Consider the following 469,896-nt stretch of genomic DNA (forward strand, 5'->3'; position numbering starts at 1 on the left):
GGGTCCTGCAGAGCCACGAAGACCACGGCTGCTTTTACCCTATACAGTTTCAGTTTTAATGTCATGATTTCCTAAACAGGGAGGGTCTCTGGCTGTGCACGTGGAGGAGCAGAGAGAAGTGGGGATGGGGAGTGCAGAGGCCCCCCCACCCCCCCACCCCCCCAGCCGGTCTTACTTCTTGGATAGAAAACTCCTTCCACCCCTGCTCTGCCTGAGACCCGGCACCACGAGCTGCTTCATAAGGGCCCTGTTTTCCAAAAAGAGTCTGAATAAAAGTGTTTTTCCTTTCCGGTTACTGCACTTCACTCGCAGCTCCTGACAGCTTTGAAAATGGCTCCAATTGAAATCATCATTTCATATTGATTTTGGGTTTTTTCTTCCCTCCCCTGACAGCTTTGCACTGAAGGTGTTTTCAAGTGTTACTGAAATAGAAAGCTAAATTTCCCCTTAAAGCCTGCCTTTTCGGCAGGCTGCTCCGGCGCTCTCTCACTCATCTGCTCTGGGTATCCCCACGCCCCGCTGCAGGGGTCAGAGCTTGGGGCCAGCCACTGCTCCTCTAATCCCGATCCCATTCCAATTTTCCACTCCCCAATTCACAGGCTCCTTTGTTCGAGGGCTGATTTTTCACAGGCAGCTGGGGCTGAACCCGGGTAATGTGCTGTGGCAGTGGGATGGGATGGGATGGGATGGGATGGGACGGGACGGGACGGGACGGGGCCATCCCACATCCCAGGTCCGCAGCTTTGGTGCATCACGCCACAACTCAGCCCGCACTGGGGGCTGGGCTCCTTTGCACCTGCCTTTTCCAAGCATGCCAGAGCAGGGCTGGGCACTGCTTGTGTGTAAAGAGTGGCTGGGAAAGTGGGGCACTGGTGCAACGTAAACAGCAGCAAGAGTAATAAGCATGAGCCAGCGTGTACCTCTGGCTTTTTATGCCTGCATTTGAGCCACTAATAAAAATGCTCAGGATTTGTACAGGATTTCTCATCTTCAAAGCGCGGCAGCATTGTGTTCTTCCTCAGCCCCTTTCATCCAAAGATCCAAGCGCTTTCTACCATCATGTCACCACCTTTTGATAGGTGGGGAATACCTCTCTTTTATCTTGAAAGAGCGAACCTGAATGGGCTGCCGGCTGCAAACCCTCCCCGCTGCCCTTCTTGGAGCCGTGTCCCCAGCCCCTTCCCCTGCCCCCTGCCCTGATGGTGGCTGGGCAGCAGCAGCGCTCCCACAGCACCTGGGGCCATGCACTGGGCTTGGACCCTTTGGTGACTCCCTGCAGCACCAGGAGGCTGCGAGGACTGGACATTAACAACCCCTGACAGCCCGCCGGGCTGAAGGGCAGGCGCACGAGCTGTCAATATTGATAGTCGTGCCGCTGTGTAAATGCAACCTCTCCGCTTTCTGCTGCATCGATCCGGGAATATCGCGCACAGCCGGCACAGGGGAAGGTCAGCGGCACAGCTCCTGCTTAAAGGCCCGCTCTGAGCATTGCACATCCCCCCCGTGCATCGCAGTCTGCATCAATCAAAATAAAACCGGGTCCCAAATGCAGCCCTCGGTGAGCCCGGAGATGAAGGTATTCCACCCCGAGCCTCGGCTACGCCGCCTCACAATGCTCTGCCATTAGCAATCAGCATATCGGCGCGGCAGTGCGGCCCGCTTCATAGAAAATCAAGAGGCAAAATAATTGAGTCAATAGCGATACGAAAGGATTGCTCCTTCAGCCCTATTCTTTTGCTAACAATTCTTCAGCAGGGCTGAAAATTCAAAAGCTCGGGGAATCAAAAAAGAATTGATTTGATTCAGAGCTTCAGCCTGGGCTGTATTTAACACATCATTTTTGCTTGCTCTACATATAATAGAAACTGTTTGAAGGCAGCAGGGCTGCCTTTGGGGCAGAGAGACAGCCGGGGGCATGAAGCAAGGGGGCAGGAGGATGCTGGGGACCGGCTCTGGTCACTGCCAGAGACAGGGCAGAGCTGCGACCTCCCGACCCACACCCACACCCGATGCACTGCTGTGTTTTGAAGACCTGCTGGGCCCACAGCGGGTGATGACACCCCCAGGTGCTGAGGCTCCCGGCTGTTCCCCCTCAGCCAAGCCCAGCCAGGACCACGGCAGAGGTCCCAAACAAGCAGCCAACAGCACAGATCCGCACTGTGTCATCTGCTCCATCAGAGCTGCCGCTGGTCCCATCCATCGGGATCAAGGACAGAAGCTGTGGTTTGAGGGCACAGCGCAGTTTCCCTGCGTTACGGGCAAACGGGGTGGCAACAAAGCACCAGGAGAGGCCCGGCAACAAGAACAGGCCTCATGGCCCCCTGCCCAAGACCCTTTTGCAAAACAAACACACAGTTACCAGAGGAGGCATTAAAACATCAGCAACAACACGGAAATTCAGCCAGCCCTGCCTCCAGCCCGCTGCTGTAATGCATTCCCAGCAAATCCAAACTGTCTTCGAATTGTCCCCGCGCAGGAGTGCCGGCACCTCCAAGGCCATTACGGCCCTAATGAAGGCCGTATGCTCCCTGCTGACACAGCGGGGACATGCCAAGCCACCGCCGAGGCAGCTGATTTGACGTGTTGACGAGCAAGTCATGTTGCTATAATAAGAAGTGTTTATTTGAATAATAAGGTCAGGGAGTTAAGTAGTTGGTATTCCACTCGTATGAAGCAGTTTGCACAGTGTCACTAATAATTAAAGGGGTTTTTTGACTAATCTAGTTGCTCTTCCTAAATATACTCTACTCTGTTCAAGAAACTCATCAAAGCAGCGAAGTGATCTTCGAGGTTATTAATCTCCTTTGCTCCACAGCTGGAGCAAATTTATTTGCTTGAATTAGCATGTAATAAACTTATAATAAAGCTGCCATATCCCTCGCTTTAGAGATATAGTTTGTGTAATGGGTAGTTAAATCTAGGTAATGTAGCAATAGTCTTTAGGCTCGGAGATCAGACGGAAAAGGAAAAAAAAAAAAAAAAGAAACAAACACAAAAACACCACACTGCTGTTACCGCCAGTGCCCAGGCTGCAGAGCGGCTCCTTCCCGGCAGGGCTGCCAAAAACCTGGCCATGAGGCTGACCCCAGCTGCCCTCGGTGTGCCCCCTCCAGCTGGGCAGACCTTCCCCAGCCACAGAAAGAGGAATAACCCCCAAAACAGCACAGGTGGGCTGGCAGCCAGGGGTAAAACCAGGCAAAAATAACTCCCGAAGGGTGGGTGAGGGAGCCGGGGTGCTGGGGCGGGTGGCGAAGCCCTCGGTGGGGTGGTGGGAGGTGGGCAGTGGGCAATGGGAGATAAGAAATGGGCAAAGGGAGATAGGAAATGGAAGGTGGGAGATAGAAAACGGGCAAGGGGCAATGGGTTGTTGGAGCTGTGGCACCCATGGCACAAGGAATTGGGCCGGGCTGGGCACCATGTGCCTAAGTGAGGGGAATGAATTTGCTTCAGCTCCCCAAGCTGAGCCTTTACGGTTTGTAGTTTCCCTCAAACAATAAATCCTTGCCTCTCCTTTCCGTGTAGCACTTGCTCCTAACGTCGAGAAGCGGCCCCGTGCAGCCCGATGTGGGCAGATAGCAGAGTTCAGCGGCACGGCTGGGGGCTCACCCCCACCCTGCCTCCCCACGGGCCATTATTCACAGAGCCTGAGCAGTAAATAATTTTTCTCTCTCCGTTGCAGCTCTTTTCTGTTGTTGCGGGAGCTGCTCTGTGCTGCAGAAGGGCCTGGGCATTAGCCAGAGGTGTCAGAGGTGTTAGACAAGGTATTAAGGAGGTGTCAATGGTGAAATAGCTGGGATTACAGTAAAGTCTAAATAAGGTGTAAAATAAAACCAAAGGTGATAAAGTCATTGATAAGAAAAGCTGGAGAAAAATGGGAGTGCAATTATTTTTCATCCCGCTTGTTCACTCTCGCAGTGCATTATCCGGGGCTTTGCAGCGACTTAAGGAAGATCTGTCCTCGGCGCGCTGGTGCCCTCACCGCCTCCAAGCAGTGAGGAACCGGGCGTGCGGCTCCCCAGGGGCCTCGTCCCCGTTCCCTCGGGCTGTGGGGATTCTGGGTGACCAGCTGGGCTTGTTGGGGTTTCTCCTGCCTCCTCCTGACCAGCACGTTTCAGTCATAGCTTCCAAATATTGCACTGGCCCAGCTGCTTGTGGTGCTCTCTAGGATGGACACCCCAGCGCCACGCTCCCCTGCCCTGCTCCTGCCTCTTTGCGCACCAGGAGAACACAGGATCTGCTCAAGCAGCAGAAAAAAAAAAGTTGAAAAAAAAAAAAAAACAAAAACCCAAACACATATTTATTATCAAACTACCTCTGGCTATATATTTATTTCCCTCTGATGTGCTTTTAGGGCTCTCCTGGCACGGGCTCAGCTCTGGCACAGCTGTCTCTGTGCAGGAGAGGTGGGGAGCGCTGCGCCTCGGGGGGCTCAGCCACCACCACCACCACTTTTTGTGTCCTTCAGAGAACAGGAGGCCACAAAGCACAGCAGAGATAAACGCCTGCCTTGCCCCAAAACGTGACTGTGAGGAGGCTGGAAGGGTTCTAGTGACAAAGCAAGGAAAGCACCTGCTGCAAACACCGCAGCGGCGACACGCAGCCTTTGCCCAGGAAGATGCCCAGAAGCGAACAGCCCCTGCCTCGGGGTTTTACCCCAGCCCCACGTCTGGGGCAGGGCGCAGGCTCTGACCCCACTGCGTGCGCAGCGCTGAGGACCCGCACCCAGCAGCAATGTTGGCTCCACAAAATGAACCCCGCAGTGAAATGCAAATTACTGCAGGAGGGGGAAAGATGTCTTAAGGAGCTCCATGCTGAGCCACAAAAATTATGCTGTTACTGCTGGCAAAGTGCAATTATTTTATTTTCAGGCCAGCTCTGGGACCCGGCAGCCTGCTTCTCCCTGCTGCAGCCCCAACGCTGCCTTGTCCAGGCTGGGAACTCGCCGGTGCCTTCAGAAGAGGTGGCAGAAGAGGCTGGGTTGTGCCTGGCCACCTGAGGGGACTTCACCTTCTCCCCTCCGTCACCCCACAACCCCTCACCAGGCAGCACAGCCTGCTCCAGGCTGCCTCCCCCAGCACAGACAGCAAACTATGGGGAAAAAAATACAACACCAGAGATGATTCCAGATGGCAAATCAACAAATTAGCCTTGATTACTCTCCGGGTCTCAAACCTTTATTTTTCTCATGCTCGCCAGCGGTGGCTGTTGAGCCGTTTTGGTCCCACAGTGCTCATCCCCATGCCCCCAGACCCCAGGGACCCCCTGGCAGCGTGGCAGGGCCCAGCTGGGGGGCACAGGGCACAGCGCCCAGCACCAAACACTGCCTGCATGGACAGAGGGGCTCTGTGAGGCAGCAGGGCTGGTGCGTCCCAAAAATGCATTCACAGGAACCCCAGCGGTGTGCAGGCTGCAGTGCCAGAGCTTCACTGAGGTTCCCGTTCCTGGGCTTGGGAAGCAGCAGCCCCTGGGGCTTGCTGACGTGAGATTTCTCCCAGGAGACCTCCAGGGGAACAGCGCTGTCGAGGAGATTAAAAAAAAAAAAAAAAAAAAAAGGTATTTAAAAACACCATCATCTGCAATTCTTTTGCTGCCATGAAGTGTTATTAACTGATTGGGTTTCATCACCTCGTACCTTGCTGCTGCTCAGGCTGATTGTCCCGGATTTGCATTTCCCTTGGCCAAGAGCTTCCACGTGTGCCCACAGCCTGGGGCAGGGGCAGCTCTCCCAGCTGGGAGCAGGGCCCCGGGGGTCCATGGGCATCCTGCGGGTGAGGAGGGGGCTGCCTTGTCCTGGGACAGCCCAGAGCAGGGGTGTGGGACCCGGCAGCTCTCCGTCCCGACGTGGCGCTGTAAAGACTCATCGGGTCTGGCTCTCTGAAGTGGCACAAAGCTCCCAGCAGGCAGGCAGAGGCAGCGAAGATGTTTTAAAAAATGAATGCGTGCAGGCAGCAGATTGATGTGCTGGTCAAGTACAGCCCGGGTGAGCATCAGGTACACGAGCCTGGCGTCCGGCCCCTGGTTACATTCTTCATTAATAATGCCTTTGCTCTGAAACTATTTCCATCTCCGCCGCTTTGCCATGCACGCCGTGGCGTGGCCCACTGCATCCCGCTGCTATTTCAATCTTCCTGCGGAATAAGCAGTGAACTAAGTGAGATTAAAAACCCAACAGAGGCGAGCGGCCTCCTGCTCGTTAGAGGGGGGCAGCTGTGAGAGCACCTTGAGCAAGGAGGTGCCGTGCACGTCCCAGAGCCAAGCAGGGCAGGTGCTACAGGTGGCCACGAGCCCTTCCCATCCCAACAAATGGGTAGAGCCTGGGGGTCCTCGGCCATCCGCAGGCACCACGGCTCAGAGCTGGCTTGGGGAGGGGTCCCTGCACCCCTCACCAGCACCCCCGGCTGTGGGAGCACACCGAGGGGCCCCCTGCCTCTGAACACCCCCAGGACATGGTAGAGAGAAGTGGCAATGCTGAGGCTGAGCTGGGGGGCCCATCCTGCAGCCCCCACACTGCCCCAGCCCTTTCCTTCTGGGGTCCTACACCCCAACAGGGCAGCTAAGGTTTAAGAGGCGTTTCAACTTTTTGGGAGGTATCCCCACACGCAGCCCCCACGGTGGCTGCATTCCCAGCCTGAACCAGCTCCGATCGGCTATTTCAGGTCTGTCAGCTCTTATTAATGGAGCTCGCAGCACGAGCAAACCAGGATAAAGCAGCACTTTCATTACCCTACGTGTGTGTTTTGTGCATGCGTAACGCCCCACCCCAGCCCCGCTGTGCTGGGAAGATCAGTAGCTGGCAGTGAGAATTTGGGGAGCTGTGGTCTTCCCTCCTCACCCTGCCTGTCTGCCCCCCAACCTCTGCCTCAGCCCCATTCCCTTGTCAGCTTCTCCCCCCAGAACCAAGCCCCAAAATGCACCCATCAGCGGCTGGGCGATGGGTGAGCAGGCGGCGGTGTTTGGTGTTGGACCTACACAAACAAAATAATTGGGAAGTCAACATTTCAGGGGAACGGAGCGCTGCAGCAGCCCCTCCGTGCGAAATATTACTTTAAACATACAAAACGCCATCTCTCTAAACAATCAAACTCCGCTGCTGCGTCTCAGAAATTGCCACCTACGGCTAATGTTCCAATTTTAAACGCATCCTCGAGTCAATCTTTGTAAATTCCACATTAAATATTGATCAGCCCCGGAGAGGCTCGGCGCCGTGCGTGTAGCAGAGCCGAGCGGCTCGCAAGCAGCGGCTGCTGAGCCCGGACCCAGCCCCGAGGGACCGCGACCACCGCAGAAACTTCTCCTCACCACATGGAGGAGTTTTGATGATGCTCCTTGCTTTGGACCTCACCAAGATCCCCTGATGTTGACCCAACCCTTGACCATCTCAGCAGCTCCCGGCCCTGCTGGACACGAGGCAGCAGCCACGGCTGGGGGTGTCGTGCCCAGATGTGCCCACGGGCTGGGGTCCTCGTCCCCCCCCTTGCCCCAATGGTGCTGTAGCAAGGAGAGGAGCAGCAGCAGCAAGGACAGCCCTTCTTCCCCGTGATTAATCGAGGCCGACGCAGGGCCCCGAGGCGCAGCGTGGCGGCGGTACCTGTGCCATTTCCGAGGTGCCGCAGCTGCGGCAGCGCGCTGCAGCCCCGTGGCTTTCCCCCAGCGTCGTTTGTCACAGCCTGGCGCTGACAGAGCCGTGTCTGTGAGGCAGTGCAGCCACTTCTGGCTGGTTTCCTCCCAGGTCTCACACTGCTGTGCTTGCTGCTGTAAAACCAGGTGAGCACCCACCTCTGCCGCTCCTCCAGAGCTCGAGGACCCAAGGGTGCCACCAGGGCTCACTCCACTTCCACGCTCCCAGCGTGACAGCTTCAGGGACCCCAAATTCAAGGCACCCATCACAAACAGGTCACCATGCCTGGGGTACCGCAGCCACAGGAGCCAGTATGTGCAGCCAGGGCACGGGCAATGCCCTTACAGCCATCGGGAAAAACACCTCCTGGTGATCAAACCGAGAAAGTTTAGTCTGGAAGACTTGGGAAGAAAAGAAGAAGGAATTCCAGCCATTTATTTTTTATAGAGATGCTTTTCTCCTTACGCTGACACTTTAACAAGAGCTTAATGAACAGCACTTTCCTGCTTTCGAGAAGTTCAGACAGGCCAGATAAAGTTACCAATTCATTAGCATCCCATCATGAACGCAGCCTCCATATTCCCCAGCCATATGGTCAGCACAGTGTGCCTCCAAAACGCAGGGACATCCACAAAGGCTTTATTGCCATCAACCATCACGTTAAAGCAGCCCAAGGTTTTATGGAGAACGGGAACGCCTCGTTTCAGGCTCTTTTGGGTGTAAAGGAAGAGGGTTTGGACTTGGAAGCAAGGTGACCTTGTGGGAAGAGCACGTCCCTCTTACTGCAGACTGGGTTTTAATCAGCAGTGTGGATGCACATCTCCAGGAGCTACCTGCCTGCGTGGAGACTGAGCAGCTGCTCCTGCCTTCCTGCAGATAAATCCCCGAGCAAGCACTCAAACCTCCAGCGGGCCGGCCTGTGTGCCCAGCCACGAGACATACCCAACCTGGAACCTCAGCCAGATGGGGAAAATCACAACTTCTCCCCATTTCCATGGTGTGCAGGCTCAGCAGCCACGGTCAGCACCTGCAGACACCATTTGGAGCCAACCCCCCACATTTATAACCCTTTCTCCAAGCGCTCCAGCACCTTGCCTGGTAGACAAGTGGGCAGTGGGAAAACCCAGGCCAGGGCTTAGCATCCCCAGCATCTGCCTCCAGGTCCCCAGCACCGTGAGCCTGTTTTCTAGCAAGTAAATTACTTCTTCCCTGTTCTGGAGCTCCACCTGCGATTCAGTAGGACACAGCAGGAGAGTTTGTGCTCCTTCTGCATTAGCTGACCTGTGTCAGCATTTTATTCTGCAGCCCTGTAGGTTTTTTAGCTTAAAAAAAAATAAAAAAAATCAGAGGAGTTTTCAAAGCCTTAATGGCTTTGAAAACAACGTGGAGAGTTCTCTTTACTGCAGGAGAGGTTAATGATCTCCCTCTGCTACAGAACTAAACCGGACATCATAATAAATAATCATAATAAGATGTAAAGTATCACCTGGAGTCATACAACACAGAGAGCAGGTAGGAGTTATGATGCATTTCCATTACTCGGAGCAACTGCTAGGTGTGAAATTTTCAAAGTAAAGGCAGTCAATTAAAAAAAAAATGGAAAGCAGAAGCCCGCAATTAAAATATTATTTAAACAGAAGGAGATTACATCTTGCCTCGCTGGGGAGGACCAAGTGCTCCAGCTCCCAGGCACGGCACGGAGGCAGCGGCACGGAGCGCCCACAGCAGGGCACGGACCCAGCACCGGACACCTCCACGTCCCTGGAGCTCGGTGTCCCCTCATGCCCACCCCCGGTGCCTCCAGGCTGCACCAAGCTCGACCTTGTTAAACAGCCACGTTAACGATGTTTCTCTCCCAGCCCTCCTCACTTCGGCACAGCGGCTCGGAGAGGCAGCTTGGCCACGTTTCCACGCGCAGGTTTTGCTGCTTGCCATTTGTACAAGTGATTGCCCACGAGTATGGGAGCAGATCTTACAGGAGCGACCCCGTTTGGGTTCAGATGGATCCAGAAGGCCCTGCTTAGGCTCCGCAGCTAGGTGCGGGCCTCCCTGCCCCATCCCTTCCCCAGCCGCATCCAGCTCTTTGCACAGCCTGGTCCCGAGGGCAGGGGCATCCATCACGTCCCGAGGGCAGGGACATCCATCACCTACGAGCTCCTATCCATCAGCAGCCACCAGCCCCCAGCCCGGCCGGTCCTTTTGTCCCATCCCACCCGTCACAGGCAGATAAGATTATCAGTGACGAGCGCGACACCCATTGAGTCTCACCCCCGTGGAAGAATGGGGTCTTTTTTTTTTTATTTTATTTATCCTCCTGTCTCCAAGATGAGCTGTTTCTTGTCTTGTCAAACCACATCCTTTTCTTTAAAGAATCAGCTTTAAGAATCCAATTTGTCAAGCTGGACAATCATTTGAGAATCCATAAAAAGCCTCGGTGACTTTATCAAAAAAAATAAATCAGAAGGTTTTAAATGGTAACCAAAAGGGATTTGAAAATAGGTTGAGTGGCCTACATCAATTAATCTTCAGAGAGCCAGGGCTTTGTGAAGATGAAGTGGCAGAGAAGTGTCAAAGGCTAGTTACTGGGTTTAAGGAGATGGAAGTTATTGATATTTCTCCTTTCCTTTTTCTCGCTTTTCTCCTTTCCCGGTCTCTTCAGAATACAGACACTGAAGTAAAAAAGCCCTGTGATGGAGCAGGACAAAGCTAGCAGGGGGAAGGTGCCGGGGCCACCACTCCCACAGGGCTCCCCTGGGCTCCTCACCAGGACCATGAGGGGGTCGGGGCCAGGGTCCCACCGCGGTGCCCCTGGGGGTGCCTGGGGTGCCTGTGCCTTGCTGCACCGTGTGCGACCACCAGGACAGCCTGGGCTGGGGGCATTGGGCACCACAAAGCACGGAGAGACAGGAGAGAGAAGGAGACAAGGCGGGTAGCTCCATCAAACCCGGGGCCTGAGCAAAGCACAGAACAACACGAAGAGCTTGGTAAATGAGGTATTTGACTGAGCAGACACAGCCACCCGAAACAGCAGTGGATTTCCCCAAATGCTTAATGAAAGCTGACAGCCCATATTGTTCTCCACTTCCCAGCTCCGCTGCCACCCGAGAAACGCGTGGATGAGGAACGGGGAACCTGCACAAAGGCACCGAGACCCGAGGAAGACAATGGAGAATTAGAGGGACCGAAGGGACATAGAGACGAAAACTATGGGCTGGAGAATTTAAGAAAAAAAAAAAAAAAAAGACCTTGGGAGCAATAAAAACACCGGGCTCGAAGAAGGGACACGCTGCCGCCGATCCTGATAGCAGAACGCGAGGAGCTCCAGATGGCTTTTTGTTTTAGCGCAATGAAAAATGTAATCTGACAGGCAAGTGTGGGGCTGGATAATAACAATAACACAAATAATTTCCTTGAAAAAAAAATAAAAAAATGAAAGGAATCTAACAGCTCAAAGGTACTCCTGTTTGCTGTGAAGAAAAGAGACTCTTTGTTACTTACCGCAGTCGCGAGCATGTTCGTGAGCTTTGAAATGGCATTTTGTTGCAGAAGTATGTAAGGACGTTTTTACTTACTCTCCAGTCTGGGGAAATAGATCTGACTTGGAAATTGGCCAGAAATGCTGTAAGTTAGGGCTCTGAAATGAAGGTGATAACTTTGCCAATTAAATATGGATGTGATTTTTTTCCCCCTCTCCTTCCCCTGAATACTTTTGCACTGTCATTAGGTGATGATATAAAGACATAGGCCTCCTGGTGCAGCTTAATTGCTCATATATAGAAAAATGATGAGCTCTGTTGCACTGCACAAGTACTGCCTCAGATACTTGCTGCCTTATTAATAGGTGATACCAACCCGAGTTTAATTCTTCTGCCCAAGGAAAAACAGAGCTACGGCGAAACCCCGGCTCAGCAGAGCACTTCAGCACATGCCAAACCACTTCACTGAACAGCAACAGACTTCAGTGCGAGCTTACACTTAGCCACCCGCTTGAAGTGTTTTGCTGAACTGGTGCTTAGAGCACCAGGAACAGGGTGGGCTTTTACGAAGTGATCTTTTATTTCCGTATAAGAAATATACAAAAATATAACATATATTGATACCCAGTGCAGATTTTTCTGTCTCTGGCAGTCTGCTGCTGAGTGGCTGCTCTCCAGGCTGCTGCCTGCATAAGCTGAGGACAAGGCTCTGGTGTTAATGACCACTTGAAACAGGGCAGCCTGGGGAGGGATGGAGCTCGGTGGGCTCAGGGCCATGGCACTGGGGACAGACACGCAGGGAGCAGCAAGACACACTGCCCAGTCCTGCAGGGCACGGCGACACGAGCTGGGGGTAAGCAGGCACAGAATAGGATGTGTAAGAAAGGTCAAATGGCCAAAGGATGCTGCCTCTTGTAAGAATAAATAACAGGAGGGAGCAGAACAAGGGAGGGAGAGAGGGAAAGAAGGGAGCTGCGACTAAATTGGTGGCAGCAGAAAGAGCAAGCAGCACAAATGGCTCGAGAACCGGCGTGATGGGATGTGACTGCCCCGGGTGCCAGGGCTGGAAGGAGCAAAATGGGAGAAGACCACCCAGACGAGGGGAAAGTGCTGCTGATTGCCTGGGAAAAAAACTGCGTTAACGATCATTGGAAGGGACAAGGCAATCTGGCGGCCGCACGGCGTGAGGATTGCTTGCAGCGTGGTGGTGGGGAACAGGCTGGGCTGGGTCCGGCCCCAACCTGGGGGCTCAGCACAGCCTCCGGCAGCAGGCTGAGCCCTCACCGACTGCTTGCTGTGGTTTGGGGACCTGCACTGCTGAGGGAGCCCAGATATGGAGAGGGGCAGGGGCAGAGGAGAGGACCGAGAGGCTGGGATGGGTTTGCATTAGCTCCACCCAGGCTATTTTAGTGATGAAGATAACACAAAATAATGATGTATCAATCCCCTCCACCTTGGGCGTTTTTAGGATGTCTCAACTCAGGAACAAACATTTCTGAGCACTTTGCATGATGGCCATCGGACACCAGCACTCAGGCGGCTTCCTCTCAAGCAGCACTCACTGCACCATTTGGCTGATGCCCCGACTACTTCAATTTCAGGACAGGCTCATCCCTCCCCAGCCAACCCACCCGAAACCCCCTGGGTGCTTCAGGCTCGAGGTGGGCAGCAGAGCCCCGGGGGGGAGCTGCAGGCTGCACACCTCGCTCCAGGTCACCAAATGGGCCAGGAGCAGAGGCAGCAGCAGCAGGAGACCTCTCCCTGGCGCCAGGGTTCACGTTTCGCCCAGCACATGCAGAGGTGGCCGGTTTCAAAACAATCACAATGTCTCTTGTTTCAATTGTCCCTCCTCGTGCTATTAATTATGTGTCTCGGATCACTAAACACAATCAAGTTATGTTGATTTCCTTCCCGACATCGCAGACCAGTAGTTTGCTGTTCCCTTTCACTTGAGTTTCATTATTCCTGCTTGACAATTTCACTGCCAGGTGTACACACAGCTCCTCAGCTCCCAGCAGTTAAATCCAGCATCTCTATTCTCACTGCCACCAAACTTGTTTCACAAACTCCTGTTTATTTATATGGCAATCCCACAATCCTAAACATTGGGTTTAGTACTATTAGCAGTACTCCCAACATTGTTTCAAAATTAAATGGGCCAGAAGAAAAACACTCTAAGATGTTCTCACTTGGGCATTTAGACTTTGAAGGGCATTTTAAAGACATGGGACACGGCCCAGGTGCAGCTGAGGTTAGCAAGGATTTCCCAGTTTACCTGAATGACAAAGAACGGGGGGCACTGGAGGGAGCTGCGGTGCGGCAACTCACCGCCCAAATCGCCCCCGGTGTCCCACGGAGCAGGGGACTGATGCTCTTGGCTTCAACTTTTGAGGTCCTGTGATGAGAAAATAAAGAGCCATCGGCAGCAGGAGGTGGAGCCCAGGTGACCTTGCTATACCAAGAAATTACAGACACATACAATTGTTTTTTTTTAAAGCTGCTCTTTTGATGGGCCCCACCATAAACCACACAAGAAGTACCCGGAGAAGCAGGGGCAGCAGCAGGGACACATTCCCAAGGTGAGGATGAGAAATGCCCCTGGGAGCACAGCAGGCACAAGACCCACACGGAAGGACGTGTGTGCCAAGCCAGGCTCCCTGCCCGGCCCTCTGCACCTTTTTAAATATTTCAGTTCTTTGAGATCTCCGTTTCACATTTCGATTTCCTGCAGTACGGTAAATTTATCTTTGTCGCCCAGCTCTCCCCGGCTCTTCCTTCCCCTTATCTTTCCCTCTGTACGACTGCAAACACCGGCATTATCTTTGTTGTGATAAACCCGGCCGGCTGTGATGCGCCGCTCACCGATGGCACAGCCCCGCGCACAGGGGTGTCACGGCTCCACCACGGGGCCCCCGCATGGGACACAGCCGTGACAGCAGCCAGGGGGTGACCGGTCCCCAACATCGGGACAGCACCCCCAGGGGTCACTGCCACTGCCCCCATGGCTCGAGTCCCACCGGCAGCTCAGAGGCACCGCGTCCCGTTCCAGTCCCATCAGTGCTGGAGACATCCAGTCGCCTCAGCTAAATGCTAAATTTACTTTTTTTAAAAAAAAATGCTATTATATTGAATCATTCTCAGCTTTCCTGCAGCTCTCCTTGCCCGCAGACTGATGCAGCCTGCAGACATCAAGCAGATGCCCCAAGCTGTGGGCAGATGACAGAAGGCAGCAGGGCACAGGGACGATCCCTTTGCGCACCCTGCACCCCACAGGAGCCTCCCCATACAGAAGGTCGTTCCCCGTTTTGCCAAAGCACATCAGTTAGCCACACAGCTCTTACCTGACTGCAGCTACATTTTGGGACGTCAGAGGCTGTAGAAGTGCAGAAGCAACATTTTGTGGGCAAAAATTGTCAGAGGCCTGGGGAGAGAGGGGAGGGATGAGCTGATGGGATCCCAGGTGACCCCAGCCCACCACCGAGCAGTGATGTGTGGGACTGACCAAGGGCTCGGGATGGGGCACATATCGGGGACCCCAATGCAGGCTCTGGACCCCTGGAAGTGCAGAGGGGCAGCACCGAGCTGTGGGGCTGGGAGAGGGGCACGGGGGCCTGGCCCTCCTGACCCCAAGCTGCTGCTCACCAGCACAGGGGCTGGCGTTCCTCCTCCAGACCCCAGGAGTTTAAATATCTCAACAGCGAGGAGCAGGGAGAGCATCCAGCGCTTCAGCGAGAAATGTCATCCCAATTACAGCTTCACCATCCCGGGCGTGAGCTGGGAGCAATCCAGCGAAAACAGTAAGGATAAAAAACAAGCAGGTAAAGTAAAGTCACCTTCCTCTTGTTGCCATCTTCGCAGCAGCAGCGTCTGCGCTCCAAGCTGCGAGCGCGCAGCACCCCCTGGTGCCACCGCCTCTGCTCGGGGATGCTGCTGGATGCTACAGAAACCCAGGGGGCTCCTTTGGGGTCTGGGAAAGGAGGCACGGATCCCAGCTCCTGCCCTGCTTCCCAGCCCCAACAGCAGAGATGCTGAGAGAAAAACGGGCTTAATCCCCCGCAGCTGATAATTAGCAGGGGGGAAACCTCCCCAGTGCCATGTGAGGACCCTTTGGATCTCATCGCCTGCCAGCACCCAGCTCCCACCTCCCTGCTGGGGCACCTCGGGGGCTGCACCCAACCTCCCCAGCCTCCCCAGAGGGGTTTTGTCCCTCGGGATCACACACAGCAGCAGGGCACCCACCAAGCCCACCTGCAGAGAGGTTATTTATCCGCAGGGGAAACCCCAGAAATTCCCAAACCCTCCTCAATACCCGCTTCCTGGCTGCCAGCAGCCACTAACTTGCCAACTGGGGAATGTATTTGTCTGCTCCCCTCTGTATGTTTTCTGTTTTTCATTATAATTTGCTAAAGAATACATTACAATTCATTATTTATCGCACCCAGCAGTTCTGTGGCCCCGAGGATCGTCACCAATAAATCAGCCCAGCACCGCCTGGCACCCAGCAAGCTGCCGCTTCCCTGCACCAGGGAAGTTCTCCCGTGTGCCCCAGCCAGAGTGAGGGAATCTGATCAAGTTATTTAAATCCTCAAGCGGCCACCTCTGATCCGTCCTCCCCCGGCAGGAACCCCAGGAGCAGGCGGAGGCTGGCAGGAGGCTCCGAGCACGCACCACGGATCCGTCCGATCTGGATCCGACACGAAGGAGGCGATGCAAAGGCATCCAGAGCTGACAGCGAGCCAAAGAGAGGGGAGAAGCAATTCAGGGAAGGGGAATTTGGCACTGGCACTGAGCCGGCAGTGGAGGATTGGACAGCTTGCAAGCGAGGCAGCTGGCTGGAGGTGATCCGAGCGCAAACCTGGCGGTGCCTCCTCGAGCCCCGCACAAAATTGGGTGCCTGGGCTGGGTGAGGGCCATCGGCACTGCCGAGAGGTGCCCTTGTTCTCCTAGACACAGCACCCAGGGGGAAGGGGCCCCTGCTGATGTCCTGCTCATCACTGATGCATGTCCCTGCGAAAGCTTCAGCCTCTGCTCTTAGGGGAGGAAAACCTGGTGGTGGCACCCGCATGGCATCCAGCTGATCTCCCGATAAATGCCAGGCGGGGCACCAGGTTTGGGAAGGGAAACGCTGCCGGCACAAGGCTTCAGGCACAGAGGGCTCCAGGGGAAGCTCCAGCTGAAATTTCTCAGGTCCAACCTTCCCTTTCAAGCTGCCGCACGCCACCTTTGAAGCAAATCACTTTGCAAATAGTAATTCATTAATTTTAAAACATCCGTCCTAAATAAATGGTATCTTGGCTTACAGATGGGGAAATCAAGGCATGGAAAAATGAAGGGATTGGTATCTGCAGCAGAACCTGGAACAAAACCCTCTCCCTGTGCTTTAACTACAAAATCATCTTTCCTCATTAGCAGCTAATCAGAACTACCAGAGGGGAAGAGATTACAGACAGGGCGGAGAGGGGAGTAACTGAGAGAAATACAGACATCAAAACAGATTTTCATTTATTTACTCATTTATCACAGTGAGTCACAGGCTTCAAGTTCATTCAAGTCTGCGTTAGCCTTGCAGGATTTTGGGTGCCCTCTCCAAAACCTCACAAGTTAATAGGTGGCAGCCGCGCACTGTCTCGGGCAGGAGAAAATCTGAAGTTTGGGGCTGATCTCAGGAAGCCTTATATTGCTTTGCCTGCTAGATTAGAAGGAACCACTAATCTCCACTTGCCAGCCTCCTAATCTTTATGGGAGCTCAGATAAGTTATCGGAAACTTGCTTATTAAAGGCAGCCCTGCCTTTGCCGCGGGCTGGCCGAGGATCCAGGCGCTGGGGCTGGCAGCGCCCCGCAGCACCACTGCGTGCCCTGGGATGAGCACTCCTGGAGGCGTTTTGCACCCAGTTTGACACTTTCGTCTCCAATTATCCACCAAAGCAGCTCCCAGAAAGCACCCTGTGCATTTCTGGCCCTGGCTAACAGGCGGGTGAGAAGGAGCCGAGCTCAAAGCCAGGCACCAGCCAGACCCCAGTGAGGACACGTCCCCTACCCCGTCCCCCTGAGCCCTGCTCCGTGTCTCCATGTCCCCATTCGGTGGCATCCACCCAGGACGTGGAGGTGCTCGGACAGGTCGCTGCCCACACGGTGAATTTCCCCCAACATCTCCAGCCTCGCACACGAGAGCGCAGCAGGAAATGAGGCACATATTTTTAAATAAGGGGAGGAAATGGTGTCTTTGTGTCAGACAAGTGGAAGAAATCCAGGACCAAGAGACTGCAGAGCCTTTCCACTTCAGACAGCAGGTGCTCTCCAAGATGTGGTTATGGCAACAAAATAAATGATGGATAATTGCTTTTGTGACAACTTGCCAATTAAATTAGACTCAGCAGAATAACATAATGACAATTTGTTATGCTCTGGTGGGCACTAACACACCAATCATAATTAAATGCTATGACTGAAATAGAATGCTGCTGTACACAGGAATATATAACCCCAATTCCCTCCCAGTGAAACATTATAGGTTCAGACTTGATTTCAATTTCTGGAGGATAATAGCATTAGCACACATCAGAATGAGCTTGCAATATGCATACAAGCAGCAGCACAGAGACAGCAGCAAGGACAGCCGAGCTGCCCGAGTCCCAGCGGGGACCCTGCGCATCCTTCCTGGCACGGGGGCTCCAAGCAGTGGGGACATGGCCGTGTCCCCACCGTGCCGCGGGCAGGTCTCACGTCCCCGCTGGGCAGCGGGCAGCCAGCCCCGAGCTCCATCCCAGCTCTAGCACCAGGTGAGAGCACACAGGGACAGGGACAGGACATCTCCTATGGTGGGGATCGTGTGGGCATCACAGGGGTTGTTACCCCCCAAACTCCAACGCAATGCCCTTCCCAGGGGGCAGCACTTTGCTCCAGCCTATATGGTTAAAAAATAAAAATGAAAAATTAATTCTCTCATTGGAAAACAAAACTGAGAGGTGGTAGGAACCGAGGCTGCAGAACGCAGCCCCCCATGGGTCACAGCACCAAGCCTGCTCCTCCAGGACAGCCAGCAGTTACCCAAATGAAAGCTTTCCGAATCCAGGTGATGCAAAGCAGGCTTTTGCCTTGATCCAAGCACCAAGTGATGGGACTGCCTCGTACCCAGCTCTAAACAGGTACAGCTTTCTGGAACATTCCATGAATATTTTTTTATTATTCAAAGGCGAAATGTTTGCGTCTTGTACACAGCGGGTGGGAGACGTGGCCACCCGGTGCTGCCGTGCGTTCAGACCACACAAAAACGGTGCTGGAGCACCACGAAGCTCCCTCCATCTGGGAGGGTTTGAGCTCAGACTGGAAACAAGCAATATTTTAACAGCTCATCTGGAGCTGCCATTTTACACGTTAAATGCCTTACTACCTGCCTTAACGAAGCTTGGCATCGGCACGGGCAGGTCACCTGGCTTTCTGGCACAGCTGGCGAGTTATTCCGCCGGCTCCAAGCACAAGGCCTGATCCTATTAAATCCTTCATTCCCCTGCCCTCAGCACGTACCAGCCGATAATCTGCGGGCGCGTGACCCGCGCCTGGTCGGGATGTGCTGCGGCACGTAGCCCAGTGCTGCTGCCATCGCCCACGCTGCTGTGGCAATGTGGTGGTGGGTATGATAGAGGCACCTGGCTCCAGTTTTCTACAGTCCACGATGGGCTCTGCCAGAGGGCTGGCCGAGTTCTTCATCCCCAGGTTTTCAGGTGAGGCCTCCAGCTTTAGGAACTGACCTTGGAAAACCTTCAGCCTGGCTCTCAGGGATGTGGAGAGGGTTCCCTCCTGCCTTCCATTGTCTTTCGTTTTTGATGCCTCAAGGAGTAAGGAACCTTGTAACCGATACTTTGGCATTTATTGTCACTTTAAAAATAGCTCGGCAATCAGAAAGAGGAACTGCTACACACACACCACTCATCTTTCAGGAGGAAAGAGGTCAGCAATTTAGCTCAGAAAAGGTCACCCGGCCACTCCGTAATGGGGTGTAGGATTGCAAGACAGCAAAAGCTTTGCTCCAGTCATTAGCAAGTGTTAGAATACCAGGAGACAGGTTTGCCCCGCACAAGGAAATTATTCTAATGCACAACTTGCCCTGCAGAGGCAAAGGGCAGGCGACAAGGTCACATCTGTGGCTTTGCCCCGCAGGAGGCAGGGGCAGCGCGGCACAGCCGGCTGGTAGGGGCCACCACGGGGAGCAGGGGACAAAGGCGAGGTCCGGGCTGCCCCCCACCCTCCTGCTCCCCCTTCTCTCTGCGCCCTGTGCCCACCCATGTACCCTGCTTGGTCCTGAGGGAAACAGATTTCTTTTCACACATTTTTCTGGGTGAAAGCTTGGGCTCCTTTCCATGGTGGTACCAGGCTCTGGGACGAAGGCACGGCCATCATCACCATCGCAGGCATTTTCTGTATTGCGGGGTAATCCAGCCATGCAGGGCAGGGCAGAAGCACGTGAATAAAACCACAGCTAGCAAGAGACCCCTCACCACCCCCACCTTCATCACCATTATTCTTCTTCATCGCCATTACCATCATCTTCATCACCGCCTCCACCTTCCTCACCAGCACCCCCACCTCCATCCCCACCATCACCTCCATCATCATCATCTTCATCCCCACCTTCACCTCCATCCCCATCACCTTCATCCCCACCATCCCCTCCATCATCCCCCCCATCCCCATCCCCACCAGGGCCGGCTGTGGGCAGCCTGCGGAGCGCGGCCCCCCCCTAGCGGTGCCGGCCCATTCCCGGCCCCGGCCCCGTTCCCAGCCCCGTTCCCGGTCCCCCCCCGGGTCCACAGAGCTTTTGGGGACCCCTTAGGAGGTCCCGGCACCGTGTCCAAGCCCCCCCCATCCCCTCCAGGCCGCTGCCCTCTTGCTGGCTGCGGGTGGGTGGCATTGCAATCCCAGCCAGCACCGCATCCGTCAAATGCACGGTGTGAAAACGCAGAACTCTGCTTTTCGTCGTGTTTTGCCCGAATTGCACCAAACTCCCCGGTTCCCATCCTTTCCCGGCGGCTGAGCCCTGCTGCCTGCAGGCCCTAACGAGGCAGCGGCGCAGAGCAGCCTGCCAGGGAGCCAAAAACTGGCCCCGTCCCGTGAGCTGCCAGGAAATAATTCCCTAATTTGCAGCACCATGGAACTGCACCTCCCGTATCACCTCTGCCGGCTCACTGGATGGTTATGCTCACTCATATATTTATTTTTCCAAGCTCAGTAAGGGTGCAGGGATGAAGCAGGTTGCAGCAGGTGCCGGGAGGAAAGGCTCTTTCTGTCATCTTGGCAACATTTTAGAGAAGTGACAACAAGCAGGAGGCCTCCAAGCTGTTAATGAAGTGAGTGAGAAACCTCTCCCGTTACGGCGTCCAACTTCACCGTACTGCTTTGTGTTTGGAAGTATTTCCACTAGCAGTTTTGGGCAAGCCTGGAGCATCATCCACACTGATAATGCAATGATTTTTTTCAATATATTTACCTCAGTTAAACAAACACTAAAAGCAAAGGCAGAAAGCTGCAGTGTAGGAGGTGTGGGACCGCTGGTCAGCCCTCTGTTGGGCTAGCAACAATTGCTTGGCCCATGCAAGAGAAATTCACATCAGAGCTGCCAGAGTTTTCCTGAGGGCAGCTTGCCTTGGCCCTAATCAAAACAGGGTCCTGTGATTTGAAGAAACCCCCCCAATGCTTGCTGCAGATGACTGAAATGCATCAACAACTTACTCTCAGTACGTGCGCCTCCTCTCCAGCACAGCCTTGGACCAAATCCCATTTTAATTGATTTTTTCCTCATTCACTCCCCACCTCTGTTTATATTAGCCCATCTCCTACCAGTGACCTGGCACAGCGGTTCCCAGACTTGGTCTGCGTGGATACTTGCGCTGCATTCACCTCTGTACGGGGCTGCTACACGTGGATTTCGTGATGCAGGCAGCAATCCATGCTCCACGTGGAAGCACCTTGCACAGCCAGGCACCCACACCACCCCCCTCAGCTCTAGATTGCCCGGAGGTCACAGTCACAGAGGCGCTAAGAGAGAGAGGCTGTTGCTCTTCTAATAAAGTCTTGCACCCCTCTAGAATTACTGAGCAGGATTAGAAATAAAGTTTGACCTTCCAAGGATAAGTGAGTAATTCCACTGTAATTGCACTGCAATCAGGAGGTGAATCAAGCCCTACAGAAACAAATGATGGGCAGCTTTAAGTCATACTTTTTTTTTAAGTCATTTTTTACTGCCATTACAATACAGGTGTGGGAGAGTTTGCTTGAATCGCCTTCAGCAGTGTCACAACACTGTTGTGGAGGAGGGGTCTGGAAGGCAGGTACAAAACCAAAAGGAAATCTTGACCTTTTCCTTTCTGGGGGAGAGCTAGGAGAGGAAGAGGTTTGATTGACATGATTTAAATCTGTTTGTTTTCTTCTTGTTACTGTTTTTCCCTTAGCCTGAAAACAAAATTCTTAATAAGAAACAAGCTAGGCAATCGAGTTCACAGATGTGGGAAAAACGCAAGTCTAATCAGCTCTGAATTCTAGGATTGATTGCTATTTTCCAGCTTTTCTGTGCCCAATTTTCAGTGACTATTTCTGTAACAGCACTCAACTTTGTCTTCAGCAAAGAGTTATAACAGCGCATCCTTCACGCTTCTGAGGTGACTGATGGCATTAAGAGTCACTAAGATTTTCAAAGATCCAAATTAGTTTGTATTATTATATTTTATCCTCTCAGGAATTTAAGCAAGCAATGAAACAGAGAGAACATATCAGAACATTTATATAAATAGCATCTCTTCTGAATTAGCTATAAAAAGATGACACTTCAGACAGCTGTTAGAATGCATCAAACAAACAGCATCAGACACTTCAGCAGCAGGACGGTCACAAACTGTACCGTCACTGCAAGAAGTTAAGAAACATCTTTACTAGTGCAAATGAGACCCCTGAACAGACAGAATTTCCCATTTTAAAGAAAATATTTAATTTTCCACATCAAAAGTTGAGACAACATTCAAAAATCTTGTAACCATAGGCTGTGGGCACACAGGTTCCTGAGCAGGTGAACGCCACCTGCGCGATGTGAGAAGACAACGCTACAGCTGTTAGGACACGGGGCTCTCCTTCTGTGTCTCTGTCAGTTCTGGTTTCTGCTCCTCCACGTCTTTCTTCTTTGCCTGCATCTCCTCCAACACGCTTTGAAGTTGCTGATGTAGTACAGAATCCCTGGCCTCAGCATCTTGGTGACTCTGTTGTGTTACCTACAGTTAAAGACAGACACAAAACAAAACCCAACCAAACCAAAGAAATGGCTGCAACAAGTTTCTTCCAAAGCACAGCTGAAGAGAGCAACAGCCAGTGCGTATGTCTGAGAAAGCTGACAGCTAAGTTCTACCTCATGCTTAGGTTATTATCAAAGTACGTGCAGTCTCAAGGTATCACCAGGGCAAGAAATGAAAATGAGATCGCTGACCTCAAGGTAAAATATTAAAGCCAGCTGGCCATTTCATCTTTTCACACGCTCGTTGGACATCTACTTGTAATAGAACCAATTTCTGCTCCTGGTCAGCCTCTTTTATTGAAAAGAGGCTATGGATGCTCAGCCCACGGGTAATTGGACAATTAGGAGAATAGAGAGCGCATTACAGGAGAGAGTAACAGCTGAATTTTGTTTACAGAGCTGCCATTTTTATAAAATCTTTTTCTCCATTTTTTTGAGGGTGTTCAAACTAAACGGACAGCATTCTCAAAAGAACTGCTTATCTTTCAGACTTGAACAAAGTAAAAAGATTGCTAACCATCACAGAGCAGCAGTGTTCTACTCTACCTGACGCGCTGTTCTGGAAGCATCAGTTTGCTTTTTTACCCCGTTTTACATTAAGAGTTACATGACAATTATCTGAAGTAACAAGGAACAGACTCCATGTGCCCAGGAGCTGTCTCCTCTTTTTTACATCCGTGAAAATAGATGCAAGACATGTTAGACAGTTCTTCTGGGTAGTTATTTTCTTACCAAAGACATAAGTAAACGAGCCCCAAACTACAAATATAAACAAAAAATGACTGAAATAAGTGTGTGGGTTTTGTTGTTATCGCTGTTGGTTTAGTTTATTGAAGCAAACTGCAAGATTTATGTATAAATTTCCAAATCAGGATTAAAGAATGAGAGCGATGCTGCATTAGAATACTTAATTACTAAGAAGGAATAGAAAAAGTGTGCCAGCTATCTTCAATCCAGAAGAGGTTCTATTTTATTCTCTATTTTATTTATTGGTAACTTACAGAGAGTTTAATTTGGACTAACTCCGTCTTAAGAACCTAAAAATGAAGCCTTTTGAGTCCACTGGCCAATTCGTTTTCTGAATGTTTAATACTTACTTTATCTGTTCCTCTTCTCTGCAAAATTATCCCACTGGCTAAAAGGGCTTTTCCTGTTTCTTCAAACAATTTTTCCTCTTCAATTTTCCCTTCTTCTTTCAATTCATTGTACTTCTCAACGAACCTAGATTTCAAGATTGTATTTTTACTCTCGCAAACAACATTGTGGTTTGCTGACCTAAGAGGAGACAGGGACAAGTTTCAGAAGCATTTTTAGTTTAGTTATATATCAACAAAAAAAGATTTACCTTTGGCACGTCGATTTGTAGTTCGGTTGCGATAAATCAAAAGGTCTTGGCCCGCTTCCGTACACTCTGTAAAATTTCCTGCTCAAAAAATAACACAGTTCAGGTTTTCCATCAATCAAAGAGAGACACAGTTTGAGGGAAATAAACAGCATCGGGGTCACCCCATTTATTCCACAACAGCCAACCAACAACGGGGACCCTGGGGGCCCCAGGACGGTCCCCGGGGGTCCGAACGAGGCGGAACTCACGCTCGCACGGCGTCCTCGGGGTAGAGGATGTCCCTGACGCTGTCCCTGGCGCGGCCGTAGCGCGGCCGGGCCTGGCGGTGCCGCGGCTCGCGGCGGGGCGGGCAGGCGGCGTAAACCTCGAACCACAGCGGCTGGCGCAGCACCCCCATGCGCATCAGGTCGCGGGTCCTGCGGGGACAGGGGGCTCAGGGGGGGGTTTAGGGGGAGCCGCGGGGCCGCCCCCAGCCCGGCCCGGCCCCCCCCGTACCGGCTGAAGACGCTGCCGACCTTCTGCACGCGGCTCCCCGCCATGGCGGCGCTAGGCCGCCCCTAGCAACGCCGCCCCCTAGCAACGGCCAGCCCGGAAGCGGAAGCGCCCGCCCTCCGCGCGGCTGAGCCAATCAGCTCGCAGGGCGCGCTCGGCCCGCGGATGGGCGCGCAGGCAGAAGGAGTCGATAGCCGAGCGGGTGCCCACCCAGATCGCCTCCCCCCCTCCCACCGCCATTTAAAGGGACAGCGCCACCGGGACCGAACCACCCCCCCCCACCGCCCCCGGCACGGGCACGAACACGCGGGGACGGGGCCCTCGGGGTCCTTCTGCTGCCCTTGGTGGCCCCCGATGGGCACGGGGCTCAGATCCAAACCCCCACGGGCCTCCAGAGCCCGGAGGGTCCCCTCCACCTGCCTGGGCAGCACCTGCTGGGATCTGTCCTGTTTTGGGGCTAAAAGTTCCAAAATAGGTCCCAGATTTATCCTGCTTTTGGGGCTAAAAACCCCGAAACAGGTCCCAGATTTATCCTGCTTTTGGGGCTAAAAGTCTCCAAACAGGTCCCAGATCTATCCTGCTTTTAGGGGTAAAAGTCCAAAACAGGTCCCAGATTTATCCTGCTTTTGGGGCTAAAAACCCCAAAACAGGTCCTGGAGCAGCATTACCGCACCCCAGCATGGGCTGAGCGGGGACCTCAGTGCTCCAGGGGCCGGAGCATGGACCCAGCACGGAGACCGAGGGATGCTGTGTAAAATATGACCTCACACCCCAAAACCACGCACACCTCACTCCTGTTTCCCCGGCGGCTGTTTTGGTTCCCCTGCCGTGCTCCCACCATCACGGAGTGGCCGTGCCCACCCTGCAGCGGGGCACTGTGCCTCCACGGGGCCTGCAAGCAATGGCAGACCACGATGGAGCTGAGCAGGAGCCATGGCAGCAGCTGTCACCCCGTTACAACACCCGCTGAGCGCCTGCAGGGTGCGGGACGTGGCGGTGCTGCTGCCGTCTCCGGTTTCTGAGGGAGCCATTTGGGCTGCGAGTGACGGGGCAGGACAGCTGCTGGCCCCAAAGGCACAGGGAGCTGCTGGGGCTGTGCTGGGTGCTCCTGCAAGGAGGGGGCACACCAGAAATGCTGCCCTGTGCTGCCCAGACGCGTCCTGGCACACGCAGCCCGCCATTTATCTCCATACGGGAGGGAGGACGCCCATATGGCCCCGCATCGTTTGGGGTCCTGCTGGCTGGGGCTCGTCCTCTGCCCCCATGGCTCTTTACACCCTCCCTGTCCACTGTCCCCCAGCTGAGCACCACGACGTGCCCATGGCAGCCTGGGGACCGGCGGTGGGGGGCCACAAACATCCCCCCACAGTGGGACACCGAGAGCTGGGGTCTCCCTTCGGTCCCATTTTGTGTTGGGTCTCACCCAGAGCCAGCACCCAGCAGGATTGCACCAGGGCCTGATCCTGCCCCGCAGCCCCAGCACTGCTGGCTGGGCCCAGGAGGTGGCAGCAGACGGTGCCTGGCTGCCAGCCCCGAGCCCCAGCCTGTGTTTTTCATCCTGATTAATGAAATCCCAACACCACCGAGGTTGTTTGCTCTGTGCAAACAGCCTTCCCCCTGCCAGAAGTTCCGTGAAGCCAGCTTCCAAGAAGCACACGGCAAAGACGTGATGCCTGATCGCTAGGATGCAGCCCTCGGTCTGGGAACGAGCTGGTTAAATAAAAAATAATAATAATAATAAAAAGCATTCATTCACTCCATCCATCTTGCAGTGTTATAAAGGAAGGGGGCAGTGAATTTCCAGCGAGGGCTGACAGAAGCAGGTACCCGCTGCCAGCGCAGGACACCTCGAGCATTCACCGTGGGCCAGCCGCAGCTCTCAGTCCCGGGCTTCTCTCCGCTGCCGGGAGAAAGTTTTGAAAGACAAAACTCCTGCCCCTGTGGAGTGGAAGAATTCAAAAGGGAGTTGCTGGGACCGCTCCAGGGCTGCATCTGAGCTGCTCAAAGGACTGGGCAGGCCCCGGTCTTTTCAGCTCTTTCAAAGAGCCCTGGCTCCCCCCTTGGGTTACGACGGCCTCCTTGGCTGTGCCGAGAAGGCCACATCCAGGGTTTCTCCAGCATTTTGATGCTTTTGACATTTAAGGCAAGAATGCCTTGACTTTTTCCAGCGCCTTCTTTCACAGGGAAAGTTTCCAAGCCACACGTGAGGCTGGGGAGCTCCAACCCTGCCAGCAACCAAACGCTGCTCCCTGGCAGCTGGAGCTGGGCTGCAGGGGAGGTGGGGGCACGGAGCAGCGCTCCCAGGCCGGACCCTGTGGTTCTCAGCCCCCCCAGCATTGGGGTGTCCCCTGTTGCAGGTCTGCAAACACCTCCAGCAGTGCCTGAATGCGTCCTCAGGTCTGCCACGTACCCAAACCCTGCTGCTGCCCCCTAAATCGGCTGTGGGGCCTGATTTGGAGCATCAGAACAAGTGTCACCCTCAAAAAGCGGGATCCGCACCTGGTGATCCCGCCAGCTCAGCACAGCGCCGAAAAGTGCAGGGCTGGAGATTGATAACACATAGTTCAGAAAGAATTCATTATAATGACGTCTTTCCATCCCGCTAGGAGACAAGGCGAAGGAGCCAGACTGCCTGCCTGACAGACGCGGAGGAGTTGCTGCGCGATGGATAATGAAACAGTTTGAAGAAAATGCACACGCCCCATCCCCGAGAGGCTTGTTATTTCGGAATTAAGTGGGTAAACCACAGCATTTTTCCTTTTCCGCTTTTTCTTGAAAGGCAGGTCCCGGTCCCCGCACACAGAGCTGGCAACGGGCACGCTGTGAGCTCACACACAGCCCTGGGGTCACGGCCCCTGGGGAGCATCGCTGCTCCCTGCCACCCCTGGGGATTTCCCTGGTGCAAAGCCCACCCTCAGGGCCTCACCGGGCTCCCCTGGCCGTGGGCTCCCAGTCTCTTCTCATGCTCTTCCACAACAGGTACCTGGGAGATGCAACGGGACCTGCTCCTGCCCCAGTTGTCCTGCGGGGTGGGAGCAGGATCTGGCCCTGGATGCAGAAAGGAGCTCACCAGCATAACGGCCTCCCCTGGGCACTTGCTTTCCAGAGGAACCACAGGATGCAACCCAAATGCTGGGAGGCGAGGAGCCGGGGTGGCTTTGGGGCATCTGCAGCCACAAGGGGCATGGCCAGAGCGGCAGCAAGGGGAGGCATTTCCCTCCCCACCCTCATCTCTTTCCTTCCCAAAAGTACCAGCAGCATAAAGCGAAATGCATCGGTGTTAAGAGTACAACAGGACTTTATTATATGAATTACTATTAAACATCTTTAAGAAAAAAATCACTTATGGAAATAAAGTCTAAAATAGCAACACGCACACACCACAGATTGGTTTTGTTGGTTTGTTCCTTTTAAAACATTTTGTAGAGAAGTGATACAAACGTCACTGAGAGTTGTACGGTTTTATGTAAGAAATGCATTTTGGCTTCCAAGCCGGTTTTAGTGGCCTTCCTACTCATTAGACCTGACTTTTTTTTTTTTTAAAGGAGATAAAAATAATCACTCTCCATCCTCCTTTGAAATGATGCTTTGTGCCTCCAAGATATTTTGAAATGGCTGCAGAGTGACATCATTCAGCGAGGCTTTGCCTAGACTAGGATATTTAAGGGCAAGTTGTTAGACCGTGTTAACAAACACAGCCCAAAGCCCCCGTGAAGCGCTGGGCTCAAAACCCACCGCGTGCAGTGGACGGAGGCTGCGCAGTGCCCCTGTGCCCCACCTCTCCCCACATTTCCAGCAGGCCTGGCCTGAGACATGGCCTGGAAGTGGCTCGCCCAGGGCACCAAAGCCTTACATGGCTCTCGTAAAAGGACAAGGGGCACAACAAACCCTCCTAGGGCCCCACCAGCGCTCGGCCATGGGCTGTAAGCACCCACCTGGCCACGAGCACCTCGCTGCTGTTCGCCCCCGACCCTCTCACTGCCACCAGAGCAGCCGTGGGGTGATGGCACCATGGGGACAAGCAGCTTCCTACCCGAGCTTCTGCTCCACCGCCTGTCGGTGCGTCCTGCACTCACGGAGACTTAGCTGAAAGTTAAGCACTCGGTAGCTCAGAGGCGCTGGAACATTTACAAGCTGATCCAATTCCAAGCTTGGTTTTCTTCCAAATATGCAGAGCTGCTTTGGGCTGGGAGGGAGCGGCAGCAGCCTCCTGCTAACCTCAGAGCCAGCAGGCGACGGGGAAGTCGCCCCTCCTTGCTTTCTGCCAGTCCCAGGCTAGGGATAAAAGCCCCACTCCGCTCCTGAAGGGCCTCCTGTTCCCAGCAAGAAGCCCCAGCTCCACACTGTGCCCCTGCACACAGGGACACACACACCCTGCCAGACACCGGTCCTACCCTGCACGGCACAGGGCAGCACCGTGCCTCTCCAGCACCTCCCCGCGTCCCATTGCTGCTGCCACAACGTCACCTTCGAGGCAAGCTCGGGACTGCTGCGGCCCCCAGCTCCTACAGCCAGCACCAAGACTCGAGGGACGCTCCTCTCCCATTCCTCCCACAGAAAAGGAGCCGCCACCAAAGCCAGGATGGGTCCTGGGGGTGCATCTCCTGCTGCTCCGAGCTGAGACCTCGCCAGGCTCCTGGTGCAAGCAGCCGGCCTGCCACCACAGCACCCAGGCTGTGCAGGGCCCTGGTGCGGCCGGGAGCACTCAGGCTGTGCCCATGGCACGCCGTGTCCCCCAGCACCGTGTCCCCAGCACCATGTCCCCAGCACCGTGCCCCCCATGCCATGTCCCCCGGCGAGGACGGCCTCGGGGCAGCGAGGCGCGGTGGCGCTCAGCAGGTGCAGCGGCTGCGCTGCTTGCAGGGGGAAAAAAAAACCTCTTGGCGTCCGCTTCAAAGGCATGCGGGCTCCGGGGAGGATTTGAAAAGGAGCCTGTCGGGAGCCAGAGCCTGCAATGTGGGCTTTTGTTACCAAACCCCGCGGAGAGGCAGGGACAACAGTTGCGTGTGTGTCTGATGGCTGGGGCTGCCGCGTCTGCCGCCTTCACAGCTCAAATCTTGCAACATTTGTGCTGGTTCACAGGAGCCAGAAAGTGAAACAGGCACGTCTACAGCCACCTCCTGAATTGAGCAGTAAACAGATTATGCCGATAAAGGAGAAGAAAATGTGCTGGCGGGAGCAATTTCTGACTTAATGCTCGTCACTCATTACTTACACAGGGAAGGAATTTGTTTACGTAATTATTTTTAGCCTGACAGCATCTCTGAATGCTGCAACGATTCGAGCGCTGCCTCCTGGCCACCCCTGCCCTCCCCTGGTAAAACGAGCCCCCAGGGAAAGGAGCTCTCCTGCTGCCACCCCGAGCCCCAGCCCCACAGCAGCTCCTGCAAACGCTCTGTGCCAAAAACGTCTCCGCCAGCCCCAGCTGCAAATGCCCAAATCTGCATCTTACCTACAGCAGGGGCGTCCCCAGGCCCGCCGAGGGCCCTGCCTGGCACCCGGGGAGCACCACCAGCACGCCACCCCTGCTGGACGTGGCCTGGCTCGGCCGTGAGGGTTAAATCAAGGAGGAACCCAGCCGCTGGTGCCGTGCCGGCACAGGGAGCGCAGCTGGAGCGAGCCGGCCTCGCTGCGGCCGCTTCGGGTCCGGGCTTCAAGGCAGTTTGAGCAATGCCAAAGGCAAAGGTTTAATTCAAAGCGAAACGCCTTGGAAAAGAAGGCCCTTCCTTTTATAAACAATTTATATGATTCGACTATTACCTGATCTGAATCTCTGCTCATTACTCCTAGCAATAGTAGGCAACGATTTTTAGGTTCTCTCTCTCCCTCGTGTGTTTTCTTTTCCTGCGTGTGCAGAGCAAAGTTACATCCGCTCGCTGCAGAGCTATGTTCAGGACACTGCAGCCCCGCAGATCCCCACGTTTGGACGCATCCTCGGTAGCACAGCTGATTTTCGCTCTTCTCGCGACGCCGCTTGGATGGAGCAGGGCAGGTGGCTGCTCCTCGGCTCTCAGATCCACCAGCTCCACTGCAGCTCAGGTCAGCTGCCGACTTTATTTTCCTTTTTTTTTTTCCTTTTTTTCTTTTTTTTTTTTGGCTGATTTGCTAGATAGGAGAAGTTGTTTTCAAACCCCTGGTAAGAAAACTTTGTGCCTCACTTCAATACTTGTACTTCAGAGGAGTACAAAAGCAGAGGGGGAACAGCCAAAAAACTGGGTTGTTTGGTGTTGGGTGTTTGTTTTTTTTTTTTTCTTTCCTTTTCAGCCATCTTCTTCTTAAGCCTTTTGCATGTTCTGTGCCAGCAATAAAGCCCAGTGCTGGGACCTGCAGGGGAGGGGATAGGGAAGGAAAGAGAACAGCGTGTGCTCAGCCTCAGCCGCACCATGGCCAGCACCAGCCCACAGCAGCGCCCGGGGCTCCCGCAGCACCAGTGGGGCTCATCCACACCCAGAGGGGCTCCGGACCCAAACCAAAGCACCTGGGGCTGCTTGCACGCTCACCAAAAGCGTTCATCCCCCAGTGCCTCTCACCATTTACTGCCCTTCCTTTGGCGTCTCCTCCTCCTCCTGGAGCTGTTGCCTCCGTGCTTGGAAGTCTTCATCTGAAAGGCACAGGCAGATGGGGGCTGCCGGGGGCTGCGGCCACCCCATGTGGGGTGCCAGCCCCAAATCCAGCCCTAAATCCAGCCTCAACACCAGCCCCAATGCCAGGGAGGTGCTGCAGTGAGGAGGCAGCTCGGGTCCTTCCCCAGGGCAGGGATTTCCTCGCTCAGGCAGAAAAAAACCCGGGACTGGGACACAAACTCTGCCAGAACACGCCTGGGAAAGGTGGAAGGAGGTCTTGTCCCAGGGAGGCATTTCTGCCACGTAGTCACACCTGGGGCAGCTCCGGGGCGGTCGGGGTTGGCACAACAGTGCCAGGAGGCACCTCGGTGCAAATCCAGCTGCCGACAGGTTTGGTGAGGCAGTGCCCTGGCCCCAGGCTATGCACAGCCTGGCCACAGCCCCCGGGACTCCCCAGCCTGCTGGGCTGAGCCCAAAACGTATGGCACGGCACGGCACGGCACGGCACGGCACGGCGTGTCTTACCGCACGAGTGTCCTTCCACATCGTCGAGAAGATTTGCCGTGGAAGCTGCCGTCCCCAACCTGCACCTTCTGCTAAGGAAAACTTGTCAGGGGGCCAGGCCGTGGCCGCAGCACCAGCAGTGACCCTTCACAGCCCCCAGCCCAGCCGTGGGAGGCAGCTGGGGAGGCTCCTCGCCAAGCCACAGCCTCGCGGAGTCCCCTGGGACCACGGCTTGCCCAGCCTGCACCCTGCAGCCCCTCAGCGGTTCCCAGCTGCTGGGGACAGATGGCAGCGAGCCCCTTTTAGGATACACCTGGTGCTTCAACAAGTGTTTTCTTTTTGACTTCCTCATCTTCGTCTTCTCGGAGAAGGCTCTGGCAAGTTCAAACAGCTTCTTGCGCGTTGCTGGAAGGAAGCAGCCAGCTGAGTCTCACCCCAAACCCTCCCCAAAGCCACCGTGGGTGGTGGGGAGGAGATGGCTACGGTGCTGACATTGTCACCCTTGCACTGGGATTTTTGTGGCATTCCCTCCCCGTGACTAACCCAGCCCTCCCCAGGGGGTCTCAGCTAGCTGTGCTCTGAGCCAGGCTGCCCAAAGAACCCGGGCTGCTCTGCGATGGGAGACGCAGACTGAGTGGCTAAGAGGGAAAGCTTGGGAAAGGGAGAGGTACAGCAACCCAAATGCTTCCTCCTCCGGGATCCCAGCAGAGCTGGGACTGAAGGACTCCCGCGTGGCACAGGGCACGGGATGCCCAAGCCCAGGACTGCAAAACGCAGCCAGAAACTTCACCCCAAAGCTCTGCTGCCAGGGCTGAGCAGTGTTGTAGCATGACGTGCACCTGCAGCATATGGTACCACATGCCTTGCACACCCACGTGCCAGTCGAGGGGTGCTGGGGCCCCCCGTGCCAGCCTGCCACGAGGGGTGGCAAGGAGCCCAGGGGCACACGTGCCAGCAGACCCGTGCGGCAGCACCCCAACACCGACGGATGTGCTGCGTGAGCCAGCTCTGCCCCCCGCCACCCCCTGCACCCCTCAGGGGCTGCCCGCCGCCGGAGCTGGAGCCCGACTCACACTTTCCCATGTGTTTCAATTTGTCTCTGAATAAGGCATCGTCGGACACGGCACTGCCGGCCTCGCTGGTTCCGGGGGGGGCTGCATCACCTGCAAGGCAAACATCTGCTCACAGGCGGCACGTGGCTGGGAGAGGCTGGAGACAAATCATTTCCATGACCCAGTTCCAGCGCTCGTGGAGCGCGGCCCTGCCACGAGTGGCGCTGAGCACAGCGAGCAGGGTGAGGGCATCAGCACGCCGGGGGCTGGCTGCAGGTGAGGCCCCCTCGCTGATAAAACCCCCCGAGACCCTGGGTGCAGAGACCTGGGCTGCAGGGACCTTGACTCGGCCGCGTTTTGCCCGGCCCCGCACGGGGACGCGGACAGACACCAGTGCTAATTCTGTCCCCGGGCAGCTGCCCTGCTGCCGAGGTTAATCAGGATTACCCAGAACAGTCATTACGCCTCCCAGGCACAATCCTCCGCTCCGATCAAGGCAAGGGCGGGCTCTGTCACCCCTGGGAGCTGCATCCCTGCTCCCAGCGCAGGGACACGGGAGCAGTGCTGCCTGGAGAAGGCAGGGCGAGGCCGGGGAGGGCACCAGCACCCATCTCCATCGCCTGCCCTCCCCTCTCCTGTGCACTCTGGGGGCTTTGTGCAGCAGGGAGGGACCAGTTGGGTTCCTCCCCTTACAGCCACAGCAGAGGGCACGGCCTGGCACGGCACGGCACAGCACAGCACGGCCGTTGGGCAGAGCTGGGAGGCACCCAGCTGACGAGAGGTGATGCTCTTGTGCCTCTTGAAATTACCTGATAGTATGGAGGAGAAACCAAAATCGTTGCTGCCAGCAACACTGCTCGACTTGGACTTTTTTGACTCGTATTTCAATCGGTCTGAAAAACAAAAAGCCCCGAGGCCTGCTTGGTCAGAGCCCTGGGCAGCACGTGCAGCTCCGTGCTCATTCCCCTGCCCGCCCACTGTGCTCACAGTGAGGGGTCCCTCACGGCAACACGAGGATGTGAGGGGAAGAGGGAAGGTGCATGGGGACAGGGGAGGAACAGCCCTGATAAAACCATGCTGGCTGTCTCCCTGGGATGGGCTTGGAGGGCACTGCCAGGGCTCCTTGCCACAGATCTGCTGGGCAGGAGGAGCAGAGCCTCGTGGCGGGCAGCTCAGCACCAAGAGGAGCAGAGGAACTGCACCCTGCTGCTCGGTGTTGGCAGGTCGTGCTGCCACCACAGCCCTGACCACATCCTGCACGTCTCTGCCTCGCCAGCAGCCAGGCCCCCCCAGCAGGACCTCTGTCCTCCAAAACACAGAGAGATGCTTCCCGCGGTGCTCCTCACCTCTCTCCAGGGCCAGCAGGAAATCCCGGTTCCTCTGCAGCTCCTTCATGAACTCCTCGTTCTGCAGGAAGAGCGCGATCCGCTCGTCCTCCAGGTACTGCTTCCACCTCCTCTCCTGCTCCAGCGAGCCCTGGCCCCGCGGGACGAGCCCCCTCGGCACGGGCTGCCGGCAGCCTGGAGAGCCCTGGGCAGGAGGCAGACAGGGCAGAGGTTGGGCACGGCCGTGGGACCTGGCCCCCCATAAAGCTCCCCAGAGCCCCCCGCTTTATGCTGACCCTGGCATTTTGCTCCTACGGGCTGTTGGCAGCGGGGTCCCTGCCTCCCTCTCCAACAGCCCCACTCGGAGGGGCACCCCCCAGCCAGGGCAAAGGGGACACTGGGCACCCCCACAGGGTGGAGGAGCCAGGGGATGGCATTCCTGCACGGGAGCACACACCCCCTGTGGTCTGGGAACCAGCACGGCACAGCAAGGAGCCGCTGTGCCCCTGGAGGAGCTCATTTTCAGAGCCTATTGGCAAGTATTTTTAATTTAAATACAGGGAGTTGAACTCGGATGGCACCTGGTGTCGAGGTGAGGGAGGAAGGTCTCGCAGCCGGCATCGCTGCTTTAATTTCCCCGACGAAACAGCAGAGGCTGCAGTTTCCCCCTGACAAATGCCCCCGTGCTCGCATCCCCTGGCTCCTGGCGCGTTTGCACACGTGGAGGAGCAGAGCCACGCTGCACCGTAGCGATCTCACCCTTGCCTACAATATTTAGCTGATTTGTAGCTGCTCTCAGAGCGCCATAAAAAGCAAAAGCACACAATTACCAGGGAAAGAAAAGGGCAGCTGCTCCTCTCCTCCCCTTGAGCCCAAATGAATTGGCATGTTCCTATTCCCAGAAAGGTAATATAGCCTGAGAAGCTCAACTTCCAGGGCAATTATTTATGGAAACGTGGCAGGCTGCCTTTGGAGCCAAAAAGGGAGGGAAGAGACGATGCACGGGGAGGGAAGGGCATCTGCAGCTCTCCCCTGGTCCCTGCCACGCTGGGAGGGCGCTGGCCCTTGCAGAAAGGTGCTGCAAGGCCAAGCTGCGTGGCCCCAAAACAGCCGTGAAGCATACAGGGACTGCCTCCCACGGGAATCCTCTGCTTTGCACAAGGTTTGGTGTCTCATGCATGCAACACCAGCCCCCGGGCGCACCGAATGCGCTGCTCTGCCCGAGAGCGCTTCTCACCGGGGCAGCAGGTCAAATAATTTAAAATATTGACTGCTCCTTGCACGTGGCATTTCTGGCACCAGCTGCTGAGCTAACTAATGGCGAGAAGAAGCCTCGGAGCCTGGCTGGAAGTTTTCTCCTGCTCGCCTCAATGCCCAGGAGTGCGTGGCTCAGCGCCGGGGCGCAGCAGGGCCCTCACCTGGGTGCGGGGAGCCTGCTGGGGGAGGATGCGCAGGAAATCCTCGGGGAGGTTGCCCAGGAGCGGTGGGTTCCAGTTCCTGTAGCGGCCGGGTCCCAGCACGTCCGTCCTGCGGGGAAACACACAGAGAGCACCCTTGGGCCAGGGGGACCCCACGGCGCGGTGGCCTCCCACCCAGCTCCACGCTTGTCCTGGGCACTGGAGAACCTCCCGCTGCCTCCCCAGGTCCTCGCGTTAGCATGAGCTCAGGAGAGCGAAAAGCTCTCCTAGCGAGTCTGAAATCGTTGGGAGTTGTTTCCAGGCCTCGCCCCACCACCTCGCAGGCTGCATTTTCCTTCTCCCTGTTTCGCTCAGCATCCTGGCAAACAGCACCGCGGGAGCTGTACCCCTGCAGGGCTCTGCTTATACATTTTGTCTCCCGGACATCAAAACCAGCCTGCACAACCAGCAGAACCGTCTGCAGCGGGGACCTGGCACAGGGAGGCAGCAAGGGCAGGGGCAGGTGCTTTCCTCCAAGCCCCCGGTCGTGGCTCAGCAGCCCGATGGAGCAGCAGCAGCAGCAGCAGCGTGGTGGTGCCCCGAGACGCTGCCCTCCCACGGCCGTGGCCCTGCCGCCCTTCCCCACGGCGGCACAGCCAGGAGGGCTCCCCGTGCCAAGAGATAAGAGGTGCGGGGCCCCGGCCGTGCAGCACCTGGCGTTTTGGAGAGGCGTCAAGCGCTCCCCGCCCCCAGGAGCTGATTTTTGCCATTCCACTCGCTCCAGGAGCGGCTCTCCGGGCCCCTCAGCTGTTCACGTCTCGGGGCCTCGCGGATGTTATTTAGCCAGCTGTGAGCTTCATTCATCCCCCTTGGCTTCGGCTCGCCCAGTCCTAACAAACTGATGCCAGACCCCTCCCGTACGGGGTGCTCGTGCCCAGCAGCCCCCCTGGCATTGCCCCGTGCCACAGCGAGGGGCTGGAGCTCACCTGGGCGGTGGCGTGGGGGGCGCGCGGGGGCAGTGGGTGCCCAGCGCCTGGCTCTCGTAGGCAGGGGGGGAGTACACGGGGGGGGGCTCCTCGTCCGAGCTGTCCGGCTCCAGGGTCCGCTCCAGGATCTGGAGGGGGAGAAGGATGGGGTGAAGGCGAGCGGGGGCACTGCTCCCCCCAGGGACCGGGACCAGATGAGCAGTGCTGCTGCAGGATGGGGACAAACGTCCCGGCTCTGTCCCCTGGCACTGGGGGTGCTGCTCTTGAGGGACGAGGCGCAGCATTTTGGCAACTGGGGGGGATCCTCTGACGGCAGCAAAAGGCTTCCTGTTGGTTTGGGGGAAGAAAGGAGGGAGGAAAGCAGTTTGGCTCAAGCCTCAAGCACTGCCCGAGGCGAACCAAGCAGGCTGCGTGCTACAAATCAACCAAACTGGGACTCAAACGTCTGCTGCCGCTGGGCTGGTACCAATTTTGCAGGTGGCACAAACACGGCAGAAGGGGACCGCACCGCCACGGGTACCTCGGGGGGGATGCTGTCATCCGAGTCCGAGCTGTCGTCGCAGCCGCTGCCGTCCAGGTTCATCTGCAGGAGCTGGTCGATGGTGGCATCCACGGCGCCGTTGTTGGCCCTCAGAACGCACTCGATAATGTCGTAGTCCATGTTGGGGAACATGGTCTTGAAGTCCTCCATGGCCTGGTTGAACTCCAGCCGGCGGACCTGCCTGGCGGGGCGGCTGTTGTTGAGCTCCTGCGCCGAGGAGCCGCCGCGGGACCCGCCATTGCTGCTGCTGCGTCGGAAGAGGCTCGTCATGGCGTGGGGAAAATGGACCCAGTCCCAGTCCCGGTCCTGGTCCCAGTCCCAATCCCAGTCCCGGTAAGGTGAATGCCTGGTGCCCCTCGTCACGGGGCGCTGCCCCGGCTGCTGGCGGGGAGCATGGGTGGGCGGCGGGGGCACCGCTCCCTGCGGCCGCAGCACTGTGTGTCAGCCCCCGGCGCGCTGCAGCATCCTCCCACCTGTGGGGCAGAGGGGAGAGAAGTCACAAAAGTCACCTTTTTGAGGTTGTTTTTTTGCAAAAAGCCGAGAGACCCCGGGGCAGCAGGGAGGAGGGCGGCTTTGAGCTCCGTCCCCGCCAGGAGCGGCAGCTGGATGCGCACAAGGCACATTTTTGGTAACACCTCCATCTAAAGCCCATCTCAGAAATCCCCCCTTCTAGGGGTTTTTCTTTCCCTTCAGAGGGAGGAGCACGATTTTTAACTTCTTCCTTTTGTGGCTCTGCCTCACTTGCTCAGCCAGCAGCGCGAGCATCATCCCTGCCCCGATGCGTGGCCAGGAGGCTGCAGGCAGGGGCCGTGCTCGCCGCCAAGGTGTGAGCGAGGTGCTCAGAGGCGCAGCGAGATCTCCTGCTTCAGTGGGGGAAATTCAACCAAATTCACCCTATTCAGCCGTGTCCTGGCACATCAGGAGCAGCCAGGAGTTCGGGTTTGCTGTGCCAGGAGCCGCACACACAAATTGCGAGAGCTGCGAGGTAAGGAAAGTGGCACTGCTTCCACTGCAGAGGGCTCCACGGATTTCACATTTCCAGGTTTTATGTTTATTTATAAACACGGTGAAATCTCTCTTTAAAATAAAAAAAAAAATGGAGTCATTTCAGTGCAGGGGGCTGAAGCACTGCAGCACAACAAATCGACCCCTGGGAAAAGCCACCAAATCCAAGATTAACGTTCACTTTAAAACCATAAACAGATTATACAGCCACTGCTTCTCACTGGGAAATGCAGGGCCAAATTCAGTTCTGGATTAACTCCGCTGTTTAAAAAGAATTACCCCAGGAACACTTTGGATCCATAATATCATTTTCAGGAGCTTTTTCCCAAGTGGCAGGCGGAGAGTTCACAGCAACTGTCCCTAAAACTGTATTTAATGGAGAAGAACACGCCGGGCACATTTCTCAGTGAAAGGCTGCATAATCAGGTTCAACACCATTAAGCAGAGCAGCCACCTCTGAAGGTCACCCGAGCTCTCCCGTGCCCTCACCAAGGCCACCCCACGCACAGAAGCCAGGACTGGTGGCGAGGGAGCAGAAAGGCTCACGAGGAGGCACTTCTGAGCGTGGAAAGCCACCGTCTGCTCTGTACTCACTAAGAAAATGCATCTGAAGGGATCGCTCGGCCACGAGCCAGCTCCATCCCAGCCCTCAAGCCCTCTGCAGCTTGTGCCGCGTGAGCGGGGCGCGACGCCACAACCGCCCTGCCCGGCTCTGTTCAGCGCCGACAAACAAATCCGCTGGAGTGGGTTAATAAAACATCGCTTCTTGGTTCCTCCTCTGCTGCCATGATTCATTCACAGCGAAAAGCCAGCTTTGTTCACACCTCTGGGATTAGGCTTTAATCGCAATATTGCATTTCTGGTTCCGTCGCACGCTAAACTGAGCTCTAACACCTTCCCGGGGGACCCGCGCTCCTTCTGGGTTCGGCCACTCAGCGAGGGCAGGTTCAGAGCCCACACATCTAGGGGAGAACAGGTCCTAAAGGACACGCTGCAAACACACACAGGATCCAAACACAAAGACCTGAGGGTGAAGAGACCTGCGGAGAACTCACTAGTATGGCTTTGCTGACCTAACATATCAAAAACATCACATCATCAAATTGGTCTCCAAAATCAGGAAGCGTGCCTAAAAATCCCCCAGTCTATTTTGAAACCCTAAGATCTATAGAGCAACAACAAGTGCCTGTGGTCAGGGGTATTCGTCTCCCACCGAGTGACTTCTGAGCGGGTATTTAAGGTCTTCCCTTAACCACGAGGGCTGGGCAGCCCCGTTCAGAGGGAGCCAAAGGCCCCGGCCACCAACACGCAGCCGAGTGTGGAAATCCCTCTGCCCTGCTGGGGAAAGGCCGGGCTCTCCCCGCTGCAGACGCCTCTTTTCCGTGGAAGGTGTTAGTCAACGAGGCACCAGGGTCTGGGACGACTCATTTAAATTGCAGCCCATGCCAGATAGCGTGACTGGGAGCAGCAGCCTGCTGAATAATTGAAAGCTTCTGGTCCTAAGATGAAAAAAAAAAAAAATCAGGGACGGGGACAAGACATTTGTATGCCAAAAGGGCTCTGCTGCACATCTGGCTTTAAACAACAACGAAGGATTGTGCCGCAAGGACGCTCCCAAGCCCATGAAACCTGAGTCACGGCGGTGCGGCTCGCAGGGACGCTGCCCGGCCGGTGCTGGTGCTCACGCAGGCAAATTGGGCAAAAGCAAGGCACAGGCAGTGCCCCCAGCACGCAGAGGGGCAAGGCTGCAAACACAGGTCTTAAAAAAAGCATTTTTAATGTCCTGATGACATCCCAGAGAAATGCAAACCCCCCCCCACAGCAGCAGGTGTTCAAATCCGCAGAAAGGCGAGCGGGATCCCCGTGCCGGTGCCGCAGGGAACGGTCTGGGCACTGCTGGCCGGTGGCTCTGTGATGTCAGCGAGGGGCTGGGAGGGTGCCAGGAAAAGCAAAATCCTGCAGATGGCCCAAAAAGGAAGGAAGGAAGCTGGCGGCCAAGCACAGCCCCAGGCGAGGGCAGCGCCACGCTCGGGGCACGGCCGGGCGCAGGGAGCCCCGCGGCACCCCCAGCTCACACAGCCCCAAATCCGCACTCGGCCGAGACAGAGCCAAGAGCAAGACCTCAGCAGCCACAGAGAAACCCTTCGTGGAGCTGGCTGGGGAGCTGATGAGCCTGGAAAGCTCATTTCGGAGAGCCCAGGGCACGCGGCACCCCGCAGCATGGACGCGGAGCAGGACGGGACGCGGAGGAGACTGTGCTGAGGGTGCTGCCGGGACCAGCAGAGGAGCAGCTGGAAAATCCTCGGGGCTGGTGAGCCCAGCGATTTCATGCTGGGAACAGTTGCTCAGCTCTGCGAGGAAAGCAGCCCCGGCAGCTGTAAAAGCAGCGGGACCGACTGCTCACAGCCCTCGCAACTCAGGGCAAAGCCTTGGCACCAGCACGAGGGAGAATATTCTCCTCCCGAGTGTCTGCTGCAGCTCAGACAACAGATGGGGTTGCTTAAACGCGGCTGGATGAGACCAGCCCTTCTTCCCCTGCTCCAGGCTCCGGAGGGAAAGCTCTCAGAGGAAGACTCACGCTGGACACGTTACATCAAGAAGTGCTTCAGCCAGGAGAGGTTTTCGGAGCTCTGCCTTCAGCCGGGCCCCTTCGGAGGGACCTCACGGAAAAGAAGCAAGAAGCGCAGGGACGCGGCCGCTCGGCGGCTGCAGGTGCCCGGCCAGCGGTGGCTGTAATAGGATTAAAAGCAGGATGAAAAGTAAACGGTGGGGAACAGAAATTACGGTAGTGTCTAGCAGCAGATTGAAATTCAGAGCACACACCGAGGACGTGCAGGATGTGGCTGCGTTCAGCCTGCCCCAAGTCTCCTCCGTCACCTCTCCGCCGGCCCCGGCAGCGCGCACACCTCAGCCCGGGGAGCTGCCCGTGCCCAGATCCTTTCGCACACGGGGCTCCCTTTAACGCCTGTTCCACCACGAATTAAAGCGGCTGGGTTTAAGCCCTTTTCAAAAAGGTATAAAGCAATCAGGGAAAGAACAAAAAAAAAAAAAGAAGAAGGGGAAAAAAAAAAAGCCCTGTGTGAAAACCCGTGCAGCACGTACCTCTGCAAACCCAAATCCCAGCGGCTCTGAGAGCCACGCTCAGCCGGGCCACAGCAGCACAAGGAGGGGGTCAGGGTAACCGAGCCCCCATCGGGACCTGCACCCATGGGTGCCTGTCCCCCTGCTGCAGCCAGCAGAGGCCAGCAGCACCGTGCGCCCCCGGCCACCTGATTCAGGGAAATCCTCTTCTCCTGAGGGATCGCAGCGCCGGGAACCGCGCCGTGCCACCCTCCCCGACAGATTTACGAGGGGCCTTTGTGTGCGCACCAGATGTCAGCCCCGCAGCACCCGGCCGGCCTGCAAAGCAGCCCCGAGAGGCCGAAACGCAGCGGCTGCTCTCAGCCCAAGGGGAAGCAGGGTGAGGGCTCCCGGGGGGTCCCAGCCCTCCCCCGGGACCCTGGGTGGCAGCGGGGTGCGGGGACTCCCCGGTCGATGTGAGCAAGGGACGGAGAGCCCTGGGTTGTGCAGGACAGAGCCCTCCCGGAGCACCTGGTGTTTCCCTGTGACTAATCCCCGGGTCTCACACACATTTGCCAGGCCACAATCCCAGTCCTTTTCCCCCCGCCTCCCCCCTTCCAAACTAAGCCTATATTAATGAGATGGCACTAGATCTTAATCAAAAAGTTGCCCGCCTTGCGAGGCTGCCTTCCAACGGCTTCATTGAAGGTAATTTGAGCTTGGTAGGACGGCATTCCTAAAATAGTTGAGGGAATTCAGATGCGAAACAAGGTTTCCAGGAAGGGATTAAAAAAAAATGGGTCAAGCAAGTGTGAGCGATTAAAGTAACCCAGCATCCTTTGTATGATTTAAATGCGTCTCTGCTCGGCTCTATCCCGTGTCGAGGTGCAGTAAAGGGGATGCAAGAGGCTGACAAAAGCAGCGACGGCACCTGGGGGACGGCACCCGCCCGACGTGCAACCAGCCCAGGGCAGGAAGGAGGGAGAGGTGCCGTGAGCGTGCTGAGCCCAAACCCAGGGACCCTTTCCTGAGCCAAACGCCCTCTCCGTGCCTCAGTTTCCCCATCCACATGCAGCATAACAACATCCCCAAAGGGCTCCGGTGCTGCTCACGGCCGTGCCGTCGGTGCCGGCCTCGCGGGAGGAAACCCACAGGGGCCATGCCAGCGCCGAGCCCCGGGCACCCCCGTCCCATCCCACAAAGCCCTGGCTCCATATGTCGCCCGGCCCCGTCCTGAGCCGCTTATCCCCTCTCCTCCCTTTGTGCTCCCGGCTCAGCGCCAGCCCTCGCCGGCCGCGCGCACAAAAGCAGCGGGAAGCTGCCGAGAGGAAAAGGAAACCTCTCGCAGAGACAAAGGTGCTCGGCTCTGCTGGGGCCAGCACCAGGAGGTCAGGGCCGGCGGAGGAGCCACCTCTGGGTTTTTTGGGGATTGGGTTTGGGCGGCCGGTACCTAACTGCAGGGCGGGTGAGAGCTAATCCGTCCCGGGGGCAGGGCCGGGCACGCATCGCGCCTCGCTGGGTAATCAGCCTGGGCTTGGTCACAAATGCTAATTTGGCATTTTCGGCCAAGGGTCAAAGAAATCGAAGGACAGAGGGGGAAAAAGGAGAAAGGGCCTGAGCAGAGCCAGCCCCGTCCCTTGGCAGTGCAGGACGCGTCCCACCTGTTCCTGGTGCAGCAGGAGCACACTGGGGATGGACTGGGATGGACTGGGAGGAGACCAGACTTCCCCTGCCCCAGCCTGGGCACCGGGGTGAGCTTCCAAAGGTGAGGCAGCAATTCCTGAAGCAGCTTCGTGCAGGGGCACAGAAGGAAGAAAACCAAGGGTTAGAGGCAGGGGCAGTGCGGGCTGAGGGCCTCACACATGGGCTCTGACCGGGCACCAGCACCCCGGCACTGAGGTGCCACGGGGCTACCAGCACCCGCGGCTGCTCTCTGGCCTCCAGGATTTCAGGGCCATCGCTCAACATGCGAAGGAAAAAAAAAAAAAAAAAGCAGCATTGATTCGCCCAGGGCTACGTGGAGGAGAAGGACCCGCAAGTTTCTATGGAAACAAAACGAGGAGAGTAAAACTCTCACTCACGGGCACGGTAAATTATTTACCAGGACAGGCCCCTGCCCATTAGGATCTGGTAAAAAGATTTAAAAGTGGTCATTACGCAGCCTGCTCGCAACCACTACATTCAGGCCGCTGAAACCACAGGCGAGGAAGAGGAAAGACTTGGGGTTTCCACGCCATGCAGGCGGTGAAACCCACAGGGCCAGCACGGGCTCGCTCCGGGGCACAGCTGGGGACCCGTGCGAGGGTCCCGTGTCCCTGCGGCCCCCTCTGCAGCTCGAGGAATGCCTCCAAGGAGCCCCCAGGTGCCCAGACCTGTGGGCAGCCCCAAACCCAGTGCCCAGAAAGCGAGCTGCTTCCAAACTTCTTTCACCTGTCCCGCTCCTCGCTGCAAGGCACGGCGATGCCCGGCACGAGGCCACCCAAAAGGCTCCCGTCCGACACCGCCCGCGGGAGCCGCGCACCCTGCGAGGCCGCCCAGCCCTCGGCACTGCCAGCTCAGCACCGCAGCGAGCCGGCACCGGCAGGGAGAAAGGGAGTAATTAAGTTGCAAATGGAGGAGTTGCCTTTTTTTTATGAGTCAATAAGCCATATGGCTGATGGAAGGCACCGAGCTGACGATTCGGGCACTGCCGTCCCCTGGTTGTCCCGGGACACGGCACCGCATTGTGATCGCACTGCTCTTTTGTCCTCCCTCGCGCCGGGTGACATTGCTCAGCAGAGGAGAACCTGCTTGAAACACTACACCTCGCCAGGGACGGGCATTTAATTAACGCCGATCCATCAGGCCTCTCCCGCAGAAGCGCCAGGAAGGTTTCAGGACGCCGCAGGGATCGCGGCTCCATCCTCCGGCACACGGCGGGGAGGTGAAAGCCCCTGAAAGCCTCCCGTGCTCGCTCTGTTCCCTCTGCTCCACCACAGCACATCGGGATTTGATACTGAAATGCTGTGGGGTGCTAACCCGGACTGCCAGCTCCCACGTCCGCACAGCCCCGCTGCCAGGGCGAGGGGACCCTGCTCGCAGCCCCCATGCACGGGCTGTGCGCTCCGGCAGCGCGGCCACCGAACTAGGGCACGCTCTTCCTCCAAGCCCCAGCCTCACTTCTCCTGCGTTATTTTTAAGTTGGAGTAATTAACTCACACCCAGCTCCGTCGCTGTGCTGTCCCAGTTGCTTTGGGCCGGCCCGACAGCTGCAGTTACCAGCCAGGGAGGTTAAAAGCAAGAAGGATTTCAGGAGCAGTGGGCTGGGACGAGCCACCAGGCTCCATGGGCAGGAGGATTAGCGCTGCAGCTGTGCTGTCCGTCTGCCTGCCCGCAGCGCAGAGGGGCCACGAGCCCTCGTGCCACCCCAGAGCACCACAGCCCCTCTCCAGCACAACTCCGAGCCCGTCCCGAGTGCCAGGACCGAGGAGTTGTCCCCAGGGAATGTCCCCTGCGCTGTGCTACGGCCCCGGCACGCAGGTGCCTCATCTCCACCTCCCGTCACCACCACCCCGCACAGTCCCTGCAGCTCCAGGGCCCCCAAAAGGCACAAGGGGGAGCAGGGCAGGCCCCTGGACAGCAGAGGTAGGGTCAGCATCCCCCCAGCACACGGTACCTCGCAGCGCTCCCGCCGGTCTCCCAGTCTCCAAAGGCTGCCCTCGTGCCAGTGCTCCACGGCTGCCTGGGAACGGGGAGGTAGAGAAAGAAAGAAAAAACCACGCTGTTATAATTGACTCCGTAACTGAGTCAAACACTAAAATCAGCTTGGACGTGCCAGGAAGTTAAACAGCAGTTGTGCCGTGCCCCATTTTCTGGAGACAAGCCACCTGCTCTCCCTGTTACAGCTCGGCCCTGCTCCGCCGAGGCCTCAGCCAGGCCCCGGGGATGCGAGCGAGGGCAGGGACCGAGGAGCTGCCAGGCAGAAGGGAGAAACGCCACCCCTGGGAGCCAGGGCTCGTTTCCCAGCAATTACAGCGGACTGGGGCTAGGAGAAAGCACAAGGCTGCACGCAGGTGGCCGTGTCCCAACGGGACGGCACGGCTAACAGGGGCACCAGGTCAGACACGTCCCGTGCGCCACTTCAGCCGTGGACAGGGAAGGACGTGCCACAAACGGGGGGAGGACACCAGGTACGCCGGTGCCTTGCGTGGGAGGGCAATCAGGAGGCTGCAGAGCGCGGTGCGGCCCCGGGTGAACACTTTCAGGGCAAGGAAAGCTGCTCAGCGTGCGCAGAACACCTTCAAACTCCAACAAAATGCACCCTGTCTGCAGCTGGACAGGATGGCGGTGCTGCGCACAGCATAATGCACGCTGGGTTTCCACCAGCACCACCAAGAGCCAGCTCCTGGGGTCGGTCCCGAGTCCACCAAAACCCCTGGGGGCACCGACCCGAGCCTGGCAGGGCCATGGAGGAGCTTCTGGCCGGGGCGGCAGCACCCCGGCACCCTGCTCATGGTGGGAGGTGGCGGCACGGTGCTGGGGAGCCACGAGGGGCTCTGCCTGCCGGCCGCGGCGCTGGCTTGGATTTTAAGAGACTTGTTTGTTTGTTTGTCGCTGGGCAACCGAGAGGGGATGGAAAAAAATATCAATATCCTATTGTCACCTATGAGTCACTGCTCGGCACGGGCCGAAACGCCCCGTCCTTCCCGCAGGATGCTGCTGAGGCCCTGGGGGAATGAGCGGAGAGCCCGAGGTGCCCCGCGGCCACCGGCACTGCCCCTGGGGCTGCCTGCCCTGTCCCCGTCCCGCTGCCCACAGCCAGGGTCAGTGGTGGCACAGGGACACCGGTGGCACAGGGACACTGGTGGCACAAGGATCGCTTTCCACGTCCCTAAAGGCGGTGAAGGAATTTGCATTTGTATTTGCATTTCCTAATTGCGCCTCCGGGTTTCCCGGGACATCGGCCGGGCTCGGTTTCCATGGCAGGTTTTGTGCGGGCCGGGAGAACCGAGGCAGGCACAAAGGGGCCACAAAGGACCTGCCACTCACCGCCATCAAAGGCGGCCGCGGGGCCCTGGGTCCCTGGGGATCCCCCCCGGCACCGCCAGGGCCACGCCACGGAGCCCCACGTCCGATGCCCACGGGACACGGGAGGTCTGAGCGCTGCCGGGGCAGCAGCGGGGATGTGCTGCCCACGGGGCTGCTCCGGATTTTTACTTTATTTTTTGAAATCTGATGGTTTTCAAAGCCAGGCAACTCCAATTTATCCCAAGCAAAAGCTTTGCAGAGCCTCCCGGCACTCCCTAGCCCGTTCCAAAAAACGGGAAGTTAACCAAAAGGCTCGTTTTAACATTTTCCAGTCGAAAAGTCAGCGCGTCTCAGTGGTTAATACATGCGTCAGGGACAGCTAACCAGCACGGATTTTTCAAAAGAGGTTTCGGAAAAAAAAAAAAAAAAGTTGAAATTTAAACAAAGTGTCTCAACTGACCAGATCCCAAGTTTCTAGAGTTACACCACACGAAACGAATAGCTGAATAAATGAATGGCTGCTTGACCTTCTGTCCTGACTCCGTGTGGAACCCAGCCCGGTGGCAGCCGCTCCGTGCCAGCAGCCTCTCCCGGCCGTGCCGCACACGCAGCCGGCAAAGCGCCCGAGCGGAGCTGCAGGTGGAGGTTTAGCAGCGAGGGGGATTTGCTCCCACAGCGGCAGCACCCCAATTTCACAGTCCCACAGGTCCACACGGCACAGATCAGCCCGGCAGCCCCTGGAGGGATGGGGCAGAGACGTCCCCAGCCCCGCTCATGGCCACGTTTTGGCAGGGACGTGCGGTGCCCCGTAAGGCCACACGGCCCCTTTCTTCTGCATAACCTGCTTCACATCATGGGCACAGCAGAGGCTTCAGCAGAAAATCCGGGTTCGAAGCAGAGTTGGAGGATGCTTTTTTCTTTCCAGTTCCCAACAGCAATCACCAATCGATCCTTCTGTTCCTGGGAGGTTTTACTCCGTACCATGGGCGCTGACAAGAAATAAACGCTGCGTCCCTGCAGCAGACAGACCTGGTTCAAATCAAACCCGCAGATATCCGAGCTGGCAGAAGGACAGAGGCTGGGCTTGGAGCTCCAAGTAGCGGGCGAGCCAGGACAAACAGCCACCAAAAGCCACCTGAACCGTAACGCTGCCGCCCATGGCACGGTGCTCGCAAGTAACTGGGGATTTAGGATGCTCTTGGGCAGATCCCTGCACTACAAGGAGCTGGTGAGGGCTGACTGCAGAGGTGCTGAACCCGACGGAGATTTCGGATCGACAGGGATGCAATTTCCCTGTTGCATTCAGGGGATTCCACACCAGCATGTCTCCCAGCCTCTGCACTGGCTCCATGAACCAGGAGCACAGCCTAGCAGAACCCAGTCCCCAAACCACTTGCTGCAAGCCCAGCGCCACCGAGCAGAGGCTCGGCCACAGCCAACATCTCCCCGCACCCTGCCTATGGTGCCACCCGTCACCACCTCTCACAGCTGCAAGCAGATTCACATTGTTACTTCAAGCACTCCGATTTTACAGTATAAAGTTATTCCTCTCAGCTCACGCTGCCCAGGAGCCTCCCCACTCTGACCAGGGGCACCCCGCGATGCCAGCCCGAGGGTTAGGGCAGCAGCACCCATCCCGCGGGTCCTGCCCTCAGATTTTATCCTCACGGCGACAGCAACCGAGCGTGAGTTACCTCTCAGCTCTGCTCCTGACCTTTCCCGTCCGAATGTGACTGCCCGGAGCACGCAGCACCCCGCTATCTTTGCCCCCGCAGCGCACGTCTGTGCAGGCAGATAAGCTCCGAGGACTCGCTATCGTGCTGGGAAATGCCACGAGCTCCCCACATGCTCCTGCCAGCCCCACGGCGGCTGCAGCCCGTGGCACCCACGTACACAGCACCCATGTGTGCAGCTCCTTCAGCCACCGCGAAGGGAAATCCTGCCCAGCGGTGCCGCAGATCCAGCTGGGGGAAAAGCCGGGTGCTGGTGCCCAGGTTAGGTGCTGTTCTGTGGGTTTGTGTTTCGAATTCGCAAGCTCTTTGCTAACGAAATGCTGAGAAAAAAAAACAACGAAGATCTTCTGGGAAGCTATCTGCTGGGAAAAGAGGTGGACGCCTTCCACCTGTCTCTGGAGCAAATGGTTTTTGCAGTCGGAGGTGCTGGGCCCAGGGGATGGCACGTGAGGCTCCGCCAGCACCAGGCACATCCGTGCCGTGGCAGGACATCGCGGCAGCAGAGGCCACAACGGGCACAAAGCAGCAGTGACAGCACCGTGAGCTGACCACAGGCTGCGTCTCCTTCACCGTGATGACCACCGAAACCTTTTCTGTCCCCCTGCCACCAGCAGGGGCCGGATCCCCCTTTCCCAGAGGCACGCAGCTCCTGCAGGTTCCCATTGCCCCATTGCCAGGGCTTCCACGGGAAAATCTTCATGAAAACCACGACCAGCTTGGCAGGGAGGTGCATGGTGCTTCAGTCTGCATCGTTAAAGACAAACACGGAGGAGGAGAAGGCAGCAAGGAGCATAAAAACCTTCGCTGGCTGCCACATGCCCCGGCCACCAAGTTTGGGTGCCCCCAGACTTCGAGGCGGAGGGGTCGGCCCAGGCCAGCAGGATTTCCCCCGCGGGTTTTGTCACCGCTCCGTCCCCCACGTTTATTTTCGGTGGCAGCAGCAGGAGGACGTGCGAGGAGGAGGTGCGACTCAGCTGCTTTTTTAAAAAATAATAAAAAAGGAGCTTTTCCAAACTGCCTGGCGAGGCAGACGGCACTCGGGAGCGCTGCTTTCAGGCGGTGATTCCCAGGGGCGAGGCAGCTCCCGGACTCTTCCCGGTCTCCGTGTGCCCAGGACGGCCTCGCTGCCAGCCCCACGCGCCCCCCGTCCCCAGCAGGGTGACACAGCTCGGCTCTGGGGGTCCGCAAACACCTCAGGAGCCGGGAGCTCACCACGAATACCAGGCATGGAAGGGGCCTGCTGCGGATCCTAAACTGTGACCAGAGGTGTCAGGGGGTGCAAGGGCACGGCTGGGTTTGTGGGGTGCTGAGGAGCAGGACAGGGATTTAATACTGCTGGCTTTGTGGGGAGCTGCGGGGCAGGACGGCATCCCGGGGCAGGAGCAGCCCCACAGCACAGCCCCATGCTGGGGGCAGCCCGGGGGGGCAGCACGACCCCAGCCCCGGGGCCCTGCCACCGCCGTGCCCACCCCCGGGGTACCCCCGGGCACCCTCCAGCACCCCGGAGAAGCGGGAGCCCCCCCACACACCCTCCCCGCGGCCCCCGTGTGGCGCTGCCCGGGCCCCGGCCGCCCCCTCCCCGCTCCCCGCCGGGGCCTCGGCCCGAGCAGGCCCGGGAGGCGCCGCCCGCTTTGGGCTCGGCTCGGCCGTGGCCGCACAAAGGAGCCGAGCCCCGGCCCGGCCCGGCCCGGCCCGGCCCTGCCCGGCCCCCTTACCGGCACTGCGGGGGCGGCAGGCACGGAGCTCACCGGGAACCATGGAAAGGAGCCGGGACGGGAGACGGAACGTGGCGGGCGGGCGGGGGCGGGGGCGGCCGCCGGGCCCGGCTGCTGGGGGCGGCGCGGCGGGGCCGGGGCCGGGGCCGGGGCCGGGGTTGGGTTGGGGTTGGGGTTGGGGGGGGGCGGCGAGGAGGGGGGCGCGGGGCCCTACCCCCTGTTGTGCCCCCCCCCACCTCCGGTTTTGGGGACCCCCCCGGTTTTGGGGACGCCCCCTGGTTTTGGGGACCCCCTCACGGTTTGGGGACCCCCCCCGGTTTTGGGACTCCCCCGGTTTTGGGGACCCCCCCCCCCGGTTTTGGGACTCCCCCCGGTTTTGGGGATCCCCCACCGGTTTGGGGATCCCCTCCTGTTTGGGGACCCCTTCCCCCGGTTTTGGGGATCCCCCCCCCCTGGTACCCCCAGCACCCTGCACAGGGGGGTGCCAGGCCCGGACACCCCCTTGGGGTGGTCCCAAGGACCCCTTAGGGCAGCCTTAGTGCGGGGATTGCCCCCCCTCAGCCTCAGTCGTTTCACCCCTGTCTGGCAGCTCCGCCAGTCGTAGCCTGGGTACAAATCTGCGAGGCTCCGACAAGGCTCACAGACAGCAGCGAGAGCGAAAACAGAGGCAAATCTTTGGCTCTCCGCGAGCACCAGTCCATATGCCGCAACATTTGCCTTCGCAGAGCTAAATGCAGCTCGCTGTGTCTCTCTGCTGTGCCTCGCTGCGAGCTCCGCTGGCTGAAATCCCTTCTTCTGCTCCAGCCTCGCTTCAAAGGAATCGGGCAATGAGATTTCTTTACTGGCCTTTGATACGGGCCGGAGCTGCGACTGACACAAGTGAGGAGAAATGGGGAAAGAAATGCACAACTAGTAAGAATTAAAATAGTGAATTTAATTCAGCCAGTTCCAACTAAATCGATAAATCCCGTGGGGGGGGAAACAAACAAACAAACAAACCCTTGCATGGAAAACACAAAACACAAGTTTTTGTTTGACAGCTGGCAGTAACAACCACATGAAAAGTAATCGGGGTATTTCTGCCTGTTCTGAACAACACACGTTCTGAAGATCCCTTCTATTTTTGACTAGATTGATTGATTTTCTCTTTTTATAGGTAAGGACAGCAAAGGTCTACACTCTCTGATGCAAGCAGTAGTTTCAGGTGCCCACACTGAAATGTTTTAGAGATGTCTGATTTTCAAGAAGCATTTACGCCTCCTTAAAGAGAAACCCAGGCCTTTTAAAAATGGTTCAAATTAACCTGAAGAACCAAAAAAATTCTATGTATTATTTTGGAAAACATAAGCCCAGCTTTCCCAGCAGTCTTACCTGGACCTCAGAGCGATACGACGGAAGCTGAAACAAGTCGCTGTTAACTCTCCCTAGCCGGCGATGGGGGAGCTAGTTGGACTGCCTGGCTTAGTTTTTCTTAGCACTGAAATACTTTTTCCAATGCAATACCAAAAAAAAAAAAGGTTTGTTTCTAGGTCAGGACCTCAGTACTAAATTTTAACCAGGAGTTGACAGTCAGATTTTAACACAGCCATAAAATGGATTCACAGTAGAAGCTCAAGCATTCTTTTTCTAATTAGAAAGCAGTCATTGAGCCTCGTGCATGTAAAGGTGAAAGCTATTTTTGACACAAAAATTAGCACGTAGTTCCTCTGTCTCCCTTCAGTTGCTGCTCTGGAAGCTGAGGGTGAGCGATGCAAGGATAAGCAGTAGGTAAAAACACGATGAATTAAGTAATAGGTGAAAAGGGACCTAAACTAAGTTTTATTCTGCCTCATGATAATGAGAGATTGAATTTTATACTATTTGTTCTAAGGAGCACTGGTTCAAAGGCCCACTTCAGCACTAAGAAAGGGACTTCTCAGAGGCTTTTACAAATTTGAAGTGCTTTTAGTAGGTGCCTTTTGCAAATACTGTTAAATCTGTTTGTGAGCTGGATAAACTAAGTCACCGAGAAACCACGGCAGGTGTCGTCAGGACCCTCCAACAAAAATCTGTGGTCTGCTTTTCGAGAACTCAGCTCCCACACGGGGATCCTAGGTAATAAAATTTTTAAAAATCTGAGTATCGGATGCTTTGAAAAACCTGGCTGTTCTTTAAATCCACATTTTCCCTCATTCTTTCTTTGGCGGGATCTAACCCTGACAGCTCTGAAGATTACCCACAAGCAGTTTTCAAAATACGATGCAGTGACCACTTCTAAAATAAAAGGAAGCAAAGAGCGAGCAGAAATTTGGAGGTTTATCACCACCACTAAATGCCCCTAAGTAATCCCTGGGTAACCCCTGCCCCTTTACGTAATGTGGGATTGGTACAACTAAACAGCTTTTTTTTTTTTTTTCTTTAAACCTCTGTTGGAAAAACGCAAACATTAAATACTCCTCCTCCTGGCACTCTAAAGAGAAAGTCATTGTACGATGGGAAAGATCTTTTGTGAACAATGGCAAACAGAATTTAACTCATATGCTAAGAGTAACACACCCACTTTTCTCTCTCATCTGTGATCCACCTTGGGCTAAACAGAAGGAAGTTGCCAATTTACAACGCTCAGCTGTAACTCTCACACGGGCAAGACGTAAACGGCCAAATCCCAGATTTCTGCTCACCCCAAACACCCTCTGGAAGTTGCGGGCATTGCAAATAAAGAACAAACAGGCCGAAGGCGAGTCGTTCACACAGTTTCAGGGCAGCGTTTGGTAGCTGAGCTGTAATACTTACATCCTGCTGCCCACCTCCCCGGGAGCGGTCACCCCGCGGGTTCGTGCACAGAGCCTGGGTTTTTGTGTCACTGATCTGCCTGCTCTGCCTTTCCGCAGCACAAATCCTTCCAAGGCAAAACTCAACTCTGAAACTTGCAGTCAATGCTAAGCCGTTACCCTCATGCTGAATGCTTATGGAAACTTTAGAAGAAAAAAAAATAAAATAAAAACCCTATTGAGCTACTTGCAATCGGAGACCTGAATGGGCTCGACATAAAGCCCACTCACATCAGCAGCGGCAACACGCTTCCCTGGATGTTGGACCAGATCCAGCCTCAAAGTTTCCGAGAAATAAACCAGGCTGAGCCTATCAGCTGCACGGGAACTCGCTGGGTGTAACAGAAGCATCTGTTCTTCAGACCTACCATTTTCTTACAGCCTTCATTTCCCGGCGCTGCAGTGACACGAGTTGCCATATAAATCACCCGGTGCTGTTGTGTAACTGCACGGCGCCTCCGACAGCAGCTGGCCTCGCTGCCTCCTCGCGCTGCAGGCGAAGCACTGATTGGAAGGTGGCCCGCCTGCTGCTGGACCAACTCCTTCACCAGGTAGCTTCGGGTTGTCAGAGCACAGCTTAATGTATTTCAGACGATGGCATTACAAGCGAAATTAACGTCTGCACTCAGACAGCTAAGGAGCACACCTCGGAACCGTTTATGCACAGCACAATGCAAATGTTTACCCAAGTACAGATGAAACAGGTTGACAATTAGCTAATGCGGCTTTGTGGACATAAACCAGGTACGGCCGAGCAGAACCAACAGAAAATAGAAAGGAAACAGCCCTTTTCCTATCCCAGGCTAAAAGCACCATGCTCAGTGGTTTGGGAAGTCTCTGTCACACCGAAAAATTTCCGTGCCAGTGTTTAATGTGTTTGCTCTACTGGGATAAAAATAGCGCCAGCAGGGCCCGCTAGCTGTGCGGAGGATCCCCTGTCAATACTGCAGTAATTGACAACATACAATTAAGTCTCACACCTGTTTATTGTAAGTAATTCATAGATAACCACTTCTAGTACACATTTTCACATCGGCTTTTAACGCTTTTGTTTGTTAAGCTCAGGGACACCCAAACTTCACCTAAGGGTCATCTGCGGCTTGCCCAGACCCAGACCGCTATGCCTGCTGTGTAAAACTGGTGCAAGTTGGTATCGCTGGCGTGGGTGACGGAGATGGCCTGGGAACTACACGGCCCAACATGCATCGCCCCGCGGCGCGGGCTGCTCTACGCTAAGGGAGGAAGATTTTTTTTGCCGGGGTGCATTCAACTCGCATGCCTCGTTGTGGCCGGACCAGCCTAAGTCATGCAGCTGTCTGCACGCAATGCTCTACACAGTGCAAAAACGAAGACCTCTATACATCTGGAGTAAGAACAGTGGTAACAAAGTCATAGCTACATATTCTTCTCTACATTTTTGTTTATTGAGACAAACTAATTAAAAGGCACAAACATAGGGCATATGTTTACATGGACATTATAACAAACATATACATTAAAAGTGTAGGAATGTGTTTCCTTTCTGCTAAACAGAAAGTTCCTAAGCTTTTATATATACAAAAGTTGTACAATTTGATGTCCTAAAGTACAAAAGATCATTTATAAAATTATTTTACACTAAGCTCTATTTTTTTGTTGTTTTTGTTTTACTATGTAGTCCAAGCCCCTAGAACAGTTTCACGTAATGATACAGATACCTGTCACCTGACCCAAAGTCTGGCAATCTCTGCTTGTACTGACACGGCAGGGTAGAAACGGAAGCAGTCCATTTTGACTAGTCAGTCCTGCTAGCACTCTGTGAAAATGCACACACGCTAATCTCCATAGCTTTCAGCTTCATTAAAATAAAAACACCTCAACTGTAATTTATTTTTTTTTTTAATGTAGAGTCTTGGTTTTAGGGTGTTTTCCTTTTTTTAAAAACAAAGTTTTAAAACGTGAATATGTGACATGATAGTCTAGAAAGTATATCTGTTTCCCTAGATTTTGCTTTCTACGTTATGTACAGATAAACAGGTTAAGAAATAAAAAGCACATGTAGCTTAAACATGTGTGACCATTTGTGGAGAAGTTCCGGGCTGGACAGCTCAAACCATCATCCCAGAACTCCCACAAATTGATAGAAATGTGTTAACACAATAGAAGAATAACGTAAAAATGATGATGTTTGCAAATATTTACAAAGTTGAACAGATTTGCACAACACTTGATTAAGAAATAGGGGAGAAATTAAAAGACGCTCTCTGCTTGTCCTGAAGGGGCATCCTACCTAGTTAGTGGTTAGAATAAAAACTGTATACAATTTAATATAAGACAAAACTTCTAGTGAACAACTAACACGTCTGTCCCCTGCTGTAACACCAGCAGGTTTTGATTGGGAAGCAGAGGGCATAAAAATCATACCCAGTGCCTCCAGAATCTTCCAGCTTAAAGCAATATTTCTTAAGTTTCAAAGCACTCCTTTTGCTCCTAGGTAAGAGTCCCATAGGGGTCTGACTGTTCAGAGACCATGTTTACATACATTTCGACTCCTCTTCTGTCAGCCATGGCTGTTTCTCACCAAACAATAACAGTTTTTTTTAAAAAAATGTTGACTACAATGCTATATTCCCTTAGGGTAATATGTTGGGTAATATTTACATCTCCAAATATCAGGTCACAATCCCTATTATATGTTGAAGTTAGAATGATAAGTTATCATATGCTTTGCATATCAGAGCTGGTATCACCTTTCCCATAGGGAATGCTGCCTGAAATTATCATATTCCCAAAGGTAAAATGCATATTTAATCCAAAATGCATTTTTTTTTTAAATGACAACATTGTAATGCATTTACTCATTTAAAAAAAAATATAATAAAACAAAAAATAAAACAAAAACAAAAAACAAAACCAAAAAAAAACCATCAACACAGACGAAGATTCTACACTAGCCCAGAAACAGTGGACTTAACGACTGGCAAGTTAAAATCAGCCATCCACATCCAAGGGGTCTTTGCTAGTGTTTAGATTAAAATAATTTCCTAAGTTATTTGAGGGACAAAACATAAAACTGTTTTTTAACGACTTTCTTAAGGAAAAACAAAACAAAACTCTGGCAAATATGTGACTGCTCTAATTCATCATCAGTCAGCTAAAAGGTAAAACTTACTTTAAATGAAGTGCTCCAGTGAAACTCAAGGTTGAACCATGTGAGCCAAATCAACGGGGGAAGATGCTACTATGGTCTCTGATGGTGCATGTTGCCCCAGTGTCTTAGTTTGAATTTATTATTAACTATTAAAAAAAAAAAACAAAACAATAAAACAAAACAAACAAAACAAAACAAAAACAAAAAAACAAACCCCAAAAAAGAACTGCTGGTAAGGATTCCACCTTAATCCTTTTTAATACTGTTTAGAATTTTTTTTTTTTTTACCAGGGAGGAGACGTGGGCAAGGCCTGGGGCAGGAAAGGCATGCTCTCTACTGGTCTCATCGCTATATTTAACGGACCAGCTAACGTCATCGGTGTGGGGAGGTTCATGGGAGATGTTATAGTGACTGGATGCGCTATATTCACTGGAGCGGTTACTGGGGTGGGTAAATTGACTGGTGTGGTGAGCGTTAATGGAGATGTCATGGATAACGGACTTGTTATAGTTACAGGATGCCCTAGGTTCATCGGACTGGATATATTAACTGCACTTGATACATTTACTGGACTTCTCATGCTCATTGCAGCTGCCACTGTGACTGGGTTTGTGATAGTCCCAGAAGCCACAGAGGACGTTATATTGAATGGAGTAGTAAGAGTCACAGGCGTAGTAGCAGCAGTGGAGGTTTGGCACAAGTTAGCAGCTTCTAAAAATGAGACATAAAAAGACAAAAAGTTTTTAACACATAAAAAACCATGGACAAGATTTAAAAAAAAAACTGAACAGAACAAAACAAAAATCAAACAAGTACAGATACAAATTCTGGAATCATTTTCTTTAGGAATTATTAGTAAGTTAAAACTGTTAACATTCTATAGCCTAAAGAAATATAAACTCTCATGCAGTTCATTTGAATTCAATATTTTTTTTTCCTGGGAAGTCAAGCGAGGTTGTCTTATAAAGAGGGTTTCGACGTTCATAAAAACAGTATCGTACAATCAAAGAAATCCTCCCAAGAGGAACATTATAAATAGAGGAGAGAGTGTACATACCGAATGGTACGTACTCTATAGCCTTCTCAAAGGTGAACTGACATTCTGTGAAGGTTTTAAAAAGTCATTATTAGGGACTGATAAGCAAAGCTCGTTTCAATATTTACCTGCTTATTTCAGTCTTAATTACTCCTACTAAGTCGTCCCACTGAGCACAGCACTTCTACTTAGCAATATTCACAGCTACCCAGTCAGTAGATTTTTCAACCCCCAGCATCTCCTCAGCTTTCACACAAGCTACAGTCGCACACCAAGCTTTGGTTTGGTTTACTCTGTTTTGCGGTAAGCAGGAATTAAGTGCCGAACAAGGAAGACCCAGGTGGCCAGTGCCCGGCCCTGGTCCCGGTGGGGTCTAGCAGGGCTGGGCACTGGTGGAGCGGGCACCGGTGGTCCGGGACGCAGCGGAGGGATCACTAGGCATCAGCACCACCTGCCGGCTACCCAAACTAGAAGGCTCCAAAAACAGAAGCGGGCTGGTGGACGTGGGTAAAGGAAAGGGATGGCTGCTAGAGAAACCGACAAAAATATATTCTATGTCAACATTACGGCACTTCTAAGACGTGTCTTATTCCACATTTGTAGGGTAGGACACCAAGCTCAGTCTACACCCACGTTTCAGGAGGTAAGCCAGGAGCAAAGAGTCCACTCTTGCCACTTGGGCAATACAAATGTACCAAGACAGTTAACTTTGAAAGCAACATTAGCCCCATTCAAGGGTTACTGTTGGTTCTTCAAAGTCCATATCTAGGAGGGGTGGGAAGGAAGGGAAAGAGTAAAAAAAAAAAAAAAAAAAAAAAAGTAAAAAAAAAAAGTGAAAATAAATAGCATTAGACTAAAAAAAAAAAAAAATCCCATATAATGTTGTAAAGCCAAAACAACAGGTGGCACTAGCACAGGAGAACCAGCATGAAAAGAGCAGCACACAGGCACGACACTGACTGGTCTAGCTTCACCTTCCAAGCACTGTAACACACAAAGAAACACCCCACCCCCTGCCCCTTCCCCACTTCAGTTAAGTTAAACCAATATCATCAATTTGACAACGCTTTTCCCCACCCACCTCCCTTGCCCACCACTCTGTCCAACCCCCCTGTTTTTGTTAAAGTACGTTCAATAACCTCAGTAAGAAAGGAAGGGAAGAGCAAACAAGACATAGGAAGGAACAGGCAGAAGAAAGTTACTCCGAGATTTTCTAAATCTGACACTCGTTTGCTTTATCCATTTAGTGGCCTGATCATACCTAATGTCTGTTATTACTACATTTTAACACTTTAAAACTGTTTCTAAACTGTCAAATCACAGAATTCAATTGGAATAACAATCAAGGAGAAAGGAGCTAGCAGCCTAATACACAAATAAGACCTAGAAAAGAAAAAAAAAAAAAAAGAGTGAAGAAACTGAAAGGAAGTTTAGGAGAAAAAGAAAAAAAAGGTGAGTCAAGAACATTTATTACTAAAAACAGCTAGTGAAAAGCAGCAAGTGGTCACTAAGAACTTCTCCTAAAACATGTAATCCGCAGGAGACACATGACAGGCATTAGAAATCAAACGGTTGTGAAAAGAATAAGCTAGCAGTAGCGGGAAGCTTTAAACTACTCTACTCCAAACAAGGCACTACACTGAAGCAATCTATTCTTTACAAAACTGTCGCATTGACCAACAAAAGGAAGCTCTTCGATTTCAGTTATGGTAGGATAAGCGTATGTAAGCTGCCTGCTAGCAACAATGAAAGGCACTATCGCTTATTAGCTAATTTTGTGATAAAAAGAGAGGTGGAAGAGTCAGTCCTAGGAGTTTCAGAAAACTTCATGCAAATGTAATTAAGTCACAGATAAAGTGAATGGAATAAACTGGGAGAGAAAAAAGAAAAGGGACACAGGAAGCATTCACATGCAAGCCAGCGATGATGCAAAGAGAGGGTGTTGTATGTGTGTGTATATATACATACAAATATATATATGCACACAAGTTAACAACTGGTAAGTATGCATAAACACAGCCCAAAACCACATGCAAGTCAAAAAAAACACACTCTTGCCTTGGAGCAGATACAAACATCCCTTTATAATTGATGACTGCTACATACACATTTAAGCACAGAGACCAACGGGAAGTAAGTAATAAAGAGTTCGTTTAACAGCTTAATTTTGGTAATGCTACCCTCCTCCTAGTTTGCAGCTATTACTTCTAACACTGGGAATGAAACTGTCACGTAACCCATCCTCTTCTGACACCCGAAACTCCCCACGTAACTGTGAACTCAATTATCCTACAAAACCGAGACCGTAAGTATTGTTTCATTTTACCTTTCTTCCTTGCTTTGACGGCCTCTTCCCATAATCTCAGGGTCTCTACCTGCTTTCCCGGCCAACTTGTTACATGCTGCTGCTGCTGCTGCTGTTGCTGTTGTTGCTGCTGCTGCTGCTGTTGCTGCTGTTGTTGTTGCTGTTGCTGCTGTTGCTGCTGCTGCTGCTGCTTCTGATTGCTGGTCTCTTCACTCATGCATGCTATGCCAAGTAAGTAAGAACACAAATTCACCTTGAAAAGTTACTCTGTTTTCTGCTGAGATGACAAAGGCTTCTTCCAAAAAGAGTGCGTGGAATCTCGCAGGATTCCAAGAGGAAAATCACAGAGATGTTTAAGACCGTATCATTAATCATGCGCTTTATAAAACTACTTTTCCGAGGTTTAAAAAACAAAATGCAAATCAGGAACATCTGGTTTCTGCCAAAAATGAACCTCCTTTCTCATTATTTTATTTGTATTTTAGGAAGACTGAAATAAAAGACTACAGTGAGTCTCTAGAACTCAAGCCAATTAGCAAATTCCTTTTTTTTTTTTAAACCTCAGCTACATTTTTCTTTTTTAAAAGGCCTTTTTTACTTTTTATTCCAAGTATGACAAAGTTTTCAGTTTACCTTTACATCACAGAACAGCATGTTATTACCCTCTGGCCACATTACAGCTCATCGTTTCCACCTCTACCAACTGCTGTAAATGCCTCGTATGAACTGGCTGGCGAAGCCAGAGCTGAAACCTTATACCTTGAAAAATATTTCACATCCAAATTTTGTATTAAGCTCAACAATCAGGCATTTTAGACATTCCCCATAGCAGTCTAGCAGCAAACCAATTCCACATATGCCAATTCCTTGAGCTAAAGCAGATCCTGCTATCAATATCTATTTCTAACAGGCGTGAGTTCCCACAGCATGGGTATGTTCGTGCACGTTAACGTAACCAAAGGCAAATCCCTTTGCAAACACATTGTTATTAGAAATGTTTTTAAAACGTTCACCTACTTTTATTGATGCCTTGTTTACAGGTATTACAGTTGATACTTTGGCTCTGCCCGTGTGTCTTTAAGTGGCTGGTGATATATGCTGCACTCAGAAGTTTACCACAGATATTACACGATACCTTTCCTTCATGGCGCACCATGTGTGTCCGCAGTCTGTCTTTGGTGGCAAAGGCAGCAGTGCACGTCTATATGAAGGACAACAATTACACTTGCAGTGCAGACAGTATCATTGCAGTACGAATCGCATGCCCGTTGTACGTTTTACCCTCTCGGTGCATAGGGTATCTTAGGCACACTGACAACCCCAAGTTCTACTTACATGTATGAGAAACCAAAATCAAACTGTTGAACAGGGACTGAAAGTTATCTAGTTGCTAAATGGAAGCTGGCTTACGAGATGACAAAAATCATACTCTAGACTATCTGAGTGGTCTTAAATAGCGCGTTACCTTACCTAGCAAAGTGAGAGGTAGCTTACAAACACCACCCAGAACAGGGACAGTTGCTATCTGATACAACTGTACTGCGCAAATCTGAACTCGGTATCTTAAATTGCTCGATTATTTCTGTTTCTATCCAAATCAAAATAGGGAAGCAAAATCTTTTCCTAATGTCATTCTTTTCACACAAAAACTTTCATTTAATGCGATGAGTCACTAAAAACACAGGTTGGAACATGAATATATATTCCAAGCAAAATAGTTAATTGCTCAAGGGCAGTCCAGTTATTTCCCTTTTCCTAAGCCATCCACTGACACCAACTTGTGTTCCCGTTCCAGCAAAACGGTGGATCCAGAATCAACCATCCTGATCCATTTTTAATGGATGTACTGAGAAACACACTGCACACCTTTCTGCAGTAGCCAGCACTGAGCTGAGGACACCGTTACAGTCCTCGTGCTAAGTCAAGCACGTCATAAAGCAGCGTAACTACATTGTTCTCTGAGAAAGCAAAAAGCCTCTAATCTTCCTACAGGCGTAGCCACTGCATCCTCTTAAACTGCCCCTGCACCTACATCAGCACCACAGCACAGCTGATAAGTAACTCAGGTGAGACTTTATTCCTAAACTTGCACTCCACAGAAAAGTCCAGGAGCAAACACGGTTCTGGGAAGATGATTCCCCTGAGGTTCTAACTACACAACGAGGCATTGTTCTTAATAAATCATGGTAGCCCTTACTTGGCATTTGAAGGGTCTCTCTGTTGAGTGAACATGTTTAACGTGACAGCTTAGATGATCAGGCCTGCACAAAAGAGAGGAACAGAAAAGAAAATGCATACTGTTACAAACAGATAGCAGTGACATTTTCAAACCTTGCGACCCCCTGCAGCCCCCAGCCCCCTGCACAGCCAGAACTACGTCCCCCTTACCTACCCAGTGACTTTGGGCTAGAGTAACACATGTGAGACCCAAGCTGCACTTTGAAACTCAACCACATTCTTATCCACCTGGAAATTTGGTTGGACCTTGTGTATAGATGACAGGCCAACAGCTCTAGAGGTGGAAATTTTCTGTCGAAGGCGCAGCCAGCAGCAGTGCAAGCTTCCCTGCAGTGCTGTCAGCACACCTCAACTTTGCGAGGAGACGAGGAGGCAGCTGGCCTGCTGTGCCCCGCTCAGCCCCTGACCTCTGCCACGGCTGGTGAAGGGGCTGTGCCATCACCACCAGAGACACAGAGACGTGTCCTGAGGCCGTGACCATGGTTCAAAACACTGTCATCAAAAAATGGGATGCTCTTGCTCACCGCCCGCCTGGCTCAGACTGAGACCCGGGCCCTAGAGGTGAGCAAGGCTCCTTTCCTCATCCTCTCGCCCACCTCCTAAGGGTCTGCGCCTCCCAGCCCCTTGCTACCACAGCTCAGCCCTGCCTGGTTGTGAAAAGCCAATACTCGAGCTCGCCTGGGATTTTCTACATGGTACCTCGAGAAGCCTTTTCCACAAACACCACAGGTGTAGGGTTTCGTGATGCCACCTTCGTGAGACCTCACGTGGTAGGTCATGCGATCCTTTCTCTTGAAGCGCTGATTGCAAATGGGACATTCGAAGGGTTTCTCATCCGAGTGGGACAGCTTGTGCCGGTTGAGGTGGTACACGTCCCTGAAGGCCTTCCCGCACATCTCGCAGGCGTGGTTCTTCTTGACGGGCTTGCTGGGCTTCTTCACCGTCTGCGTCACTGACATGGCCGTGGCACCGGCGCTGCTGCTGGGGTTGGTGGCGGAGGAAGACGTAGTGACCGTGGACAGGATGCCCGCGATGGTGGAAACCAGCGAGCTTCGGCTGTTGTCACCAGCGATGGTGGAGATAAGGGGCACCATCGTGGTGGGAGTTTTCTTTGGCCGTGACACTAACTTTACGCCCGTGTGGCAGGACTCGTGGCGCCTCAGATGGTAGCTGTCCCTGAAAGCTTTGCTGCAGTAAGTGCACACAAAGGAGGTTTTAGGTTTTTCCTTTTTAATCCCAACAATAGCATCCTTTAACGTTTCTGCTGCAGGCTGAGGTTTCTGCGTTATTGGTAAGGGCAGAATCGGCTTCTGATCGGGTGGCTCAACAGCAGAGCTCAGGAGCGGCAACAAACTGTTCTGTGCTGCCTGCTGTTGGTGGTGTGAGGCTTCGTGTGCCTAAAACCAAACATTCACACTTAAATTCTACGGCCGGGAGCTCGCTTCGACGCGCTGAGCACATTTACAGGCTACGGGAAAGCAAACTCTAGCCCGACAGCCGGTGACGCAGGGCGGCACAAGGTTAGGGGATTGTCCTGTGCGGAGGATAACGCCGCTCGTGCTTTCGACGCGCACGCGGCACGGATCCTGCGGCGAGCAAGCGTGGCAAGGCGCACACCGGAACAATCAAACACTGAAGTTTCCGGAGGGCACCGTTTCTTATGGAAAACAAGGAGGCGCTTGTCAGATCTTTCCTCCCGTATCGCCTGATCTTTACATAACAGATAACTCGTTTTACTAACGATCGTATCAGGTGCCCCAGCAGGGCTATCTTTGGAGCTTATGAATGTACCGAGGGGGAGTTGCAAAACACCGCCCCGCCTCTAAACCTAACCCGGGCTTACTGCACGCCGGGGATTAGGCTGCAGCCGCCCAGAGCCGGGATGCGATAAGCCACCGTATTTAAACACCGTGCTCAGAGCAGCGTGCTGGCACCGAGACCAACGCAGCTCGGGCGGGGAGCTGCCTAACGCAGCGCTTCTACGCCCAGCAGGCCCCTGGCACGCTGGGTCCTGACCACTCGGTGTCTGGCAGCCAAGGAGAGGTCTCCTCTTCAGCAGCAGGGTTTTGGGATGGGAGGGAAGCTGATCAGTGAGCTCTGAGAGGTGTCTGGATCCCAGGGAGGACCTCCAAGCTGCTCGAGGACAGCTGATATGGAGAGGCTGGGAGCTACAGGAGCAGGGGGAGAAGCTGCGGGGAAAATGCAGAGGGAGACCCCGCAAATACCAGGGCAAACGCCCCTCGGCCACGCTGCAGCCACACAGGTTTAAGTGCTGCTTGTTCTGAGACAGAAAACTCTGTTCTGAACGCTCATCCTGTCAGAGCGGGACAAAACCCTGGCCGAAACACATTTGAAGTGGTTCAGAAACCACGCAGACCAACCCAGCCTAATGGAGCATTCAAATAAATCACTCCGGCACCTCCAGCACATCTGCATTTGAGATGTGCCTCGGTCCCAGCAGCCTGGTTTGACCCCGCTCTGGCTGTCAGCGGGGCAAGCCAGGTCTGAAGCCGATTTTGGGAAGCTGGCCTTCCCCTCAGAGCAGCGTCACCACCTCCCAGGGCTTCTTCCTACAGCTTCCCTCACCGGGCCCACGTGCTGCGTGGCACGGTGAGACTGGGACAGCCGGGTGAAACACTGCCTGCATGCAACCCCCTTCATGTCTACATTTATTTCGGCTGAGGACGGGCAGTTGTACGAAGCACACCCCAGCTCAGGCTCTCCCTACGCTTGGCATCCTTTTGAGAAGTCAGGATGTCTGGAAGCAGGCTCTGGGACTTGTCCTCAGTTCCATCCTGTCCCTTTACCTCTCACAATCCCGAGCGGTGGCTGCAGCGCGCCCCGATGGCGTTTTATCTGCCCCAGCTCCAGGCTGTTGTGCCCTGGCTACTCCTTCCTCAGGAGCGCGGTGCTGCTGATCCTTGGATAAAAGCCACCGGTGGCTACAAACACGGACCCACGTGGGCAGGAATACGTGCTCCGTCACACCGCGAGCCTAGCTGACAGGAAAGCAGCCCGTGTTCGGCACGGCAACGTGGGACAAGACTTGCTGGAATCATTATGGCCTGGGACAGCCCGGCCACTCCTGTCTGCACCTGTGCCGGAGCGCGGTCACCCCGCTGCAGCCACCGCAAACACCAGCGACTGCTAAAGAGCCCAGCAGAGCTCTCCTGGAGGCTACGCTGCCGAGCAGGGCACGGCTCTGGCTTCATCCTCTCCTGTAAACTTTTGCCTGGCTCGAGCGACAGCTGCGGATTTTATCCGCTGGGTTTCTAGAGCGCGGTGGTGACATCTGCGTCGCACGGGAAGGAGCAGAACACGCACCGGACACACCGGCGGCGCGGCGTTAAGCAAGCTGTGTACTTGGGTACAGTTTTAATTTGGAAAAAAAAAAAAGTGAGATGTTTTACAGCCAACTTTCAATAAGCACTAAACAACATCGTTAACTGCATCAGACGGCACTCAGGAGCACCTAAGGATAGCTCTAGAGATACAGTTTCAAAGGCGGAGAGCTGGCAGATCGGATAATAGGGAGCCCAAATCCTTTGGACCAGGTTCAAACTTGTGCAGTCGATGGGTATTTTTAAGCCTTGAAGTCTCGGCAGCACTCGGAGGTACCGAGGTGCCTGCTCCCACCGGAGGGCTGCGGGACCAGGAGGGCTCCCCGGCTGCGCGCTCGCTCTTACATAAGCCTGCTTAGCGCGGGTCCCAGCTCAGCGGGGTGATTTGTCAGCAGCGCTCTCAACAACCCCTTCTGCAACACTGCTCCTCACTTTCTGAGGCCTGCATTAAAGGCTTTTTAAAAAGGATCTGTTTTGTTTTGTTTGTTTTTTTTTATAATTATTTTATTATTTTTTTTATCTTGCTGCCCGAGAAGGGAACGCAGCACCTGCTGCACGCCTCTCGCCAGCCGTTTTTATCCAGGCACGGCACAGTTTTACTTGACCTAGCACTAATGTCAAGTCAACAATTTTTGCCAGATTCTGATCGCCTGGGACAGGCTCTCATGCAAAACACCCTCGTCTATCACCAGATCTTTCTTTCCTGGGGGGCAGTAAATAAGAAATCCGCAATTCGTGACCCAGAGTGGTAGGACGTGGCACCACCAACTTCCAGTGCCAGAGGCTAAAAGATTTTTGCACTCAAGCCTTAATGCGAGAGCAACAAATTAGCGTGAGTCATATCTTGAATACCCTGTTTGATGGATGATTCCTCCCAACACCAACAGATACAACTTTCACTTTCCGAGCAGATACTAAAAGCGGTTTCAAAACAGGCATTTCAGGGACCGGCAGGATCCAGACAAGCACTGCTTATTCAACATTGTAATCGTTTCTTTCAGAAGATACAATCCATCAGCACGCCACCTAAGCACGACCCAGTAACTTTATTTGGAAGGAGCAGTTTACAGTTACACATCCCATCGCTACTGAGACCAACACTGAGACATTGAAACCTCCCCTAGAAGCAGTTTGCCAGAAGTTACAGTTTTACAGGCTGGAAATTAACCTTCCCTTAGAAATCCTGCAACAGCTGGAAAGCACGTTCAGTAAAAGCCCTTAAAAAATAATTCGCGTGTGCACTCGGCCACTTGGTTTTGTTATTTAACTGATGGCAGGGAAAGGGCTGCGAAGGGGGGGGGGGGGGGTAAATTCACTTTTTATTACTCATTTTAACTAATCTCTTGGATTTTGGCTGTCGCACTGTTGGTAAGAATAGAAAGAAGAAAAGCTGAGGAGCGGAAAGAAGAAAAGCACTTTATGGTGCTGTCTGCTGGGTGCATCAGGATGCTCCCATCCTAAATCCTTGGCTTTAACGAAATGACTCGAGAAACAATACTCAGCATTTATCGGGAGGCCTGAGAGCTTTATTGCTGGGGGGGGGGCACGAGGAAAATTTCCACGTCACAGCTCCGTGGAGATGCTTCCAAGCCGCACAAAACTGCGCGGTGGCAAAGCGCGCTGCCGACTCCTAATGAGAAGCAGCACGGCACAACCCGCCACCGAAGCGGAGCGGGGCCCTGCCGCTCGGAAACACAGCAAACACCCCAAAAAAAAACAAAAAAACGAGGGCAGGAGGCGAGGAGCTGGCCGGGCACAGCGCCTCGGGACGCTCCTGCCCCGAGCGGCTCAGCCGGGTGCCAAAGGGAAGCCAAAAGTGCCCTGCTGGGGGGGATCAGGCCCTGGGCTGGGGGAAATCAGGTGCCTGCTGGGGACAAGGATCAGGGAGCAGGGGACATGGGGGGAGTTTTTTTTTTTGGGGGGGGCCCTGCCCTGATCCCTTTTTGCTCAGCCCCGGCGGCGGGCAGTGAGTAAGCAGCCGGGCGCCGCTGGCGGGGAGGATTGTTTTACCTCGGGAGAGGTGATGTGTGCCTGCCCGCTGCCGTTCTTTAGTTCTTTCTTCCTTTATTTATTGATTCCTTCCCCCGCTCGCACATTGCAACGTTAAAAAAAAAAAATAAAAAATTTAAAAATAAATAAAAGAAGAAAAAAAAGAGCAAAAAGAGGTGAAAAACAACGCGGTAGCGGGCTGCTAAAAAAAAAAAAAATAATAATAATAATAAAAAAAATACCCCGGGAAGAAGGGGTCGGGGCTCGGGGAAGCGGCACCGGGGGGGGGGGTCCGTGTCCGAGGCGCCGGCAGCCGGCCGGGGGTAAGGGGGGGGGGCGGCTCCATCCCTGCGCTGCCTTTTTATCGTGTTTTTATTTATTTATTTATTTATTTTCTGCGGGGGGGGCAAAATAAATAAATTAAATAAATAAACAAACTAAAATAAAGGCCGTTTTGTTTGTCCGGGAAGAAAAAAAAAAAGTTAAATCGATCCAAAACGCTGCCGATGGCCACCACCCCCCCCCCCCCCAAACACACACACACGAAAAGGGGGGGGGGGGGGGGGAGAGGCGGGCGGGAGGCCGGGCGGCGGCGCTGAGTGACAGCCCCGGCCTAGCGGGGAGCCCCGCGGCCGCTGAGGGAGGAGGAGGAGGAGGAGGAGGAGGAGGAGGGCGGAGGTTGTTGTGTGTGTGGTGATTGTAAGGGGGGGGGATGAGGGGGGGGGGGGGGTGTTGAGAAAGCGGCGCGGCGCGGCGGGGCCTCACCTGAAAGAGGAACGCGGTCCAGTTGGCCTCCATGGCGCGGGGGCGTCGCGGCCTGAGGCAGGCAGGCAGCGGGCGGCTGGCTGGGAGGCGGCTCGCTGAGGCGAGCTTGCGGAGCGGTGCCCCCCCCCCCTACCACCACCACTACAACCACCACCACCACCCCCCCCCCCAGCCCGCCCGCCCGCCCGCCCCCACCGCCCTCACACCCCCGTGCAAAAACCCAGCGCCGGGGGCCGCAGCTACATGGAGCCGACAACAAAGCGGCGGCGGCGGCGGCGGCGGCTCAACATGGCAGCGCCTGAGCGGCCGCTTCCGCTAACCTCCGGGCTGCACCACTGCGGCCCGCAGGGGGGAGGCGGCGGCGCCGCGGCCCGGCGGGGCGGCGCGGGCCCGGCTTGGTTACGGCGCCGCCCCCCCCCCCTTTAGCTTTCCTCCCCCCCCCCCTCTTCTGGTCCCGGTGGCTCCTTCAAGGGGTCCCGGGATTTGGGCACCGGGAAATGGAGGAAGAGGAGGGGGGGGGGAAAAAAAGGGAGGGGGGGGGGTGCGTGGTGGAGCCAAGCGGCGGGGCCGGGTTGGGGTTGGGTTGGGTTGGGTTGGGGCTGGGCTGAGCCCGGCCGGCCCCCCCCCCCCGCGGGGCTGGCAATGGGCCGGTCCCGCCTGGGGAAGCCGAGGCTCTGTGGCGAGAGAAGATGGAGGAGCGGGGGGGGGGGGGGGGGGGGGGCAGGACGGGGGGTGTCGCTGCCGCTGCTCCCGCCGCCGCCGCCACAGCCGCCCCGGGCGGGGGCCGAGCCGCGCCGCCCTCCCCTCTCCTCCCTTCCACAGCCTCGCCTCTTCCCCTCCCCTCGCCCTCCTTCGCTTCCCCGCCCGCTGCTAACGGGGAGGGAGCGGCGGGGGCGGCTCGGCCCCGGGCTTCCCTCAGCTTCCCCTCAGTTCCCCTCAGGGTTCCCTCAGGCACCGGCCCGGGGCTGAGCTCCGTGAGGCGGCCCCTCCGCCCCCCCCCATTTTAGGTTTCCCCCCCTCACACACACACGCCCCGGAGCGTGGGACGCGGCACCTGGATGCAAATGGAAGCCGCAAGCAATTAAGCGGGCGCTCGCCGTTAATTAGGGCTCCACACGCAGCCCTGGGGGGCACCGAGCAAACAGCACAGTGCGGGGGGGGCACAGCCAGACCTCAGGGCGCATTAAATTAAAATTTGGGGATCCAGAGCCTCGCAGGACTCTGTTTTCCCCCCCCCTCCGGCCCCGTTTCCTCAGGCTCCCAGCTCGGGACGTGTCCCCAGGGCCTCAGGGCGATGGAGCCCCCCGTGGTGCTCCCTCCCGCTCCTGTTGAGTTTCACATTAATTATAACACAAAAACAGTCCCTAAGCACCAAACCCAGAGGACACCAAGGTTTCAGGGCCGTGGCGGGGTGCTGGGGTGGGCAGGGCAGCACCAGGAGTCCCGGCCTGCTGCCCCGGCCACCGCTCTGCACTCTTGGGCAAGTCACCTGGCCCCGCGGCGTGCTCTTCCCCTGCCCTTTCTGAGCATTTCTTCACTTAACGTTGCAAAACAGGAGAATTTCTGCTCAAACAATACAGAAGTGTCTCTGCCAAGAGTCACGCTTGCAGGAGTTTCACGCACCTTCAAGTTTTTTTCCTTAAAACCTCAGCACTGGCAACGTGCAAAATACCATCACCGGGCTGCAGGAGCCCTGAACGGGGACAAAACCCAACAAAAGCACCCAAATGGGGTTTGTAACTCTCGTGCATCGCCTCCTCCCGGCCCTGCACCTCCACGCTCACCTGTGGCCGGCCTCGTGAGCGCGTTGGTGCCCAGGAGGAGACCCAGAGCCTCCCTCCTCTGCTCGTCGTCTGAGCCCCACGCTGCTCCCCGGCAGGGAGGGCTGCAGGAAGCCGAGAGAGAAACCCCACGTTTAGAGACATTTAGGGGGGAAATGACTGCTGCTCGTGGTTATTTTTCTCCGGGTGGGTCAGATATTTTTGTTCACACATATTGAGAGTGCTCTTTGTTAAAGGCTCCAGCTCGCCTCAGCTAAAGGCTAAGGAACCTACCCAAGCATGTCACTGAGTCATCGAAGAAATCCCGATGAGCACGTAGGAGGCTGAACTTGACATTCTTGTTGGTTTTACAGCTAAAGAGCCAAAGGGGCAGAAAGCACCTTTCAGGAACAGAAATGAGGAGGACGCTCAGCACTTCCTTACTGACCTGTACGAGGGGGAAACGGGGAGTGGGAGCACTCGTCCCTCGGAGGAGCCTCAGCCCCTGAGCAGCCCGGGCCCCTCGCACACCGGCAGCGGGGAGCTTTGGCCGAGGCTGCCCCCGGAGCGGAGCAGAGCGAGCCCGAGAGCTGCAGATAACCCCCGAGGGGGGAACGAACTCGCAGGAGCTGAATTTATAAAGGGCAAGTCCATGCCAAACCTGACGAACTTTCCTTTCCCCAGAATTATAACTGGAAATATAAAAAGCCACAGTGTTTGAAAACACGTATTTACATTTTACGTGCCCCAAAGCACAATAAACAAAGGTTAGATTTGTAAACTCTCCATCTTAATTAAAGCTGCACTGCTTTGGACAAACCCACATAACAGGTGACTCGAAGTGCTATGTTGTTTAATTTATACCTTCCAGCTGCCTTAGTCATCGAGCTGGGACAGCGATAACATCAGCAGCCACCGTGCTGCTGCCTGGGTACCCGCGGCAAACATGCAAAGGGAATTTCTAGGGCAGCGGGAGCCGGGTGCCCCACTTAGCGCCGTCCTGAGGTGCCTCTTCCCTGCCTCGCAGAACAAAAACCTTCCCCGCTTCTTCCTTAGCGCTTCCTGCATGGCAGAGAGGGACGGGGACACTGCCGGGAGCCCTGCCTCGTGCCCACAGCGATGCCCAACGCCCACACGCAGCCCCGGTGCCGCCGTCCCCGCGGGAGCAGCAGCAGCAGCAGCAAACCTCCCGCTGCTGGGTGCGTGGTATCCCTGGGGACACCAGCTCTGGGAGGAAGAACTGACCGCGGTTAATCCACCAGACCCACCTCACGCCTCCACACGCCCCGAGAGGAGCCGCTTCCTCCACCGTGGCCAGCCACGAAGCGGTTAAGGAAGCGCCTGTGTGCCGGGCGCCATTAGCTGGCCTGTGGGGACAGGCGGCAGCTGGATGCGGCCCCCAGCCCCGGGCAGGACCGAGCCAAACGCCGCCAGTTCCCTCCCGCTCCCCCTTGCAGAAACACCCTGGGTTTTAGGGCTCGCGGTGGGACGCGAGCGGTGGAAGTGCAGTTTGAGTTTCTGCCCTGCCTGCGCCTCTCACAGGGGTCTCAGCGCACCGGGCAGGGGTCTTTGGGGCCGGGGGGGGGGATCCTGCCCTGCTGCGCTCCCTGCCCGGTGCTCTCCCCGCAGCGTGCCTGCCCGCTGACACGCAGCGCTCCGATTCCGCGGCGGCGAGCGCGTGCTGGAATTGCTAAGAATAGAAAATGTTGTCAAATATTTCAGCTTCGGAGGAGCCCCTGGCTGTTTGTGCTCTGCTCCCGGAGCGACGCGGCGTGCTTTGAATTTCACAGCTTCGCGGGGCTGCGGAGCCCTCCGGTGCGTAAATAAGCAGAGCCGATGTTACCGAGCCGGGGGCAGTTTCCCTTTTGCCGCTTTCCTAACTCCGTGTCTTCTCTATTTTCTCTCCGTGCAGCCTCAACTTCCCTTTCAAACTCATCCAGGAAGCTAAAAAGAGACAGTAAAATGTGAAGTTGGGAAACGCACACGGAGGCAGAGCACACCCGTGAGACGGGCTGCAGGAGCAGGGAGCACAGCGGGGTCTGGGGGCACCGAGGGGCTGCACGGGTGGCTCAAGGAGCTGCGAGCAACCTGCCTGCAAGCAAGGAAAGCTCTCGAGAGGAGGCTGCTGTGGCCGTGCCCCGTGGCTGCCCGCTGCCATCGCCCATCCTGTGCCGTGCCCCCGGGGGCAGTGCTGGTGCTGGTGCTGGCCCCAGGGCTCAGCAGGGAGCTGCCCTGCCGGGCTCTGCGCAGAGCATCCTCCTGGCCTGGTAATTAGCGCATCTGAAGGATCAGTCCGCTTCTCAAAAGGGGAAAAGAGGATGCAGGAAATTACCAGCCAGCTCGGCTGAATCGCCGCAGAAGGGCATTGCTGCAATCGATGGAGGAGCAGCGAGAAGCTACTGAAAGGGAAGGAGCTCCGTTAGCTCCTTGCTGTCAGCACCAAACTTTGAGGTGCGCAGCAGCGGCACAGGGAGAGAACCTGGGGAGAAGCAGGCGGCTGCTGGGGCAGCGTTAAGGGTGGGCTGCGAGGCCGAGGGGCCCGTCCTAGCAGTGGGGTCACCCTCCTGCCTTCCTGGAGGCACGGGGCAGCGCCCCAGCACCCTACAAACCAGGGTGCCAGCTGCACCCACCAGCTGCGAGCCAGGCGCTTCTCACAGCAGCTGGGTGTCCCTGCCCTGCACGCGGAGCTGCCTCGGGGCCGGCCCCATCCCCATGGCAGAGCAGAGCACAGCTAAGTTTAGCCCAGCCGCGCACGGGAAGCGGCGTTATCTCATCCCACCTCCTTGTCCTCAGCTGTGCGCACGCTAATCTCCGCCTGGCACCTTGAGCTCGGAGCTGCCCTGCGCTGCAAGCGCCCTTTTATTTTTATTTTGGTCATCTCCGTCACAACTTCTTCCCACTGGGCAGCCGCTGTCATCCGTTGTGCGCCTGGCACCGGGACGGAAGCGCTGCTCCTCCCGCTGCTCGCCGCGGGGACGTGTGGCTGGCTGATGGCTTCTCCCCTATCTTTGGGCACAAGCAAAGCGCCTGCAGATGCCCCACACGCAGGGCTGCCCCTCACGACACACGAGGTGCATACCGGGGGCAGCCACGGGCACGGTGCCAGCGGTGCCACAGCTCCGGTGCCGAGCAGTGCGAGCCACCCGCGCTTAACATCAGGTCTGGTGTCATTCCTCGGTTCTGTGCACAGATGGGATGCACACAGAGCCAAAATTATTTGTCTCCTACAGCTCGGAGACCTTCTGGGGTGCACGCCGACCCCTGGCAGACCATGCGGGTTTGCACCACCCTGCCTGCCCTGACCTCTGTGCTGCACCCGTCGCAAAAGCTGCTTCCAGCTTCGTGCCGGATTGGAGAGCTCCAGGAGAGGCAGTGCGCAGCAGCTCCTCAGCAGCGTGCTCCTGCGGTTAATCACCAGTGACCATTTTTAGTAATAATTCCCGAGGGGCCGAGGGCCGCGCGGAAACATCCGCTCCTGCCTCGCTCCCCTTCCCACCATCTGCCCCGGCTCCTCGGGCGCGGCAGGTCCAGGAAAAAAAAACAGCCCCTGAATTAGAGCAGCCGAGCCGGCGAGGAAATCCGAGCGCTAATCCCCGAGCTCTCGCTGGCGCACGGCAGAGCTCCGGCGAGCCTCCCTCCGCCCCGGCCGCAGCTGGAGGCCCTGGGTGACGCCGTGGGTGACGCCGTGGGTGACGCCGTGTCACCTTCCCGCAGGGCTGCGGCGAGTGGATGGATGTGGAGGCAGCGAGGCGCAGGGCAGGGAGCGGCGGAGCCGCGGTGCCCACAGCGAGCGGTGGCCCCGGCACCGGGCAGGGCTCCAGCCCTGCGCGTGCCTCCGCGCCCGCGCTGCCCCGGCTTGTTTGCTCTTCGCTGTTTGCTTTTGCAGGACCTGCGTGCGCGGGGGTGCGGAGCTGGGGGGGGGTTAAGCTGGTTTGTGAGGGATGGATTTTCTCAAAGTCATCGATGGCGGTGCAGTCGCCCGCCTTGCTGGGCTGCGGCGAGCACCCGGCACGTCCGAGCACGAGGCTCTGCCCCGGGGCTCCAACAGCTGCCTGGGCCCTGCCGCGTGGACTGCCTGGGTGTCCTGCAGCGCCCGCGGAGCTGTGCCCATGCCAGGAGGGCTCACGTGTGGCCAGGAGGCTGCAGCTGCTGCGTGCCAGGGGCTGGGTGCGGGGAGGCCGCGGCTGCCAGCCCTGCGAGCACGGGCAGAGGCCGAGCCTCGGAGCGCTGCCATGTGCAGGGGATGCGCCGCATGGTGCCAACCCGATGTCTCGTTCCTAAAACCCTGCAGCACGCTCTTCATCGCCCTGCTGCTGCCACTCGGTCAGAGGAAAGCTCACCCCCCAAGCCCCTGCTCAATAATTAATCGTAAGCCATTTGGGGTTAAAGACGTACCTGTCCCTGCAGAAATGCAGCATGAAGCACGGGGGTGCCGCAGCCTCACCTCACCTCCTGCAGCTCCTCCTGCACTTTGGAGACCTGCACACGTGGAGGGAAGGAGCAGCGCCGCAGTGAGAGGGGGCAGATTCAAATTCAATGCAAAGCAGCGTGGAGGAAGTTGTTCCTGGTGCTGCTCCAAGCCTGAAACAGCGTCAAAAAGTCACCAGAAAAAGCCAGCCCTGCTCCTCGCTGCAAGGAACGCGCCCAGAGCTCAGCAAACTGCTGAGTTCCTGCAGGTGTTTCGTTTTTAAATCCCCACTCCCAGGGGCCACGGGTGCCACCCCATGGGTGCTGGGGGCTTTTTGCAGCCTCAGCTCCTCCCGCAGTGACACAGCCCCGTGCTGGCCGCTCCCGGGCGCACGTCCCTGCGGTTTGGTGGGCGGGGGGGGGTCACGGCATCACCCCCCCGGGGCACAGCCCTTGGTGTAAGGAATGGGTATTTTTAAAATCTGTTAGACCCAAAGCGTGAAACCTTAGCTGACTCATACGAATATGAAACTCTCTTACGGGATGAATTAAAGCTATTAAAACAGAGGTAATTACTCATGCGAACAATGCCCCTCTCATCTCTTTAATGATCACGCAAATTAGTGCATAAAATTACGTTAATAGCCCCGTAACTGCGGCACAGGCACTCAGACCTCCGGTTTGCAGAGGCTGAGCTTCGGGAACCTGGGACTGAGCAGAGCCAAATTGGGGCCATGGCACAGCGAGGGCGGGCGAGACCCCGACCCGTGGGGGTCCTGTGCCGGCCCCGAGCAGCGGCAGGAGGGGGAGCGCAGAGCTCGGCACCCAGCAAACCCCTTGGGTACGTCGGGCACTGCAGCCTGAGTCACTCCCGCCCTCGTGTGCACAGCAGAGAGGTTTTGGGGAGCAGCCCTTGCTCAGGGAATCTCGCCGCAGCTTCCAGCAGTTCGGCTTGCTGTTTGGAAGCCTCTCCTGCAGGTTAAGACGAGCGGGTGCAATCAGGAAGGTTTTGCGCTCAGCAGAGGGGGAGCTGGATGCTCGCTGAATCTGCAGCTGGCTTTGGCAGGGCTGGAAATCGTTAAACACTTCTGGTGTAAAGCTACAAACGACGGGCTGGCAGCAGGAGCGAGAAATCTCGGGCCACGACTGACGCTGCCGGAGCCATGAATGCGCCCGCTGTCCTAAAGCAGAAGTTTCTGCTCAGAAAAAAACAACAAACAACAAACAACGATGACAAAACCCCAAACTGTGGTTTCTAGGAGAAACCGCAAGTTTTCTAACCGTTTCTATTTGGGTGCTAACGTCAGGTTCCTTGAGTGCCCGGCTATCGGCGTGGCGTGGATCAGGCAGGGCAGCTCCCCGCACAATGCCCGCAGTCTCCCGCGGCGCTGCAGGCAGGCAGCTGCAGAGGCCGAGGGCAAAACAGAGGGGCCACACAGCTCCAGGGCAAACAATTGCCCTCAGTGTGCCAACAAAACCACAGCTCCGGAGGCGCGAGGCTGTCCCAAAGGGCAGGTTCCCTGCGCACGGAGCGGGCAGCCAGGAACGCTCAGGGGCTGAGGGGCACGAGCCCAGCTCCACGGGGAGGCAGAGCCACCCGAGGAACCCCCCTGCCCGCTTCCACCCTGCTTGGACGAACAAAACCACCCTGGAGAGGGGTTAAAATCCCACCAAACCCATCCTGGAAGGAGCGCTAGAACGGCTAACACAGTCTGGCTGCCTCCCTTCCAGCATAACCTGTTTCTGCTAATTTATGGAAGCCAATAAAACAAACCCCGAGCGAGCTGAGCCCGGCAGCAGCAGCTGCTCAGGATGACTGCTGAGGATGAGTTGCCCGGCCCGTGCCTGGGAGCGAACATTCCCCGCGAGAGGAGCTCAGCGGGCGCTGGCTCGGGTTAATTTCCACCCCACAGCCCCAGGCGCCACAGGGGGAGACACGGAGCCCAGGGCGCTGCTTTGGGCAGGCACCGCTCCCCCGACGTGGAGCTCTCACCCTAGCTACCTTAATGAGCCCGCAGCGAGGCGGTGCAATTAAAACCAAGAGAGCATCAAAGTCAGCCTCCTCCACCCGAGCAGCTCCAGCGCTGCCAAGGCGGGTGCACGGCGCGTTTCTGCCACCAGCTCCTCGGCTGCAGAGCCCGTGGGAGCAGTCCCCGAGAAGGGAGCGGTGCCAGCTGCTGCAGGTGAGGTCCTGGAAAAAAAAAAAGGCACTTGGGGAAAGCCCTGATCCCCTGATCCGCCCCAGTTCAGTTCCCAGCTCCACCAGAGGCACATTTGGCTGTTAACGGTAGTGCAATAACAAAAGATCTTAGAGGAGGTCTGGAGGCACAGAACACAGCAGAGCTCCGCACCGCAAACAGCTTTATTGGGGGATCCCAAAGCATTTGACAAACACGGGCGCTGTCACAGCACCGCGCAGCGCCTGTCACACGCAGCACAAGGCGAACCGGACCGCTCTCCCTCGACGTGGGAAGCCAAAATGAGAAAACTTCCGAATTGCTCCATTCCCTTCCCTTTTCCAGGTGAAATGAACATGCTGTTTCCACTTCGATGGGAGGAGCAGCAGTTTTCGCTCAGGGGGACGCCGCCACCAGCCCGTTACGGGATCAGACTTCAGGAGCTTTGCACGAACGGGGAGGGGTCCACGAGTGTCAGCACAAACACGGTGCTCTCCTCTTCCTCACCCCCCTGGGGAGGGCCGGCCTTCCAGCACCGCGCTGTTTGCTGCTGCCGCAAACCACCCCGAGATACCAGGAAGCAAAAACTCACCAGGGATTTGCCTCTTGCGCAGCAGAACCCCACAGCCTCAGCACTGACCCCCCACGCTCCCCTCGTACCTGCAGGCTCTCGGGGGTGCCCACAGGACCAGGCTGGGTGTTTTTAAAGCCTCGCTTTATGACTGCTCCAAGTCTCACCTTTCCTGACCGCAGGTGACAGAACTGATCAGAACCCAAGGGTTTGTGGTTTGGGGCCGAACTCCCCAGTGCTCGCCCAGAGAAAAATGTGCATTTCTGCCAGCAGCATCCCATCCCCACGGAACCTGAGCACCGTCTGCTCTCAGCTCACTTGCACGCTCCTAGACTGGCTGCTGCAGAAATCCTCAGTGCTGACACCAACTCATTGCACATTTAATTTAAATCAAACACAAGCGATGTTATCCCAGATAACTAATGGCACATCCCCATGGCTGGCACTTAACTACGAGGACATTCACCCCAGGAAGGTGCCGCAGACACACCTGGCACCCACGAGTGGCAGCGGTGCCATGACCCAGCCAGCCACAGCACAGCACCTGCACGCAGCTCCTGGTAACCTCGTTACTGCCCACCTCCTGCACAACAAGCCTCAGAAGTCCCCAAAAATTGAGAACACAAGCACTGGGAAATGTTACACACAGTCTGTAACCAGCACTTAGAGGGGACTGAGTGCCATTCACCTCCCATTACTCCCCTGTGCTCCCTTTCCTTGTTACCAACAGCACTACCAGGATCCTTTTTTAAGCAGTTCGGATTCTTCTTCTCCCCCATTCTGAATCCTGCCCATTTCCCAGGGTACTGGTCCCTTATTCAGAAGCTCCAGCACCAGCGCTTCCTGCGGAACAGCAGATCTTTGTTGCATACAAAAGCTTTTTGTCTGAAAATGTGAAATTTAACAATGTTACGGTTTCTGGTGGCAAGCAGACTCGTTATCAACAAATGATGACAACCATGCATGTTTTTTTAAAAATTTTATTTGTCAAAGAAAAAAAGGCAGTAGCCAATTGAAAACCTACTTCATCTTTAACTCCAATTTTTGACTTTAAATTTAGAGAAATGACTTATTGATTTACTTTGTTTAAACAAACCCCCCTTTTTCCCCTTTAACGTTTACCATCTACTCGTGCTGAATCCTTCCAAGGAGATTGCTCCAGCGTACCTCTCCAGGTCCTCGCTTTGCTCCTTTTACCAAAAAATGAAAAACTCCATCGTGCATCATAAGGGCTCCAATCGTCAAAAATAGGAAAAAAATATCTTTGGAATAGCCAATTGAGTTGAATAAAAAAATCCACACGAATGCGGTTTGGTTGGGGCAGGAATCCACTCCTATGTTCCTGGTAATCTGATCCCGCTCCATGAATCCTTGCAATTCAGCCTCCCTATCCTATCCACATTATGATTTGAATCCAATGATCCAGCTCCAAGGATTGGGATCCAGTGAGCCCTCTCCAATCCAAACCTTTATAACCAGCAAAACCAAAAAAGAGGAGGCAAAAAGTTAGATACTGTAATGAAAAAATAGGATTCTGGGGAATGATCAGTTATGTTTGCCATCAATTAATACAGATGTACATTAATAACTATCAATTCCCCAAAACAAGCTTTTGAATGGTGATGCTAATTTTCTTTTTTTTTTTTCAGAAATGTTAATTATTTGGAGGAAACATCGTAATATTTACATATGTCAACTGAAAATGCCAACATACTCATTGCTCGTACGGTGGTGTGCTACAGGTTTTGTGGTTGCAAAAAATGTTTATGAAATTGTAAAAGTTTACTGCTAAAGCTATCCGCCTACTGTATGTCTAAGCTATAACTAGTACTCCCAGCTGGAAGGTAACAAAATTAACTAACTGGAGTTTTCAAGCATATTCGTCAGTCAATTGTGAATTAGTCTGAGGGGAAGGGCTGAGACTTAAATTATTCCCAACTAGGTTTTCTATTTGCGCTTTCAATTCTGGTACTTTAAAAAAAATGAAATAGCAACGCTGTATCAGTCACACAGAGGACATGCAGATTTTAGCAGTATTGATATTATACTCTGATTTGAAGATACCCTTCATCTACAAGTGTACAAATACTACGCAACATTAACACTTGTAACCAAATGCTGCATGACAAAGTAAACCAATACTCCCACCCCCGTCCCGGTTTGTTCCTTTAAAAAACTAGAATGGAATAGAGAATTACAAAAGCGAGTTATTTAGCCACAATTGCCAAAAAAAAGGTTTTAAAGAGAAGAGCAATTGTAGTCTGCAGTAACTAAAACATGCCTGAAGAAGTGACACGTAGGCGCACGTACTCAATTAACCTGTCTCTCAGTATAAGGTCAATACTGCCAAGTTCATCTGTGACAATAGCACTTGGAGTCATACCATTGCCTCCATTATTGATCTGATCCTCCTCAATCCTCCTTTTGACAATCCTAAAATGATTGACATGTGCTCCACAATCCTTTAATCCAAAGCATTCTTAATCCATCTCTTCAGATATGTCTACAGAAAGACACACGAAAAGGCAAGATAAAATATAAGATCCCCCAGAAGAGACAAGTTAGCCACAAACATCCCAACATCCCCAGCTCGTATAAACCATAGCTGAACACTGAGACATTTACACAGCAATACCACAGTTTGAAGAATGTTGGTATTTAACTAGAACTAAATTGAAACAATCCTGACTGACATCAATTAAAATACAATTTACCAAAGACATGAGGGGAATGTTGATGTTACGGAGCAAATACTCACTAGGGATTTTACACAAGAATGCAATTCAACACTTCAGCCAATTTGAATAAAACAGTTTGAATTTAAAAAAAAAAATTGAAAGACTGTACTGAGTAAAGGAAAACTGTGTACAACATGGGGTTCTACAAAAAGATCAGAGCTAGTGATCGTTTATGTACGAGATCGGGATCTGCTGTGGCGGGGAGAGTAGCGTGGAGATCCTCTGCTTCTTCTTGGGGAATAACTGCGGCTTCTGCTGTTGCTTCGACTACGGCTTCTGCTACGACTACGGCTGCGTGACCGAGATCTTCCATAGCTTGGACTTCTTGGACCATCAACTTTAACACGGATGTAGGCAGTTTCTCCCTATTGAATAGACAGAACTTTCGATTGAAAGGTCTAGGCTTTAGGGCCATCTTTTTAGGCATGCTGACAGACTGCGGATATCGTTTACTAAAGCACAGAAATAGACACCAAAGCCTTAATAAAGTCTATTCCGTGACAAACTGACCACAGACTTAGTTTAGCTGCTTTGTGTTTTTAAAACAACAAACACCACACAATCCTTACCTTCAGCTCCTACTGTTAAGCCCTTTGTATCCAATTCTGGCCAAAAGAGTAAGTATGGAACCTACCTCATGAGATCTAAATTTAGTGTTATCCAGTTTTCGCACAGCGTAGGTCATATCTTCCTTCCGTACAAACTCCACGACACCAGTGCCATCTCGGAAAACATCAGCATAACATACATCACCTGCCTCACGCATGTGATCCTTTAAATCCTGCCAACTTCCACTTGGAGGCAGCCCTAGATAAAAAAGCAACACCTCGCTTTACAACCCCAGCGTATTAGCATCGTCTGTAGATACAGCACAGCAGAAAGGAGAGGCTACGCAGCAAGCAAGCAGGCTGCCTCGAGAAGCTGTTAGCAGCCAGGAGGAGTGCTCTGTGCAAGCTACGTGAGGAGATGCTTTGTAAGAAGTGCTGCAGAGCTGCATCACCCCTCATAGCTGCGAGGATCGAGGAGGGGAACACGCTTGGGCTAGCGAGAGCAACGACTCACCCGAGACGATCACTCTGTACTCCGAGCGTCGCGATGGGGGCCCGTACCTGCCCCGGGGGGCTCCTCCACCTCCACCTCCTCCGCCGCCTCTGCCGGTGCCCCGGCCGCTGCGAGGGAACTCCACGCGGAGGCGATACCCATCGTAATCGTAGCCGTCCCGCCCGTACACGGCATCCTCCGCGTCCCTGCGGGCCGGGTCGTGGCGGTGAGCTCGGCCTCCATCTCCCCCCCTCGTTATCACCGCGCCCTGCAACCCCCCCCCCTCTCCCTCCCCCGCCTTTGTTCCCGCTTCCCGCCGGCCCCTCCCCGCCGCCCCGTTAGCGCCGCCTGAGGCCTGAGGGGGGGGGGGCAGCGGGAGCCGGGCAGCGCCTCAGCAACCGTGGGGAGGCCGCGCAGGGCCCGGGGCCTGACGGCGTGAGGAGAAGGGGGGATGGGGAGAGCAGCGGGGCCTCACCTGGGGTCCTCAAACTCGACGAAGGCGAAGGGCGGCCCCCCGCGGCGGTTCTTGAGGTCGATGTCGCGGATGGCGCCGTACTTGTAGAAGACGTCCTCGATGTCCTTGGTGCGGATGTCGGGGGGCAGGTTCCCCACGTAGATGCGGCAGTCGTTGTTGCCGGCCGGGCCGCGGATCACGCCCCCCCCGGACATGGCGAGGTCGGCAATGGCTGCGGCGGGGCTGGGCCTGAGGCGCGGGCGGCGGCGGCGGCGGGCGGGCGGTGTCGGTGTCGGGGCCGGGCCGTGCGGACGGGAGCTCTCCTCACGCCGCCTCCCCCAACCGCCGCTGCAAAATGGCGCCCGCGGCTCCCCCTCGCGCTCCTGCTGCGCGCAGCGATCTCACCCCCGAGCCGCAGCACCTCCCGCGCGGCCCCGCGGAGAGAGTCCTAAAGATGCGTATCCCTCCGCGCCCTCAGCGCCCGCTCCTGCGCATGCGCGGCGCCGCAGGAAAGTAGTCCCTCCCTTCGCCGCTCGCCGCTGAAGGCGAGGCCTCGCCGGCCGTGCCGCCGCCGGGCGCGGGGCCTCAACGAGCGCCGGGTGCCGCCGGGAGGGCCGCTCAGCTCGCCCCGCCGCCGCCTGTCGGTGCTCCGGACCCGCCTGGCGTCACGTCCGGTGCGGCGCTCGCGCCAAGAAGGCCCGGCAGGGGCGAGGGCGCGGCCCACAATGCACCGCGCCGCGGGGGCGCTTGGCGCCAAGGCTGCGGGGCGCGGCCCACAATGCACCGCGCGCGGGGCGGGGGGGGGGCGCATCCAGCCCCGGCCCGGCCCAGGCTGTAAACACTTGGTGTTAAATAAATAAAATAAATAAATAAATACTCAATAAATAAATAATTAGTTATTAATTTATTAGTTATTTTCTTCTTTCTGGCCATCTGCGCCGTTTCCCCGTTGTGGCAGCCGTGCGGCTGTTGCATCAGACACCTCACAGCTGCTGACGTGATTTTGGGAATCAAAATAAAGTGCAGAAAAAAAAACACAACACAACACACACAAACCTTCACAGCGCGCCGCCTGCTCTGTGCCTGCCTTTGTTAATGAAAGTGGAGGCCCCAGAAGGCGTTGGGAGCAGAGGGGGAGCAGCCCCAGAAGGAGGTGCCGGGGGTGTAAGGGAATAACGCCCGGCAATGTAACATTTACGGGATGGCAATTTACAGAAAGGCACTTCCAAACACCCGGTTATTGTTCTAGTTAGTCACAAATTCCTGGAAGATTTGTTAAGGCAGTTAAGTGCAACTTTTAATGTACAAATTGCTTTTAACTAATGAGGGTGCAATTAAGCCAAATTTCACTTTCCAACTAGCGCTGTTTCGGCCAGCAGGTCCTCCAGGTGACACGAAAACCCAAGCATCTTTTATTATTATTATTATTTATTATTAATTTGCCTGGTTCCGGAGGGTAGGGCATTTCCCTTGCCTCCCAGACCAGGGCTGATAACACGCTGCCGCAGGGAGCCCCCCCTTGGCAGCACGGGGATTTCGCTCACATTTTGGGGTGCTGAGCGTGCCCCCAGGCCCCTGCAGCACGGCAGCTCTGCGGGGACACGCTCTCTCCCAAACTCTGTTCATTTTCTCACACTTCACGTGGCCCACGTGGCTTTGAAGCGACAATTTGTAGTGCAGCCCGCACGCTGCATCGGGTGCAGGAGGGATGCTAAAGCATTTTTTAAATCGCTGCACTTTTGCAGTCTCTGCCCTGGGTGTCTCACTGAGCCCCAGGTATCTTTCATATCAGCGCAGGCGAGTCCGTGCGGTGAGGGAAGGGCTGACTCACGGTAACCACAGGGATGGGGTTAAAGCAGCCTCTGAGCGAGCCGAAAAACCCTCTGGGCTCCTGAGTTAATTAAGGGATATTGAGAAATGTGTCATACCTCCTTAGTAGTGGCTGTCATGCATACTTCATTTTTCATGTGTTAATTAAAAATGCGTATTCCTCCAGAAAACAGCAATCTGAATGACTCGCAGTTAGAAAAATATTTTCAGCATAATGTGTTTGACTGTTTTAAATGCCTTTATTTCTCTCCTGTGTAGGTTAAAGTGAAGTGACATTCTCTGTTCTATTGACTTTTAATATTGGTAATATCTGTGTTAGGTTGCTGGTGATTTAAATAAAGACTGCTATTAATCACAGAAAGACGCTATGAGAAAGCCCATCTTCAGGAGCGGTGGTTTACCCAGGTATAACCTGCTGACTGCCCAGGGATTTTCTGTATTTTTAAAGAGTTTTAATGGTTTCACCCTTTTCTTTGTACAAACCTCTGGGACACAGCCTGCAGCACCCGTGAGGTTCCAGGGACGAGCTGAAAACCGTGCACCGGGCTGTGCACACGAGCTCTGTAGGTGCTTTGGGGTAAATATGGGTTTTGAACCAGGGTAATTTAATGAGCTAGTTCACTTATCTGCCAGATCAGTAAAAATACTTATTGCATACTGGAAAAAAATAAAATCACCCCTTTGTCTCCCCAAAAAAGTCTCAAAGACCCCGAATATGCCCTTCCCAGGTATGGAGAAGGTTCCATCCTTTGCCAGGGACTGAGTTTTTATTTTCAAAGGCTTATTAAGCTGCTGGAAGTTATTCTTAAAGGCATCATAAAATAAGGGTAAGTCTGCCTGGTTTGCTAAAGCCCTGTTGCATCATTTCTTTTGTGTGTTAATAATCCTCATAACTACTTTAAGCGATTGTCTTAATTACCTTAATGAAGTGTCTCTTTATGGAATTATTGAATGTTTTCTTTCTCATTACCTTTTTTAGCTCTGTGTTATCAGCGGAGTGCTTCAAGCAGGTGGATAAGCTGCAGAGCATTTGTTTGCTTTGTCAGAGTCGCATTTGGCTTTCTAGCAAAACGTATATGTTGAGAATCATTAAACATTAATTACGTAGAAAATAAACTATTGGGAAACAAACGGCAAGTAGTCTTGCAAAAAATGAAACTCCTGTAAAATGCCAGGCTTTGGTCCTCAGAATGAGCGTAGTGAACAACTGGGCTTTGAGGGTATTGATCGGTAACGCAAATATTAACCAGGAAACAGAACAAGAAGTGTCCAGCTGGAGGGCTTTGGCCACACGCCTGTGGTGTTGGGCAGGTGTTGGACAGGACCTGCTTTCCCCTCATCGCTGGCAGCCTCCTCAGCGCTGTGAGATCCAGCTGGGGTTAGCTCTGACTGACCTCACCGTGTTGCAAAATAACAGTTCTTCAAAGCTGTTTGTGAGGAAAGGGCCACTTTTAAAACACCACCGTAAACTGCAACGCTTTTTGCTCTCAGTTGTCCAAACTTCCTGGTCCGCTCCCACAGCAGTGGCTCTGGATGTGCTGCTGAGCGGGACCTGGGCTCCTTCGGCACTTTGGCTGTGACATGAAACTACCCAGTGCCTTCGGGGCTCGGCATACTGAGCTGATGGTTCGGGGGCTTTAATTTTAAACAGCACCTCCAGGTTCTCAGCTTGTACGTGCAAAAAATGCAGCGCCTAACTTTTCCAGAGGATCTCTGAGTGCATCGACAAAACAATAACTGTGAGTCTGCAAATACGTCCTGTCCAAGTGCGTGAGGGCAGAGCTCATTTTATTTATTTATGCAGAAGCCGAAGGATTTCATGGGCACATGCCGTGGCGTGTCTTGATGGGGACGTGAAACACAGCGCACCTTGAGAGCAAATTCTTCCCGAGAGCCAGCCCCAGAGAGCACACACATGGGGAGAGATTGGAACAGGAAAAGCCACCGGAGGACAAGGCTGGGTCCCCCGCGGGGACGCAGCACCCAGCAGCTTGGCAGCCCCTGAACATCAGCCAGAGCCTTGCCTGAGAGGAGTCACAGCGAACTGATTGCAAACAAGGTTTAAAAGCTGGTGAAAATAATTAGCTGAGAGGGACAGAGGTGCCTGCAGGGGACGCGGCGTGAAGGGCTCAGCGAAGCACCGTGGCTTCGTTGCTGTTTAAGCATGTGACGTTGTTAGCTGAGCTAAACTGCAAAGGGTTGTGCGTTGCGTGCAAATGCCTGGTGATAGAAGTTCTGGAACAGTGATGGTTTTTCTTCAAAATAACACCTACACCGCTGAAGCTGTTCACACGGCTTACTCAGAGGAGCAGTGACTGTAACATCTCCAAGTGCCACTTGCCTTGCTGGTAGCAATTAAAGGTTAATTTAAGCAATCAGGTTTGGGGATGCAGGCTGCCTTGTTTTCCCGTTGCCGTGACTTCAGGTCCCCTCGGGTCCCGCACACCGCGTTGGGGGAGCCCTTGGCACAGGCTGGAAACGAGCCCATGCTCGCCAGGTCTGGGTGGCCGTGCTGCCCGGCTGAGGCTCGGGAGCGGGGGGAGATCTGAGGCTTTTTGCTGTCCAAAAATAACCCAAATTTGCCAGGCCTCAGTGGTTTTTAAAGGAGGTTTTCCATTAGCTTTCCGTCAGAGGCTGTTGGCAGCACGGCTGCCGTCTCCACTCACTGTTCTGCTCGGGGCGTTCGGAGAGGACAGGCTGCAGCCCCACGGCATGGAGGTGGTTTTGCTGATTTTTTTTAATACAAGGAAGTAGAACAAGTCAGAAATGCATTAAAAATTAGTTTCAAGCCGAATGTTTTAAACCCAAGTTTTAGGAACCGTTTCATCGACTTGCATAACTTCACATAACCACTGGAGAAGGGCGTTTCTGTTCCCGGCAGAAGCTGTTCCACAGCGTTTGGTGATCCAGATGTTCTCCACTTAGGAAACTTCCCAGTTCACGTCCAACAGATTTCAAAATAAAAATTGAAAAAGAAAAAAAAAAAAAGTGCAAGGTACAAACCCAACTGCTTTTAAATGAGCAAGCTGGTATCTGCACTCGGAGGTACGGAGGGAAAGCACGCAGGGGGTCTGGCACAGACGGTGCCCGTTCTTCACTGCGCAAAGCAGGTGTGACAGCTGCCACTTCTGGTTTGATTTCCGAGTGACCGGGACCACAGGAGCCCAACTGGAATATCAAATAGAAAGAAGAAACATTATATTTTTTTTCTTTTTTTCCTGATATGCCTTTGTGCTGCAGCTGCATGAGGGTAATCAATAGGAAGAACAGCAGAGATCATTGCATTCCATGGAGGACATTAGGGTTAGGAACGTAGGATATTACCTGCATAGTTTCCCAGGCAGTGTATTAACATTTTCCTACCCCAAAATACCAAACGCAGGACAGGCAGGGGCAGAGCAGGGACCTTTGTGGGGTCGGGAGTGCTGCTGAGGGCGCAGAGCCGCAGCGCCGGCGAAGCCGCGCTTCCTCCCCGGGAAGCAGCTAACCATAAACACAGCTCCCGGCGGTGTTGTGGCGTGCCAGGGGGCTGTATTGCTTCCTTCACTCGTCCTGCCCTAGTGAAGCTTTAAACAGAAGCTTTGTGCTCAGACACCCAGCTCTTCCTCGGGGGGTGCCGGAGCCTGGGCACTGCTCGCCCCTCGCTCCCCGGGGTCGGCAGCCCTGGTTTGTTTTCCCCTTTGAAGGGAGGCGATGAATAGCTGGGCCGTGTGCGCCTCGCTCCACGGGCTGTCCGATTTTCCTTCGTGGCCGCAGCCCTGCCTGCACAGGGCCGCCACCTGTGAGGCTTTTTGGCTGTCAGCAGCAGAAGGGAGAAAACCCACAAATGTACGCTGCCGGTCCTAGGGGCGAGCATAAAGCAGCGGCTCCATCCACTCGTTCTCTCTGAGAGCACAAAAGACGTCAGTGAGTGTTTGTTTTCCTCAAGGGCTTTTTTTTTTCTTCTTCTTCTTTTATTCCCCTTTTTCTTCCTCCTCTTCCTCCTGGGCAGAGAGCAGCCGTGCGCCTGGCCAGGCGCTTGCCTGTTTGGAGTCAAACACGAGCCAAGCACTGAGCTGGGCTGGGACTGTTGGGCAGACACTTCTGTTCTTTCCTTACCACAAACTGCGTCCCAACACCTCCGTGCCACAGATAAATGATGCCCTTTATCCCGGGGCGTGTGGCCGGACCCTTCCAGGCGCTCACACCGCATGTGTTGCTTATGAGGGGTGAGGATGGGGAAGGCCAGCGTGGGATTCACAAGCAGGAAAATACCAAAAGTTGAGTGTTCTTCGTCTCCTCAGCCCTTCTGTTAGGAGATAAAGCTGCCTTTTGTCTAGGCAAAAATGCTGAAATGCTTCCAAAAGGACCTCTGGGCTTTGGAGCTGGTTTTACTGGCTGCGGCACCGTGCCCACCCAGCTGGGGGGCAGCTTGTGCAGCCTGGTAGCGGCGTCTCGCTGGGGCAGCACAGGCAGCTGAAAGGGAGAGGGCTGGGAAATGGGACAAGGACCCAGCCCCGGCGTTAATTGCTTTCCTCAGCAGCTCTCACGGGGTGCCAGGGAGCCGCTCGGCCCTTTCCACGCAGGGCATCGCTGTCGGCACAGCGCCGCGCCGCTGGCAGCACGGCCCGAGCGCTGCCCGCATCCCCGGAGCAGAGCCGCCGCCTCGCCCTTCTGCTGGAGGTGCAACCAGGATTTCAGCCAACTGTTTAAAAATAAATCCCCTTTGCCTCGACAGCACGCAGCCACCTGGCACGCCGCCGCACGCCGGCAGGAGGGGAGCCAAGGCCAAGGGGCGGTGGGACCCGGGCCATGGTTGTGGCTGCTGATCCCGCTGGCTCCCCCGCAGCAGCAGGGGGGTGGTCGTGGGCACACTGAGCCCCCCCATCTCCTGTTTCGGCTGGGCTGTGGGGCTGCTGCTGCAGGAGGCTGGGCTGGGAGCATCATTAGTGGCCCCCCCTGTGCCGCTGAGGCTGGGCAGGCGCTGGGCAGAGCGGCCCGGAGCATTCCTCTAATTAAAACCAAATCCCTCGTGGGCCCTTCCATGCAGAGAGGTATTACAGGCTTAAGGGCTGTATGAAATGTATATTTATTGATTGGGTCAAGTGTTGCAGCTCCTTCTGCAGAGCGAGGTGAGAGCATTAATACGTGATTGACCCGGCTGGCGAGGAGGGCAGCAAAGGGGGGGCTGAGCACTGCTTGCGCCGATGCTGGCCCAAGGGGGCTCCCAAAACAGGCACCTGAATCACAGCAAGCCCCTGAGTATCTGCACGGGTGTGCACACAGCTGCAGGGCCCCACGGCCCCGGCCTTGTGGGCACGCTGCTGCTGCCTGCTGTGCGTTTGTGGAGCTGTGTCCGGGTGCCCACAACACGCTTGGGACACGCTGTAATGTGCAGGAATGTGGGATGGCTGCTGGTGAGAACTCGGCAGCAGACACGGGACCTGCTTTTCAGTAAGAGCAAACAACTCGAAAGCTTTTCCAAGCTGGGATCTGTGTGCTAAGCGAGGCTGTGTGCTCCGCCACAGCCTGAACCCTAAGGACTGCGAGCGCGCAGCACACACGGCAGCAGACCTGGATTAAAACAGGGCTGGCAGATGGTGCTGTAACTTCCACAACATCGGTGGTACAGGAAAGTAGTGTCAATATGTGCGATTCTATTCTTTCTCCTCTTTCAGGAGCATCTAGAGCCTAAGTGGAGCTCAGAAGTGAGGCTGACCTACATCACTGCACACGGCAGAGACCTCGCCTCCTGCCTTCGGAGCAGCTGCGTCCGCGCTGTGCCAGAGCAGAACCTGATGGCAGCGGCTCCATCCTGTGCCCTGGGGAGCTCACTCTTTTTCCATGGCTTCTGGGGGGTCCTGGCAGCCCCAGCCCTGTTCCTGTTGCCCACAGAGGGCTGGCTGGAGTTTCCTGGCCGGGCTGTGGACACAGCACCAGTGGGGGCGCGAATTGCAGGGTTGCTGCATTCCTGCATGAGCACCCAAATAGCTCGGACTCAAGCACCCGGTTAATTTATGCACGAGTGCCCAATTAGCCAGGTGTGAGTGGCCAAGGGGTCCCCACAAGAGCCCCCAGCCAGGTCATGCAGGAGTGCCTGGCTAACGCAGGAGTGTCCCAGCAGTTGACACAGAAGTACTCTGTGTGAGCACCCGGTGACTTTGGGCATGAGCACCCGGTTAGCCCACGTGTGAGTGCCCAGAAGATGCATGAGTGCCCAACCAGCACCCGTGCAAGCAGCCAAAATGTCCTGCGTGAGCACTCTGAGCTTCCACAGCCACAGCTGGGTTGTACACGACTGCAGGGTTAGCCCATGCATGAATGCCCTGGTGCTGCATGCATGAACGCCTAATTACTACATGCATGAGCACCCAATTAACGCATGCAGTAGCACCCAGGTCCTGTGTGCATGAGCGCCCGGATATTTTGCATTTGAATGCCCAGTGAGTGCACACGTGGCTACTCAATGTCTCCATGCGTGAGCACCCACAGAATTACCAGGAGATTTCCAGCTTGGCCCACACGTGAACCCACCGCATGTCCCCAGAGGGAGGACACCCCTGGGGTGGCGTCGAAGCCCAGAACTGCCCTAAAAACGTAGGAAGCCTTCGATGTGCAGGTAGGGCCCTCCCAGAGAAAATGAGCTGGATTTAGGGCTGGTGCTGGAGCATCCATCCCAAGTGTTGTAGTGGAAGGGAGGGCAGAAAAGGGAAAAATGGAGAAACTCGAGGGAAGGGAAGAAGTGAAATTAGCGCCCAGCTGGTCCCGAAGTCCTGAGGCCCCTGTGCCTCCTGGTCAAACTGGGACCACTGCAGAGCACAGCCACACAGCACGGGGCTCAGGCAACTTTTCCTTCGGTGTTTTTTCCATCTTTTCCATTTCTAAACCTGCCTTTCACCTCTGGGGAGAGCAGATTAAAGGGAGGTCCCAGCCGCTGGCATGTCCAGCCCCAGCGTGCAGACGGGTGCTCATTACGTTCCCATGTTAATGTGACCCTGCCCAGCCTCCCGATCGGTGTTTTTATTTATGGATCCTGCGTGAACCGCAACTCACTTGCACAAACTTGCAGAGAGCAGATGACCTGAATACATATTAATAAGGCTCACGCGCCGTTTGGCATTAAAGAGTTTTCTATCACGCTCGCAGGATCGCAGGAAACACTACCTGGTGGAGAGCAGTGTTCAGACAAGAAGCCTTCTGTAGCTCCTCACAGCTTTTAAACCATTTGCCTTGGAGAAATGCCCAGGCTGCCCCGTGTGTGGCTGCGAGAGCTGCTCCTGGAGAGAGAAACGCGCCTGGGCCGGGTCCTTGTGCAGACGAGAAAGGCAGGCAGTGGAAACACTCAATTGTCCCAAATTTTGAACAGTAACCCTCGAGAATGGGGCACTGATACGGACGGCAGCGTGCTGCTTGCAGCGATGAAGCCCTCAGTGTTTGCAGTGGCCGCTCCCCTCTGGATGTTTATGGGGCATTTTCTCTGTGGCTGGGATTTATTCAGCCTCCATAGCAGGGATTCCGGGGAGATAATAACCCACATTAACCGAGCCACTGAAAACTGCTTCACAAACACATTGATCAAAGCAGCGCGGGACTGCGAGCAAACCTCCCTGAGTGCGGCCAGCAGCACAGCTGCCAAAACCATTAACTCCTGGTAAAAATCAGTCATACGGCAGCCTCGGGCAGGATCAGGACAGGGGACGACCCAGACTGAGAAGGTTTGGGACTGCAGTGATGAGCAAGACAGAGAACTTCTTCTGCTTTGCTGCTGTGGCTGTGTTTTTGGAAGCTTTCTGGCCACCAAAGCAGCCGGTGGCTGAGCCCGGGGATGAGCAGGGAGCCGAGCAGGTACAGGAGGCACGACGGAGGAGGTGGGGCGGACAGAACTGCTGCAGGGAGAGAAGACAAAGGGAACACTTGTCCTGTCGGCTCCTGCAGATGTGTGGTTTCATCGCGGATGTTGTCCTGGCTTTGGGACAAGGACAGAGGCAGAGGGGCAGAGTCACGGCTGGGGCTGGGATCGCGTCTGGCCGGGGAGCTCCCGGCCGCAGGCAGAGCCAGGCCGCAGCCTTAGATGGCGAGCTGCTCCTCGCAGCCAGGCCCTTTTCCTCTTAATCTCCACACAGCGCCTTATATAGTGCACTCGGAGCAATTTATAAATAAAGGCTTTTTGTCACGATCCAGGAACGCGTCTCCCCTTGTGGCATTTGAAGCACTTCCTCCAGGGAGGCCGGGCTCCTTCCCGTGCCCAGAGAGGCGCCAGCGGGTGGCTGCACGCTGACCCCCTGGGGACGAGGACCGGGGTTTTATTCCTCATCCCTTTGCAGCAGGACCCCTGTGGGGAGCTTGCTCCTGCCCTGTGGGGCTGAAGGTGCTGCGGGTGTCCCCGGGACCAGCTGGGCAGGGGGAGGCGGGCGCTGCATCGGCACCCACCGGCACCACAGGGACACCGGCAGGTCTAAAGCACAGGGGGCCGGGGTGAAATCTGGGGCTCCCGTTGTGCAGGACAAGCATCATCCCACACCTGCCTCTAGCCTTAATATCGGCTCAGCCCCCGTCATCTGCCTCAGTTCAGGATTTACGTGATACCAAAACTGCAGCTACTTCGGCCTCGCGGCTGCCACTGAGGATTAAGCAGAACTTCATGGCAGCAGCAGGGGCAGGAACGGAGCTCTGCCTCTCACAGCTCAGCTCCCTGCCTGCTAACGAAGCTCCTTCATTAGCAAGGGATGGGGCAGCCATACAGGCCGGGCAACCCGCCTCCACCAAGGGCGGTGGCGCCCGACCCGCGGGCCCGGCTTGGCGCTGTGGGACCGGCTTGGGGCTTGCTCAGGGCTCCTGGAGCAGAGCAGGGACCTTCCCTGAAGCTGTGTACGAAGCAGGGAGCTGCCTCCTGCCCATCAGCAGGGCTGGGTCCTGCTGCTGTCCCCATGGCCGGGCTCTGCTCCTCGTGGTGCTGCTCCTCTCCGTCCCGGCACGGGGCGAGCCGAGGCTCCGCGCCTCCCAGCCGGGCGTGCTAATAAAAGAGATCCGCGAGACTCCAAGGTCTGCTGCCTCAACAGAGCCTCGGCGGAGATATAAATAGCCCAGCCAAGCACCGTGCAGTGAACCTGAGCAGAGCCGCCTGCCCTCGCAGCCAGACGCCCCCGGGAGCCTTGCCGAGACGCGGCCCCGGAGCCTGCTGCGGCACGGGGGGACGTGGGGACATGGGGATTTGGGGACACCCGGCTCCCACCTCCTGCCCCTTCCTTCCAAGTGGCCCTGCTCCAGCAGGTGACCAGGCACTGCCTTTCCCCCCTCCTCAGCCCCCAAATCAGCGTGCTTCAGCCCCTATCCGGCCACATGGAGCCTCTGGAAGCATGGCCATAAAAGTATTTAATCCCGCTGCTGCTGAGAGGTGGAAGCTCTTGAAGGGTTGCAGCCACAGGATGCTCCCAAAATGGGAGCTCGGGGCGGACCCTCACTCCCTTCTGTTTTTTTTTAAATTATTATTTTTATTTTTTATTTTTTTATTTTATTTCTCCTGGGCTTTTCCTCAGGTGGTTTCCTGGCGCCTCTGCCCAAGTGAAATGGAGCAACCCAAATTGGAGCTGGCGGGCGGCCAGCCTGGCAGACGGGCGGCCCGGAGGGCAGCTGCACGCCCCGGGCGCGTTTAGCGAGGGCAGGAGCCCTGCGGGGGGAACCCAGGAGGCTGAGGAGCTGGTTTTGTGCAGAGCATCCCGGCCGGGTGCAGGATCAGCCCTTCGAGGGGCTGACAGCGCCATTTGGGATGTGCTGGGTCGCTCTCACCGGGTTTCACCCCGGCTTTCCTGCGGGGAAAGCAGCAGCACAGAGTGGGGCGTTGTGGTGCCAGACCTCGACCTGGGTTTCGGAGTGAACGGGGCTTTTGTTCTCCCCTTTTGTCCTCACCTTGGCTTTTGTGTGTACGTGAAACACAAGGAGAGCATGACGTGGCCCTCCTGGGCTTTGGTGCCTTTGTGTCCCGGTGCCTTTTCCGGGGACACGGAGCCAAAACACCTGAGGAGCCTCAGGCGAGCGGCTCTGCCAGGCCACCAGTGTTACCAAAGGGCTCTCCTGTCCCCTCCTGTCCCTGCCCTTTATCTCCCAAACACCACAGGGGACCGTGACGGCCACAGGTCACCCCAGGAGCTGGTGTGGGGACACTGTGTGGCCAGCTCAGCACTGGGGCTGGGGATTTATGGGCACGCGAAGGAGGGTTGGGGTTATATGGGCACTTGAAACGGGGCTGGAGCTGGCAGGGCTGGCTTGGAAACCCCATGGAAAGGCAGCGACCGCCATGGGGCGTGGCGCTGGTGGCCGTGATGGGTCCCTGAGCCTCGCTGCCGGTGTAAATTTGGGAAAAACCCCAAGAAATGAGCGGGGAGCGGAGGAACGAGCGTGGTGCTGCGGGGCCAGGAGCGAGGCTGAGCCCTGTGGGGCACCCTGGAGACGTGGGCAGCGGGGGCTGGGGGTGTTGGGGTGCTTGGGGACACGGCTGGGGGGGGGACACCCCGGGGGCTCCACAGCGGCCCCTCAGCACCCCCCGGGGCCGGGCTCAGCACCCCCCGGATCGGGCCCCCGAGGCCCCGCCCCCCCGCGCGGCAAAGCCCCGCCCCTCCCCGCCCCGCCCCTCGCCGGCCGCGCGGCATTGTGGGATGAAACAGGATGTAGGCAGAGCAGCGCGGGCGGACGGGCCGGGGCGGCGGGGCAGCGCGGCGGCGCAGCCAATCAGGGCGCGGCGTGCGGCGCGGCGCAGCCAATGGGAGCGCGGCGGGCCGCGCGCCGCAGCGGGCGGGGCGGTATTTGAGCGCGGCGCGGCGGCGCGGCGCAGAGCGCTCGGCGCGGCGCAGGGAGCGGAGCGGAGCGGGCAGAGCCGCGCGGGTCCGGGCCTCTCCCACCTCCTCCTCCTCGGCGCCGTGCCTTGCTGTGCTGTGCCGCGCTGCGCTCTCCCGGCTTGGCCCCGTCACTGTGAAGGTGAGCGGCGCCGGGGCTGCGGGGCTCCGTGTGCGGGGTCCGCCCGCGGGAGGGGAAGGAAGGGAAGGAGAGAAAGGGGGTGGCGGCGGCTCACGGCGAGGGGGTCCCGGTGAGGGGGTCCCGGTGCACGCCCCGCACGCCCGGTCCCGCAGCCGGCCTCGCTCCGGGCAAGGTCACCGCCGCCCCGGGGCTCCCCCCGGTGAAGGTCACGCAGCGCCCGGCCTGCGCTCGCCGCCGCCTCCCCGAGAGTCTCGGCAGGGGCCCGCCGGGGAAGGGCCGTGCCGGGCTGTGCTGAGCAGTGCTAGGCCGGGCCGGACCGCGCCCCCTTCCCCAGCCCCCTCCCGCTGCCGCGGAGCTGGGCCGGGGCCTCCTCCCGCAGCCCCCCTGCTCCGGAGGGGAGTTCTGGGCGCTGCCCGGGGCTCCATCCTGTCCTGCTGCGGGAGGGTGCTGGGCTGGAGCCCCATCCTGCTCCCAGCTGCTGGCGCTGGGCTGTTACTACTGCACCGGGGCTTTGTGTCTCCCCTCCTCCCGGTGCGGGTGGCAGAGCCCCGAAGGCTGGCAACGCTCCGTGGTGCAGGGACAGGGCGTGTGCGTGGGGCTGGCCTGGTGGGGACAGGGCCTGTGGACCTGTGGTGGGGGCAGGGCCCTGCAGTGGGGTGCTCAGGGGTGATGGGAGCTGGCCCTGCCTTGCACCAGGGGCCTGGCTGCCAGCCCCTGGAGGCTGCTGTGCCCTGGAGCAGTGGCGCTGGGAGGGCAGACAGGCAGGCACCTGCAGCCCCGCTGAAGGATAATGGCTTGTTCCTCTGCTGCTGCTGGCCCTTGGTGGCTTGCCTGAACAATGAGGAGGGAAGACGCTTTCTGCAGGTCACTCAGTGTCTGCTTATGTAATGGCAAATGCCCTCTGAACTGTGTGCGCTGGAGGCGTGGGAAGGCCTGGAATCCATGAGAACTTGTTGGCCTTCCTTCCCTGAAGAGGCTTTCTTAGAAAAATGACCCACAAGTGAATTTCTGCTATTTCCCTTTTCCTGTGATTTCCTGTGGGGTGGACCCCCTGAAGATCCTTTAAAGGACTTTCCAAGGCCCTGGATAGTGGAGCTAAACCTGTAGGCAGGCATTTTGGTTCTCCTGAGTGATGTCTTCACTGCCAGGGTTTCTCAGCCCCAGCCTGAAACCTGCTGGCTTAAACCACAGCAGAGAGGGGAACAAAGTGGCTGGAAGTGCCTTTTCCAGAGAAGGGGTAGAGGCGTGTGCTCTCTGCTGTGTGAGCTCAGTTCCTGCTATTCCTCCTGATGCTATTAGTGCATGTTAATAGCGGTGCTCTATTAAACACTGCATCTAAACAGTATAAATTAAGGTTGCAGTAGAAGTCCTCAAGTGCAGAGTAAAGAATTGAAGTATTGTAATTGTAGGGCTGCAATTATGTAACTGGATTCTCTTTCTCCCTGGCTAGCAGGCTCCTTTAATTGCTGTAACAAAGCTACTCCTTCAGTTTCCTGGGACTGTTCCAGGAAGCGATCATTGCAGCAGATTTTCTTCACTCCCTGGTAAAGCTAAGAATGTGTAGTTTCACCATTGCAAAACATTCTTGGTAGTAGTGCTCAGACTTGCAGTGCTGTAGAGGTATTAGTAAACCTAATGGTGCTCTGCAGGCTTAATTGGAGGCACTTGTTGCCACCAAAGGCTTAATTTCACCAAGTTTAAATGCTCTCTGGTAGGAGCTGCTGCCAAGGTGCCAGCACAGGCCTTCACTCAGACAGTCCTCAGACAAAGCGTGCATCCCGGTGGGCCTGGGATGGTGGTGTGGGACAGCTGACAGCAGGGCTGCCCAGAAGCCTTTCCTGGTGTGTAGGTCAGCCTCTGCTTGGGGAATTGCTGTAGGGCTGGGACTGCCAAATCCCTGCTTTCTAGGATGACATGAATTGCACACAGGACACTTCCCAGTGCTGAATGCTTCCCTAAAAGGGCTGTGGGAAGCCTATGTGTGAATGGTTTCACTGCCTGGTACAAAACACCTTAAGTGGGTGATAGCCAAGGGGTTAAATGCTCAGCTCAAGTTACCTCTCCCTGGTTTCCTAGAGATGAGGGCAGTACCAGCATGCTGGCCTCTGCCTCACAGGCTGGGGGAGGAAAATGGGAGGCTGTTTTCCCTTGCTGTGCTTCCCCACGTGTTCCAAGGCTGCAGTGTAGTGTTTCTATTTTGTCAGACCGGCTTTGTCCCGTGAGAACTGCTGAAGTCTGGGTTTCGGTGGCAAAGCAGTGGTGAGGTGAGGGAACGAGTGCTGTTCCCCATTCCGCCTGCCATTCCAGCAGCAGTAGCTCTGGTTGAGGGTGAGCTGAAAGCAGTGCTAGTGCTGACATGCTGGGCACAGGCTGCCTGAGGTCTGCTCGCGAGGCTCTGAGCTTAAGATGCCCAAACCACTGGTGCACCTGGAAGGCAAGCTTTGGCTGTAGCCTGTTGTCTAGGAGGGCTGTGTCTCCACACATCTCCTCCCACGCGGCTTTCCCTGCCTGTTCGATGCAGGTGCTGATGTTGGACTACCTGATCTAACCCCCAGGGCAGTGCCAGTGCTCCAGCTGGAAGGGAGATCTCGGCCTGGGGCTGCTGTGGGCTACCCTGATAAACTCCTGCTGGTTGTAGCAGGGGGAGTTGGAGTATCGGCTTGTGACGCAGCCTGCCACAGAGAGAAACCTCTGCACAGGCAGCTTCTCCTTTCTGGGGAAGGGATTAACAGAATCTTATGTTCTGCCTTAGGTTCACCATGTCTGACAGAAAGGCTGTCATCAAGAATGCAGACATGTCCGAGGACATGCAGCAGGATGCCGTTGACTGTGCCACGCAGGCAATGGAGAAGTACAACATAGAAAAGGACATTGCAGCGTATATAAAGAAGGTAACCGAGGGGCGAGGGGGCTGCTCTGCCTGAGACTCACGGCTGAAGCTCTTGTGTGTGTGTGTCGAGCCTGAGTGGTTTGAGACTTCATACTTCTTGGAAGGAGGAGATGCTTTTTCTGCTTCTTGCCACTATTCCCAAGAGAAAGGAGTGACTTCTCCAAGGTCAGAGGGAGGCTGTGGCAGAGCAGGGCCTGGTCTGCTGCTCTGGCAAGCTTTGAGCAAGCTGAGTGCGTGCTTGTGTGCTCTCCCGCTGGATCTCTCAGCTTAGAGCTGGCTGCAGCCTCTCCTCAGGACTTGCTCCGCAGCTGCTGCTGGACTGGCAGTGCTGGTGCAGGGTGGGATTACTCTGAAGTTTCCCTCAGAAGTGGGCAGCCCTGCATGAGCAGCTCTGTCTGCATGTTCTGGCTCTGAGGCAGCGGGTGTGGAGGAGGACGCAGCCTTGTGCTGCCTGCCAGGGATGTGGAGATGCTGTAAAAGCAGTGCAGGCAGTTCTGTGAAGAGGTGCCTCCCTGTTCCCAGGAACCTGTTAGCTTCAGGCTCATGCTTGTCAGCATCTGGGGAGCTGTTGGTTTCCTCCGTGGCCACTTCTCTGAATAGTCAGGCAAAGTGCTTTTCAAGGAGGAAGATGATTATGTAGGCAATGCAGCCCTAGCACCAGGATTAGCTCCTGGGCCTTGCTTGTAACCTAACCCTGAATGTAAAGGATTCAGAGGTGTCTCCTGACTTCTCAGATCACTTTGATCTGATGAGGCAAGACCTATCTGAAAGCACTTGGGGCAATGCAGTCTGTAAAAGGAGGGAATGCAGCAGAAGGAATCCAAACAGTTGCCCTTTATTTCCTAAGCGTTGGGAGGAGGGAAGTGATTTGATGCACCTTCAAGCCCTGGCAAGAAAGCTTTTCCTTACTTCAAAGGTTACCTGCAAAGAGCTGAAACTGTCTTGCTGCTGTCTGAGGACTGAGTCTTGCTTTAATCTTGAACATCAAGTCTGTTCTTCTGGCTTTGAGGGGGAGGGAAGGGTGTTCCTGGGAGTTGTGTAGTAGAGGGAGGAGAAAACTCTTCAACCCTCCCTTACCTGCTAAGTAGAAGACTAAGAATTCTTGAGGGTCCAGAGTTGACCTTGCTCACCTCTGACCTCAGGGTTTTATTTTGTGAATTTGCCTGCTTATTTTCACTGCACATTTTTCCCCCTCTGTGAAGTATCCCAAACAGCATAAGGCAGACTTCTCCTTCCTTTTTTTAGGTGACCTTTAAGCTCAAATGCCTTGCCAGAGCAGACATGCCAAAACCTTTTTTTATTTTTTTGTGAGTGGGTTTGGAATGGGAGAGGAGAAATATTCCCCCGAGCTAGCCTATACGTGGGGCTTGAATAGGTCTGTACCAGGGAGAGCACTTAGGTCTGCTTGCTCTGCCCAGGGCAGATGTGTGCTCCACATCTCGGGAGATAATTTGCTTGCGTTGGATCCTGCAGACCAGCCAGTGCAGAGGCCTAGCTCACGTCAGGCACTGCCTCACTCCACACAATGGTGTCTTGTGGCAGGGAATGTAAGGATGCTGCAGGTGGGAGGAGGGGCGTTAGTGTGCGAACAGAACCGGCAAAGAATTTGTGCTTAGAACTATTTTCATGTGGGCTTTCTTGGCCTTAACGCCTCTCTTCTGTTTCTTCAGGAATTTGACAAGAAATACAACCCAACTTGGCACTGCATTGTTGGCAGAAACTTTGGCAGCTATGTAACACACGAGACAAAGCACTTCATCTATTTTTACTTGGGTCAGGTTGCAATTCTTCTCTTCAAGTCTGGATAGGAAGTAGGAGCAAGTGAAATTCGGACTGTAATGCACTGATGGCTGAAGCCACGACTCCCTTTAACATGGCTATGCCGCTGCATGGACTGTATACTATATTTAATGTGTATATGTTGCAGTAAAATTCTACTTCTGTTTAGTTGCCTGGGAAGAAGGCGGCATTTTTTTGTTACTGCTTTTTTTGGTTGTATTGCACTAGGAAACCTGTAAATGCTTAAACAATGGCCTTTACGTGGGAAGAAATAAAACTATTCCACAACAGCTCCCTCAGTGGTAACTCCTTCTTTGAGGCTGGGAAAACTTTGGGCAGGCCAAAAAGCCCCTGACTTCCTTACTGAGTTTTACTAGACTGTTAATCTTGTCATGAGGAGCAAAGCCAGTGTGAGCCTCCGAACCCACCCTGCAGACTGTAGAGAGCTGGCTCTCCCAGTAACCTCAGTGCAGGTACCTAAACCACCTGGAAGCTGGTGGGGTGGCTCTTCTTTACGTGGCTTTCACACAAGTTGAACTCCACCTTGGACTGTGATAACCAGACGTGCAGCTGGCACCCTCAGTGTTCTTTCAGTACCCATCACTGTATTTTTGGCTCTGCTGAAGCGTTGACCTAGACTTGTAAGCACCTCGGCCTGGTCTAGAAGGCTTCAACAAGCACCCCTTGAGCTGCTGCTCGCTGCAGGAAGCAGCGTGCTGTGGCTGAAGTCTTTAGACCCTGGTGCTGAGATCTAAAGTTGGCCACACGGCCCACCCCTGAACGGAGTAGGATATCAAATTGGTGACTGCTGACAACAGCTATTTGGCATGTTCGTAGCCAGTTGTCTCAACACTGCCTTAACTTGATGCTCTCCTTTAAAACAAGCTAATCATGTGGAAGACTTGTAAGTGGCCACTGTCTCCTTTTTTTATTTCTGTAGCTGATAAGCTATTTCTGGAGGCCTGTCCTCCATGTTCTGATATCTGCTTTTGTTCTTAAAGCACAGTACCAAGAAGTTAAATTTACATGTGATGTTTGTGTGAAGGAAACTCATGTGACATCTGCTGCAATGGCAGAAAAACGTCTTGGTCTCCAATAGGTTCAGCAGTGATGTTGTCTTAGTACGTACTGACCCTCGGATTAAACTGCAGGAAGTGTTCTGGATCTGGGTGGGAGGAATCCTGAAGGACAAAGGCTGTGTGATGGCAAGTGGATACTTGGTGCTGTCACAGTCTGTCTGTTGGTTTAACTAATTCATAGACAAATCACTGGGCTTGGGAGCCTAACTCGTGTCTCCACGACAAATTTGGTGTTGGTAACAAGTCACTGCTGGGGTGGGGGAAGGCAGAGTGAAGGGAGCTCTTCATTGCGAAATGACTTTGGTGACCCAGGTTGACTACTTCCTGAAGTAAAAGTCCTTGTCTCTGTGCAAAATCCAAAGTATGCCTAATTTTGTAATATTGATAGAACAATGTTGTAACTAGAAAGAATGTAGCTGTCATTACTTCATGTTGATGGAAATGTCTGCACTGGGGTAACGTGCCTTGGGCTGTCTGGGGCACTCTTGTGGTCTTGTCTGTTCGGAACTCCACTTTGATCTGAAAGAAGAATGTTTTGGATTTGTTTTTTCCAAGCATGAGTCTAATGTGAACCTGTTCACGGTCTCTTGTGGAGCAAGATACGTTCCCTTCATAACTGCAATGGCTCAAATACCATTTATTTTTTTCAAACATTAAAGGTGAATTGACACATTTCAACAGCCTCTGGTGTCTTCATTGTCTACTGTCCGAAGCACAAACTGCTCTTGTCTGGAGAAGGTGAGCAGCCAGCTCTGTGCCCTGGAAGATGCTGGTGCCACAGAGGAGGTAGCTCTGCAGGAGGGGAGGAAGAAGCTCAGTTTGAGGAGCGTGTGGCCCATCTGTGTGGGCACTGCCCTCCAGCCTGGCTCCACCAGGGAGCCAGAAGGAGGGACTGAGGGGAGCACATCCTCCTGCAGCCCTGCTGGGTGCTGCTGTGCCAGGTAACCTGGATCTGGAGGCGTGAGGGGGGCAGCGGAGCAGCTGGGGTCCTGGCTTCTGTGAGCTGAGCCATAGATGAGCACGAGGCTCGCGTTGAGCAGCCACAAAAAGAGCTGAAAGCAGAGCTCCAAAATAAGCAGCAGTGTGTTTGCTACACACAGGCAGTCTGTCTAACCTGCACCTGACAGTGCTGAAAAGCAGAGGCGGTTCCTATGTTTGGGAGGAGCTGGGAGCGCTGCTGCTCCTCCCTCTGCTCCCAGGGAGCCTTTTAGCTGGCAGCGGGGCTGTGTGGGCTTAACCTAAACCGTGCTGGGGCTCTGTGCTCCCGGTGTGGCTGCGGGTCACTTGGTGCAGCTCCAAGAGAGCACCTGCAGCCTTGTAGGGCTGGGGGAGTCACCCCCTCTGGGGGGCTTCCCTTGTAAAAAGTGGCTCAGGAATGTCCAGAAGCTGCTCATCTGAATGTATGATGAAAAGCAGGATCGTGCTGGTGTGACTGAGCCCTGGTGGGACACCATGCCTTGAACTCACACACATGGAGAGAAAATGGGTTTGCTGCTTCCCTGAACACCTCTCTGCAGCAGGAGTCCTGCTCCAGGCTGAGGACCAGGAGCTCGCACCTTCAGCGTTAGGCTGGGTGGTGAAACCAAGCCCTGCTCACCTGCCCCTAACCCCTGCAGCAGATCCCAGCGCTGCACGTCCGCAGCTTTCCCTCTGAATGCTCCTTTGTGCAGCGCTGGGGCTCTGGAAGGCGCGAGCTGCCCGAAGTCGAGCAGCACTTCCCTCTGCACAGCTGAGGTTTTAACACAGAGCTTTGTGTCCCCGCTGCCTTCCCCCCGGGCTCCCCAGCAGCTGCCTGACGCAGCTTTTGGCTTTGACTTTTTCCATTGCCGGGCTCCGTGTTTTGTCTCCAGTTTCCACCACGTGCAGGTGTCCCGCATTATGCCTCGGAGCGTTAACCGTGGCTGTGCTGGGGAGCCTGGCAGCGTCCCCAGGGCGCCTGCTGCGTTTCAGCAAGAGCGTGGAGCTGCTTGGAAACATCTGGATCCGGGGCACCGAGTGGAAGGTATGTGTCTGCGGGGGAAACATCTGGAGAAATAAACTGCTTCCAGATGTTTGGGCAAACTGCTAGTTCAGTGTAAGCTCAGTGGATGTTACCACGCTGCCTTCCAGCCCTTCAGAAACGTCCGAGGGCAGCGGGCTGAGCTGCTGGCTGCTGCCTGTGGGCTCGGGACGGTGCCTGCAGACGTGTGCGTGCGCTCGCTGCGGGTTCATGGCTGGGGAGTGTCACGTTATTTCCTTACAGGCAGAGTTTTTCAATTCCTTATATTTCTTCTAGGTGTGGCCTTGCGAAAGCAGCAATTTGTGACGCTGAAGGGGCTCCTCTCTGGTAGCTGTGCTCCCAGAGGTCCTCCCAACCCTGGCAGCCCGAGCAGGGGCCGGGCTCTGCAGCCTGCTCCTGTGGGAGCAGCGGGGCCGCCTGTTCTCCTCTCTTCCTGCCCTGCAAAGTCACTCTGCAGCAGCAGCACCGCAGCCTTAATCCTCCCAGGCACGTGGAGGCAGAGCCTGTGCCGGTAAGCCTGGCACCCAAAGGACATGTTCCTCTTCTCAGCGTTTTTGTAGGAGATTTGTGCTGAAACATGGAAATCTCCTTTATCCCGCGCTCCTGGTAAACCCCGAGGAGACGGCTGGCGCTCGCTGAAGGAAGCGGGGCTGTGCCGTGCCTGCCCACCCAGGGGTTCCCGGCTTTGTTCTATTTATTGAGCAGTGACTCGGACACCCTCTGCCAGGCGGTGACTCACGGCAGCGATGTCTGGGCATGAGGCTTGCCTCTCACAGCCCCCTGTGGCTACGGAGCTGCAGGAGCCGGCCGTGTTTGTGTTTCCTCCCTCGAGGCAGCGGCTAGCTGAGGCTGAGCAGTGACTCAGTACCATTCAGACAAGTAACACCTCGTCCTGGTCAGCAGGTTTCCCCTACACAGCTCAATCCCCGTGCAGGGAGGGGAGCAGACGGCCGTAAAGCAGAACGCCCCATCCGGATCATCTCAAACACGTCAGGTCCACGTCGACCTGGGCAGCATCCAGATGTATTTTTTGGCTTTTGAGCCTCTGGCTTCCTTCTTTCCGGCCTCTCCTCCGAGGCCTGCTCCGTGTTTCAGGCACGGCCCCGCCGGGTCTGATCCCATCCTGTCCCTGTGCCTGCAGCCCGAGCAGGGGCAGCGCCGGGTTCTGCTCAGCAGGATTTGGCCCGGGGTTAAGCTTCGGTTTCATCTGGCCCTGCTGTGGCTCCTTGTCCCTTGCCCATGGAAGCGGGCTCAGGACCTCAGGGGAACAGCCTGGCCCTGCTGGGTGGGCAGGGGGGGTTATAGGAGAGGTGCAAGCGCCCCATGCAACACCCCCCTGCATCTCAACATGTGCACGGCCTTTCCTTTCGCTGCCTTCCAGCCCGGCTGTGAATGGAGTGCTTTCAGTGGGAGGAGATTGCTGGGAGCACTTCTCCCCCCCTTGCATTGGTTACAGCCCATAGAAACACGCAAGGAATTTGCCAGGGCAGTCCCTCGAGCTCCTTCAGAACCCGTGAAAGCAGCCTTTGTTCCCCCCCAAGCTCCTCGGGCACCTCCAACCCGCACGTCTGGGATGGGGCTGGGGGCTGCGGGGCTGCTCGGGTGCTGCTGTTGGGATGGAGGCAGCGAGCCAGGCCCTGGGCAATGCGTTCCCCGTTGTCCTAACTCAGCACCGAGCGCTGCCAGGACGCAGCAGAAGGACAGGCAGAGTTTAATGCCTCACAGCACGCCCCGCGCAAGCAGAGCTTTAGCCCTGTGCTGCTTAAGCTGAGTCAGAGGAACGGAAATCCCGTCTTACACGGGCGTTTTTCCATGAGCAGGAGGTTAAGTGCTCCGTTCCAGGCTTGGGGCTGGATCTCGTGCCCACCTTGCAGGGCTCCCAAGGGGCTGTGTCACCCTCCACAGCCTCCTAGGGGCCGGGCGCAGGTGGGATGTGCAGGAGGGGTGCAGGAGGGGTGCACAGGTGGGGTGCGTGGGCAGGATGCGCAGGTGGGACGTGCAGGTGGGGTGCGTGGGCAGGATGTGCCCCCGCCGCAGCCTGCACACAGTGGCTGGCACCCAGCCCAGAGCGCGGCTCTGGGGATAAATAAGTGCCTGTTTTGGTTTTGAGGAAAGCCCAAAACGCTTCGACGAGGACAAAACCTCTTCCTCGATGTGCTTTTAAAGGGCTTGTTTTCTCTAAGGGACCCAACTGACCGGACAGGGAGTGACTGAGCGGGTCCATCAGCCAGCTTGGAGGGGGCAAAGCTGGACCTGTGCTGCAGAGGCTTCCCCAAAAACAGCGGCTGGCTGGGCTGAGACCTGGCACCCACCCAGCCCCTGCCATCAGGTCCCTGGGTGCTGGTGACCCCGGTGACTTGCACGGCACAGAAGAGCCCGACGTGACTCAGCAGGCGCCGGGCGCCAGCCCAGGGCTTTGGCGCTGTGACCGTCCTCCAGCAACGCCGACACCTGCAATTCCGGCAGAGCCGGGGCTGGCTTAAGGCACCGTGTTACTTAAATATTTTATAGAAAATCATTAAGCAATTAAATCTGGCAGTTCTCGCATCCTATGGAAAGCAGCTCGTAGTCTGTGCAGTAAACAGGGCAACGCTTTCCGTTCTTTCTGGACGTCTTCTTGGAGTCTAACTCCAATCCTTGCTTCAGAATAACTATAATTATCTCTAATTGCCATTATTGTTTAACATTTTTAGCATTTGCAAGTGCAAACTGTTAGTTTTCCATGCAGATACAATCAGCAGCCAGGGTTCACAATGAAAGCAATTAAAATCCTGTGATTATTACAAGCCTGCTTGTCTATACAACAGCTTCAATCTGCATAACTTGCCAAGACGTAGGCTAGAAACTCAGACAAATCTAGCATTTATTTAGTAACCCAGCAAAGCTACTACCCCTTGCTGTCTCCAATGATTTGCATCTACGGCACTTTTTGGAAGGACAAGAGTGTCGAGGGGAGGGGAAAGAAAGCATTTTCTAGAATACATCCCTGGAGAATACACAGCGGAGATAAAATTATGCACATGAATTATGCATATGAATTATGATTTCACTCCTATTTTTGTTGGGATTAGCTCATGTTTGGTGTGCATCCCTGGCAGGCGGCTGAGGCCGGGCAGCCAGCAGAGCGCTCTCCAAGTCCCAGCAGGTCGCTGCGCTCTCGGCCCCGCGTTCCCCTCTGTTACTCGGCGCTCATTTACGGGTTTATGGCACCTCTCCTGAAATCGTGCAAAGGATGAAAACAGATTTAGATGTAGAAGTGAAAAACCAGCCCGCGCTATTTTGTGCGGAGGGGGAGGTGTCGCAGGCTCGCTGCCACCAGCCAAGCTCCACCGGTGTCCCCGGGGTCCCCGTCACCTCCTGCGGAGGCGGCATGGGAACGTCCCAGCTTCTGCTTGGGAAGGCAAAACCCAGGGTGAGGAGCACGAGTGGGATGCAGGGGCCAACCGGTACCAGCTGTGCTTCCAAATCACCGTGCCAGCCTCAGCTGCAGTTCCCAGCCCAGCCACGTTAAGCCGCTAAATAAATCCGGTAGTCCTTCACCCAGAAATAGTTTTGGAAACCTGAGCCCTGGTTCTCAGGAGGGCTGGGTGACCTCAGACCGTGGCGTTCCCGTTTGGAAGGAGGTTTAATGCCCCTCGGCGGAGAGGAGGAATTAGCCAAATTAGCCAGGTCACCAGGGCAGGTTGAGGGCTCAGGGAGTTGGGTGGGGAACCCAGCCTGGGCTGGATGCGGGCAGCGGGGTCCCAGCAGTGCGGGTGGGCACCTCCCTGCTGCTCGTGGGTGCTCTGCGTGCCACGTCCCATCCCCACATCCCACCTCTGAACCCACTGTGCAGCAACAACCCCGACTTCGCCAGCAGTCGCTTGCATGAGAAAACGAGATTAGGAAAATATTCCAAGTATCCGTGTCTGTCCTTCAGGGGCAAACAAACCCGGAGCCAGCGCTGTTTGTCCGTCAGCTGGCCCGCAGCTTGGGAAAACAGCTGGGGAGTGCAGTGGGAGACACCTTTGGCACCAGCGGAGATAATGCTGAGTGCTGCGCTGAATCTGCACGTGCCTTTGGGGGACGGTAAGTGTGTAGCATCTTGCAGGCAGGGGCACTCACTAAATCTCCATTCCTGAACGTCCCTGGGATGGAGAATCTGCATGTGTGCGCTTGCTGCCCTGGGCACGTGGATTTTTTCTAGATTCAGGTGTTCCACCTGCTTCAAAATGATGCTGGGAAGAGGTGAAAAGTTGGGAAATTTGGAGGACTGATGGCAACAGCGGCATCCTGGGGAGCCTGGCAAAGAAACGCCCCGAAATTCTGATCTGAGTTTTGGGCCAGTTATTCTCCCAGGGCAATAAGATCAAGATGAATTCTCTCCGTTCTGCCTTTTCCAGGAACAGACGCAGCTGACAGATCTGAAATGCAAGGAGGCAGGGAGGAATGGTAGCAGTTCCCAGGTCATCGTTTTATCAAAATCAGCAGGTATCTGCCGTGCCCTTGAGCTCTCTGCCATGGCCCCTGTTCTGTGCGGCTTCCCCGTGGCAGCTGTCACCAGCCCTGCATTATCAAACCACCTGCCTGAATTTCAAGGAACTCATCCATATATTTAACAGGAATAGCAATTTCCGGGAGCTCTTGGGGGCCTGGAGATAAGAGCATCTGAAACGGGGATTTCTGCTGAGCTGTGCTTACGCTGCCGGAGCTGGAATTTCTCTCGGCTCAGATATCCGCTGGGGTGCTGCAGGGAGGTGGGTTTCGTTTAAGCCATAATCAGCCACGGTTCACAGAACGTTATCCCCATGGGAACTCTCCCAGGTCTGTGGGCCAGTGCAGCTCACCTCATCTCAGTGATTTTGCATTCCCCTAACCCTGCCATGAGCTTGCCAGCCGTGGATTTATCCATATATTCTCACGGGTTCTTGCAGAGGACTGTCTTGGTGGATTCCCCACCGCTGTCAGCGCCAGCTCCTGCTTCACGCAGAGGATCGTGCCCAGCACCAGCCCTTCTGGCAGTCCTGGCACCTGGGGAGGCACAGACCCCGCTGATGCAGCCTGGAGGACGCTTTCTTTCTTTGCATGTTTTTAAGCCAAACACAGCTCCTGAAATCAATAGAGAAGGAGATTCCCCTGCAGCCCGGGGAGCCGTCCTTTCCACATTCTTTCCTGGGACTTTCAAAGGAGCTGAGGAATCCAATTTCCACTAATTTGCTTTGAAAATACTGAGCTAAAATTGTAATTATGGCACATGGCATTGCAGGTGAGGAAAGAACCCACCAGACTTCAGGTACTTTGTTTTCGTAAGATATGAGCGTTGATGATTTATTAAGACTTCCAGTTTAAACAACATTATGTTGCTTAGTGTTGGAAGGTGTTCCTACAATTAATGAAAATTTCATAGACTGACTGGGGAAGAAAGCGACCATTTTATGTCCCGTACCAGATGGCCTAACCCAGCTGCTCACTTTTTGCTTTGAACTGTGATTCTAATGACTTCTCTGTCCTTTGAAGTCTGGCTCTGTGCTGTCGAACCAGATGTATTTGCATGATAGTAGCAGAGCGTGTTGAACAGTGGCCGACTTGTGCTCTTTTCCCTCACGGCCACTGCTGGATACCGTGCAATGATTGCTCTCGTTTGGGGTTTTTGAGGGGTGAGCAAATGTGGAGGCTTACTAGGTGCTGGTAAGATGTGTCTCCATGTCAACAAATTCAGAGAAATTATTCCCTAAACTCTGGTGAAGAGGAATTACTGCAAGAGCTCTGCCTTTGGTTGCTTTATAAACCCATGTGGTGGTTTCAGTCCCAGATTTATTAGGGCCTAACAAAAGCAGGGGCTGCTGTCAAAACACAAATTTCAGCAGCACTTTAAAAACAAAGGGCAACGAGGAAGGACGAGCTTTAAGTATGTATTAAGAAGCTTTCGAAATAATAAATCACAACATAAGGCGGTGACAAAAGGAACAAAACCGAAGACAGTCCCCGAGCGTGGGTTTGGTGGAAATTTACGCCAAGCAGAGCTGGGAAGGCAGCGCTGACATTCCTGGCTCTGAAATGCCAAACCCACAGGGCTGTGCCGCCTCCAGCAGCCCCCAGCTGTACCAGGGTGCACCTCACTGCCTGGCAGAGGCCCCAATTTTGCTCATTTTCACACCAAAACCACTCGGTGAAGAACCCCTCAGAGCGATTCTGTCATGGCAAAGGCGGCCACGGGCTGCTCGTCATCGCTTCGCCTCCCGCAGCACCGGGCAGCAGCGAGCTCTCCACAGGGCGCCGGCTGGCCCGGCAGCTCCATCAAGTCGCCCTGTCGCGACATGAACACGCGATAACGACACGATCGCGTAGCTCTGCGTGAAGTTTTACCACCTACAAAACGCGGCCACCCCCGGAGGGGCAGCCCCGATCGCTGCGGGCCGGCTGCGGGCGGGCAGTGCCCCCTGCCGCCCTCACAACCCGCCGCCCGCCTCCCTTCCCTTCGCTCCTCCCGCCGCCGCCATTTTGCAGCCTCCCTCCCTCCCCGCCCGGCGCGGCCGCCATAGGCGCCCCGGAAGGGCCATGGCGTTGCCATAACGCCGCTGCCGGGAGGAGCTGAAGATGGCGGGGCCGGAGCCGGGCGGCTCGTTCCGGCATTGCTTGGCGAGGCTGGGCGCCCTCCGCCTTCAGCCCGGCTCCGAGCAGCCCTCAGGCGGCCGCCGCACCGAGCTGCACCTGCTGCTGGACCAGCTCATCTCCGACAGCTGCGGGCCCACCGCGGTGGCCGGGCCCAGCCCGCAGGTAGCCCGCGGGGTGGGCTCAGAGCTTCCCCGGGGTGTTTTTTTTGGGGGGGTTTTGTTTTGGGTTTGGCCATCGTTACTGGCTTTAGTTTTGCCCTGCTGTTCGCTGTTTGGGTGATGGGTGAGGAGAAAGGAAGGTTCCCGAGCAGGAGCTTTCCTCAGTCCCCACATACATCGATGTCGGTGTTATACCGCCTGTGAGAGCTAAGCCTTAGCCGCTGATGTGGTTTCCACCCCAGGTTTGTCGCCTCTAATTCATAAACTTAACGCTTTCTGTTCCAGGATGTTTGTGCTTTGCTTGTCCAAGCCTGCCAGCTGGTTCATCTCGATCAGGCGCATCTCGTCAGCAAAGTCTGCCAGCTCATCTACCACTTGCTAAACAGATTCCAGGTACAGAAAGTTTGGCCAGAGAGGCCTTTTGTTTCTTCTTGTTTCTTTTACAGGGCTGTGGAACAGGCCTTCATGCATATTCACTTGGATTTTTGCTCTGTCGTTCCTTTACTCTTAGCTGAGGTTCTGATCTGTGGCTTTAGCCTGGCTGACAGCTTGCTCGTGTAAAAAACAACTCCCAGTCATAACTAATATGCCATAGGAAATACTCTTAATTATAAGATATTTGTGTGAATCTGTCATTTTCTTAATTGTAGCCCGATTCTGTGATGATGTGTAATTTTAACAGCCAGATTACGTGAGTCTGTACCCATTAGGAGGGTAGATATATTGATCTTAGCACTACAGGATGATGCAATTTTCTTGACCATAATCCTTTTCTGTTATGGCAGGTGACATTTGATGAACAGAACTTGAATTTTCTCCTCTCCTACTGCATCTCTGCTCTTAAGCAGTGCAGCTCTTGGACACACGTAGAAGTTCTGCAAGCTTTAGCGGCTCTTGTTTACAATAATGGACCTAAATGTCAAAAGGTGGGTTTACAAACTAGGAGAAACTAACCAAGAAAAACTTGCAACTTCTACTGGTTTTTGTTGTTTGAGAGCAGGGGAAGGTAATACAAAATGTATCATGTTCTCAAACCACTTTACCTTTTAGATTAATATTAGACCCTACTTAAATCGTGCCTAGTACCTGCGGAAAAGTTGACATTCAGGTGTGTTAGGTGTATGTTGTAACAATCAGTAGGTGACAAGATTCTTCCCATGCTGAATGATGCCCTACCTGCAGGCTGCAGCTGCAGGGACCATTTAGGATCTGGCTTGAGCCAAAGGCACGCTGTGAAAGAGGGGTGTCAGGCTCAGTCTGCAGACTAAGCCCCCTGGTTTGTCTGTGTGTCAGGCAGGAAGGATGTAGGGAGCTTCAAATTGCACGTTACTCAGCAGGCTCCACTGAGGATCCGGAAATATATCCCACAGCCAGATCAGGTCTTTGGTGTGCAGTGGGCTCAAAGCCACTTCAAAGTCGAGGCTCTCTAGTATCAGTCCGGGGCTTGCACGAAGCTCCTTGTGGCTGCAGCGTGACTGATAGTGGTTGATACGTTCAATTCTCTTGCTGTCACCAGCACTTGGCAGTTTGCAGAGCAGTTTCTGCTGTTTGTCTGGAGCACGGGGTAGTGATGCTGGCAGTGTTGTAGCTGCCAGCTTGCGTGGGTTTGTAGCCTAGAAAACTGCAGCAGTTTGGTACAGCAGTTGTTACTAACTTAGCTTTATGTCTGGGAAGAAGGCATAAATTGTGACTCAGCCTGAGCTATGCTCACACTCAGTACTTTTTTAATACAAAATAGGAGAGCTTTGGAAATGCATGTTATCTGGTCATTTTGGTGAACATAATCTGTCTCTGGAATTTGAAATTGAAGCTGACAAATCTTTTTTTTTGTAGCATGGATATATTTAGCTACCAAACAAAAGAGCCATTGGGCTGAGGGAAGAGCATTAACCCCTAGTGACTTTTGCTGGTTTGTTTCAGTATCTCCCAGATTTGCTGGGCAAGACAGGACTCCTGGTGCAGTTCAGTGATTCTGCTCAGCCCAACATGGAGCTCAGGACAGCAGCACTGCACAGCATGGCAAACCTGTGTCTCAGGTGCGTACCAGCCTTTGCAGGTAGTGGAGTGGATGCCTTAGAAGATGTGCATCTGACAGCACGGGCAGCTGGTGGATAAAATCCATCTGTGGATAAAAGCATGAACTCTCAGACTTCTGGAAATAGTGTTATTGTGGGACATGCTTAGGGAAGAAAATAAAGTGTTTTGTCTGGTCCTGCGGTAATTGCTGGGAGGTTGTGAGATCTCCATCCTTGGAGGTGCTTAGAACTTGAACAGTCGTGGTCCTGGGCGACCTGCTGTCATCGGCCATGCTGTGGGCAAGGGGCTTGGAGTAGCTGATCTGCAGAGGTACCTTCCAACCTCAGCTATTCCGTGATTCTAATTTCAGGAAAAACACTTGCAATATTAGGGCTGTCCTCTAAATGTTATCAAATGTGCTTTGGTGGCTTGAAGTAACTAAAAGTTTTGGAAACAGCTGCTTAGGAATCCATTAGAAAGGAATTTGCTTAATGACCCTAAAGCTACTGCAGCAATGGCCAGCTTTTAGTTTATGGTACTTATGGCAGCAAAGATTAAAGTGATGCAATTTCCCTCTCTTCCTACAGTAAGTCAAGAGACAAATTATAAAGCAATGATTTGTCTCTTGCTTTAATTTTAGTGTGCCTGGACAGCCATACTTGGATGAGCCCTACCGAAGTGTCTGTTTTCAAACTTTCCTAAGTGTTCTGCAGTCTTCAAAAACCTCTGATGTAGATGACATCACCTTTTGTGTGGTAAGTGAGAGTCTAGGATGCTCTAATTAGGAAATTGTGCTGCTGGAATATTGGAATTTGGAATATTTGAAACTTGGAATGTTTTCAACTGAGATTTTGCTTAAATAGACTTTTTTTTTTTTTTGCTTTTAACAGGATGTTACAAATAACTGTCAAAGTAACTATGTTGAGCAAAGCTTTAACTGCCTAGAAGGTCACCTAAGAGGTGTGATCCTTCAGTGTTTTGGGAAGGAAAAGTAAGTAATTCTGTGCTTTTTGCTTTCAGTTGCTACAGAATGCACTGAAAGGTATCCAGTCACTTCTAAATGGCGGGAAGATGAAACTAATGCAAGCTGACCAACTTGGATCTCTTCTTGCAGTATTAAAGGTAAAGGAAACAGACACTGGAAAGTGCACGTTCCAGTTGCCCATGGAGTGCAAAACAGTATGGGAAGATGAGGAAGACAGAGCAGAGAAGCCTGAGCATGGGGGGAAGATGTAGCATGAAATACAAATTAAAAAGATGGGAGGCCTGTTTGTTTTGTTTTGGTTTGGTTTGTTTTTTTTGGACCTACTTGAAGTCCTTCTGGAGATAGCTGTTACATAGCACAGGGAGAGGCAAGATGTGAAGGATGGATCACAAGCCAAAGGGAAAATTGATGAACACCTGAGGAAACATACAGCAAATCTTTGTGCATCAAAAAGGAAAAGAATGCTAACGTTTCTGTTACTCTTCCAGAAGTGTATGTTTCACGGCCTGCCAGGACTGAGCTTAGAGGTGCCTGCAGCCTTGTACCCAGCCCCGTTACCTCAGTATGACAAAAGGTCGCCTGTCAAGCAGGAGCAGCCAGAGCCGACCGCCTCGAAGACAACAGGGGTAAACTGAAATCGGACTGATTCTCCTGTGTACTCGTGTGCCTGTTTGTTGAGGTTGTATGTGCCTGATACGGTACTAGTGGCTAACGGTCTCTTTGCATTTTGGGCACGTGATACTTTTTTTTTTTTTTTCTTCAAAGATATTGGTTATAAATCTCTGCACTGAATAAAATTGCTTTGTGAACTCAGGTGACAAGAACAAATGGCTCTGCAGAGGCTGGTTTTCTTGACTTAAGCTGTGTGCATCAGATATTCGTCTGTAGCCAAGAATTCTTGGCCTGCAGACGTGGAGTTGATGCTTGCAGACTAGCTAAAGTTTTTTATTTTATAAATTGCATTTTCTCTCCTAACATCTGCACAGTCATTTTGACTTTTTCTAAGGAAAGTCAAGTTCACCTAGAGACTGATACTTAGGGACTGATTTTATTTCTCTTTTTTTTTTTCTCTGCTTTTCCTCTCCCTAGCTGTTCTGCTTAATTCTTATACAGGTTATTATTTAACCCTGTAAATTTTTTTTCTTCCTTGTAATGTCTTTCGGGTAATTGGTAATCCAAAGTTAGGTAGTCATGTTGACTCATTTCTTTTTAGATGTTAAATAACTACTATAAATCCAAAAGAACTGCAAAAGCACTGGCTGTTTTTATTAATTTTGTGCAAAATATGTTTTTTAAATATATATATTTTTAATTGAAAATCTTTTGTTTTACTGATTAAAAACTAAGCTTTGGCTTCTTTGAGAGTATTCAGATATGAACTGTTTATTTACATTAGAGTGTTAGTACACTGATTTTACTGTAACTAGTAGGCAGAATTTGCAGTCTCTCAGATGCTGATGGTGTGTTTTTTTTAGACGTACAATATTGTATATTTTATTGCATTTATACACACAGTATTGTTGCACTGAAGATGCTAAATAGCTGTGATAGTTCATAGTAAAACTAAATTTAATCTAAACTTAACTTGTTTAGAAACTAAAACTGTTATGTGTCGATGCCCTTATACAAAGGGCATGGTTTATTATATTGAACTCTGCTTTTGTCTGGATTAACAATTATCTTTATTTTCAGAGGAGATTTTTCCCCTAGTAGAAGATTTACCACTATGAAATGTTTGCACATCTTTATAGATACTACTTCATTTTTTTAAAATAATCTATTTTTTTTTTTTTTTTACAGAACCGAAGAAAAAAGTCCAAAGGGAAACAAAAGAAAGGAGAGTTTGCAGAAGAAGGAAGAGAAGATCTATGTGATACAGGAAAGGAATCGATCCGTGGAGTTGACATGCTGAAACTGCGCTTGGGGGATGCACAGAACAGTCGTTGTTCAGATCCTCAGACTTGTGCATCGGATGCTGCATGTGTGCCTGCTGGAAAGGATCACTTACCTTCACACTGTACTAGCTGGAAGAGAATCAGCAGCAGTGAGTCAGAATATTCTGATGCTGAAGGTGGAATACAGAGCAAAACGAGGTTATTGTTGTTCATGTAATCATAAAACGTAGTAGCCAGTAGTGCTGTTTTTACAACAATTTAAGTTTATCACATTAAATCATACCTTTTGTTCCTGTAGGTCTAGTACCAATTTTACAAGTGCGCAGACTTCCTTTCAGAGGATTCCAGTGCTTTGTTCTTAATCAAAACTGTTGAAAAAATCACTTTTCCATTTATGTTGTGGTACAAGAAAAATGGAAGGCAGTAATTAATATTGGCTTGAAAGTAAACTTGTTCTTTCTGTTCCCTGTTTTGGTCTAAAACACTTCACTTACTGCTCTCACAGCTAGTCACTAACATGAAAGAGGTTAAATCCATTACTTTTCACTGCTGCTATTCCATTAATCTTTTTGTTTATTTGTTTTTAAGGTCTTATCAAGCCAAAGTTCGTCAAGGGGCTCTAGCCTGTTTCCTCTCTACTATCAAATCGATAGAAAAAAGAGTTCTTTATGGCTACTGGTCAGCATTTGTTCCTGATGCACCTGGCATTGGCAGCCCCCAGTCAGTGTCCCTGATGACTATTGCTTTAAAGGACCCTTCTCCAAAGGTTAGACAGTTTTGAGTAGATGAAGCATTGTATTTTTCAAGTATTAATCTTCAGTTACTAATCTTACGGAGTAAAAATGTGATACTCATCACGTGCTTGAGATGATCATTGCAGAAGGGCTATGAGAAAATAGCGTTTTCTCAAAAGATCTGCTGTGGCTAACAGAAATGTTTTGTCATTTCAGACACGTGCCTGTTCTCTTCAAGTTCTCTCAGCCATTCTGGAAGGTTCGAAGCAGTTTCTTTCTGTTGCTGAAGATGCTAATGATCACAAGAGAGCTTTTACACCCTTTTCTGTAACTATTGCTTCTAGCATCCGGGAGCTGCACCGCTGCCTGCTGCTAGCCCTGGTGGCAGAATCATCTTTTCAAACACTAACGCAAATCATCAAGGTAATTGCACTGTCAGTGTTTCAATTGCTACCCAAGAGCTGATATTGGTATCTAGATTTCTTTTTGAATTAAGATTGCACAGAAGTTCTTGTAGCTGTTGAGGACCAAGGGACAAGAGGGGCAAATACGGTCATCATATCTCAGAGCTTCGATGACTGAGTCTTTCTACAAAGGCTTAGGGTCTCTTTTCCCTTCAGTGCAGTTCTCTTGTTCTGCATTTCTTTCATGTATTCTTTTTTTGAGGTGAATAAGCCTGTATAATGATTGTGGAGACTTAACCTGCCTTTGAGACTTGAATCCAAACCTCCATCTTAAGAAGCACAAGTTTTTTGTGGGCTATTGGTCTTTATGCCAGGTCACAGTACTTTAATAATTGTTGTAGGAGCCACGTTTGTAAGCAGTTTTCAAAGAGCAGCTAACTGGGTCATTTTTTTTTCAGGTGTCCTTAGATACTTAGCTGTCTAAATGGACTAAACTGCAAATGTAGGAACGAATGTATTGGAGGCCAGGCTGACGTTGTAACCACCACTCCATGTATGCTTTTATGTGTTTCAGTGCCTTGCAAATTTGGTTTCAAATGCACCATACAGCCGTTTAAATCCTGGGTTGCTGACAAGAGTCTGGAACCAGATAAAGCCATACATCTGTCATAAAGGTTTGTTCTGTATATCTGGAGTCTCTTTGCATGTTATTCCTTAATTCAGCATTGGTTATTATGCAATATTATAAATACATAAGTAAAGGTAGCACCATCAAGTTATATGTTATGATCAGTCTCCTTTGAAAATGTCTGAAAAAATTCTGAGGTATCCGTGAGATGCTAACGAGCTGCCTTTGTTTTCCCCCTCCCTGTTCTTTCTTGCAGATGTTAACGTTCGAGTTTCTAGCCTCACGTTGTTAGGGGCTGTAGTATCTGCCCAAGCACCTTTACCAGAGGTGCAGTTACTTTTGCAACAGCCCAGTTCTTCAGGGCTAAACAGTAGCGGTAGTGGAACCCCTCATCGTTTTAATTCTTCTGAGCAGTGGAGAAAAGCCCCCCCCTTGGAAGGGGAGTCTCCAGATAATCCAGCGGGATGTACGTCTCCAGAACCATGCTGGCTTATTCGTCTCTGTATTTCCATCGTTGTTCTGCCCAGAGAGGATTCCTGTTCTGACAGCGATGCGAACTTCCCATCTGGGAGCGTTTATGAGCCATCTCCTGTTCGACTGGAATCCTTGCAGGTGATGATGAACAGTTCACTACAGTGAGCTTGTAAAATGAACAGCCTGGTACAATATCAAATTGCCTCACATCAGCCGAGTCTCGTGGGTTGCCTTTGTTCTTAGCTCACTCAGTGAGATGAGGTGAAAGCATTTGCTAGAGCAGCGTTTCTGATCTGTTGTGGCTGAAGGAGCAGTAGCATTTTGATTCTATGCCTGTGGCTGCAGCAAGGCCCTCCCAGAGTAAAGCTGCAGCAGTGAGTTCGGCTTGATTTTTGGTACTTTTATTATTTTAAAATATTACTTGGCTTTAAGTGCTGGCATCTGGTGAAAGCTATGAGTTTTCCCCCATGCAAACTCCTCTGTACAGAATCTAAATGTAAAGGTTTGCTAGAAAATGGGGGTGGGGGAACATTGCAGTTAATGAACAGAGTGGAAAGAGCTGCAGGATGATGCTGCATGGCTAAAGTACCACCTGTGAACGTTGAGCCTTGGCCCTGTTTTTCTTCATGTAACCATAGAAAACAATAAGATTTTGTAGTGTGCATCCCAAGGGTCTCATACTTCTTCTGGAACGGTGGATATTTGTTAAATCCAGCTTTGCAGAACACAGCAACAGCATTGCAGGGGATGCAGGATGTATTACTCGTTACTCTTACAGACACTCTTGCTTTTTTTTTTTTTTTTGCTACAGGAAACCTCATTTGACTTACGGTAAATAATTCATTGTGTTGCTACCCAATAGTGCTTTTGTGGCTCCTTTTTGAACAAGATCATGAAATCAGAAAGTTTTTAATTAGCTCTACTCTTCTAGAAGCCGTGCTGTAAGGTGTATCTGTTACCAGACTTCAGTGTAAGGTTCCTGTGTTGGTTTGCCTGTTTACATGCTGTATGTGTTTCAGATAGCTTGGTGTAATAGAAGGAAAAAATTCTGAATTGAGTTTATCTTTTGGTTGCGTTTAGGTATTGGCTCTTCTTGTAAAAGGATACTTCTCTATGGCTCAGACCTATTTGCTAGAACTTGGAGAAGTGGCTTGCAAATGCATGGAAGAAATGGATCCATCCATTCAGCTCCACGGAGCCAAAGTAAGAGTGTGAGAAAACACCAACGTTGTTTTACCAAGTCAGTTTTGCCATTCCGTGTGCTTTGCAAATACAGATGACTAATGCTGAATATTCAGAGAGATTTTCATGTAGCAGCACTTTGTAATGAGCTGGTACGCGCTGTAGCTCTTTGGAAATGCAGCACCCTGCCACTTTGGGAAGTGCACCTTCTACTTCTAGTCTTGAACTCTTAACGAATGTTTGGCCCGTTACTCAAAGGAAATCTCAAAGAGATTTCCTCTTTACCCAGCAATTTGTTATGCTGCTTTAGCTGGGGACTTCATGTAAGAAAGGCTTCTCCTCTAATTTCTTCACTAGTAGGGACAGAATAGAGTCCAAATTAATACTGGATCTCATATTTTTGTTCCTTAGGTAAATAAGTATAGCCCTAGATAAAGGTTACTGTAGTTCTGTGGTACTTGAGTCATCCTTGATAAAGACCTAGCTGCTTTCTGTCTCCTTGCAGCTTCTGGAGGAGCTGGGCACGGGTATAGTGCAGCAGTACAAACCTGATTCAGCTGTTGCCCCTGAGCAGAGAGTACCGGTCAGCACGGTAAGTGTGTGGGCTCCCTCTGAGATTGCACTCAGAGCTTCCTTTTTTGAATTCCCTGCAAAGTTACTGGTATGGGAACAAATCAATTACAGGAAAGCAGAACAGGAGTAAATACCTGCAGCTTTATAGGTACTGGATTTCTGTACACTTCCTCCGTTATTTTGGCATTTATTTTAGACTGTAGGTAAGTGATCTTTTTACGTGGTATTAACAGTGCCTCTACCTTTCCTCATCCCACTTCTTCCTGCCTGATGTAAGTCAGGAAGCTGGAAGACCAGTCCAAACTGCATGTGTCATTACTGCTCCATAAAGCCTAGATGTAGACGTCTAGTGTTACGGCGTTCTGTGAACAACAGGTAATTTGAAAAAGTTATTTAGAGTACACTAAATCTAAGCTTGTCACCAGTGACCCTGCCAGCTGGGGAACGTGTCCAGTAGTAGTGGTTTCCTGTTACTTGTTGTGAATGGAAATTGTCAGTGTAAAATTGTAAATGAAAATACCCAGCTTCGTGGTTTCAAGAATGGAATCGTGCTTCTGCCTGATGCAGTATAAGTGGGTGTATCCCCCTGAGAAGGAACAAACACAACTCAGCCAAGAAGTACTTTATAGCAGTACTAAAATATCTTAAATACTTCATTCTGGATGTTAATTGTTTTAGGGTTCCAAATAGTTGTAATTGCTGTCACGTGTGATTTTGCTACCTACTCTTTGTCTTCTAAATGACTGTAAAAAAAAAAAAAAAAAAGACAAACTATTATAGAACTTAGGCATAATTGCTGAGTTTTAACAGGTAAACCTGTCTGCTTCTGCAGGTTGTCACTTTCTGGACTATGATGTTAAATGGCCCTCTACCTGGTGCTCTGCAGAATTCTCAACATGCAACTCTTCAGACGAGTGCCTGTGATGCTCTGTCCTCCATCTTGCCAGAAGCTTTTGGCAGTCTGCAGGTAACGGAGCACTTCTATAAGCTTGGCATTTTTACCTACTGAAACTTTTCTTGTCTGCTAGATTGTATTAATATAAAGCCTTTAAAAATTACATGGAGAGGGCAGGGAAGCCGCCTAGAATATTTCTTGCGTTCTGAACAAGCTGTGGCTATTGAAGACTGGAGAAGGCAATGTTGAAAGTAATTAGTCTCACAAACCAATTAAACTGTGGGTCAAAGAAGCCTTTTGGCCCTGCTATGAATACTCAGCCTTGGCTATTGATGCATGGGATGGAGGGCAAGAATTTCATCTCATGAGGGAGGGGTGAAGGGTTGCTATTTTGCTGGTTAAGCATTTGAAGAGACAGCTGAGCTAACAGCCGTGGACTGATGTTCACCAATTTGCATGCAGGTTTTTTCTTTTGGCTGGCTTTTAAAACACTAAAGTGCAGTGTTTGCCCTGGCAGAAGCAAACGAATATGCTGGCCCTCCTCTCCTTTTGCAACATGAAATATGCTTCTAAACATGAAAGCCTTGGCAGTGTACCACCACTGCATTGTGCAGCTCCTTTTATGTCACTGTGCCCTTCTTGATGGGCAGTGCTCTGCCAGATCTCATTTGCCCAAGAATTGCTAGTACAGCAGTATCTCTGGTATTCTCCATCTGGTTTCTCCAAGTACAGCATGTACCTCATCGCGCTGTACTTTGATCCTGTACACTCTCTTGTCCCTGTGGTCACGTGGGGTCAAGTCAGTGCCCACTCTGACCCTTTGCTCTGATGAAACAAAGATCTTTGTCGCGGTTTGGTAAACTGGCAATCTGTCCAGGATGAACTTAATCTACCTTGTTGTCCTTGTTTACGAAGTGACAGGAGAAAGCAACCGATCCAGGTTGTTTTACCTCTGATGGGCCATTTACCTTCTGCATTTGGATGATAAATAATATTTTGATTCCTTCATGGTGTTATCTAATAGCAACAAGACATTTTTTTTTTTTCTGGAAGTGTTGTGGTTTTCTGTGTGGCATCCAGAAATGCTCATCAATTTACCTTGAAGTAAAGAGTGCACTCTGAGTGGTAGCTTTTATAGTTTCCATGTATTGTGGTCTTTCAGAGTATTTGTCAGTTGCCTTTGAGACTTTTTTCAGTTTCTCCCTGTTACCACAACTGCTTCTCATTTCAGAATGACCAGCAGATCCTGTGCATCACTCTGCTGCTTGGCCTGAACCACAGTGAGACCCCGCTGGTAAAAGCTGCTGCTGCACGTGCCCTCGGAGTCTACATCCTCTTCTCTTGCCTTCGTCAGGTCAGAACTTGTTTATTTTTTTCTTATTTTGAACCATTTTAGAATGGAATTGGTAAACCATGAGATATGGGACCTGAATTTGTTTGCAATGAGTTGGCCTTCCTTCTTGCTTTCGGTCTAAAGTATTTAACAGGACGGGGCTTCGGTTTTGCTTACAACTGACAAGTAAAGCTCATTTTGAGAGAAATGCTGATTAGCTTCCACAACAATTTGATCTCAGCTTGGTTGGGTTAGTAGCCTTTTTTTTTTTGCTATGTAGCCTTCAGTGAGTGATTTTTAACAAAAACAAATTATGCAGTAGCTGATGCTGCAATTTTAGTTCAAATATTTTGCAAGCAATATCCTTTATCATGAGCAAAGGAATGAAAATGAAATGTAATGTACCATAGAAGAGAAAATTAAACAAGCAGCTCAACAAGGAGCTTGGTGAAGCAATTACTTTCTTAACATTGGGATTTGATGAGTATAAAATTGACAGTCCAGGTAATTATGTTAAAATCCAAAGTAACTAAAGCACCAATGGAATTAAATTATACAGTGAAAGCTTTCAGCAAAAGCTACCTAGGAGAGTGGTGAGCTTGGTCGCCATGGTGGTTTAGACTGTTAATTGAAGATCAAACAAACCTGTACAGAAAGCACCGTAAACACATTAAAAGTTCTTGCCTAAGAAATAATATGTTAATAGAGGCAGTCTGTGCACATCTCATTTTCCCTAGAAGGGCCAGATGTGTATGTTACTAAGGAAATCGTGCAGATTTTTTAAACTTTCTAATAACTTTTTTCTTTCTTTTATAGGATGTGATGTTTGTGGCAGACACAGCAAATGCAATTCTGAATTCCCTCCATGACAAGTCTCCGAACGTCCGTGCCAAAGCAGCCTGGTCCCTGGGCAACCTTACAGACACTCTGATTGTCAACATGTACGTCAGCGGGCTTCAGCCCACAGAGGTCCTCTCAGTGCCTGTATTCCCATAGCACATAGAGGACACTTAGTATCAAATAGACAAAATCTGTGGTCACTGTGTCAAAACTGAATGCTTCTTTGTAGCCACTCTTCAGCCTGTGTAGACACTTGGGCTGTATTACAAATATCCTGTACCCAGCTGAGGTTGACTTCAAGTTCACTGCTTGATTTTTAGGTCTTTCTAATCATTAATTCTGGAGAATGCTCCAAGATTACTTTTCAGTTTTTTTTTTTTTTTTTTTTCCCTGTATGTTACTTAGTGTAATTGCATGTTCCCTGGTTACTTTACTTTTAACATACTACAAAAGTATGAGTAACAAATATTTAACGCTTCCTCAAGCCAAAGGCTGGAGGACGCCCAGCCCGCTGTTACATTTTTAACAGGAGAAATAGTTATCATATATTCCTGCTAATGAATTGCCTCTGAGCAATTCATTGCCCTCTGTCTTTTATTACAGACGTAATGCATTGCTAACAGGCTTTCTTGCATTGATAGCTTGGTTTTAAATTAATAAACATAGTGGTCACATGTAGTACGGTCTGCCTTACATATTAGCCTTCTAAAGAGTGAAGGTTGTTCAAATGACTTTATAAAGGATTGTATCACATCTTTGAGAGTGGATTAACTGAGCCAGTCTTTCACAATGTAATCCTTCTGCTAGGGAAACAATGGGACAAAGTTTTCAAGAGGAATTTTCTGATCTCCTCCTGTTGAAAATGTTACGGTCTGCGACTGAAGCATCCAAGGACAAAGACAAGGTATGAGGGGGAAAGAGGGTGGAGGATTGTGGTGTAGTTAGCTCTTACATTTTCATTTAAATAAAAGGCACCATTTACTTGCTTTTAGGGTGTTCTGCCCCAACAGACAGTGAGCTGCTGGTCAGCATCCTCTCTTGAGGGTCGATGTGTGGGATGTTTCCCATGTCTGTGGCCTGCAGGGCACTTGATTTTGTACTTGTCCACAGCATGAGGATTGTTAATTGTTTTGGAATGATCATATGAAGAGAATGATCTTTCTGATGGTATTTAGCAAGTTGTATCTGAAAAGACACCAGCTTAATTCCAGATGGGTTCCTTGTTGACTCTGCATGATTACGTAGCAGGCTTGTCAAAAGGCTTTGCCCATAAACTAAAAGCCAAAATGCTGTTGTGGGAACTTTTTTCTTTTTTTTTTTTTCCTTCAGGTAAAGAGCAATGCAGTCCGGGCCCTTGGGAATTTGCTTCATTTCCTTCAACCATATCATGTAGCAAACCCCAGGTTTAAGGAAGCCATCGAGGAATCTCTTCAGGCCCTCATTTCTACTGTTCTGAGTGAGGCCACCATGAAGGTGCGCTGGAATGCTTGTTACGCGCTGGGGAATGTGTTTAAGAACACTGCCTTGCCACTTGGTGAGTAGACTGGTCCCTTGGGTTTGGATTTGTACTGCAGGTGTGGTTTTAATTAGTCTCTGTTAGAAATGTGCTGGGGAAGAGGAGAGAAAGCAACCTGAGCTGAATCATGTTGTCATATCCAGCAGTATGTCTTTCCCAGAACTCTAGCCAGTGAAATAGGTTCAAATCCTGGAAGTGCTGATACAGTCATAGCTGTGCTGTGTTCAGTTGGATGTGTCATGTTGGAAAAGAACAGGTTTACAGCTGTGATTAGATGCAAAGTGTTGCTTTTCTTCTTCATTAACACCCCAGATTAACTTTTCTAAAACTATTTTCTTTTTCATAAGCCCTGCTTCTCTCATTAGACCAGCATAAATGCAGTAAATGTAAGCCCGTTAAATATTTTGGAGATACATTTACAGCTTTGTGTATTTGGAGTGACTGAAAAAGGTTTCTGTTGTTGTTGTGTTTATTTGTATTACTATTAGGAGAGGCTCCTTGGACCACACAAGCATATAATGCACTTTCCTCAGTAGTGAAGTCATGCAAGAATTTTAAAATCCGAATCAAATCAGCCATGGCCCTCTCCATCCCTAGCAAGAGGGAGTGCTACGGACCCACTGAGCAGTTCTGCCAGATCTGGGATGCCTTGGTGGAAGCCTTGCAGAAAAGTGAAGACACCGAGGACTTTCTGGAATTCAAGTACAGTGCCAGCCTCAGAACACAGATCTGCCAGGCTCTGCTTCACTTACTAAGTCTGGCAAAGAGCACGGACCTGCCATTAATTTGGAGAACCATAACAGAAAATGGGGATGCAATCAAATCCTATGTCTTGCAATATATGAAATGTGGAATTGAAGAAAATGAAGCAGGAACGCGCACAGACTTGTGCGAGAGAGAGAGAAAGTTAAAAGGAGCTATCGAACATCTCAGTGGGATAGAGAAACAGGTGGAGGGCAAAGCTGGCCCGAGAGTGTGTGTTTATCTAGAAGGCATCTTGATGAACCATGCCAATGCCACCGAGTTAACAAAGAGCTAAACAGGAGCACCTGTTTCAGTGGCTGGTAACTTGCACATCTGATTGCACACAGAAGAAACACACGGGTTGGAATTGTGCAGGCCATCCAAAAGAAAAGTTTCCTGTTGTTGGTGTTAAACAATTTGTTTTGAACTTTATTCATTCATAACACCTCATAAAACGTTTTTTAAACTTTTGTTTTGAACGGACTCTTCAAATCATCCTCACTTGGTTTTGTTTGTACCTGTTACAGTGTTACCTCTGGGGAAACAAATGTCCTTTCTTTGTATGTTTTATAAAAACAGCCTCTTCTATGAGCTTACCTGAAAGCCCTTTGTTACTGTTGCTGCTATATTCAAAATCACATTTGTAAGGGAGGGATCTGGCAGAATTTTGTTTTTCTAAGCACTGCAATAAACCCGAATATGCCAATATTTGAATAACAGCTTAGAGCAAACATGCTTTGCCTTTAACTGTCTATTCCTGGTGTCTTACACCTGGCCTCCCCCTCCCTGCTGCCTTCTTTCCTCCTGTCTTCCCAAACCCCAGCTCCGTGGCTCCAGGTGGGTGGTACTGCACTGCCTAGGCCAGAAAATTCAAACTAGCTCCTCTGAGCTGAGCAGAGGCTGGAGTTTTCACTCTTAAACCAGCTACTGTCGGGGTCTGCCACCTTTTTGTGGGATGTGTTGTGATGTTCTAAACCTCGGGTGGCTTTGCGTGTGTTGCTGAAGTTCTGTTCTTCCCCTTCCTTCAGGATTATGTGACTTTGTTTGATCTGTGCTTACTGCGCTGATAGCCGGCAGAGGACGGAGCTCTGTGATGTTGCCAGGGACAAATCAATACCTCCAGGAATTAGCCCGTCTGTGAGGCACTTGGAGAGTTAAGTGCCTCTGCTGTCCTAACCTCTGCATGGATGTTTGAACAGAGTTCAGTGCAAGCCCTCGCTGTCATAAAAGCTCTTTGGGATACACAATTTGTCCGCTTTGTGTTTTCCATCCTCGCTCTTGCCACAGGTTTCAGTGGGCCTCAAGTATTTGAGTATCTGAAACCCCTTCAGATTAATGGAGCCCCGTCTAGGAGCCTTTTTCACTGGATGTGCCAAGAAGTGGCTGCTCCTCCCCGTGCAGCAGGAGCAGTCCCCGTGCTTTGAAGTGCTGAGCAGTGGCCTGGGCTGGAGGCTGAGGAGGAGTGTGGTAGAGCCTGCGCTCTGCAGCTGTGCTTTGTCACCGTTGGCATCAGGATGGTGGCAGGATTGCTTGCCAAGGCTTGGTGGGAGCCCTAGAGCTTTGTTTTTTTTTTTTTTTTTTATTAAAAATTGTGAGGTTTGTCTGCATCCCAAAACACCTCCTGGCATCTGAGACGTGGACTTGTGCTCTGAGCAGCCCTGTGCGAGTGATGGGGGCAAAGCGAGTGATGGGAGGGTGGAGCAGCTGCAAGGATTTGGGTCTAATTTGTGGGTAACAGCTAAAAAACTGCTGTGTGGGCTGGGCAGGGGTTGATTACAGGGCTCAGCTGTGCCTGGCCCCAGCCCCTCGGCCTGTCTTTGGCTTCTGGTGGTGCCCGGGTCCAGCCCTGAGGGTGCTGGAGCAGGGCTGGGTGGTTTCTCCTGCCAGATCCCGCTGCAGTCGGAGGTCAGTGGTGTCTCGCTGCGTCCTTTCCTGTCCCCTGGTGCTGTGGGGAGGGCCCCGCTCGCCCTGTGCCTCCTGCTCACTGTTGGTCCTCGACCAGGGCCTGGCAGAGCACGAGGTGCTCGGTGCTGGCAAGAGGCAGCACCTTCCCCACCAGAGCCAGGGATTTATGGTGCTGCCTCTTTATTGTGGTGTTTACAAGCCAGGCGCTTTATATGTTTTCCTACGAATAGTTTCAAGGAGAAGGCAATTACCTTATCGCACGCAGCCTGATTTACAGCCGAGGTGCCGAGGGACATTGGAGCTCCACATGGGCTCTGAAAGGCAACCCACCGCAGGGTCAGGGGCTGGGGGAGAACAAGGGGGCTCCAGGGGCTGAGCCCCCGGGACCCCCTGTGGGCTCTCCTAGCACCAGCACCTTTTTTTTTTTTTCTCCTTTTCCTCGCCGTGCCCCAGGAGCAGCGACCCAGCGCGTTCAAAGCTCAGCGTGCAGCTCAGGCCCTTCAGCCCCCCCTCCCCTTTATTTTTTTTAAATTTTATATTTTTTTGACTTGCATTACCTGGTAAGTGACCACCCAGCCTCCTGCCCCGGAGCTCGCACAGCCCCCATGGCAGCGGGCACCCCGTGGTGGCACCAGACCCCTGTTTGCCCTGGGCCCTTGGCACACCGAGCTCCTTGCAGGTGCCCTGGTCTAATTGGGGAGCAGCCGTGAGCCCTGTGCCACGCTCCCCCTCCGCTTTCAGACTTTTTATCCCCTTTCCAGTAACCTCAGAGCAAAGCAACCCCTGAGCTGCCCCCTCCTGCACCACGGAGGGGACCCTGCGTGTGCCAGCGCGCCTGGGGCTGGCCCCGGGGGGGTGCCCGGGGGCCACCGCTGCCCCCTCCCAAGGCCGGGGTCCCCTCAGAGCTGTGCCCAACGCTCCCAAAAACCTGGGGGCGGCCGGAGCGCGCCCCCCCCAGCCCCCGAGCCGCGAGGTGGCGCCACGGGCACGAGCAGCGCGGCCACGGGCAGCAGCAGCCGGGGGCGCACGAGGGGCGTGGGGGTCCCCACTTCGGGGCTATGGGGACGCGCGGGGGTCCCCCTTGCAGGGGGTGTTGGGCGCGTGGGGTGCAGGGTTCCCCCTTACAGGGCTGGTGGCTGTGCAGGGGGACCCCCTTTGTAGGGTGCATGGGGTGTGGGACCCCCCACAGGGTGCGGGACCCCTCGTAGGGTGTGGGTGCTTCTTGCCCGTGCCCCCCCTTGGAGGTTCCCACTGGGGCCCACGCTGGGCACGCCAGGATCCAAGCGGGGCCGCTGCGAGGGCGCAGGCGTTTTCCCGCGTGTAATAAACGGCACCTTTCTTCTCCCCGTGTAAAACCCCGGGGTGGGGCAGATCCTTATCGCCGGGGCCCCCAGGATCACAAGCGCGGGGCGGCAGGAAGGCACCCGCTGCGGGGAGCCACCAGGATGCCCCTTGGGGAGCGCGGGTGCTCCGAGAGGCCCGAGAGCAGGAGGGCTGCCCCTGGCCTCGCTGCTCCTCTCCCTGCGAGGGAACAGGGGGCTCTCGGCCCCTCCGTTAGGGTGCCGGGGTGGTGGGGTCACAGCGGCAGTGCCAAGCACCGTGGGGCACGGGGGCTGCGGTAACGGCACGGGGCACACCGCAGCCAGGGGTGGCTTCCAGTGGCAGGCTCAGAGGGCAGAGGCTGGTCCTGGGTTCACGCCCGCTGTCTGCCCTGTAAAAAATGGCTCCATGCTATCTCGCAGGCCGTCCCTCCCTGGGACCCGCTAATTCGGTGATTTTTATCCTGTCTGTTTTTCCTTCTCTCCCTCCCTGCCCTGCTGCAACCTCTGTCAGTCCTCCTCGGGGCGGCCCCGGGGTCGCCGCTGATGGATGGCCCCCAGCAGGACAAGACCCCGGGGGGCAGCCGGGACCCCGGGCACGGGCAGCACCAGGCAGGGCTCGGAGATCCCCGAGGAGCCGAGGCCACGTCTCCTCCCCGAGCCTCTCCCACACGCCGGTAGCCCTCGCTGCCCTGGGGGGTCCTGCAGCTCCCCGGGAGCCCAGTCTGGTATTTCAGTCTAGACGTGCTGGCATTTTTTCAGTCCCGCAGATTTCCGCGATGGCCCGGGCACGCCGGGTGCGCTGGCACGGGGTTGGTGCCAGGTGGGGGCTCCGTGGGGGCAGAGGCACCGGGGGGAGACGCGGAGAGGCCACGGGGGGCCGGGAGAGGGAGCGACCAAGGAGCCCGGTGCCCGCTCCCCACCGCCGGCTCCCTTGGGGGCAGGAGAAAGGTTTGAGCCGAGAGGGGGGAGAGAAAACTGTGCAAAATGTGAAATCTGCTCATAAAACCAGGCTCGCTGGGTGGGAAACTTGCCGCATCTTGCTTGAGCATTGGCCCGGGCCGCATGGGACCGGGGTCGGGCTCACACGAGGAGCTTCACTCCGCAGCCGCTGCCTTCGCCGCTACCCAGGGCCATGCACCCGGCGGGGTTGGGCTGGGTAAATACCATGGGGAGCCCGGCTCGGGGCTGCCGGAAACATCGCCGTGCCTCAGGGCTCAGCACCAGGCCCGGCGGCGATGCCGAGCACCGGGAGGCCGCTGCCCTCGGCCCCAGGACGGTGCCGTCCTCGCCACCTGCCCCGGTGCGCTCCGGACCCTCCCGGCTCCGAGCCCCGGCCCCAAACCCGCGGACAAAGGCGGCTTTGAGGGACCCCACGGGGCCGGCCTTGCTTGGGCGGCCTCTGAAATGTGTGAAATTCGGCTTTTTGCCGGGCTTCTTCCTGAAGCGGAACTGTTCTCAGAGAAACATTCCCCTCCGCCGGCCCTAATGGCTTTTCTCTGTGCGCCCGCATTAATGAACGCGAGGCCCAGCCTAATCGGAGGGAAGCCATGCAAGTAATTGCTTGAATTTTTAATTCGGGGTTATGATAGGGGAATCAAAGTCACGCTGCAGCCGCCGAGGCCGCCGCGGTTCCGCGCCATTGACCGCTGCAATTTTCTTTTGATTTTTGCCCTCCCCTCTCCCCCACGGCCCGGCACGGACCCCGCTGGGGGCCAGGACCCGGGGCCGCCCCCGTCCTGGGGAGAAAAGGGTCTGGGGTGGTCTCGGTGCGTGGCCGGGCTGGGGCCCTGCTGTGGTGTCCTGTGAACAAGTGTCCGAAGGGGTCTGCTCGCCTTGCACAGCCCCAGCTGTGCTTCCCCACACTGCCCACGGGCCGCTGGGGTTTATTTTCCTTTTTCCATCGTGGCCACGCTCATCCTCATCCCAGGACCCCTGCCTGCCCAAAAGGGGCACCACCAACGTGTGCCGAGGGGCTGGTGACACGGGCACGGCACAGCTGGGGGGGGCTCGGGGGCACCCAGGGACTGGGGCTCGGGGCTGGGGGGGCCCTCGGTGCTCCTCCGGCATCCCCCGGCGGAGGCACGGCGCCGTTGCTTTTGTTTTCCCAGCAAACAAGCCCTCCTCCCGCGCTGGTTCCAGCTCGCTTCCCTCCTCTTTGTCTTAAAATTAATAAAAAGTCAGCGGACGAGGGGCTGCTCGATAAAGCAGAATGGCACGCTCAAAATGTGTGCCCCGCGTGGGGACACAGCGCTGTGGGAAGCAAGGACGCCTCCCTGCCCGGCACGGGGTCCCGGGACCCTGCCGTGCCGGTGGGGCCGTGCCGAGGCCGGGCTGTGCCACGCACGCACCACGGGGCTGCTCGGCCACATTTGGGGCCAGGGCTCCTCTTGGGGAGCCTCTCGGACATGGGCTCAGCCTCGTGACCCCCTGTTTGGGGTTTGGGCCGCTGTTGTGGTGTTCTTTGTGCCGCGATTCCTCGGGAGATAGCATTGTTTGCTGTGACACGTAAGCCCGGTGACAATATGCAAGGGCTCTGGCACTGATTTCATTTGCACTGCTCCGAGCTCTCCTAGCTCGCCCCGGTTTCAATGTCTTTTTATAGCCCCGCAGAACTTGTTTTGCTGTACCAGTGAAGCATAACCCGAGTGTGGGCTGGGAGCTGCAGGGGACACGAGTGTAGTTTGGGATGGGTGCTCGGTCACGTTCGCACCCACCCGTGCCACCGAGGGTCCCCGCTCCCCCTGGGGGTGCTCAGATGCAGCACCCACCCCCAGCTCCAGCCCTGGGGAGGCTGTGGGAAGCCCCTGGGCTCCAAAAAATGGGGGTCCCAGCCCCGGGGACCCCAAGAGAGGGCAGGGGGCACGTGGCTGGGCTGTGAGCGTGGCACAGCACAGGGGGATGCCGAGCAGTGCCGGGGGGGGGGGGTGGCTGTCTGCGAGGAGCGCCGCTGTGCCCCCCTGAGAGCACCAAAGCCCCTGCGAAGGACAGGGGGGCGAAGCTGGATTATGAAAGTGTTTCTTTGCTTTGCTTTTGAGAAAAGGAGAACTTCAAAGGGGCCCATTTATCACCAGACAAAGAGAGTCGCGAGTTATTTGCAAAGCGTAAGGGAGAAGCATTAATTATGGGAGTGCAGACAAACGCTGCTGCCGGCTGTCCCCCTGCCCACCCCTCCGCCACCTCCCCGTGCCCACGGGCTCGTGGCCGTGGCCCTGCTGCCACCACGTCCCCAGCTCGTGCCTCGCCACCTCTCCACGGTGGCAGGCGGGGTCCCCGCTGCGAAGCACCTGCACGCGCTTGACCTGGCGCCTGGCTCAGCACCCCCTCGGCCACGTCTGCTCCCCTCGTCTGGCTTGGTGGCCTTGGGGTTTGCTCTGTCCTGGGGACCACGAGCATGCAGCTGGTGGCCGGGCTGTGGCAGGGGACAGGGATGGGGAAGAGGACAGCAGGCAGGGCTTGGTGCGGAGCTGGGCACCCACCAGACCTCTCCGACTGAGCACGGTCCCTAAAAGGGAAGCGGGAGCACAGCTTCATCGGCCACCTGGGAGGGAGAGGATGAGGAGCAAGCACATTTACCTCCCAACCCAAAGTGCCAGTAGCCCTGGGTGCCCCTTGAAGGCTGGCAGCAGGGGCGGCAGTGCCTGTGCCACCGTCCCGGTGGCTGTCACCACCTCTCCACCACCCAGCGCCGGGCAGGGCGCACAGCTCTGCCTTTCATGTCTGAGCCCTCCCGAAACCACAGCTTCCCCTCGCCGCTGCGCGGGGATCAAACGCGGGTCATATTTAATAAAGGTGGGGATGGGAGAAGGCTACAAAACATTACGTCACCCTCGCTGTGGGGGAGGCGGAGGCAGGCAGGGAATGCGAAAATCTCGGCGCAAGTGGGGGCAGAGGAGAAAAAAATATCGGCGAGGGGACTTAATGGCCTTGTTTTGGTGGGAACTCTTTTGCCCACTGCCCACGAGGTCAGAGGCGGTGTGTCTGCACGCGCTCAGGCGTTAAATGAAACTGGAAGAAAAAATGAGAGGCATATACAAAATGCGTAAGCGCGTCCATGGCAGAATTCCCCCGGCGCCCCGTGAGTCACGGCGCTGCGCCCGGCTCGCCCGTCGTGTCGGAGAAATCCCCGCCCGGCGGCGCTGGGGATTGAGGATGGTCCTGGGGGCACAGCCCCCACGTCCCCAGGGTGCGTGGGCGAGGGTGGGCGCGGGGCAGTGCCGGGGGGACCATGAGATGTGGTCACAGGGAGCTGGGAGCAAAGTCCCCTGTGCCACAGCCCTGCCCACGCCCGACCCCGTGGGGCTTCAGGCTCCAGACTGGGAGCCTGGGTGGTGCTGCAGATGTTGGGGGAGCGGGTGGCGAGGCTGCCAGCCCCCCCAGGGCACCCTGAGCCTCCTGTGGCACACAGGCTGGCTGCCTGTGGGTGGTTTCAGGGGGCTCGTGGGCATCCTGAAAAATTGTGTGCAGGATGGTGTGGAGGTGGCCACGGAGCCGGGCTGCAGCGGGGAGAGCTGTCCTCTGTTCCCAGCCCTGGTCAGCTCCACGTGAGAGCTCGGGGTGATGCTCACACTGGGCCAGTGCCTTCCCCTGGCTGGGAAACTATGTGCTCCCAGCCCCACGGGGCACCCGGCGGCCCCCCGAGCCGTAATGACCACGATCTTCTGCTGAGAGGAGTTAATGAGCTGTGCCGGACAACGATGGGAACGGGCCGATTGCAATAAGGCTCCTGACACCGCTCGGAGGAGCTGGGCGTGGAGGAAGGGGGAAGAGCAATAGGGTGAGAGAGATGGACCAGAAAACAATATCCACTTCATTAGCCAGGTGCTTCCAAATGTGTGGAAATAGGACAAGGTCCAGGTCACCCACTGTGACAGAACATGATTATCATGCGATGCCATGAAGCTGTGCAAAGACCAAGTCAAAGCTCACTAGCCCACTTGAAAGAGATGAGGGGAGCTTCCCGGAGCCCGAGCCAGGCTGTTCCCAGGCTGGGTCGGGGTCGTGGGCAGGTGGGCACGGCCCTGGGTGCTCAGCACGGCTCCTCCACTGAGCCTTTGGCTGGGGGGCACCGGGTCTAAGCCCAAATCCTGGTGATGGGAGACCTGGCGGGTACCTCCCAGAGTGGGGTCAGTCACCCAGCCCCTGGTCCCTGCACCCCATAAAGCCAGGGAGGCTCCTGCAGTGGGGTGCTGAGCCCCTCGGAGCTGCCTGGAGCTGGGACGGGGCTTTTGGGGTCTTTTCAGCTCCCTTCCATAGCTGTGCTGGCGCCTGCGGAGAACCTCCGCAGAGCCATGGCGCACACATCCACCAGCCACCTCCCAGGCACGCAGGGAGGTTTCCTGCTCCATTTGGGGACACCCTTGACCCCCAGCCCTGCTGCCCCCAGCCCTTGGCTGCCAAGGTGCTGCGCTGCCCTCCTGGCCCCCGACTCCCACCCCCAGGCTGCTCCTGCACCTTTGGGGCCAAAACTGCCCCACGGCCTCGTCCTCTGGCGCTCCAGAGCCGAAGGGACCAGGCTGACAGCACTTTGGTGGGGCCGGGGGTGACGGGGGGAGGTTTGGGACATTGCCTGGTCCCCCGTGGTGGGTCCAGGAGCCCTGCACATCGTTCTCGGTGGTGTGGTGCTGCCTCTCCTGCCCTCCCGTCTGCTTTGGGTTCGGTGAATTTGTTGAGTTTTTGGCACTGTGTTCACTGGGTGAGGGCAGCGCTTTGCGCTCAGGTCCCGGGGTTTGGGTTTCCCCCTCTGCCCACTCCCAGCCCTGCCCCCTGCTCCCCCCGCGGCTCTCAGGGCTCCGTGGGGGCTCCGTGTCCCCGAGCACCCCATCCCCGCACCTCCCCATTGCTAACCCGCCGCGGGTCCCCCCAAAAACCCCATCCGAAGGGCGGCGTGTCCGCACCCAGCCCCTCCTGCCGGCCGGCGGCGCCCCGACGGGACCCCCGCGGCGGAGAGCCCTGGGGTCCCGCAGCCCGGGGGGAGCCCGAAGAGCCCCGGACGAGGACGGAGGGGGCCCGGGGCCGCCGTCGGGGCGTTGCGGAGCGCGGCCGGGGCCGCCCCGACGGGGGGCACGGGGCTCGGCACCCCGACGGCCGCCGGGGCTCCGGGCCTCCCGCTGCCGGCCGCGCCGTCGGGGCTCCCCGGGGCCGCTCCGCCGCCCTCCCCGCGGCCGCTCCGCTGCTCCTGGGCCTCCGTTTTTGCCTCTCCGGGCAAAGTCCGTCCCAACGCGGCCGATAAGGGCCGGGCCGAGCCGAGCCGGGCGCGGGGGCCGGGCCGCGACGGGCGGGCGGGCGGGGACGCGGGGTCCGGGCGGCGGCCGCCCCCGCTGCTGCCGGAGGAGAGGCCTCCCGGCGCTGATTTGCATAAGGTATATTGCCTAATGGAGGCCGGCATGGCTTGGTAGAGGGCGGCCGGGGCGGAGCGGAGCTGCGGCGGAGCGGCAGGTGCCGGGGGCAGCCGGGCCGGGCCGGGCCGGGCCGGGCCAAAAGAGGGGAGAGAGGCGGGAGCCCCCCCCGGGAGCCCCCCGGGACCATGGTGTCCCAGCTGAGCGCCCTGCAGCGGGAGCTCCTGGGCGCCCTGCTCAGCTCCGGAGCCACCAAGGAGGGGCTGATCCGCGCCCTGGAGGACATGGTGCCCGCCGCCGGGTTCGGCGTCAAGCTGGAGAGCCTGCCCCTATCCCCCGGCGGGCCCCCCGACGGCAAAGCAGCCTACCCGCCGCTAGCCAACGGGCACGGCAAGGGCAAGCTGTCCGGCGACGAGGGCTCGGAGGACGGCGACGACTTCGACACGCCGCCCATCCTCCGAGAGCTGCAGACGCTCAACACCGAGGAGGCCGTGGAGCAGCGGGCGGAGGTGGAGAGGATGATCAGGTACCGCCGGGGGGGGCGGGCGGGGCGGGGGCAGAGCGGGGACAGCGCGGGGACATCGCGGGGACACCCCCGGGGACTCCTCGGGGACACCTCGGGGCAGCCGTCGGGTGGTCGCGGCCGCCCCGAGCGGCGGGGCCGGGGGTGCCCGGGGGTTCCGGGCTCCGTCCTGCGTCCGCGCCGTGAGATGCAACATAAACTGCAGCACGTGGAGCCCGGGGCGTTATTAATTTATTTCTATAAATCATCAACAGAAAGATACACAAAGGGCCGCGATTAGGGTGAGCGGAGAGGCGGGTTATTCATTGCCCGAGTTGTAAACCAGGCGGGGAGGGGGGAAGGAGGAAACCCCCAAACCCGACCCGGCACGGCCCGGGGATGCGGCTCCGGGTCGAGCCCAACCGAGCCGAGCTTTGCCAAGCCGTGCCTTGCCGAGCCGAGCCGTGCCGAGCCGTCGGGGCGCGGCGGAGCAGCCCCGGGCCCGTGGGGGCGCGGGCAGGGAGGGTGCCGGAGGGGCGCAGCGGGGCTGTGCCGCTCGGGGCTGCCCCCTCTGCGCACCCGGGGCCGGTGGAACCGCGCTGGGAGCCCCGCGGGGCCGTCCCCGGCTCCCTCCCGTCCCCAGGGGTCCCGACGGGCAGCGCTGAGCCTTTCCCCCCCGGGGGCTGTGCCGCCGTGTGCCCCTCCGCCAGCCCCCAATGCCCGGGTGTTTCGGGAGGGACCGGGACAGAGGCAGCGCTGTGGTGGGTGCTGGAGGTGCCGTGGGTGCCGTGCTCGGTGCTCAGAGCCTGCCCCAGTATGAGGCAGCCCCCAGCTTTTTGGGGACGGGGCTGGGTGGTGGCACCCGTGCCAGGGCTCCGCTTGGCCCCACAGGGTGCTGAGGGGCACGGCATTGCAGGGCTGTTAGCTGGGTGCCCACCCACCCGGGCACCCACCCACCCAGCCCTCCTGCGTGCCGCTGGGTGCTCTGCCTGTCCCCAATTCCCCTCCGCCTGCCGCTGTGCCCGGCCCTGGGGTGCCCGGGTGGCACCGGGGGCGCAGGGAGGGCTCTGCCCCGCGTCGCTGCTCTCCCACAGGTGTTCCTGTGCAAAGTTTGCCTTTGGTGCAAACAAGAGCAGGCACATGTCCCTGAGGAGCCTTTTGCAAAGAGCTTGTGTTTGCTCTAAGAGAGCCCTTTGTACTTGGAGAGGCAGCCAAGGTAGAGGCGTCGGGAGCCATCGCTTTCAGCCCCACGCTGGGGCGAAACCCCGCTCTGCTGCCACCCCGCAGCCCCAGCCTCCTGGCCCTGGCTTTGGCTCAGTCACGGGCTGTTCCCGTGCCCCTGGGGGTGCTCAGCCCCTGGTCTCATTTTGGGGACAGCGGCGTGCCCTGGGCTTGGCTGCCCACCTGCACCACGTGCGGTTTGGTGTCCCTACGGCCCGTTCAGGGGGCCCAAATGTCCTCAGCTCTGTGCCGGGGCAGCGCCGAGCCTGGCTCCTCGCAGAGCCTGGAGAGCGGTGCCGGGGGTGCAGAGCCCGGCTCCGGGGCGAGACGCCCCACGGCTCCCTCCCGGCCAGGCTCCAGCGGCCCTGCTGGGTGCACAGGGCAAGAGATCGGTCACTGCAGCACCCAAAAAAATGGGGATGGTGCCGCAGGGGAACCAGGGGAGTCCCCAAGGTGGGGAGGCCAAAACCCTCTCCAAAACGTGCCCGGGGCAGAGGGGAAGGGGTGGCTGCGGACCCCCCGCCTCTGAGCTCTGCTCCGCGCTGTGTGCACAGGGAGATGCAGATTAGATAGATCACCGATGTAGGGAGCCGGGTTTATAATCCATGTGTATAAATTCTTGGCATATTTCTCCGAGGATGTTGAGTGTATTTACCTGTTTTCAAGGCTGACAAAGAGGGCGAGCAGGTGGGGGGTCCTGGGGAGAGGGACGGGCACGAGGTTGGGCTGGGAAGCGCTTGCCCTGGGTCGGTGTTCGCAGCCGGGCTTCGTCCTGGTTAATTCTGGGCAGGAAAAAAAAAAAAAAAAAGCCTCTCCTTGATGCCAGGGGCAGCACGGGGTGGAGAAGGGCTGCGGGGCGAGGGCTACGAACTGCTGCTCCGGTATTACCAAGCGCTTCTGGGTCGGTGTTTTTCCTGCATGTAAAGTCCTGATGAAGATTAGGCAATTAACGAGGTTTTCATTTTGGTGACAGAACAACAACAAAAAAAAAGGGTTTGTGTTGAATCAAAATGTTTTCCTCTCTGCCTTTTTAGGTTAACCGAAAAAAAAAAAAAAAAAAGGGAAAAGAGGCAAACAAACACTCAAACGTTTCATTTTGGGTCAAGTCCAAACATTTTGTTTAACATGAAACAAAATGTTTGGGTTTGGTTTCAGGTTGTTTAACCCTTTTGAATACGGTCAAATTGATTTGTAAAGAAAAACGTTGCTCAGAAATTAAGCGCTGAAAAATTGCTTTGAAAGCGTAAGTGAGAAACACACCTGAAATACCCGAGGGAAGCCCTCCACGAAGTTGTAAAATGAAAGGAAATTTGTGGACTTTTTTTTCTAATGCTCACATAACAATTATTATTTTTTTCAACCAAAATGTTGCCAAATTTTATTTCAATTCAGAAGTCATGCCTGTAACCTAAAATCTCTCTCTTTCCCTTTTGGTAGTGTGCTCTGTTGCACTGGCTCGGGATTTAGCTCTGTAAAAGCGATGCCCTTGGTGCAGCCGTGGGCCAGCCTGCTGTGAGAAAGGGTGACGAGCTCTGTCCCATTAACTTATTAGCAACCAGTAATTAGCAGGATCAGGTGGGCACGGTGAGCTGCTGGGGAGGGAAGCCCACGCGCAGCCCCTCGGCTCGTGCCCGGCTTCACTCCCTGCTGGGAGCGGGGCCGAGCGCCCGTAGGAAACCTGCGGTGAGAGGAGTTCTCCTTGTGTGTGTCCCCAAAAACCACCCTGCCCTGTCTCCGTGCTGCTTTGGTGATGTCTCGGTGGGTAATTTAATGCGGGAAGGGGCTGCAGGCTGTGTCGTGCCCACCTGGGTAACGTCCGCACTGGGGGAGCCCCCCAAGGGCAGCGCCGCTGTGCGCCCCTACAGCTCCAGGGGTCCATAATGCATCCAGGGACGCACTGAGGACTCCGTGTGTGGGAAGGAAAAGGGTCTCCGGGTCCTCCTCCAGGTGAAAAAGCCCCTGGAGGCACCTGGACAAAAGGTGCCGCAGCCCGAGCCCACGGCGCTCAGCGGGGCAATGGGCTTGGGGCACGGGAACGTCCTCCAAAAGGGTCCGCGCCCTCCAAAAGGGTCCGTGCCCTCCTGCCCCAGGGCTCGGGGAGCCGACGAAGCGCCCCTGCAGCCAGCGGGCTGCTTGCAGTTGGGTGCTTTTGCTTTGGGTCCAAACAGCTTTGTTTTTGTGCTGCGTTCGGGACAAAAAGTAAGAAATCTCCTCGTTGGGTTTTTTTCCCCTTGACAAGTTGAAGGATCCAAAATAACTAATGAATTGGAAAAGCATTTGGACGGTTATTCCAAGTCCAGCCTTAGAATATCTCATTATTTGAGTGCACGACTGTGACCAGCTTTAGGTTCCACGCCGATTTTTCAGTTTTAAAGCACTTCCTTTTAGCCCAGCGTCCTCGAGGGCTGCAGGACAAACCCGGGGGTCCTAAACCCGGGGCTCTCGGTGCAGGTGTGTCGCCCTGTTTGCCTCCCGCTGCATTTTGCTTTCATGGGAGCTAAAAGAACGCATGCAGCATTTTTATTTTTGGCCGTAATTTGGTTTGTTCCCTAAACTGGTGCCAGCTAGCACAAGGACACCAAAGGAACGCGTATTTAGGGAAGAGCCATTTTGCAACTGGATCGTGCCGGGGCCAAATCCGAGTGTTGAAAAATATTCGAGACTGACTTAAAATTACGTGGTTGGGGTTTTCCATCCTGGGGGCCCCCTGGGTTTGCTCTCTTGCTTTGGCTTTCTGCTCCTCAGCCTCAGCCCGGGGCGGGGGGGGGGATGGAGGCCAGCGGGTGCCTCCCCCGAAGGACACGGCCGGGGGATTTTGTGCCCTCCTAAAAGAGGATTCAGCCCAGGGCAGGCAGGAAGAAAATTTTCTACCACCAATACCAGTGGGTTTCTGGTGATAATAACAGGCTTCTATTGCAGAAAAAAAAAAAAAAAGGGCAAATTTGGGGGAAGCTTAACCCTTGGTTTCCTCCACCCCGCAGCGAGGACCCGTGGCGGGCGGCGAAGATGATCAAGGGCTACATGCAGCAGCACAACATCCCGCAGCGCGAGGTGGTGGACGTCACCGGCCTCAACCAGTCGCACCTCTCGCAGCACCTCAACAAGGGCACCCCCATGAAGACGCAGAAGAGGGCCGCCCTCTACACGTGGTACGTCCGCAAGCAGCGGGAGATCCTGCGGCGTAAGTACCCGGCGGGGACGGGATTGATGAGAGAAATCCGTTTGGGCTGCAGGAGGAGCGGGTGGGAGCCCCCCTCGGTCGCGGTGACGCTGCCCCGAGCCCCTCTGAACATTTTGGTTTCTGCCTATCTGTGTTCCTCAGAGCTGGGAAAGCGACCGATGGTCGCACACCGTTAGATCCGTTTCCCACCTCTGCCCCCTTTTTCCTCTCTGCGCTTCCCGAGTGTGCTCGTTTTCGGCAACTCCTTGGCAAAAAAGTAAAGAGAGAGGAAAGAAAAAAAAATACTAAATGATTTGTACCTGCAGCATGGTCTCGGTACTTTTGACCAAGCACCCAGAGCAGGGCTCCTTAAATCCCCCAGGGCCCTGTCCAGCATGACGGAGCCCCCCCACCAGCCCTGCTCCTCCAAAAAGATGCAAAATGCAGCGAGAAAAAGCGCAGAAAAGGGTCCAGCACCAAGCGCTGCCGCTTTGAAAGCGCACCTGGAGATGTGAAAGCAAACAGAGCCCGCTCCAGCCCGGGACTCTGTTGTCACAAGGGGGAAAAGCCATTACAAAAAGAGGGAGAATTCCCCCGCAAACCTTGAGAATAATAAAAACCTGCCATTAATCTCCCTTTACTGCCACGGTGACAAGTGCCCGGCTGGACGCGGGGAAGGTCACCCCTGGCGCACACCTCGGGGGCGTGGGGCTGAGCCCCCAGCTCCCTGAACCAGGGGTAGGGCGAGCGTGTGAGGAGGGGGCTCCGTGGTGGCTGAGAGCTCATTTTGGGGGGTTTCAGTGTGCCCTGCCTGGCTCCTGGCTTGCAAAATTCCTCCCGGAACAAGCGCAGGCCGGCAGAGCCCCACCATGAATATGCATGCGCTGCGCTTGCCTCCCCATTAAACACCCGTCCGGGTGGGTCGTAACCCCGCTGCCCCTGCCCGTGTGCGCGGCCGGTGCTGGGGTGCCCCAAACCGGCACCAAAAAACACCGAGGCCTGGGGCTGGGGGTGGCAGGAGGGGGTCTGGGGAGCAAGGGGGGGGTCCGGGGGCTGCCGCCGCGCGTGCCGGTGACTCTGAGCGGCGGCTACAGGCCGGGTGACGTCTGCTCCTTTCTCTTTCAGAGTTCAACCAGACAGTCCAGGGTTGTGGAAATAGGACAGACAAAAGCAGTCAGGATCAGCTGCTGTTTCTCTTTCCAGAGTTCAATCAGCAGAACCAGGGGGCTGGCCAGCTCGACGACGCCTGCTCCGAAACCCCCAGCAAGAAGATGCGCCGCAATCGCTTCAAGTGGGGGCCGGCCTCCCAGCAAATCTTGTACCAAGCCTACGACCGCCAAAAGAACCCCAGCAAGGAGGAGCGAGAGGCGCTGGTGGAGGAGTGCAACAGGTAACGGCCGCCCCTCTCCTCCCAAAACCATGCGCGGTGCCGGGCTCACGGCTCGCACACCCACGGCAGCCCCAGTGGCACGGTGTGGCTGAGCCACCAGCCCTGTTTTCGCCTTGCTTTGCCCCCCCGGGGGCAGCGTGCAGACTTGAGAAAGCTCCCTGATACATCCGGGGATGCCAAGAGGTGGGAGGGAGGTGGGGTGGCTTTTGTGCCATGGATGCGGTCGGGAAGCGCGGGCAGGCACTGAGGGAGGGCTCGAACACCCCCAAATTCCCCCTTCCACCCGAGGACCCCCATGGATCAGGGGGCTCCCCAGCAGCAGCCTTGTTCCAACGTGTCCCCTCGCACACGCAGGGCCGAGTGTCTGCAGCGGGGGGTGTCTCCCTCCAAGGCGCACGGGCTCGGCTCCAACCTGGTGACGGAGGTGCGCGTCTACAACTGGTTCGCCAACCGGCGGAAGGAGGAGGCTTTCCGCCAGAAGCTGGCCATGGACGCCTACAGCTCGGGCCAGCCCCCGCACAGCATGAACCTGCTGCTGTCCCACGGCTCCCCCCACCACAACCAGCCCAGCGCCTCGCCCCCCAGCAAGATGCCAGGTGAGCCCCGGGGTGGTGGCGCTGAGCAATCGCCGCGCTCGCCCCCGTTTCTCCTGGAGAAAGGGGTGCTGGACACTTGGGGCCGTGCACAGCCAAGGTGGTGATGGCCTCGGAGGGAGGCTGGTCCGTGCTGCCCACCCTGAGCTGAGCTCTTGGTGCGGTTTCCCAGTTGGCAAACCGGCCACAGACACTTCGGATATGGGGTGGGACCCTGCTCAGCACCCGGGTACGGGGACAGCCCGGTCCCCCCGCAGCCTCGCTGGGTGTGGAGAGGAGCGAACGCTGTCCCTGCAGCCCTGTGGCCGGGCGAGCCACGTGGCGAGGGCTGGTTGCCATCCTGCTGAGGACAGATGGGTGTTTGCTTGGCTGGCTCAATTTGACGGCGTCCCCGCACGGGCTGGGCTGGGCAGGGGCGGGGATGTGGGACGGGGAGGGCTGGGGGAGGAAAGCTGCCCCGGGGGGCACAGGGCTCGCCCTGGGGGCACCCGAATGGCACGAGTGGTGTGCGCCAAGCCCTGCGGCCGGGCTCCCCTCTGCCCCCGGTGTTTGCGGCCGGGGGGATTGAAGCAGGAGATAACGCCGCCGGGAGGGTAATCAGGGAGGGTCCGCGGCGGCCGCAGCGTGGGGCAAGAGGCATTGTTGGGAGAACAATCCCCATTGTGCCGCTACCTGCAATCTGCACTCCAAAGCCGCCAGCCCCGGCAAACAAGAGCGGGCGGTGAGGGGTCAGCGCGGGGCCGAGGGGCTGGGGGCGATGCACCCCAAACACCCCCGGCACCCCCTTGGGGTGGCACCCGCACAGCCTGGATGGGGAGCCAAAAACCAGCCCCCTCTTGGAGCTGTCCCTGCAAGCCCCCAGCCTCATTTAGAGCAGAATTAAACGAAGAGAGTCCCATAGGCATGGGGAGAGGGTGCTGAGAGCTGGGGACGGGGCCATCCCGGGTGCTGTGGGATCCCCAGGCAGGCTCCTCATGTGGGGACACCCATGGGGCGCAGAGCACCCCACCTCCCACGTCCCACCTGCCCCGCTGGCAGCCCCGGCTCCCGGCGCAGCTCTCCCCGCGGTGACCACGGCGTGACCCTGCCCCAGGAATGCCCCGCACAATGGCGGGGACCGGGCGGACGTTTGCCCTCCTGTCACCGGCTGATTGCTTACAAGGTGCCCTACAAGCACATTGTCAGCAAAATCAGCTGTTTTCTGTGTCGGCCGCCGGGCTTGACAATACCGCACCAGCATGCAGCCCCGCGTTGTCATGGCGTTGTCCCCCCCGTGCATGCTTAATTGACAATTAAGCCGGGGCTTTGAACGAACCCCGCTGCCTTTGATGTGCCCCCGTCCTGCCAGCGCGCATGCAGGCGCCCCGCGAGAGCCTTTGTCCCCTTCTATTAGGGGACAGCAATTATTGCACCCGCGGGCATTTATCTCGGGGCTGCGGGGCCGTTAAGCCCAAACCTTTCTTTTCCCACCCGAGCTTGGGCCAGCAGGAGCCGGCCGCGGCTATAGGGCCGATGACAGCCCATTCGGAGGGGCTTTTGAGCCGGGCAGGAGTGATGGCCACCGAGGGGTCAGGAGGGCTCGGCCGCGGGGATTTGCTGGCGGCCAGCGCTGGAGCGCATCGGCCTCGCCGAGGAGGAGGAGGAGGAGGAGGTGGGCACGGCGAGGGCTGCTTGTGGAGCAGGAGGCTGGGCTGCAGCTCAGCCAGTGCCTGTGTTGGGGTCCGTCAGACCCGGTGGCATTTCGGGCCCCACAAGCTGCGTGGCAGCGGGTTTGCAGCCCCCAAAGCAGCTCCGGGTCCTCCGAGAGGTGCTGACCCCGTCCGTGGCTGCGCGTGCTGGGATTTGAACTGCCCTTGCACCCTGAGTGGCGCTGTCTGGAGCCCTCAGCGCCTCCTTAACAGCTTAATGATGGTGTGGGGACGCTGCCCCGCGTCCTGTCCCTCTGTCGGGGCAGGGAACGGTGGGGCTGGATGCGAGGGGCAGCCCAGAACTGCTCCCAAAACCGGGCACCGGCGGCATCGCCTGGGGGGTGCCCTGCCAAAAAGGGCAGGGTGACGGCCAGGGGCATGGGGAAAGAGCTGGAAAAGTCGAGCATCCTCCCAGCCTCTTCCTGGGGACCCCGAGCCAAGTCTCAGGCCGGAGTTTTTGACTATTTGGAGGTAAATACTTCAAGCCTATCTCGGAGGCTTCTCAGACTCTGGACTTTTCCCTTCCTATAGGGCATTATCAGTGATCTCGGTTCCCTGTTTGACTTGAAGGTCACTCAGGGCTTTATCTCGCTGCCTCGGTGCCATGCCACAGACTCTGGCTTATGCCATTTTTATCTTCAAGAGCCCCAAAGACAATCAGTGCATTGACGAGATTAGGTGACGTGCTGTGTCCCCCCCACCCCCCCATGTCCCCACTGCATACAAAGGGCCCCGGGGTGCCCCGCAAAGCCCCGGCCCCGCAGCATCTCCCCCGCCCGCCCCATCCGTCTGGCAGTGCCCACACAGCAGCCATCCTTCACATGCGTGTGGATAATAAAAAACGTTATTTATATCTGAATATACATGGTACAGATTTTAGATATCTCCACAGACCTCCGTACAAGTATAAAAATAACTCAGCCCCACGCCCTCAGGTTCTCGGTGAGCCGCGAGGGCAATTCGGGTGATTTTAATTTTTTATTATTTTTTTTTTCCTTAAAGAAAAGCCCGTCCATAAAACCCTGGTCCAGAGGTACATCAGTTTATATCTGGATCTTTCAAGTTGCTCTTTGATAGCCGTGGGGTACGTGCTGGTTCTGGCTGCGGACCCGGTGCCAGCCGTTGTAATTCTTTCCTGTTGCGCTCATTGTGCAGCTCGGTGGGGACGGTGCGCTGTTAGGAGCTTTTCCCGGTTTTATGGGGGGTAATTAGGGCTTTATGACAGCAGCAAAATGGGAGGGTCCAGTCCCAATAAACAGGTTTATAATGGATATAAACTATGCACCTCTGTAACTGAGCGAGATTAACACTTTAGGGACAATTTGAGTGGCAGCCCCAAAATTGGCGATTTGCGGGGTGTCGGCGAGGCTCCGGGTGAAAACACAGCCGGTGTGAGCAGTGAGAGCTGCTGCCAGGGGTTGTGCCTCGGGATGTGCCTCGGGATGCTCTTTGGGATGCTCCTGGGGATGTGCTTTGGGATGTGCTGGCTCGGGGACGGGCTCTGGCACCCCGCAGAGCCGGGGGTGCCGGCCGCGGGGCTGAAACACAGGGTTAAGGCTACGGGAGCCAGACCCCGCGGTTTGTCTGGAAACATGGGAAAGCAGTAAAACGTTTCACGGGCTGTGCAGCTCGGGGGCCAAACAATAGCCGGGTCCCATAAACAGACTTTTATATTATGGCTGTAGCTCCAGTTGGAGGGGAAAAAAAAAAAAAAAGACTTTAAGGGCGCAGGCTCCGCGGGCAGGCCCATTAACTGTGATTCACGGGCAGGCTCCTCTCCGGGGCGGCTGCGCAGAGCGGGACGGGGAGAGGCTGAGGAGGAATAAATCTTGTGCTGGGGCTGCTTCAAGCACAGGGACAACAATCGTGCCCGGCTCTGTGCAGCCGCCTGGCCCGCCGTGCCATAAACCCTGCGCTTAGGCGGGACATGAAGCCCCCCAGGAGGGAGCCGTGCGCCCCAGGGGGGGCAGAAAATGGGGTCGGAGTGGTGTCAGGGGACAGATCCTATGTTCAGACCCATAGGATGGCCCCACCATGGCCATGGTTGAGGTGGGACTGGGCAGGAGGTCAGCGGGGAGCAGAGCAAACCGGCACCTCCATCGCCCGGAGCGCTGTTGGAACTGAGCAGCGGGAGCCTCCCGGTGCCAACCCAAATCTGCCAAAATCCAGCCCCACAGCGAGGGTGTACAACCAGCAGCGATAGCCATCCTGCTCTAGGAATGAAAAAATAAAAAAAATAGTTGGTGGCTTCCCAAAGGCCTGCACGTTAGCTGCAGCAGACGGGAAAGCCCTTACCCTGCCCAAGCCTTGGCCACCAGACTCCCCGGACACCTCGGCGGTGGTTATCGCTCCTCAAACAGCAGTCTCGTCCTTAGGATTGCAGGGAGAAGCTAGAAAATCAGCTTTGAACATCGCCTGCTTTTTAAAGACAGCTTTCTAATTCTGCGAGTCTTGGCTGAAGTGGGTACGGCGTGATTTGGGGTGTCAAATTTTGTCCTTACTGAAAGCTTCACGGAATCCAAAGGGGGGGAGATCGCCCCGGCAGGTAGCAGACCTCGGCATCCCCCCCTCGCGGTGTCACTGCTTGAAACCTTACAGACCCTCACCCCCAGGGGCGAGGTCTCCCCCGGTCCTGCATTTCTCAAACACGCCTCGGGTTTCTTCCGTAGCCAATTCAATCACAATTTCATCGGCGCAGAAACTATAATTTAATCTCCAGCCGGAGCCGCCTGCGCTCCCGGTCTATCTTTAAGACCATTGTGAGCAGAAAGGGCTTTATTTTATCTCCCCTTCCATTGTTTGAGCAGCGCTGCAGGATCTCGGAGCGGCAGCGGCTGAAGCACACTTTGCACGAGGCCGGGGCCGCGGGGAAGAATGTGGTGACAGTGCCCCGGTTGAGTAATGTTTACCCTGCTCATGGCTGGGACGTCCACTCGTAGCGGCAAATATCCACCTGCCAGAGGACATTCTTGTATTATCAGGGATAAAGGGGTTTGCTGGGAAATGATCAGGAACCAGACATCGCGGGGAGATTCCTATCTGCGGGACATGTTTAACCAGCTGACGGTGAAAATTTGGAGGCGATTAAAGGGTGACTTTTCCGTGCTTTCGGCGATGGCAGCAGGTAGCCTGCCGTGCCCTGTCTGCTGCTTTTGGGGCCTCGCGCACAAAGCGGCCAGACTCAAGTTATTGGTTATTTCAGACGTTTCTTCCTTAACTCAAAGGTTTTTGGAGCATCCCCGCAGACCTGCAACCTGCCAGCCTGCACGGAGCTGCCCCTGAAGCTCCAGGTCCTCGGGGCTTTGGCCACCGTGCCAGCGGGGCTCCTGGCACCTGGCAGAAAGAGCCCCAAAACCCCAGGACAAAGACCCTCAACCTGGGCGCATGGAGCTGTGGGTTTGGGGACAGGTCCTCAAGGTGCCCACGGTGGTGGCCAGGGTCACCGTTCATGCCTGGCTCTGGCTGGGGCTGATGATGCTCACAGGGGTTGCTGCTGGTGATTTTCAATCCCAGGAGAGATTTGGGCCCTCGCTTCGATCTCCGGGGAGTTCAGTGAACCCGGCTGCGAGCCCGGTGCTGGGCTCCTCGTAATGAATGGCTTCTCACCAGAGTTGTCAGGGCACCCGTGTAAAAGACGCTTTTGTTTCCCGCGGGTTTTCCTCGGTTAATTATTTGTGATCTGTAGATGCCTTTCGATGACACACGGCTGATCATATGGTTATCAGTGCAGGGCTTTTTAGCCAAATTAAATAGATTTATATTGAAGACCTGCGCTCAAGCCAGATTTCACCCCTTGGCGGTGTCAGGCTGCGCTCCGGTTTGGAGGTTTGCATTTCTGGTCCCTCTGTCCTCCTGCGGCTCTCTGTTAATCATGCACTGGTCAAGAGCAAATCAAGAGGGAAATGGGATGCAGGAGAGGCTGAGAAAAAAGCGAGGGCAATTGTTCGGACACGGTGGAGGTTGCACGTGGGTGTGCACCGTGCACGAGGGGCGTGGAGGGGTGCAGAAGGGGTGCCTGTTGTGGGCTGGGTGGGTCAGATGGGGGCAGCCCCTTTCTGCCCCGTGGCCATCAGGGATGGCTGGGTTCTTCCGAGAGCTCTCTCTGGGCGCTTGGTATCCCTCAGCTTCATTTTCTCTGGGCAGTCTCAGGAGATGGGGCTGGGGAGAGGCTGGAAAGCAGCACAGGAGGAGGGGGCACCTCGCCTGCTGCCCCCCTCCTGCTCATCACTCAGGGGGCTCACACATCCTTGTGCTGCACGCCCCGGGAGGGCTGGGGGGCAGCACAGCCGGGGGGTGCCCTCACCGGGGTGCCCGCGGGCGATGCCAACACCTGATGCTGTTTTTCAGGGGTCCGGTACAGCCAGGCGGCCGGCGGCGAGGCGGCGTCCTCGGGGGCCATCAGCCACCACGGCAGCGGTGCCATGGTCACCACCAGCCAGGCGGTCCTGCAGCAGGTCTCCCCGGCCGGCTTGGACCCAGGCCACGGTTTGCTCTCTCCCGACGGTAAAATGGTGAGTACACCTGGCCGATTGTGGCGGCGGCGCTGATAAGATAAGAGGGCCCAGCGGGCAAAGCAAACACGCTTTCCCCGGGTTTCACACGCGGCCCGCGCCGAACAATGGGGCATTGTGGGGCCGGGGCCGTGGCGCGGGCGCGTGCCCGTCCCCAGCGCCCGCCTCGAGCACTCTGCGCGGCCCCGCGGCCCCGCATGGTCCCCAAACACAGCCCATAAACCTGACAGAGCCCGCTCCGCTCCCATCGATCGCATGCCTCGCTGACTGGCTGCGCGCTGGGTGGATCGCTGTTTGCTTTCCCCCGCCGATGACACGGGCGTTGATAAAATGCTCATTCATTACTTTTCCTAAAGCCCTCCCGGGTTCGGAGCTTTTTGTTGGGAAGCTCTTTCCTGCCCGGCCGTGCCAGGACGGTGCCAGCCCCCGGTGCTGAGCGTGGCCGTGTGCTGGTGCCGGGCTGTGCGGGCAGGGACAGGACGGGACGGGACAAGATGGGATGGGACGGGATGGGATGGGATGGGATGGGATGGGATGGGATGGGACGGGACGGGATGGGACAGGAGCACGGCGCTCCCTCGCAGCGGGCTGCTGCAGCTTTGTGCTGCCTGGCTGCCCGGCGGCTCTTCCGGGAGGTTTTCCTGCTGAAAGTGAAAGTCACGCATGGCCCTTGGCAGCGGGGCCAGCCCTGCTCTGCCCCGGTTTTCACTTCCATTTTCGCAGGACTGTCCCTCCTGGCCCGTCGGCTGTGCGTCCCCACAAGCCTGCCGGCTGGGTGCTCCCTCCTGCAGCCTGGGCTCTCTCCTGGCAGCTCCCTGCTTTACCTTTCCCTCTGCTCGCCCCCACAAGGGGCTCCTGGCAGTTCCCTGCTCTGTCTTTCTCCCCTCTCACCCCCACCAGGGGCTCCTTGCAGCCCCACGGCTCGGGTGCAGCTCTGGGGACGCCGAGCGCCCTTCTCCAGGCAGAGGAAGCGCTGCAGGGCGATCCCAAGCCCCGCAGCACGCTCCCTTGCCATGCGCCCTGAGCACACCCATGCCTCCCTCGGGGTGTGTTGAGCCTCGTAACCCTGAGCCTTGAAGTCATAAAATGAGTCACGACTGAAGGCAGCAGCAGGCACCGACAGTGCAGGGTGGGGGGTGAGAGGACAAAGCCGTGCGAGGAGCTCGGTGGCGCGGAGCTCTCGGCACACCCCAGCCAGCTCCTTCTGCTGGAGCCCCTTTTTTTTTGTGGGGGACAGGAGCCCCTGGGGAGGGGAGCTTCCCTCGCATGGCAGAAGTGCAGCGGGTTGCAGGGGGGGAAGCAGCCTGTTAAAGGCACACAAGGGCAGAGCCCTGCTGAATGATCCCCGCTGCACAGCGCCGTCTGGGGCTGCTCGGTTCCCCAGCAGCTCTGCCAGCTTATCTCTGATCTTTAAGCAAGGCTAGCTAGTGCTTGCAAGTTATTTAATAAAAATATGCTGTAGGCTGTGGTTTCTAGTAAGTAAACATGTGCCTTTAATACCCCGCATGAAACCAAAAGCTGCCAAGGAAATTGCTGCATCTGAAGGCGGTCGTGTTTTAGGGAGGAGTGCTACGGAGGGTGCAGGCAGCTGTGGTGTTTCCCTCCTTCGTGTTTTTGTGTTGCTCCTGTGGTCCCAGAGAGCCCCCTGCAATGGTCCAGTGCTTGGCGGGTGTTTTCCAGTCCTGCCCCCTCCAGGTGACCTCTTTTGGGAGCAGCTCTTTTGCCCAACTCCCCCTGAAACGTGCCCAGGCTGCAGGTGAGCGGCTCGTGCACCACGGCGTGGTGTGACCTGGCCTTGAAGAAACTCTGAAAGTGGAAAGTACTGGATAAGGAAACATGAGTCACCCTCGTGCTCTGGAATTTATTGATGTTTCAATCGCAATGAGGCTATCTCAAATTCAATGGGCAAAATAAACAAGGCGCTGGGACCGGTGTCGAGGAGTGTCACACGGAGAGCCCAAAGGATGGCTCCGAAACCTGGATCGAAGCTGCTCGGTGCAAGAGGTTCCATCAGAGGGGTTAGGAGAACTCAGTAATGCAGCGACTCAATAATTCAGCAATACTTCAGCACTGCTGTGCCCCTGTTTACACCAGGAACCGACACAGCCCTCCCAGCACGCTCCAAGGATCTCCGTGTGTGTCTGACCATCACGCACCAACCCCAAACCCAGGGAGCCGGCTCTGGCCACCTCACCAGCACTGCCCATCTGCACGCCGTGGCTGCAGACCCTAAACCAGGATTTTTTTTTCCATAAAAGTGATGACTAAGAAGATCACCCAGGTCTTTTTTTGTCTTTTCTTGTAAGATTCCCAGGTTTATATTTCCCACTTTCCTCTACAACCGTGACGGCTGGAAGTTAATGAGTGCTGAGAGTCCTCAGTTGTCCCCAGCTGCAGGAACTTGGACCTGGTGGGCACAATGGCAAACGCCTGGGCCGCGTCCTGTGCCCGGCGCTGTGCTCTGCTGGAGCGCTGGCAGCCGCTTCCAGGGGAGCTTTGCACCGCTGCTGCTTTGCTATTTATTAACGCGGTCTTCAGGAGTCCCAGCCAGGGTCTGCAGCCTCAGGGCGCCTCACTGAAAGGTGTCCAGCGTGGCCGCAGCCTGCTTAGCTCTTAGGGGCTTTTTCCACCCCCCAAATCCCTGTTTTTTGGGGTTGCCGTGTCCGGGTGGCATCAGGGAGCCGGGAGCAGCCCTCGCCGTGTGCCTGATGTCTCTTTCTGCGTTGCTCCTTGGCAGATCTCCGTGTCAGGTGGCGGGCTGCCCCCGGTGAGCACCCTGACCAACATCCACAGCCTGTCCCACCACAACGCGCAGCAGTCCCAGAACCTCATCATGACGCCGCTCTCGGGAGTCATGGCCATCGCACAGAGTAAGGACACCCCCGGGACACCCCCGGGACACCTCCGCGCCCCCTCCCGCGGCACGCTGGGGACCCCGGCGCTCACCGTCCCCGCTCTGTCCCTTCCTCCAGGTCTGAACACCTCGCAGGCGCAGAGCGTCCCGGTCATCAACAGCGTGGCCGGCAGCTTGGCGGCCCTGCAGCCCGTCCAGTTCTCCCAGCAGCTGCACAGCCCGCACCAGCAGCCGCTCATGCAGCAGTCGCCCAGCCACATGGCCCAGCAGCCCTTCATGGCCACCGTCACCCAGCTGCCCAACTCGCACAGTAAGGGGCCGGCCGGGCGGCTGCCCTGGGGGGCACCTGGAAGATTAAATTGATGGGAAACGGGTTTCTGCCTCCTCCTGCGTGCCCCTGCCCCTGATCGTGTGCTGCTCGCTCCCCTGGGTGCCAGCCAGGGTGGGGTGGATGCGCCCTGCTCTGTCCCCTTCTTTCCTCCCACTTGTTTTATCGTGTCCCTGTCCGCACAGCATCCATCCCCACGCACCCCTCTGTGCAGTGCGGGGTTTGCCTGCTTTGCTCCTCTTCCAAAGCTCTGGGTGGCTTTTCCGTGACGGCCGCTTGTCCCCCTTCTCTCCGCAGTGTATGCACACAAGCAGGAGCCTCCCCAGTATTCCCACACCTCCCGCTTCCCCTCAGCGATGGTGGTGACGGACACCAGCAGCATCAGCACGCTCACCAACATGTCTTCCAGTAAGCAGGTAATGGTCAGGGCTGGGGTAATTTGGGGTGTTCGCTCCTCGGGTCCCACCTTTGGTGCCGAACACCTTCAGTGGGCTGCAAAAAAACCCTATTGCAGATGGCAAGCGTGATGGGGACACAGGTGATAAGTGGCTGGGATGGAGAGCGAGCGCTTGGCTGAGGCCACGCTCAGCTGCACGGGGCTGGGGCATCCTCCGGGGGTTTGGCTCCAGCCCTTCGTGGCCAGGGTGAGCCGGGATCGGTTGGAGCTGGGTGCGTGGCGGCCCCAGCCCCAAACTTTATCTGCCCCGTGCCGGCACAGGACTTATCCCGGCTCAAATCAGGTGCGCGAGGCCTTCCTCAGACAATGGCCCCTTTCTACCAGCCGGCTCTGGGGACTGTGGGAAATATGCGGCCCTTATTGATTGCTAGATAAATAAGAGAGAGCCTTGAACTTGTATGCAGATAAACTTTTCTTACCCAGCTTTGACAGTGGAGAGGAAAAAAAATGCCTGCAATGAGCGCAGAGTAAATACAGCGTGGGATTGCTGCGGGACCTCCCTGCGGATGCTCGGCACCGCTCGCTGCTCAGGGGGCAAAAAAGGGAAGGGGCTGGGGGCACCGTGGGGGCTCGGGGTGCCTGGGGTGTCCTACAGGGGAAGGCAGAAGTGTGATGGCACCGGGTGCTCCAGCGGGGCTCGCTGCAGGCTCCTGCTCTCCGTGGGGCGAGCGCTGCCCTGCGCGTGGCGGCGTGGGGGCGGCGAGGCGCGGCCGGGCTCCTCGGGAGCTCCATTTCCTCCGCGCGGCCTTATCGGCCCATCTGGTGTGCGCTCAGCCCGAACTCCCCCTGATTAATCGTGCTCTCCTGCCACGGGCTGGCTTTGATGCCGGCTTGCCGAAACGAGCCCGCCGCACACAGGAAATGTCCCTTGCATGGGAAGAGCGCCTGGGCAGCCCCGCCGCCGGGCTGCGGTCAGCCTACCTTGACGTGGCGCTGCCCGGGGCTCGCTCGTTTTCCTCCCTCCATCCTGCCCTCACGGTTTAATTAAAGCAGGAGAAGGGCTCTCCGTGCAGGAGCGGGGAGATGGGGCCGGGATGGGTGTGAAACTCCCCCAGCGATGGCCGGCGTGGCACCCAGCCCTGGCAGGGTTTGGGTTTTGGTGGTGGCCGTTTGCGCTGCTCCTCCCCGAGCTGTCCCCTCCATGCAGGAGGGGCGCGCAGCTCTCGGTTCCTCTGACAACGCTCGAGGCCGAGCCACCATTTTTATTACGTGAGCAAACACCTGATAGCCGCGGCCCGTCCCTAATGACATGTCACGGGAGGCTCCTGGCGTCTCCTTATCTCCGCGTTACGATGTTTGCTGTTCGCTCCAGCCCACAAGGTCACCCGCGGCTGCCGGCCCCCACCCCACCGGTGACCGGGGGACCCCAGGAACGGGGCAGGGGCTGTTAGAACAATCGCTGAAACAGGCCCCTTTTTTTTTCCTTTTAGAGTATTATTTTGGGGGTGGCAATATCGGGCTCAATGTGCTTTTGATCTGCTTTACCTTTGGGGGTGCTGCAGGGCTTGCTTGGGGTTTGTGCCACCGAGGTCGGGGGGCCTGGAGGAGGTCTCCCCGGGGAGCCTCCTGCCCTCGCCCTCCCGTCACCGTGCTGCTCTCTCCCTCCCCAGTGTCCCCTGCAAGCCTGGTGATGCTCCACACCTCGCTGCCTTTGCACATAGCAACGGGAACTTTATTTTCCACAACATCCCGCGGGCGACCCGCACGCCGAGCCGCAGAGAAGCCCAGCGCCGCAGCGAGGAGCCCACTGCCCCGACACGGAGCCGGAGGCTCAGCACCCCGCCGGGACCAGCCCGAGCCCCATCCGTGGGCACCTGCCCAGGGACCGCGCCTCTCCTCCCCTCCGCGCAGTATTTCCGAGATGTGTCTTGAGGATTTTTTTTATTTTTTATCATTTTTTTTTATTTTTTTTTTCTGAAGTATTCGCCTTCCAAGAGGCCGTTGGCTCTCCCGAGGGAATAGGAAGGAGCTGCCCTGAGAGGTGGCAGCAGGGGAGGACGGATGGTATTTAAGTTACACTCCTCTGCCCGACGGACTGAGAGGGACTTGGGTCTGTTACTTGGCGCTCGGAAGGAGGAATCGCGTGAGCTGTTGAACTGAGCCAGTTAAACTGTAAATATAGGTACAGTCTGCTCCATCCTCACCTGTCCCCACTCCTATACATAAAGATTTATATAAAAGAAGTAAATTTTGTCCAATGGATGTAAACTACTGTAATTAAGTGCAATTCCCCCATCTGTATATATTGGTCCTGAACCTCCTCTCTCCCTTTTTTTTTTTTTTTTTTTTGGTAAAGGTCAGAGCTGAGTACGCTGTTGGTTTTGTATTTCCCTTCTTCCTTTCAATGAGCCAGCCCACAAGGAAAGCCCTGTGCCTGTGTGAGGACACCGGTCCAGCAGCACCAGTCCACACGTGTGTGTCCCCCCCCCGGCACGGTGCTGGTGCTGAGCACAGCCCCAGCAGCTGGCTGCTGATGGCCAGAGCCTGGGCAACCCCAAAAACTCGGGGGCTGCCTGATTTGGGGGGCACAAAGACGGGCTGCTGTGGGGTGGGGAAGCACTGCCACGCTGCCGGGAAGCTCAGAGCACCGGCGGCTGCCAGGGGAGCCCGTGGCTCTTGTGCTGTGCGAGGGGATGTGGCAGCAGGAGGTGCTGGTGGGATCGTCCTCAGACGGGGTTTGGAGACCCTCTGCCTCTCCTCCTCTCCGTGGGATGTGGCTGGGATGGGTGCCCGGTCACTGCCTCGTCTCCTGCCCAGAAAGCAGCCAGTGTAGGTGCCTTATTTTCCGCTGCTGCTGCTGAGCCTGGCTGGCTCCCCCCTCAGCAGTAACCACGGTGCTCTCGCCGTGGCAGCGTCGCCTCCGAGAGGTGCTGAAGAAGCAGGCTGGAAGAGCCCTGAGTTCCCACAGACCCAAATTCCTCCCTGCTCACTCTGGATTGAGGGCACGGGATGTTTCCTGCACCCCGGCAGCCTCAGACCACCGGTCCCAGGGCTGCCTCCCCCCGCCTGCGGTGGCTCCCAGAGGACAGGCTTCGAAGGACCATCTCCAGCTTGTGGCTCAGCCCAGCTCCACGGCGAGGGCACGTCCCAGCTCTGCACCCACTGGTGTGGTTTAGGTGCCCAACTTTCCAGAACTGTGGGAGCCGCACACGGCATCGCCTCACTTCCCACGGGACAGAAGCACCTCCGTGCACAAACCCCTTCAGAAATGGATCTCCCCAGTTGTTCATTTTTTTCCTTATCTTTGCCACGTGTGCCAACTGCTGAGGGTGCTTTAGAGAGGTGAAGAGCAGAGGAGGTGCCTGTGGACGGATGATGACTGCTCAGAAAAACACTGGATGCTTTCTTTGGGGCAAGAAAGACTTTTCCTGTGTGTCTGTACAGTGTCTGGCACGGTGGGACCCTCTGCTGGGACTGATGGGAGCTGCCCTATGGTGAATAAGTCACCACGAATTGGAGACCAATATTCAGAATGACGTCTAATTTAATGTATACCATAATTAAACACCATTTCTTCCTACTCGGTGCTGTGTGATCTGTGAATCCTGCCGCAGCGGGAGGTGCTGCTGGGGTGGACCTGGGGCTCCTGTGGTATGGCAGTGCCACCCCGCTGCCTCCCTGCGGTTCTGGGGGCCGATCCCACCAGCTGGGGAGGCAGGAGGGTACACAGAGTTTTGCTCTGAGGCTTTTGGGGGTCTGTGACTGCCAAGAGCTGAGGCTCGGAGCACACCAGTAGCAAAGGGTGGCTCCTCTGCAGACATGGTGCAGGGCTTCGGTTTGAATTGTGTTCAGGAGTGCCCGTGTTTGCCTCGGATCCTGTTTCTTTTCATCATTTCAGTGTGGGCTGCTGTGGGAAGGGCCTTCAGCACAGCGATGTGGTGCTTGCATTTCGGGCCGGAGCACGACACCCCAATAGAAACCCTCATTTGGAGTTTCTGTGATTTTTTGCTGCCCCAGATCAAAAACTGGAAGCGCAAAGCTGGAGGAGGATGGAAGGCGTGAGGACTGCTTGGTCCCTTTCACAGGGAGCTGGAAGAGACACACTTTTAGCAAAGTTTGCAGAGCAAAGATGCGGGATTTATGCTGAGAGATCCCCACTGCCCTCCCTGCTCAGCAATTCCCTTTTGATGCAGCTGAGAGCTGAGGCTCCAAGGGGGCAGCGCCTGTTGGGGTGTGATTTCTGCACAGCTCTCTGGCAGATGTGGGCTGAGAGGCACGGGGCTTGGGGTGTGAACAATAAGGGTAAAGCATCACTTGGTAAGTGGTCTCCTATCAGCACTGCTCTGCAGAAAGCCCTGCAGAGAACGTAGGAGAAAAGCTCGGGGGGTGGAGGCTCTGAGGGACAACCCCACGGGAGAGGGGCCGGGTGGTGACAGGAGGCAGCAAGCCAAAAGGAACTGGGAAACGGGCATGGGGCACAGATGGAGAAGGCAGCAACCATGGAGCCGAGAGAGTGTGATAGAGCAGGCAGGATAAAGTCAATAATATGAATATAGCACAAATGATTAAGAAGAGAAAGTGTTTACCCAGGAGGTGTGAATGCACGAAGCTGCCAAAGAGCTGCTTGGGTGCTGTCCCCCACCCCTGGGGACCAGCAGGCTGGGAGGAAGGCAGCGTGATGGTTTGCAGGATGCTGTGGGCACTCTTACAAATATTATCACTGCAAGGGGAAGGTTTCCAAGATGTGGGTTTAACCTCCAGCCGAGGGAGGTATTGCCCCAAACTCCCTGAGCAGCCTCTGCTGCCACTGCCTGGGGCTGGAGCCCTGCCTGGCCCACACCTCGCCCAGTGCCCCCGCTCCTGCTACACCCTGCGCTGCTGGGAAGTACCACTTGGCTGGGAAATGCCACTTAACAGCAAAGGAGGCTCCTGCAGGGCGTTTTTTTTTCCTCCTGTTGCTGTTGGGGCTGTGTTTGGTGACAGTTGTCATGTAGGAAAGCGCAGACACCTACCAGAAGCATGGCAAAGCTCCTTTACTAGCAGTGGGGTTTTACAAGGCTGGGTGATAATCCTGCAGACCAAAGCTGTTTTACAGGGGAATTCCAGCACGTGAGGCTCCGTGGGCTGCCACGAGGCTTTACAGGTCTGCTTCATACCCGTAACAGCTCGCGGCCTCCTTCATCTCAGAGTGAAGCCGCATCACTGGAGGTAACTTAAAGCGCAAAGGAAAATCCCTCCCTGCCCAATCCCAGGATTACCAATTCCACTCTGTTTTGGCTCTCCACAGCACGAGGACCGCTTGCTGTGTCTGTGCTCCTTTCCTGGCCAGGACACGCAGGCTGCAGGGATGGGGCTGGAGGGACCTCGGGGTGCGGAGGTGGGATGCAGGAGGGCTGTAATTGAGCGTGGCTTCTCCTTTAGCTCCGGAGGAGAGCGCAGCCTGCTGCCACCTGCCAGAGACCCCTGCTCTTTGCACTGCAGCACGCTGCCTGCGAAGCCGCTGGGTCATACCCTGGTTAGTGCCGCCCTCGCCATGTTACGGCTTTATCAGATGGCGAGCACGAGCCCTCTGCGTGGGGCTGTGGTGGGGAGCGGGGCTGCTGGCCCTTATCACCCCTGTGATCGAGGAGCCAGGGAAACCCTGACCATGGCCAAACGCTGCATGCCGGAGGGTCGGGGTGCCCTAGTGCTGAATCCTCATGTGTGTGACCCCTGGCACTGAGTGGGTGGCTTGCTAGGGAAAGCCCCAGCATCCCTGCAGAGCAGCCACTGAGCTGCTGGCCACAGAAGCTCAGGATTGACACTGAAATGCAGAGAAGCTATTTCAGCAACGCCAGAAATGCTGCTTGGCACACACGTAGAAGCAATGCCAGGTTGCACAAGAGTGCCTGGCTCAAAATGTGCCGTCTTTCCAGACTTGCTCTGCCAGTCCAGCCAGACGGCCGCATCCGCTGGAAACCTGGGCAGGAAAACCAGGGCTGTGCACCCCGCAGCCCGGGCACTGCTGCCCTGTGTGACGCTCGGAACGGAGCCACCACCCTTTGAAGTCCCTGCACGGACTTGGTTGGGTGGCAGCAGTTTGTCGAGCACGCCGGGAGGACGGTGGGGATTGCCGGCACCGTCTGCATGCGTTGCTGGATCCCTGGGAGCAGGTATGTAGAGCTCGAGGGGTTTTTGTGGCAGGCAGGAGGCAGCTCTCGTAGCATGCACTGATCCCATGTCCCTTCAACGTGGAGTTTCTGCAGTGGGTTTGCAGGAGGTCTTCAAAGCCTGTGAAAATGTGCAAGGGTTTGATAGGGAAAGACAGGTCGTGAAGATCTCTGTCAGCAGCCAGAGAAAACATCAATCCCTGCTGCTCCAGCATGTCCCCCGTTGCTCATTTTACCTGAGGACCTGCAAATCTGCGGGCTCCTTGGTCTGTAGACACCTTGGAAGCGTTGAAATGCCAGGAGGTCCAGCACAGGGCCAAGGAGAGGTCTGCTCTGACACCAAGGGCTCAGCAGAGCCAGGAATGGGAGCACTACAGCTTCAGGGGAGAGCTCTGACATTCGCCTTTATTTCTTCAACCCAGGGATCAAACTTACAAGTGAAAAACCTCAACGTGCACCACAGAGCTGCCCCAGCCCAATATTGGTTTTAATGTAGAACCACATAAAATGTGAACCTCAGAATTTTTATCTTCTCCTTCCAGGAACTTTGGTTTTTACTCGTATATCCTGCAAAATTAATTCTCCTTTCCGTAATTAATATGATGCTCAAATGGATTCTTAATTACATATAAATCACAAATCTACACACTCAACTGCTATGCTTTTCAAGTAATAAAAGAGATCATTTGTCTTCCTCAGATGAACAGAGACCAGCTAGCACACCATTTCCCCTTTTATGAAGAATTCATTTGCTTTAGAAAGAAAGTCCTTTAAAAAAAAAAAAAACATTGCAAGGATTTCTTGAATAGGGGATCAAAGCTCCCACACTGCTGGAAACCATTTTTGCTAAATAAGATGTGGGTAAAGGGGGAAAAAAAAAGTAAAAGTTTTTTGGTAGTGACTGGGATTACAGCACCCTCGGGAGGGACAAGGATGTGGGGTCAAGAAGTTGTGACCAGGTTAGCAACACAGGGAACAGAAGGAGGAGACAAAAGAACAGAAAGTGGAAATGGACAGATGAATGAGGGAGCATGTTTCTTTGCCGAAAGAGAATAGATGCAACATCAATTCATACTGGGAGCTAAAGGACAAGGGCCTGTTAATGGATTGGGGGACACAGCAGGGATCAGAGGTCACGAGTGCGCTCAGCCAGGCTAATTGACTGTTATGTGCATATTAGTGATGATAATTTAGTAGGATAGTGGGACGTGGGGAGCAGATATGCAGAAGTGCCACTGACAAATGCTGTCCTGTGTTACACCAGTTAAAAAAGCATATAAAAAAAAGAGATACTGGCCTCAGTGGGCTTTCCTCTGGAGGGGATGCCACAGCTATAGGTGACCATTCCTGACTGTGCATGCAGTGAACTAAACCACTGCAGTTTCAGAACTGCAGAACTAAATTCTGTAGTTTTTTACTTCGTTCCTACCTGTGGGGCATGGCCCCGTGCCCTGACTGACATTGAAGAGCAACGTCTGATGAACTCATGGGGACCCAGCCCAGCACCCTGCCAGCAGCTTTGGCTGCCCATGCTCCTATCCTGCAGTGGCTTTACATGAGCCAGATATGGGATCAGTTTTGGGGGTCAGGAGGGGTTTTGAACAGGATTATGTGGAGCCAAGACCCAGTCCAGCAAGCTCTGATGATAAGACAGGACTGTCCTGGTACATGATGCTGCTTGAAATGCTTAAACCCTGCAACAGCAGTGGGCTGAGTACCCTGTACACCCCACCCACACACCCTGCAAAACCCTTGCTGGTCATCTGCTGTCAGTGCTGACTTGGCAATTAGTGCTGAGTAATTGATAGAGCAGCACCAGGGAAGCAAAGCTAAGCCCGCTGCTGTGACAAGAGCACTTTTGCTTTGCATTCATTCAGATTGTTCTGACTGTATTTCACCAACTTCTCCCTTTTGCCCTTGTGCACGACATGGCCCCTCACAGCCCCAATCCTGGTGCTGGCCTCGCCGTCAGGGCAGATCGACCTTGTGGAGAGGCAGCTTGGTGCCAGGAGTTGGGAATGTGCTGCTGGTGCTGCTCCTGCCAGAGGGTCCCTGTCCCACCTCGGTGCAGAGCTCCTTTGCCCAGCCACAAAAGCACTTCCCAGTCGATTGATGAAGAGAGCATTTCCCGTTTCCTCACTCTTGAATCTGCTGACAGCATCTCTTGGGGAGTGATGGATACTGGAGGTGATTTATAGTTCTTTGTTACACAAATTCCTCCACATTCTTCCCCATCCTTGCACAGCAACCATTAGCCGCCTCTCCCAGCAGAAAACCAAGAGCCTCAGCCCAGGATTGGCCCTGAAGGACGCGGCTTCGTCTCTCTTCTGTGCTGGCTTTACTCGCTTTGCATGCACAGGTGGCAGTGGCTGGGCACGGACACCAACGAGGGACACAGCAGAGGTGGAGCTCTGTGCCCACCCGCAGTTTCTGTGCGTCTGCTTCCACCCCCTCTGCTAGGAAGTCAGAAGTTTGGCGAAGGAAAAGTGCTATAAATCAGGCAGATACGGACTGCGGGGAGAATCTCGTTTATGCCATTTTTCATCTCAGAGCTCGTAATTAAAGTAGTGAATGTTACAGGAAGAACAACTGTTGCCTGTATGTCTTGGGGCTCTCAGACTTCGGTAATGTAGATGTTTGGCCCTTGAGAATTTTATTACATGAAATAGTTTTTGTAATGCTGATGTTATGTTGCTTAATTGGATTTGTTTGTTCTGCCTCAAGAACACCAGGCACGGTATCAGAAGTTTGATCTGATACAGAGTACAAGGAGACTTACCTTTACTACTCTGCCTCTCAGTTTATCATAATGAATAAATAGATTAATTAAATGAGTTCTGATCTTTCTCTGATTGTCCTGAACAGCTGAGCCAGTTGCTCTCTTGCTCCTATCTTTGCCTCTAAAATTATTTCTTTAAGCACAGCTGCATGCGTGTGAAGCTGTATTGCATCAGCGTACATCAAGGATTAAACAAATAAACTGCATGTGCCTGACTTAGTTTAGTTGTCACTGGAACTCCTGAGGTGCTTCATGTCAAATGCATGCAGAAATCTTTGTCAGTGTGGATCTTAAAATGGGTCTTAAAATCAAGAGGCTAGTGAAGATTTGCGCCCCCCATAATTTTGACTGCAATGGATTTAAATCAGACCAAGAGAAACATTCTTAAACTTTCACAGAGCAAGGCAGAGCCACTTGTAGCAGATCACAAAGGGACTTCCCAGTCAATTGATGAAGAGAATGTAAAACCAGGGATGATCCTGACAATGAAAAGGTCAGAACATGTTAATAAACCACTGGTTTTCCTCCTCAGAAATACCTAGGGCCCAAGTTTACATCCCCGGGAGGCAGCGTGTTTGTGCCCAGCGGAGCTGATAATCTCTGCTTGCTGGCACTGTGATTGATAGAAGAGCGATTCCCCCAGTCAGCCCTTTGAGACCAGCTAATGATACTGTAAATCATGAAAGCACAGACACGCACGAACAAAAACTTCTTACAAAAGCTTTTGTCCTTTCATTTAAATGAGCTGTGCCTTTAAAATAGGTGAAGCAGTCAGTGTAATTAACTTGCCATCAGGAATACACAAAAGCACAAAATGCCGCGATGAGCCTATAAAGATGTAGAACAGTTTTACGGCTCATATACCAGATTTGGTATTTCTGATCCGTTTACGCATCACGCAGGTGACTGAAGCCTTGAGCGATGCTTGAAATCGCTCCAGGAAGTAAATATATGGGTTTTGCACAATTTTCCTTATTCCCTCCTCCCACCCAAAGCTGTGTCGTGCTTGTAAATACTGAGGGGAAGTGTGCATGTGCTTGGATCACACTTAGAATTATGGGAAAAAAAAAAAAAAAAAAGAAAACAAAAAAAGAAAACAAAAAACAGGCGGGGCCTGGCGAGGCCTGGCCAGGCCCGTTGCTATGGGCCCGTTGCTATGGGCCCCGCGCCCCGGAAGTGCCGTGTGCTTCCGGCCGGGCGGCAGCATGGAGGCGCAGGAGCTGTTCCGCCGCCTGGGCGCCGGGGCCCGTTTCGATGTGCGGCGCTTCGGGCGCGACGCGAGGCGCTTCGGGGTGCGGGGCTCGGCGGGGGGACCCCTGGGGGAGCCCCGGGGGGTTGGGGCCGGGCCCTGGGGCCGCTCCCGGCCCGGCCCGGCCCCGCGGCAGGGCCCGGTCCCGCCGCGGCCTGGCGGCGCTGGGCGCCCCGTCAGCGTTTTTCCCTCTCCTGCCCTCAGGTGATAAAGGGAGGAGGCGGCGGCGGCTCGCAGGGGGGCCTCGACTTCTTCGGGAGCAAGGAGGGAGCCCCTCAGGAGTCTGCGGAGCGAGGAGGGTTGCTGCAGGAGGATGGAGCAGGGGAGAAAGGCGAGGAGGTGCCGGGGAAGAGAAAAAGAACGGCAGAAAATGGAAGAGGGAAGAGAAAAAGGAAAAAGATGCAAGGTATTTGTGTACACATGCATGTGGTGGAGTGCCTTGACAGAGTTTGTGCTTCTTGTTTGAGTTTACATTAAATCTGCAGATGCTGTAAGTCACTTTACTCTGAAAAAAAAAGAGACTTCAGGGTACTTCAGCTGTATTGTATCAGAGCTGATAATCGTTTGGGCCATGTTACAATATTAAGGTGTGGGGATGTGATTGCTGTCCTTTAGCTAAGGTGGGAAAGAAACAAAAATGGTTTTGAGTTGTCATTTTTTACCACATAATTTTTTTACTAGATTTTACTAACAGAAAGTTTGTTTCTTCAAACCTCTAGAAGCAGAGTCAATTCCAGAGCTGTCAGAAAATAATGGAATAATGTGGATGTCCTCGCTGGAAGCAAAAATCAAAGGCACGAAAGACAAAAAACCTACTGCGGAAAAGCTTGAGCGCTTGAGAAGAGAAAAGGTAGGACCCCAGCATTCCAACATAGCCACTGATTATCTGCTTTCTGTGGGTGTTTCATCTGAAGTTGGTGCTCACTTCTGGCACTTCCCCTTGGGAGGAGGGTGACTGAGTCTGGGAAAGTAATCAGAAGATTAACCCGTATGTATTTAGTTTTATGCTGTGAAAAGAAAGAGTTTGTCTCCTGCCTTTCAGATAAACCGCTTCAGAAATCAACACAAGATTAATGTTCAAGGTACAGATCTTCCTGACCCAATTGCCACGTTTGAACAACTCCAAAAGGAGTACAAAATCCACCCCAAAATTATGGAGAACGTCCGAGCTGCTGGCTTCCAGGTCCCAACACCAATCCAGATGCAGGCCATTCCCGTCATGCTTCATGTAAGCCTTCTGGTATCGCGTGTCGTTACAGAGACATCTAGTGCACCATGGTTCAAAATGCCCTTGTTATAAGACTTTTTTTATCTGTGCTTTTACTAAGGTATTTGGGGTTGGTTTGTAGCATTAATCTTTACATGCATGTGACTTTTTTTTTTTTTTGGTTTTATGTTTGTTTTTCTTCTAGTAAAATAACGACCTTTTGTCTTGTAGGGGCGGGAACTTCTAGCTTCTGCTCCTACCGGGTCTGGGAAAACACTGGCATTTTGTATTCCTCTCTTAACACACCTGAAACAACCTATGAACAAAGGATTCAGAGCTCTGATCATAGCGCCTACCCGAGAACTTGCTAGCCAGGTGTGTGCTGTGGAGAAAGGGTTGTCGTATTTATGTACTTGTACGTTTATAATGCTAAGAAGACTGCACAGCTTTCTCTAATACTGAAATCTGGGTGATGTTTGAAACTGTTCCTTCAGGAATGCCTGTTTGTTTGTTTGTTTTCTGGTTTCAAAGCTGATCGGCTTCTGTAAATGTAGTCTGTGTTGCTGTCTTCTCAGACACATCGGGAGCTGGTGAAGTTGGCTGAGGGGACAGGCTTCAGGATACACATGATCCAGAAGGCAGTTGAAGCAGCGAAGAAGTTTGGGCCAAAGTCATCTAAGAAATTTGGTAATTGTTTTCCCTACTGAAGTGCGTTCTGAAAACATAAGAAATGTCCCTGACTTTTCTGGGTTGTGTGGTTGTGAGGAGATTGGTTAATACCACCCAAGTCATGTAATCATTGCTCAATGCTTTAAAAAAAAAAAAAAGGTAGATTCCATGGAAGAAATAGTAAGTGAGCCTGACAGTAGAACTTTGCCAAGTTGTAGGCTTAATAAAAGGTGAACATCACGGAATATAGGGCTCTGAAGAAGAGCACAGTAGAATGATTTTTGTATCTAAACTCTTCCTGATGGATTTTAAGAACCATTTACATAAAGTCTCAAGGTGAGAGAAAAATCCATGACTTTTTTTGCAATATCTTCTGCTGCTTAAATACTCCCTCAAATGAACTGCAACAATGAAGTGCCTTGTCCTAACCCCAAACCAACAAACCTCTGTCAGATTGGGTTGGAAAATGATTCTTAACATTCTGTTTAAAGTCCACGTCTCATCTAATGCTTTGGTTATTTTTTTATTTATTTTTTCCCTTTAGATATACTAGTTACTACTCCAAACAGACTCATTTATTTGTTGAAACAGGATCCTCCAGCAATAGACTTGTCCAGGTAGGGAGAATCTTTATCATATCCAGCTTTGCTGCTAGCTTTGCCACTTAAAAGTGTATGTGTGCATAATTCTTGTGTCTTTGACTGTTTAGAATTTTTGCCTTCTCTGCAAGCGACTCTTACTGAAAAGAAACCCTCTTTGTTCCTAGTGTGGAGTGGCTGGTGGTGGATGAGTCCGACAAACTGTTTGAAGATGGGAAGACGGGATTCCGAGACCAGCTGGCCTCTATCTTCCTGGCATGCACGTCCCACGTTGTGAAGAGGGCCTTGTTCAGTGCAACCTTTGCACGTGATGTGGAGGAGTGGTGTAAACTCCACCTTGACAGTGTTGTTCTGGTGTCTGTTGGAGCAAGGTAGGTGTGCAGTTGTTCTCTGGCTCTCTCATGCTTTTTTCCTTTCTTGGGTGACCTATTTCCTTTCTTCGCCTCACCAGCCTGCTTGGTGTATGCTGTTAACCTTAGTACTACAGGCTCTTTGTCTCAAGATTTGTTTACGCATATAGATCTCTCTCGCACACTAGGGAAAATGTTGTTTGCCCATTCTTTTGTCATCAAATAAACTTTGGGAGTGTGTACTGGTGAAATGTCATGCAGTGTTTCTCACTCACCAGGTAAAATACATGTGTATGATTTTGTTTCCTGGTTTCAGAAACTCTGCAGCAGAGACAGTAGAACAAGAGCTGTTGTTTGTTGGATCTGAGACAGGAAAACTAACGGCAATGAGAGAGCTTGTTAAAAAGGTATTTTGGAGTGATTGAGCACATTTTTCGTACTACTGAACCAAGCCATGTGTCTGTCAGGAACATGTAATTCCCTAGGTCAAAGGCTTCTATGTGGTATATGCTAAAGAGCGTCCAAAACTGTACAAGAGGAATAGAAATTACTCTCCCTGTGAAAACTGAGAGGGTTCCCTCTTCTTGCTCTGTATTTGAGTCTTGGGAGTGTTTTGTATTAATGGTCTGCTTAATTTTAGTTGGCAGTGAGTAGGATTGCTTACCTTGGGAGGGGAACAAAAAGAAGTTTCTGTGGATTAAAATGCAGCCTGATGATTAAGTGAAGACTGATTCAAAGGTAGTGGGGTTGAACGTGCTTACATCTGACTCCCAAAGATTTTTGCTGGTTAGAAAAGAAATAGTTATCCTCTAAGTTGTAAAATACTGGGGCTAACTAGGTCTGTAGTGACACGGTCTGCAACCAAGAACAGTAGAAAAAGGACTTGAACCTTATACAACTTATTATTTTGCAGGGTTTTTCTCCTCCAGTCCTTGTTTTTGTGCAGTCTATTGAGAGGGCTAAAGAGCTTTTTCATGAACTGATTTACGAAGGCATCAATGTGGATGTCATCCATGCAGACAAAACTCAGCAACAGGTAGGAGGATATAATTTCTTTTCTTTTTATTTTTTTTATGATTCTTGACAACACCTGTTTTTTAACCTTTCTTTCTAATGTTGCTGCAGGTAAGTTTGACAGTAATTTACTGCAGGTTTAGGTTGAGAAGTTTGGTTTTGCTTGTTCACATGACACCTTTTAGGAAATAAGTTCATCTCCTTCCTTGGACTTCTAATCAGACTGTTCCCAAGTATGTTTCTTTTCTTTTCTTAGAGAGATAACGTAGTACACGGTTTCAGATCCGGGAAGATCTGGGTGCTCATCTGCACAGCCTTACTAGCTCGAGGGATTGACTTCAAAGGAGTAAATATGGTCATTAATTACGATTTGCCAACGAGTGCAGTGGAGTATATCCATCGGATAGGTGAGTGCTTGTTCACAGTGTCCTTTTTCTTAGTTCTTAAATCTTTAATGGAGATTCTCCTGTGCAAAAGTGAAAATCGTAGAACCAAGACTCCTCTGTTGCTACAGCACTAGCTCACTAGAGCTAGTTTTACCTGGCCTCAACTTTCAGTAAAACTGAGTTCCTTTTTTTTTTTTCAAGCTTCTATGAACCTGGAACACTTGATTCTTTCAGTGCACACTTCATGTGCTTTTGTGCAGTAGAAACAATCTTTGGGAATGAGCTGCTTCGTAGTATGCTTAGTGTATTAACATCATTTGCTGGGAGGTTGGGGCTGTGAAGAGGAATAGAATAAAGAAAGGTATTTGAAGTAAAATCTATTCTACTCTGTTAAATTTGCTTGACAGGTCGTACAGGAAGAGCAGGGCACACAGGAAAAGCAGTCACTTTCTTTACAGAAGATGATAAACCGTTATTACGAAGGTAAATTGAAAATGATACAGCAAAAATCCGTGTTACGTTTTGTATAGTGTAGTATTGAACTGTATGGTTCTGTCTGGTCCATGGGACCTTCTTCTTTCTTCTCCAATCACTGCCAGAGTTAATCTCTTCCCTTCTTTCCTTTCCAGTATAGCTAATGTTATTCAGCGAGCTGGCTGTCCTGTGCCCGGCTACATAAAACATTTTCCCAAACTTCAGAGGTACGTTCATTTGAGTAGTTTATGATTTGTCGTCCATTTCAAAAGCTTGCATGAGGGGTGCTTGGGATAAAAGGGTTGCAAAAGGTACAGTTCACCTGCAAAAGGAATTTTAGATGGGGATGGTGGTTTTTTGTTTTTTTTTTTCGCCCAGGCAAAAATGGAAATGATTCTCTAATTATAGAAAAGCAGTTAACTGCAGGAAAAACATGAGCTCCCTGAAATATGCCCTAGATTGCCTAGGCTCACAGTCAGGAATCAGACTTCTGACACATTGAAAAAGTTACCTTAAAATGGTGTAGGGGTGTATGCATATAGATAGATTTGTAATTAGTGCTTTGTAATGCTTTTTTTGCGCAGAACTGATTAACTTGTAATAGTTTTCAAAGTTAGAAATCTGTGTGTGTATATAAACATAAACCTTGTGTATTAAAATCAAGTTGGAATGTCATGGAGATGAAGTCATGGATCAGTAAATGGTAAATGTCATGGATAAGTAGCTGAACTGATCCTGGAATAAACACTGAAAATACCTTCAGACCTGTAAATCCCTAACAACCAGTACAGGTTTTCAGTGTCTGTTTTATTTACTTTGAATATTAATGTTTGTCTGTTGAAGACACTTAATCCTTCTTCACTAAATGTTGTTCTCAGCAAAGAAAAGAAGAAATTCATTAAGAAACCACTAACGAGAGAAGCAATTTGTACCACTCCTCAGTGCTTCTTAAAAAAGAAGAAAAGTAAAAAGTAAGTAGTTTTTTTTTTCTCCTTTCAAGATGGCTTTTCTACAGGAAAGGCCAGTGAGCTTCCTCCGCAGTAACCAATATCTTGTTTGAACGCACCACTGAGTCACAATGCTTGTAGTGATGGTGAAGTTTTAGTGTCAGTATCTGCTTACTGGAACTTGGATAAATGCCATCAGTTCACCTTATGTGGTGCCACATGAGGCGGCAGCATTTCAGGCAGCTCTGTAACGAGCTGAGTTTCAACCACCGGCTGTAAAGCCAGACTTCAGACTAGCAGTCCTAGCAGAATACTACACCTTACCTGCTCCTCTTCTGCCTAAGGGTTGGCTTTCTTTTAGTGCATGAATTGTTAATACAAAAAATAGATTTTAAATTGTAATGACTAGAGCTCCCAGAATAAGGCTGTCTGGGGTGCAGCAGTTCAGTGTGGTGGACAGTGGTTGTGAAGAGCACAATTACGTGTGCTGCAGACTGTTGCAACTGAAGGATTTATGTTCAGTTGCAGTAAAATGTAAAAAGACTGTCTGGGATGTTGCTATGTACTTTTTTTTTCCATATGCAATATTCAGCTGTCTTAATCTCCAATGTGTTTCTTGTAGGGGAACTGCAAAGGAGAACATTAAGGAAAAAAAGAAAGCTAACCAAGCTACAGATGCTGGGAAGTCAAAGACTGCTTCAAAAAGCTGAGCAGTGACTGCTCTTGAGCTGGGACTTATGCCCCAGTCCACGCTGAAGAACCGAAGAACGAAGGTGATGGCAAAGGGGAAGGGAAATGTTTACGTGCAAGAAAGTATCTACTGAAATGCCTGCAGAGGATTCCTGAATGCTTCTTATAGAAGCTGGACAATGTGGTCTTGCCATAAATACCTTATGTTTCTGAACGATAGTTCAAAAAAAACATCCGTTACTGTCACTTAGTTGTGCATTGCTAGTTGGAAATACTGTTAGTTTTGTGGTCAGGTGATCCCTAATAAATTTGCAGAAGACACAGTGAACTTTTTTTTTTTTATAAAACAGACAAAAAAATATACCACCATGTATATAGGTGGAAGTAAAGTCTCTGTTCATACTACTTCTGAAATATCTAATAAGCAAAAAATGACTTTGTTTTTTACATGCCTGTAACTCCAACTACTTTGTGTTATTTCATATTTAAGCCTCAGAACAGAATAAATAAGGTCATTGAATACTTTAATACAGAGACTTGTTTATATAACCTTGATGGGACAAGTCTGCATACATTATTCCTCATTCTGCTGTGTAAAAAGGGCAGGCTCCACCTACCTCATCTGTGTTCTTAGTCTACCTGGTTGTGTCAGAAGTCCTGTAATGCAGGAATGGCTTCTCCTTTGCACCTGTAATTCTTTAAGCAAACAGTCCTGTTAGTATTGTCTTGTTTTCTCATACTTAATCCATTTTGGAAATGGATCCCAGCTCTGTTTAAATCACTTACAGTGGAGTACTCTTGTTTATTCAGACAAAGCTTGCTAAAATACATTAAAGTTTAATAAGAAAAGCTAAATCGCTTTCACTTTGTCTGCAGGATTGCACCTTATATTTAGGTTATACAGGAAACACCTTCATTTTGCCATCTATGAATGAATTTGCCTGTTTATCTTACTAAAACTTCAGTCATATGTTCTCATAAATACAGAGTCATTTGCTGCAAGGTAATGATGATAGATGGGATGTGGAATATATATTACAATTTGAGTAAGAAATTGCTTGAAAAGGTACTGCTAACACACATAATGCATGTGCTTATTCTAGTAGTGGCGGGAAGAGGGAAAACAGCTTTTGCTCATGAGCATCTTTTTCTTGCCTAACTGGGTGTAATTCCAGTTGTGTAGAAAGATGATGACACATTTCTCTTTGGGGGGATTTGGTTATGAAACGAAAGCTTCAGCTTTTACCTAGATGTTTTGCTGAGACTGGGTTTGATTTTAGTGTTTTCTGACCCTAACCAGTAGCATATTGTAGCTTAAGCACTGTGCTGCGTAGAATTTACTCTGTGAAGTACTGAAAAGCTGTCATGCTGAATAGCTTCTTTGCCTGAGGATAAAGAACAACTCCACGACTTCCCTGCTTTGTAATGTATTTTAGCAAGCTTTGGCTGAACTTATTAAGGGAGATGAGCTGCTTCTGCCCAACTGTGTGACTGGCTAGTAAATCGTGCAGCACCCCAGCAAGCAGGCTTTAATTTTCCAATACTTCTGAGGATTTTGGCAGGCACGGTTACAAGGTAATAAAGCAACTTTTCCACTGCCCTCCCCAGGGCCACTTGGCGGAAGCCTGCTTTTGACTGCATTGAACAGAAAAAGCAGTGCTGGTAGGGGAACACTGATGGCAGCTGGGGAAGCCAGCTGGAGCTGGCCTCCCTGGGTGCTGTTGGGGTGTGAGGGGAAGGCTGGCGCTGCTTTGTTTTCATGGAAGCTTTGGTGCTGCCTTTCACCCCTTTCCCCTGGCAGCAGCGTTTCGCCGGTGCCGCCGCCGCTCCTGCCAGCAGCACAGATGGCAGGCGAGGAGCTATGAAAACACCTCAGGCGTTTTCGTGTGGAAAACGAAGAAAAAGAGCGAGGGCTGCCCCTTCCCGTGCCGTGAGACAACGGAGCTACGAGGCGAGGCCGGACCCCAACCCCACACCAAACCCCAGCGAGGGCGGGCACCCAGCGGGGCTTCCCGGGGGCCCGGCCCTTCATCCCCGGCTCCTCCTCATCCTCCTCCTCCGCCCCGCTGCGGGCCGAGGGCGGGCTGAGGCTGGGGCCCGGCCCCGGAAGCCGCCGCCACCGCCGCCACCACCGGGGCCCAGCTGGGAGCGGGGCCGGAGCGGGAAGATGGCGCTGCGGGCAGGGCCCGGCGCGGGGGGAGGAGGCGGCGGTGGAGGCGGAGGGGCGCCGGGGGGCGGCGGGGCGCCGGGAGGAGCGGGGGGAGCCAGGTCGGTGCTCGGCGGGGCCGGGCTGAGAGGGGAGAGGGGCTGTGGGGAGGGAGGGAGGAGGAGGATGAAGGGGAGGAGGAGGAGGGAGGTGCGGGGTCGGGGTGCTGGGAGAGGGGGGGCCCCGGAGCCCCCTCAGCGACCCCCTCAGGTACCTCAGCGGCGGTCTGGGGTACCTGGGCAGGAGGGGGTTTGGTGCTGGGGGGCGATGGGGGCGGTGGGGAAGCCAGGAATGGTGTCAGGAGGAAGAAGCAGCAATAAGGGGGAGGTTTTATTGTGTGGCGGTGGGTTTGGGGAGGAGAGGGAGCCCTGCGTTTTGCTGTCTTTGAAGACTTGGTGATGCACATATTTATATATTGAACACAGGCTCCTGCGTGCTGTTTATCCCTTGTCCTACTTCGAGGGCGGTTGGGTGAATTCGTCTCTCACAAAGGCAATTTGGGTGGGTTGGGTCACCCCGGCTGCCTGAAGCCTGCGGCGTGTGGGGGCTTCTGGGGGGCTGCCCTGCGCCCCCAGGGCTCTGGGACCACCACTGTGGGTATTTATTTATGTGCTTTATCTCTGTATTTTGGAAGGAGCAGGCGGCTATCTTGGTATTTCCCCTTACCTATAACTCTGCAACACTTCTTGTGAGGGGCTGGACAAACCCTGTAACCTCTCAGAGCAACACTGTCTGTTTAGCGAGTAAGAAAGTAGCAAAAACGTCAACCCACTGTAGGCTTAGAGGAATAAAAGCAGCGTGGAGTCATTGTTTCCCCTTGCTCCTGTTCTGGTTTCTTGGAGGAAGAAGTCTGCAGGCAGAGATTGGTTTGGTGTGCTGGGGTTTCTTTGCTTGTTTCGCTTTCATTCCTGTGGATTTCTGGGTGGAAATACAGTGAAAAAGACACTTGGTGTGCGGTGTGTTGGTAGGCTGAGGCTTCACTCATTGGGAGCGAGAAGGTTTGAAAATCCAGTTGTAGACAGAACGATGTTGTGCATAGTTTGGAGCTTTGTAAGTGCGGTATGAACACAGAAGAGGAGTCGCTCCTCCCTGCGCTCCTGCGTTTTGACTGAACCTGATTTTTGGTTTTGATATTCAAGATACTTACCCGATAAGAATTTACGGGTTTATATCGCTGCTTTAAGAGCTCTGAGCTAGTGTAGTTGCTTCACTTTCCTTGTGCTTATTCTTTTTCGTGCAGACTATATGACGTGTGTTACATTTTTGTACTGAGTGACCTAAAGTATTGCATCTAGTTGCATCAACCTAGCCGGTGGAGAGCTTCCACTTCTGAGAACAACAGCGAAGCCTGCGGCTGCAGTTAAATCCCCTTTGGAAATAACAAGGAATAAAAACCCTTATTAAAATAGACCAGTTCACTACTATCAAGCGTGCTATTTTAAACAACTGGGGTCACGAAGGTTTCCTTCGGTCTAGAAAGTGCATTTGGTAATTCTGGAGCGTGCTGGCAACCAGCTGCGAGCGCTCTTCAGGCCGTAAGTGCTGTACTGGTCCTTACGGATCTATTTCAGCATGCTCCCCCCCCCCTTTTTTTTCCTTTAAAGACTGCTGTGTTGTCGTGTCATCTCCTTATTCTTCATTCTCGTCAGTGTTGTTATTTTGAGGCACCTGGAATTCAAATGCCTTCTTCTTCAGAAAGCTGCTGTTACTTTTATCAGTGCAGTTTATCAACTTCTGCGGCTTTCTGCAGTGCTTCAGTTTTATCTAAGAAATGTCTGAGAGTTAGCTTTCTTTTTCAGCGATGCTAATCAGCTGCTTTAACCAGATGTGTGGATATACTTTTTCTTTTGCGTCCCCCAGAATTAGTTTAGAAATAAAGCTGCTGTTTTTTGTGTTTAAAAACTTTGTAGGGATTATGTACATTTGCATGTGGACGGTCTCTAGGCAATTGCACAACTAAATCTCGGAGCAAAGCCTGAGACGAATCCTGGCTGCACATGGGGAGAGCTGTGCTAAAGGAGCTTGCTTTGCCACTTCTGTTAACTACCTCTTCTTCCAGTGCCCTCTAATTAGCTGCAAGGTTTTTTGTTTGATTGGTTTTTGTCTTTTTTTTTTTTTTTTTTTAACTGAGACTTATAAATAAATCAGGAGCTCAGTAGAAAGGGATAAATATTTAATGCTCTGTACCTTATTTGCTTCCAACAAGCAGGGGTATCTTGCCATGCTTGTTCAGTTTGTGTTATGTTTATTAATTTGGAAGAACTCTTCCTTGACCAGGTTCCTCAACAAGAAGGGGCAACAAAAAGTGAAGAACATTTTTTGATACTTGTGAGCTTTTCAAAATTAAAGTTAAATACTTTATAATTCAGAAGAGACAAAGAAAGGTATTTCTTAAAGAAGCCTAAAATTGCTGTACTTGCAGATCTGGCGTATGACAGGAGCTTCACACGTCTGACATTACCTGCATTTTAAGAGGCTCTATGGCCCAGATGGTGCTCTGGGGTTGTCAGGACACACACAAGACTATTTCCATGGCTGAAAACAAGTGCAGGCAAAATCCAGTTAATTCCCTGGGCTTCAGCCCTTTGATGGAGAAAACTGTTTTCCTGAGCAATATAGGAGTTCAGTCCTGGATCCCGCTGTGAGTTTTAGTAAACTGTTTGTCTTCATAATACTAGTACTTGTACTCTGGGGAGTGGATCAAAACGAGCGACCTGAACACCAGTGAATTGAGTAGAACTTGGTCGCAGTTTAAAGTGAATTGAATCCAACCCCAACGATCCCATCATTTGTTTTGAGGGGAGGCCGTGTATGTCTGCCCAGCGTTTCAAGCAGAAGAACCTGAAATTGTCGTGATAAAGGGCGATAAGACCTAGACCTGCTTGAAGACATAAGCGTATGTTAGCTGTGGAAGGAGAAATTAAAACGTAGCGTGGTGATTAGGGTAAAGGAAAAGCCAAAGCATGACGAAGGTTCCAAGTTAGAGGATGAGATGAGGAGTAATTGGGGTTGTCGTGGTGACCACGTACCCTGCTGTCTGTGTAGCGTGTGGCCACAATTAAATCACACGTCTAACCACGAGCTAAATTCCTTATTTTGTCTTTGTATTTATATTGCACAGCTCTTTCATAAATATAAACCTGATTGGCTTTCCGATTTCCTGCAGGTTTTGCAAAACTGGCTGCAGTCAGTTATGGTGGCTTTCCTTCCTTTACTCTTAGGCAGTTTCTTTTAAACCCACCGTCGTGCTGAGGGCTATCGAATATCGATAAAAGCCTTTGTCTCTGCATGGTATTTTGATGTAATAGCTGGCTGGGACACTGGCTGAAGTTCCCATTTGGTAAATTACTGCTGACCTACGCTTCTGAGTCGCTTGCGAGGGAGCCTTCGAAGCCAGGTCCCTCCTTTTCCAGTCTGGCAGCACAGCACGTGCTGCCATGTGAAAGCGAGGACTGAAGTTTGCCGTTATATTTTTGGTTGAATTTTTAACAGTTCTTCCCGCAGGTGTGCTTGGAGCTTGATACTGGAATGAATATTTTTTCCCATATCACCGTTTTACTTGTAAATTAGAGAAAGTAGGAGCTGCGTTACATTGTGCTGCACCTATTTCGGAGGCAGGAACATGGTAGGGTCTCACGGGCAGTTTATTTCTCTGCAGGAAATTGTTACTGAGGAGCCGAGGGCTGCTTGCTGGTGCGGTTAATGGTCTTGCTGAATCAGATGCTTCCACCAGGAGATGCTTATTCATTCTGCAGTGCTCCAAGGCCTAGCCCAAATTAACAAACTGACCTCTTCCCAACCTGCGTAGGTGCTGAGAGCTCTCCTGTGGGTGATGTGGATGAGTCAAAACCATCTTAGTGCTGTTATGGAGGATAAAATCTTATCCTCCATCGCTCTGCAGCCCGGGTGGTTTCGGGGGATCTCCGGCAGGGGTGCTTTTGTGTAATTTAGCGGGCATCTCATCTGTGAGACCAGCAGCAGCAGATGGATGTGCTGACCAGAATGGGGGAGATTTAGGGTGGTGGTGTTGACGTGCAGGTCGAGGTAACTTTTTCGTTCATTTATATTTGCGCTCAAATCACAGACTTTCATGTACCATTTTTTTCCTCCTCTTCCAGCTTCATGTTTCCTGTCGCAGGTGGCTTGGGCCCCCCTCAAGGTATGTGTGAACTTAAAGTTGTGAGCACTGATTTCATTACTTTGTTTAGATACATTAACCAACTTCAAGGAACTTCTACTTAATGATTTTGCTCAGAAGAGGGATTATTAAGTGAACTCCTTAGCTGTTTTTTTCCCCCCTTCAGTTCAATACTGGGAAGTTGAATCTTACAACTCTATTTATAAAACTTTCTGTGCAACATCAAAGTAGTAGTGTTACCTGAGTGCAAGGTTAAAGATCCAGAAAAACTACATCTCTGGGTTGTTTGAACCTGAATTGGCCTTTACGATTTTTTTTTATTCTTATTATTTTGAGTGTGGCATTTAACCTCTTTCTGCTTCACCCACCAGCTGTGTATACCCATACTGTGTGGGTGTTGCAAGGCCTGGTAAATATTTACAAAGCTCAGCAAGACCCCGGGACAAGAGTCACAACCTGTGTGAAAGTATTAATACAATAGGAGAGCCACAACCTTGAATTGCCTTTGTTCTCATTCACGTTGCAGAGCTGTTTGTTTAATTAATGGAAAATACAGGGGAACTTGAAGGGGAAGTGGCCATTATCGTATTAAAAGGGTCAGGAACTGATTTATGAGTTACTTCTGAGTTCGTTGTGGCCCTCCTGGAGTGCTTTTGCATGGGATGCTCTGTTCTAATCGTCTCAGGGGGTGCTGGTAGCAAGTGTGTGCTTCTTCTTAGTGCAGGACTCCCAAGGTAGCAAAATGAGATACAAAGATCCTGAAACGTAATCCGTTTGTCTTTATTCAGCAAATTAATAAAATCCATCTTGATTTGTCCAATTTTGTTTAAATTTATCCTTTACTGACAAATGACAATTTGTCATTTGACAAAAAATGACAAATTACTGACAAACCCCAAAACATTTCTTCCCTTAGACGGACCAGTATCTAGCTTAAGGAAATCCTGTGGCTGCCTGCAGTGCAGCCTGGTTTTTATTTCTGAATCGGTCCAGCAAGCCTGAGATTTGTTTGCAGTTGCTTTGCTGTGGTGGTTCAGTTTATACACTAAACAAAATGCAGAGCTTTGACACTAACTAGGTGCTTACTTTGTGTAATGTTTTATTACAGGGATGATTCCTATGCAACAGCAAGGATTTCCAATGGTTCCTGTCATGCAGTCCAACATGCCAGGCATGATGGGAATGAATTACGGGTCTCAGATGCCTCCCGGACCTATGGCCATGCAGGTGTGTGGCAGTGAAACACGACTGAGATGAGGTGCTTTGCACGACTGAAAGGTGGCAGCTGGCGCTGTTTCCCTCTCACAACTGCAGGGAGATGAGAGGGGAGAACTTGGCTGGAAGCTGGAGCGTGGGTGTTAGTTGGTAGTGGGACGTCGTATTTGAAATTATTCTCTTTGAAGATATTTCTGGTATTTAATGAATTCTCCAGGTTTCCTTGGGATCTGGGTAGGGAGAGTGGGGAAGTTTGGCAAACTTTACTCACAGTTGTAGAGTGGAGAGAAATGCAAGGATGGCATCAGTTAAACTTAACGTGTCTTGACTGTTGTAATCCACTCAAAGTTGTCAGAATCTGAAACTTTCATTTCATTATAAGTGTGATAAGAATCATGGTTTCTGAACAGGAAAGAGAAAAAAACATCAGCAAGATCTTGAAAAGCTATCAGATGCCACCTACTCCGGAGTGTGGTTAGCAATACTATTGGGTTGTTAAATAACTATAATTCAAAACTCCCACAGCACGTCCCTTCTGCCTTTTAATTTTACTTTGTGCTTTTTCTTTTGCTTTGGTTTCACGTACTTACTGCTAAGGTGACATTTTGTGCAGGATTTTAACTGAGACCCTTGCAAACTGTTATGAAGTGACTGTGTGTGCAGTCCAGTCATGACCAACTCACTGAATTTTGTTTAGCCTTTTGTAATTCAAATGCTGTAGTTAATAGAAATATATATTTTAAATGTAAGTGGCAATTCATAAAATTTATTTTAAAATACCTTGTTATAGGGAACAAAGGGTCTCATAAATGTTCTGTATTTTCTCACACCAGTTTTCCCATTTTTCCTAGCTCCCATGTTACTTTTTTTTTTTCTTGCTTAAAGCAACATTTTCTTTATTGTTACTAATTGGGGAATAAGAACAAAGCATGAGTAGCTAGTACAATATTTTCTATTTTTTTAAATAATTTGTTTTCTGTTTAGTACCATCTGTTCTTATGTGCAAATTTGCACTTTGCTGAAATTTAATGTATTGGTGTGGCTTTGTAACCAAATTGCTGTGACAACCAGAATATATTGCATCTTGCCATCTCCTTATGCTCCCCTCCCTTCCCACCCCCACCTGGAGTTTATTACATTAATTTTATAAGGTTTATAGTGGGAAGATGGTTTTATGAGAGCTGGTCTAAAAATAATAGCCTTTATTCTCTTCCTACATGTTCTGATACCAAACACAAAATGACTCGTAATAGAAATAACTTAATTTCTGGCTCCTTCTACACTAGGCAAGCCTTGTTGCTATAACTGTATATCAGCAAATATTTCTCTTATGCATGCAGTTTATTCAGACAAGTTTTTTCTTGGCTATTGCTGTATGCTTTCTCCCTCAGTTGGTTCCCTGGATAAGCTTTGTTTGCAAAGTGACCAGACCAGGTCTTGCCAGCATCTGTTATTGGTTAGGAGTACGCACCTTTAGCATGGAATTCAAAAAGTATTGTGCAATCACTGAGAGCAGGAAACAAAACTTAATAAATAAATAAACAAAAGTAACCCGTAAAAAACAAACAAACAAAAAAAAACCACACGTGTTTTTAAATAAAAAGCACATGTGTAGAATGCCTGTAATGTTCCTTCCTTTGAGGTAGATTATGTGGATCTGAAGCCTTGCTTTTTGCATTTGACCAGCAGGCCATTGCACTGTCTAAAATCCTTTAAGAACTGTAATCATTATTGAGAGGGAAGAGTGCCATCTACTGAGTGACCATCGCTTTGTTCAGTGACAGTTTGTGCTCAGAGGCTGCTCATCCAGCACTCCTAATGCTCTTAATTTTAGGAGAGCTAGTTCATAGTCTGGCATGGTGCATTTTTCAGTGGTTTGCCTTTATTTGTGAGCAAGAAAAAAAAGATGTAGGAGCTGTAATATTTCTTTTGTTGCAGGGGGGCATGCCCTTGGGTCCGATGCCGGCAGCTGGAATGCCTTACATGGGCCAGGCTTCTTTCCTGGGAATGCGTCCAGCAGCCCCGCAGTACACCCCTGACATGCAGAAGCAGTTTGCAGAAGAACAGCAGTAAGTGACACTTTATTTACTCTTGGGAAATTCTTTTTTTTAAGAGGTAGATATAGTCTGGAAGTATAGTCCACACAGCAAAAATATTAATGGTAGCTTCTCTAGTAAAAAAGTCCATTTAGGGGTATAGAATATTTTTGGCTGTTGTACAATTCAGAGGATAACTGGAAATGTGTGTACCAAGCCATCTGAATTTGAGACAGAAGTGGAAAAACTGAGCAGAAGGTTGACTTGAAGATTGTAATGAAATTATTTTTTGATTTTTTTTTCTTATTTTGCTTCAGAAAGAGGTTTGAGCATCAGCAGAAGTTCTTAGAAGAAGAACGAAAGCGGCGCCAGTTTGAAGAGCAGAAGCAAAAGTTGAGGCTCCTGAGCAGTGTGAAACCTAAGGTATGGCCTAAATAATAACTGCAATGTTCATTTCTTCAGTTTTATTTTTTTTTAATGGCTTTTATGGGGCGCTCTTTTTTGGCTGGCAAGTAAGCAAGTGGGGAACTTGCATGAGACATCAGATTAGATCTTTGAAAGCATCTGGAATATTCAGTCCTTTTTTGCTCTTTGTATAATGTAAACAAAAGCTGGCGCTGAAAATGAAATCAACATTTGAAAAAATAAATTTAAACCAACCTTTGAAAAAATAAATTTAAACCAACCTTGCATGTAACGTTTGGAAGACCGAGGCTTCTAAAACAGAGTGTTTGGTGGCTTGTTTGTTAACTTTATCCAAAGTTTTGAACGCTTCTAGTGAGCTTAAAGACTCGTATCTGCAAGACTCCAAATAGTCGAGTGAGGTTTCTGCATTGTTCCTGTACATAAAGCACAGGTCTAAAACTGAGCAGTGTTGTTATTGTGTAGTCTGCAAAATACATGGCTTTCTAAATATGGGAGCTGATGTTAATATGCTTCAAGTAGGTGTTGCGGGAGGAGGAAAACTTTAATCTAACAGCAGGCATTGCTAGATTTTGTACTGAACAAGTGTGGACATTGAAAGAAAACTGAGTTCTGCTCTGAATTTTTCAAAAAGTGTTCTGTCGTGTTTCAGGCAGGTGAAAAAAGCAGGGATGATGCACTGGAAGCCATTAAAGGAAATTTAGATGGTTTTTCTAGAGATGCTAAGATGCACCCAACACCAGCGTCACACCCAAAAAAGCCAGGTTTGTCATTTTTCCTATCTTCCAGCTGAAAATAAAACTCATATTTGAAATCCTCAGCAGGAGGAACTAATTGAAAGAAGTATTAATTTGGTGGTGTAAAGTGAATGAATTAATGTTTTGTAAAATAATGTGTCATCCTAGCAACTGCTTACTCACTCAGGTTATCAGGGTAAAATATTAGATTTCAGCTTTTATTAGAAGAGTTGATAATCTTCAAAAGAGAGCGTAATATGAAATGATTAATGTGAAATATCATGGGAATTGGTAATGGATGTTCAGGCCAGGGATAGTAACTTTCTTTATCTTTCCATTATAACTGATATAATTGAGTTCTTTGCTCTTCAAAGCATTAATTAATGTTTTGCAGAGTGCTTTTGAAGCTGAGAAATGCCATATAAGTGTTAAGAATGATCAAAACATTGTGTAAAAACTTCTAAGTACTGCAATAGTACTTCTGTACCATTGCCTTGGTATGGTCAAACTGAAGCCTTTGGTACTCTCTCTTTGTATTAGTACAATAATACCTCTTTGGTATTAGTACTTCTTAATAATTATTACTAAAGATTTCCTGAGGGTTATAATACAGCTTGCTTTATGCCTGAAATGAAGCTCATCTAGATAAGTTTTCTCCCATGTAAAATCTTTCTCTGCTGTGGATTTACTCTTTGATAATTCTGAAGTTACAAGTGTTTTCTGACATTTTCCCGTGGTTTGTTGATTTGCCCACCCTATATCAGTTCTGTTAAAATGGGTAAATAACGAAGGGATTGAGCAGAAAACTGTCTAAATGAATATACATTTCTTTTGTATCTCATAATGCATTTTGAATTTCTGAGGATGTCCAGTTTGAAATATCACCTCTTGATTTATTCTGACCCCGTCTGTTTAAAACAAATAGAATACTTTCATAGCCAGTGTTAAGAATCAAGCTTCAATCAAAGTATTTACATTTTAAAAGTCTGGGAGAGAAGATGCATGGTTGGAAGTGGCTGCTCAGTTTTACCTCACGTGTTTATGCTGACAGTAACCGCTGTTCTCATCTCTGTCAAGTTGCCATTTCTTCTCACCCATTTGTTGCGATTAGCTAGTATTTGCCATTTTTCCTACCTTTCCACTTAAAAACCTTCTTCCTCATCACTTTGCGTTGTGTTCATTGCATTTTACAGATCATCCCACATCATCCCATTCTGCTGTATCTGTTTCCCACTCTGCTTTTCTCGATGATGAAGAATTTAGTGATTTTATACAAGGGCCTGTTGAAATCCCCAAACTGGTGCCTCAGCCTGCCTCTCAGCCTTTTCAGCCTTTCCATTCTGGTACTGAGGTTGGGCAACTCCTTTCAGAAAAGGCTGTGGGTCAGCCTCTCCCTCCAGCCCAGACTCCAGTGTTATCCATCCTGCATGGTACAATTGGGCAGGTTCCTTATTTTCCTACCTCTGCATCTTCACCCAATATCCATAAAACAGGTAACTCTGAAGTATTTTATTTTTTTTTAATATCACCTTCTGTCATAGAGCTATGGAGAGCCTTAGTGTTTTTGTTTTTTTTTTTCTTTCTGAAAGATATATATACATTCAATTAAGTAGAAACCTGCTGATCCACAGGGAAAGATGATTCGAGTCCCCTTCCTGCTTCCCTTAGAACTGCACTGTAAAAGCAAGTCCTGTGTGGATCTGAAGATGGCTAAATATGCATCTGTCTGATCTTAAGTGAATTAAGTCTTGTGTACTAACATCATCTTAAGTACATGTAGTAGAAGCGTTGAAACGGTGGTATGAAAAATAACTTACGCTGATGTGGAACACTTATGTGCTTCCTCTCCTGGAGGCTAAGTGGATGTTGGTAAGATTAATGTGAAGAATTTTGCTTATGTAAATATTGGACCTGAGCCTTAAATCGTGCTTTTGCTACCAATGCACAGATGATTATGCAACAGTATTCCTAATACAGAAAATAGTTTAATCTATTCCCAACTCACTGCTTCTTGTTAGTTGAATTTGTTGTGTATACATGGTAAGTGAAAAGCAGAATCAGACCATAGAAGTGTTTGAATAGGGTGGTGCTACTGTTCTGAGATGGAGCAGGTTTTCCTCAGCATTTGTCAGTGGTACCAATAATACTTTTGTCTGAAGGTGTGGAATTACAGTCTGGGTGATTAATAACAAAATATAAATAATTCCTCCTGCTGTTTATTCAGGCTCTTCCTTGGAGAAAGTCTTAGATAATGGCTCAAATGAATCTGAACAAGAGCAAACCAAACTTAAAACATCTGAAGTTGGGCACAAAGCCTCAGCTGCGGGACAAGTTCACCCCAGTCTAGGCATCAATGACTGGGATGTTGTAGGTGGACACGAAAGTGGTGCCACAGCTGCAGAGGCGCACAAGGCTTCAGAACAAAACATAGCAGTTGAAGAGTGTGGTGAGCAAACGAAACATTTGACAGAACTTAATAAGACGCTGCTTGAACGCTAACACTCTGTACACTAATTCTAAGACCAATCCTGCATAATTTTGCTCTGAACGCCTGCTTGAATAATGTCAGGGCCTCCTGCTCTATGCTAAAAGTAACAGCTGTGATTTTGCTTTGAACTTTTCCACGTGAGTTTACTGCTGTGATCACTTTTAACACGTTTGTTTAATCAGGTCTTCTGTTTTACAACGTTCTGTCCTCTTTCTTGGAGAATTAGAAATGTTATGTTTTTATTTAAAGATGGTCAACGTCATGGTTATTTTCCATCTTTTAAATTTGAAAGGATAAAATCTTGTTAGCCTAAGGCTCTTAGCTCACTTATGCTTATTTGCCAAACAGTTTGCCATTCATATGTATTACATTTAAAACTGTGTTTTACAGACCAACATTTCAAAAGCTGGACCAGCTTTAGTTCCAGCTTTGATTTTATTAAAGCTGACCATTAAATGTTTGGTTTTGTTTTATTTCAATCAAAATAAATGCAAGGTATCTGGTACACCTCGGTAAGTGCTCTGATGTTGTATTCAAGGGTTACATGAAATCTGAGCTCAAGTGTAGTCAAGTATGATAAAAATAAATGTAGCCCTTTTTGTCATCTCACTTTACTGGAGGGTGAGAGGAGACAGAGAAGTGAGAGAAAGCTTCTGGTGTGTAGATAATTGAATTAGGCACTTTCCCGAGCAATTATTTTTTGCCTGGAGGTACCATGACTTTTTATTAATAATCTTGTATGTTCCTTTTCTCAGTCACTGGGTATGTTGCTTTCAAATATTTTCTTATCCAATGAGTTTTTGTTTGTTTTAATATTGGATGAAGTTAAATGGTTTGAATAGACATTTTTAATAATGGAGGGGCTTTTTAATACACAGTAAATTGCTAAAGGTGACTTTAAAGAGTCTGCAGAATGAAATAGGAGCTGTTCATTTATTCATAGTTCAGTCAATTGCATTGTTTTTGCACAAATTCAATACAATTGGAGAGCAATGGTTAAGAATATGTCTAAAGGTTGTTAAGGGTGTTCTGAAAGATGAGCTGAAGTGCTTTGTGAGGAACAGAAGTTCAGTAGTTAAGTGATAAAGTTGAAAAATGGCAGACCTTTAGCCATCTGGATATTATCAGCATTTTGAATAAGACTCACTTATCTATCAACTAAATATGACAGAACTCCTTTTCATTTCTCATTATTTGATTTGTAGGGGCTGAATTTTATCAGAGATTCAAGGGTGAGAAGCAAGAATTGGATAAATGTCTGTGCATACATGTCTGTGGAAGAGTGGTTAAAGCTGAATAACAATGAAATTGGAGAAAATAGAAAATTTATTTTCCTTGGGTGGAGAAATGGAAGGAATCGATTGTTAAAATGTACTTGGAGTTACAGGATGATTAGAAATTAGATTGCAGTCAGGAGATGATCCATGTGGAAGACGAGGTGCACTGGGAAAGAGTGAGTAGAAAAGACCATGAAATCCAAAATTATTTTGAGTTTCTCATGTTCCATAAAAATGAGCACAAAATCTGCTCAGGAGGAGCTAGGTGGGATGTAAATGTGAGACCAAGGGGAAGAGTTAATGTAGTGGAGAAGGAAGCAATCAGTTCACAGGGATGGAGTTGTGGCAGGTCACACAGAAGCTCATGGCAGTGAAGGCAGCTGTGATGCCTTCTGGTTCTGAAGTGTAGGAGCAATGAGGCAATGGTTAAGTTTTTGGGAACATGGGAAAAGATCTTGCTGAGATTCAATATAATAGGCTGTTTGTGGGTTTCCCCACTAAGGATTTTCTGGAGGAATGTTGTGAATGGTTCTTATGCTTTTGGAAGGTATTAATTTATTCCACAAGTAGTCCTAATAGCAGGCAGCTGACGGGAAGGCTAGTTTGATATTGTGTTGCTGCTGTTAAGCAATTTTAAGAGACAACGAGACCTGAGCTTCTGTACAACTGGAAATTCGGCAAATGAGGAGCTCCTTATTTCATTGTGTATATAACTGTATTCTTGCTGTTACCCCAAATCATTCTAGTTATGTCGAAACGTGTATTTCTGCAGTGGCTGTTTTTCCTCTGAGCACAGTGATTCCTATCTGAAATCTTTGCCTGAAAAGCTAAATGATGCCGCCAAACTATGATTTAGTCTCAAAGACCTTTATACTCTGAATCTGTGCGTCTTAATACAACTGTGCCTTTCTTTTTCCTACTAAATGGAACGCGTTTAGGAGTTGGAGTATTCCCTTCACAGGACCCAATTCAGCAAATGTTGCCTCCTTGGATTTACAACGATAGTTTGGTCCCAGGTAAATGTGAAAGTGGGCATTTAACTAAGTGGGCAATGTAAGGTGTGAATGTTTTGGTGAGCTTACGTTACTGTTTATTGGTTTTAAGCATTTTTCTTCAGTTATCAAATGAATCCTGTGTTTCTGATATGTTACATTTATGGTGGCTTCATCTACATTTGAAGAAAGGATTTTCTTCAAGCATGCTAAATCCTTAACCTAAAATTTCTAATGAAAGCAGATTATGTTAGAGGTCGCTGTTGCTAATAAGCCTGCTTTCATGGGCAGCCTGTTTCTGGCATCTCTTTTAGTTGAGGAGGCCCATTTCTTAAGGCTGTTTATCTTATACATGCAAATTACTGTAGCATTGCATTTTCTGTTTACCATGCTAATATTGATTACACTGAGATTTAAATACATAAAAATTTTATAAATATCTTTTTATATGGATTATCCTACAATTTTATTAAAGAAACATGTTTTGCACTAAATGTATTTTGTATAAAGTATTTCTTCTTTGCTTGTTTTAAACTTGTGCATAAAGATCTTCCAATAACACATTTAGATTAGAAGTGATGATGGCATACAACACCAGAATGTTGCTGCCTTACCTTACACTTTAGAATGTTATTAATTTGCTATAATGTTGAGTTTGAGATAAAGTAGAAATGCAGTCTTAAACTTGCTTGGAAACAGCAGTTGTCACTGCCTAACACTGACTCCCTCTTAACAGAGCTGTATAAGAAAATTTTAGAAACCACTTTGACTCCTGCTGGAATAGATACAGCTAAGCTGTATCCCATCCTGATGTCATCTGGATTGCCCAGAGAGACTCTTGGACAAATATGGGCTTTAGCCAACCGTACCACCCCTGGGAAGCTCACGAAAGAAGAGCTGTACTCCGTCCTGGCTATGATAGCGGTAACACAGGTACGTCTAAGGCTTTGGGGATTAGTGCAAAAAGGTAAATTCACTTAACTGATCTGCCATAGACTGATTGCATGTTAACACAAATTAATGGTGTGCCACAGCTGTAAAAAAATAAAGTAAAATACTACTTTGCTGAAGTCCAGAGGAGAAGCTTCCCTTGAACTTCAGCAGGACTGTAATTTTAGCCCTTGCTTGCTACCTCTCTCCTGAGACATTAGAGTGTGAATTTTAGTCTTCAATTCTTTGTCAGCATAGTATCATCTCTTACCATTTACTTCTAAATACCAGCCTTGTATGAAAACTAAGAGGAAAGTATCTTGAGGAATGAAGATCTCGTGGGAGTGGACTATATAGCACATGCCAAGTTCAGCATAGCTTTGCTTGCCTGTGCATGCTAGACTGATTTACTAAAAGCTGAACAAAAATGCTGTCAAATGTCTCTGCTCACCCAGGTGGGTATCATTGACCTCAGTGTAATGCCAGCAGTCAGGGCGTTGAATAGGATTCATTTTGTTTATATAGGCTCTTGGTCACATTTTTCCATTTGAGAAGATCTAACTGAAGCTGGAGCAGAACCCTGCTCTTTCATGGTTTCAATAATACAAGCTAGAGCTAGGAGTGAGAATGCAATATGCCTTTTTGGTGATGTGTACTATACAGTTGTCTTTGCTTTTCTGCCTTTGCAGAGAGGAATACCTGCAGTGAGTCCTGATGTGTTAAACCAGTTTCCAGCTGCCCCTGTCCCCACTTTAACTGGATTTCCGATGCCGCTGCCTGCCACAGTAAGCCAGCAGCCTCTGATGCCCTCTGGACCACCACCTGTCTCCATGCCTCTTAGCATGGGACCAGCTGTGATAGGAATGAACATAACGGCACCAGCGGGTGGAGCTGCAGCACAGCCTTCGGGAGCTTTCATGCCATCCTACCCGCCAAGTCAGGTTAGAGCTCGCTCTGCTGTGTGGCAAATACTGTCCTGGAAAGAGAATTAGCCTGAATGTTTCAAAGCTGCGTAATGACAACAGGCTTTAAGTAAGCAGAACAAAAAAAAGCTGGAATCCAGGATGTGGCATCTAAAAATGTGAAGTCAGTCCACTGTGAATGTCCTTTTATTCTTTCCATTTCTTTCTGGTAGCATTATAAGAGGTACAACTTTCTCCATTACAAACTGAAATTGAAAGAGAATTTTAGTTAGGACTTCGTAATGCACAAAAAACGGAATTTTAGGTTAAACTACATGAGAGACTCTGCTAGATTACAGAATAGTTAGAAATAAGAGTTTTTGGGAGAAGATGCAAACTATAAAAACTAAAACCCTTTTTTTTTTTTTTTTTTTTTTTTTACAACATTGTAAATCATGTTGAGATCAATTTTGCTGTTTTGCAAATATGGTTCATCTTTTTGGTGGTCTTGCTCTATGTATCTATTGATTTAAGTTATTGACTGATTTAAATTATTAATAGTTATCCTATATTAAAAGATTACATGGCTACGATCAATAATACATTTAATGTGAAGGGAATAGAGTTCCTTACTCAGCTGTTCTTCATGCATACTATCTGTAATCCTATACACCTTGTATGTGTTGACTGGGTGAGGTACAGGTGAAGTGGAAACACTGATCATACTAATTTTGCTTACTAATGTTGAAAGGGTTGTGGTTTTGTTGATTTTTTTTGAAGTGTATCACATTACTGATCTACTTTCATGTTATATGACAATTTGGAGAGACAACAGTATATCAATTTACATGTTATTTGTAATGCAGGTAGTAAAACCAGAAGATGATGACTTCCAAGAGTTTCAAGATGCTTCAAAGTCTGGCTCACTAGATGAATCTTTCACTGATTTCCAAGGGGATGGAGCTGGCTCCTCCAAAGCAACCAGTTCACAGCATCGGAGCAGGTAGCAGATCTTTTGATTTCCACCCCTTCAGTATTTTAGAATTCTTTTAAGAAATGAAGTGCTTTCCTCTTTTGTGGGTAGCTTTCTAGCCTGTAATTTTCTTCTGTCACATGACTTCTACTCTGACAATTTCTTCTGAAGGTTGTTACAACTACAATTAGGCTTTCTGAATCAAAAATGACATTTGATGTGCCATAGGTGGTTGGCCATTCTTTACCATTCCAGTCACCATGCTGAGGTAAATTGCATATACAAGGTGTGGGGCTAGGTTTTCAAGTGTTTACACTACTGCACAGGCAATTGAAAGTTACTTCATACTGTGCATTCGGGCAAAAATCTTACATAAAGCTATTCAGAAAAAAATACACAAGGACAGGGGGGTTCTGCATTTAGTGTTGTGTGCTTCCATTAATAGCTTGACCCAGTGTTTGTTGGAGTTGACAGAAACCATTTGCTGACATCAAGGTCTTTTTTCAGGCCCTGAATATGGACCCTGGAATTCACGCAAAAAGCATGACATTGTACTCTTAAATGACAGAGAACTTTAGTGGACAGGGTTTTTGTTATTTCTCTGGCTAGCATGTATGTTGTTGATAGCTGAATATAAATCTGAATTGAAATCTTATGTAGACTTAAGCAATCTTGGCTCTTCATCTGGGAGACTGCCAAAATGTAATTCTGGCTCAGGCAGATTTTGTACAATAAAATATGCATGCTTGCTTCCTTTGAGAGTTTAAAATTAATCTTCCAAAGTTCTATGATCACAAAATTACAAAGTGTTTACTTCTACTGCATGTGGCAAAGTTTTGTGTAGCTCCCACATGTCTAATTGTAGACATACCACTTTTCCACGTACTGAACTATCTCTTCTTAGCTGCAAATAGAACGAGTGTTTTCCAGGTAAGTAGTGATTACCGGTTGCTTCCTCAACAGTGACATCAGCTGGGGATACTAAAACAGATCGTTCAGTTACACTGTGCCTAATGACATTCCATGTAAGGAATTTAATTTTGCTGATGTCAATCACTAATGCCATGTGTAGTTGAAGGTGCTCTATTTTAAGTATATCTTAATTTGCGTTAGACGTCATTTTGCAATTAAAGCCATTCTGTTAGTGAAAGTTTTAGCAGAAACACTGTTTTTAAATTCCACAGTGGGAAGCAGGGGATCGTAAGGGGAAAAAAAAAAAAAAAAAAAGGTGTTTCATTGCAGCAGTTCTCTTTATTCTGTTGTAAAAGCATTCGTTTTTGAACAAAATGTTACAATGAGCTATAATCTAATTGCTTATGGAGCTTTATTTTAAAAAAAAGCCATCTGTAGAGTACAGATGATTAACCATTACATTTGCCAAGATTGCATATGTAATAGCCTGTTTTGCAGTGATGTGAAATTTAATTAAATTACCATAAGCTATATTTTTTTTGACGCTGCTCTGTCTGCAAGCATCACAGACCATCATTAGCACGTGTGTGCAAGTGGTAGGTCTGTATGTTGCTTGTAGGCTGCTGATAAGGAGATTTAAATGGCTCTGGAAAGATTCTTGCTTCAGGCCAAAGAATGCCATAGAAATTCATTCACGTTTTCAATGTGTATAGGATTGAATGACATAAACTAGAGGTAAAATGCATCATTCATATGTAAAGGATGTTGTTCTGTAGAGCTGCCAAGGTCTGATAAGGAGGCTTGTGCGGAGGGCAAGCAAAGCTCTCACAGAGCATCTTCTAAATCTTTCAGCAATTGCTAACATGGTGTTAGGTTATTATGACAGTTTTACTATATAAAGTAAAGTGTGTTTATGTGCAAAAAAGATTTGCTTATGTAACTATGGAATAATCCTGATGTTGCTGAATAGATGGTTACCTAAACGTGCTGATTTGCACTGACAGAAATTCAAAGTTCTCTTTTACTTCACTTTGAACAGTGGTTCTGCTTTATTCTCTTAATTTTGCGATATAATATAATCAGAAGTTGATAAGCTGGGAAGCATGGAGCTGGAAAAACTTCATGCAGTTTTGACTTTATTATAGCTACTTCTACCAGAGAACAGTCCTTACACTGCCTTGGACACAGTGCTAAATGAAACATCAGTGATTCTTGGGGTACGGCTATCCTCTTGTAGGCTAAGAGTTCCTGTGGTGGAAAGTTTTGGAGTTTTTTGCTCACGCTTTGTTACAAATCAAAATCAATAAAGGTGAAAATTGACTTCTGGCCTACAGAAATGCAGTTAGGTGAGATAAAGTGCAAGTTTTTCCATCAGTTACCCAACAGCAACTACCTGTTTACATGCTCTTACTCTTGATAGATATGAGGTAGTTTCCATAATGTTTCTGATTCAGAACTTTGTAGGGTACAAGCTTAAGTTCAGTGATCCAAGCTGTAGTCATAAAGTCCTTTAAATAAAACCTGGAACCGTATATTTCTTCTGGATAAATTAAGGAACTTTGCTTTTATCTCTTTTGTTTTTAGTGTTCCTTCTTTACTAATGCCACTCCCAGGTAATAAGACACTCTCATCAACTGATAAGTATGCTGTGTTTAAAGGAATTGCAGCTGAGAAGCCTGAAAGTACAGCTACTTTTGGAGGTAAAAGGAAAAATACGCAACTACTCTGAACAACATATTGCAATGTTTCACATATCTAGTTTCTGGCATTTATTAAAATTTAATGTAAAAAGTCAGAGCAATTATGCCAATGTAAAATTTATGATACAAGTTCATAACTTTGTGCAAATTTCTTTTCTCACATTCACTAGACTGTGGGGACAAGTATAGTGCTTTCCGTGAATTAGAACAACCATCAGAGACCAAATACATAGGTAAGCAGTATGTATTTTTGGAGATGCTTTAACATATTTTCATGATTTTTTTTTTTGGTAGTTCTCTATGAACTGTAGAATTTCCATTGCTAGGATTCCAGAATAATGGTCCTTCTGCTCCTCTGAACAACTTGACAGGAAGTATCAGTATACTCTCCGAACAGTCTACAAACTGTTTCTAGAAGATTGGCATCTTTTTTGGATGCTTCTGAGGCTCATTTTAAAATAACAACATAATTGGAGTTTGTCTGTTTTAAGCAAGGAATCACATATTCTTAGAAGACAGTAGAGTAAGATGCTTCTGGACAAAATTGCAACGTTTTTCTGTAGTTAGGGCAGAGTTTAAATCTTTCACAGTCTTTGCTCTAAGAATAAATATGGTCACTTGTTTTTAAATTTGTGTTTAATTTTTTTTCTTGATTGGGAAAAGTAAAACCTAGATGGCATGTGAGATGCAATATCTGTGTAATTACAAAAGCAGTCTCTCCCTTTCACCAGCTTACATTTCTAATGGAAAAGTTTGCAATCCATCAGTAAGTGTAGTTTGCTGTGATGTTTCATTTTTTGATGAATGGATAGCAATTTCACACATACTTTTGCTGTTGTTGGGCCAAGAGAATTGGTTTGGAGGGAAGGGAGAATGGAATAGTGTCAGCTATAGTCATGGTCTTCTATTACCCTTGTAAGGAGCAGTCTTAAATTTTGGTTAAACTAATTTAAAGGGTAATGGTGTATTTCTAAAATTGAACAAAATCTGTTTGTTGGATGCTTGTCATAAGTAATTCATAAAAACTTTGAAATTACAAATGATCTCTGTAAATATATGCTGGTGAATGGGTTAAACAACTCAACATTTGTCATGTTATTTTTCATGTGCAAAAGAAACAAAAACATGTAAATAGGAAGAAAGCTATAAAGTTACTACACCAAAATATTTAATGTAAATCCAATGAAAACATTGTTACCTAGTGTTTAAATAGGTTTAAATTATTGCAGCACAACCTTACATTCAGTATATAGTTTCTGGGTATTTTCACATTTTATGATTAATTATGCTCACTTTCATGTGAAAGTCCATCTCCAAGCTCCCTACTCAAACTGTAAGCACTCAAAACAGAAGTTAGATGTTTGAGTTACTGCATTTACTGAAGTTCTGACACTGTCAGAAGGAAAAAATGATGGATTAAAAATGAGAGCTTTATAAGTGTCCTAAAACAACCTATTAGGATGACAGCCTGGCATTCTGTTTTGCTTGTGGCTTGTCTCTTCCACCCTTTGGGTTCCCCCTCTGCACCACTGGGTAGGTTTGTTTGGCTGGCTGTCTTCTTTTAAGCCAGTTTATACTTTCAGAAGTCGAGTTGGTCCCTCCTACATTCCCCTTCCAGTTTATAAGCAGGGATGCTTTTGTCTCAACGTTCTGCTGACATCCCATGAAGACACTACATTTGTGCAGTATGTCAAAGGGAGGGAGGGAGAGCTGCTTCTGTAAGAAAGCAAATGCTATATTGGTATAAGTCAAATTTGGGGTTATGTTTGTTGCTTGGCAAACGTGAGAAGGATGAAGTGGGGAAACAGCCTTATGCAGGAGCTGAATGAGACAGCTGATCACCTTTTGAATCTATTGGTCATGGTGTGTTTTTATATCAACTCATTGTAAAGGGAATTTAATGTAACTTTGAGGCTATATGAAAGACTTTTTTTTTTTTTTTTTTCCCCCTGGAATGACTGTTAGAATCGCTGACCCTGAAACTTGTGTGGTTTATACAAGTTGAGTTTGCAGTTCTACGTGCATCCCGAGGTCTTAATTTAAATAGTTTGCATAAAATCTTTCTGACATTGCATGAAATAATTTGCTTGCTTGCATGGTATGGATATGATGTATTTGTTGTCACTGCAGTATCTTACTACTGTGTTGTTTTTCATTGTTCTTCCGTCAGGAGATAACCTTGCAGAATTCAAGTCTGCAGCAACCGATGATGGCTTCACAGATTTTAAAACTGCCGACAGTATCCCACCATTAGAGCCGCCTACAAAAGACAAAACTTTCCCTACATCCTTCCCTTCTTTGCCTATTCAGTCAAAACAGCAAACACAAGCTAAGCCCTCTTTGAATCTAGCAGACTTGGATCTTTTTTCCTCTACTGGAGAAAACAAGCAGCTCTCCTTCCCGCCTGCATTTAACGCATCAAAATCGTCCTCCTCCTTTCCTCCACCACCACTTCCATCTACCACTGCGCAGCCAGCACCTAGCAAAAGTTCGAGCTTAGCTGATGAGTTTGGAGAGTTCAACCTTTTTGGGGAATTTTCTAATTGCACATCAGCCAGTGGACAAGATGACTTTGCAGATTTTATGGCTTTCAACAATAGCGGTGGATTTTCTGAACAAAAACCAGACGACAAATACAATGCACTTAAGCTAGAGGCCAGCCCTGTTCCTCAGCCTGGCTCATGTGCCAGCACGGTGAAGAGTGGACAGAATTCAGCCACCTCTGCTACGCCCACCAAATACGATATCTTCAAACAGCTTTCTCTGGAAGGCTCTGGAGCAGGCTTTGAGGAGGGGAAGGACAACACGCTTTCCTCAGTGAAGAGCGACGATGATTTTGCTGACTTTCACTCCAACAAGTTTTCTTCCACGTGCAGCAGCACAGATAAGTCCCTGGTGGACAAAGTCGCAGCTTTCAAGCAGGCCAAAGAAGACTCTGCGTCAGTGAAGTCTCTGGATCTCCCGTCTATTGGCGGCAGCAGTGTTGGCAAGGAGGATTCTGAAGATGCGTTGTCTGTTCAGTTTGACATGAAACTGGCTGATGTGGGAGGAGATCTTAAGCATGTCATGTCTGATAGCTCTTTGGATTTGCCAACAGTTAGTGGCCAGCATCCACCAGCAGCAGGTGAGGAATTGGTTAGATTGCTCTGGTAACGTAGGTGGTGGAGGTTTCAGTGTTCTGTGTGCTGAATTACAGAATAATGCACTGGTCTTTCAGTAGTGAAAGGCTTCTAAATCCGTGCACCTGCTAACCGACAGCCCCTTAAAAGGGCAGTATTTATTTATTTTTGTCTTAGGTGACTAGAGATTGAGCAGTTTGAACTCGATTCCAGTTTATTTTTGAGATCTGACAACATCGTATTACTGGTACCTGTTAGCAACCGTCACTTAAGGGATTTGCGTGGAAAATTTTCTAATGCAAACGGTGTCATTCCATTTATATTAACAAGATAAATGGCAGAGAGTCACACTTTAATTTATTGGTTTCAACAAAGCATTTGACTCGGGGACTTAACCCACTCTGTGCTGCTAAAAGGGTAGGCAGAACACTCATTTGTGCTGTTAATGAAAAGCTGTCTAATCAATAACACTAGTATATTCCCGTTATGGGGGGGCTTAATTAGCGTAGCCAGTATTTTGCAGGACTACAGGTATTGTGTATACTTCTTAGAGTTAATACCCTCATTGGAATAATTGTGCAAAGGGTCTGTAAATGCTAGTACCATGATTGATAGCTTTTGGACCTAAATTTAAAACCACGGGACTTTTTATTTTATCCTTATCAGGCTTTCACCTTCTTCAATTTCCCTTTATGAAAGTACTCCTGAGAGAATGAATTAACCATCTCCAATCTGATTGCATATCATAAAAATAAATTTCCCAAGTGTCCTGCTTTTTCTTTTCATATGTACATAGGAAGATAAGATGTAGTTAAATGTTCTGTGGCCTTCAATAATACGGGAACCATTACTGTGTTCTAGGGACAAGTATTATGCAGTCAAAGGCTTTTCTGAACGGGGGAAGCATACAAACTGCAAATGTAAAAGCTGTTACTGCAAGAATTGGTAATTTCCAGATGAAATAATTCTTCCATTTTTGCAGATATGAGTAGAGAAAATATACAGTACTGTAATTTTGCATTATATGCTATTTTTAAGTAGGGGAGGAAAAAATTGAGTTGGCAACTTTGACATGGAAGATACTCTATAACAGGGTACAAAATATCAGGAATAATTTTATTAGCAAAGACATTTAATTTTCATATTACTGCTTGGTGAAATTCCAAGTCAAGTGAGCTGTCAAAAACGTAGCACCTACAGTGTATTCTTGAATGTTTACTTTGGTTTTGAAAGCACTTTTTTCGTAATATTTTTCTAGCCTCTTTTGGTGGTAGCTTGACTTATGTAGCTCTTCTACGGTACGTGAGCTTTTGCCACAGAAATCAGTGATTAATAATTGCCATTTGTGGCAGGAAAGATTTCTTTGGGTCGTTTAAAGGGGTTAGCCGATCATGTGCTTGTTGCTAAACTTTTGAACTTTGAAGTATTAATTAGAAGCTATTTTTATTAAACTCAAACAAGTCTGTATTCTCTTATGGTGCCAAGCTAGATGTTTTTCCACAAGGAGGGTTTTACTCCACTGAATTCTGTTCCAATCTCCTAGCGGAGCGTGCTCTGGACTATCTGTTACCAATACTTCTGTGCTCATGTGTTCCTCTCTGTATGTTTGATGCATTTCAAGCTATGAACTGCTGATGTTCAAGTCCTTTTTTATTTTTTTAAGTTTACCTAAGTTAAAAAGCAGATTTTTTTTTTCCTCCATTTTCTTCGATCTGTAAATCTAATGTCAAAAAGGGACAGTATCCCTTTGTAGTCCTCAGTGCTGAGAAATGGCAGACCAGGCACTGGGAACCGTTAGGTTTGCAAGCAATATTGAACACCCCGAGTGAACCAGAGCAGCGGGGTGGGGGCTGTTGATAAATAGTAGACTTTTCTGCTGTAGTGATATAGAGGTTTTTATCCTTTGGCTATTGAGATTTCACGTTGTGTAGCTTTCGGACGTGGGCAGGTAGGTTGCTTGTGCTGGGAATTAGTGAGAAGACACCAAGCTGCCTCCCATGCAGCTGACCTTGGCCTGGAGGGAAGCAAGTTTTTCAGTTTTGCTCTCCGAAGGGGATACTGTCTCTTTAAACTTTGCTATAATTCTTTGTGTGGAAGGTAGATTATACTAATGTTGCCTGATTTCTCTTGCATATACTTCGTATAACCCTTTGAGCACTGCCTGCATGCTGTTAGTTCAACCGGGCTGCTTCTTTTAAACCAAATTTATGTTTCACTCCAAGACTAAAGCATTTTTAATTAGCATCTAGTCATGTTATATGAACCTAATTTGTTCTGCCAAACGTTGCAGTGGGAGCGTACCTCGCCGGGGGTATTCTCAAAGGGTTATCCAGTTTGCTGCACTTACAAATCTGTAAAGTACCTTTTTCTTTGGCATTACTGGAGATCTCTGTATATTTTAATCAACTTCAGGTTTTTTGCTGCTTTTCTAATGTCTTATTTCAACTAAACATTTCCTGTGTGAATGTGCCTTCTCAGACCTGCTTTGATATCTCTCTTCTGCAAGTATTGACCTGCATGCTTTATTCTGATAACACCCTTACGAGCTCCTGTGTATCACTATCTTTTGTGATCTGTAAGTCCTGCTGTGTTAATAAATATTATCTTGGCATATTTTGAAAATGTGGGGGTGTGTGATTTGTTGCTGGATTGCAATCATACCTCTTTTTCCTGCAAAATACAAAGTTTAAAGTTATAGTATCCCCTTAGGCTGGTAGGGCAGCGCGCGGGCGAGCTTCTCCTCTGCAAACCTCTTGAGCTGGGTGCTTGGACCTCCCTCTGTGCCTTTCTGAAACCTTCAATGTCAGCTAGACAAAAACTTTTTTAAGAGAGCAGCTTGAGAGGGATCGAATAGACCAGACGTTCGGTGGCAGGGCTGTTTCTGTGCATTGGTTTTGAGGGCACGGTGGTAGTTGGAACTGAAGACATATCCTGGTACCTCTGTCCCCAGGTCGCCCCATCTGTATTTCCCTGCTGCTAGCCCAGGTTGTAAGAAGACTTAGTGACGAAGGCCATTTGGAAAATGTGTAGCTCTTTAGGCCTTTATGAGTAGGAGACCATTAAACAGTATTTGGATGTTTATTTAGCTAATCCAGAGTGAGTTAACTGGTGCCCTAAAGTATAAAGGGCCCTGCTTCGTTCTTCTCTGTTTTGAAAGTCCTAGCTTACTAAACATGAACATTTTCAAACACAAATGACAGCTGCAAATCTGTGCCACAGCACGGTGTCACTTCAAATTCTTCCAAATCCTGGGCCACCAACAGTTTTGGACTTTGTCAAATTAGCAGACAAGGTTAAAAGACAAAAATACTTGAGATGTGGGGTAAAGTTCGAGTGTTATGCCAGTGCAAGCCGGATTTTTGTAGTTCCTTGCCCCAAAGCCAAAAGCAGGCTAAAAGCCAGTTTTTTCTTTACACCTCTCTCATTCTACAGAACCCGTACATTATGTCTAGCCCTAAAGCTTTTTAAACAGAAGGCTTGAACATAAACCTGAGAGACTTAATTCTGCAGGGCTTGTGCTATTAGTATTTGTTCAGCTAATCATACCTGGAGGAGGAAAGTAATGTTCACGACTGCTTTAATACATTTTTGTCCAGGCTTGACAGTCAAATTCACATGCTTGCAAATAGAAGAGATGTAAAAGACTTGTTTATCCTGCAAAGGTTCCCACCAAGGGAAGGTATCTGTGGTCTTCTGAAGCCGAGCAAAAGGCACAGAGGCACCAGCAACTCCTTGCAGCTCTGTCCTGGCTCCCGAAGGGTCGAACTGAGCTGGCTCCTGCTCCCCATGCACGTTCAGAGGGTCTCTATTCTGCTGTGAAACAACGTTCATCGTGATAACAGGAAAATAATTAGCAAGGGCTTTCATTCCACAAGGTTTGAAGGGTTTCCTCTCCAGCAGTGCTGGGTGCTGCCTTTCAATGGAATTGCACTGGGGCAATTGAAGCTGTTGTGGACTTCAGCAGCTGAGAAACGGGCTTTGCATTTCTCTGATTGCTGGCAAGCAGGGCACAGACAGCAGCAGTACGAGCTCTGTTCTCCTACAATTCTCATCCTGGCCCTTTTCAGGGGTCTCTTCCTTGGAAGGGGTCCGGAGCTGGTGCCTGCCACCCGTCAGTCTCGGGGCTTCTTGCTGGTAACGGTGCTGGTGTAGGAGCTGGGCTGGGTTTTGGGGCACTGATGCTGTGCTGCTAGGACCAGGAGCAGCATCCTGCATCACCCAACCACCCCAAGCATGGTGCGAGTTGCATTTATTCATTAGAGTTGAATATAAACTGAAATATTGAAAAGTGAAACCCTCCTGTGTTGGCTTATAATCACTAAGTATATGATACAATCTTGAGAATTGCATTTTTTCGTTGTTGTTAAACTAACTAACTCTGTCAAAGGTTTCTTTAAATGATTGAACTGTTGACGTGGAAGACTCCAGCTTGTAAATTGCCTCCAGGCATAACTTGATCCTTGATAGCTGCAATACATTGTTATAGTTGGCTCAAATGAAGGATGGCAAAGTCTTCTGTAGATTAGATAATGTATAAAATGGTGTTTTACCTGTATCTCACCCTGTCAGTATTCTCCCAAGCTCTGGTTGGCAGCTCCTCGTGCACCGCTCAGCACCAGCAGCAGTACCAGCCCCAGGTGATCCTCAGGCAGGCTGAACGTGGAGCAGGGAGCACGGCTTTGGTAGTTCAAACTAGGTGGGAAGGAAAGGGTAAATATTTCAAACCCTCTGCACTGGATGAAATACGAACTGGGTTTTGCTTCTAAAGCTTTCAGAAACTTCCAGCGCTCCAGCACGACTCTGTGAAGATCACTCTTTCCATTCTTGGTTTGCTAGAAAATATTTTTTTAAGGAAAAAGAAAAATGTGGTTATGTGATATTTGAATGGATCCGACTTGGATTTTTATGGACACGCACACCCCCTTCCCTCCCTGACCCCTCTTTAAGCGGTTTGGGATTCCATGCCCATTGTATTTCACGGGGTGTGTGTTTGTAGTCACGCCAGGGCTGGCTGTGCCAATTCCATGCGGCTCTAACTGCACTGGCAGTAAGAGCACTTAGATTTTTATAACAAAACTCAAATCTCATGTTTCTGAAAGCTACCAAGGTTACTTAGGAATGCTGTTTTATTATGATATAGTTCACTAAAATCCATTGATGCATCCCTTTCATATTTGCCCTGCTTCCACAGGGCAGTCTGCTGCATGTTCTCCAGAAGGTGCTAAGAAATCAATTTTAACCTTGCCAAAAAGGTTGCATATCCTCAAAGGAAAGCGTTTTCTTAGAGATTTGTATGGATTTATTCTTTGCTCTTTTTTGGATGAGATTTAATGCTTGCCATCAGTTCAGATGCTGTTTGTACAGAAAGTTTCCTGCCGGAGGAAATGGCAGGAGCTCAATAGCAGGTGTCTTTGCTAAATGCGATACTTAGACTTAATTCCTTTTTTCCCACATAATCACGTCTCGCTTTGAAAAAAATATTCTGATGCGCATGCATCTTCTTATATTTTGAATTGCCATAACAGCAAAATGAAGGTTTTATTGCATCCGAGGTTATAAATGCAGCGTTTTAACTGGAGCGGTTTTATTCATTAAACGTATCTGCGGTCTTTAAGCAAAAGGCTGTTGCAGGAGCAGTTCTTAACAGCGCTTAATAAAACAATCTTGTGCCAGTAATAAAGATACCCACATCATAAAGAGTTCTCTAGGGTCAACCAAGAAGTGCTTTTCACATGTAAACTGCTGCCTCGCTTATTAGTCTGGTGGCGAGTTGCTCTGCTGCCTGTCGAGGGAAGAGAAACGCTCCCCTTGTCGTTATACAGCAAATGTGCTGAGAGCTTAGGTAAGCCTTTCGTCCTGCTGCAGCTATGGCAAAGGTTAGGACTGTGCTTCTGTACAAAACTTCTGACTCATGATAAATACAGTTCATGGCCTAGCTAAATATAGCATGTTTTTTTTTGCAATAGAATAAGACTTTTTTTATAAAACCTACTTTACCTTGAACTACAGACAGTCACGCAGAACTTTGTATTTTTTGTACTTATTAAATTGTTTGGGGACTGCTTTAGCTGTAGACGTTTTGTATCTGAACAACATCTTTCCTGTAGTAGAATACTTTCATAAAAGTTTATTCCCCAGAGTAATACTTCTGCAATCAGTGAAACAATCCAAATAAAATGCATAGACGAGAAGTGTGACATTTTATCTCAGCCCTTAAACCTATAGAGGCGGGCTTCATGCCTGCATGAATTCACGTAGAGAATGGTAAATATTAGCTTGTGAATAACAAAATCCTTTTCTGCCTTCCCTGCCAGGATTACAGGGGAAGCGCTGGGAGCTCAGGGCTCCCATCCGATGCTGTTACTGATTCTGCGTGTCCCCGAGCCAGGATCGGTCAGCAGAAATGCAGTGACCTGCTCCTTTAGGATGCGCTTTCAGCTCCAGCTCCTACCGGTTATCAAAGAAAGCATTCACCCGAGATTTTGCAGATCTTCACAGCAGGATCATCACTCTTTCTTGCCACACCTTGGTGAACGCTGAGACAATAGCCATGCTTAAATCTGTGCTGGGTTTTGAAGTCAACACAAATTGAAAGGGAAAGGTTGCTTGGTACGCTGTGGTATTTTCAAGATCTCAGGATTAATTACAGTTGGCTAACATTTTGGAGGTGATTCTGGCACTCTTTAATGCTAGTGAAACTCTCATTTAGCTTCTCTAAACAAAACCTTATATTTGAGAGCACAAGGTATGGTTTCTTGTGATAAATTACCGATCCCTTGCAAGTCAGCTCCTTTTTACCTCAGAGCCTTGTTTCTGTTCAGTTTTGCCCTGAGCAGGTGATTTCATCTCGCCTGTTTACCCTTCTGCAAACTGCTTGCTCTACAAATTTAATATTCGAATGGCACTTTGAAATGTTGCCCTGTATATTCAAGGTGCTAACGCTTATTACTGAGGTGCTGTCAGCTGCACAGGCAGCAGCTGCGTGAAGGCTGTCCCTCAGGACACTCCGATAGGTGACACACTGCACGGAGACGTTTCTCTTTGTTGTAGTAGCCATCAAGCTCTATCATTATATCGTATACTTGTTGGACTTTTTAATTAGCCGTGGATGTGGGTCGTGCCTGGAAAGCAGCCTGAAGCACGGCGTGCTCTCCCCTCCCAGTAAAATGAATAAACGTCGGTGGAATATTTTGTTAAAAGGGCTTAATCCTCAGGTGGTGCAGCCACCCTGAGCGAAGAGGGCGGCTGGGATGTCGCCCTGGGTCTGCCCTGGCTGTGCTGAGGCCGAGCTGTGCCTCCTGCCTGCCAGCCAGGTGAGGCCCTAACGCTCACAGGAGCCTCGGCACGGATGATACTCAGGGAATGTGTTTGCTTCGCCTTGGGACCCTCTGACCGTAGGCCCTGAGCAGCGGCTGAGCGCCTAATCCAAGCTGACAGTCGCTAATGCTGGGAAACAAATGCCAAAGGTAGCCCAGCAGGGCTTTTTAAAACTGCTCAAATGAAAACCATCCAGCCCCTGGCTCTGGGCGCCTTCGCTGCGGATCAATCTCAGTCGAAATGTGAGAGATAAGTTGTGTGAGCAGCAGGCAGAGCCTGGCAGGAGCTGGGCACTGCGTGGTCCCCTCAGCTGGCTTTAATGTAAGCAGCCAGACCGTATCTCACACCCGCTCACGGCAGTGAGAAGAACCTAGTGGCCCATATAATTGCTGGGTGAGTACGAATGTTTGGAGCTTTCTGCAAAATAATTGGATTTTCTCTATCCTTAAATGAACAAACAGTGTGTAAATGCTAAACCGGGATCTTGGCGATATCTGTTGTTTCTGAAACTTGTAGGTTTGAAGAGTCGGTCATGCGGCACCGCAGGAATTGTGATAAGCTTTAACGCGACTTCTTAAAAATTCTTGCAGCACGTCTCTATACGTTATTTGTATCAAAGCATGCATATAAAATGGATTAATACTTTACTGAAGGGGATGGGGAAGCTAACCAAGCTGTCTATGTGGTTGGTTTTGGTAAGGTGAAATAGCAGCTCCAACATCTCATTGAGTTAATGCTTACATCTTGCTTATAGATCCAGTAGCCAGCATCAGAAAACTGAAGTAGTGATGGGTGCAGTACGTACTGTCTAAAAACGTCTCTTTTTTAGTGTTTCTTTGCTATCTGTAATGGGATGGTGACTTTCAGATTAAAATATGAGACACTATTCAAAGGTTGAGGCTTGTATTTAGTAAGTAGAGAATTTTTGTATTAAACGCTTAGGTATTTTTTGGATTATTTTTGTGCAAACTAGTTTAAGCCTCATCGAAACAACAATGCACTGTGTTTATTTCTGCAGTTCTCTGAGACTCTTAGCAAGTAGCTATTATTTTTAGACAGTGTGAAGAGATTAATGTTTGAACTTCAGCTTCTAATTGTAGGGGTTTCTTTTTCTCAGATATAGATGACTTAAAATGTGCCCCGTTTGGAAGCTATAACAGTGGGTCTGCAGTCAGCAGCCTGGCAAGCTACGACTGGTCCGACAAAGAAGACATTCACCAGAGCAAGAAGTTCTCCTCCTTTGTCCAGGCTTCGGGAAGCGGATCCTCTGCAGCTACCTCTGTTCTTCAGAAGAAGGAGACTTTGTTTGGCAGTTCAGAAAACATTACCATGACAACCGTTTCCAAAGTGACAACCTTTTCTAGCGAGGATGCATTGCAGGATGTTTCGTTTGCAGCCTTTGCAAACTTTAAGGACTCCGGACCAATATCCAGCGGTCCAAGTGATGATGACATTGGAGACTTTGGTGATTTTGCAAGACCTTCATCAGAAGCGCAGGATGCAGCAGCCGACACAAGTCAAGAGGCAGACTTCCTTGCTACTGGCATCTCTTCCGAAATGCGCAGGGAGTCCACGGATGACTTTGGAGAATTCCAAAGTGAAAAGCCAAAAATTAGCAAATTTGACTTCTTGGTGGCAACTTCCCAAGGCAAGATGAAATCTAGTGAAGAAATGATCAAGAGTGAGCTGGCTACCTTTGACCTGTCTGTTCAAGGTAAGCCCGCTCAGAGCAGAGCAATCTCATAAAGCATGTATTTATTAAAGGCTATTTTTTCTAATCAAATTATAAATTAGCCAGTGGGGATTGTTCTAAAGACTACTGGAAACAAGCTCCTTATTGATTTCTATGACGTTTGGAGTAGAGTTCTTTGTAGAAATAAAAAGTTGTTGTGCCAAAATTTTGTAAGCATTGAACTGGGGAAGCTTGCACCAGTCAGTGAGTAAATAGCAGGTTTTGTTCTTATGGAGGCGTAGTGCATCCCTTGATACCACTACGTTCATTTTAAGTATTCCCTGCCTTTGAGTGGAAGAAAAACCTTGTTTATATCCAAACTTTTTAGGGTCTCATAAAAGGAGTTTAAGCCTAGGTGACAGAGAAATAAGCCGCTCTTCACCTCTACCGGTTTTGGAGCAGCCGTTTAGAGATCGTTCAAACACCCTGAGTGAGAAGCCGGCCTTGCCTGTCATCAGAGACAAATACAAAGACCTGACTGGGGAAGTTGAGGTGAGGAATTGTCTGGAAAATCAGCAATGACTTTCATTGGCGTTGTGATATTAAAGGAGTTCTGTATCCCAGCTCCTTGGGACTTCAGCTGTTTCCATTTAGGGTGTATTTCTAAGATGGAACCTGGGTAAGGTTAGGTGTTTTGATTTTGCTGTTCATAAAGAAAGGGTTCTTTTCTTTGTCGTCTTCTTATGAACAGGAAATGGTTCATAAAGGAGGTTTCTTCTTTAAAGCCTTGTGGCATGGAAAAAAATGCTGGTGTCTGAATCATTTGACCTTGCAGTCCAAGCTTGTAACTGGAAATTGGTTACGACTAAAATCTAATCCTAGTTTTGGCACTGAGACCATTGGCTTTGAGAAATGGCTTAACTTTTTGGCTGTGTAATCGTTATTTCTCTCACTCGTATTAAGAATAGGATGGTAAAAGGACTTGGATTAAGTTCTGCTAATCCTCATTTCTGTAACGGCAAACCTGTAACAAATTTGTTGGGAGTGGGTATGTGTGTGCTTCCTTTTGAAACTAGTTCTAACTCCCAGAAATCAAATTTTAGAGGTCAGATGCAAAGAGACTATTTTAAAAATTAGGAAAAGGTATTTTCAATTTTTTCATAGCTAACCTGCAAATGAACTCTTTAAATACCTGTCTTCTGTATGTCTGTTGTGGTAGGAGAGAGGGAAATGAGTGTAGAAAGAGGATTCAGACTGTCCTTTTCTTTCAAATAGGAAAGTGAGAGATACGCTTATGAATGGCAAAGATGCTTGGAGAGTGCCCTGCAAGTAAGTGTATAGCCTCTGAAATCTTTTCCTCCTTAGTGTAGGTGCAACTTTATTCAATGTTTAAGACTGCATAGGCATGGAAAGGGTGTAAATCAGCCCGAGCAGAGCCCAATAAAATATGTTGTTTGGGGCATTGGTATCAGCACCTTGCTCTTCAGCACCGTATTTTAGAAATGGGCATATTTAAAGTGGCTTGAGGAGAGGTCATTGATTTTCTGGTAATGTGTGTCAGGTATTTCACAGCCAGAGTAATTTTCCTTAAAATTTCTTTTTACTGTCTAATACTAAAATGCAAAAAAAAAATCTGAATGCTATTATTAAACTAGATAGCAATGCATACATACACTCAAAACTACTGTTTTAGTAATGAAAACATTGGCGGGAATGCACTAAGGTTTTAAATGTTCATACTTTTACCCTGATCTACTTAGACTTACAGCATGAATGTACAAAATCATGAGACTGAATATAGCAGTCATTTAATTTGCCTCCTTTTTTGTGTAACAGTTTCTGTTGGTGACAATTTTGTTTGTAGTAATTATTTTAAGGTAAATAACACCACCTTTTTATAATCTTACTTCCACCAGGTCATAAAGAAAGCAAATGATACCTTAAATGGAATAAGCAGTTCATCTGTTTGCACTGAAGTTATCCAGTCTGCTCAAGGCATGGAATATTTACTAGGTATGTTTTAATTTAGTGCCTCTCTTGCATTAAATGTTCTCCTATACTAATGTATAATCATTTTTCCCAAAATTGTATTTTTTTTTTTAGCTTAATCTATGCCTGTATTGAAATGATGAGCAACAACTCTGCTGCTAAATAATGTAACTACTACTTAGAAAAAACAGTTCATGACCACCTTTAATGTGCTGTGCCTATTTTGTGGTATTTTTGAGCCACAATTTCAGGAACCTTGTTCCTACAGTGAATTTATCTGTGTTTCTTTGCTCTGTTTTATTCAACAGGGGTTGTTGAAGTCTATAGAGTAACAAAGAGAGTTGAACTGGGTATCAAAGCAACAGCTGTCTGTAGCGAGAAACTCCAACAGCTGCTGAAGGATATTGACAAAGTATGGAACAACCTAATAAGCTTCATGTCACTTGCTGCTTTAACGGTAAGGCCAAAAATAAGTTATCTCTTTACTAGCAGAAACCTCATAATTATGTGTAAAATGACTTCATGGGGTGTCCTAACTTTCATTTTTTTTTTTCCTCTTGCAAAATGGAAATACACTTGTTTGTAAAATCTAGTTTAAAGCTCTGTGTAAGAAAACTTACTTATGTGCAAATACTGTGTTATGTTAGTGACTTAAAGATGTGATACCCTGTGTGTCTGTGGACCTCTCTAACAAGGGAAAATTAGTGAAATTTTATAAGCCATTATGTGAAGCCAGAATCGTGTGGATTTACCTTGTCAGTGAAATATCCCTGCAGCCAGTTCTAATGCTAACAGTACAGGAGCATGCCATGTAGCAACACAGGAATAACTGACCTGTTTTCTTTTCTCTCTGGATTCTGGAAATGCCTAAGTTTGTTTTGGTTCCCACTGCAGACTAAATAGTTCTTCCTCCTCGCAATAGAACTGCCAAAAAAGACTCAGTTGCTCTGAGACAGTCTGGTAGGAGCTCGAGAGCTTTCTGCATAGACACAAGGAGAGCTGGTGGGGGACTGTCTGAGCACTGGTCTTTAGGTGACGGAGCACCAGATGGGAAGGGTGCTCAAAGGAACTGTGAAAAAGAGGGCTGTGTAGGGGCCTGGTACAGAATAGATACAACTGGAAAGCAAGAAAATAAACTTGCCATTAAATATCTTTCACTTAGCTCCTGCAACGTTCACACAGAAATATGTGCAAAATGACTTCCTTTAACCATGGTAGAACTCATATCCTTAGGGAATCATCCTTATGAGGGTGCTTGATACAGTCTTGTGTAATGGATCTCTTTAATTCAGTGTATAGCTGAGGAGTCTCCAATCCCTCCTATCAGTGCTTCGCATCAAGCACCCATAACTAGATCATTGCTACGTTATCTTCTCCCTGAACGCTTTAATTTGTGGCTTCCTTCCTGCAATGCAGCCGTGGCCACTAAAGATCTTTGCTCCTCAGCAAGCAGCTGGGTGTAAACGAGCCCCCAGGTACTTGGTTTCTGCCTCAAAGAGCCACCTTGAGCAAAGCAGGCATTGTGGCAGTCCCTTTTTACACACCCCTTGCACACTTCAAACCTCTCATTACACGCAGCGATGCCAAGCAGGTGCTTTTGGTAACACCCAGCATTACACAAGGCCTGTCAGAATATGAAATTTACACTGCCAAGCTATTTTACTGCCTGGCAGGTGAGGTTGATAGACGAGGACTCATCCATTTGAAATCTGGCATTGTTGATGGTGACAATCTAAAAAGCTACCAGGAGTCTCTCTTGATTTAAAACAAGTAGATTAAAATTTAGTTCCTAAAGTACTTTTCCCTGGCAGATTACAGGGATTACCTTTAAGGTCTGTGCTACATTCTCCTTAGCAGTCTAAATGTTAAGCACGCTTGGAGCTGCAAACCGCTTCTCAAACACATGCAGTGCCTCGGAAATTACTGAAGAGACTCCTGACTCCGATACTTCTCAAAATCATCCTTTTTTGTTTCTCTTCTCCACGTGGAATACCGAACCACGTGGAACCGTGCGTTCCCCTGGTGTCACAGATCCCACACTTAAGTGCAGAGAAGTAGCCCAGCTCAGAGGCACACTCTGGGAAAGGTTAATTTTATCTTTTAAAGGATTTTGTTGCAAAATAATTTTATGCACAGCCTTGTGGTTTTTCATTGCAAATTACAGGACGACCTTCTCATTTGCTTCACTCGTGCGTTTGGTAAACAAATATTAGAGTGTGTTTATTAATTTGATTGATCTACTTAGAGATTAAAGGGCTTTTTTCAGGATTCCAATTATTCTCCAGCCATTCAGCAGGGGAGTGTGATCAGCATACCTAGCCTATGGATTAAGAAAGAGTCCATGTGTTTTATGATCACACATTTTGTTTGTTTCTCGCATTTCTAGCCATTATTTTTAATTGTGCTACTGCCTTCAAGCAATAAATACTTCAACAGCTTTATAGCATGCATATGTAAAGCCTTCTGTAACCGTTTATCTTGTAGCTGAAATTTTAAGATTGTGTACCAGAAAAGTTGATTATTTGCAGGCTTATTCTCCCAATCTTTGCCTCCATTGGACCTGAGCTTGTCTGGCATGAAATAGCTGGTGACCTTAATTCTTACGTGGTTTGGTTAATCTTAATATCCCGTTTGGTACCGCTGTGCCATCCTGTAGATTCAGGAAAAAAACCCTTCAGAAAGAACAACAACTGCCCTTTTTGATCAGGCAGTAACACGGAATGCAGGACAATAAACACAGATACGGACACCACTTCAAACACCAGTGGAAGCCGTGCTGGCCAGCGCCTTGTTTCCTCGCAGCTGCACAAATAGCTGGTGCATACCCGCTGTTTATCTGCATCCAGTTCTTAATACGCTGCAGTTGAAATGTAGCAGCAGCTGCCCGGGCTCTTCCCTCAGAAATTTCTTCCCTTTTTGATGTGGGAACATGGAACTTAAGAATTATTTCCTTTGTAGTCTAACCCCTTTTCAAGAGCTGGAGTGTTATAAATTAATGCTGATGGAGACTGCGTTGCAGGACTGCAAATGCATACTAATGGCTTTGATTAAATCATGCATCGGTCCGAGAAAATGTAACGTCACCTCTGACTTGTTGCCTGTGTGATGCCATAAGTCTCTGCTACAACCAGAAAAATAATTTTTATCATAACTGGATTTTTTTCAGTCATTGAAAATGCCTAAATTTTACTGTTTCATTTCTTTAGCCAGATGAAAACTCACTGGATTTCTCTTCTTGTATGCTGCGTCCAGGGATTAAAAATGCCCAAGATCTTGCCTGTGGAGTGTGCCTCCTAAATGTGGATTCAAGAAGTAAAGTAAGTATCGTGGCCTCTATCATTAAACTTGTTTTTAATTTACAGTTTTGACTTCCATTTAGGCTTGGGGTACATTTACAAATTTCCATGGCTGTAATTTGTAACTGGAACCAAAGGCAGAATCTGATCAATAGATGGGACTCAGACCAGTCAGTGGCCTAAACTCAGTGGGCTTTGGGTGTGACATGGATGTGGAGAAAAAGGTTGAAAAGTTAAATTCTTCATTACAGGAAAGAACTGGGATACTGAGAAAAAAAATATATACAGATACAGATATAAATCTTTTAATGACTTTCTTTTATGCAATGCATCTCTGCGGATTGCCAGGAGGGGACTATTGCAATTAGTAGAGCTGGGAGGGAATCCCAGGATGTGTACAGAGTAATTATGCCAACCAATTAATGTATATCGGCAGTTTTGCTGACCTTTTGGTTTCAACGTTATTTCAGAAAGAAGAGAAACCTGTGGAAGAGCTTCCTAGAAAAGTATGAACCTGTAAAAAATTCTTTATAGAATCATTCCTAGTTGAGTGTGAAAGGCTGAACTGCAAACTGGCCTTCAGCTGTCATTCTCAATTGTACCAATCATGAATCCTTTTCTTCTAGTCATTTTTTGTGACTGTAATACCTGATCCGATCAACTAACATGCTCCAGAGCCTCCCTTTTGTCTTGTCTGCATGCTTGTTTCTCGTGAATAGCTTTCTGGTTTTGTGCTACTTCTGTTGTGTGGTAGAAAACTCACCGCAGCGAGGTTCTCAATTTGTAGCTGCCTGTGTGTCTGTTGCAGAAGGGTGGGGAACTCTAGGGGTTTTGCTACACGTATTGCCTTTTGGCTATATGGAGTAGGCAATGGCATTTTTAGAAGTCTGTGCAGGAAATCCAAAGTGTGGGAAACAGGTTTAGAATATTTTTTAAATAGGTAGCTGTGAAGCACTGGGAATGCTGCTGAAGTAGAAACAGCTGTTAACTGTTCTCTTTCTGAACTGGAAGAAAAAAAAAACAACGTTATCCCCAAGAGCCTAGATTTATTTAAAAAAAAAAATAAAATCGTTTTCCCATCACATCTAAGCAGTATCTCCTAGCAACATACATTGAGATGTTTTAAGCTTGTTCATGGCTTCATGCGCTCCTATTGTAAAGCAGATTCAATTACCAGAAAAAAAGGGACCAACCTGAGCCAGCAGTATGGTAGGATAATGCTAATATCAAGAATTGCACCTGCCTAAGTTATGGCAGAATTTGACCCTGTGAAATAAATGCGATAGCCAGCAGAAGAAGGTTTTGTTTCCTAGAGGACACACGAAACAAGATGAGTTAGTTACCAGGTGTCAGATGAGAGAATACCCATCGAGTTGCTCCCTCTCACACACCGTGTAGCAGACTGAGCACCATCAGGTGTGGTGGCTGAAGGCTTTGTCCACCTGCAAACATTTCTGCAGACTAAACTGAAATATTTGTCTGCCTGCTCTGCTTCTGCAAGTGGAGACGGCTCATTCAGAGTGAGAGGGGCCAGGTTCTGCCATGCTGTGCCATCTGGGGGTGAACGCCTCTGCGATAGCCATTTTCCACTCTGTTTGATATCCTGGAGGAGATAAGACTGTCATACTTGTTTCAATTCTTGTTATTCTAGGCCTTTAATTCAGAAACGGATAATTTTAAGCTGGCGTATGGAGGACACCAATACCACGCCAGCTGTGCAAACTTCTGGATCAACTGCGTGGAGCCAAAGCCTCCGGGTCTCATTTTGCCCGACCTGCTCTGAAAGCGGTCACACTGAAGGTGGAGTATCGGGTCTGAAAATGCACCTCGCCTGGGGTCAGTGGTGCGATAGAGTAAGTGGAAAGGCTTCTTGGAGCTGTGGCTAGGGTTTGAAATGCTTTGTTTTGATTTCTGTGCAACAGTGGATTAAAGCCACTCTCGCATATGGAAGTTCCCCGTGAAGAACTGTACTTGAAATGGCTGGGTTTCAGAAATAACCAGAAAAAAAAGGTGGAGTGGCACAAAATGTGGCGTTTCTTTCTCAATATGAAAGCGGGTAGGTCTCTGTGAAACAAACAAACAAAAAGCCAGTCTGCTGTCGGAGTGTACAGACCTCTGTGAGAGGACAGCACCTAGTTTCCAAGACAAACTGAAATGCTAGACTGACTTGCATGGAAGTGACACTTAAAGACTACATATTTGCAAACAAATCTTTTCTTAATGTTTTGGGTGGCTGGATCATGATATTTTTCTTTAAATATTTGCTGCTACATTATTACAATGCATACAATGCACATGTCATGGTAACTTCCAAGGCAAAATGAATTACTGACTTGGAAGGAATTAGACTGTAGAGAGCCTTTGTTTATTTAAATTTTCAACTGTTCTGAATTGTAAATTATTATAAAGTATTCATATGCTTAACTGGTTAGTACTGGGGGTTAAGAACATGGAAAAATTGTTTAAATTTTCTCTATCATATCTGGACTCTTTAGTACGGGCAACTGGATTTTAAAACTAGAAATCTTTGCTGTTCTGTTGTAAATACTGGCTAAAGTCTGCTCTTGGACGTGTCCTGGACTACAGGTGTGGTTTGTTACGCTTCTGATGCTGTGGTAGTTGTGTGGCTGCATCACTGCTGAAAACTGGACTCCGCTGATACTGCGTGTCTGCTCCTGTACATAGTCCCTTTTTTGTGTGTTACCTGCTTCCCCTGATGGGACGCATGCAGCTAACTTGTGCAATCCAGTGCTGTCTGTGAGAACATTTTCCTGGCTCAGAACTGGCAGTGCAAGGAGGCCCTTAGCTCCTACTGCAGGTGGGTGTGATCTAACGCCGAAAATTGGGCTTAAGCAGACTGCTTTTTGAGGCAGGCTGTCATTTTGTTGCTTATGGTAGGTACACCTATCCGATAGGAAGAGATTAGTGTGATAGACCATCACAAAGTGTTGCCCATAAACTTAAAGTAACCGCTTCTTTCTTTCAATATGATGACAGTGCCATCAGCTCAGTGATAGTTACAGAACTTCAAACCCACTGGGAGCTTCGTGGCGTTATTTTAAGAGCCTTACCACTACACATCCTGTTCAGTTTGCTTCGTTCTTTAACTTCAGTTTAACTCAGTTCTCTAGAAAATCTCTTTTCTCCAAAGATATCAACAGCTTTTTCAAGCTAGTCTTGCCTTCATTGCGAGTAGCTGACATTGACAAGTAATTATTTGCTGAAATCAAAATTACAAAGAGGAAGATTGCCCTATCTTTGGTGGAAGAAGATAAGGTCAGGGAACACTTGAGCAAACTGGACTGTCACAAGCCCATGGGCAACACAAGTCAGCAACGTGGCCTTGCTGCCAAGAAGGTCAGTGGTATTTGGGCTGCATTAGGCAAAGCATCGCCAGCAGGTCCGGAGAGGTGCTCGCTCCCCTCTGCTCTGCGCTGATGAGGCCTCACCTGGAGCGCTGTGCCCAGGTCTGGATCCCCCAGTAAAAGAGAGACCTGGACATACTGGGAAGAGCCCAGTGGAGGGCCACCGAGATGCTCAGGGGACCAGAGCACCTCTCCTGTTATGAGAGGCTGAGAGAGCTGGGATGTTCAGCCTGGAGAAGAGGGGGCTCGGGGGGATCTCATCCATGCCTATAGACACCTGCAGGGAGGATGCGAAGGGGATGGAGCCAGGCTCTGTTTGGTGGTGCCCAGTGCCTGGACAAGAAGCAGTGGGCACAAATGAACACAGGAGGTTGTCAGGAAACACTGCAGGTGTCACAGCCCTGGTACAGGCTGCCCGAGGGGCTGGGGGCTCCTCTGGGAGAGCTCCAGCAGCCCCCTGGATGTGGGGCTGGGGTGGCACCAGGGGGACCCTGAGGTCCCTGCCAGCCTCAGCCAGTCTGTGATTTAAAAAAAAAAAAAAGAAGAATTAGCTATACTACACAATTAATTATGCCAAATTAAAGAATCTTGGCTAATAAGAGTGTTAGGTGTCCGGCCCCTTGTTTACCCAAATTAAAATAAATCTTTCTCCTGCCTGAAATTAGCTTATTCATAAACTCAGCAACTTGTGCCTCCAGTTGCAAGCTCAAGCTAATCAAGTGGCAGATTGTCAATAGTGCGACAGTGACTGCTTGCCTTCTGCTGCCCAGTAATTATCAAAAAAGGGGAAAAAAAAAAAAAAAAAGCAGTCAGTCTTTGCTTGCTCTCTGATTTGTGTATTAGGTGTGAAATAGTTCCAGTAGCCTGCACCATAGCTGTTGACCACATCCATCGGTTTCCCCTCGTAATTAGGGGCTGCTGGGTACCAGTGGAAGTGCTCCCATTGATGGTCGGGGGCTGCGCAGCACGGTGAGCCAGCACTTGCCTTTGCACGCTGAGCTACAGAAGCACTTAAGCATTGTCTGGCTTCAAGCAAATGCCTCGCCTTGCTGCTAGCAAGGGGACTTGTCGAGTGGTTTTTGTATCTGGCTGACGCAAAGGCTGCTGCTGCTTATGAAAATGCTATATTGGGAAAAGGGAATTTATTGTTAGCACGGGCTTCCACCACAGCTCCTGAACACTTAACCGGGTACGTGTTCTTTTCTAATTAAAAGAGAATGCCACACACACACACACACAAAGGCCACAATGTGAAACTTAAAGCAACCAATATTTCAAATGCAGGAGATGTGCTGTCATAAAAGCCTTTTCCAGTGATGTTTTTCCTGCCACGTACTTATTAAGCAAGTTCCCTCTCTAAGCTGTAGCCGGTGTGGCTTTTGGCCCATAAAAGTAAGGAATCGACATTTACAATTATAATTGCAGCAGAGCTTACTGAAGTATGACACTGCCAGGCACTTGCTCCCTACAGAAGGGAGAGCAGCAGGCAATATTAATGCGTTCGTGGCAAGCAGGAGCCGTTGTTCTGAACACCTTTACGTCATGGGAATACATCAAATGTTTTACATGCAGATCCCCTTGATAAAGGCGTTGCACAACGAGGATCGTTTCCCTCCCATACCCCAGTCATTAAAATGACTCACTGTTGCATTCAGCATCTCCTCAGCCATCGCACTGCTAGCCAGAGCCCGCTGTCCTTGCAATCTGTATCCAAGGTTACAGGATTTTCTACAGTGCATTGTACCAGACCATGTTCCCCTGCCTCCTTTGCATACAGGCTAATGGCCATGCTGCCTTCTGCTTTGGCTGTGCTGAATTTGATAAATACAGCTCCTCTTGCTGGATGTACTCTTTCCTTAGGAAAAAAAAAAAAAAAGAAACCTGGTTTTCTTCTTCCTTTTTTTTTTAATGTGTGTGTTCTCTGGAGCTGCCTTGGGATTACCTATGAAACGTGATTTTTCTATGTATTTGTGTATATTTGGAGTTGTAAGAGATTGTTCCTTTGCTTGATTTAATTTATATCATTTTGCCCAGTTGTGTTCCTGATGCTTCTGTGCTATCTTAGTGCTTTTTGGCTTTTCCTCGGTGGCAGGAGCGCTCGGGAGCAACCCAACTGTTCCAGCCTGTGTCCTGCCCGGCCGCTGTCGCGTTTTGTTTCGAGTACCTTCGCGAGCTTGTTGTGTTTGCTGTGTAGCAGCTGGGAGGTTATTTGTGGCGTGGGAATTGTTACGTCCTGCTCTTGAACATTCCTCTGAATTTTCAGCTCCGGCAGCAGCTTCCCTTCACCTGGGTTTGCTTTCAGCAGCTCCTTGAGAGCGGTGCAGCAGAAACGAGGGGCGAGTGGAGCTCGGTAAAACCCAACGAATGCTGTTTTCTGGTTAGCTTCATGTCAGACTAATTAAACTTGAAACAAAAACTGCCTTTTCAATAAAAGCTGCTATTGTACTAACTGCTTTTTCTGAAAGATTTTTTTGATCTCCGGGCCGGTATTTAATTCCAGTTCTCAATGTTAAAAGATAAATGTCATAATTTTATGAAGAAAAGTGGTCAGAAAACGTCTCTTCATATTGTGATTCCTTTTTCTCCCCCTTGGGGAGATGCTATTTGTCTTCCAGAAGTGGTTTTGTGATTAGGTGTTGGAGCTGTTTCAGTTTGCGCTGTGCTGGAGTCACTGCAGACATTTTAAATCCAAGGAGGAAAAGTGTTATTAATTGACTTTTTAGTCAATTGTTCGCTCCCTTAATTCTTGCAGTGACTTACAAATCTGTTGTCGGGATTCAAACCCCGATTTCAATAAAGAACCTGTTTCATTCCCGACAGAGCCATGGAGGGGCTTGTTCTGGGGTGCAGCTGGACAAAACCTGGCCCTGCCTGCAGGACCAGAGCTGCCACCGCGCTCCCCGGGTGGCATCAGGGCTGAGAAACATCCTCTGGCTCGGGAGAAACTCAAAGAGCTCGACCACAAGGGCCTCACATGAAGCTGTGCATGCAAAGTCATCTTCATGGCTCATATCTGCAAGATGCCTCACCAAATAACATCCAACCACTCTGAAACAATCGCAGGTGGGCGCTTTCCAGAATGGGTAGCAGGAGGAACGAGGCTTCCCTGGAGCCCAGCAGGTGTGCTTACCGCAGCCTGAGCTGTGCTGTGCTCTCCTCTTTGGTCTCTGTAAGTTTACGGATGCGTGATGAAAAAATTGATTTTGAGGGGAAAAACACTCAGGTAAATACCTGCTCTTGGAACGAGGAATTTGTGCAGAGAAATACCAGTAAGTATTAATACCGAGGCAATTCTCCATAATATACTCTTTGCTGGGTATTTCTTATTAATGAATTCTTTATTTCGTGATGTGCTTTATCAGGCAATTATATTTTAAAACAATATTATTAATATTATAATATTGTTAAATTATACATGGTCAATTTTTAGGTATTTAATTTGGAAAGTCGATTTTTTTCCCCTCCAATACGTCATGCTTTCAGAATGTCTGCAGACTAATTATCAGTCTTCATTTTTAATCTCTCGTTCATTTTCTTGCTTACCATTGCCCTGGTGCAGTTTAGCTGGGGAGGAAGATGAGCAGAATGCAGTTCTTACATGGGCAGTCTGCTTGTCACTGCACTGCCAAGAGACACAACCAGCAAAACCTGACCAGGTCACAGCTCATGGCAAAAAAACCTCACTCATTTCAGTGGGAAAAAGACTTCCTCTGTCAGTGCAGGACTGCTCTGAGATGCATCCACTGATGTTAGGAAAAATTGTGCTAAAGTACTTTGGCTTTTTCAATTGCAGTTTTGTCCAAGTGCACCCTAGGTAAAAGAAGGGTTTCCAGGTGGAAGGGGCTGTAGTTGCATGTAGGAAACTCCTTTTGGACTTTGCAGTATCGAGGAATTTGCAGTAACTGATTTTGGACTAGCCAAAGGACTTGCCTGGCTGTCCTGATGGTGCTGGTCAGGAACTGCAGGCCCCCTGGATGGACTGAGAACAGATCAGCCCAGTGACTGGCACAGATCACGTTATTTTGCTCAGGACTAAGCTCCAGACTCGTATCAAGCCCCTGCTCAGGGTTACACCATGTTCCCACTGTTACTTCAGATACATTAGCACAGTTCTGAATAGGAAGCCAACACATGTTCTTGTTTAATCTTTATTGATTTTTTTTTTTACAAGTATAGAATCTCATTTAAATCAGATAGCTATCTCAGCATCCAGCAATCTGCGTACTCCTCCTTCTGAGATGCAGCAGAGGACACAAACGTCTCACTGAGGAAGGGGCTTGCTTTGTTCTGGTGATGTGGTAACGAAACCCGGTCCCCGCTGTGCGCGGGGAGAGGAGCGGTGTTCGGCTCGCAGTGGTTACACCACGGGAAGGTTTCTCCCACTTCTCAGGTTGGAATCTTTCTCCTCGCGAACAGAACAAGGCAAAGCCTTCTCCATAAAGCCATCCTCGTCCGGGAGGTTTCACAGATCGCCTCTTTGTGCAGAATAATTCTAGAATGCAACATAACCTTGAGGACATAATGAAGTGTTTTAGAAATGGGCTAAGGCAGATCACGACCGTACTTAGAGCTAAGTAATCAAGCGGATTTACCTACTTCCAATTTACTGGTTGATTGAACATTAGAAAACACAGCTCAGCCCTTTTGGAAGGTGGCCATGCACACAGTTTCCTAAACGTTTCTTTGGCTGGTCAGTGCGGGAAGGGTTAACCTCCCACGTCTGTCTTGAGCCACACGTGGACAAATTCTGTTTACTTTCCACCCACAAAAAACACCAGTGGTTTTCAGAAGTGTAAGTGTACTCCAGGACTATTGCCCCGGCATGGAATGAGTGAAAAAGGACTTTGTATTTATTTTGATTCCAATCTTTCAGATTTTATTTTGCTTGTGGCTGACACGGACTGACTTCACTCTTTTTGACTTTTAATACAGATTAAGAGCTGACTAAAGATCTCAAACACTATATACTGAGAGTCACTACAGCTGTTAAAGAAAACACCAGCACTAGCAACACAACTCCACTCCTTCCTTCCTGGCTCTTGGTAAAACCCCCTGCCCTAGAGCAGGACTTCCCTCGCTCTGTGCTAGCGCCGCTCCCTAGCCACTACAGGATTTTGCAAGGAAGCAAACAAGCTATTAAAGAAATATCCAGGCTACCGCATCACAAAGCGCACTTTGTTCATCAACTCTGCCAAATGCCTCTTAGGCCTTTCCTCGTAGGATACTAATAAACTGACTAAAAAGAGAGGGAAGGTTTATGAAAGGAGAATAAACTTATAAGGAGACCTCGTTCTGCTAAATCAGAGAAAGATGGATGGGGAATCCCTGTAGAGAGAAATGCGTCGAAGGGAACTGTTGGCCTTGCAGGTTAGTGAGGTGAGAATCAGTTGAGGTTCTGCTGTATGGTAAAGAACCAAAGTTGGCTGTAGAAAGAGAAGGGAATGTCTCCAGTCTGGCCGACTCCGAACAGCGTGTCCCTTCTGTTGTGCTTCCTGCCTGCAGTCCCATTAAATTCCCCAGTAAGGCATCAGGGGTCTCCTCTCTCTCTCATAAACGTCTGGGATGATGCCATATGGTGTCTGTACCATTTTAACCGTCGTCTTCCCAAACAGCTTCCTCTCGTAGTCTATCAGTTGCCTCCAGAAGCCCACGTTGGGGCGTATAACGGGGCGCCTCGATTTGACCCAGTTGTATGCCTCGAACAGGGACACCTTGTGGTACTTCATCAGGTAGGCGATGCACAGCGTGGCCGACCTGCTCACGCCGGCCGCGCAGTGGACGAGGGTGGCCCCGTGCTTCCGCGCCACGCTGTTTATCTTGTCGGCCACGCTGTCGAAGTACAGGGAGATGGGGGCGTTGGGCATGTCAGCCAAAGGCACTTTCACGTATTCGAACTGGGGCCAGTTGAAGTTGGGAATCTCGATGGTTGCGTTGATGATGCAGGTGATCCCCCGGGACAGGAGCAGGTGCCGGTTGGAGGCGACGCTGCCCCGGCTCAGGTACAGCGAGGGGGTGATTTGGGCGATGCCCCCGAGGGCACCTTCAGAGAGCATTCGTGGAGCCATCAGAGTTCTCGGTAAGGAGTTGTGGCTTCTGGAGGTCATGGAGGATCTTGGCACTCACACTTCCATTATGGGAAGGGATCCAACGGGATCTTCAGCCAAGGGAAGGATTGTCTGGCCTGGCGGGGCTAGGGCAGCGAGAGCTTCCACCGCTTGGTCACTGCAAAACACAAGCAAGGCCGGGTGAGCGGGTGGCCATCCACCAGGACCACGTCTGTGCAAGAGAAGGAAAACCCCACTCGCCCCGCTGTGCGCTCGGCAAACCTCGGCAGGGTAAGGTTGTTCTGGGTTTGTGCAGTGCTTGTTACCAGGGGGCCCCCAGGCATTGCCAGGACAGATATTAACAAAACAAAACAAAAAAAATCTTCCAGCCTAATTGGGTTCAATTACTCGTCAAGGGCTTAGGCAGCCTACCTGTGGGCCCGGACAGAATTTCAGCCAGATTAGCGCATGGAAGATTGGTTACACCTTTTTCGCATTCAAAAGCAGCAACTTCACAGCTGGCTGGAGTCCAAGGGGATGGTGAGAGGCTCAGGCTGGATACAGATGCCAGCAATTTACCCTGCCCTCTCCCCAGTGCCACCCTGCTTTTTTTAGGTATACGAGAGGCCCTGCCAAAATACATAAACATAGGAAAGTTGCTCATTAGAAAAGGCGGTGAGTCATGTCCATCTCATCGCTAATCGGCTCTCCGCGAGGCTGAGGAAGTGTGGAAAGAGTGACCTGGTTCTGTCAGAAGCCGAGAGTAAAACCAAAGCAGAGGTAGGGACAAGGGAGGCTCTTTTCCTGCTGCCGTAATGCCTGACGAATGTTTTGGAGAGAGCCACGCTCTGCACAGGCTTGGGTTCGCCTGCTGCGGGCCCCAGGAAGGATGAGATCTGGGCACTCCTGCTATTTCAAAGGCCGGAGTTCAAAACAAAATACCTGCTTTCATCTCCCCTACTCCTTTAGGACTTCCCCAAAGCCAGCGGAGAAGCTGTAAGCATGGGGACGAGCCCCGGAGTGTTAATAACTTGCGAGTCACTTCTACCTGCGCTGTCTCCAGCTGGGACTGCCTGGGGGGTGCGGAGCTGCTGCTGCACCTCCCAGCCATGTCTGAGCCCCCCCGTGGTGCCCTCGGGCTCCTTGTGGAGGGCTCTGGGTGGTGCTCGGGGGCAGAAGGTGCCTGCCCCCAGCACCCAGCGCCGGGGCTCGGAGCCCTCAGCGCTCCCAGAGCAGCGCTGCCTGCCCCAGGGGACCGTGGTGGTTCCCAGAGGTGCCACCTCTCCCTGCTGCTTTCCCTACCTGTTTTCTCCTTCCCTGTTTCCCAGGGAAGGCCAAGGTTTGGGTAGAGCCAAGCTGGGCCCCCCCAAAGGGCTGAAAGGCTCTGCCTGCAGCTCGCACACCCTGACACCACGGCGCAGCGGGCGGCCCGGGCCCTGGGAAACGCCGGCAGGTCTCAGCAGCGGCCGCTAGCGCTGCCAGCACATTTTTGGCATGCATGTGCAGTATGGTAACTTAACGAGCATAACACAGTCTCCTCTGTGGCTTGTTCCCTGCTGGCAGCTACTTGAGCAGCTCCTGAAACCGTGGGCCCCAAGTGCGGGCGCTGCGAGGGTTCGTGCCCCGCCAGGAAGATTTTTGCTGCAACTGCGAGCGCCCAGGTTCCCCTGCAGCCCCCCCCACCACAGCCACCCCGCGGTGAACGTGGTGTTTTTCCAAAGGAACGGAGGTCTTGGAGCATGGGAAATCCCTACCCAGAGGTCTGTTACTGACAGCACAGAGGATTTGGGCACTTACACTCCGAAACAAGCTGCTCCAGATCACTGACCGGCACCCGCACGCGGAGGGCTGCTGATGCTGGGATGTCCCGCGGAGTGTGTCCAGCCCTGAGCTGGGAAGAGAAGAAAAGGTGGGAGTTAACACTGTGGGCCCAGCCAGGATCCCAGGAATTCACTCTAAGTTCTTCCCTGCACCCAGGACACCTGGGAAGTGTTTGGGGTTTTCCTCTTCCATCACAAGCCTTACAAACACACCCTTGCCTTCAGCATCCACCGAGCTCTCTCCTACCCCCAGAGCCCTGGGGTGGGTCTGCATTTCTTCAGGCAGTGCCTGAAGCTCTCTCCCCTGGGACCCCCCCCGTGAGGGCTGTGCTTTGAGCTCCCCGTCCCCAGCACCGCACCAGCAGGAGAGGCGTCGGGATCGCAGGGGAAGCGTGAAGGGGCAGAGCTGGTGCCAAGAGCTGCAGCATCCCTCCCCGGGGAAGCATCCCCTTCCTGTATTCCTCCAGCTAGCCCAAAATGAACAAATCCCAGAAGCGTGGGCGCAGCACGGGAACAGCGGCAGAGCCGCCCGCGGGGATGCGCTGCAGGAGCGCGAGCCCACGCAGGGAGAGCGTGAGCAACGCCTGCCCCCGGAGCAGCCCCGAGCAGCCAGCCCCGCTCCACGGCTGGCCACCGAGCCCCTGGGGACAGCAGGACAGGGCTCGGTTTCCCTGAGCGTGGCCAAAAAACGAGGAAGGAAATGACACGGAGCGAGGGGAAGCGGACCTGGGGCCGCGGGTGCAGGGCAGGCGGCGTGCACGCTCGCCGTGGTGCTGCCGGCAGGCAGGGCGGGCCGGGAGCTCTGGTGGAGCTGGGAGCAGGCAGAAGGCAAAGCCAAACAGGATTTTGAGCTCCACGCCTCCCTCCGGGAGGGCTGGGAAGCCTTAGTGTGGAGGTGACCCGCAAACACGCTGCAGCCGCGTCCCGTTGGGATGTGGCCTTAGCGAACAGGAGGGCACGGCTCCACGGGTTGCTCAGAAGCCCCCAGGCCGACCTGCGGGGCTCACCCCACCTCTGGGAGCACCGCACAGCGCCTGAGCCCGCTCTGCCAGCCCTGGTTTGATCCACAGGTGCCAGGCGGTGGGGAGAAGGGTTTTGTTACGCCAACAGTCCTTGGGCACAAAGCGTCGCCGTTGGAGGAGATGTGAGCCTGAAGGCAGCCTCTGCTGCACCCCAGGCCCCAGCCAGCCCCGGTCGGTGCGTGCTGCTGGCCCCGTGGGGCTGCAGGTGACAGCCGTGTCCCCACAGGGTCCTGCAGCCCCAGCTCCACGTGGTGCTGGCGTGATCCTGCCCTCCTCACCGTGATCCTGCCCTCCTGCGCTCCGTGCCAGGGTACGTCGCTCCCCGGCGCTGTGCACATTTCCTCCTCAGCCCAAGGATTTGTATTTTGATTAAAAGACGAGATCTAACGTGTCAAAAGCCAGCAGGGAGAACCTTTTGGTCTCAAAATGTTAAGATGGATGAGGCGGATGGCCTCAGCGGTGAGAGCAGGGTCAGGTTTGGCAGCGGGGCTGTGACAGCCGGCGGCGTCCCCGCCTGGAGCCGGCCACACAGGCGCTCACTGCAGCCCCTCGGGGGCTCGGGGCACTCGGGGCGCCTTGGGAAGGGCCTCGCTGCTTTCCATAACGCGGTTCCTGTTGGCAGGCACTGACTTATCCGGGCATTTGCATGTGCCGGGCTGGGCTCGCTCGGCAAACTCTGCAGCCGCCGGGGCTGGCAGTGAGCTGCCCGCGTATGGGGGCACCGCTCAGCCGGGAGGAGCGACACAAGGGATGGCAGTGCCAGCCCCGCTCACAGCAGCAGGGCACTGGGTGGTTTTGGGGCCAGCTGGGAGCGCAGGCAGGGTGCCCGCAGGCCCACGTCTCGGCTATGTGCCACCTCCCCAGGGCAGGCTGGAGGGGCTCTGAGGGGCTGATCGCGGCACAGCTGCTTCAGGTGGCGCTGAGAGGCTTCAGCTGCCCTGGGAGCTGCGTTTCCTCCTAATGCTCACGCCTGGCCCCAGCCAGCTTCTGCCAGGTTCCCTGCAGCCTGCTGTTTCGCTCCCACGAAATGCCTTTTGCCTTCCTTAGGGCTCCCCATTCCTCCTGGCACAGCCACGCTGTGACCCAGCGCTGCCCCTCTCCGCGTGGTGCTTCCCAGGGAAGGAGCACCACAGCTCTTCCCAACCACTGCTCCAGGCAAAACAACAACAAAAAGGCAAGGGAATTAGCTGAAAAAACGAGCCAACCCTACCTGTGTGGTGGTGCCGGGGTGGCAGCAGGGTCCCCAGCACGCAAAGCTCCCCACTGCCAGCTCAGCGCCTCACCTGCTCCTGGCACCGGGGTTTTTTGTTCCCTACAAGCACGAGGAGAGGCTCGGGGTGCAGCGAGGCTCGCTGGTGGTCTGGCTGCCACCAGGTGTTCCTGCCACGGCACCCTCATCGCTGTGCTGATTCCAATTAACAGGCTAATTAATCTTGCAACAGCCCTGACCCACAGCAAACCCCTTCCAGGCTCTGCCACGCACTTCCCCAGCCACAGACGCCGGCTGCTGCTGCTGCTCCTCCTTCTGGGGACCCCAAGTGGGGTCCTGGGGCTCCCCAGCCCCGGTGGCACTGGGTCCCTGGGGTCCAGGGACCGGAGGGTTCTGCTGTTGCCCTCATCTGCTTAACGAGGGGTGGGGGAAGTGATTGGGTAATTACAGCCCAGAGATAACCCTGGTCTGCAAAGCCTCCAGCTCCCCTCAGGAGGGGTTTGTGGTGCTGCTTGCCCAGCTCCTGCTGCAGCAGGGACCTCGCTTCTGCCCCAGGACTGGATCTCCTCAGGATCTCCTTGCCCGGTGCCTCCAGCACACTGTGTCGCTGCGTGGGGTGAGTCTGGCGAGCTCGTGTCGGGCACCGTGGCTGTTTTTGCTGTACCCAGAGGCTGAGCTGTGTGGTTCCTCCGTGGCAGATCCCCAGGGGAGCCCGTGAAAGCTGAGCCCTGCGAGGCTGCCTGTGCCCGGCTCCGTGGGGCAGTTGGGTGAGACAAAAGCTTGGTTTCCTGATGGCAGAGTGGCTCCTCTCGCAGTGAGAGGGGTTTCAGAAGTGATAAGATAGCACCTGTGTGATGGTTTGAATATCAGATGCTCTGCTCCCTCAGAAAGGCCGCTGCTGGCAGCGCTCGTGGGTCTCCTGTCCCAGAACTTGCAGAGTTGGGATTTCCTCCTCTCGCTTCAGTTCCCAAAACACAGCTCTGTTAATGAAGGCTGAAATTCCCCCAGGCAAACGTTCTTGGTCCCTGGACCTCCTGAGAAAGGCTTGGAAACACCTCTAGAAGCTCCGAAGGCTGAGGCAAACGCAGGCAGAGGTTACAGCGAAGCACGCTGCGGTCTCTAGGCCGTGAGAGGGCCTCGCTCACTGGGCTGCAGACAATGAGCTGGCAAGCCTGAACTTCATGCCTCTTGTTCTGGGGCTGCTGGGTGGCTTTTCTCTGACTTCTTTGTTGCTCTGGATGATTTTTAAGGGCTCTTTTAGCTTGAGAGCAGAGGCACTGACTTGTTCCTAAGTGACTGGAGCGAGGCTTGCAGCAGGCACCGCTCTGTGTGGCAGCAGCGTGGTAAAAACACACCCGGCACAGGCACCAGCATCTCCCCGGCTCCCTCGGGGCTGGCTGAGGTCCTGCAGATGCCTCACTCGGTGGCCAGATCCCCGGAGGGGTGGCTGGGCCTGCTCCAGCCCCTGCTGCTGCCCTCGGTGTTCTGCTCTTCCCTGAAGGCCTCAGGAGGACTGCGTGGCGCTGGGGACAGCAGGGACACCGCGGAGCAAAGCGGGTGGCAGGGCCCGAGAGGTGTCCCGGCGAGTTCAGTGCTCGGGGAGGATGAGGCGAAGCAGGAGCCGTGCTTTCCCCACAAAAGGCAGAGGAGCAGGAGCCCCCGGTTTCTTTCCTGGAGCATCATCTGGGATTCAAGGCAGGTTTGTGGGCTGGGTGTATGAAATGTCAGTACTGAAGCGAGCTTCTCCCCCTTCCCAGGAGAGGTAAAGTTATTCATTTTAGAGATGACAAATGCTTTCTAATGCTGCAGTAAAGAGAAGAGTCAATATTGCAGGCGCTGAATGAATGAGTCTGCTCAGGGCTCTTCCTAGCCAGGCTGAACAGAAAATTGCTTTGGAAATGGTCTCGGAGAACGGTGTTTAAAATAAATTTCAGCAGAGAGCACAAACTGCAGCCATTCCGGGGTCAGGCCTTGCTCGTACCGCATCCAGGGGAGCTTGAAGTGGGTTTGGGGCCGTCGGGCAGTGAGGATGTGCTGAACCTGCTGGCTTCTTGCTCCTCTTCCCATCCCTCAGCGGCCGCTTGCTCCGCTGCCTCTGTCTGCCCGTGGCCGTTCTCCTGGAGCCGTGGGTGCCCCAGGTCCTTCTCGGGAGCGTGGCTGAGAGCCAGCAGCGTGCCCCCGTCACCGCAGGGATGAGCAGTTTGGGTTGGGAAGGGGAAATGGGAAGGGCAGGGGGAGATGTGGCTGTGACAAAGGATGCCTCCGCTGCACCTCGCGCCTGTGGGGAACCCCGTGCCGTGCCGATTCCTACAGGCAGGCCGCATTACCCTCTTGGGTAAGCACAGGGTGGAAGCTGTCAGATGTTAAATCAGATAAAATCTGCCTCCCGAAGCTCTGGGCAGGCCTGGCTGCCTGCACAGCACCCAGCACAACTGGGTGCCCCGTGCACGCAGCTGCCTTTCCAGAGGCTCGGTGCTGGGCTCCACGCACAGCTCCCCTCCACGAGAGGCTTGCAGGGCTCGGCTGCAGGAGGTCCTGGGCTCAGCAACCCGAGGAAAGGCATTCAGCCAGGGTAATGCACTGAGCAAACGTGCGAGGGGTTAACGAGGAATAGCAAAACGTGGTGGTGTTCCCAGAGCATCAGGGCATGCCCGCGGGTTAACTGCTGAACGCCCAGCGCTGCTCTGCCCCTTCTGCTGCTGTGTGTGGAGGCTGCCAGGCCCCTGCTCTGCCAGCAGGGACGCAGGAGGCACCTCTGTGACTCAGGAGCGGGGAGGAAGGGTTTGTCATCAGCACCTGGGTGGGGCTGGATGGGGCAAGGGGTGAGCAGTGCCTGCCTTCACCCGGCTGGGCACATCCACGCAGCCTGGCTCCCCTGTTTGCTGCTCTCCCAGCACCAAAACAGCAGCAGGAAAAACCAAAAAAAACAAAAAACCAACAACCCACAGGTGGCTGAGGCTCTGGAAGGCTCTGAAGGAAGGGCTGCTACCTGCTCCAGCAGCCAGGGTCCCTGCTCGCTGCCTGCTGCTCCCGCTGCCTGCACGCCTCTCCCTGCTCGCTGCCGTCTCCCACGTGAGGCTGCCTGCCCACGGGCGCCTCGCCGCTCCCTGCCGCCTCCTCCTCGCCTCTGCTTCCTCTCCTCTCCCCTGGCAGCTGGGGCCTCACAGCTCCACGCAGAGCCCTCGCCGTGGGGGAGCCCTCCCGGCTGCTGGGGAGGACGGAGGTGGGAGCCGCTGCGACCCGGAGCGCGGGGATTGATGCGCTGCTGGGCGATGCAGCTGCTCTGCTCGGGGACAGGTCTCCCTCGGCAACCAGCAGGCTGATTTTATGCATGAGAAACAGTCTTTTTTTTTAAGGGAAAAAAAAAAAAGAAAGCTGTCTGTTATTTTGGAGCTCCTGGCGTGATCCAACGCGCTGCGCTCGGTGTCTGCTGCTCGGAGCAAGAGGCGGGGGGCTCCCCTGCAGGGCCCAGGCCAGTAGCGTGGCCATCTGCACCTTGCTTAAAAACTTGGGCTGGGTGCACGAAACCTCCCTAAAAACCAGCATGAAGCCTTGAGGAGGCGTGAACTGGCTCCTACAGTTGTGCGCGGTGCCAGGTGTGCTGAACACCAGGGACTGCTCTCTAATCCTCTGCTCTCAAAGCAAGCGGGGAGAGATCGCCTGCTCTGAAGCGCACGGCTTGCTTGGCTCCAGGTGACGGCACCTGGGCTGCAGGCGGAGATCAGAAGCTCCCCAGCTTCCTGCCTTGCCCCAGCTAAGGGGGACACCACCTCCTTGGAGCTCTGAACGACACGGGGCCGGGCTGGCTGCTCGCAGGACCAGGGCTGCTCAGCTCCTGGATGCTGCTGGAGGCTTCGCCTCTCGTTGACGCGGCGGAGCTGTGCGCTGGGGGAGCACCTCTGTGCTTGGCACTGTCCCCGCTGGCCCACTTCAAAACCCATAAAATTGAAGGCAGCTGTGAGTTCGCTCCCTGGAAATCGTGCGGTGCTTCCATGCTGACGCTCGCCCGGACCTTTCCGGGGGCTCTGCCAACTGGTGCGTGCTCCGAGCCTTCCCTGGGCAGCCCCAACGCTCCCTGGTGAACCCGGCTGATGGGTCTGGGGTGGAGGGATCGGAGGGATCCCCCTCAGGGAAGGGCAGCAGGGGCTGTGGACTCATCCCAAGGCCCTGCGGTGGTTCAGCAGGGGCTGTAGGAGCAAAAAGCACGAGCTGGAGGCAAAGAAAGCGAGCGGGGCTGGCAGTGGGCTGGCTGTGCCCGGCCTCCTGCCCGCAGCAGCTGTAAGGAATGAGGTCACTTTGTGAGCACATCAATGGGGTTGCTTAGGGTAACAGGAAGGGAGGCCGATTTTAATCAATTAGCTGGAAATCGAGTTTATATGCAGCAGCAGGCGCTTCCCATGCGAGCAGCCTGGGGCCAGCACCCCCTGGGCTGCTGGTGCAGAGCTCGAGGCTCCGCGCGCTCGGCTTGGTATGGACGGGCGCTCGGCAGAAGGGACAGTGAGCGAATTCCAATTTCCCTCATGAATAGGGACGCCTGGCCCGCTGAATTACTGCTCAGCCTCCCGCTCCCAACAGGAGGAGACACGCAGCCGCGCTCCGTGCGGGGGGCTGCGATGTTTACAGGGGGGAAAGCCACGGCTCGCTGGGGCCCACGATGCCCCGCGTGGATGCCGGGCAACCCAGCCTGGTGTGGGGAGCTGGGGCACGCAGAGGCACCTGCTGGGCTGTCCTGCGGGGAGAAACACCCCTGATGGCTGCTCTTGTTTTCTAAAAGGGGAGAGGAGCTGGGCAGGAGGAGCTGAGGGGTCAGGCAGGCACCAGGGGGTGCCCCGTGAGCCTGCGGTGCCCAGGTGCGGGTGGGCAGCGAGCTCGGCTGCCCTCTTCCCGCTTGCTTCCCGAGCTGCTGGAGGCCTGGGGCCGTGCTCTGGGGATTTCCTTCCTGTTTCCAAATGCCACAGCCTGCTAGGTGTTGACGTTTCCGCTCGCGTTGTGGTTGCTCAGCGTCTCTTTGAAGCCGTAACTCAGCGCGCACGTGGCCAGGCTGGGGACTGGCCATGGACGGGGTTGGGAGGAGCTCCCACACCGACCTGAGGCACGAACCTGGCTGGCGAGGGGAAAACAACCTGCCCGCAGGAGGAAGGGGGTGGCTGTGTCTTCCTGGGGCCTGGCACAGTGGTAGGAAGCCGGGAAGGTTTCTCCATGGCACCGCTGGGCCTTCTGGGCTGCTGCTTCGCTCTCCTCGTCCTGCCTTTTACCTGGACCCCAACTGTGCTGTGCCTGGTTCCAAGCTGTTACAGCCTCCCCAAACATGCTCAAGCAGACCTCTTGTACAGCGCTCCACACTTTGTCTTCCCTCCCCTTAGATCCAATTTTAAGGACTGTTTCCCCCACAGCCAGCCTATTTCTGAACACAAAACCAGCCTGAGCTCTCCAGCCCTGAGCCTTCAGCTGGGTTCAGGCACTGCGCTGAGCCCTGCGCCTCTCAGCGTGGTCCTGCCCCACACGGAGGAGCTGCCAGAGGCAGGAGCAGATCCCTTGGGGTTTGGGTGAAATCCCTGGGATTTCACCTTTGTTTCCAGAGGGAGCGGGGCTGCTCGTGCCCTTGCCCAAGGCCCTCAAGGCAGAAGGACAGGCAGCAGGGGCTGTGTTGGGCACAGGTTGGTTACAACCCGCTGTGCTGCTGCCCTCCTGATCCTCACCGGGGCTCTGCCAGCCAAGCCCTGGTGGCAGATTCCTGCTGGTGGGAGCCGGCACGAGCTCTCCAAACCGGGGACTGGTCTCCCACCGCTTGGGAACTGGGGTTGTGGTGCTGTGAAGGCAGAACCAGCCCCGTCCCAGCCCCGGGGAGCAGTGGCACGCCTGGAGCGAGACGGCGAGGCCCAGGGGGAAGGAATCCGCTCCCTGCCAGGGCAGGGACAGCCGATCCGGTGTATCACGAGCAGGGACAACATTTCGCCAGCGCTAATCCCTCCGCGTTCGGGATAAACCCAACTCGCAGGGTGATATTAGGGCATCCGTCAGGGATCAAGGACTCACCCGCTGTCCAGTCGAGCAGGTTGCAATCCCCGCCGGCCGCCCGCAGCCACATGCCAGGCACTGAGCAGCGGCTCAGGAGCTGAGTCAAGGGCCGCGCACGCAGCCGGCGGGGCTGTGGGGCCGGCTGTAGGGCAGCGGGGTGCCCTAAGAGTGGGGTGCCAGGGGGTGCCAGCACCCCCATAGGCACCAGGCAGGGCTGGGGGTGCCCCACAGCACCCGGTGCCGTGAGGGAAGAGCTGGCACGGAGCTGGAGGGGGGGTCCCGCTGGGTGCCAGCAGCGGGGTTTTGCCTTCTCCCCCCCTCTCCCGGTGCCCCCTCAGGCACGGTCCCAACCAAGCCACCCTCTGGGGACCCTCACCGAGGGGGGGGGGGGGGGCTCAGCCCCGGCTCCCCGCGATCCGGCGGCGCTGCCCGGCCCCGGGGAGGAGGGGGGGGGGGATGGTGCTCGGTTGGGGTCGGGCACCCCCCCCCCAGCTCCCCACCACCCCAAACCCACCCCACACACCCGCGTTCTCGCCCCGCAACCCCTCACCTGGGCTCCGTGTGGGGCTCGCTTGGGCTCCGTGGCGGCGGGCAGCACTTTTATCCGCCGGCTGCCGGCTCCGTCGCGGCGCTGCCACCTGATCGCGGCGCTGCCGGGGCCGCCCTCCCTTCCCCTCCCCTCCCTTCCCTTCCCTCCCCTCCCCTCCTCCTTCCCGGCCTCCCGCCCGCCCCCCGCCCGCCCCCCGGTGGCCGTTGCCCGGTGCCAGTTGCCCGGTTACGGCGGGGCCGAGCCCGCCCGGCTCTGCCCCCGCCCCCCGCCCCGGGCGGAGCTGATGGCGCCCGGCCCGCCCCCCCCTCAGGGCGCTGAGGGGCGTGGGGAGCGCGGGGGGACGCGGAGGGGTCCCTGTGGGGGTGTCACGATAGGGACCTTACAGTGTGTGGGGACACTACGCGATCTGTCGGGATATGGTGGGGTCCCTGTGGGGACAGAGATGTGGCAGGGTCCGTGAGGGGACACAGCAGGCTCCTTGTGGGGGACATTGTGGTGTGGGGGGACGCTGCAAATTCCATGAGGGGACACAGCAGGGTCCCCATAGGGGTGTCACTGTGGGGACATTACAGTGTGTGGGGACATGGTGGGGTCCCTGTGGGGACAGAGGTGTGGCAGGGACCATGAGGGGACAGAGCAGGCTCCTTATGGGGTGTCACTGTGGGGACACAGCATGTGGGGACATGGTGGGGCCACTACAAATTCCATGAGGGGACACAACAGGGTCCCTGTAGGGGTGTCAGCATGGGGACATTACAGTTTATGGGGACGTGGTGGGGTCCCTGTGTGGACGGAGACGTGGCAGGGACCATGAGGGGACACAGCAGGTCCCTGTGGGGGTGTGACAGTCTGGGGACATGACGAGGTCCCTCTGGGGTTGCGGCAGGGTCTGTGCCACCCATCTGGGGATGTGATAAGAGCACGTGTGGGGCACAGTGGGGTCCCTGTGGGGACGTTACGGAGTCAGTGTGGGGACATGTGGGAGTCCCCGTGGGAATTTGACAGCCTAGGGGCTTGACAGGGTTCTCGCAGGGACGTGGCAGGGTCCCCCTGGGAACGTGACAGGAGTATATGGCAGGGGCCCTGTGGGGATGGGGATGTGGCAGAGTCCCTCTGGGGACATGGTGGGTATATGTGGGACATGGCAGGTCCCTGAGGGAATGTGACCGTGTGGGGATGTGGTGGGGGCTCTGTTAGGGGTGGGACGTGCTGTGTCCCCATGAGGAATTAGCCAGCATGGGGGGGGGGACATGGCAGGGTTTCTCTGGGGATCTGGTGGGGTCCCCATGGGGAGGGGACAGCGTCAGGATGGAGCTGGAGCTGAGCCCGTGCTTTGGGGACTGGGACCTCCCTGCACACACGGAGCTAGACAAGGGGGGGCTGAGGGGACACCTCGGGCCGGGGTCCCTTCTCTCGCAGCAGGGTGGGCTTTGGGGAAGTGGAGGTGAAGCTGTTGGGGTCTGCGCCCCCCTGCCTTCGCCACCATGTCGTGCTGGGAGCAGCCTGTGAGCTCAGCTGGCCTGACACAGGGGAGGAGGAGGAGGAGGAGGAGGAGGCAGCAGCCTCCGCTTTAACCCCCCGGCTGCCAGCGCCTGGCCAGCAGTCTCCAAAGCGTTGCCACCCTGGCTCGGTTTTGTTCGTTTTCTGCTGCTGTCGTCGTGTGTTTGGACCAAAATAGCAAAAATCCCTAATAGGAAGCTTCCCTTACCTCCGAGCCCTCTGGCTTTTATCTCACTTCAGTAGGTTTCGTGACTCAGCAGCCCAGATGGAGCCGTCCCTCACAGCCTTCAGCACCAAATCTGTTTATTGCTCCAGAGGCTGTTTTTCCAAGAGCCTCTCTGCTTTGTAACAGCCAGTGCTCTTCCTTAAAACCCTGCCTCTCCAGCCAAGGAGCTCATCACATTCAGCGCGGAGGTGGGTGAGGAACAAAAATAGACAAATTAAGAAAACCTCAAAAGGCCAAAAAAACGAAAATGGAAGGATTTCGGCTCTGTGAGCCGGAGCTTTGCTCTGCCTCTGTCTTGCGTCAGATTTGCTCTGCTCTTCCTCTGCCCCTGGAGCCACACCACGGGCAGGGATGGACCTGGGGGCAGCAGGTCCCCTCTGCCTGGCACCATGGAGCCGTCCCTGGCGCTTCTGGCAGCCGGGGCTGGCTCTCGGCATGCGTGGGCACAGCTGGGGTTGTTTATTTCCCCTGGCATGGGAATCACTGCACGCCTTTTGCCGGGTCAGAGAGCAGAGGGCACAGCGGGGTGTTAGGTCGTGGGTAGGCTGTCGGGGTACCCCTGTGGGTTTCGAGGTGTTTCCCTCTGCAGCTGGCTCGGAGGTGAGATCTCGGGTCTGCCAAGGAGCTGCCAGACAGACTGACCTTCCCTGGCTGTCTGCTCGGGGCTGTGGGACCGTGCCTCGGAGCCCTCACAGCCCAAATCTGGGGGGCATCAGCAATGGGCAGCGCAGAGAGCTGTGAGGATGTTTTTTAGGGGTGGCAGCCTCAGCGCCTTGTAGTGTTCGTCCAAGCACCGAGCAACCAACCCCCCCCCGTATCCCCCTTGTCCTCTGACTGCCACAAAATGAGAAATGCATTCCTGGGCAGAGCCGGCTGCTTGTCACGGGTGGTTCTTAACTACTCGTGCAGCAGTGGATGGATGCTTTTAGTACCGGTGTAATTTGGGCTTTTAACCTTCACCCTGCCAGCAGCTCTGCGTTTTTAGCATGGGTTAGAGCAGGCAAAGAGGGAAACTCTGGAGGCCTTTGACCCAAGGATGCAGCAAATGAAGCGGGTGCGGGAGTTAAAAGGAAACATCATCTCCTCCCCGCACTCAGCCCCTCTGCAGGGTTTGCTCATGGGCGGCTCTCACACGGGCAGTTTCAGCCAGAGGGGAGCGTGCCACCAGGCACTCCAGGCCCTGCTTGTCCTTGGTTCCCACCAGAGATGTGTTCTGCTGCTGCCGTGGCTGTGTGGGATGGTGGCAGCTCATGGGGGGCTTCCCCTCCTTCCCCTAGACACGTAGGGATGTGCGTTATGGGTGGTTGGGCCAGGTGATCTTGGAGATCTTTTCCAACCTTAAAAACTCTGATTCTCTTCCCTTGGAAGAGAAACAAAAACGGTGCTGGGGCAAGAGAGGTGCAGCAGGACCAGGCCCCCTCCATGAGGCCCCATGTTTGGGGTCAGTGGTGCCTCAAAGAGGATCCTCGAGCCCAGGAAGGGCTCAGTCATCCCTGGGGTGAGCGTGGCGCAGCGCAGTCCTGGGCACATTCCCGAAGGGTGCGTCTGGCCCACAGTTCATCAGCCGGTCATTAGGGTCATTAGCTTAATCACCGGGGTGTTTTCCTGCCCTGCTCTGTGATCAGCAGTGGCCACGCGGCCGCCCAAGTGGGGAGCAGATCGCCGGTGGTTTCCGCAGCGGCCCCAGCGCCGCGCGCAGGAATCCAGCGCCCGCCGCCAGCCATCCTCTCCAGTTTCCATGGTTACACGAGAGTTTACCCGGCCCTAGAAGGGCGCAGGGACCCTGCCTGATGCGAGAGGCCTGGGGCCGCGGGACCTCCTGCCTTACTGACAGCATGGCAGGGCGGTCAAACCGCTCAGCACGGGCATTCGCTGTCCTTGCGGCGTGCGTGCCCCTGCTGAGCGGCACCCTCGGGGCACCCAGGGGGCTGTGGTGTGGTTTTGGGGTGCTGCCTTCCCCTCCTCGCTCCCCAGCCCGCCAGTGACAGCCTCGGGGACCCCATGGGGATGCAGGGAGTGATCTCCCGCAGAAAAATCCAGCTGAGGAGCCATCGGCTGCCTCTCGTTAGATGCGAGGTGACAGCACGGAGCAGAGGGAACCCTGAGCAGGCGTTCAGGCTACGGCTTGTTAATGGGGGAAAACAGAACCTGAGCTTTAGGTCACCGCTGATGATTTAAGTGGCCAAATATAGGTCACCAGAGGCCTCTCTGGGGAGGCAGGAGAATGTCAAAACACAGCAGGATTTTTGCTCGCTTTCAAGCGATGAAGGAAGCAGAGAGGTTGTGTATCCAACCCATGGGGCGAGTCCTCGGTGCTCCCTGAGCCCTGGCAGGGGACAGCTCAGCTCCCGTGCCCACGGAGCCCAGGAAGGTGGCCGCGGTGCCACCTCGGCAGTCAGCTGCGAAGGCACGTGAATGCTGCGGAGCCCGCACGGTGCTCTGATTCATGAGGCCGCTGCTGGAAGGGCTTCCGCAGCCCAGGCGTGGTGTGCCCGGCCGCGGGGAGCCGCGTGTGCCAAGGCTGAGTCACCGCGGGTACGGCCTCGCGCCTCGCCCTGGCAGCCCGGGCATCCCTGCACGGGAAAGCACCACGCACCGGGGGCAATTCTCCCTCTGCTCTTCCTCCTGTGGGGGACAGCGGGCTCTGTGGGGTCATGGGAAGGAGCTCTGCCATGGCCGGTGGCTGGAGGGGTGCCCTTGTTGCCCTGCTGGCTGCTCAGATGGGCGAGCGGAGATGGGAATGGTGCAGGGTCCCCTAACGTGGGATGTTTTGGCAGCTCCCTCAGCAAGAAGCTGGGTGCAGAGGGGTGCCGGGAGGGTGGGGTGAGCTTCATCCGGGTGCTGGCCCACTGAGTCACGGGGCTGAGCAGCCACGCGAGCCGCAGCGTGTGTGCATGGCCTGGCTGGGGGTGGTGGTGGTGCCCCGTGCCCCAGGGGGGTGAGGGCTGAGGGGCTGACGTGGCCGGCAGCTCAGCCTCCTGAGGCGCTCACCCCTCCTTGCACCTCTCGCAGCCCACGCAGTCCTGCTCGCCCCTATGGGGACGCGGTGGCAGCTGTCCCCAGAGCACTGCCCCGCTGTGCTGCGAGGACACGGCCTGAGCAGACCAGGCAGTTCCTGGGATTTCCCAAGCCACAAATGGCTGGGCCACCCTGAGTGCTCCCCCGTGTTCGGGTTTCTCCTGCTCTTTCCTACCCCCTCTGATGCTTGTTGGGTTCCCGTGCTGCTCCGACCCGGCACCGCTGCGGTGTGCTGACGTGTTTGGGGTGTGTGGCCTGGCCCGTGGCGGTTTAGGTTTCACCGGTCCCACCTGAGGGAACTTGAGCAGGCAGGAGAACTGGGGCTTTTTGTGACTCTGTTATCAGTGTTATCTGCTCCGCTGCAGCCTGCCGCGTCCGTCAGGAGCTGGGGAGCCCGGGGTTGTGCTGGGGGCTGCACGAGCCCCCGGGACCCGGTCCGGGCAGCCCAAAGCTCCCGGCTCTGAGTCACCGAAGGGCTGAGGGTGTTTGCTGCTGCTGTGGCTGCAGCTGTCAGAGGAAAAAAAGGACTGATATTTTTAACGACAGGCAAATAACAGCACCAAAGATTCATGCATGCACCCCGTGTGACGGCTGCTAGAGGTGCCCAAGAAGGTGCAGGGACCGAACAGCTCCAGCCTCTCCCTATCGCTGGAGCTCCGCTGTAATTAATGCTGCCGGGATCCAGATAGGCACGTGAACCCGAACTGGCTGTCTTCCCATCCTTCCCCAGCCTTGTTCCATATTTAATCTTTCATGTTCACCTGAGTCTCTAATTAAACCAACTGCAATCCTTAGCAGAGAGCCCGCAGTGTGCCAACGAGCTCTGGCATTCCCGAGCGCCGTGCGGGAGAGCCCCGCGCACAAAACAAACCCACGGGCAGGCTCTTTTTTAATTTTCCTCCCCTGAAGTAACACCGACCCCAAAGCAGGGTCTGGAACGAGGGCCTGCCAGCAGCAAAGCTCTCAAGTGGTGCGTGGGGACCATCTTTTGTTATTATTATTTACAAAAAAACACCGTGACTGGTTAGTTTGGGGTGGCTGACCATATTTTGCTGGGTTTCTCTGTGCCGTTGGCAGCTGCCCAGGGGTCTCGGTGAGGAGGGGCAGCGCTGGAGCCCCGCGTGCTGCTCCCCACGCTGCGGCCCTGCTGCAGAGCTCCAGATAAAAATAAAAGCACGCGGCGGGGCTGTGAATGGGCTCCTGATTTCCTGGGGCTGCTGCACGGGTCCGGGTGCTGGGCGAGATGCGCGTTGTAAATAGAACACCATATCCATGGCAACCCCAACTTTTCATTATTGTTAATTACTCGTGCGGTGCCAGCGCCGCACATGGCGCTTCCCGGCGCGGATAAAGATAGATCCCCCCCGCCTCAAAGCCTCTCCCAGCGGCACCGCCGCGCCAGCCAGCTCCGGGGAGCCTGGAGCCAGGTCTGGCAGGCAGCGGCGGAGACATTTTGTGAGGAGCTGGGGCTTGGAGCAGGAGGGACTGGCATGGCAGCGAGGCAGCCGGGAGCTCGGGGGTGGCTTTGTCCCCAAGACCACCTTCCCTGCGTGTTGGGAAAGGGCTCGGGGGGCGGCAGCAGCTTGGAGGAGGTGGGCAGCAAAAAGGGGAAGGGGCCTCCCCGCCGCCTGCCCTCCTCTCTGCTTAGCGGTGCCGGGGAGGGCACGGAGGGGGAAACATGCAGTGTTTGTCACCAAAGGGATTCTTGGCGCTGGCTTGAGCGATCGTGCCCTGGAGAAACTTGCCCCAGGAAGCCCGACCTGCTGCGAAATCCGTCCAGCTGAGCTTAGTGCCCAGCTGCTGAGCTCAGCCTGGGCCGGAGCTGTTCGGGTGGGATTGGTTTGTGCTCGCTGGGCTTCGTTTTATTGAGAGCTTCCCAGAGAGGAAGCCCCTGCTGTGCCTCCTCCTTTCACCCCAGCTGGCGTTACGGGTGGTGCTGGTGCCCAGAACCCTGCCACCGCCGTGTCCCCAGCTCAGATGGAGCCTCGCAACCCCGCAGCCTCCTCCCAGCACGAGTGCGTGCATGGTGCTGGGGCCTGGCAGGCAGAGGCAGCGGGCGCAGCGAGGAGGTGCTGAGCCTGGCACAGGCGCGCTGGAAGCCTGCTGCCTTCCCTGCTTTGGAGATGCCCTGTGAAAGGAGAAAAACCTGTTGTTTCTCTGCTTTGATGCTCTGCGAGGGAAACATCCCAGCCCTGCTTCCCCAGGAAAAGAAAACTTCTCTGGTTCCCCTCCTGTCCAGCTGAAGGAACGCAGCTCTCCCCTCTCTGAGATCCTTTCTCCCTGACACTTTCCAGATGGCTGAATTATTTAGCGCTACCCAAAGCACAGAGCTCGGCAGCATTTGGTCAAAGCAGGTCATGTTTGCAGTCCTGTTCCTGTTACTCACGTGTGCCGGGTGGGGATGCAGCCAATTTTGGGGTGTTCGGAGCAGGTACAGAGCCAGTGACTTGGTCTCACGCACTCCTTTGTTGTAGAAGTCATTGCATAGGAGGCTGGGCAGGAGCAAAGGCAGTTTTTCTTTTGGTTTAGTGTAAAAAGACAACAGGGAAAGCATTTAGTCCCTTCCCTTGGCACTTCTGGTCTATGCAATCTCAATTTCTGCAGGCTTCGTGTCAGTCGCCAGTAGGTCGTTTATTGCTGCTGCTTTCCTTTAAATAGGAGCACTTACTAGGTAGCTTGGTGCCACGTCCACGCAGCCACTGTTATGCATTTATCTCCTCTCTCCTGGTGAGAAGCTGATGGGTACAGACGCAGGCAGTTGCGTGACCTTCACAGTCCAGGAATGTAGACTTGAGCATTTTGGATCATTTTGATTTTATTACAAACCAAAATACTTCACATTCAGTGGCACCTCAGGTACACAGGATAGTTATTCTTGGGGAAGGGGGGCAGAAACAAACAAACAAAATCTAAAGCCAAACCTGTTCAATAGGCATCGGTATAGTTACAGGCTGGGCTTTTCAACACGATCCCCAAGTGGAGAGCAGGCAGCACCCTGCCTGCTTTGGCCATTAGGTTGCTCACGGAATGTTGTTTCAGTCAGAGCCCGCTAACGAATTGCACCGTTCATTAGCAGTGGAAGCTGATAAACGATTTACTGTCTGGTAAACCTTGCCAAGCAGCATCTGGAAAGGACCATCCTCATCACCCAACTGCATTTTCAAATGCAAATAGTTCGTACTGAGGTCTCAGGAAGGATGCTCTGATGCAGCCGGGTGCTCTGTGGCTGTGCAGTGACTCGCTGCACCTTGTCCTGGCTTTGTCGACCAGCTGGGCACACGCTCAGGCTGGCAGCAAGGGCTGAAAGCGCACGCCCTGGGTGGTTTGTGGTTTTCTTCACTTTTTATCTTTTGTGAGAGAGAACGTCAGGGTATGGAGTGGCTTTTTATTTATGTTCTGAAGGCTGCTCCGCTCCGCTTGTAACATCCAGCCTTTCCAATGAGCTGGGGCAACCAAATCAGAAGACTTAAAGCGAAGGATTATATAGGACGTGGCAATCGCAGATCAAGTAGGGAGCAGATGAAGCTTATTGGTTTGTACAGCGCTCTCATGCTGTGATATGTGCTAGTATCACATAAAAGTAATAACTGCTGAGGAGCTTCCCTGGAATGTCCTCTCCCATCCTTTATCATAATTAAGTTAAAAAGACCGGACTATTGCAAGCTCTATTTTTACACCCTCCAGCATGTGCTATCTCCTTTGGAAGCTGATGCTGTTTTAGGAAGGAGTACAAGAAGGGAGGGGACCCATTTCTATGCCCTGTACTCACACAAAGTAAAAGCGTGACTCCTTACGTGCTGCCCTTCTGTCCTTATTCTGTGTCACTGTCAGAGTAAAAGTACCGTGATTCCCTTTTTAGTTACACGAGGTGTTAGAAGTGAATGCCCATTCACATTTAAGATTAACGTATTTGACATACGATCCTTTCCAGTGCTACTTGGTGGTGTAATTCTGACAACAGCACTGTTAAACAGCAGAATTAAAAGGAAACCAGACAAGGCAATGTCAGTATTCACACAACTCAACAAAGCTTCCTACTTCTTTTTACAAAAAGAAGCTCCTAAATATTTCAGACAATGAGAAATGTCCTTCATTCAACTCTGTTAAAATGTTTCAGCACTGTCCAAGTGACTTCAAACCTTCTTCACATCTGTCTGCTCCAGCCAAAGCTCTTCTGCCTGTCCTCAGGCTTTCGTGATGTACCCTTCTCTGATAAGGAAGTCATAGATTTTCCTGGTCTTGTTCACATCGATCTTGATGAGCGCTCTAGCTTGTGCAAGTCTCAGGCCTCCTTGTTTGTTACACTCGTTCACTAAAGCAGCTTTATATTCTAAATAGGCTCCAGGGACCAACCTCACCATCTGACAGAGCTGGAAGACAAAAGGCGAAGTTAATAAACACAAACGCTTGTCACGCTTTGCCATTCTGTGATCTCTGCTGGGGGAGTAACATTGTGAATATTTTTCTGAAAACATTCCCAGTGTATTTTTTTGTGTGGGGGAGGCACAGGGTAATTGCATTACGAGCTGTTTCGATCCACAGGTAGGGAGAGGAGGAGCTTGCTGGCTGCTACATTCAAAAACATTCCTGACTGAAAAATAAACTAGGAGGATGAAAGCAGGCTCTCAGCTCACAGGAGCGTAACTATGAGTGTGTCCTGTGTGGGCGTTGTTCTTTGCAGACCAAGGGAAGTACGCATGCCAAAGAGACTTGCAACCGGCAATTCAGCTCGCTGGACAGGAGCCAGGGAGGGCATCTGTCTATTAATCCCCTGCAGACTGAGTCTTTAATATCTTTCTACAAAAGCAGCAATGCACACAACGCTTGCCCCCTCCAGAAATCCAGGGGGGAAACCGTGCAGGGGAAACTGTGCAGGGAAACTGCACTTCGTGCTTGGAAGTTTGGCAAAAGGCACCACGAGGCGCTCCTGCAGGCTTCAGAGAGCTGCTTTCAGGGGCTCCTGTGCTCCCATTTAGCTTCCAAATACCAGCTGCCTTCTAGATGGTGAGCTGTATTGCTCCCAGTGGAGAAACCGGCTGTCTCCTCCTTTTAATAAGGAAATGCTTAATGATTGCTCCTCATTGATAGGAAATTGCGGAATTCAGAGGATCTCAGACTTTATGTCTCAGCTGACAAGGAAATCAGATTCCCCATACACGCTAATGTCCTAGTCACAATTATTTATGCACTTAATGGAGCCAGAAATGCCATGGTCCATGGTCAACCTGTGATCTGATTTTCAATGCCTCCATCCCCAGTGAAGGGGAAACCGTTTGCACACAGAGGGAGATCTCTGAAATGTTTCGCAAACACTGAAACCTGCCTTGTGGACAAACTAAGATTATGATTTCTATTTAAAAACAAACAAACCAACTAACCAAGCAAACAAGAAGAACAACAAACAACCCCAAACCTTTTATTTCAGTAGCTTTTTAGAGCTGTCTTTCACCGAACAGCTGTATTAAAGGATAGGCCTGGAATGGGCTGCAAAAGAAACCGAGCCACAACTGCACGGCAGGCCCCTTGCTGCTTCATTTCCCTCTCCTGGGGGCTGTGGTCCCGTTTCTGGATGTTTTGTTCATCTTCCCCCTGCCTCTGAGTACCTAAAGTGACTACAAGAGTGCTCTGTGTGGCTCTGCAAGCTCCAACACCAGGCCAAGCTTAACAAGTCATAGCTTAAAGAAAGCCAAATTCCCCGCTCTGCCATGTGTATACAGAGAGCTTGATATACACATTAAAGGGCAGAAATATGGAAAAAAACAAGAACGCACTTATCACCTCCGTGATTCACAGCAGTGTTAAACAAAAACAAAGCAAAACAAACAACCACAGCTGGTTGAGGTTTGGCTTTGAGATACCTGGAGCACAAGAGGAGCTGCATTATTCAGGCTCAGTGATCTGTCCAGTGAAGGCCTTAATGAAATCCTCTACCACTTTTAAATAGATGTTCATTAAGAAAATATAACCCTTCTGCTCACCCTGGAGCATAATGGAGGAAGACAGTGTCATTTCTGGACGTTATAATGGCATGTAATGACACCTTGGCTCTCTCCACCTTTCTTTGCTAAATAAGGTAATTTGCTGCAGCCGTGTTGTACATATTCACTAACTGCAATTAAGCTGACTGGGAGGAATGAGTGGCTATTGTGAGCAGGAAAAAGTTGTCAGGGCCTACAGCTGCTGTGATGTTCACAGCACCTGGGACAGATGGTGCGAGTACACCTGCGCCGTGGGGATAATGTTTGATATAAATTACCTTTTCCTTCCCTTCCTTACCTCCTTCTCCTTCTCGTTGAGCTTCTCTGTGCCTGGCAGACCCGTGAGGTTCAGTGGAGGGGCGCTCCGTCTACCTGCGGAGACAAGAACCAGGAACTTTGACAAACTCTGGCAGCAGTTTGGACGTGGCAGGGCTAGGCGTGTTTTCAGAGGCAATTAAATCCCCATGATGTTAACCTGCTGTGATCCATGGGTTTATACAGAGAGTTATTTAGGGCTTAACATAAAAACGACACTGTTTTGATAAGGCATGGTTTTGCAACTGATGTAATTAAGCGCTGTGAATGCTTGTGTGAGGGCTCCCGTGCTGCTAACGATGCCTCAGCAGCTTTTGGGAGGAACAGGAGGACAATGGCTTTCTGTCAGAGGGGAACTGGCCCTGTGTGAGCTGGGCTGAACCTCCTGACGAAACTCCTTCAGCCGGGGTCGGGGAGTTCAGGGCTGCGTGGAGGTGCTGGAGCGAGGGTGTGCCCTGGGTGTGCGCAGCGTGCAGGGCTGGCCCCCAGCAGCTCTGCACCACGTACCTCGAGAGGATGGGAGACTGCTTATTGCTGAGGTGAGCAGGTGATTTCTCTGGCTACACTGGCAACTTCCTGAAGCAGAGTTCTCTTTAAATGCCTTTAAACATGATGTGGATATTGCAAAAGCCAAATGCGGTTAATGGATTTATTTTTGTCTGTGATGATAAACAGCCCTGAAAGAAGTATCTGTCACAAGGTGGTCTGATAGTTCTCCTTTTCACAACTGTTTATAACTTTGCGGAACTTTAACTGTGTAGCTTAAAATGTCACAAGGGCTACCTGCAGGTTTTTGTTGTTGTTGTTTTTTTTTTTCCTCTCCCCTGCCAAGTTCCAGAGCTCAGAACTAAACCTAGGGGTATTTACTGGCATTTTTAGAAACTCTGCTGACCCTGTGCGGTGGGCTGCAGAGCTGGCACCGTCAGAGAGAGCCCTCTGGCCCAGGACAGATGTCCCAAATTTGGCAAAGTGTGAGATCTTGGAGAATCTGCAGCTCCGTTTTCCCAGGGCCTGTTGGTTGCTGCTCCCAACCCTGTCTGGGGCTGAAGTCTCTCTCCCCGTGCCCCCACAGGAAAGGCTGGGTGAGGAGTCTGGTCAGAGAAAGAAGCCCTTAAGAACTAAGAACTGGAGCAGCGAGGCTCTGCAGGTGCAGAGGAAGCAATTTCCCAGCAGTGCTCCCTTCCTACAAGGCCTGTACCTCGCATGCAGCGATGAGACAGTGCAGAATTTGGTTTTGCTTTTTTAAGGACCTAGGAAATGACACGCACATACAAACTGCGTTAAAGAAAATATATTAAGGCTGCAAATCTGAGATCTCAAAATCTAGAATTAAAGTTAAGCAACGTTAATTTGCCCTCTTGTATATTCAGTATGATGCAGCCTTTAATTATACAGACACGTGGCAGTTTTTCCACGGTATCCCTGCCTTATTCAGTATGCAGGATGTTCACTTAATTAGCAACTATTTGGTATTTTGTTTGGGTTTTGTTCAACAGGTGATATTGGTTGTAAATACTGTGTGCTATCTGAGTTCCATAAGCAAAACAATTCATTTTCTCTGGGGCTCTTCTCCCTTACTGGCCACAAAATAAATAGTTCACAACCGATCGATTTCGTTCGTACTGGCCCTTCAGCTGAGGGGAGGCTATCTCCACTTCACGGTACCCAGTCTGAGCTGCACAATGCTACATTCTCCCCAAAACAGCAGATTTTAGCTATCATTGAATAGGTTTAAAACAGTGTGTGTACTGATTTCTGCAGTGACTAATTGCTTGGTATTTTGACCCAACTTTCCAGGGCTTCTGTGGCAGAAATGAGGTAGAACATGTAGGCTTAGTGGCCACCTAGAAGTTTGGTTCGAGTGGTTTATGAACATCCACATAAAAACTATAGAGACAGAACTAGAAGCTGGTTTTCCCCAGCAACATTTGATAGCCTTGTACTAAAACTTTATCCTCGTCTCACTGCGTGCCATCTGGTGACCTCGACAAACGAGGCTACGAGCGTACAGAGGTCTTGTTCACAAGGGCCTCGACTGATCCCTGAATCTGTCCTTACTGGGCACTGAAAGAAGCAGGGCTCCTCTTGCTGCTTTATTGCCTGCTTCTTTGGTATCTCTTTTTTGACATCCTTTCCTCCTAAATCTAAGTTCTGTTGGGTTCATATTGCTATGATGTGTCGTATATAGCTCTACTAAAAACTGGATTAGCTTTATCTTTTAAAGGTACGATTTTGTTCCCATGTGAAAAATACGGTCTATTCTGCCTTGTTAATGTAGCTTTAGGATGGGTTTTCAGTCTGTAAATAGAAAAATCCAGAAATTCAGCTAAAAAATATAGGCTTTGCACATGGAATGAGTTGCAGGTTGAGGCAACATTGACTAAATCAGTGCTTAACTGTAAGACTTGAGGATTGACACTTTTGTACTCAAGAGAAGGAGTCACTCTTCAGCTGGTTGTCCGAACACTATTACTGATGTATGGCTGGCTGGCTTTTTATCACACACCATCATCTAACAGTTACCTGAATTTGAAGGAACTGGTGCTGCGGGAGTCAGGCCAGAATCACTGAAAAGAAAGGAAAATTTCAATTTGTCGTCATGTTTGGTAAGAATAACTGTGTGTGTTGGCTCTGAGACTACTTTTTTCCAACTTCTGATTCAACTTGCATAACCCAGGCCCTGATCTGAAGTCAACAGGATTTCTAAATATTTACCACTCCCAGACTGAAGACCATGTCTGAAACCTGTTATTATTTTTTTTAAAGAATGAAAGATCCAGTGGAGACTGACTGGGGAAATTACAAATCATCTTCTCAGATCACGTAGCACACAGGACGCACTTCCTTTGCATCGCAGCTTGTTCCCTCAATCAAAGTGCTTGTGCAGGGTGACTAGGCATTAATAATGCTGCTACATCTAAAATCATCTGAAACATTCTTAAGTGTCATCTCTGCTCTCATTACTATCCTAAAAGACCTCATTTCCCTCCGTGACTTTATTAACAGCAGGTAAGTTCCTGAAGCATAAAACACAGAAAGCAGAGACTTTGAGCCCACAGTAGTCACTTCCTTGCCTGAACTTCAGCAAGTGTTATTGCTCCTACTCAGTTTCTTGCCCTTCTGAATTTTGCAGACTGTTCCTACTGGAATAAATTAGGAATGCTTTCATTATTACCAGACAGAGAAGTGTTTCTGTACCTCTCTGACTACAGCTCGTGTGTGAAAGGCAGTCTTACTGTAACCGTACATATCGGCTTGTCGGCTGAGCCACTGCTGGCAGGCGCTGCTGTCCTGGATGTACTGCAGGACTTCCGACAGCATCGTGCGCTTCAGGCGTTCCTCGTCTCTTGTCTTCTTCAGGTGATCGTATGTTCTCGCACCTGGGGGTAACAGATAGCACATTATAGCACATTCTCTCCAGCTGCTTTGGTCAGAACTGCTGTTTTTTCTGCTTTAGGAAATTAGGGAGAAACTGTTCTCTAGCCCTGGACCAGACTCTGCTATTCTCCCTCTATGACAACTACTTGGCATAAGAAGGTATTGGACTGCACCCCACACCCCTCCCTGCTGTCAGTTTCAGGCCAAAAACAAACAAAAAGGAATTCCAGGACAGAACAGGCCATTTTTTTAATTTAGAGGTATTAGCCTTCTCTCCAGATATCACACTTATTGACAGTCAAAATGCCCAGAGGTGCAGCACTAGCACTGTGCAATGCTGTATGTTTCTTCTGGAACTTTTGTGGAAGGGTGACTAAAGCAGAGCTTGGCTAGGCAGCGCGTTCTCCTAGCTGATGGCTCAAAGCAACTCGAAAAAGCACAGCTGAACAGATAGATTACTGCTAAAGCCTTGCTCACTTAAAGAGCTAGGTAAACACATTTCTGAAGTATATTTGATTCCAACACATCCTAAATGCTGCAAATTCATCCTTCCACACCTTGATGAATGGGAACGGGCTGAATAACCCCTCAGGTACTTACTACAGAAATTGGTGATTCCTGCTGCTCTGTATTCCTGCAGTCGTTTTATTTCCCTTCGCAGCTCAAATTCCACTGGTTTACCCCAACAGGAAGCAGAAGGAAAATCAAAAAAAAAACAATACACCAAATGTGGGTCAGTGGGGATGGCAGTGAATGGTGGTGTACAAGGAATATTCCAATTTCTTATTTATCTAGGCAGCTGAGCTATGAAATGTACACAACCACAGGCAGGGTTAACCCCTCTGCACAAGCCCATATCAGATCTCAAACCCATTGTCTGTGTCATAACACACTTTGATCACAGATTTAAGCTGTTTTCTAGCATTTGAGTGCTCAGAAAAGTTATTTTATCTTCATGCTTTGACAGTTTCTTTGCCATACCCTAGACAAAGCAAGTAACAATAATGTAGGATTTCTGGAAGGCACTTCAATAGGGCTGAAAAACTACTCATCCAGGCTCCTTTATGGCATCCAGTGCTGTCTTTGAACTATGATTTTTGTAACTGGACCTTCTAAAATTTTTCCTTGTAGACAATTCTTTCTGCAGTTGGTAAGATTAAATACCCATGTTTCTTTTGCTCAGAGTTATTTACTGTAGCTGTTATTAGCTGGCTTCAATGCTTTGCTTGGCTTTACAGTGAGCGACGCAGATTGTCTCAAATTTGTTTAGTCATAGTACTCAGGAGACCTGTGTAATGTGCGTGTGCACTTGACTCTCAGGTTAACGTGAGGACTTTGCTGTCACTACCACAACAAAACTAAGCTCAGGACTAGCGCTCACATGTTGGACTCATGATTTGCAGGATCATGCGTTTGGTATTCAACACAGTGTCCTGAAAACACAGTCACAACTGTTGAAATGCTTTGTTCTTTCTAATGAGCAATGATTTTCCCAGTTTAAGTCACAGAATTAAGCAGGATGTAATGACTTGTATTGGAATTTGACTAAATGCATGCTGTGATTATGCATAAAGACTCGAGATGATTTGGTGATGGAACAATGCCTCTTCCTTTAAGGTAAGGAACGTAATGACAGCCGCACTATATAATTATGTACACACATAATAGTTTAACGCATATCTTTCAAAGAATTCACAGTTTGCTGCCAGCTCCCTATCTCAATCCAGGCACCAGTTTTAGGGACTTTGTGCTTTCATTGATACGCAGTGCCAGTAAAGGAACAATAGCGTTTTGATAAGAAAATACTACTTCTAACATGTGACTGGAAGGTTTCCCAACTGGGAAATCAAACACAGAACTGGGACACAGTTTAGTGGAAAGAAACACTTGCTACATGTGTAATGTATCAACCCACAAACACATTTGTTTTTCTGAGGCAGGCAGACCAGGGAGGAGGAGAAAACAACCTCCTGCCTTCCAGGAGTGGTATATATTTAGGAAAGGCTGTAGATGATGCAACCCCTTATTATACCCGTTGAAGAATGTATATGCTAAAATCTTCAAAATACCCACATGCATGGCTTTCAATGAACTTATCATGCTCTACTGGTCCAAGAATTCGTGCAAATCGTCGCATTGTTTCGTAAAGGTCTTGAACCTCCTTTGGGTATCGTCTTTCCAAAACTACAGGGGGGAAAAGGGATAACTTTGTCAGCAATGTCTTTGGACTTGTGAGATTACGTTGAAAAGACAGGGGTACTTTCATGGTAACTACTAATAGTTCCCTACACTTGGGTGTGGTTTGCACCAAAATGGTAAAACAAACAAGCAAAAAACAGTGGCTAAATTCACAGATATGCCCAAATTCCATTAGTTGCAACAGATGCTGTGATACTGATGGGCAAAGTACTTAGGAAAAATGCCTCTACCATTAGTACTAGTAAACTAAATTAGTGGTTGTATTCTTTTCCTTTATGCTGGTAAGGCCTGGATTCATAAACAGTAGCTTGAATAGTGGAGCCAGAGTGGACTGATGTCCCAAGAAATTGTTGGAATGCTACCAAATTTTCCACAAATTGCTTTCAGCTATTATAATAAAACATCAACCAAAAAAAAAAACCACGTAAAATTATACATAAATTATTTGTATCCTATATTACTCCTACTATAAAAACATAAATTGAGGGGAACTTGAAAGGACTATACCAGCCCCCATGAACTGCCCAAACATCAAGATTTGGCACATCTCTTTGCCATTTTGGTATCACAACTACAAATTTATTAGTAAGAAGCAACAAAATTATACAGCCCTCACAATTAAAGCCAAAAAGGACGATATTTAAATAATATTTGACAATTTCTTAGACTAGTGAGATGCACTTAAAAGACCTAGATTTCACCTCCAGCCCTCTCCCTACTCAGTGAGGAGACTGAAATGCTCTTGAAGAGCAATTCAGAAGCACTAACTACACCACTGAGCTGGGAGCAGTCAGAGCCAGCCAGCTGGAAATGGCTGAGCAGGAGGAAATCTGGTGGAATTCAGAACATCTGAGTATGGCCCAGTATGTATAAACCACACTGGTGAACAAAGTTTTGTCTCCCGAGCAGAGGCCACTTTAAACAGTTACACTTGGTACTCACTCTGAAATTTTCTGAGGTTGATTAGACCGTGATCTCTTATAATTCTGTAATTAAGAGCAAAATGGTATTAACAAAAGGCATTTATTCACGTGTTACCTCATAGGTGCAAAGTCTTCAGTTTGATTTAAACATTTTGATTTAAACTATCACAGGGGCCTAAAATTAATCACACATTAATGTTCTATAACTCTGGCCAGCTGAGGAACATGACGCAGTGATGCAGCGAGGTTTTAATCAGGGTAGGCTTTGGATAGTGGTGTGCATTAGTCCAGCTCTGGCAGCACTAAGCACAGAGGGAGCTACAGTTGCTTTAAAGGGTTTGAAAATTCTTTTTTAGACACAGAATTTGTATCTGCAGTGTCTCATAACTTGTCTTTCCAAAATTGGAAGCACAGCGAATGTCTCCTGAAGCATGATTTCCAGCTTCAGCAAGACACAAATGTCCTTCCACTAGAGCAAGGGTGAGAGATGGAGGGTAAATGTTGTCACTGGGAGCAGGATGGAGGAGATTTCCATGACAGCTTGGATTTTAAAAAGAAAATGTTTTAGATAACTCATGAGTTTGAAATGTTCATGACAGGATTGGGGAAATGAGCAGTGTAATAAGGCAGGTAAGATATTTACAAGGGGATGACAAATACATTTGTCACAGGTTTCTGGAAATGTCATGTGGCCATTGCTATGTGGCAACTCGCTCAACACCCGACTTGATCCTTGCAAATGACACGAGATACCGCACAGCTAGGCTCATCAGGGTCAGCTTGGACTTTGCTCTATAAAACCCATTCCATTTTCTTCACTACATAGAAAAGAATGTTCCTGCCCCACGTAGAGATGACTTTCTGAGAGTGACATCAGCATTTTTACATCCTTTTCCAGATTTTTGTCCCATCCAGCTGGAGAAACTTTACAAACACTGACACTGGTATGAGTTATACCACTTTCTTTTATTAAGACATGATGCACCAAACTGAAAATTATACCACATAAATATTTTTAATTTATGAATTATAAAGAACCAGGTCAATAGATATGAGCTCCTAACCTGTCCTTCACCAGAATTATGATGTATTATAGGAAGGAGTGGAGGAGTCTTACCACAAATTACTAATTCTTCCAGCAGGCAATAATACACGAAGATATAATTTTAAATATTGAACAAAGTATTTGAAAGTTATAATAAAATTGAATTTGATGAATAGATTGAGTCATTTGAAAAAGCTGTCAAATGAACTGAATAAATTATTCAAACTCATGCCAGCAGTATAGTTATCTTCATTATACATTGTGAAAAAACTAACTTCTGGACCACTAATAGTCAAAAAATAAATGATGCAAGCATTTCTATGGAGAGAGTATGTTGAGGGGGGAGGCTAGCAATTAGTCACAGACTGACAGCTTTTTTTCCCCTTAAGTAGCAAATAAATTATAGGCAGTCCATCGATATTACATAGGGAACAAAAAGAACAGAGATTTGTCTTATTTTCTGGTTCCTACCTCTGGATCTGCCACCAGTTTCCCAGATATTATTTCAGTTCTCACTCTGCAGAATGACCACGCCATCTCATAAGGTGTCCTAGAAACTTATTTTTTTTTTAAATATAACTGGATTGGGGATAGTAATGTGAAGAGCACTGTGACTGTGATTTTCCTGCAATAAGGAGCATTGGAAAATAGGCTTTTCAAAATTAATGACTTGTTTTGAGTGTTCAAAGGAGAGTTAAGGTGTGCAGAGGTCCTTTGTTACCCACGTGTACAAAAAAGGGATCAAGGCCTGTTAATCTGTGTTTTCTGGCTTGGTACCATAGCTAAAGCCATGTGCATGATCTGAATCTATGCAGAGAAGAACTACACATCCAGAATGAAGCCTGTCATGCAGATCTCATAGAAGGTCTCCATACCTGGCAATTGTCTGGAAGGGTGCTACAAGAAATTAATTAGCCTTAGTATTAGGACAGCACTGGGGAATAAAACATGGTAATGAAGCAAAGGAACGTAGTTATTGCTTTATTGCTTGAAAACTTACTTTTTTCTTCTCTGTCTTTCCTTTAACCTGGAATGATAGATATCGACAACTGCGATCTTCAGAGCTGCAAAATAGAAAAACACAGATTAGAAAATATGTAATGTATCACTGTGTTAACGCTAAATATCAAGCCCTTATGATCACGGCAGGCTGAAATTGTCACTTTGATGTTTGAAAAATCCCATGGCAATTTTATAGGGGCATAAAACCACCAGAAATTAATATTCTTCAGACTGTATATGTTATATGTAGGACGTTTCTTTTGCTGTTTTCAAACACATTACTGCCTGTATAGAGGAACTTGGGTAGATTCTGAGAACTCTTTTCCTTTATACAATCTTGGACTGTTTTACCATTAGCACGTATTTGTTCCTTCATACGTGCCATTGTTAAATATTCTTTCTCCTGAAAAGTAAGTTTATCAGATTTAAGGATCTGAGGTACCGCTTTTGGACAAAGGCTTCTTTGCACATAATGAGGAACTCCAAAAAATAGAAAGGCAAAGTTCTGAACTGAGAAGATTCAAAGTAGCCTTTGCTACCGTTCTTGAAAACATCTACAAGATTTTAGCTCGTTAACGTCTAAACTTATCTATCTGCTAGAAGAACAAAGAGAATAGTTCACGGCAATGTGGAGAAGTACAGGAAAAAGTCATGCTCATTAGAAATCATATCCTTTTCGAAATGAAATCTGTCTGCAGTCCTGGCTGATCCACTCAGAGATCCTTCAGCTTCTTTTTCCTGTGACCATCAGGTTAATAAACTTCTTTGGTAAATTCTCAGCAGAAAAGATAAGGAGACACCTATCACCTTCCCTTCCCTCATTTTGTTAAATAATACACAAATTCTAGGTCATTAAATGAGCGTAGAGTTGGTTGGCTTTTTTTTTCCTTTACTTTAAGCATTTCAGTATGCTCCCTGAGGGAGCAGGCTTAAGACTTGACAGTGGGTTTACAGTCTGAAAAGACAACATGCAACTGCTTGAAACTAGGCAGCAACATGTCCCCTTTCAGCCCCCGCTGCTGCATAAGCAAAGGTGGACAGAATGTGTCAGAATCCAGAATCCACCCCTGCTCCTGTAGTTACAAGAAAGGAGCAAAACCGATACTGGCTGTTTATTGATTGGACTCTCCAATAAATAATGAATAAGGCAATTAAGAAAGAAGTGTGGTTATGCGGTTACGTGTCTATTCTAAAATATGTGTTCATGTGTAAACACCAAGAAGCCCTTAGCCTCTAGGCAATTCATCTGAGCAGTCTGCTGGGTAGTAGAATTTCATATAACCAGGGCGAAAGCCCAAGGGCTGTGCACATCAGCTCAGGTGCCATTGCTTTTGAGTTACACTTGCTGACCCTGTATTAACAAAAAAGTCTTGAATTTATACAAAACTGATTTGATGTTAACCTAGGAGAAAAAATATGTACGAAGGCAGGAGGGGTAATACAAACGTTCTCACTTCTTTTTGGAAGTCTCTTTCAAAAGCAGTGTTCAAGAACCACCGTGTATTTTCATAAAGGGGTATTTAAGTTTCCTAATTTAAGGGCAGACATGGGTAGTGAATTCTCCTTCTTGCTTAAATGTGGGGATAAAAGAACGGGAAATACAGTAAGTTAAACATGAATGAAATATATTACTAAGTGTTGGAATCAGTGCCAATTTATGGAAAATATTTTTGTATTTTTAAACCCTGTGCAAGCTAAGCTAGCATGTTATTTTCTGGGGTTTGTGTGGGCAGAATTTAATGAGTACATGCACAAATTGCACTGGAGAGCCTCTATAAATATCACAAGCAATTGTGCACCAATAACCATTGCATTTTGATGCTTTCACTTAAGTGCACAATATTCTAAAAGAAATTACGATCAACTGGGGAGGGGAAGGAACATTCATGAGAATAAATTAAGGGAAAAAGGGAACTTCTATGTACAGAAAAAAACAGTATTTACTGCCACACATACTTTTGGAGGGCCTTTTGTTTTTGATAAACATATTCACAAAGAGACAACTGATTATAAGATCTGGAATACAGGAATAACTCTGACTATTATACTGTTACCTGCTGCACTGAAATGAGAAAAGAGACACTGTACGAACGAAAATGATTTGACTGCTCTTTCCCCCATGAATTATACTAGGGAGTTACTTGTTTGTACTGGTAACTGAAGATAAGTTGCCATTCTGTGAGATGGTCAGAGTGGCTTTGCAGGATCCAGCGATAGGCAGGAATTCAAGGCTTCTTTCTCCGTTCCAAAAAATCAAAATATTTTGGTTTCTTAAGACATTGCCCAAAACAGTTTCTTTGCTTTTCATTCCTCTTCAGCCTCATTTGGTCTGCAAAAACTTTTGAATGCTAATGAGTGAGAGCTTTGTTTTGTGCTAACTAACCTCTGCTTGGCATGCAAGGCCCAAATAATGGGAAGAATGCAAACTAATCAAAGCAAACAGGCTGCGTATCCAGTGTGTGCCTGGCTGGGACAAACTTCATGGCTACAACCCAAATTTACTCCCCCTGGAGGAAAGCAGGACCCTAAGCAAACAGGGTATCTACTTGCAGAGTGTGTCAGAACCTTACATAAAAGAATAAATACCATGGAGTATTTCGGCCATTGTCTTGTATCTTATGGAAGGAAAAAAGTTTGCTATTTGGCCAACAAAGAATTTGTCTCAAGCAGGTGTAGTGGAAGACAGCCACAGGGCTGCTTTTCAAGGACACTTCTGCGAGATGCAGTGTAAGAAGTTTGCCAGTGGGCAGGGCTGGGGTAGTGAGGCACATGAGAGACAGGACAGGCATCCTTGGGAGCGACTGCCAGAACTTGCGCCTCCAGGGCTGCCTTGCAACCTCCTCTGTCTGCAACTAGAAAGTGCCAAGATTTCCTAAGCAGTCCGAGCACTCGCCCCTTCCTTCAAATCTAAATGGTGAACCATTTTGTAGGGTATTAAGTCATGCAATTAAGTTACAAAATATTCCCAGTGAATCAAGCAAAGTCAGCATCTGAGATCTTCAAAACTGCAGGACAGAAAGAGATGTGGCTCCTTCCTTTTTTCTTCTAGCTTGGAGAAAGCAAAGATCTAATCCCAAAGTTTCTTTTAGAAAAGCATTCTTTCCTTCCCTGAGATGCCTCATATAAGAGAAAAACAGCTGGCTAGACCCTGCGACTTCATTTTTGTAGAGGCATTCTCTCTCACGTAGGCAGATCCAGAACAGCTGTGGGAAGGAAGCTGCCAAAGTCCCTGAGCTAAGAGATCGAATATGTAGTTGGTCACGCTGCCTAACCTCTGCCAAATGGAGTTTTCACAAGGCAAAAGCCTGATGTTCTGTACTAAATATGCAAGACAACTAAAGAATGGACTAAAGAACACCCAATGTAATTATCAGGCAAAATATTTGACAGACAGAAGGAAGTATTTTTTCACACACTATGTAATTAAATTACTGAACTCCTAACTCAATTGTGCAACTCAGGGCTACAGGATGTTATGGGGGCAAAAATACAAATATATATATGGTTCCAACAGTAGTTAGCTAAGTTCATGCAGGACAGATTCTTTGGCCAAAATGGTCTGAACACAACCTGTGGCTCAGGAATTTGCTAGATTTATGACTGCAGGAAACTTGGAAGATACACCAGGAAAAGTATCAGCTTGTACTTGTCTTTTCTTACTTTCTTCTGTGTGTCTGCTATGAGATACTAGCAGGTTACTGACCTAGAGAGACCTTTGGTCTGGCCCTGCATAGCTTTATGGTATTCTGAACAGAAAAGGAAAGCTGATTTTTGCAGTCAGATTTACAACTTAAACCAGGAGGCTGGTAGGAGATATCTTAATTGGCTGAATTGTGCAGGGGGAGGAAGAAATGTGCGAGGGGTATGGAAGAAGGTGCTGATAAACCAGCACCTTCATTAAACTAACAATTAATGAGTAGACCTAGGAAAGTATTTTGCTTTTCCAGTTTAGTAGGGCTCCCTATAGGACATGGAAGCAATAAAATATGTTTTAATAATAGTAAAACAGTGGAGAGATGGCACGATGCATCTGTGACAAGTGCAAAAGCCAGCTCCCCTTTCAATAAAAGTTAAAAGGGAAGAGAGGCTGATGTATGATTCTCATAACCTTTTTTGTGCCAAGGGAGTTTGCATTCCTTAAAACTATGTGTACGCTGCTAAATTTCAAACTGATTTTGTAAGTTTGGAAGGACTGTCTGTACATAACAGGATTTGTCTGTCTCCAAAGGGTGGTAAGACTTTAGCTGAGAACAGCCTGACATAGACGGAAGAATTCTGAAGCATAAACACAGTACTTTTAAACATTATGTGTACTTATAAATGTGGGAAAAAAGTATGATCTTTACTTCTCTATGGGTTAAAACCTAATTTTAATACTTTCTGTTATTTGGTGCCACAGAAACTCAGTAGAAGTAAGCGAACTCACACAACAACCCTCGTCAGGTACAACTAATGCTGCTCTAACTGTAGAGGAAAATGCTGCTCTAATGTAGAGGAAAAAAGACCCAGTGAAACACTGTGTATGCACCGTGAAACATTGCTTTCAAACAATGTATGAAAACAGGGGACTTACCGTGCAGAATGTCTGAATCATCTTCTACAAAATCAATATCTCTTAAATCCCACTCAGCATAGTTGTCAAACTCCTGTTCAGAAGTGATTAATAAACTGTCACTAGCTAGCACTAAAAAACTGGTATCAAGTTTCAGTACACATATAAGTACTGAAAACACAGATATGTACACGTGCATGGCTGTACAAGGCTCCATCCTTGAGCAATGTACATCACAGGGGAACTTAAACGAGTTCCGGCTGTAACCAGAACAGGATACGGTGATAGGATAATGAGAATTAATCAGGTTCTCCCCGTAGCTCCCACACTGTGGTAAAAATTCTGCTCAAACATATAAAAACAACACACCCCTCTATGGTGGAATTCATCCCTCTATGTATAGGAGCTTGTTTTGCAACAGGAATTGGGGCCCTGGGCCCACAGCTAAAAACACTGAAAACAATGCAGCCTTTCAAGAGACCTTTGGATCAGGCTCCTGTCTGCTTCTCCAAGGCAAATGAAATAGAAGCATACTGAATCTGACCCCTTCTGCCAAGCATCCGATTCATGACATCGAGTCTGTTTGAGTAAGAGCCGTTCACAGTGGACATCTGGTGGCAGCAGCAGCCTTACAGCCTGGGGACACTCGGGTTGCCTGCTCGCTGCTTTGCAGGCCTGCAGCGCCACCTCTGCAATTAAATCCCTGGTTTAATCAGTCTGCCCTGTCATCCTGCCAATGACTTCTTAATGAAGAATAAAGACCTATAGGCAGAGGCATGCAAGCACGTGTTTGCTGATCTCACGTTCAGTAGCAAATATAAAATTATGAGAGAAGGAAGAGTCTTACCTCAACAAAGTCAGCTCTTGCTGGCATATACCCAGCCATATCTCTGGAGAGCAAGGAATCGAAAGTAGGCCGTGGGGGGTCATCAGCAGCTGAAAAAATAAAGGTTTTCAGTTGTTGTGTAGGGTTTGGGGTCTTTTCTAATGCAAAAAGATTGTAAATAAGTGTTTCTTTTGAACAAAAGTGGGGATAATTAGTTGAAGAAAAACACCCTGATTGGGGTTTTATGCAGGGTTATGTTCAGAAATTTACTGGGAGAAAAATACTGTAATCTCAGATCTTTGCAGCATTCTTGAAAGTCAAACACAGAAATTCAAGGTAATAAACAGGCTATAAAACATAAACTCTGCATTTCAGAACTCAGCATCCCCCCGGTAAACCTCTGCCGAGACTTGCTCTCAGCGTGCAGGTTCTTTTAGTTAATAGCAACAGGGGTGTTAAATCTGCCACCTTCTGGGTGCCATTTACAGAGAGCTGCAATTAAAGCTCTACAGCTCTGAAGTTTTACAGCGCTTCCCAGCTGAGGATCTCAGTGTTTTACTGACAATAATGGACCAAGGCTCACAACACACTTGTGAAGGAGCCGAGCGTTATAAGTCCCATGCTACAGATAAAGAAAGCTGAGGCACGGAGAATTTCTCTTGGCCCATGTCACATAAAAAAATCAATGACATCCAGGAATAGAACCAAAATTGTCCAGTTCCTACTGCTTTAGCTCTAAACACTTTATAATGAAATTTAAACCTCCAGATATCAGGCAATCTTTTCACCCAGCTATTTTGGGGAGCCTTACACTGGAACAGCTGACAGACTGGGGGAATTGTAAAGATGTTCAATTTAAGTAAACCTGATCATTTGTTAAATTGCTGAAATTCAACACATACTTTTTAAAGGCAGTTCTGAAGAGAGAGGTATGAAATCAGCATTGCTTAAAGGGAATGATTTTATGACAAATTTCACCAGCTAGGCCTGTAGAAAATAGATAATCAGATGAAATATTTTAGAGGTAGAAACACCTTTTCAGTTAAAATTGCTACACATGGTCTGGAAAAGAGAAGCAATCACCTCAACATTGGGGTGAGAACTCACACTGGTAATTACAAGAAGCACATGCTGTTATTTTGAGCCAAATGTGAGGTAGCTTTGAGGCAGCTTGTCTTTTGAATTAATGTGTATATCTAGACTTTTGCTATGGTGATTTCTGCAAATGACCATTTCTACTGGTTTGGCAGAAACCAGTAGAAACCTGTCTTTCTCCAAAGGTTGTTGACTCCAGTTCTGAGGAGTGGAGACCTTGCAAGGAAGCTCCCTGTCAGCAGGCAGGTGGTACTCACGGTGGAATGGGATGGCCGTTTCGCTGTGCTGTGCCTCTTCCACCTGCTTCAGGTTCAGTAACGTAGATGCAAACAAGGGGTTGTTGATAAAGTGTTTCATATAATGTTTCTCACACTCCTCCTTGGATTTTGTACACATCTGGTTGGCTACATCCTGCCTGAAGTGGGGAGAGGGGGAGGCTTAATATGAATTACACAGAAATACTGAGTTCTTTTCAAAATATTGGTCTCAGATCTGTATTGAATGTGCTGTGCGATCTAGTCAAAAGGGTCTAGATACTTCAGGAGATTCCCTCTTTCCATCATACTAACACCAAGCCAATACTTAGATGTTTGATTGAAGTTACTGGGCTTGGGAACACTTTTTTGGTGATGTTATGGGCAATGCAGCTGACCGTTTCCACGTGAGAAACTCCCTGGCGGGCAGAATATCTCAAATCTTTTACATGTTTGAAAATTTAGTATTGTTATTTGAGGGCTTTTTATACATTTTACTAACTAATGGTAAATCCTAAGTCAGCAATTGTATTCTGCTTCTCAAATTGCTCTTGTGATTTTAACTGGACAGTGGTTTTCCTTTTTGCATAGGGATGTTCAAGTTTTTTCAAACACTGACGTGGTTGTACAAAAGACATTCTAGAAACCCTTGCTGAACTTTCCTGGAAAAGTGGTTGAGTAGAAATATGACGTATTTTATCTTAATAGAATGGCTGTATGGATGTGTGAGTTGAGGACTTAAAATATCAGAACACCAGCAGCAATTGTTTTAATTTGTTAAACTACACTGCATGTGAGGGATTTCAGGAAGAAATGTCAGTTTTCTCCTTTATTTGGAAAAGGCTGAAAAAAGCCAAGTGTTTAAGGAAAAGATTACTTGTATTGCAAAGTATGGCAAAGCATACTGGACGGCAAACTTGCCGAACATAACCACAAACAGTTTTCAGCCTTAATTATGACCATACACATAATTAGCACTGTACACATAAGAACTCACAGTTCTCTTTCTATATATTTTGGAGTTCTGTACTTTTAATATAGCAATCTTTCCATGAAGGAGAAGAGGGATAACTCATGACTACAGATCTCCTTTCCTTATAAATGCATAAAAATCCTGTAGCAACTACAGGAAATTAACAGAACATAATCTAAAAATATTAAATATTTCCAATGGTCTGCTCCAAATGTGACAGAAAAGCAGGATACAAACAAACAAAAAAACAATACCTGGCTAGCCAACTGTAAGCAAACTGAAACCACACAGGATAAGAAACTTTGCAGTTGCTTTTTACACAGGTGTAAAATGAAGCACAGAAAATCTTGTGCAATAGTTGAGTTTCTTCAAAAACGGGTTACTTTACTGTGAATGGAGGGAGCTTTGTACTTTGCTGGAGGTGCCCTGCGTCACACAAGAGGCCTTTAGCAATTTCCTTGTGTATCTAATAGATGAAAACTGAATCTGCTACCCCAGTCTTCTGCTCTAGCTGCTAAATTAGTGTCTCACCCATGATGAGTCACTGAACATTCATCGTGCACTGATGCATTCAACAGCACAATCCAGTGAAATGAAACTCTACCCATCATTTGCTGAAATTGGCTGAGCCACAAAATTCTCACCAGTTTCCAAATCCACAGTCCATCACAGCTTCTAGCAGTGCCATTTCCTCTTGAGCTGTCCAGTTAGGATCCAAGACAGGGAAATCTGAAGTCTGGAGGGAAAAAGAAGGCAAATCAAACTGCTGTGATTCTCTGTTATAATCCATCAGATGAAAAGCAAAAAAGCTCTAGACTACAGGGCAACACAGTGTATAGTACTGGCAGTTTTTTTACCATCTCATGAATCTTGATAACTGTTGAATTATTTAGGCTATTGAGTCATCACCTACGGTAAGAATTTGTTTGTTCTTACTAGTTTATTCTCCTGAATACACTGTTACATGTTCTACCTACCAGCTGTAATTTGACAGTTACGTGATGAAACACAGTAAAAATTACCAAAGACTTTTTAAGCGATTCATTTTTGGGGGAGAAAAAAAAACAACAAAAGAATAAAGAAACAGAAGTTGATTCATCACGGTTAAAGAACTGGTAAGTCTAGTGAGATGCATTGTGCTATCTAGGCAGAATAAAAAATGTACCTTTAAATGTCTCCACTATTCCATTACGTTCCAGGGGGACGTCTTTCTTTACTCTCAAGGAAGACTTATGTTTTTAAATAGTTCTAAACCTCTGAATCGAATAACTGTATTAGTTAACATTTTCACATAATATTAGTAAGCAAGATTCTAACTCCTGGGAAGTTAGGAGAATTCAATATTCGGTAGGTATAACCTAAAGGGAGTATTTACCATTATCTCGTAAGTATGATCACTTTGATGTTTCTTGTATTCAAATCCTCGCGTGAAACACTGTGGAACAAAAGATTAGCATTATTGTTACTCTCTCACTTCTGTCCTGAAAACATTTTAACCAACTTCTTTTTTCTTTTTATACTCTGACCACTGTGCATATAAAACATCCAACATATCCAACCCGATATGCTAACAATGATATTTAATCTTTCTGATTTCACTTTAAAAAAAATTTATAATGGTAGAACAATCTGTGTTAAAATAATTTTGAAGCTTTGTAGTGTTCCTGTCTCCTGCACCAGCACAGTTTGCAGGTATTTTCACCACTTACATTTCTGTTTTTTTTTTTAAGGACAGGTAAAAGAAAAAAATACATCCAGTGTACAAAATATGGTTTTGTTGTACATACCTGAGCTAAGCTCCTTTTTCAGTATTAGAGGTTATTTCCATTTTTTAATCATAAATAATGCAAACTTATTTAATAATTAAAACCAGTAGTACCTTCTGTGGTTATTCGATCACACACAGAACTTTTAAATAATCATATCTGGCCACAGTTACTGTAAATATTGCAAATTTCCCCCTAATTTCCTTTTCCATTTGAAAGGAAAAAAAAGTTGTGGGGACAGGGAAAGGGTGTTGATGGGTTTTCTCTTCTATGCCATAAAAAATGTCAGCAACAATACCTCTCTAGACATGCAGCAGCATGCTCTGTTACAGTCAGGCTGGCTGCGTGTATTTAGGTAGCTTTGGCTGCCTCCACAAACATCTCCTCTGGCTGCTCATGCCTCAGTTCTTCAGCCTCCCATATTTTCTTTGTCATTTCCCTGTCCCTGAGCAAATAAGTGTGTTGATACAAGTTTACAGAGACCAGTTATTAATGTGCTTACGGAACAGCCTGGCACCGGGCAGGCCTTTGATGACTTTCTCAAAGAAATGAAGGTCTTTGCTTTTATCCTTGCGCTCACCTGCAAGCAGAGGAGGAAGGGAGGAGGCCCGCACTCCGCACACTTCACGTAGGGCTCTGTGAGGTACGAAGAGCAGCCTCGGCACGGAGGCTTATCAAAGGGGTCATCTGTGAAGCCAAAAGTAAATCTCATGGAACAAACATGGCACTGGTTTTGCAATCGCACACACTCACTCGTGTCCAGCAATTTAAAATGAATCTTTTTCCTCCTGCAGCTTCTCCAAAGATCTCTAAGACAGATTTTGGCACTTTCACCTCTGCTATAGACCCGGTGCACTGAGGGCCAAACCCAAACTTGTGCAATCGAGTTGGAATGAAAGATTTCCTCCACAGCAGCCTCCTGGTACAAGTCAGCAGCTGCTGAGCAGACCCACGGCCCTGTGCATGGAGCACAGTGCACAGAGAGCTGCCGTCCGTCTGCCTCTCAAAGCACAGTGCTGTGGTCGGGAGGGCATCGCCTCGATGCTTCTGTCACCCGTCCAAGCCTCAGACTCTGCTCAGATTGCTGAGCAAGGAGGGAAATGCTGCTCTGCCAGTTCTTATTCTGCTCGTTGCAAAGTAGTCCAAACACCGTCATGAGCAATATTTTTCCCTCAAAGAAAATGGATTTGAACTAGCCCAACTATGAAGTAGAGAGAAACAAAGACCCGACTCATTCATGCAGTCACGCTGCCGGGGATGTGATCAAAGCAGTGACCCCGTGGATCACACATTGCTCCTTTGCTGTCTCTCTCCCAGCCAGCTGCCAACAGCTTCAAACCGCGCCAGACGCTTTCTGGACGCCACCTCGGGGCACTTACTGCTGAAGGAGGCCAGGCGCTCCATCCCTGTCCCCGGCTGCTATCCTTGCTCCTCCGAGCCCAGCTGTTTCACCCCAAAACCCGCAGCGTACGTCCCACAGGGGTGTCCCCTGCCTGCAGGAGTCTTGGGGGAAGTCCTGAAGAGAAAAGCAGGGGGCTGTCAGCAGCCTGCTGGACACGGCTGTTGCGTTTTCTGCCTGTGAAGAGAAACCAGAGGCGGAGGGATGGGATGTGTGGCGAGAAGGGACGCAGGGCACCGGGGATGCTCCTCAGGGGCCCCACCAGGGCTGGTGACAGAGGTGACGGCAGTGCCACGGCTCTGGCCTGCACCACACCACCAGGGATGGCGGCCGGGGGGTTTATAGCCGGGTTTGGCGCTTCCCTACTGTGTGTGTGACAGGGACCGTGTGTGACAGGGACCGACGTGGGGGTCTGTGGAGCCCAATGGCTCCCCAAGCACCCAGCCAGCCCCACACAGGGGCTGTGAGGGGCTGAGGCGTCCTGCCTGAGCCATGTGCGCGCCTCCTCCCCTTGGTGTTACTGACACGAGTGCCTCATTAAATGCTTTGCACAATTACGCCCCCCCCCGGGCTCTCAGCCCCGCTGAGGGGAGCGGGATGGGCGCGGGGACCCCCAGCGCGGCCACACCCTCCGAGGCCCCTCCCCCGCCCTGAGGCCCCGCCCCCTCCCCATCAGACCACGCCCCCTCCCCAGGCCCCGCCCCTCCCTCCGAGGCCCCGCCCCCATCCCCACGAGGTACGTCACGTTGCGGCGGTGCCGCCGCGCGCCCCGCGTTCCCCCCCCCTCCCCGCCCGTTCCCGCTCCCCCCTCCCCGCTCCCCCCGCTCCCGCCCCCTCCCGCTCCGGGCCCCGCCGCCCCCCCCTCACCTCGCGCCCGCCGGGCCCCGCGCGCCGCGGCCTCCCGCGGCCCCGCCACGGCCGTGCGCGTGCGCGGGGCGGGCGGGCGGCCGTGCGTGCGCGCCCCCGCCCCGCCCCGCCCCGCCCCCCCCCCCGGGGCTGAGGGAGCGCGGCGCGGGCACGGCCGTGAGGGGAGCTCGGGGCTGAGGGGGCGCCTGCCGCTGGGGGCCGGTGTCTGTACAGGAGATAGGTGTACAGAGCGCCCCGTAGGGTGTACAGCCCTGTCATGTGTGCGCGTATCGCCCCGTATTTATGTGTATTTCTGGTATATGCACATATATTGCCTCATATTTATATACATTTCTGTTATATGTGCGCATATTGCCTCATATTTATATACATTTCTGTTATATGTGCATATATTGCCTCATACTTATGTATATTTCTATTATATGCACATATATTGCCTCATATTTATATATATTTCTGTTATATGTACATATATTGCCCCATAATTATATATATTTCTGTTATATGTACATATATTGCCTCATATTTATATATATTTCTGTAATATGTGCATATATTGCCTCGTATATATATATATTTCTGTTATATGTGCATATATTGCCTCGTATTTATATATATTTCTGTTATATGCGCATATATTGCCTCATGTTTATATATATTTCTGTTATATGTGCGCGTATTGCCCCGTATTTATATACATTTCTGTTATATGTACATATATTGCCCCATAATTATATGTATTTCTGTTATATGCACATATATTGCCTCATATTAATATATATTTCTGTTATATGTGCATATATTGCCTCATATTTATATATATTTCTGTAATACGTGCGTATATTGCTTCGTATTTATATACGTTCCTGTTATATGTGCGCATATTGCCCCATATTTATATACACTTCTGTTATATGTGCGCATACCGCTTCATATTTATGTACATTTCTGTTATATGTACATATATCGCCCCATATTTATATATATTTCTGTTATATGTGCATATATCGCCCTGTATTTATGTACATTTCTGTTATATGTATATATTGCCCTGTTTTTATACATATATGATATCTATATGTATTTTGCCCTGTATATTGATATATCCAATCTATATATCATCCCATATTTATTTATATCTGAGAGATACATGTGCATATTGCCCTGTATTTAAATATATGTATGTATTTATACATATACATAGAAGTTATATATATGTAAATGCTGCAGACACATCAAGGTGGATGTCAGGGGCTGCCCCCGCCTGTTGCTGCAGGGTTTGCAGTGTTCAGCGCCTCGCGGGGAGCTCAGGAGCTGCTCTCGCAGACCCACAGGGCATACCTGAGGGCCGAGGATGCAGGTCAGAGCCTCATTTCGTGTTGCTCAGGGGGCCGTTTCGTGTCAAAATGCCAACAGCTCGGGCTAGAGCCCGGCAGTCGGTGTGGGCACCGCTCCCCCGAGGCCGCAGGAGGAGGCTCCCCGGGAGTCTGCCACGTGTGTGCTCCGTGTCGGAGCTGTGTAATGGCACAACTGGAAGCCCTGGAAATTATTTTTTCCCTTTGTCTAGGCCCTAAATGCCTTCCCTAAATTATGGGAAAAATAAAGTAGTTGAGAGAGGCAGAGTTTGGAACGTCAGTGAAATTTTTATTGCTTATGCCGACAGGTTTTTCCAGTATCTGGGAATTAAAATAGGAATCCGGGCACTTAATGGAAGGGATCAGCATATGGGTGTCTTCGCAGCAGCTCTTTTCCCAGTGAATTGGTGTGACTGCCCCTAACCAGGTAAGTGTTTCCTCTGATGTTAAGTCTGGTTTCAGTCTGCAGCGGTTGGGTTGTGGTTGTTTAAGCCGCTGATGTTCGATCTGCTGCTTCCAGGAGGTGGTGAGGAGAAAGGTGAGGTGGCTGAGGGAAAAGGGTGTTCCAGTAAGGCCTGCGGCATTTCTCGGGTGGGTTTCATGAACAACAGGGATTTGGGATCTCTTCATTTAAGGGTCTTGCTATTATGCTTCTGTCTGGCAAGGGAAGAAAAAAAATACCGTGAGGAATAGTAAAGAACCGTATTGCTGGAATGTTACCCCAGTGCTCCGCTCTGGTGGTTTTCAAACCAGTAATTAACAGTGCGACATCTCCTGGCTGAACTGAGCTCAAGAAGTTATGGCAAGCCTAATATCTCCTGGAGCTAGCAGAGACATAAAGAGCCTTTTGCCTTAACTCCGTTCAAATGGTTTTCAGCTTAGGAGAGGCCCAAAGGTGTTACCACCTGAGGGCTGGTCAATGGCTTGCGCGAAATGGCTCTTACAGGTCTCAGTTTAATTTCCTCACCTCTCACTGTAGCCCGTTTCTCACTGCACAGTTTCACTCCAGGAGGGTCAAAGTGGGTAATTTGCAATGAGCAACGTGCTCACCTTCTGCCTTTTTCTACTCAGAAGTTTTAACAAATGGAGTAATTTTCATTTCTATTTGAAATTGTTTACTGATCGTTTCTGCAAGTTAAATGCCCTCAGGCGGTTTGTTCTGCATGTGCAATATCTGGAGGGTTTCTGGTGTGTTCCCCAGTCTCACCGCGGGGCAATCAGAGCCCGGTGATAGACAAGCAGCTGGACAAGCCAAACTGAAGTGACTTGACCCCCCCGTCATGGTGCGAGGCGGGAGTAGAGCATAACTGCTCTACCTCAGCAGCTCACGGAATGGGGTAGGAAGCACAAGATTAAATCATTTCTTCATGAAAGGGCACCTTAGCCATTCATCTTCAGGGCCACGGGGATATTTAATCTTTTGAAGTGGAAGGGATAGGTCTATCTATTTCCCTTGGAGGCTTGCTCACAGCGGGGCCCGCTATCCCTCGCTCAACATTTGGCTGCCACTGCCTGGTCGTACCTGTGGAAGGGAGCCTGAGAGTCAGGCAAAAGATTGCAGCGATTTCTCCTTCGTGTCCGTAAGTATCTGGGTTAGAAGCGTGCCCGTTTGGTGACCCAATGGCTCGGAGGCTGTGTACACGCTTCTGCTGCTGCTCTGCCTGCCGGCCATCCAGTCCAAGCACAAGCACTTGGGAAAGAAGCAGAAGCAGTCAGGGTGGGGAATACCAGCTGCCCAAAGCTAAGAAAAGGCTGTTTGTTTCTGGAGGGACCGTGGTGGGCGTCTGGGCATCAAAGCGATGTGATTTCACAGAGGTAACTTGGTGTATCTCAGCCCCTGGGGTATTTGGTTCCCAGCACCGGCCCCTTGCATTCGTGTGTTCTCACCCGCCTGCTGCATCCTGCAGCCTGCAAGGTGAGAGAGGGGCACCTCTCCTGAGTCAGGGCCTTTTCTTTTCCACCCCTAAACCATTCTTCCTCTGGCATCAGGAGGATGCCATCTCTGCTAGGAGGAGCAGCGTCCCAGCACAGCGGGAGGTTTGTGATGGGTCAGCACAGTGCAGTGCCTGCAAAGCTCAGCACGTGCACTTCCCTGGGCCCTCCAGACTGAGCACCCAGGCTCTGCCCATGCCTGGGAAGACAATTCTCCCCAAAAACTCCGTGAGTGTGCTTTAACTCGCCGGTTGTGCTCACACGGCTGGCCTGGCTGAGGGTGGGGAAGGAGGTGGGAAGCTGTCCTGGTCTGGAACTTACCGAGCAGGGAAATTCACATATGACGTTCACGATATACCATATGGCAGAGACTAACAGGACACAAGTGATGATCACTTTAATGATGATGCTTATTTTTTTTCTGATCATAAAACCTCTATCATTTCTGGGTGTAATTCCCTCTGAAATGAGATACGTAAGAATATTTCAGACGTCTTTACAAGTCTTTGACAGTTCAAGATTTGCTTCATTTTCATTAAGTTGGGCTAAGTGAGGTGGGCTGTGGCAGAGGAACAATTTGGAGGTTCCTGAAGGCTTTCACTGGAAGCTGTAAATCTCTGTGGAACCTCAGGATATTTTTATGTTAAAATACTTCAGATATCTTACAGTTCCTGCCTGCTCCCAAGAAGAAACAGGTGGGTAAGCCCCAGCACAGCAGTGTAGTAAGGCTTGGAACTTCCCAGTGAAGTCCTGTGAGGTTTTTAAAGGAAGCTGGGAGCTGTTAGGGGAGCTCAGGGCATGCATGAGCACTGGTAGCTTCCTTTGAAAGCCAGCACTTAAATGCTGCTTTCTCCTCACGGCCGTGGGTTCACAAACTACCTGGGCCAATGCATTTATTGGTAAATCCAACACCATTGTTCAGAGAAATCACTGGCTGGGAGAACTTGGGCCAAGAGGTGTGTGAAGGCCGGTATCCTTCCCATCCCTACATCTACTGCTCTGCTACCCTGTGGCTCAGCAGGGAGAGCTGGAACCTACCCTGCAAAGTCTGGTTTCTGTGGTACACAGGTGGCATAGTCGGAGCCTCAGAAAAAACTTTCCGCTTGAGCAGCATTGCTTTTACAGCATGGCTGGATACCCCTGGCAGAAACACTGGAAAGGACAGGTTTTAAATCTGGTTATCTGTTTCTGTTTGGATTGAAGAGCCAGAAGCATTTTCTAGAATAACTTGCACGCTGAAACAGTTGACCAGAAATGGTGGAGTACTGGCAGTTTGCAGCACAGTACCAGGACTGGTAGTTGTTTCTGCTTGTGTGCAATTTTCTAACATACAGAATTATCCGTCAGTATTAATACTGGAAACTGCCAAAACCTCATGATCCTCCCAAAAGAAGGGAAAGCAACAGCATGGAATTGTTCCAAAACTTGAACATTTCCATAGCTTCAACTCTGTTACTCCCTCCTAATTTTGTTTTGTTTTCTTTTTTTTTTTTTTTCTTACAGGAAGGCACAAGGCCGCTGTGCTTTTGTATACTTAAAGAGCTATTTGCTACATTGAACTCCTTACCTTTTCCTCTCAGAACAAATTTTCTATGAAACTTCTTTCTCTTGGGTGTCAGTAGAACACAGCTGTGGTTGCGAGCGGGTGCTCGGACTGCAGTGGTGATGACTTCGATGCTCTGCAGGGTGCACTTCTCCACAGCCCACTCTGCCAAATCTCTGTGCAGCTTCTCCAAGTGCAGCAGATTGACTTGCACAGAGCTTCGATGACTAAAGCATTCCAGAGTGCTGACTTTTTGGCGTCTGCTTAACTTCCCTTCGGTGGCTGCTATCCCAGGGGCTGGAAAAGGATACGAACCTCATGCTAGGACTGGCTTCTCTTAAATTATTCCTATGGGAGGTTCGAGCCAGCAGTTAGCTGCGAGGGATGTACTGCTGCAAGGAAACTTCAGGGGCAGCTTGGGGTTAATGTTACAACGAGGAAAACTCAAGCAAGTTCTCTGTGCATCATCCCTTTGTTGTCCCTTTTTGTCAAACAAGCTTTACTCTTAATGCTCGAGCACTGCAAGCTGTTGCCCTCTCCAGGGCAGCAGTCACACCACCTCAGTTCATAGCCACCTAACCATGCTGGGCAGCTGCCCAGGAGCCTCTCTTTGGGGTCCCTGTTGCCCTCGGGGACCCTGAAAGCCATGTGGGACCCGGGGCCCTTAACCGAGGCACTCGGATGCCAAAAGCCGGTGGGTGCAGATCCCAGGGGGATGAGGAAGGGGCAGTTCTACCAAGTGCAACTCTGCCGTTAGTCCTGGGGGAAGTCTGCTTCCTTTGCCGCAGCAGTTGGCTGAAAATTTCAGATTTTGTGGGTAATTATCGATGGCAAATGACACCAGCCATCAGGGATTACCGGAATGGTCTCTTGGGTTTCCAGCAAAATGGAAAAAAACTCTGTTGGACCTTTTGTGTCCTTTTTGGCTGAGGCATAGCTGAGACCACTGAAAATGCTGGGCATGCCGTGAGCAGCCCTGGCAGCTTCCCTCTTCCAGCAGCTCCTTACCTTGCAGAAAGACGTCCAGGCTTCTTATGTGGCCAGCTGTTTCTGAGGCATTTTCCACGTGGCATTTGTAGTCTCCGAGGTCTGAGGGGAACGGAGTGAAGGCTGAGCAACTTTTAATTGCAATGTGCAGTTAAGTCAGCACTACCTGCTTTTTGGTAACTAATTTTAAATGCCAGTGTTTTGCTGACAGCAAAGGTGTGAGGATTTGGGGTGAGGGCGTATGGATTAGAGATTTACTTCAGTGTATGGGAAAGAGACAGTTAACACATAAACGGATTTATTACTAACATTTTTTAAGTTAGTCTCCTACAAAATCTTTATTCAGTTAGAGCTTGCAGCTATGCGAGCAACTCACCTCTTCTGATGAGCCTGGTGTGTGCAAACACTAAGCTAAATATTAATATCGTGACCATGATTGCATCTGCTCCTCACAGTCTCGAAGCCCTTTTTATCTTTACTGCTTCCTCCGAGTATCGCCGCAGAGGTGTTCAGGCAGATACCGTGCTGATTAGAAGAGCTCCCGGAACAGCTCTGGGATCGTAGGCTCCTGCTGAAAGCTCCTGCACCTGCACGATGGTCAATATATGGAGAGGTTAAAGTCAGTGTCAACTCACTGCAGGCCGTGCTGCTTCCCAGCTCTGCTCCAAGCAGCAGAGGTGTGCAGTTTGGTAAGAAACGGGCCTGGAGAAAGCCTTATCTGTCAGACGAACGTCCTTCCGATAGGCACGTCCCAAACAAAGCCTGGTCCCAGCGGTGAGTCCCAGAGCCGAGAGGGCTCGGGGTGCTGGGGGCTGCTGAGCACCAGGGGCTTGGCTGCTTCTAGAACCGGGCGTGCCCTGCCCGGGGCAACCAGGGCCCCCCAGGGCTCTTCAGGTCAATGCTGAAGCCCCAAAGTGCCAAGGGCAGGGCAAGGATGGCAGGAGGAGGGCTGCCCCCAGAGCTAGGGGTGCTGCTGGGTGACACGGTGCAGTGTATGCATTGGTTTGGGGAGCTGGAGTTTTCTGAGTTAGACGCAAGGTGGCGATGGAAATCATTTTTTCCTCCAGAGCCTCTGACTTTGAAATGCTGAGTAGCCACAGGTTAACGTCCCGGTCACAGAAGGAAGGATAGAATATTTTTGTTGAATCTAAAACAACCCCCTGAGTTTTCAAACGGCTCCTAGTCCAGAGGTTCAACACAACCTGCCTCTAAGCGTTACAGAGTCACAGAGTCAGTAAGGCTGGAGAAGACCAATCATAGAGAATCAATATAGAAGGATGCCATTCACCATTTTCCAGTGTAAAAAGTAACACTTTGAATCTTCCTGAGAAGTATAAACCCGCTCCCTCCCCTCCAAGTGCAGTATGAAGAATAAACACGTAGCTGCAAATCAGGATTGAAATGATTTCCCAGTTGAACGAATCTGTTATTATTCTTGAGATAGAAACCATCAGGAATCCCAAATTTGTCAGCCTGGTAAATAAAAACTCAAAAATACTAAAAAGAGAACTAGATTTTAAGCAATTTCAAACAACTAAATGTTCATTTGGAATGTGTTTGACCAGTACCACTATTCCCTGTTCACCTCCCAGCCCCAGCGCTCGCTTTTGCTGCGTGACTCGGTCTGCTGCTTCTCTTCTGGGCTGGGAATGCCAAGAGAAGCCGAACTTTGCAGTCTGACGAGATGATTTAGGGCACTGCCTGAAGCTGTAAGAAAGCTTAGGACTAATAGCACATCCTGTGGACGGAGTTAGCAGTGGCTGTTCACCTGCTGACTGGAGAGGAGATTTATTTTGTGATTATCCTGGTAAACAGGCAGCTGTTGTCAGCGTTGCGAGCGCTACCATTTCTTTTCTGATATTTCAAATCTTCCGTGGTGTTTCCTAAATGAAAGATGATTTGGGGTTTAAAAGCCATCTGACCCTTCTCTCTTTTTCTTGCCTGCCAGGACAGGAGTCCTGCCAGGACGCATGGTGTCACTAACCCCCCTAACCTAGGATGATCTGTCCCGTGTTTGCACTAGTGACGTTATCAGCGCCTGGGAAAGAGACATGGAGCCCAGACTTGGCGTCATAAAAGGTAATAACATTTACCCTGCTTTTTTCTGATATGACTGGTTTGCATTATTGAGGCTATGCTTGCTTTTTTGAGCAACTGTGTATGGGGAGGGGTTCTACACGTAAACAGCGTGTGTGCTGTAAGTCGCGTGAAAGTAAGTAACATATTGTGTCCGGTTCCCAAATACAGTGGGAAGGGGACATGGATTTAAGCAACATCTCCTGCCCCTCAAGAAGCAGAATCGTGGTTACGGTTGTAAATCCCCTGCCATTGCAAAGTAGTCTGAGCTTTGTGAAGCAGGATGCTCAGATTGAAGCACACGTTCCTGCTGTCTACAATTTGAAGCTCGAGCACTGTCCTTTTTAACTACTTCAGTCTGGAACTGAAAGAAATGAGAACCCGTTTCTGTTCCCATGTAAGTCACAGCAACATTCAGCTGCTGTCCCAAGTGCAGGATTTCAGTCAGCATGGCTAATAATTGTTGTTGGGGGCACCTTACCCTGCACTATACTGCATCTAAATCCCTTTCTGTAATTCCTCCCGAAATGCACTTCCTTGTAAAACATCGCCCACCGATGCCCATTCACAGTGAAGGGATGTTGTTGCTGCTTCAGTAAGGAAGCGCAGCTGCGAAATGCACCAAATCCAAAGCTTTTATTTGCTTGTGTAAAACTCAGATAATGCTTTGGGAAAGGTTTTGTGCTGCGTGTCTGTGCATTAACTGCCCTCTTGTGTGCTGTGCGCTGGGACTCTGTGCAAAGGCCGTAGCATTAGCGTTACGGGGATAACCGAGGTGCTGCTTTACGGCCCTCCGAGCTGCTGTTAGGGTTCCATTTCAAAAGCACCTTCCCAATCCGCCCGTAACATTGATGGATTTCGTTTGCCGTCTCCTGGCGTTCTTTCCCCCGGCCGCGTTGCTACACCCCGCGCCGTGTGGCAATCCCTCCCGCAGCCCTGGCTGACGGGATGGCCGCGGCGGGCAGGTTTGGGCATGATTTGGGATGCCGAGAGCCCTGGGCACCGCGAACCTGGCGCAATCCCCGCTTTGGTAAGCTGTGTGTGGGGTTTTGGGCACGGCGCCTCAGCGGGGCTGGCGCTGCGTGTGGCGAGCTGCCCTTCACAGCCACCTTTTACAGTCCTCTGCCGCCTTCACAGCCGCCTTTTACAGCCCCTTGTGTAAAATAGGGGGTCCTGAGGCACAAATAGAGGCGTTTATGCCCCGAGCAGCCTTCCAGAGGCACAAATAAAGGCGTTTATGCCCTGGGCGGCCGCGGCGCTGAGGGCGCTGACCCCGCCGCCTCACAGCCCCCGCTCCCGGCGCCCCCCGCGGCCGGCAGTGGTTGGCTCCAGGCCGCCCGCGGCTCCCCCCTTCTCCCCCCCCCCCCTCTCCCCAAACAGTGGGCGCGCCCAGCCGGCCGCTCAGGCCATGGGCGTCTCCTCGTTAGCCCCGCCCCTCGGCGCCCCGCGCCCCTCTCATTGGTCACGCCCCCCCGCTGCGCGCCCGCGGCGAACCAATGAGAGCGGCGCGGGAGGGGAGGGGGGCTTCGAGGCGCTTGACCCCAGGTAACCCCCCGCATCACACCATCGCGCGGGCGGGGCGGGGCGGGGCCGGTGGGCGGGGCCGGTGGGCGGGGCCTCGCCCGGAGGGGGGCGTGGCCGGGGGCGTGGCCTGGCCGGAGGTGGCGGGAGGGGGCTCCGCGCCGCGCCCCCAGCAGCGCCGCTGCCTAGCGCCAGGCCGGGGGGGGCCGCGGAGCCTCCGCGGGGGTCGGCACCCTGAGGTGAGCGGGGTAGGGGGGCACCGGGACCGGCACCGCGACCCCCCCCCGGGATCAGCACCGCTGAACGGCGCCGGGGGCCGCGGCAGGGCCGGGGCTCGCTGGGCGGCGCCCCAGGGCCCGGCACGGAGCCCCTCTGCTGGGGCTGCACCGGGCTCCGAGCGGATCCGGAGCGGATCCGGAGCGGCCCAGGCTCCCCCTGAGGGCCAGCCGGGCTCGGGGCTGCTGGAAGCCGGGGCCCTGCGCTGTGCCTCCGGGCAGGGCAGGTGAGGGCTCTGGCCTCAGCACGCCCGGGCAGCGTGTGTGCCCCTGGGCTGAGCGGCTCTGCCCGCGTTGGGGGGCGTGCGGTGGTTTAAAAGCAGGCGAGGAGGTCCCAGCCCAGGGGTGGATGCGTGCAGAGCCTGGCAGAGCGCCTCCGGGTGAAGGAGCGGTGAGAGAAGTTGAGCCGGGTGCTGTGGCTGCTGCTGCAGAGAGGAGATTTAGGCCAGGGAGCGGAGCAGCGCTGGGTTCGGAGCCAGGCGGCAGCTTCAGGTGGAGCAGCGGCCGTGCTGCCTGCAGGTACGGGCTGCTGGGGCTCGGGGCTGTCCGCAGGGCTGGCAGCGTGGCAGGAGGACGCACGGGCTCTGCAGTGAGTTGGGTGCTCGCTGCCCGTCCCGCTGCCAGGAGCCCTCCGTGTGCTGTGCGTTTGGAGACTTCCAGCCGAGGTGATGTGTGTTCCTGGAGGCAACTGAGTCATCAGGCTGGTAGATACGTGGTGAAAACAAAGTAAAAATGAAAGGTTTTGTTGTTTGGTGTTACCTGTGTTCCTTCAGTTAGGGCAGTGGAAGTGCACCTGGCTGTCGTTTGCTTGGTTAACTATGCAGACCCCTGGGTTTTGCATAGCGGGCCTTTAAATAAACCTAGCTCTGTTTGAATTCCTTTTTCTGTGGCTTCTGACTATCATAGAGGTACTATTGTGTGTCTTTGAAGGAACCTACAACTAATTTTCATGGGAGTGATGCTGTTCTTTTCAGTAGCGTAGTCCTCTTTAAAACAGGGTTGTTTGGAAAAGAAAAATAAGCTCAAAATCAAAATTAATTAAACTTAAAATTACACATAATTTTAATTAAAACTTAATTTCTCTCCTACGTTAAGTATGTTTTGTGTCCAGGTATGGTTTACAATAATAAGAATGATCTTGAAGTGAAATTGCAATAAGAACTCCTAAGGCCTGGGGTTTTCACATGTGCGTTTCATCGGTGAGCCGAAAACGTTTCGTGTGGCAGTGGAGTTGCGGAGAAGTGAACTGAGATTTGTTCTACCTCAGGCAAAAACAGACGTGTTACTTCGTAAATTTGGATTGCAGAGTTTTCATTGCTCGTAGCACAAGGCGTACAAAGGCTGTGATTTGGGTTTTAAATAACCCCCCAGCTCCGCAGACGTTAAGGTATGGAAATGCTGCGTGTCTTCCAACTTCCAATGCGAGCTGGCTTCTTTGGGAGGGAGGAGTGTGGCTGTGATTCCATAAAGATAAAACCCTGATTTAACATGTGTTTGTGGAACTGAGCAAGCTCCGGCTGCGTGATGTTACATGTCCTTCCCTCCCTGCGAGGTGCAGCTCTCGGGATGTGTCCATCTGTATTTCACAGGGCTTCTTCGGCAGCTCCGCAGCGTGGGGTGTGTGTGTAGTGGAGGAGCCAGGCAATTTTGGTTTTGGGGCCTCGTTCAACGCTATTAAAGCAACGGTACGTGTGCTGGTGGTGGGTAGCTGAATTCCAGGCGCCACCTTCCCGACCTGTGGCTGTTGTTTGCTGCAGCTTCGGCCCTCTGTTTGCAGCACGGGGGGCAAAAGGCTTCCGCGAGGAGGTCTCTGAGAAATCATACCTTGTATTTGGCCCCAGAGAACGCTGAAATTAAATTAAATGTGAATAATGGATTTCAGCACACCGAGGACAAGCCGAGCTTGTGTCTGATTCGGCGCCAGTTCGTTAGCAGCTGATCGCGGAGCTTCAGCACAGCTCCTGACTTCGGGCCTGGGCTGCGCGGGGTCAGCAGTGCGCTGGTGAATGCACTTGAATGGGGCTTGGTGGATAGCTGCCTGCTTTTGGAAAGAGTTGTACAAACACGCCGTTCAGTCAAGTCGTCTGAGCCTGGCACTGGAATCGGGGCCCTGGCGCTGCTTCGGTGCTTTCTCAGGGAGCGTTTGTGTGCAATGCTGCGCCTCCGCTGCTCTTTTTCTCTTACCTAGAGGGGTTAAAAGAAAAGCCTCGATACTTAGTTACTAAAACATAAGTGTTTCAAATAAGAAAAGTATTTCAATTAAGAAAAAGTCTCAATTAAGAAAGGGTCAGGGTTCATGTGGCTGTGTCCCGTGTCCCTCAGTACTGATGGTTTTGCCACCGGTAAATCCGTCTGGATGAGATTCTCCAGGAGTGATCTGACGCCAGAATAAATAGACACACAAACATTGTCTTCGTGCTTATACGCACAAAGAGAACTTGATTAAACTCTGAGCAATGGGAATAAATGCATAAAAAAAGCCTCTTGCAGGAGTTAGCTTCTGCACTTCATGGGTAGGGGGGCAGGCTTTACAGTCTTTTCCTCGTCCGCCCTCGAAAAGGGGCAGCCAGATCCACCATCTGAATGCCTTCACTGGACGGGTGTTTGTGGCTTTCCAGCCATGAAGTGGTTAAGTGCATCTCCCTGTAAAATGAACTGCCTGTGGCCCCAGTGAAACTGGAGGTTGTGGGAGTAGTGATGTCAACACCGGGTTTGATCTAAATAATTCAGTCAAGTACGGTCGTGGTAAAAGCGCAGGAGCCAGTTGGATCTGTTTTTAATTCTCAGTTACTGATGAAAAGAAAGAGCACGGTGTTTAAGGATTGCAGTGCCTATAAATTCCTCGTCTGTGCTCTAATTAAAGCTATGATCACGTCCTGTTTGTGTTATAACGTGGTCTAGTTCTGCTTGTGTACCGGATGAAGGTTGTCCTGTGCATACCGAGCCTATCACGCTGCTGGAGCTAGCAGGGCTGGCGAGGCTTTCTCCTGCATTTGGGGTGGTGTTAAAGGTCCCAAACCATCCCTTCTGCGGGACGGTGAATGGCAGTAGTGGAGTGCCTGTTGAGAGACTGGGGCCCTGAGGCCATGGTTCCTCATCTGTCTGGGCTGTATTGCTGTGTCACAGCTGCTAGAGTTTATTTCACAGGTAAATACTGGGTTTTCGCATGTAAAAATGCGATGTGTCAGCTGCGTTTCCTAGCCCCTGATTTCTCATGAGGTCTCTGATTATCACTGGGTTTTGCTCTTGACCATCAAATTCAGCTGAAATTGGACGCCAGATTCAGAAGCTCAGAGATGACAGAGGAAGAAATTTGAATCAAGCAGGTAGCACTGGCACAAAACAGCATTTCTTTTAAAAAACAGTGCTAAACCACAAGATCAGGGGTCTGTATCTTGTGTGCACCAGCACAGAGCTCAGAAGTTGCCGGAGCGATGGGCTAGCAGGAGGTGCCATGGCTTGACTTGGGCATTGTGGGTCTGGCTCCTGGTCTAATCGGTGCTCTGTCTGACCTGCGTGGGCCTCTTCCACCCCGTAACAGTTCTGTATTCACTGGCTCATATAGCCGAGTAAAACATGCAGAGTATTCTTCATAACAGTAATATTTACTTGTTAATTCTTTTGTTTTCCAGTTCATTTTGGAAGTGGATAACTGCCCAGATTGCAAGAATAACAAGAGGTTAGTGCACAAGCATTTCTAATTTTTGTTTGATTTCCAGCTGTGTATAGATATGTGCTCTGCCCAATTTTGGTACACTTCAAACGATAATTCACCATCCCACCTGTCTTTGTGCTCCAGAGTATTCCTTTGTTCTCTGTCTCTCACGTTCCTTTATTTCCAGTTATATTTTTTATTTTATTTAAATAAAATACATTCGTTCTTTGTGGAAACAATGCTGATTTTGTGATACTCACACTTCTCCATGTTAAGAGATTCTTTTTTCTATGTAATGGTTTTTAATAGTAAACGGAGACCTGAACTTTCATATTTTCCTATTGACAAGTGTAAAACGTGCCACTAAGTTTCGGTGTATTACCATGAAGTAGGAGCTATCCCCTACCTGACGTGGATGATCTGAGACTGGGTTAAAGTCCGTGTGATGTTGCAGGAGATGGCTGAGCCAGTCTGACAGCTTGCTGCTGCCAGGAAGGGGAGGTTTGCCTTCTCCATCGTTCCTTACCTGGATCCTCCTGTCCCCTCCCTCCGGCTTGTCAGACCCATTGCTGCTCTGATCCCGCTTGCTAACCTTGCAGGGAAGGATCGTATTTTACTGGTTCGTTATGGTGCTTTTATAGAATCGGGGCAGAAGGTGGGCCGGAAAGCACCTGAGCTGCTGCGAGCAGGCGGTGTGAGCCAGCAGGTTTTGAGCTAGCAGGTTTTGCAGCAGATCAGAACACCCAGCTGCTTGCATCTCCTAGTCCTTGAAGAAGCAGAGAAGCCAGTGAGTGGAGCAGAGGTGACTCTCCTTGGTCCTGGCCGCCCATCCGGGTTCAGCCTTGGTGTTTGAACATTGCACTTCCAGCTGGAAGCAAGCTTTGCTTTGTCGTTGTCTTTGTTCTGTAAGAGCAGACATTAACCTCAGGTTTTGTTTTTGTTCTTTCTTCTGCCACGTAAAGTGCTGAGAGCACAATTTGGAGCAGCCATGGAAGAGTCTTCCCAACCCGCTAAACCCCTGGAGATGAACGCTCACTCGCGCTTTATTATTGGTTCTGTGTCAGAGGATAACTCAGAGGATGAGACAAGCTCCTTGGTGAAACTTGACCTGCTAGAGGAGAAGGAGAGGTCTTTGTCGCCTGTGTCTGTCTGCTCGGATTCCCTTTCAGACCTGGGACTCTCTAGTGCTCAGGATGGCCTGGCAAGCCATATGAGGTATGGATAAAATAATCATTGGTTTCAGCTGTCAGTCGTTTGATCCTATCCATTCCAAAGATAATCCAAAGCTACTCCTTGCAAACTGAGTACTAATTGCTCTCACCTTTATATCCAGGTTCTGGTTTTGGCTTCAAATGTTTTTGCTGTGCCAAGAGATCTTCTGGCACTGTTTCAAAATGCCTTCTGTGTTTATCTGTAAGAATAACTTCAGTTTTCTGTTGCTTTTAATGAAACATCTGTGCCTGAATTCCGTAAGCACCTTTTGGAAATCTCAGCTGTTGAGTGTTAGGGAGGGCGTCCCTTATATTACCTGCCTCTCGTCCTAGCTTTCAGAAAACTGAAATGTGTTGACTGAGATCTTTGTGGTTCTCATGTGTGGATGTCTTCTGGACGGGCCACCTCTGTTGAGAGCAAAGCCAGTATTTGCGTATTTTGTCTTTGCATGGAATTTAATGCTTTCTGTGTAGCCAAAGCATTGACAGTACCTCTGAGTAATGTCAGTGATGCCACGTTGATTGGAATGAATGCTTTTTGGTTTGGACAGAGGAAATCGTTCCTGCTTAAAGAAAAGATTGTCAATGTGTGAAGAGGTGGTAACATGGTAGGTGCTGCCTGCAGCTCGCGGAGGTGTTGGCCTCACATGGGAGAAGGGCTCTTCCACTCCTGCTCCTAATTCCTTGTGGCTTTGATAATCTATGAAGTTGGTCTTCTGAGGTCATGGTGTTAATATGGCCTCGTTAAGAGGCTCCTTTGTTTCACTGTGGTGCTGATTTGCATACTATTAGTGGGAGGCACCCACCGGGACATTCTGTTACAGGCGCGGTATCTTGGCCTTCTCAGTGTGCTACAGCTCAGATTCCTGGCAGAACGCAGCAAGACTCACCAGATACCAGGTCCCCTTTATCCCTCTCCTATATTCCAGCAGGGGTATGGGGAGCTGCAGTCCCCGCACTGGCTGTGAGGTTGAGGTACACTGGGTGTGATGTTCTGCACGTTGCTATGAAAATACAATACTGGACAGCGTCAAAAGCAGTCTTAACATCCAAATTTACTGCAGCAATTGATAGTCCCCTGTTTGCAAGTCTTTTCAGCACGTAAGGGAAGGAAACGTGGTTTTGCTTTGGGAAGATTTATCCACAACATCTCACAGTTGGATGTAACTTATCTTTTTGTCTGCCAGTTGCTTACAAATAGAGCTGTGGTTGGTTGTTCTGGTGCTTTTCAGCCTTAGGTTCTCCCAACAATTCCTCCTGGTGGTCAGAACCAAACCTAGAAAAGCATCCCTGCTCTTGACCTGCTCTTCCTGCTGCCTTTCAGCTTGTTCTCCTATTTTGTTCAATCTGTCCTTTTGTTGGTGGCATCCTTGCCACTGTGGGGAGACAGACTGAAACCAGATGGCCCCAGCGCAGAGCCTGTAACTACAGGACAGCAGCCCAGAGTCTGCAGAGCTGTTATGGTCAAGCTGATGGATGGGTTTCACCAGCTGGCAGCAATATAACAGATACAAAACCTTAAAGCAAATTTAAAGGGGATTACTCTTCCAGTGCCTGACATTTGTTGGCAGCACAGAAGGTAATTTTGAGGTAGGAGGAGCTCTGCTCCTGTAACTATATACGTTTTAGGAACAGGAGCGGGATGAAGACAACCACTGGTGTGGAAACAGACAATGGGAGAGCAAGAAAATCAGGCAGTGTCTGTGTAACTTCGAGGACACTGCCTGGCCTCAGAGGGCCCTAATGCAATAGGTGCGCAACCTTGAGCGCCTCTGTTGTAACCTGCTTACTTTGGCACCCTCTTTGAAGGGTACTTGACTTTTAGTTAACTTGGAGAGAAAAGCCAAGGCAAATAACCAAGTTACAGCACCGGGCTGTTTTTCTAAGATAAAGTTAGATGAATTGAAAGAGTTTTCCAGGATGGCACTTAGGCCCTTTCATCAAACAATTTCCAAATAATGTTTACACATGGGCAAACGGAGACAAAGACAAGTTAAACAGAATTCGCCCTGTGATGGTGAATTAATGGGACGTGGCAATTCCTACAGCTTCCTGTTGGACACCATGAAAGTGAGACTCCTTCTGGACCGGTAAAGGCAAATTCATGGGGAGTTGAGTGCAGCGTTGGTGAAACAAAGTGCAGGTCCAAGGGAGCGTGTCTTTTTGAAGAGATTGCCAAAAAAATCTTTGCTGGTTACTCTCACGGCTCCACACAGGACACGTTGGTTAGCTAACCACGGACAGAGCGTGTATTGGAGGTGAGTGACCAATGCAGAGGCGTTCTCAGGGAATATTATCTTTAAAATACAGGATTGAGTTAGCTGAAGAAGGGTTGCATGAGCGTACCCACGCTGTCCTACCTCTTCATAAAGCACGTCAGGCACTAAACCTGTTGCTCTGATGGCTGAAGAGAAGAGATCTCTTCTTACAGCACAGGAGAGCTGGAAAGCAGGCTCGTCAGCCATCTGATTGAGTTGGATTTCCCCTCTCGTACCCCGTCAGTACCAGAATGACTTTGCTAATGAGAAATGCTCTTCCTCCCTCATCAGCTCTCACGATCTGTCATTTTACAGCAAAGAAACTCATTCCAATACAGGTCAAGTGAACAATCTTTGTGGAAGATGCTTGGTGCCGGGATGGAGGCTCGGGGTGATGGTGCCTCCCATCAGATCTGGTGAGCTGGGAGCCTCCCGTGCTGGAGCACCAGGCGCTGCTCCTCCTCCTGCCCTTAGACCCCTGGAAAAAACAACATCACAGCGACTCCTCGTGAAGCATACGTGGCTCACCAGGCTGCTTGGCGTCTGCTCAGCACCTGAGACTTTGCAGGTCTCCTGTCTGAGCTGGAAAACATGGCCAAGAGCCTTATCAGCTGCCGGGGCTGTGGTGCTAATCAATAGCTCCTGGCCCAGCTCTGGGCAGCCTGTGCCAGCCCGTGTTTCTTCACTTGGGCATGCGGAGCGTGTGTGCTGATCCATCTAGCCCCTCATTGATCTGGCCAAGTGTTTGTGCTGTTGCTAAAGCCACTCTTGCCGGGACAGGCTGTACAACACTGGCTTCCGTGGCACTGCGTAGCTGTAAGACCTTTGGTTGTGCTGCTTGACGGCTGTGTTAGGGGATTGGGAAAGCCATGGTCTGATGATGAACTCCAAATCAGCGCGTGTGTTGCAGCAGAGTTAGAACTGTGGGTTGGGAGAGTAACTGCAGATTGAAATGTCCTAAGACTTTCTTGTAGCTGTGCTGTATTTGAAGAGTATCCAGTGATAGAAACTGTGTAAATTCCTTCCTGGCTGGGTTATGGCATTGAACATGGAGAAGATTCCTGAAAGAAAGTACTTGTAGATGGTTTACATTAACAACATTTACTCTGTTGCATTTTGCACCTGTAGGTAATTACACTAAACACACTTTATTTTTGTCTTTTGGATTCCAGGCATAACTGTGTTGTGTTTGAGCTCAGCAATGCCCCTTGGCTGGAGGCAGCAGTCCTGTTGGGACAGGACACGGTGCCGTGCAGTGAGCCATGGGCAGTCGTTAGGTTCCTTCTGAGGCTTTCAGTGGGGGATTAAGTAACTTCTCCGTAAATGCCACTGGGAAGATACTTTGGGTCTGTTTATTTTGTTTTGTAAATCGTTCTCGCCTATTGCTATATTTAATTCCGGTTTTTAAAGATAGCATCCCCTATCAAATTCTTTTTAAGAACAGAATAAATCCTGCGTGTCTCCTGGTACTTGTACTGCAGGGCTCTCGTTTCATAACCAAACCTGGGTGTACGAAGTCACCTGGCAATCCCCTTGCAGCAACTGAAAGCCAAATTTTTGGAAGTAGCTCAGCTAACACCACGCCCACAGAGACTTAATGCCTTACGTTATTTGGACTTCTCAGTAAATAGTCTCAGTAAGTTACTGAGATGTGTAAGAAGAGCTAATCGGCTGTGAAAGTCATCTGGAAAGAAGGCCTCGATTTAGGGCTGGAGAGGAGCGCATTGAGTGCGCCCAGCCTGGCACAGGGAGAGGGTGCCAGCTTCGAGACCGGGCTTAGAATAATTGCAGAGTACCAAGGGAAATAAAGGAGCCTTTTGAACTTGTTTTGAATTAAAAAAATGCCTTTCCAGTCCAAAGGTTTGTGGTTAGGACTTCATGGAGCGCTGATCTTGTAGGGCCCTTGGTGTGGCTGTGTCTGTATGTACAGATGTGCGTAAGTACCCGTGTGCTGTGGGGTCTGCGAGGCTGCTGCTTTCACTGCTGCTTCCAAGACTGGCCTGGCTGCGTGGAGAAGGACTTCTTCTGTGCTGAACGGGGACCTTTGGTGCCAGGTTTTCTGCAGACTCCTGGCGTGGCTCGCTGCTTGCCCAGACCTCCCCTTTGCTGGGGATTGGTTGCTGTAGGCTCAGCAGGCAGGGCAGAGTGATGCTGTTTGCAGGTTGTTAAATTAAGGCCGTGCATCTTCCAGGAGCCCCAGCAAAACCCAGGATTTAGGTTTTGTTACCCCAAATGTCATTGAGCTGTGTTGGGATTTTGAACTTTATCCACCTGGAGAGAAAATCTGAATTTCCTTCTGTATCTGCTGTGAAGGAGGAAGCTTGGGATGCGTTTTGGTCACTGGTAACTTGTGAGTTATTTTTTCTCCTCTAACAGCTGCCCTATTTAGTGACAGCTACACTGTGGAGGCCTCTGTGTGTGCATAGTTATCAGAAGTGGCAAGAACGCAGAGCATCTCCAGGCTAGGAGATAACCGGCACCTCTGAGCTTCCCCCCAAAACCCCTTCCATGAGACCAGGCGGACGGTCTGGCACGTGGTCTGTATGGGGACATGGGCAGCACCGTGCTCTCTGCAGGATGCTCTCCCAACACGCTGAAACACACCCCCCCAGCCCCTTCATTCCTCTTTTCCTCTCTCTTTCATGCAGAGCAGATCTGTTCAGAGCTTGAACTTTGACAGAGCGAGGACATAAAGGCAAAGGTGTTTTAGGGGGTTAGGGGCTGGTGTCTGGATTTGATTTGATTTAAGCTTGGCTGTTTATTTGGACTGACACCTGGATTTACTGGCTATTTTTGAGGTCTGGGAATGTGGCATGAGGGTCCGAGCAGGAAAGATGTGATGAAGAAAAATGGGAACAGTGGGAGGGAGTGGGACACAGATGTAGGAGGGACTCAGGAGCAGGGAGGTTTGGATGGCCAGTACGTGTGACCCAAAGGGGCTCAGGAAGCTTTAGGCTGTCAGGTTCCCCCATAACCACGGGCGAGGTGCTGCTTTGGAACCGGCCAAGAACCCCAGCGCTGTGGCGTGTGCCCTGTGGGTACGGTTCCATTTAAAATCCATACAGCACGAGGGACAAACGCCAGGCAGGTGATTCAGGGAAAGCAAACAGCTGAGAAGTGTTGGCATTGAACACCTGCATCTGCTGCAGCCATGGTATGGGGCTGTTGGAGGGGAGCCCCAGCAGCTCCTGCTGGTCTGGGCTCTGGAGCTGGAGCCAGTTACTGCTTTAGGCTTCTCACCTGCCCTGACTGCTGGTCAGAATCTGCATTGGTGTGAACGTGGGGTTATTAGCCAAGAGGCAGGGAGAGGGCTGTCGTGTTTCGGGCTGTATCCTTTATTGAAATTCCTGAAATCTTTAGGCTCAGCCTTGTGTCAGAGCTGCGGTGAGTCTTGTGGTCAGATTTATAGGTCGAAGCACTGATTTCTGGCACCATCTGTATTCGAGTTCTGTCTCTTTAAGGCTGCAGGAAAAAATAAAATGGCTTTGAATCCGTGCAGATTGCTGCCTCCCAGTGTCTGTTGCCCAAGACGTAGCCAGCCGCTTACTCTGGCCGCAGAGGTCCGTGTTGCTTGCAGGATTACATGTACGCCTGCTTGTTCTCTCGGCTTTTTTGTGAAACGGGTTGCAAAGGCAGCCCTAAAAGCAGAGCAGATCTCGTGGATGCATCGAGAGTGTTAAAGTCCCACCACCCAGATCAGATGCAGGCACACATCAGCCCGCACATATTTACAAAACATAAAGCCTGCACTGCCGAGAGGAGCTGCCCTCCCTCCGAGCCCTTCGCAGGCCCGAGCAGGGGGAGAAGCAGAGCGATCCCGTCTCGGTGTGCGTGTGTGTGCTGCAGTCTCCTTAAGGCTGCCATTCAAACCAGCCGGCTAATGCCTCACCGCCCGTGGAATAAACTGCTACGTCACCGGGAGCACTTGGCATGTTCCAGTGCTGGGATCAGTGCGGGCTCCTGGCTGCGATGTGCGTCAGGTATGTGTCCTTCCGAGCGCTGCTTTTCTAGGAGAGCAGGGGAGGGCCGCGCAGGCTCTCCTTTTGTCTGACAGCAGGCCCCGGCTCTCAAAGAGGGGGATGTTTCCCGGTGTTATTTACCAGTTGGTGCTGATGGTTTTGGGTTAGGAAGTGAGCCCTGTGGTGTGTGGCTGGTGGTAAGTATCGGTGCAGGAGGGCACAGCCTCGTGCGGCGTGTTCCTGTAGGGGTGCTGCGGCAAATCACGTCCATTGGTGTCGTAGCAGGGAATTCAGCTGCTAGAAGGCAAAAGGAATATTTTTAACCACTGCTGGAGCTGTTTCTCTAGCGTGGAGCTGTGTGGAGCTGTAGGGTCTGTTTCCTTGCAGCTACAGAGGTCAGAAACTGTTTGGGCTGGGAGCTGTGGGCAGGCTTTTTTTGGAGCACAGGCAGATATTGGGGAAACAGATATCACAAAAACTGAGAAATAAAACGTCAATGACAGTGACCATAAATTTTATTCTCGAGTCAGAATCAGAACCAGGAAACTTAATGGAGCCATAGATCATGCAAGAATTTTCCTCAGAAAATGATGGAGCTGTGTTCTGCGTGCAGTGTGTGGCCAGTGGGGTCACTGCCTGCCTGCTGGGCTTTGCTGGTCCTATCCAGCTGTGTCTGGAAGAGAAGGCGACACAGATCTTATGAAGCTGAGTCTGAAACTTAAGTCTCCACCACTGTGGTGGCTTGTTTGGAGCTGGGAAGGCGGTGAGTTTGTGGCAGCCACCCTGCAGGAGCCTGACAGCCTTTTCTGACTTGCTTCTGTTTTATGCTGGATTTAACAAGAGATTTCTGACACACTTCATAGCTGGGTGGCCTGAGCAGCTCCTCAAAGAGGGAACAAAGACTTGACGGGTGAGAGAGGCGTTTAGGAACCAGGCAGATACATCCTGTGTTCAAACACAGCCCCTTCTTTTTATCTGGGCACAAATAAAGTGTGCAGCTGGAAGGGATCCCACGAGTCATCTGGGCTGTGTTTTTGCCCCAAGGTAGGGTCACCTGCACGCTAAGCCAGTCTTGATCAGGTACTACTCAAACCTGTTGTGAAACCTTGCTTTTCCCACAGCACAGCCTGTGCAATCACTTCGCTCACTGCTTTAATCCACAGTACTATTAGAAGGTTTTTGTAATACGTGTTCTCTTTGGTGTAAGGTAAGTTCGTTGCTTCCCATTGATGGAACACAAAGAAAATGCCAGTCCTGTCCTGGCAGTGGCAGGACCCATGGTCTGCCTGGGTCCGGGGGTTTTTGTTTGTTCAAACTGTTCTTTGACCAGCCTCACTTGTATCTGCTGAGATTTGTTTCCACTGTGACTTCCTCCACTGCCACAGCGTGTCGCTGTCCTGCTGCGCCCTTCTGCTGACAATGCTTGGAGAAATTGGATCCGTGCAGAATTGTTTGTCTGCACTTTATCAGACACGTGGCGCTTGCTGTCGGTCATCGCTCATACCGCTGGCTATTCTTAGTGTCCCATCTCCTGCAGTGACCTCACCTTGCTCTTCAGGGCTCAGGGTTGCCTTTTCCTCTGGGTGCACACTCCTCTTTTTATTATTTTTATTTTTGAGTGATCCTGGATGATTGCATGGCTTCTGCTCAGACTCTTGGAATACATGTGCATCAAGTAAGGGCTGAGCTCCCTGGGTATGGCCCCGCACTAGCACAGACATGAATGCTGTGAAATTTAAAAATGTCATCCAGTTGCTGCCAATCCAGGTTTGATCCCCAGTGTGTCAGAGCTGCAGCCACTGCCCTTGCTCATCCCTCACCCACCCACCAAATTTACAGTTTGTTTCTGCATGTGCTCGATACTGAGTAAATGTTCCTGCTCTCTGGTGATGCTACAGACCTGGTGGTACTGCAGCACCTTTGCTTGTGAGGATGTTTAATCTTACAGCACTCAGAGTGAGCTGGTCTCCATTTTATGGGTGGAGAAACTGAGGCACAACAAACCGGGGTGTCTTGTCCAAGCCCTCCCAGGCTGGTGTTTGTGCGCTCTTTGTCTCGTGTTCGGATCACCGATGTGCTCTGTGCCTCTGCAGACTGTGCGTCTGGCTTTCCTCCTCCACTGTGAAAATCTGATTTTAAATCCTGTGCCTTGATTGAATTCTTCGGGCTAATTTACCCCCGTGGCCGCTCCTCAGCAGCTACCTTTGTGACAGCACGGGAGGTGCTGGCTGCTCCGGGGCTCCAGTGGATGCCGGCAGGGGAAGCTCTGCGGTCTCCTACCAGACTCCAGCGTGGGGACGCGGACGGGGCCGGCCGTGGCTCTGGGAAGCAGCTTCTCAGCGTGTGCTGCGGCAGCGGGGCTGCGTGCTGAGCCCGGTTACGTAACCTGTAGATCGTTTTCTCTTTTCCTGATCAGCTGCTTTCCTCTGAACGCAGAGCAGGGGAGCTGCTACCCTCTGAATGTGCATGCTGCGTCACAGGAAGAAAGAGTGGCAGAGGGGTGGCAGAAGGCAGGGGACAAAGGTTAACAGGCTGGAGCAATCCGGGAAGTGCCACTGCTTCAAGGAGAACCGTATGAGTGGCAGAGGCTCTCGGCAGCTTTGCCCTGCTGGGTTTTGAGCTGCAACATTGAAGAGAATAAACCAGCAGCAGTTACACTAGAGGAGTCGTTAGCAAGCTTGCAGTCTGTTCATTCCTTCACTGAGACAGCATGGAGGAGTCTGCAGATCAGAGTCAGGAAATGAGATATCACATGCTGCAGAGGTAAGAATTGCAGATATGATTGTCTCCTCATAGCAGCACCCATCTTGGATGGAAGCAGTTGGGCACTGTACTGGAATCTGTACTGCTATTTTTCCGTGTTAATTTTATCCCTCAGAAACACTCGCCATTATCTGTAAGGTGTTTGTGCATGCAGTCTGTAGAAAGATGCTGACCTGCACTGTAGTTGGGGAATCAGGGCTTGTAAAGTTTGAGATTCTGCATAACTTCTGACCTCTATAAGCAGAAGGGTAGGTGAGCGTTTTGGAAGTTCCTATGTAGTAAAACACTGCAGCTGTGACCTGGTGAGTAGCAGGGATAACTATAACTAACTCACCATTCATTCTATTTTATTTAGAGCTCAGTCTTCTTTCTTCCTTACTGCCCAACTTCTCCCCCACCTTACCCTGAAAAAGAAGAAAATCTTTCCTGTTTTGGTTATAATGTGCCACCTGTGATTATTAGTGAACAAACTTAATATTCTTGGCATGCATCCCATCACAAATTAAATGGAACTATACTTGTTTATAAACAAGTGTTTGTATTTTGTTTTGGATGACAAACTTCAGATTTTATTGTCATTTTATCTGTAGTAATATCTTTATTTGTATAATAATTTGAACTCGGCAAGTTAGTCCACATTCATACACGTTCACAGATTCTGACCGCAAGATTTTTGTCTGTGTTTTTTTTGTTTGTTTTTGTTAAGACTGCTCTGAATAAACGTGCAATGGATACACCTGTGTGACTTATTCCATGGGCTGTGCTCCTTCCTTGCCACGCCAAAGATTCTGGTCTTCTTTAAAGACAAATTTAATGACAGTTCAGCCTTACCAACACTTTTACTCTTTTTCTTGGCCATTGGCCTCTGTCCTTAGAGTCCCAGGCAGAGATTTGCACGGCGTGGTCAGTGAACTCCTGCTGATAGCAGCCAGTGCAGAGACACCGCTTATCTCTGAAGTGCAGCTCGCTGGAAGAAGGGAAAGTTTTCTGGGGAAGTACCTCCATGCACTTAACTTTGTCCTATGCCCTTCTTCAGCTATCAGCTCTTTGGTCTGACCTGGTACAGCCCTTCGTATGGCCTAGAATGTCTCCGGGACATGGACATTTTTTATTTATATTTAAGTATCTGTTAAAATCATCCTATTGATCTCCTGTCAGTTACCTTTTATTTTTCCCCTTCTGTCTGAACTAGTACCAAAAGTATGGGAAAGGCTGCTAAGAGGAAAAATCTGTGTTCAGACTGGATAATAGCTGTGGTTCGTTCAGGATTTCTTTCATCAGCAATTATTTTTAGTCAGAGTTCTGGCCTGGGGTGTTTCTGTGCTCCTGCGGAAGAGCTGAGGGGGGTCACCTCCAGCTAGGCAGACCCCCATGGCACCTGCAGGCCACGGTGTGTTTCTGGGGGGGCTGTGCCTGCTCTGAGGCTGAACCCCAGCACCTCCAGCAGCCGCAGCTCACTCGAGCCCTGACCCTAGCACGGCCGCAAATCTCACAGCTCGGCCGCAAACCTCACAGCTCGCAGGCTGCCTCGCCTCCAGGGCTTGTCCTTGGCTTTGTTTTCCCTTCATGCTCTCCCCCAGTGATTCCCCTCGCTTTCTGCCCCGTCTCATCCTATTTCCTAGTGGGGTTGCTCAACGCATCAGTGCTTCAGCAGCTGATTAGGTCAGAGGCCCCTGATGGCTTCCACAGGCACAGGGCCTGTGGGGTCGCCGGGCACAGAGCTGCATGGCTGCACCCCGGGCCTGCAGCTTGGGCCTTCCCCGCACCTCGAGCAGCCCCTGAAATACCTCCTCTGTGCTCCCTACAGAAACATTCTGCCACCTACATCGTAGCTGGGGGGGGATTTTCTGTCAGGGTGTTTGTGGAGAAGGAAAGGAGCCTGTTAAAAGCACGCCAAATGTAGGACCAAAATTCTGGTAAACTATGAAGGGCCCTGAAGAGGCGAAGCTCAGAGGCTTTAAAATGAGAAGTAACTTGTTGCTGCCCAGTCCTTCTGCAGTACAGTGAACTCACGAGGAGTTGCGTCTTCTCTCACAATTTCAGCTTTGTAAACTTTAGCAAAGGGTGATTTATCCATTTTTTTTTTCCTGAGGAAGCTGAAACATAAGAAAGGGCCGCGACATTCCTCTTTCCACACCAAAAGAGCGGCAGAGCACAGGGTTGATCGGACACAGAACTGGCTTCGTCATGTTAGCAGTAACGTGATGAGTTTGTCCTCCAGAACTTTTCATAACGATATGAAAGATTGGATAGCGGAAAATCCTTGGAAAAGGATTTTAAGTTACCAGTCACAGAGACGTCAGAGCCTCACCTTTACACCTGGAGGGTTACTTGCTGTGGTTCTCAAATAGGATTTCCTGATGGAGTCTGATTTAGTACATTGTTTTACCAAAGCCAGAAAACAGTCGTCACTTGTCAGCTTTCCTAGAGGATTCGGAAGTGGTGGAGCATAGTTAACACAGCTCTTCTGTGATGGGCAGCTATATAAAGCAAACACATTTCTACGTGCTTGTAGATCAGCATAACCAGAATTTCTCAGGTAACCTGGCATTTGCAGAAGTACAACTGATGATTACAAAACAAATTCATCCTCGTAAAAGCTCAGAGCCAGGCCATGGTGGGCTGGAAGCAGGGAATAATTCTAGGGGAATGTAGTCAAGGGGACCTTTACAAATCATTGACATATCCTCTATATTCATGAACATCTGCACTGCCAAGTTCCTTTTTTCTGTCCCCCTCACATTGCCTTAGGCCCAGCATGTCTGGCTTACACCTTGTAAAGCAAGGCCGGGACAGGAAGAAAGTTGACGTGCAGCGGGATTTCACTGTGGCTTCTCCAGCAGAATTTGTTACTCGTTTCGGAGGGAATAAAGTTATAGAGAAGGTAAGTTGCTGACCTTTTGGACTTTAGCATGTTGTGTTCTTGTTCCCTTCCCTTGAGCAGTGACTTCTCTACATAGAAGGCTGTACATTGCAGATATCAAAATATTTATATTCCTGCATTTGAAAATTATATTTCTGCCTGTAATTATTCTGTTTCAGTTTTATCTTAAAAGTGATAAGTAAACATCCCATTGGTTTTGTTTGGTGTGACAGGAAAAAAAAAAAAAAGAGTGAGCTAGAGCACTTCTGCTGGTACAGGAGCATATTTTATAGATACATAACAAATGTTGACTGGATAAAACACTAAGAAACGTATTTAAAAACACATAGTCATTTAATGGATGAGGTCTTCTCTTCTCCATTCAGGTATCAAAAATTTTAGGAACTCATTATGCCTGTTCTCACGTGTCCTCCTGCTCTTTAATCCAAACAAAACAATACATTAAAATCTTTATGGTCAAGCAGGAGCTGATTTCTGGTTTGCTTGATGGGGCATTGAATGGTTTTAGTGAATTGAAAACTGGCTGAGGAAACTCAGAACCAAAAAATTGGATGAAAGATTGCAGAGAAAACAGCCAGATTCATTCTTGCTTAGTGTTTTGTGCTATTTAGACTCTATCTCATCCCTGCATCTGATATACTTAGGTCCTGATAGCCAATAATGGGATCGCAGCAGTGAAATGCATGAGATCGATCCGACGCTGGTCCTATGAGATGTTTCGAAATGAGCGGGCAATCAGATTTGTTGTCATGGTGACTCCTGAGGATCTGAAAGCAAATGCAGGTGAGTGAAGGTGCACAACCATCTCCACACAGACCTGTGTGCCCACAGGAGTGCAAGAAGTTGAATGTATTGTCTGCTGTATCACATGCTGTTCTGTCAAGTAACAGGCTTTTCTGGGAGGAGATTAAACATGTTTATTTGAAATTGGAAGGAACACAAAGCACCAGGCAGGTAATTTTGCGTTACCTATTCATTCAAAACCATATCCAGATCTGACTGGAATATGCTTACCTTAAGCATGGTTTTAGGTTTATATTTTTAACTTTGATTCCACATATTTGCTGACAATCTGTAAGCATTTTTATACTTCACCAAGTACCTGCTTCCTGGAGGCTTCTGGGATAACCTGAATTTACCTTAGATCCTGAGTGTTAGGCACTTACGCACACATCAAAACTTTTAAAGAGTTTTGAAGGCTTTTTTTTTTTTTTTTTTTTTTTAAGCGTAGCAGTGAATAGTAATTTCCCTGCCTGATGTTCTTCTGGAGTGACAGTGATCCAATACCAGACAGGAGACTGGAGGATTGTGATCCCCAATTAGAAAGGAGGGTTTTGACCATCGGAATGAAGAATTAAAAGCAATCTTAAAATTGGAGATAATCTTGAACTGATTTACATGAATGTTTGAGCCATTTTAGAATAGATTTTTTTTTTGTTACATGCTTTCAAGACAGAAAGTTTAATGTTTGCTATAGGTATTTTATTATGTAGAAAATACTCTTGGATCATTGTTATGAATTTCCAAAGTCAGTGAGAAAGAAAAGTGGATGAGATTTTAGGATTTGCTCATATTGTAGATTCAGGGAGTTTTAGACCAAACACCATTAATTAGATTTGCAGTCTAATGCAACCTTTGTTGTCTTTGCAGAGTATATTAAAATGGCAGATCACTATGTCCCAGTTCCAGGAGGACCAAACAACAACAACTATGCAAATGTGGAACTCATTCTTGATATTGCTAAACGGATTCCAGTGCAGGTGAGAAGTGTCACAGCTTTTAAATCATGAACTAACACTAAGGAATTTTCTCTTAAATAATGAGTTGTACCTGGTGAAAAAGATAGGTCAAAGAAGTAGAAACGACAACCCTGTACTAGCAGTAAAAGACAAGAATATTAGAAAGCAGTCAGATTCTCAGTATATATCTGCAGGAGATAGAAGGTTCCCTTCACCCTTGCACTTCCCTAAGCTTACTTCATCTTCCACAACTTCTTTGCCTTCTTTGACTCAGCTGCAAGATGCAATGTGCTGGTCCTTTAAACTAAACATACTGCATACTTCAGGAGTCTTGTCTGGCTTATGAATCTTATGAGGATCTTTTCTGTTCAGTGGAGAAAAGAAAGACTTGGAAGTATCTGCATGCTTTGTATTTCTGCTTACTTGCCAGTTTACTAAAACAAAGAGTGAATTATGTGTTATGTTCTTCTGCAGGCTGTATGGGCTGGCTGGGGCCATGCCTCCGAGAACCCTAAACTACCAGAACTTCTCCACAAAAATGGGATTGCTTTCATGGGTGAGGATGTGTATTTCTGACCAAAAACGTTATCTCCATATCTGAATATAGGATAAGTTTTTGGACATGCTGTGTTTAAATCCAAAAATGGACCTAATGTGATAGAAGTTATGGTCTGAACATAGCCTTTAGCTTGGGAGACAGTTGTATTATGTTCTGACTTCTAGCAGATCTGCAACGACTTAAGCCATCACTGCAGAAATACTCTGAGCCTTTGAAGAGGAGTGAATTTAAAAGCTGCATTTTGATTCCAGTTTAAATCTGTTACCAGTCATTAGCTACAGTCCCACACAAGCCAAATTTCTAGTGAAATTGGAGCACTGAATTATTATTCCAATATCATGTGATGTGCACACCTAGTACCAGCTGTCTCTGAGAGCAGGCCTAGCTTGAAGAGAAACACACAGGCAGGTAGTGGTGCTTGCAGGTTGGGTGTTCCAAGACTTATTTAATGTGATGGGCACTTAACAAGCTATTGTGACCCAGCTGTCGTGGTATTGCTATGGTTACAATTACCTTTTCCTTTTTCTTAGTCAAAGGTACTTTAGTCTGATTGCTTTTAGATTCCTGGCTGGTAGAGTTAATGCTCTTGGTTTCAGTTCAGAAATGTTGGTTTATACCAGTTGGGATGTGGCATGCGTCAGTCCTGCTAACAGCTGTTGTTTATTGCTCTTGCATGGAACCCAGATCAGACTTGTGGGCATTTCCCTAGTGTTTGATAGCTCCTGTGTCTCTTTCATGCATTGTTTTTGCTCTTTACAGGTCCTCCAAGCCAAGCAATGTGGGCTTTAGGAGATAAAATTGCTTCATCAATAGTGGCTCAGACTGCTGGCATCCCAACTCTTCCTTGGAGTGGCAGTGGTAAGAAAGAATTTCCCTGTGTATAAAGATCATTCTAATCTTTTCTTCAACAAACCTAATCTTTAATAAGTACCTGTGCACAAAAAGGTCTATTGGATGTGTTCCATCTGTTTAGGGATTCAAATTTGTGCTGTCCAAGGCTTTTAGGCATAGTGACTATGTCATAAATAAATATGTCAGGCAAAATTTACACGTTCCTTAATATGTTGTTAGTCTAACAGCACCACTGTAGTATCTGGTGTTTCTGCAGTCTCTACTTTTTTTAGCACATAGTTAGTAATTCTTGAGCACACAGCCAACACTCTGCTTCCATGGAAGTTCTATACAGTTTCAAATACGATAAATGACAACCTGTTTCTCAGAATTGTGCAAAGTAAGTGAAAGAGAATAAAACTGTGTTGGCTTCCCAGATGAAAATCTTTGCTCTGCATGCTCTTTTTTGTAAATACTTCCATATTGGTTCCATGAGGAACTGTGACTGCTATTTGTTTCACCAATGTCTAATGTATGAATTCTCACTGAGCCTTGCAGCAGAATGAGCTAGAAGACCATGCTTTTATTTCAGGTCTTCGAGTAGACTGGCAGGAAAATGATCTTCAGAAACGTATCTTGAATGTTCCTCAGGAGCTGTATGAAAAAGGCTATGTGAAAGATGCAGACGATGGACTGCGGGTAGGTGGCTAGTTATTTGGAGTCCTGCTGCTTGCACACCTGGCGAGAGCCTAGAGATTTGGTGATCACTTCAAGAAGCTGTAGTTCTCTGTAGTCATAAAATCACAGCCAGAGCAGCAAATGTTCCCCATTTTTCCACCTACAGGAACCCTCTTGAACTGGAATATTTGGTTTCTATCTCATTCATGTGTAGCTTGCTAAATAGAGTCAGAAGATGTGGAGGCTTGGACACAAATCATAGGGAAATAATGATCTTTTCAACTTGATACTGCTAACTTTTTGTACTTACCCATGTTTTCCTGTTATAAACAGGCTGCTGAAGAGGTTGGCTACCCTGTCATGATCAAGGCCTCTGAAGGAGGAGGAGGAAAAGGAATTAGGAAAGTTAACAATGCAGATGACTTCCCCAACCTATTTAGACAGGTGATTATTTCCACTGATTTTTACTGTCTCATTCTAGATGTCCACCTTGGAGAAGAGAAGGCTCCGGGGAGACCTTACAGCAGCCTTCCAATACCTAAAGGGGGCTACAGAAAAGCTGGGGAGGGTCACTGTCAGGGAGTGTAGTGATAGGACAAGGGGAATAGCTTTAAACTAAAAGGGGATAGGTTTAAGTTAGGTAAAAGGGGGAAATTCTTCACTGTGAGGGTGGTGAGACTGGCACAGGCTGCGTTCTTTCTTCTCTATGTTGGTAGGATTTCAGTATATCTGCATAACCAGTACGGTTGTCAAATACCCCGCGTCCTAGTAGATGCTGAACAAATCCATGTAATAGAGAGTATTTGCAGTGTAAATGTAAAATGCTGAGGGGCACAAACCTTCTTTAGCTTATGGGTTATTTAGGAAAGCTGAGATGATGGAAACAGCACTCCAATTGCATACAAGCAAACACAAGGTATTTTCAGCTATAAGTGGCCCATGGGAAATACTATAGATGCTTGCTGCTTAAAAATGAGCTTGGGTTGATTGTGATGAAGACAGTTGTTTACAAAAAATGGTTTGTCCATTTATATGCTGTCTCTGCTATAGGTTCAAGCTGAAGTCCCAGGCTCTCCAATCTTCGTAATGAGGCTAGCCAAGCAGTCCCGCCACTTGGAGGTGCAGATCCTGGCAGATCAGTACGGCAATGCCATCTCTCTCTTTGGTCGGGACTGCTCTGTGCAGCGCAGGCACCAGAAGATTATTGAAGAAGCACCTGCTTCTATTGCGACGTCGGTGGTATTTGAGCACATGGAGCAGGTGAGAGAGGCTCTGAAAATTCTCTTTCCTTATGGCACTCCAGAAACAGCCAGAATTTTTTTTTTTACATTGCCAGTAATTTTACATTGTTGAATCTTTTAAAAGAGCAAAGGGTTTTGTGTCTTAAAGTGCTTTTTGTGGACAACCACTGACATTTCCAAGCATGAGTCCACCATGTGCTAACAAAAAGTTTAGAGCTCTATTGAAAACTGCTTTCACCTCAAAAATGGGATGGCAGTGTATTTTAAATATGTATTGTCACTAAAAACAAGCTTCAGGAATTGGATGAATTTTCTAATCCTGACTGTTAAAAATATTCACTTCAAACTCTGCCCTTTGTAAACAGTGCAAATGAAATAGCCTGGAAACCTAAACTCCGGTGCCATGTGTTTTTCTTTGAGCAGTTCTAGGGCTGGGTACAAGCTTTTGGATGTTTTAGAATGCCACCAAAAAGTCTGAAGTGGATGGCATGGCTGAACAGAACACTCTTCTTTCCTGTGTCCTAGTGTGCAGTGAAGCTTGCCAAAATGGTGGGATATGTGAGCGCAGGCACCGTGGAATACCTCTACAGCCAGGATGGCAGTTTCTACTTTCTGGAGTTGAATCCCCGTCTGCAAGTGGAGCACCCCTGCACGGAGATGGTAGCTGATGTTAATCTGCCGGCAGCACAGCTCCAGGTGAGTCAGGACCCAGGTCCCGAGCTTCTGGAGGCTTTCAGAGGTACTGGAATTGTGTGGTGAAGAGGCCTGACCATGAAAAACCTGTTCTGCTGAAGCCCTAGTAAAATTAGGGGGGCGGACTCCTGTTGAGTCACTGCCAGGTTTCTGTGTTAAAACTGGATCACACACTAATGTTATGCAGATGACTAGATCGTGGTACTGATAGAGGAGAGAATGTATGGAAAATGTTAGAGAGCGTGACCAAATATGGCCTATATCCTCAAATGCAGGTAGGTGTTACTTGTATCCCCCACTCTTCCTTCCCAAAGCACCCAACAATTAATAGACCTGTTTGGGTACTTTACCAGCTTGGGATTTATCTTCTGTGGCTGGAGCAAAACTTCTGTGTTTCAAAATATTCTTCCCCGTCTGTTAGGACTGTTCAACTAAGTTACGGTTCTACCTTTTGGTTCTTTTGGATTTGGAAAGCAAAGAGAGGTTATTTTCTAGTTGTTCTGGACTGCTTAGGGAGACCTTCAGTTAAAAGCAGTGTGAAGCAGCAGGGGAATGAAATGTAAAGGTAGGAAAACTGATTTAAGGAAAGGTTGTGTGTAAAAGGCCTGTCTCAACAGGCTTTAGACATGAGTAGTTCTTAAAGCTCTAAAACTATTTTGTCAAATGAGTTGGCTTCTGAGGTTAAGAGAGCAATCAAATGCTGTGCCAGTTTTGAGCAGTGTATCATCTACTCCGCTGCCTCCAAGGGAGAACAGTATTCCCAGAATTTCTAATGACAGAGGGGAAAAACAAAAGACAACTGGAATTTTCATCTTTCAGCAAGTTCAGCAGTTGTTTGAAATTCAGAAAAGTGACTTTGATCTTTTAAATTTTGATGATCAGTTCCTGACTTCCAGGACAATTGTTTCCACCTCTCCAAGCCCCTCGCTCATAGCAGATGGTTCCTCTACATAGCTGAGGCCCCTGCTCTTTGTTCCTTCTACAACATAGGTTTTGTGCCTAATAATTAGGTACTCAAGGAGATGTGACAAGACAGGTAGACAGTGACCAAGAATTTGTCTTGATTTATTCCTTTTTCATGGGGAGGTCATCACAATGAGAAGCAGTTATGGTTTATATGAATCCGTAGGCTTTTGCTGTTCTGATCCCCCAAAATAATGAAGGAAACCTTCACAGACCCTGTAGAACACATTTGTTGCACACTCTGTGTATGCTGCCATGCTGTCTCCCTCTTCTCAGTCCCAGTCTTTTCCATTGGTGGATAAACGCCACAGTCCTCTTCACTTCCTTCTGTTTCTCTGTCTTACAGCACATTAGGGACTCTAGGTGCATTTTTCCTACCATTTTCTCATCCCTCCCATTCTTACCCTTTTGGTGTCTTCCCTCTTTTTCTCCCTGATGTTCGTGTTTTGAAGTTTTTTGGACAGGTGGTGGAAGAAACAAATAGTTGAACTGGAATGTCTTCTAGGCTGCTCTTGGCTAAGAGCTAGTTGCAGGAGTGTTGGAAACTGGTAGCTCTGCTAACCTAACTTTTACTTTCACCTTTATTATTTTGAATTCCTGCCTTTCCTGAAATTGCAAGGTATGTCTGTATGATGGAGAGGCCAAGGTAGATGCCGTCAAATTGAGTCTAGTGCTCTGCACACTCTGTGACAGACAATCCCTCTTCAGTGTCGTCAAAGCAGGGAGCTCACAGGAACCAGGTTGTATCAGTCTCCCTGACAAAAAGGAGCCTGGCTGTTGCATGGGAGATGCAGCTACTCGGACTTGCATGATGCACTTTGTCAACCATCGCTGTGCTTCATGCAGCTGTGGCTGGATTCACTATGCTGACTTGGCCCAAATCTCATGAATGTGAAGTTCTCTTCTTGCTAAGCCTTTGGAGCAATTTGCTTTGGGTTTGGAAAGAAGTAACTCTCTCAGCTCTGTCACCCAAGGCACTGGCAAAAGATGTTAGCCTTCAAGGGTGAGCAGCTTGTTTTGAATGCCTGCAGGCATGAAAGGGTGTGTGATCTGGTAGGAACTGCAAAGCTTGAACTGACGTATGTTTCCAGACCAGAAGTGCTTTGGCATATAGCTAGCTCCCTCTGCTTGGCAGACACATCATGACTGCTCTTATGCTAGAGACCTCCCATCCAATTCCTAGCAGTCAAGACCATCATCATTTTATTTCAGCAAGCAGGGGGAGCAGGATCATCTTCATTTTGTGAGGAGGCCACTTGGTTTTGGCCTCCTGCGAGTGTTCTCTCGGCAGATAATTCCAGTAGCTCAATGTATGTATTTGCCAGGCATTGACAGTTTTGTAGCTGATCAGATGCTTTCCTCGTTGTTTGGGCACTGTTCTTGCATATTGCTGATGCTAGATGCAGTTTCATAGAGGAGGGCATTGGTGCAGTAACCAGTTTGGTCTTTTCTTTTATCTGTTAGTGTCTGGCTAATAGACAGCTGAAAGAAATGGTTGAACTAAAGCTCAGCCTTTTTGAACTGTAGCTGAAAAAACAAAACAAAAAAAAAACAAACAAAAAAAAACCCACAACCAAAACCAACCAAAAAGCAACAACAAAACAAAGCAAAAAAACAGTTAATGACTACTGGGACTTTAGTCCGTAAGGCTGCGGTCAGCAGCCAGTTCTGCAGGTTACCCTCTCTGCAATTAATGGTTGTGAAATTCCACAAAGGTCTCATGCAACCAGTTAGAGGCCAACTGTCTCACTGGCACCTTAGTATATTTTTAACAGGCCTAATGTACGCCCATCCTCAGCTGACCTAGCACTGGCCAGCTTTCTTTGAAGCCCTTTAATCAGTCCATGGAAAATACTGTCTGAAAGGCTTAGGGTGGATATTACACTCAGCTCAGCTGTCCTGAGAACCAGGAATGTTCCAAGATGTGTCCATGGAGAAGGCTCACATAAGAAAACAGGTGTGTGTATTTGCCATACCAGAACTGCAGCGTTAGCTTCTGCAGAGAATTTGTGGAATTCCTCCAGGAAGAAGGACGCTGTGAGGAAAGCAACTTGCTTAGTGGTGGTAAATACTGTTTCTCCCCCTTAGATTGCCATGGGGATTCCGCTCCACAGGATCAAGGATATCCGAGTGATGTATGGTGTTTCTCCATGGGGAGATGGAGCTATTGATTTTGAGAACTCAGCCCATGTTCCCTGTCCGCGTGGCCATGTTATTGCTGCACGTATCACCAGTGAGAATCCTGATGAGGTGAGTGTTTTAAATTCTGTAGTTCCTAATCACACTGATAACCCCAAGCTTTCCAGCTAGGTTCAGTCCTGCTGCTGTTCCTGGAAGGTTTGGCAGCAACTTAAAAAGATTCTTCCCTTATCTGCCTTAGCTGATAGCTCAGTAGGCTGTGGTTAGACACTAGAAGAACATGAATGGGCTGACACAGGTGTGTTGTACAGTATGTTTACCTTTGTCTCCTCATCTTCCTGGGGTATAATAGATTGTGTCTATGCCTTAGCATTATGACTTCTTTCTGTTGTGACTTTATTGTTCCCCAAGCACCCTGTCAGCTGCTTAAGGTGGTGTTGACCTCACAAAAGCTAAGGTTTTCAGTTTCCTGTGTTCTCTGAATTGCAACAGTTCCTGCATTTCTGTATTCTTGAGAACCATCCTGGTGCTTTGGCACTGAACTCTTTACAGATTCAGCCAGAACTTAGCTATGTGTGTATCACATTGAAGTGCAAAGAGATGCTCTTCATAACTCTGATTACTCCCCTAATTCTGGATTATTTACTTTTTCTTTAGGGTGTATAGCAATGTCTGTCTGTCTTTACAGGGATTTAAGCCTAGTTCTGGTACAGTCCAGGAACTGAATTTCCGCAGCAATAAGAACGTCTGGGGCTATTTCAGTGTTGCTGCTGCAGGAGGGCTTCATGAGTTTGCTGATTCTCAGTTTGGTCACTGCTTCTCCTGGGGAGAGAATCGTGAAGAAGCCATCTCGTAAGTAAAGAAATAGCTTGTTTTGGGTCTTTTTAATTCAAAGGGCCATGGATAAAACTAGACTTCTTTATTTTAGGAATTTTAAGAGAAGTTTCCCTCTCTTAACTTGCTTTCCATGTCATGGTCAGGCTTTTCATCCCACCTTGCTTTGCAATTCCACTGTGTTACACCTACATTTTTACACTTTTTGGTTACTTCTCTTTATTTTTTTCCTTTCTGTTTCATTCCTGCCTTGCATGCCTGCTGCTGGGGTAAGATTAGCTACCATTCTGTTGAAGTCCCTCTTTGAAAGCATTCATGCGGAAGGCTTCTGACTGGAACACCATTGATAACTTACTATGCCAATGTGTTGTGAGCCACTGAGCATCCTCGTGATGTGGAACATAGAAGTCCTGTCATAAGAGAGGATTGTCTGACCTATCATCCAAGCCACTTTTTATCCAGAGTCTTTCCACTGTTCCGTTCTGGGTGGGATGGTGACAGCACCTGTCATTCTGTGTATACTCCATGTGTGTTATAGGTACTTGGATGATGATGACAGCAGGAACTCCTGATCTCATCGCTGGTGCTGGCTGAGCTTTCCTGGTTTGCACTAGCAGCAGATTGAAGAAAATCAATATTCTTTAATTCCCAAGCATGCCACATAGAATCTTGCTCCAGTGCACGTGTTCTTCTGCTCTTATTTTCTGACTAGTTTTTCCAGGCCACTCATGGGGAACCATCTAGAGTTACCAGCTTGCACATTACCGTTAATATGGGATGGATAATGGGTACTCTTTTCTTTTTCAGAAACATGGTGGTGGCTTTGAAGGAGCTGTCCATCCGAGGGGATTTCCGAACCACTGTTGAGTACTTGATTAAACTGTTGGAAACAGAAAGCTTCCAGCAGAACCGCATTGACACTGGCTGGTTGGATCGGCTTATTGCTGAGAAAGTACAGGTGCAGATCTTTGCTTTACATCTTGCTTTACAAGTTGGAGAGAGGGAGAGGAAGGGGAGAAGGTGGGGCAGAGAGAGTGCGAAACAGAGAGTAGGAAAGCTTGGTGGATGATGGTTGCAAGAAGACAAGGATTTAGGAGCGCTTAATTTCCACTCCTAAATCCTTAATTTTCCACTTTATAAATTAACATTTTCACCAGGCTTTAGGTCACTATTTTGTCTGTGGAAAGTGGTTTTAGAGTTGACCATAAAAGCATCTTAGTGTACGTGAGAATTAAGGCTAGTATTATGGCTTTTAGGCTAAAGGAGGTGTAACTGTTCTATGTACTCTTTCTTTCTAGGCTGAAAGGCCTGATACCATGCTAGGAGTGGTGTGTGGAGCTCTTCATGTGGCTGATGTGAGCTTACGGAACAGTGTCTCAAACTTCCTGCACTCTCTGGAAAGGTAAGCTGCAGGCTGATTGGGTAGACAGCTGACAAGCAGATTGTAATTATTTTTGACTTGCAAGTTTTGTTCAAGTAGAGTACAAGCCAGAAATACCCAGAGCTTGTTATCTGCTCTCTGTTCTCTGGTAGCTGTTTGTCTACTGGCCTAAGAAAACTGGCACGTATCTCTGCATCTCCCCAGATATCCCCTGCTGTTTGAACAGATTGGTTTGATTTCTGGCTGTTTTGGCAGAAGCTTCGAGAAATGGTGCAGAAATGTGGAGTTCTTTTTCCCTTTGTGCTGCCACGCCAACATTTTAGGGAGTCTTGAATCACCATATACTGTCCTTCTGTTTTGACATTTGATTTAATTTTCTAGATTTGACATAATTTTCAAAACTGAATGTTTCCCACTGGTACTTAGAAAATCCTGTCTGTTCCTGCTGGCTTTAAAGTAGAACAGGCACCGTAGGGAACCCAGTCATAATGCTCCGTCAGGCTAAACCTGGTATGACCCAGGCAAATCCATTTTTAATAGTTCTTCCTTTCAGTGTCCTGTTGGTGACTCCATACTGCAAACAGGGGGAAGAGCTGCTTTATCCCAATGCAAAGTCATGCTATCAGTTCTGTAACTTGGACTGTGATGCTTCTTTGACTCAAAGGCAAAAGTTGTTGAATGGAAAGGAAAGCAGAGGTGATCTGTATGGGTAGAGAGAGATGGACTGGCTTTATCAAATGGTTGTGTACCTCTCGTAAGAAGAGATGGTGTAAGAGCCTAATTCTTGCATATGTCTTTGAACTTCCTTGGGCCCCTGATAGCCGTTTGATGGCTTCTGGAAAACATGTTTTGTTTTGTGCTTCTTTTTCAAGGGGCCAAGTTCTGCCTGCTCATACTCTGCTAAACACCGTGGATGTGGAACTCATCTACGAAGGACGGAAGTATGTGCTGAAGGTAAGTTGCACAGCGTGGAGAACCATCCTCTTGCCACCATTAGTTGGAAATGTCCGTGTGCTGCTCTGGCTTAATCTTTGTAATACCTGCCATGTCTCCTGTATGTAATACTTCTCGTTCTTGTGGATCTGCAGGTGACCCGACAGTCTCCCAACTCCTATGTGGTCATCATGAACAGCTCCTGTGTAGAAGTGGATGTGCACCGGCTGAGCGATGGAGGACTGCTCCTGTCCTATGATGGCAGCAGCTATACTACTTACATGAAGGAAGAAGTGGACAGGTAGCAACCTGGAAAGTTTGTTGTATAACATTTCCATACAAGTCAAGAGTAGGTGTACTCCTAACCCTGTGCGTCCAAGTGATCAACTGGGAATGGGAGAGGTTGCTAGATGTATTATTATTGAGGAGTTCGCAGGGAGAAGTTGCTTTCATCTGAAGAGCATATCCAGGATACTTTTACAAAAAAGATCTGAGTGTGTACTGATGTGGTGCATATTCTCCTGCTGGCTCTTTAAAAGTGCCCTTTTTGGATTATATCTGGTCACCTGGGAGAGGAACTTAGTGCTCTGACCAACCAGTTGATCTGTAGGTTGTTTAGGTGAACTAGGGCTTAGATCCCCATTTCCCTTAGATGTAGTTTGTGATTGACTTGTGTTTTCTGTGGAAGTGTGAGAAGTTGTTCTTTTCCATGACCCTAAGCTGGGTAATTTGAAAGATATTGATGGAGACCTTCGTCCTCACAGAGAAAGGTTTTGTTATTGCTCGTGGGATGCTGAATGCTTTCGTATCTGAGATGAAACACATGGAGGTGAAAACTAGAATGTCAGTAAATCTCCACCTTCTGGATTTGGAACCACTTTGCCCCCTCTGCTGGTTATTTTCTATGGCAAATGTAACAAAGTGCTCAGGAGTTCAGAGAAAGTTTTGATAACTTTCTGGGTTGGCAAATGCTCTAAAATTTCAACCTTAGTTTAATGTATTGATACATCCTGCTCTTTTCAGCTTTGCTCCATTTACAAGAGGATTTTGCCTGGGATTTGTTGGATGTGTTGTGTGTTAAGTATGGCGAGTGCAATCTCCACTAATATCAGTTTTTGTTTATATGAAATCCTGAACTTCATTGGTTCTGGTTCTAACAGTGAGTGATACCCACTGGTAGAGGAGAAGCATGTGTGCAGTGTTGCGACAGGGGCTGCGGGGAGGTGGGTACCAGTCTCTTTTCTCAGGTGACAAGTGATAGGACACGAGGCAATGGCCTCAAGTTGTGCCAGGGGAGGTTTAGATTGGATACCAGAAAGGATTTCTTCACGGAAGGGGTGGTTAGGCATTGGAGTCGGCATCCCTGAAAGTATTTCAGAGATGTGTGGATGAGGCACTTAGGGACATGGGTTAGCAGAGAACGTGGAGTGTTAGGTAGATGGTTGGACTTCATGGCCTTGAAGGGCTTTTCCAACCTAAATGGTTCTTTGATTCTATTTTTCCTGTTATTTCCTAGGTATCGCATCACCATAGGTAACAAGACCTGTGTGTTTGAAAAGGAAAATGATCCCTCCATCCTGCGCTCGCCGTCAGCTGGGAAGCTTATTCAGTATGTGGTGGAGGACGGCGGACATGTGTTTGCAGGCCAATGCTTTGCAGAAATTGAGGTAAAATCTCAAAGAACTGAGTTGGTTGCAGATGCTGAATCTGTCCATGCAAAAGCTGAGGAGGAAATAAATTGAATGTTCTGCAACTGGGAATTAAGAATGAGGAGTAACTCAGAGTATTTCCTCTCCAAATTTTGTCTGTGTTTTAACTTGGACTAATGCAGGACTCAGCAAGCAGAGTGGTGTGGTAGGGAAGAAATTAACAGCTGCAATTTGAGCATTAATGACTGCACCAAGTGATAAGCAAAATTTCTCAGCCGCAAGAGTTACTATCACAGTTACCGTCTTGCTGTGATATCAAAGGAGAGTAAGATCCACATGTATCATGTCTTCTAACTACAAGGAAGAAGGCTTTCTGTTTGTAGGCCCCTGCTTAGCACTTAAAGACTCAGAAGCAGAGGTATATGCTGGGATTAAGTAACAAATTAAGACTTCTCTGATTGCCTGATTATGTATCAGGTTGCTCAGACAAGTTAAGCTGAAAATAAACATCACTTCTCCCTTGGAAGTTACTTAACGCTTAGAGAGGAGGAGGACTAACAATTTCTGTGTCATAGTGAGGAAAGCGTGAGAGGTTGTGTAGGAGGCCATGGCTCAAGACAGATTTGAGGGAGGGAAGGGTGTGTTCATAGAGGGGCAATTAAAACAGTTGGAGAGATTGTGTAGGAGAACTCTATCAAGCCATAGATCTAGATATTTTATGTAAACTCTTTTACACACTGCAACCGAGTGATGGCTAAGAAGGCACCACCTGCTTAATTCCTGTGTTCCCCCTTGTGGTGTGTGCTACAGCAGTGGTAAAACTAGACTGCCCTCCCCCAAACCCAACACTTCTGCTCCAAAGGCAAGAGCTCCCTTGGCTGAGCTGACAGCATCTCTATTTGTGAACAGAAGGCTGAGACCTGTGACCTCTAGAAAGTAATCCTAATTTCTAAGAGTACAGCAGCTGCAGTAGTAAATTATATCTGCAGCTATCTGTGTTGAATGTGGGACCTACCTGAGTACCCATCGGTTCAAACAGCTTCCTGCTGCACTAATCTGTGGCCTAGTAGTTTGTTCTACCATTGACTTAAATTCCTGGAGTTTCATTCACCATATTTGTACTTTTAAGCCTTTGAGAAAAGCTGAATACAAAAGGTGGTCATGCAGGTTTGTTGGTCTGTGGTAGGATATTGGCTGCTAGCTCACAAAACCAGAGCCATGTGGGGAGAACAAAAGCTGCGTGTGTAACCTGTTTCCTTGCTACAGGTGATGAAAATGGTGATGACACTGACAGTCGGAGAATCGGGCTGCATCCATTACGTCAAACGCCCTGGGGCAGTGTTGGATCCAGGCTGTGTGATTGCCAAGCTCCAACTGGATGATCCCAGCAGGGTTCAGCAGGTGAGAAGTTGCAGGGAGCACAGAAGTTTGCTGTGGTTTTAATCGGGGAGCGATGTTGAAAGTTCTACAAGATGGCCCAATATACTGAACCAACTTCAGATTTGTGCATTGTACTGGAATTGTCACTAACATTTGTTGTGTGAGGACTAGAACTCAGATTACTGTCTCATCCTCTGATTCAAGCTAAGCTTTTGTACCATTCTTGTCATGCTCTTATCTCACTGCTGTTGGGGATACATGGCTGTCGATGATATTGGTGGTTGGCCAGATCTTTCTATCTGCTTTATTCCTCTGCATGCTTATTCTTTTTTATCATGGACTCCTCTTTGTGACCCTCTTCTGGAGGACAGGGATAGATATCCCAGCTCCAAGAGTGTCAGACCCTGTGAGAGCAATTGGAGGGTTAGTTGCTGAGGAGCAGTTTTGGAGGTTAGTGACACTGTGGTGCTTGCTTGTGTTTCCAGGCTGAACTGCACACGGGTACCTTGCCACAGATCCAGAGCACAGCACTTCGAGGCGAGAAACTCCATCGCATCTTCCATTATGTCCTAGATAACCTGGTCAATGTGATGAACGGATACTGCCTGCCAGAGCCCTACTTCAGCAGCAAGGTATTGTTTACTTTTGTTTCTGAGAGCAAGAGCTGAAGAAGACCTCAGTGAACAGCCTTTCCTTTTCTCCCTTCTTACCGCTTATTTTTTTCCTTATGTTTGTTTTTACACTGCCTTGTCTCTAGGTGAAGGGCTGGGTTGAGCGACTAATGAAGACCCTGAGAGATCCATCTTTGCCTCTGCTGGAACTTCAGGACATCATGACCAGTGTTTCTGGACGGATCCCACCCAATGTGGAGAAGTCCATCAAGAAGGAGATGGCCCAGTATGCCAGCAACATCACATCAGTTCTTTGCCAGTTTCCCAGCCAACAGGTGATCAACCACACTCATACAGAGGAAATTTATTTTTTTTTGTTGGGGCAAAGAGAAGTATAAAATTCCTTTAAATTAGCTGGAGGTTAGATGGACCTGAAAGGTGCTTTTGAATCCAGGATCTTCGCGATGAAAGATACTTACTGTATTACTTAAGCTTACGGGTTTGCCTTCTGTACCCATGCTGAAGGCTGTGTGTTCTCTGCTCAGTATAGCTTTAAATAGGCTAGATTGGGAATTGGAAGCAATTTAATCATGTCAGTGGCCTTGTGGGCATTTATTTACTTGGTTTTTGGCTGATACATATGCTACAGTGCACTTTCTGGTGTCAACATAACCTTAAAAAAGAATGGTTGCGACTAAGGAAAGCCTCATCAGGTAATGAGATGTTGGAAGGTGATTTCCTTAGTATATGATTTTGTGCATCAATTTTTCTGTCATTGTCAGGCCATTAACTTCCTTAGTAGTTTAAGGCTTTGGCCTTTGCTGAAGTCTGCTGGAGCTCTGGTCTGGTTTATCTGGCAGTGCTCAGTTTCTGCCCTAGTTGTTCAGCCAGATCTCCCCATCCAGGACTGGAACTGCCATGAGACTTCTCTCTTTCAGATTGCCAATATCCTGGATAGCCATGCAGCCACTTTGAACCGCAAATCAGAGCGTGAGGTCTTCTTCATGAACACACAGAGCATTGTGCAGCTCGTACAAAGGTGAGCTGTTTTCATAGAAGCGTTAAGGTTGGAAAAGACCTCCAAGATGATCTAGTCCCCTGCCACCAATATCACCCACTAAACCATGTCCCTAAGTACAACATCCACACTTTCCTTAAAAACACCCCCTGGGACAGTGACTCAGTGACTCCACCACCTCCCTTGGCAACTGGTTCCAATTCCCAACCACTTTCTGAGAAGAAATTTCTCCTAATTTCCAACCTGAAGAACAGTGAGGGGACCGTGTGGGTGTGGCTTCTGGCTGTGAAGCACACATACAGATCCTTCCTTTTTCCCTTTGCCTTATGAAAGAAAGATTTAACTTCTGTCCTGACGCTGATCCCATCTTGGGTATTTCATCAAGCAGCTGGTGTGTCATGCCTTTTAGCTCCTAGAGTTGTGATATTCTCGGAAGAAAAAGGATGTTTTGAAGCAAAGCATTAGCCATGCGAACCCACAACAGTAACGGTAGAATTTTCACATTCATTCTGGTTGCAGAGGTTGTCCAGTGGTTTTTGGGAGCAGTTGTGCTTCTTTCCACGTGCAAGCAGACTTACTCTGCCATCCATGTTGAGTGTTACTCACCTGCAGCTTCAGACACAGCGCACTGACAGTCTCACTCAGTGCTAGGTTTGACCTCTTTGCTTCTGCAGGTACCGGAGTGGTATTCGGGGTCACATGAAGGCTGTGGTGATGGACCTGCTCCGGCAGTACCTGAAGGTGGAGACTCAGTTTCAGCATGGTGAGTCGCTGTGCACATCAAGCACTCGATTCCTGAAAGACATTTTTTTTTCTTTTTTTATAGAGAAGCTTATGTCCAGTTTGAGCTTTCCGAGTGCTCATAATGCTTCTGTATCATCAGTTTGAACCAGCAAATGACAAACTCCACCCTAAAGTTGTCTGTTCTACTCATTTCCACTGTTGCTATGTCCATCATCTTTCACATCCTGTGCCACCTTACCCATAGTTTAGATGCCATAATATGACTGGCTTCTTTTCAGACTAGGAATGCTCCTTTTCCCTGTAAATCATCAAAAGAACAATCTCCACATGATTTTATAATCCTCTAAGTGAGGACTTCCATATGATCTGGAGTAAAGAGACAGATTGACTGAAATATGGGTTGCAGTTATTGAGCTTGCTAAGGCTCAGCCGCTCTGTGAGCTTGCTCTAGAGTAGAGATAAAGCGGTTCTCCTTTGATTTCTCTTACTCTGAATTTGTCAGCAGTAGCCTCCAGCTAGAGACCTCCACACGTTGGGTGTTCCACATGCAGAAGCTTCATACTAGAAGCTGGATTTTTCTTTTCTGATTTCTGAGCATCTGCAGAAAAATTAGAATCAGAAAAACTGTTTACATTCACCATGCTGTTTAGTTCCATCTTGCCTCCTTATTAAATTCTGCAGTAAGAAAATTAAGTGCAGTAAAAATTTAAAAGTCTGAGCTATTTGCACCTGCTATAAAATACCATGAAGTTTCTCAGTGTTCCTGAGAATAAGCCTCAAACACTGAGAACTGAAATACATTGCACTACTGTATCCAGGCACAAGATGGCAATGAAGGACTAGCTAATTATGAGGCTCAAGTTCTTACAGGTAGTTCAGATTCTGCTCTACTTTTCTTTTATACTGCCCCCATTCCTGCAGTAATGATACTGAAGAGTCCTTTGCACTTCAGTTTGCTGGTGGCAGAGGATGGTGCAAGTCTTTTTTCTATTATTTCATTCTGAATGCTCACAAGGTATTTGGTATTTCAACTGTTCTAAGAAGAGAAATTCAACTGCTTTAATTAAAACTTGCAGTTGAGGGGTGTGGGTGTGGGGAGGAATGCTTCCAGCCTGCAACTGATTGTGTGGATCACACAAAGTAGATTCTCAAAAAATAAATGTAAAAAACAAACAAACAAAAAAACAAACAAACCACATCTTGTCACATATATTCCATGGCACAGAGGTTTGGAGGCTGGCAAAAATGTGCACTTCTGATTGCAGGTCACTATGACAAGTGTGTCTTTGCCCTTCGGGAAGAGAATAAAAGCGACATGAATGCTGTACTGAACTACATCTTCTCACATGCTCAGGTCACCAAGAAGAACCTGCTTGTTACAATGCTCATTGTAAGTTGTCTGATCTGGAAATTTGCTTCTCCTTGTAGCTGTGTGTTTGATGCTTTGCAAGGTACTGAATTGACAGCTCTTATTCTTACGGATGCCAACCTCCTAGCTACAGAAACGGCCACAGCAATGTGGAATTTCTTCCTGCTTTCTTCTTAGTGAATGGCATCAGCCAGCCTGTACTGGTGTCCCCGCGTGGTTTCACATGTTCTTCCTCGATGAGCCATGGTTTGGTCTCATATGCTTGCAGTTGCTGTCTTTGCTTCTTCCTGGCTGTAGGCTCAGAAAGTCTCCCTGCAGGCCTGCAGCAACGCTTTCTGACCAGCTGTGTGGTGGAACCACGCTAGGACTCGATGTCTCAGCACAAAGCTGGGCACTCTGGATCAGGTCTCTGCCCCTGGGAGTGGTGTGTAGCTGTCCAGGGGGCTTGAAAAGATTGGGGAATCTCTTGGATATGGATCCCACCCTAGAAACACATACAAATCCTTGTGCTGGGACCTGTCATCATCTTCCCATGTTCTTCTGTCTTGATACTGGCTTGTGAAAATCTCAGCTCTTAATAACCTCAGCTGCTCTCTAATGAGTAACATTCCCCCAGCAAATTGCATTCTCAGGAAAAATAAATAAAAACCCAGCAACTGAGTCCTGCCTCTCTTTTTCTTTTCCCTAAAAAGCCTCAGAAAATCTTCATTCCACATAAGGCTTTGAAGCAGAGTGAATACTCATGTTCCTCAAGGCAGGATGAATTTAGCTACAACGTGATTTTCAGCACAGGCTGGAGTTAGGTGTACAGCTTGTTAAGGGGCTAATTACAATAGTATCCCCCCCCCCCCTTCTGACTTCGTCCCTCCCTCCCCCTCTTTTTTCCTTTTCTATAGAAATATAATGTGGTCTGTTAACGGCCAAAAATATTTCCGAAGTAGCCATCCACAAAACAACTCTCAAAAGCAGAAAAAGGCTCATAATTGTCCCAGGCAGAGGCTGGATTTCTTAAATTCTAATTTGTAGGATATAAGGGCCCTGGAATTCTTTCTTTCTGGCTCTCGTTTTTTCCTTTTTTTTTTCTCTTTTCTCTTTTTGGTGTGTGGTGTGATTGTAAGTAACGCTTGCCTTAAGAATCTCATTATTTGAACACGGAGCCATATTTCCTCTGAGAATTCTGGAGTAGCTTTGAGCCGGGGCTGTTCATTTCTCAAGTAATCATGCTGGCGTGATGGAGAGAGAAAATGGCAGCTGTTCGCAGCTCAGGCCTTCAATTTTCTTCAGAGTCCAGTCACTCAAGTGTGTAATTACACGGGGGTGCCGGGGAGGCGTTAAGGCCTTGTCAAAGAGCTGGTTTGAGGCTTTGCTCACTGCCTTTGCCAATCAGTGCAGGCAAAAGCCAGTGTAGCGCCAGCTACCTGCTTTATTTTGTTGTTGTCATCCTGATTATTTCTTGCTAAAATGGGACTGAAACTTTTTGTCTAGATTTTCACCTCCATGCAAGCCGTGTCTTGGAGGTAAAGTCTTGCCGTGTCTTCACGTCGGGAGGTGAAACGTCTGGCTGAGGCAGCGAGGGGCGTGCTGGGAGCCAGGAAGAACAGAAAAAAACTAAAGACTCTTAGTTTTCCTTTGTCTTTTGTCTGTGCTCCTTCTTCCCACACTGTCAGATGCTTCATCTCAAGTTAAGGCCACCCACTTTGAGTCCCACTTCTGCTGGGACTCACAGCCTGCTGGAGAGGCCTTCCAGCAGAGGAGCCGAGGAGGTGGCTGCCCAGGGAGGCAGGTTCTGCTCGTCCATCCTCTGTGAGACCCTGGCAGGAGCTGTGGGGCAGGGACTGCTTGGCTCAAGTGGGTACCAGGGCTTAGGAAGGGTGACGGACCTCAGGTCACCGTGTTGTCTGTGGCAGAGCTAGGGGCTACAGGCTGCTGAATTACAGGTCACCCCATTAGCCAAAGGACCATCATTCCTCTTCCTTCGGAGGCGCATTACTCTTCATGTCCGAGGGCCCCCCTGGCACATTTGGTAATCATGGTGAAGGCGGTGGCATTTTATGGGTTGCCAGGCTATTTATGTGGGATGGTTACGTTTGTCCTCCAAGGGCAAATGTCATGTCAAAACACCTTGATGCTTGTGTTGCTGTTATTGATGTATCCCTAGGAATCCATTATTAACAAAGGGCTCTGAGGATGGTTTTAGTAATAGCGTTATGCTGCCATCACTCACATTTTTAGCTAGCAGGCGTTTAAGGCAGGATGGGAACTACTCCATCTTTCATGTATTTGTTGAAATATAGTGTGCTTTGAAGTTGTGAATTCATTTTATGTACTTAACTCACTGTTGTATGCGCATCCTCCCCTTAACTAGATAGAATTGCTTGTGTTAGACGGCGTGGCATATGTCCCGTGTCCTGCTTACTGCTGAAAGTAACAAGAATTAATAGAACAGCACCAGGAATTTGTACTCCAAACACACCAAAGGCGGTTGTTGAATTATTCCCTGTGAATTCACACACTGATGTGGGGCGGAATTTACAGAACTTTCTTTGGAGGTAGTTGTTGTAGTTGTTTGCTGGTCCTGGGCTGGCTAGTGGGAGGTGACAGTCTAACAGGAGCTTAGTTTGTTGGGTTTTTAAAATGATTTAGCTTTGGTCACTCTCACTGAGAGCTTTGCATCATCACTCCTAGAGATGACATTGCACTTGTGTGGGGTCAGAGAGAAAGGGGTCAAGAACAATGTGGGGAAAAAGCTATTTAGCTTTGCAATTGTATGTGGTGTGAGCTGTTACTAGTTAATGGATGTGGGACTTCTATTATTTTGATTTTTGTTTTTTGCTTTGATAAACCTGCCAGGGAAAACCAACACATTTAAAATCTCTTGAAACTTCAGGCAGCTAAACTCTTTGTTGGGTCAGCTTTCATAGTGAAGGTTGCTAATTTTTGTGTGTTACACAAAGCGTTCTGCTGCAATTAGGTGCTTTTTGAATTTTACATTGTGGGGGAACTTCTGGTAAAAGACTGGAACTGGGTAATGGGATAACGTTATACCTGAGTGTCTTTGACAAGTCAGCATTTCTGACGTGTGTGGGTGCAAAAGCACGCGCTGCGAATAAGAAAATAGGTAGCGGTGCCAGGCATTTCCTTCTGTGTAGCTTTTTAGCTTTTTTTTATATGTGTAAAATTATTGGACATCTAATATTTTTACCCCTGATGGCACAGAAGTGCAGAATGATTTAGACAGGGACCTCTAAAGGTTACGTGGTCCAGCATCTGAGAGCATCTGTGTAGATATTTCACATTTAGACCCCTTTGTAAGAGGAAGAGAGGATGTTTTCCCTCTCTTTTCAACATTTTCAATTCTTTTTGTTTTTAGGACCAGCTATGTGGCCGTGACCCCACCTTGACAGATGAGCTGATTAATATTCTGACAGAGCTGACCCAGCTCAGCAAGACAACCAACGCCAAAGTGGCTCTACGAGCACGGCAGGTAAGGGAGCGTTTTCAGCCATCCAAGCCCGTTAGAGACAGACTGTGCCGTCACTGATCAGATCAATACCAGGGCTGCTCCCACTTGGGGCTTGCTCTCTTGGAAGGTCTGTATCTCATGATGTTTATTTGATAGCTATGCAAATGTGAAGAGTAGACTACTGTGAGCAGCCCAACAATGAAGGTAATTAACCAGTGATTAACCATTGTGACAGTCTGAAAGATTGCAGTGGATTCTGAATCACTGTGCATTTTTATGTTAGGGTTACATTCCCCTGTTCCTCCAAAATGTTGTCTGGCTTAAACAGGAATTACCTGAGAGTAGACTATGGTTTGTGTGATAAAGGAAGTCGAAATACATGCTCACTGTGCTTGCTTCTGGCTTCATAATCTGTGAACCTGACAAGCACAGGCTGCCTGGAACGCACAGGCAGCTGTACAGTAAACAGGACATGCTATCTGGGTTCATCAGCTACCCTATAACTGCAAATCAGTCTGTGCAGAGAACAGGGAGAGAAATTTACATGAGAATCAGATGTTCCTAAGGAATTATTGCAAAGAATACGTTGGTCTTTTTTTTTTTTTAATGTTTCTTCTAGCTTTTGACTTACTTTATTAAATCTCTTTTGAAGCTGAAAATAATTGGAAAAACTTCTGATACTGTCATTTCCAAGAGTCTAGTTCAGATAATAATTTGAATGCCAGACATCCGCCCTTATATTATTGTGGGCTTTCTCTTTAGTGGTTAGCGTGTAGCCAAGAAGGAGTGAGAGGGCATAATCATTTCGCGATAGTGCTAACCCTGTAGTCTGATCACTCCTCTCACTCTGCAGTCCCTATCTCCATTCTAAAAGTCTGCAGCAGGGAAGCTGACACTTTGGGGATCTCTCCTTTTATTTCAGAGCTTGACTGTTGAAAATGAATGTGGTGTTTGAAGCTGCTCAGTGACCTTATGTTTCCTTCAGGATTGTATTTGTGTCCTTGAACCATTCAGAGTTATTGAACCTCTCAGCAGCATGCTGGGGATAGTGCTGCAGTCCTTGTGTATGTCTTTATGTTGCTCTTGCACTTCATTTTCCCCTGCAAGCTGCTTCCCCTTCCTATCTCCGTATCCTTCATGTTGGGCATTTAATACTTGGCACCAGTGGCTCCTGCTCGCTCTGCTCGGAAGCTGTGAAAGGCGGTCTCCGTTGCTGGCCTCCCCACAGCTGCTGCCTGCCAGATCTGCTTTCCAATTAACAGCCGGTCAGGCAATCCCCAGGACTAGCAGCTCTGCAGTGCTAAATCACATGCACTGATGGAACTTGATTGAAGCTGTTCCTTTTCTCCATGGGGAATTGCCAATAATACAAACCGAGCAGATACACAAATGAGGCTGGGGAGGGGAGAGAGCTTGCAGCATCACCCAGGTGCCACAGAATTCACAGGAGAAGCCAGTCACCTCTTCTGGGATGGAGTGGGCTATTGCTGCCTTGGAGTTACAGCCTCCTTCCGATGGTGCAGCAGAGCTCCTTTCACTGACACATTTTGTGTTTGCTGTTTACCAGGTTCTCATTGCTTCCCATTTGCCGTCCTACGAGCTGCGTCACAACCAGGTGGAGTCCATCTTCCTGTCCGCTATCGACATGTATGGACACCAGTTCTGCATTGAGAACCTGCAGGTATCTGCCACACTCTTCCTGGTTCCCTGCTTCCTCCTCAGGGAGCTTACTGTTTCTGCAGTAAAATCCCACCTGTAGTCCCCAGGTCCTCATGGCTTTACATTCTGTCAGTCTAGTTTCCAGCTTCCCCCTCATTTTTGTTTCCATTGCGACACTAAATCCCATGAAGAGGATCAAACCCTGGCTACCAGAGCTCTCTGTGACCTGCCATGCCATGCCACGGCATTCGTGGGTTATGAGGATGTCCCCTGAAGAGTTACCAAACTCTTTTCCTGTCCCACATTTACACTGCTTACTGCTAGTGCTGGTTTCTACAAGTGGTTTTATTTAAGGTTGTTAGTCAGGAGTTTGGGAGAGCTGGGGTCACAAGTTGTGTTTTTCTCTGGGTAACCAAAGACTTAATTGTGATGTATATTGAATTGGTGAATGTTTTACAGCCAGTGAATAGGCTGACTTAAAGTAGTGGGACCACGTGAAGTAGCTTCTGTTGTAATAAACAAGCAGAGAGCTTGGACAGCAGGCTTTATGCTGCACCTAGCCAGGATTTCACGTTAAAAGGTCCTAATCCTTGCTGAGCAACAGGAAAAGCAAGGCGATCAGAACTAGACAGACTTCATCTTTTTTTTTTTGTTTTTGCTTTTCCTTTTTGCTTTTTAGCCTGATCCTATTTGCAAGATGGGGAGCTGTCTTTTAACGCTGCTTTATGTAATCTCTTCTAGAAACTCATTTTGTCAGAAACATCCATCTTCGATGTGCTACCCAACTTTTTCTACCACAGTAACCAGGTGGTAAGAATGGCAGCTTTAGAGGTGAGTTTTTTCCCACTGAAAAAATAAACATCTTTATTTTATTTTATTTTATTTTATTTTATTTTATTTTATTTTATTTTATTTTATTTTATTTTATTTTATTTTATTTTATTTTATTTTATTTTATTTTATTTTATTTTATTTTATTTTATTTTATTTTATTTTATTTTATTTTAATGTATCGGTGTCACCTTGCAAGACTGGGAGCTGTAGGTTGTGTGGAATCTGGCATAGCTGGAGTTTGGCATTTAACAGCATTAACATTCATAATTGGCTGAAGTTTCAGATACAAATTATCTTCTCTGCTTGAAGAAGATTTACATGGTTGAAAGGATTGAAGGTGAAGCTGCTGTCAGAGAATATGGTCGGCCCACCTGGTGCTTTGTGGTGATGGTTGTGTGCTGCCAGCCTGGCCTTTCTCAAATAACAATACTTGACTTATTCTGGCTGGATTAGATTTCTGTCTAGATACTCATTTGGAGGTATCTGTATTGTTTGTAATATTTTCAAGAGCTCTCCTGGTGTGTCATTTGTCTTCTTCCTCTGTGCCTCTGTAGCATGGTTAAGCTGACTGGGTTTCTCTTTAACCAGGTGTATGTTCGAAGGGCATACATTGCCTACGAATTAAACAGCGTCCAGCACCGCCAGCTGAAGGATAACACTTGTGTGGTGGAGTTCCAGTTCATGCTACCTACCTCCCATCCAAACAGGTCAGATCACATATTCAGGTGCCTTTGGGATCAGAGGTTTATAAGGAACTACGTGCTATCTTGGTGGAGAAAACTTGGAATAGAACTGGTAGAGAAATGGTTAGTTCCCGGTGCTTCAAATAAGCACAAATTGGTTAGGATAAAACCCCACATTACCCACTTCCTTCTCTTAAATTATTTAAAGCCGCAGGAGCTGTGGGTAGTAGTTCCAGCAATTTGGATTCATTTAAATATAACACAGTTCTCATGTGTTCCAGTTTTCAGTTAAGCTTGTGTAGTAACTTTACTCTGTAACTTCAGTTCTAGCTGAATCCCGAGCTTTCTGAATGATGAGATTCCACACAGAGTAATCAGTAGTAGGAATTTTAATAAAGAACAGTCAAACAATCTCTGTCCTCTTTCTGCAGTGCTCCCCTGCCAGCTCTTTGTAACTGTTTGTGATTGGCTCTACTTTCAAACCTGGCTTTACTGGATAACGTGAATTTTTTTCATAGTGTAATAAGGACTGGCAGCCTTTGTTCGTTTGACAGAAGAGACTAAGATATACATGCAAATGTGTATTATACAGAGATGTGAGAGCTGGAATACTTTGGTTTTCAGTCAGTATTTTTCAGAATGTATTTCTCATGATTACTGAATCTCAAAGTTGCAACCAAAACCATCAGCTGTTCCCTGCCCCCTTACAGACGGGTTGCATCTCCTAGCGTGTGCAAAGAGCATTTAAAAAACCCCTTGATTTTCAGAACTTTTTTAGCATCTGTCAGGTTAGTCAGTACCGGTGGTTCTTCATTTCCAGCGGGACTCCAGGAGGATGTTTTGTTCCAGACGATTTTTGTCCCAGGCAGGGGACTGCTGGAGCCCAGCGGCGCAGCGAGTGGCCGTGGCCGCCAGGTGCCACTGTTGGTCCGTGCTGGGTTGGCAGCATGGTTCTGTGCTATTTTCCTCCTTTGTTTCCAAGCATCTTTTTCCTTATTTTATTTTTGGTGGGGCTGGGCAATGGGGTCCAGTCTCGCTTCATTGAGAATCCATCAGTACATTTTATGAAATGGTTTTCAGAATCTGGTTTGCTAGAAATGAATGACTGTCCTCAACAAGCAGCACAAAACACTCATGATACAAATGGGACATGCATTTGGTCTCATCTGTTTTCTGCATCTCTAGAATATTTGTAAATAATTGCATACTATTTTTAGTGCCCCTTTATAATAATCTCTCTCTCTCCTTCCCATTCTTTCTCCGTTTCCTCTCTTTGCTAGTCTCAGTCACCTCTGTTGCTTGCGGGTTGTTTGGCCTGCCAGTGCTGACCACTGCTCTGTTACTGTGCACAAGCTTAATTGGACAAGGTCAGCTGGAAGATGAGAACTGTTACCTGCTTGGGGAACAGCTTCTTTGTCCTGAAATCTCCTCTCCCCTTTATGCTGAATTTGCTGTAGTAACGTCCTGAAGCTCAGTTCTGCTTCTCAACCATCGGCGGTGCTGATGGTTGAATGAAAATGCATTGCAGTCCTTGTGCAAAGGCAAGCAGACGTTGGGGACAAATTCGCTGCTTGCATAGGCAGGTTTGGTTCCTTGGAGTTGCACCTCGATCTGCTGGTGATGAATTTCACTCCTGTTGCTTAATGCAGCTGTTTGCAGTGTGTACCTCCTTGTGCAGCTATTGTGTGGCTGGGAGCTAAAGCACAACAGATAGCAGGATACCAAGGGAATCGAATTAGCACTGAGTGTGCAGATTTAAGCTCCCTGTGCAGGCAGTCCACACGTTAATCCCAGGACACAGAGCACTGAAATCTCAAAACTCTGACATTGTCTTGCTTGAGTCTTCTTTGTTGTTTTCGATGATGTTCTATCGAAAGTCCATCGTATGTTTTTCTGTATCTTCTGTAGCATGAACTCTTAGCCTGAAAAGCTAAAAACGCACTCTAAGGGCAAATCCCAAAGCCAAAATATCCCAGCTAACCGTGTAAAATGTCCCTGGAGGTTCTGCAGGGCTGGATCCTGGTGAACCAGAAATGGGCACCGCAGAACCCAGAGAGCGCATCCTGTTTTGGAGCTGGTGTTGTGTGATGCAGCACGTTTCTCAGCACTTGATCAGATATTTTTGAGCCCTGTTCCCTTTTTTGTCTGATTTCTGTGAATGCTCGAGAGTCTGAATTTTACCGGAGCAAATATTCATGGAGAGATAATTGCAAACTGATAGGGTTTTTGTAATTGTGGGATATTTAAATTCGATGTCACTGGTGTTTAACCCTGATGTGGCTTCACTTAATTGTAACGGAAACAGTCCCAGTCACTACTTCTGATCCAACTAGTCGCACCAGGCACTCAGACTTTGTGGTTTTGACCACTGAATGATTGCCATCAACTACCCGCAGTAAAGCTTTACATGGAAGCAGAGAGGAAAGAAAACCTGCTAAATCTAAATAACAAAATCATGGAAATGCAACCCACTCCTGGTGGGATTTGTGGGCAGAAACCGATTTGGGAATTATTTGTTTAAATTAATAGAAAACACCCTGTTGTAAGAATCCCCACTGATCTTGATTGCAAGGGTAAGGCATAGGGAGAAGAACTTATAATTGAAACCACAGACAGCTTTATAGATCAAAACCATCAGCCCTTATTGCCCAGTGCAACCCGATGAGGAGCGCAGGGTAACCATCTGGTGCCTCTGGCAGTCAGTGGAGTTTCCGAGCCCTCTCCAAGCAGAGGGTGTCGCAGCAACCCGACCCAGAGGAGGTGACAGAGGGGTGCCTGCGGGATGCTGATCACCAGACGCTGCACTGAGAAGCTGCAGGTATCTGCCACGCTCTGCCAGCCCTGCTGCAAACAAACGCTGACGTGCGGAGCCCCTTGCAGCGGGGTAACCTCGTTGGGATAGCCTCCTTCTGCTGCCTAGAGGCCCGGTGAGAAAAAATGGGAGAAAGAACCGAGCCCTGCTCTGAGATGTTCTTCTCCTCCCTCTTGTTCAGCCTGCCCTGCTGAGATGGGAAGCCGGGGGAATATTGACTGGTGTTTGGAGAGTTCAGCTCCCTTTGTGAGAATGGCAGGCCAGGTGATGGATGCTGAAAGGCCTCTCTGAGGTGCTGGGCACATGAAACAGCGCTCGCCTATTCTTAGCTTAAAATCTCCTGTTCAAAGAAACATTGTGTGTCTGCTCGAAGAAGAGGGAGAGGGAATTACAGAGCGTTTTCAACATGAGTTTTTTTTTTTCTAATAATCCTACTCTCCTGCTTTCAAACAGCCTTTCTTATGGCTGAGGCTGTAAGGTTTAAATTGAACTGGGACATTGTCCACTGTGGGTAGTTTTTGGAGCCTGCTGCAGCATCGTGCTGCTGCACTGCTCCTCCTGAAGCATCCCCTTTTCTCCAGCTCGCTGCCTTCCCCCGGCCAGGCTGCGCAGCTGCTCTCTTGATCTTCCCTTCCCTAGCAGCAGCTGTGCTGGGGGACCAGGAGGGAAGAGCTCAGGAAGATTTGTTCCAGCAAAGCACGCCGCTCTGTCACACGCTGAGGCAATTGCTGACAAGAGTGACATAAAAATGCTGGATGTGTCTATTTTGGGGGATGGCAACGATAACAGAGGGCTCTGCCTCCCGCCTGTGTTCAGCCCCAAATGAAACTGAAGAGCAGCCCAGGCTCTTTTGTTCACTCCGATGCCTTACCCTTGCCTTCCCGATCCCTCTGTGCACTGAGCCCGTGCCGTGCTTTGTCCCCTGCTGCCACATTTGGCCCTGGGGTGTGCGGGGCACCTCAAACCAGGACATATCCCTGGGAGGTGGAGGTGAAGGGAAGTTTTAGCAGCACAGGTTCTCTCTGGATATGCTCCAAGCCACCAAAGCCTTTAAAATTTGATAATCGTCTTACTTAGCTTTAAAGCAAGTTTTACTTTCAAAACTTGATAGACAGATTGTCCAGTTACCCCGAATTTGGAGCTGGGAATGCAAACGGCTCAGCAAACAGGGGCATGTGGGCAAGTGCCTTAGGTTGGTCCAGGCTGAATTCCTTCTTGGGACTGCGTTCTGCTGTCCTTGATGCTCTGAGGGTGGAATTTAGGTCTAGTCAGTAGCTGCCTGGTATTTCCAAGGGTCTCAGTTTAAATGTCTCAACTATCTCGTGCTTGTTTTTGCCCGATACCTCCTCTTCCTGTGCTTGTGGATGTTTGTTGACACCCTACCTGGACTTTGCTGTTGCTGATTTCAAGGCTTAAGAGTGGTGCATGACTTCTCCCTGGCTGTCTCTTGATGTTTTATCATCTATGGAGTACTTTGGTTGTTCCTTTTTGTCAGCCTCTGCCTTAGCGTTCAGCTTGAAACCATTTTGAAGGCTGAAAGCCAAATTTCGTTCTGCTGTTTCCAAACAGTGCATTTTACAGAATACCCAGAAACCAGAACTTGATTACACTTAGAGCAGTGCTTGTAGGTGCCTTCCTCGTTAGGTTGTTATAACGATAGAAAATTGGGATTTCTGACCAAATGAAATAATTTCCCGTGGACTAAGAGAGATGCTACAAGAGCTTCCTGCAGCACCCTTGGGCTTCCCAGCACCGAAGCAGCCGCCCTGCTTCGGGCTCTGGCTGCAGGAGCCTGGAGACCCGAGCACACGACTGGAAGCCTATCAGTAGGTAGCCCCAGGTCCCCTCCTTGTTGCGGGAGGCTGATATCAGAGGGAGGAGGGGAAAATGATTCCAGGCCACCTGTAAATCCCCGCAGCTCGTGCTGAGGGTTTGATGTTAATTAGACAGCAGGCAGCAGTAATGTGCTGCAGCTCCCTTGGCTTGTCTGCTTCGGAAAGGGCAAAATCTTCCAGCAGAGCAAAGAAGGGGCTGTGGAAGGGGCAGCAAACTGAATGGAACGATGATAATTTTATGCAAATTGGACTTCAGGAGCGGATTCAGCTTGGCTGAATCACAGAGGGAGCAGAAGAATAAGGAAAGAAAGAGGGAGAGGAAAAACCCAATCAAAATGAATGGTTCGAGGCACGTTTCGCAGCCTTCTGTTTAGATTCTTCTACAGAAATGAAGGAACATAAGAGGAACGCCACTGGTCACAGCCAGTGGAATTGCTCTTTCTCCTGTGGTACCGCTGGTAATAACTACAAGTGGGTTATTCAGCCGACCTCTGCTGGTTCTGCTTTGCTGCCTGATTTCAAAGCCCTGCCCTGCGCTGCGCTCGGCCACAGCTCGCTGCGCCCGCGGTGCTTTGCATGCGCTGCCGTGTCCAGAGGGGAGCTCCCTTGGTTAAGGGGAAAAAAAGTGGGGGGTGGCCAGGGGAAACGGCTGTGGGTTCAAGCAGGAGGGGTGGGAAGGAGCCGAGGGGGCTTTTGTTTGTTTGCCTGGGCACAGTGGCTGCAACCTGGAGCATGCAGTGCGGAGCACGTCCCCAGTGAGCTTCCCTGCTGCACGAGGGCCTTTGTAAAGAAGAGAAGGGAGCAGGATTGGGGCTGGGGTGCTGGAAAGGCTTCTGGTCCTGCCATCAGCTGTGTGTGCTGGGGGTGGGAGCGCTGCTGGGGCTTCACCGTGGGCTGTGCTTGCTCAGCCCCCAGACCTGCTGCTGCTCCCGGGGTGGCCCTGCCGCAGGGCAGCGCGGGCTGGTTCGCAGCTCTGCTTTTATTTGCTGGAGCTGCCGAGGTGTAGCTCGGCCAGGGGACTGCGAAGCCTTTCCACAAGGCTGCCAGCAGCAGCCCCTTGCCTCCTAGCACATCTCGGTGGCAGGAGACACCCAGCTCTGGGGGCTGAGGAGGCTGCGTGACCCAGCCAGGGCACTGCTCTGCATCCTGCCCACACCTCTGCCCCTGCCTTGTCTCTTTTCATCACTGCAATTCTCACCAGAACCTCTTCACCTCTATCCTGAGTGGCTCGAGAGCAGTTCCTCGAGCAAGGCTGCAGGGCATTCATTTTGAGACAAAAATGCTGTTTGTTTTTTTATTCATTTTTTATTTTTTTTTTAGCTTTTCTGAAAGCATTCCAGGGACTGCTGCACCAGGTGTAGGAGCTGCCAGTCCTCTCCAGACTATTTTTTCCAGCTGGAGTAGATCACATGCAGCTTTCCCACCCTTTACCAGGATAATAAATAAATAAATCTCCACCCCTGAGGCCCTGTCCCTTTCAGTCTTAACAATAGGCTCTTCAGCACAGTGTCTCTCCCCCCAGCTCCAAATGAAATTAAATAATTTTGTTATTTACCCTCAAATAGGTAAGTTTTCAGCCCAGTTTGTGCTTTCTCCTGTATGGCTTAAGGAAATCACGGGAATTTGTTCCCCCGTGAGCAATGCACCAAACACACAACCCCACAGTGAACACGACTCTCCCGTGACAAAACCAGGTTGTGATACAGGCAGTGTATTTAGGACCGTGACCGTGGAAATACACTGGTCACTGCACACTAGGACCTCATGCCCAGTACCTTGGGGTTCTGCCTTTTTGAAGGGTGTTCAGAAGGTGGGAGGTTTGTTCTCCCACAGGTTTCTGCAGGGCAGGACCAATGTCCAGTTGCACACTCCCTGAAGCTTTGCTTTCAATCCCTTCGTGTTTGCTAATCTCTGCACAAGCCTCCCGTGTGCATGTGTGTTTTTTCAGTTTAATTTTTACTAATTTGAATGCCAGATGGCAGCAATCTCTGCATCTTGCATGGAGTGACGTGCTACCTTGTGCTGCTGTGTGTGTAGCCAGCATGGCCAGCCTGCGCCGTCCTCGTGCTGTTGTGCCCCTCACCTCCTTCCCTGTGTGCATCGCTCAGCCCCCGTCTTCATGCAATCATCTGAAGGGGTTTGGACTGACCTTAAAAAAAGGAACGTGAAATTTTTCCTAAAGTTAGCCTCAAGTTCTGCTTGTTCTTTCTGGTGCTCAAGGCCTCGGACGCTGAGGATGCCAAGCGCCACGTGGTGTGTCTGTGTGCGTTTGCTTTGGTACCGCGTTGTTGTGGGAGCCACCGTGGGGGCTGCTGCTTGATGTGGTGGTTTGGCAAGGAGGATTTGGCTTCGTTTTCTGGACCTGGTGTTCCCACGGACTGCTGTCACCTCTTGCATCTGCGCTGCTCTTCTGCCAGGGGGGGCAGGCTCCCCGCCTGGTCCTGCTTGGGGAGCTCACGTGGTGTACGCACAGGGCTGGAAGGTGGTGCAGTCAAAGAGATGCTGTAGAGGTGCAGGTGCCTTGCAACCCCAGTTCCTGGTATGTATTATCTGCATGGCACGTGCATGGCCTGTGCTTCTCCCCATGGCAGGCGAGGTCAGGTGGTGGGTGCCTTCTCAGGGTCAGTGACAGGGAGTCCTGCCGAATACCTGCTGGTTGATGACAAATTTGGGTTCAGTAAACTGTAAACTTGTTGCTGGGCTGTGTATCAGCTCGATGATAGTTCTTGATGATGGCTTTCACTAACCAATCTGTAACTAACTGTGGTTGTTTGATTACAGAGGGAACATCCCCACGCTAAACAGGTATGGTACTCGTCATCTTTTAAAATTTGAAAAGAAAGACTAGAACAAATAGCCTAATACTTACTGTTTTAACATGTTTTGTTTTAGTACCCTTCTCTTCACTTGGGAAGCTCTCAAACATAACTCTTTTTTCCTTCCCTTTTCCTCTCCCTTTGTTTAAAACATGTTTTCAGCTTTCCTTTACCCTTTAAAAGCAGCTTTGCATGCAGCAATCTTTCCAATTAAATTTGCCAGGTGACTTGGTTCACCTGCAGTACGATACACAGCTCTTTTTTGGGTCTCTCCTGTTTGGAAGTGGATTCCCAGCTGCTGACCCTCTGGTAGGGTGTCCCAGTGAAAGAGGGGTTTGCTTCTAGCTGGTAGCATACCTGTTGCTGCTCTGGTTTCTTGCAACTAGCTTAGAATTTGTCGAGGCTGTCTCACCTCTCTCATGCCATAGATGAATCTACATCTCAAACAGCTGACAGCATGTTTTGTTGTGTTTTGGATGCTAATTTTTCCTCCCATGTCTCAGTTGGAAAGTATTTCTTGTTTTAAATAATACATGAAAAATGTCTGCTGTCTTTCTGTTTAGTTACTGTTCTGTGATATTTTTTGTATTAGTTGTAAGAAATGTACACCAAGGCATGTCCTGAAAAATGTTTCTCTTTCAAAACATGAATACCTATTATTTATTACAGCTTACAAGCCTATTTAGGGTAAAATAGTAAAAATGGGCTTGAAAGTCTCATGGGTCTTAATCAGAGATAAATTACGAAAACACGGAGTGACTTTAACCACGGAGAGCTATTAATCACACCGATGATACTTTAGACTGCTAACAGTAGACTTAGGGCCATGTCACACTGCTTTGCTCTATATGAAAGGAAAAAAGACTTAATAAAGGCAGGAAAAGCAGTGTCAGCAGTCCAAACAGAGGTTTGGTGCTGGGTCTGTGCTGACCGCAGTGCCACAACCAGCACGAGCGGGCCCTGCCATGCCGCTGGCGGCTGCGCAGCGCAGCAGATGAGCACCTTGTGTCTTCAGGAGCTGTAAATCAAGCAGGTGCTGTGCCGAATCAGTGCCCTGATGCCTTCCTGTTACCTTCTGCCTACTGTGGCACCAGCTGGGGAGGCTGAAGGCTGACTTTGGTAACATCTTCCTGCGCCCTGGGGAGAAGGCAGCAAGGGCAGGAGCAGCTCTGTGCCGCACGGCGCTGCCGTGAGCCAGCTCGGCTCTCCTCTCACAGCAAGCCTGGAAGTCTCACCGTGCTGCAGGGAGCGTTTGAAGTAGGCCCCTCCGTGAATTCAGATGAGTCTGGAGAGCCCAGTTCAGAAATTAGAAATAATTATTGCCCCTTACTACAGAGAAGGCAGAACTCAGCTCCAGTAGGCAGAGGAAGGGTGCCCGGTTAGCTGCAGCTCGCCTTGTGCGGGCTGCGTGAGGAGCTGCCTCTGCTCGGCTAGACCATGCTGTTGTGGGTCTGTAAGGAAAACAAATAAAAATACCCAGAACAGCACAAATTATTTCACAGCAGGTGTTTGCTGCCAGAGCCACTGAAGTGTAGGAGAGGTCGGCGATACTTCAGTCCACCCAGGACCTTGCCCTCTCCCAGGGAAGGAGCTGACCGTGGCAGGGAGCTGTGTAAAGAGAAGGAAGCCACTCTCACTTCGTGCCCTCCTCTGCCTTTGAGTAGGTTGTCCCAGTCCTCACTTAGCTAAGGAACAGGTCCTGTGCGAGCGGTGTGGTAGCTGTGGTGCATCGCAGTGCTTGGGTAGCAGCCCTACAGGCATGAGTATCAGAACAGTAAGAGACTTACCTGGAGGGCACTGGGTTAGGAGCTCTGCCTTGCTCCATAAAATAGATGTGTTCTGTGGCCAGCTGCTCGTATTTAAAAGCTGCTACCTTTTAGCCATCAAAACCAAGCAAAATAAAAGGGTTGCAGTATTTTCAAAGTCTATGTTAAACCAGAGGGAAGAGCACATTACTTTGGAAACTGGAAAACACCCTAATAGGACCTTATTTAGGGTAGGAGTACTAGGGTGAGACTCTAGAAAATCCTGCTTCAAGTATAGGATTTTAGAGAGGATTTTTAAATTTTTTTAAAATAGGATTTTAGTGCGCCACACTGCATCTGAGGAGCATAAATTGTAGCATGGCTAGAAAAATGGTGGAAGCAATAAGCAAATACAGCTTAGTGCACTTCGACCTAATTTGTAAAGATGCACTAAAGCTTTGAAGTGTCAAAAATCCTTCTTGCTTAGTTCAGTATTCCACACGTAAAGCAAAATCTGCACATATAGGAGGAAAAATGCATTCAGCTTTGCAGTCGTAATTCACCTGTCATCAATAAACTCCCTTGAGAAGCACTTGTTCCAAAGGTTTGTAACATTATTTCCCACCTTTTCCTGTTCCTGTACGTCTGGGAGGACGTCCAGGTAAGAGCATCCATGGCACCAGACACACGCCAGCACTGCAGGGCCGCAGGAGAAGGCAGCCCAGCAGGTCTGGCGTGCTGGGAATCTGACAAACCCTGCCACAGTTACACGGGATAAGCAGCCACAATTAAGTGGCCAAAGCAAACGAACGTGCTCAGATGTTTTTCCTCTGCCACTGACTGTCACCTTCTTGCATTGCCGTTTAGAATGTCCTTCTCTTCCAACCTCAACCACTACGGGATGGTCCACGTCGCCAGCGTGAGTGACGTGCTGCTGGACAACTCCTTCACCCCACCGTGCCAGCGGATGGGTGGAATGGTCTCCTTCCGCACCTTTGAAGATTTTGTCAGGTACGTGGGGAAGGGGGACGGCTCTTTGTGTCACCAGCTTCCTAGGCGGGCCCAAAGGGAACCGAGCAAAACCTTTTTCACTGTCTAGAGTTGGCTTTGAAGTGGTCCCAAGCTCGTTTGTTAAGCTTTTGGCGTGTCGGGTCGTTGTCTGTTTGGATGCCCTGGTCTGTCTCCATGAGATAACTCAAAGTTTCAGGCTGCTGGGAGAGCACTTTGCAGCCGGAAGGATCAGCATCTTGAATTTCTGCTGACTGGAGACCATTTGCAAACATGCTGATTTCCAGGGCTTTTGGTCATGCATATATATGTGGGAGGATGGCTCCTTTATGCTTTCAACCTCTTAGGGGTAGGCAAAAAAACAAAACCAACCAAACAGCAGAGCTCCTAGCAGTCAGGAGTGCTTGCAACCATACGATCTGTGGCGATGTGACGAGTGTTTGAAGATCTAGGCTCTGCTTTTGTTTGAGGGGTGGAGGAGGTACTGCCTCCTCATCGTTTGAGTTTCAGTCCTGCAAAAAGAAGGAGTACTTTCCCCTCCCTCCCCCCTTACCTGTGTGATTTGTGGATTTTAGTGCCGTATGCTTGCAGTGAGCCAGCAGCAGTGTGTTTGTGACTAATACTTCTCTGGTGTATTTCAGAATCTTTGATGAAGTGATGAGTTGTTTCTGCGACTCTCCTCCCCAGAGCCCAACCTTCCCTGAAGCTGGCCATGCTTCCTTGTATGATGAAGACAAGGTACAGTATTTTTTCTCTCTTGAGGTTGCTCTCGGTTTGGAAATGGACGGCGTGCAGAATGCTGCAATGACTGCAGGCGAGATACTTTTCACTTGTTGGAGTGCTGGAAGCAGGAGTTAAGAGCTTTATGTATTTATGTATGTGATTTGTTTGCTTGTTCACAGCAGGTGAATAAAAGTAGGTGGCCATTTCCTGACTCTGTTCTAAAGCTACATCCACATTTCTTATTCTCCATGTAAATTCAGAGTGTTGCTTTTAACCTCAGCAGAATTCCTGGCTCTGTGGCAGTGTTACTGAGAGTTTAGGCCACGAGTAGGTCTCCAGGCCTTCTCTGTGGCTTGCTGTACTGAACTACATGTGCTGCAGCCTTTACTTTGTCTGACTTGCTGTGTTTTCTGTCTTACACTCTTCCTAGTCACTTTACATTCGGATTCTTCCTACTCCTCTGCCTCTTAGAACTGTTTTTAGGAGGAAAAGGAGAGTGAACCCCCTACAATTTCTGCACTGATGCGGAGAGCAGGTGCAGAGGAAGCAGATGGTTTTAAATCCTTGGTGACAGAAGAAGTGCTGTCCTTAGTGACACAGGTAGCTGCTCTACTGCTCCGTCCTGCCTCCCAGCAGCTGGAAGCTCTGCTGGAATGCCGTCTGTGTTCAAAACAGGGCTCAGTTTAAAACTTACCCATTGCTCTTGATGTGTATAAATACTGTAGCCTTATTTGAGAATATTACTGTCAGCCGCAATGTCTGTCTCTTTACCTCCCCCTCACCTCACCAAGGAAAATTTCCTGTTCGTATTCAGTTTTTCAGAGTTAACTGCAAGATCTTGAATACTGAATTTGTCATTTCTTGAAGCTTGAATGTAATTGATGCTTCCACATTATTTCATTTTATAGTAGATAGGAAAACACACAATGTTTTGCTCTTACACTTTGAATTTGCCTAATTTCATTACCTTTCGAGATGCCGAAGTCCTCTTATGCCCTGCCTGTACTGCATCTCATAAAGAGAGGCCCTGACCCTGCATTCTTTTTGCATCCAAATGAAGCACACTTGAGTTTGCCAAGTCAGATGTGACCATCAGAATTGGATCCTCTGAAGCTGCTGTTTGTGGACGTTAACACTTACTGCTGTGAAATTATGAATCCGTGAGGCTGCTTGGTCAAGGATGTTCCCTCGTATTTTTTCTGACTTTAGAGCAAGCTCTGCTGAAGTCGTTCCTTTCCTATGGGACCCATGTTTTAGAGTTGTGTTTGAGGAGCCTCTTTTGACAATGCCTACTTGTTATGCTGTTAACAATTTATTTATGGAGGGTATTTTCTTTAAATTGCAGGCCGCCCGTGAGGAGCCCATTCACATTCTTAATGTTGCTATTAAAACTGACAGCGATGTTGATGATGATGGGCTGGCAGCCATGTTCAGGGAGTTCACACAGAGCAAGGTAAGTCCCCTCAATTCTCTCTCTCCAGAACACCTAACTGCACAGGACAGCTCGCTCTGCTTTGGGAAAAGTCAGCATTCTCCTCAGATACTTTTTTCCAAAGTGAATAAATAAATATAGCAGTTACGTTCTTAATTTCTTAATTCCCATCTAAAATCTTACCACTTATTTGACTGGATGTAGCTACACCCATCTGAAGCCTCCAGGGTAGGCCATGAAAAAACACCCAACAAGCTTTGTTTCTCTTTGCTGTTCTTAATGTTCCATTCTAATCCATCAGCTCAGGACTTTTTCCCTTTTAATTTGTGATAGGCTAAGGGACCTTAAAGGATTTAAATGCATCAGGTGGTGTTTCTCTCACAAGGTGGAGTTGATTTGGTATGTTTTGTTGCTCCTTCATAAAAGCATGGGGTTCCCTTGCGAGTACCAAGAGTTAGTGCTGTGGTCACTTGTGAGGAAGCCTGTGCTGGGGACAGCCTCTGTGTCCACTCTGCCCTCTAGTGCCTGCCTTCACTTGCTTTTCCTCGCTGGTACAAAGAACTCAGAGCTTGTTGGTATGAATAGCACACCAGGCAGTGGGACCTGCTGCACCCACGGCACCTGCAACGGCTCTGGGAGCACTGAGAGGCTTTTTCCTAACTTCACTTCCCATTGTGGGAGGGGGTAATACATCTGCAGAAAGGAGGTGTTCCAAAATGGGACTTGTTTCTACTCAGCTTCAGCAGCTTCCTGTCTCTTTAAGCAAAGAAAATAATCAAATATAAAAATTAAAACTAGTTCTGCTTTTCATCTGCTTGATCATGCTCCAGGCGTTTTATGGGAGGGGATAAAAGGAAAGGAATAAAAAAAATATTCCAAAACACATTAAACTATCAAATAGGTTGATCCAAATTGTCCAAATAATCTTCTAGTCCCAGCATGTTGTGTGTGTTTTTTTTAATAGAAATTAGGATCATATACTTGTAAATGACTTGTGGAGGAGATTGAGGCAGTCAGTGTAAATGGAGTTTCTCCAGGTGCTGATGGCTAATCGCTCTGTAATAGCTGTGGACTTGCTGTGAGACCCACATTATTACGATGTAATCAGAATCCTGTTGCTATGCTGTTATTGTCTGCCACTTGTGGAATTTTAAAAGCAATAACAATTTTTGCTTTTTAAATCATGGCATTATTAAAGTTATTTTCTTCCTCTTGCCATGAATATCGGCACTGATGCTCATTTTCAAAGGGCTTAACCTTAGTAAAACATTTCAGTCTGTGCCGAAAGGGGTTGTTTTGTTCCTGGTCTGGCTGAGCTCTTGCTTCTTTTTTGTTCTTCTTCTTTTCTATTTCTTTTGGTTTTCAATTGCAAAAAGGAGGAGAAAGGAAAAAGTTTTACAAAGAGGGGCAAAACTACCATTTTTAACATTTAGAAAAGAGCAGTGATGTGGCAAATACTGATGGCACCGTTCATTTGAAATGTGGCCGTATGGAATTTGTTCAAGAAGTAACCAGAATGGGCATTCGCTGGTAGATCTGTAAACTACATAAAACTTACAGTTCATCACCTTTGTAATACTGACACATCCGTCCTTTGGTCAGGGTTGTTGGTGTGCTGTTTGTGCCAAAGTCAAGTATGTGGTCCGTGCTTTCTTGGGTCAGTTGCTATCATTCCCCATGGCCTTACCTTGTGCTCTCTTCAGAAAGTAATCTTTGCAGAAAAAAAGCAACAACTTTGGCAAATGAATGAGAGGATGTCCTGCAAGACTTGCAACTAACTCTTCTGCATAACTTGTTAGCAAGGATCAGCTGGAAGACTTTGTCTTTGTAATTTGGTTACTTAGCTCTTCAGCTTTGATATATTTACTTGTGTGTGCTGCCACGCAATCATCAGGTGAGGAATTGTAGCTATGAGTAGACCAAAATGGACTGAAAACTTAACAGCAGAGATGCAGAAGGATCTGTAGAGCTTCTGTAGTTTACAGAAAACTTTCATGTGTTTTTGCTATGTTCCTTTCTGTTGATCTCAGTCTCCCTTCCTTCTTTGCCCTTTTGCAGAAATCGGTCCTGATTGAACACGGGATTCGGAGACTGACTTTTCTTGTAGCACAAAAGGTATTGTCGTATCCCTCATGCTGCTCAGCACTCTGGTTACTGGCTCATAATGGCACCACCGTTTGTTGTATTTTTCATAAATTAAATACTTTGTTAACTATACTTAGTTCTGACTTCACTGGTTTTGTTCTCTAAAATTTGAAATTGTTTTGATGAATTTGCTTAAGAAAATTAATTTACAATTGTAAACAATCTTGGCACCTCTTGTATTCTTGAATTAATTCATTTTTGATTTTCATTCTAATTGCTAGCTTTCTTCTGCTTTTTTGTTTCTTTTTTTTTTTTTTTCTTCCTGTGTTTGTGTGTTTCGCTTGTAAGGACTTCAGGAAACAGGTCAACTGTGAGGTGGATCAGAGATTTCATGTAAGTAAAAAAAGGGTCTAGAACATGGTGGTATTCTTGGTCTGAGGCCAAGAGACACGTAAGTGACTCTGGGCTTCTCGTTTGTTTCTTAGTCAGGCATTTGATGGCAACACTGGTGTCAGAGTTAAGTGAAGTGTTTAAATGCAGGAGTGGGCCTCTTGCAGTCAGTGGGCCACTCACATGCTGAAGTGTCTCTCATTATCTGACTAACCCCATGACTGACACATTGGTAAAGATCTTCATTGTTTCAATATTGTTCTGTATTCGAAAATGTAATTAGAAAAATTTGTATTTCGTACCTAGCGTGGTGATTTCCTTAGTCTTCTTACTGATTTTAAAATAGCTCAGAGGAGTGATTGAAGTGACTTGCTAAATTTTGCATAATGACTTAGTGCAGGGGAATACATCTGGTGCTTTTGCTGCTATGAATTACTTCTTTCCCCTGGGTTTGGCATCGATGGGGGTTGGTTTGGCCCTGTTTTCAAGGTGGCAGGGTAAAGCATAAACAGGGTTTTTATCCCCTCTGTACCTGCTTTACAACTCTGGAGGTTGTAAGGAGTCTTGAAAGTGCAAGAAATTCTTCCTGTGCTTAACGAACCTGGTTTAGCCAGCGTGTCACTGCGTGGGAGTCCCTGGCCATGGTGCAGATGCAGATGGGTATTGATGAGCAGCTTGGGGAGGAAACTGGCCTCCTTGGAGAAGTGGTGGGACCCTAAGCCAGAAACGCCAACCTGAGATGGGAAAAAAGGAAGTTTCAGAGAACTGAATTGATATGTGGATAATACAAACTGTGAATAAGCTCTGTAGCACGTATCAGCCATCAGACTTTACCCGAGTCAGATCTCTTTGCCCTGAGCTGCCGCGTGGTGCCAGGCGCTGTCAGGATGCTCCTGGCTCCTCAGGCAGAGGACACGCCGTGGTGTGTCGGCTGTTTGCAAAGTTCCTGGAGTACCTCTGGGGTCCTTAGTGAGTGTCAGTCTTTATTACTATCTCCTATTCTATTCCACTTATTACTGGACCAACTATTAACTTAGCTAGGGCCTGGGCTAGGGTTTGTTTTTGTTTTAATTACAGTCTATATAATTAGTTCCCAGCATGTTGAGGTAATAGAGAGTTGCTCCAGCAAGCTTCCAATTTCCTCATCTCATTAGGTTTTTAACGTGATTATTAGTATAATAATCAACTATGATGATTTCTGTTGTAGCTTTTCACATTCTGCGATTTGCAGGGTGTCTTGATTGGCTAATTTAGGCAAATTATTTTGATTGTCTTGATGATGGTTGGTTGATTAGAACACAGCAGGGGTATAATTCTTCTGCCTAGGAAATGGAGCACTCTTTTGGATTTTGGTACCAGAGCACCGAGAATTTTTGTGTGTGTGCACATCTAATTATTATATTTGCCCACAACACCAGTCAAATGCCTTGAAAGCAATTACATTAGGGATAGAATGAGCATGGACGACGTTAGGAGAAATTGGCAGCATGCAGGGGGTGTACAGGTAGGAGGGATTTGGAAGAGAGAGGAGGAACATGAAGTGTCCTCTGCGTGCTGGTTCGGTCAGAGCACAGCTGATCCTCGCGGCCTCACCTCTGTGCCTGTTGCCTGAACTTTCAGGCAGGTTTTCCTGCTAGTCTGAAAGGCACACTGCAGTCAAACACAGGTTGTTTTGTTCAGCTGAGAGCTATCAGGTGGCTTTCTGGGGACTGCTTTTTATTGGAGGTAAAGATGATTTACTAGGTGGTCACTTCCAGCCTTAAAAGCTGTGTTGCTCAGTGGAGCCTTATATCCTGTCATTATTCACTGGTTGCACTGAGTCCAGCTGGGGTTGCTGTCCTTCACTGGCAGTGAAAATGTGACATCAGGTCAGGTGCCTTCTTCTTCAGGTCAGATACCTTCTCAATAAGTTCTGGCCAGTTGTGTGTGCTCTCTCCTCTCACCTTTAGCATAGATGGCTGGTATTCTCGTGTCGGTACAAAGCATTCGTAGAAGTTCCTCTACCCAGTGAAAGTAATTCCACAGAACTGAAGGGCTTTGCTTGGATGGAACTGGAGGGGATAGGTAGAAGGATGCTGTGTAGTCTTGTTATCTTCTAAGACATGCAGTGCACCACAGAAGGATGTAAACCCTTTGCAATTTGGTAGGATTTTATCTGTGCAATAGAACAGCAGAGAAACCTAATCATATTTGTGTGATTTTTGTAGACTGCTGTTTAATACACGAGTATAAAGTTATTTTATTACAATTCATTATTTTCCTTGGGAAGATAATATTTCTAGCAGTAAAAACATAAAGAGAGCTATTGAATACAGATCATTGTTTTGTGTACATCAGCTTACATTATAGGGTGCTAATACCATTGTGCATCTCCCAAACATTTCCACAATAACTGTAATAATCACAGAACTAGAAGTTTCCCACTACCGTGTCTGGTCAGTTCCATCTTACTGTCTGTTGGCAATTGAGAAGAATAATCAAAAGCCAGTCAGGTAGCATCTATTGTATTGGCAGTGAAGATGGGTCTAAACTACCTCTGCTGCCTTGTTGAGGGTAACTTGATTTTCCACCACTCGGTGATGTTGAAAAAGTAGCTTGGAACAACTTCTGTTATCTCCTCTGCTGTGGTGCTACTGCAGATCTGATCAAAGGGCTTGCTTTGGGGGGACTAACGTCATTATTTTTATTTTCAAACAGAGAGAATTTCCAAAGTTCTTCACGTTCCGTGCCCGGGATAAGGTAGGTTGGATATCCTAAAACTTTTCTCTAAGCATTCACTCTATCCTTCCCTCCCGTGGCTGTTCAGTGCCAGTCTAAGAGGGGGCTACGTCAGCCCAGCCTCACTGCGTGGTGTGGTATCATCTCCTTCCCACACACAGCAAGAGGTGTCGGTAACAATGAGGAGTCTCTGGTAATGTAGGATAAAAATTCACACATTGGGAAGCCTGACTTGAAGCTTCCGTTTTGTGGATTTTATTGGCAGTGTAACAAGGGAGGTTAAGAAGCTGGTTCAATACCAAAATTACTGCCTTCTGTGAAAAAGGAGTTCTTGGGAGAATGAGCTTGAGAATTTGCTGTCTTGCAGTTTGTGTTCTACTCCCAGCATTTCAACAATTTCTTTTGAATTTTTAGCCTTTTGGTTAAATATGAAATTTTATTATTGTTATTGTCTAGATTTCCCCATCCTCAGCATTCCACCTTGTTAACCCACCCTCCTCTTTTACATCCTTTCTTTCCTGTATGTGCTGGGGGCCTCCAGTTTGAAGAAGATAGGATCTACCGGCATCTGGAGCCAGCTCTGGCTTTCCAGCTGGAGCTGAACAGGATGCGAAACTTCGACCTCACTGCCATCCCATGTGCCAACCATAAGATGCACCTCTACCTGGGAGCAGCGAAAGTGGAAGTAGGAACAGAGGTGACAGACTACCGGTTCTTCGTGAGGGCTATCATAAGGCATTCCGACCTGGTTACCAAGGTGAGTTTTGTCACCCCATGCAATTTTTCTTTCCAAGACAGCCTATGAAACTCTGTAAATCGGTGCAGAAATCTGCCTGAAAACACATCGCATGCACAGAGCACTGCAGATGGGTGCCCTCTCTTTGCTCACGCTGGCTCTACAGGAGCATGTCTTCAGAGACCTGCTATTCCTGTGCCTCAGGGAGATATTTCTTTGGCCCAAGTGGGCAGTCAGCAATCCTTGCGTTTTGAGGCAGTAGTTGTTTCCTTGTGTTCCTCCTGCCCTACTGCAGTAAGAATTTGCCCTGCCCTGGTTCGTATTTATGCTGACCTGAGCAGGTCGGCTGGGTCTGTGCATCCAGGGGGTGGGAGAGAGACTGGCTCTGCGCCTGTCATTGCTCTGATTGAGGGTTGCACATCCTGCTGAAACTGATGTCGCCTATTTTCTCAGTCAGGTCCTTCTGCAGTTTTTTAAATGTTGTTTACTTGGGCTGTGTTTTTTGAGTAGAAAGTAAATTATTTGTTGACAATGTCTGGCAGGAAGCCTCCTTCGAGTATCTGCAAAATGAGGGAGAGCGATTGCTTTTGGAAGCCATGGATGAGCTGGAGGTGGCATTTAATAACACCAACGTGCGCACTGACTGCAATCACATCTTCTTAAATTTTGTGCCTACTGTCATCATGGACCCATCAAAGGTATGGCCTCTTCTCCAGCCCTGAAGTGTTTGTTCTTCTTGGGCTTAACTCACCGGAATGAAATGGCTGTTTGTTGTCTTCTTATGCTAGCCTCTGGGTAGAGCTAGTAGTTTATGTTACTACTGGAAAGAAACAGAGTAATGCCACGGGTTAACCTTGGGTCTGTTGGGATAGTTTTGCAAGCCTTTTAGGTAAAAAGAGCTTTTAATACCTGTAGTGTTTGCAAGAACTACTCCTGTGTTTTTTGTTTTTGTTTTTTTTTTTTCCTTTTTTAAATGTGATGGATTGAAATAGATACCTTAGGTGGATTTTTTTTTTTTTTTTTTAATAATGGAATTTAAATTAAATTTTAGAATGTTAAAAATGTATTTTTGTAGTTCAGCATTTAATTGTAGTACATACTGGTAACAAATACATTCCAGTGTATGATAGACTGAAGTCCATTTGCTGCTGAAAACATAAAGAAAGTGGAGTCACATAATTAATGGATGTCTCTAACTAAAAATAGTCTTGATGTTGAACTGCTAAACCAACTTTTTTTCAAAAGCAGAGAGAATAGCTTTCGTTTTAGCTAGTTAAGGCAAACAATTAGCTTATTTCAAGTGAGGAACCTCTTTAAAAGTGAAGAAGAAGGAAAGCTTTTCTACCAATCTACGAATGACTATTAAGTGTGAGATTTTAGAACTAGCAGTAATATTCCTATAAAAAGGAATTGTCCTTTGGACAATGTAGCTCACTTTCCTCTGTTTAAATTAAGAACCAGTTTATCAAAAATATTTTTTTTTGTGTTTGAAACTGTACTTATTTTTTCATAGCATTTTAAAAACTGCTCTGTCAGGGCATCCAGAGCCTTCAGTTCTCAGGCATTTCAGAGGAACCTGGGATATGCAGCCCCTGGAAGCCAGGAAGCCTGCAAATGTATACCGTGGCTTTTTCCTCAGCAGCTGTGGAAAAAGGACTTTTTTTGGAAAGAATGTTAAAAGCAGACTATAAATTGCCTTCTTTTAATATGCACTATTTGCCAACAGTAGTATATTATGAAGTTTAATAGAACACCAGAAGGCCAAGCTCCAAGTAGTAATTACTTTGTTGATTTAAAGCACAGTACCGCATGTGCCATGAAACATGATTATTGTGCGTATAAGTGCTACATAACTGTTTGTCAGGGATTTCACTTTCTGCATTTTGTAGTTCTTAGCTGTGAGCTATACTTGCAGGAAGAAAGGTCAATGAAGGGGAAGCAGTGGGCATGCTGTGCTTGGCTGGGGTATGAGGTGCCAGGAGGCAGAACGGATGGGAATCCAGTGCTGCCCCTGTACCTCGGTGGTCCCTGGAATTTGAGTTGAGCTCCTGTCTGTCTCAGGGGTTGTTAGGGTGAGAACGGACGGGCCACTGGGGTTCAGGAGCAGCCCGGGACACGTGCTGTGGCTTGGAGCTTTGATCTCCTTTGCTCTGGTGCCCCTCCTGTTGCTGTGTGCCCCGTGGAGCAGCAGGATGGAGGAGGGACAGAAGTGGTGGATGTGTCCTGAAAATGAGGGATGTTCTCCTTGTGTGTTTTAAGATTGAAGAATCTGTGCGGAGCATGGTGATGCGCTACGGGAGTCGCCTGTGGAAACTCCGCGTCCTCCAAGCCGAGCTGAAGATCAACATCAGGTTGACACCGACCGGGAAGGCAATTCCCATTCGTCTCTTCCTGACCAACGAGTCAGGCTACTACTTGGACATCAGTCTGTACAAAGAAGTGACGGACTCCAGGACAGCACAGGTGTGCTTCCATATGGCTCCATTGTTTCGGGAACAAAGTATTTGGGGGGGGGGGGGCATGGTGTACCTGAAAAAGCTCTTCTGTGATTTGCTGTGTTTCCAGGTAATATAAAATTGCCATTCAACTTTGCCATAGAAAGGAGAGTGTATCCTGAAGATAATCTTGCAAGAGGCATGTAGATGTGCAAAATGTACTAATTTTGTAAAAGTGCATGTCCTCTAATTGTTTTGCGTATACCTTGTGGTATTTGCATATCTGTTTTCCTCTGTGGCAGAGTGCTCAAAAAAGCAATAGAAAAGTAATCACTGTTGATGCTCATCGTGCAGGTCATAATCCAAAATATTATTTATTATATGTTTCCCTGAATAAGTAGAGAAAAACTGTGAACTTTATTCTAAATTCTGAAGGTATAGGAAATGACTTGGGTAGGATGCTATAAAACCGTTGAAGGTGCCTTTATGTCATTTCTATTAAGCATAATAGGCTCTTTTGTAACCGTTGTGGCTATTCAGGTCTTTGTGCTTTTCATGGCACAGGAATATTGTGGATAACTCAAATACTTGCATATGCTAAAACGCATGGACCATAGGATATGTGAAAAATATTTAAATACAGAAATGTTTACATCTCCCTCTCTAATAATCTCCCTGCCATGCAGTACTAGCAACAGAATAAATCACTTGGGCAGTGTTCATGTGGAAAGCAGAGTGCTGAGTCACCTTTTCTCCCCCTCTTCTCCATTTAAATTTTTCCAGCAAGCTGCCTGGCTGCACAGCCTGTCCAGTTCTGGAGATCCTAGAACAGATAGTGTCCGTATGCTTTGCTTCATTTCTGCTTTTGAGTGGAGATGAGGAAAGAAAAGGGCATTTTAATAATCTCTAGTAGCTGATCTTGACCCTCAAGTTCCATTAGTCACTTGTGAAGGTCACCTTTTCTCTTAAACTCTGCCTCTGATGAGCTCTCTGCTTTTTTAAGGGTAGAAGATTGTGCTTGTGTGTGTACAGCGTTTAGCAACTTTTCCAATATTTGATTTTTTGGGGGGGATATTAAACCAGTTCTATTTAAACATTCTACTGATAGGAATTACTTCAATTAACTGAAGTAAAAAAAAAAAAAAAAGACACCTTCAAGCTTTCTGAGCAACTTTGACAGATTTCCCCTTTATGACTGAGGTTTATTAGGAGCAGTTTTTATCTGTATATATTTTCCTGTTTTTTCCTGATCACCACTCTGTTAAAAACAAAACAAAAACACAAAAGAACCCCAGCAAACTAATCGTGTTGCCTCCATCAGACATGTTTCAATTAAGCAGCATTTGTACAGTGGTGTCCCAGTTAAGCAGTGCTCTTCGTGTTTATTTCTCAGTCGAAATAGATTTCCGTCTGAGTCCTGGCTGAGTGGAATATATAGTGCCATGAAGCATGGCAGCTGATAATTCATGTTGCTACTCTGGGAAAATCTTTTAAACTTATAATATCAAAACTTCAAGCCAAATGACATATGCAAGTCTTGACCTAGCTTCCATGATCAGTCAGTGGAGATACGGATGCAGTGCTGTTCGACTCCATAAATAACAGAGTTCTCCTCTCTGCTCCCAGCTATCACAATCCATCGGCACAGATATGGTGTCAGGGGAAATACTGGTGAATGTGAAGTCATCTAAGTCACAGGCTTGTTTCTGTGGGGATGTGGCTCTGCTCACTTTGCTTTCTGCTGTGATTCGGTAATAAGTCAGTGATGCTCAGATCCATGCCGTTATGGTCCAGCACTGTCTCCAAAGGGTAGTAATGCATGATGAAGCACGGCGTTTCAGGGTCTGTGAGCATTAACATATTATATTTGTAGAGAACAGAAACAAGCCTGATCAGTCTGGAATATCCAGATGATTTTTGTTAAAATACAGATGGGATAGGTCTAAGGAACCAGCGGGTTAAATCGTAACTGGTCGTGTTTTGTGCTGCAGATTATGTTCCAGGCCTATGGGGATAAACAGGGGCCACTTCATGGGATGCTGATCAATACCCCGTACGTGACCAAGGACCTGCTTCAGTCCAAGAGATTCCAAGCACAGTCTTTAGGGACATCCTACGTCTATGACATTCCTGAGATGTTTCGGCAGGTAAGTGCCCTTTGTTAAGGCCTCCTGGTTTGTGCTAAAGTTTTGTACCTGCAGAGTGCTTCTGTCTGTTGCCATCCTTGCTTGGCAGGGAAATGAGTGGCCTCGAATGGCTATCAGTGGTTCCCCAGGGTATGTGCAACCACGGATTGATTCTGCTTTGAAAAAAAAAACAGGATTCCTTATATGCTGTTGCTGTAGATCCATTCATTAATAAATCTAACAGCAGAAGTTGAAATGTAAACCGTCTTGCATTTCTTGTTTGTTCCTTTGTTTTACTACCCTGTTATCCAGCCTTTGTAGGAGGTTGGACAGTGCAGGAGTGATAGTGCCTTGGATAGGAGTCATACATTATTAAATGAGTTAATGAGTTTCAGAATTGATTGTGTATCTGATTTGCTGGGTCCTGTCCTGAATCACGTAATTTGAATTATGCTAATCTGGGTGAAACTGTGTTTCATAGTTTAAGTTCCAAAATAAGCGATGTCCACTGAATACTGCCAGTCAAACTGGGTGATGGGGGTGATGATTGTCATGAATACTAATTCACAGTAGATTGAATAATAAAAATGTTTGCAGATGATACTCTCAACAAAAATTTGTCTTTTCATCCTGTAGTCTTTGATTAAACTCTGGGATTCGATGAATGAACATGCATTCCTGCCAACACCACCGCTGCCGTCTGACATACTAACATACACCGAGTTGGTGTTGGATGATCAGGGCCAGCTCGTGCACATGAACAGGCTGCCAGGAGGAAATGAGGCAAGTTGCACTTTCTTTATGACTACTTTTCTTTCCATGTCCTGCAGTATATTGTGTCTTGGGCTGGGTTTGACAATTGTAATGAAAATTTACCAGGCCAGCCACAAAATCTATTCATTCGGTCTTTCATAGATGAAGTCTCACTCTTGAAAATGGGATTTTTGTTTCATTAAAAATTAATACCTTCCATACAATGGGTATTTTAAACTCTGTAGTAAATGATGATTCCATTTCAAACCTGTTCCTATGCTATTTTTTCCTTCATAATTAAAAAGTGCTCGTTCAGCTATTCCAGGTAACTGGGGTTTATATTTGAACAAAATATGTTTTACAAAACTAAATGGAAATGTTTTCATTTGCTTAAAAAATGAAAAACCAATTTTATGCTTTCCATTTGAATACTCACCTTGCAGTATTTGTGTAGCACACTAGCAAGGTGTGTGCAACATCCCCCTCTAGTGAATGATTTCCTTGGGACTTACAAGCTGCTAATGCTGTCAGAGTAATAGAGTTACTCCTTTGGCTCAAGCTGGACGAAGCTGTACTGTGGTCGTGGGCTTTTCCTGGTGTGTCTTTACATTAGCAAGGCAAAGATTGCAGCCTTAAAATGGCTGGAAAATAAAGAAAACTAGTAGAAGATATGTTTATTTTTTTTGTGTCCAGGCTAGGTGGGATTCCGTAAGTGAACGTTTCTACAGTAATCTAACTTGGAACAGTTCTAAGTGATGGAATTGTATTTATATAAGACTTGCAAAGTTCTATTCTTACATCAAAAACATCAAGTTTAGTGATGAGAGGAAACAGGGTTTTTTATTTATATTTACTATATTTCTCTTGTCAGGGGAAGGTTTTGAAAATAATGTTTTCAGATTGAACCTAATCAGTAAATGGTGACTATGGGAACACTACTTCCTTGTCTTTTGCTGGCCTATAGAAAAAATGTTTTAACTAGTATAATTATACATGAAATGAACGATTCCCTGCATTGTTAGTGAAAGCTGAGGCTGCGGCGCTGTGGAGGCTTATGCCATCATCTTTCTCTCTTTCTGTGCTCTCATTCAGCGTTTGAGTGGATGGTGGCTAGGGAAATAGCAAAGTCCCTCAGGGATGTAGCTCTGTTCTTGCTGAAATTACAAGCACAGAGCTGCCTGGGCATGAACATGTAGTGTTTACTCTGCCAGTATGAATACAAATAGTCTTATTATAAGAGATTCTGTACCCAAAGACCACCAAAAAAAAATTAGGAGTTTTTTTAACCCCTTGATAGACTTAGTTGTGTTCAATCCGGAAACAAATGACCTGTCCGTTGTGGTATGCGTGGTGTTGCTACCTTGGGCACGGGTGCAGGCCCTTCGCAGGCCCTTCTGTGGCGGGTAGGCCGAGGGGTTGAGTGACTGGAAAGTAAGACAAAAGATTGTAAAACACAACGTTTTTTGGTCTGCTGAAGATCGTTTCTCGTGGAGGTATATGGCAAATTGCAACCTGCCGTTGAATAACTTCCCAGAAACAAGGTGAGAGGCTGGCTGGGGGTGAAGTCCCAGCCCCGGGTTCTGTCACGGGGAAGCCCAGCAAGGTCGAACCGTCCCCCAGAGCCGCTAAAAGCTGCTCGTGCTCAGCTGTCAGCCTGGCCTGTCAGCACCTAGACGAGTTACTGTAGGACCATGTGCAGCTGGAATGAGGTTTGAGGCGTTAGTATTGAATTCTGTTACCAATAGCCACTGCACACAATAGCGCTCATTCACACATGAGAGTGGTCAATCTGAGGAAGAGGTTCCAGCAGCAGGCTGAAGGACAGGTGACATTCAAGGGGTGACGAGCTGCCGAACAGATTCATTCCTCCCTGCTGCACTTCCTTTATCAGGATGAGCCGACTCTAGGCTTTTATGGTTTAATTTCGTTTGGCTGAGGAAACAAATTTTCACAAACGTGCACTCGAGTTTCTCTTCCCCATGAAGATGGCTGCAGCGGTGGAGGAAGGGACAGGATGCTAGCTGAATGCAGGGCATGAGCCTGTCCTTTGTTAGGGCTGTAAGTGGATTCATTCTGCTTTTCTGTGATCAGTCTGCACGGCAGCAGGGCAGAGAAACACGGCATCTTATCCGCCAGGGAGCGAGGATCCTCGCAGTAATCCATCTGTGTGGCAGTAGCTGGAGGTGTTGCACAGGGAGAGGAGACATGCCGTGAGGAGCTGGAGAAACATTGTTGGTTCTGCACGTCTTCCATGCAATACAATGGTGAACCATTCTCAACACGTGGCACGTTTCGTTGGCTCTCTAAAATGAATTTGTTAGGGAGAAGTTTTGTCCTCAGGTAAATGTATTTGACTTGGAAATGCTAAAAGCCCCTACACACTGAGTACAGGGGAGGTGATTCCCAGGGAAGGATGGTTCCTACTGAGGGGAAGTTGAGGTGGCCAAGCTTTGCAGTGGCTTGCTTGGTGGCCTCAGTCCAAGTTTTCACTGCCTCAGCTTGGTCATACCCTAATACAACAGCAGTACTTTGGGGTGTTGTGAGGATAATTTAGACAAACATGTCTTAAGAGTCTTTGAATGTGTACTTGCTAAATAGGTGTTACTGTGTTACACAACGTTTGCTCCCCAACTTTTGGTTAGTAACATGTAATGATCAGTGCCAATGGAGCTTGTGGCCCAGAGCTCTCACCAGAGCAGGCCCCAGTGAGCTGCCAGGTGAGAGTCTCGTTAGGAACTTTCCAAGTAAATGTAATTTTTTTCGAGCAAAAGTTGCTGATTTTCTGAATCCAAAATCTTTTGAGAGGTACGTCGTGTATTTCTTACTAAAGAGGAAATTTCTGACTGTCATAAATAGAGCTGCTGCTTAGTGCATTCGGGCTCCTATTACTGTTCTGCGTGGTTTAGATCAGAGACTCAACCACATTCCCCCCACTCAGACTATTCCCCCGTGCAAGTGAGAGCCTTACCACTGCGGCATCAGCTGTGCTGAGGTAGGGCTTGTCTTTTCTGTTGGGGCTGTGCTACGCGGTCTGAACAATTACATTTTCTCTATGTGAAAAGGGGTCAAGGCACTCTTCCTCTTAAAGCATTCAGCTCAGCTGAGTGCCCTAATTGTTTTAGCTAGCTGGCGAAATTGAGAAGCCGGCATAAAATCCCAGAGATTTGTGGTCAGCGTGTTCAGCTGGATGTCAACAACTGGAGTTGCAATCCCTGCTCTAATGCGGCGCGCAGAGCGAGAGCTCGAAGCTGGGATCTCCCATCCTCGCGGAGTTTGCAAGCAGTGCTCTGGGCTAACCTGGCTGACGCTGTTTGTCTGTGTTTTCAGGAAAATCTGTGAAATGGGAAGTACCAAGAACTTTCACAATACAAGAGGTTTTTCTCCGCTTAGCTTGTGACCACTTCATGTAACCCACCACCTCATTTGGCAGTAATTATCTCTTTGCTAGTAGTCTCAACAAAGAAGCCAAGGACTTAATGGACCATGAAAATACAACTTGCTATTTATTCCTAGACAGTGCTTGCTCCTGAGCAGAGGATCCCGTGTCTTGTCACGGCCACGCGGGGGAGCTTGCAGTGCTGCTGGCCGGGCCGGCTGCCCTCGTAGCCCAGAAGACATCGCTAATGCGGGGCCTTTTTCCAGTCCCTTGCCCACGCAGCGCAGCCAGAGTTCTTGCTGAAACGCATCTGCTGTGTCTTTGGACTGCAGACAGAATCCTGGATGTTGCCTGGAGCTTTCTGCTAGATGGTGTTGGTTCTGGATCCTTCACACTAAGCTCATGAACTGTCTCCTGGTCTCTGGTTACCCTTTCTTGTGTGCCCCCTATTACTGATCTGGCTGCTTTGGCACCTCTGCTTACATGTGAGATTGTTCCAATGAGCTCTGCCTGCTACCATAAAGCATCAGTAAGCCAGCACACTTGACAAGACTGAATTCGCAGCCCTAAAAAGTTAAGAACAGTTTGTAAATAATTTTCAGAGCTGGTGGGTGTAGAAGAGAGCTGAAGGAGACAGTATTTTATCAGCAAAATCAAAGACCAGTCAATAGCTCCCTTGTAATGCTCTGGAGTGCATTACTGAATAAAGACTGTGGGACAATCGGGCCGTAATTTAATGCACGACTGTGAGCACGCCAAGAACTAAGCACCAGAGGATGCTCAGCCTGTCTCCAGACTAGGACAGACTTGGACCATTGAAATATGCAGACAAAACAAAATTGCATAAGATTACAAACAACTACATTTACTCTAAAATGCTTTTAAGGAGAGAGTTTTACGTTCACACCATTGCCTGGATGCTTATCTAGATTACGCCACAAGACCTCTATCATTCCTGCTTAACCCAAATAAATAAATGATCTGGAAGCCTTTCTGTTCAGTGGCACAATCTTCCATGATTCTGGCTAAGATCTTTGTTGTAGGGGTGTGTGACTGGGACTTTGTGCTCTGCTGTTGGGAGGGATGGGTTTGGAAGGATGCAGCACTGAGTCCTGTTGGCGGAGTGTGAGAGCAGCCACGGGCACCTTGGAGTGTCCTGCTCTGCCCTGCCTGTCTTCAACACCTCTGATGGTGCTGTGCAGCTACGTGGCTGTGCTAGAATAGGGAAAACTCGGAGAGGCTGAAATTGTGGGAATGCAGACAGGCACACAGCGCTAGATTTCAGGAGTGTGTAACTCATGTGGGATTTAAAACCCTGTCCCTTGCAGTAGTTCTGCTGCAGGCACAACCTGGAGCGTAGTGACCCCCTCCTCAAATGCCCCTTGAGGATGGCTTTGTGCAGAAGATGAAAACAGCTGAAATCTTAGTGTAAGAAGGCAATTCCCTCAGCCTGATGGAGAACCCAGTACGTTCCTGGTCATTCCTGAGCTGGGCGTTGATGTTTTCCTGTAGCCCTCGATGTGTTTTGGTGACGCTTTACGGTGATCCTTTGGCACCGGGACCGCACCATCCGCAGAGAAGACCCCAACAAATCTTCAAGGACGAGGAGAAAGCGAGCGCCTGCAGCAACACCCCGCGTTACCCTTCATCTCCAGCTCATGCAGTGTCCCTGCACAGCGTGCCGTTTTCCCTGTTGGCACTAGATGTCACAGTTTTTCCTTCTCAGTAGCGTGAGGTTCAGAAATGGTCCGCAGTCGGAGCCGTGAGCTGGAGCACCCGGTCCTGTGAGCGGGGAAGATCTGGGCTCTGGCCAGGTGAAGCTCGGGGTGGCGGTGGGCAGAGGGCAGCTCCCCGCGCTGCCCGCGGCTGCCAGGTGGAGCTAATGAATTTTACACAAGCAGAGTTTAATAGTTGAACCGCATGTTCTGCTTTGTCACCCCGTGTTCCCGCGTTTTACGCCAGGCACAGGGTGTTAAAGCATCAGCCGGGCTGCCTGCAGCAAGTGGATCAGGTAGGAAAGGCGGGGAGTGCGTGGTGGCAAAGCCAGTGGATCCCCAGGAAGGGAGATGGAAACCAACCATGCAGCTGCTTCCCCTATTCCCAGCCCACCACTGCTTTCCCCAGAAATTCCCGTCAAAATAGTTGTTTCTCTCTGTATTTCCCAGCCCTTTTCTCGATGAGTTTTGGGAGCAGTCCTGACCCGAAGGCTCCGGTGGCGGTGGGAATGGGTTTAAGCAGCAGGGACAGCTCTCCGTGCCGTGCAGCGAGTGGTGTCTCCTCCTCTCCAACGCTCGTGGTGTGATTTCAGACCGCGAATCCTCCTGGGGCAGAACCGTTTTAGCCCCTTTCAATGAGATGCTCGGGTGTCACAGGGAGACGTGGGGGTAGGGAGCAGAGCACGTTTTTGTTATTTTTGGTAAAGGAGGGAGTGTCTGGTGACAAGCGGAATACAACACAAATTAACAGAGGGTCCCCCAGCATCACTGAGAGCTGTTTTTTCCCCACTTCTGTGCCGAGATCATTTGATACAACCTTAAGAGTAGGAGGTGTGGGGGGAGGATGGGGCTGGTGGGGGGTTATTTCGAGTCCTGTTAGGATGGATGCGTGTCGTGTCGGTCCGTGGAGCCTCTGGTAGTGAGCAGGAGCTGTGGAGCTAGGCACGGGTACTCTGTGCTGCCTTGAGTTGTTGAGGGGTCGATATTCCTGCAGGTTGGTACCCTCAGTGTGCTGCTTCTCACACTGCTGTAGACACAGAAAAAGGACTGAGTTTTTGAAAAGCTCTGTGTATGTCGGAGCAATACTACAAGTCTGAGCTTTGAAAAGGCTTTTCGTAACAACTGGAGGTTGTGAGCCTCTGACACGCATCTCTGAGCTAGAATTTATAACTATTTAAAAGATACATTTCTAGAAGTTTATAAAAACGTAACCCAATTTTCTCGAAGTGTTCTGAAATCCTCAAATACCTGCAGTACCAGAGCACAGCTTTTGTATTTGGATGTAAATGTTTGAAGACCTGTGTGCAGAAAGCTCCTCATAAAGGTTTGCCATTGGTGTCTGTAACCCACAACTTCACGAGATGCAAACTATTTCAGCTCAAGTTGTCCAGCTTTACACCCTGCCTCAGGAGAAGTTATTTATTGCTTCATTTTGAGAATTTCATCAGAACTGCTCCTGTTTTGGTGCAGAAGCTGGCAGTGCTGCTCCCAATTAATTCTGAGGGCTTGGACAGGAACGTGAATTTGATGGGGAATTTGGTCGGGGTTCAACAAGATGCCCTTGGCTATCCCCAAGAGACGTGGTTCCAGCTTCAGACCTTGCAGCACACAAATGTATGCGGCAAAAACGAATTCTGCGGTCTTCGGTGGCTTTTTTGAGCTTTCCTTGTGGTGCTGTGCATACCCGTCCTCTGTCACTGATCCTCAGCCAGCCCTTTGCTGTCACACCATCCGAGAACCTCCCATGCAGGAGGAATTCCCGTCTCGTTCCTTTCCAGCAGCCTTTCAGAGCCAGCACCTCACAGCTGCATTTACCAAGTGGGCCCCCTCTCGAGCAAGGCACCAAGTCTGAAGGCCTCCAGCAGCCCGTCGTGCCCTCCTTGTTGAAAACAAAATTTTGCAGCTTTTGGGCACGTGTAAGTGCAGAGAGGCTTTCTTCCAGGCCTGAAATTCTGAAAAAGGCAACGTGTTGCTGTGCCCTGCCAGGGTCACGGTGTGGGTACACGGCAGCAGAAATGGGGTTTTGGGCATCTTCAGCTACAGAACTCCCACTGCTCACGGGCCAGGCCCTGCTGTTGTTGTGTTTCCTCTCTTGTTGTAATTTAGCACATCACACATAGTGGCACACAGCTGTACTTCCACTGTACGTGTGTTTCTAACAGGTAGAACACAGGGCACAGCTGGGGCAGAACAGCAAGACAGCGCTTTGTGCTCTTTAGGTTCAGCTGTCCAACTCCGAGGCTCTTCGAGACCCACGTCCAGCTCTCCAAATCTGGAGGTGAACAAATAAAACCAAGCATGGCATGAAGGACCTCGGCTCAAACATTTTCCTAGCTGTGAGAGAGGAAAAAAACCACACACCTGGCACGGCTCGAGCACAGATGCTGACACAGCCCGAGCTGTTCTGCTTTCCAGCAGGATTTTTGTCCCCAGGAGGTCCAGGTCCTGCAGGGACGAGGCTGGGGGGCTCCTGCTGCCTGCAGAGCAGCCCCATGGCCCCGGCCTCCCTTTGCTCAGCACCAATCCTGCTCTGCACAGGGAGCCTGCAGCCGGTCCCTTCCCCATTCCCCTCGCTGCCTGCTGTCACCAGCCCCGGCTGCCACTGGCAGTCAATTTGTAACTGCATCAGCGTGTGTATTACCGGTCACATCGATAGCGCAATTAATGTTCAAGTCAATTTTGGTGTTAATTTTAGGCCATGATTAGTGTTGACACTGTGTGTCAAACGAACGGCGTTTATGAGCGCCATGAAAACGAACCTTCGTTAATATCATGTTTTTACTGTCCCTTAATGGCTGCATTAAGGCAAAGAGCTGGTGGGAGAAGGTGTGTGTAAAATTATATATCTAAAACTTGGGCGTAATGTATGTGTGTCAGGCCGTCCTGCCTTGCCGGTGCTATTCAGGGAGCAAATGACATCTGAGCACTGAATCCTAATCACAGTTCGGGACATCAGAAATAATGATCACTTCTGATCGGGGGCTGTGAATAATTCATCCGCTTTGATTTCCACGTTCTGTCCAGTGATACTTTTCAAACCAAATGTGTTCCTACAGGAGAATAATGGGCCCACTTCTTATGGAAATACCGTGGCACAAATCATTTTGCCAACATAAAAACAGTTAAATAAGACGGGTCCTGCTTTTATTTTCTCCTCCCTCTCTTCTTCATTCCCGGGCGTGCTGGGAATCGAGCTGTGGCAGGAGGAGCACTTCCAAACTGTGCTGGCTCTTGAAAGCGCCTGGTTTGAAGCCCCCGCCGCTTACCCTCACCCTGTATTGTTCCCACCGCGCTCTTAGGTGATTAGCTCAGCCTGTCTAATTAACCCGGGAACTCTCCAGTTTTTGGCGTGCTGCCGTTAACTTAAGAATCTCGTATTATTTTGGTTTTTCTGCAATAGGAAGCTGTCCTTCGCTTCCCATAAATTTAAACAGAATCTAAACTGGTCGTACCAAAAACCCCCGAGTTGTGCCCTGTGGTTTTAGTGACCGGGTAAATGGCACAAAGCAAGCTCTGGACAAAAAGACACGCGGGTTAATCGAGTGATGGGCTTTGAGTTTTACTTTTCTGAAGCAGGCTGAGGTTGTTCTGTATTTATCAGTCATAAACTGTTTTCAGGAGTTAGCGGTTGCTGTGCCCTGGATGGGTAGTTTTTCTTAGTCTGCTAATGAGAATTAACAAAAAGGATTTTATTTATGAGGGGCCGCATAATCTCAGTCTAGGGAGCGATTGCAAAGCCTCCGCTATGATTTTTCTAAATCGGAAATGCTTTTAATTTGGCTGTTTTCTGTACTAATGTCAAAAATCACCGGGCTGGTGAAAGTGAAGAAAATCTCTTCCATCAGGACGGGCAGAGGCAGCGGTGGTGCCCACTTTGGGGTTTTAGTTATGGTACGACGGCAGATTAAAAATAAACCTGCGAAGCAGCGATGAGACGAGCTGCGGTAGGCGGCAGGGGCTAGGTGGGCACCCTCTGTCTCTCCGAGGCTAATCCTGAAACCTTTGACTTGGGAGCTGCAGACTTCCCTAACCTGCTGTGTCTAATTGCCAGCCTGCCCCTAGTTGAGAGTCAGGTCAGAGACACGACGTGCAGCCCCCAGCATCTCTCTTCCCGCAGCAGTTAGGTCGGAAGGACAAAGCTTCTGTTTCTTCTCCCTTTTTCACCTCTGGTCTTTCTTTTTCTGCTATGAAAGTCCAATAACAGAGGAGCAGAAGTCCAAGAAACCCCTCTGGCTATGTAAGGTTATTTGGGATGAATTGGGCTGCTCTCCCAGACTCTGGCCCAGTTGTCTGCATGCCCTTGGTCTCTGTACTCAGTAACTTCTGGTCTATGTGCCTGACCACAGCCACATCCAGTTGTTTTACAACATTAAAACTTTTCCCTTTAATTTTGCAATGATCCTGGAATTTCAGCAAGGCATCCTCTGACCTGTAGGGATTTATGCTCTGTGTCTCTCTCTCTTCCAAACACTGCAGTTGGGTGCTAGGATGTAAGGGTAAATCTGCAAATATTCAGAAGCAAACAAATGAATCCCATGGAAGTGAGACCAAGGAGAAGGGAAGCACCGTCTTGCTGCTCACCTCTCAGACGGGGAGGAGGAAGGGAGGGATCTGTCGGTAGCCGGCTGTGGTATTTTTGGATTGCTGCCTGCTTTACTTCCAATGACCCTTTGATTAATTCCCCCGTCTTTTTATTTTTTTTAATGAGCCTATTATGGCATATCTTATTGCAGATGCTGATTGGATCTCGACTGTGTATCGTGCCATTTTGATTTGGATTAAATGGCACATATCTATCTGCTGCTTCTCCCCGCTCCCCCTCCCGATTTAGTTCATCATGTGCAGAATTCAGAGGCCCCGCAATGAGAGCTTCAGCCCTCCTGATTGCAGAGGCTGTGCAATCGGCTTGAGGAATGTGTACTCAGAGCTTATGATCCTTGGGCGAGCGGGGACTGGGTGATGCATGTGGCTTTCAGGGGACGCTGCGATTTCCATCCCTTAATGGCTTCCAGGGTGGCCAGCTCCCCAGCACAGCGACACGCGGCCTCTCGGAGATGGAGACGGGGGTACAGATGCTGCTTGTCGCCATAAAATGGGCCAGAAGAGATGATCCGGTGGTTTTAAAGAGAAAAAAAAAAGAAAAATGCAGCTAAAAGCATTGCTTACCCTGGCTGGTTTGGGAAGAAACTGCTGCAGAATCTGGGAGGGAAAAGGGAAAGAGGCAAAGGAACGAAAGAAAGACAAATAAAGGGGGGTAGCTATGAAATAAAAGGGATATTAATAGTGCCCCTGAGGGGCTCGAGCCCTGCCAGCTGTGCTCTGCGCGGACAGCGTGTTGGAGCCGCTGGTAGCACAGCTCCCCAGGACAATTCAGAAACGCAGCGTCCATGAGGGACATGGCCCTCGTGTGAGTCCCTTCCACATCCTGAACGTACGTAATGACTTCTTGTTGTCCTCTGCTCCTTGATTGCAGATTGGGATGGTAGCTTGGAAAATGACCCTCAAGACCCCCGAGTATCCAGAAGGCCGCGATATCATTGTCATTGGCAATGACATTACCTACAGGATCGGTTCGTTCGGGCCCCAAGAAGACATGCTGTTCCTCAGGGCTTCGGAGCTTGCCCGAAGCCATGGCATACCCCGCATCTACGTGGCTGCCAACAGCGGAGCCAGGATCGGCTTGGCCGAGGAGATACGGCACATGTTCCACGTGGCGTGGGAAGACCCGGATGACCCATACAAAGTAAGGGGGCATGGGAGTAAGAGGATCAGCCCAGCACATAACCTTTCTTATACACAGCCTCTTTGAACAGAAGTGAGCTGCGTGCTTGCCGGGCTGTTAGCTCCAAAGTTGGTATGGGGTCTCTCAGGCAGCAGGGCTGGCATCCAGAATGAATTGGTGCTAAGTGTTGAAAGCAGCCCTGGCTTTCACTGACCTCAGCTGGAGCTCTGAGGTTGTCTGTATCACTCAATTTCTGTTCCCTTGAAACTCTCTTTTCGGGTGGGTTACTGGGGATTGGGAAGGGCCTACCATTGGGAATGAGATGAACAAGCTGTTTTTTCCCTACAGGGATACAAATACTTGTACCTGACGCCTCAGGACTACAAAAAAGTCAGTGCTCTGAACTCAGTTCACTGTGAACACGTGGAGGACAACGGAGAGTCCAGGTAGGCACAGACACTTCAGAATGAAAAGCTTTCTGCTCATCCTCGGGTGCATGAGAAGGTGATGCGTGTCCTGTCCTTGTCTTCAGCTGGAAAGCTGTGGCTCTGTGTTATCAGGACATGGAGCAGCAGAGTACAAAGTCGTGTCGTGCGCTGCCCTGCTGGCACTGTGCTGGGGTCCAAGCTGTCCCCAAGGATCCTGCAGTGGTAAAAGCTCTAACAGCAGGATGACGATTCCTGCCCAGGGACTTGCAGTCTGAATTTTGAAAACTACTTTTCTGGTAGACTCCAGAGTAAGGACAGAAGAATCCGTGAGTGAGGCCAAGGCCTCCATGCGTTCTGGAGGGGAAGAAAAAAAGTAAAGAAAAGAGATGCGTTGTAATCTCTTGTCCTATTTTTTTGTTCCTTTCGGCTACATTCTCTTCCTTTCCTGCCCTTTTTTCTATAATCAGACTGCTCCTCACGTCCTGTGGGAATGACAGAGTGCTTTTCATGGGATTCCTCTCCCCTGGCATTTGTTCTTCGCAGCGCTGCTCTGACTGCGCATACATCGGGCTGTTCGTGGTGCTCAGCGAGGCTGCAGAATGAGCTCGTGTACTGGTCCTGGATGGGTTTTATGCACATTATTCTTCTGAGCCTTAATGATATTTAGTCACTTTTCATTTTCGTTGTAGCAAACCGGTTCAGCAAATCACTGGACCTTGTGACTCAAAGGCTGTATGTGTCTCCCTCAGGTATAAGATAACAGATATTATCGGGAAGGAAGACGGACTTGGAATAGAGAACCTCAGAGGATCTGGCATGATTGCTGGAGAATCATCTTTAGCCTATGACAGTATTATCACCATCAACTTGGTAATCCCCCACTGCTTTCTGTTCTTCAAACTGTATCATCTATTTCAGCTAAAAATCCTGTAGTGCTATCCAGAGATACATCTGGGATCAGACTTTTGGTTGATGTAAATTGGCTCCTGTAGGCTTTGAGCAACACTATTTGCACCGTTACGAGGCTGGATCCATCTCAAACTAAATTTAGAGCTCTTTTAGAAACAGCCATTTGGCTTCATGTCTGCTCAGTCTATAAGATACTGCTTCTCCTTGTTTTTAAATAAAATACACACATGTTCAGCTAATGTGTTTTTACAAAACAATAGGTCTGGAGTTCTGCAATGTAGATTTTATAACCTTGTAATACAAACACAACTAGTTTTATCTAGACATCTGAATCAATAGGTTTTGGCTGTGTGGTAGGACAGAAATCAATGTGATTTTTTTTTCTTTCTTTTTTTTTTTTTTAAGGTTACATGTCGGGCCATTGGAATTGGAGCTTACCTTGTTCGGCTCGGGCAGAGGACTATCCAGGTTGAGAACTCTCATATAATCCTGACCGGCTGCGGAGCTCTGAACAAGGTAAGTTTTTTACATTTCAGTCTTCAGAGCCATCTGAAGTGAGTGGCTGTTTCTCTGAGTTCTTTCTTTGATATATAAGGAGCTGCCAGCACTGTTGTTCTGGCGGGTTCCTTTTGCTGTTAGCTTCTGGAAGAGCTGTGAAGGGGAATCTCAGAGGCTGAACCTACCCTGGTTAGGCTCCTGATCAAAACGAGAGATGACACAGGGCGGATCTGGGAAACTTTAATGACTTTTTCCTTTATTTTTATTTTTTTTTTCTGGTGAGAAAGCAGTCCTCTCATGCGCCTGTTTCTCTTGACAAGAGCCACCATTCCAGGCATCCTGGTAGGAGATTGGCAGGGGATGCAGGCAGGACTGCAGAACAAGGACTTGAGCATGAACCAGGTGAAGGAGAAGGAGAAAAAGCTTTTAACATGGGCTGTGTGCAGTGACTGAATGACACAAGTAGAGAAGCCCACCGACCGGGCAGCATCTTCTCCCACCCACTGTGTACTGTGATAGGGGAAACAGGGTTGTTGCCAGTGTCTGGAAGAACGTGTTTTGAAATCCGTGGGCCAGAATCACCATGAACTTTGCGTTAACACTGAGGAAGCACCGGAGCCTGGGGAAGAGTGTGTGAACGGTGATTTTCAAGGGGTCAAACCTGCTGGAAATCTCAGCTGTGCAGGGCAGGGGGGAATAACTCAGGCTGGAAGCAAACTCACAGCTTTCCCTACTAAAGTGGCTCTTTTTTTTTTTTTTCTTTTTCTTTTTTTTTTTCCCCCACCAGAGGCGATTTTTCTCCCTTGCTGCCCCAAGCCTATTAATATCACAGCCCCCGGCTCCTTGTCTGTCGCAGACACGGCTCGCAGCCGACTCCGCTCTCGTCCCTCTCAGCGAGGGCTTTGTTTACGGGAGAGTTGGGATTGTGCGGGCGCGAGTGCCCTTCCCCATTGTGCAGCTTTGTTCTCAGGCACTCTCCAGCACCTGGGGTGGTTGTGCTTCATCGCAAGCTGCGTTTCAAGGAGTGCCTGCCCGACAATGGGAGATAAAAGGAAAATAGTCTCTCGTTGAATTATTCCCCTGAATAAAGGGGGCTCTGCAGAGAATGAAGCATTGATCCTATCAACTCCAGGATGCAGTACCCTCAGTTAGATCTCTTACACACATCACACACACCTGCATCAATGGAAGGAAAAGAGGCATTTGAAGATCCATCCTTTAAAAAGAGATTGAGTCGGTTTAGTGCTTGCTGAAGTGGAGTATGTTGCCTGATTCCAGCTGTCATTTGTTGGGGATCGGGGTCCTGCAGAGTTTCCCAGATGGCACAGGCAGTCTGTTCAGTCCTCCGCTCCCGCTCCCTTTCGAGGTTTAACTGCACTCTCTGCCCATGGAGAGAATGTTGGTTTCTCTAGGACTAGTGTAATCTCACTAAATTTTTGGCACTTAAAAATTAAGGATTTAGTCTAAATTAAGCAGCTGACATCTGTCAGGAGGCAGAGGCAGAAGGAGAAGCTTTCTGGGGCTGACTTAGCCCATCCTATTCCGAGGACTCCAGCGGGCTGAATCACTCCGTGTGCCCTTTTCTCTCCCTCCCTGCTCTGCTGGAAAGGCATGTACCGTTGTGTGGGCACTGAACCCCTTCCTGCCGAGAGGTCAGGCAAAGGAGGAACCTGCTGCACCTTATCCAGCTCTCCCAGTAAGAGGACTAAAGCCCAGAGCCACCAGCAAGTTGACCTGTCCATGAACAGCAGGAGACTGGGAGCCTCCCTCAGGGCTGGGTGCTGTGGGGTGTCCTGGTGCACACGATCTCTGTTTTTAAGTCCCTGCAGTTCTGGTGAGAGTTTCCTGAATGTATCCGGCTGTAACCGTGTCCCAGAGGTACGACAGAGCGAGGTGACCTGGTGCTAGCCTGAAATGCCCAAGCTCGTTCCAGCTGAGATCTGGGGCGGGGTGTGAAGCACACGGTGCACGCTAACAGCTTGCATCATCCTGCGATGGAGGCACAATCCGCTTCGGATTGCACTCCCTCTCCCTGTCCTTATATCTAACCCGTTAAACGCTTTTCCTGTGGCTATAGGAGGACATTGGATTGAATTTTCTGTTGGCTGGAAGTCAGGTCTCTCTCAGCCAGGGGCCAATTAAGCAGTCCTCCCTTGGAGGGATGCAGGGGTCCTTCGGGCACGAGGCGTGATGTGTCTTGTTCTTTCCTGCCAGTGCATGAATAAGGCTCCAGAAGGGTCTGGTGCTGGAAAGCTGTTGTGGTTTTTCTCTGTGGAGCAGCTGAGCCTTGCTTCTTGCTCCCTTGGATGAGATGCTGGGAAGGGCCCTGCGCAGGAAGGCAGCGCCCCTGGGTGCCAGTGGGAGGTCACCCACCCGAGGGGCAGGGTCTCAAGGAAAGGTCGTGCCTGAGACAAAGATTTGGGCTTTTTCATCGCTTACTTTGATTACTGCCTTCAAAGAAGGTGTTGTATGAAACTCATCCGTGGCCTCGTGCCTGCACACGTACCTTCAAAATGTCTTCTCTCTGTAAGAAGAGAACGTGCCGTGCCAAAATGTTTCTGCAGCAGTGGAGACAATTAGGCTTGCAGAAAGCACTGAGGTGTTGTTTTTTTTCTGGAAAGTTGTTTGATTTTTTTATTTTCCCGTGAAATATTGGGTTCTTTCCAGTTCACAAGGGGAGCAGAGGAGGACTGTGAGAAACATTACATGCCGGCAGATCCATTGCCGGTCTCGTTCATTATGTAAAACCAGCCTGAGGGTTTGGGTGCAGAGGGAAGGGTCCAGCTGCCAGCCCCAGCCTGCAGCCTGTAACTTAGCGATGAGCTCAAGGTCACGATGGTTTCCAGCCGGAGCTGCTGCCTGGCTCTGCAGCCCGGTGCCGGCGTGCGGGCTGCGTGCCGTGCCCGTGTCACCGCTGCGTCAGGAGAGAGGCACAGCCCGCTGAGCCGCCACTGCCAGGTGGGTTTAGGGATTTGCAGCCCCTCTGCCTGTCTGGGTGACGGGGGAACTCCGGGAGGTTCCCCGTGCTCTCGATTAAGCCGTCTTTGTTTGCAGTCCGGACCTAGGGGCAAGGGAGGGAGCGGAGGGAAAGGTGTGATGCCCCGCGGCACGGCCGGCGCTCGGCGTGCGGGGCACCGGGGCTGCATTTCATCCGTACCCCTTTTGTCTTCCCCGTTGCATTTCAGCAGGGGGTGGAGAGGTGGAAATGACATTTCATTCCTCTCCTGCGAGCGTGTGCGCGCGCCTGTGCTGAGCCCGCTGACCCCCCTGAAAATTGAAATAATGATAATGCGCGTCTCCTGACTGCATCAAAGTATCAGCACATCAAAAGCCAGGAGGCATGAAATGCAAATGATAAAGTGAAAGCAGATGGATTGTGCATGATCGCCTGATGCCCAATGAATTTTAAAAGGTGCTGGTTCACATGGGGAGAGGGGCTGAAATAAACACGTTATCCCTGCAATTTTTTTTTGTTCTTGCCGCTCACTCCTGACAATATTTTTTCACACTTCAGCGAGCAGCCACTCCATCTCCCTCCCTCCCTCTCCCTCTCTTTCTCTCCCTCTCTCTCTCTCGCTGTCTACCTCACACACGTCTCGGGTCATGTCGCCGCAGCTCCGGTGGAAATAATAAGATATAAACCACGAGGTTGTTATTTGCATAGAAATAGCATGGAGCCCCAGGCAGCATGGGAGAAGGACACAGAGATCATTTGTCTAAAATTTTAATGAAAACTTTTGCTGAGGCAGAGATTTTTTTTATTTTTTTTTTTAACTTTCACTGCCTCCCCCTTTTTCCACCCCCGTACCTGCCTCCACCTCCCTCGACTCCCATTCCTTGTCACCAGCTCAGCGCGGTTTCCTGCGAGGTGGGTGACGTGCTGCTGCCGTGCCCTACCCACCAGCTAATTTCCAGATTTCCAGCAGTTTCCTTCCTAGCAGAAGCAGGCTGCAGAGCCCAGCGCTCCCCATTTACGCTCTGCTCCCACGGTTCAAGCTTCCAGGCCTGCCTTTCCTTTCCGTCCTCACTGGGATGTTCCCAAGGCTGTTGCTGACCTGCTTTGGATTGCTTTGCTCCTCCTCGTCTGTTGTATTTGAAAGAAGTCCCATCTTTAAGGCTGTTGCCTTAATGCAAACAAAGAGTGGCTGTCGGTCACACCCATGCCCATCCCATGAGGTGTTTCATGCCCCAAATGTGTCCCCATGGCACCTGGGGGCTGTCAAGGAGTGAGATCTGCCTCTGGTTCAAGCCAAGAACTGTCACACTCTGCCTGCTCCGTACTCTGACCGTGTGGGTGAGTGAGAGCAGCAAAAGGACTTCTTTCCTAAAAAAACAAAGTTCTTCCTTTTATTGTAGTACATTTCCCCCTGAAGGAGGAGGCTGTGGATCATGGGAAGAGCGGTCAGAGATGTCAAGAGCAAGGAGTCCACGTAGCAGAGGGGTGGGAGATGCCCGGGTGAAGTGGTTGAGGCTACGGACACCGATTGGCAAGGAGCCATCGCAGCCTCTTGGGCTGCTTGAGCCCTCCTGAGATGTTGGGTCAGTTCATAGAAAAGAATTGATGAACTGGAAGTAAACTGTGATGCTATAGGAGACATCCCAGGGAGCTGCAGAGCACCTCAGTTCCCTGGTGCTTGCAATGAGTTTGGGAAGGTGCCGGCCAGCAGCGGTGCGATGTCTCCATCCTCAGGGCTATGGGAAGTTTGTCCTCAAAACGCTCTTAATTTAAACCGAATTTCTGCTTGTATAACCACTTGTAGACCTGAAAGAGCTCAGGAGCCAATTGACCGACTGAATGGTGTAGTTTCTGGTGATGCAGAGTGTGGGGTTTTGGAGGAGGAGGCATTGCTGGAGAACAGCTTTAGGAGGGACGTGTCGGTGAGGGGAACCGATCAGTGGAGGCTTCGTGGTTTGCTAGTGCAATATGGCAATAGCTGAGAAACCTCAAAGGCTTTAAAGACAGCAAGTGTCCAACAACCTTCCCTGGGTACATCTCCCAGCAGTGCGGGCGTCACTGAGAGGGGTCAGGGCACAGCAGTGTGCGTGCCTGGGGGTGAGTCCCCGAGGACTTGGTGATACACCAGACCACTGTGAGGATTGGTTTGACAATCAGCATTGAAAACCCAGCACCCCAACAACCACTTCGAGAATCTCCTTGTCCTATCCTGCCGGCTTGGCTCTGAGGCTGATGTGTGAGGAGCAGGAAGCTCCCACAGCCCGCCTGTCTCGGGCGAGTGATCAGTCGTCAGCATCGCAGGCGGCAATATTTACCCTTTGGTTTCACAATCTGGAAAAATAAATAAAAGCCCGGTGAGATTGATGCTGTTCGGGAGGTTTTCCTGTAAAATACAGAACGCGAAAGGCTCTGTTTTTGAGATTCGAGGCAGGGACAGCTCAGTATCTGCTCAAGATGACTCCCAAGTCTTGGGATTAGATCAAAGCAATCATGTGAGAGCAATCATGTGAGTTAGAACAGCAAGTGCCATCCCTGTCATTCAAAGAGGCATTATAATTATTAATGCATGATATGAATCTTTCTGTAGTGGCACAGCAAGACTATTAGGAAGATACGTATGGGCGCGGGGTGCTGGGGAATGCTAATCAAACAGGGCCAAAGCAGTGCCAGCCAGGGACTGGTGCTGCAGCAGCGCTGGACGCCGGGTCCTTGCCCTTCCCCTCGCTCCGAGGCTGCTCTGCTCTCGGCCCCGGTGCTGGGGGAGGCCGGGGGGGGTCCCTCTGCTGCCCTGGGTGCTTTCCAGGGTGGCTCCTTGGGTGGGAGCTGCTTCCTTCGGCTCTCTTGGAGCTGGTGCAGGACCCCAGGGTGCTGCTGGAGGCCCCCAGGCACAGGTCCCCATCGCTCACACCCCAGCAAAGGCAGTCGGGTGTGAGAGCCGAGGTCAGAGCCGAGCTCCTGGCAGGGGCAGGCTCAGCCCCGCGGTGAATTCGTCCCTGCTGCCGCCCCTGGGTGTCAGCACAGGCTGGGGGCAGTCCTGGGGACACGAAGGTCTTCGCTCCGTGTGGAGAAGGTAATGCGAGCAGGGTGGATGCCCAAGCTTCAGACGAGTGCAAGGAAACAAACACCAGCCTCCATTTCTACATTTTATTTTTAATTGCCTTTCTTTAAGTGGTGATATTTGTGTATTGTTCCCATTAGAGACAATTTACGTTCCAGACATCGCATTATTGGTCCCTTTATGTTTGCTTAGGGAAGAAGGTCTAATAGATTTCTGTTGACTTTTTTTTTCTCCCTCCTTCTATCATTTTTAATACAGATCCTGATCAGTTTATCTACGTGGACGGGGCTTGTGCAGTGTGGGCGGGCTGTATTTATTCCCACTAAATAGGAGCTGAGCGTATCGGCACGTATCCTGCCTGCGCCTTCCAGAGAAATACCCGTGTATTTAAAACCTTATTTCTATTTCATGGAACAGAAATTACATCCTGGTTTCTGGTGATTCTGTAGGACGTGTTTTTACGGGTCTGCTAGGTCCAGACATCTCACTGGAGCTGAGTGGAAGGAGGCATCTTCCAAATGTGCCCCAGCATACCCGGTCCTGCCCTCCCCTCTCTCAGGCTGTCCCGAGGAGGGTATCAGGATCTGCCTCTGGCTCTTTTCTACCATGACTTGCAGATAAATTTTCTGCCATTCTGGATGCTTGGGTGGGAACTCTAGGAACTGCATTGGGAAATTGTCAGATATTTTATGATCAAGCCCCAAACCGTGCTGCAAAGTGAACAGTCTCGTTGTCCTGCTAAAAGAGGAGCCTGTGCTGGAGCCTGTCCCCTTGGCGGGGGTCTGACCGAAAGGCTGCTCTTGGGGCTCAGAAGGTGACCAAGGGAATGACCAAACCCAAATCTTCAGCATCACGGAGACGATCATTAATGCCATTTATAGGGCTGGTGCCTGGAGCAGGGAACCCCTAACTGAGACAGATGGGATTTACGAGCGGTCGGACCATGTAGAATAGGGGGCTGTAATTTGAGTTTGCAAAGTATATTGAGTCCTTTTGATTTACCACAGACTGATGGAGTGACCTTGAACAAAACATGCGGTCTCCCTACACCGTGAAAGGAGAGCTAGGCAGGAATTTTTCGACAAGACATTTTTCATTTGAGAATGCCAGTTCGCTGAAACGGGAACTCTTTGGGAAAAAAAGTATCGGTTTTGATGAATTTCTCATTTGAATTTTTTCATTTTGTCAAATGAAAAGCTCTTTTTCCTTTCCAACTGATTTTTCATTCCGAATTAACTTTTATTTCTAATACCTACGATAAATACTTCAGAAGTCAGAAGCAAACGTCCTGGCCCTGCCTGATACTTGCTCAGATCTTGAGATCGCAAATTTTGATTTTCTGTTGCAATCCAGAAGAGGAAGCTTTCAAAAATCCCCATAAATTCTTGCAAGATGGAACAAGCTATTTCCTCCCACTCCCATTTCATGTTGCCAGCTGCCTTAGTAAGGGGCTTTGGGATCTTCAGGCACAAGGTGCCTCCGAAGGCAGCTGCATGTGCCTTCCCCTGCTGCCTCCGAGGTGCCGTGCAGGTGCTTCTTCCCCTTCCCCCTCCGTCCTCACCGAATTAAAGCAAGGAAAGGAGCCCACCGGCCAGACCTGCTCCTGGATTTGCAGTCAGTAGCCATCTCCAATAACCATCAGGCTGTCAGCGTCCCCCCCACCTCCCCCTACCTCCCACCTCCCCCATCACTCACCAAAGGAAAAAAAGAGCCGGAGCCACAGCTCGAAATATATCATGCAATAGTGTATCATGAATTTCTTGTGAATCACATTGGTGAAGCAGGTTTATTTATTTCTGAGACTTTAAATCAATACAAAGTAGGTCTCTTAGTTCTGAAGCTGGGATGGAGTGTGAAAAAATGAGCCCATTGTACTCTTAAAACTTTGGGGAAAGGAGATGACAGCTATATAATTCCATTTACCAGGCACTAGGGGCTTTAATGTGAAGGTGACAGGGAGCTCTTTGTGCATTTAGAGCACCATATCTTCTAAATAAAAGATCTGTAGACTTGATAGTGGAGTATAGCTCTGACTTTAATAATCTCCAAGCATTAGACCGAGCCAATATGTTCCCAAGTCAGAAGGGTCCCCCACCGAACGCTCGTAAATTAAAAGTGCAGGAGCTGCACACGGGCCTGGATTAGAAATGCAAGAACTGCAGCCCCTGCCTTCCCGGGCAGAGGAGGTGTCTGTGCTCACTCGCCTTGTCTGCAGGATAAAGGCACGGCAGCAGCTCTGCCCCGGGCACGGCTCGGGCTGGCACCCGTCCTCGCTGGGCTCCCCTGCTCGCTGCTGCTGCTCCTCTGCCTCTGAGGACGTGATTTGGGGGGAGGACGGAGCCGAGAAATGAACGCCCAAAGATCTGTTGAGGCTTGGCTGCACGTAACAGCAGTCAGGTTTTAAGTTCCTGCATTGTGTTTTCTGATGAGACATTCGTTCTGATCATTTCTGCCTGTTTATGAAAAATAGGCTATTTATAGTACGTGCGTGTGCCTTTTCTGCTTCAGGTTTCTGGCAGATAATATAAATTGTGGGCTGGGAATTGCAATTATTGAAATTATTTGGATAAAAATCTGGCACTTATATTCGATATAAACACATGATATGCTCTGAATAATAACGGCACTTATGTTACATAATGATTCCCATTCAAGCCCTCTGCTGTCATTTTTGCAGATCTTTCATCTCTGATGAAACGTGCCAGCCCAGCCAGCCCCGCGGTGCCTGTGTCCGCTAACCGGCAGCTCGGTCGCTAAAAAGGAGCACCCCAAAAGCAGCTGCACATCGCAGCCTGGAGTGCTCAGAGGTGGTTAAGGTGCCTATAGACCTGTTGAGGATGGTCTTTAGAGGTTGAACGGGCTGCTGGAGTGCTGGCTCCCCTTTGTACTCTCCAAAAGATCCTCTAAAGTAAAACGGGGTGGCCCACGGCAGCGCTGAGAACGGCTTTTGGAGGACCAGCAGAAATAGATGTTGGCAGTGCTACGTGTGGTTTGTAAGCATGTGGCATCAAAGGTTGTGTTACCTGCAAAACAGTGTGTGTCCCTACAGCCCGAGCTGAGCTCTGACACATGCGGTGCTGCAGCTGGTGTCTCCTCCTGCCCAATTCATTGCTGTCCTCATCCTTCTGCTGAGATGGAGGCACACGGGAGGCGCTTTGTCTTGTGCACCTCTTAAACGCACGGCTTTCTGCTCTCCTGAGAGATTTGTCTTCGGGAGCACAGGAGGGGGAAGCAGAGTGGCTCACCTGAATCCCTCCTGGGGCTGGAGCGAGCCCACCCCTTCTGCGCACGCGTTCGGTTGCTAAATCAGAGCCTTGGGTGAGCCTCGTGCTAACGCTGCTCCCAGCTCGGCACCTCCCCGGCCAGCCCACGCTCAAGGGCTTGAAGTTTCCCCTTCGGACAGGTCAGATCCTGGTTGTAGCCGATGTAACCCTGGTGCTGCCTTTCCTGCTGTGAGTTCACATTTAGCATTCCCTCTCTAACCGAGGTGGCGATGTTTCTGGAGCCACTCGTGGCTCCGCTGGCCACGTGGCTCACTGGGGGCGTCCGAATCCTCTGAGTGCAGCGGCAGCTCGGGGCCTCTCCGGCAGACGTGTTCTCTTTCACCCTTGGATATTTTCTTGCAGAAACATTTATACAGCAATATGCATTGCACCATTTAAAATTGTTAATTGGAGATTGAATTACTTGTCAGCCTTTAAAAATGTAGTCCTCGGAGGTCAGCGGGGAGGTGGTTAGCGGGGCTGGATGGATGAGCCATCGCGCTCATTTTTTTCTCAAGCCCAACCATCAGCGCCTGCAAGCTGGCTTAGCCCTTCGGTGCCTTTTAACCTCTGGCACCCGATTTGGGCTGAAGCTGGGGAAGCAAAACAAGCTGGCAGGGTCTCCGATCACCCCGGAGAGGAGAAGACACGAGGACAGCGCCAGCCGGTGGCATCCCTGGAAGAGCCCCGCTGCGCCTGGCCCGGCACCGGGATGGAAGCAGCTGGCTTGGCGTTGGGGCTGTGAGTAATCCCGCTCTGCTTTAGGGCTGTGCTCGTCCCTCCTGCTGCACACGGGAGCAGCACACACATGTCCAGACGCAGACGGAGGCGGCACAGCTTCCCAGCACGGCTCGGGAGCTCGCAGCCTCGGCTGCCGAGTAAATTCTCGCCCGCGCGGCGCTGCAGAGGGATTTCGTTCGCGCAGCCCCTCACAATGCTCTGCCACTTCACTGAAATGTCTGGAGCACTCGGGAAAAGGAGCTGCATATTTATCTTGATCTCCAAAAGGGGATTTAAGGGCGAGAGCAGGCGGTATATTAGGCTGTTTTCATTGCCTGTCAGCGCTGGTAAACCTGAGCTGTCTGCGGTGTCTCCAGATAAGCAGCGGCAGAGGCCCATTTTGCATGTACATACGTTTGCATTAGTTCATAGATGGGGAGTTAAATCCTCTTTATTTTTATTTTCCTCTGTGGAAAGCATTTAGCGAGACTTGTGTCTGGCATCTGGAGGCCCGTGCTTTCCTTTTCTTTGAGCCTAGATCTGCGCTGCTGTCTTTCTGCCCTGCCTCTTCGTGGTGCTGACTGAGTTCGAGGAAGAGGAGGGCGTTGGAGCTTGGGAGGCAGCGCCAGGGACTGCTCCGTGCAGGGCCACGGTGCTTGTATTGCCTTCCAAATCTCCGGGCTAGTGCCACAACTTCTGTATCTAAGCCTCGGCTGCCATCTGTCTCGCAGGGACTGTTGTGAGGATCGCCCGGTGCCTGGGAAATGCTGAGCCCTGTGAAACGTCAGATCACGAGGCTTTTTTTCTTCCAAAGAGGAAAAAAATAGGGACTTGGCAAATGTCCCTTAGGCGATGCTTTTGGAGGACACAGAGCCGTGACCCCAGCCGCGATGACCTGGTGTGCAGGAAGGAAGCTCACGGGTCCAGCAGCGTTTTGCAGCCAGCTCAGTAGCCTCATTTCCCATCCCGTTAGCACCTTCCTGCTTTCTGCCCCAAAAGCTGAGTTCTGAGAACCGTGGCCTTCCCCTGCACCCATGGGTGAGATCGGTCAGGTCCCGAGCACTCAGAGCACGAACTCTCTCGGGCACCGCTCCTACGGGGTCGGGGCTGCCCCCACCTCGGGCTGCTCCTCTCCCGGCCCCTTTTCCTAAAACGAGCTGCGCTGGTTGCTCGCTGGGGGAGGACAGGTTGTTTGCGTGTGTTTGAGGGGTTTTTAAGATCTAAATGAAGCAGGTATGTAATGCCCTCTGTCTGTTGGAAAGACTCAACCCATAAAAATAACAAACGGCATGTATTTGCTAGAATGTCAAAGTTATGAGTTTATTTTGTAATGATGTGCTCCTGCCTTCATGAGGTAAACTGGCCGTGGCAGAGGTGTTATTAGTAATATGGACTCAGTGGAGCAGAAAGCCGAGTGACCGAGAGATCAGTGTATCAGTCAGGGAGAGGGCAAATGGAAAGAGACAGCGGGAGAATGAGAAAAGAGCTGCGCTGCCTGGGCTCAGATTAGAGATGGAGCCGTGCGAGAGAATTGCAAGTCCAGCACTCAGCCTCATTCCTCCTGCTCTCTCTGAGGAGCCGGTGGGGCTTTGTTTTTGCCGTACCCATCCCCGTGCAGCACCGTGGTTTTCTCCCAATGGAGGTTTGAGCAGGTCCCGTCCACCAGGCCCCATAGCGGGAACAATTTTGGCTCAGAGAGCTGAGCTCGGGTCAGCCCTCGTGAGACTTGTTCATGTGTCAGCTCACTGCTGGTTGGGAAGGGTAAGAGATAGAGCTGCCTGCTGCCTTCCCACGTGTTGTTTCCCTTGGAAATCCAACCTGAAGATCTTACCCATGTGCAGGGCCTGGGAGCAGTTTGCTCTGCCCTTTGGTGTCAACGTGTTCGTGACGTGCTGCAGGGACGGGCTTGTGTGCCATGTCCTTACTCAACACCTCCTTGCCACATCTCCTCCTCTGATGTTTTCCCATTTTTCTTTTGAAAGGTGCTTGGACGGGAGGTTTACACCTCCAACAACCAGCTGGGTGGCATCCAGATAATGCACAACAACGGGGTGACGCACGGCACCGTGTGCGACGACTTCGAAGGAGTCTACACCATTCTGCTGTGGCTTTCCTACATGCCAAAGGTAATTCCTGGCCCTGCAGGAGTGTGGTGGGGCACCACCTATTTATTCCCTGTGTTCACAGGGTTTTGGGGGTAGGGGAGGGTCTCTGAATCTATGCTTTTTTTTCTGTGCTTGTAGCAAAATGGCTTAGGGTCGTGGTTGATGCTGGTGGGCATTATGGTACTGAAATCTACAAAGCCATTTTTGACCTAAGGTGCTGCCAAAACCTGGATGAGGGGCAGCGTGGCACTGCCACATGTATTGGCACATCTCCCCCCCAGCGTGCTGTCCTTAGTGCTCTGGGTAGCAGGATTTGGTGTCAGTGGTGCATTGTCTCTTACTGAAAAGGCTCTAAAAGCTCCTCTCGGAGGCAGTAATTTGTGGGAGCTGATGGATGTTTGTAGGCTGCTCTGCAGCCAGGAGGGAGCAACAAGAACATGCAGGTCACCTTCCTGCAGGACAGAGCGCACGGATTGAGTCGGGTGGCCTGGGTGCTTTTAAAAATTAAATCGCAACCCCTTGCTAATGCTGGCAATCCTGAGGTTCAAGAGCAAGGAAAGCACAACGCATGCAAGATGATGCTGAAGGAGGGGCTGTGGAGCACCCTGGAAGTTCCTTCAGGCTCTTGCTGAGATCCCGTGTGGCCGGGCTGTACCTTGGGGGGGAAGGAGGACTGATGAGCTGCTTTACGGTCAGTGCTTGGTGGGAGAATGACTTCCTTCAATATTTTTCTTTTTCCTGTAGAGTGTATACAGCCCTGTTCCTATCCTCAAAGTCAAAGATCCTATAGACAGAACCATAGACTATGTGCCTACCAAGACTCCCTACGATCCTCGCTGGTTGCTGGCTGGCCGCCCAAATCCAAGTGAGTGCAGCTGTGGTGGTGGGGACGTGTCCTGAAGTGTCTTGTGTCAAGGCTTTGTCAAGGATTCATGTCTCTTACTGCTTTGTCAGTGGTCCAATTTCGGCATTAAATTGTTGATATTACTCATGGTAGCCTATGGCATAATTGGAATTACAAAGCCTGGAGAATTAAAGTACATCAGCAAATGAGGCAGGAGGCCCCGAGTGCTAACCCCGCAGATCTGGGTTTTTCTTCGACTCAAGCCAAGTGCATTTTGAAGCTTGAACCTCTCTGCTGTGTCTTGAGGTGCTCTAGATCTGCTTCTAGACTTGAAGTATTCCTTTCTTCTTCCTGTCAGCAGCCAGGTAGCCCATCCAGTGCAGCTAATCCTAAAGGACAAAGCTGGCTGGGATGGGGAGAAAGCCTGAGGCCTACAGACTGAATATATTTCAGATCTTATAAACTACTTAGTTCTGAGAGATTTAAATGTAATATATAAAAATAACATGTAAATAATGAGTGCTTGAGAACATTTACAGGTAGTAGTTAATTTTATAGACTTTCTTTTTTATGGTTCAGTGGAAAGTGCATGTAGGAAGGTGTTTCTGGTAGAGGAATCACAGAGCATTCCTGCAGAGCTCGGTGAGTAATTACATCGGGAACACTGCAAACCACCGAGCCCCCACACACGCTCTTGGGGTTGTGCAGCCTGTGTACGTACAAGCTGCAAACTGGGTGACCATTATGCCTGCCGTTATTAACGAGTTTGGGGGGCTAAAATGAGATTTGTGATAAACTAAGTTTTCTGGTTTTGGATAATATTTTTTCATCATCTCTCATGTAATTCATCCAGCTGTCTGAGTGCAGCAAACGCTGGCTTCCAAATCGAGTGACTTCAGATTTTAATTTAGTGGAAGCGTTAAGGAAAGCAGATGATTCCCTGTGATAAGTTAAAGCAGATATCTCCTAGGTGAAAAGTTAAAGCCATTTATTAGAGGAGATATTGCCGTGATATTCTTCAAACTGACGCCCGACACGAGGCCAGAATCTAAACGATCAGCTTTGGGCTCACGATAAAGAGATAATTTTGAAATGGATGGTCACATTTTACAGTGGGGCCACAGAGGCAAGGAATGTAGAACACAGTAATTACAAGTTTGGTCTTGATAAAACACTCTCCATCCTGTTTAAGTCAGCAGAGGTTAGCTTGCTTGGATCTCCACTTTTAATTGGTTTTGGACTTGGGTTTGCAGAAGCAGAGGTGCTTGTTCAGATTAAAGCATTCCTCAGAAGCTGCTTGCCAAGGGGGAAAGCTGGGAGATTTTTTTTTTATTTTTTGGCAGAAGCTTCATGAAGTCCCAGAGAAAAGCAGGTGCCCAAAGAAAGTTGTGATTTTTGTAGCTGTCTGGGTGGGCAGCACACCTCGGTGCCTTGTCTGGGGGATATATGGCTCAGGCTGCCAGGAGGACTGCAGAGAGCTGCCTGCAGGTCCCCCCTTTTTATTTGTCACACCCCAAATCAGCGTCAGCATCCAGCCCAGATGGAAGAGAAGCACAGCGTAATCTGCCCCCCTGCTCCCTGGGGGGATAATTGTCACCCCAGAGTTTTATTTGAAGAAATGTGTGCGGATTGTTAGTCAACAGAGCTGGTGGCTGGGTGTCAGCGCCTCTGCTGGGGCAGGAGGAACCCCAAGGCTGACACCATTGCTTTATAAAGGGCAAATAATGCTAGGTCGTAGTATGACCAGGGGGACCAGTTCATAGTTAGTATGATCAGGGTATATAATTCACAGTTTTTATGAGCAGGGTAACCAAGCCGTCGTGCTTCAGGAAGGAAGTCAATTGTCTGCAAGAGTCAGGAGAAGTTTATTCCCCTTTGGGCTGCCCAGCCACCTCGGTGAGTGCTGTTCAGGAGAGGTTTGCTCTCCTGGAAGTGCTGCGAAGTCGCTGCCTTCCTTGGGCAAGTGCAAGGTGTGAGAGCACGGCCTGAGCTGGCACCGGGACGCCTACAGCATCGGCTGGTGGCTTGTGCAGAGCAGGCTCCCAGTACCAACTGTTTCTGTTTAATTTTTGTCAAAGGCTGTGTGAAACCCTCTCAGAGGGGGTGTCTGATTTTCAAGTTATCGCAGACTTTTTTACATTTAGGTCCTGAATTTCTTCTGCACTCTTTTGTTAAAAGAAATATGAGGCAGAATCGGGAGAAAAACGCGAGCCAAGTTTTAGGACAGAAATAGGCATTTTGCAAAACATCTTTAATGACTTTGCTGCCTTTTGACAAATGTTTGTTGCGTCTTGAAAAAAGCAGCTATTTATTTAAAAGCATGCGAAGTCCCTCTGCTATCCGAACCCCATCGTTTAACAATAAATGATGCTTTTGCTGATAAATGACTGTCTTTATGTAGACTAGCAAATGAAACAAGACATGATGGCTGAAGGCAGACAAACGCTCAGCTGTCTAATGTTCCCTTGTATTATAATCTGTTTAAAACTAACCAAATAAATAAAAAGACATTTCCATGTGCTCCAGTTGGCATTTTAAACAAGTTTTGGTTGGTCCTTTTATGTTCCCTCTTCTTCCTTCCTTCCTTCCCTCCTCCCTCTTCTGATATTGCCTTTTTTCCCCCCCTTTCAGGTCAAAAAGGACAGTGGCTGAGCGGTTTCTTTGACAATGGCTCCTTCCTGGAGATCATGCAGCCCTGGGCCCAGACGGTTGTGGTTGGCAGAGCAAGGTAAATGCTGAGACATTTTAGATGCTTGTAGGAAGCGTGTTTTCATCGTGCTTTGCATTTTTTTTATTTCTCTCAGAATATTGTCTGCCTTTATACACTGTGGAACGGAGCCTAAAATACCTGCTGGCTCCCCTCCTAATTACAGCGGGTAACCTTGGGTGTTCCTGTGCCCTTTTGATACACTTCAGTATTTTTATCTGCCATCTGTACCACACCAAGTGTTATCTCACAGGGTACTCCAACCATTTAAAGGCTTTTAGGTGAAGAAGTACATCGGGTAAAAAAATAATCAGTGATTTGGCAAAGCTAGAAGGTCTCTGCCCAGGCCTTTTCCTAGCTTCACTTGCAGTTCCTTTCTTCCGACAAAATCCAAGTTGCTCTGGACTCTCACACACAAGTACATAGAATACAAATGAAACTGACTTCTTTCAAAAGCAGTGGCACTTGGAAAAAACAAATATGAATGTATTCTTCTGGGATTGTTACTGTAAGTGCTGCCAAAACTCATCTTTTGTATGTATGTTTGGAATATGTGTGCTGTTGGCTGTAAATTGTCTTTTATTATTCTATGGCAACTTGTCCAGGGACACACTATAAAACAAGATGTAGCATCTTCATGTGCTAGCCTGATAAAATTTATATGAAGTATAATGGAAAACAGAAGTTGTTTTGAGCTGTTTTCAAGTTCAATAAATAACTGTAATACTTGGATAAAGATGTTCTTTATTAGGTCACATGGGCCCTAATACACAAGTTATAAGTTACCGATTTAAGACGGCTTCTGCAATTACGGGGTTCTGGGCAGACCCTTAATCATAGCGAATGGGAATATTTCCAAGCCCCTGGTGCACGCGGGCCGTGTCGTGCTGCCTGCCTGCAGCGTGTCACCAGCCCGGGGTGGCTGCTGAGAGCTCCTTAGCCCTGCTGGGACTGCCTGGGACAAGGGCTGTCACCGGGGCTGGATGAAATCTGCGTGGGTTTTGTGGGAAGCGCTCCAGAGCTCCCCAGTGCCGACCTCCCCTCCTCGCCTCGCGGCATCCAGCGGCCAAGGGGCAGCAGGGAGGTGGACAGGCAAACCCAAAGCTTGTCCCTTTTCCCCGTCCTTCAGCCAAACCACTCGGGAGTTCTGTAAGCAGGAGAGAAATACAGAGCTGAAACATCTGCAGGGCTTGGGAAGCCTTGGGGCTTCACTTCTGTCCTGGGTAAGGCCACCAGCATCAACATCTGTGTGATGCTGGGGGAGGAGAGGTGCGTTTGTGGCTGTTTCATTCAAAGCTTAGGCTTCAGTTTACTCTATTTAAGAGGTGTGTGTTAGTGTTCAGAGCGAGGTTTTGCTTTGAGAACTATACACTGAGCTCTGAAACGATCCAGCCGCATGTCTAAACTGTTCAAAAAGGCCACAGTGCTTCTCCCTCCCCCGTTAGCATGCATTATTTGTCTCTTTTGGGTATTTTGATGCAAATTGGAAAAACGGCCTAGTTGTGTAACAGTAAAAGTATGAATTTTGATTTGTTTCGGTGCTGGCAGGCTGGGAGGAATACCTGTAGGAGTGGTTGCCGTAGAAACCAGGACAGTGGAGCTGAGCATCCCCGCCGACCCCGCAAACCTGGACTCGGAGGCCAAGGTAGGTTGAACGCCTGCTCACTTGGTTGTTTGTCCTCTGAAAACACGAGAAGAGCATTTGTTTTGGTGGGATTTTTTGGTCTTGGTGGTGGCACAAAAAATAAATGTGTTCCTCGCGTGGGTGCTGGCACCTGGCAGTGGCTGGAGGCTCTTGGCTCGGGGGGCGCCTTCCCCAGCAGTCCTGCCTCTGCTGTGAGCCTGCTGCGATGCAGGACGTAGGGCCTGGGAGATCTGGCAAGGAAAAATCATTTCCCTGTTCTCTTGCTGTGACCGGATTGTTTCATGCTCTTGCTGCTTTGACATTTTGCTTTTCTCCTGCCTGATTTCACAGCTGTGGCCCTACCTCCTACATCGTCTCTTCTGGGTCTTCTCCTGTGCATGTCCTTTTCTCTCTCTCCTCCCCATTCTTGCAGCAGTCACGGCGTCAGGCTTCCCGTATCATTTCTTCCTAGGTAAATCAGTGACAACACTCCTGTTAATGTTGGTGACAAAAGGATTGTCCCAGTTTTTCCTTGGGAAAGCAGATCCTAAGCATTTCACGTGCTGCACTCCCCATTGTTGGTTCCACATTGCAGCCCTTGCTGCAACCGTTCCTATATTTTTGTGCTAACCCTTATGCTAACAGAATTGTTTCAAGGCTTAACGATCCTTTTTGTCCCCACAGATAATCCAGCAGGCTGGCCAGGTGTGGTTCCCTGACTCAGCCTTTAAGACAGCCCAGGCTATCAACGACTTCAACAGAGAGGGGCTGCCTCTGATGGTCTTTGCCAACTGGAGAGGCTTCTCCGGTGGGATGAAAGGTAACAGCAGTTGGGGTACCCTTGTCCTCTACCGTGCCTTGTCTCCTGCTCCTCAGAGCTCTGCTGCTCTTCCCAGCCATGGTTTAGCATCCCAAAATGCTTCTCTGGGCACCAGCCAGCCTCCAGGAGGGCAGTGGGAGCACGCAGTGAGGGACAGAAGCAGGTGGAAATCCGGTGTTATTGATAACATTGCGCCCTGTGATATTGGTGTAGCACGGGCTGTCTCCCAGTTGATGCCTCTGGTGGTGGTGGAAGCTGTTCATCTGAACAGAACCGTTATAAAACTGCTCGGTTAATACACAGGCAGTTTGATTTTTGTACCGCATATTTCTGCTTTAAATGGTGAGAAGCGCCGAGAACGTGAGATTGATACTATAAAATTTAAATAAGTAAAAGATTACAGCCTTTTACCTGCATGTGGCTTAACAAACACAACGAGAAGTTATGGATCCTCTAACACAATAAAAGTTCCTGCTCTGGGGAGGCTGGCTTTGTGATAAAGGCCAGATTGCTCTGCCTCATGAGCAGGGCAAGAAGAAATGCAGAATGCAGGGACAGAACATGGCAAAAGATGGCAAAATTCTTTCCTCTGGAAAATGCCTGTTACCTGTCAGGGTGGTTTCTGCTCCATGTCCTGCTGCTGTACCGTCTTCGTGACTTGCTTTCCATGCCACACTTACTGGGAAAATAGTTAATTAATGAATTCTTGGTGGTTACACAATTATTTTGCCTTACTGTGTAGCGAGATCTGTTGGCTTTGCCAGTGCCTTTGCTGGGAGCATTGCTCAAAAACTGAATTCAGCTTTGGAGTTGGAACTAGAAGCCTGGGGTGGAAAAGAAGATGCAAAGATGCTAATTTTTGTGAAGATGCTAATAGCTGCACTGCACATCCCACTTAACACCACGCCAGCTCATGGCTGGAGGAGGAGGAGAGAGGCATCACAGAGCAAGGAGAGAGCAGGGCACTGCAGGCTGCGTGCTGGCCGGGGCATTTTCTGCATCTTGGCTTCTGCTGAAGGGCCTCCAGAGCGAGCGTCGGTCCCTCCTGACACTCTCCACGTTCCTTGGGGAGTTGTTTGCAGTTTTGGTTTCAGTGCTGGCTGGGGATTATGCAGGGAGGGAAAATAAACAATTATGCCACCCCTCAGTGCACACAAACACACTGCCAGGAGCCGACTGCACTGTGGGTAAAATGACTCCAAAATTGTGTGTAATGAGTAGGAAAAGATTAGAGACAGCTCTTGCTATGCTGAAAATTGACATTAGCGGAGGGGGAAAAAAAAAAAAAGAAAGCAAAAAAAAAAACCACCCTCTTTACTAGTCGGCCTAGGAGGTCTAATTCAAGCGGTAAAATAAATAAATAACTAACATAAATAAAGGCATATCACAATGGTGCTGGTGCTTTCCCCAATGAGCTCTATCTGGCCGGAAGGCTATTCAGCATAATGCAAAATTAAATTATAAAAACTGGCTTGAATATTTAGATGGAGGAGCCATTTGGAAGTGGTTTATTTAGGCGAACCGGCAGTGACCCACAACGGGGAGACATCAAGCGTGAAATTTACTGGAAATTAGCACCAGGGTCTTGGACTCGGCATGAATAGTTTGATAGCATGCAAATCCCCGCGACATTAAACTGCAGCGCTGCTTGTGCTACAGGGTCACTCGCAGTTGGTTTTTCATGTTTTACTTATTATTTTTTCCCGGGACAGGTTATAAATAACAATAAAAAAAAAAAAATTAAGCAGAATGAAAAGGCTGTTTTAAATCTCTGATTACCTGGACGGTGAGTGACGGTACTGCTGGTCCGTAATGGGTTTACGAGGGCCATTATGTGTCTGCAGCCAGGGTGTGCCTGGTGTTTACCTTCAGGTCCTAGCTGATAATCCAGCCAAGCTGATGAGATCCGTTCCAGCTTCGGGAGGTTCAGGGCACGCTGCCCGACGCGATGGAAATGCAAAAAGCTGTCTGCAGCCTTTCTAGCATGCTTGATGCATCTGACTGCCAATATTTACACAGCCGGTGTCATGATAACAGCTTCCAGCAGCTTTCGTGTCTCCGTGTAGCAGGCGCTGATGCACGCTGCAGCTGAGCAGGCAGACCCAGAGCAGGAACGTGTGCTGCAAACAGCCTGCCCTGCTGCACAGCAAGCACCGGCCTTCCCGGAGGATCTCAGCAGCATTTCTGTCTTACGAGCATTTCATTAGGCTCAGGTTTAAATTAGTACGGGACTGAAATTTGGCTCAGAAATATGGTAAATTTAAATTTTTCCAATCTCAACATGGGCAACTTCTTTGCAAGGAGAGCTGTGCAGCCAGCCTGCTCTTCAAACGTGTGTAGTTCTCTGCTGCAAAAAAAAAAAAGATGATGGAGAGGTTAGTTTTTTGGTTTAAACACAGCAAGCGTGTTAGTTACGGCAGGAACACTTTGTAAAGCCTGCACCTACCGAGGCAGCAGGCTGCCCAGGCACAGAGCACTGAGCTCAGCACCTTCTGCTGCGTGGGGCTGTGCGAGGCACCACGGGGACCAGGGTGTGCTCTCTTCATCGTTTGGGCAAAAGGTGTTTTACCTGAAGGAAAGGGGAGATCCCCAAGGGGAGAGCAGTTCCCAGCCATGCCTGAAACGAGCAAGGTGCCTCTGTAACCCAGGAACGCCAGAGCAGGTCTGTTGGCCTCGGTGGAAACCTGAGCAAGTGAGTGAAGCCAGGCGGTGGTGTAAATCCACGTATCAAACACTAAGCACAGCCTGCTGGGACGGTCCCAACCCTGCTCGTGCCAGGCCTGGGAAACCCGAAGGGGATTTGGAGCTGTGCACAGAAAGCATTCGGTTTCTCCCCGTTCCTCTGCTCCCCCCACCTCTGCCTTGTTCAAACAAGTAGCACTTCTTTTTTCGAGACTTAACCTGAGTAAAATATATACCCTTGGCAGGAGTGAGAAATGTATTGCTAATTACGCAATTATTTTATTATGTAGCACTAGTAAAAAATGTCTAGTAAAGAATTAATTCAGTTAAAATAATTTGAATCAAGCAATTATTTTCTTAACACTAGAATTAGCTGAAAGTACTTCAAGTGGTTTATTACTAGCACTACATAATAAAATAATTGTGTAATTAGTAATAAATTTGTCACCCCTTTTGAGGTCTTTTTCTTTGCTCAGGCCAAATGAAGAGGTTGGAGTTGTGTTTGGTGCTCAGCCCCCGCTGTCTCTGCCAGAATTTGCTTTTATTCACAAGGAGAGGAAGTTGGGTGTCCTCATCAGCATTTGGCATTCCTTAAATAACCTGGGTTTCCTTTTTTTGGGTGCTTGGACAATGACCTTGCAAATGAACTGGAGAGAGCACATCAGTGCCTATGGTACTGATCCATAAATATATAAATATATATAATGTGTAGAATGCACTTCACATATACCCCGTCCCATTACTGCACGTGTAAGTGTGTTTGTGTATTTTCCCAAGAGTTAGGTGCTGAACTATGTCCATGCTTAACATTAAACTGGGGGTTAAATGATACGGGGACCTTGGCTGGAGTCCCTCTTTTCCCCAGCAGTGGCTTTCTCAGGAGGTGGAAGGGTTTTAGATGAATCAAAGTGTCCGCCTTTCCAAGACGGTTCCTGCAAGCCAGCCTCTGTGCATGGAACATGCATGCAACGTGCAACCCACGTAGTTTGCTCTGTGCGTGGCTACTTCAATGAGTAGGAAACGTTAGACAAGTTGGGAAGTGCTAAGCAAGGGACATCAGGTGTGGCGAAGGGGTTAGAAGGTGCTGCACTGGGAGACGTGGGAGAAAAGAATACCTACAGTGTGTCTAGGAAGGGAAAAAAAGAAAAAAACAAAACAAAACCAAAAACCATTAAAAAAAGAAAAGAAAAACACACTAAAAGGCTGCTGCTATTTATAGCAAGCCCAGAGGAGTGGAGAAATTATGTAGGGTGATGCAAGGAGTAACAATATGAAATTAAATGGGATGGGAAAGGGGGGGAAACTTGTCTGAACGCTGGGGAAAATGTCTTCGGTTTGGCTGTGCAAATGCCCCAGGAGCAGTAGGAAAGTTGGTCCTTTGGGATTTCTAAACCAAGGCCTTAAAAAGCACTGGAAAGGAACATAGGATGCAGTCCTGGGAGGACAAAGAGATAGACGAGATAATCCTAATAAGTATTTTTCATTTCTTATACATTTGATTCGATACTTCTAAATATAATTATGTGTAACAAAATATATGTATTTGAGGCTGCCTGTTTCCATTACAAACCACATCCATTACAAACTATATCATCTCATATAAATTCTCTTTGCCTTCATTTTTTTTTTCTCTTTTATGTAAATCACCTTTGGGGCTGGTATTTTCAACGTACTGTCTGTACGCGGTGGAGTTGTTCTTATTAATTTTGAGCAAAACGCCTTAGATAAATTTTCGTGCCAGCAGAGGAGAGGAATGCGCTGTCTCACACCCGAACCCTCCCCACGCTGGTTTTTCTGAAGGTGTGTGCAAGGTGTGCCGTGCTGTGCCATGCTGCAGGTCCCACAGAAAAGCCAAGCTCGGGGAGTTACACATCCCTTAAGGACAGCAGCAGCAGGAGGTGGTTGGGAGAGCTGAGCAGTTGCAGTTTTTTCCCCAGCCTGACCTAAAGCAGCGCCGTGCCCTGACCCCTGTGCTGTCCCTTGTCCCGCAGATATGTACGACCAAGTGCTGAAGTTTGGTGCCTACATCGTGGACGGCCTGCGGGAGTATCGGCAGCCCGTGCTCATCTACATCCCGCCGCAGGGAGAGCTGAGAGGGGGGTCCTGGGCTGTGATGGACCCCACCATCAACCCCCGACACATGGAGATGTACGCCGACCGGGAGAGCAGGTAGGGACGCGCGGTTCTCTGCAGCCAGCTGCTTCCAGGCCGTTACCTGGCTGACCAGGAGCACTCAGTGAAGGGTGCTCAGAAACGTGCTCTTCAGCACCCCTCAGCAGTGTCCTACCTAAGTGGCACTTTTTGAAGGAATAAAACTTCCCTGAGTGAAGTTCTTGGTACCAGTGGTTCGCAATGTGGAGCTGCAAGCAACCCCTGGGAAGCGTGCTTTTAAAATACTTGAGAGAATCTCTAAAATACAGAGATACAGAACCATTTGGGGGAATGGTTCTGCAGTACGTGCTGATGGACAGACACGGCTCTGCGAAGCCTCACGTGCATCTGTGGCCCTGGATAAATACTGGCTAAGATGCTTTCTCTCTCCTTCTTCTCTTTGTTTTGTCTCCCTCCTCCCCTTCTTTTCTCTGCATACCCTCTAGACAACGTTGACCCATTCCGTTTTGTGTTTCCCCTTGTCCGATGACCTGAAAGTGCCTTTCTTTTCTCTTTTCCCGTCGCTGACCAGAGGAGGAATCCTGGAACCAGAGGGGACGGTGGAAATCAAATTCCGCAGGAAAGACCTGGTGAAGACAATGAGGCGAGTGGACCCCGTCTACATCCACCTGGCCGAGCGCCTCGGTACGTCTGCACGGGGCTGGGGGCTGATGGGGGTGTTTGTGGGCCTTAAAAAGGGGCATTTTATCAAATTCATGATAATTTTTATTTACTGTCATCTAACTTGGGCAGAAAACCAGATGAGACAAGCTGCATGGATGGACGTGAGAGAGAGAGAGGGGGTTTGTGTGCGTGTAGCATACCCAGGGCGTGTGCAATTACAGAGTGTCTTTGTCAACTGAATTTTATTTTATTTTATTAATTGGTTGGGTCTTACAACAGACGCGTAGTACAGTTGCTTGGCTCTAGTTTCCATCTCAGGAATTTTTGGCCAAACCCTCAGCTGGCGTCATTTGGCGCATTTAAGAATTTGGCCAAAGACATTTTTGGGCTGCTGGACTGTCACCGTGTGCCTGAGGTAGCTCTGGGTAATATTGTCTGCTGCTTTTCAGTCTCGGGAAAAGAAATACAAATATTCTTCACCTCGTCGGTAAAACAGGGGGTGAATTGCAGTGCTCAGCAGCCGGCGTGTCGCTGCGTGTGTTGTTATTGCTGTGCCTTTCATTCCGAGCAATCCCAACACCCGGTATGGACCCAACAGCCCAAATACAGAGCGTTCAGCAAAACACACTTAATATCAGATGTGTACTCTCCCAGGGGAATAGGCTCTTTAAATAGTTCTTTACTAGCTCTTACTATAAGAGTATCATCTTACAGAGCCTCTTTTTACTTCCAAAATTGACTACATTTTAGTGGTGGAGGAAGCACGCTACGTGGGTATGGTTTGAATTTATAAAGCCTTTTGGGATCCTTCAGGAGGAAAAGTGTTCTGCAAATGACTGATAAATCGTCTCTATTGCTGCAGTTACATTTTATTATTTGGCTTTTTTTTAATTTATGGCAGTGCAACAATTTAGACACAAAACAAGCATTCTGATAAGCCTTGGGAGGAGAATGGTAATTGTGAAGGGTGCTTGGAGTGGCGAGGAGCAGCGTGCTGCTGGAAGCCAGGTTCTTCCTGATGTCTTTGATAGCATCAAAGACATTTTTTCTCTTTTTGGTAGTATTTTATAAATCTCTTTGTTTTCCCTCAAAATGTTGGCTGTCACCCAACTCCTCCACGTCAGGTTTCCCCTCTCCACCTCCTGGGGTGTCCTCCTGGACCTCAGCACCACACAGAGGAGCAGCTGCTGAGTGGTGACGTCCTGGGGGGCAGGAGAAACGTGGTTTACGGCTGGAGAAGGCAGCGTGCTGGCGGCCAGCACCGCAGCCAGCAGTGGCTCTGCCACCCAGCCTGCTGCCCCCACGGGAGCCTGGTGTCTTTGGTGGCACAGCAGCAGCACGGGTCCTGGCCCCAGAGCACGGAGCTGCTGGCGAGGAGGGCTCTTGGACTGCTCAAGTCCTGGGGCGGTGGAGGAAGCAGAAGGGCAGAGCAACGTGAGCTTATTTTGAGCTTATTTATTGTCATCTGCAGGGGTCCTCAGCTCGGGCTGGGTGCAGGACACATGGGAGCAGCCTCCAGCCACACCGTGAGGAACCACAAAAAACAGGGATGGGGAGAATGAAGGGAAACAGTTTTGTGCCAGGAGTCTCAAAAATGCAAAGCTGGGCGAGGTGAGGAGGCAGGAGCCTGTTCAAGGCTTTTTTCCTCTCCTCCTCTACAGAGTAATTACTCCCAGCAAACTCCATACACTTTAATTAAAATGACTGCAACACAAGAGCAAGTCACTTACAACTGTACATACAGAGAGCTCTAAAAGCTTCAGTCACTGATAAGCATCTCACTTAGATGGCTCGTAATTGCTCCCAACATCGGGCGATCATTGCTGTTGTTTTGCCACTAATTCCGTGCCATAGCAGGAAAGCCAAGATTGCAGGACACAGTGAATTGCATAATTTTTTTTTTTTTTTTTGCTGGTTTTCTTTCTGGCCAATTTAAAATTTGTCAAAGTCGGTCTTCTTCTGGATCACTGCCCTTTGATATTTCGCGCACTCCATTTGCCACAAACAAGCCGCAGGGCCGCAGTTCATGCTGACTCCAGCAGAAGCAGAGAAAGCTCCATTTATCTTACACTGCCTGCTGAATTCTTACTCATTAGCTGGGGGTTCACTGCCTCTCTTTAACCCCTGAGTGGCTGTCATCCCTCCCCGGAGCTGCTGAATCGTGGGGAAGAGGGGGCCGCTCGCCAGCATGTGCCTGCTGCGGAGGGGTGGGGAAGCGGCGAGCGCTCATTCGAGGCGTCCTCAGCCACTGGCTCCCGACTCCAGCAGGGGAGTGGGAGAGCAGGGAAGGCTGGCAGATATTGAATCATTTGACATAAATCTGTTCATTATCAATTCCCTGGCACGAGCGCCGAAATGTTTATTAGCCCCGCGTTTTATTAAAATGTCACTCAGAGCCGGGCGAGGACGGCACAGCGAGCCGTGCCGAGCAAAGGGCAGGGGGGGAGGATGGCCCCGTCCTGCCCACCACGCCGAGGAGGTGAGCGTGGAGACACAGGGACCACGCGAGCTGCAGGCTGTTGTTGAGAACATGGAGATTTGGTTTTATTTTGCGTATTTGTTACAATTAGAGCCAAGCAGGTAGGAGTGGAACAGGAGTTCAGGTTGCCGTGCAGATGGCAGGCGTGTAACGGAGCAGTTGTGTGGTGGAAGAGGAATAAAAGGGATGGAAAAGGAATAAAAAGGATGGAAAAATGGACCCAGGCAGAGCAGGGCTGGATAGCATCACCACACTTCTCCTGTCAGGTATTCAGCGTGGTAAAAGGGAATTATTTATTCACCTGGCCAACGGGATGCCAGTGTGCACATCCCCTGCAGCTGACGCCAGGAGAAGGTTGGCCGTGTGCTAGCACACAGCTCTCATTTTATTTGAAATGCCCCTTTGGTGAGTACCCAGATGCGTTGTACGGGGCGTGTGGAGGGAGCACGCAGCTCCACGCCAGCAGCAGCTCTCACAGTTCTCCTGCACAAACAGCAGTGCTGCAGGCAGCCCTCACCTTCCCCACGAGGGCACAGGACCAGAGGTGAGCCTGCACGGCAAGGACGTGGCTGTCGGTGCCCTGGGCTCAGCCCCGTTTCCCAAGGGGCTGAGAGCTTCCATCCCACGGCCCGTTTCGTTCCCAGCTTTAGCTCGGCGAGGTAGATTACAGTTCAAAAGTCCAGTAATTATTTTCTGAGGGGTGGGTTGCTGGCTCGGTGTTGCAATTAATCAAAGCGCTGCTTGTTTTCTTGAGCAGCGACTAAGAAAAATGCTGCTGCTGCGGTGCCATCTCTCATGGAGCCCTGGACGAATGCAGTCAGCACGGCTGGAACTTTTTGTCTTTTAGGCGACGCTGATTTTCAGGAACTGCTTCTGTGTGCAAGTGCTGCTGCATTTAAATTGTTAATTCACAGGCGTGAGTCTAGAAGAGCAAGCGCTGATTTCTGCCAGCTCCTCCATGACAATTGGCATCTTCAGCGTCCTCCCAGGAGGCTTGGCGATGATTCTCCCAAAATACAAATTTTGGGGAATTACCTACTGCCACACTTTGACCCTTTGCTCTGTCGCTAATTAGAGGCTTTAGGAGCAAAGGGCTGGGAGGGACCATGGCAGAACATCGCACGGTGCAGCTCAACGAGGATATTTCAAGCCCGTGCCATGAGCATGTGTGACCTTCACTGCTCTTTCCTAGTGCACCTCCGTAACATAAATCCTCCTGAATATTTAGTGAAGCAATTACAAGCAGCCTCATTTAAAGAAACAAGCCACAATCCAAAAATGCCCATCTCTCTGGGACGTGAGTGGCTCTCGGTGACCTTCCCTCTCCCCTCGAGCGCTGCCCGGCTGGGAGCCGTGCTGGCCGGGCACCCTGGGGCCAGCACCTTCCTGCTGCCTTCCCTGATTTTGTCAGCAGGAGCTGTGTTAAGGGCGGAGGGAAGGAAGGTGAGATGCTGGTGATATTTGTACCCCTGCACTAACCAGTCGCTGCTAATGCCCCTTTGTAGGCTGCAGAGCCAGCGGTGTTTGTATTGCCCGGCTCTCGGCGTGAGGACCGCTGCGGATCGGCCGGGTCAGGGAGCTCAGTGCTGGGCCCAGATCCTCGAGGGTGTGTTCGAGGAGGAGGCAGGAAAAGGGCCGAGTAAATGCTTTGCCATGCTGAGGCTGCGTGCCGAGGGTGAGGGAGAAAATCCCACCTTCGAACAGCTTCGAAGCCATAAACCATCAAATTGATTCAGAAGCCGCCTGGCTTTCTGCAATCAGAGGGAACCTACAATAACATTTCTTGAAGTCATTTTGTCTAACCTGTTAAACTGGTCATATTTAAAAAAAGCACTTTGCTCCTAAATGTTATGGGAAGCCGTGATTCATGGGGCTGCTGAGCCATTTCCCTCTGGCAGGGACTTTATTAAAGCCCCTCGCAGCGCTGCAGCCGCCGCCGTGCGCGGGGCGGGCAGGAGGGCGGTTACCCCGACGAGGTTTTTGGATTAATGGGGCACAAATCAAAATAGTTTAGGTGGTGCTTTTCTCCGCCGCGATGCTTGCCCTTAACTTTTGGAGAGGAGCATAAATTGACTGGGGATGGTCACGGGCTGCAGGAGCGGGAGGGAAGTGTTTGGGAGCCGGGAGGTTGGATCGCACCGGCTGGGGACGGGGAGACCTCGGTGTCACGCCTGGCAGACAGCAGAGGCTGGCAGCTGGGGAAAGTTGGAGGTTAAATAATCCATACGGGTGGGTTTGCACCGGGTTTTGTTGGTTCGCCCAGCTGTGTGTGAGCAGAGGGCGTCAGCAAGGACGGATCCCTCGCCTGTTGCTCATGAGCAGCTTGTGGAGGGTGAGGGGCATTTCCGCAAGGCCCCTTTTCCCAGCCTTGGCTCCTCAGACCTCAGAAGGGGCTCGAAAAGACGCAGCAGAATGAGGAGCTCTTGGTGTGCTCCCCGTGGAGGTTGGGCTTTGCAGGTGCTCGGGACGAGGCCGTTCCCTGCCCCCTTCCGCTCATGCCGGCGGCTTCGATCCGCCCGGCGCCCTGCAGGCAACCTGGTGACTGCAGAGCAGAGCGCAACCCCAGACACACGGGATATTTTATGGCACTCAGAGAGCCGTCTTAGAAGCATCCTGCCAAGTTCAGAAGGTCACACGTGTCCTTCCTTGCTTTGGATTGCCGTCACGTCTCACCTGCTGGCCCCACCCGCGTGCCGGAGCTGCGCGGTGGTCGCTGCAGCGCGCGGCTCCCTTTGTCTCCCTATCGAGCGGCGGCCGATCCATACCCGGAGGTCTATAATGTTCCTATGATTTAAACTTTAACAGTTTCATTAACTGTCCGGTACCTTTAGAGCAAAGGAATCCCATATTTTAACTGCCCTCATCTTGCCAGGGTAAGATTTGTGGAAGGAGACTTCTTTTCCCCAGAAATAAATAAATAAAGCCCGAGCTTTCTGAAAAACCCCGAGGCCTCGAGATCTGACTAGAAAAGAAAGAAAACCATTCCAAGATATTTAATTGTACAGGGGGCTTACAGGATTGATCGAGAGCTTAGCTTTTTACAATAGTCCAGTGAATAAGAAATGCTCCTGACAAACGATCGATGATGGGATAATCACTCTTTATCCCCCCTCCTCATTGTTACCTTCTTTCTTTCAGGAGAACAGGGTTCAGAAGTCAAAAATCTTTATAGACGCTGCTTTTAAATTAAGCAGAAAATAGACATTGACATATTTGTTAATCTCACCTAAATCATTACTGGGCCTGGCTGCTTTGCCTGTACACCGTGCGCGTGGCGGAGAGGCCACAGCACACGAGCGGTGCTGGCTTGGAGCGGGGGGATGTAGGAACTCGTGGCTTTAACAGGGATAAATACCGATAATTCGTTATTCTGAAGGCTGTAAGAGTAGCTGCTCTTAATTAAAACCTTCTTACTAGCACCTGAAAGGTGAGGCAACATTTGTATTGGCAGGTTCGCCAAAGCATTGCTTGGCCTGGAAGCAGCGGTGTGCGGCTGGGCTGGGGCTTGGGAGCGTGTTGGTGTCCGTGTGTCCGTGTGTCTGTCCGTGTGTCTGTGTGTCTGTCCGTGTGTCTGTCCGTGTGTCTGCCTGCTGTTCCCATCTCCTCTGACGTGGAAGGGGAGCTCGGGGAGGACACGAGGTCCTGCTGTGTTTGTGGGCTGGGCAGTGAGCAGCCTGCTGGGCAGCGCGCAGTGTGCGTGGCTTCACCGTGTCCCTGCTCCGTGCGTGTGTGGGACATCATTCAATTTTAGGAGTGAGTCCAGCAAATCTGTCACTTAATTGATGGCTCAACTCATTGGCATTTAAATGGAATGAGTTTCCATGGAGCTTTCCTTTGGAGCTCTTGCCTGAACGTTGCTGGCAGGGGAGCTGGGCTGGAGCACTTGGGTTTAACTCGAGGCTGCTTGGCACGGCTTCCAGGCGTTCGTCATGGCCAGAGCAGCCTGGGTTTGGCTTCAGAAACCTCCCTTCTCCCTCTGGACTGGCAGCAGCTGTTCGTACAGCCCTGGCTCTGACCTGCTGAAGGTTCCTGACGTGTGGCTGTGCCTGTTGCAGGTACCCCTGAGCTGAGCCCTGCCGACCGAAAAGAGCTGGAGACGAAGCTGAAGGAGCGGGAGGAGTTCCTGATCCCCATTTACCACCAGGTGGCCATGCAGTTTGCCGACTTGCACGACACACCCGGCCGGATGCAGGAGAAGGGGGCCATCACTGTGAGTGCCACGGGGCTCACCCCGGGTCAGGGCAAGCTGCTGGGGGAGGCAGGCTCAAAGGATCCGGGTGTCCCATGGGGCTGCAAACAAACCTCGGCCCCAGTGAGCTGGCTCAGACACAGGGGCTGCATATTCCTCCTGTGCAAGTGACATAACTGAACATGTCCTGAGCGCACACCTTTCCCTCCTGTGGGGAGCAAGGCGTCTGTATTTCTCTGTGTAAATGTCCCTCGCTCATTTCTCCTTCTCCACCTGTGTCTCGGGCAGGACATTCTAGACTGGAAGACTTCCCGTACCTTCTTCTACTGGAGGCTGAGACGTCTTCTTCTGGAGGACGTGGTCAAAAAGAAGATCCACGCTGCCAACCCTGAGCTGACCGATGGGCAGATCCAGGCTATGCTGAGACGCTGGTTTGTGGAAGTCGAAGGGACAGTAAAGGTAAGAGAAAACGCAGCTTCACCACAGCAGCAGCCTGTCTTGGGTGTGAGTTCAGTGAAGTGCTCCCAGGTGGAGTTGGACTTCTGGTTTTTAAATGCCCAAAAACATTTTAGGTGATAAAAGAGAACCTGGGGAATGTTCCCGGTCACGAGCTGCTGTACAGGAACACTTCATATCAGGCCAGAAAAGCAATATGCTCAGTTCAATGGGTTTTTCACAAGCACCACTGGTGTGAAAACCTGAGCAGCCTGAAAAGACAAGCAGCTGTCTGAGCAAAGCCAGGAAGGAGGCCCTAGGAAGGAGGCTGGGCAGAGGTGCTGCTGCCTGGCAGACCTGGCAGCAGGAGTCCCAGCAGCCCCAGGACACGCTGTGCACCCCCCTGAACATCTCCAGCCCCCCGTGTCTGTGTGCCTGAAATATCGCTGCGGAGCTCTGAGCGCTCGCAGAGGCGGGGGGAAGGAGCTCCCCCAGCTGTGGGGACCAGTCCCTGCGTCCCTCAGATCCTCCGTGATGTGAAAGCAGGATTGTTGCTATTTTTTAATCATTCTTTTATACGGAATAATATCCTGAATCCTGTCTACCCACTGATGCTGAAGGGAGGAGGGGTTCCTGTGCTGCAGTTCTGCCGGGCAGGGGGCATTTCGGTCAGGTCTTGGGGCAGCAGCAAGGAGCCAAACCACGGAGCCGTCCTGTCCTGCTGCTTGCTGAGCGGGCTGTGTCCCTGCTGTCCCCCTCCCTCGGGGCTGCCCTCCCCTTCCTCCCCTTTCCCTGGGCCCTGAACTCAGCTCGCATGTGCCCGGCAGTCGGTGCCCCTCACCACATCCCAGCCCATGGGAGCCCCTGAGTCCCCCGGGCTGCGCAGGGCTTTAAGGCCACGTGGAGCCGTGTGCCATCAAAGGCAGGGGCACAGATTCGCTGCCAGATGTAACTGCTGAGGTTTGGAGGAGGTTTGGGGTTGCCTCGGCACCGTCCTCATCTGATGGTTGTGTGCAGGATTTCGTTTTTAATTGTGCTCCAACTCTGAAGCTGGCAATCTCTGAAGAGCAATCTCTGTCGTGGCTCTTAGGTTGTTTTTGTCACAATCCTCCAATCTGAGTTCTTTATTTCATTTTATTTTATTTTATTTTTAAAGTCACAAACACTCAGGGGTTCCAGAAAAGGGGGGGAAGTGCTCTCTGGAGGGCAGCAGGCTTTCCAAGGTAGTGTCTGAGCGTCTTTAAAAGCGGGCATCTCGTTAGCTAATACATTACACCAATCAAGGAGAGTTATCTTAAGCCACAATTAATCTGCTCCCTGGCATATGTTGATAGGAAAGCATCATGCTGTTTCTTAATTAAAAGCAAACGGATTAAAAATGATTAATAAGAGTATTAAATATTCTCCTAAAGTAAAAGCTTTGGGATTCTTGGGTAAATCTAGCTTTACGCAGGTCTGCAACCGTAAGGCAGCTTCTTGGTGTTTTTTTTTTCCCTTCCCTGAAATCTTCCTAAGTGCCCTACTTTGTATGCAGGGAGCATTGCTGGCATGTCTGGGGGCAGAAGCAAGGAGGAAAAACTAACGAGTTTAAAATAATAATAAGAAAAAACAATGAAATAAGCAAAATCTCGAGCCTGACATGACATCACTGTTTTAAGACTGTCATACACATAATTTGGAAGGAAAAAAAAAGCCAAAACACCTGGTGGGAGCGCTGGGCCGCAGTCTCAGCCTGGTACCCGAGTAGCATCTTCCTGCTGAAAGGGACGCACCCGGCCCACGGGGGGCAGCCTGCGGGACCGCGGCATCTCCCTGCCGGGCCCCGGGCCACGAGGCTGCTGCTGCTGCCAGATCGCTGCGAGCACCGGGCTCGGCCTCTGCTTCAGCCAGCACCTCTGCAGCACGTCGGGCAGGACCCGTGCTGGGGCAGGAGCAGGGTGTGCGCGAAGGTCTCTCACCACGGCACAGCAGCTCCCCGCGGGTGGAGCAGCAGCTTTGTCAGCACGGGGCGAGCATTTCTTGTGAGAGTCCTAGGAAAGAGGGGAAAAAAGTTCCTGGACTTTGGGAGCTGGTAATTAAGTACATAGATGAAAGGTCAGCAGCGAGGGGGTGATAATTAAACAACGGGTCGTTAGTGCCAGTGCTGTCTTTGTGCTCCTCTCCGGTATTGGCAAGGCCGAGGGAAATCGGCTGTGGGGTGCCAGGCGGGATGGCCGCAGGATTTCCTGCAGTGAAAGCGTTTTGCTGGTTTGCTGCTGCTGCCCCAAGGGTGCCCCGGGCCTTCGCTGGCGCCCTGGCCTCGTGCGCTGAGCCTCCAGCTCTGGGTGCAGGCATCCATCGTGTGCCCCCACCTCGGCAGGACCAAGCGCGGTGCGGGGCGGCTCAGCCAGGCCCAGAGCCACCTCCTGAATTACCGCCCCGAGCTCATTGTCATTCTGACTTTGACTTCGTTAGTGATAACAGAGAAGGATAGTGCACCTTTAAATGACGAGCTTTGTGTTTAATTACCCAAATAAAATGACATAAATATGAATGAGTGCTAATGGTGGTACTTGCTTTTCCGGAAACCATTAACAAAACGATTCTTAAATGATTTGTAAAGAAAATGAGAGGAGAAGAGAGGAGCGAGAAGGCTATTAGGCATCTAACACACTCCTGAATTATTATGTAGTCAGCTACCTAGCAAATACCAGGTGAAATGATCTTGCAAAATTAAAAATGGGTTTTGTTGCCAAGGCCTCTCGGGGCTGCGGTCGCAGCGACCTCCTTCAGGAAGGGCCGTGGGTGTCCGGGCTGGGTCCTGCCGTGCGCCGACACCGCCTCAGCCTCCCAGCAGCAGGGATGTGGGTCCTGGGATGGCTCAGCACCAGAAGCCCCGCTCAGCTGTGCCCTCCCCATGGGGCTGTGGCCTTTTGGGATCTGGCTTCTTGGCAGGGGCAGCTCAGGGGCATCCCTCGCGGCTCAGTGGTAGCCCCTGGAAGCTGTGCTGCCTCCGTGGCTCGTGTGTAACCACACCTACAGGAGGAGATGCGGAAGAAATGAATCGTCTTGTGACCTGCTAGTTGTTGGTTGTGTTTATAAAAGCCAAGCACAGTGGAAAAACCACTGAGGGCTGCCCCAAGGCTGCCAGTAATTGGGGTAACTTCCAGGAGCGGCACATGGGGAGCGGGTGCCTGCAGTCAGCAGTGGGCCCGTGGGACTTGGGGCGGGCGCTGGGACCCGCGGTGACACTTGTGGTTTGCTCACAGGCGTACCTGTGGGACAGCAACAAGGACCTGGTGGAGTGGCTGGAAAAGCAGCTAACGGAAGAGGAAGGCGTTCGCTCTGTTGTGGATGAAAACATCAAGTACATCTCCAGGGACTACATCCTCAAGCAGATCCGGAGGTAAGCCATCCGCACGGCCCGGCACCGCTGCGGGAGCTAATGAGAAATAGGGAATTGTCCAAAATCTGCATTTTGTGGACTCTGCCTGGTCTGGAGAGCTCCTGTGAGGGCGGGTGCCTTGAGCAAAATGAGCAGAGCAAATGAACAAAAAGACACCAGAGCAGGGCTCTTCTCCAGCAGCATCCAAACCTCCCTGGCCATGCTCTGCCCTTCCCTAAAACGAGAGCCGTGAAGATCCAGGGCACAGAAATTCCATTGCTAATGTGTCTTTCTCCATTTGAGACAGATAATGGAAAATTATTAGTTGGTAGGAGGTCGTGTATTTTGGAGGACGCATGCTGCGTGAAGCAAGGAGAGAGCAAATCTCTGAGCTGTGCTCCTGCCGTCAGTGGGGTGTTGACCACACACGGCCAGAGAACCCTCAGTTTTCATCCTTTCATTTTTTCCAGCCCTAGTCTTTGCAGACAAGCTAGCTGCTTCTGTGCTCAGTGTCATAAAATGCCCGGTTCCTTTTGATTATTGCTCAGAACTACAGCAAATAAACCCCCTGATACTAACACATCGGCAGACAATCCAACCCTCCTGCCTGTCCCAGTTACTGTTCGTGTTTGCAGACATCCTGCAGAACCCATTCAGCCTCGTGAGCCAAACAGTGAGACCTGAAGAGATCTAATTTTGATAATTTTTATGTCTTGGACTGGAGGTCTCTCAGCTTTGCCTCCTGGAGAGCAGAGCCGGAGGGCACCGACCCGGGGCGGTTCCTGCGGTTTGCCTGTCCCTCTGGCCAGGCTGTGTCCCCTGCACGCGTTCCCATCGGGTTCTCCACCCGCGCTGCAGCAGGGAGGGCTCCTGACCTCTGGGAGGGGGCGATGCGAGCGCCCTCGGCAGTCTCTGAACTCTGAGCTGGTTGCACCAGGGCTCGCTCCTGCCCTCCCCACACCTCCCCTGCTGCCCTGGGTGGGCCCGGCCCAGCCCCGTTGGGATTTCAGCCTCCGCACGTCTGAGCTCTGCCACCATTGATCGGCGCGAAGGGCCTCGGAGCCCGCACGGCTCGCAGTCAGTTAACACAAGTGCCTGCTGCCGCGGCCGCTCTCTCTTAAAGACCCCATATTTCAGTCCTCCCTGACGGGGAGCTGTCGGACGCGCTCCGGTGCGAGGGCCGGGGCTGCCGTCACTTAACTCTCGTCTCTTTCCAGCCTGGTCCAGGCCAATCCGGAGGTTGCCATGGATTCGATCGTGCACATGACCCAGCATATATCACCCACCCAGCGAGCGGAGATCGTGCGGATCCTCTCCACAATGGACTCGCCTTCTTCAACGTAAGAGCATCGATTTCCCGTACTCCCCCCTGCCCGGTACAGTGGAGGAGAAAAAAAAAAAAAAAAAAAAAAAAAGCTCAGAATTGCCCTTTGTCTGCTCGACTGCGACCACTGTACCGAGACGGGGAGGCTCAGGGAAATGCTGGAAGAGTGACATTTTTATTTTTTCAAATCAGACTGACCAGAGGAAGTGTGTTCTTTGGCCACAGACACGAGGAAAATGTATAAACACAAGCGCCTGCGGAATTGAGTTACAGCTGTCTAACTGTACCTTATTTATTTAACAAAGCGTGACTGGACCAACGCATCGGTTAGCTGTTCGACAAAACCACAGCCAGGCAATGACGGGTACGCTGGTACCGTGAGGTCTTGGCATAGCCCAGCGGGGGCTGAGTCCGCCCCTGTGCCCCTGCCCGCTCCTCTCCCCATGCCCGGCAGCGGCCGCGCGGTGCTGCCACGTGCCAACGTCACAGCCCTGACACCCTGCGGGGGCGTCCGCTGCGGGCCGAGGCCAGGCAGGACCCTGGGGAGTGGGTGGGAGCCCCCCCCTTGTCCCTGCAGCTGGGAAATCCTCCTGTGTGGGGTCGTGTGGGCGAGTGGCGTCCGCCACCGTGTCAGCCCTCTTGTCTCTGTCAGCCAGTGCGATTTTTATTCCAAATGTCTGTCTTGTTATTCGGTAGCAGAAGAAAATCAGCATTTACAGCCAGCGCCGTGCCTGTGCCCCAGCAGCCGGGGGAGCAGCAAGGCAGGGCTTCACAGGCTCAAACCCTTTGCCTTTGTGCCCAGTTCCCTTAGAATGCGTCACTGAGGCGTGTGAGAAGCCCTTCTAGGAGGAGATAAAAGATGAGACCAAAATGCAGCTGTTCAGCCGTTTCTGCTCTGCCTTCCCTACTCATTGTGAGGGGTAACACACATGGGGCAGCCCCACTTCTGCATACACATCCTCTAAGTGCTAATTCCTTTCATGTGAGTAGGCAGCCAAAGCAAAAAGCAGATACGTAAGAGAGTGGAAAGGACAGAGTCAAACACACAGATGGGGTTAGAACTGCAAAATTGGGTTTAAGGCACCTGAGCAGCTTTTCTCCTGTGCCCCTCCCTGCCCCAGAGCTGGCTTGAGCACTGCCCCTACCACCTGGGTCACCCTCATGGGCAGCTGGGGAAGGGCCCCAGATGGTTCCCACAAGACAGAAATATTAAAAAGCAGTTACTTTTTGGTCATCACGTTCTTTAGCACCAGCTGGCACGTTCACCTGCTCCAGTGGTCGCTGTGCAGCCAGGACGGCCCACAGTGGGTCCGCAGTCAGTGCTGGGCAGGGGCCAGGCTGCCCGCAGCGCAGGCTGAGGCAGCTCCCTGCTGAGACTGCCCCCGGGGCCTTTGCCAATCTCGACACTTTTTTATTTTCAGGGGCCTCCTGACCATAATAAAAGATCAGGTACGCAGGAAGTCTGTAAAATGTAATGTTGGAGAGCTTACACCAATGATTGTCTTAAAAGTGTTTCCGATTTTACAAATCCGCTTTTAGTATTGCACGAATCAGAAGGGATGTTTTTATGAGTTAATTACAATGCCAGTGCCTCACACCTGTGCTCTTTCCTTCCGAGCTGCAGCGCACCCCTTCTGCGTGTGGGGTGCGAGAGCTCTTACAAAGCCAAGGTGCAGCACCGTGGGCGGCTGCTCTCCTCCCCAGGGAGCACAGCGCCATGGCCCACGGTGCCTGGAGCCATCCGAAGGACTAGCCTCATCTTAATAGCTTAGAACCCTAATTTGATTTCAAAGACTCTTTTTTTTTTTTTCCACTAGAGCCCCCCGAACAAGCCCCTAAAGATGCTTTTACTTAGGCCACTCCGGGCTGCCGCAGGACACAAAGGACAGACAGAGAATGTCTCAGCCAGGCAGGACTGCTCGGGGTGGGCGAGCGCAGCGCAGGGCCCGCTGGGCTCCTCTCCTGTCCCCAGCATTTCCTTCGTGGTGGTGCCTCAGACCCGGCCACCGCCGTGGTGTCTGCAGGTGTCAGAGGGAAATGTCCTGGTGCCCACAGCTCGGTTCCTGTGCTTGGGGGGAGCTGCAGCTGCCAAAGTCTGGGCAAGAGCAGAGCTCCCTAGCTCAGTGTTACAGGCACTGGGGCAGGCTCGACTTAAGTTTGGGGTAAAGTAGCTCCAAAAAAACAACAGCCAGTAGTTAGCATTGGAGCTGGTTGGAGGTTGAAGCCTGGCTCTGGCCATGGGAGCACTGCGGATGCCGTGGGTGCTGCAGGCGTGGGGGGCAGTGCCCAAACTGAGCCGGGCGGGGGGCAGGCGCTGCGGGGAAACCACCCTCGGTACATACAGTTCTTGCTGGTGCTGAAGTATTTCACTTACCTCAATTTCTTTTAATAAAAAGAATGAATTACATCTCTCTCTGTTGCCAGGAGTGAAAAGTCTGTCACCCCTCATCCCGAGCACCTCCGGGGAGCTCTGCTTTGCCTCAGGGAAGGAGCTGAGGCACTGCGTGGTCTCGGCTGTGCCCCTGCCTGCACGAGCTCCTCATGAGACTGCCCGGCAGGCCCCTGTTGCCCCTTGTTCCCTCCCGTTGTCACACCTCTGGAGGTGTTTGGAATAAACCTTTTGGGACATAAGAACACAGGTGCCAGCGGGAGGAGCAGCTCCTCTCCAAGGGCTCCGTGCTCTGCCCCACGCTGGGCCTGGCTCCCAGCCCGCAGCTGCTGCCCCGGCGAGCTGTTAGCATCGTGCCCCTTCCCCAGCTTTATTTTCCTCTTTAATGTTCGGCTGAAACAAGCAAGCAGGGAAAGCCCAGCGGCAGCGAGCCTCTGAGGGTGCCACAGAAGAACCCTGAGCCCTCTCCCGGAGGTGTCACAGGGGCAGGGCCGTGCTCAGCAGGAGCCCTGTGGAAATTTCACTGCAAGGACCTGGGCTGTAGGGCTGTCCCCGGCTGACCCCGGAGCAGTGCACCAGCTCCTTTCCCAAGTTCCCTGCAGTGAAGGTTAGTTTTGGGGTGTGACGTGTCAAACCAGACGATGTTAGCCAGGAAAACCCCAGCGTTGTTCTCAAAGCAGAGTCCTGATGAGCAAAAGCATAAATCACCTTAACAAACATCATACGGTTTGGATGGGGGGGACCCTAGTGAACTCTAGAAATACATTTAAAACTCTTTAGCCTAAAATATCTACATATTAAAATGCCAAGAAAAGTACCAAAGCTGTAAGCTCTCAAAAGCCCGAGATCAAAGTGCCATCATCTTTTAATGTAAACCTTTTGTTGCATCAACAGTCTTAAGAGGGATGAGAGACATCAAAATAAAAACTGAGACAAACTGTGGCTTTGTAGCTGTTTTTTGTTTTAGTCTCTTCTCTCAATTTGGGCCATGAAATAGGTCAGCTCCATTACTGATCAGCCTTCCCACAAATATTTAAAACAAATTGAATTGCACACCCAATACCCATCACAATTACGCCAGGCACAATAACTAAATTAGCAATTCAACAAAATAATTGGAAATGCGATTCTCTCTATTCCACAGCCTCCCTCAGGGGTTTGGCCGATCTATGGGGGGAAAACTCTGCTTTACTAATTCTGCAGCTAATTAGAGACACACTTGTAAATGAAGTTGTTTGTCTGAAAGTTGAAATTCTTTGCTGTTGTGGGGTTTGGGGGGGTGGGGGGGTCACAGAGCCCCTCCATCCGTCCCCCCGCCGGTCACACGCGTAATTCCCACGTACAGCCCGTTGCTGCACAATGTTTTGCAAAGGTATAATGCCCGTTTGTGTAGGTACTAATTAGCAGATGTAGCATGAATTAATAAAGAATTAATATTCTGCTGGGGGGGGAGGTCTCGCCCACTGTTAAATGGTGGCACTGAGCTTTAGGAAAACTTGGTGGAGAGCACCCCGGCCTCCTGCGCCCCCGTGACCCAGTGCACGAAGCTCTGATCCACGCTGCAGCCCCGAGGGCCCATCAGGCGTGATCAGGACCAGCAGCACCTGCCCCAGTTCCGGGGTTACTGGGGTTACTGGGGGCAGAAGGCGCCATGAAGGCTGGAGCTGCCAGCCCAGGTTCTCCCCACGTCTCACACTGCCCAGGTTGGGGGGGAGCGGGGAGAAAAGCCTGCTTAAACACTGATAAGTGAATTCAAAAGCATGCTTAGCAGGGCTTTGACTCTTATCTCTTCAAACAATACAAATGGGAAGTTATCACATTTAAAGTGTTTTGTATTACCCTTTTAACATTACATCCAGCTCTCCAAAAATAAAAAATAATAAAAAAAAAATGAAGTGCCCTGGTGCTACAACGGTAAAGGACACAGAAGTCAAACTGGAAAGGCGTCACAGCCTGCAGAATGTGCAGTCAGCGCCCCGAGCCTAAGCCACAAATAGAGGCCAGACAAGTTGCCAGCACAGCAAACCCCAAAGTAGGGTAGGGGCACGGCGCTTTCTGTTAACCATCCTTAATGCTTGCTCTGACAGTGCGAGCAGCATGAAACCATTCCACCGACACAAACTTTGGAAGCAGCCAATTTACTCCCCTTGATGCCTTTCAGAATTGCGGTTATTAAACCATGAGATTTTAATGATGTTAGACGACCACACAGCTTTGCTGCTGCTCGGAAAATAAGTGCAGGTACCGCTAACGGGTGGGGAGACGGAGCTCGGTGCCGTGTGCGGGTTGTGCCAGGCTGGGAAGGGGAAGCGGCGCACGCAGCCCGGCTGCTTTCCACCCTCTGCCAGGGAATTGATGGGAGGGATGCTTCCAGGAATGGCCTTGGGGTGGTCGCACCCCGAGGACGGTAACAGCTGGGCGCACCAAACCCATGATGGGCTTCGTGTGAAACTAAACGACCTTGCTCACTAGCGAGCACGGGACTGCTCAGCACAGGCTGAGCCAAATCCGCCGCTCCCCGCGCCTTTGGGTGGCTCTCACGGCATCAACTACGGGGTGTCGTGCTGCTGTGGGGCTCTTTGCTGGAGGTGAGGCCATCAGGGGCATCCCGAAATAGGAAGGGAAGCAGAAAGGAGCAAGTGGTGGCACTCAGTGAGCTGCTGCCTGGCACATTTTGAGCAGGGAGCTGCGAGATGGAGATGGGGGCTGGAGAAATCAATGCGCTTCCCTGAGAGCTGCAGCTACTGCCTCGCTGCAAGTGAACATAAAGATTTATCCACCCGTGATACATATGTTTGCCACACAAAGTCAATACTCACCTTGCACTTATTTTCTAAATCCAAGAAAAATGGTACATTTACCGGGCGGGGAGCCCGGCCTCCGCCGCCTCCTCAGCCCCCATTGATCTGGGCCCAGGACCGGCAGTGGGGAGGGGAAAGGCAGCGCAAAGCCCCGGGGGCTTCCTGGAGCTGGGGGGCACAGGCACGAGGCCACACAGCGCCCTCGGAGCCTCCTTTTAGAGGAGGGCAGCTGGGTTTAACTCGGGCATGGCGCTTTTTTGAAAAGGTCACAAAACCCTCAGCTTAATGCCCCCCTCCCAAAGGAAATGTTTCTGCTCCTGGTCACTCGCCTTTCGCAGCCCCCTGCGTGGGGTTGGTCACGGGCTACTTTTCGTGCAGGGTGGTGGCATTTACATACAGACGTGCACCTTGCTCCTGCTTTTAAACAGTCCCACGGTGAGCACTGCTCGAGCCACGTCCCTGCAGGTGTTGGTTCTCCCCCGGTGCGGCAGGCGCTGCTCCGTCCAGCACGTACGGGGTCAGGCAGCTGTTGACAGGAAACAGGTGAGTAGAAAGCAGACTTAAATCTGTAATGAAGAAGTGTAAAAGTGATTAATTAATTTCAGGTGTGCAGACAGCTCTAGGGACGCAATGAAGAGCAACAATGCGGCTACCGAGAAAGTGTTTCAATGGGGAAAAAAAAAAGGGCTACAGGCACATTGCCACAGGCCTGGGTTCGAGCAAAGGCAGGCGCTGGGAGCAGAGGGAGCTCCCCGGGCCGGCCGGCACCACGGGGGTGTTAAATTTTAATTTCAAAATTAATTTAGCCAGGGCAGCAGCTCAGCACCACAGCAACATGCCCACAGACACGAGGCCGTGCGGCTTTCCTGTGTCACCACTGGGCCCTGGGGAGAGGCAGTGACACCAATGCCTCTGGGTAAATAACGTCCTGCTGCTGGGCCCAAGGGGACCCGCAGCTGCCGGTGCCTTTTCTGCACGGATCAGACGTGGACAATCAGTTTACAAAGCGTTTTAATTAGAGCACAGAAAACACCAAACAAAGACAGTAGAGTTCATGTGGTCACCAGCAGTGGCCAGCTCATTATACAGAGATATGCACAGATTATTTACGCAAGATAACCTCCATTGCAGATTGATCACAGCAGGCTAATAAATTCCCCTTACGGGGATTAATTTCCAGCTTCTGACCTTTGGATATAAAAACCCCACAAAAAGTCCCACGTGAGCGAGCTCCTCTGGCCAGCTTTACATTTGTGCTGGCATCTTTCAAAAGTGTGTCACGGCGATGGTGAGGACAGGAGGGCTCAGAGTCATGATCAGCAGAAATAATTAAGCGTACAGGATCAATGATGGACTGAAAAATCCACCAATATGTTCTAATTGCAGGAACATCCCCAGATGTGTCCCCATGTTGCACTCTGAGTCAGCCCATGTCCACGTCCGCAGCACGTTCGTTCAGGAATTGGCGCGTGGACGGGGAGCGCTGGCTGTCTGCAAGGAGAGCACCTTTTCTCTGTTTTAAGGCCACGTTAATTATGTAAATGACATTTAAATCCTCTTGACTCGGTGAAAATAAAGTCACACATTGCAGATAGGCAGCCAACGAACAGAACTGAACGCTTCAATAAAAAAACCACCAATCCCCAAAATAAAATCTCGGCGGATTTAATACGAACGTGGGTGACCTGATTGCAGGAGGGGCTGGCGAGCCCTGCTGGGCTGAGCAGTGTGTCCCTCCCCCCGGCAGAACAAGCTGCCTGTGCCGAGCAGATTGCAAAATCAAGGTCAGGAATTTAAAAGGAATAGTCGAAAACCGATCGTCTTTGGGAGGAGGCAGAGTTCCTTTTAAAGGTGGGGGGGAGGCATTTAGCCAAGCCAAACGTCTGCCCCACGCTCTTCTTTCTGAACCGGTGTGGTTCGGCAGTGACCGTGTTTGGTGTTCCCTCGGTGAGGTTTTTAGGAACAAACCAGCAGCTGGAGACACCCCGCTCCGGGTGCTCTTGGGGCAGGGGGTGCAGAGCCTGGAGGTGTGCTTGGTCCTGACGCGAAGGCCGGGTGCTAATTCTGCTAATTCTGCTCAGGTTCTTCAGGACGCGTGATTTTTCCAAACAGCGACCGATAGAGCTCCGTCCTGGGGAAAGGAGGAGGGGGAAAAATTACTTCCCAAGGTCAAACTGGAAGCAAGAGGCTGCCACCAAACCCACCTGCTCCTTAAAACGAAAAGGCCTCGTATAATTAAAAATGCATTCAACAATCGTTATTAATACATGCAAGCAAAGGGAAGAACTTGCCTGAGCCCAATCACACGCGGTACAGAAATATGTAAATATTTCAGTGTGGCTGGATACCGTATCTCTGGAGAATGAGGGCTTCTATAAGTTTGCCCTTTACAGACAGGCTCTTCAAGTAAGAAAACAAGATTGAATATTTTAATAGGATGTATGAGACCGCAGAGCCATAAGGAGGATTCAATCAGACAGTCTTCGTGGGACTATAATTTAGTTTTCATACATTTTCTTGGACTTGACGGTACTTGAAAAACAATGAAAATGACCCAGCAACAAGAGTCCAATTAATATCACATATGCAGCAATTGTGATAACAGGAGCAAGTATAAAAAAATAATAAAAAAAAAAATAAAGTGGGCTGGGGTTATTTATTTATTTTTAATTTAAAACCAAAGTAACCTGAGAAGAGAGCTGGGAAAAGGAGAGAGCTTTTTTATAACTCGCACATTTCAGGAAATCAAGGCAGACCCCAGGAGAGCACCGTTTCCTCCGGCCGCTCTGTCTGCAGGCACAGCCCCGTTGTGCGATGCCACGCAGTGCTGCGGGGGGGATTTCTTCCCTCCTGAGCTCTGCGACAACCACGGGGTTATTGCAGCCACAAGCCCAGCCATCCGCTCGCTGCGGGCCCCAGCTCCGTGGTTTGTCAGGGCCAGCACCCAGGAAAGCTGCTGCAAGAGGAGGCTGAGCTGGCAGCACTCCCCTGGGACAGGCAGAGCAGGGCGACGTCTCCTCTGCTCAGCAAGGATTGTGGCGTGGCCTCGAAGGATGAACCTCAGCCCTGCCGGAGACGCCGTGGTTTTGGCTGCCTCCTCAATTCAGATCACAACAGGGCTCGCTGGCGACCACTCGAGCTGGGGGCTGTTTTGCTGCCCGGCTCCTTCAGAAATCAAGGAGAGGTGGCAACTGGTTTGAAAAGTGCCTGCTCCTTGCGGACACTTCCACTGCCGAGAGCCACCTAATTAACCAACCAGCGGCTCTACCCTCAGACAATGATGTGGTGAGGGATGTGGTGAGGGATGAGGTGAGGGATGAGGTCTCCTCACCTACCGAAACGGGTGGCTCCGTGCTCTGTGTGCGGAGCTCAGCCCCAACAAGGGAGCTGTACCTGGAGTTTCTGTGCTAAATCGAGGGTGTGCAGGCAATTTGGGCAAGTTTAACTCGAAAGCAAAAGCAAACCCCTTCTAGAAAACAGAGCTGATGTTTGAAAAGCTGCTCTGAGCTGAGGAGAGGAAGGTGGTAGGGGTCAGGTGTTGTAAGTGGCAGCTGAATTGCACCGAGTGCCCCAAATCGAAGGCTCGGGGACAAAAAATGTCCCCCCCCCCCTTTGGAGCTGCCAGAAACCGTGTTCAGGTGTGACAGCCCCGTGCTGCTGGGCGGTCCCGTGGAGGCTTCAGCTCCGAGATGTCCTGGGCTGTGCGTCCTCTGGTCCAAGCTCTCCTGGGACGCCCGCGAGCCAGCAGGAAGGGGACACGCAGGCAGGGAGCAAACACCTGCAGAAAGCACTGCCCGCACCAGGCAGAAAAGGGAGGAGGGAGAGGAACGCCTTCCCCAGGCCTCCAACATTTTCCATCTTTCCTGACTATTAACTGATAAACGTGACTCGCTTTTGCTGTTTCAACTGAGAAATCAGATGGCAAACAGCAAGCAAGCGGCGCTCCTGATAAAAAAAAGAAAAGATGTTGTGGCTTTACGGCTCCATCAAGTGATTGGAAGGAGAACGCAGAGCGATGCCATTTGGTCACACAATCCCAGCCCTCCCGCCCTGCTTTGCTGCCTCAGACCCCATCATTACCCCGAGCCAACGTTTCCACTTGTGCTGCAATCTCGGTGCAGTTCCTGGGCAGCTCCCGGCCGCAGCGGGGTTCCCGTGTCGGGGGCAGCGAGGGAACTGCTGGAACCGGCGGCTGGCAGAGCACTGCAGGTGGGCAAAGCCCACGAACACGCGGGGTGTGCTCGTGTCAGAGGAGGCTGAGCAGCCTGGGGACCTCTGGGCAAACATCACCAGCTCAGTCCTTCTCCCCTCTCCCTGGCCTACAGCTCGTTTTAATACCGAGGGTGAGTTAATTGCACGGAGGGAAGCAGCCTAAGGAAGCCAAATCTCAATACCAAAGGCACCCTCCAGCTGGCTCCCCAACCCACGCCTGCACCCAAGCCCCCGGTAGGCTGACAGCCCCACGACTGGCTTCAGCCCCTTCGCTCTCCTGCCCAAAGCCTGCCCAAAAACGAGGAGCCCTTCCAGCAGCCAGCCCGAGACGGCAGCAGAGGAGCTGCTGCCTTTTCCCAGAGAAAGCCAGAGGTGGAATCTGTTCTCTGCAGCCTGCCTTTGCCTTCCCCCCCGGTGGAGAAGCAGGCTCCTGAGGTTCCTGTCCACGTTTTTGGCTTTTGACGGGCGCAGGAGCTCAGGGGTCGGTGCTGAACTCGCTGCCATCCCAGGGATTTTACACAAGCACTCGTTTTTGAAGCGAGCAGGGCCCACGGAGACCCAAGGCAAGGATTTGTCTTCCCGGGCAGGGAAAGGTTGGAGGCACTGCCCCACTGGTTCCAGGGGCACACCCTGGGCATGCAGAGGCCGGGAGGAACCAAACCTGGCAGATCCGAGCCCAGCGCCCCGCAGTGCCTCCGGGCACGGCCCCAGCAGCATCTCCTGAAGCCTGGATTGAGGTGGGACTGCCTGGATAACAGCAGAGACACCCTGGCAGTGACGGGAAACCATCACTCCTCCACCCTGACACAAAACAAACGTTTCACCCTGCTAAAAAATAATAATAATAATAGCCCAGCCTTATTTTTTTCCCCCTCCTTTCATCGTCTCAGCTACCTTTCTTCCACAGCATCTCCCCTCAGTAGGATTTAACCATGCAGAGAGTAAAACTCATCAATCCTCCAGGTTTAACCTTGTCTCTGTTTCAATTCACCAGGGTAAGTGTGGATTTTAATACTTTCAGCCCCCTTAAGGCTATGCATAATGAACTCGGATTTTGGTTAAAAACATAAAATTCCTCTCCTCCACCCACATGTATTAAGCATCAGACTTGAGCCACTGAGTTGAAACAACCCAGCCCACCACCGGGCGCTGCCTTCAGACGGAGGAAAGGTGACTTTAGCACCGAGGGGCAGGGGTAGGAACGGTGTGCGGAGGAATAACCTGTGCGGAGTAATTAACAGCACTTACACCTCAGGTAGGGAGCGTGCAGGAGGCAGGTCGATACCGGGGTCTTCCTTGAATTAAAATTTAACTTACCCTTTATTGCAACCTACAAAAGCAAGTAATGAGCACTAACATTTTTATTTCTTTTAAACTGTCATTTAGGCTGTAGAGGGGATAATTACCTATTTCCACTGTAGTAAGGTTTTATCACCCTTAGTGAGGCATTTTCTAATTTAATATTTTTACTATATTATCATAAAACCTGTTTCTGGAAAAAATGATCACGAACCACACAGCCATTTGCCATAAAACATGTGTGTGTAAGTACCTTGGCTTATTATTTATGCATTTCTCCCGAGCTCGCTCCGAAGGCAGCGGCCAGCAGAGCTCAACGCCGGGCACCCACCGCTCCGGGTCTGCGCCTTCTTTCGATGTGGCAGCAGGGCTGAGACAAAAGGGAGGTGCGAGGGGGCTTCCCCTCTGCCCCTGGTGCCCCCACGCAGTCAGGACCCCGGCTCTTGGCTGCAGTTTGGCCTCGTGGAGCAGCCAGGACGGGATGCACCGCGCTGCTCACCGTCCCCAGCCACCCCCAGCCACGTTGCACGGACCCAGCGAGGGCATTTCCCCCGCTAGCCCCAGGCTAGGAGCTTGACCACCTTCCCCTTCATGGTTTAACACTTTTACAGCTCTTGGGGGGTCTCTGCAACCCCCCCGGCTGCAGGCAGCCCCCAGCACATGCAGACACTGCAGATAGCGGGGTGCCATGGCAGCAGGGCCGATAGTGAGGCTCCCCACCTTGTGCCTTGCTCCCGCCAGCGGTGCTGTTTTCATAACCAAATAAAAGCCCAACTCCTTCACGGTGCTAATTCAGCAGCGGACTTTATCACCCTCCAAATCCCACAGACCTACTTACTGCCGGGGTTTTGTAGGCAAAAGCCTTGCGACGGAGAGCAGGTAAACACACACCGAGGGCAGGACTGCCCTGAGTGAATATTAAGAGCAAAAGCACATTTTATAAATATATAAATCATTAAAATATAGATCGCAGAAACTGTTAGCAGTTCCCCAGGAAACTCCTTTGCACTAGGCCACCAAACATACAAAGGGGAGAGCGAACACACACCCTCACACGGGAGAGAGCAGCGAATGCGGTGCTGTTTGGTATAATTACATTCTCCTTATTGCTTTTTTTTTAAAAAACACAGTCCTGTAGATTCGTAGAAGAGCAAAATTAAGGGGGAATATTCAGTTTCTGGTGTTGTTTTTTTTTTTCAGAGTGCTATTAATACAGCAATACTGCATGAGTCACTGCTGCTCTGCTGCTATAAAAATACCCTCCACCAAATCTCCCTGCCTTTTCCCATGTACCTTTTCTTTCCTCTCTTCTTCCAGGACAGAAAAAAAAGAAAAAAAAAAGAAGATAATTTAGACTGTGCCCCAAGCAGTACTGAAATAACTACAACTACCCCATTCCTGGTGACATCCTCCGCTGGGAACAATGCATTTCTAATTCACAAAAACCGGTGGAAGATGCAGCACGAACACCCATGAAGAAAAGCAGATGAAAACCACCCAGCTCCTGCTGAAAACAGGCTGGCTGCGGAGCAGATGGCTCGGCGCTTTCTTGGGAAACTTTCTGCCTGCATCCTAAGAGATCTTTTGTCCAGCAGTGTGAAATTCAGATTACTAGGTGCCTAGCGAGCAGAGCAGGTACCTGGGGAGATGAAACAAGCCGGCGTCCTTCAGTTCTCTGTTCCTACTCCAATGCATCACCCAACACCAGCGTGTGGGGTTGGGAGGGGTTTGCTCTGCACTCGCACCCCCCAGGTGCATTTTGCACCCCGGGATTTCCGCAGCAACAAACCCACGCCACGGCTGGTGATGGGGAGCAGTGGCGAGCAGGCAGGCAGCATTAAAACCCCATGGCACCAGCAGTGAGGGGTGCTGTGGGGCAGGGGGGGCAGCTCCCGGGGCCGGCAGCCCCACGAGATGGCAGTCTCTCCTCTCCCTCGCTCCCGCGCACGACTCCGGCCATAAATCCCGCGGCCAGACGGCTCTCATCACCGTGCCCGGCGCTTGAAGGAGATTCAGAAAGGTTCTGCCGCAATTCCCCCTCGCTCCGGCGGGTCAGGATTGGGTCCTTCGAGTCCGTGCGAATGCTTTTAAGCCCCACGGCTTTAAATTATGAGAGGCGACGTGTGACCTCTGGCTCGTCTCAGGAGACCAGGCGCAAGATTTATAAGTATTTCAGGACGCCGGTTCCTGCCCTAAACAAAGGGACTCTGCACGTTGTGTGAGGCTGGAGGTGGGGAGCGGGCTGTCCCCCTGCAGACCCGGGGTTCAAACCTGCCATCTCCATCACCGGTCCCCAATGTTTTGTCCTTACACCAGCACAGCCCCCTGCCTCTTCGCCAGCCTTAAGGTGACAGAATTAGCAGAGGGACCTCTCGCACCCTTTTTGGCCCCACCAGCGCCCACGTTTTCCCAGGAGCTGTTCCAGCACCGAGATCAAAGAGGCAGAAGCGGCTGGAGAAGGAGCGAAAACGCAGGGAGGTTCACAAACCTCCAGCATGCTCCGCTGGCGTGCTCTCTAGCAGCTTTAATTTCCCCCTGAAATTCATAAAATGTTGCCTTCTCAGGCTCTGTTTGAAGACGGGTATTTGAGCGGAGCAGCCGCTGTCATGCTGCCTGTGCAGCGCCCCGTGCAGGCACCCGCACGGAGGGGCCCATTCTTTGTGTACCTTAACATCCCATATTCCTAGGATGATTTCCCTCTTTCACAGCTTGACTGTTTTATAACAGATTTGATGCAGGAGAAGACAAATTGTCTCGCAAAGGAAGGACGACAAATCATCGTGCAGCTCTTAACAGGTTATTTTTTTTCCCTTTAAAAAGGAAATTTCCATAGCGGAGGCGTCTGTCTTCTTACCAGGGATGTCAAACACCCAGCGCCGGGACACGATGATTTCAGCCCATTGGCACTAGCCGGGGTCACGTATTCCACCTCGCTACTGCCAGCTAAGAAGACACAAAAGCTCCCTGCTCACACACCGACCCCTGCACAACCGCGGCTTGAAGCCACGCGGACACCTGAAAGCATCGACGGGGGTCAACTGCTGAGGGTGAGGCAAAGGCTGGGGGTAAAACCCCACCAACCAGAGCGAAACACAAAGGGCAGAAGGACACCGAAGTCACAGTGCCTCGGGCCCAGGGGCCACGCCGGGTGGGTTTCATGTCACAGGACAGCTCGTGCTGTGTGCTGCGTGCTTTTCGGATCCCAGCTCAGCTCAGCTGAGGCTCCCAGACTCGATGCTTGATGTCACAAGGCGGTGTGGGCCATGCTGTGGGACATGTCTCCTCCCCAGGGTGCACACCTCTCCAAGAGGGTTTTTCTCACACCGCCAGGCACCTGACGTTTGTGCCGCATGGCCCAGAAGCAGGAAGAAGAGCTTTGCTTTCTGTGAGGGACTGGTGGCAGGGTGAACGGGACTGGATTGACAATCCCAGAGCCCAGATTCCTCCACTAATCCAGTCTCATGGTGCTTTAATACCCAAAGTACAAAGTGAGCTAAGTTAAAGGCTGCTATCTCACCAACTTTTTCATTTTTTTTTAATTTTTATATTAAACTCTTATGTCATATAAGTAAATTAATCTTTTAATACCAGGATTTCCTACCACGCACCCCCCTCCGCTTGCTGCAAGACCCACAGTGACAGAGCAACCGCACGAAGTGCAGGAGTCAGGCTGCTGATGGGGAAAACACAGCGTCCGGGCTGAATCTGAGGGAAATGCTCTAATCCAAACCCCGCTGGCAGAGGGATAAGCTGGGTCTTAACCCAGCGCCCCAGCAGGCACTGGTGTGATGTGCAACCAGAGCCGGGCTGTAAGGAGTGGGCTGGGGGCTCCGCTGCCAAGCATGAGGTGAGGTCAACGCGGGCAACCCCTGAGCCTGTGGCTCCTAAAAACCAGGGACGTGTCAACCAGGTTAACTCCCAGCACAGGCAGACAGGTTGTCTGCCCAAAACAAGGCCCCGTGCCTCAGACTGCATGGTTTGGCACAGTCCCGTCATCACCAGCTTCTTCCTGGTGACGTGTTATCCCCCACCTTCAGGCAGGTAGAAACCCCTGCCCTGAATTTCAGCCTGCACTGGAGCACGTCTCTTTTGTCCTGCCTGACTTTAGTGCAGAGAAGCCTTCTCCTGCCTCCCGTCCCTGCTCCTGGTGCCATCTTTAATGATGATGTATGGGCGTCCTTCTCCTCGGTGGTGCTGTGGGGAGGGGGTCACACATGCGACACCGCCAGCATGTGTATCAACAGCAAATTATAAACCGTGTCAATCCCAGTTAATGCAAAGCTGTAATCCTCTTTAACAAGAGATCAAATCAGTGCCATGAGTTATGTTCATTCTGTAATCTGATAAGAAATAGACTGAGACTCTAATAAAAGAGTAATGAGAGCCCTTAATGATGCTGTTAAAAGGTAGCGCCAGTTAAAATATTGCTGTTGTTCCAGCTGATTAGATCACTGGTGCATATTTGCACAATCTTGTTTTACCTGTCAGAATAACCTCAGTCGTCGTGGGAGATAAAGGTGCTTGGACCAAACATCTGCTCCTTAAAGAACATCTCTCCTGCCAGTTACCCGTCCTCCAGAGGTGACACAGTGATGTTCCTCAAACTTGGCAGAACTTGATACCAGACCTTTTTTGAAGTGTCTGTGTTTAGTCTCTGTGCCACACACATGTACGGTGCGAAGAGCTGAAGAGCTGTATGTCAAAGCTGACAGCGAGCTATAACAAAACCAAAATCTGCACAGACATCTCCCCAGGAACACGGACTTTACCTGACCTTGCCATGACTAGGTGGTTTACAGGCCCCACTCCTGCAGATACGGCACCTCTGCACACAATGAAAACACACGCACGTGTTTATGGACAGGAGCACCTTTAGTGGGAACCTCCAGGCTCAGTTGGTCATTTTCTTGTGCCTCATTTCCCAAAGTATGAAACAGAGAAGGCAGGCATCTTCCCAGCTCTGTTAACGTGCTGGTACCAAAGGATGATTAATTAAAGTTTACGCTGTGCTAGATCCTGGAGCAATGGGATCACTGCAGTGAGGATGGGCAAAGCGTATTGCAAGGGAAGTCCAAGAAGTGGCACCCCCACGATGCCACCCTCGAGCCCAGGCAAATCACAGCTGGAGATAGATCAATCCTGATCTAATCCTGGGAAATTCCTGCCTGAGTCTGCTACTCCCCTCCAAACACCTCAGCACACTCACATCAAGCTCCTGCCTTCAGCTTCCTTGTCACAGGGCCGGCTCATTTACATAGCGATGACCTTGGACCGATTAGAAAAACCTTGGCCCAAGAGTCCTATAAATGTATTTAAGTCTATAAACATATACCCCAAGACAACCATAAAAATCACTTTCCAGTGTATGTTTTAAAATACTACCAAAGAGGGGTTAAAACAGAGGAGGGCTCGAGGCCACCCGTGTCCCACACATTACAGCATAATATATGTGAGCACAAGGTTAAACAGCCATGCCCATGCGTAGGGTGCAGGAAAAACTGGCAAGTGGAAGATTAATTGCCTGCACGAATGCTATTACTCCAACTAGCAGCAAGAATAAGAAAGAACGTGGCAGTGATGTTGACAAAGGCAGTACTGTACTTGCGTGTTTCTTCTCTCAAATTCCAGCCGTAAAACAATTCTGGAGGGACCGTCCATCCCTTTCCCCAGGCAGCGCTCAGACTCTTTCTCCTCACATGCATTTGCTCTTTATTTCTGCAGCCAGCAGCAGTGGCAGGTGATAAACTTGACGTGACGGATCCCCACAAGTCCTGGGCATCCCACAGCCACGCTACCAAATCACAGGAGCCTTTGAGTGCCAGCAGCCCCTTGCACTGTTTTAGGGGCTCTTTGCACAGCCAGAGCATTTAAGATGGCTTAAATGTACAGAAAAATCAGGCTCTGGATTTATTTCTAGGTTGCACTGACTATTAAAATATACCAGGAGTGACTGGGCGTTACAGTGCGACATGCCTTCAAAGCACTCAGAGCAAACAAAGCCAGGAAACAGTCACAGAGAACTCCGTCTGCTCCTGCTGAAGGGCTTGCCCAGCTCATCACGGGAAGTGAGATCTTGGCACAGGCACAGGAGAGCCAGAACTTCCCCACCAGCCACCCTCCAGCCTCTGCCCACCCACGTCTGCCCATACATATTTATTTCCTGGCATTTTCCACGCAGCTAGCTGACACCATGGTCACCGGCAGAACTTAAGGAGGAATATTCAGGCAGCTCTGTTTCCACAACCCTTTGTTATATACAGCTCACTGACACTTTAAAATGTCTCGCACTACAATACCGAGCACCCTGTTGTTCAGATGTGTATTTACTTTGGGGTCATGCCTTTTAAGTGCCTGAGCAGGAAAAAAATGGCTCGGAGCATGATCACATCACTGTGAAGTGTATACTTGCATTTTCAATATAGTAATTCACACTTGCAAACAATAAAATTACCTTCTTCTGTCACAAAGGAAAGCTGTTATCATTACTGCTTCCCTCTCATGCGTACAGGCTTGGTCTCTTGTTTTTAATTCACCCGCAGTTTAACGCAGGCGTGGAATTCTTCTCGTCTTGTCCAGGATGGCTGTGTGCTGCTGGAGGTATGACGGCCTGTGGCAAGCGCAGGGACATTTTAAGCAGGGATGTGAAATGATCCCTAGGGGGTGGCCACGGTTTAAAAAATAAATAAAAAAAGTCACAGACAGCAGCAGATGTCTTCATCTTGGGAGAGCTGAACCAGAGCACTCGGAGAGTTCTGATTTTCAGACACCGGCCTCTCCGATACTTTCAGTGTTTTATGGTTGGATGCAAACACAAAAGGTGTGAGACCAGGGAGGAAAGGAAGGAAGCTGGGCTAAATAACTTCAGGTTCGCAGAGCAGAAAGCAGGAATGCCCACCTCTGCTGTCCGAACGAGGAAGGCCCGCTGCGAATAGGAAGAAGGCTTGCACCAGTCTGCAGTGCATATTCATTGTGTTGCAGGTAACTAGCAGTGATTTTGGTGAACACTGAGGAAAAGTGAGGCTGCTATTTGTGTGTCTCATCTGAAACAAAAGCTTTGCTCTGCTTGTTAAAAAAGGAAATAACAATGCTATTACTAACCCACTGCTTTTTTACACCTTCTCAAGAGCAGACCTCAAAGCCTGCCCGATTCTTTCCACCACAGAGAAGAGGAATGAGCCAGGGAAGCACATGGACTGCTCAAGGTCATCCACGAAGCCATCTGCTGAACTCGGACCTGAGCCTGCCCAGCCTGAGCCCCGCAGCGCCCCATCCATCCGCAGGGTTTGCTCGCAAGCCTCATCTGGGCAGAGCGGGACGCAGCTGCCCGTGCGATGCAAGCCTCAGGCACGCTCGCTGGTGTGTGAACACATCAGCCGACAGCTCCACGCTAGATGGCTGAGCCAACGTTGAGAGCTAAGCGACCGAAATGCCATTAACTGGAAGCATGGCGGGCCTCCAACGCCACTAATAAACCTCATGTAAGGAGCAAGTTCCCGCAGTCAGACAATAAGCAGCAGCAGCTGCTGCCACGCTGCTGCCACCGAAGAATCTGTAACGCATGCAAGCGGTGTAATAACCCACTCGGAGTGGAGAAAACCCCCAGGAGACATTTTCAGTAAACCAAATGTCAAACGCTATGTCCCTACCACGATGATAGCTATGCAGACGCAGCGTAACACTGAGAGCATCCTATTAGCTGTAACAGCTTCGGAGGGTCAGCCGGGCTCCTTGCAGCTCGTGGTGGACTCAAGGTGCCTGCTGAGAAGGGAGGGGAGCGAGGGTTATGACGGCGGCAGCCAGATGAGGGGTAGCTGAGGCCCAAGCAGGCTATTGGCAAAATGACTCGGCTGTCCCAGCTGCTTTGATGCACTTCATGCTTGCGCTGACTTGCTGGAGAATTTTGGCTTCCAGAAGGCATTTTCTGTGCAACTTTTGGAACGCAAGTGAGTGCAGTGGACTGCGAAGGAGGAGGCAATGTCACCTCTGGGGCCAGCAAGCATGATAACCCGTGGATTATTAGGGTCTCATTATTATTTTTCACCTCCCTCTCACACAGACCTTGCAAGCTGAGTTTCCTTTATTCTGGGGATAGAGCAGGGGGCTGTATGCCTGCCTAGCCTGTAGGACACTGCAATATGTATTATATGCAAAAAGTGGCCACTCTAACCTTATTTGATCTCCTCAAAGTATAAAAAATAATCAGTCAACTGGACAGGACAGAGAAATACGAGAGGCATGCGCACTACTAATGGATATGGTATGAACAGGTTCTTCCTGCACACACACGTGCCACTTGCTAATTACCCTCAGACAAAAAGCTGTGGGGAACGAGCAGCACATCCAGAACAACGCCTATAGGATGGTACAGCTCTATTAGGAGTGCGTGTCCACCCCACCCCGTGTTTTATTTGGCACTACCCAAAACACAGAGCCTGGTTCCATACAGGTACAGGTTCCTTGCCAGCTGGGACGCACAAAGAGCGGCTAGCTCAGGCCATGCACAGTAGAAACAAAAATGCACTTGATTATTTGCCAAATAGGCAAAAGTGTTCACATCTAACCTCAAAAGGTCAAAGTCACTTCTGCCCCTCTCTTCCTACCCAGGGGGTGGAAGATCTGATCTCCTGACATGGCTGGAGGAGTAGCTCCCACTTTGCCTACCCAACACATTTATTGTTGTGGTGAGAGGATCTAGACAATATTCAGTACTCAGAGCAGTTTTCTCATTTGGAAAAAAAAAAAGGGAAAAAAAGAAAGAAAAAAACATGAGAAAGATGCATGATGAAACAGCCTGAGTCTTATTATGCACGCAAAATGTCTTAGTGCCAGCTTTCTGAAGAGCTTTCATCCAGAAGTCTGTGCAATATCCCAAAAGGCAGCAGTCTGAGAACAGCAGGTATTTGGTTTCCATTTCCCAAACAGACAAATGACATCTCTCTCTCACAAAGCACAAACATGTTCCACAACCCAGGGGAAAGATGTTTCTCAAGCCTTCTACATCCATTCATTGGAAAAATTATACCACCTCCTTCCCACAAAAAGCCCAGCATTTCCAGACTTACTTAAAAAATGTACTACGTAAGAAATACAGCTGTAGAACAGCTGCCTAGCAACTGTGTACAAAAATTAACTTGTATCTTCTTTTATAATTAGCAAGTTAAAACATCATAGTCTTCTAATAAAATCTGTCAGTCTGTAAATAGAAATACACACAAGCAGCATTTAGGTCTCGGCTGAATCTTGACTGAACTATTCCAGTTGTTACCTGAAGTAAGAAAATGCATGCTGAGCAGAGTTTAAATCAGTTGTCATTTCTGCTGAAAGACAAATTCTTTGTAAGTTTTGATTACACCTGGAGATACCAGGTAACTTGGCTCACTATTTCTAGAATAACTATAAAACCAGAAGATTTCAAAATCGGAGCAATTTTAAAGCAGAAGTAAAAACGCAGGTACCGAGATTTATGAAAATTTCTTGTTTGGTGTCACAGTAATTACAGAGTGAAAGCTCAGCCAGACTGCCTGGACAGATGTGACCAAGACATCCAGGCTATGATGCCAGTGACAAATGGTTAACTGATAAGAAGAAATGGAGAGGGCGACAGGCTGAAGAACAGGTCAATATCACGCTGTCATGAAGCCATTTGAGAAACATAATTAATCTATTACTCACCTGGCATCATCATTCATTGTGCAGTGGTCAATAGGTGCCATGAAGCTCACCAGCTTGCTGTGGACATGATACCTGGATAGTGCAGGAAATGAGAGGCAGCACATTAGGAACTGTTAATGAAAGGAAAATGTTGCTGCTTGAATAGAAATACACCAGTCCCCGAAAGGGAAGTGCTGGCTTTCCTGGTGGCTGATACCTGAGGAGTTACTAGTCATAGCATGAAATTCCCTTCTCTTTCTTCCTCCTCCTTTCTTATAACATGGGGAGAAGAATTATCAGATGGTACAATGAACTGAATAACTAACAAGCAAATCCTTTTTTTAACACAACTAGAAAGAGAGCATATAGCTTCCCTTAATTGTGTGCAGTACCTAATCAGATTCCCAAACTGGCAACTCTGAAAAGTCAAAGAAACAGGAACTAACTCTTGTTTTCAGCCTGCCTTTCAGCTGGCATCTCAATCACCTTCTGGAATTTGCGCCCAAAGAGTGCACTGCAGGCAGCAGCAGTGTCAGAGCATCAGGCCTTCTCAAGCATCCATCTGCTATCACTTTTTCCTTGCTCTGTGGTAGCTAGGGCCCTAAAGGATCTCAAAATCCCGCTCTGCTAGCCATACCCATAGCTGGAAAGTGCTATCCCAAATAACTTAGAAGTACAGCATGTAAAACGAGGCAGAGAAGACGGGAAAGAGACCTGCACAGAGAAGAGGCATGTCCAAGGTAGTAAAATGCTGTATCTGTCCCCGTTTCTGATCCACCAAAATATTTCTGCACGCTGTGATGCACCTACAGATATGGGGTCGCCCTCCTGCCTTCCACCCTGAGCTCGCTTGGAACTTGCAGTGGCTTTTCATGACTTATAGCCCAGTATCTGACATACACAATTTCACAGCGTCCTGAAAAACTGTGAATGTGAAGGTGCCTTTAAACGCGAGTGTGTAAGGGCAGGAGATTCCAAACCAGTAGCTTTGATGTGCACTACCATGCTGCCCACCCAAGTCTGAAATGTTTTATCCAAGTTGCTGCTATTTTTAGAGCTTGACAAATAGCAGGCAAAAGGATTCACAAGCATTTGCCCAGAATCACCTTTTCTCTCTGTCACCTCTGCACTCCCTTTTGTTTGCTTATGCAGGAACATTCCCTTGAGGGGATTTTTAGCTCACAAGAATATTTCAGAATGGCTCTTCAGGCGCAGCACACACTCACCCTTACACAAGGGCTTCTCTACACAATCAAGTCTTTGTCACTCGTAATGGAAGGAACTGCCCTGGTCTAACGCTGTAATGATCAAATCAGGGAACAGACACGGCACCGCGTGGCTAGCACGGCACCAAGCAGCAGGTCAACAGGCTGAGCTATGGAATAGTTCACTTGCATTAAAAACTGATGGATTCGTAGAGATCAAAGCTTACACAGAGATGGACTGCTAAGTAGTAAGGGGACTTGGCAATTCTGATAAATCCTCTGATGCAAGTTGTTTGTCCAGAACTAATTACCATCATGCTTTTAAAATCAGGACCTTCAAAATCCCCGTCTAGCAGATATTGAGTATTTAACTTCCTTCACAGAAAGCTGCCCCCTGTTGCAGCACAGGCAGCACTGATGAGAACAGCAGGAGCACACACATCGCTCCTCCACATCCGCCTCAAGACAAGGCATGTCCTACCAAGGGCTAGCAGAGGCCTGGGCACCTGGTTTCTTAAGCTCAACTCTGCAGTTTTTGGAAGGGCTCACTTCTCCTCTTCATGCCTCAACTTCTCCATCTGTGCAGGGAACAGGGCCTCGTGTCAAGCACAAGGTCGACTGCTTTTGAAAGCACTTGGAGATCCTCAGACCCTGTAAGGAACTAGCACATTTCACCCAAATATGCTGTAACACTGGAGGTGTGCTAAAGGATTGCTAAAAAGAATGAATTATTGAGACAGGTAAAATTTAGCATTTGATACTTTTCTCTCCTGGATGTCAAAGTTCTCCACGAAAACAAACCTAAGCACTGCTAATTTTAGGGGAAAAAAAGAACAGGGGACAGGCAAGCTGCTTGGGGTGACACACGATCTTTCAGTAGAAGAACCAACTATTTAAAAACACCAGTTTGGGCTCTTTTGGACGATTCTGAAAAGATCCCGGAGCTTAACTGCATGTTAATCCTAAAACCACACAATGGCACATTTTTTTCTTTTATTGATATTTTTTCCTGAGGGGTCAGTGCAACTTTTATTTAGCGAAGAAAAAAAAGGGCACCTAAGATCTAAGAGGCAATTGACTTGGCAAGATAGCTGATCTCTCAGGAATGCTGAAGCGCACAGATTGCACACAATGAGAGACTTCCCCATTATTCCTAGAGGTTTATGAGTCTGACTCAGTTGTGTGATGTTGTCAGTAGTTTTGACTGAATCATGAATATATCCAATTATGTGTGATGCTGACAGAAAAGAATATTGATAGTCAATAATTATAGGCTTTTCAGGCCAACAAAGTAGCTCTTCCCTCTTTTAATAAATTATCTTATGACATCTATCTTAAAAATTGCTATGCCAGGCCTGACCCAGACTGACTCCACTGACTTTCTATCAGATGCCATCTAAACTCACGATTTATAGTTTACTCACAAAAGGATGGTTAATGTTGCGGATTTTTTCAGGAAGCGGTGCAGCTTTTCAGCATGCCTCCCTGCCACAAACACCTCCCCCACTACAAATCATGCAGTCATGCTAAACTCAGGGAGGCTAATAGATCTGCTCTGCAAAGGGGGAAAAAAAAAGAAAAACACAACTATCTTCTCCAGACTGCTTCCTTTTCCACCTTACGGTGTGGACAATTCTTTCACTGGAAACACAGTCAGAGATCAACCCAAATTAGTAGCCCAGGAATCAGAATGTGAAATGCTGTGATGCTAAAGAAAGCTCTGACGTGACTTAAAAACAGAGATTAGGCACCAAATTTCAAATGACAATCCGTGGGAAATAGGCATGTGCCTCAGTTGGGCATTTCTACAAATCTTCCCCTGAAGCTTCTCTCTGTACTTCAGTCAGCCACACATGTATTGCCCAGTTGGTGCTTACTGGCTTTCACCAGAAATCATGACCCCAAATCACTTAGAGGCATTTGCACACCAGTCTCTGGTGCCCGCTGAGACCACGGAACACTCTTGCTAAGACTGATCTGGGCAGCGCTCAGAGGTTGCACCCAAGCATCCCTTTATTCTAGGCTCCAGGAACATGAAGATTCCACAGTGGATGCCCCAGAGCGAGGCAGCTTGCCCTGAAGGGGACAAATAAGCCTGCCAATGCACCCTGGAGCCAAACCAAGGCAGTCCCATTTGATCTGGCAAAAGCACAACTTTTGGTTGCTTGCAGAAGCTGTCACCCACCGGATTTTCCTTCCTTTACTGGCTTTTCTGTCCACTTTCTTCTTTATTTTGCTTCGTAACTTCTGGATGGCCAGCCATTGCCTGAGGGATGCAAAATGACAGTTACAGCATTTTTAGAACCACAAGGCAAATCAGCAGTAGCTCTGCTGGGGTCTGAAGCCCGTTCCAGCCCTTTTGCCTACTGCATATACAGAAGTGAAGGAGATCAGAACCTCAGGAAAAAAAAATATGAAACTTCAAATGCCTGTGCTACCGCTTCACTCCAAGAACACAGCTTTTAAACAGCAAGCATTTCTCCTCGTGCCAGCTACAAAAGGACTCACAGGCCAGACCTGATGATCCCAATGAGATGAGCACTGTTTGGTGAGAATTCTTCATCTGCAGGGAGATCCATGGAGACCACAAGGCTGGCTACATTTTTTATTCTTTCTTGATTACTGATTTTTTTTTTTTTTAAGAATCTTTAGGATTTAAAAGAAAATCTTTACCAAATATAAATGTTAAAATCTGTGATAATTACCTTTAAAGGTACTTTTTGATTTTGGCATTGGTTGTTAGAAAGATTTCTATTTTGCACATAGAAAGCCCAGAACAGTACAGACGGTCTGACACACTCTGAACTGATGCTTTAAGTGAGCCAGGCTATGTTAACTTCATGAACAGAAGTGCTACAGTGCAGTAGATGCTCTGAATTTATTTCTTCCCTCGGTTCTGCAAAGCATATAAAAAATTACAAGCATTCTCCCCACCATCTCTGCATATTAAACCTGGCAAATCGAGCAAGAAGTCCTCTATAATGCTCCACCTATGACTAAGCAGAACTACAGAAGAAAGGCAAACCCCACTTCCAGAACTCGCTGTCTGATCCCCAGCAGTATTTAGAAGGGAAGGCTCAAGTCCTCAAACAGAATCTCGTCAAGTCCAAGAAGTTTTCAGCAGGGAAAAACTTCTACAAGTTATAAATATTTTTTTTACGAAAACGAGCATCATCTTACCTAATTTATACAATGAAAACTTGACATCAGGGAAAAAAATCTAGCAAAATCCAATTACTGCAATCTTAATATAATCTTAATTACTGTAATCTATTTTATTGTAAAGTCAGATAAATGTACAATGTAATCACCACTTAAATGTAATTTTGTCTATATCATGTTAAATTATAGTGAATAGCTTTCCATAATATTCCAGACATACACAAAATATATTTGACATGTTGCACTAAAATTTGGATAGTATTTTACGAGGACAAAAGTTATTTTACTTACACAAAATTTCCTAATGAATTTTCTTCCCCTCCCCATACTCACACCCCCTTAACTCCTTTCTCAGCGGAGAGCCCTATTCCAGCATCTCCAACCTCCCTGTGCTTTTACATTACTTTCAGTGTTAGCCCAGGGCTATTTAAACGTAGACTGTTTACTAAGCAGTATTTGAAATGTTCCCTGTTTTCAAAGCATAGAATTAAGCCGAATAATACAAACTTCCTTGCACGGAATTATATTTTACTTCTGGCATGCAGGCAACATTCCCTGACACTGTTCTAATCATACGGTGTCCTTTCTTACAGCAGGGAGAGAGCATACACAGGAGTCATTTTTACTGATCTCACTACAGATGCTTCACTCCTCTGCAAATCAGAGCTCATGAGAGAATGCCCAACTTCAGCAGAGGACCACTGCTTCATCTAGTTCCCTCTTGTCAGGCAGGACAGGACAAGACAATCCCCTACGCACCCTCTGTGCTATATGAACCACTGGGACAGAGGTATCCAAGGTCTGCTACCAGCCTTTTATGGTGCAAAGTATCTTTAGGGGCAATGCACTGTACTAAACCCAGGAGCTTTCTCCAGAGTCATTCACAATTTTGCCCTCTACAACGGGCAGGACTGGAAGCTCCCAAGTAGTTCTGCGCTCCTGGACTGTGCTGCAGCGCTGGGGAGAAGCCAGTGATGCTGCAGACGGCTGCTCACTCACCTGCCCATCGCTACTTGATCGTTGGGGTCCAGTGAACTGGTTTTACGCTCTATAAGCTCTCGAAGAAGCTACAAGAAAGACAAAAATTCCATTTAAAAGCACAATAAAGACAAGTTAATGCAAACAGGTTCACATGTTTCTCGGAAAACTTAAGAAATTAGGTGCCAAGTTCCCAAGAGAATCTGCATGTCTCATTTCTTGAAACTGTCTAGAAGATGGCATGCCAAGAACTAAAGCCTTTCAACATTTCCTCTCCACAGAAGAGTTTTCCAAGGGCTAAAGCAGTTATCGTCCAAATCAGTCCCTGCACTGCACACAACTGGAGCATAACACTGGAGGAAAACAGAAGAGTTTCTGTATAAAGCTCGTTTCAGACGGATCTAGGACTAGGAGAGTCTTCCTATCACCACATTATGGTTTATTTAGGTGGCGTTTAGCATCAGATCATTCATCTGAAGAGAATCTAAAAGGTTCTGCCAAGCCAGAGGGGCACAATTTAGGAGCACACAGCCTGGGCCTGGTCCCTGCTCCTCAACCACCAGCTGAACCTGACAGGAGACAGCTGTTCCTCTCCCCGAGGGGCAGAACGAGGAATCCTGCTGGCATTTCAGGGACCATTACCGGTCGCTGGGCTTTTGGAAGGATGAAGGAAGTCTGAACCTCCACAGGCTGCTGTGTACCCGACTCCTTCTGACAACAAGCGTGGAAAGCTCTGCCCCACGAGCCTCCACAAAACAGACGCCGAGCAGTGCTAGGCAGAGTAATGCTGACTACGAGGAACAGCACAGAAATATGATTTTTACAACCAGAGCAGGAATGCTCAAGCAGGTTTTTCTATTTCTTTTCATGTCCTGAGGGTTGGGTTTTGTTCTTTGTGCTTCCTGCAGCCAAAGACCCTCGTGAGCGGCCTGCCTGGCTACTTGACCAGGGCTGTGTGTTTATCACCACTCCCTGGAGATTTACCACGCTGTGCCGTGGGTATCGCACGTTACTGCAGGGAACAGCAACGAACCCTCCAAAACTGAGGGACACGGACTTCTTTCTGGATGCCCTGACAAGTGAAGTTACTGCCTCGGCTCAGACACAGACCTGGAAACGAGGGAGTCCAGTCAACTCTACAAACGTGTTGGCCAAGGAAGGATGAACAAAGCTTTTCTTCTACCCTGTATTTTTGCTCAAGGCGGAGAGCTGGTGTGCAACCAGGGCACAGCAACGTGAGGCTGGGGGAGCAGCCAGCTCCAGGCTGTTGCCTTCACGTGGCCGAAGCACACACAGCCAAGGCAAGAGGACAAGGAAGAAGCCAGCATCAGCCAGCAGCAGGGGATGTGGAGGAGACACCCGCTCCGTGAGAGAAGCATTTCTGAGCTGAGCTCACCTCGGGGCAGCCTTCAGGTGGCCTCCAGGGCACTGCTGGGTGGGCACAGCTGGTCCCAGGCTGCCCCAGGCACTGCGCAGCCAGAGGAGCTCACACACTGCTCTGGCTTCTGTACGCTGCTGGACTGAGGGGGAAAGGCCAAAAAAAAAAAGCCATTTAAAGGCAAACTGTTATTATTTTATGACCTTTTTTGTTTTTAAATGGAAAACAATCAAGCAACAGAGTAAATGTTTATTCCTGTCCACATCTTCCCCTGCCTTCAAGGCATACATCGTATTAAAAAAAAAGAACAATTCAAGCACAATTAAAATCCTGCCAGTACTTTTTTCCCCCTCTATTTGCCTATTTTTGGAGATTATTACTACAGAAATTACATTTAAGAATTCCAGGAACAGAGGCCTCTGGTTTATTATCACTAGAAAACAGCAAGCTATTTCTCTGCCCTGTTTATCTGATTGATTCCCAACATCTTTCTGGCACACAATCTATCAGTTTATCTCTCCCACTTCATCACAGTCACTTCTGGCAGCTAAATACAAGATCCAAATCCAGTGTTACACAGACATACGACACAGTAAACCTATGTAACACTGCTACTCTGTAAACAGCTGCCCTTAAGGCTAAGCAGAAATGGGATCTTGGTTTCTAGTCAATATGCTGTCAAAAGCAAGGTGGGAGGGAGGGTTTTAACAGCAGCCAGCAATGGTGCTGCTACATTTTAGTGTTTCTTGCTGTACCGGCAGTAAGACGTGTTTACTGGCGCGTCCTGGTGGCCCACCAAGTCACGGGCTGGTGGCACCCAGCTCTTCCAGCTCTGCCCACAGCTCTGCGAGGTGCTGGGCTGAGTGCTGCTGAGCAGGGCAGCAGCACGGGCCCGTTACTTGCTAGGGGCACATCCCCTGTGCTCAGAGCATCCTCTCCCCAGAGCTAGCAGGGGAGAGCTTTGTGCAGCAGCAGAAGGTGAAGCCCTGCACGCAGTTGTCTCCTCGGCACCAAGGAGGCCAGCAGCTCAGCAGCCACAGCCGGGGCAGACGCTGCCTTGTTGACCTTGGGGTGGCAGCAAAATGTTCGTTCAGCGCGGCGTCACCTGCGGGACTGGGGATACTGCTGGGGGGAGGGAAGGGAGAGAGGGATGAGGGGGAATTAAAAAAGAGCAGGGACAAGAGGGAAATTAGGAAAGAGAAATAAAAGCTGCGAAGCATCTTACTACATCTAAATAGCGGACGTCTTAAAGCTAAAGTTATAAATCATGCTAACAATGGTTACTAAAATAAAAGTGGATGTAGCCAGAGGCTACCGCTGAAAAAGTCAGTCTAGACCTGCCTCGCTGCCTTTGGTCTTTAAGGATTTGATTAGTTTTTCCGCTTTCTAGCTCAGAGTCTTGCATTCAGCCCATGCTCCAGAGCCAGCCAGGGCTCGGGATACAGAATGAATGATAAATTCATTTACTGAATAAAGTAACACTGTTTTCACAGCACAAGACTTAAAACACTTCCGAAGCTGTAATATTTCATTAAGCTTGGCGATTCTGGCTTGAATTTATTAGTCAAAACAGAAAACTCTCATCAGACCCCATATATTCCATTAGGAGTGATATATGGTGTCTCCCAATGTCTAATTATTAACTAGGAAGTGTAAGTAAATCACTATCAGAATTAAGCCCTGATGTGTGAAGACAGAGTTTGGAGTTAGGCAATTTCAGCATCAAAAGGCTGTGATTTGAAACATATCCTTCTTTGCTTTCCCTCCTTCACCTCCTCACACCTCCCCTGAACTTCAGAAACCCCAGCTCACTCTCCCATGCAAGCAAACACAACTGCCTGCCTGCACACCCAGAGGTCTGCAGCTCCACTGCTGGCTCCAAAATGCTCCTACCAAAAGCAGGAAGCAGGAGGATTAACTATGGGCAGAGTGGGAAAGGGGCAGCAGTAAGTGGAAGAAAGCAAAGAAAGCTGCTTGTTTGGTGCTGGGATGATGGAGCGATGCTTGCCCTGAGTGCGTGCCGGTGTTTCTGAACTCAACAAAGCTTCACATCCGAGAAAATTTCTATTCAGGTATCAGTAAGCACTCCAAAGGCAGCGCTAGCGCTGGGCCAGGAGCAGAACTGCTTCGCCCGCCTGTGTTCAGAGCACCCGAGAGGAATTAACTTCTGCAACCGCTAACAAAGAGCAAAGCAAGGCACCCTCAGGATGTGACTGAAGGCGAAAGCCTCCAAAGCAGCTTGTATTCACCTACCTGCGCTGACACCAAAGCCATTGTTAAAATTTACACTGGAGTCACTGATGTGTGCTTGCTGAAGAATTCGCCTTACAGGGACTCCCCTTCTCTGCTAGCTCAGAGACGCAGCACATCGCACAAAATTAGAGGGATTTAGAAATGCCATGAGGGTGTTGTTCAAGGGTAATAGAGATTCATTTCTCATTTTAGAGGTCAATTTTCATTTTAGAGGTTAGGTCTCATTTTCATGCACTATCTATCAGTGTTTCTAACACTCCAGTTGCTGACCTTTCTGATTTGCAGACCCCTACGAATTTCCAGTTGAGACAAAGAGCTAAGTATAGCTGAAATAAGCCTCGTGACAAAAGAGACTTTTCTTTGCCCTCACAGACCAGTTCAAATTAATATTTTGCAGAAGCTGATCCATATTTCTAAGGTTTGTAAACTAAATATAACTGGAACAAAAGAAACACTTCTTCTCTGATGCTATTAAAGTCTTCAAAGAAGCCAGTAAAGGCACAGGTCATTTCTGCTACCGTGCATCAAAGCCACCTGCTCTGTCTCACCAGTGGCACCGCTGGCTTTGAATTCACCAAGTCGGGTATGAGGGGAGGTGAGACGCGGGCTCAGCCCGCTCGTTGTGCTTGCTGCTGTACGAGGCAGTCACAGCAGTCCTGCCGGGCTCCCCGCACCAGTAATGGCAAATAAGGGGCCAACAATGTTCATTTTAAAACAACTGCGCCGAGCAATGGGAAAGCAGAACCTTGTAAAGTTTCTGCCAGCTTAGTCGTTTGTTGAAAACAACAGGAACAACAACAAAAAAAGATGCAGCTGTATGTGGATTTAGAAACAATGAGAAAAATGTGAGAAACCCAGACTACAGGTTTACCAGCAGCTGCTCACCTTTATTACAGCACTGTCACTCCCTTGGCTAAAAAAACCACTCTGCTTATTAGTGAGGAACTCTAAAACATTTGCAAATTACCTCTGTGGGCTTTTCTAGCTACGTGTGCATCTGTAACTGGAGACAATAAACAAACAATTATTGTGGCATGAAGGTCTACTCACAGCATCCTGATGTCTTAACACAAAATCCTTTCAAAAGCTCAAGCAAATTACCTTCAGCATGTCTCAGAGAGCTGTAACATTACATGTCACATTAAAAAAAGGTGTTATCATTAAGTTATCTTCTGATCATTTTTAAAAAGCAGTTGTGTTTTTGCTTTTTTTTTTTTTTATAACAAAATCACTGTAGGAAATCAAAAGAGAGAAGCTGAGCACAGGTTGCCAAGTCCAAGTGAAGAAGACTACAAACACCAACTGCTTTTCCTCTTTAGTGGTAAAAGTGCAAAGTCACTCCACTTCTGAACAGAAAGTTGTCAGAGCTGCATTTTACCAACATAATTTCAATACTTTATATTTTTTCTCTTCTTTATTCTTTGGACAGACATGATAAATCACATAATTTTTGCCTTCTTTTTCATATATATACACTGTACAGTTATTGTAAACAGCATAAATAATGAAAAGGTTGCTTCTGTTTCAAGTCTCTTTTTACATTTTACGCTGCATTCTGCTTTGACACAGAAACAAGACATTTCTTTTCCTCTTTCGAGCTGCCACACATTAACAGCTTAGCACCATTTGGATTTCTTGCAGTGCCAGAGGAAATTTGTACTGCATCTCAAACTGCATTTTTAAATCCTCCCCAAAACACTTTTTGATATATAATTTCCTGTAATCGATTTATAATGTCAAAATCTAACCTGCGAGGTGAAATCTCTGGACAGTCACTTTTTTAAAAATATTGTATTGAAATTCAGTTTTGTATAAAATAGGCATTGACTTGCGTATTTTCTGATATCCCATTAAGAGACGTTTCAAATCAAGCTTTAAAACGTGTTATTAACCATCTACCCAGCCATTTGAAAGATACATGCCTGTGATAAGAGTATTGTATTGCCATTAACCTGTGGGATGGTTCGAGACATCTCTTACTCACACAAAACTCTAAATGCATCTAATTAAAGACACAAGATCAGCTGTCCATATTAATCACTCACCAGTTTAATTAAGGTAAACCAGCTTGTCAGAAAGCCAGTCTTCTCTCTATTCTTCACCAGGATCGACTTTTAATAGTTCACTAGATTAGTAATTACTTGTTTATGGCATTATCAAATACCTGAGAGAGGAAAACACACTATGTGCCCAGGAACTGCTTTAGGCCTACTCTTGTTTGGGACTCAAGGATGTAAAGAATGTTACAAAGCTGTGACTTGGGAAGATGTACAGCCCAGCAGAGAAACAAATTGAGCTACAAGTATCTTAACAAGAGAGTCAGAAATGCATTTTGTGGTCACGCAGATGAAAGGAGGAATTCTGAAGGCTAAATTGGGAAAAAGAAGGTTAGCAAGATCTCCTCCTCACTTTGAAACACCCCATCTTTCACACAGAGTGTGAGAAGTGGGCAGGCACATGCAGTGCCGCCCTCCAAAGAACAAAAATGAAGTTACAAGGCCTCAAATCAGTTTTCTACAACATCATATATATAATTATGGTATAAACAAGGAGTGAAGCACGACTTCTCACTACGTAAGCTCACCCAGCCCGGGAGCAAATCCCAGACACAGAGTTCATTGCAGCACAAGGCAGCAGCTGAAGAAGGGCAGTCCTCTCCAGCACCGTGCCCGTCCTGCCCCACAGACTGCTGCCATCACTGCTGCAAGACTCCAAGTCCCCATCCCCTGCAGCTCTGCTTACCTTCTGGAAGTTGTGGTGATCACAAACATGACTGATGGCGTTATAAAAAGCGGGGACATACAACAAAACCAGGGTAGGAGGGAGCAGGAGAGCAGAGGGAGCAGGGATTATGCAGATTCCTAATTCTCTGCAGGCACACCTGCTGCCATCGGTGATGAACTTTTTTTCTGGGAAGAGCTGCGACCGGCGGAACGCTTAGCACATGAGCACTAACCTAATTCCTGTTGGAAATAAACCAATTTCCACTCTCCTTTACTAGAGTATTTCAAACTAATAATAAAATCTCCACTGTAGCATGGCAGACCAGCAGCTCTTGGGTAGCAGGCTGGAATCTTAAGTCTTAATGCTGCAATATCAGCTGTAATGAATTCTACATAAATACGACTTCTGAAAATTTAGCCTTTTTTCTTCCTGAAAACCATGTATGCACGAGAGTTTAGAAGAAATGGGGTCTAGCCTCTCACTGCTGTCACTAATGAGGATCTTTTTGGAACAACTTAACCACGCTCACCCAGTGCAACCTAAATAAAAACGTTGCACTTGCAGCATTCAGTTTGGCCATGTATTACCTTTCAACACGGGCCACCACAAGAACACTTGTAACTGCTTCTAAAACAAGTGAGGAACGTGGGGAAAGGTGAAGTGGGATGAGCAGTGAGAGCAGAGCTAAATCCTGGATCACTGTAAAATTCCACCAGCCCCACATGGTGAATTCCAGCAAATACCAGACCAAGTCAAGAAATTCTGGCTTACCTCTCATTAAAGAGCTCTGGATTATAATCTATAACACAACAGCAGAGCTACTTTAATTAATTTGTGCACATTTATCAGATCTCGTTCATTTTTAATTACTTAATTTCACACTGAAATATACAGGAAGTTGGTGTCTCATGTCCTTCTTATCCAAGTTTTTACCTTTAATAAATCACACTATTTGATACTAAATAATAATCAAAATAAATGATCATAAAGCGTTTTTCAGAAAAATGAAAGCAATACTAAAAAAGTCTGTACCTAAATTTAAATAGAAAGAAAAAAGCACCCACTGAAATGGACACAGTCTTTGCAATAAGTGTTATGCAGAGGTCAGTTTCTGAGCACCTCAGCTCCAGCAATCAGAGCCGTTGCTGCTGATTGCTCCTGAAGACTGAGTTCCCTTTCTACATTTTATTTGTACGTGTACACACATGCATGCACACACACCCGCACACACAAAAGCACTGCTCAGTTATGACCCATCTGAAAGAAAACACATTCTCCGTATTGTCAGCGCTCCATTGTAATGCACTCTACCCTCTCTGAATGCAATGTTCAGCTTCAGCTTACCACCCTGACAAATAAAGGAAAGCACTTTATGAAACCAATTTAATTGGGAGGTGACAGAAAACATACAGCCATTTTCTTTAGCCTTATCACTGAATTGGCTTCAGCTCCAATCTCTGCCAAATCCCACTCAACAGAAGAAATTAACCAGGTCAGTGGAACAGGTGCTGCGCGGTGTCTGTCAAGGGGCTGGCATCCCCACAATTACTTGCACACAATGAAGCAGTAATCTTTACAGATCATCTCTCCCAGGAAGCATATTGGGGACGGGAGGAGAGGAGAAGGGTGGAAGGGAGGGAGGGAGGGACGGGGAAAAAAAAAAAAGGCAAGAAAGGAAAATGAATGTGTAGCTGCCTCGCAGCTCAGCAGATGTCTGTGCGTGATGTACGAGGCTAGGATAAGCTGTCGTAGCCCGCTGCCAAAGTGTAGTAAGTGATTAAAGCCTCCACCAGGCTAAGCACCATATTTAGAGTCTATGGGGTTTCGAAAGTTGCACCCATTCCTTGCTGTGCTGCCAGATGTTGTTGGCTGGTCCTGCTCCTATTCGGCGCACGCGGGAGGCAGCAGTTGGTACAGCAAGGAATGCAATCTGGAATGTTTCCGGGGGTGCCGTACATTAAACTGGTGTCACCCATCCTTCACCTCTCCCGAATGCTGAAACAACTCCAATTTGCTGCCACTTCCCTCTTGGGAAATGGCCAAGACACAGTTGTGCCTGGCAGACCCATTTGTTTTACTCAGGTGATTCTCTTCCCTCAATGACCTCTATTAGTTTAAGTTTTAATTTAGATTAACCCCAGCACCCCAATTAACCAGTGAGGGGAAAAGCTAAGCTGTGACTAGTCATAATTCTGAAGTGAGGATTTATCGAAGTTAAAGTTATTAAAAAGGAAGATGGACCATTCATCTATTGCTATTTTCTTTAAAAAAATTAACATTGCGTGGCCAATAAGCACAGGTCCAAGGACTGCCAATCACAGCTATTTCTCCTTGACCACTTCACTGTTTTATTATACTTCCTTAATTAGTTCTGTGTTCTTATGGTCCACTTGAACCTCAAAGCTGGGCTTCAGGTCCACTTGGCCCCCACATTCTAGGTCAGCGTTATCCCTCTGCGTAACAGACTGGGGCTCTTCAACCCCTGCTGCCAATCTCCATTTTAAAGCCCATGCAGATGATCCCAACATCTTCACTCACCTGTGAAACGCAATACTGGCAGAGCTGTTTTACAATAAGTGCACAGGTGTGGAGAACAGCGAGCGTGGAACACCTTCCTGGCCCTGAGGCAGTCTGCCCCGAGCAGGTCCCTCACAATCATGAAACACTCAACAGGTTTTTAGAATTGCCCTCAATCTACACTAGTTGAAGTCTAGTGCAAAATGTTCTCACACTTCAACAACAGCAGTAGTTGGAAGCGTGCTGAAAACTTTCTTGGAGGGGGAAAAAAAGGCTGCATTGAATTTCCTTGTAATTCCTACCCATAAAACACAGACAAGAATCACCAACTTAACGTCTCATTTTGTTCTTCTTTAGTCCTGGCTCTGAACATGAAATCCCAAATTTTGAAAGTATTTGCATGTTCCTGGGCAGATCAGTTATCAGAGCACAGCCACATGGCAACAGCTCTTTTCCACCACCTAAACACTTTGCTAGCCACTTTAATAACTATTCAGATCAGAAATTTCTGCCTTTCTAATGATATAATTGTATTTGTTTAGTCCTGAAGTTAAAATGTTCTGTAGATCATCAGAGCAAAACTAGTTTTTCATGCACTGGAGTACGACTTACAGTGAATCATACTCCTCAACATATGGCAGTTTCAGTATTTTTAAAGCTGGCACTGTCATTTATTAAATAAATTACAAACACAAGGTTTCCCTAAGCTTCAGCCTCCACACGCTTGGTGCAGATTGCTCATTTCTAAGAATTCTGCAAATAAAAAGAATAGCTGGCCCCAATCCAACCTGGCACAACTCCAAGAGAAGTGCTATAGAAGCCCCGCAGTTTTTTTCATCCTGTAGGTAGATGAGATGATTTAGGTCGAGATGAGAGTAACTGAGGTGCTTTTGAGAATCTACTCGAATCATTTTTCATAACTGGACCCTACCCACAGCAGCACGGTCACCTTTGGAGAATTCAGTGATTTTTTTTCTTGCGTAGCAATGCTCACCAGTGAGAACTACAGACACAGGCCTTCTCCTGCAGCCCTGACTTGAGCACAGCAGTTCCAGTAACGGCAGTCAGTTTACATCCCCGACACAAGTTTGAGCTCACACAGCCCTACGCTGAAAGTGGAGAGTGAAATCCTTGGGGGAATCTCCAGAGACTTCAGATGTTACAAGAGATGACTGATCAGAGAAATGCAGACCACAGAACTGACTGCCTTGGTTTGGTAAATGTTAAAACCACCACGGATTTACTGTCACTTACCTGGTGGTAGAAGTCATCATCATCAAAGATTTCCTCATCTATGTCCTTCAGGTGCCTGTTGGAATCAGTCTGGGGAAGGACTTCCTAGAAGCACAAAGGAAATACTGAAGGCTCGTACGTGCATGTTTCTGTCCCCAACTCTGATGAGTTCATGTGTAGCAGCTCGTAAACACTTGAAGATCCGAAAAACTGGAGAAAAGCTCCCATTATAACAATCTTTTAAGGACTAGGAATACATTTAAAGGCAAGGCAGAAACGCTGCCAATGTCAAAACAGATTTATGATACCTTTACTGGGAAATAAATAGGACTATACAAAGTCTTTCTGGCAAAATACTACAGATATTTTTAATGTAATGGCAAAAATATATCTTGCAAGTGCAGTAACTCTACATGATCTCTCAGAATTGAGTATTTATTCATTCTTAAATACTAAATTAATAACAGACTTACTACTACCATACTCTGTAGGTTACATGCAGTATGATTTTCTGGGTAAAGACTCTAAACTCCAGAGTAAAAACAAAGTTTTGCAGTTGCTGCCTCAAAAAGCTGATTTAGTGACCATCAGTTCCTACAGCACAATCACAGCCCAAACATTGTTTTCCCCTGTCAGGAGCTGGCACAGGAGATAATGCAAACGCCATAAAAATGGAATTGAAATGTCTACATCTTTTTGTTAGCCATTACATTACACGAATCAACACTCAGATAGGTCCTCCATAAATCTCTCCCAAACAGGGATATTACCTGCTAAAGGCTCGAGCTAATTGTTTTGCAGAGTTTCACTGCTTCCCCAGGATGGGTTACATAAACAAAATACCCTTACCGAATTTTCAGGCAGAGATTCAGGGACCGGAGGAGATTCCTGTTCCTTCTTTCCCAGCACTTTATACACTGATCGCTTGGTCTGTGTCCGCCGTAGCAATCTCTCTTTGTCCATCATAATATGATCAATCTGAGTCAAGATTGAACGCTCAAAGGCACCGAAACCCTGCAACAACATTAACTAGTGTCAGATAATGCAGAAAGCTTTTCCTCAAGGCAGCAGTGTTCCTCTATCTTTCCATGTCAGTGGATAAGCAGAGAGCATTCCAGGAGGAGGGGGTCTGGGCTTTGTTGCAGGATTTTTGCTAGGATTTTTTTTATTTGTTTCTCTCTCTCTTTCCCTTCCCAACCTGAGGCAATCCGAGGCCTGGCTTAATAAAATGCTTTTGCTGCTCTGGTTCAGATGAACTTCTCGATGATTAATATTAACTCACAGACGCTAGGAGACCCGGGACATTAGGGTGAAATGATTACCCATTGTATTAAAGTATACACTTTGTGGAGGAGGAGGGCCACAGAAACCCCTACCAGTTCCTTGGTAAAACACCAGCAGCTTGCTATCAGCAAGCTGCATTTTCAAAGAACTTTCTCGCTGCTAGAGACCAGTGAAGCTGAGATGGGAGAAAAGCAATACTACACGAAAGGACAGTAAAAAACTTTGGGAAACCATTTCCCCTGAGAAATTTTTTTCCTGCCCATCCCCTCAAAACAAAGAGAAGAGAAGCTAATGCCTTTGAAACTTGAGGGCTAAGATTCTTTCCAAACTCCACTAAGATTGGGGAAAAGAATGTACCTGTGTATTTCATTCTTACTGCTCTAACACTTGGCCTAGCTTGGAATATCCGTAAGAGAAGACTTCCAAATTAGCTGCTGTGCCACAGCCCTCTGCTAACGGCAAGCACGTCAGCACACGCAGAGACTTGCCTTGCCCATTTTGCCAGACGCCAGCTTGGTCTTCTCGTGCCACTTCTGCAGGACGCTGTTCCGGTACGTCCTGAAGTCAGCGTACCGCTTGGCTAGGAAGTCCGGGTAGTCCTCCATCGTCAGCTTTCTCTTGGGGAGGCGCCTCCTCTTCTCCTGAGCTTCCACCACTTGCTCTTCATCACTACTGCTGGGAATTTCGTCATCGCTAGAAGAAAAACACAGACTAAACACCCTGCGTAAAGCAACGTGTGAATTCTTAACAGCCCCTCCACTACAATCCATGCTCATTCCACTCCGTGGTGATACTTGTGGGAAGGAGGCACGGTGTAACCCCTTCTCCACTGTCAGAGGTTACAAAACAGGCTAGGGAATGTAAATGGTCATGTGTCCAGCATGCCTGTCACCCAAGAAAGTTGTGCATTTTCCTGCTTAGCTGGACAGCAAAGGACTCAGAAAGGTCTCGTCTTGTTTTGTACTCACCTCTCAGGTTTTGATTGTTTTCCATCTACCAGGTGCCTCGTGCCTGGGTACTGATAAAGGAGCTCATCCTGAATGTCCACCAGAACCCGCAGCAGCGCCTCCACAGCTTTACAACCTGCAGAGCAAGAGACACAAGCAAGGATTTTCCACAGATTCTTTGCTTTTGGTGAAGACCTAGCTCCATCTCAAATCTGAATTTCTGCCGCAGCTATTGTGTGTAAAACTGAATGTTTTTCTCTAAGAAGTTGTGAGTTTAACTTTAAGCTGATTTATAACTGTTAATGTCAAACAATATCACACTAAGAAAGAGCACTTCTTTTCTGGAAAAGGAGGGAGGGAGGGATGGGGGACTGCCTTCTGAACTTCTGCCTGGCTGCACAGCGGGAGTACACTGATCTAATGTTTCATTGACAAACATTCAGCCTGCAGAGCCTAAAGGATTAACACATTGAAGAAACACAGAAATGTGTGCAGAAGGGTTTCACGACACACACACGACAACCTTTTTGCTGACTAACTCTTTTCTGGCCTGTGTTTTGTGATAGATGCCAGCTTCAGTCAAATATTATGACGCAGCACATGGGAAAATGTGTGTACACACGTCCCATCTAGGCTTGACCTCTCCCCTTTCTTTCTTGTACGTAATGCGCATGGTATAGGGAGCAGAAGGAGGGAGAGCAAGAAGAAAAAATGAACTCCTGCAGGGCTGTGACTATTGCTGGTTTCCATGCCGCTGTGCTCGCCACGCAGGAGGTATAAAAATTAGATTGTAAGTAAAATTAAATGTAGCAAGATCTGATCTACGAGGCAAAATTAAACAATGGCCTGGCAAGTTTGATGAGAGGATTCTGATCAGAAAAGCAGAAACACAGGCCACAAATCCTGACGGTAGTTCTGATGTTGCCTACCCAACATATCTGGCAATTTTCCTGAGTCTATGTAGGTGCAGAGCAAACAATCTCTGTTCAATGATCTCATGTTCTCCGTGGACACGCAGCGAGCTGTAGGGAAGGGTTACCTGCACACCGCTGCAGCATCTGTTCTGCAGAAATAGTTCTTGTGTGGCAACCAACAAGCCTCCCTGCAAAATGCTGATCTAAAGCAAGTGTTTGTCCAGGCCTGCACCACCTCTCTGTACGTTGCCCAGGAGGAGCCCTGCAGGCTGGGGGGACGCACCCCAGAGCTTCCCGGCAGCTCCTCTGCCAGTTCCTACGCTGATGTGAAGCCAATGGGGCTGTTCTGCTCAGCTCCCAAAGCTGCTTCTTGCTTTGTAGCCAGCGTAACGGGATGGAGGGAACTTTGCACCACTTGATTTTTGCTTTTTTTGTTTTGTTTTGTTTTCCCGGAGGACACAGAGATCATGGGCAGAATGAACAGCAAATCTTCATCAGCTACAAACACACGGTGCAAGAAGAAATCAGCGCAGACATTCGGAGGTCTCAATCTCCCTTGTGTTACCACTGTGATATTGCCTACTTGTCACCGTCCTCAGATAAATCACAGCCTGGCCTCCGTAACAGGACTGTCAAGAAGACGCTCTCAGATTTTTGTTGCAGATCAGCAGCTGGACTCAGCCTCCCCCGGCCCGCGGTTCCTTACAGATACCTTCCGACAGCTCTTCCTGTAACCCATTAACAGATCGGGTTTGCTGTACTTGTACAACAGCCGCGTGCCAGCACCAAACAATTCCACGAGACAGACAAAAGCCCTTCAAACTGCATTTGTTGTACGTGTCTGAGCTCAAGCAGCATTTGCAGAGAGAAGTGCCCCCACCCCACCCTGACTGCACAGCTTACAGCAGCAAAACCTTTCCGACTGCCTGTGCCACAGCTAAATGTCCCCAGAGCTTCCCAAACTGTTTATTTTCTACCCGCTGCCTACCCTCCAGCAGCAGTGCTAATGCACCCCAGGCGGCTTTGATCCTGTCAATTACAACTGGAGTAGCACTCCAGCTCTTCTGGGGTATATCAGGGCCACGGCGAGCAGGCAAGGAATAAAGACAGGCTCAAGCTCCCCCAGGCTCTGAGATACGGACCCCAAGAGAAGTGGGGATGGGAAGCAATTTTATTTGGAGTGAAGGGGATGGAGAGGGCAGGGAAGACAATGGCCATGTGTCTAACCAGGTGGGAGGGCTAATTATTGCAGACAGTGGCTTCATCATGAGCCTCTTACAGCTGGGTAATTTCCTGCTTTCAGTTCTTGGGTATTTAACAGCATTACCGGATGGCGTTGCTGTTACCGTTGGGTGCTTAAGTGTGCTGGAAACCCAACGTCGAAGCCAAGTGTTGCCCTCCCCGCCTTCCTCCCCCCCAGCCCAGCCCTCCCCATCTCACAGTTAATTCCTGGAGGGACTCTTTGCTTCCCCATCTCCTCGCCTTCGCTTCCCTCTAATGCCCTCGTCTGCTTTTACACTGCCTGCGCTGGGGAGAAGCCCAAACCCTCTTGTGAACGAAGGCTGCGTACAAGCGAACCATTCCGTAGCTGCACGCTGTCATCTTGAAGGAAAGCCAGGCACTAACCCTCCTGCTCTCCTCCTCCCCCCAGCACATAATTTCTTTTAACGCTGCTCCTCATCTGAAACAGACAATTAAACAGAAAAGTCACAAACACGGAGCTGCCGAGCACACTGGCGCGTTACGGCAGCCACCAGGCCTCTGCCTCCTGCTCCGCTCGCAGAACAAAGCCCACAGCGCCTCGGCACAACTCACAGCTTCACCACCCGTCCTTACGTGGGACCAGAAGTCGTCAGTGAGACAAACCTCACCCCAGCTCCCTTTCCAGGAGTCACTCCAGCACACCAGGCTGTGTGTCTGAGGACAGGTGGCTCAGCACGCCCCTAAACCCAAAAGCAGCTGGAGCCCTTCGTGGTGTTCCAGTGTGAGACACCACGATCCCCCAGCCAATTCCTACCCCACGCGTAGAGAGGGCACCAAGCCCCAGGACAACATCACCCCCCTTCTGTGAAACCTTTCCTACAGCTGCCCTTTGGGCGAGGAGCAGGGATGCTGAGCGGATCCCCCTGCAGGCTGCTCCCAGAGCACAGCACACGGGGCTTGGCTGCTGCTTCCAGAGCCGCTGTGGCAAGACGCTCACTTGTAGGAGTCACTTTGAAGAGTCCACGGGAGCCCCTTCATTTTGTGTAGAGGAGTGAAAAAGTTGTTCCAGATCCAGCAGACAGCATATCAATCCAGCACGAAAGCTGGGAGCCGGTATCAGTAAATCAAAGTGTGCCTTTCTCTTAATACTCCCTCATACGTTCTCATTTTATACATCCCCTCACCCAGCCAGAGAGTAGCCCTGGAGTATTTAGCTCCGTTCAGGGATAGCAGTGCCATGTATCAAAGTGTCAGGAGACCCACCAGAGATGAAATCTGTCCTGCTGCTCTCAACCCACAAAAATCAATTCTGTCAATGCCAGTGCTTACAGACAACCCCGCTCTGCTGCTGGCACCCCCCTGGTACGGGGCTGGCTGCAGGGACCCAGGCCCACCACACACGGAGGGCACCTACACTGCTGCCAAAACCCCAGCAGCAGGAAATTGTGACTGTGATGGCCTCTGGACCCCCCCGTGGCTGTAAATCCAGCCCTTCAACAGCAAGGCAGCTTCCTGTGCAGAAAAATCCCGGCGCTCCTTCCCGTGACCTCTAAAATCGGGGTCTCGCTGCATCTTGCCAAGCAGCTGCGGAGAGCAGCAGCTGGCGGGGAGCAGCGGGGAGCGGCCTCACGCAGAGACGCTTCGAGTCGGTGGAAAAAAGCAGGTGCCTCGAGGGCACGTTATCCAAGGTATTCACGGAGAGCCAACCAGTGGGATTCCCAAAAGTGCTCCGCCAGGCAAGCTCCTCCCTGCCTGGCTGCGTGCCTCCACCCAGCAGGCTTGGACGGTTCGGGTTGGGGGTGCAGAGTGCGGCACTCAGGGATGCAATCCTGAAAATTGGGGCAAAACTCCCAGGGTTTCACTCCACTGAGCGCAGGAGAAGTGCTGGGAAAGGCAGCTGGGAACGAGCAGCATTTGGAAGCTCATGGGTAAAAGAGAGCACCGAGCCAGAGAAACGCTGCTTTTTTTTTTGAGGTTTACCCTCCTTGACCCAAAGGGAAGGGTGGGAAATGCTGAATTTGGTAATGACACCACCGCCACGCCGAAGAACCAGGCACTGGAAGCACTGGGCACTGCTCGCTGTGCCTCCTGTCCCTGCACACCAGTATGGGGTGCTGGGCCCTGCTGGGCCATCCGCCCACGGACCGGCGGAAATTCAGAGCCTGACCAAAGCTGGCAATTCACGACTTTTTCCCCCTCAGTTAAATGCGAGGACCTGGCACCACAGGAATATTGTCGGCACCTGAGCTTTTCATTTTCCACAGACCTCCTCAGACCAGACGAAAGGCTGGACCAAGGCTTGACCAGGGAGTTCCCCCGCCCCGCGGGCACGGTGCCGGCACGCAGCCGCGTTGTGCAGACCTAAATAGGGAGGCGAAGGCAACCTGCTTTATTTTAACAGCTGCACGTAACGAAAAGCGTCGTTATCGGGCACACGTATTTATCCCGACGCTCAGATGAAGAGGGGAAATTCTCCCTGCTTGCAGACGACCGGGGGACAGGAGTTAAACTCCAGGTCAGAGCGGCACTCGATACGCTGGCCTGAGAACAATACTTCTCATTCAAATCCACAAGCCAGCCACTTGCACTAGTCATCCCCAGCAATTAATCCCCCAAGAAACACGTTTGATTAAATCTTTTCAAGCAAATCCTTTGCTTTGCTTTTGTTAGTTCACTTCTTGTCAACATCTATTAAAATATGCCTTTAATTCTCCCACAATCTTAAAAAACACCGATTCCACTGTCTTCAACTTTAATCAACTGTATGGCCGGCATTTTTCATTTCATAATAATGTGCTGTTTGGAATTCAAGAGGCAGGCTCAACATCAATCATTCGGCAAGAATTTTTCCACTGCAATAAATATGCAAATGAGGAAAGCCAGTCAGTCGTATTTCAGGCCCGACTTGCTAGTGTTTTAAAAAAGACACAAATTTATTAATTGCCGTTGGCCAGCGGAATCCTATTACTTTGGGCATTGATTACAAAGCTGTGTGAGTGATTATTGTGCAACTCGCAGGCTATCCAGGCATGAGGAAAAATTATTAAAGCAAGGCAGAGATTATCAACTCAGAATAACAATAAGCCTTAACATTTTAGGCCTCTAACTTCTCCAACAAAGAATTACACCAGAGCTCCACTGTATCATAATTCTGAAGTCTGTCAGGAGCACTTTTGGAGCTGGCTCCGTGTTCCCAGCAGCACAGCAGCGGTGGGAGCCTGGGAGAGGTGGGGGGATTCCTGCAGGTACCGCACCCCGAGCACGGGGCTCTGGACAACGGCCCTGCTGGTATTCCCACCGCAGAACCGACTGCCAGGAACACCACGGACCAGCAGGATCGTCACTGCCAGCAGGCAGTCTTCAGATTTGCACCCTCGTGTGTCCTGGTGCCCCAGAAGCTTAAGAGACAGGAGCTACGAGGCCAGCCCAGACGGAATTGTAGGCTGGCTCCTGTGGCAGCAGAGCGCTATCAGATTTTTTCCAAGGCGACGTCGCTACGTGTACGTTTCTCATCGACTTGAGCTGAAGGCGAGCACAAAGCGCTTGTAAATCTGTCCAGGTTGTTTTGGGAAATAATGGGAGCACCTCTCCCTTCGCCCTTCCCAAAACACCGAGCTCCTGGCTTCTTATCAACTGAGGGGAGGAAAAAGGCCGGCTTTGCTGCTGATTGCGATAAAAAGCCCTGCTCCACACCAAAGGCCCAATTTGCTGCTTCCATTGGAATGCAAATGATGCAAAAGTTTCTGCAGAGGGGAAAATTTTATTCCTTCAGCACAAAGGAGCCAATCCTGCACACCGCTTTCACAGGCTCCCAGAGCTGCAGAACGTACTCAATTGCTCCCTTTCACTCCGATCTGACTGCATTTGACAGTAAGAACAACAGGATCAGACACAGATGAGTTTGCTAAAAGTAAAGAAAATAACTGGATGCTACAATGGAAGAAAAGGCCTGGTATTCAGGGATTTTATTAGCAGGGGCTGGGGGAGGGGGAGAGCTGAGAAAGCAGAGACAGAAACCCCTCCACGAAGTTCATGCTCTACTGACTCGCCTCAACCGTCATCTTTTGCTATCAGCCAGAGGAGGGAGGGACGGGGCGTGCAGAAATGAGATTTATAAGAACTGATGTTTTACATTACTGTAAATGCAAAGAGGCTGACACCACGCATCCCAGTCTCCGCCAGGCAGGAGTCCCCAAGTCCATATACGAGAATGGGAACGGAAGAGGAAACGTGAAATTTCAGTCATCTAGGTATCACGGGCAGAAGGGAACATTAGCCCATCCAGACTGACCTCCCCACGTAACGCCAGGCCATTAATTACATTTATCATGACAAGCAGTGAGGTTCCATCTCAAGGTAACCAATTGCCAATTAATTCGAGTTAGCTGACATTCGCACACGCTCGTCTGGATGCTCCACGAGCCTTTGTTTCCCCGCACCTTGTTTGTGCAGTACACAGACCAACATGCACAACTATTCAGCTGAACTCAATTTAATTAGCTATTAATTATCTAGAGAGACTCAAGTGTAGGCAAACCCATTTGATGTTCTTGAAGTGTGTAATCCCATGGTCTGGAGTTCGGGTGTCTCAGGCCAACACCTACACACTTTCCAACCAGCTCTTGCATGAGAATTTAAGACAGCTTTAAAATAAACCTCGCACGCTCCCAGTGGCCAACACATATGGCTCTGGAGATAACCTATAAAACGGGAGCCTTTCAATTTTAGCCCATCTGTACAAGGGAAGCACACACGAATTCTGCTCAAAAAGACGAAATACCACAGGCTAACAGCCTTGACAATCAGTGGAGAAGGGCAAGTGTTTTTTCCTCTGAAAAAAGCCCCAAATTCCGTGTTCAATAAATAGCCTGTGCTTCTCCGCTACCTCCCACACAGAATTGCTGAGCGATTCACAGGCAGCAAGGACAGGCCATAAAATACCTTCCTGGTATCTCGCACAGCCCAAATTCTGCACTGGGACTGCCACGCACAACACCTCACCCCCCACTGCCCGACTGAGCCCTACAAGTGCAATCTGTGCCTTTGGCTAAAGTTTGGCACTTTGTATCTCTTCCCTCTTCCTTCGTGGCACACACGCAGAATGCAAGAGCTCTCCAGAGCATGGGATCATCACAACAGAAAGTGAAAAAAATATATATAGCCTGATTCATTCATTTATTTCAGTTGAGAGTAAAGTCTTCATTAACGTCAACAGGCTTTGGCTCAGTCCCACAAAGAGCTGAATAGATTCTTCATTAGATCAGAGAGGAAAGGTGAAATTTGGGGACACCTGCATCCACATGCATTTAAATCAAATTCAGCCCTGCATGAATTGACAAGCACGATGCTTTTGTATTCATAAAGTGTCTAGCCTAATACAATTCAATTAAAATGAACTACCAGTTTTAAGTGGGCTAGATCTGATCATGATAATTTACACTCAGGCTTGAAACCCAGTTCTGCTCTCACACATTTGTGCAGGCTCCCCGTAAAATCTTCAAAGCAGGAATATATTTAAGTCCATGATCTTGCCTAGCACCAATTAATCCTGTAACTGCTCTGTGCCTCTGGAAACTCTGTGTGATCTGTGTGTGCCTCAGCTCCTCCCCACAGCCCAGTGACACCCACCCTGCCCCGTGTTATGGCGTTATCCTCTCCAGATGTCCACACGGCTGCACCTCCCTGTTAGAAGCGATCCATTGAGATGACAACAAAATTATGACAAAATTATTGGCAGCTGATTCCCACGGGCTTCTCCAAAAAATCCCAAGCCTACATCCATAAAGCACATTTCACACGATGCCCTGTCCCCAACTAGACATGAAAATGACATCCAACGGGGAGCAGGGCAGAGGGCGAGCCCCCCAGAGCACGCAGCACAGCTGGAGGAGGACGTCAAACACAGCCTCTCCTACAGGACGTGCACCAGGCTCTCCAGTATCTAAAGCAGACTTGATCTTATTCTGTTAGTCAATGTTTAGTCAGCTTCTTGGACATGACTTACACGGATGCTGTAGAGAATACATCCGTGTGTATAAATACATTTTTTAAAAGATGAGAATCGTAGTAACAGGATAGAGCAAAAGTCCTCCATTAAAGACAATGAGAACATTAAAAAAAAAAAAGATAAACCAGATAATAAACAAAATCTCTGTTTCGAGTCCCTTTTCAGCAAAACATTACAGAACTAACACAGAAGAAAGTAAAGACACTCAGTGTAAAGCAGTCATAGAGAAACGTTACAGACGTTGAAGCGTTTGGGCTGGAGCGCACTGCTCAGAACAAGAGGTCAGCTTCTCCCAGGTGCCAAACACCCAGCCCCTTACAGGCAAGTCCTGCAAATTTTTTTAAGTGCACCTCTTAGCTCCACTTCTCAACAAAATGTAATTAAAGAGCAACCGTTGGCTTGCAGCACCTGATGCATTTAATGCCTTCAGGAAATAACAAATCAATGTGCAACCTAGGTTCTCCAGCAACTGGCTCCAGTTGCAGGAACTGGCTGCAGTAACGGGGTGGAGAGCGAGCTGCTTCCTGCAAACTTCACGTGGAGTTCACACTCGTTTCCTTCTCTCAGCAGAGAATGTCCCTGGATGAACAACCCAGAGAAACATCCCAGCCATCAGGAAAAGAAGGTACACGCCTGACCACAGACAGTACAGATTAAAGCCCAACGTCACTGTGACCTGGGAAAAGGTACCCAATTTTCAGCAGAATCCTAAGAGCTGTGCACAGTTTTGTGACTCTTTGCAGCAGACAAGGCGCTGTGCTGAAAAGTTGAGGTCGCTGCCAGGCAGAGCTGCGGCTCCGTGAGCACATTAATAACCCAAGCAGGTTTGGGGATAATGGCCTTGCAAGCACGCGGAGCATTTCATTTGATTTTTTTTTTTTTTATCTGATTCACTTTATTCAGGTTTATTTTCTTATTGATCACAAACCTTTGCATAACTTCTCCACAGCTCTACAAAGTGTAAATAACAGTTAATATTTGTTGTCACCACCTTTGTTCCTCTCATGAGCAAATTCATTCTTACAGACTCTGCCCATCTAGCTTTTACCACATCTGGTATTTTTTTCCATTGCTTCAAATGGATTCATCTTGAGCTTGCACTGGAGAAACCTGGGACTCCAGGATTTCCTCTTAGACCACTGAGAGACAAGTCAAAGACAAAAAATAATAATTCAACTGGTAGTTTACATTTCAGGGACCTATTTAACTCTTGGGAAGTGAAAGGACATACATATGAAAAAATATACAACTACTTATCACTTTAAAGTCTGGCCATGCCCATCAGCATCTTGCCTTCCCCAAGACTCACGTGGGTTTCCATATGCTTTTATTTACTCATCCGTCCAACTAAAACTGAAAATAACACTTTATTCCAGTTTCATTTTTATTTTTGTGAAGTATAAAGTATCACTGTCAAAATACTAGTCACTGAAACATCCCCAGCCAAGTGTTTTTAACCACAGCTGTAAAGAGACAGCAATTAAAGGAGATAGAACAGAGCTACACAGCCCTTCGAGGAACCACAGCTATCCAGGGCATATACATGTACAACAGCTTCCAGTCTTTGGTGATTGAGAGAGATCATTTCTTAAAGCTCTGGCTGTCCCCCCTCCCCTCAACTAGCTGTGTTGTGGGTTTTTTTTTTTTGTTACTGAATCAAGATTTAACATAACAAGCCCCAGACCTAGAGCTGTTTAATTCCTGACACTGGACATGGCTTCACCAACATTGCCTCCACCCCTGCTTTGACTCTCTCTTACCCTTGAGGTAATTTTTTGTGGCATTTTCATGAGATCTACTTCTAACCTTCTTCCCCTCTGAAAACAGACACGGAAATATGAATGGCAGGCATGCAATCTGTGCAGAGACACAGCGCAGAAACTTGCACCTTGCACTCTTTTTCTATGTAAATAATGCAAGGATCCTGCGGGAACATGCCAGGGATTGGAATTTTTAATTAATGGGTCTCTTTAATGTGCAAATCAGGAGCAGATTGCAAATTCTGACTTGCATTGATTATGAAAAACATTAATTGAACGTGCAAGACCCCAAACAGAGGCAACATCTCAAGCCCTGGACTAGACTAGAAGATATGGTGCGAAAGAATACAAATATATCTTGGAGAAACAGACCACTCCAGGCAGCAGCACCTCAGGAACGTAAGCTGTGGGAGTTCACGTGTGCAGTGCATTAAAAATTTGCGCTGCATTCAGAGCGCAGCCACTGTGATTTCAGTATTAAAAGACCACTCAGACTTTCTCCGCGGATGCAAAGCAGGAATAAGCACGAGCTCCAAGAACACAGTTTGGTCTCCAATTTGTATGTAAAAAGGACACCGGGAAAAAAAATCTGGAATATAATTAAAGATTTAAAAAAAAAGGAATGAAAGAAAAAGTAAGACAGTGCAAACAAAGCAATGCTGTCTCTTTAAACAGAAATTCATCCTATATAAATTATGGCCATAAACTTTTCCTGCAGTGCAGCCTAATTAATTCTTGTTCTATACACAAAGGGAAATGCTGGGTGACAAATGGGTGTGAAGCCTGAAAGCTGCCAGGTCTGCAAAACATTTTCTACTTCAATTTATAAGCAATTTTGCAGTAAATCATCCACCAGAACCTGAGATCTCAGGAATCCAAGACTGTCCAAGGCACATTGTATCATTTTTTATTTTTTTATAAAAGATTACAAAAATAAATTAAACACTTGAGTTTTTGCAACCTCCAATTTCGGAATTTGGCAAACACGCACGACCTTACCATTTTTGCTCAGATTTGGCTGTAAACCTACACAGATCATTGCTGTCTACTCCCTTACACCATTCTGCTGAGTCCTTTAGGAAATCTCACTGCTGCTGCCACTAGCTGCATGGAGAGTTGTCACAAGTGGGAGATACCAAAGAGGGAAATACCTGGAAGTCTGTTTTCCATTTCAAACCCCTCATCCTTCCTGTGAGCACGGAGTAGAAATTTCATGAAGAATGAAATAAAATGGGATAAACTACCGAAAGCATTCTGGGGCAACTTTTAAAGAGACTCAAGGGACTTGTACAGGCCCTCAGACAGAGCAGGGTGCTGAGAGCTCTCTGTGCCCTCTGGCCTTCAGCGGACTACAATTTAAACTGAGAGTCTGAATTTTTGGCACCAAGTACTTTCTGCGACTTTACACACCAAAATATTTCCTCCTGTTCAATGAAGAGCAGGAAAGCATGCCAACTTTATTTTTGTGGATTTGGAAAAAAAGTGCTGAGGCTCCCCTGAAAGAACAGGATCATCCAGTCCAAGACAGTGTCAATGTCACAATTAACCTAAATCCTGCCCAGGACTGAAGCACGTTATGTGCCCTGCAACCACCTCAACATTCAGTGTTTACAAAGTCTTGCCTTCAGCTCACACTCAAATTGCTGATCTTCAAACCTTCTTGCACACAATTTCCATTTTTTCCTGTCTGGAGAAAGGGATCCTACCCAGAAGCTGGTAACACAAGTGGGAGGAGAACTCAGAGTCCAGAAACATACTCCTTGCCCACTACATCACCATTTAGAATTTAGTAAAATAAATAAATAAATAAATAAATTATTTTATAGAACCCACCAAGCTCCTTGATCATATAAAAAATAGAACTTTTATTGGAAGCTGATTTACAAAAAGTGAGATTGTCCTCAGAAATTGAGGTCCATCAATTCAAGAAAGGCTTTAAATAAATGACAACACATCTTTTCAAAAAGAACTTAGTTTTACTTACTGAATGGGCAGGTCACACCCACAACAGTACTATTCAGTAAAAGCAACTATTGTGACCGACTTTACTGCACAGTTATATACAGATTGCATTAAAAAAAAAATAAAAACATGAACGGAATGTAAATGTGGTCCCTTACAGAATACCCACAAACACTAAAGAAGTGCAGTAGCACCAGAATGTTCCTAAATTCATTACTTCCCATCTGTCAGTCCAAGTGTTTCCTCTGCTAACTTTGCCCGGATCACTCCAGCTCTATTTTCTTGCTGTCTTCACACCTTAAACACATACCCTGAACGCAGGTCATCAGGAATATCAGAGCAAACTACTGCTACTTCCTGTCCAGATTATGAAAATAGGTGGGCAGGGAATCACAGAGAAGTTATTAACAGTGGATTTTCCTTTAACGTACTGAGCACCTGAAAGATTAACCTCTCTGCTGTACTGGGTACAATATTATACACCATGTTCGTGGACGTATTTTGCTTATGGGAAATATCAAAATGTCAACCATTGTTTCTGTTAAAGGTCTTTAATGATATTGCATTTTAGACCTGTAATGAAACATGGTGCTCGGTGCAGTTTGTAATGCATCTCATTAAATACATTAATAACATGCATTTCACTGAAAGGTCAGCTTAGTATTGCTGGGAGTTCGCCTTTTTTTCCTTAATCACTTCATTTAAAGCAGCAGAGCTAACTTTAAAATAGAAAGTGTCTCACCTGCTCTAACTCCAGATAAGCTGATTAGCCACCATGTTCAGATCAGGTATAAGCTGTACGATGATAGTCAAAACTTGGTGTAGGGGCAAGATTCGGGGTCAGGTTTGATCGTGGCAGAAGTTCCTAATCCAGTTTTATGATAACTGGTGCCATCCTAGGTCAAAACTTATCAAATACACACCGCAGCACACACAAACTGGAGCGTTAATAAATTAAACAGATCCATAACACAATGAAGCCGAGCACTTTGTGTTTATCAGCTGGAGTGCGCAGATTTTTTTGGCCATATTGGAGAACCAACAAGTCAGATCAGTATCATTAATAGTGATCCTAAAAAATAAACAGACGAAGGAGCTCCAAACTGAAAAGATATTTGCTGTTGGTTTGACAGCTCAGGCCCTCTCCTTTATGCTGCATTACTCCTGGTTAGGGCAAATCTTTGCAGTCACTGACCCAGCACAAAACTGGTACACACACAGCACCTCAGGAGAAAGAAGAATCCCAACTCTGCACCAAGCAGCAACAACCACAGCAATTATTTCTCAGCCCCAATATAAAACTTAAATTTGATAAGCAAACTTCAGTCTCCACGTGAAGTAGAAATAGCAGCAGGACCCGAGCTGAGGCTTACCAATGTTGTGTAAGTGACAAGACAGGCCACCGACACAGATCAATGAGACTCACATGTCTACACAGGTGATAGGAGACATTTTCTTTGCCAGGGGTAGGAAACACTTTATGTTTTATGTTTCCATAGTACCCAATTAATGATTAAGGCAACACAAAGCAACAGCTAATACTACAAACATGTGCAGCTCAAAGCCCCCACTTTCCCATTAACGTTTTTGCTCACAGGAGAACATGGTGCCTACAGCAGTCTACCCAAAGCAAAAAGCTCGAAGAATACTTACAGCTCTCAACAGCGTTGTCAAATTCCTGTCCCCCTTCCTTCCTGAAGGCTGGGAAAGTATCTGGCTGGGGAAGACGGTTGACTGTTACGAGCGCCTTCTGCATCTTAATTCTCCCTTCCAGTAGTTGATCCCACAGTGCTTCACAAGAGAGAGAAAACGAAATTATTGAGTGAGCCACAGCACTTGCTCCTTCACCACTCTACAATCCTGTAACTCTGTGAATCCCAGAAAATCATCTCTTTGCTTCCCCAGTTAAAAGGTCAACCTGCAAATGGAGGTTGGTGGTCTGATAGAATCTATCAGCAGAAACTGCATCCAGCATTACGCTCCAAAGAGAAAGAGCAGCAGTATCTGCAGCACAGCACTAACAGGGCAGGAAGTCCCCGTCCGTACCACAAGTGTATTCAGTTCTGTCTCAATTAAGCCAGCAGATAAATACACTTCACAACATTAGATTTTGTATGAGCAGTGACACCAGTTTGCACAGCACATTTGGCGGAACATTCGCAAATGCCTGGGGCTGCTGTAGCATGCACGTGCAGTACGCCAACAGCATGTTAACGTGCTGAAGTGGCTCCTAACATGGACAGCTGCTACAGCATCAGCAAGGTGAAAGTCGTGCCACAACACACAGCAAACATGCACAAACCTAGCTGATTCTTCACCGCTTTTCCTTTTTCTACGTCTTCAGTCTCTCGTCCTTTTGAGAACGTCATCACACCCCCATCATCCTCGTCGTCTTTGGTGTCTTCTATATCGCTGTGGTCTTCATCCTCGTGTTCCTCCTCATCACTTCCTTCTTCCATGCTGGCATCATCTTCATCTTCCTCTTCACTGCTTCCTACATCATCCATCCCCTCTGTAAATTTCTCAAAGTCAGTGATATTCTGGAAACTGAACTTTGGTGCCTTGACCTGGGCAGATGGGTCACTCTCTTCATCATCTTCCAAGTCATCCTCCTGGTCACTGCCAGCACTGCTGAGCTTCTCCTTTGTTTTACTGCCTAAGCTGCCATCGTCTTCTGCATCTTCACTGCCACTGTACCATTCATCTAATGTTTCTTCAGCTGTTAATTAAAAGAGAAAAATAGTTATTTACCTAACAGCAAAATGTGTCACTTTGCAGTATGCACCATCAGAGGCTACTGCTTTGAGCTCTCTGAGCTCCAAGCTCCGTTCTACTTCCTGCTTTGACTAGTTCATGGAAGCACAAGGCCATATCCACAAAGAGGTCTTAGCTCTCATTTTCTGTAGCAGCAATTAGTGTACACTTGCTCACAGTCCTCCCTCAGTCTGAGGAAGTGGACCTTTTCTTCTGGGATCTCCCCTTCCCTCGGGCCCAAAAATACGGCCTGAATTTCAGGAAGGCACTTCAAGAAGGTCCTCAACTTAATTGTACCTGCCTATTGCCCCGTAACGGGGATCTGAAGTTCATCATTTCGGTTCAGACAGCACTAACTCAGTGTAACATGCTAGCATCAAATTCTGAGCAGTCCAGTGAAAAGGGGAAAGAAATGAGATTTCTTACCAGGTTCTTCTTCAGACAGAGCATCTCCCCAGAGTTCCTCTTGCAAGGCTTTCCGAGACGTAGCTTTTCCACTATACCTTTTATCAGCTTCTAAGAGAGAGGCTGAAGCTTTTTTCCGTATATTACCAACAGGTAAAATGTCATCTGCAGTTTCATCCTCAAATTTGTCAATCACTTTAGCAACTGTAGCTGTAGGGAAAAAAAAAAAAAAAGAGGATGTCTAAACTGAACTGAATTTCAAACTGGAAAAAGTAGTTGCAGAAAGAAGCCATCCTCTTCTGCAGAAAGTGCAGAGATGAGTATTTGTTAATAAATGCCCTTTTTTTTAAAAAATAAAAATAAAAATAAGCATTGCCTATACTCACACCTTCTTCCCTGCCTCTCTTAATTTCAGAGAACCTGCAAGAAGCACTAGACCAGCAAAGCCTACCCAAGCCCCTCCATGGGCCCCTGAACTTAATGGGGGTCTCATGAAAAGTGTGGTCCTCCAGGTGGAGATCTCAGTGAAGCTGGAATGCCTTTGTCCACCTCACGCTTACAGATTCAAAGAGGAAAACTGCAATTCTGATGCACTTTGGCCTCTTGTTACATATCTGAGTCACATAAATATGTAAACACTTCAGAATGGCTAAGCAGAGAAAATAATCTCACTGTGATTATTGCTCTCTTTCATACCCATCTTCCCTCGGACACAGGAATGGAGCAGTCCAGCAAAAAGAACTCATCACACCATATTCCTTTCTTATTTTCACTCATGTGCAAGACACCCTGTATGCAAAATTACAGGGTTAGCTTTGTTCAACCAATTGAGTGATCCAAGTGGCTGAACATCGCTAAGTGCTCTATTAATGCCTGTTTGCAAATGTTAATGCCTCCCATATAGTGCTTGCTTGGGGCAGGGGAGGAGGGCAAAAAAATTTGCTCGTAATCAAAGCAACAAGCTGTGGCCTCAACAGTCACTTCAACTACCAGAGGCTGGCAAGATGCTCAGCACCAAGTAACATCTGGGCAAGAGGGGCAGATGCAGTCTGTCCTGTAGCACTCTGCAGACTGTTGCGTAGGTCTCAGACTATGCTAAAGTCTGAAAATAAGTCATGATTATTAAAAACAGGTAGACATCTCTGCTGGCTACGTCCATTCCCTCAACAGTAATTGCGCTGTGGCTTATCTTAGCAGACACTAGTGCTACCTCCTACACCTGTGCAGAAGAACGAGGCCAGCTGGCACAACGCTTACCAGGACTGGAGCCTAGTACCTCCTAAAGCCAATGTCTGTCAGTGTGTGATGGTGAACTTGCTGCTTCCAGCAGTGAATCTTGCTACTTCCATCACTCACAGCAGTGCCTTGTACCCACAGCACCAGGAAAGCCCCGGGCTGTGTCACGCTGCCCACACCTGCCTCCAGCCACGGATGTTTATGGCGGACTACCAGGAAGAAGATTGGCCCCAGCGCGGCTCCTTTTTGTCCCTTATCCTGGAAATTTCCAGCTGGATCCGCTCCCTGGCCTGTCGCAGCCCATGGCAGGAGCCCACGCTGTCGCTGCCCTGAGGTGACTGGGGTGACCCCGGTCCCTGAGGTGATCCCAGGCTCGATCCTTGAGATAAACTTAATTCCTGAGGTAACCCCAATTCCTGATGTAATCCTAGTCCTTTGGGGTGACCCCGGGCCCAATCCCTGAAGTAAACTTGATTCCTGAGGCAAACTTGATCCCTGAGGTAACCCTGATCCCTTGGGGAGACCCCAGGCCTGATCCTTGAGGTAAACTTGATCCCTGAAGTAACCCCGATCTCTGAAGTAACCCCAATCCCTGAGGTAATCCTAGTCCCTTGGGGTGACCCCTGGGCCCGATCCCTGAAGTAAACTTGATTCCTGAGGTAGCCCCAATCCCTGAGGTAACCTCAGTTCCCTGAGGTGATCCCGTGCCCGCTCCCCGAGGTGCCCCCCGGTGCCGCCGGGTGGCGCCGCCCGAGCCCCGCGTGCTGGGGGCCGCCCCGCTCCGGCGGGAGGGGGCCGCAGGGGGAGCTCCGACCTCCCCCGCCGCTACCGGAGCACACCGCGGGGCACAGCGGGGACCGCGGGGCAGCTCCGGGACCGAGCCCCGAGCCCCGGGCCACCCCCACACCCCCCAGACCGGCTGAGGCGCCACGTGCGGCCCCATCCCGTCCCGCGCCAGCCCGTTCCGGCCCGTCCCATCCCGCCGCATCCCCGCAGGTACCGAACCGTCCCCCCAGCCCTCGCACACCTTCCTCCGCGTCGTCCTCGGGGTCGCGGAGGCTGGGCCGGGGGTTGAGCAGCTCCTCCAGCTGCTGCGCCAAGGGCGCCGCCATCTTCTGGAGGAGGGCGGGAGGGAGGCAGGGAGGCGGGCGGGGCTGAGGCGGGGCCGGGCTGGGACCCCCCCTCCTTCAACCTCCCCTCACAGAGCCCGAGGCTCGTTCCCGTGCCCCCGTCCCAACCCTTCATCTGACAAATGTCCGCGTTAGGAGACGCGGGGCGGTTTGGGAAGAAATTATCAGCACAAAAAATAAACGCTGAGCTGCCCCGAGCAAGCCCAGGGGTGCTGGGGGTGTGTGTGGGGGTGTGTGGGGGTGCTGTGCCACACAGCAAGCCCCTCTCCCCTTCTGCCCGTCGCTAAAATGGGAATAATGGTGGTCGATGTACCGCTCTGAGGCGTGAGGAGTAATATTTGCCCGGTGCCCTGCAGCCAAGAGGCACAATAATGGTGATTAGCTGCTTAAAAGCACAGTCGTGTTACATAATGCAAAGCTATTCCTTTATTTATTTATTTTTAATCAACGTTGCGCTTCTTGTTTTAGTACTGCCAGCTGCACAGGGTGAATTAATCCAGTTCTTGTCCCATGTGGTAAATACGCCGTGGTCTGTGTTTAAGCCGCTGTTCCTGTCACAAACGCGGCACCCGAAAGGCAGGCGCTGCCGCTCGGCCCAGCTCTGCCGGGTGATCCCTGCACCAGACCAACACCAGGCCCAGGCCCTCAGGGTTTTGCCTGCTTCCAGTTTCTCCTGGTGGCTTTGTGGGGTTTGGTGGCCTCAAAACACAAGATTAGAGGTGAGATTGGTGAATGGTTATGTGTGAGGTTGGCACAGCCCCAAATCAACATCTCACATTGGAGATGTAGATGTGGGGCTAAATTTCACGTCCCCAAATGAACAACTGAGCTGAGGCGGGCAGGTTGGGCTCCAGTATTTGGGCACCGCACAACCAGCACTGGGGCTTTGCCTGCGTGACAGCAGCAAGCTGCAAACTTCAGCCAGGGACAGGCTCAAGCCCTGGCTCTGAGCTGAATTGAGCAGGCTGCTTTGCTTGCTCATCCCCTTCTTGTCAACACAAGGCTCTTCCCCGCTGCTTATCTGCTTTTGAATGCTATAAAAATTAATCCAGACATGCATTCTAATTAGAATGCAGAAACGTAGGAGCCAGGCAGCGGTGGCAGTGGCGCACGTTTCCCCGTTACTCCAGGACCCAGCTTTATTTCCCCGAAGCAGGAGCGTTCAGTGCAGCCGGTTGTCCTACAGAGGGCAGAGGAATATCATTAATTACCACTGCCTCCTGCAGCCCCGGCAGTGCTCTGCTACCTGCCAACTTCAGCTGGGGCTGGGAGCCCCGAGAGGCACCAAGGTGGAGGGAGACTGGGGAAAATCAAAACAAAACAACAACAACAAAAAAAGCACACACCTCTTTCCCCCCTCTCAAGGATCCTCTGATTGTGCAAACTGTGAAGATGCGGCAGTTCAATTTCTATAAAAAAGTAACGTTCACTGAAAATGCACATTTTTATTGCAAACAAAACCCTTTGGATTTTATGTGGTCAAGTATTTCATTTTATTCCAACTTTGTTTGCATTTATTTTGTCATGGTGTGACTGACAGGTATAATGCTCTGTGTTATATATTGTGTGGGTTTGCCATTGCTTCAGCGATGTGAAATTAAGTGCTGCTATCACATTTGTTACTGACAGTTTTCCAAAACAGAAGTACATGGTGCATCTTTGCTGGCTTTGCTTCTAGTTTTTTCTTCACATTCACAGATATTTTGTTTCCAGAGTAAAAGATGCCATTATAAACAAAGGGAGGAGTCTGGAGAAATAAATCTACAGAAAACTAAGTAGCAGAAACAAGTGCTTACCTGAACAGTTACTTGGAAGTATCCACTTTTGATACTGGATATATTGGGTGGAAGTATCCACCCAAAGAATGTCTTTAAATAGCCCCACGCATAATTTCATTTTCAAACCTCTACACTTCACAGAGAAAGGGGGATGTTTTCTACCCTAACCCAACAAATAATAGATAGCCCCATCAATAAAGGGATAGAGGCTTTTAGTGGTGGTTAAATAGAACATGCCCAGTATAATTCATAAAAAATACACAGTGAGTCACACGAGTCCTTTTAAGTAAAAAAGCAAAAATTTGGTTTCTTGAAGTCAACAGAATTTTTATTGCTCATTTTGGTGAAATCAGGATTTTACCCATTGAGATTAATGGGACAATTGTTCAGGATAAATCCCCAACCCAGCAAAATTTGCATGTGACTGTAAACACGAGGGATCCTGTCAAAGCTTATGGACCTGCTTTTCTGCCGTGCATCAGCCATTCACCCTGGTGCAAAATGAGCGTGAAGAGGGGAAAAATCACGCTGTGCTCAGCAGCGGGCATCGCCTGCACCTTCCCCTGCGCTGCTGCGGAGCGGGGAGGACCGGAGGAGGCTCTGACCCTCGGGCCTATTCGCATGCTGGCGCTCGCTCACGTTACCCAAGAGCTCCATTCATCAGCAGTCAAAAGGCTGCAGGAGCTGTTCATCTAAAATTTCTGATAAGGAGATTCGCTCAGTATAAAACAACATCAAACAAAATCCACTGTATTAAAGTCATGGATTGTTAAAATATTTCCCCAACACAGGCTCCTTCTTTACAGTTTATTCTCTCCCTTTTGCCTTTCACTTAGCAGGGTAATTAAATCAGACTCTCAGACTCGGTTTTAATTTCTGGTTCACATGCCCTCAAACCATGCTGCTGTGGTTCGGATTCATAACCGTGTGGGAGAGTATTTGTACAAAAATGATATCAATACATTTTAATTTAAGACAATCATGAAAGCCTTTTTATGCATGACAGTACGTTCTGTAAAACCCTCTGCCTGTTTATAAACTATAAGCAGAAGCCATCAAATTAACTGACATAATTTCTTTGGCATTTTTCCTCTTAATTTTACTTTTTATTTACATGCTTATTTGCTAAAATGGAAATAACACCCTAAACACATAACAGATAAACAAGGGAATTTTGAATAGTCCGTGCTACAAAAAAGTATTTTTAATTTCTCACACTCAGCTCCTTTTGCTCCTTGGATTTGTGGCGCTTGTCATCTTTTAGGAAATTGTCAGATTAGATGGTAGCTTTGGAAGTGAAAGACCATATCACACTTGCGTGTCTGTATAATTACAGGTTATTAATACAAATCCATCTTTTCAGAGCATTTCTTAAATATAGAAATAAGGAAACGTGTTGGACACGCAGAGCCGTTCAGGCAACAAACACTGACTAATTTACTGCGTAACCTGCACTCAGTAGCACTCAGCGTTTGGTTCTTACCTTGGCGAGCAGAGCGGTGGGAGCAAGTTGGGCTGCAGTCTGCAGGCAGCAATCTGTGGCAGGATTCCCATAGAGAGCCACGAGAATTACATGCACCAGAGTCGCGCCTACTGAATTTAATTGAATTGCATTATCAACAGCAGAATTTGACCCACATACAGAGGACTGCATACTGTCCAAAAATAGCTACCAGCCAGAGCTGAGCTTATCTTTCCCACATTTTGGCAAGCAAATGTAATTTTCCAAGCTGGCCTTTTTCATTTTAGCCATACTAGTTCATTTTAAGATTTTCTTTTTAAATCAGCAACACAATTTGTCAGTGAAAAAAAAGAAAAAAAAAAGAAGATGAGTGGGAGCAGGAAAGAACACAAACAAAACCTAACAAGGAAAAGAAATTAGATTACAGGAAGCATAGATGTTTATAAAAAATTTGTCTCGCTATATTTATCTATATTTATAATTCATGTATTAATGTTGTTTATATTTACTTTGGTATTTCTGATATTCCTAACCTGTCACTCATTCAAAAAACACAATTATTTTTAAGATTTAATCAATTCCTAATTGTTCTTACATCCAAAAATGTAATGAATATAGTTTATCTGAATAACAGATGACGAAAGATGCTTCTAGCAAATAGGAATTTTGAAGGCCACACAGAGACAATTGAAAAACTGGAAGCCAACCTTTTCAGACAGAGCAAAAATCCATTTTTCCTCCACAAAAACCTCACAGAGCAAACCACAGGTGCAGTGCACAAAAAAGAGAGCGCACCAGCTCTTCCCGACATGCTAAGCTCAATCACACAAGGTAGTTTTTATCACAAGGTTCACTCTCAACAATTCACCGAAACACCTCGGCATGTGTTAGACTGCGTTTCTATAGAAGTCAGTGGGGATGTTTTCCAGCTTACATTTCCAGTCTGTGTTGCATGTCGATCCTCACGCCACATGCAGACCTTCCAACAAAATCACAGTAGACCTGTCCTGCAAGCCCAGGCTTCTGGGATGAACAGAGCCAACCAGTCACTCCTCACAAGGTGAGATACCATCAGCCTCTCTAAAGGCTCCCATTCTGCAGGGAGCACGCCTGTACTGAAACCAATCAGGAAAAATCTAATTCTTAGGGCTGCCAAAAATGCTGCCCAAACTGCGCTCCAAACGTGATCAAAACAGAGATATTCCTGAATTTCAAGGCAGCCCGTAACAGAAGACTTGAGAGACACCAACTGCGCCCCTTATCCCCAAGGAGCATCAAGTGGAGGGCCAAGGGGTATTCTCTGAGAAACAGAAAGTGAGAACACAATGAGAACAGCCACATGCATCCAGCCCCGCGATTCCACGCGCAAATGGTAAACGCCCCGCAGAAAATCAGTCATCCTCAGAGTACCCTTACGATGCCAGTCACAGTAATTTCAAGGATAAATATTTACTAATGTGAAGGCCGGATAACTGTAAGGCCACATTTACTCTTCCGTTTCTGCATTATACTACTGGGCTTACTGGGATTAATGAATGAAAAACTCTCCTGACAACGAGCAGCTCAGCTTTGTAAGCCTGACTTCATGGTCCATAACTAAAAGCAACACAAATGCTGTTTAAAAAGCAACAGAAGAAGAACAGCAATTGCAGATGGATTCATAACCAAAACATATTTTTAGCAGTCCCACTAATTTCAGTTAGAACTTCAGGAATGGTTTGTTGCCATCAGGAACGCAGAGCCCCGCAGCACAATGGCAGACACAGATAAAAGACCTTCCAGAACCAGCTTCACCAGCACTGCTCCCTGCTAACTCCCCGTCCCTGGCTCAGCAGCAGAGGCAGAGCTCAAGGATACGGATCAATTGTTTAAGCTTAACGTATGTGAACATAAATACTAGCCTCTACACTGGCTTAGGAACAGAAAGCAACACTGCAGTTGCTTATATTTAATATTGCAAGAACATGCAAGGCTTAAATACAACATTCTTGTTCGAGGAAAAACTCCTGACCACGGCAAAAGGAATTTTTCCTGAGAGGACACTACGTTATTTGCCACTTCCTAGAATAGCAGAAGTATGTAAATCACCACTGATATTTTTAAAGTATATTTATTTATAGATTTGTATCATGTACCCGTCACTCAGCATCTGGGTACACACACATATATTAAAATAATATACATCATTTGTCTACAAATCATAATTTAAGTACATTCTGACTCTTGGGATACAGATCTTTACAAATCCCCTACCATTCCCCAAGCAATGGCCTGAGTAAATAGATAATGGAAATGACTGAAGAAGAAAGGAAGCGGCAGAGGAGTGCCACACAATGAGAGCACAGTGGAACGCAGCACGCAGCCAATGTGAGCCAAAAGCAGAGTTGATCAAATGCTGGAAACTCGCAGCATTGTGAAGACCCTTTCATTATCCTTAAAATATCTCCCCTGTACAGATTAGCTCGATATGAATAATACTTACAATATCTCCTGCGTACCCTTTTTCCTAGTAAACGGCCTTACACATGGGATTTGCAAAATCTTCAGTCTTGCACATTTAAAAACAGAGCTCCCTTGTCCGCACCAGGAGGGCAGGCACTGCTCCCCCCGCTAACTCCATCGAGGCCACCGAAAAGCGGGCGAGCAGAGCGGGGCTGCGCAGGGCTTAACGTCATCCGACTGCACTTTCTGCTGGGAGACAGCACCAAGGTGAAGGTCACCGAGACCAGCAGCAGCCCAGGAAGAAAAGATCAGAAGAGAGTAATTCTAAAAACACTCTGGAAAATACGTTGCACATAGGCACAGTTACATACATGTCCCGGCCGCGTTTCTGTGGTTAGAGAATTAGCACACGCATGTAAAACCCATCCAAGCAGCACATGCTTTCAGAGGGCCTTCTCCTGCAGACCGCTATTCACCTGAGTAATGCTACTGAAGTCAATGGAAATGCTCTTGTAAACAAGGACTTACAAGAACCCAACGCGACAATGATTTCAAAAGGAGTTTTGACTGTGCAATTGTTGCTGGATTAGGGTCTTCAGAAACACCGAGCTTGCTCTGAAGAGCACAGAATTCAAATCTGCAAAGTGCTGGGGCCTCCAGATTGGATCCCGCTTGGCTTTAAGCATGGCAACGGCTCCTGTGCTTACTCCTTACGGTGGGCAAAATTCCTAGGAAAGGAAGCAGGAGCTTTGGGAAAAAGCAGGCTCTCCTCAGCCCCTTTTATAAACCAGTGACCTACACTGAACCAGGGAAAGGGAAAGGGAAAGGGAAAGGGAAAGGGAAAGGGAAAGGGAAAGGGAAAGGGAAAGGGAAAGGGAAAGGGAAAGGGAAAGGGAAAGGGAAAGGGAAAGGGAAAGGGAAAGGGAAAGGGAAAGGGAAAGGGAAAGGGAAAGGGAAAGGGAAAGGGAAAGGGAAAGGGAAAGGGAAAGGGAAAGGGAAAGGGAAAGGGAAAGGGAAAGGGAAAGGGAAAGGGAAAGGGAAAGGGAAAGGGAAAGGGAAAGGGAAAGGGAAAGGGAAAGGGAAAGGGAAAGGGAAAGGGAGTTATTTGGCAGACATGATTTCTACAAAATAAGCCTATTCAGTGAAATTCTCATTTAAAATAATTGATTCAACAATAAAACAGCAGCATAGAGCAGAAGCGCAAATAGCAGTATTTATAAATAGCATTTGCCCAGATAAGTAAAAGTTTGTAATAAACAGATCGCCCATTACTTTGCTCGTATAAATGCAAAACAGAGGAAAAAAAATAGCAACAGTATAAAAGACAAATAAATGAGTTAGACACAGAGCCCACGGGTTTAAGAAGTCTCCCCTGTATTTAATAAAGCATGATTTTTTTTTTTTAGAAACACTAACAGATCCCTTGCAGATAGTTTTTATCTTTATATTATTATATAAGACATTTTGTGTTTAAAGTGAACTATTGCTTTGTCCAGATGGCCCCTCTGCTGGGCACAGAAACCAAGTTGTGAACAAAAATTAAAAAATCACCATTGAAAAATACAAACTGTACAACTTTAAAGCATTTTGATTTTTTCCCCCTCAGTCCAAAGAGATAAATAATTGAATTGCTCAGAATGTAGAAGCCTGCATTTTAGAGTAAATTTCCGTGTCTACATAAAATAAAAAAAAGAAGCCAGACAGAATCACAACTAGTCAAGAGACGAAGGAAAATATGCAATTATGGTTCATCCCATTCTATTATCTCAGCAGGTGGAAAACATTTAAACAACTAGTGACTTTTCAGAACTGAGCCCAACCCTCTGCTTCTAACACAACTCACAGTCCTCTCAGAATCAGTGAGACTTTAGAGGAGCTGAATATTTGGGACTCTGCAATAATTTGTAATAAAAACATTAAATCTGTCATTTCACAATGTTTCAGATTTTTTTTTTCCTTTTTTCTCCCAGAAAAGTAGCACATACCTAGTGCAAAGCAAAATATTTTCCCCCCACTGCCCTGTAGAGAACTTTACACATAACAAACACTATTAAACAATTGACTCAGCTCAGAAAAAAAAAAAAAAAAAAGGTTAAAATTACTTTCAAGACATTGAGGTTATGCTACTTTCCATATCATCTAATTAGGAAAAAAAAAAAAAACAAAAAACAAAACAAAAAAACCACTACCTTTGGAGAATTAATTTAACCAAAAATAGGTCAGGTAAAAAACACATATTTGCAAGTTTTTGACATTCAGAAAACATTTTTGTTTATGCATAAAAATGCACATTATGAGTACATTTTCTTAGCATAAACCAAGAATAAGCTGATGTATTTAACAATTTGATTAGTTTCCAATTTTACAGTTTAACGTATAGTGTTTTATTTGTACTTTACCAGCTGAGCCTGCAGATGTAAGGAAAGGCTGTAACTACCGATACCTGCGATCTGCATTGGCAGCAGGGTTTAGACTCCTACCAAAACAAAACAGCTGGACAGGATTATCAGTATAGCAGATCACTCTCTTTTCAGGGCTATTTTACTCAAAAAGAATCCACTTAAAAATGCTCAAAACATCAAATGAAACACGAGTTATCTAAACATCAGATTTTCTAATTTTATTAAAAACGCACAAATTTTATCCAACATGTTTTCTTTCATACAGTGAATGGTCTAATATGCACTGGAGGTCACACAAGCTTAGGTTTATTAGAACAATAAAAGACATATGAGAAATTTAATATATAAAGAAAAAAGTAGCAGCTGTTGACTGCATATTTGACCATAAAATTTAAATATTTTGGACTTTTATTTTAAAGACACAAAAATAAAACCTGTGTGGGTCTATATAAGTCATATTAACAATTCCATGAATGTTCAACAGGACTAAAAATTAGCAAAGATGTTTGTTTGTTTTTTTTAACCTTGTAACACTTTTTAAACACCTTCTCGGGTTGCTGGTGCAAAGCACCTTACAGTATTTGTGCTATATATTTACTTTATTTGGCAACTGTCTGGGTTTCGTGGGTTTTTTCTTTGCCTTCTGTAAACAACACCTTTTACAAACTAGCACAGTGAACCACAAGCCCTGCAATCTGTTATAACATCTACAGAAAAGAAAATGAACTATTTTGGTTGGTTGCTCAAAATATTTTGCTTTTGAACAAGAGGTTCTAAAACAGGATTTATTAGTAAAACATTGAACTCCTGAATTTAACATTAGACGTAAACAGTTGACTGTTTTTTAGTTCAATAGAGTCTTTTTGTTTAGCTTTTCTCTCTCTGTGAAGGTAGAATACTTTTTGTTTGTTTGTTTTTCAAGTCATTTTCGTTAGAGGTCTGGTTGGTGACCTTTGCTATGATGAGGAGGTTTTGTATGTGTAGCTTTGTGAAGGTAGAAGAGTTGGTGCTGAGGGCTTAACATTTAGCATTTGTTATTTTGGAAAACAAAAACAAAACAAAAAGAAAAGGAAAAAAGAAAGTTGTCCCACCTGATATTCAGCAGGCTGAAATGGCTGAAGCTAAAAAGAGTTTCTTGCTGTCGAACTTTCTGAGAGACAAAAATTAACAAACAAATTCATAATGCCAGAACCATCCTTAACCGGGAACGCTAGAGTTCTTGAAGCTTTTTTTTTTTTCCCCTTTTCTTTGACCTTTCCTTCATTCAATTAGTGTTTTTTTTAAACGAGAAGTTTCTAAGGATTGTGGCTCTTAGGATGACATCCAACAGGGTAATCAAACTTACGCCATCCTACGGGTATGGCAGCACTTTACTGTACAGCTTCACCAGTTTCTTTGTCAATGGTACAAAAAAGTCCCCTCGTCTGTTTGTCTGTTACAACCGTAAAGAGGAAGATTGTCCTGGTCTAGAGCAAAGCTTGCCTTGGAGCCGTTTGCATTCAGTTCGTTCCCAAGGTCACATTGTCTTAGGGCGGGAGAGGCGGTATATTTATTCATTTCTGTACACCGAAACAATAAGCAGACTAGATGACCATCACTTACTTAGACCCAGTCCGTTTTAAAGCTACCACACGGCCGCCTCGTTCATTTCGGGTGGATGTGACAAGTGATTGCCGTAGTTAGCACCACCGTTGACGGATAGCGATGAAAACGGAGGACTGGGGCCAAAAACTTCCGCGGACATGGAGTGCAAGGACCCGGGCAGGTTGGGTTCGGGGCTGGGCGAGTCTCCGGGCGGGTGGGCCATGATGTCGGGGAAGCGCTGCGCCTCGCTGGACGGGTGGTGGCCGGGCAGGGGGTGCTCCAGGGCGCCCAGCGGCGTGCCCGGCGGCCCCGAGGAGGGCACGAACGGCAGCTCCACCGGCGTCTGAGCTTGCGAGGAGGGAGGTCCTTGCGGGAAGAAATCGTAATTGCTTCCAGGGCCGTAGTACTCGCTCTGGTAATCTAGCGGGCAAGCGGACACGGAGGGAAGGTGACGCCCGGGCGCGCAGCGCTTCCCCCACCTCGTTCGGGGCCGTGCCCGGGGACCTCCCCCCCCCCGGTCCTGCGGAGCCCCCGGGCTTGGGGGGGGTCCGGCCCCGGGGAGGGGGGCTCGAAGGGCGGCGCTACCCACCTCCGTAGAAGGAGAAGGGCCCGTTGGGGATGAGCTCCCCGGGCTCCAGCCGGTCCACCAGCGGCCGCATCCTGCGCGGGCTGCGGAAGAAGGCGTGCCGGCGGGCACCCAGCGCGCTCAGCTGCTTCATGCGCCTCTCCTTGGAGCGCCGGTTCTGGAACCACACCTGCCCGGGCGGCGGACACGGGCCGGTCACCGGCTGCCCCCGGGCCCGCCGAGCCCCGACGGGGCGGGACGCGATCGCTGCCCGCCCGCCTCCGCCTCCCCCTCGCCCTGCGGCCACCCGCAGCCCCCCCCGGTACCTGGATGACCCGCATGTTGAGGCCGGTCTCCTGCGCCAGCTGCTCCCTGATGTGCCGCGTGGGTTTTGGGGTGGCCGCGAAGGCGGCTTTCAGAGTCTCTAGCTGTTTGGCTTTGATGGTGGTGCGGGGGCCCCGCCGCTTGGCCCCCAGGTTCTGGTCGTCGTTTTCGTTGCTGCCCGTCTCCTTGTCGGAGACGTTGGCGCTCTCCGAGTCCTTGGCGTCGTCCTGGGAAGGGTCTTGGGAGTCCGGGGACAGGCTGGGGTCACTGCCGGTGGTGGCTGCGCGACAGCAAACGGGGGTCACGCTCGGCCCCGGCCGGAGCTCCCCCCATCCGGCGGCGGAGAGGGAGAGGAGGAAAAGGAGAAGGAAAAGGAGGGGAGGAGAAAGAAAGCAGAGCCCCGGCTCCCGGCCCCGCCGCCCGCGCTCCCTCACCTGAATGCAGGCTGTTTTCTTTGGCAGTATTGCTGTTATTTAGGTAATCTTCTTTGCAGACAAACTTGTTTTCGTCTATGATATAAAGCTCCTCGCCGGTGGAGAGCTGCTTGTTACACATCATACACGTAAAACAGTTCAAGTGGAACACTTTGCTCCGCGCCCTGCGGACCAGGTCGCTGGGGGAGATGCCCTGGGCACAGCCCGCGCACTTGGTCCCGAAACACCTGCGGGGAGAGCGGCGGCGGTGGGCGAGGGGGCACCAAAACAAAAACAAAACAAAAACAAAACAAAAACAAAACAAAAACAAAACAAAAACAAAACAAAAACAAAACAAAAACACAAACGCATCCTTCTCCACCGTTCTCCCTTCCTAACGAATACCTCCCGGAATTATATCTCAAATAAAAATAATAATTATAGTTTAAAAAAAAAAAATCACTAAAACACAAACAAAAAAAAAAAGACAAACGGATCCAAAACAAAAGAGCTGATGCGGCCGGAGCACAAGCTGCTGGAGGAGTCGTTGGGCGCTGGGGCCGCGCTGCCCGCGTCCCGCACCCCAAGAACACGGCGCCGAAACCCGGGCCCGGCCCGGCCGGGGCGCGGGGATCGCGGGCGCTGCTCGAGGGCGCGCCCGGGGCCGATTTCGGCGTTCCGGCGGCCGGGCCCGGCCGTTCCCGGCAGCCGGCCTCGGCCCCAACCCCGCCGGCCCCGAGCCCTGCGCGGAGCCGCCGCAGCCGGGACCCGCGGCCGGGCGAGAGGGCCCCGAGCCGGGGCTCCGGGAGCCGCGCTCCGGCCCCGGGCAGCCGCGCTCACGGCCGCGGCCCCGTCGCGGAGCCCCGGGAACGCGCGGCCGGGGTCGCCCCGCTCCGCGCTGCGGGGCCCGGCTCGGAACGGCCGAAGCAGCCGCGGGCATCCCGAGGCGCGGCCGGGCCTCGCCCCGCGGCCCCCGACGGGCCCGAGCCCCCCGAGCGGCACCGGCGGGAGGAAGATGATGGAAGATGGGCTGGGAAGGAGCTGCGGCCCCGGGCCGGGAGCCGGTACTTACCGAAAGAAGTCGTTTTTGCAGTAAAGCTTGCCTTCTCGCGAAAAGCATTTCTCTGTCAAATTGCATTTACATTCACAGCACTGAACACACTTCACATGCCAAGCCCTGTCCAGTACATTCAACAAAAACCGGTCCAAGATTGGCCTTTTGCAGCCCGCACAGTGAACCATTGTCTTTGGTTATTTCTGAGAGTGGGGGGTATTGGTTTCCCAGGTGTCAGGCAAAAAATTCAAAATAAAAAAAAAAATGTAAAAGGCGACAACACCGGCGTAGGTTTGCTTTGTGTGTGTGCGTGCGTTTGTTTTAAAAGCCTTGGAGAAGTGGAGGAGAAAAAATTGAAAGGGAGGAAGAAAAAAAAAAAAAATCTTCTTTCGGGTGTCCTAGGAGGGAGACACTGGAGAAACCACCCACTGCCCGAGGAGAGAGACCAGCGCTTCGACGCAACCGCAGAATCCCGGCCGCTACCAACAGCGGCAGAGCGACAATAAGTGACAGCAGAACAACAACGGCTAGAGAGGTCGGCGCTCACAAAAAAAAAAATAATTAAAAAAGAATAATTTAAAAAAAAAAAAAAAACCGCCGAAAAGGGAGTGATGAGTTTTTCTCAGGTCTGAGGTAGAGCAGTCAGGAGTCAAAGTGCATCTGCTTTTCCCAACGAGAAATCAAAGGAGGCGAAAAAAAAAAAATAAAAAGGCAAAAAAAAAAAAAAAAAAAAGGCAAAACCGAAAAACAAAAGCAGGACATCGGGACCCGACAGCGGTCAGACGGACGCCGGCTGCCGCCGCGGCGACATGGCCCGGGGAGGGGCGGCGGGGAGGGGGGGGGGTGGGTGGGAGGCCCGGGCTGCTGCCGTGGGTGCGCTGCGAGCGCGGCTCCTCGCCCTCCGCCGCGCTCCCTCGACGTGGCGGCGGCGGCACCGGCACCGTGCGCGGCGGCTGCTCGGCTCCTACCTGCCCCCGCGCTACCCGCGGCGTCCCCGCCGAGCCGGCATCTCCCGGCGCCGCCGGCTGAGGGGCGCCTCCCGGCGGGGCGGGGCGGGCCGGAGGGGGGGGGGCGGGCGGCAGCGGCGGCGAGGCCGGGGCCGGGAGCGGCGGGGCGCGGAGGGGAGGGCGCTGCCCGCTGCCCGCTGCCCGCTGCCCGCGCCGTCCGGCCGCGCAGGGCGCTCTGCATGTTCCCGGCAGCCCCCGGCCGCGCCTTATGCACCGCGCGCAGACGTCACCGCGCGCCGCGGCCAATCGCCGCCTCCCGCCGCCGCCCCCCCCCCGCCCCGCGCCGCCGCCGCCACCGGACGGGGCGTCCGCGGCCCTTTATAGAGCCGCGAGGGCGCAGGGGGCTGCGCCGACACCGACACCGCCCGGCCCCGGCCCGGCCCGGTATGGCTCGGCCCGGCCCGGCCCGGCCCGCACGGAGGCCCGGGACGCGCTGCGTGGGGTATGTGGGGTGTGGCGGGGCGCGGGAGGGCGGGGACGGGGCGGCTCGCTCGGTACCGGCGGCCCCGTCTCCTCCGCTGCGCTCCGTCGGTGGGGCCGGAGCCCGCCCGGTGCGCAGAGCCGGGCGTGGAGGGTGCGGGGCGGCACCGGGAGCCGCCCGTCCCGGGAGGGGGATGAGGATGAGGATGGGGATGGACGGGCCGGGCCGCGGCGCCCCGACGTGCCCCATGGTCTCCGGGGGGGCCCGGTACCGGCCGCCCGCCGCGGGCAGTGCTCCCTGTTCCGCCGCCCGGAGCCCCTCGCCCGTTGCCGCCGCTCCCGGGGCAGCCGCCGGGAGGGACGCGATCGCTGCCGCCGCGCGTTGCTGCCACCCCCCGGGGGTGTCACCGCAGCCCCCCCCCGTGAACCCCGGCCCGGCCCGGCCGCCGCTGGCCGGTGGCTACCGGGGAGCGGCGGGGTCCAGCGGCCCGGGAGCTCCGGAGCGCCGCAAGCAGAGCCCGCAGCCCCCCGGCTGTGCCTTCCCCGGTGTCTTCCTCATCCTCGGGGAGACTCCGACGGGACCGGGGAGGAAGAGACGGGGAGAACCGGGCGGAAACCGAAGCCAGGGAATCGCCCCCCGGTGCCGGGAGCGGAGCTGCGGCCCCGTTCCCCGCTCGCAGCCCCGGCCTGGCTCGGGAGGGGGGAGCCGAGCCTGCGGGCCCCGGGCCCGGCCGCTCCGTTACCGGGGCTGCCCCGCGGCCCCCCGGTGCCCCCACGGCCCTCAGCGCCCCGTCGGGGCACCCCGGCCGCAGCCCGGCCTTGCCCCCGCCGCGCAGCGGTACCGGGGGAGCCCCGGGCCGGCTTTGGGGCGCTCCGTGCTCGGCGCGGGGGGGTCCCCACCGGCCCTGCCCGGCGCCAGCTGCCCGCTGCTGCCCGGGGACCTCCCCCTTTTGAGAGCGGCCCCCGGGGACGTGCGGTGGCGGCGGGGCTGAATGCGGCACAGGGGATGAGCAGCTCCTGTCCATCAAGCGCCGGGGCTGCTTTCACAGCGCCTTTTTTTTTTTTTTCCTCCCCCCCGTTCCCCAGGCGGCCCCGCAAGCAGCTGGGCGGCCCCGGCCCGGGCTCCCCGCAGCCCCCGCGGGGTCCCGCTCCCTGCCCGGCCCCACCGGGGGCCCGGCGGCGGCCCCCTCCTGAGCTCCCCGGGGTGCCCGAGGCCCCCCGAGGCGCTGCGACCCCCGCGGGCCGAGGCGCGGCGAAGCCCCCGGCGCTGCTTCCAGCGGGCTCCGGGCCCAAAACCTCTCCGGGGGGGGCACGCAGCCGCCGGCGGGGACCCCTCGCTCCGGGGGCGCGTCCCGGCAGCTGCTTCGCTTCCTTCCCCTCGTTACCCCCCCCGTTATATTCGGGAATTTGTCCCGGGGCGTTTCGGAACGGAGCGCCCCCCCCCCAGCCCTCTCCGACCAGGGAGGAAAAGGGCGAAATTAAAAGATAAATATTTTTAAAAAATCAAATTTATTTTAAATCTAACGCAGAGGGAAAAGTCCCGTTCAGCCAGCTGGGATGGGCATTTTCTCGCCGCCGTTCCCGTCCCCTTGCCCAGCAGCGCTCGGTAACGGGACGGCCCGGGGGGGCTGCTCGGGGACCGCGGGGCTGTTCGGGGGGCGCCCCGCGGTGTCTGTCCCGGCCCCCCCCGGCCCCGCCGCGATTTTCCCCCGAGCGGAGCCGCGGAGAAACTTCCCGGGGCCGGCGCGGGGAGCAGCGGAGGCAGCTTTGGGGGGGGGATCAGCGAACTGCCCGGCAGCACCCGGCCTCCTCCCCTCCCTTCTTTTTTTTTGGTTTTGTTTTATTTTGAATTTTTTCCTTCGTTTTCAAACGCACGGGCATCGAGAGCCCGGCGACGCCAGGCTGCGGCCTCCCGGTCCCCGCGGGGGCTGCGGGCACCCCTGGCACGGCCCCGGCCGCCCCCCGCAGCAGCGGGGCCGGGCCCGGAGGCTCTGCCCGGTGCCAGGAACAGCGGCTACGGCGCTCGGCGGACACGGAGGCACCGCAGGGCGGTTTCTTTCCCCCGTGCAGCGGCCCCGTGCCAGCAGCCCGGCTCTGGGCAGGCTCCGTGGCCGTGCGCCGCGCCGGGTCTGCTGCAGGGAGCTCGGCAGAGGTGTTTCAGCCGAGGGGAGCTCCTGCCGAGGGGTGTCCCCGCCGAGGGGTGCTCCTCCCGGGGAGCTCCCCACTACCCCTTCGTGCCGGATCGATGCCGAGGGCAAACCCGGCCCGGTCGCCCCGCTCCGGGCCCTTCCCGTCGGGTTCTGCCCCCTCCGCACGCCGCTGCCGTCGGTGCCAGCCGGGGTTCCCGCACCGCTCACGGCGAACACGGTTAATAAAGAATTACAGAGCCGTGTGCGCCTCAGCGAGAGCTGCCGGGGAGCCCCGGGAATGGGTCCCGAGCCCCGGTGGGTCCCGGCGGTGCCGTGGGGCCGGGGGGGTCCCGGCGGGACCGGCTGCCGGGGAGCGGGCGGGCGGCAGCTGAGCGGGCTGCCGGACAGAGAAAGGGCAGATAAAAGGCGAATAAAAGAGAAAAGGAAGAAAAGTAAAGAGGTGGCGGGGACGAGGAGGGGGAGACTATAAAAAAAGAGGGTGAAACAAACCCCAGGAGGACGCCCCGATCCCAGCTCATCCATCTTCATTGTCTCCGTGTGTGCAAAAGCAACTCCGGTATAAGGAAAAGCCACTATCAAAGCCATGGCTTTATTTTATATCCTATAGATCAGGAGGGAGGCAAAGCTTTATTTTCGCCCAGAGACAGATATTTTATTTCTCTCTTACGGTTTTATGTGTGAGAGATGTCAAAAAGGTAAAATAGATTGCTAATGCATAGGCAAAACGAAGCTGTTTTGGCATGCTCTGTGTCATGAGGTCTCCCAGGGAGAGCAGGCTGGGGATTTAGGGCTGATGGGAGACTCGGGGGGATTTCTGCTAAAACATCGCTCTTCATAAATTCAGCCGCGTGGTCAGCCCGGCGGGGAGAAGGCGGTGGGAAGGGAAGGAAGGGAAAGAAGAGAAGGAAAAGGAAGGAAAGGAAGGACGGGGAGGAAGGGCCGGAGCGGCGGCTCGGGGCCGTTCTCCCGGCGGAGCAGCGGCTGCCGGCGCCGGGGCCCCTCGGGGCTCTCCCGCAGCTCCGTGCGCGCCCCCGGCGCTGCCCCTCGGGGCTGGGGAGCGGGGATCCGGGGGTCGGGGGGCCGGGGGCCGCCCCGGCTGCGAGCGGTGCGTTGTCGGCGACCTTCCGCGGAGGTAAAATCCCTCGGCCCGGGCTGCAGCGCTTCTCCCACTTCGTGACCCCGGGGATTTCCTCGGCACGTTAAGTTCAGGGCTCGGAAGCCCGAGGCCATTACTCACGCAGGCGCTCCCCCCGCTCTCACCACCTATTTTATCGGCTGACTTCTGGCTGAAATTCACCTTACGGCAAGCGACGGCTGCCAGCAGCGCGCCCCCCGCTCTTTGCCCCCGGCTCGCAGCGAGCCCCGGCTGCGGGACGGCCGCGAGCTGAGCAGAAAAAAAAAAGAAAATTAAAAAAAAAAAAAAGGAAAAAAAAAAAAAACAACACAGCAAAGCAAGGTGCAGTTCATTAGCGAATTAATCGTTGCGGTATCCCGGCATCGTCTCGTTTCTCCAGGCTCGGCGGGGCCGTGTCGCTCCCTGCTCCCCATCACCGACCGTCCCCGGGAGCGGGCCGGGACCCACCGGGGGCACCGCGCTCGGCCGGCCCCGGGGCTCCCCCAGGCTCCCGGGGCTCCCCCAGGCTCCCGGGGCTCCCCCAGGCTCCCGGCCCCGCTCCTGCCGCCGCTCGGGGCCGGGGCCGGCGTCGGGTCCCCACGGGCGACCCCCGCCCCGCGCTGCCGCGGTACCGGAGCTGGGGGGTGCCCAGCGCGGGGGTGGGGGACACCAGCAGGAGGTGGCCTCGGGCTGCCCAGCAAGGGCTGGAACGGAGCAAATCGGTAAAAGGGATCCCGGTAAAAAGGGGAAAACGCGTCTGCACCGCCGGCGGGGCGCCGCTGCCCCCTGCCTACCTGCGGCGGGTGCAGGAGCAGCCCCAGCCCTGTTCCTGTCCCTGTCCCTGTCCCTGTCCCCGTCCCTGTCCCCGTCCCTGTCGCCCAGCTCCCCCGGCTGCCCGTGGGAAGGAGCCCGGCCCCGGGCAGTACCGGGATCTGCCTGCTCAGTCCCGGCCTCTGATTACTCTTCTCCTATATATGGGTTCCGTAATTTGATGCCGCGTTCCTATACAACACCCTATGTCACACCGCCTTTGGAGAGGCTTCTTTTCCAGGCTTATGGGATGGGGAGGCTCTGACCAGGGAGCCCCCTCCTGCCCCACTGCTTGCAGCCCCCGGCTGCCCGGCTCCAGGCATCACAGGGGCAGGGGTTGCGGGGGGGCGATCAGAGAGGTCACCAGCCCGCTCTGGACAGAGCTCGTTAACACCGCTCAGTCCCGCACCACTCATGACACCCAAACTCCTAATTGGGCATCTGATTCCTATAGGGTCACCGCTGTACTGGCGTGAAACTGGAGCGTTTTGGTAAGATGTGGCCAAATGTATGATTTTATAAAAAATGCACACTTCAAAACTGTGGTGTTGTCCCTTTGCACAGCCAGAAGTGATGTGCCAAGTTTGGCTTTACGCATATGCGGCTTATCTCAACACCAGCAAGGCTATGGCATGCACAGCCACAGTCCCATTGCTCAGAAACTCATCAACATACAGCCCTCAAGATGCAGAACAACAGACCCATTTGTCCTAGCGTGTGAAATTTCACTGATTTCAGCTAAATTTTCCAGCAGAAGCCAAGGGGCAGCTCAGTTCCCGTGAGGGCCCTGCCCAAGGATGCTCTGCTGTCCTGTGTGTCACTGCCACCCCGCAGGATGAGCCCCTTGTGTGGGACACAGCCACTCCCCAGCCTTGCCAGGACCCAGCTTCTCTGCTTATAAATTCCCTTTGAAAACCTCAGATTGTTCTAAAATTAATTCCTCGTGTCGTTGTCACACACAGCAGAGCCGGGCTGGGGAGAGGTGGGGGCACGGGGAGCAGGGCACAGGCTGGGAGCAGCTCCGTGGGGTCACCCCGCAGCGGGACGGGCACACCCCACCTCTCCAGCTCCCGCTCGGATGCGCTGCACCCACCAGGGCTGTGCCGCTTTCTGCTCCCTTCCCTACCTTGAGGGCAAACAAAATCCAGCCCCTGGCCCTGATGCCCTGCCAGGTCTGCGGCAAGGCTGAGCCCGGTGGGGCCGTCTCGCACTGCCTGTCCCGCAGGCACCGTCCCACGGTGCCATTTCCACTCCAAAGCGACAAAAATGTAGCGTGAAAGGCTGCTCACACCCGCTTTGTTATGCCCTGGCCCAAACTGGCCGTTTTCCTGTTCGGCACCTGAGCTGTTTGTGCAGCTCCTGGCAGCGAGCTGAGCTTCGCACGCCGGCTGCTCGCAGGAGCAGGAACACGCGGGGCCGTGGGAACAGGACCAGCCCGACCCCACTGCTCCCCTGACGGACGACCTCTCACGACTTGCCACTGGGTTTGTCACCCTGTCACCCGTGCGGTGCCGGGATGGAGCGCTTCCATCGGCCACGTCCCCTCGTGCCATCCCCGCATCTCTGCACCCACGGCTGAGGACGGCTGCAGGGAGCAGAGGCTGAGGCGTCCAACCCCGACCACCACATCCAAACGTGCGGAGATGTCCAGGCCCAGAAATTTCTGAGCCTGCAGTACTTCCTACCCGTGTGTTTTTTCTAGCTGTTGAAATAAAAAATCTTCATTGCTCTAATTAGTTAATATTTGTAAAGTCTTTAAGGTTCCTGAATAAATGGCAGAACAAAACTCGCATGGCTATTAGATAAGTGTGCTAATAATAATGACGATGGCTGGTGAGAAGACATCGTTCCTAATGATGTATGATTTATTTCCTTAAGGGTGTGCTAATAAACAAAACCCATTTTTAAAATCTGGCACATTTATTCCACGTATGTTCGCGGATCGAGCAAGTTCCCCAGCAGGGCAGGTCCCCCTCGTCCTCCCACACCAAAATTCCTCACTGCAGCGCCAGGCAGGTGCTCACTGGGGTCAGCACGTGGTCCAGCAGCACCCTCACCATCAAAACCCATTGCCCTTGTCCCAGCCAGAGCCCCCCCACAGGATGGCCTGGGGCCTGCAGAGGAGTTTGGGCACTCGCCCTTGTCCCCAGCTCTGCGTGAATTATCCTGGAGTCCTGGAGGTATTGCACATGCCCAGGCCAACCTGAACCCACACCAAATGCTGTGTCTGTTCTCTGTTGCCAATTCTGTTGAAAAAAAAAAAAAAACAAAACTTAACCAAAACCAAAAAGCAGAGATTGTGCTGCCGTCTACCCCAGCGGGGTCAGCCTGCAGTGCCCGCAGTCGCAGTGCTTGGGTGTCCCAGGGGAAATCAGGGGCTGTGTGCTGATGGACGCACCCTGCATCTCTGCTCTGCCCTCGCACAGGAGAACTTCACACAAAGGTCCTGGGGAAATCCCACGGCTGAGCTCCCCCCAGGGCTGCCGCAGCCTCCCCCCAGGGCATCGAGCCGCAGGGTGCGTGCTGCTTGCTCGATGCCCTGGTGGAAATGGGGCATGGGGCACTCGTTTCCTTCTCTTTCAGAGTGCTCCATGTCAGTGATGGTTCTGGGGGGTTTGTAGGACAGATACTCTGAAAACACGTTTCTCTTATCCCTGTCACAGCCAGAAAATTCCTCTTTGCAGACTGGGCTCTCTGGGCAGGGAGGTAACGCCCAGAACAAACCGCTCAGCCCTATGGCCACCAGCCCCACCACACCGCAGCTCAAGGGGAAAGCTGAGGACAAGAAACGCTCAGGAACCAGCACGGGGGCAGGAGGAGACCCCCCTGTCTGCCCAGGGATGAGTGATGGTGGCGGGGGGCATCGCCCGAAATGCCTCTGTGTGAGGGGCACAACTCGCCCCCCATGTCCGGCAGCACGGCACGCACAACACAGAACTGATGTTACATTTAGCCAAAGAAATCCCAAAATAAGGACTAAAACTAATCTATGACAGGAAGACATCTGAAAACCCGTGCGTCCCTCACTGCATTTATTTGGTGAGGTTTATTTATGGCTGAAAAATCACCTAAACTCTTGAGTTCTACGTGAAAACAAAAAACGTAGTCAGAACATCTACGGAACGGTCACGCAACCTAAATATATGCATTAGATGTTAAACCTTCTATCAGAGAGCTCAGCTGGATTTTTTTTTTTTTCAAATCTGCAAAATATAATTAAATTGGTGTTGGTAAAAAAAAAAAAAAAAAAAAAAAAAAAAAGATAGCCCAGTCCAAACCCCTTATAAGGATATTTCAGACATGCTGAGGTTCCTTTTCCATAAATGTTAAGCAGACATCTGTAAACATAATTGGAATTTACTGCACACGTGAATAACTGCATATAAATTAGCCTGTATCGTCGGGGTTTAAGAAAGGGCTGCAGGTCCCCCCCCTTGTCGATAAGACGGTGCCGTTTCCAGCGCGCATCCCAGCTCAATTCCAAATGTCAATTTTCTACATTTTAATTTTATTTTTTTTTTCGCGTAGCTGTTGCCTTGTTACATTTATCATAAAGCCTCTATAGATGAGCCATTCCGCTGAATTTTGTACATTTCCAGGTTTGTTTACCAGGCGGAGAGTTATTCTTTTGGAAAAGGCAGCGTGGGATTGTCAGGGATTGCTTAATGTTACCCCTAGGGACCTGGGCACCTGCGGGGGCTGAGCGAGCCCCCCTCCAGCTCAGCGCTCCCCATTTTTCCTTTCCTTTTCTCCCTCTCCCTGCCATGAGCTGGCCCCCACCAGGCACGGAGCCCTCCAGCCCCATACCCCTGGGATCCGAGGCCTGATCCTGCTTGTCCTCAGGGCCATGGGAAAACATCCGACTCCTACAGCCCAGGATCAGGCTTTCTAGCTCCGTGACTTTACCTGGGAGTGAGCATCCTCCCCCTCCACCCCATCCCCTGCTCCTCCTCCCCTCCCCGTCCCGGTACAGTGCAAATCACCCAGAACTTGCAGGGGCAGAGCAGCTGCTGAGACTTGATTGAGTCAGGCACGGAGAGAGGTGTCCAGATAGAGGTAACTCAGTTAAAACGAGGATTACTTCTGATTTGTAGCGAGTCAATCAGGAGCGGGATTTACACAGAGCCACATCGCGTAGAAGCACGATTTTACGCAGATTTAGTGAAAACAAAGGGTTGGACCCACTTCCAGAGACACACCAAACCTACATTTGCCTCCCCGTGGCATGGAGCGTTATTTCTGTACCAGCAGAAGTAACGGCAGCTGGTGCTTCAAGGCGCGAGCCTCTCGGCACCCCAATTAACACAGGGTTCATCAGCACGCTGCAAGCCTGAACGTGAGCAGAGGACACCCTGGTGGCTGGCACGAGCACAAGGATCAGCCTGTGCAGACGTTGTGTCCCCAGCCCCTGCCCTGGCACGGTGCACACCCAACGGCGGTGCTCAGGGTGTCCCAGCCGAGGCCCCGTGTGGCCGATGTCACTGTCACCCTTCAAAGGCATGGCTGTTTATGATGCTTTCCTCAACATGAGCCTGGCATAAGCTCTGTTTATTTGGATGGGGAGGGGGTGCAGAAAGCAACCTGGGGCAGCATCCCCAGAACTGGCCATGGGTCCCCCCCAGGCTCCCCGCCCGGCTGCGGGCTCCCCAGAGCTCCCCAGGGATGCAGTTGGCGACGTGTGACCAGCGGGGATGACCCGAGCTTAACCTTGCTCCGTGTCCCCGTTTGATGAGGACGGGAGGTGACAGATGTGGCAGCCTGCCCAGAGCACCAAACTGCCCGACTTTGGGGCTGGAGCAGCCAAAATGAGAAGGGGGGGGGGGGAAGACCTAAAACAGGTCCCCTCCGGTGCGCCCAGCCCCAGGAGGAGGCTCTTTTGGGGATCAGTGTGGTGCCTCGCTGCTCTTGAGAAAAGAAAAAAAAAAAAGAGCAAAAAATAGAAACAAAAAGCTTTTTCCTTTGGATAAGAAGGATTTTGAATTCTTCCAGGTGACTCAACTCCTTGGCTGCCAGCCCCACGTTCCTGTGAGCTGCCGTCCTGGGCAGGAGGGGACGATGCCTCCGCCAGCAGCGCTCAGCCTGGGGATGCTGCCCCGTGGTCCAAGCCCCCGCTCGCCCCGGTGCAGCACGGTGCCCACCGGGTAATTCAAAATTATCGACCAGGAGCTTTTTTTTTTTTTTTTTTCTGGGCCAGTCCAATTACTTTCAAGCACACCTATTTGATTTTAGTGTCAAAGAGATTTTCTCTCTCTCTCAAGTTGTTTTCACTTAAAAAAAAATAAAATCCTGGAGCACCGCACAGAATAATAAGCAGACACACTACTTAGGCATAGAATGACCTGAAATTTCTCTGAGGAAACATATTTTTCACTGAAAAATACGGGAAAAATCTGTATGAAAGTTTTTCTTGACATTTTCTTGTTTTAGAGGGAACAGGAGAGCAATTTTTCCCCATCACTTTCATAGTTTGTTATTTTTCTTCCCTCCCTCAGCTCATCCCTGAGAGTTTCCCCCAGGACACCCGATCGCACAGGAGGAGGAACAGCGGTGGGACGAAGGGGGGAGGCAAATGCTGAGGCACAAAAGCGCATCTCAACACGGAGCAGTAACCGATGCCCTTTTTCCCCCTGATCCTTTCCAAACAAATAGAAAAATGTTTAAATTCTACAAGCTGACTAAGCTAACCCAGTCTGTAACACCTTCTCTGCGAAGGAAGGCCTCTCAGCTTGTACAAGACCATTTTTGTTCTTCTGTTCTTTATCTTCTTGCTTTTTTGTGCTGATCAGAACCGGGCAGCACGGGGGCTGCCCCTGAACCTCGTCTCCCTCCTGTGGTTTTCCTTGGCTTCCCCCCCGTGCAGCTCATCCAGAAGGGTGCCACGTCCACTGCCGGCATTTACGGCAGGGCTGTGCTATAAACACGGGGCACTCACACTCACGTTTCAGCGGTCGGGGTTTAACAAGTCTTTTAGGGCCTTTTTTTACTACGGCACCACACACGCTGATGCACCACACTGTGAGCAACGCAACCGGTGAGCTGAACCGAGGGCACAGGCTGGAGTCCCCACGGCATCCGATGGGACCCCAACACGCCTCCCGGTTGGAAAAGGCAGCAGATACCTGAGTTCTTGCTGAATTTTGGGAACCCTCGTGGAGCAGGGACGGTGGCAGGCGGTCGCAGTGCGCTCCCAGGGGCGAGCCAGAAACCCGAGCCTGCCAGTTGCTTCTGTCCGGGTTTTTCACGCCATCCTGCTAACCAAATGTTGTGCCAAGCAGTCTGTCTCATTTAAATACACGGCATTATCTATTACAATGCTCCGATATTTATTACATTGATTTCGCCTTAACTGCTTTGTAAATCATAGCAGAAATAATGGCCTTCCAGCTGAGAGTCATATGCCGCAATCAACCAACAGAAAGTCAGATTGTAATTTAAAATATATATTAAACAGTCCTTATGTGAACATCTTGTTTAAATTAAGAGATGGGACAAGATTCAAATAATAAGGCCCCACCAAAGAGAATTTTTCCTAGCAAGGAATCTCTCCCACCGCTCCCTAGGCCAGGGTCTGGAGGGGATGCGAGGGTGCGGGGCAGCAGCGCTGACCCTACCAGGCTGGAAGTGGGATTTGACGCCAGGTTTCCTGCAGGGAAGGTTGGGCTCAGCCTGGTGCTGCTCTGGGGGGGCTCCAGCGTGAGTGCTGGAGCTGTCCCACCCCAGTGGCAGAGCTGGGCCCAGCCACGTGCCCCGGGGCCGGCGCCAACCTCCCCGCGGCCCCGTCTGTCACATCCCACACCCCGACAAGCCCCCGCTGCTCTGCTGCCCGCAGCACGTGCTTTGGCTGAGTTTCTCCCCCTCCATCAGCCCCTGTGTATTTGGAAACCGTTCCCTCAGCTCTGCCACGATTTGTTGCCATCCCCTCGAGCGGTGGCAGCGCCGCTACCGAAAGCGCCGCGCGCATCCAGCCGCCCGCTGCCACCTCGCCGAGCTGCACAAAGCACAGGGGACGAAGACATCCCATCGAAGCCAGGGGATGCAGACATCCCAGCCCCAGAGCCATCCCTACCCGTGGCCGGCAGCCCCTCGCTCCCCTGCAGGCCCTCGGACGCAGCCTCCAGCACACTCGGTGCAGGGGGAGACGTTCCGGACACGTCGGGGTCCGCAGCCCAGCGCTGCGCAGGGATCACCGGGGTCTGCGAGCACGGTTCTCGTAACAGATCAGAGTGTTCTGCTATTTATGAAGCTTCCTTTCAATAATTATCACGCTGCTACATTGGTGAGTTTCTTGACAAGTTATTAAATCATAATTTCTAATTTAAATGCCAGCTTTTGGCGTGCATGCCTGCTCAGGATAAGCTCATTTTCATTTTTATTAAACATCACCTATTAAACACAAGAAGAATTTTCTTTGGAATAACAGAAAACACCACAGGTGCCTTATTCCCCAACTCTCATTGTAACGGCTTCAAATAATTCCCCAAACACGTAAGCACAACAAGGGACCAGGCCTGTGGTTAGCTGAGCAGAGGCGCACGGACCCTTTTATGGGCTGGCTGTGCCTGGCCAGCACACTGACACCTTTGGCTTTTCCCCTTGCCAGCCCTTGGCCGTGAGCAGCCCCGCAGCTGAAGGCTCTGCCACAAAGCACCTCCCTCACCCAGAACCAACGAGCACTTAACTTAGACAAAAATGAATGCAAGCCAAGAGACAAAAATGATGCAAGCCGGGATGTCCGAGCTAGCCACCAGAACACAGAGCACCCAACTTCAGGAGGCATTTTGGAGGCTCACAGCATGGCAGTCATACTCCAGCGCCACCCAGTCCCTGGCTTTTCAAGCAGATGGCCAATTAATTAAGCTCGTTTGGTGGCCGTGTGCTGTAGTGCCTGGCCCTGGGCTCAGCGTCTGAGCCGTGCTCCCCGTGCCGCAGGGGCGGCTGCAGCGGCGCTGCCGGCCCCGAGCACCTCTCAGCCCCGCTGAACTCCTGGGGCAAGAGGTCTGGTGTGCCACAAACCATGCAAAAACGGGAGCAGGCAGCAGGTTCATCCAAGAATAGGAAGGAGAAGGAAAAGGATAACGTCAGCTCAAGAGAGATGGGGCAGGAGGACGTCCAGCGCCTGCCCTCAGGGCCGTGCAGGGTCCCTCTGCTGGGCTGGGGGCTCACTATCATCCTGGCACACCTTGGGGCTGGGGGGAAAAGGAACTCCCCCATCCCCCAGATGATTTCTATCTCCAGACTATCAGACTGATTAGTTAAATAAATCATCCTTACCTGAAGATAATCCATTTACGCTTTTTAATTAAACACAATTATGACAATTTGTTCTGCTGCCTGCTAGACTGCGTGCGCAACCCAAGCCAGGGGCCAGAAACTTTTGTGGACGTGCTTCCCTCCAGGCCAAACCAGGATCAGAAAAGCACCAAAAGCACACCTTTTGTTGATGGTGCTACCGATTAGCTGGGTAGAAATAACACCAAGGGGACACTGGGAATTAGACCAGGTGCTCGGTGTCCTGGGCTGCTCCTGTGCCTGGTGAGATGGGGCCAGCCCCGGCCGATGTCCTTGGGGCCAGAAGCAGGATGCGACCCACCTGGCGCAGGCTGGGGTCCCTCTTCGCTCCCCATAGGCACTCGATTTTGGGGCTGCGTCCCCCCATCCCCAGCCGAACACAAGGGGAGGACCAGGTGCAAACACCAGCCTGGCAGTTTTCTTGTAACATCGCACTGTCCTTTTCACAGTCCAGCAAGACGGGAAAACACATCCCATTTATTTTGTCGAGGGCTTTTATTCAGATCAACGTTCCTTCGACTTGCTCGCCCGGAGTGAGAGACGAAATAAGACATAATGAGCCAGCTTAAATAGATGTTAGAGACCTCGCGGTTATTTAAAAGCCCTCTGCAGTCCTTCTCCCCCTCCCCTTGGCACAACGAGTGCAAGTTCAACTGCGAGCGAGTACGGCAGACTATGTGCTGTTTGTTTTGGGTTCAATGGCATCTCATTTACACGTGTTAATTGCAACTAATTGGCACTAATTGGATGAACAGGAAACCCTCTGGGAGCACTCATACCTTTAATTTGTAGTAAATATCATTAATTAACATATGCTAATTAGAGCCAATTAACATTGATTAAGGGTTGCCAGCTACTTGGAAAGTACAACTCTCCGCGTTGCATGAAGTCAGCACAAAATATGATGCATGCTCCGAGTCGAGCAGAGGAGGCGAGCGAGCAGCAGGCAGCATCTGGGCACGTGGGGCGGCTTCGACCCTCGCTCTCCCTCCTGCCACGCTGCTGGGGTCTGGTGCTGGAGGCAGGGGGGCTGCAGCAGGGGGTCAAGCAGCAGCAACGCCAGCAGCAGCGGCGTGGTGTGGACAAATGTGCCCTGCACCACGCAGAGCTCCCCGGGGGCACCGGTGCCGGGCTTTGGGAAGTGTTGGTGGCTGGGGTGAGCGCAGGGCCCCGGCTGCAGAGGCTGCTCAGTGCTAATTATGAGCAAACAGAAGGAAGACAGCACCTGATAAGGGTGTTTTCCTACAGGGTCGGTCCTTTCCGGCCCTACCTTCGGCATCCAGAGCCCACCGCTGGGCTGAGATGGCAGCACCCAAGCCAGGGTGCGAGTTAATGCAGAGCCGAGCAACCCAGGGGCACCCGGACATGGATGAGCCGGTCACAGGAGCCCGAAGTTCAAATCCCTCTGGCTTCCCTGAAGCATTTGCACTAAAGTTATTAACAACCTGTTTACTCTGCTGTTTACCGTTCCATTATCCGTTCAGACAACCGCTGATCAGTTTGCGTCGAAGGACAGAGAAGAAAAGCGCTTCATCTTAACGAACACCTGGGAGGAGACCTGATTCGGGCTGACAGCGGGGCTGCTCCTCCATTTACATGTTTCTAAAAGGATTAGCTTTTTACACTGAGAAAACAGAGGCATCGCAGGGAAGGGATGCGCTGTGAATGCCTTGAATTTTGGCTGTTTGGCTACTGTTTTCTGGTGGAGGGGTGCAAGGCACGAGGGACAGGGCTGGGGTGAGCAGGGCTGTGGCCGCACGTCCACGTGTGTCCCTCTGAGCTCCCACAAATGCTGGCTGTGCAGGACAGGGGCTCCTGCCCGGTGCACAATTAGCTCTGCCTCTAATTGCAAACCAAGCCTATGATTTGAGGACTGTAATTCAAACAGTGTTCGAGGCCCCTTTCCAGTGAGTGTTTTCACTGGTTGAAAGTGGGGGAGAAGGAAGTCTGAAAAACGAGCCCTTCCTCCTCCCGGTGCTCAAAACCCATCCCTGGCAGGGCCACGGAGCGGTGCCAGCACTGAACCACCGGGAAAACCACGTCTGCGTGCCTAGAAACAGGCTGCAAAACTTCAGACAACTGTAATCAGAGGGGACTTCTGAGAGCCCAAAGAAATATTTTTTATGAGTTCCGCAAGAACATCCATTGGAGGGAGCATCACCGACACGTTTAATGCAGTACCAGGAAGCTGATAAGCTAAAAAACCCAACAACATACAAATACACACGGACACGGAGCTGGCCCCTTTGTGAAGATGCGCTCGATAATCCAATCGGTCTGTCCCACCTCTAATTACGCCGGTCCCACGATTCGCTGTTCCTAGCCAGGGCTGCAAATCTGAGTTTACTGTATTTAGGAAGCGTTGTCAATAATGTTTACAGTGAATTAATTACCGGGGTGATTTTAATTTATTTTCATTAATTATAATCTTATTAACCAATTAATTAAATCCAAATACAGGATGCGACACTGTTTGGTGGTTACACCCCGCTAAGCAAACAAGCGGCGCAGTCAGACTCGCACTGAAGGCAGCTCGCAGCGGGAGGACGCGGGACACCCGGCACCGCCTGCGGTGCTCCCCCATCCCCATCCCCATCCCCATCCCCATCCCCTCCCCGGTGCTCCCCCATCCCCATCCCCATCCCCATCCCCTCCCCGGTGCTCCCCCATCCCCATCCCACTCCCGTCCCCTCCCCACGTGCCACCAGCCGGGTACAACACAGCCGGGGCAGAGCCCGGAGAGGTTTCGCTCCCGGGGGGCTCCCGGGGCTGCCCTGCCCTCGCCCACCCCGCATGCTGCTGGGGACGTTGGGTTGGTGCCGAGGTGGTGAGGAAGGGCAGGGGCGTTGGGAAGCAGATGGGGTGAGGATTGCTTGGGAAGAGAAAGACGCTGAAGGAACGGCTTAACCGCTCACAAATTCAAGATCTCTTTTTGTTTTACGGCCGCCTTAGCATCCAGCTCCACATGGATCCAGCCCCCTTCAGCAAACATTATGCACAGGATTTATTACAGATGTATACTATTTACTGGGGTTTATAGTGATATACGGCCTCTCTTCATCATTTGAGCAGTAAAGTATATTGTTCTGACCCTTCCACTCCCTCCATTTGCCTAAGACTCCAACCACTTGATATTTTTCCAGTTCTGACATTTCAAACATGCAATGCCATATGTATTGCCACTTTCAGGTAATTATCACATAAAATTAGGCTAGTCTTGTACATGAAACTAGCAATTAGCCAAGGATTGAAGGTCAAAGAGATCTCATTTATAGAGTCTCTAGCAAAATGTTAAGTGTAAATGTGTGTCAGATGGTCCAGGATGCCGGATTATATGGGGTCATGACAACGGGGCTGAAGTGTCATCAAGCACGATGTAACCAGTCTGTTGGGCACAGCAGTACAATCTGGGACTTATCTCCCTGCGCCTTATCAGAACCTGCGCTAAATCTAGGACATGGCCTTAGAGGAGTTTCTGCAAAAGCAGGAAAATTAATGCAGCCCATTGTTTTCCTTGCTAGGGCTTTTAAAGCGCCACTCCAAGAGGCAGATGCATGGCACAGCCACGTGTCCTCATGTTTTCTCCCTGTTCAACACCGGTGGTGAAGGGATGAGGGCTGCTGGTTGTCCCAGTGCAGCCGAGCCGACGTGGTTACTCCAGACCCACGCACGGGTTCCCCACCGACCCGGCAGAGACGCGCTCCTGGCCCCGTCCTCGCAGCCCGGGTCGCCGCGGCACTTAGCTAAATTATATAACTGCAAACAAAGTGTGACAGCTTTATTTGCAATTATACTGCATTTAAAGGAACAAGATGAGCTTAATGAGTTAATAAAGTGGCTGCCTGTCAAAGTGGGGCCGTGCTGCATCGCGCCGCAGGTCTGGGGCTCATGCATATGCAGGGCGCGAGGTGCCCCGGCCATGGCAACGCGCAGGTAGCGGCCCCGGCCAGCTGCCCCCGTCCCAGAAGACTTGTGTGAAGTGAAGACTTGTGAGAAGCCAGCATTTTGTCTCCGCACACTTGACAAAACAAAGACAACTCACTCCTCTGGTTTCATGCCACATTTTTTATTCATAAACAAGCTGTTGGCTGTAAAGACATGATAAAACTCGAGCTCAGAGGAGGCTGGCGAACATTTGAATGCAAATCCTCAGCTGCTACAAATCCGTCCTATTATTCAGCCGATTTTTTTTTTCTCTTCCCATTTTTGTCTTATGCTAAGCTAGGCAGGATCCCAACCAGAGATATGTGATAAACTCTGGTCAATGCAAAGAAAGGCACCGACATAAAAATGCAAAGGCTCGCCTGGGAGAGGGGAGGCAGCGAACAAAGGCTGCGGCGCTGCCGCGGCTCTCCTGCCCCAGCCATGGGTTTTGCTCTCCATGCACAACACCGCTCGCTGCCATCTTCTGTCACCTGCAGCTGCTCCTGGCCGTGCCCAGGTAGGTCCCTTGCACAGGGTGTGAGTGGGAAATGGCACACGGAGGAGCTGGGAACGGCCGCAGCGAGGAGCCCAGCGAGACCCCACAGCACGGCCCCGAGCAGCAGCGGTGCCTGGGGGGGGAGAACAGTGAAAAGCCCTCACGCCGAGTGTTTTGTGGAACAGGAGAGGAGCAGTGATGCAGTATTCTCAATTTTCACCCCCAAACCTTTCAGTGACACGTGCATGTTGTAAAGCTGCTCAGCCCCTTGCGCTTGCAAACTTCCGAGCAGGGGCCGAGGCTCTTTGGCAACCCTGTTCGGGCCCCCAGACCCCTCGTCCCCACTGTTTGAGGCCCAGATGTTTCACAGAACCCAGCTCTGGAGGTTTCTGTCACTGCCAGACCAAGCCAGAGCTGGCTCCGTGCCCCCACAGACATCTATAACCTCCCCCCCCCCGCCCCGTGGCCTCTCCAGCCCCGCTCTGCCCTGGGCGCAGGGGGTGCCGGAGCTCCCCACGGGCACAAGGAGGGTGCGGGGGCCTTGGCTCAGACCCGTCCCACCCGTGGCCACCACTCACTGGCCTCACCTTGGCTACAACAGGGAGAAATGGCTCGGGGAGAAGGAGGAAGTCAGAGGAGATACAGCACAGAGTGATGAGCTTTGCATGACAATCGGGAAATAAAGAAAATAAAAGTTAGCGGGACTTCATTTGCATGAGAACGCAAACGGGAAAAAATAAAAAGAAAAAGATTATTTCTTGTAGCCTCTATCAAATAAATTATTCCGAGAGGGAAATGCAGCAGAGGTCAAGGGAGCGAGCAGGAGGGCTGGAAGGTCACTGAGGGCCGGGGTTTGCGGCTCTGGGTCCCGACTGATAGAGGAATTTGCATTTCTGCTGCAGTTCTGCAGCACGAGGACATCTGCTATCGCGGCGTTACAAGACACCGCGGATCCGCCACAGAAACCAAACAAGAAATCATTACCCCGATCAGTTCGCCTCCCCACAAAACAAATATGACCTTTGCTGAGATTTTTCCCTTTTAAATGACCTCTCTGTCTAGCTCCCCAGCTGGGATCTCGGGGACACCGAGCACTGACTGAGTTTCTTTAGGGTGGCACCAGTGGCACTGGTTCATTTTTGGTGTCTCCTGATGTATTTGGCTGGCACCGTGGTGAGCTGGTGAACCGCTGCTGGAATCAGAGCCAAACTGCTCATCGGAAACAAGTGACCCAAGAAAAATATCCTTTCCTTCCTCGAGACAAATCCCAAGGAGCAAACGTAGATTTTTATGAACGCTCTCATTACTCACAAGCAGTTTTAGGGAACTCGTTTCTCCCCGGGGCCAGCTGCTAGCCAAGGCCCGTGCGCACCTCCCAGGACACCCGGGTGCTCTCCACGGCTCTCGCCCCTCTCTGCTCCCCTTCCTGCCATCCTGGGGGTGCCTCTATGCGACACGGCACAAACCACAGCCACTGGGCACCTGCAGGTGCTGAGGCTGGGGATGAGGCCAGGAACGAAGGGGACGGCGCCTGCCTGGCTCCTGCGCCCTCCCCGCCACTTTTGGCAAAGCCCAGGTTCGTGGCGCTCGCAGCGCGATCAATGCGGGGCCCGTGGCTGCGGACAAGAGGAGAGACTTAATTCTAATCTGTATTGACTGCTCACTTCTTTGTCTGCCAATTTGCATCACGGCCTTGTCTTAAACAATGATGTGGGCCTGGCAGGTTCTCTCACAGTAATCCATACCGGCGGGTCAGGATCTCCGAGCACTCGTTAGAGCCCGTGCACGCGGGAGGCACGGTGAGCTACTGGAAAGATCCTGAGATGCATCTGTCTCGGTATTTATCCACCTTTATTCATCTCTAATCTGCTGAAACCCCAAGAATACCTTCAATTTTTAGCAGCAGAAAGAGGCCACTATTCCAGGGAATATTTCCCCAAATTTTTATTCTAAAATAAAATTCATGCTCAAAGCGAAGGGAGGAGGACGATGAGGAGATGAAACTGCATGAAGGGAGTGGGCTCAGTCTCTCCCCTCTTCCAGAACCCCGAGTAATGGCTTATTGAGCAGCCACAACTTTTGTTTCAATTAAAGCTCAGCTTTTGAGATGGAGAAAAAAAAAATCTCTCCGTGTAATTTGGGAAAACCCCCTTGGAGTTTCCCCTCCTTCCAGTTCCACATTCACCAGGTGTGCCAGCTTTCTGTGCTGCCACGTTTCGGGTGTGCAACCCAACACAAAGAACCTTCCAAGGTTAAATCTCCACGGGACCCTGACCACTGAGGAAGAGGGAGAAAAAAACAAGTTAGACACTGAAGGACCCACAGCACGAGGGGCACGGCGCAGGCGCTGCACCCCTGGCTCATGGATTTGATAACGCAGTGTGTCAGCAGCCATGGCGATGGGCTGGGGACACGGGCACGTCTCTGCAGCTCATTTAAGCTCTGCCACTGCTTGTCTGCTTGCCAGTGAGGCTTAGTGAGCAGACAGGGAGGCGAGTGTGTGTGTACAAGCGTGTGCACCTCGGTGCGTGCCCACACCTTGCGTCCCCGCGCTGCCTCCTGATCCACTTGGCTCTCCCTGCCTTTTGGTGACGATTTACGGCTGCCCGTGACCCCGGCCGCGGCGCTGCCCCATGCTCCGGCCAAAAAGCAGCGCCCGGACCACGACAGCTGCCTGTGGGGGTGATTTATGGGCAGCCCCCCGGGAGAGCCGCTGCACCAGATGGGCTGTCTGCTCCTCCGGCGGCGAGCTCAGGTGGTGGCCAGGCTGCTGCCCCGCCGTGTAACCGGCCGGTGAAGGGGGGCCCGAGCCCTAGACACGGGTTTCTGCTCTCAGGCTTTTAGGAAAATGAAGTATTCTGGCTATCAACACGCAAGCAGCACCGTGGGGCTGATGCCCTGGTGAAATGCCTCGGGATGCTCGGGGGAGAGGTGCAGCATGAGCAGGGAGCAGCTCTGCCGGGCCAGGGTCCCTGGTGCAGCCCAGAGGTGGCACGGGGCCACGGGACAGGGCTGGTGGTGACCTCCCGAGAACACGGGGGGGAGCTCAAAGAAATACAAAATATGTAAAATAATGTTTTCCCAAGCTACAGTTTTCATAACTCCAGCGTGGAGAAATGCCCTGCTCATCCAGCAACCGTAGAAAATCTCGATTTCCCACATAAAAATATTAGTGGCTGGCTTAAAATATTAACATGTGGATCGCATTGCCCTCAGAAGCTGTGGGATCGGAGTTTAGCATCAGCAGTTAGACACAGATATGGAATTAGAAATGTAAGCGCTGGCTTTGCAGCCCTGGCTGCTGCGGCGGGGAGGGCAGGGGCTGGATTTTCGCAGGGAGGATTTTCTCCCCGCTGGCTCCCACCCGTGCCCCCGTCCCCCAGCACCATGCCGAGCCCCCGGCACCGCTGGCATTCAGCAGCACGGGGTGTGGGAGTGGGAGCCCACGGCAAAAAGTGCAGGATGGGAGCGCCAAGGAAAGCGGCTGCAGCAAAGCAAAGCTCACCCCGAAGCACCCTGCGGGGTGCAGGTCCCTCTCGCAGGGACTCGGAGCCAGCCAAGTTTACCTGCTCAGTGCTGCACCCACCGAGGTGCCCGGGCTCGGCGGAGCCAGGCGGGGAAGTTGGGAGAGCGGAGTTGGGCAGAAAGGTTAGTGCTGGAAACAAAAAAAGCGGACTAAATTATTATTCCACCCATAGCCTTCACAAGGAAAATAGAAGCAGCAGATTGAGGCCTGTTTTCATATTTGATAGGGAACCAGATAAATGGCAGGCAGCTTGCTCTGATAAGGCCTTGCTCTGGGCATAACCTCTTTCTCTGAAAGCCTCTTACTATGCATAGAGTCAGGCTATCTGTGCAGCTGCACCTTGACACAAATATATCTGCACCCAAGATGAACCAATTCCCCCAGAAATTACAGGAGTGGGATTGCATCTGGGGAAGGGGCCGCAGCCATGGCTTCGCCTTTTTTTCTTTTTTTAACGATACTTTTCTTCCCCCCAAGTAGCTTCTCAGCGAGCACTTTTCCCTTTTTCTCCTTCTCCCTGCTACCCTCAGGCTGCAGCGAGCTTCACCCCGTGTCCCTGTCCCTGTGCCAGGCAGGGGACACCGGGGACTCCTGTGTCACCCCCCTGTGTCACCCCCTGCCCAGCCCAGCTGCCGCAGGACTTTCCCTCCCCAAATTTTCCGTGAGCCCACCTCTTCGTGCCGAATTATTTCAGGGAAGGGATCTCAGTCCCAAAGTCATTGGATCTGGATTTTTTGCTGGCCCCCACACAACTCAGAGGCCGTTCCCATTAATGTCCCACAGCAGCCAGCTGCCCTAACGCCCTCCGTGTCCCTGCGAGCACAGCCTCTGCCCTCCGGCACGAGCACAAATACCCCGAGCACCACAGGAACCCAAACAGCATTAACCAGGATTTGGGAGAGGAGGAGGAGAGAGGTCCAAGCAAACGGCCAAGCTAACCGGGTAGGACACAAATAATATCCCCGCTTCCCATGCCTCTGTTTTTTATTTATTTATTTTTAACCAGAAGGGACTGTAAATTAGTTTCCCAGCTGCACAGCCACTTTAAAGACTTTATCCTAATGTTCTGTTTTGTGGTGACACGAGCTCGATCATCATAAGGAGAACAAATCAGCAATTAGTCTGCGAGAGGCATTGCCACGGAGGAGAACAGCCCCCAGCCAGAGGGAGAGGGAATCCTTTACAATGAAAGGCCCCGGGAGAGCCGGGACCCGGACCTCGCGACGGTGATTGATGCTGGCACTGCAGAGACGCCCCACACCTCCCCAGAAAATTAAAAGCCTATTTGGTACGGTCCTAACAGCACGGCACATTGATATTGTCTCATTAGCCATCAGCACAAGGTCCTCGTCTTCTCATCTGTATGGTGCTAGGGGAATGGACCCACAGGACAAGCTCTCCTCGCCCAGCCCAGAATACACCTGGAAAACCCAAAAATGAAGGCTGGGCAGAGCGAAAGCCCCAGCCCCTCTCCCTGCGTGCCAGCAGCACCGTATGGATTTATAGCACGCCTGAAAGCTTCAGCGGGGGCTCCGCTGGCAGGCAGCCCGGTCCTGCTGGATGGGACCTGCACGTGTCCTGGGAAGGAGCTGGATGGGGCCGGGATGGGGCAAGGAAGAGCTGCTGGCCACAGGGCCACAGAGCCAGACCCGCTCGGGGCACCGCAGCGGCCGAGGTGCGAGGTCCCTGGTGAAGGGACGCCCGCAGGACGGTGAAATATTCGAGCTCGGGGGTTTCCCTGCCCCCGCTCCTTCCAAACTGGCATCTGTTCCGTGTTTGGTTTGAGCAGCAGATGCCTGGTTGCGGCTAATGACAGCAGTAGGCTGCTAACAGATGCCACGTATCCAGCAACAGCCTTTGTCTGGCGGCAGCACCGAGTGCTGCTCCGCCTGCGGGGCCGGGGGCTGACGGGCACCGAGCGGTGCCCGCGTGGCTCGCGGCCTCCTGAGAGCTCCAGGCAGGGGACACAGAGCAGAGCCCAGGGGTCCCGGCCCCCTGCCCGCTCTGGGGGTGTTGGGGAGGGCAGCGGTGTTCCCGTTTCAGTCCCAAAGATGCTCCGGGTTTCATGGGAGCAGGGGGCACACCTGGGGTGAGCTCTGCTGGGGGATGCCTGATCCTGAGCCCGTGGGAGTTACCAGGGCTCTGAGGTGCTCAGGATCGGGTCTCAGGGGCACGAGCTGACCTCTGAATCCTGCCTGTGTCGTCCTTTTCATTTGCATCTCCCCAGCCCCACAGGGATGAGGCCACTCGGACACCCCGGGGTCCTGCCTGGGGTTCTGGCAGCTCCGGTGACGGTGGCAGCGGTTCTGTGCCCATGCACGGGGTGAAGGAGAGCCCGAACTGCTGAGCCGGTTACCTGTTTGAGATCAAAACTCTCCAGGAACATGAAAAACACGGTGTCATCCACAATGGGAAACTTCTGTGCTGCTTCAGGAATCATTTAAACAGCCAGATTAACCCCCTTTCCTCCCAACTAGTTAATACAAAATGATTTCTCTTGGTGCTGAGCACTTGTTTTCACAAAAGCTACCTTTTAGGGGTACTGGCAACCTCCTAATACAAACAGAGCTCCGGGACGGTCAGGTTTGTGTGTGTCTTTCCATCCAAAGGTTGCAGTTTACCCTCCCTGGGATTCCTGTGCCGTATGTGGAGAGCCTGGTGAGGGGCAACGCTTCCTGCTAGGTATCACGCATAATTTCTGAGAGGAGGCAAAGAGAATTGGATGGAGACATCACAGGCACCGGACCTGCTCCGAGCAGCCCAGATGGGGAAGCCGAGGCACAGCCCAGCCTCTGCCACCCGCCCCAGCTCCTCCTCATCGCCTGCATTTCCACCGCCCAGGAATTACTGCCCTGCCGCAGGAGCCAGGCAAGGCCAGCCCTGCGAAGGACCGAAAGGGGAGAGTTCTTCACCACCGTCGCAGGAGCCTCCAGGATAATTAAACGACAAGACTTATCAGACCCCACGGGGCAACTTTCCACTGTAGAACAGATTAAAAAATGTTTCCTTCCCAAAGAGAGCGCAGCCGCCGCTCCACCTTCAGCCGAATCTATCAGCCAACTCAGCTGAAACAAGTTCCGCGCTTTTTAATTCGGGCAGCTGATGCGATCCCCGCCGTGTGATTTCCCCAGATGGCAGGAGCAGCTGGAACACAAACCCCTTCCCGGCAGCCCGGGGGGACCGGGGGCGTTGCGCTGGTCCCGGCGGGGAGGGAAGGCACCGAGAGGGGCGCGAGCGCTTCCACGTGCTTCGCTCTGAAGGAAGGAAGCAAACGAGCGAGCAAGCAAACAACCCGTCCTCTTTCACCGTCACCACCTCAGGAGGCTTTAACCCACGGAGATGGGGACGGGAGTTTTCTCGCTCAGCTTCGCGCCGTCCCTTGGCCCAGACGAGCGTCACCCTGCCAGCTCGCAGCCCCCAGTCAGCTGTGTGCTCGGCATCGGCTCCAAATGTGCATTTAATTGGGCACCTTTGCTCCCTTCTCCCCCCCTTCCGTCTCCGCGGGCTGCCTGAATGCGGCGGGGGAGCTGCCTCCGATTCATCCGCCGCCACGTCGGGGCCCC

At 50.3% G+C, this 469,896-nt stretch overlaps 15 protein-coding genes and 4 long non-coding RNA genes across 58 annotated transcripts; 7 read left to right on the plus strand and 12 right to left on the minus strand.

The window, feature by feature from the left end:
- Positions 1 to 22,049: 22,049 nt before the first annotated feature.
- On the minus strand, positions 22,050 to 24,371 carry MRPS23 (mitochondrial ribosomal protein S23). 2 transcript variants are annotated; one of them, XM_038165752.2, is made up of 5 exons: positions 24,231 to 24,371; positions 23,964 to 24,131; positions 23,716 to 23,793; positions 23,468 to 23,591; positions 22,050 to 22,350 (listed from the first exon to the last, which is right to left on the minus strand). In XM_038165752.2, the coding sequence occupies exons 2-5, from the start codon at positions 24,116 to 24,118 to the stop codon at positions 22,195 to 22,197; spliced, it is 513 nt and encodes a 170-aa protein (XP_038021680.2). In that variant the 5' UTR covers positions 24,119 to 24,131; positions 24,231 to 24,371; the 3' UTR covers positions 22,050 to 22,194. The 2 variants fall into 2 exon arrangements, with proteins under 2 accessions (XP_038021680.2, XP_027327826.3); XM_027472025.3 differs by having other exon boundaries at positions 24,211 to 24,369.
- Positions 24,372 to 25,014: 643 nt separating this feature from the next.
- Positions 25,015 to 26,409, minus strand: LOC139999128 (uncharacterized). Of its 2 annotated transcripts, none has more exons than XR_011804221.1 (2): positions 26,068 to 26,409; positions 25,015 to 25,917 (listed from the first exon to the last, which is right to left on the minus strand). It is a non-coding gene; the product is annotated as an uncharacterized lncRNA (long non-coding RNA). The 2 variants fall into 2 exon arrangements; XR_011804220.1 differs by having other exon boundaries at positions 26,035 to 26,409.
- Positions 26,410 to 27,487: 1,078 nt separating this feature from the next.
- On the minus strand, positions 27,488 to 49,222 carry CUEDC1 (CUE domain containing 1). 4 transcript variants are annotated; one of them, XM_072026004.1, is made up of 13 exons: positions 49,096 to 49,222; positions 44,296 to 44,361; positions 37,469 to 37,652; positions 36,555 to 37,048; positions 36,035 to 36,162; positions 35,070 to 35,178; positions 33,673 to 33,856; positions 33,136 to 33,219; positions 32,348 to 32,437; positions 31,586 to 31,679; positions 31,296 to 31,354; positions 30,738 to 30,808; positions 27,488 to 30,531 (listed from the first exon to the last, which is right to left on the minus strand). In XM_072026004.1, exons 4-12 carry the CDS (start codon positions 36,843 to 36,845, stop codon positions 30,741 to 30,743), a joined length of 1,107 nt encoding a protein of 368 aa, XP_071882105.1. In that variant the 5' UTR covers positions 36,846 to 37,048; positions 37,469 to 37,652; positions 44,296 to 44,361; positions 49,096 to 49,222; the 3' UTR covers positions 27,488 to 30,531; positions 30,738 to 30,740. The 4 variants fall into 4 exon arrangements, with proteins under 4 accessions (XP_071882105.1, XP_027327822.2, XP_027327823.2 ...); XM_027472021.3 differs by lacking the exon at positions 37,469 to 37,652; XM_027472022.3 differs by lacking the exons at positions 37,469 to 37,652; positions 49,096 to 49,222 and adding an exon at positions 47,342 to 47,966.
- Positions 49,223 to 49,511: 289 nt separating this feature from the next.
- LOC139999178 (uncharacterized) lies at positions 49,512 to 53,526 on the plus strand. Its single transcript, XR_011804335.1, has 2 exons — positions 49,512 to 51,189; positions 51,673 to 53,526. It is a non-coding gene; the product is annotated as an uncharacterized lncRNA (long non-coding RNA).
- On the minus strand, positions 53,308 to 67,190 carry VEZF1 (vascular endothelial zinc finger 1). Of its 2 annotated transcripts, XM_038165624.2 has the most exons (7): positions 66,711 to 67,186; positions 61,315 to 62,012; positions 60,575 to 60,638; positions 59,395 to 59,578; positions 58,399 to 58,599; positions 56,094 to 56,138; positions 53,308 to 55,747 (listed from the first exon to the last, which is right to left on the minus strand). In XM_038165624.2, exons 1-7 carry the CDS (start codon positions 66,741 to 66,743, stop codon positions 55,320 to 55,322), a joined length of 1,653 nt encoding a protein of 550 aa, XP_038021552.1. In that variant the 5' UTR covers positions 66,744 to 67,186; the 3' UTR covers positions 53,308 to 55,319. The 2 variants fall into 2 exon arrangements, with proteins under 2 accessions (XP_038021552.1, XP_038021553.1); XM_038165625.2 differs by lacking the exon at positions 56,094 to 56,138 and having other exon boundaries at positions 66,711 to 67,190.
- Positions 67,191 to 69,306: 2,116 nt separating this feature from the next.
- Positions 69,307 to 71,479, minus strand: LOC139999177 (uncharacterized). The gene is made up of 2 exons (XR_011804334.1): positions 71,250 to 71,479; positions 69,307 to 70,414 (listed from the first exon to the last, which is right to left on the minus strand). It is a non-coding gene; the product is annotated as an uncharacterized lncRNA (long non-coding RNA).
- Positions 71,480 to 76,589: 5,110 nt separating this feature from the next.
- SRSF1 (serine and arginine rich splicing factor 1) lies at positions 76,590 to 80,534 on the minus strand. Its single transcript, XM_027472688.3, is given in 5 exon segments — positions 76,590 to 78,652; positions 78,654 to 78,728; positions 78,998 to 79,170; positions 79,426 to 79,610; positions 79,880 to 80,534. Coding segments are annotated over 5 exon segments (774 nt in total). The 5' UTR covers positions 80,074 to 80,534; the 3' UTR covers positions 76,590 to 78,505.
- Positions 80,535 to 92,474: 11,940 nt separating this feature from the next.
- Positions 92,475 to 99,064, plus strand: DYNLL2 (dynein light chain LC8-type 2). 2 transcript variants are annotated; one of them, XM_027471983.3, is made up of 3 exons: positions 92,475 to 92,638; positions 95,391 to 95,529; positions 97,199 to 99,064. In XM_027471983.3, the coding sequence occupies exons 2-3, from the start codon at positions 95,398 to 95,400 to the stop codon at positions 97,334 to 97,336; spliced, it is 270 nt and encodes an 89-aa protein (XP_027327784.1). In that variant the 5' UTR covers positions 92,475 to 92,638; positions 95,391 to 95,397; the 3' UTR covers positions 97,337 to 99,064. The 2 variants fall into 2 exon arrangements, with proteins under 2 accessions (XP_027327784.1, XP_071882037.1); XM_072025936.1 differs by lacking the exon at positions 92,475 to 92,638 and having other exon boundaries at positions 95,371 to 95,529.
- A 7,791-nt stretch (positions 99,065 to 106,855) lies between these two features.
- On the plus strand, positions 106,856 to 122,075 carry HEATR6 (HEAT repeat containing 6). The gene is made up of 20 exons (XM_027471981.3): positions 106,856 to 107,141; positions 107,423 to 107,530; positions 107,923 to 108,063; positions 109,058 to 109,173; positions 109,794 to 109,908; positions 110,174 to 110,275; positions 110,627 to 110,764; positions 111,939 to 112,231; positions 112,622 to 112,799; positions 112,984 to 113,190; positions 113,746 to 113,845; positions 114,056 to 114,411; positions 115,354 to 115,476; positions 115,961 to 116,047; positions 116,861 to 116,995; positions 118,155 to 118,277; positions 119,073 to 119,197; positions 119,904 to 120,000; positions 120,426 to 120,630; positions 121,101 to 122,075. The coding sequence occupies exons 1-20, from the start codon at positions 106,962 to 106,964 to the stop codon at positions 121,649 to 121,651; spliced, it is 3,480 nt and encodes a 1,159-aa protein (XP_027327782.3). The 5' UTR covers positions 106,856 to 106,961; the 3' UTR covers positions 121,652 to 122,075.
- An 8,850-nt stretch (positions 122,076 to 130,925) lies between these two features.
- Positions 130,926 to 151,142, plus strand: HNF1B (HNF1 homeobox B). Of its 7 annotated transcripts, none has more exons than XM_027472196.3 (9): positions 130,934 to 131,444; positions 135,623 to 135,822; positions 136,927 to 137,191; positions 137,546 to 137,787; positions 143,820 to 143,983; positions 146,721 to 146,853; positions 146,956 to 147,147; positions 147,463 to 147,581; positions 149,233 to 151,142. In XM_027472196.3, exons 1-9 carry the CDS (start codon positions 131,107 to 131,109, stop codon positions 149,251 to 149,253), a joined length of 1,674 nt encoding a protein of 557 aa, XP_027327997.3. In that variant the 5' UTR covers positions 130,934 to 131,106; the 3' UTR covers positions 149,254 to 151,142. The 7 variants fall into 7 exon arrangements, with proteins under 7 accessions (XP_071882156.1, XP_071882158.1, XP_027327997.3 ...); XM_072026059.1 differs by having other exon boundaries at positions 130,938 to 131,444; positions 137,005 to 137,191; XM_072026058.1 differs by lacking the exon at positions 130,934 to 131,444 and adding an exon at positions 131,814 to 132,181.
- A 6,487-nt stretch (positions 151,143 to 157,629) lies between these two features.
- Positions 157,630 to 164,413, plus strand: DDX52 (DExD-box helicase 52). Its single transcript, XM_038165622.2, has 15 exons — positions 157,630 to 157,782; positions 157,944 to 158,145; positions 158,459 to 158,589; positions 158,782 to 158,967; positions 159,178 to 159,321; positions 159,522 to 159,633; positions 160,160 to 160,232; positions 160,382 to 160,585; positions 160,881 to 160,971; positions 161,478 to 161,600; positions 161,835 to 161,985; positions 162,372 to 162,447; positions 162,594 to 162,665; positions 163,317 to 163,409; positions 164,008 to 164,413. Exons 1-15 carry the CDS (start codon positions 157,633 to 157,635, stop codon positions 164,093 to 164,095), a joined length of 1,896 nt encoding a protein of 631 aa, XP_038021550.2. The 5' UTR covers positions 157,630 to 157,632; the 3' UTR covers positions 164,096 to 164,413.
- A 1,758-nt stretch (positions 164,414 to 166,171) lies between these two features.
- Positions 166,172 to 208,211, plus strand: SYNRG (synergin gamma). 8 transcript variants are annotated; one of them, XM_072025941.1, is made up of 24 exons: positions 166,172 to 166,343; positions 170,400 to 170,440; positions 171,528 to 171,646; positions 173,573 to 173,703; positions 173,988 to 174,093; positions 174,746 to 174,857; positions 176,024 to 176,323; positions 177,055 to 177,276; positions 179,534 to 179,611; positions 180,324 to 180,520; positions 181,207 to 181,458; positions 182,286 to 182,422; positions 184,889 to 185,004; positions 185,175 to 185,237; positions 187,175 to 188,128; positions 196,558 to 197,154; positions 197,501 to 197,664; positions 198,388 to 198,441; positions 199,029 to 199,125; positions 199,410 to 199,558; positions 202,308 to 202,418; positions 202,868 to 202,903; positions 204,049 to 204,197; positions 204,320 to 208,211. In XM_072025941.1, the coding sequence occupies exons 1-23, from the start codon at positions 166,243 to 166,245 to the stop codon at positions 204,178 to 204,180; spliced, it is 4,269 nt and encodes a 1,422-aa protein (XP_071882042.1). In that variant the 5' UTR covers positions 166,172 to 166,242; the 3' UTR covers positions 204,181 to 204,197; positions 204,320 to 208,211. The 8 variants fall into 8 exon arrangements, with proteins under 8 accessions (XP_071882042.1, XP_071882043.1, XP_071882041.1 ...); XM_072025942.1 differs by having other exon boundaries at positions 204,984 to 208,211; XM_072025940.1 differs by having other exon boundaries at positions 166,173 to 166,343; positions 204,049 to 208,211.
- Positions 208,212 to 209,896: 1,685 nt separating this feature from the next.
- DUSP14 (dual specificity phosphatase 14) lies at positions 209,897 to 222,584 on the minus strand. 2 transcript variants are annotated; one of them, XM_072025951.1, is made up of 4 exons: positions 222,427 to 222,584; positions 213,604 to 213,697; positions 212,239 to 212,435; positions 209,897 to 211,984 (listed from the first exon to the last, which is right to left on the minus strand). In XM_072025951.1, exon 4 carries the CDS (start codon positions 211,864 to 211,866, stop codon positions 211,270 to 211,272), a length of 597 nt encoding a protein of 198 aa, XP_071882052.1. In that variant the 5' UTR covers positions 211,867 to 211,984; positions 212,239 to 212,435; positions 213,604 to 213,697; positions 222,427 to 222,584; the 3' UTR covers positions 209,897 to 211,269. The 2 variants fall into 2 exon arrangements, with proteins under 2 accessions (XP_071882052.1, XP_027327941.1); XM_027472140.3 differs by lacking the exon at positions 212,239 to 212,435 and having other exon boundaries at positions 222,427 to 222,583.
- Positions 222,585 to 229,965: 7,381 nt separating this feature from the next.
- Positions 229,966 to 253,858, minus strand: TADA2A (transcriptional adaptor 2A). 2 transcript variants are annotated; one of them, XM_072025948.1, is made up of 16 exons: positions 253,743 to 253,858; positions 252,856 to 252,992; positions 252,057 to 252,163; positions 251,086 to 251,145; positions 250,355 to 250,446; positions 248,741 to 248,898; positions 247,410 to 247,498; positions 246,584 to 246,656; positions 242,009 to 242,072; positions 239,983 to 240,026; positions 238,915 to 239,025; positions 237,442 to 237,513; positions 236,711 to 236,843; positions 235,987 to 236,030; positions 233,447 to 233,520; positions 229,966 to 231,540 (listed from the first exon to the last, which is right to left on the minus strand). In XM_072025948.1, exons 2-16 carry the CDS (start codon positions 252,878 to 252,880, stop codon positions 231,355 to 231,357), a joined length of 1,332 nt encoding a protein of 443 aa, XP_071882049.1. In that variant the 5' UTR covers positions 252,881 to 252,992; positions 253,743 to 253,858; the 3' UTR covers positions 229,966 to 231,354. The 2 variants fall into 2 exon arrangements, with proteins under 2 accessions (XP_071882049.1, XP_005012647.1); XM_005012590.6 differs by having other exon boundaries at positions 252,856 to 253,052; positions 253,743 to 253,833.
- Positions 253,586 to 379,580, plus strand: ACACA (acetyl-CoA carboxylase alpha). 14 transcript variants are annotated; one of them, XM_038165892.2, is made up of 58 exons: positions 253,586 to 253,611; positions 255,406 to 255,524; positions 261,508 to 261,638; positions 267,064 to 267,110; positions 268,049 to 268,301; positions 280,029 to 280,161; positions 280,806 to 280,944; positions 281,812 to 281,921; positions 282,375 to 282,456; positions 283,219 to 283,317; positions 283,883 to 283,989; positions 284,302 to 284,412; positions 285,019 to 285,228; positions 285,735 to 285,905; positions 288,954 to 289,115; positions 289,693 to 289,856; positions 290,646 to 290,796; positions 291,137 to 291,240; positions 292,092 to 292,173; positions 292,308 to 292,453; positions 293,669 to 293,819; positions 295,068 to 295,202; positions 295,667 to 295,813; positions 295,939 to 296,127; positions 296,731 to 296,831; positions 297,485 to 297,573; positions 298,820 to 298,944; positions 302,294 to 302,407; positions 303,954 to 304,067; positions 304,787 to 304,876; positions 305,468 to 305,586; positions 312,991 to 313,014; positions 315,638 to 315,781; positions 316,420 to 316,516; positions 317,847 to 317,954; positions 319,992 to 320,048; positions 320,367 to 320,411; positions 323,106 to 323,147; positions 323,668 to 323,883; positions 324,405 to 324,560; positions 326,122 to 326,325; positions 328,289 to 328,444; positions 329,060 to 329,206; positions 339,741 to 340,010; positions 340,338 to 340,435; positions 341,167 to 341,287; positions 341,732 to 341,842; positions 353,804 to 353,947; positions 354,671 to 354,791; positions 357,402 to 357,498; positions 359,026 to 359,122; positions 359,786 to 359,921; positions 364,595 to 364,772; positions 365,287 to 365,399; positions 371,913 to 372,067; positions 372,335 to 372,505; positions 375,730 to 375,866; positions 377,063 to 379,580. In XM_038165892.2, exons 5-58 carry the CDS (start codon positions 268,075 to 268,077, stop codon positions 377,187 to 377,189), a joined length of 7,044 nt encoding a protein of 2,347 aa, XP_038021820.1. In that variant the 5' UTR covers positions 253,586 to 253,611; positions 255,406 to 255,524; positions 261,508 to 261,638; positions 267,064 to 267,110; positions 268,049 to 268,074; the 3' UTR covers positions 377,190 to 379,580. The 14 variants fall into 14 exon arrangements, with proteins under 14 accessions (XP_038021820.1, XP_038021819.1, XP_038021824.1 ...); XM_038165891.2 differs by lacking the exon at positions 253,586 to 253,611 and adding an exon at positions 254,978 to 255,102; XM_038165896.2 differs by lacking the exons at positions 253,586 to 253,611; positions 268,049 to 268,301 and adding an exon at positions 254,978 to 255,102.
- On the minus strand, positions 255,366 to 260,486 carry C20H17orf78 (chromosome 20 C17orf78 homolog). Of its 3 annotated transcripts, none has more exons than XM_072025949.1 (7): positions 259,936 to 260,476; positions 259,581 to 259,661; positions 258,597 to 258,869; positions 258,068 to 258,181; positions 257,351 to 257,490; positions 256,620 to 256,787; positions 255,366 to 255,750 (listed from the first exon to the last, which is right to left on the minus strand). In XM_072025949.1, exons 1-6 carry the CDS (start codon positions 259,991 to 259,993, stop codon positions 256,641 to 256,643), a joined length of 813 nt encoding a protein of 270 aa, XP_071882050.1. In that variant the 5' UTR covers positions 259,994 to 260,476; the 3' UTR covers positions 255,366 to 255,750; positions 256,620 to 256,640. The 3 variants fall into 3 exon arrangements, with proteins under 3 accessions (XP_071882050.1, XP_012948525.3, XP_071882051.1); XM_013093071.5 differs by having other exon boundaries at positions 255,366 to 255,754; positions 259,936 to 260,444; XM_072025950.1 differs by lacking the exon at positions 258,068 to 258,181 and having other exon boundaries at positions 255,366 to 255,754; positions 259,936 to 260,486.
- Positions 359,918 to 362,605, minus strand: LOC139999117 (uncharacterized). Its single transcript, XR_011804208.1, has 3 exons — positions 362,491 to 362,605; positions 361,701 to 362,268; positions 359,918 to 361,021 (listed from the first exon to the last, which is right to left on the minus strand). It is a non-coding gene; the product is annotated as an uncharacterized lncRNA (long non-coding RNA).
- A 3,772-nt stretch (positions 379,581 to 383,352) lies between the features above and the next one.
- AATF (apoptosis antagonizing transcription factor) lies at positions 383,353 to 432,614 on the minus strand. Of its 3 annotated transcripts, XM_027472141.3 has the most exons (12): positions 432,471 to 432,614; positions 430,229 to 430,417; positions 429,351 to 429,767; positions 428,702 to 428,839; positions 415,224 to 415,338; positions 414,744 to 414,948; positions 413,821 to 413,985; positions 412,993 to 413,076; positions 402,888 to 402,955; positions 400,912 to 400,992; positions 397,543 to 397,614; positions 383,353 to 384,490 (listed from the first exon to the last, which is right to left on the minus strand). In XM_027472141.3, the coding sequence occupies exons 1-12, from the start codon at positions 432,553 to 432,555 to the stop codon at positions 384,427 to 384,429; spliced, it is 1,683 nt and encodes a 560-aa protein (XP_027327942.2). In that variant the 5' UTR covers positions 432,556 to 432,614; the 3' UTR covers positions 383,353 to 384,426. The 3 variants fall into 3 exon arrangements, with proteins under 3 accessions (XP_027327942.2, XP_071882048.1, XP_027327943.2); XM_072025947.1 differs by lacking the exons at positions 383,353 to 384,490; positions 397,543 to 397,614; positions 400,912 to 400,992; positions 402,888 to 402,955 and adding an exon at positions 404,261 to 404,386; XM_027472142.3 differs by lacking the exons at positions 383,353 to 384,490; positions 397,543 to 397,614; positions 400,912 to 400,992; positions 402,888 to 402,955 and adding an exon at positions 405,331 to 405,369.
- Positions 432,615 to 440,860: 8,246 nt separating this feature from the next.
- On the minus strand, positions 440,861 to 445,321 carry LHX1 (LIM homeobox 1). Its single transcript, XM_027472180.3, has 5 exons — positions 444,616 to 445,321; positions 443,565 to 443,791; positions 443,133 to 443,410; positions 442,831 to 442,996; positions 440,861 to 442,661 (listed from the first exon to the last, which is right to left on the minus strand). The coding sequence occupies exons 1-5, from the start codon at positions 444,783 to 444,785 to the stop codon at positions 442,282 to 442,284; spliced, it is 1,221 nt and encodes a 406-aa protein (XP_027327981.1). The 5' UTR covers positions 444,786 to 445,321; the 3' UTR covers positions 440,861 to 442,281.
- Positions 445,322 to 469,896: the final 24,575 nt, after the last annotated feature.

Source organism: Anas platyrhynchos, chromosome 20, assembly GCF_047663525.1.
Source record: "Anas platyrhynchos isolate ZD024472 breed Pekin duck chromosome 20, IASCAAS_PekinDuck_T2T, whole genome shotgun sequence".
Lineage (NCBI taxonomy): Eukaryota > Metazoa > Chordata > Aves > Anseriformes > Anatidae > Anas > Anas platyrhynchos.

Coding starts and splice junctions, on each gene's coding strand:
- C20H17orf78 (XM_072025949.1), bottom strand. CDS start 259,993: ATGGTCACGATATTAATATTTAGCTTAGTGTTTGCACACACCAGGCTC. Junction 257,491..258,067: donor CAGAAACCAGACTTTGCAGG/GTAGGTTCCAGC, acceptor ATCTCATTTCAG/AGGGAATTACACCCAGAAAT. Junction 256,788..257,350: donor TATGTGAATTTCCCTGCTCG/GTAAGTTCCAGA, acceptor TTCTTTCCCAAG/TGCTTGTGCTTGGACTGGAT.
- DYNLL2 (XM_072025936.1), top strand. CDS start 95,377: ATGTTCTGCCTTAGGTTCACCATGTCTGACAGAAAGGCTGTCATCAAG. Junction 95,530..97,198: donor TTGCAGCGTATATAAAGAAG/GTAACCGAGGGG, acceptor CTGTTTCTTCAG/GAATTTGACAAGAAATACAA.
- DDX52 (XM_038165622.2), top strand. CDS start 157,633: ATGGGCCCGTTGCTATGGGCCCCGCGCCCCGGAAGTGCCGTGTGCTTC. Junction 157,783..157,943: donor GCGACGCGAGGCGCTTCGGG/GTGCGGGGCTCG, acceptor TCCTGCCCTCAG/GTGATAAAGGGAGGAGGCGG. Junction 159,322..159,521: donor CCCGAGAACTTGCTAGCCAG/GTGTGTGCTGTG, acceptor CTGTCTTCTCAG/ACACATCGGGAGCTGGTGAA.
- CUEDC1 (XM_027472021.3), bottom strand. CDS start 36,845: ATGACGAGCCTCTTCCGACGCAGCAGCAGCAATGGCGGGTCCCGCGGC. Junction 36,163..36,554: donor ATGACAGCATCCCCCCCGAG/GTACCCGTGGCG, acceptor CTCCCCCTCCAG/ATCCTGGAGCGGACCCTGGA. Junction 33,220..33,672: donor CCTGCTGGCCCTGGAGAGAG/GTGAGGAGCACC, acceptor TTTGTTTTTCAG/ACCGATTGAAATACGAGTCA.
- HEATR6 (XM_027471981.3), top strand. CDS start 106,962: ATGGCGGGGCCGGAGCCGGGCGGCTCGTTCCGGCATTGCTTGGCGAGG. Junction 114,412..115,353: donor TTCGACTGGAATCCTTGCAG/GTGATGATGAAC, acceptor GGTTGCGTTTAG/GTATTGGCTCTTCTTGTAAA. Junction 116,048..116,860: donor AGAGAGTACCGGTCAGCACG/GTAAGTGTGTGG, acceptor CTGCTTCTGCAG/GTTGTCACTTTCTGGACTAT.
- AATF (XM_027472141.3), bottom strand. CDS start 432,555: ATGGCGGCGCCCTTGGCGCAGCAGCTGGAGGAGCTGCTCAACCCCCGG. Junction 428,840..429,350: donor AGCGGTGAAGAATCAGCTAG/GTTTGTGCATGT, acceptor TCTCTTGTGAAG/CACTGTGGGATCAACTACTG. Junction 384,491..397,542: donor ACAATGAATGATGATGCCAG/GTGAGTAATAGA, acceptor TCCTTTCCCCAG/GACGGAGCTCTATCGGTCGC.
- DUSP14 (XM_072025951.1), bottom strand. CDS start 211,866: ATGACCTCCAGAAGCCACAACTCCTTACCGAGAACTCTGATGGCTCCA.
- ACACA (XM_038165887.2), top strand. CDS start 263,781: ATGCGTGCAGAGCCTGGCAGAGCGCCTCCGGGTGAAGGAGCGGTGAGA. Junction 282,457..283,218: donor AAATGGGATTGCTTTCATGG/GTGAGGATGTGT, acceptor TGCTCTTTACAG/GTCCTCCAAGCCAAGCAATG. Junction 324,561..326,121: donor TCATCATGGACCCATCAAAG/GTATGGCCTCTT, acceptor GTGTGTTTTAAG/ATTGAAGAATCTGTGCGGAG.
- SYNRG (XM_072025941.1), top strand. CDS start 166,243: ATGGCGCTGCGGGCAGGGCCCGGCGCGGGGGGAGGAGGCGGCGGTGGA. Junction 166,344..170,399: donor GGAGGAGCGGGGGGAGCCAG/GTCGGTGCTCGG, acceptor CTCCTCTTCCAG/CTTCATGTTTCCTGTCGCAG. Junction 171,647..173,572: donor CCGGACCTATGGCCATGCAG/GTGTGTGGCAGT, acceptor CTTTTGTTGCAG/GGGGGCATGCCCTTGGGTCC.
- TADA2A (XM_072025948.1), bottom strand. CDS start 252,880: ATGGAGCGCCTGGCCTCCTTCAGCA. Junction 250,447..251,085: donor ATCATACTTACGAGATAATG/GTAAATACTCCC, acceptor TTTTCCCTCCAG/ACTTCAGATTTCCCTGTCTT. Junction 242,073..246,583: donor TGATTCAGACATTCTGCACG/GTAAGTCCCCTG, acceptor TCTATTTTGCAG/CTCTGAAGATCGCAGTTGTC.
- HNF1B (XM_072026054.1), top strand. CDS start 131,820: ATGCGGCTCCGGGTCGAGCCCAACCGAGCCGAGCTTTGCCAAGCCGTG. Junction 137,192..137,545: donor CTGGTGGAGGAGTGCAACAG/GTAACGGCCGCC, acceptor TCGCACACGCAG/GGCCGAGTGTCTGCAGCGGG. Junction 137,788..143,819: donor GCCCCCCAGCAAGATGCCAG/GTGAGCCCCGGG, acceptor GCTGTTTTTCAG/GGGTCCGGTACAGCCAGGCG.
- MRPS23 (XM_027472025.3), bottom strand. CDS start 24,254: ATGGCGGGGAGCCGCGTGCAGAAGGTCGGCAGCGTCTTCAGCCG. Junction 24,132..24,210: donor GTCGGCAGCGTCTTCAGCCG/GTACGGGGGGGG, acceptor CTGTCCCCGCAG/GACCCGCGACCTGATGCGCA. Junction 23,794..23,963: donor CCCGAGGACGCCGTGCGAGC/GTGAGTTCCGCC, acceptor TTTTTTGAGCAG/GAAATTTTACAGAGTGTACG.
- VEZF1 (XM_038165624.2), bottom strand. CDS start 66,743: ATGGAGGCCAACTGGACCGCGTTCCTCTTTCAG. Junction 59,579..60,574: donor AGAGACCCTTCAAATGCCAA/GTAAGGGCTACC, acceptor TCCTTCATATAG/ACGTGCACTGCTGCCTTTGC. Junction 55,748..56,093: donor TATAGAGTACGTACCATTCG/GTATGTACACTC, acceptor TCTCATTTTTAG/AAGCTGCTAACTTGTGCCAA.
- LHX1 (XM_027472180.3), bottom strand. CDS start 444,785: ATGGTTCACTGTGCGGGCTGCAAAAGGCCAATCTTGGACCGGTTTTTG. Junction 443,792..444,615: donor TGCAAAAACGACTTCTTTCG/GTAAGTACCGGC, acceptor CTCTCCCCGCAG/GTGTTTCGGGACCAAGTGCG. Junction 443,411..443,564: donor AGAAAACAGCCTGCATTCAG/GTGAGGGAGCGC, acceptor GCTGTCGCGCAG/CCACCACCGGCAGTGACCCC.